We start from the raw sequence: 576,716 nt of genomic DNA, 5'->3' as shown, positions 1-576,716 counted from the left end.
AGTTTTTAGGAGAGCTTTTCTTGAACATCCTGGAAGGCCTGGGAATAGGGGACACAGAGAACAGCGAGAAGAGAGGGAGGGGGAGAAGGATAGGAATAGAGAGGGAGGGCGGAGAGACAGAGAAAGAGAGAGAGAGAAAGAGAGCAAGAGCTCACGCACTCCCACTGCACAGCTGACAGAAGAGGAGGGCGTCAAGAGACACCAGGGAACCCTACAGCAGTGGGAAGGCACCCTATTCCTCCTTCCTCCCACCTAGCCCTGGAGGATGCAGAAGAGGCAGAACGCAGAGGGAGGGGTGCAGGAGCCTGGGCAAGAAATGTTGTACCAGGCCTCTCTTCCAATTGAGCAAAAGGGAGGAGATTTTAAATGGATGAGAGATGGAGCTTTTAATTTTGATTGGACAAGACTTTTTATTACCCAAAACACAGATGATCAAATGCCTGCGAGTGACTGAAAGGCTAAGGGATGTGCTCAGTGTTGTTCAGGGGCAAGCAAGGGACACTAGACATTTCCTTCCTAAAGGCAGTGGTTGAGGGGGAAAAAACATTTTCTGTTTGTATCTTTGAGTCTAGCTCATTGAGTATACCAATTATATATAATTTTTAATGACACCAAAATATTCAATTTGCCATAATTTATTGATTTCCCTATTGTTAGATGTTCAAATTCTAAATTGTTTTAATACTTTTTCTCTTAAGAATAATACTGCAAAACCTGTACATAAATGTTCATGGCAGCCAAAAACTGGAAACAGCTCAAATGGCCTTCAACAGGTGAACAGTTAAACAAAACTGTGGTCCATCCATACAATAGAATCCTACTCAGCAATAAAAAGGAACAAAATATCAACACGTGCACCAACTTGGATGATATCAAAGGAATTATGCTGAATGAAAAAAGCCAATCCCAGAAGGTTACATACTGTCTGATTCCATTGATGTAACCTTCTTGCAGTGACAAAATGATAGAGATGGAAGATAGAGTAATGATGGCCAGCAGTTGGGGGCAGTGAGGGGAGGGAGGCGAGTGTGGCTATAAAAACACAGGGGATTCTTGTGGTGATAGAACTGTTCCTATCTTTGCAGTGGTGGTCCTACTGATCCATATGACACTACATTGCATAGACTCGTACACACATGCAAGGAACAACTGAAGCAGGGGAAATATGCATAGTGATACTGTGTCTGGGTCAATTTCCTGGTTGTGATACTGTACTACAGTCATACAAGATGTTACTACTGGGGGAAACCGGGTGAAGGCTACACTGAGTCTGTCTGCATTATATCTTCCTGTAACTGCATGTGAGTCTCAATTATCTCAAAATAGAAAGTTCAAAAAAATTTTTCTAACTGAAAAATGTGAATCAATGTAAAGAATGTATTAAGTTATTAAAAGTAAAGGTATTTGCAAAAAGGAGAACACTGTATTGATTGTTCCTGTACTTGTATCTTTTGGTGCTTTTCTGATTGTTTTTTCTTAGCATAGATTTGTAGAAATGGAATTATTGAATCAAAAGGTATAATTTTTCTACTTTATTTATATTTATTTATTTATTTTATTGCAGTAACATTGGTTTATAACATTATATAAATTTCAGGTGTACATCATTATATTTCGATTTCTGTGTAGATTACATCATGTTCACCATCCGAAGACTAGTTACAATCCATCCCCATACACATGAGCCTAATCACTGCTTTCGCCCTCCTCCCTCCCCTCTTCCCCTCTGGTAACCACCTATCCAATCTCTGTCTCTATGTGTTTGTTTTTGTTGTTTTTATCTTCTATTTATGAGTGAGATCATATGGTATTTGACTTTCTCCCTCTAACTTATTTAGCTTAGCATAATACCCTCAAGGTCCATCCATGTTGTCACTAATGGCCAGATTTCATCATTTTTTATGGCAGAGTAGTATTCCATTGTGTATATATACTGCATATTCCTTATCCATTCGTCCCTTGATGGGCACCTAGGTTGCTCCCAAGTCTTAGCTATTGTGCACGCTTAGCTGCAATGAACATAAGGGTGCAAGTATCTTTACGCATTCATGTTTTCATGTTCTTTGGGTAAATACCCAGCAGTGGAATAGCTGGATCACATGGTAGTTCTAGTCCTAATTTTTTGAGGAATTTCCATACTGTTTTCCATAGTGGCTGTACCAGTTTGCACTCCCACTAGCAGTGTATGAGAGTTCCCTTCTCTCCACATCCTCTTCAACAGTTGTTTCCTGTCTTGTTAATTATAGCCATTCTGACGGGAGTGAGGTGACATCTCATTGTAGTTTTGATTTGCATTTCCCTGATAGTTAGCGATGCTGAACATCTTTTCATGTGCCTGTTGGTGATCTGTATATCTTCTTTGGAGAAATACCTGTTCAGATCTTTTGCCCATTTTTTAATTGGGTTGTTAGTTTTTTTGTTGTTGAGATGCATGAGTTCTTTATATATTTTGGATATTAACCCCTTATCAGATATATGGTTTGCAAATATCTTCTCCCAATCGGTAGATTGTCTTTTCATTTTGTTGATGGTTTCCTTTGCTGTGCAGAAGCTTTTAAGTTTGATGTAGTCCCGTCTGTTTATTTTTTATATTGTTTACCTTGCCTGGTCAGACATGGTACTTGAAAATATGCTGCTAAGACCGATGTTGAAGAGCGTACTGACTATGTTTTCTTCTAGAAGTTTCAAGGTTTCAGGTCTTACATTCAAATCTTCAATCCATTTTGAGTTAGTTTTTGTGTATAATGTAAGATAATGGTCCACTTTCATCCTTTTGCGTGTGGCTGTCCAGGTTTCCCAACACCATTTATTGAAGAGACTTCCCTTTCTCCATTGTATGTTCTTGGCTCCCTTGTGGAAAATTAGCTGTCCATAGATGTGTGAGTTTATTTCTGGGATCTCAATTCTGTTCCATTGATCTGTGTGTCTGTTTTTGTGCCAATACCGTGCTGTTTTGGTTACTATAGCTTTATAGTACATTTTGAAATCGGGGACTGTGATACCTCCAGCTTTGTTCTTTTTTCTTAGGATTCCTTTGGCTATTTGGGGTCTTTTGTTGTTCCATATACATTTTAGGATTCTTTGTTCTATTTCTGTGAAACATGTTGTTGGAACTTTGATAAGGATTGCATTGAATCTATAGATTGCTTTAGAAAGTATGGTCATTTTAACAATGTTAATTCTTCCAATCCAAGGGCACAGAATATCTTTCCATTTCTTTGTGTCTTCTTCAATTTCTTTCAGAAATGTTTTATAGTTTTTGGTGTACAGATCTTTCACCTCTTTGGTTAAGTTTATTCCTAGGTATTTTATTCTTTTTGTTGCAATAGTAAATGAGATTGTATTCTTAATTTCTCTTTCTGCTACGTTGTTGTTAGTGTATAGAAATGCAACTGATTTTTGTATGTTGATTTTGTATCCTGCAACTTTACCTTATTCATTTATTATTTATAAAAGTTTTTTTGTGAATTCTTTGGGGTTTTATATATGTAAAATCATGTCATACGCAAATAGTGCGAGTTTCACATCTGCTTTTCCAATTTGGATCCCTTTTATTTCTTTTTCTTGCCTGATTGCTCTGGCTAGGATTTCCAATACTATGTTAAGTGAGTGGTGAAAGTGGGCATCCTTGTCTGATTCCTGTTCTTAGAGAGATAGCTTTCAGTTTTTCTCCATTGAGAATGATATTAGCTGTGGGTTAGTCGTATATGGCCTTTATTATGTTGAGGTACTTTCCTTCTATACCCATTTTATTCAGAGTCAGAGTTTTTATCAAATGGATGCTATATCTTGTCAAATGCTTTCTCTGCCTCTATTGAGATGATCATGTGATTTTTATTCATTTTGTTAATGTGGTGTATCACACTGATTGATTTTCAGATGTTGAACCATCTCTGCATCCCAGGAATAAATCCCACCTGATCATGGTTTGTAATCTTTTTAATATATTATTGTATTCAATTGCTAGTATTTTGTTGAGGATTTTGCAGTGATGTTCATCAGTGATGTTGGCCTGTAATTTTCTTTTTTTGTGTTGTCCTTGTCTGGTTTTGGTATCAGGGTAATGTTGGCTTCATACAATGAGTTAGGAAGCTTCTCCTCCTCTTCATTTTTTTGGAAGAGTTTGAGAAGTCTTCTTTGAATCTTTGGTAGAATTCACCAGGGAAGCCGTCTGGTCCTGGACTTTTATTTTTTGGGAGGTTTTTGATTACTATTTCGATCTCCTTACTTGTGATTGGTCTATTCAAATTCTCTATTTCCTCTTGATTCAGTTTGGGAAGGTTGTATGATTCCAAGAATTTATCCATTTCTTCTAGATTATCCAATTTGTTGACATACAGCTTTTTGTAGTATTCTCTTATAATCTTTTGTATCTCTGAGATGTCTGTTGTAATTTCTCCTCTTTCACTTCTAATTTTATTTATTTGAGCCCTCTCTGTTTTTTTCTTGGTGAGTCTAGCTAAAGGTTTGTCAATTTTGTTTATCTTTTCAAAGAACCAGTGCTTAGTTTCATTGATTTTTTCTGTTGTTCTTTTAGTCTCTATTTCATTTATTTCTGCTCTTATTTTTATTATTTCCTTCCTTCTATTGATTTTGGGTTTGGTTTGTTCTTCTTTTTCCAATTCCTTTAGGTGCACTGTTCAATTATTTATTTGAGATTTTTGTTGTTGGTTGAGGTAGGCCTGTATTGCTATAAACTTCCCTCTTAGAACCACTTTTGCTGTATTCCATAAATTTTGGCATGTCATATTTTCTTTTTTTTTTTTTTTTGAGGAAGATCAGCCCTGAGCTAACATCCATGCTAATCCTCCTCTTTTTGCTGAGGAAGATCGGCTCTGAGCTAACATCTGTTGCCAATTCTCCTCCATTTTTTTTCCCCAAAGCCCTGGTAGATAGATGTATGTCATAGTTGCACATCCTTCTAGTTGCTGTATGTGGGATGCGGCCTCAGCATGGCTGGAGAAGTGGTGCGTTGGTGTGCGCCTGGGATCCGAACCCGGGCCGCCAGTAGCAGAGCATGTGCACTTAACCACTAAGCCATAGGGCCAGCGCATGGCATGTCATATTTTCATTTTCATTTGTCTCCAGGTATTTTTTGATTTCTCCTTTGTTTTCTTCATTGACCCAATCGTTGTTCAGCAGCATTTTTTTTAATCGCCACATATTTGTGGCTTTTCTTATTTTCCTCCTGTAGTTGATTTCTAGTTTCATACTGTTGTGGTCAGAAAAGATGCTTGGTATTACTTCAATCTTCTTTAATTTATTGACACTTGTTTTGTGGCCTAATATGTGATCTATCCTGGAGAATGTTCTACGTGCATTTGAAAAGAATGTGTATTCTGTGGTTTTTTGATGGAATGTTCTGTGTATATCTACTAAGTCCGTTTGGTCTAATGTGTCACTTAAAGCCAATGTTTCCTTATTGATCTTCTGTTTGGATGATCTATCCATTGGGGTAAGTGGAGTGTTAAAGTCCCCTACTTTGTTGTGTTACTGTCTATTTCTCCTTTTATATCTGTTAATAATTGCTTTATATATTTAGGTGCTCCTATGTTGGTTGCATAGATATTTACAAGTGTTATATCCTCTTGTTGAATTGTTCCCTTGGTCATTATGTAGAGCCTTTCTTTGTCTCTTGTTATAGTTTTTGTTTTAAAGTCTATTTTATCTGATATAAGTACTGCTATCCCAGCTTTCTTTTCATTGCCATTTGCATGGAGTATCTTTTTCCATCCCTTCACTTTCAGTTTGTGAGTGTCTTTAGGTCTGAAGGGTGTCTCTTGTATGCAGCATATATATGGGTCTTGTTTTTTATCCAATCAGCCACCCTATGCCTTTTGATTGGAGCATTTAGTCCATTGACATTTAAAGTAGCTATTGATAACTATGTACTTATTGTCATCTTGTTACTTTTTTTCTGGGCATTTTAGTAGTTCTTCTCTGTTCCTTTCCTCTTCTTTTGCTCTCTTCCCTTGTGGTTTGATGGCTTTCTTTAGCCTTATGTTGGGGTTCCTTTATCTTAAGTTTTTGTGTATTTCTTATAGGTTTCTGGTTTGTGATTACCATGGTGTTCGTATATAATAACCTACATATATAGCAATCTATATTAGGTTGATGGTCTCTTTAGTTTAACCTCTTGCTAAAAGCTCTACTCTTTTACTCCCCTCATCCAACATTTTATGTTTTTGATATCATATCTAACCTCTTTTTTTGTGTGTGTGTATCTTTTACCCTTTTATCATTAAAATAGATAATTTTAGTACTTTTTGTCTTTTGACCTTCATATTTTCTTCATAGGTGGTTGATCTGCTACCTTACTGCATATTTGCCTTTACCAGTGATTTTATTGCTTTTTTTAAAAAAATAATTTTCTTATTCCTATTTGTGGTCTTCTCTTTCCTGCTTAAATCAGTCCCTTTAGCACTTCTTGTAAGGCTGTTTTTCAGTGATAAACTCCTGTAGTTTTTGCTTGTCTGGGAAACTCTTTATCTCTCCTTGCATTCCGAAGGATAACCTTGCTGGTTAGAGTATTCTCGGCTGTAGGTTTTTTCCTTTCAACACATTAAATATATCATGCCACTCCCTTCTAGCCTGTTAGGTTTCTGCTGAGAAGTCAGCTGATAGCTGTGGGGTTTTCTTTGTATGTAACTTGTTGCCTTTCTCTTGTGGCTTTTAGGATTCTCTCTTTATCTCTAATTTTTGACATTTTAATTATAATGTGTCTTGGTGTGGGCCTCTTTGGGTTTATCTTGTTTGGTGCTCTCTGTGCTTCCTGTACTTGGATATCTGTTTCCTCCTTTGGGTTAGAAAAGTTTTCAGCTATTTTTTTTTGAATAGATTCTCTGCCCCTTTGTCTCTCTCTTATCCTTCTGGAACACCTATAATATGGATATTAGTGCACTTGATGTTGTCCCGGAGGTCCTCTATGCTGTTCTCATTCTTTTTAATTCTTTTTTCTTTTATCTGTTCAGCTTGGGCGATTTCCTCTAGTCTTTTGTCCAGCTCACTGATCTGTTCTTCTGTATCATCTACTCTGCTATTGAGTCCCTCTAGTGAATTTTTCATTTCCAGTATTGTATTCTTCATTTCTGATTGGTTCTTTTTTATATTTTCTAATTTTTTTTTTAATTTTTATTTATTTATTTTTCCCCCAAAGCCCCAGTAGATAGTTGTATGTCAATGCCACACATTCTTCTAGTTGCTGCATGTGGGACGCGACCTCAGTATGGCTGGAGAAACAGTGCTTCGGTGCGCGCCCGGGATCCGAACCCAGGTCGCCAGTAGCGGAGCGTGCACACTTAACCGCTAAGCCATGGGGCCGGCCCTATGTTTTCTAATTCTTTGTTGACATTCTCACTGAGTTCATCCATTCTTCTCTCAAGATCAGTGAGCATCCTTATGACATTTTGTTTGAACGCTTTGTCAGGTAGATTGTTTATTTCAGTTTCATTTAGTTCTTTTCCTAGGGTTTTGTCCTGTTCCCTTATTTGGAACGTATTCCTTTGTCTCCTCAGTTTGCCTCTTTCTCTGTTTATAGCTCTGTATTAGGTAGGCCAGCTACAACTCCAGATCTTGGAGAGGTGGCCTTATGTAAGAGATGCCTTACGAGGTCCAGCAGTGTGCTTCCCTCTTGTCACCAGTTCCAAATGTTCCATGAGTGTCCCCTGTGTGGGCTATGTGTGTCCTTCTGTTGTGGCAGGGTTGCTCTTGCTGCAGGTGCCCAGGGAGGCTAGGCTGCCCTCCTGGCCACTGATTGTAATGCTCAGCTGTGTGTGGCTGCATGGTTCTTTCAGTCATTTTATTGGGTGAGGGGAGCCCCAGCACAGTTGTCTGCAAGGTCTAATAGCACATTCCTGTTGCGGTTTTTCTGTTAAGTGAGTAGGCCTCCAGCATAGCTGGTTGCTAGGCTCAGAGGCTTACAATTGCTGTAGGCCTCCAGCCTGCAAGGCTATTGTCAGCTCTCTCAGGATTGCAGCTGAGTGGGGCTGGCCCCAGGCGTGGGAGTACCCAGTTGTTTCAGGCTTTGGAAGGTGTGGCCGATCCCCTATGTAGCTGTTTGAGAAGCACAAGTCTGCTGCGGCTGACAAGCCCCACCACCCACAGGGCCACATACCCCATCAGCACAGTCCTGCCCCATGAGTGCACCCCAACCCACTGACGCAGACCAAGTTGCCTCACTGCAGAGGCCCCACACACTCCACCAATGCCCCACATACTCCACCCACTCCTCGTGCATGTCCTGCCCCAGAGAGCCACTAGCCTGGCTGCAGAGGTTCCAAGCACCCCACCTATGGGGATCCACAAGATGCCTGAGGGCTTGCTGTTGGGTGGGTCCAGTCCCTAGGGCAGGCTGCCTGCCCTGGCTGAAGTGGATTAAATCCATGCTCTCGTGGGTGGGGCAGACTCTGGGCTAACAGGACAGGGGAGGAACTCCAATGGTGTCTGCCAGAGTCTGTGTCAGCACGCCTGTACTAGGTCACAATAATGGCTGCCACCAATGTCTCAGTCCCTGGAGAGGTCTCACCTCTCACCGAGATGCACCCAGAGCCTATCAGGTGAGTCTCTTTTCACCAAAGGACTGTGCATCTTTCTTTCTGGTGATTTTAGCTTGCTTTCCGAAATGGGTGAATTTGTGTGTGGGCCCTTTAAGAACAGGGTTTTTTTTCCCTTAGGTCTGATAGCTTTTCTGGGGGTATTCCCCACTGTTGTTAGTAGCCAGCAAGGCCAGATATTATGACGTTCGTCTTGATTGTGCTGAGTCCAAAAGCTGCTCATAGCGGTAACGCTGCCCTGCTCAGATCCCCTACTCCTCGAGGGAAGGCTGCGTACCTTAGGATTTCTCATGGCCAGCCGTGAAGTGCCGCAGCTCATGTAGGTGGCTTTTTTCCTCTCCAGAAAAGAATTTCTGCCTCTTCCACCTCAGTCACCACTGTCCCTTGTTGTGGGGGTTCTTTTTATCCAGTTTTCAGTTCTCTCTCAGGGGTAATTTTTTCAAGAGTAGCTATAAATTGATTGTGTCTGTGGCAGGAAGTGAGTTCAGAGTCCGCCTACACCACGGTCTTGACACTGTCTCCAAAAGGTATAATTTTTTAAGCCTCCTAATACATATTATCGAATCATTTCCAGAAAATTTGCGTAGTTTGTGGACCCACCAGAGTTTGTTTTATGGTGCCCACAGTAGGGTTAATCGTTTGTTTCAATGTTAAAAACAACAACAAAAATAACTCCCTTCCTCATTGCCAATTCCATATACGTTAGACAGTATCTCATTGTTTTCATTCCCATCCCATTGATTACTAGCGAGGCTGTACCCTTTTTCATATATTTACGGCTTATCGGCCATTTGCCTTCATACTTAGCTTATATATCTATTGGGATCTTGATAAGTGTTTTCTTTCTGATTTGTAAGAGTTCTTTGAATTATGAGAATATTAACTCCTTTGTCATATTTGTTGAAAATACTCTTTTTTAGTTTGCCTTACCCTTTTATGTTTTAAAGTGGCATTTTTGATATAATCTATATACGATATTCATACATAGATTTTTCTGATTAATCTAACAGTACTTTCCTTTGTGGTATTTATTATGCTGATCTTACAAATGCCTCCACCATCCCAATATTGGTAATTATTGGCATGTATTTACTTCTTTTTTCTAAGGTTTCATTATAAATAAAAATCCCATTTGATGACAAATCTATTCTTTTCCCCTTGGGTGTGATGTTCCCTTTATCATCTTCTCAACTCTATATATTTTTGAGATTTGTTTCTGTGCTTACTTTGTCTGTTCCATCGATCTGTGTGCAAATTCTTCTGCCAATAAAACACTTAATTGTTGGAACTTTAGTATACACTATAAAATTTGGCAGAACAATTCCCCTTGCTTTTTAAAAATGCTCCCAACCTTTCTCACTTGTTTATTTTTCAGATAATGTTTAGAATTTATTTTATAAATATTTGTTTCATTAAGAAATTCCTCTGGCATATTGATAGAAATTGTACTAACTATTTAATTGGAAAGCACTTAACATTTATTTATTTATTTTTTTATTTTTATGCCTGTTTATGGGATCCAGTGGCAACTTTGCAATATAATTGCAATTTTCTCCATTTATTAAAATATTACTTTACATATTTCAGTAAAATTTTATGTTGACTACACATATATTGTAATGGTTATTTGTGGTTACTTTATGCTTTAAAAATCTATTATAAAGAAGTCATTTTCTTATTATTCCTTTTTAGTGATTGTCGCTGGAATTTAGCGATGTTCTTGATTTATGTTTCTTTATCTTGCACCTGACAATCTTATTGATTTAAACAATTTTTTGGTCAATCCCCTTGAGACTTCTTACTTTATAGTCACATGGTCTGTAAATAACGTAACACTGCGCTTTTCTTTCCTGGAGTCCCTCCACCTTTCACTCTTCACGCTTCTTGCACCAGCCAGAACTTCCCGGTCAGAGTTCACTAGTCCTGCCGCTCACTGGCCTCTTCTTACGGGCTTCATCCCAAAGGTAATGAAGCAGCGTATTAATTAGTTAAGTATTATTTTTGCTTAAGGTTGGCTTTTACCATTCAAGAATAAATCATTCAATTTTTAAAATTAAAAGAGTCATCTTTATGTTCAGTTTCATCAAATGTCTTTTCAATATCTAACACCATTATTTTATAGTACATCTCATAGGTATATTAGTAGATTTCCTAATACTTAATCTTCCTTGCATCCTCAGATAAAATCACCTCGATCAAGGTAGAGATTATTTTATCATACTATTGTATTTGATTTGCTAATGTTTCTGCCAGGACTGGCTACATAATTTGCAGGGCTCAGTGTAAAGTGAAAATTTGGGATCCCTTGTTGAACAATTGTTTAGAGTTTCGAGCTGGTGACAGAGAGCATTAAACCAAGCATGGGGCCCAGTGCTGTGCACAGGTTGCATGCCCGTGAAGCTGGCCCTGAATTTTGCTTTTATGTTTATACACGTAGTTGAAATTGGTCCATAGTTGCTTTTTTTGTGCTCTCTTGGTCAGGTTTTGATATCAGGTTTATATTCATTTCAGAAAACGTGTCGGGTAGCTTACCATACTTTTTGTCTCCCAGTGGGGTTTATATAGCATGGGGACTAACTGTTCCTTGAAAATGTGGAGGGGAGCACACAGACATGGTCATTTGGCCACGGGGCATTCTTGAGGAGTCATTTTGAAATATTAAAAAAAATTTCCACATGAATGTTGTTCATGGTTTCCTAATTTTCTAATGCCAATTTTAATTATTTGCTTTTTTCCAGAAAATTCATTAACTTTCTTTGGATGTTTGTACTTTTTGGAGTAAATTTCAATGTAAGATTTCATAATAATTTTTATAATTTCCTTACGTTTGTTACATCTCATTTCACATACTAATTATATTTATTTGTCTCTCTCTCTTTCCTTGAGTAGATTTACCAGAGATTTCTCTATTATACAGCAATTTTCACCCACCCCTCACCCCACACAAAGAGCCGGTGTGAGGAGGATTTATTAATTACTTCCTCTTAGGATGGGAGCCCTTTCTGCTTATTTGTTTTATTTGTTATATTGATTTCTGCTTTTATCTTGATTGTTTCCATCTACTTCTTCTGTTCAGACTTTTTTTTCCCCCTGGTAACTTTTCATGCTCTTGACTAGTCTTCATTTATATATACATATATATATAAAATGAAAGCACTTAAGATTATAAATTTGTTTCCACTTCCACTTTGGGCCACATTCCATATTCTTTGAAATTCAGTGTTTCTGTTTTTACTGTTTTTGCCCCCAAGAATCTGTAACTGCAAATGTTACCTCTATGATTCGAGTTAGCTAAGCGCCCTCTCTTTTTTTGTTAAATTTCCATGGGGCTAAATTTCATTTGTTTGCTTAAACTTTGTTATCAACTTCTAGCTTCCTTGTACTCTGTTTTAGACTGTTGCATGATTAATTTCTGCTTTTTTAGGTTTTTTGTCTTCGTTTATAAATGTCCCAGGATGCTTGAAAAGTAGCAGTGTTCTCTGTGGGACACAAAATCTAAACTCTACCTGTTAATCCAATCTTATTAATTACAATTCTTGTTTCCATGTCCCCAATTTTGTTTGTTTATTTGTTTTTGAGGAAGATTGGCCCTGAGCTAACATCTGTTGCCAATCTTCCTCTTTTTGTTTTTTCTCCCCAAAGCCCCAGTATATAGTTGTGTATCCTGGTTGTAGGTCCTTCTAGTTGTTCTATGTGGGATGCTGTCTCAGCATGGCTTGATGAGCGGTGAGTATGCCCTGCCCAGGATCTGACCCAGTGAATCCCGGGCTGCCGAAGCAGAACGCGTGAACTTAACCACTATGCCACATGGCCAGCCCCTCCATGTCTCTAATTTTTAACTGCTTGGTTTGTCGAAGGTTATAAAATGTATGTTTAAATCTATCTCAATGATTTTTCCTTCCAGTCCTTGTTTCTGTATTCCTTCCAGCGCTTTATCTCTACTGTGCTGTTATTCTGAAGGTGAAGTTTCGTGGGAGTTACATATTTACTCTGAATGCTTTCTCTTGTTGGCTCCAATGTTCCCTTCTGAAGCGGCTTTCTCTAAGGTGTGCACCCTGTTTTCTTGAGAACGCTCCCCACCCATCCGCTTGTCCCTGGTTTAGTTCTTCACTGTCCATCTCCCCCTTTATTCCTCACAGGTCCTGAGAGCAGAGCCTGCCTGCCCGTTCACTGCTTTCTCCCTGTGCCCGCAGAGTCCTCGGCACATTCAACATCCTCGATAAACACGTAGTCAAGGGACGGACAACAAATGACGCTCTTTGACATGTGAAATCATTTTTTTTTGTTTGTTTGTTTTAACCTCTAATTTAATCTTGTCTGGAAATAATCAGATCACTCCTGCTCTTTCTTTCCTCTCCCTCCGCTGGCTCCCGGCGGGAGAGCGGGGTCATCTGGCTGCCCCTTGCTCAGGGTACTGCAGCTGTCCCCTGCAGAGGAGCCCCACTTTCTACTCCCGTTTGCTCCTCCTGGCGTGTCTGCCTGCCATTGCCTCTCTGTTCCCTGCAGGCAGAAGCATGGCAGAAGGAGCACTGGGCTTGCAATAGGTGACCAGGTGATGGACCTGGCTTGGCCAGCTGAGCGACCTTGAGCACACTATTTAACTCCTCTGGACCTCAGGCTCCTCATCTGTTGTGAGGGTAAGCAAGATGCTGTGTGTGAGGCACGATGCTGCTCAAAGCTGACACTCCATCTGCTGCCTTCCACTCCCACACTTTAGGGGAAAACTATAATAAAAACACCACCTGCCGGAAGGTCGCGAGCTGACCTGTGGGTGAGCCTGAGGTCTTGGGACTGTTGGCTGTTAGATGTGTCAGGTGCCACCCCTAGGCCTGGGAAGAGGGACGTAAGTAGCACCAGGGAGTGACCCAATACTGGAGTAACAGGACTGACGAGCCCATTAGCTTGTCGGGGCACCTGCCCTCTACACGGGGGCAAAGTGACAGCGATGGTTATCCACATTTTTATCGTTGGGAATGGGGTTAAGAGGTTCATCCTGTGTCACACAGTGAGTCGGTAGGGAGCTGGAGTTATTAATATTTTCAGTTAACTCAGGGCCCTACTTTGGAGAAGCTCAAGAGTGCTCTCGTCTCTCTAAGATTTCTTACCTGCATCTGCAGCATTGCGAACGGGGAAGGGACCTTCGGTGACGTCTGACGCTCACGCCTCTTGGGAAGACGGTCGGTGGACAGGCCTTTTGATCTCCCTGCTCATAGCGAAGAAACCTGGACCTCTCTGTGGCCTCAGTGGGGAGACAGTGTCAGAACTGACATAAAGAGCCCTGGAGTCTCAATTCCTGGGGCCCCTCTGTCAGGGCCCCTAGATTAGGAGTCTTCTAATGCCCAGCATCTCTGGGCCCAACCACCTCTGTCCTGGACGCCCTGACCTCAGACCCCTGGACCTGAGTCCCATGCAGCAGCTTCTCTGAAGGGTGGGCTTGTGCCTCGACACCCGGAAAGTTAGGCCTCCGCTGTTTCCCCAGGCTCTGCCTTCCCGGCCAAGCTCAGGTTGTGAGCCCTGCCTGAGGAGGGCCCCCTTTCACTGCCCGGTGGACTCAGGACCGTCCCTGAGGAGGGGAGTCCCTGGGCCTACACGGAGGTGGTTGAATTCAGTGTCCTCTCCCTCCAGCACCCTGCACTGTAATCTCCCATCCTTGGCTGCTCCCCCTTCAAGGCCGTGGAAGTGTCCAGCCTACTCAAAGGCCACGTGCCTTGACGACAAGAGGTCACCGTGTGTTTTCCACTTCCAGCTACGTTTATTCCTTTTCTCGTGCCTCTCACTCTTCCAAGCCGTGGCCTTCAGCTCCAGAGCCTGACAGACAAACGCCTGACCAGAGCCCAGGGGGAACAGGCTCGCTCTCAGCCCCGAGCAGCTGGGCCTAGCTGGCCCAACACAGAGGGCCACGCCATCCAAACTTGGCTTTGCGAGGACTCCTGGCTGAGCAGCCCCAGCGAATGTTGGATCTCAGCTCCTCTAAAGTAAGAGGAATACATTCTTTCTTCCCTGGGGTGCCCTGAGGATGAATTATTTACTATTTGTAAAGCACTTTGTAGGGTTCAGTATCATTACACATGGACCACGGAGCTCAGAGGCAGCCCTGGATGCCTGACAGTGTGGTTGTTACTATTAAGCATTTATATAGCACTTTACATTTGCTAGCGCTGCCCAATCATTTATTAGTTAATTCTCCCAGCACTCTGGAGCTGTCAGCAGACATCGGTAGCCATGTTCTTCCGCCTGGAAATGAGGTTGCTGAGGTCAGGAGAGGACAATGGCTTTGCCCAGGGTGACCTGACACGGTAGCTCAGAGCTCAGGCCACGCTCTGTGCGAGCTGGAGGCGCTGGCTTTGCCTTTGACCGTGAGCTAGCTGCAGATTTCATTTCTGACAATCTTGTCATCAACCCCCCCGTATCCATCGGTAAGGCATGCTTCAGGGGATTGCTATAATTTATGACCTTGGTGACACTCCCAGAAATGCTCTCAATTTATGACCTACTGTGTTGTGAAGGAATGAGCACTGGCTTTGGAGTCAAAATCTGGCCGTGCAACTTACAAGAAGTGTGAGGGTAAGAAAATTTCTTAATGCTTCTCAAGCTTGGTGTCCTTGATTATCAGTTAGGGATAGAAAAACCAATGAGACATTTGTGAGGATCAGAAGTATTAAATGGAGAGAACTCAGCATGAGATAAAGGCTTAATACTTGTTAGCTCTCAGCCTCTGATTACTGCCATGGCACACACAGACTTCAGCCTCGAAGATGGCCCAGGGGAGCCCATGGGAAAGGATATAAAGGAAAGCTATGGATCAAAGAGACCCACAGGAACTCTGTGTAGTTCCTGACTTTAGCTTGGGAACCTAGGAGAAGAAAGGTAAGGAAAAGGAAAACGCTGGGACTACTGCTATTTCCATTACACATTATCAATCTCGCTAGTTAGAATCCACACCACTCTTTAATAAGTGTTTTCATTAATTAACAAATATTTACTAAGCACCTACTATGAGCCAGGCACAATTTTAGGAGAGAAGGATTTGGCAAGGAACAAGAGAGACAAAGAATGAAGGAATGCTGATCAGGCAATGAATAGTGGGGAGTGTGTATTACAGGGAGGGAATGGTATGTGCAAATGCCCTGGGGCGGGGGAAGACTTCAGAATGCCCGAGGAACCAAGAGAAGACCACGGTGGCTGGAGAAAGGGAGAAAATGGTGAGGAGATGAGCTGGGTGAGGACAACAAGAGCAGCTCACACGCAGCCCTGAACCCCAGGTGAGGGGTTGGGATTTTATTTCCCACGCAACACCTCTGAGGGGCTGTAAGCAAGGGAGTGACGTGATCATTCAGGTTGCTGTGTGCATCACCACACCTTCAGCAGGCCAGAATCTGAGGACCCAGCTCTGTTAGACTTTTAATCTCTCAGCTCCAAGAAGTCCAAAGTGTGTTTTCTTAGTGATGTAGACCGAATATTTGCATACCCCCAAAATTCATATGCTGAAGCCTCATCCCCAACATGATGGTATTAAGAGGTGGGGCGTCTAGGAGGAGATTAGGTCATGAGGGTGGAGCCCTCACGAATAGGATTATCGCCCTTATAAAAGAGGCCCCAGAGAGCTCCCTTGCCCCTCTGCCATCTGTGGACAAAGCAAGAACATGATCGTCTATGAACCCGGGAGCAGACCTCACTGGATGCAGAATTGGCTGGTGCCTTGACCTTGGACTTCCCAGCCTCCAGAAGTATGAGAAATAAACGTTTGTTGTTTATAAACTACCCAGTCTGTGGTATTTTGTTAAAACAGCCCGAACAGACGAATCTCCTTAGAGTGTGTCTGAAACACTGAGCCCAGGGAGGGAGGCCCTGCGTTGGGCTGCTCCTCACCCAAGCCCTTGGCCACCAGGCAATAATCATCACTTCAGGGATGTCTTCTGCAAAGCCCTCACATCCATGATGGCCTGTGAATTCTCGTGAACGTCCAACAGGCTCAGTGGAGCCGAGCAACTCCCACGGGCTCCCCAGTTCCCAAGCGCTGGTGCCACGGCTGACTCTACATCCCGCGACCGAGGGCTCCTCCCACTGCCCTCGGTAGTCCTTTCCTGTCTCCCTCTGTGGGATTTGCCCACAGACTGGTTGTGGAGGGCTAGTCCATCTTCCTTCTCTTCCTGGTGGTCTGGGGAAACCATGCCACCTACCCAAGTCCTCCCTCATTCAGAGCTCAGACCAACGCCCACGGGTCCCAGATCCCCTTCCTGGGCACTGGCAGAGAGCACTCTGTGTGGGAATCATGGAGCTCTCTAAGAAGGGGGCTTTCTAAAAGCTTGCTGTCCGACTGGAGAAACAAGACTGCAATGCCTTAGAAATTGTATTTATGAAGTTGTAAAATGCTATGGCCGGAAAGAAGCTCAACATCTTCTGGTTGCTCAAGATAACGATTGTAATTACCAGCTCATACTTAATTAATTACTGGATGCATCACCCTGACCATGTGTGGCTGGGAATCGGTGCCCCTCTTAATGGTGAGTTTCCTTGAAACCTCAGTAGTAGGGGAACTCATTGTTGAGATGCTTTTGAGAAAAATAGGGCTGAGGCCTGAGCTCATAAATGAACCTACCAAGCACTTACATACATATATATATATTTTACCTTCAATATAATAAAACAAAGGCAGCATACTAAATAAAGACAAAAGCATTGGCCTCTTACACATCATAAATTTGTAATAGCAGGACGTTTATAATTAATTTCCGTTTACCACCCCTTCCTCTCTAGAAACTTTTGATATCTCTTCCTCACAGCTTCAGCAAGATGCTTGTAAATTCACTTGGCTTGCACTCAGAGAACATGTTTAAAGGGGATAATATTTTTGAGATATTTTCCTATCCAGTAACTCTTTGTGCCCTGGGCTCCCCACCTGTGTTGGACAGGGTTCTTACCAGCAGTCTACAAAATCCCTACTAGTTGGTTTAATCAGACAGGGAATTTAAAAGTATATTCGTTTGCTTACAGGATCTCCCAGGGAACCAGGGAATGAACTCAACTGCCATACAGCCGGGAAATTTGCCCAGGCATACCCAGGACTGTTCTAGCAAAATACCACTGCTGCCACCACCCACTGCTTGACACCTATGACACCAGGCACTCAAAACCCTATTTCAGCTGCTGAGAAGAGCCAATTGCTTCTGCAATCAAGCTTTCTGGAAGATACCAGGTTCTGTTTTGTGGCCAGAGCCTCCTGTTGTTCACTTCATTTTCCAAGTCGTGAGTAGGCGTGTCTGCTTGGTGGATGCTGGATCGTATGTGGAGCTCTGTCTGGAAATGTAGTGTCTAGCCCTTGGTCTCTACAGAATAGGACGTCCAATGGGAAGGGAGTTGGCTGAGGGGCCAACTTACAGGATCTGCCACACCCCCACTGTAGCAATAGATTTCAATACGTCAGGCAGAAGGCAGATATTAGCTAGAACACCATATCATTACTCAGCCCTAACTTTCCAGATTAAATGCTTTTTTGAGTCTGTAACAGGACACTAGCCTTAAGGGCCAGGATTTCTAGAGAGAGAGAGCTTCTCATAAATTCTCGAAGCTGCTGTTAACCAGTTAGCAGCCAACATGAAATCAAGGTGACAAAAACATATAGGGTAGAGAAACTCATAATATAAGATAATCATAGACCCCGCGACACAGGACGAGGAAGTAAAAGCTCACCTCTTCTACTCCGGTGGGCTACAGAAGGAGAAGGGAGAAAAAGGGTAGGACAAATTGGTCGAATGCAGGGTCTTCATCTTCCCTCTCTTGGAGATACAACTTGGCATGGGTAGGGATGCTTAGAAACATTTCTCAACCTCCAAAATGTCATTTTCCTGTGTGTTATCCTGGGAGGCTGTGGGCCTTGGGAGCAGATATGCGTTAATTCGTCACCGTAGTTAACCTGAGGTGGGAACAGTCATGTGCCACTGGTAGAAGAGGCAGCTGAGTGGATGAGCCAGAGACAAGGTGCCTGGCCAAGGGCTGCCACACAGTCTTTCAGGGACCAAGCTCTTTCCTCTAGGGGCTCTGCGGCCCCCTCAGCTCTGAGTTCTCTGCTGTGTCCTCTCTATCTGACCAGCTGAAACAAGCAAGGAAAAAGAGAGAGGAAAGCCCACGGAGGATGGCACAAGAGATTTCAGGGGTCTGGCTGGCAAGTGCTATGCACAACTTCCACCCATATCTGGACCAGAACTTAATCACGTGACTCCCCTAATTGCTGGGGAGGCTGGACAATGTCGTTTGGCTGTGCATCTTGGAGGAAAAGAATGCATAGCAGGGTTTTTGTCCCATGCCAAGGATGCAGAAGTGTTGTGTGCCTTGGTGAGAGGACACAGGTTCTGAGGGGCCAGTGGGCAGCTCAAGGTTGGAGGGGTTCTAAGAGATAGTCGTGTGCAGGGACTTCATGGCCAAGTGAGAAGGGTGGAATCCGGAGCTCAGCACTGAGTGCCACAGGATGCCCCAGGGCTGAACGTGGCGAAAGGCTGCCCTGTGGACAGCAGCCCCAGGTACAGAGCTGACCGGCCGGGCTGCAGTGAGGGCTCAGCCTGGGTCAAAGGTCCCTCTCCGCTGCTGCCATGAGGCCACGTGAGCCCATCACTTGTCTAGATTCCATCTTGGTGTGAGGGCATGGTCTTCCATCTTTCACGTCTCCTCTCCCACCCTCTTTTGGTTCTACTTCCTTTAGGATTGGGGCAAGGAGGGATGGCTCAGGAAAATGGCAGAGAGTGACAGGCAGTGTCCTCTCTGTTGGGCTTTGCTCTTGCTTCTCTAGCTAGTGTTGAATTGCTGTTGATGGATTTGGTATGATTGGTGTCCACACTCTGGTGTGTGTGAGGACTTTGGGGACCTCTCTGCAGGGCCTTTCCTGAGGTGGGACACCCAGCTCCAGCACAACCTCCTTCACCTCTCTCCTCTGGCTCCCGCAACTATGGTTTCCTCCACTGTACCCAACAGACTCCTGCTGATGGCATCCCGTCTCGTGGTAGGCCAAGATCTTGGATGGCGCATCAGCAAGACAGCTCGAGCCTAGCCATCTTTGGGGCATTGCTTGACCCACAGACTACTCATACATTCTTGCTACTCACATGACAGGGTGTGGCCTGCTCGGCTGTCACCCTCTCCATGGCGTCATCCCTCTTTCTATTCCATTGTCTCTAGGTAGAGTAGGTGTGGGGCAGATGAATGATCCTAAGCAGATGTCCAGCCAGGGAGTGAAGGGTGAATACCTTTTCATAGGCACCTAAATCCCTTGGAGTCCCGCCTCGCTTACTTGGCTTGGGGGGAAGAGGAGGGAACCTTCCCCCAGGAAGACTCATGTCTTCCTCCTCTCTAGTCCTGGTCTTCTCCTTATATAGACTTTAATGGGGTTAAGATGGGCTGGAATGAGGGTTAGTGTACTAGTGTTCTCCAGAGAAACAGAACCAATAGGATGTGTGCGTGTATATATACACAATTATACATCAATATATATACACATATTTATTTATTATAAGAAATTGGCTCATATGATTATGGAGGTTGGCAAGTCCAAAATCTGCAGGGGTGGTCCAGCATTCTAGAGACCCAGGGAAGAGCTGATGCTGTGGTTCAAGTCCAAAGGCTGTTAGGCTGGAGACTCAGGAAGAGCTGATACTGCAGTTCAAGTCTGAAGGCTATTTGCTGGCAGAATTCCCTCTTACTCAGTCAAGTCTTTTGTTCTCTTCCGTAAGAATAGGGGAAGTCAGTCTTTTGTTCTATTCTGGCCTTCAACTGATTGGATAAGGCCCACCCACATTATGGAGGGCAACTGCTTTACTCAAAGTCCACTGATTTAAACATAAATCTCATTCAGAAACATCCTCACAGAAACACCCAGAATAATGTTTGACTAAATATCTGGGCACTGTGACCCAGCCAAGTTGACACATAAAATTAATCATCAGAGTTGGGATAATTGAGTAGGTTTGCTCCATTTAATAAACTTTGAAGGCGCAGTCTGTTCCTAGTTGCCGGCCACTCCTTTACAAGTCCTTGGTGATTCTTCAGAATGTAGGACCCTTAACACCTCTCATCCTTAGCCTTTGTCCATAGTCACAAGTTTGGGGGCAATGAAACAAGTTACAGTAAAAATGAAAATCTTCCCTATATAATTTCCAGAGATAACAGTTACAAATGGTTTGTAGACTTTCGAATTTGTAAATGACATATATTCTCTCTCTTTCTCCCCTCCTGATTATATCTATATCAGTGTCAACCTCTATCTACTTTTTGTATAAATAGCTTTATTGGATATAATTCACATACCATACAATTCACCCGTTTAAAGTGTATATTCACAGGGGCCAGCCCCGTGATGTAGTGGTTAAGTTTGCACGCTCCGCTTGGCTGGCCCAGGGTTCACAGGTTTGGATCCCAGGTGCGGACCTATGCACCACTCATCAAGCCATGCTGTGGCGGCGTCCCACATACAAAATAGAGGAAGATGGGCACGGATCCTAGCTCGGGGCCAATCTTCATCACCAAAAAAAACCCAAAGATAAAGTGTATATTCACAGATATGTGCAGCCGACACCACAGTCAGTTTTAGAACACATTCTTCATCAAACAGAAGCCCATACTCTTTGGCTATCACTCTTTTATCCCCCATTGCCATTCTCCACTCTAAGCAACCACTAATCTATTTTCTATCTTGATAAATTTTTCCATTCTGGACTTTCATAGGAATGGAATCATATAATATGTGGTCTTTTGTGACTGGCTTCTTTCACTCAGCATAAAGTTTTCAAGGTTCACCCATGTTGAATCATATGGAAGTATTTCTTTATTTTTAGGGCTGAATAATATTCCACTGTGTGGATACACCATATTTATTTATTTATTCATCAGTTGATGGACATTTAGGTTGTTTCTACTTTTTGTCTATTATGAGTAATGCTGCTATGAACATTCATGTACAGGTTTTTGTGTGGACGGAAGTTTTCAGTTCTCTTGGGTGTAGTCCTAGAGGTGGAATTGCTGAGTCATGGGGTAACTCTATATTTAATCATTTGAGAAACTGCTTGTTTGTTTTCTGAAGTTGCTGCATCATTTTACATTCCCACCAGCAGTGAATAAAGATTCCAATTTCTCCACAGCCTCGACAACAATTGTTATTATCTGACCTTTTGTTTCTAGCCATCCTAGTGGATATAAAGTGGTCTCTTACTGTGGTTTTGATTTGCGTTTCCATGATGACTAATGATGTGAAGCATATTTTTGTGTTTGTTACTGCTGAAATCTGGGTTGGACTATTTGGCTGCAGTCACATTCTGCTTATCTTTGCTAGAACAGTCAAGGGTACAGGTAGTACCTGGGGTTGAAGGCGGGGGTTGACTGTTAGAGACAACATTTCCCTTCATTGTCTTTCCCATAAAGATAATTTGTCTAGAACCTCAACTCACCTGGCTGGGTAGAGCTGGGATCCCCTGAATTTGCAGTAGACCTGTGGTCCAGCTCTCTCCTCTGGTCTTCTCTTCTCCCGCCCCCCAGCTTGGCCTCCTCGGACCTCCTTCCACACCTCAGGGCAGCCGGAGCCTGTTGGCTGACTTCAGAAGGGCTGAGGGGAGTTCAGGGATCCGATTCCACTGTGTTAGGCCACGCAGGTCATTCCAGTAAGGGCTGAGCATGCCTGTGAACAGACCACATGTGATAATGTATGTTGCAGTAAATCAAAGTGTTGTGCTCCTATGTATACCTCCCTGCTGCCTTCTAAGAAGCATGGGTATGCTAACTGGAGGGTCTTTTGTGTGGTGAGTGTAAACAGTTATTGTGCTCTGTATAATGGCTTCCATAGGCTTGAATACAGTATTGATTTGGGTGTGTAGTTAAAAGGCAGAAACCAGAAAATAGTAACTTGCTCTCCTTAATAAGACAAGAGTGACAAATTGAGTGGTCCTGGGGAAAATCTAGGAGTGGGAGGTGGAAATAGAGGAGATTTAGAGCAAAAGTTGGTACACTTTTTCCTAAGGGCCAGAAAGTAAATATTTTAGGCTTTGCAACTCATTTGGTCTGTCCCAGCTACTCATTTCTGCCATTGTAGCACAGGAGCAGTCCTAGATGAGATGAAAATGGGTGAGTTCCAATAAAGCAGGTGGCTGTAGTTCGCTGACCCTTGGGAGGACTGAAGGGACAGGATGGAGAGAGACAGAGACAGAGACAGAGACCCAAAAGCTGCAGCTGGGGCAGCCAACATAAGGATTTCTAGCAAAGTGGTGCCCAGCCCAGCTCTTGGTGCCCAGGAAACTCTTAAAGTATGTTTCTCTGACTCTGACCAGACTAGCACTGTGACCCAAATGGCAGAAGTAGGCCTCTGTCTCTGGAAGGCCCTGTTGCTGGTAGACACGCTTGACTTATGAGGCCTTTCTTATCTGCCAGTTGCAGAATCCCATTGGAGACACCATTTTAGATGAAAGCTCTGCTTCCCCCTCAGCGCTAACTGTGTCACCACTAGTACATGATTGCCTAGTAAGATTGGAGAGATGAGAAATGGGGAAGAAGAGACAAGTCCGAGGCAGATGGGCCCTGGAGTGGGAGATCTAGGTGTCAGGGGAGGGAGGGCTACACACTGGGTGGTGGTGTGGCCTAACCACACATCACCTACTTGACGAACATGGACTGCTTATTGGGACAATGTGGGTGTCAGACCCTGGTGCTCTTTTCTATCATACTTTTAGGTTGATTTATTTAGAAATCCATTCCTGGAGAAATAGATCTACATTTTTTTCCTGTATAAATAGAAGTTATGTCACCTTTTGTCTATAGATAGCTTTATTTGGCTACCATAATGTCCTACTTTTACTAGTCATGAGACTGTTGATTTGGTTGTTAAGAAAACAGTACAAAGACCACATCAGCCATTTTTAAAGATAGTTATTTTGATCATGAAGACATAGCCAGGACTTTTGGTCTGTTTTGTAGTCTTTGGCAAATTATCTCAAGAGAAAGTCCTTTCATAATATTTTATGTTCTAGATAAATATAACTACTTTGTTTTCTAAACAAATGATTGCCTCACCAAGACATGGAGCTCTTCTTGGAGAGAATGTGAGAGGTGGCATGCATAATGACTGTCTAGTTATTAAGACGTAGCTACACATTCTCCTTCCATTTAAAGTGAATTTTTCAGGAAAAACATTTGAGGCAAACATGATATGAAAGGTAAAAGCTTTATTACTCAAAGAGCTCCTGCAGTTTTTGAAGAACATTAAGGTCCCGACAGAGGCGTGGAGACAGAACAACTCACAAAAGAGGAATCAGAAAGATGCAAGAACCACAACCCCAGCACCAGTTAAAAATTAATGCAAACTCCCAATGGTTAGTCTCATATGGTGTAAATTGGTACTATTTTTTGGAAAGAAACTTGGCAAAATGCTTCATGATTCATAAACATGATCATGTCTGTGATGCAGAAATGCCATTTCTGGAAATCTTTGCTAAGAAAAGATTCCAAATAGGGAAAAGCATTATTTATTTTAGTACACTGTATTAGCAAGCTACAAGTTCAGCAATAGAGGAATGACTTCGTTTACTATCTGGCTGATGAACTAACATGCAGCGATCAAAGAACCAGTGATGAAGACTTCGGTAACATGAAAAACAAAATGGGCAGGATTTAAACGATGTGTACAACAAAGTAAATGCGTCACTCCAAGAACTAGAAAGGAATACACAAAAATAGTATTTTTAACAGTTTTAAATTTCAAACATACGTGGAGGAAGAGAAGGTAATAAACTCTCATAAAGACACCACCTGGATTTCACATTTACTAACTTTTTGCAATCATATATATGTAAACATTTCTAAGAGACAATGAGTTTTTGAAGAAAAGCATAACCAAAGCCATCATCACAACCAGCAAAGTTAATAATTTCTTTCATTTGTGTCTTTTAAAAAATTTTGATGTACTTTTACACTTAGCGAAAAGTTGGGAGAATAATACAAGGAATTTCTGTGTACCTTTTATCTGGAGTCTTCAAATGTTACTGTTATACCTCATTTGCTCTCTTCATCCTCCGCCCGTATATACACACACACACACCTTACTTTTTTCTAAACCGTTTTTTTTAGTCTCTTCAGGATGCTGTAACAAAAATACCATAGACTGGGTGGCTTAAACAGCAATTATTTATCACAGTTCTGGAGGCTGGGAAGTCCAAGATCCAGGCACTGGCAAATTCAGTGTCTGGTGAGATCATGAGCCTGCTTCCTGGTTCATAGATGGTCATGATCTTGCTGTGTCCTCACATGGCAGAAAGGGAGTGGGGGCTCTCTGGGGTCTCTTTTATAAGGCACTAATCTCATTTATGAGTGCTCTACCCTCATGATCTAATGACCTCCCAAAGGCCCCACCTCCAAACACCATCACATTGGGGATTAGGTTTCAACATACGAATTTGGGGGCACAAACATTCAGTCCATAACACCATTTGAGAATAAGTTGCAGACATGATGCCCTTTTATCCCTAAATACAACAGTGTGTATTTCTAAAAAGAAAGACATTCTCTTGCATAACTGGAGTCCAAGGATTACTACTAGAAAATTAACACACAATCATGGGTATGTGACCTGTGCAATGATTGCCAAGCGATGACTTTTCTAAGTTCAGAATGTCTTCCACATTTAGTAGTTGGCTTTCCACTGTAAGGAAGAGCTTTTTCTTTCTATTGATTGACATCAGCATAAACTCGTAGATTATTAATTTATTCAGTGGGTTATTTTCCATTATGCCATTATTTTTCTTGATGTTCGAATTGTCCCAGATTTGACCACTGAGAGCACTTTGTGCTAAATTCTGTGTCCTTTTGACACATCTCCATAATATTTTGAGCCCTTCTAACTTTCTAGCACAACAAGAAGTCCCAGTTTTATCTTGTGTTTTCCATAATCCAGCCCTGGAATTAGCTTTTTTTTTTTTTGAGGAAGATTGACCATGCGCTAACATCTGTTGCCAATCTTCCTCTTTTTTTTCTCCCCAAAGCCCCAGTACATAGTTATGTATCATAGTTATAGAGTTGTAGCTCTTCTATATGGGACGCCGCCTCAGCATGCTTGATGAGCTGTGAGTAGGTCCACGCCCAGGATCCGAACCAGCAAATCCCAGGCCGCCGAAGCAGAATGTGCGAACCTAACTACTACGCCACCCGGCCGGGCCTGGAATCAGCCATTTTACCAAGGAAAGTTGGCTTATTTTATTAGAGATTGTATTAAGAAACTAAGATCTGGGTGCTAGGTATGCTCATTGTTTTGGGGGTATCATTGCTTCTAGGCTCTCCTAGTGGGCTGTGCTAGGAAATATACGTATGTACACACACCTACATCCACACATACACCCACACACATGCATGTCTATATATATCTACCTAGCTATTATATACATACACACACACATGAGTTTGCACAAATTTACATAAGTCTATACTGATGGCTCTAATTCCAATCCAACACCACAGATTTCGTTTATCCTCCCTTTCCATATTTGTAACTCCTGTCTCTGACCATAATAGTAGACTTAGCTCCCATTATCCACAATGTATTTGTTTATTTGTTCAATCAAGTAATTTGGAGTTGGGACATTTTCTGTCTTTTAATTATGTGGAGAAGTATGGGTTTTATGTAGTTTTATTTTCCCTCCCTCTCTCCCTGTCTCCTTTTCTTCCTTGCATCCTTTTGGAGGTTGCATCGGGAGATTTGGATTTAGTAATTACCATCAAGTTGGCCATCAACAATAATTTCTTAACATTATCTAATACTCTGTCTGTCTTCAATTTTCCCTGATTTTCTATAAAGCGCCTTTTTACAGTTGACTTGTTCTAATCAAGATCCAAACAAATCTCATAACTTTTGTTTGGTGATATGTCTCTTAAAGCTGTTTAAATAATCCATAATTTATTATGGAAAGCACCCCTTTTTCATGTCATTTATTTGTGGAAGAACTGATCATCTATCTGTGAATCTTCCACATTCTGGATTTGGCTAATTTTATCCTAAAGATGTCATTTGACGTGTTTCTCTAGCCACCAGATTTCCTTTGATGAGCAATTAGACCTAGATACTTGCTCATGTTCAGGTTCAGTTTTATTTTGTTCTGGAAGCAACCCTTGCTGGATGGTGTTGTGTTCTTCCTATCGCATCATATCATGAGGAGCACCGTGTCTGGTGGGACCACTGTGAGTGATGAGTAGTCAGTCCCCACTGACAGGTGACGTCAGCTTCTATGATTATCAAGTTCTCCATCAGCCTTTCACCAAATGGACTTGCAGCCGGTGATGAGTATTGCCTAGATTCATGGTCTTGGAATCCAAGTCTGCATGAATGGCACTTTATCTCCTCCCACACTTTATGTAATGTTATAATATACTTGTAATTAAAAATATATAAGGATGAAAGTTTATACCAATATTAGTAGTAAGCTGAGGCCAAATAGCATTATCCACGTGAAAGATTTTTAATCTAGTTTCCCCAAGAGCCTCTTCACTATTCCTCTTGAGATCCCACTGAAGTCTCCAAAGGCTGAGGGCTCTATTTTGGGAATGTATGTGGCCAGCTAAATCCCTTCATAGAAAAGAAGGGAATTAAAATGCTCATACCCTATCACTCAGCAATTCCACTTGGGTATCAGCCCCAGGGAAATAATGATCTTTCTCAGGGTAACGGCTTCCACAGCCTGGAAGACAGAAGTGAGTTGATGTGTCAGGTTCAAGGTAGAAACCAGAAGAGATGTACACGGATATTTATCGAGCAATGTTTGCAGTAAAAACGAACTGCAGCAACATGAAGGCAGTGTGACTGGGGGAAGGACAAATTAAATGTAACCGTGCAAACTCAAAACATGGTACGGCAGATCTGATCTCCCCAAATCAACGCGGAGAAATCTCAAAAAGCTAATGTTTGAAAAAAACCAAGGTACAGAAAATTCCATTTTCATGCCAAGTATGAAAATAGAAACATGCCAAATGGTATCCTTTATTTTTTCTGGATATATGTACCTGTCTATATAAAACTATAACAACGAGCTGAAGGCAATGGGAAACTCATGATAGAGGTAGCCGCTGGGTTGAGGTGATGTGTTCTAACTTTGGTTTAAAAAAAGAATTAACATAGTACTTGTGCAATTTTTTAAAAAGTATTTAAGTGCAGAAAAAGATGGAGAGGATATATACCAAAACAATTACAACGGTTAATTTTAGGGGTCTGAAACGCCATATTTCACTGTTTTGTTTTTTTCTTTATATTTTTTCCCAAAAATTAGAAAAAAGGGGGGCAGGATATTTTTTTCCAAAAATTAAAAAAAAAAAAAGGGCAGGATCTTGCTTAGTAGCAGTGCAAATTTGTCCCAAAAGACATTTGCCGCAGGGCCCTGGAGGGACGGTGACTCTCACCGCAGCGTGAGGGCTCTGTCTGGACGGCAGCTCTCACTGCAGTGGGCCCAGCCCAGGGGAGGCGGCACTTCTTAGAGCCTGACAGGCCCCTGCAGTCTGAGGCCATCTCGAGGCCACAGCCATCTCCTGATACAAACCTGTCGGCCCTTCTCCCAGTGGCAAAACCCTAGACCCTCTGGACTCTTTCTTCTCTTTTTCCCTCTCCACAGGCAGACAGCTGTGATCCCACCTTTCCTCATTACTGCCCCACCCCCACCGCCGGCTCTCCCTCTCTCCATTCCGTGGTGTGTAGGATTCCAGTCTGGCCTTCCTAAATACCACGGCACATCTGTCACTCCCAGGTATAAAGATTCTCCATAGCCACTTACTGAGGGTGGCATGAAATCTAAATAGCTTAGACTAACATTTGTGGTCCTCTCTTGAATCTGAGCCCACACCTTCCCCTCCCTATCTCTCTCCTTCCCTTTCTCGCACTGCCTCCTGCCCACTCCTTCGCCCCCCATCTCCATTCTCCTAACAAGAACCTCTTGCTAGAGCCAAATAGTTTACACAGTGTTTCTCAAACCTAAGACACACATCTGGTCTCTGGGTCTTTGTTCGTGGCGTCTCTGGCCTGGAATGCCCTCCCCACCCTCCTGGCTCCCATCAGCTCCTCTGTGAACCTCTTCTCTCTCTCAGTAGTCTGTCTCCCTTCTGAGTTCCTGCACCATGTATTATCCATGCCCCACGCCTTTGTTCCATTCCTACCACAAAATAATAATAAAGTGATAGCTACTGCTTATTGAGTACCTCCATGTCAGGTGCACATGGAGTTATTAACCAAAGCCATTAGTTTGATGGAGGGCCCAAGAGATGAGAAGCCAGGAAAGGGCTGGCAGGGTCCCAGCCATCAGGCCATGGCTGGAGATGGGCTTCCTCAGCCTGGAGAATTCCTTGGGTCCAAGAGAGCCAAACAGAAGAGTGTCTACTTGAGATCATTTGGGGAGCCAAGGTGGGGAATAGGAGAAGAGGCCATTTTCAGATGTGGCAAAGGGGGCAGGTTTGAGATATGCCTAGTGGCTGTAAAAATGGCCCTCTTGAGAACCACTCCCATTCTTGCCCACAGAGGGTCCAGGACTCCAGCAAGAAGGAGAAAGGAGCAGATGCCGGCCTCACCCCTGGATCTCTCCCCCTGGCCCCACTCCCCTGCTCGAGGGGGGCAGGCTCTGAAAAGCAACGAGGCCTGGAACCTGGCTGCTCTGCTCTGGCCTCCTACTGCTCCCAGCTCCGGGTCTGCCTGGCCCTGTAGCTTCCCGTCCTTCAGGCACCCTTCTCCTAGCCTATTGTTCCACGCTTGTGTGGGTGACGCCGCCACCAGTCCAGGTTCCAACATTCTCTTTCTGTACAGTCTGCGGAACCATCCTCCGTCTCCAGCATCAGGAGGGGATCTCTAGTCACTTTCTCAAAGTGTTCACCATGTTTCTTGTCTCAGGGCCCCAGATACTCAGCAACTTAGCAGGGCTGGGTGGAAGCACAGGCCCTGGGCTAAAGGCCTGAAGAAGCTCATTTATCTAGGGCTCTGCCTGTTTGTCCAGGCGGCCCAGGTGTCCTTCAAGGCACAGCTCGCAGTCCTCACCCCCAAACACCCTCCCAGAAACAAGCAAGAGCATAAGTCCCAGATAAAGCCAGAGGATGTCTTCCCTGCTAGACCAGAGGCCAAAGCCAGACACCCAAGGAGGCTGCAGGAGCATGTCTTGGAGAGCGGGGCGCCACTTGAAGATCAGGCTCCTGGTTTCAGTGCGGATGTGGCTCTTTCCAGATGCCCAGCCTCCTGCCAGCAGCCAGTGGCATCAGCCACTTACCAGGAAGGCTTGGGAAAGGCAATGCATTTAAGGGAGTGTTCGGAATGCCGTCACCTTCCGGAACGGATGACGCGGAGCTTGTACATGGATGGTTTTATTTTTACTCCACATTTCTGGAGAAAGCCTAATGGCTTCAAGTGCTCCTCTCTGTTCATGAAATTTAAAAGGAGAAAAAAGAGCACACATAATTATAATCCCACAGCAGGGCAATTGCCTTGCCTCTGACTATTAGGTCCCATTAAAGATGTAATATCTATGGTGTCTCAGGAGAAATTCCTACTTATTTATGCTTAGTATTAGGGCAAATATTAGTTAGCATCAGAACAGGATGCAGTGAAGTCTAATCTGATGTCACCAGCAGAGCTTGCCTTACAAACAAAATAAGTGGCAATTACTTTCAAGCTGAACTAATAAGTTTTTCAAGTGATTCCATTTCATGTTCATCAGAAACGTCCACCGAAGGAAGGTGTGTTCTGGGAATGTGCGGGGTGTGCTTTTTAATCACACTTTATTTAAAGGTACAAATGAAGGCCGTGGGGCTGGCTCCCCCTCCTCCTTCTTGCTAGATTTCCTTTGGGACAGTAATTAGGAAATACAACACAATATGGGAAATGAGCATTGCTGCTTTCACGGGGATTTTAAACCAAATGGCTTTGCTCCTGGGACTGAAGGAACTGCTCCCCTAGAAGCCCAGCAGGTCTCTCCATGCTACCTGGTACTTCAGGCCTTTCCTAAAATGGCTCCTTGGCCTCCTGGAGAAGTCTTTCCTGAGAGAAAAGTGAGAAGGCCCGCAGAGGGCCTGGGCACAGGAGTGGGTCCCAGCATGCGGCCCAGCTGCAGACAACCAGGCTGGCTCTCCAGGCGGCAGTCTGGGGGCAAATGCCCTCCCCTCCCTTCCACATTGCAGTCTTCCCTGGCAGCTAATGGCTGCACACAGTCCTTCTTTACCTCAGACTTTAACAGCTGGGCTTCTAGCACATTCTCCTGAGGTGGAGGATCCTTAGCCCAGGCTTGTTTGCCAAGAACTTTCTCAGACTGCTAAAGCTGCCCACACCCAGGAGTCTCTCTGTGCCTTGTTGAGTGTGCCCTTGTAGTCTGAGCACCCGGAGATGACGCACGTGGGGCTCCTGGAGAACTGCACCCAGTCCTGGGGCCAGAGCTCTGGTCATTCTTGATAGACAGGGCCGTAAGTTCCTCCGTCCTTCTGGGAGGGGCAGCTACTCTGACTCTGTGGTCCGTCCATGGGCATTTTCTCTGGAGTGGAGAGATGGCCCCAATCCGTGTGCTGGTAGGCACTCGGGGGCCACGTGTGGAGGCGAGCATCGCGTGTAAGCAGGGCTGAGCACCTGTCTCCCGTGACACCCTGGTTCTAAGTCCTCACCTCTACCCAGCACAGGCCAGGGCTGGTCCAGGCCATGAGAATGTCTACAAGAACTTCAGATTCATTTCCCTTCCCCAGGCTGCGTCCTCTTACCATGTGTCTCCGTTCCATTACACAAACACTGGGCATTTTCCATGGACCAGGTCTGGCTAGGCCCAGTGGCAGATTCAGAGAAGAATGAGGCCTAGATTCTGCCTACACAGAACCTGCAATTATAGTTGAGAAAGCTGGTAAAAGACAATTATCTAAGACAACCAGACTGAGCTGGATAAGTACCACATCGTAGGTAGAAGGCAGTCTGGGGAACGCATCCAACGTGGGAGAAATCATATCGACGGGAAGATCAGGAAAAGCTTCAGGAAGGAGGCAGCATCTGAGACCTTAAAGGTTGGGTACAATTCCACCATGAGGAGTTGGCTTCCAGGGGTGACATTCCAAGCAGAGGGAGCTGCAGGAGGAAAGGTGTGGAGGTGGGAAGTGAGGGGCACTTGGGCAACACCAGGTTTGTGGCTAAATTAGTTAGATTTCTTTCATTTAAGCCTCAGTGGAGGCTAGTGACACAGATTAACATACCAGCTATCATGGGCAAAGAGTTGGGGTACAGCAACACAGGGCTTGGGGTGGGCAGAGGTCAGCCCCCCCCGGGGCACTACTGTGAGCCCCTCTGAGCTGTCAGGGGAAGGAACAGCCGTGAGCACATTAGCATGTCAAGGCTCTCCCTTGCCCAAACCCACAATGGCTCCCCCCTGCACACAGGAAAAGTCCAAACGCCTTTGCTTAGCACGCCCTGCAAGTCTATCCCCGAGCTACCTTCTTACCTTCTACCTGTTACGGTTTAGAGATTATTTCCTCTGACTACAGCAGACGTTCTTGGGGGCTGAGATAGGCAGGGTGACCAAGCTCACTACAAGTCCCCCTTCTCTAGGAACGCAGAGCTGACACCCAGGGCAAACTTACATCCCTGGCCCAAGGGTGGGCACCTGACCAAGTGTGTCTGATCACACTCTTCCTAGGAACTCAGAGAAGGGCAGAGCTGGCGCTAGTCCAAAGGTGGGCTCCGGAGAGAAGGCCAGTGAGGTCCCGCCAAGGTCGCGGATGTTGTTACTGCCCGGTTTCCTGTCTTCAGAGTCTTGGTTGTTCAAGTCTTTCTCAGATTCCCTGAGAGAGAGAGAGATATATATATATTTTTTTCTTTCCCCTCTATATTACTTGAAAATAAATATTTAAATGCTAATCACTTCACTCTAAACACCCTGCAAGGTATCTTCTAAGAATAAGAGTCTAGGACAATCTCATGTAGGAAAAGGACTGGGATTGGCATAAAGGCCTGGACTCGGGAGCTGACCCACTGCTGCCCCAGGCCACTTGCTGAGCCCCTGCTTACTTCCCTGTGAAGTGGGCTCCATGTGTGCCCCCCCACCCATAGAGTGTCACAGAATCTACTGTCAATTTTGCTAATCTGCAGGAGCTGGTCACACTGCAGCTGCTGGCTACCAAGTTCAAGGCCCACCCACTTTCTTCTGCAGCCCAGGGGTGGGAGGCAGAATGTCACTAAGAGGGCAATATGCAGTACTAATAAGGAAAGAGGGTGGCCGTGTGAGGTTAAGGAATATGCCCAGAAAAAACCTTGTAAGACAAGGTCTGTATGTGGTCATGCATGTTTGGAAACATTTTGCATGCCACGTTGGGTTGGGAGAAATAGAGGTAATGAAACAGCAGAAATCAGTGGATTTCCACAAACACATCACAGTCAGCAGGGAGAACGTGTCTTGGTCAGCAAGATAGCAGGAGATGCAGGGCAGATAAAGAGGAAGGGACTCCAAAGATCACACACTCTCCCAACCTGGAGAGGGTGAGGCCTGGGTGGGGTTGCCGAGAAGTTGTGGAGGAGACGGAGATGGGCTCTCCTGGGGAGGGCTTGGGTGTGCAGTGAGGTGCCACTGAGCCCGCCGGCTGGAGATGGCCCTGAGCTGGGTACCGGCTGCGTCTCAGCAAGGTGAGCACACACTGCATTTGTTGCATGGAAGGAGCCCTGGGCTCGAGCTGGGGGCACTCCTTTCCTGTGGCTCCCCTGACCTGGCTTCCTTGCTGGCTTCAGGGACCGCCTGCTGCCTCGACTGCCCTTTGCTGACCCTCACAAGCGCAGATCCTCTCCCAAGAGAGCAGGATATAGAAGGAGCTGCCCAGGGTCCAATCACACCACCCTCTTTACCCTTTGCCTTGACACGTTCGAGAGTTACAGCATCTACTTGACAACTATTTTAAGAGCCATGTGGTGTTATCAGAAAGCAACCATAACAAAGTGGGCTGCCTGGAATTTTTCCCTGGTGTCTGTCTGGGAGCTGACCTAGGAAGCATTCCAGTGGGCTGCCTCCCTGGAAGATTGTTGATCGGAGCCCATAGGCAGGAAAGACGACAACTAAGCAGGCAACAGCTTTTAGGTTTGGTTCTCAAAGCTCTTTGAGTAGAGGAATAGAAGTATTATATTTTCAAAGTAATATTTCATTGGTCACCTAATCTTAAGACTGGAAGGGCCTTCTTTTAGAAACCACCTAATCACAGTGGGGCTCAGAGAGGGACATTGGCCTGCCTAGAGCCTCTCAGCAGACAGTGAGGATTCTGATCCAGTCCTGGGTCCTGTGGCCCCAGTCCATTGCTCATCTATTGGTTCACGTGTCTGGTATTAGTCTATCTCTCCAAGAGGGAAGCGACAGGGCTTTAGAAGTGGACATTATGTCAGATGTGGCTGGAAGGTCTGGAGAGGCAAGTTGGCCATCCACCCCATTTTACAAACCAGAGGGCCTTTTCCTGGGGGCACACAGTATGTCAGGGAGCCATTGCACCAATACTATGAGCAGAGGGCAATCTTCTCATGAGAAACAGTGAGGGTAGGGGCAGGTATCAGGGCTGGGGAGATGATGGAGACCTGCTCGTCTGATCTGAACTGTCCTGAGTTGTCCCCTCTCACCTTCCCCAGCTCTCCAGGTCTGCGATCCCCTGGGGCCTCAGCCTGAGCCCACCTGCCTGACCTTGACCATGATGGTCTGACCCTCAGGCTCCACCCTCACCAGCCGCTCTGAGGCTCACACCAAGCCCCTTGGGCATGGGTGTTGTGCGAGAGAGCAGACAGACATTCCTATGCTGCAGAAAGGGCGTGGAGCACTGGATCCAGGAAGGATGTTGCATCATGATGCGGGTGTCATGAAAGGAAGTCACCTGCGCAAGTGACAGGAGGCCCCGCGCCAGCTCCACCATGGAGGCAGGCAGAAGTGAGAACAGATGATTGTCTACCTTGGGGGAAGGCCGAGACCTGATGACATAATGCTTCACTCCAGACAACAAGATGCTTCAGAAGACTCAGAATCTAGATGCTATGGGATGGGAACCCCTGAACCATTGAGGTTCCAGTCCTGGCTTCCCACCTGGGTCTCCCTGCAGCTGCTCTCATGAGCGTGGGTGATCATCCTCGGGCTAGCTGTACCCACTATAGTATTGGCCGGAGTCTGTCCCGTGCACCAGTCCCTCTGCCTGCCCGACGCCATCTCTTACTCCCAGGGAGGAAAGCTTGCTGCTTTTCAGGTCCCAGAGCTGTATGTGTGGGGGGACAGGATAGTGGCATGACTCTGAGTATGTGTCATAGTGTCACATAGAGCTGGATTCAAATCCTGGCCTGACTGTGTACCGCTGTTTGACTTGGGCAGTCAGTAAAAGCCCTAATCCTCAGTTCCCCTGAGTGCAAATGGTGATAATTACAGTCCACACCACATGGCGCTGTCATGGGGCCTAAACAGGATGATGAATGTGAAGCCCATGGCACTGTGCCAGCTACAGAATACAGAGCTCGGTGGCTGCAGCAATTTCGACCACTGGCTGCAGACACTCATGGACGGTCATGTGGAGAGGAGCAAAGAGGCTTTAGAATCCAGAAGACCTGAAGTTGTGTCCCAGCTCTGCCAGCACACAGTAGCCAAGTGTCCTTGGGCGAGTCACCCTCTCCCTCAGCCTCAACTTTCCAACATATGTTGGCATTTAATAGTTGCCCTGTACATATCTTGCCTACTGCAGGCATTCTGCTACGTAGGAGAAATTTTGAGGGTTGATGTGAATACATAGTTTAAAACACTCCTTTTATCTTTAATTTTGTGAAACTTGATGCTGATGTTAATATTAGATAAGGTTTGGCTGACTAAAATCAAATGCTAAATTAATCACATTTGCCACTTGTATTTTGAGATATTCATTCACTTCATCAATGAAGCTTTTTAAATTCAGATTCATTGTATGTTGAGATTTACCTATTTGTTTGTTTATTTTTGGCTCCTAGAATATGGAATAAAATAGGAGCTTAAGGTTTGACATGGAAAAAGAAATAAAGATGATCTGGCATAGAGTTGTGGGAATTATTTTGCAACATATACAAGTATCAAATCATTACATTGTGCACCTTAAACTTACATAATTTTATGTGTCAATTATATCCCAATAAAGCTGGGAGAGAAATTGAGTTGGAATTTTATACTGAGTGGATACTGTTAAAGGGTTTTACGTGGGAAGTAACATGAGATGTTTTATATTTTTGATGTGTTTATGCATCACTGTGGTTGCTGAGTGGAGAAGAGCAGGAGCCAGGAGACCAGTTGAGGGTATTGAAATAGTCCCAGCAAGAGGTGGTGGGGACCGGTCCAGATTGGCCACAGTGGAGGAGAGTAGTGATGGTTCTGGGATTTGCTTGGACGTGGTATGTCAAAGATAGGAAATCAACATGTGCACCTCCCACGTTAAGGGGTGGAGAAGCTCAGGGGATGGGGGAGACTGAGAGACAGTCTGCAGGGAAGGACGAGCCAAGAGTTTTATTTCCATCCTGCTGAATTTCAGATGCCAGCTGGAAATGCAAGCGGAGAGGTCAGGAAGGCAGTTGGATAGGGGAGTCTGCAGGTTGGGACGAGGACTTGGTTGGAGGGTAATATGAGAATAACAAGCATTAGGAGGAGAGTGTAGACGAGGCCCACAGAAGAAAGACCAGAAAGGTCCTAAGGTGCTAAGGTCCACGGATTGGGTACGACAGAGGGAGCAGCCAACGAACCTGAGAAGGAGAGTTAACTGGTAGATCAGGAAAACAAGGAGAGTGTGGTCTACAGGAGCCAAGAGAGGCACGTGTGCCAAGGGAGAGGTGTGGCCCACTGTGCAGGTGAGAGGTCAGTAAGAACAGGAGGGAGATACCATCTTGGGATTTGACTCTGGGCTGGACTTTGGTAACCTTGACAAGAGTAATTTCAGTAAAGCAATGAAGATGGATGCTCCCTTGGAGTGAGTTGAAGAGTCCAGGGCAGATGAGAAAGAGTAGAGAGCTGGTGTAGACAACCTTCATGAGAGGTTTTGCTAACAAGGGGAGTGGAGAAATAGGGCAGTAGCTGGAGAGTAAGAGGAAAGTCAAAGGGAATTTGGGTTGGTTTTCAGATGAGACACTAGAGCACCTGTGTGCTGTTGGATGCTCCAGTAGGGAGGGAGAGACTGATGCTGTAGGAGAGAAAAAGGAAGGCAGGAGAAATAAAAACCTTTAGAAGGTGAGAGGGGATGAGTCTGAGAACACAAGAGGAGGGACTGACTGTTCACCTGAGCCAAGACACTTCTTCGCTTGTGGGAACCTATCATGAGATACTCACCATCTTTTTCTTCTGCTCCATAACCATGAGATGTGGGGTTTCCCTGAACCCCAGTGGGGCTTGTCAAATTGAAGCCACATATCCTTAGTCTAGCTTGGACTCTGAATGTAAGCTAGAAAATATTTGAAGGGAGATGTAATCCTGTTTCCTGTTCTCCCAGTTCCCTCCCCAAGACTATTCAAAGACCCTCCAAACTGAGATGAGGAAGAGAGTTTGGAGCGGAAGGAAGCAGAACATGTTGAGGATGCTCCACCCTCTGCACCCCCCTGAGAAAATTTGGGATGTGGGAGTAGAGAGAATTTGTACTATACTTGCTGCAGTGTAGCCTGAGAGTGAGCTGGTGAAATCTCTGTTGCTGTCCTGGGGCAACAAAGAAGTGTGGGTATAACATATCTAGGTATGAGAGGGTCAAGGATGGTCCTCTTTTCCCAATATATCCCCTAGTTTCCCAAGGCTCAGTATAGCATCTCAACTTTTCAATGGGTTCCTAGTGGGACATGGGAGTTAAGCAGAGACACAGACAGACTATGGTGGATCTATACATAGTCTAGTAGCTGAGATGAGGGAATGCACATAGAATAACGTAGCTGGGACAATCCCTACCAGGGCCTGGCTGAAGATACAGCTATGTGTAGCAGTCTGCCATCTCCAGGGAGCTGCATGGGCATTGAGTCCATGCCCACAGACCAGACAAGCCATCACTGAAGGGAGCATCATCCACTGACTATGCCATGGACCAAGTGGGATGAGTCCTATTGAAAGTAACAGGCCACTTCGGACCTAATAAAGATTGACACCAAGAAGAGGGAACTTTCCTCCTTTTTCTCTTTTGCCTTGTAAGCCACAAAGTTCAGCATCAACTTGTGAAGCAACAGGAAACCATGAAAAAGGGGGAAATCCTGGAAAGGGAAAAATTATGATTCGACTGAATTTTAAACCTCAAGTGATGAGAAATTATATGTGTTCTGTATTTATAGGAAAATAAAATAGATTAACTGTCTGTAAGATAGAATGGGAGTCAAAAATTAAGTGGAGTTGTAGAAAGTAAAAGTTTCATTTTTGCACATCTGTGCTGGATGTCTTTCTTTTACCCCCAGCCCCTGCTACACTGCTGACCCTTCTCCACTCTGCTTTCTGCCCAGGGAAGCCGATTTGTAGGGACCATATCAATGGCTTTCAGTTGCGCTTGGCCATTGGGGACCCTGGAAGGAGATCAGGGGATCAGAGGGAAGAAAGTGAGGTCGAGTGTTTATTGTCCCAGACCCTTCCTTGCAGTTGCCCTGTGCTTTGTGTCTTGACTGAGGGTCACGGCTCCTCTCTCAAGGTGACCCTCTCCACAGGACTCTCTCCTCCTGCATTCTTGTAACTACTCCCTTCTCTCCGCCCTTCAAGTCTGGGGTTGGTAACAGCCTTGAAATATTGGATGCCATATTCTATATTAGCCAATTGGGTCATATTTTTAAGCTGTTGTTCAATCTTCTTTTCTTTGTTTATTGACTTTATTATCTGCTTGTTTTGTCAGTTAATGAGGGAGATGTTTTAAAATCTCCCACTATGATTGTGGATCTGCATATTTACATTTTAATTCCGTCCATTCTTCTTGTACATATTTTGCGGCTACATTGCTAGCCGCAATGTAGACATAAAATTTTATAGACATAAAATTTTAGGATTATTATATCTTCCTGGTGAAACTTTTCTTATTATAAAATATTCCTCTTTATTTCTAATAATACTTCTTGCCTTAAAATCTGATATTAATATAGCCACTTCAGCTTTCTCTTGGTTAATGTTTGCATGACATAGCGTTTTCCATCCTTTTAACTGTTCTATACCAAAGTGTGTATTTTGTAAGCACTGTAGTCTTTTTCTCCAGTCTGATGATCTATGTCCTTTAATTGAAGTATTTCTTATATTTATACTTATTGCATTTCCCAATATATTTAGGTTTATAGCTCTCTTTTTCCACTCCTTTCTTGTTCTGCCTGTTCCATTTTTGTTTTTCCTCTCCTTGCTTGCCTTCTTTTGGATTAAGTATTTTTTCATTACTCCATTCTTTCTCCTTTATTAGAAAGTTTCTTACATATTATGTTACTAATTTTGATTGTTACCCTAGAGATTGCACCACGCACCACTGACTTATTAACGTCTGACAGGAGTGAATGTCTTTACCACTTCCTGGACAATGTGAGGATGTCCTTCTTTAATTCCATCAACCTCCTCCCTCATCTTATGTGTTTGTTGTCATGCATTTCAATTCTATACCTGTTTAAATCCCACAAGACATTATTATTGCTTTACGCAGTCAAGAGTCATTTATATTTACTTACATATGTTCTCTTTCTGTTGCTGATTCTTTTTTGCATCTCTCTGCTTCTATCTGGAATCATTTTCCTCTGTCGAAAGAAAACCTTTCAGTGTTTACTTTAGCAGTCAGTCTGCTGGTGATAAATTCCCTGTCTTTGCCTGAAAATATCTTTATTTTGCTTTTATTTTTGAAGGATATTTTTGCTGGATACAGAATTCTAGGTCAGCAGCTGATTTTCCTTCAGAACTGTGAAGGTATAATTTCGTTATCTTCTGGCTTCTATCATTTCTATGGAGAAGTCAATATGTGGTCTTGTTGTTGTACCCCTGAAGGTAATGTGTCTTTTTCCTCCCTCTGGTTTCTTTAAATATTTTCTATTTGTCTTTAGTTTATTACCGTTTTACTTTGATTTGTGTAGGTGTGGGTTTCTTGGTATTTATCCTACTTGCATTAACTCCCCTTTTGAGTCCACCCTTATTGTTCCACTTTAGAGATTGGAAGATTGAGCCAGAGCAAGGATGAAGGATGGCTGATGGTAACCTAGCCCTCTGGATCTTTTAGGTCAGTATTTACCAACCTTTACTGACAGCAGCACACCCTTCTCCATGACCCCTGAAGAGCTTCAATCTCACCCACCTCCACTATCTTCTCTCCTACTGCAGGGGTTTTTAGTAGAGAATGTAAAGTTTATCAGACAGGAAATAGTTTGGGCTGAGAAATATTCTTCCAGATCATCACCATGCTCAGGCTGGTGTGATGGTATCAGACATAGTATCCCCAGCCATTTATTGACATCCCATTTTTAGAGATCTAGAACAGTGATGAAGATCCAGCTTCTAGATCTAGGTTTACATCCCAGCTCTGCTACCCTTACCCCACTAGCTGTGTGACCTTAGGAAAGTGACCTTTCTATCCCTCAGTTTCTCATCTGTAAGACAGAGGGCACTGATGTTGCCAGCTCACAATGGCGTGACTTCAGAGTCGGTTTTTTTTTTTCTCCTTGAAGAAGTAAATTAGTTAATACCAAACATGTACCAGAATGGTGTCTGGAACAAACACTCTCACAGCTGTTACTTTTTGTGTTTATTGTGTGCAAGAATTTGTCCCTCCCTTTAGGGTACACACTGCCACTGAGGCTGGTGAACACAGAGTGACAGGCAATGCCACAATACAGGGGGCCTAAAGTGACAAAGATTCAAACTGGAGCCTCCCTAGGGTCTCTGCGACCTGAGTCCGGCAGAGTGGTCTGTACCCTCCAGACCACATCTGTGTGCAGCTTGTGTGAAAAGCTAGGCCCCTAAGCCAGCTTGTCAGGCATGTTGGTGACACATTTCCAACAAAAGAGAGCTCTGTTTTGTCCAAACAAGATCATGGGACCAGAGATGTGAGCTACTCGCAGTCTCAGCACTAATGGAGTCTCAACAGCCATTTGGCTTCATTTCCACATTCACCAGATACTACAACTCTCATTTTCCCCTTCAGCAATTAATAGAGGAGACATCTAGAGCTATTTCAGGGAATGTGAAGAGCCACTCAAAGTGGCCAAATTGTTAGCAGCTGTGTTTGGAAATACAACATAGAAATATTGCTTCATTCTAGGGCAGCCTCCCTTCCTGAAACACTCAGGAAACAGACGTTATCCTCAGGCTAGCCCTTTTGCTGACTTTGTTAATAATGTTTTTCCCTTGGAACATCACAACGTTGTGAAAGGCCCAGGTTTTGGAGACAGACGTGCCCAGACTTGGATTCCAGGGCCCCCTTGGGTTAACTGGGACAAATCCCCCAGCCCTCCCCTGCCCACCCCTGATATCCTCAGTTTGTGTCTGCCAGTACATTAGAAGGCCTTCAGCTGGGCCATGTAGGGGGAGAGGAGCTCATTGCCCCTCAAGCTCTGGGCAGGACAGCTAATGTCCCAATGCCAGCTGCCCAGGGTCCAGCTTCCCAGGGCCTTGCATCTTCTTGACCACTTTGCCTGGAGGCCCTGACCTCCTTGATGCAAGGACCTCTCCACTCATAACCCTGATGCAGGGGTGAGACTCATGCTTGCACTGAGCTCCAAAGACCCCTCTCACACAAACGCTGTCGAGATGGGTGACGGGAGGAGTCACATAGCACACCACGGTGCAAACAACTGAAATCTGATTGATTCTTCTGTGTCAGAATTTCCTTCCAGGTAGTTTCCACTCAGCCCATCTCTAGGCCTGTCTCCCCAAGGCCCCCACTGGCTTCTCACTACGTTTTTGCTTCTATACCTTCCCCCTCCCTTCTGGCACCAGATAATACAGAGACTCTAAATCCTCCTCCCCAGACTCATATCCCAGCCACCTGGGGGTTCAATAGGCAAAATGGCCTTTTATTAAACAGCATTCACTTTCTGAGAAGGCAGCTAAGAATATAAATTGCTAAGTTTTTTACTCCGTTGTTTGAGTTGCTTTGGTTTGTGTTTGCTCCAAGTGAAGCCTGAGACAAATCCTTTGGGTGTAAAGGACCCATTTGAGATGTGAGGCCAGGAAGCAGAGTGAGCGAGTCAAGAGGGAGAGATGGAGAGAAGCCCAGAGAGTGTGTAGTAGCAAGGTCGCTTCCACAGACAGCAGAGATTGAACTCTGCGGGAACCTCTGGGAAGCATCGCCCAGAATTGTCTGTTTAAAACTCAAGAGGTTGGAGAATGTGTGCCCTCATCTCCCATCATTTGAATTGTCCAGAAACCAGTAATTCCCCCACATTTCCAGGCTGCCTATAAACTGAGTGGGATGCGTGTCTTCAAAGAAAGCTCAGAAGCAGAGAAGCAAAGAGCCCCAAGGCTCAGGCTGGAGTTGGCATGCCTGCTCGGAACTGTCCACCTGCCGTGGCTGAATGTGGACGTGGCCAAGTCGATGTGGAGCAAGACACTCACGGCGTCTGCCACATAGTGGAGCATGCGAAGGTGCTAGCACAGTGCCTGGCACTCAGTGAGAGCTCCACAGACCTTCCTCCCGCCTCTCCCTCCCCTCCTCTGACCCTCCTGCCATTGGCTCGCTGTGAGATGGCGACTGGGCCAGGACTCCAGTGGAGCTGTCTGACTTAATTTTAGCTCCCTCTTTCCATGACCTCAGCTTGTATTTGATCTATTTAAGAGCTGAAGCAAAGTTCAGTTTCAGTTTTCAAATTGTTGGTTTGTGTCTCTGGGAATTAGATATTCGCTAACTTTGGTAAAAGGAGACTGGAGATCACAGATCTGGCAAGGTACTGTCTGTCTGTCTGTAAGAGAATACCAAATCAAACTTTTCTCTCTCTTTGAGCTTGCAGTGTTTCAGGAGAGAAAATGAACGGAAGGTGGGGTCAGGACTATGCACAGAAAGGAGGGAAAGAAGAGAGAGAGCCCCTGGCAATAAGGAGGATCCTGAGGGACAGGCAGGATGGTGAAGGGCAAACCTGAGGACCATGTTGTGTTGATCATTTCAGATACGTCAAAGCTTGTGAGTGTGGCCTCTGTGGAATGAAGTTGAGGGGGAACAGGCTGATCATAAGGAGGTGATGGGAAAGACTCATTTAACCTCATGGCCTTTTGCCCGTGACTGCTCATCTAGTATTCTAGACTTGACCCAGGTGATCGTTAGCTCTTTTCCAAATCAAATTCACTTTTGGAATTTGCCTCCTTTGAAGAGAAGCAGAGGAAGTCACCCAGACATGGGCTAAGAGAAGGGAAACCTGAGCCAGGCCACCTGCCAACAGTGTGACGTGGGCAGGTCCTTCCACGTCTCCAGGCCTCACCTGCTCCAAGTGGGTGGACTTGTGTATTCTCTAAGGTTGCTTCCTGCCTGATCGGTCTGTGCATCCTCACCTGGGAAGGTTTTCATGAATATCAGTTGCCTGGGGCCTAAACGGCCCACGGGCAATGTGGCACAAAGAAGGCCACAAGGTGTGGTGACATGGTAGAAATGAAGTCATAGCAGGAAATGCTTTCAAAGGTGAAGGATGGAATGCCATTTGAACAATCAAGAGCTTTTGCGTTACTCCACCCAGTCTTGGGACCTTGTCACCTCCATCCTAAAGGAGTAGAACCCTCGTATTGCCTTTTGTCCTAGATCCACACCCAGAATCCCTTGTTCTAACTAGCACTCATGGAATCAACCCCACAGAAGGCTATTTGCTAACTGCTGACTCCAATAGATGCACTACTTCTGGATTCACTCTTTCTATGTGTTGGCTCTTCAGAAAGTCAGAGCTAAAGAGGTTTTAGACCGTCCAGATAAATCAATATGGTAGATGCCATGATGACTCCTTTTATGAACTGCCTTTGAAATGCTAAATATCTTTCCAGTTGTGCTCCAAAAATCATTTGATCCCTCTAACCCCGAGCCACTCTGAAGATCACAGCTTATGTGCTCTTTAGTCTAAATTGTACCACAGGTTTTGGCTAAAAGCAGTAAAACCTGACCCAAGCTGCAAGCCACTTATATAGAAAAATATACAGATACATTTCTTTTTTTCTTTTGTATAATTTTATACATTCTGAAAAATAATACAATGAAATAAAATCATTCTAAGCAGAGGCTTATATTAAGTCCATCCTGGCACTGTTATCAGTTTCCTTCCTAATGGGGAAACTTGATTCTCAGGAAGGGTATAAGGCTGTGCCCAGCAGCTGCTCGTGCTGTTGAGAACTGATCTTAGGTCTCCAGGTCTCCTGCTCAGACAACCTCCTTCTCAGTCTGGGATGATTGACTCCAAACCTACCAGGCTGTCTCCTGCCTTTGCAACGGAAAGTAGTTTCTGCAGACCTGACTCAAAGTCCGCTGGGTAAACTGAGAGCTGAGACAATTATATGGCTAAATTAAGCTCTTAACTGTTCCCCTCCCCATTAGCAAGTCAGGTTCACAGCCATTGCTCTTGTGCCACACCCTTTCCCAGGAAGAAAGGCAAGGCGAAGTCCATGATGAAACTCCTAACACAAGACTGGGGCTTCAGGCCCTGTAGGGTGCATAGGTGATCAGAGGAAGTGCTATAGGGGTTTATGTCCCCCAGGACTGCCCCCTCCAGGTACTCTCCATAGCTGAGGGCCTGGCCTTTGTGCTCAGGCCAAGTGGATTAGAGGAGACTTTTCTTCCATGAGAACTGTGTGGAGGATGTGTGGATGTGCCCCCAGAATCATTCCTGTCCCCAAAACAGCACCAGTTGGTGACAGTGGCCAGAAAATGTCTTTTCTAGACTCCACAGGTATTTTTAATGTCTCACTGCCCCAGCAGGGGGCATTTACATCAAAGCTGCTCAGGAGGAAAGACCCCCACAATGGACCAGTGGAGACGTTTCCATTCAGAACACTTCGGAAAGGAATATCCTTTCTAGGTTTTCCATTGTGGGAGGAGGGAGGAGTGTGGTTCTAGGGAAATCCAGGGTCTTCTCTGGGCAGAGGAGAGGCCCCATTCATGGGTGTGGTTGCAAAGCTGGGAAGGGAATCACTTTGCTCTTCAATCGTTCAGCTTAGGGATGAGGCTGGCCATCAGCAGCCTGGCAGAGTCTGAGGGCCACTCCCTGTCCCACAACAGCTCCCAGATGCCATGCTTATTCCACGCTGGGCTGAAAGGCTCTTACAGTCCCTGGATCCGACTTCATGAATGAGCTACGAGCTCCCTTATGCATCATGGGGGTTTTTCCAGTGAGAAGAGCATGGGCTTGGGAGTCGGCAGACAAAGTTCCAGTCTTGTTGACTCTGAGCAAGCGGCTCAGCTCTCTGAGAGTCAGTTTCCTTATCTGGAAGAGGGGTAGCAGCACCGGGGTCTTTGCTTAACACGTTTATAGCAGCTGCTATTATAAATGGTGTTTCTGAGGAGCAGCAAAGACAATGGGAGGGAAGGGCTCCTGCTACTCAGGCCCTGAGGGATGGAGAATTCTCTCTGTTTGTTCCTGGGGGGAGAAGACAGAGATCAGAGAGGCAGAACTTTCTAGAGTGTTCACTTCCACCTAGCAGTTCTAACAGGAAGGGTCATTGCTTCATTGTGGCTACTCTTTGAGGGTGGGGTCTGTCTATCATCCTAGGATTCCACTTCCTTACCCGGCTCAAAGCCTGCATGTGCCTGAGTGTGTGCCAGGGTCCCGCTGTGTGCCCTATGCTGACACCAGGAGACCAGACCGAGGCCCTGCCTTCAGCTCTCCTGAGGGAGGCGAGGAAAGGCCAGCGACAAACTCTGCTCCTGTGCAGCCTGGGGGTGGGGGGTGGCCATGGAGAGCTTACTGCGAGCCTCACGTGCTGCCGTGCCTGGGGGCCCCGGGGTGGGGGGAGGGTAGAGGGAGAGGTGAGGGAAGATGTGGAGTAGCTTGGACCCAGGGTGTCTTTGTCACCAGCATTTGGCTGTCTGGTTCTGGAGAGAAGACTATTGGTGTTGAAGCTGAGCCAGCCCTGGTGCAGGGTGTCCGTAAACCTCCTGTTTCTGGCCCATTGAGGGGTGTAGGGGGTGGAGACGAGACCTAGGCTGGGCAGCTGCAGGTGGCCACCGTGGAGCTAGAACGACTCAGCTCAGGAAGGTGGGGGCACAAGAGTGGGCCAGACCAGGCACAGCTGGATTTGGGTCCAGAAAGAACCAGGACAGAAGCACAGCTTTTGCTCTGCTTCTGAGGCAGCAGGGAAGTCAGCGAGGACTGAGATCAGGGAGAATCAGTGCGAGATGTTCCTCCCACGTGCCAGACACTGTCCTGGGTTAAGGAGCAGCCATCAGTGTGTGGCAGGTGTGGTCCTCATTGCCTTAGCGTGTCAGCTCGCTGAACGCCAGGCAGATGCTACTGTGATCACCAGCCTGATCTTACAGACGAAGAAACGAAGGCCCAGAGAGGCTATGTGACTTGCTTTAGGTGACACTGCATGTAAGTGGGGACGCAGAGACTGGGACTCAGGCAGCTTGGCCCCAGGATGGAGCTCCTAACCATGCACAGCGCTGCCTTCCTTATTGGGCTGGCACTGTCTCCCGACGACCTTGTGGGACAACGATGGCTCATCCTGCTTTACTGTGAGCTCTGCTCCTAGGCACAGCTGGGAAGGACTGAGCCAGAACTCAGAGCCAGTGCTTTCTGGCTCCAAAGCCCAGGACCCTACTTTAGGCCTCAAAACCAGCCTGGACCCCCAGGGTCTCAGCCCCAGACAGCCCAGCTTCTTTTATTTTTTCAGAGAGCTGTTTCTCCAGCCTGACACCGCTCACCTCTTCCTGCCTGTCTATTTTTGATCGCGGGCTCTGCCTCCTCCCCTAGTGTCCTCCCAACCCCCAATTTTAATTAGCGCTCACAATCCACTCCTGGTCTCGTTCCTTGCATCAGCTCCCCTAGCACTGACTGCACTTGTCTCTTGGCTCCTCACAGAGAAAATGGCCCGAGGACAGGGCCCACGGCTTGGAGCTCAGGTAACTGGCGAGACAAACCTCCAAGGAGAGCAAGGGATAAGGCTGCCCCCGGAACCACAAAAGCCACACTAGGAGATGTTTGCCACCGGAGAAAACTCTTCCCCACTGCTCAGACGCCGGCAAGGCTCAGAACAGGGTGTGACGAGAAAACTCAATTCCGGTGGAAATGACAGAAGGATGCAGGTCGGCGGTTGACAATTGTCCCAGTTGGGACCTAAGGCAGAAGTTTGACACAAACGGAGCCTTGGTGACTTACATAAAATAAAATGGAATAAAACCTTGAAAGCAAGCAGAAAACACGTAAAGCTTCATTCAACTCCGTGACTTGACTTGCTGTATATTTTCAACAAGGTTGGATGTAGGTTTCCGTAAGCAGAAGTCATCCGGGGGCTGAACACAGGAGACAATCCTTCTGTGAAAATCTCACCAGAAAGTCTCCCGGGAAGGCCTCCCCACGAAGCCCGCTCGCCGGTTGGGTGACTAGGGCTGCAGGGTGGCAGGTGTTTGGTGCCGACTGAGATGGACTGGGTTGAGGACTCTTTTAGAAGTGGGGCCACTGCTGTGGCATTGATAAAAGTTTGGAAAACGCAGAAGAGTGGGGAGGAGGAGATAGTGATTCTCCCCTGGGCTTACAGCCCAAGCCCAGCTATTTTTGTCATTTTGTTGTTTCACCGTAGTCTTTTTTTCATGTATTTTTGTGATCGTGCTGTGTAAACAAATTTTGTACCCTGTTTTCTCCTCAAATGGGCTTCTCTATGTTATTACTTTGTAAAAATTATTGGTTGCACTATACCCCATCAAGGGTGTGTGTCCTGATTTGGTGTGTTCCTCTGAACATTCCGGTTATTTCTAATTTTTCATCATTATAGGTGTATTTGTGCATAGGGCTATTTTCCATCTTTGAGGTTATTGTCTTAGAAAAGATCCCCAGCAATGCAGTTTGCATGTCAAAGAGCATACCCATTTTGAAAGCTTTTGTTACAAATTAGCAACTTACCTTCTAAAGGAGGGCCCCCATTAGGAGTTACTATCCATCTGCGAATGCTGAGCCTTGCTCAGATCCCATCTTGCAGCAGAGGCTTCTCTTTGCTGTCTTCTGATTCTGTTCATTCGTTCGTTTCTTCTTCCTTTCCTTCGTTCATTCATTCATTCAACAGTTATGGAGCCTCTACTGTATACCGGGAATTGCTGTGTGTGTAGTGGGAACAAAAATGAATCTTACACATTCTGCTGCTCAGATAACTCACAGTCTAGAAGGGGAGGCAGAGAGCAGACCAGTATGATTTGTGTGGGGTGAGGTGGAGCCTGGCGCCATGTTTTCCTGTGTCTGCCACTGCCTAGAGTCCGTCCCAGAACTGGGCAGCCCTTGTGGAGATTTCTGTAGCTCTGCTCCCCCCAGGCCTAGGATCCCGTTTCTTAATCCCAGTGTCCCCGAGAGCTCCCCCACACTTCTCCTTTCCCCAGAGTCCCTCTCCTCTCACTTTCTTCCCAGTTCCCCTTAGACTTTGGTATTCATGCCATGGAACTCTCAGCTCTCCTGAGTTCATAACTGTGTCTTCAGCTTCCCACCCAAGGCATCCGACCTTCTTCAGACTGACCGTGTAGTCAGATCGTCTAATCCATTTTATCTCCACGTGCTTCTGACTGTCTCTGCATCCTGGGGACACCTGCACGGGTTCCCAGAGCCTCTGGGCTGTTTTCTCTATACATCTCAATCTGTCCTGAGTTTCTCAGCCCCCAGCCTGGGATGCATACAGGACATTCGGGAAGAAGCAGCAGCAGTGTGGCAGAGATATCTGGAAGCCCCTTAGAGCATTTCCGCCGTTGCTGTGCCTCTTGGATGGCCTTTGGGAAAAGACGTGGACAATGGCCCTTCAGAGAATCAACAAATGCGGATGTTTCAGGGAACAGAAGATTGTTTCCTTGCAGCTTCGTTAGGTGCAAGCTGTTGGCCTGAAGTTTTAATGTTTTAATGTTCTTTTCATTTTTTTCTGTGTCATCACCTGTTTTGAGGTAAGAACTGTTCATTCAGTTTGATTCTTCTTTTTTTTTTTTGGCCAACTCTTGCACAGAGGCAAAGTCGATAAGAAGGAAGTAGTCTCTCCTCAGTCCCAGAGGACTGCAACAGTAACACTTTAGCTTGCCTCTAATTACAGCCACCATGACAATTCATATGTTGTAGCAATAAAAATAACCATAAACCTTACATAATCATTAAAGTTAAGCAAACAGCCCCTCACTGCACCATAATATACAGGTAGTTGCTAATAATCCAGGAACAGCGTTGGGGCATTCAAGGAACATCTTTCCTATCTCCACAGTTTCTTAAACAACTTTAGAGACATATTTTTATTAAGTATATGCAAGGCAGATGATCTTAAACCTCAAGAAGAGTGTGCATAATAATTGTGTACTCTTCTAATGCTCTCCAAAGACCTATTCAGAGTCCATTCTGCAAGACAATAATATATCAAGAAGTTCTGCAAACTTCCTCCTAATGAAGACATGCCAATTTGAGACCAAGAATGTGGCCTCAAAGGACAAAATAACCAGTCCTCTCAGTCTCTTGGTGTTTTGCTACTTTATTTCAGAGTGATTCAAAATCTAATTAAATTTCTAAACTCTAATGAAATTACAGAAGAAAAATCATTTAGGATTATATTATGTACAATTACTCACAGCTGAAAATTACAGTTACCCTCTTTCACTAGGATGGAGTCTCCTGGGAAAACCCTTGTTATTTATCCACCATATAAATCTGACACTTCTCCCACGATTTACAGGTTGGAGGTAAAGCTGTATTAATTAGATATATATATCCTGAGCTGCAACAGACGGGTGGGGAGGAGTCACCAACAGGGAGAAAGCATGTAGGCCGAGACTCCCTCATGCAAGCAGGCTGGGATTGGGTGAGTAAAGACTGACAGTAGATTCCTTCTGACAGGGAAGATGCTCAGAGTCTGAGATCTTTTGGGAGCAGAAGCAGTGCACATGGAGGAGCAGGGCAAAGCCTTAGATGACGAGCTTAGGGTGTGAGATGTTCATTCCAAGTGCTATTTGGCTTTGACAATCTTAGTTTATTTTTCTGTAGGTAAGAGAAGACCTGGCCAACAGAAGTTTGCGTAGGGATTTGGCCTGAATTTCTGTTTTAAAGAGTTCAATAACTTGACCAATCCATGCTAATAAAAATAGTCAGACTCTTGTGAGTCTTCAGCAGCTGGTTAGCAATTTCATGAAATCCATCTGCTTGAAGTCTTTAATTTCTGTGAATAGAGAGCTTTGAAGGTGTCTCCATGCTCACAAGGATTGTCTTGCGCTGCAACATGTTTGGCTTTGGGGGACTTGGGCTTCCAGGAATATGGACTAAGTAATTTGGATCTTTTCTCTCATTAAGAATGAATAGAGGGCCGGCCCCGTGGCTTAGCAGCTAAGTGCGCGCGCTCTGCTGCTGGCGGCCCGGGTTCAGATCCCGGGTGCGCACTGATGCACCGCTTCTCCGGCCATGCTGAGGCCGTGTCCCACATACAGCAACTAGAAGGATGTGCAGCTATGACATACAACTATCTACTGGGGCTTTGGGGGGAAAAATAAATAAATAAAAAAAAAATCTTTAAAAAAAAAAAAAGAATGAATAGAAAAGCTAGACAAATTAAATTTTTTAAACATCTCTTTAAAGTTATCATAGAACTAACAAGGCACTGAAGAAACATGAGTACAAGACGTGAGAATAGAAACTCTAAATGAGCCTGGAATTTGGAAAGCTTTTCACCCAGAGTCATCTTTCAATCCCCAAAGAGGTGGCTGAGAGGCTAAGAAGTGAGGAAAGCTGTCAATAGCTTTGAAAGGATAGAACTCAGAACCTGCTAAGGAAGAGAAACCCTGGTGACCCTCCCAACTTTGTTTCAGGATGCTGAAAGGCTAATCCCTAGGAGAAATGATAAACCAGAAATGAAGTGGCCCTCGAAAGGACTGAAGCCCAGCTTTAATCCATCTTAATCTCTGCATTGTGTTTCAGTGTTGCAGTTTTTGCTAGTGAAACCTAGAAGACTGTCAAAAGCAATATAAATCCACCTGGAGGAAGATAACATCATCCTAGTCTTAAAATTATTTTAATTCTCTAATTTTTCATATATAATATCAAGGACTCAATAAAAAACAGACATATGAAAAGGTAATAAAATACACTGGAAAGAAAAAAGTGAGAGAAACAATAGATAATATAAAGAGACCCATAGTGAATCCAGGAAATTGAACTATCAGAATATAGACTGTGAAAGAACTATATTTACTCTGTTCAAAGAGATAAAAGATAAGATTGTGAATTTTGGCAGAGAAGTGGAAAGTATAAAAAAAATTCAAAAGAAAATTTTAGAACTGAAAATTACAATAACCAAAATTAGTTCAATAGATGGTTAAACATCAGATTACAGGCAGCTAAAGAGAGAATTAGTGAACTGGAAGATAGGTCAGAGGAAAATGTCTATACTGAAGCATGGGATGGCAAAAGGATAAAAAGCAGAAGATATTATAACAGACACAGGGGATACAATGAGACAGTCTAACATATGTGTAATTAGTGTACCAGAAGGAGAGGATAGAGAGAATGAAACAGAAATGTTTGAAGAGAAAATGGCTGAGAATTTTCTAAAACTAATGAAAAACATCAAGCTATGTATTTAAGAAGTTCTAAAAATTGTAAGCAGGATAGATCCAAAGGAAACCACACTTAGGCACATGAAAGTAAAACTGGTGGAAATGAAAGGAAAAGCTTATAAGCAGCAAGAAAAAGAAGAAAAATTATCTTCAAAAGATCAACCGTAAGGGGCTGGCCTGGTGATGCAGCAGTTAAGTGCGCACACTCCGCTTCAGCGGCCCGGAGTTCACAGGTTCGGATCCCAGGCGCACACCGACGCACCGCTTGTCAAGCCATGCTGTGGCGGCGTCTCATATAAAGTAGAGGAAGATGGGCACAGATGTTAGCCCGGGGCCAATCTTCCTCAGCAAAAAGAGGAGGTTTGGCATCAAATGTTAGCTCAGGGCTGATCTTATTCACAAAAAAAAAAAAAAAGAAAAAAAAGAGCAACAGTAAGATAGACTGCCAGAGATGGATTTCTGCAACACCAATGAAGCTTAAACTTCAGGGTTCCTCACTTGTGTGGAGCTCTCTGAGGCATCTGTTTACACAGTCATAGGTTTTTATAAAGCATGCTAGCAAAGTATTTTAACTAATTGAGTAAGACTGCTCTTTTTTTTTTTTTTACTTCAATTTTCCATTATACACTAGTCGTCTTGATGGATGGTGTTAGAATAGTTCCAGGATTTGGGAGGATCAGGCCAAAGGGAAGCTGAGTTAGGAACTCATCTAGTTTGGTTTAACAGGATATAATTACGTGGTTCGTGGTCACTTTCACACATATGGTTATGGTGTAGGAACAGTTTTCAGCAATACTCTTACCGCCTGTTATAATGACTTGCCATGACACAAAGGTGTAGGTTTCAAGGTCGCATCTTAGTATGAGCTTATGGCAACTGCACTGGAAACATGTGGGTGGTAGAGCAAAGCAAGCAAGCAAAAAGATCATTCGAGACATAGAGAATCTAGAAGCTAGTCTACAGAAAATTCTTTCAAATCTTATAGCTCACATATGAAAGAAACTTGATATGGATTTTCCCAATTTTGACAAAAGTCATAAACTTTTTTTTTAACTGAATTGCTAATAAAGAATGATGCTAAAAAACTTTTATAAACAATCAGTAACAAGAAATAAATTCCAAACATGCTAAAGGAAACTTGCTCTTAAAAAAATAGTTGTCAGAGCCAGCCCTGACGGCCTAGTGGTTAAAGTTCAGTGCTCACTGCCTTGGCAGCCTGGGGTTCGCTTCCGGGTCGTGGAACCACACCACCTGTCTGTCAGTTGCCATGCTGTAGCGGCAGCTCCCATAGAACTACAACGACTTACAACCAGGACATACAACCATGCACTGGGGCTTTGGGGAAGAAAAAAGGAGGAAGATTGGCAACAGATGTTAGCTCAGGGCAAGTCTTTCCCTGCAAAAAAAAAGAAAAAAAGTTGTCATATGAAGAAGCATAGCAACGTATACATAGCAAAAAAATGGAGGAAAAAAGTATTATAGAGTTTTGCTAGGTAGTTAATAAAAATATTATTTTGTTTTTCTAGATTTTTGATGTTGGTAGTATTTTTATCTTTTTATAAAGTTATAATTTTGCGTGATTTCTCTCATTCTAAATAATATCCACTATTGAATCTAATTTTGTATTCATAATTTTGTATTCCCTTTTTAAATAAGAACTTCTGAATTTGTAAGCTTCAGACTACATAAAACCTGGATATTCTGTTGCTTGTAGCCGGCTTTTAAACAAAAATAATAAAAGTCAATGAAATAATATTTTTTAAATGGTAAGGAAAATTATTACTCATCTTCAATCCTAGCAATATCCAGCAAAAATATCCTATAAAAATGAAAATGAAGTAAAGGCTTTTTCACAAAGAACTGAGAGCATTTGTCACCAGACCCACATTGAAAAGTATACTGATATTATATATCAGTATATATTGAAAAGAGGGTGTTCTTCAAGAGTAAGGAAAACGATTCCAGATGGAAGCTAAGGGATACAGTAAGGAATGAAGGGCAATGAAAAGGATGTTTGAGTGTATAAAGAAATCACCATCATCATCACCACCATCATCATCACCATCATCATTATCATTTTTTCATTACTATCACTGTCACTTAGTAAGTATATATTAATGTCTGTTAGCGCAAGTTCCCCTCCACCAACAGCCCTCACCCCTGTCCTGCCCTTATGCTCTCCTTTTCCAAAATCCTCTCAGCTGTTCTTGGTCTTCTATTTTACCAGATAAGCTTTAAAATCAGCATGTGATGCTTCTAAAAATTCATCTGGAATTTTTGTCATTGTATTGAATCTATACATTAATTTACAGACAATTGTCATCTTCATAATGTTAACCTGTTCCATATATAAACATGATGTTCTCGGCATTTATTCAGTCTTCTTTAGCGTCCTTTACCAGAGATTTATGTCTGCAAAAATGATTTGTACCTTCTTCATTAAGTAGATTTCTAAATAATCTATAATTTATGCTGCCATTGTGAAGAGTAGCTTAATATTTGAATATACTTTTGAATTTATTTTTGCTATTGTAGAAGAAAGCTGTTGCTTTATACAGTTGCTTTATATTCAAATATTTGGCATAGCTCCTTTATTAATGCACACAATTGTATATTCTGTTGAGGTTTCTATCTAGATAATCATTTCATTTGGAAGTAATAAAAATTTTGTTTCTTCATTTTCAACACTAAGCACTTTTTTTTTAAACCATACCAGGTGTTGGCCTTTAGTAAATACATTTTCTGTATCTATTCAATGACCATGTAATTTTTTTCCTTTCGTACACAAATACAATGAATTATATTGATAGATTCTTCTGATTTTAAATCATTCTTGAATTCCTTGAATAAACCCTATTCGGTCACAGTTTATCCATTTTTTTAAGTAAGCAGTTAAATTTGATCTGTTAATATTTTATGTATAAATTTTATATCTATATTCCTATGTGAATGTCTTTTTTGTACTGCCCTTGTCTGGTTTTGGCTTCCAGGTAATATGAGCTTTTATTAAAATGGGTAGGACAGATTTTAGTGAATTTTTTTCTGTAAAAATTTATATAAGAATTATTTATTCCTATAAAATTTGGTAAAACTCACTTATAAAGCAAGGTAAACATGGACTTTTGAAATGAAGAGTTTCTTTTTTTTTTTTTTTTTTTTCCCTGAGTTAACGTCCATGCTAATCCTCCTCTTTTTGCTGAGGAAGACCAGCTCTGAGCTAACATCTATTGCCAATCCTCCTCCTCCTTTCCCCGCACCCCCCAAAGCCCCAGTAGATAGTTGTATGTCATAGTTGCACATCCTTCTAGTTGCTGTATGTGGGACGCTGCCTCAGCATGGCTGGAGAAGTGGTGCGTCGGTGCGCGCCAGGGATCCGAACCCAGGCCACCAGTAGCGGAGCGCGTGCACTCCACTGCTAAGCCATGGGGCCGGCCCTGAAATGAAGAATGTTTTTGATCACCTCTTCAAATTTTTTGCCGGCTATTGGTATCTTTAACTTGTCTATTTCTTCTTGTGCTAATTTTGGCATTTTATATTTTTACCAATTTTTGTCCACTCTTTGAAATTTTTAATTTTCTTCATGTAGATCTCTATAAAATTATTTTTAAAAACTCTCAATTATGTCATAGTATTATATTTATTTTTGTTATTTCTCTTTTTCCCTTTGATAAATCTTGCTAGAGGTCTATTTTTTTAGTATTTGTAAAGAACCAGTGTTCTGTTAATCATTTGTATTGTGTTTTTTTCCCCTCCCCTTTTACTTTAGTAGTAAATCTTTCCATTTTACGTAAGGCACATAGATGAAAGACTATATTTCCCAGCCTTTTTGCAATTAGGTTTGGTCATATGATTAAGTTCTTGCCAACGAGATGTAAGAGGAAATGATGTGTCATAAAATTTGTATTCTCTCTATGTTGTGTATAAATTTATTAGTGTGAACTTATTTATGATGTTATTCAAACTGTCTACTTGATATCTCAGTTTCCAAAATAGATGTATGACATTCTCCAACTATAATAAACTATTGTTTATTTCTCCTTGTAATTCTTTTAGTTGTTGCTTTGTGTATTTTGAAATTATATTTTTAGGTGCCTACATATGTATGATAATTATATTTTTTCTTTATTTTTTTACCAGTATAATAATATCTATCTTTTCCCCTTGTAGTATTTTGCACCTTAAATTCTGTTTTATTCAATATTAAAATTGCTACCCTGTTTTTTTGTATTTGTCTGCTATAGTTTTTGTTTCTTATTTTAAACTTTGATGAATTTCTTTTTAAAATATGTCTTTAACAACATATGGACAACATATGCAGAATTTTAAAAAGTTCAATACTAGTGTTTCTGTCTTGTAATTAGTGAGTTATCCCTATTTACATATTTAAATTTTTATTGCAGTTCAATATACACATGGAAAATGTGTATATCCAAATGTAGAGCTAAAAGAATTTTCACAAAAAGAAAGCATCTGTGTGCAGCCCCCAGTTCATTACCCGCACTCCTGCAGTCCCCCCTGTTCTCCCTCTCAGTCACTACCCCCCAGGGGAAGCCACTATCCTAACTTTTAAGAACATTGATTAATTCGACCTGTTTTTGTACTTTATGTAAATGTACCTGACATCTTTTGTTATATTATGCTTGTACGATCAATTTATATTGCTGTGTGAAGATGTTGATTGTTCATGTTTATTATGTGTGTTACTGTATAGAATTCTGTTGTGGAAGTATACAGTTATTTATCAACTTAGTTGTTCAGCATTTTGATGATTTCCTGATTTTTGCTATTACCATTTGGACTGCTATGAACATTCTGGTGCGTGTCTTCTGGTGCACACATGTATAGGCACACATACGTTTCTCACGGGTATATACCTAGAATTGGAGTTGCTGGGTCATAATGTATGCATATCTTCAACTTTAGTAGAGATTGCCAAGCGTTTCTTACCTGTTCCAACGTACACTCCCATCAGCAGGACGGGAGGGATCTGGTGGCTCCACACTTTTACTAACACTTAGCATTTTCTGTTTTGATCATTTTACCTATTCTATTCTGGTGGGTAGCTGGTGAAATCATTGAAATTTTAATTTGTATTTCTCTGCTAACAAATGTAATTGAGCACCTTTTCCTATATTTCTTGCCATTTGTGTATCCTTTTTTTGGTGAAGTACCTCCTCAAGTCTTTTGCCCATTCTTCCACTGAGTATTTGTCCTTTTTATTAATTTATAGAAACATGAAGGCCTAGAAATGAGGCCTGGGTCAAATGCATGTATTATCAACATCTTCTCTCATTCCATGAGTTGCATTTCCACTCCGTTAATTATATATTTTGATGCACAGTTCTTAATTTTAAGGAAGTACAGTTTATCAATTTTTTCTACTGTTTTGTGTTTTAAGAAATCTTTGTTTACTCCAAAGTCAGAATAATATTTTTCCACTGACATTTATTTTACTTATTTTGTAATTATTTTATGTTTCAGTTTTTTTTCTGCCATAATCTTTTACCTCTTACCTTACTCTACTTTTTGTTGTTGTTTGTTCTTTCTTTCCTTCCTTACATTCCATTGGACAAACTGATTTTTCTTCTGTTCTTTTCAAATTTAAGCAGTCTATTTTCTTTTCTTCTGATATTTATCCCTAACCTCTCATGATCCATCCCTATGATTTTCTCCCCATCAATTTCTTGAGCTTATCAATACCTATGTTTTCCTTGGAATAAGGTAATTACCTTAGCATACCCTTACTTACATCTGATCTCCTCCCAGTCTTTATCTTCAGCACCACCCCCACCATGTACTGGTATCATTTAGGATTTTAATTCTGAAAATATGTCTCTGTGTGTGTGCGTTTGTATCCAGAATTATTTTAAAAATCAAAAGAGAGGGAAATTGAAGAATGGAGAAAAGAGAGATTTAAAAAAAGTAATATCTTTCTCTCCATCTTTTGACAATTCCATATTTGGGTAATAGACATTTAGAGTTTTAAAGTTTAAAGATCCTAACTTCCAGTATCTTTCATTGGCTTCTTAAATTTTTCTTTTTGCTAGAGTATTACTTGTGAGTGTTTTGAAAGAGATTCTGCAGTTTTGCATGACTGAGAATATCTTTATTTTATCTTTGCATTTAAATGAGAGTTTAGCTGGATATAAAATGCTTGGTTTAAAGCCCTTTTCCTTTCGCACTCCATCTGATGGTTGCGTCCACTGTTTCTGTTGAGATATTAAAGATTATGATTCTTTTTCCTTTGCCAGTGATGTCCATTTTCTTTCTTGAAGCTCTTAGAATTTTTTCTTTTTCTGTGATGTTATTAAATTTCAATAAAATACACTTCAGTCATTTTTTCTCCCTAATATATCCTTTTTAGCATTCCTTGAGCTATTTCAGTCTGATATCTTTAATCTTTATTTCTGAGAAATTTAATTTATTTCTCCAAATATTCCTTCTCTTTCATTTTTTTCCTCTTCTTCCAATACTCCAATTATATCGATGTTGACACTTTCACTTCTACCCTCCGAGCTTCTTAACATTTATCTTATTATTCTTTTTCTTCTTTCTGATGTTTTCAGAGTTTCTAAACTTGATCTTTCAAAACCTACTAATTAATTTTTCTGCTGTTCATCTCCTCTATAGTGTTCCTTATTTACATACTTTCATACCCACTGACTCCGTTTTTATTCTTTTTCATAACTGCTTGTTCCTGCTTAATGTTTCCAATATTGTCTCTTATCTCTTTGGGTATATTTTTTTATGCTTATGTTAAATTATTGTATTTTTTCCTGCTCCATTAACTCTGATTCTTCTGTCGTCGTGTGTCTAGTTTTTCTACTTTTCATACTCAGGGCTCGTGCTCCTCAGCTATCTCGTTTCTTTTCCTTGTGAACTCAGGATCTTAGGACGGTCAGCTGCCTTGGTTGGGGATAAGGACTGGAGGAGCAGCACACTCCTGGTTCCGCATGCGCCTCACTAAGAGGGCTGGAAGCGCAACGGTGGAGGCTCCTCTGGCTCTGTGATCTGGGTTCAAGCACTCCTTATCCGCACTCCTTCCTCTGCTCCCGGGCCATCAAACTTAGCGGCCCTCATGGACTGCTTGGTAACTTGGCCCTACTCTCAGTTCTAAGTATCAAGTGGCCCCTGAGCTCTAGGCATGTGAGTGTTGAGCATGGGGAAGGGGTGGAGGTAGTGTTAGAATGCGCTCAGGGGCAGGCCAGTCAACACCCACCTGTTGTTATTGGTCCCCTCCCCTCCAGAGCTGCCCTGATGATAACACACCGCCTCCAGCGGGCACTGGGCTGGCCCTGGTGTTCTTCGTTTCATCCAGGCCATCTAGGTGAGGCTAGGTCAAGTAGAGAGTTCCCCGTGAGCCTAAACCTAGTCTGTGATGTCTGAGCCTTTCAGCTCCAGGCTGCCATTTCCTACACGCACACATTGAGACCCAACCGCCTTCTGTGTCCACAAGCGTTTCTCATAATTTCAATTTAGACCCTAGGGATTCATCAATCTTCTCACTTCTCTGCCATAAGCCCTGTGATGGTCTACGAGGGACCTTTTGCTAGTTTATGAGTGACCGTGAGATAAGTCTCCATTTATTTAAGTCACCATTATATCTCCCAGTATAGATTTAGTATTCATTTTATAGGTCACTCACAATTGAGTTCACTTTTTGTAAATCAACATCACAAAAAATTACAACAACATCAACCACTTACACTCACATTTACAATGTGCCAATCACTGTTTTAGGAGGCTCATGTGTATTAATTCACTTACTCCTCAGAACAACCCTATCAGTACATTTTTATTTCTCTTTTACAAATGAAGAAACTAAGACACAGAGAGGTTAAGTTTAGGATCTAGACCATCAGGCCCCTGAGCCTATGCTCTTAATCATTACATTATAGGTGACTCTAAATTTCTCTTTAAAAAGCCTGTCTCAATCCCAATACTGTTTCTCTCTCCAAAAGTTTTGCCTTCTTCCGCATCCTGAGTCATGCTGCTTTAGTAAGTGATATCCTGTTGCGACTATTACCCAAGTAGTTAGGTCTTTGGGTTTTGTGTAGGTAAGAATAGATTTTTCATGTAGATCCATCGTCAGAATCTTTATTCATATGATGACAGTTGTTAATACAAATGAATTGGTGTATGTACTAAACTGTGATTCCAGGGCAGAAACCCACTTGCAAATTGAGAATTTCTAGATTACTCCAGTCTCACTTCCCAGGCAGAGGAGCCAGGAAAGATTTTAATTCCTCCGGAGAAAATGAGGCGGAGTGTGAGACCCCCAACATTTGCTAGTGTTTTCTAAGAAGCTTCCTGCATCACCTGAGACGCCCAGATGGCAGACAGTCCTCTCCTCAAGGTTGAAGTCAAGAAACAAGGCATCTGGGTGGTTTGCATTTTTGCAGGTTTTCAAATTTGAAGCATGCTAACATTGGTGACCTTCTAAGAGATAGTGAGGGAAATACTGCCTACACCAGAGTTTCCTAATTCTCACACAGCCTACAGATGGCCAAGTATGGATGAAATTGGACGCCCAGCCTGAGAAAGATGCTCTGTTCCCTGAGCTGCCTTTGAACTGGGCTCCTAGCAAACCATGCCTAGGTTTGTTTGGCCGGGAGCCCCTGAGCCAAAGGGGTTTTGTGCTGTTGGACATAGCTTTGGTCCATGGCTTCCCCAAAGTCATACTAGTGGATGCCCAGTTCCTTAGCTCCCATGGGGCACTGGAAAAAAATTGAAAGTGAAAGTTGCTTTTGAGTTTTGGTGCTTTCATTATTTCCAGATTAATTACTTCAATAATGAAATTTGCATTTAGTACCTTAATGGACTTTATACTTTTTATCATGACCTGGCCATATTTGAGAAAATTTAGAAGCACAATATTATCCTTGGGTCAGCAACAGAACTGTATACAGCCACACAGAGATAGGGAAAGAAATTAAGCCATACATACGCAAAGGCATAAATGTAATTTTTGTAATCAGGAAAAATATTGAAACAACAACATGTATATAAATATTTATGGTAAAGTTGGATCACATTTGTGTATGTGATCCTATGGCACTCCCCCAAATGCACATATATCTTTATTTTACCTTATTACTTCTGCTAACCATAGTCCAAAGTTGTACTGTTCTTTAAACTTTAATTGCAAAAGGTTTTGGACAAGTGGGCTGTACCACTGACCAGTTGACCTACAAACTGTACCTTTCTTTCCCTGGAAACAGGTATCTACAGTAATTTGCTTATTGAAACTCAAGCTACGTGATAAGGGGAAAATACACATTACTGCTGTATGCCCTGCTGCCTGCTTACTATTTCCTCAGAGACATGTGCCATTTGAGGTTGGTTCCTGTCTTTTACTTGCTGTTCTGATTTTTAATTTTCAATCAATGTGTGGTGAGCATCCTTATATATACAGCCTTATACATTTGTTCAATTATTTCCTTAAACTATGTTCCTTAAAATGGGATTAATAGGTCAAAGCTCATGTAAATTTTTAAAGCTATTGATACTTATGAGTAGAATGGTTGAAACAATTTAAATTGCTATCAATACAGCTGTGCTTATATTCATATTTGTTTTAATTACATTTTAATTATGTAATCTTTAATAAATATCAAATTCTCCATAACATATGTGAATTATGAATAAGGAGACCACATAATTATGAGCCAAGTCTTTTGGCCTTTGTCAAACCTTTGGGAGTGAAAGAGGATGCTATTAGAATTGCACTAAGATAATGACACAAACCAGGACTTATCTGGGAAAAACTCAGCATATGATCTTCCTATTAATAAAGCATAATAATAACACAAATACCCATGCACCCACCTTGCAATTAAAGAACTAGAACATCACCCTGCAGCCTACCTGCGTGTTCCTTTTCTTTCCCTTCCCTCCCCTGAATTTTGTGTTTTTCATTGTAATGATTTAAAAAAATATTATTCAATGAAAAATATATATGTATTCCCTAGACTCTTTATTGTTTAGTTTTTCTTGTTTCTGTGCTTCAAGAAAATGGTATCATTCTGTTTGTCTCCTTCTGCAATTTGATTTTTCACACAATGTTACATTTCTAAGATTTATCCAAGTTGTCTATGTTGCTGTAGTTTATTCATTTTTATAGCTATATAATATTCCATCGTAAAAATTTATCATCAGTTGTTTATCCATTCTCCTGTTGATGGGTTTTGTGGTTCTTTTAAGGTCTTTTTTGCTATTACAAACCATGCTCTATAAATATTCTTTTCTGCATCTTTGAATGCACAGGTATCAGAATGTCCCTGCCTCTCTCTCCAGGGTAGAATTGTTGGATCACACCATAAACAAATCTTCAAATTTACCAGAGAATATAAAATTATTTTCAAAGATGTCACATCATATTTTTTCACATTCTCAACTTAACTTTAGCATTACCCTAGATTTTCCTCCCATCTTTCTTGAGGTATGATTGACAAATAAAAATTTTATACATTTAAGGTGTACATCTTGATGTTTTGATATATGTATACATTGTAAGATAATTGCCACAATCAAGCTAATGAACATATCCATCATCTCATACAGTTACCATTTTCTTTTTTTTTTTAATGATGAGAACCTTAAGATTTATGCTCTTAGCAAATTTTAAGTATAGAATGCAGTATTGTTAGCTATAGTCACATTGCTATACCTTAGATCTCCAGAACTTATTCACCCTGCATGACTGAAACTTTGTACCCTTGACCATCATCTCCCCACCTCCCCTGCTCTCCAGCCCAGGGCAACTGCCAATCTACTCTCTGCTTCTATGAGTTCAACTATTTTAGATTCTACATTTAAGTGAGATGATGTGGTATTTGTCTTTCTGATCTGGCTTATTTCACTGAGCAGAGTGTCTTCCAGGTTCATCCATGTTGTCACAAATGTGTTACCCGAGATTTTTATTGTTACCAGTCTCAAAAATGTAAAACAGTATCTTACTGTGGTCCTGAATTTCATTTTTCTGATTACTAATAAGCTTGAGTGTAAGACTGCACTGAGACTATAGATCAATTTGAGAAAAATTGATATCTTTAAGATTTTTTAGTTTTCCTATACATGATGACACACTTTTTGTTAGTTTAGGTCTTCTTTAATGCTGTTAACTAAAGTCTTCTCCATGTGAGTCTTGAGTAATCTTTGTTAGATTTATTAAATATAATATTTTTGATATAATATATCAAATATCATGATATATTTATATATAATATAGAAATAGTTTTATAATTATATTTATTATTGATAATATGTTTATATATTTTAATATATTTATAAATATATTTATTATTTTCCATATATATTTTATTATTTTCCATATATGTGTGCATACACACACACACTCACATGTTGTTGGTAATTTCTATTATTTTAAAATATATTTTCTGTTGTTACTGGTGTATAGAAATCCAATTGATTTAAAAATATTGACATGTATTCAGCCATATTATTATTTTTAACAAATAGTCTTTGAATTTTAGAAGCTTTCTACATAGACAAACATATCTTCTGAGAATATAGTTTTTTTCCTTCCTTCCCAATTCTTATTCTTTGTATTCCCCTTTTTAAAAAAAAGTCTGCAATAATTAAACCTCCAGACAATAATGAATAGAAATAGTGATAGGGGACATCCTGTCTTGTCCCTCATTTTAAAGGGATTGCATGGCTCACCGTGATAATGATGTTTGCAGGTGTCTGTAGTAGATTCCTTTTATCAGGTAAAAGAAGCTCCGGTCCGTTCCTCGTTTATTAGAGGTTTTTGTCATAAATGGGTGATGAATTTTATCCAATACCTTTCTGCATCTATTGAGATAATCGTATGTTTTTTCTATTTAAACTCATTAAAGTAGTACGTATGTTCCCTTTTTATTCGTAATATTATTATTTTTGTCTTCTCTCTTTTTCCCTTATCTATTCTGTTATCTTATCTTATCTATTCTTATCCATTAGTTTTTTGAAAACAAATTTTAAGCTTGTTGACCTGTTGACTATTGAATCTTTGCTTTCTGGCTCATTCATTTCTCCTCTCATATTTATTATCTCCTTTCTTCTGTCTTTTTTAAGGTTTATTCTTTTCCAGACTTCTCAAATAGGTTCTTTAGCTCATTTTTTCCCCCAGTCCTTCCTTTCCAAGTATTTACATGTGTACATTTCCTTCTAATTATTACTTTACTTGTATTCCACAAAATCTGATATGAAACATTTTCAATATCATTCAGTTCTAGTTATTTTTAATTTTCACAGTAATTTTTCTTTGACCTATGAGTTACTTAGAAATGTGTTTTTAAATAGCCAAACATGTGGAAACTTAATCTGTTTTTGTTACTATCGTCTGATTCAGTTGCAATGTGGTAAGAAATGTGGTCTATATGTCACCCATTCTTTGAAATTCTTGAGAGTTACTTCATGGCCCAGATGTGGTCTTTTTTTTTTTTTTTTTTTTTTTTGGTAAATATGCATGTATGCTTGAGAACAATGACTATTTTCCTTATTTTTTGATTAAAATGTAATTGACCTACAATATTATATTGGTTTCAGGTGTACAACATCATGATTGGACATTTGTATACATTTCACAATGATCACCACAGTAAGTCTAGTTTGCCTCTGTCACCTTACAAAGTTATTACAGTATTATTGACTATAGTCCTCATACTGTACATTACGTCTCCATGACTTATTTATTTTAACCCTAGAAGTTTGTGTCTCTGGATCCTCTTTACCTGTTTCACCGGCTCCCAACCCCCTCCCCTCTGGCAACCATCAATCTGCTCTCTGTATCTATGAGTCTGGTCTTGTTTTGTTTTGTTTGTTCATGTTTTGTTTTTTAGGTTCCACTTATAAGAGAAATCATATGGCATTTGTCTGTCTTTTTCTGGCTTGTTTCACTTAGCATAATGCCCTCAAGAATGGCTATTTTTTAATTGTTGGGTGCAGAGTTCCATTAAGTCTGATAAATCAAAGTGTCTTTCAAATCTTCCCTATCTTTAATTTTTAAAAAATCTCCTGTAATGATGATGGATTTGACGGTTTCTCCCGACTTGGACTACAGGCATATAAGACCTGAATCCTTGTGCTCAGTGGCTGGTGCTGAGGTGCTGGGAGAGCAGAGACGCTTCCTAGGCATGACCCACATGACCTACCTGACCTTGACGGCACTGGAGGAGGGACAGCGCCCTGCAGGATCTCAGAGCTGCCAGGCTCATGCTCTTCTGACTGACAGAGCAGGTTAGCTCCCAACCACAGGTAAGGTCCACAACCTTCCGGCTCCCAGGCTGGAGGCTGGGCTGCCTCAGCCTGGGTGTGAGCTAAGTAAGTTGATTCCACAGTCAACAAACGCTACTGAGACCATGTGCTGTGTCGGAAGCTGGACTAGATGGTCCGGCCTCTGCCCTCACAGGCTCCTGGTCCAGTGGGAGTCATCCTGACACCTGTGACAGGAGCAGCCTCAGGTTAGGAACCAGGCATTCACTACAGGAGCATGGGGGGGGCACCCACTCTGGCTGGCGTCATCGTGCCACACCAAGACAACCGTTCACACCTGGGTGCACTCGCTAGATGTCAGGTCGTCTTTCAGATTCTAGCTTCTGGGCCCATTTTAGCCTCTGTATTTCCCCCGTCTCCATTCAAGTAGGCAGCAGACACTGTATCTTCCGGTCTCAGGAGGTTGTAGCAGGGAGAAAAGCAGAAGTTGCTGCAGAAACTTTCGTCCCTGGGTTTATACATGAAAGGTCGGGCCCTGGAAGAGGTCTAGAGAGGTGTTGTAGGCAGAAGTCACACACTGGTGATTGGTTTGACCCATCACGTGTGAAAACATTTTAAAATTAGTTGCCAACGTGTGACAGTTATTGATCTCACATGAACACAAGACCTCTTTGCTCACCCGGAGGCCCCAAGCCTGCTTGCAGCTCCTTTGCGTACATCCCGCGGGCCCCAGCCACTGTCTACGGATCACTGCGTATTCGCGGGCATTTTCTTACGGTTCGCGTAGGTGAAAGTGAAATATTTCTCCTACAAATGTCTCCATTAAGTGGGATAAAAATTTTAAAATTCCATGTGTTTCAGGCGAAGCAAGAGAGTGTATGTTTCCTGGTGCCGGTGAATACAGACCCAAAGTGTTTAATATGAAAGAACATGCATCTGGGTGGATCCTTAAGGTACCAAAATGAAGCAAACTGCTTTTGTCATGGACACCCTGCTCCACTCATGTCCATCATTTACGTGAGACTCAGAAGGAGCAAAAGTGGCCACACTGAAGGGGCCTGGTGAGTGTCAGTGGCCACAAGGGCAACCTGACCACCTCTGGCTTGACCTTGGCAGTGGATGGCACCCAGGCATGGAGGGCACAGCACAGTGCGAAGGGCATGGGCTGCCAGCTGACAACCTGGGTTCAAAGCCCAGCTGAGAGGACTTGGGGTTGCCGCAAGTGACTTAGGTTCCTCCTCTGTCAAAGGAAGGCCAGTGCTGACACCTAACACAGTGTTGTGATGGGGGTCGAATAAACGCCATATTCTAAGCGAGTGCCACGCCCAGCGAGAGGTGCTCAGTGAGTCAGTGTCTTAGAGATTTGGCCCCGGGAGCCCAAGAACGAAGAGTTTCACCTCTGCCAGCTCAGTTGGATGGGGCTCAACAATTGTCATTAAGTTGGTTTACATTTTTAAAAGTGACATGTCTTGCACACTTGAGTTGGTGGCTTGATGGTCAAGCAGGTGTCAAGGAGAAGAACAGAAACGTAGCCCCAAATCTGCTGGTTGAGCCTGTGTTGACAACCAAGGGTCTTCCGGCACGGGGTGCTTGACCCGGGGGTTAAAAGGTGGGAAAAAAATCACATCTCTGTCCTCTGATCTCGAATAGAAACTTAGCATTTCCTTCTCAGGCGAGTGCAGGCAACAAACCACAGTAGTGTTACCACATGGGTGTTACACAGTAGCGTAGCTTTATTACTAGAAGGAACCGCAGATATTTTCATCCACATTCCAGTTGTTAGATATCTCTAAATATCCTTTGCATTTATCACGACATCAAGATTGTGGGAGTTATGTCACTCGCCGCTAGATCTTGCTATTTACTGTGTGGATAAAGAAGCACATATATTTCTATATCACGTCTGTTTTCTAAATATTTTGATAACTGTATTTCAATATAACTGGTTTCTTTTATAATCCCTACATGCTTTATTGTTGGCATTTAAAAATGTTATTCTGAGAAGAGAATCATAGGCCTCCTGGACTCAAAGGGTTCATGGCCAAAAACAGTGACTGGGCTGCACTGTGGGCTGGGGAGGGGGGGCTTCCTGTCCCTGCTTAAAGGCCACAGGGGCTACTGCAGGAGCTGGACATCCAGACCGACTGCCTCCCCCTCTGAGACTTACCGGCCTGGGTCTTTGGGCAAGAATCTTCTGTCCTGTGCTGTGTGGGGTAGACTACAGGAGATATTGCCGGGTAATAGCTAGAATCCCGGCACACCACGCTGAGCCCTCATCGTGGGCCAGCTCCCTTCCACTGCCTAGCAGAGGCTAGGACAACAAGGGCTTCCCTCAGCCCCGCCCTCAGACAGAGCTGAGAGGAACACAGCAGCCTCTGGGCTGTGGCAGTGACTTCCTTCCCTGTCACGTGGGGCTTAGGTCCTGTCCCCTGAACCTTGGATCACACAGCCCTCCGTGCCTGCTCTGCAAGGACCCAGGAGCAGAGAGCCAGCATGGACTTGGGATCCAGCATGCTGAGAGCCCTCCTCCTTCTCCTGGGTAAGTGAGGAAATGGGGCGGACCTTACTGTCCTGTGGCAGGGGCGCCGCAGTGAGCGGGAAACCGGAGGAGTGTTCATCCGTCAGGTCCAATCTCTAAAGCATGGATATGTCCTTTGGACAGATGGCTTTTCCCACTTTGACTTGACAGTGAGCAGAGCTCTTGTCTGTTTCATTCTGGCTGCAGCTTACAAATGCTTCTGGGCCAGGGGAGAACAGGAGGCGTTGTGTGGCGGAAGGAGCTTTGGGCTTGGGACCTAGACAAATCTGGCTTTACATCGTGGCTCCACTGCTGATAAACTGCAGCAAGCTTCTTAGACTCTGAGTATCAGTTTCTGAACCAATAAAAAGGGGGATAATAATGTTTACCTTCTAGGACTGTGTAAGAATTAAGTTAAATTTAATTAAGTCAAATCAAAACCATTACATAAAATGAGAAAATGTAGGTTCATAGATACTTCTCTATAGTTAATGGTGAATCAGTCTTATTAAGGAGTGAAGTAGGCTCTTAGTTACCCAGAGATGTCTTTGTTTTTTAAACCATCTTTAATCCTGTGCATCAAGACAAGGAAGAAGGGAGTGAGACAGAGGCAGAGACTAATAGAGAAGTAGAGCCAGATAGAGAGGGAGAAATGTAAGTCCAGAGAAGCAGACAGACAGAAAGAAACCAGGAGAGAGAGAGATCGAGGCGCAGAGTGAAGGAGAGCACAGATAGAGACAGAGAAGGAAAGAGCCATGCAACTTCACAAAATCCCCTTTGACATCAACTGCTATTTTTTAAGAAGGCAACAGATGTCCCTCATATACGCAAGGATGCTCTTTCCCCAAGCTTGCGCTGGGTCAAGACTCAAAGGCAAGCAGTGTGTCTCTAGATTTAATCTTCTGTCTCCAGAGCAATAGCCTGTATCCAGGACCTGGGAAAAGTGATTCCCACAGGCAGGACTCTGTCTGAAGCCTGCACCAAGTCCAGGAGAGAACAAAGACCTTGACCTCTGGGAGTTAGCATGTCAGACAGATGGACAGCCTCAGCATCTGTCAGTTTGCATGTGGAAATGGGCCCCTGACCGTAGCAATGAGGGGATGGTAGGAATATGGTGTGCAGGGCAGATAATGCAAAGGGTGCCCGGTAAAGTGGCAGAAGTTCTAACCCTTGTTTCTACTTTAGACCTATCTGAAGATATACAAACCAGTCTGTCCTGGGGGAAAAAAGAAAGTTAAATTTAAGAAACCCAATGAAAAATGTCCAAATTATACAAATACACAATTCATTGAGGAATTACAGACAATGAGCCTTTAAAATGCTGAAGCTCACAAATAAAAGAAATAATCACATCTAACATTTTTGAGTCCTTCTGATGTGCCACATGCTCTGCTAAACACTTCGCATTAGCTCCTTCAGACCCCACGATAACTCTATGGAGTAGGTTCCACTATATCTGCATCTTATGGGTGAGATTTTTTAACTACTTGGCCAAGGTATCACAGCTAGTTAGTGCTTTCAGGTACTAGTAGTAGAGATAGTAGTGGTTAGGAGTGTGTGTCTGGCTCTAAACCCTCTGAATGTTCATCCTTGCTCTGCTGTTCACCAGCCCAGAGAGTGTGGGCAGGTTATTTATCCTCGCTGTGCTCAGTTTTCTCATCTGTAACTTGGGGCTAATGATGGCACCTACCTCATAGGGCTGTTGAGAGAATTCAATCTGTTACCACATGGAAAGCGCAGAGCCAGTATCTGACATGAGGGGAGACTCGCCATTGGGCATTTGGGTACTCATTGATCCAATCTTCCCAAAAGGCCATTTGGCAAAATGTGCAAAATGTAAGCTGTTCACAACCTTCTACCCAGAAATTCCACCTTCGGGAACATATCCTAATGAAATAATAAGGTAAAAGCACCTGCACATATTTAATAGGATGTTATTGAGCAATGCTGACCACAGCAAAAACCAGAAACAAGTGATTATCAGTCGGAACCTGGCTAAACCAATTATGCTCTGTTCCAATGATATCTAACATGTTTAAATGAAAGACGTAACTTTCTCAGAACTGACATGGACAGAAGTGACAAAGTGACAGTTATAGAGTTACAGTTAACATAGTTATAGTTATATTTTCGTGTATTTGCTTACTTATCCAAAAAATTGACTGGAAGGAAATACGGCAAATGATTAATAGTATCTTTTACTCTTTTTAGGAGATGGGATTATGAGGCATCTTTTAGTTTCTCTCTATTGAAGTTTTTCATACTGATCGTATATATTCTTAATTTCAATACATAAATTTCTATGAACAAAAAAATAACATATCAGCTTGTTGAAAGCTGTAAGAAAAAATTGGGCTTTTCCTTTATGGGCTTGTAAAAGGGACTGGGGGGATTATCTAGTATAACCTATAATGGATGGCCTGTGACGGCGGGTGACCAGGTCAGTCACCCCAGGGTGTGCGGAGAACTGCACAAGAGGGCTCTTGGGAACATGGCAGGGGTGGATCGCCACCTAGTCCCCCCGGTCACGTCCAGGCTCACATGAGACCCCGGGAAGAGAGGCCAGGTCCGCTATTTTCCACACGCAGAGTAGTTGGAGAGTTTTCGAAAAACAAGTTTTTGAATATTCTAAAAATGCTTTCAAAAACTGAGATTATGTAACAAACATTCATGGACCCAATGCCCTGAGTTAACACTTTAAAAATTCCTGTTTTTAAGTTAAAATTTTAAAAGTAGATGGGTAAATCAACATATCCATCAATGAAACAGAACCTGAGAAATGGAGATAAAGTCCTTTGGGCTCCCCCTCTGTCTTGTGTTCCTCTCTCGCTCTCCAGAGAAAACAGCACCCCTGCTTTGACTGGGTTTCCTTCCTGTGTTGCTTTCTAGGCGTTAGAAACTTGACATGAATGCCACCAGAACATACTTAACATGCTGCATTATCTACTTGTTCTGATCATATGAACCAGACCAATTCATTTCAACTACCTCTACGATTCTGCTGAAACACTGTATCATAATTTAGTTATCCATTCTCATACTGGTGGAATTTAGGTTGTGTCTAACCTTTTGCATGACCGTCGATGCTGCACTGAGCCTTCTCGGCACCTACGTGCTGCTGTTTTTCTAGGAGACACATCTGGAAGAGTTGCTGTGTCATGGGTATGCACGATCCTCCTGTTGTTGGATATTGCCAAACTGCTCTCCACCAGTGAGGCCTGGACATATCTGTCCCCTACAGATTCAGTAAGACTCGAGATTGTCAGATTTCTCATTTTTTGCCGGAATTGTAAAATATTAACTCCAAGTTTTTAGGTTCTGTATTCCTGATTACTAGTGAAAATAATCATTTTCCCTATATTTATCAGACAACTACGTTTCTTTTTCTGCAGATTTCCTGTTGTTTACTTTTTGTCCAAGTTTTATTTGGTTATCAGTCTTTTACGTATTTTTTCTGGATATTAGTTATTTGTCTGTGTAATGTGTTGCAAATGTCTTCTCTCAGTACGTTGCTTATCTTTTATCTTTGTGGCATCCTTTGCTTTGCAGAAGTCTCTAAATGTGATGCAATCACATTTATCAGTCCTTTCCTTTTTGTGTGTTTGGTTTTTCTGTCTTATGTAAGAAACTTAAAAATATATTTTTTTAAGTGGTTACATTTTTCATGATTAGGTCTTTCATTTATTTGGAATTTATTTTTGTGTGTGGCCTAAAGAAAGGATCTAATTGTAGTTTTCTTCTATATGGAACATCAGTGTCCTGATATCATTTATTTAATAATCTTTCCTTTCTCCCTTGCTTTGCAATGCTGCTTCTATTCTATATCTACTTAATATATGTTTGAACTGTTAATGGGTTTCCTATTCTGTGCCTTTTCTCTGCATCTGTCTATATTTGAATCATGTCACACTGTTTTATTTACTATAGCTTATGACTCTTAATAACTTGTACATTAAGATTCCTCCTCCTCCTCCTTCACTTTCTTCTTCTTTTGCCTTAGTCTCATCTTGGCTCTTACTACACCTCTACTCTTTCACGTAGTGTCCATTCCTTGAAAGCATCATAAAATCACACGTCCCAAGAGCTGATTTTGGGCATGGTGCTGCTCCAGCACTTCTGTGTAGACCTCATTCATTTCTCACATACAGCCCACGAAGTAGATGCTCTTATTATCATCATGCCCATTTCACAAATGAGGAAACTGAGGCACAGAGCAATAAAGTAGCTTACCAGAGGTCACGTAGCCAGTAAGTGGGAATGCTGGGATTGAAATGGAAGCATTTAGATGCCCCAAAGCTACATTTTTAGCCCAAACACCAAACTGCTTCTCAGTCGAGAATAGAAAGTGCTATCATCATGGAAAATCTGATATGACTTGTAAAATTGTCCTTTCAATTTTTTATTTCAAAATAATTTCAAACTTAAAGAAAAGTTGCAAGAATAAAAATTCTTTTTTTCTTGGTGAGGAAGATTAGCCCTGAGCTAACATCCGTTGCCAATCTTCCTCTTTTTGCTGAGGAAGATTGGCCCTGAGTTAACACCTGTGCCCATCTTCCTCTATTTTGTGTGAGACAGCTGCCACAGCATGGCTTGATAAGTGGTGCGTAGGTCCATGCCCAGGATCCGAACCTCAGAACCCAGGGCTGCCAAAGCAGAGGGTGAGAATCCAACCACTATGCCTCCTGATTTCCCAAACAAATCATCTCATTTGCTTTATCATATGTTATCTATCTGTCTATTTATCTGTGTATATATCCGGAGAGAGATGTTTTTTTCTGAGCCACTTGGGAGTAAGTTGTATACATCATGTTTTTTTAAACCCCTAAATACGTTAGCATGTATTTCTTTAGAATAGAGGTAATCTCTTATACGACCATAGTATAGTTATCAACTTCAGGAAGTTTGACTTTGACAAAATACTTTCACGTAATCTCATGATCATGGTCCAATCTTTGCACTTGGCCCAACGACGCCCTTTGCAGCCTCAGCAAAGAAGCCGGCGGAGGGTCAGGCGTTGCGTTTGGTAACCGTGTCTCTTTAGCTTTCCTTAATCAGGAGCACCTCCACAACCTTTGCTTGTCTTTTATGCCATCGATATTTTAGAAGCTTCCGTCCCTGTTTGTTCATAGAACACTCCTCATTTGGGGGTTTGCTTGATATCCTGAGATTAGGTTCTGGGTATTCACTCCTCACTGGAGACGTACATGACTCCTCTTGTGTGCTTCCCCGGGCCTCCCATGTGGAGACACAGGACATCCATCTAAGAAAGGCCGATGTACTTTTGACATAATGATAAAAGACTTTCAACTGGGCTTTGGATTAGAGTTGTCACAATTGTAAATATGTTATTTGCCTCTTAACTATCAATGATTAATGTTTTTAAATTTTGCTAAAATATTGCTTTAAGAACAGCTATTGAAAATATCTGGTGAAATTTCTAGGCATTTTATTAGAGGTTTGCGCTTTCTTGTTAAAAAGCTGCCATACAAAATATTCCTGTGGACTCTTAATTCCAACCAAAATGTCAGCGATCTGTCTCCATTTTAATTCTGTTGGAAAGCACTACTGAAATCTATGTATTATAATCATATAATAAAAAAATACGATATCACTTCAATTACATTCCAGTGCCTAAAACATTCCTCACTGAAGGAGACAGAGTTATTGAAGAGAGCAGAGGCTTTCCTCTCCTTTAATTTATAATGAAAAGATGGCAGAGGCAGGGGTAAAGAGAATTAAATTCGTTTTTATCTTACAAGTCAAACTCATCACTTTATTCCTTGGCTCTTAGTCCCTGAGATCTTTGTAAAAATCTTCCCTGACAGCTTTTCCCCTGTTCCAGATTCCTGCACAGACAATGGTTCAGAATCGGTGTGATGTGCATGGATTCCAGTGACAAAGAATTCTCCATGTATTAGTTTTCTTTTGTTGTGTAACAAATTACCACAAATGAAACTAAAGAAAATGAGCACCCCAGGGTCTCTGAGTGAGTCAGCAGAGGGTAAAGGCAGAGGCTAGGACCCCAGGAAGGCGAGGAGAGATTTCCTGAGAGAGCAAGAGTTCTCTTCATGACTTTTGACCATTTTCTAACTGGATAGCTTGCTTTTTTTCATTTACTATTGATTTTTAAGAATTCTTAATATATTCTGTATATGAGTCCTTTCTCAAATATGTGATCTGCAAATATTTTCTCCCAGTCTCCAGCTTGTCTTTTCATCCTCTTCAGGGTCTTTCGCAGAACAAAAGTATTTATTTTTAATTAAGTCTAATTTGCTGATGTTTTTCTTTTCTGGATCATGCTTTTGATGTCATGTCTGAGTTTTCACCAAGACTCAAGTCTCCAAGATGTTCTTTCTTTCTTTCTTTCTTTGAGGAAGATTGGCCCTGAGCTAACATCTGTTGCCAATCTCCCTGCTTTTTTCCTTCTTTCTCCCCAAAGCCCCAGTAGATAGTTGTATGTCATAGTTGTACATCCTTCTAGTTGCTCTATGCAGGACGCTGCATCAGCATGGTTTGATGAGCAGTGAGTAGGTCTGCACTCAGGATCTGAACCCAAGAACCCCAGACTGCTGAAGTGGGGTGCGCGAACTTAACCACTATGCCACCGGGCTTGCCCCTCCAAGATTTTATCTTACATTTTCTCCTAAAATTTATATAGTTTTATATTTTACATTTAAATCTATGATCCATTTTGAGTTCATTTATGAATTTAGATCAAGGTCCTTTTTTTGCCTATGGATATTCAATTGTTCCAGCACCACTGGTTGAAAAAGTTATCCTTCTTCTACTGTATTGATTTCGCTCCCTTGTCAAAAATCAGTTGATCATATAATTTCTGGGTTATCTTTTTATTTTCCATTGATGTAAGTGTCTGTCCCTCTGCCAATACCACAAAGTCTTGATTTCTGTAGGTATATAAGTTTCATGATGGTAGACTGATCCCTCTTACTTTTTTCAGAAAAAAGTTTTTAGCAATTCTAGTTCCTTTACCTTTCCATGTAAATTTTAGAATAATTTTATCTATATCTACAAAAAAGTCTTGCTGGGATTCTGATAGGAATTACATTAAATATATAGATCAATTTGGGAAGATTTGATGTCTTTACTATGTTGAGTTTTCCATGAACTGGGTATGTGTTGCTATTTATTAAGATCCTTTTTGATTTCTCTCATCAGTTTTGTGAAGTTTTTAATATATGAGACCTCTACACGTATAACTAGACTTACACCTAAGTATTTTTTTGAGCGATTGTAAATTGTATTGTATTTAAATTTTCTCTTTCTATGTGTAATTGTTAGTATATAGAAATACAGTTGATTTGTGTGTGTCAATCTTGTATGCTGCCACCTTGCTGAAGTCACTTACTAGTTCTAGGAGTTATTTTTTAGATCCCTTGGGATTTTCTACGTAGTCCATCATATCTGCATATAGGGACAGTTTTGTTTCTTCCTTTCTGAACAGTGTGCTTTTTACTTCCTTGTCTTGCCCTATTGGACTGGCAGGGACTTCCAGTCCTATGTTGAGCACGCATAGTGATGGCAGATATCTTTGCCTTGCTCTCAATCTTAGTGAGAAAGTATCTCATTTCTCACCATTAAGTATGGTGTTAGCTGCAGGTTTTTTGGTAGATAGTCTTTAGCAGGTTGAAGAAGTTTCCTTCTGTTCCTAGATTTCTGAGAGATTTTGTCATGAATCGGTATAGAATTTTGTCAAATGCTTTTTCTGTATCACTTGATATGATCATGTGGTTTTTTCTTCTTTAGCCTGTTAATATGGTGGATTACACTGATTGATTTTTGAATATTGAACCAGCATCCCTGAATAGAGTCCACATGGTCATGATGTATAATTCTTTTGTCTTGCTGAATTCTTCTTGACAACATTTGGTAAGGGTTTTTGAATCTATATTCATGAAGGATACTGGTCTGTAGTTTTCTTTTTTTGCATTATCTTTGTCTGGTTTTAATATCAAGGTAATGCTGGCTTCATAAAATGAATTAAGATGTGTTCCCTCCTCTTCTATTTTCTAGAAGAGGTTGTGTGGAATTGGTGTTAATTTTTCTTTAAACATTTGACAGAATTCTCCCATGAGACTATCTGGGCCAGCAAGATTTCTTTTTTGGAAGTTTATAGATTATGAACTCAATTTCCTTAATAGTTATAGGGCTATTCAAAGTATCTTTTTCATATGGGGTGAGTTGTGATAGTTTGTACTTTTGAGGAATTGGTCCATTTTATCCAAGTCATCAGGCTTTTAGGTGTAGAGTTGTTCACAGTATTCCCTTATTATCCTTCTGATATCTGTAGGGTCTGTAGCGATATCCCTGTTTTGTTTCTGATATTGGTAATTTATGTCTTCTCTCTTTTTTCCTTTGTCAATCTTGCTAGATGTTTGTCAATTTGATTGATCTTTTCAAAGAACCAGCTTTTTGTTTCACTGAATTTCTCTATTATTTTTCTGTTTTCAATCTCATTGATTTCTGCTCTTATTTTTATTATTTATTCCTTTCTACCTGCTCTGGCTTTATTTTGCTGTTCTTTTTCTGGTTTCTTCAAGTGGGATATTTAAGACTTTCCTTTTTTCTAATGTAAGCATCTAATGCTACAAATTTCCCTTTCAGCACTACTTTAGCTATGTCTCACAAATTTTGATATGGGTTTTCATTTTTATTCAGTAAATCGATGTTTGATTTTCCTTGGGACTTCTTCTTTGACCCATGGATTATTTAGAACTGTTGTTAGTTCCTAAGTGTTTCGAAAATTTCCTGTTATCTTTCTATTATTGACTTAATATGTTGATTTCATTGTGATCAGAGAACACATTTTTTATGATTTCAATTCTAAATTTGTTGAGGTTTGCACTGGAGTGTAGCCTATCTTGTTATATGTTATATGAATGCTTGAAGAGATGTGTATTCTGCTGGTGTTGGATGGAGTGTTCTATAAATGTTGATCAGGTCCTGTTGCTTGATAGTGTGGTTGAAATTTTCTGTATCATTCCTGAATTTCTGTCTTCTTGTTCTATCAGTTGTTCAAGGCTTCAACTATAATTGTGCATTTGTCTATTTTTCCTTTCAGTTTTATCAGTTTTTACTTCACTTATTTTGCAGCTATGTTGTTTGATGTATAGACATTTAGGATTACTGGGTCTATTTGGTGGATTGACTCTTTTATCATCATGGAATATAATATAATGTAATATAATGTCTCCAGCACGATAATTTTCTTTGCTTTGAAATTTGTCTGATATTAATATAGCCACTCCTTCTTTCTTTTTGTTAATGTTTGCATGGTACATATTTTTTTCCTTACTTATACTTTCAACCTCTCTATACAGTAGTCCCCCCTTATCTGCAGGGGATACATTCCAAGACCCCCAGTGGATGCCTGAAACTGCAGATAGTAGTGAACCACGTATACACTGTATTTTTCCTATACACACATACCTATGATAAAGTTTAATTTATAAAGTAGACATAGTAAGAGATTAACAACAATAATTAATAATAAAATAGAACAATTATAAGAATACACTGTAATAAAAGTTACGTGAATGCGGTCTCTCTCTCTCTCTCAAAATATCCTATTGTGTTGTACTCATGCTTTTTCTTCATGTGATGGTGTGAGATGATACAATGTGAGGTGAATGACACGACATAGGCAGTGTGATGTAGCATTAGGCTACTATTGGCCTTCTGACAATACGTCAGAAGGAGGGTCTTAGAGCCACGATGATGTCGACATCGATGGTTGGATGTCAGGAGCAGATGGTGTCTATGGTTGACGTGGATAACTGAAATCATGGAAAGTGAAACTGTGGGTAAGGGGCACTACTGTATCATACTTGGAGTGAGCTATAGACAGCACATAGCTCAGTCACTTTTTAAGTTGATTTTGCAAATCTCTTTTTTAATTGGCAAATTTAGGCAATTTACATTTAATGTAGTTATTGATATGTTAGAGCTTTCAGTCTGCCCTTTTGTATTTTGTTTTCTGTTTTTCATTATTTTTTTCTTACCTTCCTGTGGGTTACTAAAACACTTTTTTAGAATTCCATTTTGATTTGCCTGTAATCTTTTTGAGTACATTGCTTTTCAGAGTTTTTTTAGTGGTTGCTCTAGGCATTACATTATATTTACATGACGTGTCACAGTCTACTGGTGTCAACATTGTAACACTTCAAGTGAAATGTAGAAATTGTACCTCTATATGCCTTTACACTCTTAAATATTTCTCCTCATATATTGAGAACTACATCAGATGTGTTATGATTTTTTAGCTTCAACTGTCAAATATAACTTAGAAATCTTAAAAGGAGAATGAAAGTCTATTTTATTGACTCCTATTTTTAGGGCTGTGACAGACACCGACCACTCAGCCACACCCTGACTTCAGGCCACATGCTGCTTCCAGTGGGATTCCCAAGGTCCTCGCCCAGTTTGCCTTCCTCTCCCCACCTTTCAGGATCTTTTCATGTTGGTTTTTTATGTAATAGCTATGGTTTTTAGCTATACTTAGTGAGAGGAATAGGCGAAAGTAAGTCTATTCCATTTTTCGGGACATGGAGGTCTGAAATGAGTTTTTAAGGGTCTGGGGAATGAGTGATTTGGAGGAATGCTCTTTGGGGAGGGGGCCTGGGCTGACTAACATCTCTCAGACACACATCCCTCATCTTAGAGGCTCCTGAAGGAGAGAAAATGCCCCATGCAGTGATGGCAGTAGTGGTGATCTCAGCAGAGTGCCTGCCAGGAGAGCCCCATGGTCCCAGCACCCTGGATGGGAGCCGACCCGGCTGACACACAAATCCACAGACTTCTTCACTCACTCCCAAACTGAAACACTAGTGCTCCTCTTTCAAGTCACCATAAGCATCTCTGTCACACCCAGACCCTCATTTATCCACCAGAATTGCTTGAACTGCTCCTTTTATTAAATATGATTCCATTCAATAACCGGCTAATGGTTCTCAGTAAGGTGAACCGGCTTTCTCTCCTGTTCATCTGAATGAAACAGACGGGGAGCTGGGGAGTTTCTGCCTGGAACCTGCTGCACCCACCTCAGAGACTTGTGCTAACCTGTGCAAGACCTCAGGCCACATTGTCAAGGAGTTGCTGTCCTGGGGAAGGGTAAAGGGCCTGGAACTGGGCCCTTGGGCTATCCCAGGGGTCTGGGGCACATGGACTTCTGGGCTTTCTCTTTCGTCAAGTAGATTCTTATTTTCACCAGGCTCTGCTGGGACACAAAGGTAAGTAAATCAGGCCCAACCTGAAGGAGCCGACAGTCTGTGGGGAGGGCAGTTGCAATATGGTGTATTAAGTGCTGGGATGAAGGAAGCACAGAAGGAAGCAGAGGAGGAGTCCCCGGTCCGCATTAGGGTGTCCAGGAGGGCTTCCTGGAGGAGGAGTCTTGTTGAGTGCAAACTGATTACGCTTCTGCCTGGCTGAAATCCTTCAGCAGCTTCCCACTGGTGCTAGGACAGACCAAAGCATTTACTGTGTCCACAGGGCCTCCCCAGCCCCGTCACATGCAGCACCCTGTGCTCAGGCTCCCCAGCTCCATGAGATATCTGTCAAGTTCCCATCCAGTCTCAAGGCCTCCTCTCACATCCCATCCTCCGTTTGGAATGTGTGCCGCCTCTCCCCAGGGCCCCGGAGACGCTATATCACTGCACTCCTTACAATCCTGACAGCGTTTCCCTCTGGGGTCTTGTCCCCTGCTGCACTGTCACAGCAGGGATCTGGTCTTGCCGGGCCACTGCCCACCTTATGCCCAGTAACTGGAACTTGTTTGTGAGTCGATTAGTGCGTGAAGTGGAACCTCTGCGTCCAGGAGCCAGTCTGTAGGGACCGTGTGCAGGAAGGAACCTGGTTGGGACAGGAGGGATGGGGCGAGGGCAGCAGGACTGGAGGGGGGTGCAGGGTGAGGCTGAGAGGTGAGCACAGGCCTGCCGAGGAGCCACGCGGAGGAAGGTGGCCTTATCCTGCAGGGCATTTTAAGCAGCCTTGGAGGAAGAGCTCCCCAGCTGCGGTGTAGCAGGCCGGCTGTTGGTAGGGAGATTTCCCAGGAGAGAGAGGGCAGGCTAGATTGGTCTAGGGCTGCACCAGAAGGGTCTCTGCTGGCTTCTGAGGCCACACTGCACACCTCACACCTGCTTCCCCACTGGAAGCAGTGTGCAGCCTGGGGTCAGGCGGTGCGGCTGAGGTGCCGTGTCTGTCACAGCTTGTGGTGGGCCCATGCTCAGCCCCACAGAAGACAAGGTTGGACAGAGCAGCCATGCTCACACAGGGAAGGCTCTGGAGACACTCAGAGGGTCCCTGAGCTGACCGTGGGTACTAAGTACAGAGACCTCCTGAGCTGCAGATGAGCCCTGGTATTTGAGCCACGTGACATCTTATGAATCTGTGGTCAACTTGGAGCCACTGTCTACCCTGCGTGCTGGCATGAGGCCTTTCCCTGGAGCCAGGCCGAGCCAGGTTCAAATTCCAGAATTCTTCCATTCAGTGTGTGACACTGAGAGGACGTGTCCCCTCCTGGGGCTTCCCTGTGAAACGAGGACCCTGGTCTCCAGGAGAGGGGCCCCCACCCCACACATCACACACATCCAAACGCAAGGAAGCTTTTCTCTTTGCTCTTGTTGGAAAGTCTTTTAAATGTTCGGGAACTGGGTCAGCCACAGATCTGAGAGAGAGGGACTTGTGTGTGCACCGGGCAGCTAAAAGTGAGGGTGGTGTGTCTGGGTTTGGGAAACCACAGCCTAGTGGGGCCTGGGAACTGGAGAGTGAGGGAGGGACTGCTTTTATTTCAATGACCAACAGGCATTCCTAGGCAGACCTGATTCCCAGATAACACTTTCTCCCTCCACTTGGAGGTCTATTTGGGGAGACATACCCTAGTGTAGCCCAGAAGTCCAGTGGGGAAAGCGAGGTGATGGCTAGGAGGACCTGTGGGAGGTGACTGGGCCAGGCCCCATCCAAATCCTGGAGGGTCCCGGCGCTCCAGGAGGCCCAGGCCAGGCCCGGCTTCCTCCCGCTCTGCCCAGAAGACCTTGCCAACCTTTGGATGTTGACTGGGCTGAGTTTCCCCTTGAGAAGGTGACCCCTGGGAGTGGACTGCAGGGCCCTGAGGGGGAAGTGGGCGGGGCCTGTGTGTGGCTTGATCTCTAACTTTTAAATAGTTAGACATGTGGCATGCCCTGGGCTCTGCAAATGTTAGGATCTGCCTTAAAAAAGATGACTACGGTGGAAATGCCTGGCACAGACCCTGGCACACAGTAGGGCTCAGTGAGCCTCTCTCCTGGTAGGTGGAGGCAGATGGCCCAGAGTTGCCAAGGCCCCAGGCTCCAGGGTTGGCTGGGCGTTGCCGTTTCCTCTGCAGCATCATGGCCCCGTCCCCGTGGGCCTGGCCAGCTGTCATCCCACAGCCCCGCCCCCTGGGCACATGCTTCCTTCAGCCAGGTCCCCGAGGGCTCCAGAGCGAAGCTTCCCAGAGGCTGAAGAGCACTGCATCAATATTGCATGAATAATAATAACCCCACCACTTAGCGGTTATGCAGCGCTTTCCTCTTCCACAATACTTTACCATCATTAATTAGTTATTCTGCACTGCCTCCAGCCTCCCCTGCTCTCTCTGCAAAGCCTCGCTCTTGAAAACAGGCCTTCTCTGGTCTGAAGCCCCAGAGTTGAGTGGGCGGGCTGTCCCCCACCTGGAATCATGCAGCCTTCTGGAGGCCTCTGCTCGGCTCAGTGACTTCATGTAACGGCAGAGATCTGAGCCCGTGATGGGGAGGACAATTTCCTTGCTGATCTGAGTGCTGCCCCAGAGCCACCTCTCGGTGTGCTCTGCTCCCACATCTCCTGCAATCCCCAGGAAAGCTGAGAACCCCGTCTGAAGCAGGTGGCGGAGTGCTCGTGGAGGACAGCTCCCTCCCACACCTCAGTCTGTGCCCACGCCCCAGACGTTCCTTCCAGCCACACTCCACGTGCAGCTGGGCAGGTTTCCCATGGTCAGCCCCATTGCAGAGAGGCCACCGAGCTGGGAGCCATGTCACATCTGGCCCGAGGCCACTGGATGAGCAGTGGCAGAATGTGGACTCAGATATTCTGGTTCCAAGTCTCATTTCTTCCCCCACCGGGTCATTGGAAGGTTTCATGCCCCCACAGAGATGTTAGAAGATGGAGCAACCCCCCTACCACCAGGGAGTGTAGGGTGGTCTGGGTACCGGCTATGAGTCCTCTGGCCAGGTCTTCCCTGGACACACCTCCCATCCTGCCAGGGCAGTCTCAAGCTCTTCGTGGCTCCTGGCACCTCTGGCTCCCTCGAGGTTTCAGCAGCTCCTCTGCCAGGTGTGACAGTGCTTGCATGTCACCACCTCCTGGCCAGCATGGACCTGGGACACCCTGGGGAGCCCGCCCCTTCGGGAGTGCTCCTTGTGCCTGGAGAACCCTCAGTTCTATCTCTGGCAGAAGCCGGTTCCCCGCCTCCAGCTCCTCCATTAGCCTGGAGAGGTATTGATCAGTTTGACTTCTGTAGCTGAGTGTTTTAATCCCAGTGTGTGAATCTTTAAGAATTAATTAGCAAAGATTGCTCAGGAAAAACAAAGTGGGCACATATCTTGATGCCGTCTGGTCACCCACCATTACTGTTTTCCTCTTAATTACAATGCTATTTCTGGAAGCTGGAGGCCTTTTCCCTTGTGTTCCACAGCCACGGGTCAGCCTCTTCATCTTGCTGGTGGCCTTCCGTGGCCTCCTGCTTCCAGGTCCTGCCCAGGGCAGCCGTGTCCTGGCTGGCTGTCCCATCCTCATCCTCTGGAAAGCCCCGAGAGCCTCAGTTTACCCATGCCCCCGCACTGCTCCTACCTGCTGAGCCGCCTTCCTTATTCCCACACCCCAGCGCCCCCTCAGGCCTCCGGCCTCTGCCAGCGCCTCTTCCTCCTCCTGGACGCCTTCCTCGCCTGCTCCCGCTCCCAGCCCTGCCTGCCACCATCTTCTCTAGCTCACACTTGTCCTTTTGGTTTTCCTTTAAAGAATGCTCACCCCAGGGACCTTCTCTGACTCCCCCAGGCTGGGTTAGGGCCCCTTGGTCCCCCCAGATGGCGAACGACCCCGTACTCCATGTGTTAGCAGGGAGCCCGTGATGGAATTCCTTACTGGCTGCCCATCTTCTGGGCGTCAGGGCCACTGCTGGCCAGGAGCCAGGCAGCTCTGGGCTAGGTTTTTGGGGCGAGTTTGTCTGCCTGTGTTCTCTTGCTGTGGAAGGGGGTTCATGGAAACCAAGGAGATGTCCCAAGGCCCCCACGTCCCCCTTGGAGCCATCTCTGCTCTGCTCGTCTTCACCTCTGTTTCCTTTCTGCCTTCCACCTCTCGAGCCTGCACAGCTCTGGCAGGTTTAGGGTCTGCCCCAAATCCCGGTGCTTTCACAGAGAGCAAGGAACTCCAACAGCAGAGGGAGAGGAACAGCGACGTCCTGTTTACTTGAAGTTTGGCAGCTGCCGTCTGTTTAATGAGACCGGAAGAGGGCATGGGGGGGAGAGCAATTTCAGTTGGTTTCTAGGCTTGTAAACAGGGATCCTGAGGTTTCTGCAAGTCACAGCCCCGTCAAAGGAAGGCTCTAGGCCCCATGCACACGCAGCAGCCGCTGGGAGCTGGAGCGCAGCTTAACCTAGGCCGACAGCAGCACTCCTGCGCTCTGCTCGGGAGGGGACTGCAGCCCCGAGTCTGATCTGGGCTCCACGGCTTAATTCCCAGCTTCAAACAGCCCCATGGAGAGGTGACAGAGCCAGGGTGGGTCTTTCTGAGAAGTGGACCCACCCATAAGCTCTGAGAAAGGGAAGGGGCTGCCAGTGCCACGGCAAAAACCAGCCCAATCGGACAAGTGTGCCTTGTGTCCCCTAATTTACAAAGGGGCAGAGAGGAAGGAGCTGTCTCGGTGAGTCCTTTCTAACGCCAGGGTCTTAAGTGTCCGTTTTCAGATGAGGAAAGTGAGGCCCAGGATCAAAGCTGGTGCAGGGCAGACTCGGACCGCCCTTTCCCTCTGTACTTCCCGTTCCCTTTCCTCTCCTCTCCCAGCGGATCCCGGCTGTGCTCTACGTGGCCCCGGGCCTCAGGCAGGAAGACAGAGGCATCACAGCAGTGGCAGCCACGTGTGCTGCATGCATGTTCCACACATGTTGCATGTGTTCCCCGAGTGTCTCTGTCTCCGAGTCACGGGAGCAACGCTGTCACTCAATTCGTTTCTCTGTGGCTGAGCTGTACTTCCCTCCTGAGCCCCCGTTATCACTCAGTACTAGAAACTCGATCGTATCACTGTAGGCCACTTCTGTTTTTTTTTTTTTTTTGTGAAGAAGATTAGCCCTGAGCTAACATCCGTGCTAATCCTCCTCTTTTTGCTGAGGAAGACCGGCTCTGAGCTAAAATCTATTGCCAATCCTCCTCCTTTTCTCCCCAAAGGCCCAGTAGATAGTTGTACGTCACAGCTGCACATCCTTCTAGTTGCTGTATGTGGGATGCAGCCTCAGCATGGCAGGAGAAGTGGTGCGTCGGTGCGTGCCCGGGATCCGAACCCGGGCCGCCAGTAGCGGAGCACGCGAACTTAACCGCTAAGCCACGGGGCCGGCCCAGGCCACTTCTGGTTTAACGCTCAGTAGTTTTGGGGTAACATCCCAGTCAGTTCAGGAGTCCCCCCTTCCACCTTCTCCTTGCATCTCCCACTGACCGAAGTTAAGTTCCAAGGAGTCTCACGTACCCTCCTGGTCCTGGTCCTGGAGAGAAACAGCTCACCCTGGGCTAGCTGAAGTGTGTCCTTCATGCCACGGAACAACCTGCAAGCAGCACAAACAGGACAGGCAGAGGTATGACAAGGTGGCAGCAGTGGTCCTGGACCAGCAGAGAGGAAAGGGACTTCCAGAGGAGGCGGCTTTGTGCTAAGTCTCGAAGGATAAGTAAAGGCTTTCCATGAGGACAAGGAAGGCATTGCATCAAATAGAGCAGCATGTGCAAAGGCCCAGAGGTGCACAGGGTTGCTTAGCTTGCAGAGCCTAGTTGGGTTTCTTTGAGGCTGTGCTGTGAGCTCATTTGCAGCCAGCATTCTCTGCTCCCATCCCCACCTCGCCAATCTGATTTCCAGTGATGCTCTGTGGAGGACCTGCCGCCTGAGTCATAAGGATTCTTCTGATTGCAGATGACAGTTACTTAGCTGAGATAAGATTCAGATAAAGAAGGTCTTTCCTTATCAAAGTGACTGAAAAGTCAAGAAGAGGTGCTTCAGGCACAGCTGGATTCAGGGGCTCAAAAGCTATCTTAGGACTTGGCATCACTTTGACCCTCTTCTGTGGGGGCTTCAGTCTTATAAGGTTCCCTCCGCCTGGCAGGCCTCCCTCAGCCCCAGGCGACACTCCTATTTCTCAATATTTTCCCTGAAGTCTCTGAGTTGAGTTTTACTGGCCTCAAGTGGATCACCTGCCCTGTCCCTCGACCAATCACTACTGACAGGAAGAAGGAATATGCTAATTAAACAGATGTGGTTCACACGTCCATCCTAGAGCCAGCCCGAGGGAATCCCATGGAGGTGGTTCCCCAAAGGAAAAGCAAGGGGTTGCCAGCAGCCAAGTGGTCAGGGGAGGTGGACATGACACACAGCAAGTGTCCACCCCACACCCCCCCCATTCAGACTTCCTCCAGCTCATGGAGACTGAGGTGTGTAGGAAGGTGCTGGACATCACCCATGACACTCTGATCTTTTCTTCAGTGTAAATCTTGTCTCCCCCATCACTCTGTGAGCTCCTTCATGGGGACAGGGGTCTTTGGTTGCTCTTGGATCCCCCTGGGCACCAGGGCCATTGGAGCGCACTGCGGGTACCTCATTCCTATGTGTGGACTCTGTTAGGAGATGATGGAAGCCTGTTCTAGACATATGAAACCCCCTCTTCTAGCTGTGAACGTTGGAATTCACGGGATCTAAAGTTAGGAGGCATTCTGCAATATTTAAGTTCCAAGATGAAAATGGCCAGGCATCAATTGACAAACACTTAGGGCAGCCTCTCCCTATTTTTAGTTCAGATACTTATAGAAAGACATCTGAATGCATGCACGCCCACTGCCCCACAACTGGAACCACACAGCCTGATTCTGCCCAAATAAGGGTGGCAAAGACCGCCAGCCCCCATCGAGGGTGGGCCTGACAGGTGTTGTGGACAGCACGGGAAGTCTGAATGTCAGGGATGGGCTCTCAGCTGGCCAGATTCCAACTGAGATGGGGCAAGGCCACTGCGCCTTCAGCTCCGTGTCTTACAGAGCCGTGCTGGTGCCTTCCTCGGACGGCTTCCTCTCATGGCCTGGGGGAGGGGGACCCAGGGCGCCATGAGACCTCAGAGCCACTTACTCTTGCAGGGCTTCCTTCCTGTTGGGAAGCCACTTGCAGAGAGCAGGCTGTGTTCTGCAGGACTGAGGTGGGAGGGGCTGCAGGGAGGGGGGTTGGAGCACGTTATTTCGGCAGGAGGGGTGAAGTGTCAGGTCCAGATGGGGCATGGGGAGGAAGCAGAAACCCTAGACTCAGAGCCTATAGGTGCTTTTGTGCACTTAGAAAAAGGCACCGTCCTCTGGGCAGGGGTAGCCTCAGGTGTGTGGCGTGGTGAGAGCTCCTGGGGCCAGGGCCCAACCCGGGCACATGCTGCATGGAGATATGCGGGTGGAGGCGACCCTGGAACCTCTGCAGGCCCATCTGGAGGCAGCTCCCCGTGCCCTCTGCTCTAGGTAGCAGCAAGGGCTGTGCTCCGGGCCCTCTGCTCCTGCCCTCCGCACCGTCTCAGTGTGGACGGTCTGAGGAGTAACAGCGGTCAAGTCATATTTGGCCAACCCTGTGCCGACCACTGCCCCATGGACCAGCCTTGGTACAGCCAGCCCTGCTCAGCCCCATTGGACTCTCCTCTGAGTTTGAGAGCCTGTCCTCTGGATGCTAAGCTCCCCTCTCCTGTGTACAAGAGAACCCAGAGAATTCCAGCAGAACAAGCGCAGTGTGGCTTCCTCCTGGGTCTCTCACAGACCTGCATGCAAGAGCACTCTGTGCACACAGATCAGCCCTGCTAGGGCCATCCATCCTCCAGCCACTTTGCAGAGCCAGGGGGTCTACGGCCCAGGAGGGACTCCCCCAGCTCATGACTGGAGCAGGATGTGCGGATGGGGTCAGACCAGCTAGTGTGCTTGTGACAGATCCTCGCCCAGAGGCTTGTTAGAGCTCAGGGCAGAGTGGAAAGCAGGGGGAGGGCTGCGTGGAGGGAATCCCCTCCCTCAGGAGGGGAAAGGCTGCCGCCGAGTGGCCGTGGGGCTGGCTAGCAGGAATTATTGGGACCGGATGTGGCCTCCAGGAGTGCACAGGATGGTCCACCGCCCAGGTTTGTCCATCTATAGCTGTAAGAGCAGTGGTCCCACGGAGGGCATTCATCAGTCCTTGACCTGGGACCCAAAGCAGGACACCCTGCCCAGAGAGCATGTTTGAGGCCAGGGACTAGAGGCAGCCTCAGGACTTAGGGCAGACACAGGATGGAGCACGGAGGGTGGTGTCTGAGGGCCGAACACTGTCCCGGGGTGAGGAGTCAGGGCTGGGGCTCAGCTCCTCCAGGGAGGGACAGAAAGGGGCGAGAATTCAGGATGACACCTCTGATGAAGGATGCTGGGCAACTGGGTAACGGCTGGGGCCTGGTGCTGTAGGGAAGGTAGGGCCAAGCCCTTTTGACACTAGAAGTGCTTTCTCCTCTTTCCTCTTCGACCATCCTGCCAGCAGTCTGATTCTCCAGCATAGCCTCTGTGTGTGTCCCTGAGTGCACGGCTCCTTGTATTCCTGTGTGGGTGTGTCTCTCCGTCTCTCTTTCCATCTCGCTCTTTCTGATCTGTGTCCTTTCTTCTTTCTCTGTTCAAGTTCCACCCCGGGCTGTATGAAGTTTTTATGCTGCATGCTCCATGTGGAGAGCGATGGTCACCAGGGGAGGGCCCCTGAGGTGGGGGCCAGGAAAGACGTCAGTGTGTGAAGGGGCAGGGGGAGACGCCATCCCTTGGTGAGCCTGGACTACTCACTGATGCCCTGCCCCGTCCCCTGCCTCCTGCCCAGTGAAGGCAGGGAGAGGCCAGGCTGGCGTCAGAAGGGACCCAGTGGGAGCAGGCAGCACATGCAGCTCTCACTTTCAGGCCTCAGTCTGTAAGTCAGCTCCCAGCCACGGCCACTCCATTTAGTGGACCTGACAGCCTAGCCCTACCATGCGCAAAATACAAGGCTTTGTCCTGTCCCTTGGAACAGTTTTCAACCCAGCTGGAGCAGCAGGATGAATGTAAAGAAACAATGGACCCAGTGGGGGCTTCAGAAAACTGACAAAGCCAGGGTCATATTGTGTGTGGTGGTGTCTGTGGTGTGTATGTGAGTAGAGGGGCCCCACGTGGGCACATCCATGAGAGAAGTCATTGAATTTCCAAGAGGACCTGTGATTAGAACAAGGCTGTGTACTTTTGCTTAAGAATCTCCCAGCTTTACCCACCTACCAAACAAAGCCTCTAGAAAATCCTAACCTCTACTACGATGATCCCTTACCCACTAAACGCATGCAGAGCGGAGATGTCCTCTGTAGACCATCAACCCGACGCGTCACCCAGGCAGCGCTGAGCATGGTTGGCAGACGTGGCCGTGTGCAGAACGTCTTTGCTGCTCTGACGAGCGAGTACCTCAGCCACTGTTCAGCCTCCAGGAGGTCAGGACTCGGGAGGTGGCCTTTTCTTGGAGATAAACTGGGGAGATCCGGTTCCTCCCAATGAAGTCACCTGGTCCTTTTTAGGGGCTGTGGCACTTCCTGATTCTGCCTTTGCCTGAAGCTTGAACTTGAGAATCAGACTTGGGCCTGACCGTCCACCCACCCCTGCCCACGCCCCTCCGGCCTGTGGCCTTAGTGGTTTTGGCATCATTCTGCTAGTTAGCTCCCTGGGGTTCAAGTTTGCAGGGCGTCGTGGGGCTCTCAGTGTAGATGGCAGGGCTCAGACCCTGCCCTGCCACACTCTCCACTCCTCTTGGCCCTTGGGCATGTTGTCGAGTCCTCAATGCCTCCAGTTCCTCATTCATCAAACAGCAGTGCTAACAGTGCCTATCTTACGGAGCTGTTGCTGTGAGTATTAAGTGTATTAATGCAGACGCTGTACCCAATATCTGCCTCAAAGTAAGTGGCCAATTAATATAAGCCTTCCTCTCCAAGGCCCACAGCTCTGCCTTGGCTCTTGTAGGGCCTGGCTGCAGGGACTATGGCCCCAGCTTGTGAGCCACGTCTCCTGTCTTAGGGTTTCAAGCCCTGGCTAGAAGAGAGAGACACCCCTGCAGCATGCTCTGTCACCATCATTTGCTCACTCATTCACTCAGCAAACATCTATTAATACCTCCTACATGCCAGGCACTGTGTCAAATGCTGGGGGTAGAACACTCCACAGTGCACTGTACAGCCCGGTGGGGAGACCAGCAAGAAGATGTAGCAATGGGTTAATAGCTGAGAAGCTCTTAGGACGGAGCCTGGGCACACAGCAGCACCGTGTAATGTTAAATAAATAGGAGTGGTCAGTTATGATGTGTGAGTCCAGCCACTGTGGAGCACACAGGCGGGCAGCCAAGCCAGGTGCAGGGAGTTGGGAGGGAGTAACACGGAGTCACCACGAGGGGCAGGAGGAGAGGGAGAAGATGGGGCCGGCAGAGGGAATGGCCCAGAGGCAGCAGATCCCCGGCCTGTGTGGGGAGCCGGAAGCTGGGCAGTCTGGCTGAAATGAGCGGGTTCGTGGGAATGACGGAGGAGGCTAGACAAGCAGGCAGAGGTCAGAGTGTGGGTCTTGGAAACCATGTTAAAGAGCTGGCATAACTGAGCTCGACAGAACCTCGCTCCTGGTCTGGGTTCTGAGGAGGGCACGACGTCCCAGCAAGGCTCCAAGACCCTCCGTGGCAACCAGGAGCCCACCTCTGTGCTCCTGAGGGTGGCGGCCAAGCCGGCGTGGAACCTGTGCCAGGCTTTCCCAGACGTGTGGAGTGGTGGCTGAGGACAGGTTTGGCCCTCGACCCTGGGCCAGATCGCGGCCAGCAGTTCTGTTCTAACCCCGCTCTGGGTTTTCTTTCTCCGCAGATGTTGGAGGAGCACGAGTGCTGGCCACGGGCAAGTCTACGGGGGCCGAAACTGGTAGGTCACTGCCCGGCTTAGTCTGTGTGCAGGACTGAGGGGCAGGAAGGGGACGCTCTAGAGCCATGGGTGGGTGGGGGCGAGCTGGCATTGGTTCCTGCCGCTCATCGAAGAACAAGGGCCGCGCTCGCCTCCGGGCCTGCCTGAGCGGCCAGCACAGCTTCCTCCAGGGTTGTGGCCCTACACGAGAGCCTGTCCTCAAAGGGGATCTGGGTCCTCAGGGAGGCCTTCGTCCGCTCTCTGTGAGATGAACAGCTCCAGCAAACACAGTGTCCTGCGCTGCAGCCGTGAGCCCCGGACAGCCGGCTCTGCCATGCTCCGTGCCCTCACTGGCGCCCTCCCTCCACTGCACGGTCCAGCTCCTCTCCACCTCTGGGGCTCACCTCGCCGGGCACTGTGCCGTGTGCTGTCACCTCCCCTGGGAAGGCTGCCGATTCCCACACAAGCCCAGCCCACCCTGTGACCTGGCCTTGGAGTGAGCTCTCCCCTTCCACTGCTGACTGTGGGCTCCCCAGCATGGAGTCAGCTCTTATTCATTTGCCTTCAATGCTCACCAAAGGGCAGGCAATCAACACAGACTCGATAAACGAATTAATGAAGGAGGAAGTGAGGAAGGGCTACAGGAGGCCAGAAATGAGCCATCAGCCACTAGGGAGTGATCTGCACAGCTGAAGGGACCAGGGAAGGAGTTCCAGGAAGAGGGGATGGAATGTGGGTGGAGGGGCGGGAGCAAATGCACTCCCAGGAGAATGGAAAATTAGGTCAGCTTCTGTGAGTCGGAGTGGGGATTTTCAGGTCTACACGCAAGACCTTAGACTTCATCCCAAACGGAAAGAGCTGTAGAAGACCTTTGCAGGGTGGTGATGAATTGACACCTGTTGTTCATTTCCTCCCTGCACTGCAGAAATCAAATATGCCATCATCGGGATGGCGCTGGGCATTGCCATATCTGTGGGTTTCCTGGCCCTGAAGATCTGCATGATCAAGAAGCACATGTTTGATAACGAATCCACAGACCTAAGAAATGTAAACCCGGACCCCAGTGGTAAGAGAACGGTGACACTCAGTCCTGCTCTGCCCCTGCTCGAGACAAGGCCGTGGTCCAGGCTGGCCCCCAGTGCAAGGCACCGAGGGCCGCTCCATAACATTGGCTAGAGAAAGGAAAAATCTGTGGGCGGAAACTCAGGGACCTCTCTGTGTCTCTGTGTGTCTGTCTGTCTCTCTCACTCCCCGCCTTCTCTCTCTCTCTGTACTTTTCCGTCTTGATATTCCTAAGAGTCAGATTTCCTGGAGAAAGGTGGGGAAGGGAGCTGAGCTGGCGTCAGACAGAAGTGTCTATTCTCTTATCCAAATAATGTGATCAGATAAAATCGATCCCAGGGGACCGGTCGGGTGGCGTAGTGGTTGGGTTCGTGCACTCTGCTTCGGTGGCCTGGGATTCTCAGGTTTGGACCCTGGGTGCAGACCTGCACGCCACTCATCAGGCCGTGCTGCGGTGGCGTCCCACATATAAGGTAGGGGAAGATGGGCACAGGTATTAGCTCAGCAACAATCTTCCTCAAGCAAAAAGAGGAAGATTGGCAACAAATGTTAGCTCAGGGCCAATCTTCCTCACCAAAAAAAAAAAAAAATCAGTCCCAGGGGGTGCCGCTGGGTGGGTGGTGGGAGGTGCTGCTGGCACTGGTTCTGAGGGCCAAGCAGCATTTGTTTTGTAAATTGGGCAAGTCCCACTTGCAGCAGCGCTGGGTGTGTCCCCAGGATCCAAGGAGTGCTGGGCTCTTTTACCCCGGGTGGTTCTCCGTGTCCTGCGGCCCCTGCAGGGAAGCGCATCCACACAGACGCTGAGCAGTCAGCTTGTGAGTTTTGACAGCAAAATGCACCATCGACTCACACCCCCTTTCTCTCAAGGTGGGACTCACAAAATTCAATCCCGCTCGTGTCGACTGCTTAATGGGTTGATGCTGTTTTCCATGAGGTTTTCCTGAGCATGAGGAGGAAGGAGCCTCCCTGTATCTCTGGAAAATGCAATTATTCTCTGTGAAGATATGCAGAAGGGGCGTCTGGGCCAAGGAGAGGAGGAGCCGCAACACTCGGGGGCTTCCCGGGATGCCAGCGTGGCCAACTGCGTCAGGGGCTTAACTGGTCATAGGAGTTCACTTACCATTGATTTTGTATCTCTATGAACAAGGGGGGAGAGAAAACAGCCTCTTCATCACACAGCAGGAGACGGGCCGCGTCTCCTGAGGACCAGAGGGCCCAGCATCTGCAAGTGGAAGGGGTGGAGAGGAGAGATGGGGGGTGTCTAGGAAAGGCTCAGTCTCGCCTGCTTGCTGAACTAGGGGGCTCAGTGGTGGGACCTGGATAGAGAAGCTCCCACAGTGCCGAAGGGGAGGGGGCGGAGCACTCAGCCCAAGACCACCCCCCAGTGGCCCCAACCCAGGGAGCCCCTCAGCTCTGCCCAAGACACCAGCTCTGACCCTCTCCTGCTTGCCTGGCACTGATCACAGTGCCTCCTTCCTAACACCGTGCTTTCTCTGTTTAGACACCACCGCGCTAAAGAAGAGAGCCCCAAGGTAAGGTCACCGCCAACATGTGACAGGTATCATCCTCCCTCCTATATTATCCATCCTGCTCCCTTGCCTGTCATCCTAGCCCTTTCCTCCCTTCCAAAATGCTTCCTAGGGGACTAGAATGCATCCCACAGCCCCTTCTTCCCTTCTTTGGGCCAGTGGGCAAGAGTCATAAGAGTAGGGGGTTGGCCCGCAAGGGCTTGGGCTTGCCTCTGCACACTCTGGGTTAGATTCTGCCCCACTCCCTGTTCAGTATCCCCCCATTGAATCCCTACACACTCAGAATAAAGTCCCCAGTCGCTGCCATGACCCACTTGGGAGGCCACACATGGCCTGCTCCAGGTACCTGGTTTCCCTGCTGGCACCCAGCCACACTGCTCTTCTGCATAGAGCTCATGCCCTCCAAGGACCATCCTACCTCAGGGCCTTTGCACTTGCTGTTTTCTCTTATATGGAATGCTCTTTGCCAAGGTAGCTGCAAGTTTTGCCCTCTGTCCTTCACATTTCTGCTTCAATGCCACCATTTCATTTTAGATGGCCTGTTTAAATAGAAACCCCCCTCCCCCAATCATTCTCTTCCCCTTACCTGGCCTTATTTTTTTTTCATAGTACTTTCCACTCACTGACCTTATATACTAGATTGATTTGTCAATTTCTCTTGATGGTTTCCCCCCTAAAATGTAGGGTCCTTGAGGAAGGGATCTTCCTTTTCATCTCTGTAGCCCCAGCACTTAACACAGAGCCTGGAACAGAGTGGATACTCATATACGTGTTGAATGAATGAATGAACAAATGGGCATTAGGCATGGCTAGGTGCTGAGGATTAAGAACAGAGAAGTAGGACAAGCTCCCTCATAGTCCACAGGGAGAAAGGCACATCACAGGTGCTCGTGCATGGCATTGGGGTCGGGGGGTGCTGTGACAGGGCTAAGCCTGTGCCACCTTGTGCCCTGGGGGTACAGAGGGGTGCAGATCCAGCTGGGAGGCAGGGTGTCTAGGAGTGCAGGGGAGCCTGGGTGTGTCCATGGAAGGACCAGGAGGAGGTCACTGGGGGAAGAGAGAGAAGGGCACACGGGCAGAGGGCACCCTCACATGTGTAGGCGTGCACGTGGGGAACCGTGGAAAATGTTCAGGGAGCGATGTCCAGTGTGGCCAGAGCAAGTGCTCCACGTGAGGTGTGGAGAAGAGGCTGGAGAGGGAGGGAGTTTCTACTCACGGAGGATCTAGTGGCGTGTGTGCTGAGTGAGAGAGTCTGAACCCTCGCCTGAGACTTCTGGTCTACCAGTGAAGGATTCTAAGCAGAAGGATGGAACATCTTTTATGTTATAGTAGCATGGAGGCGGGGGCCCAGCTGGAGACAGGAGACCTGCTGGGGATGCTCACAGGGCTCAGACCTGCTGGGAAGGCCTGCTGGAGCAGGGATCTGAGTGCCACTAAGAAGGCAGCCGGCCCAGGATCCGGGGGCTGCAGGGAGGTGCAGCCCCAGGAGAAGAGGGAGGAATCCAGAACGGCGTAGTGTTTGCTGGTGGGGTTGGGGGAGCCTGGCTGGGTGGTGCCCTTTGGGAAGCAGGTGGTGGAGCAGCTTGGGCCGTGGGCTGTGGGGGTGACACGGTGCCTACTTTTTGGACATGGTGAGTCTGAGGCTTCTGGAGACTTCCAAACAGAGAAGATGTTCAGTAAGTGGCTGGCGTTCAGGACTGAGGTCTGGGCTGAGACGGATGGTGGGCTTTTAGAAGGGGCCCGAAGCGTGGTCTCCCCCCACAGTTCTTCCCTGGGACCTGGGACCCAGTAAGTGCTAAGTGATGTCTATGGAAGGAAGGAGTAGATTCACGAATGAAGGAGAGACAGATGCGTGGCACCCTGTCCTCAGGGGCATGCCCTGGGGATGAGCTGGGGATGGATTTTCTCAAGAAGTTCACTTTCTTGAGGATCTGCCTCCTTCAGACGTTCTGGTTTCCGGCAATGATTTCTGATTGATTTAGGCCCTAAAGCAAGTCTCACCAACTCTGTCTCCAGGCACTGCCTCTCTCCGTGTCTGACTCTCGCTGTTGCTCTGTCCTGTCCCCCGTCCACCCCACCACCTCCTTTTTGGCCATCCCACAGGAACCTGGGCTGGGGGAGACCGGTGTGATTATGGGGACTTTTTACCTTTTCATCCAGATCAGGACTTTCGGAGAGCGGAGAAGAGGCACTACTAAGAATTGTGTCAGGAGGACAGGCATAAACCCGGACTGTCCTAGGAAAACTGGAGCATGGGGCCATCCTAGAGTTAGTGGGCCCGTGAGGCAGTGGTCTCCAGGCCCGGGGCAGCCACACAGCTCTCCTCTCACTGGCAATGTCACCTCCTCTGCACCCAGGGTTCTCATGGATGGGGGTCAGGCAACCAGTCCAGGGGGCTTTTGGAAATGTGAGGTGGAATTAGAGGCTTTTCAGGCTGGGGGACCACAGATGTCACATGTCTCATCTCACACACACACACATTCACACACACCCAGACCCACACTAGCTAAAGCTGTCACATTCCTCTTCGTAGAAGAAACATGCTGAACAGCTCTCAAGTGCCACCAAGTCCATGAGACCACTCACGCGGGAAAGAAGAATTCCAAGTCAGGGGCTCCTAATGCCCCTCCTTTTCCCCACCCTCAGGAACCTTCTCCCTGGGGCAGCTCTTTCTTCTTCAACCCTGGGGGATTGGCATGATGCCAGAGTGTGCAGTAGTGACTCCTGGCCGGAAGGGTGTCCCTGTTCCAGCTCACCAGAGGCAGCGCTCTGATGGCTCTGGGCTGGGTGCTGACTCAGGCTCTCCCACTACAGGATCAGGGCAGACCGACCTTCATCAGGGGTTCTAACAAGGCTCTCGGCAGACTGGGGCATGGGAGGCCGTGGGTTGAGTCTGGAACCATGAGAAGGGCTAGCCTTTGATGATGGGGGTGAGGGGACCTGGAAATGAATAGATGACCCCCAGGCCCAGAACCCACATTGCCTTTGGGGGTCCAGCTGGCCTCTGTGGTGGGGAGCGCAGGACGGGAGTCAGTTTTGGATGGATGGGCTGTGTCTGCAATAGCGAAGACTCTGCCCACTGCATGGCCTCAGGGGCCCTCTGCTGGGCGGCTGAGGCACCCCAGGCATGTGGCTGCAGCTACTGTGGCCAGCTCTGGCCTGTGTCAGGATGACTGCGTGGTCGGGTGGAGATTCTAGCACAGTGATCTTCTCACCACCTAGAAGTGAGGGATAGTACCCTGGCTATCCAAACCGCCTGGACGCATGGAGGGGCACTCTGAGTTAAGACACTTTGCTTGGAATTCTCCAGAGCTCGTTGCAGACCCTATTTCAGAGACATCTTAGTTATGGAATTTACAAAGAACGAAATTTTTCACACCGCCCAATTCTTACTCCTGCTGTGTGTGTGTGTGCGCGCGTGTGTGCATGCATGCGTGCCTGCTGGGAGATGAGGGGATGCGGGAGGCTGTATTCATAATGAATGAGTGATACATGTATGTGTATGTGTAAAGATGCTGCTGTGAACGATACAACACAAACCTATTTAAAAGCATTGCTGAACAAATAGTCACAGTGTACGATCATTCCAGAGGAGCTGCTCGTTTTTGTCTGTATTTAGAAGTTTTGGATTATTTTGATACATCAGGGATATAGAAGGCAATTTCCATAATCCAGGCGAGGTGGCTGCAATAGTCATTCAACAATCAATGCTGTGAAAGTGAAGGACAGGAAAAGGAACGTGAAGGGTGCAGGAGGAAGACAGGTGGGTGGAGGAAGGGAGGGAAGAAATGAAGGGCAGGGGAGAGATGGGTGGCTAGAAGTTAATGGCTGGATGGGAGCCTCCCCTCCACCCCAGGGGTGTATTCTCCCACTGTGTGCAAGCAACCGTTCTTGGCACGCATCATACCAGAGCTCCTCTACAAATAGAGAGATTTTCGAAGAGTTACAATTCAAGTTTCCGAAACTAACACTAGATGGAGTCAGGCTGAGTCAGGAAGAAGACCCGAAAGAAAAAGCTAAGAAGAGCAAGCCGTTCTCCTGGAGCAAAAGTTTGCATGTGCTTTTTGCCATCTAGGAATGATTCAGCCAACATCCTATTCTTCTGTTTTGCAGGTTAAATCTCAGTTTCTCCGAAAGGTGAGTTGTAAGAGTCCTCACTCCTACTGAAAGAAGGAAAGGCAGGCAGTCTCCTGCAGGGGCTGGCAGCTCCTCTGCATGCCCCCACGCAGCACCGGAGGGTGACTGCCAGCTGTGGGCCAGAAGTCTTTGTGCCAGGATGGCTGTGAGGCCGGGAATCCACATCTCCTTGGGATATTTGCAGAAAGTCCTCATATGGTAGTACTTTGGAAAGCTTTGAAATGAAGCTGTGAGGCATTTGCCTCATTAGAGCTGAGAAAAGTGGGGTTTTTTTTTTTTTTTTTGGTGAGGAAGATCCGCTCTGAGCTAACATCTGCCAATCCTCCTCTTTTTGCTGAAGAAGACTGGCCCTGGGCTAACATCCACGCCCATCTTCCTCCACTTTATATGGGATGCTGCCACAGCATGGCCTGACAAGCGGTGCGTCGGTGTGCGCCCGGGATTTCAACTGGTGAACCCCAGGCAGCTGCAGCGGAGTGTGTGCACTTAACTGCTTGCGCCACCGGGCCGGCCCCGAGAGAAAAGTGGGTTTTAACAGCAAGATAGTTAATTTATTTTTTCATTTACCAAGACTATCTCTTTGACAAACCGTTAGCCAGTTTAGTTCATTTGATGAAAAAAACCCTTTTCTTTGTGTCATCAAGCTATCGGTTTGGCGGAAGCGTCTGCTTCTCAATGCTGCTTTGGGGTCTCAGAGTGGACAAGGCCTGAGTGTGAGGGCAGGGCCTGCAGGAGGGGGCAAGGTCCTGGGCCACTGGCTGAAGGAGCCCTGCTCCTGGGAAAGGAGGCCCCTCCCTCGGGTTTATCCGAGTCGTTGTTCACAGCTCACGTTCCTCAGGCCTGCTTTCCCGCACCTCATGCACTGCCCATGGGCTCTCACCTTCCTTCTTTTTAAAAAATCTTCAAATACACAGAAAACTTGAAAGAACAGTGCAATAAAAACATATACATCCTTCACCTAGGTTCACAAATTAACATTGTGCCCCATTTGCTTTATCTCTGTATACACATATTTTTTCTGATCCACTTAAAAATTAGTAGAGATATCATATTTCATCTCTAAATACATGACCACGTCTCCCACGTAATCACATTACAATGGCCACACCTAAGAAAATTAGTGATAATTCAATAATATTACACAACCATATTCAAATTTCTCCTATTGTTTCAAAAGCATCTTTTATAGTTCTATTTTTCCAAGCCAGGATCCATTGTGTTTGATTTTGTATCTTTCCAGTCTCTTTCAGTGTTGGACAACCCCTCTGCCTTTTCCACTCATGGCGTTGTCAGTCTTGAAGTACCTAAGCCAGTTATCTTGTATGATGTGTCATTTTCTGGGTTTGTCTGATTGTTTCCTCCTGAGTAGATTCAGATTGAGAATTTCGTCAAGAACACCACAGAGGTGACATTGCGTTATCTTTTATTGTATCATCAGGAGGCACGTGGTGCCAGGCTCTCTCACTGTTGGTGATGCTGCGTTTGATCACTTGGTTAAGAGAGTGACCGCTGGGTCTCTGTGTTGTAGAGATAAAATTTTCCCTTTGCAATTAGTAAATCATCTGATGGGTGGCACTTTGAGACCACGTGAGCATCCTCACTCCCAACAATTCTTCGCCCAATGATTTAACGTCTGTTCACGATCCGTGTTTGAATCAGTGATTGCTTTGGGGGTTACAAAATACTGAGTTTCTAATTTCAGCATTCCCTCTACATTTAATAGCTAGCATTCTTATAGAAAAAAGACTTTTCCTTTCCCCACCTTTTCTCTTTCTCTTACTTGTTGAACATTATTCCTATGGACGTCAATGCATTATAATTCATTACCATCATGAATCTTTTTGATGTTCTGATTGTCCCAAGTTTATCCAGTACAAGTCACTTCTTTGTGGTGTTTGACTGAACTCCATTAGTCATTGAGCATTTCCTAGACTTCTGACACAACACAATATCCCAGCTGTCCCTGCTCAGACCTGGAATCACCCATTTTCCCTAGGATCCTTGCTTGTTTTTTCCTTCTCCTTCTCCTTCTTTGGAATAGTTTTTAGAAACCAAGATCTGGGCACACTGTGTGCTCATGACTATTGAGGCATCGTTGCTTCCAGGCCCTCTCAATGGATAGTCGGCAAATGTATATTTAAATCAAAAACACAATACCATAAGGTTCTTCTTAAGCTTTCTTCATTCCGTATTTCTATTTTGCTTCCTCCAAAGTGAAAACCCTGTTTCTCAACCATCTGGATATTTTTACCCATTTGCTCTATTCTAAAATACATGCAAAATACTTCCAGAATTACAACAGTATGCAACTGCAAACATGCTTAGTGACTTGAAGATTTCTTTGCTGTTCTTTTTGTTCTTAGAATTTAGCCCTCAATGTGTACAGAGTGTTATGTTCAGATTAAACTATTTTCTCTGTGTGGTTATGCTATCAATTTTATATAGAGTTAGGAACATTTGTTTCAGTGTGTATGCTGTTTTAATGTTTCCTTTCTTAATCCTTTTAGTTTAATTTTATTTTTTGAGTATATAAAACACGTACATGGTTCAAAGCTAAAGATATGTAAGCAGGTAAACTCAGAGAAGACTTGCCCCCCACCTGTCTACTCCACCCTGCTACCCCCCACACTGCTTTGAAGTAACCGTTTTCCACATCTCCTGCTTTATCCTTCCTGTGTTCCTCTTTTTTTTTTCTCCTGAGGAAGATTCTCCCTAAGAAGCTAACATCTTTTGCAATCTTCCTCTTTTTGCTTGAGGAAGAGTCTCCTGAGCTAACATCTGTGCCCGTCTTCCTCTATTTTGTATGTGGGATGCCGCCACAGCATGGCTGATGAGTGGTGTAGGTCCGCACCTGGGATCCGAACCTGCAAACCTGGGCTGCCGAAGCAGAGCATGAAAACTTAACCAGTAGGCCACAGGGCCAGTTCCTTTTACAAAAATATATTTAATCAAAAATTTTTTTACATATATACAATTTTTTTTATAAAATTAAAGAAATGTTTATATATGTACATATATGCACATAAATATAAATTTTTTTTTAGTTCTCATATGGGTTTATTTTTTATTTGGATCTCTGATCCATTCGGCTTTTATTGTGGTGTATGGTATGAGATATAGATCCAATTTTATCTTTTTCCCAAATGGCATTCCAGTTATTTCAATATTATTTTTAAAAACCATCCTATTTTCCCCAGTGTTTTATTTGCCATCTTTATTATGTTCTAAATTTCCATATGTACTCAGACTATTTCTAGATTTTCTGTTATTCTCCAGCAGTATCTGTGATTAGTCCTGTGCTAGTACAATACTCTTTCTTGTGGAAGCCTCCTGGTGCGCTCTCCCATCTGGCAGTGCTGGCCCCTCTGCACCCCCCATCGTGCTTCCTTTTCAGGCGCACATTCTTGCTATTCTCTTCTAGCTGTTCTTTCATATGTGTTTTTCCGTCTGAACTTCAGAATCAACTTCAGAAAGTATCTGTGGGAACAAACATCTTCGCATTTTTATTGGGGTTGAATTACGTTCATGTATTAAATTGAAGATGATTGACTTCTTTATGATGTCAAGCAGTCCTTCATGGACATGAGAACTTTTTCTTTTACAAGTCTGTTTTTGTGTGTCTCAGGAGAGTTTTCAGATTTTACTCTTACGGGTTTTTCACATTTAAAGTTAAATTCATTCCTAAATAGTTTATGGGTTTGTTGCTTTTGTAAGTGGAATTTCCTATTACGTCCCCTACTTGATTGCTTGTAGATTTTGCGGGGGGAAGTTAACATTATAGTGGCTGCCTTACTGAATGCTTTTATTGTTTGTGTTTGTTTTCTTTTTGATCTCCTCGATATTTCATCATATTATGTCATCTGCCAAATTGTAGATCTTCTTTCCCAATTCTTAAGCCTCTAACTGTTTTCTCCTCTCTGATCGCATTGACTAAAACCACCAACCTTAAATAATAGTGGAAGCAGTGAGTACACTAGTCTTGTGCCTGATCTTGGTGGGAAAATCAGTAGTGGTTTTCATTAAGTAAGATGCTAGCTTTAGGGCTAAAGTGCACATATTTTATCATGTTAAGGAAGTATCCATTCATTCTTATCTTATTGAGTTTTTTTTTCCTTTTAGTGAGGAAGATTATTGCTGAGCTAACATCTGTGCCAATCTTCTTCTATTTTGTATGCGGGACGCCACCATAACATGGCTTGATGAGCAGTGTGCAGGTCTACTCCTGGGATCTGAACCCATGAATCCTGGGCTGTCAAAGCAAAACATGTGAACTTAACCCCTATGCCACCAGGCTGGCCCTTATTGAGTTTTTAAAATCTGAGATGTGTGTTGGATTTGGTCAAAAGACTTTTCAGCATTAGCAGGCATTAACTCATCCTCCATGGATATACCCTGGGATGATCCTAAGCAAACCAGGATGTATAGGCACACTTGTGATTAGTTTAGTTTTGTTTTTTCCTTCTCTCCTTGTTGGTCTGTATGATTTCTGGAGGATGTGGTGGAAGATTTGGGTTTAGGCAGCCACTGTAATCCTAGGGTCTCCAAAAGTCTCTTTCTCTTTCTATTGATATCCAGCCCAGATCTGCAGCCCAATTCACCTGCTAGTCCAGCCAGCAGATGCTATCCCAGTCTCTGCCCAGCTTATCTTTTCCTGCAGGTTGTGCCTGGCTCTCTAAGGGCTGATAACACACCCACCTGTAGAGGAATCAATGCCCTGTCAGAGAACAACTCCGTCCATGGGGGAGTCACAGGTGCCACTCTGCCAACTCAGGGTTGTCATGGGTAGGAGTAGCTGCTCTCCTGGTCTGCCTGTCTTCTCTGGGCCTCGGCATCTCAAGTACAAATGCTGGCTAGATCCAGCCACGTTAGATCCTCTCCTTAACAACACCTTAAGGGGCCCTTTTAACTCAAGACTTGTTAAAGATAACGGGAGGGATACACTTTCTGTTGAGCCCCTGGACCTCCAGACCAGCCGACTCAGACTCTTTGTTCTTCTAGACCTACCATCCTTTAAAGGAGAAGCACAAAAACAGGACAGCATTTGAGGCCCTCTCCTGGAATCTTTTCCTCCACTTCTCTCTCTCACCATCCTTGCTTGTCTTTCATGTTGGCTCTGCTGCCATCAAGGTCTGTAACCCCGACCTCAACCTGTGCCCTTGGTCCTCTGCACGTGGCGTAGGTAGGTACATGCTGTACCTTTTATGGTTGTTAACCTGGCTTGTCCCATTGATGCTTCACTCTGTCCTGTCTTTCTGCTGCCCCTTCTCCCAAGGGGAGATGTTAGTTAGACATCAAGATATTAGGACTGAATATGTGCAATGGAATGGCATAAACAAGTATGCCATGTAAGCATAAGTATGTCATTCTGTTGTAACCATAGATAATGTTGATGTGAAACTACAATGAAGTGTTGGTGTGAATTCAGTCTCAACACAGAGGTGTTGGTGAGGCCCTTCGCCGAGAACGGCCACAGCAGTGTCTCTGCCCTACTATCAGCCCAAGCTCTACTACCGTATTGGGGTCTGATTTGGTGACCTCATCTTTTCTTCTGCGTTCCTAGTCTTTAATATATGTCTATGCTGCCATTCCCTCCCGTCAAAGCTGATACACTACGGAGAAGTCCCACCCTCTGTAACAGTGTGTAGTTCACACTTGACGGTATCAGTTTCCAGGTCCATTCCCGTAGGTCTGCCTACATTGTTCCTCATAGCATCTGCCCAGATCTGTGCAAACTCTTCAAGTACAGAAGGTAGCACTTCCGCCTAGATCTGCCTATTAAGTCTGGGGAATGACTTTTCTTTTTGTCACCAAAGTGGATGAGGTTCTGTGGCCTTGGTTTGGCAGGCAGAAAACAACCTCTAGGTTGAGCTCTATCTGAAAAACTCTCCGCTTTATCCAGAAGCCACTGCTCTTCAGGTCCCTTTCCTTGTTACATGAGGAAATGTCCCACCTTACTAAGATTTGCTGATGGACTCTTTCATACCTGTTTAATTGTGAGTCTCCCATAAGCGTATGCCATGATTAATTGGAACATAGTCATTCTGTCAATAAGTCTTCCAGATGGTTCTCTTCCTTTTCAGAGATGCACAACTCACTGAGCTCTAAGCAAGTGGCCTCTGCAGGAGGGGTTTGGCAGTCTGGAAAACTGCGCACACTTGCAGCCTTGGGGATGTCTTGAATTTGAGTGTCCAAAGCTGATGATAGACCTTCACATGGAACTCAATATCCAGGGCAAATAAGAGAATGAACAGAATCCACAGTACCTCTGTCCTGAAGGAAAATATCATTTTTCTTCTGCAAGAAGCTGACTGTATAGAGGAAGGCAGAACACTTTATCCAGCAATGAGAAAGGAAGGAAGCCAATAAATCTTCACTGCCTATCCTGGTCCACCATGTCAGAGCCGTTCATGCTTCTTTGATGGCATTGTGTCCATGTCAATGGGACCTACCCACAGCAAATGGCTTATGAAATGAGAACCAACTCAAGACACAACCTCTTTAGCACCACCATCTTATCAACAGGTAAGCAGCATTTTCTAGAACTATTGGCCTCACTTTCTTAGCTGCCAGAAGAATCCCCCTGTGAACATTCAGGAGCCCTGAAACATGGAGAGCATGGGGCAGTCTCCATTCCTGTAAATGAAAGACTGACCTTCCAAAAGAAGAAATGGCAGGCTGGGCTGGAGTGAGAGGTAACGTTCTGACGGCCATGGAATGAGCCTGCAGCTCTGCAGCTCTTCAAATGATGGAGCCAACAAAGGATTAAATGAGACAACAGATGCCATGCCTTATAGAGAGTTGTAGAGATGTAAGCAATTATTGTTATGCTTATAGAATTATTTTGCTGTTATTAGTACAATGTGCATACCTTGTCATGGAGGACACAACTGTGTGGAGATGTGGAGGCTTAGGAAACCCACATCTTTTTATTATTGCCATAAACCTAAGGTTCTGTGGCATAAGGCCCATTAACACTTCTTTCTCCTGTAATATTAACCCTGTATTTCTGGGGCTGCGTTATGGAATACTCTTTGCCTTTCCATTCAACAGAAATCTGGGTGGTTGTATGGACTGGTTCTCCTCAGATTAGGTTACTCTCCTTCTGTGTGATGAAAGATGAGCGATATTTCAAAATAAAGTGCTGTGCTATAATAATTTGCCTGGATACCCAGGACATCTTTTATCTGACTTGATAACAATGCAGTTCATTAGCAGCCTTTGCTAACTGATAACCTAAAGCAGTAACGCAATACTCATAAGCAATTTTCTGTGTGTAAGATAGAATAAACCATCTTGTAAGGTATCTGTTAATTGATTTGCTTCTTTTAGCAGCATTTTAATTAAGACATCTGGTTTGTGAATGGCAGAGACACTTGTGAACCAAAGGTGAATGCTTCTGGATTCTCAGTCATCATTTTATTTTCTATAGACTCAGCAGAACCATGGGTCCTCTGCCCCATCCCATATCACAGCATATTCTCCCAGCACCACTCCTGGGCTCTGGTTTTGCTTGAGCCCAACACAAGGTCTCCTGTGTGAAGAATCCAGAGAAGTATGCTGAAGACCTGTGCTCTCTCCTCGGGTTATAAAGGCTGACTTGCCCTGTGAAGCGGAATGGGCTGGGGGCTGCTATGTAATAGATCCCCTTGGCTTAATTCCCAAATCCAAGCTCAGTGACTTCCTTCTGTGGCAGTCCTATTGGAAGCTCTCTGATGCCCCTTTTGACAGCCCCTCTTCATGGGAGTAGCTCCTGGGGGTGGAGGTTCCAATGGGCAGGTGCTCTTGGATGTGTTTGGAAGCTACCACGAGAAGTCATTGTGTCTGTGGGTGCAATGTCTTGAGTGAGGGCCATTCTGACTGCCTCACCCTGTGGTTTTGGAGTATGCTAGCAGAGGCCAGGCGCTGGGATAGACCCTGCCCTCCCAGCCCAGTAGGCCCCGGGGCCACCAGAACACATGGAGATCCCAAACAGCCCATCTTGGCAGGCAGAACACTCTACTCAAAGCGGAAGGGAGAGTTGACACTCCGATACTGGGAGGAAACCCCATCCCTACACGGTGGGACAAGCTGCAGATGGCAGCAGCCAGCCAGAATCTAAGGACATAGCTGCGGTTTACTGCCTCCAGGACTCAGCACCTGGAGGAGGAGAAGGTGAGATGGGGAGAGGGTTATCTCACAAGACGAACAAATAAAAATATGTATCAATCTCTAGACCTACAAGTTAAAAATACATTTACATTGAATGTATAAATTAAAATCAGTACATAAAATTAAATGTACTGTTCTATGTGTGTTAAAAGTATATATATGATAGAATTCTAATATATAGAATATATCATAGAATATATGAGGGTTTAAATGAGTAAATAAATGACACCACTTTTCATCATCCAAGTTTGGAAATAGCTGAGAGGTAGTCAAGAAAGTTAAGCAGATGGAGATTAAAATATCAGAGTTATTGTGATTTTCAAATGAGTCATGACACGTCAATATCACTCTACAGCCCCTAGAGTCCTGTTCGGCACCCTGGCCCCAGTCCCAGCCAGAGGTGAATGTGGCTCCGGTTGGATTGCTGGCAGCCAAGGTGCAGAGGATGGGTGGGTTTGGGACAGGGTTTAGAGGTGGAGATGCCAGGACTCGCTGACATGGATTTGGAGGTGAGGGACAGGGCGACTCAGCGTCACTCTGAGGGTTTGGTGCCATTGACTAGGGTGTGGAAGACCCAGGGAGCGGTGGCCAGGGGAAGGGTCTTGTGTCTCTTGTATCAACCATTAGGGAGGTCTTGTGTCTCTTGTATCAATTATTAGGGAGGCAGAGGACGGGCTGCATTTGGAGAGAGAGTGAACCCCATGTTTCTGCAGGCATTCAACCATGTGAACTGGGGTTAAAAACACGTGTGTCAGAGTTTGCTCCAGAATGTGCTCGGGGATCCACGAGAGAAAGCAGGGAACATCCGCCTGCAGGAGCTGGAAGCCTCCTTTCCCGCGAGGTGGAGTGTGCAGGGGTGGCTTAGACAGAGGAAAGCTGAGTGGAGCAGAGCCGGGGGTGCGAGCAGAGGGCGTGGTGCTGCAACGTGAAGTCTGAAGGCGGCGGGTCCAGGCTGTGCTCAGGGCCCATCCCGCTGACTGATTCTTTCCCTTCCCAGTCATTTGTCATGATCCCAGAGTTGTCAGATAAATTAATCATCTTCCAAAGAATATGATTCTTCATATCTACATTATCATCAGATGACAAATGAGTGGCACGTCTGCCAGGCTGTGTACGCAGAGTGCAGGGAAGCCACTCAGGCCTCAACCATCCCAGCCTCACTTATCAGTACATTTTGGGTCCAACTGTTCAAGGTCCTGGAATTTCAACTGAGACAATTTTCTCTTCATTTGTGGTCCCCTCTCCGTGCCGTATAGGGTGGCGGTAGAGTATGTAAGCCCTACAGCGAAATGCTGCTTTCCGAGCTGGACAAGTTATTTAACCTTGCTATGCCTCAGTTTCCTCATTTGTAAAATGGGCTGAGAGTTGTACCTACCCTAGGGGATCTCTGTCAGCATTAAAGTGAGGTAGCACATGTGAAGCTCTTAGAACCCTGGTCTGTAGTTGGCACTCAGCAATGTGATCTGGTACTTTTAAGTTAGTTTTAGTCAACTTTTCCCCCATACCCAAATTCAGAGAAGCTAAGATTAAGGAAGTTTTCATTTAGTGATTAATTTCTTTATTACTTTTTAAATAAAATTTTTATTTTAGAAGTTTTAGATTTTCCTAGAAGTTGTGAGGGTGGTTCAGAGAGTTCCCATATGTCCCACACTAATGTAACGTCTGACATTAGTACCGTTCATTTGTCCCAGTTAATGAGCCAATATGATTACATTAGCAGGAACTAAAGTCCATACTTTATTTGGATTTCCTTAGTTTTTCCTAACGTCCCTTTTCTGTACGAGGAGCAGGACACCACGTTACATTTAGTCGTCATGTCCCCTCAGGTTCTCTTGGTGTGGTGGTTTCTCACACTTTCCTTGTTTTTGACAGCTTTGACAGCTTTAAGGAGCACTGGTCAGGCATTTGGTAGACTGATCCTCAACTGGGATTTGTCTGATGTTTTTCTCATGAAGATAAATTTCTTTTAAGCTAAGTCTAACATAAAATTGATTATAATCATCCAATAAACCAAGTGTTCACTAATCTTTATCATTGTTCGTATAAATAAAGTTAGTCAGATAGCTGACAAATCTGGCTTAAGTTTGAACTGTGTAGGCTCAGTCAAAAAGAAACTTTTCTATTTTAAATAAACCAAAGCAAGTGTTTCTAGTTAGTGAGGGCTGCTCAGGTCAGTATCACACAACCACCGTGTGCGTCAGAGACCACGAGAGCTCTCGGGCCCCTCTTCTGGGCAAGTGTAGATTTTGTCGCTTCTATCTTCCCTTGCCCAAGATAAGATGAGCCTGCCGTTGCTCACTCGGGACAGACGGCGGCCTTGGTAGTGTGGCCGGAGCTCTTCAGGAAAGTGGCTCGAGCTGCCCATTATTTTTCTTAGCAAAAAATGACCCATAAGGAAGCCTTACAATGTGGTTCTGATGTTTTGTCCTTTCCTGAGTTTAAATCAGGAGGTGATTCTTATATACTGGTAACAAATTGTGAATCAAGCACAACTGCTGACTGACCAAGAAGGAATGAAAACCCTGTCCAAGAATTGCCCCAGGGGACAGACTGGTGGCATAGTGGTTAAGTTCACATGCTCCCCTTTGGCGGCCCATGGTTCGCAGGTTCGAATCCTGGGTGTGGACTGATTCACTACTCATCAAGCCATGCTGTGGCGGCGTCCCACATAAAATGGAGGAAGATGGTCACAGAGTTAGCTCAGAGCCAATCTTCGTCAGCATAAAAGAGGAAGATTGGCCATAGATGTTAGCTCAGGGCCAGTCTTCCTCACCAAAAAAAAAAAAAAAAAGAAAATTACCCCAAATGTGTTCTGATGGAGCGTTTGCAGCCAGCAGCAGGGGCTCTGCTCCCGAACATTAGTAGACTCACTCCAGGGAGAGATGTTTTGTGGACTCCAAGAAGGTCCACTTGTTGCTGTTGTTGATGACACTCCTCTCACCTCTGTCAGCCTTCTGGGGTCAGGTTGTGTTGATGCCTCCTGCTGCCCGTCAGGCCTTGATCTGGCTTCACGCAGGTTGGGCATAAGTCGGACTGATGTCCATAAGGAAATGGCTGGTCTCAGAAGGAAAACAAGACACAACAAAACAGGAGAAAACTTTCTCAGGCACTTGCCACTTCCATCCAGACCCTGTGGATACTTTATTCATTTGAACTGTGTTTGCACCTCCAAGCCCAGCTTTTTAAGGCATGGTTGCCCTGACCATAACAGCCGGCGAGCTCCTTCAGTGACGGAATTCACTCACAGGGTGACGGGTGTGGGCTCTAACCCGGACGGCTGACCTCAAATTCCTCCTGCCTCCCACCTACTCTCTGTGTGTGACTCTGACAAGTCCCATGACTTCATCTTCGTTTCCTTATCTGTGAACTGGGGATGATGACCACAGAGGGTTGCTACAATTTTCCAATGAGTTATTGCATGTAAAACACTTTGAACGGTGTCCAAAACTTGTAAATTTTCTATAAATGTCACCCATTATGAGGTGGGGTACCAGACGCTGTGGGAAAAACACAGGAGACAGGGATGTGGTCCTTGCGGGGCGCATCACAGTCCCAAATTGCAGGCAAGCTGGGTAAGCAAGTATTATTCCAGAGGCGTGAACAGAGTGCTGTTGGAGCCCAGAAAAAAGAGAAAAGCATGACTGCTAGCAGAGAGTGATGTCTCAGCCTGGACGTGAAGAGTTTGCAAGTCAGGGAAGAAGGCAGAGCACTCTGGAACCTGAGGTGCCAATACCCAGGAGTATAAAAGAATATGGTGAAGCTAAGGAAGGAGCAAGAGAATCACTGTGCCCGGGGCTCAGGTGCATGGAGGAGGGTCGGGTAGTCTGTGAGACAAGCAAGGTGCTAACATGTTCAGCCATTTTGTTGTCTGGATTTTGTGAAATCTGTTTTCTCTTTCACAAAGCTAGTTGCAGAAAGACCATAAGTGAATACAGTCATGCTCTGCCTAACAATGTTTTGGTCAATGATGGACCACATATATGATGGTGGTTCCATAAGGTTAGCACCATTATAGCCCAAGCATGTAGCAGGCTATGCCATTTAGGTTTGTGTAAATACACTTTATGATGTTGGCACAACAATGATAATGCCTAACGACACATTTCTCAGAACAGGTCTCCGTCATTAAGTGACATGTGATTGTATGTGAAATAGAAGTTCAGAGACAGGGAGGAAAGATCCAGAAGTTCAATACTCGTTTAACAAGTGTTCTAGAAGGAGAGAGCAGACAGAACAAATAACAGACATGTCAAAAGAGTGAGAATAAAATTTACCAGAGCTACAGAAAGATACTAGAATTCAGCCTAAAAGGAAGGATCTAGTGAGATAAATGCAAAGCCAACCACACCCAGAAAAATCTAAGTCAAATTTGAGAGTACCAAGAACAAAGAAAAATAAATGATCTACAAAAATATGAGAATGTGACCAAAATTAGACTTCTTAGTGGCAGAACTGAAAGAAAGAAGATAAAAGAGCAATATTTTAAAAATTCTCGGGGGAAATAATTATGCCCTGGTATTCCATACCCAAACAGACTATCATTCAAGTGAGAAGGAAAAAAAAATGCTACCAATTCAAAAACTCTGAAAATTCACTACTAAAAATTCTTTCTGAGAAAAAGGTGACTAGAACATAAACTTCAGCAAAATGAAAAATGAATTTAAGAGGAATATGTGGGGTAAAAGAAGTGGCAGTGAGCAAAGAAACCAGCAAAATTTATATTTAAATTTAAGCAATGATTGTTTAAAAATTTGCACTACTAATACTATACATTAAAACTCTACACAATCTCAGCATGGAGGATGTGTGGGAGAAAAAAGGAGAGAAGTAAAAGTATTATATTGTTCAGGGACATAATATAGAATATTGATTAATTCTCAGTGTTGATAGAAAATTATAGTATTGAATTTGTATAATGTAAATTCAGGAGAAGCTCCTAGGACAAAAAAAGGGGAGGATGGAAAGCTTCTGAGCTATTATAGGCCACAAACACACACAAAAAAAAAAAAAAAGGAGAAAGAGAAGAAGAAGACAAAGGAGGAGGAGAGGAAGGGGAGAAGGGGGAAGACAAGGAACAAACCAGAAAGCATCATAAACAGATAACAAATTAGGGTGGCAAAAATAAGCATAAATACATGAAAATAAATGTGAATTGGTTAAATTCACTAAATTCGCCCATTTAAAACAAATATTTATTCTGATTTAAAAATTCAGCCACGTGCTGTTTATAAGGGACACAACTAAAATAAAAATTACAGTAAGATTGAAAATAAAAGGATGAAAAAATTTTACCAGGCAAATGCTAACAAAAAGTATGACAGATGTAGAAAGAGTAATATCAGGAAAACAATTGAATTCAAGTAAAAAGCTTGACAAAGGACAGAGAAAGATATTTGATATTGATAACAGAAACATCATAAAGCTTTATGTACCTGACAACCTAGCTCTAAAATAAAGTAAAACATGATATATTCACAAGGAGAAATACTAGGAGGTTTTAAACCAGCTCTCTCCAAACATCAACATACTAAGTTTGGAACATCTATTAGGCCACAAAGAAACAAAAATAATCTCAACAAATTACAAAGGACTGAAATTATGTACCCTACATTTACCGACCCAATGAAATAAACATCTAAAAAATTTTAAAATGTTAGTACAAAAATATTTCTTACCTTAGAAATCTTAAAATACTTAAAAAAAAAAAACTTCCCGAGGGATTCTGAAGTTGGAAATGACAGAGTAATGTACCCTTCTAATCCTTCTCCCAATTACAATTATAAACTCAGTACAAAATACAATAAAACAACCATTTAAAGGCACTGAAGAGCCACCTAAAGCAGGCAGGAGCCAGAGGGAAATGAACCCTTGAAAGAAGAGAAGTAAGTGAGCTCGAAACTTATCTGGCTCTACTCCTGGAGACAAATCCAGTTTACACTGCACGCAGGGCAACAGAGTTTAAGCAGAAAGTGGCTGTCTTACTGGGCTGGGAAGACCAACACCGAGACTTGAAGCTGTCATAGTGGCTAGAAATTTAGGGGAACAATTCCAGAAAGGAAGCAGCCCTAGATGGGGAGACACAAAGTCTGCCTAAAAATTTCCCTTAAGTCCTTGGCTGACTTCTAAACTGGGCATGCACAGAGTGACATTGCCAAGAGTCTCAACGGGGAAAACAACAGCTGGAAGGCAAAAAAGAGCTGAGCAGAGATTTCAGTAGCTACCCTGCAATTGAGAAACAGTTTGAAGTTCAAATCCTGCCAAATTAGAGAGATGTGGTGTGATGGTTAATTTTATGTGTCAACTTGGCTGGGCCACAATGTCTTGATATGTGGGCAAACATTATTCTGGGTGTTTTTGTGAGGGTGTTTTTGGATGAGATTAACACTGAAATTGGTGGACCTTGAGTAAAGCAGGTTGCTCTCCATGATGTGGGTGGGCCTCATCCAATCAGTTGAAGGCCTGAATAGAAAAAAGACAGATCTCCCCTGAGCGAGAGGGAATTTTGCCAGTGTACAGTCTTCAGACTTAAATTGTGACATTGGCTCCTACCTGGTCTCTAGCCTGCTCCATAATCACGTGAACCAATTCCGTAAAATCTCTCTCTGTATATACACATCCTATTGATTCTGCTCTCTGGAGAACCTTGACTAATATACTTGGTAAACACACCTAGCTTCCCCTTGAAACCAGAACTAGGGGTTTTACCCTTGGACTGGAGGCAAAACTGAAACAGACCCATTCAACAAACTCTAGGACCAGGATTCTATAGAATGGAGGTGATTTGCCAATAATTTAACTTGAGAGACTAATGATTTGTGCCCAGCTCTTAACTTATAAAGGTGACTAAATGACAGCACAGAGAGGTCAATACCATTTAAAATGAATTTATTGTTTACATTTCCCAAGAGAAGGAGAAATGTAAACCCCATGTCATGCAGAGCCACAGCAGGGAACACCAATTTGGTCCAGAGTCAGGAGCAAGGCAAAGCATGGCCCAGAGCCTTAGAGTGTTTTCCACAGGAGAGGTAGGGCTGGGCAGGAAAAAGAGCTTAGGACTGGCTAGTTTGAATAACATCGGCAGGCACTGGGCGGTAGGGGTGATCTCTGGTTGTCATCCCTGGCTCTGGGTGAGTTAGGGCAGTGGAAACATTGGCCTGGTGTGTGAAAGTTAGATAAAGGAGCTGGTTGGGGCTGTGTAATCAGGATAGGTTGGAGGGTTTATAATATGATTTTCACCTGCCTGCAAAAGCTGGATTATGGGAAGGTATAAACAACTTTGGCTGTTAGTTTGGCCCTGTGAATAATGGATGCTAAATAGACAAATACAGAATCTAAGAAAACACTAGAAATCAACTAAAAGTCCACACTCTTCAGAGGAAGATAACAGCATCCAGAGTCTCTACAATGTGTCACCCACCATGTCCGTTATTCAATGGAACAATATCCAAAGAAGCGGGGATACATCACACCTAAGACAAAACAGACAGTAGAAGTGGACTCCAGATATCCTTTTATCTGTCTATCATTTCACCCCACAGGAATGCCAGCTTCTTGAGGACAAGGATTTTGTCTGTCTTGTTCACTGTTGTATCCCCTAGAGCCTAGAACTATGCCGGGCAGAAAGTAGGTGTATAATAAACATTTATTGTTATTGACCCACAGACATTGAAAATATTAAAAGAGTATAACAAAGAATACTTTTATAGAAGTAAATTTGAACATCTAGATAAAGTAGATAATTTTCCCAGAAAATTTAAATGACCATGCTTGGCTCAAGAAGAAAATGGAAAATTGAATAGGCTAATTATCAGGGGCGGGGGGGCGGGAATTGAAAATGAAAGTTGAGGTAGTTACTGCTTAGATCTTCTTCAGTGAATCTCTACCAATTCCCTCTTCACCGACAGTATGTGAGCAGTATCCTTTCTCCACATTCTCGCCAATGCTTTTTGCCTCTTAAACATTTTGCTATTTTTTTATTGATTGAAATCATTGCCAACGTTCTACTCAACTTTTTAATGTGTGCCATTTCTAATTTTTTGTTACTATAAAGCACACATAATGAAAATTCTTGTGTCTATTCTTTTGGCACAGACATGAGAATTTCTCTAGGGTGGACAGAATTTTTACTCCTAAAACCGCAGCGTGCCTGCGGCATGTCTAGTGTGAGAATGGTCTGAGCAGTATTGTGTGTGCTGGTATCATCCCCTAGTGTTGTGGGGAGACTGGGCCCCAAGGCTGCAGGACCCTGATATTGGAACGGAAGCGCATCCCTCTCTGGCTTCATTGTCCAAGTCTGCAGCTCAGATTTGGCTCCAAAGACAGGCTGCCCTCGGAGAGAGTGAGCAGGATAAGAGCTATTCCGAGGGGATGGCCTCGGGTGGCCTTGGCCAAGAGAGTCCCCAGGTAGAGAAGTGGACAGAATGAATTCTGATGCCACTATTGCTGAAAGGGCAGCAACACGGTAGAAACAAGATTAGGGGACAGGACAGCTGAGTGCCTGGGTGAGGCAGAGGGCAGGGATGCTGTGAGGACGGCTGTAGGTACTGGCTGAGTCAGGCTGAGGGGACATGCGGGTGTCAGGTGAGGGGGAGCGAGCAGGAGGAGGGGCAGGGGTACGCTTCTCTTTTCTGGGAAGAGCTAGCTTAGACACAGCTGTCATTCTGTTAGTTGGATGAACTGATATGCAACAGGCCTTAGATGGGTATAGGAATCTCAGGTGTGAGGGCAGGCATGGAATCCAGACACTCAGCTTGTCACGGCGGCCGTGCACCTACTACCGGCTCAACCCTGAAAGAACGACCAAAGTTGCAGAGGGCCACCTGGAAGATTTTATGCACTTGAATTTGGAGGGTGCCCTCCCTCCCAAGACAGTCCAGATGGAGGGGGCCAACTCCACTCCAGAGAGAGAAGGGGTGGGCAGAAGAGCAGGACGGCAGGGAGGGAATTTGCTGTCAAAGAGATAGTCTTTCCACGTGAGTGAAACATTTTAGAGAGGAAATAATGTCTAAAGAGGATTTTTTGGAAGTTTAGCCACGTAAAACCCTTGATGTCCCTATAAGGAAAGGCAGACGGATGCCAGCCAGGATGGGCATGACTTGGCCTTGGGCAGGCTAACATCATCTCCTTTCGTTGACTTCCTAAATGAGGACGGTAGTGACTCACCCAGATGAGGGCAGAGACGGTGAGAAGGGGGAGGAGAAAACGGGCACAATCCCAGGGTGGTGACAGGAGGTGACTGACACCTGGAACCTGCGGGTGGGGGTGGTCACTCTCTCAGACACCGTCTGGGTTCTGAAGGGAACCCTCCACTGCCTCCGCCATTCTGAATGGGGAGCCTGAGTCTGTCCTCTAAAAGCAAGGATGGAAAACAACACAAGGTCGTACTTAGGCCAAGGCCAGGAGAGAGAAATTAAGTGGTGGGGTAACTTCTGAGCTCCAGCTATTGCTCATGAAATCAGCGAGGCATTTGTCTCCCAAAGGGAAACATCTCTTCAAATTAATGATAATTTACAATACGCGCTTAGCATTTACCTGGCACGATTTTAAATAAACGTTGTAAAGCCGCCTTAGCCTTTACAGGATGGAAATAATGCCAAGCATGGGGCTCCCACTAGCTCTTTAAGGGGCTGGGTTGCTCAGAGGAGTGGTGGATGGCGGTGGGAGGAGGAGCTGGGGGCGGGGGCAGGTGTCCAGAGGGGGCAGGAAGGGACCTGGGAGGGCACTGGGAGGACCCTGGCGGGCACTGACGACAGTCTCACGTGCTGTGAGGGGGAAGCCTGCGCTCTGTAGATGCACGCAGTCCCTGGTGTGGACGCCCCACAGCTCAGCAGCTACTTAACCTCCAGCGAGTCAGACTGGAAAACTGGGGGGAGGGTGGTCTCCTCCAGGACCATCGTAAGGACTAAACGACATAGTGAAACGCCCTGCTCTGCCCGGACATGGTTGGTGCTAGATAAATGCTGATTCTTTTCTGTTCTAGGACCTTGGGGCTGACAAGACAGAATCTGGGTGGGCCTTCCTCCCATCCGAGCCATTGGAACAGCTAATTCAGGTCTCCAAGCGCCCAACTTCCCCAGGCTCTGTTTGTGTCCTGGGCCACGCTCCCTCAGGCAGCGCCCATAGCTGGAGAGGCTGCCCCGCCTGCCCCGGGAGCCTCCCTCCCTCCCTCCCAGCGTCCCTCTTCCCTGCAGCCAGGCCTGCTGGCCCAGCTGGCTTTGATCAGGCTCTCACAGAACCACATTTCTGTCTTCATTTGTCCTTGTTTATGTTTCCTTGCAAACAAATGTCATGTCTTTCCCACGGGGCTTCTCTCTAGCCAGTTTCTTTTAACCCTGTGTGGACAGGGCCTGTGTGGACAGGTCTCAGCCCTGTTTTCTGCACCCAGTGTGCCAAATACCATCCTCTGACCCAGAGGCTGACACTTATGCTGATGCCCCGGCTGAGGGACGTGCCCACCAGGCCTGGTGTGGAGCATCCTGGGGATGGGTGGGCAGGAGGCATGTGGCTTTGCAAAATCTTGCTTGTGGGCCTATATTTTATTTTTATTTCATTATTATTCAAATAAAACTGGAAGTAAATTATTGCTTATTTTCTTCCATGTTTATTGTAAGGATGTTCCGAAGATAAATATTGTTCACTTTTTGGTATATCTTATCCCAGACTGTATGCGTGTGACTGTGTATATATACATATACTAGGTTTACATAAGTGCGATTATACAGTATATGTTTTTACTCACTATGTTGTGAACACATTTTTCTGTGTTCTTCATGAACTCCATTGTATTCCTTTGTTTAGCTATTTCATGATTTGTTTAACCCAAGGGTTCCCACATTCCAGCAGGTATCGGATCAACCATCCAGAGGACTTTCTATTTATTTATTTATGTATTTATTTTTATTTATTTTTTTGTGAGGAAGATCAGCCCTGAGCTAACATCCGATGCCAATCCTCCTCTTTTTTGCTGAGGAAGATTGGCTCTGGGCTAACATCCGTGCCCATCTTCCTCTACTTTATATGGGACACCGCCATAGCATGGCTTGATAAGCGGTGCATTGGTCCGAGCCCAGGATCCGAACCTGCGAACCCCGTGCCGCTGAAGCGGAGTGTGTGCACTTAACTGCTACACCACCAAGCCAGGCCCAGGGGACTTATTTAAACACAGATTGTGGGTTGCACTGGGGTGGAGCCTAAGAATTTGCATTTCTGACAAATTCCCAGATGAGGCTGATGCAACCCAGTCAATTTAGCCCAGCTTCTTGCCTGGGACACAGGTTGCTTCTGAGTTCACGAGAATAAATATCATTGTATTGAAAATGGGCTAGCGAAATCTTGGCATACCCTTAATTTCTTTTTTTGTTTTTCTGGGAAAGAGTTGCCCTGAGCTAACATCTGTTGCCAATCTTCCTCTTTTTTTTCCCCTCCCCAAAGCCCCAAAACATAGTTGTATATTCTAGTTGGAAGTCCTTCTAGTTATTCTATGTGGGACGCTGCCACAACATGGCTACTGACAGGTGAGTGGTGTGGTTCCATGCCCAGGAACTGAACCTGGGCCGCTGAGTTAGTGAGAGCACCAAACTTGAACCACTAGGCCATCAGGGCTGGCTCCCTTAATTTCTTTAAGGATAAAGTTGTGGAAGTGGGATCGCTGAGACAGACAGTATCACAGGTGTAAAGTTGTTGCTACATATTGCCAGAAAATTTGTTTCCATTTAATTTTCCCACCACAGTATACCAGTTGTGGACCTTGTGTTTATTTAATTCTTCTTTATTTTTTAAAAATAAAATGTGCCCACCTGATCTAGCTAATCTAGCCGAAAAAGCTAGGTTCCCACCCTACAGGCTGTGTGAAGCCAGGAAACCGCCCTCCTCACCCTGAGGCTCAGTGTCCTCATCTATTAGAAGGGAAAGAATATCCTTTGCCCACAGTTCTAGGTTGCTGTGAGAATCATAGAATGATGGATGGTGCTGTCCTTTCTAAATTGTGACCCTCATACAGGTGGGAGAGTCCTTGAGCGCTTCTCTGACGCATTAAGAGACAGCCTGTCTTGTGGGAACTTCTGGAAAGTTGGAGTTACTGGGGGAAACTTGCCTAAAGGGCTTGTCTTCACAGCCAGAACGGTGGGCTCTGGTAATTGCCTGTAGGAGGCCCCAGAGGTGCGTGGTAAATATTTAACAACTGGCTCCCTGCCTGGAGATGGTGGTGGTAGGGTGCAGGAAAGGCATTGACTTCATTTAGCCTTTGCCAGTTACATGGTGTAAATACTCCTTCCAAGGCCTCTTAGAAGCTGCCAATGTGTCATAAAACGTAGTAAAACAATTAGGAATTAATGCGTTTTTAAGTATTTATTAATTTGCATTTAATATAATTTTTTTAGTTGTAAGTTTATATGATTTTAATTTTGATAGTGACAGTGTTTAACAACTGCCTTGCAAAAAGTTATTGAAAGATTTAACAATGGGCTCTCACAGCTTGTACTAGCTGGCCCCAGCACACCAATGGATGCCCTTCTTGGCCATGGACTCATTACAAATGCAAGTCACTGCTCCATCCTTAAGGAGGAATAATGCATGGTTACACTGACTTCGTTTTTTCCATGCAACTGAGGGCTACACACTGGCAATCTAATGTATTTTGGTTCCAAATGTCCGGCATTTGTATATTAAAATAGTCCAGTACTAGGCTTTGCAAGCATGGAAATTTGGGGTCCTGCTAAGATGTCTGGCTCTCCTGCACACAGCCAAGCTCCACTGCACACGTCTCGTGCAGAGAGAAACTCAGCAATTTGGGGAAAGCATGCTGGTGCTGTTCTTGCCTTTTAATTATCCTAGTTTGGTTTTACTGTGTTCAATTTAATTTTCTGTGGGTGGGGTGGTGAATTGTACAGTGTGACCACTCCTTATCACATTACTAATATCTGTGGCCTGTAATTTTCCTATAAGCTGACTTAAATTTGTGTATGTATTATGGTTCAAATAAGAGCCATTCATATCTCTTTCACTAGGCAGGTGAATAACATAAAAATTATTTTTTGGCCTGTTCAGTGGTATTTCACTGTAATGTACCATTGCCAATGAATTTGTGCTATATAAATAGCCTATCATGTGTTGTATCCCATAAAGTAATAATAAATTTGCTGGGTCATCTTCAAGTTCTGGCCCCTGATTCTTGGCCTCAGTTCCTTTCTTGGGAACTTTCCTGTGGGAATTTCATGCAACGTGATCCAGCCTTCCCAGAAGTCCGGCACCTCACCCCTCCTTCATTCCTGGAGCGCCTGGGATCAGTACAAGGCTTTGAGAAGTGTGCTGGAGGAGCGACGGTGGCCGGCCTCCCCTGGGCCGCCTCTACCATCCATTAAGCAACTGCATCATCTCACAAAAGAGACACTTTCTCTGAAGGACTGGGTGGGAAGAAGCCAGCCTTAAGACAGGGCTGTGTAATAGCTATTCTAATTGTGGGGATAAAAATAAGTCACCCCAGTGCTGCTCCGGTTATCTGTGAGCATGTGCTGCTTGCCAGTGGTTGTTGCAGATGCCTTGGATGTGAGCTGAAGGCTGCGTGGGAGGCTGCCCGGCACACTTAGAAATCGTGGGAACTCACTGCTGGTCTGTGGGGTTCTGGAATCTCACCCTCCAAGTTGGAGCCACACTTCCAGAAGGTTCACTCAGGATAAGGTAGCAACTGGTGGCCTGAGAGCTGTGTCCAGGGTGGCCTATGGCCAGCACATTTTGGACATAGAAAGAGGGAACACCCAGCCTTTTCCCCAGAACTCTGAGCCTGGTTCTCTAAGAACACGTGTGGGGAGTGACCAGCTGCTGGGATCTTGGAGCTCCTGGGTCACGTGCATGGCCTCCAGCCTGGATGTTCTTCCTCCCAGCTGAGATCACCCTTCCAAGGAAGCATATGATGGAAAAAGACTCTTTTGCATCATGAGATCTCATTGAACATTTGCGGTCCCGTGGAGACAGAGCTGGGCAGGAGGGAGGTAGCCTCCGGGCCAGGTTGGGGCTCCGAGGCCTGGAGCACAGCCACCCACATGCCCGAGGGCCCAGCCTGAGGGGCGTCCTGCTCACTGCTCCCTGATGACAGAGAAGGCCTAGGCTATTTGTGTGGGCGCCCTGAGGTTAAGGTCAAAACCTGAGACAGCTCCAAACAAACCACGGAGAAGCGGCAGCCTGTTATTGGCCTGAAGGAAAACAAAAGCAAAGCTCCCTTCCCCGTTTGCTTGGGGAGCCTGCCGAAGAGCTCTGTGTCTTACATTTCTCTGTGGCTGAGTCTTTCCTCCCACTGTGGTCCACTGACTCACTTCTTTTTAAATAGTTACATGAAGCAACAGAGAATGAACCCAAAAGATAATATTTCCCTACTCTGATCCTCGGCTTGTCTGATATCTTCTGGCACTTTCTCTGCAGAGTTAGCACAAGGCTGAGGTCATCGATAATTCCTAGGGATTGCCCTTCAGTGGGGAAGACGCCCCCCTCTGGAGCCCACCCGACACCAGGCTGGCAGCATCTGGGCAGCTCACCACTTCTCTCCCTCCCTCGGTGTCAAGTCTACTAATAGGAGTTCTTTGGGGGGCAGTGGCAGGGTGGTTGGCAGCCCCTCGCAGGGCCCTGTTTTCTAGTGTGAAGAGAGGAGTGTTGCCCACTTGAAACTCTTTACACAGCGGCTCGGCCACAGAAATGCCATGACCGATGTGCCACCCTGGGTAACGTCAGGCTCCTTGGCCGAGTGGACGGGCTATTTCTGGATGCTCATCAGCTTGGGATGAATCAGCTGATTCTGTCTGTAGCCTAGATTGTGGCACAAGCCAATCTCTGGCATTAGAAGGGAAGGGAAGCGAGAGGTGGCGTCTCTGCTTCCTGCTGGCCTGTGGCTGGTTTGTTTCCTGTTAGCCCCTTCCCAGCTGAGAAAAACAGGGCCTGTGAAGAGGAGGGTTTGGAAGAAAAGTTAAGACTGGAAAGGACTCCAGGCCTTCTTGATGAGGATTAGGGCTCACATGCAACTTGTGAAATGAGTTGGCTAGGAGTCAGAGCTCCAAGAAAGTGCTGCGCTGGTCCTTGTGGGGTTTTGCACACCAACTCTGCTTGCTGCAGCGGTGGAGCGTGGAAGTTCTTGGCGAGGCTGGGGAACCAGCTGGAAAACTGCGGGGGCTGGGATGCAGGGGTCTGGGAGGGCCTGGGCCATAACCATCTTCCCCTCCCTTCCCCCAGGGGGACAGGAACCCTGTATGGGTGGCCTTAGCTAAATATCTGCATGGAGCAAGAGGAGGGGCTGGGACAGAGGGCTTTCCCATGGACAGAAGCAGCCCAGAGGCCATGGGAGGGTGAAGGACAGTCACACACCTTAGATGGGGCTGTGCCCTAAGCCAGCCTCCCGGGGAAGAAGCCCACAGGGGCAGCATGAGGGCAGCCTGGCAAAGCAGCCCTGCCTCCAGGCTTGAGATGTAAGCACCCGCTCTCGTCCCTCCGATCCGCGCCTCACCCAACCCCTCTGAGCCTCAACACCCCTCTATAAAGTAGGGTTAACAGTGCCTACCTGGCGGGGTTGTTGAGAGGATTAGAAAGAAGATACGTAGATTCTGGGAGAATAAAGGGGCTGACCCAAGTAACTCTGGAAAATGACGTTTTGACTAGAAATCGTAAGGCTAAAGACAAAAGCAACTATATGAACCTTGTAATGTAGTTGGTAAAGTAGTTTCCCCTGGGGGTATAGGTTAACAATTCTGAAATGGCTGCACAGGAATACTACGATTGAACAAATAAGTAAATGGATGGCAGGTGGTGGGAGCCATCTTCCCAAGGTGTGCTGGGGGAACCACAGCACTCAACTGGACCAGGGAGAAGCACTGCGGTACAGACGCTGGTCAGTGAGCTGTCTCACTGGAACATTTTTAAACAGTATAGGAAAAGCAAGTCTGTTGAATTACTGTGGCTGTGTAACAAATTGCCCCCAGACCTGGTAAAAGACAAATGTTTTACTTATGCTTACAGTTTCTGAGGGTCAGGAATTCAGGCAGGGCAGATGGCTGAATTCAGAGGGGATGGCTAGTCTCTGTTCTAAGATGTCTGTGGCCCCAGCTGGCAGACTCAAAGGCTGCAAGGCAGATCATCTGAAGTCTTGTTCACTTGTATGTCTGGTGGTTGGCTGGGACCTTTGCTGGGGCTGTTGGCTGGAGCACCTCCACGTGGCCTCTCCATGTGGCTTGGGCTTCCTCACAACATGGGGGTTGAGTCCAAAGGAGAGTGGAGAGAGAGAATGAGCCAGGAAATTATATTGTCTTTTATGACCTAGCATTGAAAGTCTCAAAGCATCACTCCTCTGCATTCTATTGGTGGAGGCAGTTACAAAGTCTGCCCCCATTCAGGGAGAGAGAACTTGTCTCTCAATGGAAGAGTGTCAACTTCATGTTGTAAGAAGAGCTCGTGGGATGGGAGATGGACTAGTGTGACCATCTTTGGAAAACACCACCTCCCACAGCCCCACCTAATCTTTCTCCCCTTCCCTGAGGTCACCAGAATTCCTATTTAGAGGTGATTGTCTTCAGACCTCCTCTGTGCCTTACATACATAGAACATACAACTTGGTCTGGGGCTTTTGTGGGGAGGGGTTAGCATGTTTAATATTTTTATAAGTGGGATTCCCTTGCATCTTGCTTTTATCATTTGGGGAGAAGGGAGCATGTTTAATTTTTATATAAGTAGAATTCGCTTGCATCTTTTTTCACTTAACGTGAATTTATTTATTAGTTCATGTAGATCTCTTTCTTTTGATTGCAGTATAATATTCCACAGTTTTGTTATGTTGTAATTTATTTAATCATTTCATTATTTTGATGGATCTTTGAAATGTTTCCTATTCTTTTTTCTATTATAAACAATATTGCAATAAACATTTCTATATGTGCTATTTTATGCACATGGCACAAAATGCAAATGTTTCCCAGGAAAGAGATGATAAATAAACTGTTGAGTGAAAGAGCATACCAGCTTTTGACTTTGATGAGTGCTGTAAAATTTCCGTTGAGAAGAGCAAGTTGCACTGTTGCCAATAGAGTGTAAAAGCACTCATTTCCTCATGTCCTCAGCAGTGCTTCGTGCTGCAAATCTTTTTAACTCTCACTTATCTTAGGAGTGAAAATGATGTACTGTATACCATGTATTTCTAATTTGTAGTTGCCTTATTATGTTAAGTTGAACATCTTCTTATATGTTTATCAGCCATCTGCATTTCTTCTCCTGGGAATAGCTTGTTCATTTCCTTTACTGAACTGTTCATTTCAGTTTCACTAAAGAGTGGAGAAATGCGAATTGAAACAGTGAGTTTTCTTAAGTAATGAAGTTAAAAAAAGATGACAAATGTTCTCAATGCTTTCAAAGATTATCATTTAAGTTTAGAAAAGCCACTTTGTAATTACAAATGTTAACTTCTATTTTCTTTCTAAACATTTTATTTTTTTTGTGAGGAGATCAGCCCGTGCCAACATCTGCCAATCCTCCTCTTTTTTTTTTGCAGAGGAAGATTGGCCCCGGGCCAACATCCGTGCCTATCCTCCTCCACTTTACATGGGACGCTACCACGGCATGGCCTGACAAGCAGTGGGTCAGCGCACACCTGGGATCCAAACTGGCGAACCCAAGGACGCCGCAGCGGAGCGCGCGCACTCAACCGCTTGCGCCACCGGGCTGGCCCCTCTTTCTAAACATTTTTAATTAAAACATGACCATAGGACCATCTGAAAATATTCTTATTTGTTTTATATGAGATGAGACCAAAGTTGATTTTTTTTAAAGTGAATAAAATTTTTAAGCATCATTTATTGACCTAGTCTTTACCTCCCAGACTTTTGTTATTTACTTTATCCCTTAAAGATTTGAATATATAATGTGATCTTTTTCTGGGCTGCCTTTTATCTTCCATTGATCTACTTACTTTTTGCTGATACCCCCCTGTTTTTATGAGGCAAGTCTCTGGATTTATTTGGTGAGAAAGAACACATTTACAGTATTTCCTCTGCCCATCAGGGAACATGGCCTCTTTGTTGGTGCAAGTGTGACTTTTCGTCAGGCAGTAAAGCTCTGTGGTGGTTTCTTTCCCATAGGGGCCTCTCCTTCTGGATAGGAGTGTATTCCTGTGTGCTGGCTGTGCGGGTGGTATGGGGGTTACTTTTGGAATGTTGGGATTGCTTTCAATCCATCATCTTTCTGAACTCTTTAGAATTTGGGATCCAGAGGAATAGAGTTGGTGAGACTGAGCAAAGGTTGCAGGAAAAAGGTGAGAAGTGTGTTGGAGGAAGTATATGCAAACGCTAGGGTATCCCGGGGCAGAGAGAGATGGTGAGCAGGAGGGTGTGTCGGATGGACTGTGTCTGGAGGGAGATTTACGCAGGTGGAGAATCAGGAGGGGACTCAGAGTTGTGGGTGAGAAGCAGCCTGCCTCGGGGCGACGGAGACTGAGGTGCAGAGAGAAGCTATCTCTCCCAGGAAGATGAGCCCTAGTCAGCAGCTCCAAAGTGTTCATTGTTTGTTTATTCATTAATCTGACAATTATTTCTAGAGTGCTTGTTAATGAGTAAAACATTATTCCAGATGCCAGGGACGTAACGGGGGAAAATGAATGAAGTCTCTCTCCTCATGGAGCTTACATTTAAGAAGGAGATGAATACAGATAAACCCATTATGCACACACACATACATTATAGTATCTGAAGGTGATAAATTCTACAACGAAAAATAAAGTAGGGGGTGGGGCTGGCCCAGCGGTGTAGTGGTTAAGATCACACGCTCCACTTCAGTGGCTCGGGGTTCACAGGTTTGGATCCTGGGTGTGGACCTACGCACCACCTATCAAACCATGCTGTGGCAGTGCCCCACATATAGAGTAGAGGAAATGGGCACGGATGTTAGCCCAGGGCCAATCTTCCTCGGCAAAAAGGGGAGGGTTGGCAACTGGTGTTAGCTCAGGGCTAATCTTCCTCACAAAAAATAAATACATGAATAAAGCAGAGTAAGGTGACAGAGAGATGGAGGGCTGAAGAGTGCTGTTTTTGTTAGGGTTTCAGGGCAACTGCTCTGATAAGCTGCTGTTTCAGCAGAGACCAAAGTGAGAGAGCGAGCACACGGGACGTGGGGAGGGCGCTTGCAACAGAGGGAAGGGCGAGTGCAGAAGCCCCAAGGTAGAGCATCCTGGTGTGTGTGAGTCCCAGGAGCTGAGTAAGGGTGAGCCAGTGGGAGGAGAGGTGAGAGAGGGCCTGGGGCCCCAGGCCGTGGAGGGCTGAGAGGCCTGAGTGAGGTAGGAGAAGAGCCTTGGAACAGCGGGGAGGAGGCAAGATTTTTGGTCACCCACTGTTTCCCCAGTGGGAAGTAGTCTCGTTTTGGTGTCTAGTGATGAAAGTATGAATGTGAGCATATCTATGGTTAAGTGAATGTGGTGTGAATTTGTGTGTTGTGTGTGTGAGTGTATATTGTGTAACTGTGTATGTGTGTATGTATATGTATGTTTGAGTGTATGTGTGTCTGAGTGATCATGTATGTGTATGTCTGTGTGAGTATAGGTGTGTTTACATGTTTATAAGTGTCTACGTGGGTGTGTTTAGGTGGTTGTGTCTTCATGGGTGTGTGTCTGTGTTTTGTGTTTCTGTGTGTCCCTGACAATACACAAGGCAGAAAAACTCTCAGAGGGAAATGAGATCCTGGTGGGAAGCCTCTCCTGGCATCCTGCCTGGGTCTCCGTCCTTGCCATGGGTCACAGAACAGATCATTGTCACTGATGAGGTCATAGAATAAAGCCAAGGTCCTAGTGACCACAGGGAACCCAGGGGCTGCTCGGGCTGGGGCCGGGAGGGCTTCAGCACAGCCCAAGCCAACTCTCACCAAACAGCTGAGCACTGAGCCCCCTGGTGCTGGTGTCAAAACATGAAACGCCACTTCACAGACTGTAGGGGAGAACAGTCACCAACGGATGGGACCACCCTCAGCTTGACCAGCCCGGGGTCCACCGAGGAGAGCGTGGAAGTGTGCTGGCCAGGTAGGTCAAAAGAAAGAGTGCGGCCAGTTGTGTTCCCTGGGAGGGAGGCTCGGGAGGGGGAGGGGTGGCCGCTGGGTCGCCCCTCGGTGGTACCAAAGTGTTGTGTTGGCCATAAAAATGGATGGTGGGTGTGACCGAGGCCCTTGTGAGTATATGAGGTGGTCTCGGGAGGTATGAGGATTAAGTAAAATGTTCATGATTATATATTTTAATGTACATTTGAAAAAACAGAATTGACATGTCAACCTTGTGATTTCTGAATGATATAAAAAATTCCTCAATAATAAATTGATTAAAGTTAATCCAGGGCCGCCCCCGTGGCTTAGCGTTAAGTGCACGCGCTCCGCTTCTGGTGGCCTGGGTTCGGATCCCGGGCGCGCACCCATGCACCGCTTCTCTGACCATGCTGAGGCCATGTCCCACATACAGCAACTAGAAGGATGTGCAACTATGACATACAACTATCTACTGGGGCTTTGGGGAAAAATAAATAAATAAATAAAATCTTTAAAGTTAATCCAGCACATCAATTTGAAGACCACTGTAAAGTGACCGTGGGCAGCTCCCATGGGTAACACTGGCTCTCGGGGCCGAGTGCCTGGCATCATCTCTGGCTCTATCAGTCATTTAAACTTTCTGTGCTTCAGTTTCCTAATCGGTCAAATGGGAACCATAGCAGTGCAATTTCTTAGGGTTTTAAAAAAATTTTTGGATATTAAAGGAGTTAAAACATGACAAGCACTTATAGAGTGATGGGGATACAACGAGTGTAAGATGGAGACACAGCACAAATGCTGAAGAGGAAAGTGGGGCTGAATGGCCTGGCCAACGCACTTCTCTTGCATTGCATTTTAAATTGTCTTCATTGAGCTGTGATTTATATACACAAACATCACCAATTTTAAGTGTACAATTTGAAGCATTTTGACACGTACATTTGTGTAACCACCACCACGATCATGATGTAGAGCATTTTCAATTCCCCCAAAAGTTCCCTTGTGACCCTTTGAAGTTCCCACCACTGCCCCCAGCTCTTGGTAACCCCTGATCTGTTCTCTCTCCCTATAGTTTTGCCTTTTCTGGAATGCCATCTAAATGGAATCATATACGATATGGCCTTTTTAGCCTGGATTTCAGTTAGCATAATGCATTAGAGATTTGTCAATGTTTTGCGTGGATCAGTAGTTCATTCCTTTCTATCGATGAATAGGGTTGCATTGTATGGATGTACCACAATCTGTTTATTCACCAGCCGATGGCCTTTTTGAGTTTAGTCAAGTTTTCCGAGAGTACATTCATACCTTATTTGATCCTTATCATCATACCCATAACTTACAGATACACCTGTCTATCTATACATTATTTGATCCTTGTCATCGCCCCATGAGGTAGGCATTATTGTTATCCCCATTTTATGGGGAAACAGGTATACGGAGGCGATGGTACCTGCCCAAGGGCCCCAAGAACCTGCACCCTTTAAGAGTCCTGAAGGTGGGTTGTGGCACTGACCCCTTGGGGGCACTGACGAAAATGTCCTCCCACTTCTCAGGAACCATAAAGAGGGAAGAGTCATCTCCGAGGCCGGGGCTACCCTTTCTCCACGAGGAGGACATCTGCTTCGTCTCCAGGGCACGGAGGATGCTGAGCTGGAGCAGCTCTCCATCATCCCAGTCCTCCTCTGAGTACCAGTCCTACTCCCAGTACCAGTCCTGTTGTTCCTACATGCACGACGAGGACGCCGCCCAGCAAAGTGTGTGTGCCTTCTACACCCACGTGCAGACTGTGCAGGGCGTGGCCGTGGCCTGGGAGACCGAGACTGGCTTCGAGCCGGTCAGCAGGAAGCCCCGCATTCATGAAGCTGAGTTCATCAAGAGGCAGAGGAGGAAAGGCTCCTCCTTTGAGATGGCTTCCAACACCGACCTGCGCTGGGACTTGGAAGCCAGCAAGAACAACTGCTCCCCAGAGCCGGATGACATGGAGCTGCTGGCGCCCCTGGAGTGCTGCCTGCAGGAGCTGCGGGACCCTCCGGACTGGCTGGTCACCACCAACTACGGGCTGCGCTGTGTGGCCTGCTGCCGGGTGTTCCCCACGCTGGAGGCGCTGCTGGAGCACGCCCAATATGGCATCCAAGAGGGCTTCAGCTGCCAGATCTTTTTTGAGGAGATGCTGGAGAGAAGGCGGGCTCGGGACCAAGCGCAGGAGCAACAGCTGGAGGAGGAACAGAGCCCTTCGGACAACAGTGAATGTCCGCGGCCCCACGTCGAGGCGCTTCAGTCACAGCAGCAGAAGCAGTGAGCTGGAGTGACGCGCCCAGCTCTGCCCTCACTTCCGGCACCTCCGGTGCTCCTTCCCCAGCCGGCACGACCAGAGCCACCAGGGCAGGGAGAGAGGACGGGGGCCAGGGCAAGGAAGCAGGGGAACATAGAGCTGGGTGGGCCGTGAGAGGGGAAGGGGAAGGAACCCTTCCAAAGGGCACAGCATTTCAACCAGACTCCATTTCAAACCTGAATCCAAAGAGGAGGGCTTCAAGCGTTTCTGGCAGCCACCACAAGATCTGAAGCCCCTAAGCGTGTGGCCACTGGGATTTCTATTTTTGCTGGTGGATCAAGCAGGTCATGACTTGCGGGAGAGCCCACTGCAAATGAAGCTTCAGCCCTATTTTTTTCATTGTTAGGAACACATCATATGCCCTAGTTCTATGTCTTATTTTAGTGGGATTAAACTTGAATAACTCAAATTTAAGGCAATGACTAATTGAGTGAACCATGCTGTGAGTCCACGGTCAGACCCATAGGAAGGTGCCACCTCTGCAGGTTACACACTAGCACAGACACCTGGCGACAGGCAGAGGTAGGGAAGCGGGCTGGGTGATTCCTGCTGACCCATGAGTTCATATATCAACTAAAATTTTTAAAATGTTGCTACAAAATTCATCTTCACCCTCCTATCCATTCCCAGCCCAGGGGGCTGTATTCATTCAAGAAAATGCACAGCTGGTTCACTGTGTGTTAGGTACGCTGATGAAACATATACCTCAACCTTCCAGTGGGAGGCAGTTAGAACAGGCAATTGCAAAGCATAGGGATGAATCACACAAAGGAGGTTTGGGGAGCCCAGGGGAGGGCCCTAGCTCACGCTGGTTGATGAGCAAGAAAAACCTTCCAAAAGTGGTGATGCTCACAGAGGCTTGGACGACAGGTAGACTTAGCTGGGCCAGGGTTGACTTTAGCACTGTTCACATTTTAGGTTGAATAATTGTTTGTCTTGAGGGCTGTCTGTCCGCTGTAGGATGTTTAGCAGCATCTCTGGCATCTACCCACCAATGCCAGGAGCATCCCCTCCACCACAACTGTGACCATCAAAAACGTCTCTGGACATTAACAAATGTCCCCTGGGGGCAAAATTGCCCTTCAGTTGAGAATCACTGAGCGAGACAAAAATGAGGATCTTAGGAAGGGGACTAGCACAGTACCTTAGGGCAATTGCCAGCCACTTGGCCTGGCTGTAATGCTGGAGACGTTTATCCCCTCACACAATACAGAAAGGTTTAGCACCTATGTGCCAGGCTCTGTACTGGGATGGGGAATAAACAGTGAACAAAACAGGCATGGATGCTGCTCTGTGGAGCTTACAGGCAGTGGGGGAAAATAGCCTGTATGTATGTAAAATTAAAAATAATTATGAAAGTACTCATTTCACGACCTACAGGGCCCTGCGTGGCCCAGCCCTGCTAAATTGTCCATCACGATTTCTTAACATTCACTGCTTCAGTCACTATAGTCCAGTCTAGTCCCATTGGCCTTCCTTCTTTCCTTAAATGCTCCAAGCTTTCAAACCTCAGGGCCTTTGCACTTGCTCTCCCCTCTAAGTGAAATGCAACCCTTCTCTGTCACTCTTCTGACTGACCCTTTGCTCATCTTTGAGGGTTCAGCTTCATCACTTTTTTGAAGGGGGCTTCTCCAATCATACTGCCTTGGTGTATGCCTCATTCCAAGTGCAGATGGTTTTAAGAAGAGAAGTGACATGATCAGATTCATGTTTTAAAAAGCTCACTCTGGTTGTGTGTGGAATATAGATTTGTAAGTAACAAAAGAAGAAAGGAATAAGTAGGGAGATCACTTAAGAAGCTGTTGGAGAAGACCAGGCAAGGGGCGATGTGGTTGGATAAGGCTGGTCACAAGCCAAGAGAGAGAGGAGGGGGTGCATTCAAGACATGCTTGCGGAATAGAGCCAAAGGATTTGGGGATGAGTGGATGTGCGGGTGAGGGAACGGGGCCCAGGTTCCTAGCAGGAGCAAATGGTGGGGGGTTGTACAGTAACTGATATGGGGAGCTTTAGAGGAAGATTAGGTGTGTGTGTGTGCACATGTTTGTGTGTGTGAACATGCACGTGTGAGTGTGTGCGCGCACATGTATATGTGTGCATGGGTCTGCATGTGGATGTACAGGCCTAAGTACTGGGAGTGGGGGTGACAGAGGTCAGTTAGGACATATTTGACTCTAAAGGCCAATGGTGGACTCCCAGGTAGAGATGTTGAGTGGGAAGTGGTTTATGATTTAGAACTCAGAAGACAAGTCTGTATGGGAGATGTAAATTAGGAAGCTAACTCACGTGGATGGTACCCGATTTAATACCACAATAGTGGGTGGATGAGGTTCACTAGGGAGCTGGAGTAGAGTTAGACAGACAGAGTGTGTCAATGAAGGAAGGAGAAACCAGGTGGGGGTGCATCTCTGAGGAGTTTTCTTCCAAGTCAATAAAGCTAAGAGTGTTTTGAGGAGGGGTGAGCAGTGTTAAAGATAGGAGGGAGTGGGAGTGAGCTGAGGACGAAACGTTTTTCATTTCATTTGGCACATGGAGGTTGCTGATGGCCCTGGTAAGAGCAGTCTCGGGCTGAGGCCAGAAGGGCACGGGTCAGTAGTGGGCACAAGATGAACCACCAAAGACAAGCGTGAGACAACTGTGCTGGCCAGTTTGTTTTAAAGAGGAAAGCAACAATGGCTGTAGCTAGATGAAAGGAAACTAAAAAAAAGACAAAGATGGGGGGAGAGCAAGTTTATATGCCAATGGGAATGATCCAGTACACAGGGGGAGACTGAGAATGCAAGAGAAAGTGGGGAAGTCTGGGGAGAGGGGTCGAGCAAGTGAGAGAGGGCTGCATCCTGAACAGTCATGGTTAGCATGTTCTGTGTGTGTCTGTCAGGGGAGGTCTGTGTGCGGTTCTAGAAAAGGGGAGCAGCAGCTAGCAGGTGGGCCCTGCTTGGGAGTGGGTCCCTGAAGGAGGAGGAGAATAGGGTCCCCACTGCCTTCTTTCTAGGGCAGTGTATATATGTGTTCAACTCTGATAGTCTAAGGGCCAAGCATTGTTCTAAACACTTGATGAATATTAAGTCATGTAATGCTCTGCACAATCCAGTGAGGTGGCTCCCGTGATTAGCCCTGTTTTACAGGCGAGGAAGCTAAGATCTTACTTACTTAATTGAGTAAGTAAGCTGAGGTCGTACAGCTGGTGTACAGCGGAGTCAGGCTTCACGCACAGGCAGCCTGGCTCCAGAGCCCGTGCTCTCACCAGCACACTGAGAAGCAAAACTTGAACGTAAAGACAGATGCGAGATATTCAGAAAAGCAAACATGTCAACTACTCAGGCTGTATTTTCTTTAGATTAAGTAGAAGCAGCTGGAGATCAGGGGAAATATGATGGGCGTTCAGGACAAATGAAAGATGACAACAACCTTGTGTAAGCAAACTTTTAATGTAGAGGATAACTTGAGCTGATGTGGAGGGGGGAGGAGTGGATAAAATTGTTCTTAAGATAGTGACGTGTTCTCAAAACATACCTTAAACTCAGCTGAGTTAAGTATTCATTTGTGGTTTAATCACACCACTTTGCAGAGACCTGGGACCTCCACCAAATAAGATGAGTATCAGAGTAAGGAGAGCTCTTCCAGAGGGTTCAAGAGACCTCAAACATTTGAAATCTTGAACCACTGTAGACCTTTTATTTCTCCAAATCATAGAAAAAGATGGAACTTATTTTATAAAACTTACAGAAACCTAATAACACAGCTTAACAAAGATGGTACTAAAAAAGTAAACAATATATCAATCTCACTTAAAAACACAAAATAATAGTGAATCAAATTTATAGAATATGAAAAGAGCAACACACCATGACTGAGTTTGGGTCATCTCAAGACTGTAAAGACAGTTAAAAATTATTAAATCTAGCAGTACTTCATCTTGAAAGATCTTATGATTGTCTCAGTAGATATTAAAAAGACATAATATTCAGAAATAAACCCATACATTTATGGTCAATTGTTTTTTCAACAAGATGCCAAGATAATTCAATGGAGGAAAGAATAATCTTTTTAGCAAATGGTGCTATGACAACTGGATATTTGTATGCAAGAGTGAAATTGGATCCCTACCTCACATCATATATAAAAATTAACTCAAAATGAAAAAGACCTAAATGTAAGAGTTAAAACTACAAAATTCTTAGAGGAAAACATAGGTGTAAATCTTCATGACTTTGGATTAGGCAATGGTTTCTTAGATATGACACCAAAAGCACAAGCAAACAGAAAACATATATAAATTTGACTTCATCAAAATTAATAACCTTGTGTTCAGAGGACACTGTTCAGAGGACATTATCAAGAAAGCGAAAAACAATCCACAAAATGGGAGAAAATACTTGCTCATCACATATCTGATAAGAGTCTAGTATCTGGAATATATATAGAACTCTTGTAACTCAACAATAAAAAGATAAATATAACCCAATTAAAAAATGGGCAAAAGATTTGAATAAACATTTCTCCAAAGAAGACACACAAATAACCAATAAGCACATGAAAAGATGCTTAACATCATTAGTCCTTAGAGAGATGCAATGAGATACCACTTCACATCCATGAGGATGGCTATAATAAAAAAAAATATGCAATATAAAAAATATAATAAAAGAGACAGACAATAACAAGAGTTGAAGACGTGGAGAAGGAGAAATCAGAAACTTCATACATTGCTGGTAGGAATGTAAAATTGTGCAGCCACTTGAGAAAACATTCTGGCAGTTCCTCAAAAAGTTAGACATAGACTTACAATATGACTCCGCAATTCTGATGATTAAAAACATATGTCCACACAAAAACTTGTACATGAATATTCATATAAACATTATTCATGATACAAAAAAGTGAAAACAACCTATATACCCATCAAATGATGAGTCGATAAATAAAATGTGATATATCCATGCAATGGAATATTATTCAGCCGTAAAAAGGAATGAAGCACTGATCCACGGTACAACACGGATGAACCTTGGAAACATTATGCTAAGTGAAAGAAGCCAGACACAAAAGGCTGCATAATGTATGATTCTATGTATATGAAATATCCAAATAGTCAAATTTGTAGAGACAGAAAGCAGATTAGTGGTTGCTAGGGATTCAGAGGAAGGGGAGGAATGGGAAGTGACTTCTAATGGATATGTGGTTTCTTCTTGGGGTGATGAAAACTTTCCATAATTAGATATCAGTGATGGTTACACAACAATAAACTATTGAATTGTATGCTTTGAAAACTGAACTTTATGGTATGCAAATTATATCTCGATTAAAAAAGACATATAATAAATACAACAATCATTCCTATTATAAATTTTTTAGAAACTAAGAATAGAAATTTTCTTCAGATGATATGGAGTATTTATTGCAAACAAAATAGCAAAAAATCTACACGTGTTCCCATTGAAATCAGGTAAAATATGTCATCTATTTCAATTTTTATTTAACATTGTTCTGGAAGTTACAACCAATTCAATAAAACATGAAACAGAAATGTTACATATATTGGACAGAAAATTATGATTTTCAGAAAAAGAAAATATACTTACCGTGAAAGCTCAAATGAATTAACTAAAAGCCATTGAAAAAAGAGGTCATGGAAGGATTGAGATGTAAGATGGATATCAAAAGCTTACTTGTGTATTAGATGTGACTAATTAGGAAATCACATGGAAAATGTTCCATTCACTAGATAAACAGACATTCATGGAAATATTACAAGTGCAATGAAATGTAAAGTGATTATCGCTAGTTGAGAATTGTTGATAAATTTTGGATTTTCTGTAATGTGCGTTATTTTTAGTTTTCTACATTGGGGAAGTATGATTTTATAATAAAAAGGCAATAAAACACTTCATCAAACAGTACTTCAGGTTAGAAGTGACTTTGGGGGCCTTCCCTGTCCACATTTGTGGTCTACAGACCACACTTTGAAAACTCCAGCTTTAATATCTTATTCCTTGGTCCTTTGGAATTTAATTGGCTTTAGTTTTAAGAGCACTTTACAATGGATGAGGACCCAACCAACTCAAGATAGTTAAATTACAGAGCTCTTTATGTGGTGTGTCTTCATTTAAGAAATGAGGGTCGAAAGCTGTGAGTGAGAGGGAGATCTCGAGAGAGGACCATGGTGGGCGCTCAGTTGAGAGAAAGGGTAAAAGTGAAACTGGAAAGAAAACAAGATTGTGCAGACAGGGCTCCTCAGGGGGAAGACAGGGAAGGCATTGCAGGAGGAGGAAGGAAAGATGAGGAGGTTGGACAAGGGAGATAGAAGGGGAATGACAGAAATGGCAGATGTTAAGGATAATGCATTGACTGGGGATGTGACATCACAAAAGGGTCCAGGTAGGAGGCCAGTGGAGGAAGATGAGGGTCCTGTCGAAGGTGGCGGGATCCTGACTGACCTTTCTGTGGGAGTCACCTGTCTCTGAGGTGCTCAGTAACGGATGCTACTATGGGCTGAATTGTGTCCCCCGAAATTCATATGTTGAAGTCCTATGCCCTAGTACCTCAGGATGTGACTATATTTGGAGATAGGGCCTTTAAAGAGGTAATAAGGTAAATTAGGGCTCACCAGGGTGGCCCCCAATCCGATTATCACTTGTATCCTTATAAAAAGAGGAGATTAGGACACAGAGATATACAGAGGGATGACCCTGAGAGGACACAGAAGAGGGCCATCTACAAGCCAAGGAGAGAGGCCTCAGAAGAAACCAGCCCTGCCGACACCTTGGTCTCGCACTTCCAGCCTCCACAACCGTGAGACAATAAATGTTTGTGGTTTAAGCCCCTCATTCTGCAGTATCTTGTTACGGCAGCCCTAGCAAACGAATACAGATGCTGAAAAGCAGGAACCAGAGGCAGGAAGGCAGCAGCCAGCAAGGCGTGAGTAGGTCCATGTTTCGGGTGGGGAGCTTTCCTGGTCCCAGGTCCTTAGGAGAGCAAGCACACAGTGAGTGTTCAATCAACGTTTGTTGAGTTAATTGCCCGGAATGGCATAAACACATTTGGGAACAAGCTGCTGACTTTTGGCAAGCACAGAGTGGCCTACTGTCCCCGAGCACTCTGAGTGCTTTGGGCACCTGGCAGAGGGTTTTGCAGAAGGAGTCTGGTGTGTGAGTGCTTAGTGGTGTGGGGATTGGTTACGAGACCACAGTACATTCTCTTCAATTCTCTTCTCAGCCTCTAATGCTTCCCCTTCCAGTGAGACAGACCTGAAGGCTCACTGGGAAATGAGCTGGGCACAGGGGCAGTGAGGACCTGGATGTACTGAGCTGTAGGGAAGACAGAACAAGCAGTTCACGAAAATGCCACGTCTAGCTCTCAAAGCCTGGCACCAAGAGCCAGACACCATGTGTATATGCCTGTGTGTGAGTATGTGAGTGTGTGTGTGTGTGCGCACGCGCATGTGGTACATGCTGCACCTGGCTTGGGGCAGAGAGCAGGGACCTGGAGAGAGGGTCCATGAATGATGCTTGAACCCCTGAGGGTTTGTTGACGCTCTGCCATCAGACTTCCTGTGGCCCTCCCAGTGCATACCCAAGGACTGCGGAGCCCAGCCGAGCTACCATCAGTCTTAGGAGAAGAGGGTAAGAATTCCCCACAGCAGTGTTTTGCAAACTTGAATATTGTCCTTTCAAAGGCCAAGAACATTCTTGCAGGGTCCGTGTTGACTCTAGTTATTGCTGCTTAAACAACGACTTAACACAAACACAAACATTCAAGTTTATAGTTGCTTTATAACTATAAAACAAAAGCAAATGTGTAAATTAAATACAAACACAATTACAACAGCAATAAAACTCAGATTAACAACATTAATTCTATGTGACTGTCGAGCTTGGTGCTTGCAAAACGAAGTTGCCTCTTAGGTGAATACGGGACTGAATTCGAGGAAGAATCTTCTGGGAGTGACGGGTCCTCACTACCTTGTACCGACATGACACAAATTCCCAGCATGGACAGTATGGATATGTATTGAAGCCATCACGTCACCCTGATTGCCAACCTAAATGCAAACAGGGCACAGGAGTCAGGTGCCACCAGTTGTTTACAAGGTGCTTATCCGGATAATTTATGTGCTTTAAAATTTTTTCTAGATCTTCCTAAAAGTTTAAGAATTCTATTAGGGAGCATAAAGAGCCCAAGTGTTGCTTGTGGGACCCCTGTTTGAGAAATACAGCCTGGGAGTACTCATGTGGAACATCCCTCATTCATTCCACAGACGCTCACCCGCAGCTTCCCCCACACCCAAGGCCTGGGCTCAAGCAGGAGGGACACACAGAGATGACTGATAGCCAGTGTCTGGTCTCGGGGATCAGACTGTCCCGCAGGGGCATTTACTTAAGTATCAATGATGCGCGTGTAGAGGTTTGTATAGGAAACTGTGCGGCTCTGACGAGGGGACCTAATGCAGCCTTTTGAGGCTTGGAAGGCTTCCTGAAAGAGGAGACGCCTCTTCAAGCTGAGTCTAGAAAGGCTAGAAACCTAGCAGCCCCCTGGAGGGGCAGTTAGCACAGACAGCTGAGCTAGGACTGGAGCTCTGCATTTCTATGATGAAGGCTACCCTCATGAACAGGGAAAAGAGGGTTTATTTTGCCCTGTAGAGAGCTCACATCTTGTGAGTGAAAAGCCAGAGAAAGACAATTCAACATTTCTCTTCGACCTTCTGTCAATAGTATTGGACGTGTTAGACTCAATGTAGCCAAACCTGCTCTTCCCCTAGTGGTCACCTCTCTGTGATAACTGGGGGACCCTTGTGACATCTCCTCTCCTTCAATGATGGCACCCACCATAGTTGGGATGAAGTATAAACTCCAGGGCCTGGCATTTGGGGGCCTCTAGGGCTTTGCTCCTGCCTGTCCCTCTACCCACATCTCACTCCCCAGAGAGATCTGGTTTTCTAGACCCCCAGAAGCCACCTAAGAGAAAGTCCTGTGTCCTTTAGCCTCTGTGCTTTAACACACGTTGTTCCCTCACCTGGAACAAGCCCCTCACCCTCTGTTTGTGGACTCTCCCAGCATCCTTTAAGCTTCAGTTCAAGGGCTAACTTCACTGGAAATGTTTCTAGCACATGGACCAGGAAGACGCAGCAGGCATGGCCTCCGTTGTGGTCAGTGATATAGATAACTTGTGCAGTTTCTAATCTCACCCTCATTCCAATCCCTTTCATCTGGAGCCTTCTAGAATCTGGGGGTCGTTTCTTTCTGCATGCAGCCAGCCTTCAGAGTCCCTGACACCAAGCTCACAATCCCTGCTAAGGTCGTGGAATGACCCCAATTTATCAGGGTCACGGGTGAGGTTGGTTTGGAGAAGCTATTTGTATCTTAATACACTGTCAGTCTTACAACTTCACATTTCTTTACCTTTAGGAGAAGAACCAGTGCACCCCACACCCCTTCCCCCATTGTGCAGGGAAAGGTGCTGCAGGTTCATGAAAGTTCCACCATTGGTAGCTCATGGCTTTTCCTTCTGATTGGATGGACACATCCCCTGTAACCACGATCTCTTCTTTCTTATCCTCCCCCCATCAGTCAGAGCTGAAACCTCTTTAATCCAGAGCCTACTCCTTGACACTCCCTTTTAGTGATAATTCAAGTGTGCAACTAACTGCTTCTAGAAGTAAAATGCTTGTGAGCAGTGTGGAGGAGGAAATCTTAAAAATTACTTGTCTAAATCCAGACTGAACAAGGAACACGGAAATCTGCTGAACACCTTAGAAGGGCGGGGGTGGGGGGAGGGTTACTTTATCTTAGTGTCTTTAGTTAGGAAAATATTTGCTGTACACAATATCAAGCTAAATTACAAAACCATGTCATACTTTTTCATCTTAGACTCAGGTTTTAGCAAACAACTGAATAATGAAAGAGGAAAGACACCTCCCCCCCCAAGTCTGCCACGGGATAGCTGAGTGCATTCATTTTGAGGGAATTTGGATTTCTAAGATGCTTCTGGTGACGACTGGAGGAATCAGGATTAGTTGAGTAGGGGCTCCGTGTCACTTAGTGTCCACAGGGACCTGGATCAACTTCAGAACCATCAGAACGCTTGTCCAGAAACCCCAGATGGGGGGATCTTTAGAAGAGGTAATTTTTAAAAAATGATTGGATTGTATTATTCTTCTAATTCCAAACACAGTCAGTCCTGATAGAGCCAGGGGCTGGACAAATAAGTAGGTGGAGGATTTTCAAATCGTCCTAAGCTTGTGAGTGAGTGGGCAGGAGCAAGGTGAAGAGAAATATCTGGAAGACTTTGCCACTGTAGTACAGAACAACTGAAATCCTGAGGCTCGGCTGGGTCGTCGGCTGGGTCTCTCCCGCGGACTGGGCCTGTTTACCTGTTCCTGCATCATGCAGCAAAAGTCTTACCAAGATGGTCTGGGAGATGATTTGGGAAGCTGAAAAGTACTGAGAGAGCACACAGCTGGAAAGAGAGAAATGTTGTGTGTCACAGGACTGCAAGAAAAGCACTTTCCAGCCCCAAATCTCCGGCACAGCACCAGTTTTGGCAAAGAGAAAGCAAGGCAAAGGGTGGTCATCTAGGTCTAATGCGGGGTTGAATGTCTGCTCAGTTCTGCAAGCAGAGACCAGTATTTAGAAATGATACAATACCAAAGCAGGAAACAGGTCTCCGAAGTGTGGTCAACATGTATAAGGGGCTCCTTCTACTTTCCACCAACTGGCAGAGTAAATTGCAAGCACAAAGGTTGAGATGGGAGGTCACTGAGGACACCAAACAGTCCTATTGTTTCCTCAGCTCCCAGCACTCATGCAGTCATGCTGACATGCCATTTTACATATGTCACTTTCACCTGGAAAATGAGGTTCAGAGAGGTTACATTGTTCAAGGACCCACAACTGGTACCCGAGGCGGGATGCTGTCAGAACCAGTGCTCCCCTTCCAGCATCCTCTTCCCAGTCCCGGCAAGCACTATTTTCCACAGTCAGAACTCCAGTTCCCAGTTCAGACGCTGGTGGCCCACAGAATCCCGGACAGGTTTCTGGTCCTCTGTGAGCCTGAGTTTACTAACCTGTAAAATGGAGCCTGGACCTCACAGGGATGGGCTGTGAGGCTCAGTTGCTCACATGTGCACAGTGGTTTCCAAGCTCTGGTCTGGAAGTCTCCCAGGAATGTCTCCATTCCTAGGTTGTAGGGTCCAGTTTGACACCAGTTCTTGTCCTGACTTCTTGTCCTTGGCATCAGACCCAGGGACCTTGCAGCCAGCTCACCATCAGCTCCTCAGGTCCTTTCACCAGCATGGTGGAGGGGTGGGGTTCCTCCCTGCAGTCCGGCTGCCTTGATGGTCAGCCCAGTTCCTGCAGGGCCCTGCTCCGTGTGAAAGTCTCCCAGCTAGAAGAGAGCCCTGTGGGGACCCTGGATCCTAGGACTCCAGGAAGTGCCTGGAATTGGAGAGATCACAAAGGCTTGCACCCCCTGGCGCGGGCTGCAGGAGTGGACGGTCCCTCTGGGACATGCCCTGGGGTTCAGCACCAGTACGCCCCACCTCTCTCTCCACGCCTTCCCCACCCCTCCTCACCGCTCTTAGAAGGAAGGAGATGGGGATCCTGTTCTCCTGCTCCTCCTCCAGGGACCCACTCCCAAGCAGGGCCCACCTCTTCTGGAACCTCACAAAGACCTCCCCTGACAGACACACATGAAACAACACTCCCCACACACACACTGTTCTTGCTCTAGAGATCCTGCACTAACACGTCAGTCGGGCTCAGACGCCAAGTTGAGAACCATGACGAAGAGATCAGGCATTGGCTCAGAGTGAGCTGGGCTGAGTGGCCTTGTCACACCACTCCTTGGCTGTGTGACCTGGGTCAGCTCTTTCCTCTCCCTGCCTCTGCTTCCTTATCTCTAATAATGATGGTAATAATGGCTGATATTCATGGGCCAGGGGAAGGCGCAGCGTTTTAACCGGAACTGTCTCACTTGATCTTCTTAAATACCCTATGAGGGACATGCCCATTTCCCCATGGAACAGATAGAGGAAAGTGAGGCACATGGAGACTAAGGAGCTGTCCCAGGGTCTCACAGTGGCAGGATTCAGTGACATGGTACAAAGTACCTAGCCCAGGCCTGTGGCTGAGGGCACCCTAAGCAATCACCATTGCTTGTAGTGTCCACACACTCTGAACATATCTGTGTGGACCCTGTCAATTTTCCCAGTGTCCTCACCCCAGACAATCCCACCCCGGTCCCGCCCCCCAAGTTCAGCTGTTCCTTGGCTCCCAAAGGTCCCTGTGGAGCGGCTGCAGGAGGTCTCCTATGCAGCAGGTTAGCCTTCGGTCAGGGCAGCTGCTGCCTTTGGTAGTTGCCCCCTACCCCCATCCCACTCCACCACACCCCCACCGGAGGCTCCGAGATGCCTGCCCCAGGAGGCCTGCCCCTTAGCAACAACTGTCTGTGATGCAGAGACCGCCAATCCCATTGGCGCTCTGTATGACTTGTGTCTGAGCGACCAGCTCTCAGAACCTCAGTTTTCTCATCTGTGAAATGGGAGTGGTGAACATGAGACTCCCAGGTCGCTGAGCGAACCGTGCTCGGGGGCGGCGCCCTTGCCCAGGGCGGCCGAGGCACCCAGAAGCCGCGGCCCAGTGGGGCGGGCCGCCCGAGGGGCGGGCCGGGGCCGGGGGCGGGCGCGGGGCGGGCTGGCCGGCGGCGAGGCCGGGCGGGCGGCGGCGCTGCTCCGAGTCCCAGCGCCGGGCGGCGGCGGGGAGATGCGGCTCGTGGCGCTGGCGGCGGCCGTGCTGCTGGCGCGGGCCCCGGCCCCGGGTAAGCGCGGCGGGCCGGGCGGGCGGGCCGGGCGGCCCCGGGACCCCGCGGGTGGGGCGGGGGCAGCCGCGCCTGGTGGCCGGGGTCCGGGCTCGGGCCTGGCCGGGAGGCCCCGCCGCCTCGGGCTGCCCCCTCCGCGTGCAGCCCGCGGGCGCGGGGCTGCGCTGTCCCCGGGGCTCCCCGCGGACGCCGGGCCGGGGGCGCGGGCGGCGGCGCCCCGTCCCCTCCGCCGGGCTCCGGCAGCGCAGAGACGCGCGATCAGCCCCTGCTCCCCTCCGGGCCAGGCCGCGGAGTGGAGCTTTCCGCAGGGACGCGCCAGCCCCGGGTGCTGGTTTTTCTTTTTTCTCCCCAACTGTCAGGACCCACAACTGTTGGCAGGTTAGTCAGGGCAGCAACTTCCCTTGAAGTGTCTTCGGAGAGCTTCTCGGTAGACCGTCAGAAGGGGCCTGACCTGCCCCGGGCGGCCGCTGGGGACTGGGGACTTGTTCGGGGCGTTTTGCGATGCCCAGGCCTGGTGAGATAGGGGGGTATCCACGGCTGGATGGAGCGGGGTCCTTGACGAAGCGCCCTGCCTGAGCGGCGGCCTCTGCCCACACTGCTGGCTTTCATTAGGGGTTTCTGCTCTCACTTCTTAGTTACTGAAGAATTTTCTCTCTTTATTCCCCAGGGCCCTACCTGCTTGCCTCAGGGCTGGAAGGGGCCATGCTGGCTAGAATAATAGTGATAAGGAAAATATCAATGGTTGTCGTTTCTTGGCTGCCTACTGGGTGCCAGGTGTAGTGCCACACATTATCTCATTTAATCACAACACTTCAAAGTAATGATCACAAGAGCAGATGTTTGTATATCCAGGTTCTTTGCAAACATTAACTCAGTTAAACTTGCCAATAACCTCTGAGGGAGGTGCTATTATTATCCCCATTTTGTAGATGAGGAAACTGAGGCACAGGCCCATGAATTGACTTGCTTTAAGTCACAAGGCTTGTGAGTGGTGGAGCTGGGATTCGAACCCAGGAAGCCTGGCTCTAGACTCTGTGCTCCAGCTGGCTAAGCTGTGTTGCCGTTGTTTTGTAAATAAGGGAGCTGATGCTCAGAGTTAAGTAATTTTCCCAGGGTGACCCAGCTACTAAGTGGCGGAGCTGGCACTTGAGCCAGCATAGAGCAGAGTCTGAGGAGGAGTGACTTGGATCACCGCAGGAAGAAGTTCACCCGTTGTTCCCCGCTTCCAGTGCAGTGGGGCTTCCAGTGAACCTGGAATCGGTACTGTGGGAAACGTTCCTTTCTCAGTTGTCACTGTCTTGACTGACAGTGACTGGAGGTTTGACCGGGCTGGTTGGGCCAGGCTAGCTCTGGTGGCCTGCGTGGAGTAGCCAGCAGCCGTCCGGATGCCTGGGCCATAGGGGTCTTCCTCCCCCAGGCTCCAGGACCACCTTCCTGATCGCAGGAGCTGTCAGAGAGGGCTCCCCCAAGAGTGGTTTTTGGAGGTCAAGGACATTCTGATATTTCCAGGAGACCTTAGGAGCCTTGAGAGCTGGAATTCGGGGTCCTTTAGAGTCTGCCCTGGCTGTGCCCAAGGTTACTCTTTGGATAGTGATGATGGCTCCTGCTTGTGCAGCACTCGCCGTGTGCCACCCGCTCTTCCGACTCCTCGTCACGATTCCCCAGGGGAGGGCCTGGGAGAGCCGCTTTAGACATAAGTCTGGACTCTTAACCCCTGCCCTTTCCTACCTCTTCATCTTGGAGCTGAGCAGAATCTTAGTGTCACCTGGCCACACCTCTCATTTTAGAGAAAAGGAAACTGAGCAGCAAAAATATTTAATAAAAGACAAGCTGTGGTCCCGAGTGGTGGTTGAGAGTTGATTTTGAAGCCAGATCACCTAGGTTCTGATTCCAGCCTTGCCAGCTAAGCCACCTAAGCAGGTGGCTTAGCCTCTCTGTCTCAGCCCTCTTGTCTAGAAAATGGGGATAAACATAGTTATGAATGTAAATTGAGAAAATACATCTAAAGTGCTTAGAACAGTGCTTGGCATAGAGTTCACACCCGGCAAATGCTTGCCTTTATCATTGGCCAAGCCCACGTGTTTGTCCTGGATGAGAGCTGTTTTCAGGTGATGGGCTTAATATGAGTGCAGTCCCCTGTGGGCTAGGTCTGGGAGCGCCTCTGCTTGGTGCTTGGAAAACACTGGCTCCTGGTGCCATGGGTTTTTAAGTAATACAATTGTATTTCTTTCAGAGATTTACTTGTCATGAATTCAGACTCTTCCTTTAATGAGAATGGGATTTTCGCTGCAAAATGGTACAACTTACATTTCTTATAAACGTAGAGGCTCCTGGCTCCCTGAGGTGAGTGGAGTCAGTTTCTTCAGGACAGAGAAGGAGTGTCGGGCACAGAGCCACTAGCACATCACTGGCCAGGGCGGAAGAGGGGGACCCCAGCCCTGCCCACCTCCGTGTCCCAGGTGAGGCAGGTGTCTTGTTTCTTTAGAAGTCCTACACTCTCCTGCACCTGGAAGTTGTCATCCTTCACCTGAGGATGAGTACCAGAGGGAAGGGGAGAGGTTGTATACTAGTTGACTGGGTCGTGTACTGTTTGGCTCCATGGATGTCCTTTTAGGCTGTTTTCAGAGCTGTGTTATTTTCATGACACTATCCAAGTGGAGCAAGAGGGTTAGACCCCATAAATCTTATCTGCAGGAATATAATGTTCACCTACAGGCAGAACCAGCTATATAATTTGTGGAATCCAGTGCAAAATGAAGTGTGAGGCCCCTTATTTAAAAATTATTAAAATTTCAAGAGAGTGACAGTAGAGATGAAACCAAGTGGGGGGCCTCTCCACGTGTAGGGCCATGTGACTGCAGATCCTACACCCAAGAAGCACCCCCTGCTCACAGGTCAGTGTTTGTCGCTTTCTGTTGCCCCACCTGCCCAGCTCTCAGCTGGGCACACTATTATGAGTGTTTTAAGGGTGTTTTCTCATTGGAGGCCTACAATGACCACACAAGGCATCATCCCGTTTTTCAGATGAGGAAACTAAGACTCTGAGCACCTTATACCTAACAGAACCAGGTTTCCAACCCAGTTTTGTCCAATGCCAACCCCTGGTTCTCTGCCCAGCCCTCCCCAAGCCACAGGGAAACCCTGGCATCCTGGTGCCCTGCCCACATCGGGCAACTGGGGCTACCACCTAACCGAGCATGTGCTTGCTGAAGGAATATGGTTCCCTGCAGCAGGAGTCCCGCCCCTCTGGGTCAGTCTCTTCCCTGCCCATGTTGTCATAGTCCTCCGTTAAGATCTGGCCTTGGAGGTCCTCATTGGGGTGGAAAGTCCCCTCCTGTGGTCCATCTGCAGGCCATGGTGCAGTGCGCTTCACCAGAGGACACTGATCTTTCAATTTCCAGCCTGCACCAGGTGCCTCCTGGCTCAGGGTCTTTGCTCAAGTGGGACCCTCTCCCAGGAACATCATTCCTCTCCACTGCTCTGAATTTTATTTCATTAACTCCAGCTCAGCCTTCAGCTCACAGTCGCCTCCCCAGGGTCTGTTTCTTCCCTGACCCCGCAGACTAGATCAGGATCTTGCCCTGATTTTTGTAAGCCCTGCACCTTTTCTCTGTAGCATGTGGCACTGTTCGTAGTCACTTACTCCTGTGTCTTCTTCCTGATGACCAGCCGCCTTGCGCACTGGACTCAGAGATCCGCGAGGTTAGGAGTGCCGTCATCTACACATAGTGCCCAGCATGGGGCTATTGCTCAGCAAGTATTTTTGTTGAGTGATTAAGTGAACAAAGCTAAGCTGGGGCACAGGCTGGAGGAAGCGGGAACTCTGCATGCGGAGGTGCCCAGAGGGTAGACCCTCCCACCTCAATCCCTGCAAGGCAGGCTCGCAAAGCAAGAATTGAAGTTCTTCTCTGGGCCAGGGTGACTTTGACAAATCTCCCTCCTAGGCCAGGAAAGGGGAGACTCTGCCTGCCTGGGGCTGATCCCTTCTTCCCGGGTGTAGGAGGGTCTCCTGACACCCACCCTCCCCTGTCTTGTGGCTCGCTCGGCCCACGTTTGCTCAGCTTGCTTCGCTGCCCTGCAGGGTGTGTGCTGTGTCATTCAGACTGACTGAGATGAGGAAGAGAAGACCTGGACTCCCACGGGCACCGCCCCCTAGGCACCTGCCTCCAAATGTTGGTGTTGCCCTGGCTGCCACCGTCCTGATCCCACTGCTGTTTTCTCTGCTGAGCAGAAGGGGCCTGATGACTGCAGGGGGCAGAAGCTGTGTGATGCTGTCTCCTAGGATTTAACTAAACATCCCGCTGAGCTAACGTTGGCCAGGCTCCGGGTCCTCTCTGCGCATTTTCTCCCCTCCCTCTGGTGGTGTCACCTCTCGCAGCTGCATGCATACGAGCCGCGTTTTCTGGGTTTAAGGTAGCCATCTCCAGTGTTGAGGGGAGGCCCTTACCTGGGGCACCTGGCTTCCTGAGAAAACTGATTGCAGACATGAGGACCCCCACAACCTGCGTCCACTAGCAAAGCTTTAAGACTCTGAGGGGCCCTTGAGCATCACCATTTCAATCACACCCCCATACCTTCGTGTTGAAAGTGGGTGTAAATATCTAGGTTGGTGGCAGATGTAGGGCTGAAATGAGCCTTCCTGTGAACAAGGTTGTATTGGTTTGCTCGAGTTATCATAACCAAGTCCCACAGACTGGGCGGCTTAAACAACAGAAATTTATTTCTCGTAGTCCTGGAGGCGGAGGTCTGAGATCAAGGTGTCGACAGAGTTGGTTTCTTCTGAGTCCTCTCCTTGGCTTGTAGATGGCTGTCTTCTCCCTGTGTCCTCATGTGGTCTTTCCTCTGTGCCTGTCTGTGTCCTGATCTCCTCTTCTTATAAGGACACCAGTCATATTGGATTAGGATCCATCCTTATGGCATCATTTTAACTTAATCACCTCTTTAAAGGCCCTATCTCTAAATACAGTCACATTCTGTGTACTGGGGGTTAGGACTTCAGCATATGAATTTGGAGGGGATACAATTCAGCCCATAACAAGGATCTTTGCACTTCAGTTGGAGAAACCTGCTTGAGCCATTTGTAAGAGACTATGGGGCTGAATGAAGGCAGAGAGGCGCACTGGTAAAGAGAAAAGGAGAGCTCATCTTGGGAAGATGGTTCAGTCCATCCCCTTTCATGGGAGCTGCTGACTCCTGGCCTGAGCTGCAGAAGTGGAAGGGTTACTTGTTTGCCTCTAGGATGGAATCCAGCCTACCCTGGGGACCAGAGCACTTGGCAGGGTCTCCTGGTTTCAGTCACTATAAATAATCCCTCCTTCAAGCGGCGTTAATAGGAGGAGAGTGGGGTGTGGGGTCTCGGCTGCTGCGCTCTCATCCCACCCATCTTGTTTCAATTTCCTGCCTTCCCCAGCTCTCCTTGACTCTAGTGGGGAGCCCTTGAGGGTGGGTGGATCTGGACTTCAATTCTGGGAGCCAGCTGCTGCATCTCTGCTGCTCTCTGCCTGCCGAACCCCTGGGCCGCTACTGGAGTGGGGTCAGCCTGGGGTTCTCGGCTTTGTTGCCGCTCACCAGGGAGCTTCCACCGTGGGGGCCCATGTGGACTTTAGACAGGGCCTTAGCAGTCAGGGGAAATGCTCTCGACTAATTCAATATGGCGTGTGGGCCAGGTATGGGCCAGGTGGGTGAGATGCAGGGGATGGTGGGGGCAGTTCCTCTTCTTTTGTCCTGCCTGAGTGACTTGTGTGGACAGAGAGCATGTGCCTTCCGTGGTTACCTGTTGATCTGCATTCTCTGAGTATTTCCCTGGGCTGGCTTTGTCCCTTGTCACCGTGGACATAGAAGACCTCATTCTTGTTCACAAGCTGCTTAGAGTCCAGCCAAGCATCAACCTTGTTCTTCTGAATTTACTTCCACCTATTTTTTTAAGGTAACAAAAGATTGTCGTGTTGTAAGCTGAATGATAGCCCCCAAAGATGGTTGTGTTGTAATCCTTGGAAGCTGAGAGTGTTACCTTATATGGCAAAAGGCACTTTATGGATGTGATTAAGTTAAGGGCCTTGGAGTATCCTGGTGGGCCTGGCTTCTAAGAGATGAGAAAGAAAATTGGCCTTCAAGTCATATCTCTCCAGGTGTTCAGTTTATTAAATCGATAATGGAAACCATACAAGAGGATGACCTTATTGCTTGGATTTTTACAAAGAAGAATACTTTTTATGTGGTACCCCCTCACCTCCCCCCTACCCCACACACATAGGTCCTTATCTTGTTGACTCACAGCCTCTTCACAGTGGAAGTTTCAAATCTTTGACCTCTTTTTTCATCCTTCCTCATTGCTTACCTGCAGCATTGACCAGGGTTCAAAGCTTTTGGTGACTCTGACCTCAGGGCCCAAGTCCCTTCATGTGACCAGAAGGTGACATTTGGGGACATTTGTGGTTTGGGATGACCTTGGGGACACCTGCTTGTGAAGTGGGGTGGGCAGGGAATGGTGCTTTCTGGAGTTGTGTGCTGGGAAGCACCGGGGTGGGGATGTGGGACCTTGTGAGAAGACAGCCCTGCTTGGGCAGAAGGAGGCTCTGAGCATCCTTCCTACGAAGTGTCCTTTCTGGGCTCTGCTGGCCTGCCAGGGGATGGCTCCACCCACGAACTCCAGGGCAGCACAGCCCCTCTGCACAGTCCCTGTAGACATCATGCAGCATGTCTCCTGGAGACAACAAAGTGCTCAGCCTCTGTGAGGTCTACTGGTCTAGCTGGTCTGGGTGGGCGTTGGGGTGTCTCCTTCAAAGGTCACCTTGGGGCAGAACGGCGGCTGGGGATGGGCAGCCCTTGGGGTGGATCTAACTAGGAAACCAAAGGACAGGGAGTAGTGGACCGGGCCTGGGGTCCTGGAGCATCTTTTATGGTGTCGGTGGGTTCTCTCATCCCTCTGTTCCTGGGCTCGTTTATTCTTTATTCCTGCTCTTTAATTCTGATACCGTGGCTCACGAGTCCAAAGAGACTTCGAGCAAGAAACTGAGAAACCCCTGTGGTTTCAGCTCCCTGGTACTAGCTTAACACCTGCCTGACCAGTCCTGATCATCTGCTTTGGTTGCAGTTGAAATAGCTGAGACAGGGCAGGGGCTTAGAAAGGCAGCTCCCAGACCCACAGCATCACTCACTCAGGCAGGTGATGAACGTGAAGCAGACCTCAGGGAGGCAGGCGAGAGGGATGGATGTGCCTGGAAATTTTTAAGAGATGCCAAAAATCCAAATCTTTATGTGAAATCTCCTGAATTTTAAACATCAGAAACTAATTAAAATTTTTAAAAAAATATATCTGGGCCCGGAGGTCAGTGGCAACCGACGTGGACAGGATCGTCTCATAGGGGAGGATGTGGGAGCCCACAGGGGCTGCCCCCAGGAAGAGCCCTTCTTCTGGCTGTCACGAAGGCGGAGAGTGAGCACGGAGGGGATGGCATGGCCTGCCTCTCTGGCCGTGCTGATCACCCTGGCTCCTGGAAGAAGGTGTGTCCACCTGAGGAAATGCCTTCCTCATTTTCCTCCTTCCTCTTTTCTCTGCAGAAGTCTGTGGGGCCCTCAATGTCACTGTGTCCCCAGGGCCTGTGGTTGACTACCTGGAGGGGGAAAATGCCACTCTTCTCTGCCACGTCTCGCAGAAGAGGCGGAAGGACAGCTTGCTGGCCGTGCGCTGGTTCTTCGCGCGCCCGGACTCCCAGGAGGCCTTGATGGTGAAGATGACCAAGCTCCGGGTGGTACAGTACTACGGGAATTACAGCCGCAGCGCCTACAGGCAGAGGCTGCGCCTCCTTGAGGAGAGGCGTGGGGCGCTCTACACACTCTCTGTTTTGACCCTCCGGCCAGCGGATCAAGGGCATTACGTCTGCAAAGTCCAGGAAATTAGCAAGCACAGGAATAAGTGGACAGCCTGGTCCAATGGCTCCTCAGCAACAGAAATGAGAGGTAAGTGTGCTTCTGCTCTCTGGGAGAGGTGTGGGGGTACAGGTCAGTAGTCCTCCCTCCAGTCTGCCAGGCGGGGGCCCCCAAGATGGCTCTCCTGGGCTTGAACACATCTTCTTGGCCCCTGTGGGCCACCACCATATGAACCAGGCTGTAGGGATGGGGATAGATCTTGACGTGGATGCTGGAGCTGACTGTAGAAGTGGAAGCAGAGAGAAAGGAGCGAGGGCCTGGCCCTGCACCGCCCAGCCCACCCTCTGTGCAAAAGCTCTTTTGCTTCTGAAAGATCACGCTGGCTGTATGCTTCACCTCCAGCTCAGGTCTGCCCAGCCTTGATTGCTTGGGCCGTGGGGTGCCGGGCACCCAGTGGAGGAGGCACACATTGGGAGGTCCTGATGTCAGTTGCCACACTTCGGGGCAGGGCAGGCTGGTGGCTCTGATCCATTGCCCAGAGGAACTGATCCCAGCCTCAGGCAACGGCTCACTGAGAAATTCATCCAGGGGGCCAGTGGTTAAGTGCGTGCGCTCCACTGCTGGCGGCCGGAGTTCAGATCCCAGGCGTGCACTGACTCACCACTTGTCAGGCCATGCTGTGGCGGTGTCCCACATAAAGTGGAGGAAGATGGCCACGGATGTTAGCTCAGGGTCAGTCTTCCTCAGCAAAAAGAGGAGGATTGGCAGATGTTAGCTCATGGCTGATCTTCCTCACAAAAAAATTAATTAATTAATTAATTAGAAAAAAAAAAGAAATTCATCCAAAAGTGGGCCAAGGACCAGAGGTCTCCCTTCCTGGAGACAGATAGGAGGCGTGGGCTGCGTTCCGGAACGTCTTGGCTACCAAGTGTCATATTTGAGGGTTATCATTTTTTATCACAAACGTTCTATTCAAGAAGACACCTCTCACAATTTTAATAAGACTTTCTATTGTGTGCTAAAATTACATGTTTGACTGCTTTGAACTTGAATTTGGGCTGGCACAAGATCAAGAGGATCACAAAGTAAAGCTGATGGTCCCAAGTATGAAAAAGAATCTAATTTTATTATATACATGTAATACAATATTAAAGGCATTAGTGATGTTGTTTTGACAAGCTTTTCTGAGGGGATAAAACTCAGTTGTGAAAAGGTATTTTGAATATCCTATATGAATAGGGACATGTTAAAGTGAATAATTTACGTGGGTAATTTAAGCAGCCCAACCTTGTCTTTGGAGTTTGTGTATGGTAATGTTCTTAAGCACAGAATGAAGTATGATCTGAAATGCTGTGCACTTTTTCTCCTTAAGCAAATTAATTCAAGAAAACAAATGACTGTTAGTATAAATATGTATTTTGGCACAGAAAACAGAAAAATACGTCAGATGACCAAAGACTGAGGAGGGAATGCACTCTGGATATCACTTGGCTCTGAAACCTAAGATCTTATACATGTCTTTTTATTTCCATGCCACAGTATATGCTGGAGTGGTACACTAAATCTCTTGGTAGTAATGACTCTCTGCCAGTTAGATAAAAATGTTCCCCACATTCAAGTGAGTGCAGTCATCTAGTTCATTATTTACTGTGAATCTGCTTTCATTGAGTGAAGCTGGGTTCCTTCTAGAACGTTTATATGGGTACTTGCTCCAAAAGCCTGAGGCAGTTTGTTCGACTTCACTGGAAATAAAAATCTCTCCTCTTCCCCTCCTCTCCACCTCCCCTCTCCTCTTTCTCCTGCTCTCTTCCTTCCCTTCCCTGGCTCTTCTCAGAAATCCCTTTCTCTTCTCCCTCTTCCCCTTCCTCTCCTGTTCCTCCCCTTTCTCTCTTCCCCTCCTTCCCCCCTTCCTTGCACTCACTGTCTCTTCCTTCTTCCTCTTTCCTCTCTATCTCTGTGTCTCCATCTGTCTCATGCTTACTCCCACGCATACCCTCTGATCTCTCACCTGGAAGTAGTTCTAACCTCACAGCAGAGCTGAGCCTCCCTTGCTGTGCTGCTCTGCCTCAGAGCTTCCTGTTCTCACACTTCCTCAGCCTCTGAGCAGGGCCATGGTATTCTGAAAGGAAGATTCAAAACCTTAGAAAGCAGTGACCATACCTTCTAGAATGTTCTAGGGGACTATGCCGAGGGGGTTAAGGTGAGGTAACCCCACGTACATGGCTTGAAAGCAGACTGGCTTGTTTAGGTTGGAGCATGTCCGCCCCAGGCTGGGGAGAGCATGTGGAGCCTTGGCTCGCTGTCCTTCCTGGGCAAGGCTGGGGACAGGCCTGCAGCTCCAGCCTCCTGGGGCGCCTTTCCCCAGGCCCTCTACCTCGCACTAGCAGTTGTTATGTGGAAAACAAGAACAAAAACAAGCAACGCAATGCACAGTTCTGTGGCCAAATGTGTTTGAGTTGGAATATTAAGTAGAAACTCTCAGAGGTGTTTTTGGAGTGAGTGCCTTTTCCCTTCGCTGGGCCTCACAGCCCCTCATTTCTAACGTGCTTACTTTTCTCTCCTCTGTCCTACATGCTTCTCAAGCCATCCACAGGAGAGGGGAGCTTTTCTTGGGAAGTCTTTCTAACACTGCTCCCACCCCCTGCCCTTGACCATGGACTATTGTGTTCTCCTTCTTGCGATGTTCTTAACGGGAGATCAGATTGCTTGTCCTTCACTGTAAACTCCCAGAAAGAAAGGCTGGTGCATGGGCTCTTCTCATCTTGCTCTTGCAAATGGAGGTTAACTTGTGCCGATACATTTTAAGGGATGCTTCCTGGCACAGAGCAAGTGTAATAGGACTCTTGGCTCTTATTATTTACCCTGATTTCCATATGTGGGTTGTTTTCTATTGCAAGAATAATATAGTTCAATTATAGAAAACGTGGAAAAATACTGAAAGAGTTGAAAGAAGAGAACAAAAATGACTTGCAATATCTCTACCCAGGTGTAATTTAACATTTCATTGTAAATCCTTCCAGTCATTTTTATGCAAATAAAAATTAGAAACCTGATTCCACTCATACTATAAATATGGTTTTGTGACTGGCTTTTCTCATGTTACTAAATAGTGGGCACATTTTCTCATGTTGTTAAATATGCTTCCATAACATAATTTTAATGGCAGAATAGTATTCCATGATGTGAACATACCGCAATTTAGCTTCCTAGTTACTGTTATTGGACATTCAAGTTGTTCTAAATCCTTGTCAATAAAACTCCAAGAATGTCCCTGTACTTAGAGTAAAGTCTTGGAGATAAAATTGCCTGGTGCAGAAAGAACAAAGCTGGAGACATCATGCTGCCGGATTTCAAACTGTATTACAACGCTTTAGTAATTAAAACAATACGGTATTGGCATGAAAACAAACAGGTAGATCAATAGAGGAGAACAGAGCGCCCAGAAATAAACCCGCACATATATGATCAATTAATTTACAACAAAGGAGCCAAGAACATACAATGGGGAAAGGACAGTCTCTTCAATAAATGGTGTTGGGAAAACTGGACAGCCACATGCAGAGGAATGAAACTCAACCACTGTCTTACACCGTACATAAAAATTGATTCAAAACAGATTAAAGACTTGAATGTAAGACCTGAAACCATAAAACTTCTAGAAGAAAACATAGGCAGTAAGCTCCTTGATGTAGGTCTTGGCGATGGTTTTTTGAATCTGACACCAAAAGCAAAAGCAAAAATAAACAAGAGGGACTACATCAAACTAAAAAGCTTCTGCACAGCAAAGGAAACCATCAACAAAATGAAAAGACAACCTATGGAATGGGAGAAAATATTTGAAGTCATATATCTGGTAAGGGGCTAATATCCAAAATATGTAAAGAACTCATACAACCCAACGGCAAAAAAACCAAACAATCTAATTAAAAAATGGGCAGAATATCTGAATAGACATTTTTCCAAAGGAGGCATACAGATGGCCAACAGGTACATGAAAAGATGCCCTACATCATTAATCACCAGGGAAATGCAAATCAAAACCACAGTGAGATATCACCTCACACATGTTAGAATGGCTATTGTCAAAAAGATGAGAAATAACAGGTGTTGGCGAGAACGTGATGAAAAGAGAACTTTTGTACACTGTTGGTGGGAATGTAAATTGGTGCAGTTGCTATGAAAACAGCATGGACGTTCCTCAAAAAATTAAAAATAGAATTACCCTATGATCCAGTAATTCCACTTCTGGGTATTTATTCAAAGAAAACTGAAACACTAACTCGAAAAGATATATGCACCTACATGTTCATGGCAGCATTATTTACAATAGCCAAAATATGTAAACAACCTAAGTGTCCATCGATGGATGAATGGGATAAAGAAATTGTGGTATATACAATGGAATATTATTCAGCCATAAAAAAGAATGAAATCTTGCCATTTGCGACAACACGGATGGACCTCAAGGGCATTATGCTAAGTGAAATAAGTCAGACAGAGAAAGACAAAGACGGTATGATGTCTCTTATATGTGGAATCTAGAAAAAAAAGAAACCAAGCTCATAGATACAGAGAACAGATTGGTGGTTGCCAGAGCAATTGGGGGGTGGGAGAAATGGGTGTACTGTTTTTTTTTTTTTTCAGTTTAAATAAGGAAAGAAAAAAACATTACCGGGTTCAAACGTATACTCAATTTAAAGATCAATACAATTTAGATTGATACAATTGAAAGAGGTGAGTTGACCTCTAGAGTAGTTAATGAATTTATATTCCCACCAGCATTGACAATGCCTTTTCCCCATGGATTCGTCAACGTAATATATACTTTTTGAGGATGATGATGATGGTGGTGGTGGTGATGGTGACTGTGAATGCCTGGAGCAATACCCAGTACACAATTAACTCTCAACAAGTACTTGATGAATGAATGGAATGCTCTTTGGTAGCACCCTTGCTGTGGGTGACTCTGGGGTAGGCATGACTTTGTGGATAATGTCACCCTCTGGGACACCTCACCTCCCTTTCCCTTGATCTGTTCCAATTGTACATCTTGTTTGAGCTCCCTTGTCCATCCTTCCTTTTCCATCAGTCCTTCTCTGTGCGTGCCAGCCTGTTGAGAGCTCTCCCACCTGTGGCATCGTGTTTTCAGTACTGTTTACACAACATTGTGTACTCAGTCCACTGTTTCCATAAGTTTCTGTGGCACAGGGATGGAGTCAAAAAATCTTATACATGGAAGAGTCAAACATTGTGAAAATTGCAGTGTGAAAGTCTGTCCTTCCCCTGCTCACACACTAATATCCCCATTTCACTGCCATCCCCAGAGGTAATCTTTATTGATGATTTGGTTTTATCTTTCAAGTCCCTCTCCTATTGATGTTCACGCACACACACACACATGGATTTTAACTACACTACACTTAATGCTTTATAAGTATTGCTGATGAAATTGTATGTATTTTTTTGTCATTGATATTACATAGTGGTATGATACCAAACTGTATCCCTCCATTCCCTGTGATGAATCCTTAGAAAACTTCCAGCTTTTCGTTAACACAACCAGTGCTTCAGTGAACATCCTTGTACACATCTCCAAGTGTTTCTGTTGGTTAGATTGCTGGAAAGAGAATTGCTGGGCCTAAGGGTATGCATATTTAAATTGTTAATAGACAATGCCATAATGCTCTCCAAAATGACTTTACGAATTTATACTCTGACCATCATTGCATGCTAGTGTCTATTTCCCTGAAGCCTCATTAACAATGGATATTATTAATCTTTTCCATTATTTATCATAATGATGGGAAAAATAATATTTCATTGTTGTTTTAATTTCAATTATTCAATACAATACGATTTAATTTCAATGATTGTATTCAATTATTAGTGAAGTTGAACATCTCTTCATATGTTTATTGACTGTTTAAAAAATTTCTTCTGTCAATTGCCTGTCCATAATCTTTACCTATTTTTCAATTGGTTGCTGTCTTTTCATATATATATATATTTCTTTCTTTTCTGAGTGTTAGTTCTTTAACTGTTGTATATGGTGCAGAAATTTCTTCCTATTTTTTACTTGTCTTTACGCTTCATTTATGTTTTATTTTACCATATAGATATTTTACCTTTTCATGGTATTTATGTAGTCAAATTTGCCATTTTTTCCTTTATGGTATTCCTTTTTCCAGTAGTATTTTTTAATTGAGATGTAATTTATATTCAACAAATTGTCCATGGTACCTTGGTTTTGTATCTTATCTATAAGGTATTTCCCACCCCAAGCTTATAAAAGTAGTGTTTTCCATATTTTTCTTTAATATTTTTAAAAGATTAAAAGAAAGTTTTACTCCTTTATCTCTTCGGAATCCATTTTTATATAAGGCGTGAAGTAGCTAATTTACTGTTTGTTTCCAAGTGGCTCTCTTGTTGTCCCTACATTATCTACTGAATAGATAAAATTTCCGTCTTGAAATGCCACATTTTTCATGAGCTAAATTCCTACATCTAAATGTAAACTCTGTGTACCTCACCAATATAGCGCTATTTTAATTATTATAGTATAGGGCAAGTCTCCTTATTATTCTTTAACTAAATGTCTTCCTATTCTTATACATTTAGTTTTTCCTTCAGGTGATCTTACCTAGTTTTATAAAAATTATGTTGGGGTTTGATTTTATTGATATTTAATTGACTTTATAAATTACTTTGGAGCATGTGTATACATCTTGTATGTCTTTACGGGTTTAAATGTTCCTATCCAGGGACCTGTTGTGTTCCTTCATGCATTTAAAGTGGTGTGTTTTGTTTTGTTTAATATATTTCAATAAATGAGTCTTGAACATTTTTTTATTATGTTTATTTCTAGGTATTTTATACTTGCAATTAGGATCGCTCCCCTCTTCCCACATACATATGCACACACCCACTTTTTTTAAATTGGTTATTAGTGGTATATAGAAAAGTTGTTGATTTGTATTTGGCAATGTAATGAGTTATCGTGTTATTTCGGATGTAGTCTTTTTCAGTTGCTTCTCAATGATGTCTGCAAATTTATATCTTATTACTTTTTCTAACCTTATTGCATTGGCCAGTGCTTTAGAAGTGGTAAGTCATCTACCTGTACTCTTTTTGTTGACAGTACTGGGAATGTTAACTTTACCATTTGGGCTTTCATGTTGACCATAGTTTTCCATCTAGCCTACATGGCTACTGTTAGAGACTGTCAGTTGCTCTACTAAAAAGCCAGCTTTGAGGTCTCCATGACTTTTTCATGATCCCCACTAGTAAACCTATCGGAAAAGCAATTGGGATTGATCTGACAATGTCTCTTAGTAATTTTAATTTCTTAAAACTCTGATTTAAAAATCCATTCCAAAGAAATGAGCTATCAAGCCATGAAAAGACAAGGAGGAACCTTAAATGCATAGTACTCAGTGAAAGAAGCCAAGCTGAAAAGGCTACAAACTGTGTGATTCCAACTATATGACATTCCGGAAAAGGCAAAACTATGGAGACAGTAAAAAGATCAGTGGTTGCCAGGGGCTGGGGAGAGGGAGAGATGAATCAGTGGAATACAGAGGCTTTTTTACAGCAGTGAAAATACTCTATATGATACTATAATGGTGGATCTATGTCATGTATTTGCCCAAACTTGTAGAATGTACAACACCATGAGTGAACTCTAATGTAAACTCTGGGCTCTGGGGATTATGATGTGTCAATGCAGATTCATCAATTGCAACAAACGTACCACTCTGGTGGGGCATCTTGATAGTGGGGAAGGATATACATGTGTAGGAGTGAGGAGTATAAGGGAAATCTCTGTACCTTCCCCTCAATTTTGCTCTGAACCTAAAACTGCTCTAAAAAAAAGAAAGTCTTAATAATAATGAAAAAAAATCCACTCTAGAAACCTGTCAAAGATAGAGGAAAAGTCCATCAGCCTAGTTTTAAAACCTACTTTCCTACTTTTTTTTCCTTTTAAATCAAGACACTTTTATGCCTCTAGCCCTTTGGCACCTTTCGTATTTTCCAAAACATCTCGCTTTTCCTTAGCTGGAGTTCCTTCTGACCTGTGAATGATCACCACTTAAGAAAGGTCAGAAGTTCTTCTCTGAGGAGGGAAGGGATGGAAATGTGGTCAGTGAGACCACCAGTTGCAAAGGTCATTAGTGGGAAAGCTCACGTTCTAGGTTGTTGAATAAATTAAACTCATGGATATTATTGGGGTGCCACAATTAAATTGTCATGAACACTGACTAAAGTCCAGCATCTTTAAATTGTTTATATACATAACAGTAGAGTCAAGTCCATTATCACAACACCAGTCCATATCACTTGTACTTTGATTTGCTTTATTGAGTGGGAGGGAAAGAGACGGAGCTACAAGGGGTGTCCATACCCGCAGCCTGTCGCATCCATGCTGCGTGCCTAAGATGGTGGCTTCTGACAAAGTCCAGCTCATTAGTCACGTGCTTGTAAAATTCTTTACCAATGTCATGCAAAAGAAAAAACACAGAGGAAAAAACTTAAGACCAAACCAAATAACCAACCCACCTCAATAATTGCAGTGTTATTTGCTTTACTTTGCTCTACATATTTTTGAGTTTCCCAAAAATCAGGGTAAGTCCTTGAGTGTGTGTGGTGACCAAAAAAAAAAAAAAGTAGTAAATTACTGGGGAAAAATCTATACTAATAAATGAATTTGTCATGGCTTTTTTCCTGGAGATAACCCTGAAAGTGTTTGGCTAAGAAATATAGGCTGTATTAATTTAGGGCAAAATATAAGTTGCCATTTTATGCTTTAACTGTGCAAATTATTAAAATGTGATGGAGAATTGGGGATTTTGAAGAATGGGGAAGTATTAAATTGGGGTTTATCTGCAAACATGTATGTGTGAGATTGTGGAGGGGAAGGGTCCTGGCTACAGAGTTGTTGGTGCCATGTGGTACAAAACAATATGATAAATCATGAAGAATGAAACGTGTGACCCTCTAGATGACAGTGGAGTCATGCTCGGCTTATTTTAAAGACTCTGTCCTGCCAGATGAACTTGTCAATGTCGTTCTTATTATGCAGAGGTAGAAAGAAAGGCAAAAAATGTTAGTTTCTTCAATTGCTTATGCCATGTGACCCTTTCACTGAGCGAGAAGCCCTGCCTACAGAGAAAATGGATCACAAAGTCCTAAGTGAGGTGTGGCCTTGGAACCCTCTGGAGAGGTTTCCAGTGGAAACCAGGAGGGTCAATGCTAGGTTTGATTTCATTTAATTGTTTTATCAATGACATTGAAAAAGCAGCACACGTCACCCTAATGAACTTTACAGAAAATACAAAATTGGGAAATGTTCTTAATGCCGGCGAGGAGTAAAACATAATAAAAATGAATCCAGAGAGGTAAGAAATACAGGCAGGAAATAACTGAATGAGATTCAATTTGGAAAATGGCAGAGTAATACCTTTGGGGAAAACGAATCTCAGGCACTGTTGGGTCATCAGCGGGAGGCTAAGAGGCTGTCTCTGTGAAGGGCCTTTGGTGACGACGGCGGTGAATTAGATGTGCGTCTGCAATGTGATATGGCAGCACACACAGCCGGTGGTGTTTCCGTCCATGTACAAATTGGCCCAATGTCCCTGAGAAGGAAGGTGATTGTGTCGTGTGTTCTGTGCTGGTGAGACTCTAATGCGGGTACACAGTCCTTTTGGGGAACCTCATTTCCAGAAAGCTAGAGAACTAGAGAAGAGTGGCAAAAACAAGAAGGAAATGAGTGGCAGCCTTTGGAGATATGATCAGTTGAGCTGAGGAAGTTCTACTGGGCTCAGTGAAAAAATTGCATTGGAAAAAATATTGACTACAGTGTCCGGCAGTGCTGGGTAGTTTCATTTATCCCTTCATTCAGGGCATTTTGTTGAGCACCTGCTCTGCGTCAGGCCCTCACGATGCTGGAAACTTGGGGACACGTGGGTGGGTCTGTCTATAGGGATGGCAGATACACAAATAGATATGATATTACAGTGTAAGTGGAATGATAAAGGTGCATACACAACATGAGCGTTGTGGAAACACTTAGGAGGGCCTCTGAGGATGAGGGAGAAGGCAGGGCTTGAGCAGACACTGGTTGTTTATGCAGAGCAGGGAATGGGAGGGAGCGACATCTCAGTGTATGGGGGACCTTACAACAGTGGGTAGGACTGCTGGAGCCTGAGCTAGGAGGCGGTGGGGGGGGAGACAGGCAGGGCTAATGGTGGGGGCACTTGTACCGAATATTAAGGAATTTACATTTGATTTTGTAGGCCAGCATTCTCAACCTTGCCTATTGATAAGAATCACCAGAGCCATTGTTAACATGCAGATTCCCAGGCATCTGCCCAGGAGGTTCTGGTCTAAAGTCTGGGATGGCATCTGAATATGTAGTATGCAGTGTAGGTGATTTTATCATCAGGCGTTTTGCAGAATCTCTGCTTTAGGCCTTGGAAAGCCTGTGAAGCATTTAAAGTCATTTGATAGATCCCTCTGTTGGCTGCTTAGGACATGGATTTGGGAGGACTAGATCAGAGAGTGAGGCAGAGCCTTTTGTATTTGCTCAGATTTGAGATGATGGAGGATTAAAGTTGATGGTAGGAATGGAGAGACATTAAGAGGTCAAATGAAAAGTCTTTAATAATTGACTGGATGTGGGCAAGGGAGAGAGATTTGGGACATATACTCAGTAGGTATGTGCAGGGTGGTGGCCACAGCTGGCAGCGGGACCAGAAGAGATGTAGCTGGTCCACGGGGGACGTTTAGGATTGCGGCAGAGATGGCTGGAGGCCACCCTGCACTGATGTCCAGGAGGCACAGTGACACGTGGAGCTGAAGCTCCTGTCTGAGCCGGCAAGTGAGAACGGAATCCTGAGTCAGGCAGCTGAGGCCGTGGGGGCAGGTGAGATCCTCAGACAGCAGGGGCTGAGGGTGGAGCCCTGGGAAACGCCAGCGTTTGGAGCAGTGGATGGGACTAGCTTGGCTTGGTGTCTGGTTCGGGCTCCTCCAGGCCAGCGCACTGGCTGTCTGGAAAAGGCAAGGTGTTCTCAGTGGAAGGGCAGTGCTGGAGGGTGAAGGTGCAGCAGCTCTTTCCCAGGACCCCGGAAGGTCAATCTGTGGGAAGTCCAGAGGAACACAGTGTTCCGGGGGGATGAGGTGCACTGACCTTGATCCTGGCAGCCCGGTGAGCCCCGTGTCCTCCACTCCGGTGTCAACCATCTGCAGGTAACAGCTGCTCACTCATCATCATAAGCAGGTGAGATGCAGGTGTGGGCCTCCCTGCAGGTGAGGCACGAGGAGGTGAACCACATGGTAATACCCCTCCTGACGCCAGGGACAGCCGGACATCTCGTCCTGAGTGACAGTACCCAGCACTGTGGAGGCACAGCGAAGAGTTGGTGGAACAAGGAAATCGGGATAGAAATACAGGCAGTGTGGGCAAAGCTTTGGGGAACTTTCCAAAGGGAGACAATGCTGCTCAGCAGGGTCTCCCTCTCTCTAAAGGGCTGACTTATTTATGTTGGGGTGTTCTTCAGGGTTTTCTGAATCGGAGGCATCGTAGATAGACTAGTGCAGAGATTTCCAAATGTTCTTGGTTCTCGGTGGCCTTAGGCCAAAAGAAGTAGCTAAGAGTTTTGTTTTTTAAGTAGTTGGGTCCAACAACTTAATATGAGTATTTCTTTCCTAAAAACTGAGAATATAATACGTCCCTAGAGACTGAGACAAGTTGTTCTCTTTAGGGTAAATTCTAAGACCCCTTTTGAAATGAGGTGAAGATTTGAGATTTTAGGGGGCCAAAGTTTCTCCATAACTGCAAAATAATGTATAGCTGGTTGTGGTAAATTTTTTTGCAATAATGATACTTTCTGAAGAAGTTCGCTTCATTCTGTCCCTGTAGATAGAAAGGGGTGTCTGACCCTCCGTCTGTTCTCCACGCTCAGCGTTGTAGGTCACTCGCTGTGCCATGGGCATGGACTTTATAAATTAAGCCCCTGTCTTCCCATTCCTGGGACGTCAGCGTCCCCGTTGCCCCTCCACATGCACTTCCCCGCCTCTACCCTGCCTCCCCGTGTCCAGGCACCTGCTGGTTGTGTTTTGTCCCTGTTCCCTTTAGTAATCCTTTGACCTCCCTTTGCTGCCTCTGTCCTTCCCAAGCCTTGAGAGTCTCCCAGCCTTTGTGCCTTTTCCATCCTGCTTGGTCCCTGTGACCCCCATACTTGTCCGGCCTGATGCCTCCCTGGACATGCAGACCCTGTAGAGTCCTAAGCATGAGGGCGGTCCTGGGTGGGAATGGGAGGCTGGACTAGCCCTGAAGCTTGTTTTTTCTTCAGGTGCCATAAGTGAGTTTCCAAGATGAAGCCTGAGGGTCCATGGGTTCCTGGTCAAGGGCAGGCTCCAGTGCAGTCCTGGGGGCCACGTGGTCTTGAGGGTCGCTGAGCTTTGAGACGGACCAATTTTCGGGCTCAGCCTGAGGGCACCGCATGTGCCCTTTACACCAGGGAGGGCCCAGGGTTCTCAAGAGTGATATTGTCATTCATTTTAGGCTCTGCTCTTAGGGGTACAACAGTTTTGATTCCTCAGATCTCATAAAAATTGACTTCAATGGCTTTTCAGCCCAGTTCTGCCACCCACAGACTCAGAAGCAATCTGATATTCCGAGCTGAAATGAATCTCCATAGGCTCAAACAGAGATGTCTTCATCAACAGTGAAAATGCTAATAATAGAGGCAATTTGTAAAGGCTGTCTCCTGCAATTTAATCAGTATCTCAATCTAACTCCAAATAACATAGTTTACTAAACCAAATTGCCATTTGATTTAAGATAGAAGTAAGCTTTAAATGTTGGGAGTGGTCAAAACAAACGGCAGACTCTGTTACCCTAAAAGCATTTGGAGGCAAAGATGGAATTATAATTTCTTATCTGACTATTTAACCCCAAAACGTTAGAGGGAATTTAATAATTGGATCTGAAAGTACTACCACAGGGAACTAATATTTCAAGTTTCAGTAGAAGGAATTAAATAATTCCTTTTTCTCCGGGGACATGGATCAGATAATTAGGAATGAGATTTACTAAACATTTAGTGCTACTGCTTAATTAAGCAGGCACACATCATGGTGTTTAAAGTGTCAACAGGTCCAGACCCTCCAAGGGAACAAATTGGCAACCAGAGTGTAATTTAAACACCGTTTAAAACAATTCCTCATTGTACCGACCCTCATTCCGACTGCCATGGACTTGGAAGAATTTAAGAGGTTGAAAATTTAAACTGAGCAAACATATATTAAGCCCCATGGATGAGCTGTCATCACTGTGCCTTGCCCAAAGAGAGGCAAGCCTGGAGAGATTTGATGCTCACCCTCCTGGGTCCCCAGCCTCACAATCTGGAGGAGGGGACATATATAGATCTGGGTATAGATCTGACAGATGTTATTGAGATAGCTAATAAAAAGAGAGTGTGAAAGGGCCCTACAAGAGGGTGATACTGGCATGAGAGTAAGGGAGAGACAAGGATACATTTTCAGGGGAATATGAGAAGGTCACCTAGAGGATGTGATTCTGCTGGGGCCGCAGGGTGAGGAGGGCTGTGACATGGACAAGACATGGTCAAGAAGGGCTCACTAGGGGCCGGCCCCGTGGTGCAGCGGTTAAGTGCGCGTGCTCTGCTGCTGGCGGCGCGCACCGATGCACCGTTTGTCAGGCCATGCTGTGGCGGCATCCCATATAAAGTGGAGCAAGATGGGCACGGATGTTAGCCCAGGGCCAGTCTTCCTCAGCAAAAAGAGGAGGATTGGCATGGATGTTAGCTCAGGGCTGATCTTCCTCACCAAAAAAAAAAATTAAAGAAGGGCTCGCTAACGGTTTTTTTGGATAAAAGATTGAATGAGGGATCCAAACTCTTTGATAAAATGCCATTTTAATAATGGCAACAAGGAGTAAAAGGTGGTAGCAAGTGAATATATAGCCCGTCCTGGAGTTGTACCTGGAGAGGGCCGGTTAGCAAGCCTTAAGTGTCAATATTTCCCGACCTCTATTTGGGGACATACACATGGCCTTTGTATCTGTAGCTGGTTCCATCTCAGAATGTGACTTCTTTTCCAACTGCCTGGTCACAATGGGAAGTCTATTTAATGTGTTTTTTTGTTTGCTCTTTTGCTTTGTGTTCTAGAATTTGCCTTAGATTGAATGCAAAAGAAAAGAGTGGCTTGAAATAGACAAAGCAGGAGCTTTTCTGTTTCTCATCAGCTGTTCCCTCAGTGCAGGTCACTCAGAGGTCCTACTCACATATATGGCTTTGTCTGAGCTCCAAGAGAGACTGCCTTTGGCCTGAGTCTTGGAGGGGCAAGGGGGAAGGAAGGCAATAGGCAAACTTCTGAGAGCAGAAACAGAGAAGGTCTCTGTGTCTCTGGGGTTGAGTTGCCTTTTCTGAGAATGCTGATCCAGTTATAAATAGTGGGGACACAGCTACATTTAGTTTTTTCCTTGAGAAACCATCCCATTGTTGAATAAGGAGGGCCAGTGAACTGACTGTATTGGTTTTTGAATTTGGAGCAAAAGTGTTGACATCTTTATTTTATGTAAGGATCTTTTCTTATTCATCCTTCATATCACCAACCTCTTCCAGTCCCCTTCGATTTTTCTCTCCCATTGATCTGTGCAAGATGCTGCCTGAGGAAACTGAGGCAGGGTGGTGTCTGCTCTCCAGATTATACACCCCCTGGGTGCATATCAGCAAGGTCTACATGCCAGGGACCAGGGCCTTAAACTTCTGCCGCTCTCCTTTCAACTTGAAAGAGCTTAAGAATCATCTTCTGCTTCAGGTCTTGGGATGTCAGTCCTGCCTCCATTCTGTAAGAAACTAAGAACTTAGAGGGCAGAAGGTAAATCACAACAGACCCAAAGCATGGGACTCCAAGGCCAGACCATTGCAGAGAAGTCAGCCCCGGCCTGCTGTGCTAGTGCATTCCCATTGCTTCTGAGGCAGGGCTTCCACGGGAAGGAAGGTGGCTGGGTAGGACAGGGCCCTCTATCCAGCCTCCCAGAATGTAACAATATTGTGGTCCCAGCACCAAGTCCCTTTCGGGAGACTTTGACCCACTAATATGGCATCGTGTTCATTCCATTCGTTCGTTCATTCAAAGTAACTACGACTTGTTACGGGCCAAGAAGGATTCTAGGAAGTGAAGAAAACATGCAGTTCCAGCCCTTACGGAGCTGCCCTGCAGCTGGGGGAAGCGGGTAATGAACAAGATACGCGGGTAAAGCACAGTGAGGCATTCTAAGGCAGCCCATTCAGCAGGAAGGAGGGCAATGAAATATTAGATAAGCATTGGAGGAGGGCCTCTCTGACTCAGGTTCTCTCCAATTTCCAAGTTTGAATCAGCCACTTGGGGAGACACATCACTCCTTACACGATCTGCTCTTTTGAAAATAACTTTCTGAAAGCTGTGTTTTTCACTGGTATTTCTCTGCGCTGAGACATGCTATTTAAAGGGGCCTGTTTGGAGTCCTTTGTAAACAATACCCATGTGATCGGCTTACTCCTTGGTCTTGCTGTTACTCTTGTTTTCCTGGATTGTATTGAAGAGGAACTGTTTAGTTTCGAGTCCTGGACCCTGCCCTGGACTGGACGGGAGATCGATGCCCAGGCTCTGGCTGCTCGTGACTTGAATCCCCTCTTGCCTTCTCCTTGGAACGGAGCTACATCTCTGCTAGGAGTGTGTGAGGCAGGGCTTCTCCAAGTGAGGTCCTGGGACCTCGAGCCTCAGAATTTCCTGAAAGATGTATTCCCTAATCATGCAATTCCTGAGCCCTTCCCAGATTTCTGGAACCAGAAGCTCAGGGGTGATGCCTGGGAATCTCCATTTTAGCAAGAATCCCAATAAATTCTCCTGTACATTGAAGTTTTAGAACTGTGGTCTTTAGACACTAAAGGAAGGCAACGCCTTCTACGATCAGGATCTGTAGAATCTGAGAGAATGCTTCAGCCCAGCCTGACCAGAAGTAGAAATAGAAAGGCGAAGGCTTGTCTTCAAACTCGGGCCAGTCTCTCTTGTGTCCTTGCTGCTGCTCCCTGCGGCCTCCTCACTCCTCTGTCCATGCCAGGGCCCCTTCTACGCTCCTCTCCACCAACACCTGCATTCCAGAAGGCTTTCTGTGTCCGAAAAGGGCACCTTACTTTGGATGTAACCTATTGCTGCAATTTAAGCTCCTTTGATTGTAGGATTCTTTGTTAAAGGAATTGGGGGCACAGGTGAGCAGGTGGGAAAGAATTTTGGGAGAAAGGGAGCCTTCCCAGGACCTCATCAGCTGTCTGCTCCATGGATGACGAGGTCAGTCCTTCAGCGCAAGTCCAGATAAAGGCTCAGTGTCATCAGTGAACAGGAGTCTGGGAAGGGATTGGGAGGCCCCTCGGCTCAGAGGGCATTGTCACAGAGTCTTGGCGTGAACTCAGGGGACACAGTCTGCCAAAGCCTGTGAAACATGCCCTCCCCAGGGGAGTCAGCACGATGTTCTGTCCGAGTTAGAAATCTCGGTTTTCACACCTCTCTGAGTGGTGGTTTCCCCACAGGTCCCATCAAAGGGGACTTGACTGAGATTCTTTCTTTCCAATCTGCATCCTCCAGACTCGAGGCTGATATGATCAGTTTGTCTCGGTACCTCTGGGTGCATTCTTCCAGACTGTTTGATCCTGTGGCCACTTTCAGCCAGTTCTTCCTGGAGGGGCTGTGACATGGTAGATCTCACAAGTCGTCCCTGATTCTGCTTTCTTGGGGAGGGGCCCCAGGATAGTGCACTGGGTGCCGGGGTCCCAAGGAAATTAATAGGTCAGTTGATAACTTAGCTTTTGTGTGCTCTTTACTCTTCTTCTTCACTGTGAACCTGAACCTATTGATAAATGGGCATAGGAGTCAGACAGAAATCGCAATGCCCACTTTATTTCTGATAAAGCTGCATTGAGAAAGATGGTGTCGTGCTGAGGCCAAATTGGGCTTCCTTCTGCTTCCCTGATCAGCTGCACACCCTCCTCCCCACTCAAGCCCAGCACTGGGAGTAGAGGCTCCATACCCTGTGGGAGAAGATGGTGCTTGCTCTGCCCTCCCCCATGGGCCCCCAGACACAGCAAGGATGGAAGAGGAGAGTGCACATGAGTGGTTGCAGGCGGGGCTCTCTGGGAAGAAGAGCTGGCATCCCTCCCAGCAGCTGGAGTAACGAGACCTTCCCAAGGGGGTGCACACTGCCCACCCTCAATGTTAGCTATTTGCTGAGAGGCCAGTCTTAGAGCACGTGGCAAGACAGAGGCCACCTTGAGCAGGGCGTTGACCACGGTCCTCTCACTCAGAGAGGAGGCAGCGTGTCAGAAGCTCGCCTGGATCAGGGGCTCCTCTTCCCCTCCCAGTGGGGGGTAGGGAGGATGACTGGAGATGGGGTAGGGGGAGAGTCAAGCAGCGTTATTCCAGTCAGACTCCCTCCGGGGAAGGGATGGAGGTCCCATTCCTCCTCCTCACCTTGGAAACCCAAGCACAGAGGAGTGGGGCTCCCACACACTATCATGACCCTTCAAGATAACCCGGGCCGGCTGAGTGCATGTGAATCCCTAATCTTTGGGGCTGAGAACTGCCCGCATCATAAGTAGCTGTCAGAGGTAAGGACTTGCAGCTCCCCTGAGTTGACACTTAGGAAGAACCAGCACTTTGGGTATGAAAAGCTGCTTGTTACCTTCTTCCCAATTGTCCGAGAGTCAGCTGGACTACAAGGTGAGGCCAACACAGCTGAAAGTGATATGTTTATTGAATCTTGTTTAAATGGCTGCAGCCTTCTGATGGCTAAACTCATTGGAGACCATTACAAATGCTCTTCTGTCAAGAGATTTGTGTTTTATTTCTGAAAGTCTTTGACCAACATTAGTAATGTGTAGTTAGAAAATTTGCCACTCTTTCCTTGGTCAAGCACAACGTTTCTTTGAGGCGTTTCACTCTCTTCCATCCATCCTGCCTACCCTGCAGTGGCCTCTTCCACTCGGCATCTCCAGGCTGACCACGGGAAAGCTCTGTCCGTGTGCAGCTGTGCTGTGAGGCGCGAGGTGTGCTAATCAAGTCGGGAGACCACTGCTTGTTGCTACAAAGCCCTGCTCTCCTGGCCATGTCCCACTGCTGTGTGTCCTTATGGTCTGTGGAAGATGCGTAATTTGACAGTGTATCACATTCTCTTTGAGATAGCACGGGATTAGCAGATGAAACAAGATAGTTATGGTGGAATCTTAGGGAAATTTTTGAAGCTCTGGCAGAGTCCATGTAAAGATTTTCCTTTCTTATAGGAACAAATGAGATTATGACCAGTGTTGCTGATCATCATATGCCAAAGTTGCTGCACTTTCCCATAAAATACTGCACCAGGGAGAAATGAGGAACATCCATTAATTCCTTGCTTGCAGCCCCGTTAGTTTAGAATCCCAGTCTGTTGGTTCTTGCAACACACGTCTCCATAAGTTGATTAGGGAGACCTTGTTACCTTTTATCCCAAATAAGACAAAGGGAATTGTAATTGGATTAAATCAGGGACCCAAGATTTCTGAAAAGAAAAAATAAAAGATGAATAAAAAGTGATCTGAAGGCACATGCCTTTGCTGGTGGTTAGCAGCCCATTTAAGCTGCAGACTTTTAGCCGCAGGACAGAGAGCCCTTTCTTGTGGACAATTTGAATGATTGAAGATTCACACCCTGAGGCAAAGGGCTGACAGCAAAGGACCATGCTGAAATTAGATGCGGGAATTAGAACAGCGAGTAAAATAGACAAAAATCCGCGCTCTTAGGGAGCTAACGTCCTTGTGTGTAAAAATGGCTCACTAGGTCTCAGGCACTGTTCTGAGGACTTCACATGTGTTAATCCATCTGACCCTCACACTTATCCTGAGAATGGGCATTTATCATCATCCCTGTTTTACAAATGGGGAAATTAAGGCACCAGGAAGTTGTGACTTGCCCAAGGTCACACAACTAAAGGGGCATTTTAGGGCCTGCCCCGTGGCTTAGCGGTTAAGTGCGCGTGCTCCGCTACTGGCGGCCCGGGTTCGGATCCCGGGCGCGCACTGACGCACTGCTTCTCCGGCCATGCTGAGGCTGCGTCCCACATACAGCAACTAGAAGGATGTGCAACTATGACATACAACTATCTACTGGGGCTTTGGGGGAAATAAAGGAGGAGGATTGGCAATAGATGTTAGCACAGAGCTGGTCTTCCTCAGCAAAAAGAGGAAGATTAGCATGAATGTTAGCTCAGGGCTGATCTTCCTCACAAAAAAAATAAATAAATAAAATAAAGGGGCAATTTAGTATTTCAACCCAGCATACATCAGTGCATCACAACCTTTAAAGTGTGTACAATTGGGTGTTGTCGGTGACACTTAACTCTTTAAGAAATTCAACCATACTTAAGCAGTGCTGGTTGAGAGAAGCTGTGCAGAATGCCAATCGGGATGCTTCGGAGGTAAGCAGAGCTTTTGGCAGTTCTAACAGTGAGATGAAAATTGGAAGGGCTGTGGTAAATACCCCAGGCTTTCCAGGGGAGATCCCTGAAGGACTGTACCCTAAGAGTAAGGGCAAACCAGAAATAGACTAGACCATATAAAAGCTGAAACCCAGCCTCCAACGGTTCAAACCCTGATTGGACTAGGTGAGCATCCCCTTATTCTAACTTCCTGCTAGGAAACTAAAATTTTATCTAAAGCCTCCTTCATTTTCCATAAACAATGTCTGGCATTCAGTTAAAAAAAAATCAGGCATATCAAGGGATAGAGTCAAAAGCAAAAACAGGTAACAGAAGCCTGTGGGTGAGGCAGATATGACAGTTATTAGGCATGTACATTAAAATAATATAATTAATATGGTTGAAAAATTAGATGAAAAGCTGGAGAAGTTCATTAGAGAGCTGGGATATATATAAAAAATAATTCAATGGATAATCTAGAACTGAAAAATACCATAAGTGAAATTAAAACTGAATAGATGGGTTTAACAGCACGTTAGACAGAGATGAAGAGATTAGTGATCTGAAAGATAGGCCGTCAGGATATAACTAATGCAAGGCTCAGAGAAATAAAAAGATGGAAAATTCAGAATTGAAATCCATCACAATATTAATATAAAAGTTTGTGGGAGGGGCAGTAAATAGAATTAAAGTTCCAGACCATCTTTGCTGTAGTTCTTGCCTCTCATATTGATTCAATCTCCATTCTAACCACCTGTATCATTTTATTGAGGTCCTAGATTCCCTTCTCTAGAGCTCCTCAGTATGTAGCCACTGACCACATGTGGCTGTTTAAATATAAATTAATTAAAATGAAATGAACTGCATAATCAGTTCCTCAGTCCCATGTAGATTAGCCACATTTCACATGCTTAGTAGCCACATGTGGCCGTGGCTGCTATATATATAGTGCAAACACAAAATTTCCATCACCTCAGAAAGTTCTATTGCACAGTAATCTCAGTCCTTGACATTTTGCATTTTTTGTCAGGTTAATTTTTATATTTTTCTAAAATCTAAACTTTCCATGGGTTCCAGACTCTTTAGTGGGTATTCAAGGTTTTATACGGGGTAGCTCAATTCTGTTTCCCTGACTGTTGAAAGCAGGCACAGTGAATTCCGTGATGAATCACTGACTGAAAAAAGACAAAATAATCTCAAAATCAGAGGCCTGCTGCTCTGGGTGACTGTCTCGCGTGGAGAATGGTGCTCAGGGCGCTGAGCCTGAGTCGTCAGATGACCTCAGGCTCCTCTATCTAGGGATACCCAGGCAAGTACACTACATTTTAGACAGATGTCCACTACAATGGTGAAACAAATAATGTTTTGGTTCTTGGAATTCCCATTGGGGAACTCTTTATTTTGCAAATCTATGGGGCAAGTGGGCCTTCTATTGAACTGAGTCCCAGCTTTGCCGTTTACTGACTTTTAAATGTAGACAACTTCATTCCCCTCTCCGGTGCCTCAGGTGTCCCAGTTGTTATGTGTAAGTCATTGCATCTCTCCGTGATGTGTGAGTTCTGATAATTAAATGTGATTTTACAAATGTGAAAATTACTTTATAAATCTAAGTGCCGTGATAATACCATTTTGGAATACGGCGTGGGCCAAGTCCATAAGCTACTCGACTATATGCTAAGCTGTTTCTTTTTTGTCTTACAGTGATTTCCCTCAAAGCTTCTGAAGATTCATCCCTTGAGAAAAAGAAAGAGACCTGGGCAGTTTTTGAAGGTAAAGCTTGCATATTTCTTTATTACAAGAAGCCACCTCCCTTTTAGATAACAGGAAAGGGATCGACTAGGAATAAAGGACCCTAACTTCTTAGTTTTGCCATAACATCAAGTTGTTTTTGTGCCTTAAACTTACTCAAGAGCAGGATGGAATCCCTGGTGGGATCAGCCCACAGATTTTGCAAGAATAGAGGTGAAAGCTCCAATCTGCGTTGTTGGGGGTTGTTTGTTTTGTTTTGCTCCAGAATTCCAACTCCTAGGTGATATTAGGGAGAGATCTTCAAGAAATATAAAAATGAACAGTACATCTACTGTAACGAATTTTATCTCAGGTTTCTTAGGGAGTTTGGGGTTTTAGAAACAGTTTGAATACCTTAAGCAAGTGATTTTCAACCCATGTTAGAATCACCTGGGGAGCTTTAAAAACACTGATGCCTGGACCACATCTCTAGGGATTCTGATTGAGTTGGCTCTTGTTAAATCTTTCCAGGTGATTCCAGTGTGCAGCCATACCTTTGAGTGGTGGTTCCCAAAGCTGGTCCCAGACCAGCAGCGTCAGCGTCACTGGGAGCCTGTGACAAATGCACTTTGTTGGGCTCTACCCTTGCATATGGAATCAGAAACTCTGGGGTTGGCGCCCAGCAGTCTGGGTTTTAACAAGACCTTGGGGTGATTCTGATGCACACTCAGACTGGACCCTTAGGGCAGTGGTTCTCAACAGGAGGTGATTTTGCCCCTCCAGGGGACATTTGCCAATGTCTGGATATATTTTTGGTTGGCGCAACTAGCATTTTGGTGCTACTGGCATCTACTGCGTAGAGGCCAGGGATGCTGCTAAACATTCTGCAATGCACAGGTCCGCCCCCCACAACAAAGAATTCTCCAGCCCCCGATGTCAAGAGTGCCGAGGTTGAGAAACCTTGCCTTGAAGTAAGGAAAGTTCACAGAAATTATTATCACAAAGTGGTTGAGGATTGTGACCATAAGCAATGAAAAAATATAGTTTGTGGGTTCTCAGGCGAGACTTTGGTCAGTGAAAAACTGATTAATGATCAGAGGTGATCCAGAAATTGTGAAAGATGACGTCTTATGAAGGTGTGGCATTTATTGATGACAAACGACCTTGCCAAAGGGATCTAAGGAGATGTGTGTGCCTTGGGGCTTCACCATCACCTTTTGTTAATTCACCAGGTGAGATGGAAGGAGAGCTTCCCCTAGGGTCAGAGCACCTGGAATCAAACCTACCTTTTCCAATAGCAAGTTGAAAGCAGTGGATTGAGGCACTTTCTGTCTTAGAAAAATGTAACTGTAATTGTGAACATGGTCTGCAAACTATAAGGTGTCACTCATGTAGGCCATTAGAATTTATTGTTTCATTTTGTAGTCATAAAGCGATAACATGAATGGATCTTGAGGTATTATGCTAAGCAACATAAGTCAAACGGAGAAAGATAATTACCATATGACGTCACTCATGTGGAAGATAAACAAACAAGCACACAGATACAGAGCACAGAGTGGTGGTTACCAGAGGGGAAGGGAGTAGGGAAGAGTGAAGGGTTGGAGGGGCACATATGTACGGTGACAGACAGAAACTAGACTTTTGTGGTGAACACCATGCAGTTTATACGGAAGCTGAAATATAATACTGTACACTGGAGATTTACACGTTATAAACCAATGTGACCTCAATTAAAAAAAATTTTCTTTTCTCAGATTGCACTTGACTCCCACAATGATTCTTTGTATTCCCTGCCTTTTCTTCTGCCTGTTTTGTAGCTGCCTTTTTCTTTATTTGATGACCCCTTCCTAACAAAATAATCCCCGGTTCCCTTCCTCAGCCTTTCATTCAGGGAATGCCTATTCATTAGCAAAAAGATGAAAGTGATTTCACTCCTCCTGGAGTGAAGCAGTAGAAAAAGCAATTGATTCACTCCATGTTTCTGGAGCTGCCCTATGACCCAGGCCCTGTGATGGGTGGGAGTATGGCGAGTCCGGGGGATCTTCGAGGTAGGTGACTGGCAGCTGTGACAGCCAGAGCCCTGTTTATCATCAGATGCATAAGGATCTTCTGGGGGGGGCTGTGTTAGTAACCCAGACTCTGGGCTCCCCCCCACACCCCCAAAATCTGATTACTGCATTTAGGAAGGGATCAAAGAATTTGCACTTTATCGGCCTGGGGTGTTTCTGATGCAAGTGGTCTGAGGACCATATTTTGAAAATACTGCAGTACAAAAAACAAGAGTTTATATGTCTGGAAGGATTGTAGCATTTCGTCCTGACATGCCTTGCAGCATAATCAGCATCTCTAAAACACTTTGTATAATTAATAATGTTTTATAATTCACGTGTAGCTACAGGATATCAGAGTTACTCTCCACCTAACTCGACACAAAATCCGTAGCCCAACATGCGCTCTCTTCTCAACACAGAGGATTAGGTCCCTTCAGAAAAGCAGAATTGGGATTCTCACTATGTATGATGCCTCAGAACAGTTGTTTCCAAAGGGCTTTCCCTATGATTTCGGCAGTGGCAGCAGCGTCCCTGTGTTTTGCTTTTTCAACCCAGCCACAGCGTTGGTGAGGTCAGGGGTGCAGTTGAAATTCCCTGGCGTCTGATCCCAGGCCTTTGCCCTTTTGTTCCTGGATGGGGGAGCTGCAGGAGGGCTTGCGGACGGATATCCATCTTCCTGGGGCTTAGCTGGCCTGGCTGTGCGCCCGCAGCACAAAAAAAGCATTGTCAGGCCTCTTGGTGAGATGCTGGAGTGAGTTAAATCCCTCCAGGCTATTGCTCAGGTATTTCGCCCCAAGTAAGATGGTATTACAGGCTGGATAAAAAAACAGTAGAAGTACACGGTTTTCTTGACAGAACCCCGATCTCGGATGCGTTTGCATTTGCCCTGGAAATGTACAGGACTGAATTGACTTTCCAGATTCAGTGGTCTGGGGAGAGTTGGTTTCCTTCCCTGTGCTGAGGAATGCTGGGGTCACCGGGTTTCAAAGCAGCGCTGAATACCCCAGTCGGCCTCAGGGTTGCCTGGCAACAGGTGCTGTCTGCTATTCAGTGGGCCAGCTCTGCCTGGCCTAGCGTGTGGGGCTTGGCTTTCTGGGAGGGCGGGAGCTGGCACAGGACATCGTGCACCCCCATCTCGGCCTCCCTGCCGTGTGCGCATCACTCCAGCCTGCCGGCCCACCATCTGCTTCAGGGAGGCCTGGGCTGGGGCGGTGGGAAGACATTTTCTGCATGGAGGCATACAATTGAGTCTAAAAACGACATTGGTGCCTTTGGCAGCCCAATGGCAAAAGACAAAACTGCAAATGAATTCGGGGAATATAAGAGGACTTTTAGAATTTTTTTGAGTGTGCAGGTATATATGATATTTTAAAAGTTAATCCCAGATTTGATTAAATGCAGATATTTTGTTAAATTTGGACCTGAAGGCTTAGATTCAGCCTTTGGACAAGCATTGTTTGGCCTGGTCTGAGTTTTAAAACCTTTGAGCAATGTTTATAATTAGAGGTTTTTAAGTAAAAGTTAAAGGAAAAGTCGGAAGATATGGCAACACTGGGTGGGCATTCTGGCTTGAGAACAGCTGCCTGGAGCCGAGCTACCTCTGTGGGGCAGGGCACCGCTTTGCTCTGGCTCACCAGGGGAAAAGCTGGCCCTGACGTCTTCAGAGTTTGTGACCTTGGCTTAAATGGCTCAGGGTTTAACCTTTGTTTGCAGAGAAAAACAGGGAAGGTGGTTTCAGTGTTTTGAGTAGATGCAGCAGGGCAATTGTCTTTATGCAGCAGAAGAAATGCTTGGAACGGAGTTGAAAACCAGAACTTGGGGGTACTAGTTGCTGCCCAACCCAGAAAGACTCAGGTCTTCTTTTTGAGCTTTTCTGCTTCTGCAGGGTGACACCTTTTATGGTTCCTGTAGCTTCAAGAACACAACAGAGCAGGCACAATTGATCCTGCGCCTGTGGGGACCCACGTGCCAGCGGCTGGTGCTTTGGCCAGTGTCCACTGCCCGGAGGGCCTGTGTGCTTGGCCATATAGCTGAGCCTTTCCGACTGGCCAGATGTTTTATGATTCTATAGCCCTGGCTGCCTGTGGAGAGCCCCCTTTGTGCCACGTCGAGGAGGTTGTGATCTGAAACCATAATGTGGGCCTCTTGGAGCCCCTCGCCTCCTGCCAGGGCAGAGTGGGCCACAGATGTCTGCGGTATGCTTCTGGGGACACGGGAGATTCTTGCTGAGACCTTATCCCTCCTCGGTTCCTGCAGTCCCAAAACCAAGGGAAGAATTCTGATGAAGAGGTGAGCTCGTGGGTCACGTCGCTCTGCTCCAGTGGCACAGAAACTTCAGTAAGACAATTTTTTCTCTCCATTCCAAAAAGGAGACTGAAGCCAAATTGCCCATGCCCTTTTGGTCCAGGGGCCGGCATCTCCAGAATCCCTTTGAGGCGGATGTTGCATCCACTTGCCCCACGTTCTGTCTGCCTGGCAACATGACCGCGTTGTTTACCATCTCTCTTGTGCCGGAATTGGCTCTGCACTCCTGTTCCCGGAGTGGTTTGCTCAATGGTGTGTAAATCCGGGACTGGCCATGTGTTCTCCATGTTCTGGCCCATCCTGTATCCTCTCATGAATCCCGGTCTGTGACCTCTGCTCTGTCCCTCCGAGTTTCGTGTTGTTTAAATGCGGGCCCATGCCTCTCTCCTAACTCTTACCACTCGCAGAGTTCCCCACCATACTAATCCACAAAGCCCACACGTCTGAGACACAGGCGTCTGTATAGAGAGGCAGCTTTGATTTTATTTATAGGACAGAGTTTTCTCTATTTCTGTCTCAACTTTCTCACACCCTGTGAGAGGTTGGTGTCTTCATATGGTGGAGAACAGAGAGAAAGCAAGCTCGACTCCTCTAATCTGGCTCTGCTCCCACCATCCCACTGAATTGGCTTTGCCCCAGGACTTTTCCAGTAGCTTCCTAGTGGGAAAACCCAATGGGTGTTTTCCAGCAGTACTTGATGCTATTAAGAAATCTTTCTTACAACATTCTACTCTCTTGGCTTCTAGAACTTTCACTCCAGTCCTCCTGCGCTTCTAGGACTGGCTCCTGGCTCCCTTTTTTAGGAGACTCTTCCTCTTGCCCTACCCCCTGCTCACTCCCTTAAATATCAGTGCAGGTGCTCCCTTCACCTGCGACCTTGTGCTGCTTCGCTTTCTACCTATTTTAGTCCAGGCTTCTAAGTTGCCAGGAACAGAAACCCACTCAAACTAGCTTTGCCAAAAATGCTGACCAAGCCTAAAAACAGAAAGAATCATGGACTCCAGGGAAGAGACTAACACTGGGCCTCTCTGGAGCACAGGCCAGAGAGGGACAGTCGGAAGGACCCGAGATGACTGATTCTACCCCATTCTCCTCCCTTCTTTCATTGCCCATGCCTTACCTGCTTCTCCAGGCTCGCTGTGGAAGCCAGCCACCCTGCCACCCCTAACATGCTGGCTTTTTCAATTTCAGCACTTAACTAACTGCTTCTCCAGGTCCCAAGGGCTTTACAGAGGTGCATTCCTATTGACTCAGCCATCCCACTTCCAGGAGCTTAATCTTAAGAGCATAATGTGAGAGATGCATTAAGGTCTAAGCTTATGAATGCTCGTCATAGAATCATTTCTTACAGGGAACAGTTGGAAACACTTTGAGCAGCCAATAATAATATTGTTAAGTCACTTAGAACATGATAAACTTTTATCATATTTTTGAAAACAATTCAGAATCACTTTTTGAAGAGAGATTAATGAGAAAATGAGATTAAATAAAAAGATATGAAATTGTGTGATCTTAATTTAAAAATATATACATACGCATTATAAAGAACACCAAATGTTAGCTGTAGTTATCTCAGGGTGATGGAGGCCTGATGACTTCTTTTCTCTCTATTTTTTTTCTCTCTATTTTTTCTCTCTCTCTCTGTTTTTATTCTCTCACTGTACTTTTGCATTTTCTGTGTTATTTTAAATATGACTCAGCACTTTGGGAGGCCCCCCTCAGCCTTTCCAGGCTGGGCTGGGCCCCTTCTCTGTGTGTTTCCAGTACTGGGCACACATTCCTTTTGTTGCAGGTACTGGGCAGCCCTCTGATTTCTTGATGAGCAGACCTTTGGGTGTTCTTGCATCTAGGAGCATGATGAACATAGCTGATAAATGGCTGTTGGCTGAAGAAATTTAAGTCAGAGAAAGTTCTTTTAAGTGAGAGAAACATTTTTGCTAAGTTCAAACGTCTGCAGCCTTTTGTTGCATAGAAGTTTAAAATAATGCTTTTGGCTTCTCTTTAACTTTCTGAGGAGTTTTGGCATTTTGTCAATCAGATTGATGATAAAGTTTATCATTGGAGTTTAACAAATGTATGTATATTGTTCTGGGTTGAATGTTTGTGTCCCTCAAAATTCGTATGTTCAAATCCTAACCCCTAATGTCATGGTACGAGGAGGTGGGGCCTTTGGGAGGTGATTAGGTCATGAGAGTGGAGCCCACATGAATGGGACTAGTGTCCCTATAAGAGACCCCGTGAGAGCTTGCTTGCTCTCTCTCTGTTCTCCACCGTATGAAGACACCAAGAGATGTCTCCAAACCAGAAGAGAGACCTCACCAGACACCAGATCTGCCCGCACCTTGGCCTTGGACTTCCCAGTCTCTACAGCTGTGAAAAATAAATGTTTGTTGTTTAAGCCACCCACTCTATGGTGTTTCGCTGTAGTAGCCTAAACTAAGACACATATGAACACGATTTAACTATTGGACCTTTTAAAAAAAATTTATGAGATAATTATAGATTAACATGTATTTCTAAGAAATAATACAGAGAGATCCTTTGTACCAGCTTGTACCCTTCACCCAATTTCTCCCAATGGTAACATCTTACAAAACTATAGTACAATATCACAACCAGGATATTGACATTGATACAGCCAAGAGACAGAACATTCCCATCATCACAAGGGTACCTTATAGCCAAACCCGTTTTCCTGCCATCCCCCACTTCCTCCTTAACCTCTGGCAACCACTGATCTCTTCTTAATTTCTATAATTTTGTCATGTCAAGAATGTTATATAAATAAAATCATACAGTATGTAACCTTTTGGGATTTTTTTCACGTAGCGTAACTCTCTGGAGAGTCACCCAGGTTGTTGTGTGTGTCAGTAGTTTAGTCCTTTTTATTGCTGAGTAGTGTTCCACAGTGTGGATGGACCGCAGTTTGTTTAACAGTTCACCCACTGAAGGACATCTGGGCTGTTTTCAGTTTTTGGCTACTCTGAATAAAGCTGCTATAAATATGCATGTACAGGTTTGTGTGTGAACTTAAGTTTTCATTTCTCCAGGATAAATGCCCTGGAGCGCAATTGCTGAGTTGAATGGTAGCTGTAGATATATCTTTTAAGAAACTGCCAAACTGTTTTCCAGAGTGGCTGTATTATTTTACGTTCTCACCAGCAATGTCTGAGTGACCCAGTTTATCCATACCCTTGCCAGCATTTGGTATTGTCACTATTTTTTATTTTAGCTGTTCTGATAGGGGTGTGGGATATCTCATTGTGGTTTGAATTTGCATTTCTTTAACGGCTAAGGAAGAACTTGGGGACATTTTCTCATGTGCTTATTTTCTATCTATATATTCTCTTTGGTGAAATCTCTCTGTATGTTTCTGCCTATTTTCTAATAGGATTGTTTATTTTTTACTATTGAGTTTTGAGAGTTCTTTATATTCTGGATACTAGTCTTGTTGGATATGTAATTTGCAAATATTTTCTTCCAGTCTGTAGCTTGACTTTTCATCTTCTTCATATGGGTGTTTACAGTACAAAAGTTTTTAATTTTGATGAAATCTGATTTATCAAGTTTTCCTTATATGGATGGTGCTTTCCGTGTCATCTAAAAACTCTCTCCTTTGTCCTAGATCCCAAAGATTTTCTCTTATGTTTTTTATAAAAGTTTCCTAGTTTGTATTTTACACTTAAGTTTATGGTTCATTTTGCGTTGGTTTTTGTATAATGTATGAAGTTTATTTGGTGTGGCCCATCCCGATGGTCACTCGCGTGTCCTTGCCTTTCAGATCTCTACGTGTATGCAGTGCTCGTGTGCTGTGTGGGCATTCTCAGTGTTCTGCTGTTCACCCTCACCATCATCTGGCAGTCTGTGTTTAACAAGAGGAAATCCAGAGGTAAGAGAACGGCTAAGGTCATGTCTGGAATGGGAGCACAACCAAACCACAGACAGGCGGAAGACGCTGGGCAAAGTATCACCTTGGCTGAAAAATGCATTGTGAGTCAGAGATTATTTACCTGTGACTGGTGGGCACAGGGGGTGAGGAGATGTGTTTCCTTGGACTCTGCTAAAATCAACTGTGAGCACTGTTGACATCATTTAAATGCCCCTTTTTCTCAAATCCCTTCCTTCATAGGTTTCTGAGCTCCCTTCCCCCTCTCATTCTCCCAGAAAGAGGAGGTGGAGTCAGGTGAACCTGAGTTTGATTCTGGCTCTGCCACTTCAGGCTGAGTTTTGTTTTTTTTTTTTTTTTGTGAGGGGGACTAGTCCTGAGCTAACATCCGATGCCAATCTTCCCCTTCAATCTTCCCCTTTTTTCTTGAGGAAGACTGGCCCTGGGCTAACATCCGTGCCCATCTTCCTCTATTTTATATGGGACGCCGCCACAGCATGGCTTACCAAGCGGTGCGTTGGTGCACGCCTGGGATCCGAACCTGTCAACCCCGGGCCGCCGAAGTGGAGCACCTGCACTTAACCACTTGCGCCACCTGGCCGGCCCCCAGACTGAGTTTTTACACACGTTCCTAACCACTCTGAACTTCGGTTTCTTCGTTTATGAAATGAAATGGGATCGACACCACATTTCCTTAGGTTGAATGTTGTTGTGAGTGTTCATGATTTAAATACAGTCCCCGGCGGTGGGCCTGGTGGGAGTAGAAGCTCTCTCCCTCCTTCTTTTCCTTCCCAGTCTGCGTGTCAACTTCCTGCCATCTCTGTTCTTGTCGGTGTCCTGTTCCTCTGGACCCATCCTCAGCCCCTGCTCGCTTTCCTTTCTCCTTCTTCGTGATCATAGTCCTAGTGACTCTCATCTCTCTGGGAAGGCTGCCTACCTTCTCTCTCTAGTCCCGCCTCTCACCAAGCCTTGTTTCACATTTCTGCCAGCTCCTGTATGTTTTATCTGAGCTATTCTGCCTGCCATCCCTTCAGAATTTCCGAAACAGACAAGGATGCTGTAGCTCCCAGAGCTGACCAGTGTAAGAGCTGGGCCCTGGAAGTGGACTGACTCTGGTTCAAATGGCAACTCCTTGCTTACCAGATGGTGACTTACCTGCCATGCTTTGCCTTCCCCATCTAAATAATGGGAAAAACAGTAGTATACCAGTCTGATAGGACTGTTGTTAAGGATTAAGTTTAAAAAAATGCAAAAAAACCCCTTAGCACGTTCTGGCTTCTTGTAAGTATCCAGTATTTATGATGACATGGCTATAGTTAGACATAATAATTATTACTGTTAGCCCAAGGTCATAAAGCTGGAAAGTGTTAGATTTGGTGGTCACCGTTTAGGGGGACGCTCAAACGGGGAAACGGAGCAGTGTTTCCAGAGGGGACTCTCCTCAGAGGTGTGGTGGGCAGGGCTAAGGGAACCGGGGGCGGGGGGGGGGGGGCGGGGATGCACGCAGGAACCAGCGCCCACTGGGATGCTGTTTCCACCCTAAACCATAGGGCACAAGGGGAGGAGAGGCTCCTGGAACTGGGGAGAGCTGCAGCTGTGGGAGCATCACCGACAGAAGCCTTAGAAGAGGAACTCAGGCAGTGTCAAACCAGCAGACAGCAGGGAGGGAGCCAGGAGCATATATTCCTCAGCCCCCCTCCGCCCTCCTCCCCAAGATGTCCTATGGCTGCCTCCCTTTGGTCCTGCCAACCAGAAGCCAGAGGGCAGTGCATAGAGGTCAGCCTCCAGGGCCCTGAGCGGGGTGGAGAAGGGTGGACAGGGATTGTGTGGGGTGCGTGGAGACACCCAGCACACTCAGCACCCGGAGACGGAGTGAGGGCTGTAGCCAGACCTCTCTCCTCCACAGCCTGTACCCTTCCCCATGCTCTGGGTGTGTCTCTGTGCTGTGCTTCTGGGGCCTTCCTCCACGACATCTGCCCACCTCACCAACAGTGCCTGAGCTTTTCTCCTGTTCCAAACCCCTGGCCGCTTTTCTGAGCTCGTGGCACACGTTGCACATGTGTGCATGCATTGGCCTGCCTTCAAGAGGACAGCATGTAAGGCAGGGACCATGCATCTGATTCATCCTCCTCGGAATTTGGCTCATGACAGCTGCTCAACAAATGGTGGACAAATGGGCTTGTTTCCCGGCTGCTTTGCTCCCAGCTGTTGGAGTTTGGAAGCCACAGAGGCAGTTTCCAAGCCCGTTTTGCTCTCAAGTCACCTCCGCCTGGGCTCAGGGGCAGCGAAGTCTGACTTGAGCTCCAGGCCTGTTAGGCCTTAGGCGGGATCCGAGAAACAAAGCAAGGCAGTGAGGTAGTGGGGTCAGGAGATATCCTTCTTCTCCAAAGCCAAGAAGAGCCGAGTGGGACACGGATTCCAGGCCTTACACAGAGCTGCTGAGAATGCGGGTCCCAGCTGCCCTTGTCCCCTGTGCAGTGGGCTCCAGACGGCCTCAGGTGCACCTGTGCACAGCATCTGAAAGCCCTACTGAGCTGTTGAGAGCTTTGAGCACCTGTTGTGGGCCAGACCCCTCGCTGGCTCCTCCACGTCCTCATGTAATCCTCACCACCAGCGTGGGATGACATTTGACAGAGAACACACTGAGGAGCTTCATAAAGTCCTGAAACAAGGAAGTGGCCGAGCTGAAGCCCAGCCCCATCCCAAGCCTCCCACGTTTCTGTTCAAGAAAACCTCAGCCATCTGGGGGCTGATCTTGCCAAGGAATTTTCCTCCAGCTTTCCCTGGTGGTTGTTGCTGAAGTCCTTCCCAAAGAGCGAGTCACAGCTCCCGCACCTCCTTGGGGACTCAGCTTTGGTCTGGGGCAACTTGCCCCTTGGCAGGCTGGCATCCCGTAGCCCTGGCTGGGTGGGTCCTGCCCAGTGTGGCCCTTCCTAGGCACCTCCTAGCCACACCATGGGGCCAAGGACAGAGCACTGTGCGTGGCAGGCCCAGTGATGCCCCTCACCTGGGCCCAGGAGCTGCAGCGCCACACTGCCCAAACCTTCAGGAGCAGGCTGTTTACCTGGGACCCTGCTCAGAGGCAGATTCTAGTTTAGTCCACCAGGGGCAGGCCTGAGATTCTGCTTTTCTAATGAGATCTTGGGGAATGCCACCACTGCTGCTGCGAGGCCACCCTTTGAGTAGCAAGGCCTTAGAGCCAGTTCTTCTCAAATTTCTCCCACTCAGCACCCCTCTTTTGCAACAAATATTTTGAAATGATCCCATTACTATCTTGAAGTGAAACTCATAGATAAGATATCCTACCTGTACCCACAAAAATAAATTTAATGGTCTAACTATGATAGAAAGGAGAAGGGAATGGAAAGTAATTCATAACACAACAAAACAAAATTTAGTATTGCACCTCTTCTCTTGAATAAGTTCGAATTTCAGAGAAGACAATGTTCCTTTATGTTTGACATGATTTGGAGCATATATATGTATGTTTACATTTGAAATAAAGGCTAAACAAGTACCTGCATGTTTATATGAAGACTCAATATGCAAGTGACAGGGACAAGGATAGACTGACACAGGTATGCTGTAAAATCCAGGAGTGGCACTGCTCGTAGTGATGGGATTTCTAAAATCCCAACTGTTGGTAAAGTTTCAAACAAAAATGTATACTCTTTGCCTGATTTTCACACTCTTTAAACATTCTTCATGTATTAAAATCGAGCAAAAATATTCTTGTGTTTATATGTAAAATGGACTTAGGTCCCAGGCTCTGATGAGCAGGTTTCTTCTCTACATGAATGTCAGGAGGGTCTATCAAAGTCATGTGGGACAAAATCTTCATTTGTGGACTGTCTTATATATTGCTGGATGTCCAGCATGCCAGCCCTCTGCCTACCAATTGTCAGGTATTGTCCTCCATCAGTGTGACAGTCAGAAACATCCCCAGAGGCTTCTAAATTGGCTCTAGAGAGTGGGACCATCCCCACTGATGACCATGAACTTTGAGCAGGCTCTTCCCAGGTCTCATGTTGAGTTGGAGGAAACAGGGCCTCCAGGAACCCGTGGGGATAGGCCCGGTGGAAGGAGACATGGAGTGAGTGGGACACTGTCTGTATGTGGGTCTGTTTCCATCCTAATACTCTCTCTGGGATGTAAGTTGTTTTATTTGGTCCCTGTTTCACAGCTGAGGAGGTAGGGGCATGTGGAGAGCAGGTGAATTGCTCAGATATTTCATAGGACCCCAAACCACCCTCTCAGTTCCAGACTCGGTGCCTTCCTCTGTAGAACCTCGACAGAAGGTGTCCTTGGAGAGCCGGGTCACTGCTGCAGGCAGGTTTGGGGGGGTTTAGTCACCTTCATGGTGCCCAGGAAGGCAGCCCCTGGCTCGGAACCCGTGGCATTCCAGGAGCAAGTTGGCAGGTGGGTTTGCAGGGAGGGGCCCCCAGCTTCCACTAAGACCTGGATTACAAGCTCCTTCCCAACTTGTTTCTCAATGAAATTTAATAACAACAATGGCCTAAGGGGATCTGATAAATATGGCCTTGTTTTTGGCTGGTCAAAGACCTTTCTGGCTCTGAAAATGTAACTAAGAGCAGTTGCCTTTCCTGTCATTGAGTGAGCTCTTACCCAGAGAGCGCACCCAGTAATCCTGAAGTGTTTCGCGTATCGATTGCTGTGTAACCCATCTCAGTCGTAGTAGCTTCAAACAACATTTATGTGCTCAAGATTCTTCTCTCTGGGTAGGGCTCAGCTGGGCAGTTCTGCTGGCAGTGTCACCTGGAGTCTCCATATGGCCTCAGTCGTCTGGAGTTCACTGGGACAGGAGATCCAAGATGGTGCCACTCTCAGCCCTGGGGCTCACCTCTGAGACAGATGGGACAGCAGGGCTGGTGACAGCGCTCTCTCTCCTTCTGGTCTCACCAACAAGGTAGCCAGACCTTCCTACTTGGTGACTCAGGGCTCCGAGTGTGTGCCTAGACTGGACACTGGCATGGTTGTCACTCTGCCACATTCCGCTGGTTAAAGCAAGTTGTGAGGGCAGCCAGACTCAGGGAAGGGAGGATAGTGCACTTATTGATGGGAAGAATAGCAGGGGATTTGTGGTCATCTTTAAGTCACCACACAAGGAAAACTTGATTACTGTCTTTCCCCACCACCAGACCCAATGGGAAGCAAGAGGGGCCCCAGCTCAGGGATGAGTAAGGGATACACCCCAATCACTCCAGGTGGCTGGGGCATAATTGTGACAGCTTTGGGCCCTTAGCACTGGTGGTGCCAGGGCGTTACCCAGGCAACCAGCCAGTTCTCGAGGAGCACTGTACCATTTGTGCCCAAGCTGGGATGGATGGTAGCGGTGTGTGGCAGCAATTCCAAAGTAGCAGGTTCCAGCAGGTGCCAGAGTCCGAGCAGGAGCAGGGCACATCCCCTTATGTCAGTGTGCCCCAGGAGGCTGCTCCTGCTGTTATGGGTTAGCTGCAGTTGGTCATGGCTCTCATTGGGAGCAGTTAAGCATTTGTGGGCCAAGCCACATGTGTCCAAATAAAAACCAGTGACACTCTTATAATTCAAATATAGCATATTCTTACATTCAGTGCATCACACTATAGCAAACTTGCATCATCTTGATTAAAACTATTACTGCATATGAAGTGCTTACAACGGTGCTTGGTGTGAGGAGGGCCCAGGCCTTACTAGGGACTAACAACAATACAGACTCCCTCCTTGTATTACTGTTTCCAGGTTTTCTGTGCAAGCAGGTGTGTGCAGCTCTGAGTCACCCTGGAAAACACCAGTCCTCGTGTCCCAGGGCTGAGCCCGAGTTCTTCTAGTGGTTCCCTGAGCACACTTGTTTCCAAAAGTCTTTGCTTCTTCAGGAAATAGTCCAGACTCGCTGCTTTGGGGTGGCCGCAACAATCCCCCAACCTTCCATGTCTGAGCTTTTAAAAGGACAGTTTTGAAGGCACACCAAAACCAGACAGGGAGGGGAGAGGCCTCACCTCTTTACCTCTGCTCCTCTGTGTTCTCTTGTGACGACTCAGCGTAGCTTCTACTAGATATGCTAGCACCCGAGCCAGGCCTTCCTAGGGCTTGCTCGACACCTACATCCCTGCCACAGGTGATCTCCACTGCTTCCCTGTGGCGATGGCATCAAAGGTTCTGTGATCTTTTCTCCTAGAGGGACAAGAAAGAGGGAGCTAGGGGGCTGCTTCCCACTCAGTCACACTTGGTGGGGAGAGGCACCAAAGCTCAGAATAGGGCGACTGTGGATGAGGAGGGGCAGAGCAGCGACCTGGGGCCTTGGGGAGGATGAAGGGCTCACCCGCCTGGCATCCGGGACACTCGGACAACCCTGACAGCATGAGCTGTCCCCTTGAAACACTTCTAAGACACAGGCTTGGTCTTGAGAGTGCGTAGGAAGATTTGGCTGGCTCTAGTGGGCCCCCTGCCGCCATCAGAAGAAATCCTGTCTTCCTTTGGTGGAGGCACGTAAGCCTCTCCTGTAGCTTATTAACAAAAAGAGCACTGGACCTCCAGCCTGCACTCAAGCTCCTTCACTTGCAGAGCTGGTCTTCTTAGGCCTCAAAAGTCTCCTTACTGTAAAATGGGGATAAGAGCTCCTCTTACCTCGCAGGGCTGTTGGGGACACTTTTCCCGGTGCCGTGTGGCAGCCAGTCCTGGGTGTGGGCAGCTCTAGGGGCACCTTCTCCTGTGTGCAGTTCACCTTTCCAGGTCGCACCCCTCCATCGTATCACCATGACTATAGGATCAGCCACCCCAGCCACTAGGGCAGAGGAAACCTCTCTGCGCACTGTCCCGAGCAGAGATACGATGCGTGCCATGCGTGTAACTGGACATTTTTTAGTAGTCACATTAAAAAGGTAAAAAGAAATAGGTGAAATTCATTTGAATCTTTTATTTAACCTACTGTATCTGAGATATCATTTCAAGTGTCAATACAAAGATTCTGAATGAGATATTTTACATTCCTTCTTTCACACTAAGTCTTTGAAATCTGGCACGATTTCACACTCCCAGCACACTCATTTTGGACTAGTCACATTTCAAGTGTTTGCTAGCCACCTAGGGCTGGTGACTGCCTTATCGGATTATCGGACAGCGTGACTCTGGAGAGACAACTTTATGTGCTGGTGCTTTTCATTGAATGGATGTGGCCATAAAATGGCTCTTTGTACCAAGAGAACAGGAGGTGGAAAATTGAGTTCTCCTTTTCAGCTTTCCAGTTGGTGACTGAGAGAGACGCTTGACCTGTCCTTGTAACAGTGCCAGCCTGGAAACATAGTCAGGCAGGGCTGCTTCCTGGAGGGGGCTGGGCTCTTGGACATGGCACGGTGGGAGCATGCTCCTGTGCAAAGGAAAGGGCTGGCAGGAAGGGAGCACACCCCTGGTCCTGTCTCTCCCCCCAGGGAAATGCAGGCGGTGCTGTTCCAGGCTGCAAGGCTCCCTGCCCATGCTGGTGCCAGAGGAGGCTGGGAGAGCACTGTGCTCATTCATTCTGCAAATGCACTGGACCTTGGCTCAGGGGCTGCCACGGTGCTCACCATGGTGCTCACCACGAGTGTGGAATGCTTGGAGAACAGAGCAGAAATATCCACGGGTCCTATCTCAGGGTCTCTACAAGGCCTGGAGGTTTGAAGATGTGCAGGCGAGTTGGAGGGGAATGGGGGAAAGGTCATCCATACCTCGGAGGCCCCAACACTGCTATAGGGTCTGATAAGATTGGGGGGCACGGCTGCCTCTACCCCAAATCACCCGTCTCTGGGAGGTAGTGGTGTCAGGCACAGGCCCAGGTGGGGATGACAAAGCCTTCAGCCTGGACGTGTCATCTTGGAGGTTTAGCCATGAGGTGGGGCCTGGGAGCAGTATGGCCTCAGCTGAGGACGCAGAGAAAGGGTGGCCCAGGACCTGGCACTCATAGGCGTCTTCCTATCAGGAAAGGTGAGAAAAACAGTCCTTCCTTTTGGAGTCTTCAAAGTCCTAAAGACCATAAGATCACCAATTAAAAAGAGCTGTGTCCTGAGATTTCATTTCTGTGCAGGATGTTTGCCTTGCGTGGACCTGGGAGCCTCTGGTCAAGTGCGCTGGGTGCCAGGCCGGGGCTCATGGTGGAGACTGGTTCCAGGATCACCCTTTATTGGCTTCTTTCTCTTCCTGGTCTCAGTTCCCCACTCTCCAGTAGGTGTCCCAGGATCATCTCACACGTAGATTCTACGCTTGAATCCTTGTCTTACAGGCTCTGCTTCTGGGGGAGCCAAAGCTCAGACAGGTTGACAGTCTTGTGTAATCGGCGCTGATTATGCTTTGCATGTTTAAGGGTGATCCTGGGCAAAATCTGTTTCTCAGGTGCCCATAAGTCTCACCTTTGGTGTCCAGGATCACTTTTGGTCCCCTCTTCATTAAAGGGACATCGGTGCTGCATTCATGGGGCTGAGACCTCATAAGCAGTCGTCGGCAAGTGCTGGCAGACGTGCATCTTCTGTGTCTGGCGCTGACCGTCCTCACTGGGCTCCTGGTCCTTCTGAGTCAGCCCCCTGCCCCCATGGCCAACTGTTATGAGAGCTCCCCCCCGCCCCCCCCCCCAGCTTCTCTCATACTCCCTGCCCCTGATCTCCAGGCTGCTCACCTCGCTGCCCCTGGACTGGACTTCAGTGCATGGGATTCTCTAGGGCCCAGCCCCAGCTCTACCCTGCTCCAGCTGTGGCAAATGGGCCAGCCATTTATCCCGTGAGACTCAGTTTCTTCGTCTGTAGGAGCCCTAACAGCAACTGCCCAGGTTCTCTGAGAGTGGTGTGGAGCAGGACAAGAGGGCTCTGGAGTCAGGCTGCCCTCTTCTGCCTCTTCTTAGATGTGTTTGCTCCAGCTGCCGTGGCAAAGCTCATAGGTGGCCGTCTACTCCTTGTGTCTTCACGTGACCTTTCCTCTGTGCGTGTCTGTTTCCTAATTTCTTCTTCTTATAAGGACGTCAGTCATACTGGATTAGAGCTCACCCTAATGACCTCATTTAACTTAATCACCTCTTTAAAGGCAATGTCCAAATGCAGTCATATTCTGAGGTATTGGGTTTTAGGGCTTCAATATATGAATTTTGGAGGGTCACAGCTCAGTCCATAACACTATGTGTGTGACCTTGGGCAAAGGCATTAACCTCTCTATGCCTAAGTGTCCTTGACTGTAAAATAGGTGTAATGGCAAGGTTATTGTGAAGATTGGATTAGAGTACAAAGTTGTGGTCTTTAAAAGTTTTTGCTTGCGTAGCCCGTAAAATTATTTAAAAAACTACGTACCCTTTTTTTTGTTGACATCTAAATTTTTTTATCATAAATGTAAATTGTTGCAAAAGATGTAACTACCAGAGCATCACACATATTGACATCTTAAAATGAAATGGTCAAATCTCTCTTTTACATCTAAATGTCATGAATTTAATAACTACCTCTGTTGATTTAAAAAGACTCTGTGGACAAGCTTTAGCTGGTAGAAATTTTATATTGTTCCTTTTTCTCCTTGAACTTTTATCTTCAGTCCACTTCCTCCACAAAATTTTATCCTACTTTAATACAATTTTTGTTTTGAAAGTCCTGTATTGATCACCCTGTTATACTTCTCTGTAAAATAATATGTATATAAAAATTTAAATTAAGAATTTTTTTTTCCTTATTCCATAAATTGCTAGGTGTTAAATTGTTTTTCTGGATTGAGTTATTAATATTGCACAATTAGTAAGATTTGGACTATGAGTATAAAATTCATCAAAACCACATAAATATGTTATAAATTTAGATAAATAATTAATAATCATAAGAAGTAACATTTTATTGGAAATGTATTTTTATTGAAATGGATTTTTATTTTTACTTCATATACCCTTGTAAGAATTTGTTTAGTGATAGAATTCAGCATCAATTCTATTCCTATTTTTTTAACAGGTGTTAGCTCTGAAATACCTCATTCAATATAAAAAGAGGCAGGAATGGATGAAGTTTTCTTATACTGCTCAATACTTTATACTGCTTCCAAGTTATATGTCAAAAGTCATATAATGATCTATCATCCAAAATGATTTTTAATACCAGACCAGCTGACAACTGGTTTAGGTCATTATTCAATCCTTGTTGAAAGCAAAATATTGGAAACCTCCCCTCTGGGCAAACTTAGTGGCCCAGTTGTTAGTCACTTGAGTTCTCAACACTGGCACCAAATATTTCAAATCATTTCTTGTTTGGTGCCCACTAGGTTTTACCCCCAGGACAGGTCCCATAGTACAAGTCAGGAAGGTGAGAGGCGTGCCTTAACTTTACGAAGTAGAAAGGGTGATGTGACAGGGCAGGGAGGGAAAAGAATACGGCTAGAACTCAGGCATGTTCCAGAAGAACGAGTTCTTAGAAAAGAATACCATGGAAGGCAACAATCTAGAAATTGATTTCCTCAAAACCGTCCTTTCTAAGAGTGCCTCGGGGTGTGCAAAGACTAAAGCTGATTTATACAATAAGCTTAGACTAGGGCGAGGACCATATGAAGTATTCAGTAAATGCTCACTATGGTTTTATTATTGTTGCATCTGTAAGTTATCCAGCACAGAGTCAAGTGCTCAGTAAATGGAGCGCAGGTGAGTTTAGGTGCTAATGGGGAGTTGGACCAGATAAGCCTAAAAGCCCCCTCTGCCGTGATGGTCTGGAAACTGCACTGGCCACCTGCATGCCAGGTCACTCCAAATGTAGATGCTTAAAACAACAGCTATTTTATTTGCCCGCAGTTCCGCGGGTCAGCAGTTTGGGCTGGGCTGTGCTGGGCTGAGCAGCTCTTCTGGTCTCAGCTGGAGTCCTTCATGCAGCTGCCATCCCCTGGTGGGTCAGCTGGGGCCTGGCTGCTTTGGGGCCTCAGCTGGGATGACTTGTGTCTGCTCCCTGTGGCCTCATCTTCCAGTGGCTAGCCAGGCTTCTTCACGTGGTAGCAGAAGACTTCCTGCGACAAGAGACAGCAAATCTCAGAGCATAAGGGCCTTTTATCCTGCTTGTGACACACTGGCTAATGTTTCATTGGCTAAAGCAAGTTGTGTGGCCAAGCCCAGAGTCAGCATGGGAGGGGGTTTCGCAAGGTGTGGAGAGATACAGGGAGGTGTAACAACCTACCGCATGACCCCAGGGCCCTTGGGTGTTTCACGTTTCCTTCTATTTGAGGTGAGCTCAACTGAGAGCCTTAGACTGGACACTTGTCAGGATGAGTGCCTAGGTATTCTTATTTTCCTCTGTAGCTAGAATTGTTTGGTTTTTCACAAGGGGAACTACTGTGGAGGCTGTCTTGCTCTAAGACTGTTTACCCAAGGGCCTCCTCTTAGTCCTGGAGGAGCATTAATCAGAGAATGAAAGCCCATTTTATGGAGAGGAACTTCGGAGTGTAGACAGGTTGGCGCAGCTTGCCCCAAGAAGGCTTTCTCATGACTAAGGCAGAGCTGAGAAGCTGGGTGACTCTATTACTCCAGGACTCTTCAGCTTGGAGCCCAGCTCAACCTGGCTTGGCCAGATATGAATGTTTTGGGTTATGTAACCAGGAAGTCTGGGGGGGTGTGGCTTCATGCCTGGCTAGATCCAGGGATGGAGCGATATCAAGTCACTGGGGCGTCCATGCTATGGCTCTGCTGTTCTCACCCAAAGAGAAGTTTGAAAGGCCTGAGAGCTGTCTTGTGCCAAGATCTGGGCAACACCTTGGCACCTACATTTCCTGGTAATTCCTGGAGCATATAAATCTAAAGTAGCATTTATTTACCATGTTCTTTTTCTTTTTCCTTTCACAGTGAGACATTATTTGGTGAAATGCCCTCAGAACAGGTAGGGATATTTTCTTCCTTTTTTCAAATGAAACTCTTTGCTGTTTTATTTTCTTTTGATATTAACCAAGAAATTGGTTAAATTTGTATCTATATCTAAAGGTCTGCATATTAGTCCACAAATTGGCCTGAATGTGTGTGCTCTGCATGCATTTGTGTGTTTCCAGATTCCATACCCTGGCTCTCACCCCTAGAGGGTCAAGAGAACATGCTGCTTATGCTGGCCCATGCTGGGGGAGACGGGGCACCTGCTCCTGGAGGGCTGCTTGCGCCTGTTTAGGAAGGGGCTGGCAGCTGTACTGAATCACTTTGATGCCTTTTGACTCCCCTTCCACCAATGCTTGCTTGTCCTGTGTCCCATTCTTGCAAAATGCAGCCAGTAGTAATATATGTGCTAAGATGCTAGCCTTTTAGCTGGTGAGACACTCCTCACAGGTGACATAAAAGTTATAGGAGATGCTGCAAACTCATGGTGTTTAAAAATTTGAGACTTCTGGTCCAGACAAAATGGCATAGGTTGATTTCTCCCTGCTCTTTCCTGCTAAGCACATCTATAAACCCTGGAAATAATATAAGAGACAACCAAAGGAGGACTCTGAAAGTGGTAAAAAGAAAATTATTAAAGGTAAAGACAAAGAAAGAAATCTTAAAAGCAGCCGGAGAGAAACAATGTGGTACGTACAGGGGAACACAAACTTGAATGACAGTGCATTTTTATCTGCATCTATGGAGGGCAGAAAGCAGTGGCACATTTTTCAAACACTGAAAGAAAAGAATTGTCAACCACAAATTCTATATCCAGCAAAAACTATCCTTTAGGAATGAAGGGGAAATGAAGACATTCTCAGACGGAGGGAAACTGAAAGAATTTGTCACTATCAGTCTTACCTTAAAAGAACAGCTAAAAGAAATTCTTGAAATAAAAGAAAAAATCTTGGAGGCCGGCCCGGTGGCATAGTGGTTAAGTTTGCACGCTCGGCTTCGGCAGACTGGGGTTCACAGGTTCAAATCCCAGGCGTGGACTGATGCACCACTCATCAAGCCATGCTGTGGTGGCATCCCATATACAAAATAGAGGAAGATGGGCACAGATGTTAGCTCAGGGCCAATCTTCCTCAGCAAAAAGAGGAAGATTGGCAATGGATGTTAGCTCAGAACTGGTCTTCCTCACCAAAAAAAAAAAAGAAAAGAAAAAATATTGGCACATAGGCAGGAAGAAGGAGTGATAGAGCAGAAATATGGGTGCATAAGTAGACTATTTTTTTCTCACGAATTTTAAAAATAATATTTGATGATTGAAATAAAAATTATAAAACCTTCTGATAAGAAGAGCATTGTGATATTTAAAAGTGGGGAAGATAAAGTGACCTAAATAGAAGTGAGGTTTCCACACTTTGCTCAAAGTGACAGAATGTTGGTACTGGTAGACTGTGGTAAGTCACATATGGATATTGTAATGCCCAAACCAACCATTAAAATAACTATGAAAAAAATACACTCAAAAACACTATAGAAAAATGAAGAAGGAATCCTAAAATATGTTCAAGTAACATAAAGAAACACAGGAATGAGAAACACAGAAAACAAATAATAAAGTGGCATACTTTCTATGTATCTTGAATGTAAATGGTTTAAATACATCAGTCAAATGACAAAGATTGACAGATTGGTTAAAAAAAAAAAAACATGACCCAACTATATGATCTTCATGAGAAACTCCAAACACAGTGATCTAGGTAGGTAGAAATAAAAGGGTGGAAATAGATTTACCACACAAACAGTAAAAAGAAATCAGGAGTGGGTATACTGATATATGATAAAATAGACTTCAGAGAAAAGAAGCTTACTAGAGACGAAGAGGGACATTAGAGAGTGATAAAAGGATCAATCCACCAGGAAGACAACGGTCCTAAATGTGTACACACCAAACAACAGAACCACAAAATACGCAAAGCAAAAACTGAAAGAGCTGAGGGAAGAAATGGATAAATCCACAATTATAGTTGGCAACTTCAGTACCCGCTGTCAGCAGCTGATAGACCTGCGAGACACAAAATTAGCAAGGATATTGACCATCTAAACAACACAATCAACCAACAGGACCAAACTGATACAGAACAAGCACTCCAACCATCACCAGTGGAACACACGTTTTTCTAGCCTCCACGGGACATTCACTACAAGATGTGGTCTATCTTAGACTGTATCCTGGGCTTTAAAACAAACCTCAACAAATTTAAAAACAATTGAAATCATACAAAATGTGTTCTCTGACCACAATGGAATCAAACTAGAAATAAAAAACAAAACAACAGCAAGAAAACCTCTAAACGTGGAAATTAAACAACATACTTTTAAATAAACCATGGGTCAAAGAGAAAGTCTCAAAGGAAATAAAAAATACATAGAATTGACCAAAAAGGAGAATAAACATAAGAAAATATATGGGATACAGCTAAAGCAGTGCTGACGGGGAAATTTATAGCATTAAATGCTTACATTAGAAATAAGGAAAGGCCTCAGATCAACAATCTGAAGTCTCAGCTCAAGAAATTAGGAAAAGAGCCAAATAAACCCAAAGCAAGCACAAAAAAGGAAATAATAAATATCAAAGCAGAAACTGATGAAACTGAAAATAGCAAAACCATAGAGAAAATCAATGCAACAGAAATCTGATTCTTAAGAAACCATTGGGAGAAAATAGGTAAAGAGTACACAGGATCTCTCTGCTATATTTCTTATGACTGTGTGTGAATCTACAATTATCTTGGTAAAAGTTTCAATTAAGATGAATTTGGATGTCTCTGGGAGATCCTGTTTACAGTCCCAAAAATACCTATACTTGACTGTTACTGCTGTTGAGTTTGGGATCCTTAGACACCCTCTTAGTGACACCAAAATGCAAATTTGTTTTATTGAGTGTTTACTCTCTACTGAGTGTTGTCCTGGGCCCTTAGAAAACAGCAGTGAAGAAAAGAGACAGAAATCCCTACCTTGTGGAGTTTACCAGGCAAATGCACATGTTTTCAGGAGACTCATCTGACTACAGCTGAGTAAGGAGATCAGCAAGTCCTCTCCCCCAGAAAACAACTATAAGACTGAACAAAATTGACAAAAATAACTGTTTTAGCACTCCGGAAAGATCAAAGGTATATATAAACTGAGAGTCTTTTATACTTGAAAAATTGCTGACTGCTGATCAGAACAGTGGGACTCTGTGGAGTTTGGCCTCAGGCTGCTCTGATGTGCTCCCCTCCCAGCTTGGTTGATGCAGAGGTTCTTTCAGGACCACCAGCCTCTCTATGGTGGTGGAAGGGGGCTCACTTGACTTGGAGCAGTGTGCGATGCCCATGTTCACAGTACTTTCAGTGGAACTGACAGTCTTAGAAGTGTTGAGCAGGGAAGCCCAATGGCTCTCCTAGCCTGGGATTTTGGTCACAGTTGGGCAACAATATTTCTGGCTGAGGCAACGTACATGGGCAGTGGGGAATGGAGAGTGCCCAAAGGAAGGAAAAAGATATACCAGGCAAACAGTAACAATAAGAGAGGTGGTAGCTAAATTAATATCAGATAAGATAGAACCTAAAACAAGAAGTATTGCTAGAAACAAAGAAGGAAATTTCACAATTATAAAAGATCAACATATCAGGAAGACATAACAATTATAAATGTATATGGGCCTAACAACAGAGCCTCAACATACATGAAGCAAAAACAGAAAACTGAAAGGTGAAATAGACAATTCTGGCATAATAGCTGAAGATTTCAATGCTCTACTCTAATAATTGATAGAATACCTAGACAGAAAATCGACAAGGGCACAGAAATCAAGCAGTTTGATCTGACAGATAAGAATACTTTACCCAAGGACTGCATAATACATTCTTTTCAAGTGTACTTAGGACATTCTTCAGGATAGACCATATGCCAGGCCACAGAACAATCTATATAAACTTAAGAATTTTATGTAAGAAATCAGACAAAGTCTGTTCTCTGATCACAGCAGAATTAAATAGAAATTAATAACAGAAAGAAATCTGGGAAATTCCCAAATGTTTTGAAATTTAAAACAACATACTTCTAAATAATACATGCATCAAAGAAGAAGTCACAAGAGAAATTAGAAAATATTTTGAATTAAATAATAATTAAAACACAGCTTATCAAAACTTATAGGATGCAGCTAAAACATTGCTTAGAGAAAAATTTATGTCTTTAAATGCCTATATTAGAGAAGAAGAAAGGTCTCAAATCAATAACCTAAGCTTTCACCATAAGAAACTAGTAGAAGTGGTGCAAATGAAATCCAAAGTAAACAGAAGAAAGGATGTAATAAAGATGAGAACAGAAATCAATGGCATGGAACACATACATGTGCGCGCGCGTGCGCGCACACACACACACACAGAAATATCAAGGAAACCAAAAGTTGGTTCTTTGAAAAGATAACAGAATTGACAAACCTTAAGTTAAACTGTCCATGAAAATAAAAAAGAGAGGAAAAAAGCCCAATTACTAAAATTAAGAAGGAAAAAGGGAATCACTACAGACCCTACAGAAATTAAAAAGGTTATAAGGAAATATTATGAACAAGTTTGTTCTAACAAATTAGACAACATAGATGAAATGGAAAAGTTTCTAGAAAGACACAAATTACCAAAACTTATTTTAAAAGAAAGCTATAATTTGAACAAACCTGTAATAAGTCAAGAAATTGAATTGTTAGCTAAAAACTTTCCAACTAGGTAAAGCGCAGGCCCACATTCCTTTATTGGTGAAGTATATCAAATATTAAAGGAAAAAATAATACCAATCCTTCACAAACTCTTTCAAAAAAATTGAGAAAATGTAGTCTTTTCAACAAATGGTGCTGGGACAAAATATATAAAGAACTCTTACAACTCAATAATAAGATGACAAATAGCACAATTAAAAATGGACAAAAAAGATTTGAATAGATATTTCCCCAAAGAAGATAAACAAATGGCTAACAAGTTCACACAAATATGTTCAATATCACTAGTCATTAGAGAAGTGCAAATCAAGCCACACTGTGATGCCACTACACACCCACTACATGGCTCTGATAAGACAGACAATGTCAAGTGTTGGTGAGGATGTGGAGAGACTGGAACCCTGTATATTGCTGGTGGGAATGTAAAATGGTGTAGCCACTTTGGAAAACAGTTTGGTGGTGTCTTAAAACATTAAAAATAAACTTACCGTATGACCCAGCAATTCCACTTGTAGGAGTCTACCCAAGAGAAATGAAAATATGTGTCCACAAAAAGACATACATGAGTTGTTCATAGTTGCTTTATTTATAATAAACATAAGCTGGAAACAATCTAAATATATCCATCAACAGGTAAATGGATAAACAAAATATAGTAATTCATTCAATGAATACAGTTTGATAATAAAAGGAACAAACTGGTGATACATGCTACAACATGGATGAATCTCAAAAACTTTATGCTAAGTGAAAGAAGCTGGATGCAAAAAATTACGTTTGTAATAAATACATAATTGTATGATTCCATTTATTTGAAATGTCCAGAAAAGGTAGTGACAGAAAGTAGATTAGTGGTTGCTTAGGGCTGAGGGTGGGAGTGGGATTAACTGTAAATGGGCCAGAGGGAAATTTTTAGGGTGATAGAAATGTTCGAAAACTATATTCTAGTGCTGGTTGCACAACTTTATAAATCTTCTAGAAATTATTCAGTTGTACACTTATGATCAGTGAATTTTATGGTGAGTAAATTATGCTTCAATAAAGCTATTTGTTTCTGTTCTAAAGCATATGCCCCATAAGGCCCCAAGGACTGGCATTCAGACGTGGGGGCAGGTTATGGCTGGGGCGGTCAGAGGCTATGGAGGGGCCGGCCTGCCAGTGCTTCACAGGGTTGCTGTGATCTAGGGTCCGGCCATTCGTCAATCGCCAGCAGCTCTGGCTGTCTGGGCTCCACTTCCTTCCCCTCCCAGGCCTTCCCCTTCAGTTGCCCGAGTTCTGAGCTGGTGCTGACTGAGGCTGGAAGTACAGCGAGGACATCACCCTGCATGGTGGGCATTAGAGTTTGGTCTCCCCCAGCCCTGGGATACTCACCAGAGGTCAAGGATGACCACAGAGTCCTGCTCAGATGCTGTCCCCTCTACCGGCTGGTGCTGTCGGTGAGACTAGCTGGGTGCCTGAGTGGAGCTCTCCCCGTGGGCATGTGTCCTGCTGGGCAGCCCATAGATCTGCCCCAGGAAAGCCTGCCTTTACTCCACTGCACCCCAGGACCCTGCAGGGGGCCAGGCCTGCCCCCACAAACCTAGTAGTGGGCACCCTGCTAATTTGCATTCATCTTTCTCATTAGATCCTCATGCTGATTTGACTTAGTGCAGCCCAGATTCCCTGCCACGGTGCCTGACCAGTGCACTGGTCGACTCTTGCCTTTAAACTCTGGCTTTGGCCTGAACTGTGCTGTGCCTCTGCAGCCCAGGCAGTTCCTTCTGTGATGCCAGAGGACTTCCAGATCCTGGCTCTACCGTCTGTGCTGCAGCAGTGGGCGGCTGGGCCCCTGGAGTCTCAAGCTGTGATTGAGTCAAATGTCCTTCTCTATCCTCTGCCCACTTCCTCCTAAGGGAGAATGGGCAGAGAGCATGAGACCAAGGCAAGATGCCAGGAACGGAAACCCTCAGGCTGGGGAGAGACTGTCAGGAAGAGACTGCGTGCTGGCGCTGAGGCTGCAGTCACTGAGAGAGGGGCTGTGCCAAGGGACTGGGGCAGAACCTGGAGACTCTTAGAAGTTCTGTGACTTGCCGAGAGAAGTTCAAACAGAAGGAAAACAAGTCTCATCTTGAATGTGTGTTGTCCCTGAAGTCGAAAGTTGCCATCTCCTGGGAGGGGTGGCCCTGACCTTCGGCGTTGGGAGACTGTTCTTTTCCGGTGACAGTGCTCTCCCAGAGCAGGGAGCCGGGCCGAGCCAGCCTCTCGGTGCTCTGTGAGATTGTAAATGTGCCCTCCCGGGGGAAAACCGCCCTGACGGCAGCTCAGCTGGTAAGTATGAAACTGTTCCAAAAGGTCCCGGGAAATCAGGTTTAAAATGAAATGCCACCAATTGCATAGAGTTATGCTGCATTTGCACACCGTGACACCTCTTCAGTGGATTCAGATGCCTTCCTTCCTGTAGGTCAAGTTCAGGAAAGTTGTCAAGAGGACGTATGGGGGCATTGAAAAGGCAATTCCCAGCCAAGGCATTTCCTGATTTTTCGCTTGACTTCTGGGTTTAAGATGATAAAGAACTTGCGAATGGGAGAAATTAAAGTGGACACCGTGTTACCTGTGCTGGTAGCAGTTACAACTGAAGTTATCCAAGCTTTCCTCGTGTTTGCTGGTGCATGCACTTTCTCGAGGATAAATAGTCAGGGGCACAGACTATTTGTATGTTGGATAAATTACAGGCACAGTCTTACTGTGGTTTCTGGGCTTAGTTTAAAGTATGTTTCAGTCTTGTAGAACCATCAGGGATTTTTAAACATACCCCGACAATCGAAGTGTGGGGTCGAATTAATCAGTGGTTTGTTCAGGATCTTAGAGTGAAGGCAGACATAGAATTTCAAAGAGAATCTGAAGATATGTGCTCCCAACTTAGATGTGTAACTACTTGCTTCATTTTTATAATATTGAATAGTGGAAGTGTTACAAAACATTTATTCCTTCTGTGAAAAGCAGTCTGCTGTGATGGTTGAGGCTCTGGTGCCAGGCTGCCTCTATTTGAATCCAGGCTCTGCCACACATTGCTGTGTGCCCTTTGCTAGTTTCTCAACCTCTCTGATAAAATGGGGACAATACTAGACCTAGCACAGTTGTTGGGAGGTTGAAATGAGTTAGTTTGTATAAAGTGCTTCCCATAGTACCTCGTAAATGGTGAGCTCTATGCAAATGGATCTCTTATTGTTCAGTCAATACTTACTGAGTGATTCTTCTATATTGGACAGACCGTAGGGCTGGTACAGCAAGGATGAAATAACACGTAGCCCGTACCCTTGAGGTCTGCATCTAGTGGGAGACCCAGAGAAGTAAAGCTGTGGCAGTGGCCGTGGGCTGCCCACAGAGCTGTCCCAGGCACCCAGGGGAGATGGTCTAACCCCGTCCCAGGGGCCTGGGGTAGGGAAGGCTTCCTGGAGGTGAAATTTGGGCCAAGTCTTGAAGGATGAGTAAGAGTGTTCCAGGAGGAGGGCTGGAGAGGGAGAAGCACAGAGGATGAAAGGCCTGGGGGCTGGAGGAACGTGGTCCATGAAGTGAGAAGCCCTGGAGATTCAGGGCAGAGCAGCAGGGAGGAGAGGCTAGAGAGGGTGACAGGCCCATATGCCAAGGGACGGCAGTTGTCATGGTAGTAACAATGAGCAAGCCCACTTTTATTAAATGCCATGCTCTGAGCCTTGTGCTAAGCATGGGACACACACCATTTTTACTCTTTACAACCCCCCGCCATGAGTGGGTACTGTGATTATCCCCATTCTACAGATGAGAAACTGATACAAAAAGGGTGTGGATGATGGTGAGGTCTCCTTGCCAGTGAGAGGTGGAGCAGCGAGCGCTGCCAGCCCAGGCCACCTGCTTCCAGGGTAGTGCACCGTCTCGGGTAAGCTTGGTGAGTTTGACTGTGTATGCTTCAGTGTTGGCATTCACACAAATGAACAGAAGATAGAGGCTACAGAAAAGTCAGGGCACTGGAAGAAGTGGAAAGGGTGTAGCTATGGATGCTGGGGATGGCTACAGCTGCCTTGCATCCCCTTGACTTGAAAAGTCCACTGGGCTCTGATCACAGGCATCGATCTGCCATGTTTGTTGGTGTTTGGTTGTTTTCTAGCCCACATGTGTGCTGAATGGCTTCCCCTCTGTCCACATTCACCAGAGCAGGCAGGGTGGCAAGGGCAGGGACAGCAGATGCGGGGGTGTGTCTCCCGGCCTCCCTCCTGCATCCCCAACATCATTGCTGTGCCATTTTGTCCCCGCCTCACCGCAGTGCTCAGGATCAGCATCCTTCTTCCTCAACCCCAGGCAGGTGCAGGCTTGGGGAGGACCGGCCTGTGAGACTGGCCTGGTTGTTATTCCTGGTGTAGTGTAAAGAACATTCCATCTGGATTCGGACGGCGTTGGTGTCAGTTTGAGCCGTGCCACTTGGCAGCTTGGGGACCTTGGGCCAGTCACTCAGCTTCTCTGGGAATGTTTCACCCTCCACAAAATGGGCACAGACTTGCCTTTGTCCCTGTCGCTCAGAGTGGTTGCGACAACTCAGTGAGACAACAGCGGCTGTGGACTGATTCCTCATAATTACCCACCGTGTGCCCATGCACTGCCGCGGCTCAGCACTTGATGGGATTTATTTCTAATTCACATAAAAACCCTGCAAGGTACAAGTTAGCCTCCCTAGACTAGAACATGAATAAAACTGCCAACTCGTAGTTAGCTAGCCCTCAGTACTATTTACGGACCTTTTGATTCCACACGACAGAAAAGCCAGCTCAGATGGGCTTACCCAGGACTTGGCTGGCTCACCTAACTGGGGATGCTGCAGTGGGTGGGCCTCAGGGCGATCTGATCAAGGGGACACAGGGTCATGAGGGCAGTGGCTTTCCTTCCTAGCCCTTCTCTGGGCAGTGCTGCCTCCAGGAGTTGATGCGTCCTCGGACCAGGCTGGCTCCCCTCTGGGAGGGAAAGATGACAGCAGGTGCATTCTCCCCTCAGCCTCTTGACAGGGTCATCTCTCTTCTGAACCAGCAAACAGAACTGCATCTCACTGTTAGTGGCCTAGCCTGGCCCAACCATTGTGGCCAGAGAATAAGATTATGCTGAGCAGGGGGTGGGGCCAGTCCCACCAAAACTCTTGCCCGCAACCCTGGGGGTGAGGGTGGATGCCGGGCAGGCAACCCCAGTGACCTCTCCCTGCCAGTATTCTTATGACCCTCTACCAGGACTCCACATGGAGCCGCTAAATATTAATGAAGCGCCTCCCCATCTTACAGTTAGCGTTCAGAGATTTTAAACTCACAGACAAAGCCACCATCCTGGCAAAGCCTCTGTGCAGACTTCATGAAGCTGGCAGGGATGCAAAGGAAGCGCTCTATCAACGAGACCCAGCAGAACATCTCGGGTGATGTAAACCATTTATGATAAAAGGCCGTGGGAGGCTGGGGATGGGGAGATGGACGCCTTGGCAGCTCCTCACAAAGGACAGATTTATTCTGATGCGGTTCAGAACATGTATGCAAAACATCATAGAATGGAAGCAGCAGAAAATAATGCATCATGACCCCCGAGGGTCTGCTGGTCCTTTCTAGGCGCACTGGCTCTGGCTCAGGTTGCAGAGAACTCTGCCTATGTCCAGCTCCCTATTCAAGGACTCTGAGAGCGGGTTCTGTGATAATGATAATACTGGTAAGGTAATAATTAAGTGTTCACCAGGTACCAGACACAGTTCCATGTGCTTGACAGTATTGCTCATTTGTGAAAAAGAGTCATTTCAAGGGAGTCAGCATGAGTGGGAGGCACCATTCACCCATCTTGAAAGTGAGGTTCTGCAACTTGTAAGCAGCTCCTGGCACGTGGTACCCGTTGACCTTGTGTATTCCGGTGGCAGGGGAAGCCCATGAGGCACGTTCTAACGCCTAGAGTGAGATGTCGGGAGACTTGCCCTATTGGCACGAGTCCTTGGCCTTTATCAGTGGCAGCTGACCTGGTGGGTGGGTACCTGTAATTGTTTTTTTCCCAGCTTTATTGAGATATAATTGACTGTCATTGTTAATGACAGGGAGTTGCCACCATAGTTTTTGACACCAACGTTCCTCCTTCAAGATTCCACACTTGACCTTACAGGTTTCAGAGTTATGGGGTGATGAGTGTGCTGCATGACATCCTGGAAAAGGGACCCTAGAGCTGCTTGAAAAGGAACCGATGAGTCCCTCTGTGATCCATGTCAGGCATGCTCGTTGTCAGAACTGAGACGTGCAGCAGGAGGAAAGGAAGCACATGGATGTTGCTGAAGGTGAAACGGATCAACTGAAGCAACGACTTTGAAAGACAGTGGGGAGCAAAAAAGGCTCGGGAGGAGATGGCTCCAGGAAGCAGGCCCAGAAGGATGCTGGCAAGACCAGAACTGACATACCTTCCTCAGCTCCACTCACGAATGGCTTTCTGGGTCGAGATCTTTTGTCTGACAAACCACACTTGGCATTCGTAGCCGACCCAGTTCAGACCACAACAAATCCCTTTGCAGCATGTGACAGACAGCTTTGTGCCCAGGGATGAGGAGCATCTACTCATTCAGCACCTACTCATTCAACAGGAAGTGAGATTAAACAGACCTCAAGGATATTTTAATCCGTAGTTCGTATGTTGAGGCACAAAGATTGTCCAGGACCAGAGGAGACACTTGGTGTCTGGGGGATGAAGGTTAGATGTATGAAAGCCCCTTGGCTTGAATGGTCGGCTGTGTCTCTAGTGCATCCCATCCCAGAGGGAGGCAGGTATTAGGATGGCTTATGTTGGAGGGGTGAGACCTCATTGTGCCCCAGGCGCTATGGGTCAATATGAGGGTGCTTCCATCTCACATTTAGTTATGAAAGCACGGTGTGGCTGGGTCTGTGGTTCTTAGTTACAATTATGTTTTTTGCTGGGATCAGCTCAGTTTATGCTGTTTTATGATTATTTTTTCTACTCTCAAACACTCTCAGCTCTAGAGTCGAGGCACATAATTTCCACGTGGCCAGCTCACCCACGCCCACCTCCATTTTGGCAGCTGACATCACTTGTTCCGGACAATTTCCAGGAACAGAAATGTGCTCCCCTCCTCGTCTGCCCACTCTCAGGCCAAGATGGCTCTTGGTCTTGGGCCCCAGCCACAGCTCCTGCTCCTAAGACCCCAGCCCTCGGGTGGGCCCCTCCTCCTCCCACCAGGGCAGAGGTTTGAGCAGTTGTAACAGTGGAAGCTCCCCACCCAGAATTAAATACAAATTTAAAATGCAGTGGAATGCTGATCTTGCCTTCCTGTTCCTTCTCCTTAGGGAGCTAGTTTAGGCCTGGAGCAACCATTGTGGATCTGGCTTCCTGTCCTAGTTTCGTTGTTCTCTGTTATCTGGGCTGGGCCCAGAGTCCTCGCTTCAGGGCCAAGGAGGCAGGCCGACCTGGGTCAGATCCCACGTCTCCTGCCCAGCTGGTGAACTTTGGGAAGGGCCTGGACCTCTCTGAGGCGTTGTTTTCCCGTCTGGGAAGGTCAGAGATTATGGATATCAAGCACATTTCATGGTGCCTTGCACGGGATAGAGACAAACATAGCTGTCATTAACTTTAGTTTCTGCAAAATATTGTTGATCACAATTTGTTCAATGCCTGGCAAAATCCAGGTTGCCTGCTTCGCCTGGTATCCTGGGGCAGCCATCCATCGCTCAGGGTGTAGCCTCTCCCTCCTCATTACATGCCTGGTCTGTCCTGCATTGGTACTTGTACAGCACAGCTGTATCTGTGGCGACGGAAGGGCATGCTGTATTATATTGGGCAGAAAGATTCTCTGATCAAGGTTTAAGTTGAAACTTGCAGTCCACTCAGGGCCAAGGCATGACACCATGAAACACCTAAGTGGCAACGTTGTTCCCTGGGGTAGCACCATGAAACATCCCGCACTGGAGCAGAGGTGCCCAGCCTTTGTGGGACTGAGACTCCTATGAGTGGCGGCCAGGCCGGAACCTTGTTCATGTCACAACAAGGGCCCCACACGTGCACCGCCTGCTCCGCCCTTGCTGGAGCCAGAAAGGCAGCCCTGTTCCCCACAAATAACACTTCTCTGCAGTCGCACAGCTCTCTAATTTAGACAGAGCTTCCGGCCTGTGTGCTCTCTCTCTTGGTTTGACTGGCTCCAGCAATGCTTGCTCCCTGGTGTCAGAGATAAAACACAGTCCGGTTCCAGCCCAAGACGTAGAGTAACTTTCCTGTACGTGAATCATAAAGTGGACTTAGTCAGAAATTCCTACCAGCCCTTCTGGCTCAATGGGAGTCATATGATTCTGAGAGAAAAATTGTCTATCGTATTTCATTGTGGTGACTCATATATGAGTTCTCATTGTTGAAGTATGAATTAGAACTAAATTTAGTTTAGTGTAGTTTTACTGTTTTGAAGGAAAATGGTGATGACAAAGCAGATCTTTTTCAGCTTACTAAAAGCCCTGGGCATGATGGCATAAGTTCATATAAATAATGTCCCAAAACTTCCATTTTATGTTAAAGAGCTAAACAGTTAAATGCAAGAGAAGAGAAGGGGAAGAGGAAATATTATTTGATTTTGTGGGGTGTGAGGTATAGCTGGGGAGGCTGGGGAGGATGATCCAAGCTCAGAGGCAACAGACAAAAAGAAAATATTGAATGATTTTCACAAAAAGAAACAAATTACTGTGCATTTAGCAAAAAGCCAAACTTCAAAGGGAATTGAGGGAAATGTTTGCAATAAATATTTCAGACTGATGTGAAAGGTGCATGCAAATCTATAAGAAAAACTCAAGATCCTAATAAATAACAGCAGAAGATGTTCATATATCATTTATAAATAAGGAAACAATTAGACAAACACAGGAAATGTTCATCCTCGCTAGCAATCAGAGAAATGCAAGGAAAAGGGGATCACGTTTTTCTTCGTTAAATGAATAATTTTTTAAACTGACAAACTTGGTGTTAAAGACAGTGAAAACATAAATGCCCTCATCCTTTGACGAGTGGCTATAAAGTAGTACTAACCTGTCGGAAATCATTTTGACAATGGGTGTTAAATAGCCTTTAAAATGGTCCTTGTCTGTGAACGTAGTTCCAGCTCTAAGAATCCTACCTAGAAACAAAAGTCTAAGAACGGAAAACCATTATGCACAAATATATTTATAGCAATGTTATTTATATGTCAAACTGGGAAACAAATTAGATGTTTAGGTGTCAGGGAATGACTGAGTAAACTATGCCATATCTTCTCACTGGAATAGTCTGAGGATATAACCATATGGAAAATGCAGATTAAGTAAAAAGAAGGGTGCAAAATTGTAATATGATATTATCAAAAAAATGTATAAAAACCAGGCAAGAATTGAAAACTTAGCTCCACACAAAAACTTACATATGGAGGTTTATTCATGAGGCAGCTTTATTCCTAATTGCCAAAACTTGGAAGCAACCAAGATGTTCTTCAGTAGGTCAGTGGATAAATAAACTCTGGTATATCCAGACAATGGAATATTATTCAGTGCTACAAAGAAATGAGCTATCAAGCCATGAGAAGACATGCAGGAAACAAATGCATTTTACTAAGTCAAAGAAGCCAATCTGAAAAGGCTGCAAATACTGTATGATTCCAATCTGACATTCCGGAAAAGGCAAAACTATGGAGACAGTGACAAGATCAGTAGTTGCCAGGGGTTGGGGGGGTGGGAAAGATGAATGGTGGAGCACAGAGGATTTTTAGGGCAGTGAAACTATTGTGTATGATGCCATAATGATGGTTACGTTATACATTTGTCCAAACGCATAGAATATACAACACCTAGAATGAACCCTAGTGTACATTGTGGACTTTGGGTCATAATGATGTGTCAGTGCAGTTTCCTAAATTATAACAAATGCTCCACAGTGGTGGGGGATGTTGATAATTGGGGGGGGTAGGGGATATATGGGAAATCTCTGTACCTTTTGTTCGGTTTTGCTGTGAACCTAAAAGTGCTCTAAAAAATAAAGTCTATCAAAAAAATAAAACAAGGAGGGGGGAAAAGACTGGAAATATTTACGAAGGTTGTGTTCTGGTCATGATAGACTTGTTTTCGTTCATCTCCATGCCTGTAATTACCATTTTAAAACATGAACATGCATTCATTTATAATGGAAAGAAAAAAATAAACATTTCAGGAGTTTAAAAAGCTATGAAATGAAGCTATGTGGTTGTGTGTTTAAGTAATTCTGAGAGTTTCTGATCCCTTGTTTTCTCTTAGCGCATTTACAATGCACATTCCTTTTGGCTATTTGTGAATTTACACAATTGACCCTGTACTCTAAAGCCGTCTTTGGGGAATCTCAGTGCAAACTGTATTCTTGGAATTTTTCCCACAGTGTTTGATTCAGTCTTTGTTTATTTTTAAAACTCTAGGACTATATTAGAATAGCCTATTTTCTTTTATTAAATATATGTAGATATTTATTCGTGTTTAAATTACTGTTTTTCAAAGATTATACAATCAGCCGGTTTAATAATTAAAATAAAAAGTTAAATAATTAATTTATATATATATATACACACACAATTATAATTCTCCTTATCCAGTCTCCCTTCTATTTAGTTCCTCAGCGTCCCCGTTCTAAGGAACCACTGTTTTAAAATTCTTGTGACTGTTTCAAGAGTTTCTTTATGCATTGTGTATGGAAATACTAATATATATTCTTATTTTCTCCTATTTTTATACAAAAAAAGGCACATTTTACACATTGTCCAATATCTAGCTTTTTCACTTAACGATGCATCTCTCCTATCACTACAGAAATAGCTTCTTCATTTTCCTTTTCAGTTGCAGAGGACCCTGTGCGTGGATTTGTGGATTCACCATAATTTACTCTCCAGTCCCCTGCTGATGGACAGCACTGGAATAACTCATCTTGTACATGCATTTCATTCACGTGCAGCGATAGCCACAGAATAAGTTCCTGGAAGTGGACATAGAAGCCTCTGTAGTTTTGATCTCCCGAATTATTCTGATTGCCAAGTTATTCTCCACCAGGAAGGGTTTGCACTCGTACCAGCAATGCTTCTGAGTGCCCACTTCCTCACACACTTGCCAGAAGAGTGGTCTGCCTCAAATCTGATTGATGCCACTGATATGTGGAGAAAGGAAGTGCAGGATGTTTTAATTTCGATTCCTCTTTCGTGAGGGAGTTTTAGCAAGTTTTCACAGCTAAGAGCCTTTCCTCTTGTGTGAAAACTGTCTGTTTACCACCTTCATTCATTTTCATTATTAGGCAGTTGGTCATATTCTTATGGATTTCTAGAAATCCTTTATCTATCAGGGTGCTAGCCTCCTTTGGTGACTGTGCCTGCCTGGCTGGAACATGTGCCTGAGGACAAGAGATTCTACGAGGGGCTTCAGTCTGGGTTGCTGGAACCAATAGGATGCATTTGAAATAAACCAATGGCCATTCAAGAAAGCATGTGGACTCCATCACACACACAGCATCATGAACAGATTTCACATCAGGCCAGTCTGTGTTTGCAGCTTTCGTGTTGGCTGCTTACAACAGTGTCACTTAGGGCAAGTCATTTAGCATCTTTAAGTCTTGATTTTCTTACCTGTAATATAAGGCTTATCAGCCCCGTCACTTTGGGTTATCGTGGGGAACACGTAGAAAGAATCTGATACTACGGTGACTACACAGGGCCACATAATTCCCACAGTGCTCCTCAGGGTGAACTCAGCCTTTACTGAAGGTGAAGGTACCGTAGGAGCACAAAGTGTGAACAATCATGGGGCTCCCTAGAGACTCCCAGGTGAGCACCCCAGGGTCTTTTCTCACTTGCGCAGAAGGTACTGTGCTTTTGGATTGTGAACCACAAAGATATGTGCAAGGAATATTGGTTTTAGAAGAGCTCAAGCAGAAGTTTCTTGTGGTATCTTAATACCCTACTGGTGATGTAGCCAAGCCAGACTGTGTAACCAGTGAGGCCAGGTGTAAACCATCAGTCTGTACATCCATAAACAATGTAGACAACCTGGCCCTGGGTCTCTCCAGGGATTTTTGAACGTTGAACAGCACATTATAAATCACCTATTAGCTCATCTCTTTGTCCTTATCTTAGCCAAGGGTCAGTACCAGACCTCCAGACATCCCTATTGACATAGAGCAATCAATTCCTGTCCAGCTACAAGGTAACCCTACCTTACACAGGTGCACAGGGAGCACTCGGAAACTATTTCTTCCTTTCCTTTTCCGTAGAACAAACTTGCCTTTGCCTTCACAAGGACCTTTTTCTTCTACAGTTCAGGAGAGACCGTCACCAGCGTGACCAGCTTGGCCCCATTGCAGCCCAAGAAGGGCAAGAGGCGGAAGGAGAAGGCTGACATTCCTCCTGCAGTCCCTGCCAAAGGTAGGACTAGCCTACAGTTACCCACATGGAAACCACCGTGATTGATCCAGAAGTGGGTCTGAAGTTTGATGTGGGATCAGGACAGGGGTAGTAGGCACATGGAGGACATGACAGCCAGTGATTATATGGTCTAGAGAACCTCACCTAGATTCTGGTCATAACTGAGACCTGTCCCTGGGCTGGGGCGTTGGGTGGTACCATTGGCCCAGCATGGCTTTAGTGGGGAGGTGGGGAGTCAACATCCACAGACCAATTCCAGTGTATTTGACTTTGAACTGTTAACATGCTCTGCACATAGCGGGGTGGGGCAAGGAGGTGTCAGCATTTTCTTGGTTCATTCAAGGAAACGAAGGCTCTCTGATTTTTCTAAAGATGTAAACTAGGTATGTCGTTTATTTTGGATTTGTTCTGGGGACAAAATGAGGATTATTCTTTGATTCCAGCTATGACTTAGCAACGTAAGTGCAGAAGGTGAGCGTTTCTAAAGGAGAGAACTGAACACAGCTTAGGAGAAATAAAACTGTCTATAGATAGTTCCTAAAACAACTGTGGCCAATTTAGGAGAAGTTCATACCTCAAAGAATTTGAAATGTAGTTGGGAATACAATGTTTGTCCAAGAAAACAATTTAATAACAAGACAAGACACATTTTAACCCTCAGGGCTTTGCAGGATGTCCCCTAGGGACCCTTAGGGCCCTATGGTAAAAGCCACACAACATACATCAAGTGGACAGAAGGGGTGGGAAGGCATGGGCATTCTGGGGGCCATGACAAGTGTAGATCTGGGGAGAGAAGGGAGCAGAGAAGCCCTGCCCTGGGCCAGGCAGCGTACTGCTATACTGTCTTATTTCAATCAGGGTAGATAGTACCCTACCTTACTAAAGATGACAATGAGATTCAGAGAGCTAAGTGGTAGATCCTGGCTTTGAAATGAGGTCTGCCTGACTTTCAAGGCCAAGTTCAAATCCCACATCATCTACATACTAGTTACATGACATCGGGGGAAGAGCCTGGGTTTCCTCCTCTGTTCAATGGGGACAATAAGACTCTCCCTGATGACCTCTTAAGGCTGCTGTGAGTGTCAGAGGTCACTGCTATCAGTGTTAGTGTGCCATTAAGATGAAGCCCCGGGGAAAGTCCAGCCTCAGCCTTTACCAAGCGTACCTGGTTCTCACCTGCACACCTGACCTCTTTGTAGCAGGCAGTGTTTTATGCCATTGTTTTGTTGACCTTGTCGAAGAGAGAGGATGACCTGACCAAAGACTAGGGGAGGATCACCCTCCACTGAGGGGCACCAGCTGTTACCTAGATCAGAAACGGAGTTCTTCCATGGGGGCAGGAAGGGGTCCATGAGTCTCTACAGAGTATGTCTGTGATGCTGATGATATGTGGGCTTTAAAAGTCCTGAGAGGAATTGCAAACTAAACCCTTGACATCCTTCCACAGCTCCCATAGCCGCCACATTCCATAAACCGAAGCTGCTGAAGCCGCAAAGGAAAGTCACCCTGGTGAGTAACCATAGTCTGTGTTCTTGTCCCTTCAAGCCCTAAACACCCTTCAGAGTCCAATTACTACCTTTATTGGCTCAAAACATGCTCAGAGTTCTTGGTGCTTTTGTCCCCAAGCAAAAGCATTCTCTCTTCTTGGGTCAGCTTTTGAGCCAGTTTTTCTCCAAACCTAGTTCCCAGAGTGTTTTTTAAAAATCCAAATGGAATTATTTTTCATTATAAATGCTACTTTTCAAAAAGAAGAAAAAAGCCACACTCAGGAATGTATAAAATAGAAATGGACCTGCTTCTATAAATTTGCCTGATAATCACTCTGAAGAACCTTCCAGAAAATATGTTATAGATTTTATTTTGAAATAATTTTGGACTTACAGAGCTTTGTAAAGATAATGCAGAGAGTTCCCATCTATCCTTCACCCAGCTTCTCCTGATATTAACATTTTACGTAGCCATGGCGTATCGGTCAAAACTAAGAAATTACCGTCAGCACATTACCGTTAACTACACTCCAGACTTTGACCAGATTTCAGAAGTTTTTCCACTAATGTTCTCCTTCTGTTCCAGGATCCAATCCAGGATCTCACATCACGTTTAGTTGCCGTGTCTCCTTAGTCTCCTCCAATCTGTGACAGTCCCTCAGTCTTGCTTGGTCTTGACACTTGTGAAGAGAGGTAGCCAGTTATTTTTCAGAATGTCCCTGGATTTGGGTTTCTCTGGGTTTTCTGATGAGTAGTAGTGAGGTTATGGATTTGGAGGAAGAACAGCACAGAGGTGATACTTATTCTCATTGCATCACATTGGGGCACATGATGTCAATATGTCTCATCAATGGTGATGTTAATCTGATCACTTGGTTAAGGTGGTGTCTGCCAGGCTTCTTCAGTATGAAGTTACTATTTTTCCCTTTCCATTTTTATTTCTACTTGTTAGAAGCCAGTCATTAAGTCCAGTTCACATTCAGAGGGAGGAGAGTTAAGCTCCACCCCTGAAGGGAGGAGTACCAAAGAATTTGTGGACATATGTTAAAACCACCACAGTATTAATAAATATTTTAGAGGAGATACGTCAAGGCTGTCCAAGTATCTTGTTTTTCCTTGAACTTTTTCTCCACTGATTCTAGCATTCCTCAGTGGATTTTGCTTGCAGCAGTAATTGCTATGGTGTACTAATGATGGTTTTCTATTTTCCTCAATCCGTCTATACATTTACTGTGTGAAATTCTTCTGTAAAGAAGAGTGGGACCCCTTCCCTCATTTATTTATTCTCTAATTTCTTCATATCAGTGTAGATGCGTGGGTATTTAATTTTTTTAGTTTCTAATCATATTGTTATTTATTTTGTTGCTAATACTGCTCACCAGTTGTGTATTTGTGTGCGCAAGAGAGACAGACAGAGAGAGAGAAGGAGAGAAACTGGCAAACCTGTTCTAAAATGTGTATGTACTGCAAAGGCCCAGGATAATCTTGAAGGAAAAGAACAACGTGGAGAATTTATAGACCAGTTCTCAAGATTTACATTAAAGCCACAGTAATTAATACAATATGGTATTAGCACAAGGTTAGACAAACCAAAGGAACAGAATAAAGAGCCCCAAACAGATCTACATATGTATTGTCACTTGATTTATGACAAAAGTGACATTGTAGTGCAGTGAAGAAGGGATTATCTTTCCAATATATGGTAATGAGTCTATTGGATATCCATATGAAAAACAATGATTGTAACCCCTACTTCACAGCACACACAAAAATTAATTAGAGAAGGATCATAGAGTGAAGTTTGAAAGGTCCTAGAGATAGCGTGTCTCCAGGATAGGGGAAGATTTCTTAAACAAGACACATAAAGTACCAACCATAAAGGAAAAGATTAAATACTTTGGATTATGTTAAAATTTAGAGTGTCTATTCTGATTAAAGATACCAATACAACACTGAAAAGGCAAGCCACAGGTCGGGACAATGTATCTGTCATGCGTGTACCTGACAGAAGATTCTTACCCAGAATGTATGAACACCTACAAATCAATGAGAAATGACAACACTCCAAGAAAATGGGCAGAAGTCTTAAACATGTACTTCACAAAAGAAAAATATACAAATAGCCAATAGCTTGTGAAAGGTATTTAACCTCATAGGCATTATGGAAATGGAAGTTAAAAGCATAAAACCAGTTCACATCTATACTATTACTAGTATAGTTTCTTTTTTTGCCTGTTTCTCTGATCTATTTGGAATTTAGGAATGGATTCAATTTTATCTGTTTATCAGAATCTTTTTTGTTTTAATTATGTTTCATATTTCAACAATCATTACTCACCAGTTTCATTAAACTTCATCACTACAGTCTAAACAATTATTTAAACTTAACTTTTACTAGTTTTGTTATTACTCTTTCTTGAGTCCAATGTTTTCCCCCCAAATATCTTTGTTTGCCTTTATATCTGAGCAATTTGTCTGTGAATGGAATTCTAGTTTCATAAACTTTTCACACTATATTCTGGGAAATATGCTAAGCAGTTAACGTGCATTTCTTTTTACTTCCCCTGTTGTTCAACATAAATGTCAAACTCCATACTGTGACCTATAATGCCCTATATCGTGCAAGCCACATATGTAATTAAAATTTTCTAGTAGCCACGTTAAAGAAGTAAAAAGAAACAGGTGAAACCAATTTTAATAATATGTTTTATTTAACCTAATATATCAAAAATATTATCATTTAAATGTATAATCAATATAAAATTATTAATGAAATATTTTACATGCTTTTTGTTCTACTGTCTTAAAAATCCAGTGTATATGTTATACTTGCTACATATCTCATTTCAGAACCACATTTCAAGTGCTCAATAGCAACATTTGGTTTGTGGTTACCACAGTAGACCGCACAGCCCTATGTGATCTAGTCCCCATTAACTCTTAGACATCATTTTTACCACCATCCCCCTTCCCAGTTCCCCTCTGGCCACACTGGCTTCCCTGCTGGTCCTTAAACATATCAAGCGTGTTCTGGCAGATCTTTGCACCACCTGTCCACTCTGCCTGGACTCTTCTCCCCAGGATGTGCCTGTGGCTTATCACTCACCCCCTAGGGTCTCTATTCAAATATCACCTCAATGGAGAAGCCTTCCTGAAATCTTGTATAGAACACCACCCTCTGATGTCATTCCCCATCAGAAGCACCCTGACATACTTTATATTTATCTATTACGTGCCTCTCTCTTCTACCAGAATGCAAGGTCTCTGAAGGCAAGGAGCTTGTCTGCTCTGGTCACTGCTGTATTCTCCATGCCCAGAGCAGGGTCTGACAGGATGGAGATTTGTTGGAGATTCTGCACACCAGCTTTGTAGAGTAGGTTCTTTCATTCTGTTTTTACAGATGGCAAAGGGAGACTCAGAGTCAGTAAGGTGACAGATGGGTTACTTACCCAAGGTCATGTAGCTTGTGGGTTGCAGTCAGGACTTGAACCTGACTCCAAAACGTAAGGTTTTAACCAGTTCATTCTAATCCTTGCCTTGGAGAGAAGCCAGGGCGTCTGCATAGTTCTGATCCTATTGTGGCTCAGCCTCGTCCCCGCTCCTGCTGCTCTGTGCCCAGGTTTTCTGTTGTTCTACTGGAGCGGATGGTTCGCCTGTTTTCCAAAGAGAGCCTTCTTTTGCCTGCATTGAATTGTGGTTCCAGTGGGTTTTTCGTACAGTGTGATTCCATCTGGTTCATATCATCAAAACTTCCTCATTGGTTCTGCTCTATTGACAACACTCATCTTGTCCTCAAATGCAGCAGCAGAGTTTTTGCTGATTTTAATAGATCTCTGGTCATTCAGTGAGCTTTTGAAAACTCAACTGAACACAAAGACTAACTTTCCTTGGCCTGGGAGCATCCTGCATCCCACCTGTGAGATTTAGTTTTCCCCAAGATAGACAGGCTGAGCTCACCTTCCTCTCAACTGTGTGTATCACTGCTCATCTGTGTGTGTATGTGTGTGTCTTTTCAGAACTTTTCTTCTTAATTCTGATATTTATCAGCAACTTCAAGGAGTCTTTACAAAGACTATGCTTTGTAAATTTCCCCACCTTATGTTCTAAGTTGCTCAGGACCTGTTGTGTCTAATCCAATCTCTTACTTCTAGCAATAGCAGAAATAACTATTTATTGAAGTTCCATTGATATATCCCAGGAATATATCAAAAAAAGTGCTTTTTGCATGTCGTCATATTTAATTCTCACAATAAGTGCTTCCCCCACCCCCAGATTTGCATGTGAGAACTCACTCTGTTGAAGAAAAGTGAGTTCCTACAACCCACCGGGGGTAGTATTCCATCTCCCATGAAGACAGAGCTGCTGCCTCCATGGATGGCCCCTTTGCAGTGTCATCAGTCTCAAACGGACAACTTTCTCTAGTCCACAGCCGGGTGTGCCCACCTTTCATTTATCCGTTAAATAAAAATCAGTATACCCGTTGAGTACAAAATGCTGCCGTAAGCAGTTTGGGGCCACTTATAAACAGATTGGATTCAACAGCGTTTTCAGAGATAACTCTGGTCCTAATCACAGGTCTGTGTTGTTGACTTTGTTGTTTGTGTGTTTGTTTGAGCTGGCATGCTCCTCTGGGTGGAGATGCAACATAGAAAATTCTAAATTTTCACAGAAAGCAAGTCGGGGCAGTTATATGCATTTCCAAAGGATTCTTGGTTTTATGGAAGTATCCCCAATAACAGTTCTTAAATACCAAATTGTTTCTTGATCATTTAAGATATGAAAAGACTTAAAATTTTTTATACCAAATTTTCCAGAAACAAGTCAATTTGGAAACCAATTTACACCTAAAACAATTTACACTGCACGATAAAGAAAAGAGCTGACTTTGAATGGGCCTCTGTCTGACCATCAATTTAGAGTAAGAAATATCAGGCCTAGCTCTGCAGGTTTTGTTTGATATTAAGATTTGTTTTCCCAGGAGGCCAGCACTGACCTCAGTCTCGATTTGGTCGATATTTATCTGTCAGATCAATAAGTCTGGATGGTAGCTGAAGCTGAAGTCAATAGCTACTTGTTGACTCACACAGGCCTTGATGGGTAATTTAGGAAATAATTTGGAGACATTTTTTCTTTGGGGCCTGGTGCCAGTTTAGGTGTTTAATTCTGTAATTGTTCCATTTTGCCGTGATCTCCATAAAGCAGTGCTTCCTGGAGGGTCATAGGCCACAGAGCCCCACCCTCTTTCCAGAGTAATGTTGACGCATGCTCAGCTCAGGAAGCCAACTGCCTACTGCCTCCAGTGACTCATTACAAGAAAGGCGAACCTCCATTTATTGAGCACCTACTGTGTGCCAGCTCCTCTGCTAGGGGCTTTATAGGCTCCATCTCACTCTTCTCAACTGCACATGCCAGCTCCTGGTGGACACTCTGGACTCCTCCAGGCCACGATAAAAAATGAGTGTCCCTGTGTTTTCACCCTCAAAGCGTTAAAAGTGGGAATCTTTTCTTATGTTTCTAAGACAACATGGCATTTTGCAAGAAGTATATATACGGAGACTAACACTGGTTGGAAGGTTTAAAAAAGTGATAAGAAAAAAGAGATGAGAAAGGCATTTTATACATTTTTGTAATCAAGATATCAAAACTGACACCCCCTTTTGTTAACATAACAAGCAAACATGACCTGCTTTCAAAATTGGCTCTCTGATGACGAGGCCCCGCATCGTCACGAGGGTCTTGATGACTAACGACGTGATCAGTTTGTCTGACCACCTTAGACACGGACAGTGAGTCAGTATTCCAGCGTATCAGTGGTTTGTCATCCTTTTGGGGGCGAGGGAGCACTTCACAAAACTCAAAATGTGTAGTTTTCCTTTAAGATGGGGGGGCATTAGCTCAAAGACCCCCTAAAGCCTTCTGGGGACCCCCATTTCCTCTCCCTGGTTAAGCAGCCCTGCAGCAGAGCTCTCAGAACCCGTTGAGCTAATCTACACACTTCCAGGAAAAGCTGGCATTGCTTCCTTGTCTCAGAAGAGACCGAGAAAGCCGGAAGCACGTTTGATTTCTTTTTATCGCATTAGGTCTGTTATTGGTTTAGAGGCTGAGGGGAGGAAGAGAAAACAAACAGTTTCTGTGATGTGGAGGCAAGACCTCAGTGTTTAAAGGCGAATGGCAGCAGCAAAGTGAGTGTGAGAGGAGGGCAGTCAACATCCCAAAACCCACCGAAAGAGAAGAGAAGGCTGTTCTTTGGGCTCGAGGAATTTTTATACGCTCCTCTTACTTCATAGTCAGGACCCTCTCACCGAGCATCACTCCGTGCCTCAGCCCCGAGTCCTCACTCTCTATAATTAAGTTACTCCTTTATAGCACTTGGTGGCTGGAAGGGTCAGGCCACCCCTGTTCTCTAAGGAGAAAATGCTGTCTTGTGAGCAAAAGACTGAAGACACAGAAAAATCAGGACCATCCTGGGCTTCATTACCACAAGTTTTCCAGTGGGTCTCTTGTATCCTGTCTCTCCTTCTCTGATCCATCCTGTGCATCGCTGCCTAGGGATTTTTCTAAACACAACTTCAACCATGTCATTTCCCTGCTTAAAATACTCTTATGGCTCCCCCTTGCCTCCAGGATGAAGCACGGCTTCCTGTGAGTTGTATGTGTGGGCAGGCTGTCATCATCTATCTCCCGCTTCACCCCAATACCCCCTGAGGTCTAGGTCCTCTTGCTGGTGACCCCATGGGCTCTGTCCTGCGCCTCCTGCCCTGCCTTATTCTCCCGCAGAGCTGCTTCCAAGAGGTGGCTCACTCACCACCTTCTTGAGGCCTCCTGCCCCTTCAGCCCCACTTCTCTACAATCTAGATTCCCCCAGGCATCAAAGTTATGCCTCTGCATGTCCGTGAGGTCGCCAACTCTCATGGCGCTTTTCAATGAATCTGTTATTTCTGACCCCTCGAGGCACTGATGCCTTCGTTCCTGGAGGTAAATATGGGTCACCTGCCATCACCCCAGCTGACTGCTTTTGCTCCTAGCTGTTGCCCCTCCCAAGATGGTTAGGCTACCTCCCCCTCCTCCACCTCTCCAGAGTGTTGGCTGTCTCTGGGCTTCTCTTCTCCTTGAACACATTGCCTGGGAGAGTCAACACTCTTGCAGGTGCAGCAGCCACCTGTGCAGCCCGTCGGTTCCGTAACCTGGATCTTCATGTCAATTCCAGACTGGTGCTTCTGTGTATGGGACACTCTCCTGGAGGCCAACGTGCACCTCAAATTTACCACAGCACACACAGAACTCATTACCTTCCCTTAGCCCTGCCCCTCCGGAGATATCCCTGCCTCGGGGAATGGCCAGCCCATCCAGAATCTAGGTGCCGCCTTCTCCCTCACCCTCGTGTCCACTGTTGATGGAAGCCTGTCTGTTACTTGTCAGTATGCCTGGGCTTGTCCCTCTCCTAGTCGCTGCCACAGCTGGCTCACACACCAGCCACTCCCCATGCATATGACTTCAGAGCCTTTCCTTGGGGCTCCCACAGCGCCTGGCCTTACCTATATTTTAGCACGCCCCATTCCACAGGGAAGTCATGTTTACCTGCCTGCCTTGACTTTCTCTTCCACTAGAACCACGTGGTTCCTTTGTACAAAGTGACCTCTACGTTGCTTATACTACAAGGGCTTCACAGTGTAGATGCCTTAGATAGTGCAGACAGTGGGAAGTGGTGTTTTTTAATTGTGCTAAAATACACATAACATAAAATTTACTATCTTAACCATTTTTGTGTACAATTCAGTAGTGTTAAGTACATCCACAGTGTTGTGCAGACAATCTCCAGAACTCTTTTCATCTTACAAAACTCTGTGCTCATTAAACAACAACTCTCCACTCTCCCTCCCCCAGCCCCAGAAAACCATCCTCCTACTTTCTGTCTTTATGAATAGGTACCTCGCGTAAGTGGAATCGTATGGTATTTATCTTTTTGTGACTGGCTTATTTCACTTAGCATAACATTGTCAAGGATCATCCGTGTTGCAACATAAGTCAGAATTTCCTTCCTTTTTAAGGCTGAATAATATTTCATTGTATGTGTATCCCACATTTTGCTTATCCATTCATCTGTCCATAGACACTTGGGTTGCTTCCACATGTTGGTTATTGTGAATAGTGCCACTGTGACCATGGATGTACAAGTATCTCTTTGAGTCCCTGCTCTCAGTTCTTCTGGATATATATCTAGAAGTGGAATTCCTGGATCATATGGTAATTCTATTTTTAATCTTTTGAGGAACTGCCATACTGCTTTACATAGCAACTATACCATTTTATATTCCCACCAACAGTGCACAAGGGGTCTAGTTTCTCTACATCCTTGCTAACATTTGTTATTTTCTGTTTTTTGATAGTAGTCATCTTAATGAGTGAGTTAGTATCTCATTGTGGTTTTGATTTGCATTTCCCTAATGATTAGTGATGTTGAGCATCTTTTCATGTTCTTTTTGGCCATTTGTATATCTTCTTTAGAGGAACGTCTATTCTTTTCTCCATTTTTTAATTGAGTCGTTTGTTTTTTGTTGTTGAGTTGTAGAAGTTTTTTAGGTATTCTGGATATTAACCTCTTATCTGATATACAGTTTGCAAATATTTTCACCTATTCTGTAGGTTGCCTTTTCACTCTGTTGATTGTGTCCTTTGATGCACAGAAGTTTTAAATTTTCATTAGCACTAGTTTTCAAGTCATCAGGGACCAGTCCTCATCATTGTGTCTCCAGTAGGGGACCTGGAACTTACAGAGTGTGTTGGGAATGAGTGAATGATTGAGGGCAGGGATCTGTGGTTGGAGCTCTAAGTCCTCACCACTCAAAGTGTGGTCCATGGCCTGGCAGCTTGTTGGAAAAGTAGGAGCTCAGGCCCCACCCTAGCCTACTGAATTAGAATCTGCAGCTCAACAGGATCCCAGATGAATCTGATGAGCATTAAAGTGTGAGAAGTGTGGCTCTGAATAACTTATCAAACTCAGTAGCAAGCTCTAGTTGGGTCCCTGTGGACAAGACAGAGTCACTGCTGCCTCTATTTACATTTTGGTAAGAGAGTTCAGCCTGCTAGGGAGAATGATGGGTTTTCTTATTTATCAACAAAGAGAAAATTTTACAGGGGTATCTGCTCCTAAGGTTTTTGTGACTCTCCTGCATTCCTGAAGACCTCTCCTGACACCAGGAAAGCTCATCCCGGCCTCAGCTGGGGGTAGCCCTGTCCTGTGATCTCCTAGGGGCCCCCACAGGAAGACAATTCTGAGATGTAGAGAATGTGTGACCAAGGCCTGCTTGCCTGGGATTCTCTTAAGTTTAAAGTCTGCAGTAAACCTGTCTCGTCTCATGGAATCTGAAAGATTAGAGCACTCAAAACGGACATAAGGGATGCAGTTCATTCCATCACAGCTGAGAGGGAACCTGTCTTAGGCCCCGGCCTTCCACTGAGTGGTCAGCCCAAGACTGAGATGCCATGCCCTGTTCTGTGTTTGCCTGGTGTCGGGAAAGAGGCCCCTTCTCCCAGTCCAGTTTCATTCTCAAGAACATACTGCCAAGACCAAGAAGAGTTTTTCTCTGATCAGTAGCAGAAGAGGGCTTTGTGGCACATTAGACACCAGCGATAGAATTCTGAGAGGATTTTAATAATAACGCAAATCCCAGCAAAATTATTTCCAGAGGACATGCGTTTCAGGTTTCTTGAAGGATGTTTATAATAAGCCGGAGAATTTCTCTTGTTGTCGTTAATGTGCTAGAACTGGTTTCAGTTAAATTTTACATGAAAAGGATATATTAACCTGCATAAAATATGTTCATAATCTCGATTTAAAATTAAAAAGAAGAAAAAAACCCACAACCACTTGTACAATATATTGCCCCAAGTAAAAGCCTTGGGAAAAAAACACAAACTTTGCTTGTACCACGCTAGTACCATTTTTACAGAGATAAAATTCTATGCTCCCCTCGGTACACATGCACATCCCATTATTGTCACAGAGAGTTATGCACGTCGACTGGAGGGAAGAATAGTTGCCGAGGCTTCGGAAGGGATGAGAGTGGGGGAAACAGAAGTCATTTGATTTCACGGGCTTCCTCCAGTCCGCAGAGAGCAGGTGGCTGGGCCTTTGGTAAGTCGGAGGCGAGATCAGACCTCACCGGAAGTAGAAGTGGGAATGTCTTGTGTTAGGGACTGTTAGCCCTGACCCAGGGCTGTCATCTCCCTGCAGGCCACGAGGTTAGTGCCGAGGCCCCTCTGCTGCCTTGTGCTGTCCACAAACAGCTACTGGATGCTTCTCAGCTGCTTCAGAGGCCGGGAGAGGTTGGTTGAGGCTCTGATTTTTATGAAGGATGGGCCAAGTGAAGCCGTTACTTTCAAGGAGTCTTTTAAGACTGGTAGCACCTTAAGCACTCCTTAGGAACCCCCTTTTGGGAGATAACGGGAATCCTGCTGCAGAGGGAGTCTGCCTCACCCTGTTCTAGAAGGATGATGTGGCTTTGTGCTTTGAGGAGGAAGGCGACTTTGGAATTGAGCACCTCAGGACTGTGGCTCTCCTATTTGCTGCATCATCCATTCATTCAGATCATTTTCCAACCTTCTACTTGCTCATTCCCCAAGCATTAATGGAGCACCGACAGGCAGTGTGTGAGTTGCTGTGGGGACAGGAGTATGAGCCTTGGAGGCTCCTGACAAAGGGGGACAGGTGGCAGGGAGCTGCTGGGCCTGAGGATGGCCTAGGCTGGAGGCAGGCCCAGAGATCCAGCAGGTCCAGCCCATGAGTGGCCTCACCTGGTTGCACAGGCCCACCCTGCCCCCACAGGTCCTCAGGGCCCCACTCTGGGGCAGGCCTGGCCCTGTGTGTCTGCAGAAAATGTCCCCGCTGAGCGTAGCTTGTTTTCCATCTCAGCTCCGCTGATTTGCTGTCTTTATTGGGCAGTTCATTGCTGGCATCATTGCACTGCTGGGAAATTTTTCTTTTAACTTTTTCACTCTATTTTATTTTTGTAATCTCATGGAACAATATCATTTGTGCTCACATTTGATTTTTTTTAAAAGCCTATTTCATTTAAAACCTCAGTTTTGAATGCAGAACACTTCGGAGTTGTTATTAAAAGACTTTTTCAATCTTGAGTAGAGAATACTGGAAATGAAGTACCATTTTGGAAAAAAAAAAGAAAAGGAAAAAAATCATCGATGTATCTGTAACATCAAGCTAGGCATACAAAGTATCAGGAAGAAAATCTGCATGTGAAATTCTGAGTTCCTGATAAACTAATGGTACATTTAAGGGGATTTTGTTTCCTTAGCCAGATTCAATTCCAATTTATTATAAGTTCCTAAAGCCGAATTTGTCTATTGTAGCAAGCACATGTGATGTCCAAAAGGCAATAAGACACAGGGCTTGTGAATTTATGATTAGAGTGTGCATGGAAAGATGAAGAATACGAACTATGAGTTCAATCATAGGTGCCCGTTGCCCACATTACATATGAATTCAAGTGAGCTGGCATACCTACTGCTATTTTATATTTGGTCTTCATGCTTGGTCTGTGCCCTGTGCATTGTGTCCATGACAGAATGCTAGTGGTGATGATGATGATGAAGGTGTTGAAGGTGATGATCATGATGATAATGATTGTGATGGTGGTGATGATGGTGGTGATGATGATGGTGATGACAGTGATGATACACTCACTTCACTTCGATGATCCTTCATGCAGGCACCAGCCCAGTGCTTATCAATATGAACATTGGGACAACCCTGACCTAAGCATTGTTATTGTCTCCATCTCATAGATGAGGCAGGGGAGGCACAGGGAGGTAAGTACCAGCACAAGCTCCCCCACCGCCAAGTGGCAGAGCTGGGTCTGACCAGGCACTTGGCCCCGGGTCCCTGTTCTTCCCCACTGGGCTCTGGGCTCTGCTGCCTCTCATCAAAAGTGCTCAGTAAGTCCTAGTCCAGGGTATTTTCTGTCCTGACCTCACTGGGTGGGTTTTTACATGATGAAAGCTGCAATGGGGATTCTAAGTGGGGTGCACGAGTGGGGCTGGCAATTCAGAATAACAGAAAGTGAGCTTCCTTCCATAGGCTCTTATTCTCTGAGGTGGCCTCTGTTAGGATTTGGCTTATATTATCCTAAATATTTTTCTATGTATATACAAACTTATATCCATATCTATGTATATGTTCCCAAAACGTATACACAATTGAGTCACAATCAGTGTAGGTCATGGCTATGGATTATGACAACTGCATTTCTGTGTGTTGAGTTCCTTAAAAATGAGAATGATCCTAAACAAAATGGTCGTACATTGAATTGTATTCTCATTAGTAATATATCAGGCTCATATTTCTACATCAGTACATACAGACCCACCCCATTCTTTTAATGACTGCAAAATGTTACAATATCATCGTTTCTTATATCTCTCTATCTATCTATCCATCTGTCTGTGTATCATCATCGTATGTCTGTGTTTTAACCTATTAAGTTGAAAGCCACGTGCAGATTTTCTATGATTCCAAACAGTTGAACCCAGGTGTCCTACTTCTCGGTGGAGTGTCCTCATGGAAACTCTAGATAGGCTGAAAGAGAAAAGAATCCCGTGGTTCTGCTCGTGATTTCCAAGAGCATCCCCTTCCTATGTTCCTGAGGCCAAGGATATCCACAGGACAGTTTTTAATGATAGTGTCAGACTGGTTTTTGTTCCTTTCGTCTTAAACTCATTCAATCATTTATTTAAAAATGTGCATTGAGTATCTATCTCCCATGTGCCAGGTAGTCCCTGAGTCAGGTATCTTCCTCAGAGCTGAGCTCCAGCCCACTCCTGTCCACTAGAGAGAGCAAATCTCTTTGACATCTTGAAATCAGCCACGTGGGAGGATTTACACATGTAAATCGTCAAATGCTACAATTCAGAGCTTTTTTCATGGAGAGCCAGTTGCTCAACCACTCATCAATTTCCCAGCACGCCACTATGTGGCAGTGAATAAGTTTGACTGAGTCACTGCTTTCATGGAGCTGTGCGGTGTGGTTAGAGGCCAGCTCTGGAACCAGCTCTGCCGCTTACTAGCTGTTGACCTTAAGCTTGCCGTTTCTGTGCCTTCGTTTCTGCATGTGTAAAGTGAGGATGGTAAGAAGAGTACTTTCTGCATAGAGTAGTTGGTACACTAAGTAAACATTAGGTGCTATTAGTACATTCTAGTAGGAGAAGACAGAAAATAACCAAATGGACGGTACTTTATAACGCCAAGGGTTGATGCGTGCTCTGCAGAGGAGTAGAGCAGGGCTAGGCAGCCAGGGAGGGAGTGTGGTTTGATCGAGAGGGAGCCTCCTTGGAGCAAGGGCCTGATAAAGTGAGAGAGCAAGCCACGCTGCTATGTAGGGGAAGAATATTCCAGGCAGAAAGCACAGCCCAGGCAAAAGCCCGGAGGTGGGCTGTGAACAAGGAGTACTGTCCAGGTGTCTCCAAGGAGCACAAGGAGACCAGCATGGCTGGAGTGCTGGTCACCAAGAGGGACGTGTGGTGCGAGCAAGGGTCAGAGGAGTGCCAGGGTGAGATCGTGAAGGACCAGGATACTGAGAGGGACTCTGGATTTTATTCTAAGTGTGATGAGAAACCACTGGAGAATTTTTTGCAGAGCAGTGAGTGGCATGGTTTGACTTACCTTTTTAGAATGATTATCTTTCCTACTATTAAAAAAATATGACTGGATTTATTTGGCACAGACCTGAGGCCCAGTGGCACCCATCAGAATCTGTCACATGATGATTTCCAAATGATCTCTGAGTGTCTTCTTCTCTCTGCCTCTAAATATTTCAAAGGGACCAATTCTTAAAACAACACTTGTTTGTACTCTATAATAAAAGTTATAGTAATAATAAAAATAATTGAACACTTGTGTAGCATTTACTTTTTACCTACCAGGCAATTTTCTAAGTACATTACATGTATTCATGCATTTAATCCTCAAAACAACCCTGTGGGATAGGTACTTTTATGAGTCACTTTACAGATGAGGAAATGGAGGCACAGAGAGGCTAAGTAACTTGCCCTGAATCACACAACTAGTAAATGGCAGTCTTTCTGTCTCCGAGAGTCCATGCTGTTAAGTACCACTAGGCAGACCCTTGCACAATCTGATGAATCTAGAAGAGTGTTCAAGATTGCAATTGATTAGAAGATTGAGAATGTTCAAGATTGAAGATTCTCAGAGTGGACTTCTACATAGAAGTAGATAACCAAACACTCTCTTTTTCTGAGCATAAACACTCTCTTGAATAATACTGCCAGTAAAAGTACTTTGGGAAGGCAGCTGGGAAAACATACATCTATGGCCCATGGGGAGGAGAAAATGAGTGACTGTATTAGATCACGAAGCTATCACTGTGCCACTGTGAAAAGTTTCATGTATCAGGACCCTCCCCAAGAGCATTATCTGTAATCGCATTTTAGCTTCCAAAACGTACGTTGGTGAAATCTAGAGACATCCATCTGTCTGATGGCTTGTAAAGCCTCGGGCCTTTCTGTGTGTGGCATTAGCAGGTTCTGTAGCTGGTCACTTCTGTCTGTCTTCAGAGCATTTAGCCAGGGGCATGTGACTTTCTGTCACGTTGAATTCATTCTGGGAATGCACTTTGCTAAATATCCTTTGAATTCTCCAGACTTGAGAGTGTGATGTGAGTTTGCTCTGCCAAAGTGACTTCATCCAACTCAGAGTGCCAACAATCCTAGACAGGACTTTGAAATCTTCATCTCCATCCAAGACTTCTCTCCTGAGTTCCAGATCCTCTCTAATCCTTCCAAAGTCCGAGAGAATACTGGGTTATTGGCCATTAGTCATTGGGTAACCATGTGGAAGCCAGGTGCTGGTAGGAATCTGGGCAGATATAGTCCCTAGGCAACAGAGGAAGTGGGCATTCTGTGCCTCAGAGAGCACCTACGTCCCCATGTGCGATGACCAAGGGTCCTGGTGTCTAGACCTGGGCTCAGATTGTTGAGACACGCCTAAGTCAGCAGTCACAGCTGCATGCTGAATTTGGGGAGTGCAGCTGAATTCCAGCCCTCACCTCTGAGTGAGGATTCTGGTATTAGTTATGCTGCTATAGCCGGAGGTCCCAGTGGACCAATGACAGCTCCAAGGAGGTGGCGAGAGTAGACCTGGCATGTGGCTCCAGCGGTTACCTCAGAAAATTCCCTGCACGTCTCCAGTTCTACCCCATCAATACTCAACTTCATAGTTCCACCTGTCCAAGTGGCACCTCTAATCTAGAGTCTGTTGCCACCTCACGTACAGCCTGGCCAAAGCGGAGCCTGCAGCCTTGTCACCTCCATCCCATGCTGGTCAGAGGTGACCTGCTCCTTTCTCGGAGGCTAGGCATCTTGGGGGGATGAGACTGTGGAGAGAGGCAAGGGGTCACCTATAGGCATTCCAACGTGATTCTCTCCTTCTCCTTCGTTGTCCACTCTACTCAGTGTCAGCTCCATGTGTCTCCCCTTGGGGGGTCTGGGGTTCTGAACCCTCAAGTGCTCTGTCCCTCCACACCAAGCCAGGCCCCTGGCCTCTGATGAGGGTGGGGTCAGCTCCCTTCTCCCCACTTCCCATTTAGCTGGAGCTCATACTGCCCATTGAGCAGTGAGGGCCTGTTCTGAAAACGCACTCTCTCCAGGTCATGCCAATGAGGCTTTTCCATTGTGTTCAGAAGACAATGGGAAGGTGTTTTCCCCCTTGGGATTTCAGGGACTGCTGTTTGCCTGCTGGCTCACCTGTGTACAAGGCATTCACATCAGAGCCTTAGTCACTGCTTCCGACCTTGCGCTTGTGAGTGCTGGGCACTGCTGCTGAGCAGAGTGTGGATCTGGGGTGCGACTGCCTGGCTCTGAGTCCGGACTCTACCCAGCAATGGCTGCATGACCTTGAGCAAATATCCTGCCTTTTAAAAGCTAGTTTGCTCGTCTGTGAAGTGGGCATGACCATTGGACCCACCTCTCAGGGATGGTGTGAGGATTGAATGAGATGGGGAAGATGAGCTAACATTTGCTGAGTTCTGATCTCAGAAGGACCGATTCTCAACCACCACACACTGCCATCTCCCAAAGTCACTTCTGGATTGCATTTTTTGTTCCATCATGTGACATCTCTGTCTTGGAAAGGTGTCTCTCCTGTCGGTTTTGATTCTTTATTGTCATTTAACATGCACCTCAGGGAATTCCACTTCTTCTTTTCATAATATGTCTAAACATAAATAAGTATGCCAGTCGGCAGACCTATGGAACTCAAAATTAAGTCAAGTTCACATTCAAGGCACGTTGATTCTGACAGGACCGAAAGGGACCGTGCCATAGTTTTATTTCCTGAGTTTGGACCTCTGGATATCCTTTGAGGGCCCTCCATCAAGTAGAGCTTCTGGGAGTGCACAGCCTCCACCTCCTCGGTGGCCATGGTTATGTGTGTGGACATTGTGAGGGGAGGGTTGGTTTTACCAGGTGCTCCTCTGTTGAATAAAAAATGAGCACTTATCTTGAAGGGAGAAGAGGAAGTCTGCCCTCGATAATATGTAATTCTCTCTTGGGTAAATAGATTCCTGATAGTGCAACTCGGTAGAACTGCAATCGCATTTTTTAACTCTAAGGTGACGTTAGCATAAACAGCCGTGTCCTGGTTATTGATCTGTTGCTGTGATAATGGTATTACCCAATTGAACTTCTGACATTGGAGAACTTGCAGTGGCTACAACTGCATTTCTCCTTTATTCCTGCAACTTAATTCAACTTGCACATCCAACTGTGATCTCTATGAAAAAATGTTGTTTTGCAGGAGTCTACATAGAATGTTAAATCTCTCTGTCTCTCTCTCTCTCCTGGTAGGAATGTTAACTTTTGGCTTGAGTCTTGGAAACACACCTACAAAATGAAATACTCAGAAACTACCAATTAGGAACTTGAAGTGTCGTGTGTTCCCAAGAGGTGCAACAACTTCTGAATTCTTTGGGGTTGACTTTTCTAGTGTTAGTCAGATCAATTAAATCCTTCCCCAAAGACATACTTTCCATAATCATCACTCTGAGACTGGGGGAAAGAAGGGCTTAAATTAGAAGTGGGAGGTCCAGCCTGGAGGCTATCATCTGCTGTTGCAGCATCTCACCACTGGCAGAACAGAAGGACGGGGATGGAAGACATGGCATTTCAAACTCTGAAACTTGCATACTCACTTTGTTACATGTAGAGTCCAGAAGATTCCGTCACTGCAGTAGAAAACCCATCCGGGTGGTAATCCTTTCCTAATTCTTCTGAGGGAACACTGTGCTATATGGGAATTTAATCTGGCTCAGCGGCCATCGGTGAGCACTTGAGTTCAAGTCTAGGATTGGTGAGGTCCTTAAGGGCAGTGAAAAGGCAATTACTGGACCACTAGCACCTACTAGAAGGGCCGAAATAAAAAATACTGACAGTACCAGTGCCAACAAGTATGTGGAGCAACTAAAACTCTCAGACATTGCTGGTGGGAGGGAAGAATGGTGCAGACATTCTGGACAAGTAGTTTGGCAGCTTCTTATAAAGTTAAACATACACTTTCCATCTGCCCCACTCCTGGGTGTTTATCCTAGAGTAACACAAATGTCATACAAAAGCCTACACATGACTATTTATAGCAGCTCTCTTCATAACTGCCAAAAACTTGAAACAACCCACATGTCCTCAGCAGATGAGGGGATAAGCAAACTGTGGTACGTGGCACACCATGGAATATTCCTTAGCAATCAAAAGGAACAAACTATTGATACATGAAACAACTTGGATGGATCTTGAAGAAGTTATGCTGAGGGAAAAAAGCAAATCCAGAAAGGTTACCTACTGTATTATTCCTTCCATATGACATTCTCTAAGAGACAAAACTGTACTGACAGAAAACAGATCAGGGGGTGCCAGGGGATAGGGCTGGAGGGAAGACGTGACTACAGAGGGTAGCATGAGGAAGTGTGATGGAATTGTTCTGTGTCCTGTCATGGCGGGGGTCACAGAAATCTGGACGTGTGTTAAAATGCATACAACTGTCCACCTAAGAAATTACTCTTGCTGCAAGTCATTTAAGAAAATTAATTTTTTTTTTTTTTGTGAGGAAGATTGTCCCTGAGCTAACATCTGTGCCAGTCTTCCTCTATTTAGTATGTGAGTCACCACCACAGCATGGCTTAACGAGTGGAGTAGGTCCACGCCCGGGATCTGAACCCATGAACCCTGGGCCGCTGAAGTGGAGTGTGCAAACTTAACCACTACACCACCAGGCCGGCCTGTAAAAAGTTTTAAAAATCTTTGTGTCATGGGAGACATAGCAGGAGGCTTGAGAGACCTGTAATCCTAGGCTGGGGGTGCACACGTGTGTGTACACATGTGCGTCAACATAGGGACACACTTGCAGGGGGGGCATTGCCCACATGCGAGCACATAGGTCAGGAGCATACCTAGAAAGTTCTTAAATTTCATTTATATAAGTACATTAATAATAATTTATTTATTATAAAATCCCTTCATTCTTTGGCCAGTGGGCAGTTCTGTGACCGTATTATTAGAGAGAGAGAGAGAATCCCAGTAGGTCTGAGTGCAGTCCCAGAAGACTTCAAGAGGGTGGCCAGTGGTGTGGGGGAGGATGTGGTGCTGGTGGAGTTGGGGGCCCTCACAGAGGCCTGGTTGGGTTTTGAAGGAATAGGGGTCCATTTGGGTAAGAGGGGAGAGGGAACTCCATCCCGAGGAAACAGCGTAAATACAAACCTGAAGTCCCCTCACCTGTGCCTGTGTGGGACGTTTCGGGAGGGTCCTGGGAGGGAGGCTGAGAGCAGACCACGTAGGAGAGTTGGCGTCTATAGCATAACCCTTGGCACTCTCAGCAGCGGCAGGGTCTCCAGAGTAAAGAAATGACTTCCCTTGGGCTTTTGCAACCTGCAACATTTATTGCTAGAGGACTTCTCTGATATTCTAAACAGAGATCAGGAAGAGCCTCAAGGCAGGTATCAGTGGGTTTTTCTGTTGTGAAGGAATAAATCCTCTAACCTTGCTTCTGGCTCGTGTTGACACCTGTATCGTGAGCCCCATCCCATCCTGTGCTACTCGCCAGTGGGCTGGGCCCTTTTTCACAGCATCCAGGTCAGCAGGCTGCAGCTGCCATGATTGCCGAGAGCCACCAAAGATTACATGCCACCAGCCGCTTCCGCTTAGCCCTGGGAGTGGGGATTCCCACAGCCTTGATTTATTTTATGTATTTCACTTTATCTTGAAACATATTGGCATTTATTTGTCTTTTACAACAAGATATCTGGGCATAGGCCAGGGCCACTGCCAGTACATGTGGCACGTTCATGTAGACTGTAATAAAGTGTCTCTTCTGAATAGACAAATTACAAAGAGCTCCCCACCCTACTGGAACAGCCCTGCAGCCTAGAGGATGCCTTGGGAGAGCTGAGTGTGGAGTAAATTTCAACCCTTGGTCACCCAAAACTGGAGACCTTGGGTTACCGAGGCCACAGAGACGAGGCCCCTCTGTCTTTTCTCTCTGCTCTCTTGAGCATGTTGGCCTTGGTTCCCATTCTTGTAGCCTCGAGATCTCAAGATCTACTTCATTTATTTTTCACTGGGAGGAGACAAGACGCCTTGCTCCAGAAGGTCTGAGCACACAGATGTGTTATCACTGCCCTGGACCAAGGAGCCCTTTTCTGTGGGATTTTTCTGTCTTCTGCTCAACACTTGCTAAACCTCATCCCAGACTCTTCCTGAGTTTTGCTTCTCCTTATGTCATCAGCGTGAGAAGTGGCAACAGAAGAGGTGGCTTCAGAGACCTGCAGAGTGGCAGGTGGGAGCACAGGGATTCGGGCAAAAACAACCTGCTCAATAAAACTGACTCCTCCTCACTCAGAGCTCCGTTTGCTCGGTCATAAGGATGTGGATGACCATGGGTTCTGTCCCCGCCCCAGGTTCAGTTCAGAGGGCAGGACTGTCCTGTCGTGGGTGGCCCATTATGCGGATGGAGGCAGCCATGCCTGGGCCTCGGTTGCTGCCTGTGGTAGCTTCCTTCTCATGCTGGAGCCAGTTGCCCTTCTTATTAGTGAGAATATAAACGCCAGTCCCCGTCCCTTCTTCCCTAAAAGCTGTGGGTATACAGTCGGGGTTCTCCTGGGCGTGGGCTGCCATGATGCAGCTAGATTGTTACAGCCCAGGGTGAAGCCAAGCCGTGCGGGCAGGGCCGCTAAGGGTGGGAGGGGTGTGTGTGTGTGTGTGTGTGTGTGTGTGTGTGTGTGTGTGTGTGATGTGGGGTACTATCTGAGGGAGTCCTAGAGCCTCTCTGCTCCAGCCTTGTTCCTCACTGGATACGGGGGTAAATGCATCAGACTTTATTGCCCTTCCACTCCTTGAGAGAGGATGGCTCTCCACGTGTTGACGTAAAATGCATTGATCTGTTGTGTTCACCCACCCTGATCAGGTAGTTCGTCTCCTCTCCCGCAAAGGCAGGCTATTTCCTCTTCTCCCCTTCTCTTCTAATATATTCGTTTGCTCAGGCTGCCGTAACAAAGTACCACTGGGTGGCTTAAACAACAGAAATTTATTTTCTCACAGTCTGGAGACTAGCATTTCAAGATCAAGGTGTTGGCAGGGTTGGTTTCTTCTAAGGCCTCTCTCCCTGGCTTGTAGATGGCCTTTTCCTCTCTGTGTCTTCACATGGTTGTCCCTCTGTATATGTCTGTGTCCAAATCTCCTCTTATAAGGACACCAGTCATATTGGATTAGGGCCCACCCTAATGACCTCATTTTACCTTAACTACCTGTTTAAAACTCTGTCTCCAGATACAGTCATATTCTGAGGAACTAGGGGTTAGGGCTTCCACATATGAATTTTGCAGGGACAAAGTTCAGTCCATAACAGCTGGTTTACTAGAATCTGTTCCTTATCTGTCAAAAGATATCCAGGGCTATTTAGTTCACACAGTTCTTGGCAACTCATGAAGAATTCAGAACGTATACAAATGGATAATATTTTAGCTGACTCTCTAGAGAGAAAGTAATGACACCAAAACATTGATTTATTCAGCACGTGTGTTTAGCATTTCTGAGTAGGCACTTGTGGTGTCAAAATCTTTACATACATCGTCTCATTTAAGTCCTCATTTACATCAACAAGGTAGATCCCTGAGTGCCAGTGATGGAACTAGCCCACAGTCACACAGCTGACATTTGAACTGAGTCCACATTCCTCCTGCATCCGTGCTCTGCAGTCAGCCACAGGATGATGGCCTCGGGGCCCCTCTCCTCTCCATGAACACTTCCTTTGCACTGAGAGTTAGATTTTTCTTTTATTTCAGCCTTCCTCGGGTGTGTCGACACGTGTCTATGTCTGAACCTCCATCCCCACTTGCTCATAGAATCTTCCTCCAGAGTAAGGAGTGGATTCTCCCAGGCTGGGAGGAAATGTATGAAAAGTAGTATTAAAGGTACATAAAACAAACGGGTTTAGAACAGACAAGATACCAAGTTGAACACAAATGGCAGGCCTTGATGGGAGGAATAGGGAGAGAAACTGACCAGGAGTCTCTGCAGAGTCAAGCCCGACAGTCCTGGGAAAGAGGAAATGACGCAGTTGCTTCTCACACGTGGAACAAGTTCTAGGGCTTTTTCTAAAGGATACTAGCAGGACTTCCCAGAAGCCAGTCCACTTGTGCTGTCTGTTCCTCCCCTCTCCTGCTTTCCAGTGAAGACAGCAACAGCAGAGATAAGTGTAAAGCTAATGTCTGAGGCCTGGAAATCCTACTTTCAGCAATTTCCTTTGTGTTTCAGTGGAATCTATAGCTGTTGCAAGAGTGTGTGAAGAGCCAGCTCACGACTGTTTAAGTCTGTACTCTTGAGTGCGAATGCCCCATATCTCCTGCACCCCCCAAGAGGAGGATGGGGGCTTGGCTTGCAGAGTGTCATTTGAGGGCCAGCAACTGGCAGGGAACTAACAGAAGTGCTTCCTGATTCATCTTCAGAGCCCCACCTACTGTACTCCATCCTTGAATTGCCAGAGATGCCGAGAGTGGTTCCTTAGCTTAAGCCCAGGGCATGTTTGTACTGTCAAGGTCGCAGACACCACCTGAGATACAGGTGGGGCCCTGCAGCAGGCCCCTCACCCTGCCTCTACCCCATTGCAATCACCTGCTTTACCCCTTACATCTGCTCCTGGCCCCTGGTTTTACTCCAGTTGTGTAGTCTTTCCTGGTCTTACTGAGAAGCCAATAATTTTCTCTAAGCTACTTCTCAGGGCACCTAAACCTGCCACGAAAGCACCAGTGCAGCAAAAGGTAGCTTGGTGAAACTGGTGAGGAGTCCACATTTGCCCCCTCTCACTGGCCGTTAGGAATTTATTTCCAGTTAAACAAGCTGGGCAATGTAATTAAGCGCATGGTTGATGGTGACAGCCAAGTGTGCCTGCCAGAAAAACAATAGATTCTCTAAAGGTGCCAAGGACTGATGTTACGTGTCGTCTGTTGGAAACTGTATACACTTCACAATTCAGAGCCTCCTGTGTGCTGCCTCATATCTTCAATCAAATTATTATATTCCAGAAATATGCATAAGGGAAATGATTGCACACTTTTTATGGTGGGCTGTTGCTTGTAGCAGTAATTGAAGTACCTTTCCACTTATGAAAGTACTAATTTTATTTGTTTTTATTGCTTTTCTAGATGCAATTATTTATTTAGTGTGCTTTGGCTTTATTAAATTATGTTTACTATAGGAACATCATAAAAATGTATGAAAACAACACATCAGCCAAGCCAGCCTGGTGACCTGTATTGAGAGAGCTAGTGTTATTTTTCATATCCAAACGTAATAGAATAACTTAAGAATAAACAGATAATCTACACTAGAAAACAATGCGATTTCAAGGTAATATAATAAAACACCTGGGCAATATGATTTCATAAATCTTGGTTCTAAAATTTACATGAGTTGGGTTTTGCAGGCTTATTTGAGGACACATGGCGTTTCTAAATGGAATCATTATAATGTGAAATGTAATTAAACCGAAAGGCAAGATGTAAAGAGGATTTTTGTTGGCTGGTGAGATATGGACAGCTAAGAATAATGTAACGACTTTTGGTGGCAAAAGACAAGCAGGAGGCTCTCATCCCTATAGATGTCCTTAAGTTTGAAATTTAAAAATGGCCAATTTGTAAAGGTTGTGGGACAACTGCCCCTGACCAGTAGGGTCTGGCTGGAAGGAGATCCTCACATACGCTCCGTGTCTCTGGCTCTATGTCCTATTAAGACCATCTCGAAAGAAAAGAGGCTTTTTGCTTTTGGCATTCTTTTTAAGAAACTGTAATTGAATGTAAGTGGTTTACTTGTCCTAAATTTTGGCAAGATAACCAAGGTATAAGCACAAAAAAGCAAAAATCAAAATAAAACAAGAACACAACCACACACAGAAAACAAAAAAGGCAAAAGCAGGGCTGCTTCAGTGAAAGTCACATGTCTTTGATGACTATAAATTAGTGACTGACTTTTATTTTTCTAATTATGAATTAAAATTAATTAATGTGTCGTTTAAATACGTGTGCCTACTACAAAATTCAAAAGGTAACAACAAATGTGTACAAGAAAGGGTGACTCTCCCTCCGGCCAACCAGTTTACTTCGCCGGAAGGAACTATGGATACCAGGTTCTTGATTTTCTAAGCAGGTTCCAGGGGTTTTCTGAGCATATAAAATATATACACACATATTTACTCCTGTACACATATTTACACGAATGTGTGTACAACATGCAGCACACATGTAGCTCCGTCATTCCTCCCAAGGACTGCACCGTATACTCCGTTGTATGAATGCACCAGGCTCCTCTGATGTCCATTTAAGTATTTCTAGTTTTTTACTTGTGCCAAGAAACACTTCCACCAAGACTATACAAGAAGTCCTGTTTCTTTCTGTTTCTTTTGGAACGTTTTTTTGATGTTTGTCAACTTGAAAGACAAAAACTGATGTCCAAGTGTGATTTTAAATCATGATTCCTTTATTATGAGAGAGCTTGAGTCTCATGTCAGGTGTGTGAGAGCCTTTGTGTCTCCTTTCCTGTGAACTATCTGGTCCTGTCTGTTGGTCTTTGCTTCATTTTCTAATGGATTGTTGGCCAATATCTTTGCTGAATTGTAAGGCCCTTTGATATGAGTTGCAAATATTTTCACCACATTTTCAATTGTCCTTTGACTTTATTTAGAGAATATTTTGCCATGTCTAGCATGAAAATGTACATATCTTTTTTGTTGCTCCTAGATTTTGTATCATACTTTAAAATACCTTCCATATGCTGATATTATTTTTTAAAAATTTCCCCACATGTTCTTCTAGAACTTTCGTGTGTTTATTTTCCACATTAGAATTTTTAATTCATCCGGAATTTGTCTCGTGTAAAGAATGATAATAGGGATATGATTTTTTTTTCAAAAAGCTACCCAAGTATCCCAACATTTATTGAAAAATAATATTTGGGTTAATTTCTGGACTGTCTCATCAGTCCCATTGACATATATGTCTATTAATTTGCCAGTACCATAGTATTTTAATTATTGCAGCTTTATATTTTTAATATCTCTAGAATTGAATCACCAGTTATGCTTTATTTCAATAATGTTCCTTAATCATGGTAAGAAAATATATACCTATGACTACATTATTCAAAATGTTTTTAACAAAATTTTTTTTTAATTTTATTAAATGCTTTTTCAGCATCTATAGAGATAACCTTAGTGGTTTTTCTTATCTGTTGTGAATTATATTAATAGATTTTTCTAATATTGAACCATCTTTGCATTCTTGGAATAAAATCAGCTTGAACATGATTATCTGTCTTTTAATGTGCTTCTTCATTCTCTCAGAGTAAATTTGATTTAAAATTTATGTTAATAAATGAGATTGTTCTGAAATATATGAAAATTTTCTTCTCTTTTAAGGCTCTGGATCAGTTTAATTACATTGAAATTATCTGTTCCTTAAAGGAATTTCTTTTAGAAATTCTCCTATAAAACTGCCTGGGCCTGGTGTTTTTGAGAGAGAGCTCTTTGACAATATTTTCTTTCTTTTTCTTCCTCTCTCCCTCCCTTCCTTCCTTCCTTCCTTCCTTCTCTTTTTCTTTCTTTTTTTTTTTTTTTTGGATGATAATTAGTACATTCACATTTTCTGGAGTTAAACTTTATAATTTGTATTTTTCTGGAACATTACTCGGTTTATCCTGTATTTCAAAATTTTTTTCAATAAGTTGAGCAAGGTATTTTTTTTAATTTTAAAAATTACATTAATTTACATTATATCCCCTTTCTCATTTCCTATTGTATTCATTTATGCTTTTTTCTTTTTATTTTGATTAATTTATTTTCAGTTTCTTTTATTGGTGTTTTCCAAGCGTAAGCTTTTAGATATTTTTATTAATTCTACTGTTTTTCTCTTTTCTGATTCATACAGTCTGGTTTTAATTGTATTGGTTCTTCCTTCTGCTTTTCTTTCATTTATTTTGTTCTTTTTCTAACTCGTTTAGCTGGATGCTTGATCCATTTAATTCATATTGTTTAATATAAACATTTAAAGCTATAATTTTTCTCTGAGTACTGCATTCTTTATGTTTTCACAAGTAGTATTTTTTTATCATTATTTTCAAGATATTTTGAAATTTTAGTTTTATATAGGTTAAGTCATTTAAGAAAATTTCTAGATGGTGGCATTCTAGTTTTGTTATTAATTTCTAGGATTTTTTCTTTCTGTCTCTACTTTTATTTTTTACTTTTATCAGAGAGTGTTAGTTACATTATTTTTACTTTTCAGAATTAAAGTTTACTTTGTGGCCTAACATTTAATCATATTTTGTTAGTGTTCTCTGTCAACTTGAAAATAAATCGTAGTGCTTCTTTGCAGGGTGTAGTGTTCTGTATAAGACAATGAGATCTATCTTATTTGTGTGATTTAGGTTTTATATATCCTTTTAAACATTTTGCCCATTTGTTCCCCTTTGAATCTCCAAATGTTATGAAAATGCATGCCTGATGAATGAATGTGTGATGTAGAACTCTCTGTGGTCACCTAGAATTGTGTTGTGTTTTGTCTTATAGCCGAAGATTGCTGAGGAAAACTTGACCTATGCCGAGCTGGAGCTGATCAAACCCCACCAGGCTGCCAAAGGCGTCCCCACCAGCACTGTCTATGCCCAGATCCTCTTTGAGGAGAACAAACTGTAATGCTGCGCCCTCTTCCGCGGTCCTATTTAATACCTGTCACCCCAGTTATTTATGAAACCTTGGAAACAAAGTCCTTATTTTTGTATTTTCACTTGTACCTTCTATGTGGTGGGGAGCCCCTTTGCTACGGCATTCCAGGTGCCTTCAGAGAGGTACGAGGCTCCTCTCCACAAAGAGTAGGGGCCACACCCTTGGACAAATCTCCCAGGACAAGATTTTTCTGGGTCTGCGCCCTGAGGGGTGAGGACTCTGATTCTGAGAGCACCTAAGGAGATTTTCTGCTGAGCCAAACCCCTTCACATTCTTCTTTCTCTGGGTTTTTATATTTTTCGAATCTTTTTTAAATCTTGATTTTAATCTTCTATTCCTCCTGTATCCGTGATATCAAGCTCATAGTATATAGCTAGAGGAAATGCCATTATAGGCCAAAGTGTGAGCTGGTAGATATGTAATAATTGGTTTTCAAAGAATCAGGCAACATTGCTGGGGCACCCAGAGCACAGCAAACTGCTTATTGCAAGCAGTCATTTAAGATAGTGTCTCTTATTTTAAATAGTGCACCAACTCTGGTGATTTAAGGGCAGAGTCCAAGTTGTGGGGAAGTCTGAGGTCTAAGCTGACAGTGAGCTGTCTCTGAATCCCCTGGTACCTGTTTCCCTACCCATGGCCACCCAGGGGTGCAGAACAAGTAAAACATCATTCTAAACGGCCTCCACCCCTTGAACGTGAGTATCTATACTGGTATAGAACTTATATTCTCCAAGAAGTTCTCACGCACCTTTTTCCAAAGGAGCAGGAGAGTTTGCCATCATTTGACACACTGGAGAAAGCAGACCTCTTGGAAGTGTGCCAAGGTTACCAACTCTAATTGAATGTGCATTCATGTGAGAGCAAAGTCTTCTGCCTGGTTCCCCCAGGGTAGGAGAGTAGGAAGTACAAGCCGAGCTGGAAAAGGCTATCCTGAACACCCCACTGTTACAGAGTGTCTCGCTCGCTCAACTCAACTTTGCATGTGAATTCTGCTAGCTTTGGGTGGGGGTCAGGCCGGGATGTGTGGCGTGTAAATCCATGAGGAAGTTGCCCTGTGGACCGGTTGTGACATGCAGCATCTCACTGAAGACGGGTCCATTCTGGAAGAGAGCCATCCTGTCAACTGTGTTGTTAAGGACACATGATGTGTGCGTGTGCTCTGGGCGGTTATTTGCTGCACGCTTACAGAGGTAGTTTGGCTTTGTAATGGACCATGTATATATGGTAAATGATATATTGTAAACCCAACCTTGAGTGTGAGTTGTGCCCCTCTGTATAGCCATGTGAACTTGATCAAGTTTCTTATCCCCTAATTGTCTCAGCTCCATGTTTGTGTAAAGATGACATAACCTCTCATAGAATTCTCGTAATGGGATAATGACATTGCAAGTTTCTAGACACTATAAATTGCTACGCCCATACACAGTGTTAATATTCATGCTAAAGCCAGTCCACATTTTCAAAATAAAAATGTCTTTACTGTTTAAGGCTCTCATTGCAATAACTTTAAAAAGTACATATTTGTCTGTGAACTTAGCTCTGCAGTAACACTCGCAAAGAGCCACGATAGCTTCTGAATGCTTCTCGTGGTTTACTGGAAATGGCCCAAATTGGGAGCAGGTAGTAATTTTCCAGAAGCAGAAATAGCCTGACTTTACAAAGAGGAAGTCATTCTCTCCGGCCTTCACCTGCATCTCATTCCCTCCCTCTCTGCCACGTTTCAAAGATAGTGAATAAACCACACAGCTTTTGAGGAAGAAGAACTTCTGGAAGAACCCCCTGGAACTTCCCAGAGTATCTCTTTAGGAGAAGAAAATATATGGTTAGCACACCATCCATATCTTAATTATCACAGGCATCGTATCATATTGCATCATGGTGATGTTCCAACAGAACATGGCTGGATGGTGTGAGGAAGGAGGGTGATTTCCTGATTTGCACGAAGAGCCTATGGGCTAGTGAGGCCCTGGGGGTGGGAGCGGAGAGTGGGGCAGGTGAAGAGGAGATGGTGGGAGAGGGCAATAGGGTAGGAGGCCCCCGGGCCTCTGGAGAACGAAATTGAACTTTAATCCCTCCCAAGCCCACCCCCTTAAATTCAGTGGGAGCTTAGGGCCATCACATATGGAAATGAGTGTATTCCACAAAAAAGAGCCAAGCTTCTAAGAGCTGGTGGCTGTAAGTTAGTCTAACAAGTCAAGTCATTGTTATAGATTCAATTCAGACTCTTTCTCCAAAACTCTGGTCATAGCGCCATAAATCTATGCTAAGGTGTGTGAGTAGGGGACCCACTGACACAGAGTATAACAGGAGGCTGCAAGACCATCATTCCTGCTGAAAATGCCTCCCAAGGGGATCGTGAAGCTACTGGCAGGGAATCATTGCAGGAAGCAAGGAGGTGAAAAGGGATATCCACCTGAATGAAACTGTCTTGCCAAGTCAAAGCCCCAGGCCCTGAGCTAAAGCAGCTGTAGTGGGAGGAAGGGTTGGGCTCTTCATATTTTTAGTGTGCAGTCATCTGGTCATCCCACATATCAATAAGCCCAAAGACTCACTTGGGATAGGAACGCTAAACCAGTTGATGGTTTTAGGGACTATTCATGGCCCTGTTCATCACTCAGCCCCTGACGTGCATGACTACAGCCTTCGCTGGGCCAACAATGGGGCACATGCTCCAGGCACAAAACATGGGCCAAAGCAGGTGTGAGGCCCGGTCTGGGATAATCCAAATTCTTGGGAGAAAGAAACCATCTTTCCCTTGAGCAGCCAGGCTGGTATGCCACATACGAGATCTGCCTCCAGCGACGTCTCCTGCCAAGCGGAGAAACATTGGAGAATGAAGGAGTCGCTGAGAGAGGAGCAGGGAGGAGAATGTCCTGGAAGCACAGAATCCCCTCTCCCGGCCCCTAGATTCCCCAGACTCTTCTCTTGCCTTCAGATCTTCTTTTGATTCAATAAACTACCCATTTTCTCACTATCTGAATCCTGGTTTTGCTCAAGCTAGTTAGATTGCAACAGAGAGAATTCTGACTAATATAATATGCTTCAAAGTTGCTTCCCAGCACAGGAAGCACAAGAATTACACTGAGCGTCACTCCCCAAGGAGCCCACTTACATCACGTCCAACAACATTCTTGCAGCCACAAGCCCCTGCTGTGATCTGCACCTTCTTACTGAGTGGCCCTCTCAGGGCTCTGAAAATGCGCTTCTCCATGGAGAGTGACCGCAGGCTTCACGACTGATGCTTTGCTAAAGAGGGACCCTCAGGTTTGGAGTAGGGCCACCAGCAGGCCTGGGGCAGTACTGAGTGGTGCTGGTAGCAGCAGGGGAAGGTCACGAGGTGGAGATTCACATGAGCCATATCACATGAATGTTGGAGGGAGCCTTTCTATGCTGGCTGTAAAGCTGAGCCTGGGCTTCCTCGTAGGACCCGATATCTTTCCAGTGTCCTTGTCACAGGAGACCGGGGTCAAGGGGGTACCCAGCTCTGTGTCTTCTGTAGCCCACTATAAGGTGAGGCAGCCACACGGTAGGGATGTTGACCCCCTCAGCCCACCCCCATCCCGTACACTGGATGTTCACTGGGATGGAAAACAAGAAGTTCGTGATTTGGAGGAGGGGTCTGCCTTCAGGGTGGACATGCTGTGCTCGAGCTACAGTGGCGTGTCCAGAAGGATAGGGTACATTAGTGCTCCCTAAATTAAAAGTGTGCACAGATACCTGGATCTCGTGAAACTGTGGGTCCTGCTGCAGGAAGTCTGGGTGGGGCCTGGGAGTCTGTGGTGAAGAAGCTCCGGGGGAATGCCTGTGCTTCTGATCCCTGGACCACGCTTTGAGTGGCAAAGATGTAAACTGTTTTGAAATGTGGATGTGGAACCCCTAGGCTTGGGGGTGTCCTCAGAATACAGGTCACAGCTGAACCCTGGCGGTGGGCAGAATCCCCAGGGAGAGGCGGCCCAAGGAGGAGGACGATGCCCAGGCCTGAGAGTTCCCCCGCTGGCAGGTCCAGAAGCAGCTGAGGAGCCTGAAGGAACCAGAGAAGCCATCGGAGAAGAAGGAGGGGAGCTGGGAAAGCTGCGTCTGGGAGTTTCTGGAGGGATGACAGGCTCAGCAGCGTGAGCTCCGCAGAGGTCAAGTAGAATCGAGGTGGAGCCTTTGCTCATTCTGAACTGATTGTACATTTCACATTTTTAAAAACAGTTGGTTTTGCTGGGGAAAACAATTCCCCAAGTGCACAAGGCCAACAGACTTTGGCGCTGAGCTGCATCTGCTCTCCTCGGCGTATTTTCCCCAAAGCAAGCAGTGTCTTTCCATAGGGTGGCAATCTGGAGAAGACTCTTAATTAACGCACAGGGTGGGGTGTGAGGGTGGCCACGGTGGTCCTCTGCTCTTTCTGTTGTCATTGATAAAAGATGCCTGCTTTCTAATAAACACAGCTCGATTAGCTGCACACCAATTTAGTGTCTGATTGTTAAATGTTAATATACTGCACCCTATAGTTTTAAATAGAATTAGGGATGTTTACAGCTTTGGTTAAATGCACCTTGTTCTTCCACATTAAACTTTATTACAAGTGTCCTCCATCAGCAAACAGGAGAAAAACTCATTAGTCGCTAGCCTGTGTGGGGGCTGTGGCTGCCGCTGGAGGAACTGCATCCTATTTTCCTTTATTACAGCTCTCTAGCTGGTGGGGCCGTGGGATGGGATTGCTCCCTATTTATGACTATGATTAGAACCTCAGACTCCCGGGTCTACAGGTGGATCTTGGGGAATCCACGGATACTCAGGGATTGTTATGCAGAAGTTTGTGTTGTGTGTGTGAGGGTCTGATACTCTCTTCAGTTTTCTAAACGGGTCCATGAGCCACAAAAGATGGAACCATTGGAGACTCCCTGCCAGAGTCCCGACCGCAGGGTCCCCGAGAAGCGTCATGAGGAAGCCTGTCACTTTCCAGCTCTGGAAACCAAGGAGATGGGAAGGGACCTTCTAGTGGTGGCAGAACCCAGCTGGAACCGGGTTCTTGACTGCCAGCCTGGTGACCCCCTATGCGTCCCAGCCCTAACCCCCAGCCCCACCACCAAGCTCTGGCTCGTGGAAGCCTACCTGCTCCCACGCTTCTTCTCCTGGCTGGGTGAACCTGGCCTCTTGGGGGGCTGGGCTTTGGCCTGGGTGAGGGTTAGGACTGCCCAGTCTTCCGCCTTGCAGGAACTCCTCCGTCCCTGTCCCTCCGCAGCCTCCTGCGAGGCCTCGCTTCTCAGGGGCCCCTAGTTCTGAGTGCCCTGAGACTGCTCCCAGCCTGTCTCATGGTCAATTTGACATGCTTGAAAATGTCTCGTTCTGCTCCCACTCCTCATTCTTCTACCTCTTCTGGACGTGTCCTGGTTTCTGGGCATCTCCTTCAATAGGTATCCCCTCTCTTTTTTGTATCTTCAGCAGAAACCTGGGTCTCTGAAGTGACAAGCATTTCTCCACCTGGGCAGACTACCTCTCAAGCTGTCTTCTCCTGTCCTTCCTCCACACCCAGGAGTCTATGCTCCCTACACTGTCCCTCTCACTTCTCACCCTCTGCTGGCTGCCTTCATCCCCATCCTCGAACTCAGCTCTGCTCAAGGCCGTCGGGGATCGTTGCTGAGCGTGTGTCCTACAGCCGAAAATGTCTTCTTATTCTCTGCTCCATTCAACACAGGTGTCCTTTCCCTTTCTGAAACCGACCCCCTGATTTTTGTGACACCACTCACCTAGGTATGCTTCTGGGGCCACTACATTGTCACCTTTCCTCCACTCAGCCCTTCAGTGACAGTTTTCTATAAGTTTCCATCCTTAGCTCTTTCTCTTAGCATCCACACCTGTGTCTCTGACCACTCTCTAGTGGTCAGAGGACCACAGGCTTGAGGGCTCCCCATCCACAGCTCCAACTGGACCCCTCTCCTGAGCTCCATGTCTGCCCACTGGCCATTTCCCTGAGCATCCCCCACAGCTCTCAGAAGCCAACATCCAATACTGACCACATTGTGAACACCCCACCCCCTCAATACCCAGCCATCCTGGTTAAGGCCACCACCACTCATCTGATAACTAAGACTGGGAATCTGGTGTCATTGGAGATGTAGGTCATTAGCAGCAGCAACAGAATTGTTGCTGATTTTCACTGAAAAATACCAGGCGCCAGGCATCGTGCTGAGCACATTTTCTGTAATATTTCATTAAGCCAGTGCTGTTCTATCTGATTTGCGGGTGAAGAAGCAGAGGTTCAGAGGGCTTAGCTGGCTTGCCCAAGATGACAGAGCTGGAGTCCTCTTATCTCCCTTGTACCTCCCTCATGTGGCCAGCACCTACGCCTCCTCTCCATTCACACAGCTCCTGCTTGCCGTCAGCTCTGAACATCTCTCTTATGGACCGCCACATTCACCCCTGACCTGTCTTCCTGCCATCTAATCTGTCCTTCAAAATGCTGCCAGAGGGATCTTCCTCGAGTGCAGACTGGCCGAGTCACTCTTCGGCCTAAAATCCGGCTCCCAACTGCCCTCAGGATGAAGCCCAGCGTCCTAGAGAAGTCAAAGCCCCTCATGACCCGGCCCCACCTCCCTTTCTGGTTTCGTCTCCTGCCACTCTCCCCTTTACACCATTTGCTCAGCCTCGGTGGCTGTGGGGTATCAGGGCTGCAGGAGGCATCTCCGAGCTGGGCGTGGGCTTGCACGAACAGTTCTCTGAGCTGTGGGGAGCTGAGACCATGCCTCTGGGTGTTGACCAAAGCCCCATGGGTAGCCTCATACTTCCAGCTCCAGCAGCATCTAGAGCAAGAGCCCCAGGACCAGGAAGCCCAGGCAGGGTCACCGTGCTCCCTGAGTGTCATAGACACAGCTGCTGGCTTTGGTAGCAGCTGCCTGGCAGCACGATGGTGGCAAATTCTGGTGCAACCTGCATCTAAGGCAGTAGAAGAGAGAGTCCTCTAGTCCTCAAGAGGTGAGCAGGGTTTTGTCTACACCAGCAGGGTGAGCATAGCCAGGAGTGAGCATGGAGATGACCACAGGTAAGCCCCCCTGGGCATTCTGTGACGTGTCAATGGAGGGGCAACCAAAGGAAAGACACGGCACGCCCTAGGCTGGGGATGCCACTCAAGTCACACATAACTGTGGAGTGACAGATCTTATCTCTGCCCCAGGCTGGCAGTGCAAGACTACCCAGTCACCAGAAGACTATGCCTTGGCATCTAGGAACATGACCTCTTTATAGAATGTTGTGACTAACAGAGATCTTAGAGGTTGTCTACTTAAACCCTCCTTTCACCCCCACCATTTTACAAATAAGACCAGGATTTAAAGGTCACAAAATCTCTTTAGTGGTCATCAGGGTCAAAACACAGGTCTCCTCTTCTCCCTTCCATCCTTCCTCCTGCCCTTCCCCTTGTCTGTTGCCTCCCCTCCCCTCCCACCCCCAGACGGCAGCAATGTCTCAGCCTTTGGAAGGAAAGGCTGGGTGGGGAGCATCCATTGGAAGATGGCGGTTGGCCTCCAGCTGAAATAAGCAGGGCCAGCCTTGCAGCAGGGCGGGATCATTCCCTGCGATAAGCGTGGCTCCTCCACGGGAATTTCTGAGGATAGCATTCAGTTCCACACATCTTCACTGAGCACCTCCTCTGTGCCAGGCATTGAACGTAGATGGATTTACAAAGAAGCACAGTTGGGGGCCGCCTGGTGGCGTAGCGGTTAAGTTCACGCGCTCTGCTTCGGTGGCCCAGGGTTCACTGGTTCGGATCCTAGGCGCTGACCTACTCACTGCTCATCAAGCCATGCTGAGGCTGCGTCCCACATACAGCAACTAGAAGGACGTGCAACTATGACATACAACTATCTACTGCGGCTTTGGAGAGAAAAAAGGAAAAAAGGAGGGAGATTGGCAACAGTTGTTAGCGCAGGGCCAATCTTCCTCAAAAAAAAACCAAACAAACAAAAACAAAACACAACAAAAAACAAACAAACACAAAAAAAACAAAGAAGCACACCAGTGGGCAATTATACTCCTGGTGGTTACTTACCATGTGCCGGGCATGGTGTACGGACTTCACAGCAGCCCTGAAGGGAGGTGGCATTATTGCCATGCTATGGCTGTGAGAAATGACGTTCAGAGCATCTAAGTGGCATTCCCAAGGCTACACCACAAGTTGCAGAGCTGGATTAAAACCAAGCGTTGCCCAGTGGCCATCCTGTGTCCTTCCTATTGTGGTCTGTCTGGTACAAGAACCAAAAACGAAGTAATCCCAAAGTGCCCAGGCCACCAGAAGGAGGAAAGGGTCAGGACAGACTTTGGACGAAGTGTAGTTGTGAGCAGAGCCCTGGTGGAGGGGCAAGAATGTGCCAGGAGGCAGAAGGCAGGGGCCTTACCGGGCTATAAATATCCCCCTGCGTGCAGACCTCGTGGTGGGAAGGTGTCCTCCAGAGGGCAGGGGTGTCAGGCCCCTCGTCTGCCTCACCTGGGGCCTCCAGTGTAAAGGAACCGGGGGCTGCCTGGGAAGTGAGATGGGCCACGGGCCTTTCACATGGGATTTCAAACAGTGAACCAGCAGAGAGGGACGCTGGCACTCCATGCTTCCCCTCACAATCAGCACTTGGGACGGCGTATTTTATCACGGGGAAACCGAGGCCATTCAGAAGTCAAGAGAAAATCTGCAGTAGTAAGGGTAATTTGGCACGCCGAAGGGATGGCAGAAAGAGCAAGGAGATACATTGCAGAGAGAGAAGTTCTTTACCTTAAAGCCCCTAAATTCTGGAATTCTTCCCAGTCTCATGCCCGGTGAAGGGAGCTTGGTGGCCTGGTTATTTTCGGCTTTGATTTGTTCTCTCGATTTTGACAGAATGGGAATTTATGTGAATAACTGTCCACATGCTTTATGGATGTGTGAGTAAAGAGGAGACCTTTGCTAATTTACAAACTCCTTCTGTTTATGGCTGGCTTGACCGTTGACAGAGTACAACTGGCAAGAAGTGTTGTGAGTGAGGGATTCATCCAGGGTTTGGGAATTCTTGAGTTGACAGAGGCGGGTGTGGTGGTGACACACTCTTTCCTTGCCACTCCTCCAACCCCTCCCCGAGGCTTCCTCTCCCACCTCTGTCCCCCTCTGGCCAACTCTGGACAGCAGCCCCGCTACTCAGGGTTGACACCAGGGCTTAGCTGGTGGCTATTGCTGAGAACGTGAGGACCTCCCTTGCTTCCACCCACCCATCCTTCACAGGGACCTCTCCTCCCCTCTCCTTCACAGCCCCACTCCTCCTGCCTCTCCTCCACATTCCCACACATTCTCCTCCTAATCCAACTTTAGCCCCAATCTCTCTCTTTCTCTTCTTACCATATTCCCTCCCTTTCTCTCTCTCCCTGTCCCTTCATTCCCTTTGCAAGTAAAGCGATTATTTACTTCACGTGGCGTGAGCAGGCTGTGAACCAGGCATATGCGTCCAGCCATTCTCTCTGGCTCCGGCGCCAGTCAGGATCAGAGTCTCCAAATGGAGTTCCATGTCTGGAGTCATTTCTCCTCACGCACAGTTTGTTTTCTTTAGCTGGCGTCCTGGCTTTTCTCACTCAGTAGCATGAGCAAAGCTCTGGTCCAAATCCTGGTCTGCCTTTGAATTGCTGTGTCTTTGAGAACACATTTGAGCTCTCTGCTCTGCAGTGTCCTCATGAGAAAAATGGCCAAGGCCAACAGGATTTAAGGAGCTACTCTCCAGTGTGGAACAAGTCTGCCTCTGGGAGAGGGGATACGGCTGGGCCTATAATCACCAACCCTCGCGGTGGGCCTTAGAGACAGCAGGGGAGGGACAGGCATGGTGAGGGCTCCCACTGGGGGCTGCCCAGGGAGGAGCTGCCCCACAGGCCCAGCATTGGGAGGGCCCCTGCTGGGGGGTCTCGCCCCCAGGGCTGGCTTTCCCATCAGCTTGTTCTCGGCTTAGCTGGGACACAAGCATCTGCTTTTGGTATTTATATGGCCCCCGTGACACACGGAGCACCAGGCCTGGTGCAGAGAAAGCTTCCAGGACCTTTCCTGAGGCCCAGCATCCGTCTCCAGCTCCTGGTTATGCTTCCTGGCACATGCCGATCTCCTCAGTCTGCTCTCCCTTGGGGACCAGGGCAATTAAATGATGGCTTTCTTCTCCCCATGGGACAGTGAGCCCCACCGAGGCCAGGCCCCCATCTGCTTTGTCACCACACTGTCCCTGCAGCCTGTCACAGAACCTAGTACCCATCTACTTCTCAATACTTAGAAAGAGAAGGAATGGTGGAGAAAGACTGTGGAGGTGCTTTGAAAACTAAAAAAACACAACCCACATGGAAGGGATATTTTTTCCCTACAGATTTTGTTCCTCTCTAAAGGCATCCAAATCCTGTGCCCCAAACCACATTATCCAAAGCCTCCACAACTCAGCAAAAAGTCACTGCTATATTTATCCTGTTGGCAGCCCCCTCTGCCAGTTTCCGTCAAAGACCAGCCTGAAATAACACCCTTGTCTAGGGGGAAAAGGCCGCAGTGGCTGGCAGTACCCTCTGGCTGTGGTCAGGCCCGGCGAGGGGCTTGATGGGAATCCTGGGGTGTCTACCACCTCAGGAGCCTGCAGAGGTTCCTCTTTTGTGGGACAAGATGGAGCTGGTTTATTTTCCAAAGAATCATGGGACCACGATGGACCAGGAGGACTGCTTGGGGCTGGACCCAGTCTCAGAACTCTCCAGCAGCATCTGGAACCAACTGGAACCATCTGGAACCAGCAATTCAGAAGTCTCAGATCTGAGGGAAAAGTCTTCGACTTCCTAGGACGACACCTGGCTCAGCATCCAGACAGTTTCAGGCTTATATGTAGAGGCTCAGACACTCTTTTATTTCCCCAGGTGGAATCCCAACTCTGGAGCAAGGTCGTGAGAGTAGCTTATGTTTGTAAGTTTCTTGCACTTTACAAAGGGTGTTCCTGGTATATTGTGTTTCTCCCCCATATTCAACACACATTTTCTAGTACTCTCTCTGAGGAAGGGCGAGGAGTTGGTCTAATTTCTGACTGTTCTAGCCCTTCCCAGCTATATAACCAGAGCAGAGGTATCTCCCACTGCCTCCCTACACCCCGAGCCCAGCTCCTGCCTCTCATGGTCCTCATCCCTGTCAAGTTGTCTTTCATACCCCAGTGATGACATGCCACTGTCTGCCCTGCTGCGTGTACATACCTGCGCTTGCCTCTGCTTTCCTCTGAGTACCTCAGTGTGACTCTGCAGCTCACGCTAACGTCTTGCAACAGAGATAGAGCTTTTAGCCCAGATGAGTCCAAGTAAGACAAGCGTCAAGTGGATCACTTTGCATCCTAGCATTGGAGCTGCATGTGTCATCTGCAGTGTTGATTATCCCCATTAGGATGTGTGTATCTTTGTTTTTACTGTTTTTATTTTGGTAAAGTATACATAACATTAAATGGACAATTTTAACCATTTTTAAGTGTACAATTCAGTGGCATTAGTGCATTCCCATAGCTGTGCAACCATCACCCCCATCCATCTCTAGAACTTTTTCATCTTCCCAGACTTAAACTCTTACCCATTAAACAATAACTCTCCATCCCCCTGTCCTCCAGCCCCTGGCAAACACCCTTCTACCTTCTGTCTCTATTTAGCTACTCTAGGGACCTCACATAGGTGGAATCATTCATTACAGCCAAGCATCGCCTAATGACAGGATACATCCTGAGAAATGCGTTGTTGGGGGATTTCGTCGTTGTGTGAACATTATAGAGTGTATGTACTTACACAAACCTAGATGGTATAGCCTACTACACACCTAGGCTCTATGGTACTAATCTTATGGAACCAGCATCGTATATGAGATTCGTCATTGACTGAAACATGGTTATGCAGCACATAACTGTGTTTGTCTTTTCATGACTGTCTTATTTCACTCAGCATAATGTACTCAAGTTTCACTCATATTGTGGCATGTGTCACAATTTCCTTCCTTTGTAAGGCTGAATAATATTCCATTGTGTGTATACATCACATTTTGCTTATTCATTCATCCATTGATGGACACTTGGGTTGTTTCCTCCTTTTGGCTACTGTGAATAGTGCTACTTTGAATGTGGGTGCACAAATATCTCTTTGAGACCATGAATTCAATGGATTTATGTTTTTTAAGAGGCTTTTCATCATTGCCCAGCACGAGCCTCACACAGATGGAGGGCCCAGTGGATGTGCCTTGCTGACTTGCTGCCACCTATCCCCTCCCTAGAGCAGTGGGTCCCTCCCACTGTTGAGATGAAGATGCTTTTGAAAGTCAAGATTCACTTTGAAAGACATTTAGTAATTGTGATATATTAAATCAACAATAACCAAGGATATAATTTAGCACAAAGTTAGGTATCTAATTTGTAGTTAAGAGCATTCTATTTATTTAACTTAACAGCGGGGCCGGGGGGTGAAGCGTCATGAACGAGAATCAGAGAAAAGCTGCAATGTTTGGTGTGTACGGTGGAACATTCTAGTAGTCGTGTTTGCAGAGTGAAGTTTGAGATCTGCCCCTGATTTGGGTCCCCGCAGGAGCACCATGTGGGTGATGAGGATGCACAGGCTCAGGGCCCCATTGGGCATCTGGCATGCGGGCGTCGGCTCTCCTGTAAGCCTCCACCCTCCTCCAGGAGTCTCCATCCCAGGAACCTTTGGTCTAAATCTGTTCATCCTAGCAGCCCAGCTGAGGCCACTCTTCTTCTGTTCTTTCAGAGCAGAAGGCAGGAGAACCTGCAGGCTGGGGGAAGGTCAGGACCCAGGAGAAAGAGACCAGAACTGTCTGAGCCACGAGGGGCAGAGTGTGGGGGGCTTAAGCACTGGGAGACAATCTTAAAATTCTTGAGTCTTAAAGCATTTTCCGGTCACCTTCTTGTTGTTTCCAGTTTCTTAACCTCTCTGATTATCAGTTTTATCATCTGTGAAATGGACATATTTCCTTTGAGAATGGTTAAGAAAGCCAGTACAGGAAGGGGCTGGCTGACTCCCAGCGCATGCTAAGTGAGGGGTGGTCATTGCTGGCCTCCCTCCCTGGCCCACCAGCTGCACCCCTGCTCCTTCTCTTCAGCTGGCCTCTACTCTTCATCTGCAATGTTCTGACGACAGTGGCATCCTGGAAGACTCCTTGTGAAGCTGAGACAACATCACACAGAAGGCACCTGGGCAGGGACTGTGTACAGTAGGTGCTGAGTCCACGGTGACGGCTCCCCCAAGGCCGGCAGCGATTCTGGGTGACGCAGGCTGTCCTCGTGCACCGTGTGTCTTACCAGCTACCTTGGGCCTTTGGCGGGGGCTGCGGGTGGGAGGCCCCCAGCAGGCCTCTGCTCAAGCGACACTAATTGTGCCGGGGAGAATGGCTCACTAGAGTGGAAAATAGTCCTCATATATCTAGCCGAAGATGATAATGACCTTTTAAATAACAGAAGCAATTTTATTTCAATACCTCAATTACTCTGAACTCTCAAATGTCAAAGTGCTCGGCACTTTCAAAATAGCTTAATATAGACATTTATAGCACTTAGACACAGCTAGTTTCTTATCTAACCTAATTACGTGTTGTACAGGAAATGGCGGAGCTCGCCATCTGTGTTATTTTTCACAATGATCCCCACGCACGGCCCTCGCTGAGGCCTGGAGTCTGGCAGCTGGGATTTCTCCCCGGCCGAATCTGTGCTGTTCTGGGACAAGGCACGAGGGGGTCCCTGCCGGAGGCCTGGCCTCAGCCAAATGGAGAGAGGAGGTCTGCCATGGGCCTCCCAGTTAGGTAACGTCCACGGCACTGTGTCTGGACTCAAGGGACAGCTCCCACCTGTGTGAGATGACAGGGCCACTGGGACCAGAAGGAAGTGGGCCAGTGTGGGGTGGGGTGAGCACTCTGTCTCACAGGGCAAAGCCAGGAGGTACTTTCCTGGGGTGTGGGTGGTGTGAGGCCAGGACCACCCGGCCAGCCACAGCCAGACTGGTACCTTCTGTTGCCATTCTTTAGAGGCTGCCCTCCCGTCTCCCTGTCTGCAGCCCCAGGGCCCCTGGCCGCCCTGGTGACCTGCTCCCTAAGATCCTCCCTCACGTCTACTCCGACCCTGTCCCTGCTGCTCTCCATCACTCTGCCCTGAATCACAGTCACCTCCCTGCTGTTTCTCGGGGCAGCAGGCTCCTGCTTCAGGGCCTTGCACTTGTGCATCCCTGTGCTGGAATGTTTGCCCCCTGACACCCGCGTGGCTCCCTCCCTCGCTGCTTTAGCTCCAGCTCCTCAGTCGCCTCACTGGTAGGCCGTCCTGGACACCTCTTCCCATGCTGCCTTGCCTCTTCCCCACTGACTGTTTCCTTTCTCCTTAGAGCAGGACCTCACTTACTAGATGTTGTCCTTATGTTTCTATTGTTTGTGTGCAAAGTCGAGCGCAAGCTCCTTGCAGGCTGGGGTTTTGTGTATTAGTCACGGCTCCATCTCCTGTGACTTGACCAGGGCTGGACGCACAGTAATCGCTTACGGAATAGTGTTCCGTATGTGATGAGTGAGTGAGTGGACAGAAGCCCAGGAGGACAGAACCAGCTCCTGGTTGGAATGTCCATGGAGGGGACGGGCAGCCCATGGCTCTAAGCTGGTTGACAAGCATGCTCTGAAAGGCCAGCTTCGCCACTTCCCAGCTGTGCCAGGAACCTGGCTAAGGGAAAGCACGCATTGCATATTACGCATTTTAACCCTCTGACAGGATTGGGCATGATCATTGACACTTTACAGATTTGGAAACTGAGGCTCAGAGAGGTTACGAAAGGTTCCTCGAGTTCCTCAGCTGGGCATGGGCAGAGCTGGGACGTGAGCCACGGTCTGTCCTACTCCATGCTGCATCTTTTCCAGGGTTCGGTGTTCTCGGCTGCTGCATTGAGGCTGCCAATCTTGAGAGGGTCTGACTGTGTTTAGCCTCCTGCCCCCTCCCCAGGCCCTGTCCCAAGAGGGCACCCCATCCAGATGGCCAGTCAGCAGTCCCTGCTCCTACTACATCGCACCCCTGTCTCCGTGTCTCTCTTATTCCCCCTTTTGTCTCTGTTTTTCAGTCTCCAGCCCTGACTCTTTTGGTCCTAAACCCAGCATCAGCCAGCCCCAGGCGAGGGAACCACGGCACAACAGGGCAGGCGGTACTGCTGCCCGAGCTCAGCCCCTGCCCTCCCAGCCACAGTGCTGCTCTCCGCACTGACTGTTTTTTATGCCTTTGGCAAAACACTGAGAAAACACCTTTGTAGAACTTTGGAGGGCTCCTTTCAGTTCATCATTCACTCATTCATCCATTCACTCATTCACTCATTCATTCATTCATCACACCTTTATGGAGTACGCACATTGGACCAGCAAATAAACAAGACATTATCTCTGATCTTGAGGCCCTCACAGATGCTTAGAGGGTGGGCCAGGAATGGGAAATTTCAGTCCAGAGTGTTGGGCTAGGATAGAGGTAGTGTGGGGTGAGGGGGTCAGGGAAGAGTCTGGCCGTGAGCTGGTTGAGGCTTTGGTGCAGACTCTCCTTTCCCCAGAATCCAGTTCTGCAACCTGGAGGGATGAAGAGCCTTCCTTGGGGTCCTTATGGGAAGAGGAGGGACAAATTCATATGCTTCCCCCACCCCCCAGATGATAGTGCCTCACCCGGACCCGGGACCTTCCTGAGTGAGCCTGACCCACGAGGTGCCCATCTGGGTCCCTTTCACAGCACTGTATCAGCGCATCCCCTGCCACAGGCCTTGGGCTTCACTGGTGCTCAGAGAAGAAGCAGTAAGGGTCCCCTGTCTTGGTGATTGGACAGTCCAGACAGAGGCAAGCAGCAAATAGAAAAGTACCACCCCCCCAGGCCACTTGCTACCCAAGTGGCCTGTGCGAGGGCAGTAGGAGCACAGATCAGAGAGAGCCACGGTTTGTCCTGAAAGGAAGGGCGAAGGAGGGACAGGGAGGCCCACGTCTTAGAGAGGAGGAAAGGAGACTGGAGGAGACCCCACAGGGCTCAGCGCTGTCCCGCCAGGGATGTCCTGCAGCTCTTCACTGTAACGCAGTGTCAGCTGAGACAGACTCAGCTGCATCCAGGCCGCTTCAGCTGGGCCTGGGCACTCGGCATCTCTGAGCCTCAGTTTCCTTAGCTGTGAGACACGAGGATTACAGGAGAAACATATAGCTGGATCCTTTTGCCCTTCAGTGCCTGGTTCTCTGACGGGTGTCCCTCACTGCTCTATCTCGAATGTCCCCTTATTGTCTCATCTCATAGGACACACTCCTCCCAAGCTGTGATCTCGTTTTTTCCTTGTCTGCCTCCATAACTAGACTGTAAACTCCCCGGGGACAGGGACCTTGTCTGTCTCATTCACTGTTGTATCCTGGCACAGAGAAGAGTGTGTGCTGGAGAAGTTATTATGAATAAATGTGGAGTGAATCGAAGGTGCCTGGCAGAAGCCATCACCCCAGCAAATTGTTTAGAAATTCTTGCAAGCCACTTCCTGACTCTAAGAGGCCTGGGCTCAGTGGGATGCTGTGGTGTGCTCTTTTGCCCCTGCGTGTGCTGAGACGGGGGCTTTTGCACATTCTCCGAGCCCTCAATCTACCCCAAAGTGCTGGCCCAGTGGTTGTAAATTAAAATGGGTTCTGGGGCCAGTCTAATGTGAACGCCTGAAGCAGTATGCAAAGACAAAGCAATAGGAAATGGCAGAGTCTGTTGCAAATTGGAAATGCTACTCAAACCTCTCCAAGGTCTTCGAAACCAAAATAATGATAGCAAGGCCCAAACAGAAGACACCTGCAGGCTCCACCTGGTCCCCAAACCACTAGTTTGTGACCCTGCTCTGGTCCCAAAGCCCCACAGTTCACCAGTATGGAGACTGGGAGGCTGGGCGTCTCCTCCCCCTGGGCTGCTGGGAGCCGTCGCTGTTCACTGCTCTGAGCACTGAGGGGCCAGGTGCACAGCTGGCGGATCCCTTGGTCGTTGCAAGCTTCGGAAGAGCTGAGGCCCCTAACACTGATGAGAGAACCATGCTCACTCTGCACCGTGGGACCCCAAAGTCCCCAGGCTTCTCCAGCCTGAGGTTCAAGTGAGGAATGGGAATGCCCTGCCTTCATGGGCTGTGTTCCCCACTGCACAATGGCGGGTCATCCAGATGGGACCCCTCAGTTATTTACAGAAGTCGTCTGGGGGTGTCACGTGCCCTCAGGATCTGACTCCAGGGCCTCCCTGCTCCAGCTTCCCTACAAGTGTCACCTCCAGCCCCTTGAAGGCCCTCCTACCCCACTGGCCCTGTGCCTAAGCCCCCTGTGCTTGTGTCCCTCAGGCTCACGGAACCCCACTCACACTGTTTCCTGCAGAGATAGGGAGAAGACACCTCTCCCTCCCTGGAGCTGTCTCAGTCCTCCAGCAGGGCCTTCCGCCCGAAGTCTCTCCATGCTCCTCACGGAAACGGCCCCGGGTCCTTACCCAAGAGAGGTTGGCAAACTGCAGCCTTGTTTTAATATAGCCTGCAAGCTAAGAATGGTTTTTACATTTTTAAATGTTTGAAAAAATCAAAAAAAGAATAATATTCATATGAAATTCAAATTTCAGTGTCCATAAGTAAAGTTGTATTGGAACACAGCCACACTCATTCATTTACATATTGTCTATGGCTGCTTTCATCCGCTAAGCGAAGAGTTTATCTTTCTAGAAACTGCCAAACTGTTTTCCAAAGTGGTTGCACCATTTTACATTCCCACCTGATGTACACGCATTCCAGTTCCTCCGTATCCTTTCCTGTACTTGGTACTCTCAGTCTTTTTAGTTTTAGCCATTTTTATTTATTTATTTTTTTTGGTGAGGATGATTGACTCTGAGCTAACATCCATCACCAGTCATCTTCCTCTATTTTGTCCGTGGAACGCTGCCACAGCATGGCTTGATGAATGGTGTGTATGTCCACGCCCGAGATCTAAACCTGTGAACCCTGGGCTGGCAAAGCAGAGTGCACGAACTTAACCACTATGCCACGGCATCAGCTCCTTATTTTAGCCATTTTTATAGTGTTGTGGCCTATCACTGGGTTTTAATTTGCATTTGCCTAATGATAATGATATTGAGCATCTCATCGTGTGCATATTTGCCATCCACGTACCTTCTTTGGTAAAGTATCTGTTTAAACCTTTTGCATTTTTATTAATGGGTTGTTTTGTTTTCTTATTATCGAATTTTAGGAGTTTTAAAATATAATCTGGATACAAGTCCTTGGTCAGATATGTGATTTGCAAATATTTTATCTCAACCTGTGGCTTGTCCTTTATTTTGTTAATGGTATCTTTCAAAGAACAGATCTTAAATTTGGCTAACTCCAATTTATCCAATTTTTCCTTAATGCATCAGACTTTTTTTGTTGTATCTAAGAGATCTTTGAATAGCCCAAGGTCACTAAGAATTTTTCCTAGGTTTTTTCTAAAAGTTCTGTAATTTAGTTTTCGTATTTAGCTCTATGATTCATTTTATATTAATTTTTCTTTATGGTGTGAAGTATAGATCGCAGTCTTTTTTTTTTCTTTGCATGTAGATATCCAGGTTCCAGCACCATTTTATGAAAAGACTGTCCTTTCTCCACAGAACTGCTTTGACACCTTTGTTGAAAATCAATTGACCACATGTGAGTCTGTCTCTGGGTTCTATTCTGTCGCCTGGATCTCTATCTGTCTCAACGTCCATAGCACACTGTCTTCATTACTGTAGCTCTTTGATAAAGTTTGAAATCAAGTAAGTCCTCCAACTTTGTTCTTTGTTCAATATTTTTAGGTTATTCCCTGTCCTTTGCATTTCTGTATAAATTTTAGAGTCATTTTATCAATTTCTACAAAAAAATCTTGCTATAACTTTGACTGAGATTGTGTTGAATGTGTAGATGGGTTTTGGGAGAATTGATGTTTAATAATATTGAGTCTTTGCTCCATGGCTGTAGTATATCTCTCTACTTATTTAGGTCTTTAATTTCCCTCGGCAATGTTTTTGTAGTTTTCAGATATTGCACATCTTTTGTCATCTCTATTCCTAAGTATTTCACATTTTTGATGAGATTCCAAATGGGATTGATGCTTAAGTTTCAATTTCTGATTGTTTGTTAGGGCTGAGAAGATTCCCTGAGAGTTTGGATGTGAGGTGTGAGAGAGAAGCACACTCAAAGATGTTCCAAAGGCTTTTGGCCCAAGCAACTAGTAGGATGATGTCCCAACCTTGATGGTGGCCCAGCAGAGACTGGACGGAGGTGATTATATTCCTGAGAATGTCCCATATTCCCAGTACTGAATTTCCCAACTCCCATGCATACTCTTAAGTCCTTACAACAACCCCATGCGGTAGGTTCTATGATTCCCATTTTACAGAGGACACCAGGGGACGTGGAGATTAGCCAACTTCCCTAAAGTTAACCAACTTGTGAGAAGTCAGGCCTTGAACGCAGAGATCTGCTCCAGATGCGAACCACAGCCCCGTGCCTCTTCCTCTTGGGGTGCAGTGGAAGGTACTCCTTGGGGGGTGAGGATGGAAGTCGGTCCCTCCCCCTCTGCTCACCTGACGTGGGTAGAAGCACCTGGGACCTCTTCTGGGCCATCTGCTCACTGGACAAAATACAACATCTGCCCCAGGACCTTGGATAAGGACAGTTTCTCTTAGATTGTGACCTGGGGACCGCAGGACCATGAGGTTGTTGTAGGGGGTGCATGGACAAGAGCCGATTTTGTCCCGTTTATTTCTATCTAATTAGAAAAAATAAAGACTGTACATCAGACCTGTGATTTCACAAACATTAATGTTTAGACGAGATTAAAGTTCAAAAATTGAGTGTAAAGACAATATTAAGATGATTGTAATTGATACAGGTAGTGTAGAAGAATCATAACGGTGGTACAAGAACGAGAAAAACTGAGGAAACATTTGAATGAGGGGCCAATGCCTCAGAGAGGAGAGAGGAGAAAAGAGAAGGAACGTCATTATCCTCTTATCAGGCCCTCTGTGAGAAACCGCATGAGTAATAATCCTAATAATTAGCATTTCCTGAGCCTCGGCTCTGTGCTAGGAACTTTACACACATTATCTCATTTAATCTTCATGACAACTGTGAGGTCAGGAATTATTACTCAGATGTTACAAAACAACAGCAAGAAGAAAGGACGACTGAGGCTGAGGGGCACACAGCCGAGAGGAGAGAGCTGAGCGGTCATGAAGTGAGGACTCACAGCCTCTGCTCCCAGGGGCTCTGGGGCCGGGCCGCCGAGCGCAGGGGCCTCCTGTGACCTGTGCTCGAAGAAGGGAGGGTGACCTTGCAGTCCCGGGGCAGTCGCCCCCGCGGCAGTGAGCGCCTTGTTGCAGGAGGCATCTAAGCTGGTCTCTTCGGACACAAAGATTCTAGCCCATTTTTTTTGATTCTTCCAAAACACCTGCATCCATTCTTCTTCCCTTGTGTCTTGTTGTGAGGTGGGGAGGGGTATCTGTCCTTGGAAACCCAGGCGTTGGAGAGTGAGGTAGGGCACAGGCTCCAGGGCCTGGAAGCAGACTGCGTGGACTTCCATCTGCCTGTGGGCCCCTCAAGGAGCCTGAGGCCGTGTGGTACTGCAGACGGTGTGCTCTGGCCAGGAACCCTGACCACGTTCTGCCACTGACTTGCTGTGTGACCTTAGACAAGTCCCTTCCCTTCTCTGGGCCCCAGTTTCCCCACCTGTAAAATAGCAGAGTTAGAGGGTCTATGTGGCCACTGACGGTCCTTAGGAGTTAAGTTTCACGCATCCGGGTCCAGACTCAGCCTCCCTCCATTGGGCCCAGCCTGGCTTGAGACAGACCCTCGGTGGATCCTTGAGCAATGCTAGTGAATGAATGAATGAATGAACCAACCAACAATTGCACAGATGGATAGTTAACATAAGCCATCCCTCTGACGTCAGTGAGAACCCAGTGGTGTCTAAGGCCTGGGTGAAGATGGCAGGGCTGCGAAGTGTACACTGCACAGCACTGGGGGCACAGGCCACTCCTGAGTCCCAGCAGAGTGGTATATTTATAACTATGCATTTGTAGCAGATGGCAGTAGACGGTCTAGGACAAGGGGTGTCTCTGTATCAACCAGTTTTGGGGCAGACAGGGATCTCAGCCCAGGGCAACACAGTGTTCTCTGAGCCTTCAGGGATTCGGGGGTGGGAGACAATTTGGAGAATCCTCCTGTTTACTAAGAAGACTATGAAGGCGCTGCAGGCAGCAGCCATAAGGGTGAAATGGAAACAACACATTCACATGTGAGCATGCACACACACACACACACACCCCAGATCTGGCCATGTGATATGTACCCAGAACTTATGAAAGAAAAACTGATTTTGGCTTAGAGAGATTTGATTTTATGCTAAACACATTTCATCAGGATTTTCATATGCAGGGTCTGTTTCTCCCCGAATGTGCTCTGCCAGGCTGCATGTTAATGTGGTCAAATCCAATCTGGAGTTCTCTGCAGGCCCTGTGACTGGGTTCTCAGGACTTGGCTCCCAGCTGCTGGCTGAGCTGGGGGAGGCACTTGCTGTTATAAGTGGATTCACAGGCCTGGGCTTCTCTCCCTGGAGCCCAGAGCACAGAGATATGAAAGCAGAGGGCCAGCGTAGGGCAGGAGGCTGTGTCCCCCAGAAGCAAGGGCCAGAGGGACCCAGAGGGACCTGGAAACTTGGACAGTGGCACAAAGAGCTCCATGTGGGTCTCCACGAGCTTCCACTGTTGAATTTCAGTCCATTCAGTGGAAGCGATTCGCCCACCACACACTGAGTACCTACGGGGTGTGTCGGGCTCGCGGGCAGGCCGCTATGGGGTCCAGGGAGCAGGGCACCCGGACTTAGCAGATACGAATACAGGATGCCCAGTTAAATTTGAACTTCCAATAAACAACAAAGACTTTTTTAGTATAAGTATGTCCTAGGTGAGCCCAGGCTTGTGCAGGTAGAGAGGTGGGCATGGCTTGAGCCTTACTGGGATCCGTGGTGGATTAAGTTGTCTCCTGGAGGGTTGACTCGCATGCATGCCCTGATCCTGTGCTTTCGCCATCTTCACGGGCAAGCCCTGGTCTCCTCTCTGCCATTAGAGGGACGTCTATTGCACTGGGTTCTCTTCCCTGGTCTCTCAGAGGACGTGGAGAACCGAGAGGGCCGGGGTATGAAGCAGGGGAAAGCAGCACTTATCTGGAATGGTGAACAGAGCTGAGACTTCCCCCGGGTGGGAAAGGTGGCTATGGCGTTGCTGGTGGATGTGGGTGTGGGCCCTTGGTCATCACACTGCGGGGCTGGGGGTGGGTGGGCTGGTCTCTCAGTTATGAAGAAGTTGTCATGGGGAGGAGCTCAGCTGGGAGCAAGTGGAGTGTGGCTGTGGTCTCAGGCTGAGACGGTGAAAGTGAGTGGAATATGAGGGTCTCTGACCTCAGAGGCCAGGGAAGCCCCTCACAAGCCACCTGTCCTGAGACTGCAGGGTGGGCAGTTGAGGGCAAGTGCATCCATCCTCACTCTGGCCTGTCGCTGTCTACTCCACAGTATCTCCGAGTGGGGACTCTGAGGCCCGCATTAGCATCACCCAGGGGATGGTTAAACATGCAGACTGTGGCTTCTGCTCTAGCTGGAACCAGGAGCCTGAGAGCTGGACCTGCATTCCAGAATGTTCCTGAAGCAACGACCTCCCTGTGTGCACCCTCCTCCAGCCTGAGTAACCTTCGGGTGTGAGTGTGCTTCCTGTCCTGTTTTGTCTGTGCCTTTCCCCAGCCCAGGCAGGGAGTTTTGCCCAGCGGGGGCTGAATGGTTCTCTGTCCCCGGGGCCCTGGCACAGGGCTGGGCTCAGCAAGAAAAGACCCTGGTGAGTGGGTGAATGGCGGATATGTTGAAAGATTGCATCATGTCTGGGGCAGGCAGTCTGTCGTTTGCTTCACCCCTCCCTAAAATAAACAGATATGATTTTAATCTCATGACAAGCCCTCAGGTAGACGCTGGAATCCGATTTTATAGACACAGAAACTGAGGCTGACGTTGGCGGTAATGAGGATGCTGGGAATGGGGCTCGCGCTGCCTGGCCCCCAGCACTGCTCTTATCCATGACCCCCACTGCACGTGCCTGCATGTCCTCAGAATCCAGTCTCCAGGTACCGAGCTGTGGCTGGACAGTCTGCCACGGCTCCTGGGGTCCCCTTGTCCCCGCTGGATTTGGGATGCTGGCAGCCCTGTATCCGTGTGGCCCTCACCCTCGGCCTAGTCTGCCAGCGCTCCTGCCCTCTGCCCTGACTGCCCTTCTGTTGGGGGCCTTGGTGCCAAGCCTGCTGTCTCCCTCCCTGCCCATCAGGCCTCTGTCCTGGACTTCCCACCGTCACTGACCAACCGTCAGGGACCCCAGCCCTGGCTGGCCGACTTTCTGAAATACTGAGGCCAGCAGGAGCCCCTGTCACCGGAGTTGCCGAGAATCTTCGGACTCTGGACCCGCACTGCGCCTGGGGCTTTTCTGCCCCCATGCCCAGCCTGCTCTGTTTGTTCCCCCAGCAGACTCTGCTTCTGGTGCCGCTGGAGCCTGGACCAGGTCTGCAGCGAGGGCCCAGGTTGTCCCTGCTCCCCTCTGGATTTGTGTGTGGAGCAGCTTCCCTCCTCCAGATAATGGAGAGCTGGCCCTGGAGGCGCGCTGGAGGCCCTGGGGAAACGCGGGGCTCTCGCTTTGGTGCCACTAGGAAAGAGGCTGCTACTGGGGGTCACCTGAATCTTCCCTGCCACAGATGCTGGAGCGCCCCACCAGTGCGCCTCTCCCCTCCCCTCCTCCTCCGCCTCTTCCTTGGGGCCCGCTCTGCCCAAGCCCTCTCCTGCTCCTACAGTTGCCTCCACCTCTCCCAGCAACGTGAATGGGGTGGACTATTTCACCCTGGCTGCTGGCATTGTTTCCAGCCACATTCTGGCCTGGGGCACAACACCCCACCCTTCTCCTTGAATCTCTTCCCACCTTCTTCACTCCATGTTCCTTCATTCAACCCAGGGAGGGGCTGCTGCCTGGACCTTCCATCAGTCAGAGCTGTTTTTCACTCCCAGAAACACCAACTTTGAAATGTTGCTACCGTGGCTCATTCATTCATCCACATACACTTGACATTTGTGGAACATCTTCTGTGAGCTGGGCACTGGGAATACAGGTCCGTGGGGTGGATGGTCCATCTCTGCCCCTCACTCCCTCTCGCCCTGCGTGTCACCAGCCTCCAGCCCCGACAGCACCAGAGCAACTGCCTCTCCTCCTCCCAGCCTCTACCTTGACTTCAATCTTTGCCCATTTGTTCTCCCTACCTCCAGCCCCACAGCCTTCACCAATGCTGTCCCCTTTTCCTCTGATGCCCCACTCTCCATCTCCATAGGGCCAAGACATTTCTACCCTTCCAGGTCTTGTTCCAGGGCCACCTCCTTCAGCCAGTGTTATGGGCTGACTGTCCCCCCTTCCCCTCAACAAATTCACATGTTGAAGTCCTAATCCCCAATACCTCAGAATGGGACCACATTTAGAGATAACATCTTTATTTATTTTATTTTTTTTAATTTTTTTATTTTTTGTTTATTGCAGTAACATTGGTTTATAACATTGTATAAATTTCAGGTGTACATTGTTATACTTCTATTTCTGCCTGGATTACATCATGTTCTCATGTTCACCACCCAAATGCTAATTACAATCCATCACCACACACATGTGCCTAATTTTCCCTTTCGCCCTCCTCCCTCCCCTCTTCCTCTCTGGTAACCACCAATCCAATCTCTGTCTCTATGTGTTTGTTTGTTGTTGTTATTATCTACTACTTAATGAGTGAGATCATACGGTATTTGACCTTCTCCCTCTGACTTATTTCACTTTGCATAATATGTCCAATGTCCATCCATGTTGTCACAAATGGCTGGATTTCATCGTTTCTTATGGCTGAGTAGTATTCCATTGTGTATATATACCACATCTTATTTATCCATTCATCCCTTGATGGGCACTTAGGTTGCTTCCAAGTCTTGACTATCGTGAATAACACTGCAATGAACACAGGGGTGCATGTATCTTTACACATTGGTGTTTTCATGTTCTTTGCACAAATACTCAGCAGTGGAATAGCTGGATCGTATGGTAGTTCTATCCTTAATTTTTTGAGGAGTCTCCATACTGTTTTCCATAGTGGCTGCACCAGTTTGCACTGCCACCAGCAGTGTATGAGAGTTCCCTTCTCTCCACATCCTCTCCAACACTTGTTGTTTCCTGTCTCAGGGATAACATCTTCAAAGAGGTAATTAAGGTAAAATGAGGTCACTAGGGTGGGCCCTAATCCAATATGACTGGTGTCCTTATAAGAAGAGGAGATTAGGACACGGACACACACAGAGGGAAGATGATGTGAAGACATAGGGAGAAGACAGCCATCAACAAGCCAAGGAGAGAGGCCTCAGAAGAAACCAACCCTGCTGACACCTTGATCTCGGACTTCTACCCTCCAGGATCGTGAGGAAACGTTAAGTCCCCAGCCTGTGGTCCTTCGTTATGGCGGCCCTAGCAAATGGATATGGCCAGAACGTCACCTATGCCTTCTCTTGGGAGTGAGATGTCTCTCCTTTAGCCCTTCTACCTCACTTCACATTTGTTTGCACAGACATCTTAGCCCCAAACCCCAGAAACCAGCCCCGCCTCCATCCCGCCATTTTCCCTATGATATGAGGGAGCAATTGGCAGTGGTCAGGAAATGCTTGTGAATGAATGAGCCTCAGACAGTCTTTGGGCCAGCAGACTTTTCAGCCCTGGGTAAATGCTTGAATCATCTTTTGAAACCTGACAGCAAGCCCAGCCTTGATATTTATGACCCTACTTCTCGGCCTTCCTGGGCAGTGATGCTCTCTGCTCTTCAATTTATGGTCCTCCGGTGCAGCCCCAGACTGACTAGGGGATTGCAAATGTGCTGTCTGCTAATCGCGCACGCAGACAGTGCAGGAGGTGGCGTGATCCTTCGCCCCGGGGTCAGATGTGTGCCCTCTCACCCAGGGAGGGCTGCTCTGGACCTCGGAAGCGTCTCCTCCTCCATCTTCTCCTCTGCAAAGACCTCGAAGTTTACAATTAGATCCTAACTGCCCTCACTCACTATTGTTGACGTAGCTCACACATACACCTTTACTTTCTTCATATTTATCTCTAAATTGATTCACTGCCCCCTGGAGGCCAGTGACCCAGGCCATAAGACACTGAGTCCATTTTCTTGCCATCCCCAGGCCTGAGCTCAATTGGAGAGGACACCCCTCAGGGCCTCTGCAGGGCTTGGCAAAGTATGGGAAGGATTAGTGTTTCCAAAGGAGAAATCTCGGGGAGGGGAGTTGAAGCTAAGGAGCTTCACCACCCCAAACCCTCATGCGCCCACCTCAGCTTGATCTCATTGCAGAGGCAGTTGAACTTCCCTTCAGAGAATCCTGAAAGACTGGGGTGGGGGAAGACGTTAGAGTGAGGGTGATGCCTTCAACGCCCAAGGACTGAACCGAGAGTGACCCAGGCACCAGAAGGTACTAGAATTCCTCAGAGGAGCTCACCACCCACCTGCCATGTATTTTCAGAAGAAGAACAATAGTCACATAGCAGTCCAGATTCTCCCAGGATGAGCTCCAGCTCAACATCAGCACATGGACTGGGGCCCTTGACCTCCTTGTAAAGATGGGCGCCCCGGGAAGAGCTTGCCACACCCAAGCCTGACCGGGACCCAGCGTCTGCTGTGGGGTGCAGAGACAGGGGCAGGCACACCCAGGAGAGTGTGTGCCCCCAGACTGACTTCCCTACACCTGCAACGGGCAGCCATCACGCCCACATCCTGTGCCTCAGTCACAGAGGCTGGCATCCTGAGCGTGGCCTCCCACTCCCCATCAGCCCCTACACAGCAGGCAGGCAAGACCAGGAGAGGAGCCAGACTCCTCAGAGGGAGACAGGAGGGGCTGGAAACACTCTGAGGGTGGGCTGTGCTTCCTGGGGCTTCCTGCCTTTCTAAGTATGGAGATGCAAATACCTGAGTGGAAAGGGTGGCAATTTTAAACTCAAGAGCCTTGCATTTGGAAAACAGTTGTTTTAATAAAATAAAGACAATACAATATTTCCCATTAGTTTCCACTAAGTGACCCAATTTTTTTCAGTGCAATAAGCCCTTTGAAAAGGTGAGTCGTGTGATTTCGTGTGCAGGTTGGCATCAACGAGTCACAGTTCCCAGTATGCTGCTCACAGGCCCCGATATAGGCTCGTATCCGTTTTACAGAAGCGCATCCTTGTGCAATCCAAGGCCAGAGTTCCATGGGCCATGGAGAGGGCTCAGGAGGTGGCTCTGATGGCCAGCAGCCCCGTCCTCAGGAACCTTTCCTTCACGCCCAGGCACTGCCTCAGCCCACATTCTGCCCCGCGCTCCTGGCCCTCAGGGCACACACTGCTATGCCAGAGCCTCCACTGTCTCTTTCTTCCTATCCTTCTGCAGACCAGCAGAATATCCTCCCCTTCTCATCGCCGACCAGGAGTTTGGTCTGGTTTCTTGAGAAGAGAAAGAATAGACAGGAGTTAGTGGCAAGCCTGTGAGTGCACGTATCCCAGCAGGCACTCAGAAAATTGATACATGCCACCCTCCCCGAGCAGCAGCACCTGGCCTCCACCTGAAACAGGAGGAGGGAGTGAGAGAACTGGGGAATGTTTGGACCTTGTGGGGAACTTTTGAACTATGAGGGTTGTGGCTCCCACAGCACTGAGGGGAAGCTCCAAGCCTGGGCTCCAGGGAGCTGGGTGAGGCCCTGACTTTTTCTCTCCAGCATCTCCAGGCGCCTCCTGGCCTGTGAGAGATGCAGCCAGGCCCCCAGGCAGACGAATGGCAGGTTCTCCAGCAAAGACTTAGGGCTCTGGCCTTTCTGTCCCTATCCCCACGCCCCACCCTACCTCAGCCTGGCATCTAGAACACCATGTGCTTCCCACCACCACGGACCCTGAGTGGCCCACTCCAGAGCAAGGAAGGAGGAAGGAAAGCGGCTCTCGACGGTCCGCAGCCTCTGAGACTACACTGCCTAGTGTGTGGAACGGGTTAATGGTCGTCAGTACCACCACTGGTAATCGTGAAGAATAAAATAATGCCCGTCAAGTGCCATATCTGACACTGGGCTCTTCTACATGGGCTTAGAGCCCTCAGGAGGCGTTTTCTGTAACGTAGGATAATTATCACACCAAATGTCACCATCAGCAGTGGACCTCAGGAAAAACGTCCCTCTTTAGGATAAAATTACAAGGCAATATACTTTTTTTTTACCTTTTGGATTTCTTTATGAATTCATGGATATTCGAGAGAGAGAGCAAGGATATATGCATGTTAAAAAACAATTCCTAGGGCCCTACACTGCCACCTTGCCTGCACCCTGTGTGTGGTGGGCCCTCCCGGGGCCTGTGGTGGTGAGGCCACCTCCCAGGGCAAGAGCCGCTGGAACATTCCTAGAGGTGGCCACAGCGCCCTCTGCTGGAGGCCTGGAGAAGCCAGCCGTGGTTACCTGGACACGGCCAGAGCTGTCACCGCAGGGCTGGTCTTGCTGGGCTTCCCTGTCAAAGCCACGCTGACATCCAGCTCTCTGCACAGGGCAAGGTTCTTCTCCCACCTGTGCCCTGTGGGGATCGTGTGCAAGAACAGTTAGAAAACCCGAGTGGCTTCACACACGTGCACGTGGACGTCCACACACAGGACCACGAACACATAGACACATATTTATATTTGTGGTCAGCAACTTGTTAAATTGAGGGGGAAATATATTTAATCTTGGCCTGTGCTGTTGCAAAAAGGGCCGTCCCAATTTAATTTGTAGGCTGTGATAGTTACATGTGCTGACGTGCTGCGGTATCCATTGTGTACCAAATTGGATTTGTGTATTATTGCTTTCTAAATTGCATGCCTAGTTCAGCAAAATTGTTCATCAGTGTTTACTGGCTGTATGCTTAATAAGATGCCCCACAATACCTTGCTGCCAGGATGTAATGCAGCCCGTAATTGCCTAGTAAAAATAAATTACATAAAGTTGGCATTATCAACTTATCTAAATCCTCTCACGCTGCAGCCAATAATTAAATGCTGAGAATGTTTTTTCAAAAAATATAACTCAATAATTGTTACTTCACTCATTTTAATGACTGCATTTGGGGACAGACAGTAATTCCTTCAACGTGGAGGGTGAGATGGAGAGACATCAGCTGGGTACGTCTCTGCAAAGTCACGTTGTTGGAGTCAGGGCAGGAATGACAGAGCTGCCCCAGCTGTCCCAGGGCGGCCAACTCTGTCTGCAGACAGGCCTGTGCACAAGGAAAAGCACGTGCATTGTGTGTTTGTGGAACAGTCCAGACAACAAGTGCTTCTCTTTATATACCAGATTGAGTCCAAGTCTATGAGGTGATTCCTCAAATAAATTGTACTCAACTGGGTTGCTTCTGCTGCAAATGACAAATAAATGAATTCCAGGCAGAATTTAGATTACATGTGCAGACAAATGCAGTGTCCTTTATATCTTCAAAAATCTCCTCTTCTGCTCCTTAAGATATTTGAGGGATAGAGCAATACATACACCAAGAGGACACACTCAAATATCCATGTGTCATGGCCAGTACTGGTCCCTTTCCAACAAACCAGTTTGGGGCAATATTAGGAGAACAACAAGACCTCCAGTGGTTAGGTTTCTAAATCTACACATGGATTTGCTACCTCTGAACTGTGGCCCAGCCTGATTTTTATGTATATATCTCTGCCTTCATGTCCTTTCATCCTAATCCTCCCAAGAACTGTAACCACAACCCTGGCAGTTAATACTACAGGGCAGTGGTGACCTCAGGTCAGGACAAACAGCAGGGGAAGGGTGTGGACCTGGGGCTCCTGTCGGCCTGAAACCATCTTGAAATTTCCCTAATGTCATCAGCCAGTGTACTGGGGAGAAGTCTCCCAGAAGTCTGAGAAAATGACAGTAATGACCTGCATTTTGTTGAGTACTTTCTTGTCTATATCTATTATTTTTTCGTCACTAGCTCTCTACAAGTTAGGGTGTACAAGAATTTGACAGATGGGGAAACTGAGGGCCAGAGAAGTTGCTGGGGACAGAGCTGGGTCAAGTTTCCTGCTTTTTATCTCAGTTCTCATCTCAGTAGCCCCCATTACCAGTGAACACAACCTCACCACAACCATTGATCCTAAGTAGACACCCGTGAATCCACTGGCACTTCCAGAATGAATGGGATGGCTCTGAGGTGTCCTTTGTTCGTCTGTCCCTCCATCCACCCACCCACCCATCTAGCCAGCGTTCTTGCTCGACATCCATTTGTTAAGCATGGGCTGAGCTAACGCCTTTAGCTTTTTGGACCTCAATAGCTTCAGAAGTGGGCAGTTGGGCCCAAGACTGACACGGCGTGCCTTCATGCAGGTGTACCAGAGAATCAGCTCATAAGCAGGCTGGAGAATCAGAGCCCTGTGCTAGCTCTCCTCCAGGGGGTTGGGGGTGGGGAAGGAGTTTGGCCCCTGCTCTCTGAAGAAGTGCCGTGAGTTCCTCAGAATGCACAGGCCTCATCTGTCTTCCTTTTTACACTGAAATGGGCTGCTCGATCCCAAAGGACTCCAGAGATACGATGACCTGTGAACTGAGCATGGCTATAGATCCTTGTGAGGCCACCATGCTGGGTCAGCCCAAATTGTTGATGAGGACTCCTGCATGGTGTTATCTTGAAGACAGAGATTCCTATGCAGAGCCTAGGACCTAGCAGGGGCTGAGCCAATGTCTGTGTACGCTGTGTGAATGAAGAATCACGAATTGGTGACTAAATAAATCAAGGAGGTGGGGAGTACACTTTAGAAACGAACTAAGTGAAAATGGCTCCTCTTTTCAGAGGGCAGCCCTCAGCAATCTAGAAACTTCTCTCCTGTGGATAATCATGGGTCTTGGCATAAAGAGAAAACCAGAAGGGCCAAGATGACAGGAGAATTCTCACTTCATAGTAACATGTTTCCTTTAATCATGGGCACCAAGAAAGATGTCTCAGTTCTGGGCCAGAATCTTGCATGAAGACAGAGCTGAGACAGGTTGGCTGCATTGGAGGAGGTGATGGTGTGGCTATTGGGAGGTGAGAAGAGAAGGAGGCATAGCTTTGATGGTGACGTTTGTGCCTGTGCTCATCACGGATGGGGTGGTCTGGTGGTGGTGGTGACAGTGATTACATGGCAGTATCTGTGGTTGAGGTCGCGTCTACTCTGGTGGCAGAAGTGAGAATGATCGTAGTAATATGCTTCTGGCTAACTTTGGGTGAGTTACTGAACTTCTCTCTGCACCAGTTTCCTCACCTCTCACGTGGGTGTCATAGTACTATCCACCTCACGAGGTTGCCATGAGAAATAAGAGAACGCATGGAAAGTGTGCACAACAGAAACTGCTTATGGTCAGCTCTCTCCCTTGCAGCTCTGTGATGGTGGCCATGGTGATGGTGCCACTGGTCGTGATGGCAGAAAGCAGAACAGATTTTCTTACTTAAGTCCCATCTGCCACAACCCAGAGAGGGCTTTGCTCCAGAAGAGTGGTTCTCTGACTTGGTGCACACTGAGACTCACCTGGGGACTTGTTAGACATGGAAATTCTAACAACCTCCAATCTTTCCCAGGGATTGGGGTGAGAACAGAACTCAGATCTACATTTTTGATAAGCCTCCTGGGCAATGCTGATGCTGATGACCCTCAGACCCACTCTGAGGAACTCGCCATAGGGTGCCTGGAGGGTTGAGCCAGAATCAACAGGGCAGGCTGAGGGCCTGTGGAACCACTTCCCCTCCCCAGGGATACAGCAAGGCCCTTCCCCGTTCCTGTCTGCAGCCTGGCTGTCCAGGCAAGTGGCCAGCTGAACCAGGCCCTGGGCTGGGGAGTTTGGCATCCAAGATTCATCCAGTCAGATGAAGAGCATCAAACCAAGCTCTGCGAGGCGTGTCCCCCTCCTGCAGCTCAGGAGCCCCTGACAACCACCCCCACCACTGTTCACACAGCCAGGGAGCACCCCAGAGCCAGCTGGTTCCTGCAGGACGAGGCCGGAATTCAACAGGGCTTCTCTATACTGCTTCAAATTCCACTAGCAGCTCGCGTAAACTGCGCTCCAGTCCCCCCAAAACCTGGCAACATCCTGAGATCCTCGATGGCTTCCTTGGGCTCTGCAGGCCTGGGTGGAGCTGCAGCCCTTGGGCCGAGGAGGGGAGGGGAGAGGAGATGGAGAGCTGAGCAAGGCAAGGGCGCCCCACATGCAACCCTAGCCGGGCAGTTACCTCTCAGGCCTGGAGGCTGAGCTGAGGGCTCCTCTGGCACTGCCTGCCCAGGGACAGACATCTTCACTTCCTCAGTCTTCCAAATCTGTCCAGAAAAGAAAAAAATGCCATGGGCTGGGGAAGTGATGTCATCTGCAGGCTTGGTGCCCGTCCCATTCCTTCACACCTGGGGACTCTGAAGGAAGAGGTGGGGCACGGCCCCCTTTCACGTCTGCTGTTAATGTATTCTCATAAAAAGGTTGCTTAGGCTTCAGCTTCCCTTCGCAGAGGTTCAGCGGAGCACGGGTGCAGCCTGGGAGAGCTCACTCCCCAACCCCGTGTCTGGAGTGCATCTCCCCTCAACCCCTTCCCTGCAGGAACGAGACTCAGCAGCCAGTTTATTACCATTTTACTTAGCTCATGTCCTCCCGTCCCTCTGCCACCATCCCCAGGGGCCTCCCTCACCACTCAGCAGCTGGGCCTCCCCGTCCTCTGTGTCTGGCCTCTGGTCCCAAGGCCTGTGGTGAATGCCCTCAAGCTGACCACATTCGGCTCCTCACTTGCTGAGTGTGGATTTTCTGTGGCTGAAGGACGAGGACCAGCCTATGCTGCTGTGGGCTCCACAGCACGCCCAGCACAGCACTGGGCCACCGCAGGAGCTCAGTTTCCGTACCGAACGGATGAGTGCTGAGTGCAGGGAAGACTCCGCTTTGTGCTCTGGGCAGGCCCACGAAGGAAATGCCCCTGCTGCTCAGCCAGCCCAGGCTCCTCTGACTGACCCACTGCATGAACCACGACCCACCAAGCGCAGACCGTCGTGACCTCCTCATGTTCTGGCCCGCCCCGGACACCCTGCCCTCTACAGAGACCATGTGCCCCCTCACAGCCCACAGACGCGGCCTCGTAAGGGGACTTCTCGGGGGGCTTCCTTAGCCTCGTCTCTCCTGTCCACGCACGCTGGCCCCTCAGCCTGCATGGTCTTCCCCATATGCTCTGACTTCTCCTCGTCCTCAGGACTCAGTGGAAATGACACCTCCTCTGATGTCTCTCTGTTGGAAATGAATCCATTCTCCTCGTGGACCCCCACCGTGTTACTCATTCTGCTTCTTAGAGCATCAACTCCATGGTTATTCCGAGACTGTGAGCATGGAGGCCCCTGGAGGGCAAGGCTAAGCTTTAGCCATGCTGGCGCACAGCAAGCTGTCATAAACGCTTGTGGAATTCAGTGGGCATTGTCTTGAATACCTTGTGGCATTCTGTGGACATTTCCTGTCATAAACTGTGGAATTCAAGTGACAGTTTCTGGAGTAAGCCTCTTAATCGTGCCTTATCTTTACTCATTCCTTCATCTTTCCCGTCATCCTCAAAAAATCACCCATATTTTGTTCTTCCCACGCTACTCCACCTCAGTGTTTCCCTCTCCTCCTCTTCTTGGTTTCTTGATGCTCGCCCTCTCCACAGCCCTCCTCAGAGGATCCATGGCACTCTGATTATCCGAATAGTAAGAACCACATACATGTATTTTCTGTTTGTCTTTTCTTCTAGAATACTGAGCATACTGAGGACCAGAGTTTGTTTATCATTAATCTCTGTGTCCCCCATGGCTTGTATGAAGTGCTTGGCACAGAGCCAGAATTCAAGGTGGATGGATGAATGGATGGATAGTTGAAGGAACAAATAGTCAGGTGGATGGATGGATGGGTAGATGGAAGGAGAGATAAATAGAAGGATGGAAGGATGAATAGGTAGAGAGATAAATAGTTGGGTGAGTGAACGGATGAGTGGGTGGATGGATAAATGGATGGACAAGTGGGTGAATAAATGAATGAACGGCCTAAATATCTCTTATTGGCACTGGGCTGTATTACTATGCATTTGGCCATTCAGCTTTCATATCTTGTGACGATAAGTGTTTATTTCATTATATGAGTGTACGTGTCTAAAATTATATATAATTTTATTTATTTATTTACATTTTGTCTGGAAAGAGCCTTGCTTTTGCACTTACTTGCTGTGGGGACCTGGTCTGGAATGGTCTCAAATGCAGCCTACAGATTTGGACCATTGGAGGAAGTGAACAGAATGGAGATGAACACATTTCTTGTACCATGCCCTCATTCTGCCCAAGACACACCTACCCGGACCATGCCGTCTTGACTCCCAGTGATGATAACATGACTTGTGTCCCACGCTGGCCCCTCCGTCACGCAGCAGCAGGTTATGGCTCCTTCTGGGCCCCAGGCTGTGGTGATGCTGGCCAGGGATTGCCCGTTGATGTTCCATAGGGACAAGTGGGCTCCCGCACAGGAGACAATGGTGCCCTGCAGCAGTGAGAGCTGGCTTCACTCCAAGCTGGGCTCACCACCTGCCCATCTGCCACTCGCTCAGCCACTCAGTTTGTACACCCAAGCACCCTTAACCTGCCATCTTCGGAAGACTAACCAAGGTACTCGAAGACCTCCAGACACCCTCTTCTTCCCAGCCGGCTCATAGGTCTGCTGTGTTCTCACACAACTGTAAACTTCTTGCTCTTTTCATACTGCAATCATACCTTTGGATTCTGCTTTTCCTGGCACAAGCTGACTGGTTCACTCTTCGGACTCCTCCCACAATCCTTTCCCTGGCAGTATACTGACTGGCATAGAAGACTCCACCTGGAGACCACCCCTGGCTCTGGACACGGGGCCTACACCTAGCTGGCCAGCCCTGTCCCCATGAAGAAGCTTTGGACGTCACCTAGTGGAGGGCAGAGTACACAAGTTCGAATGACTGCATGTGGCTCATAAAATTGAACACTGTCCCTCCAGAGGGAATTTCTGAGGAGAAATTTCCTCATTGCATCTCCTGAAATGTTTCTATCCAGAGTGTTTGCTTCTCAAGTCCCTGTTTATTTTGTGCCCATGCTCCACTGTCACCAAGGACACGCAGAGCCATCTGCTGCCATGCCTTTGAACCTTGCTCTAACCACAGAAGGGATATAGGGAGCTCCATGCCCCTCCACAGCCCCCTGGGCTGGGCTCCATCATGTCCCTTCCTGAATTGTCTGGTATAGTCTGCCTGAGGCCAGGGACCATGTCTGATACATCTCTGCCCAGCACTCAGCACTTGACCCAGCAGACACTTAGTGAACTCTAATGGCTTCAGGACAAGATGAGTTCAACAAGTTGCTGTCCTATATCAGTTTTTTCTGAGGTCTGGGGACATAATTCCTTATGAGTTTTATGTTGTCCCAGACAGGGCTTAGTGCTTTCCCTTGTATATCCATGCATTCATCCATTCACCCACCATCCATTCATCTATCCTCCATCTACCCATCTACTTATCTACCCACTAATTAACCCAAATATCCATCCACTCACACACCTAACTATTTATCCATCCATCCACCCATCTGCCATCTATCTACTCATTCATCCCTCCATCTGACCATCTATCCATCTACCCATCCATCCATCCACCCATCCGTCCATCCATCCATCCATTCCCCTATCCATCCATCTATTCCCCCACCCATCCCTCCACCTATCTATCCACTCATCCATCCCTCTTCCATTTGCCCATCTAACATTCATCCTGGATTCAGACCTACCTGGAGCACAACTTTCAGCCAAAGTTGGCACCAGGAGGCTCCTCTATCATCTCCTCCTCCTCCTATGAAACCCCATGCCCTATGATGGTGAAGCTGGGAGAAGATCCACACTAATATCTCTCTAACTCTATCTCACACACACACATACACACATTCCTAACAGGCTTATCTTTAACAGCCAGCATGGAAGGACAAGCAGAGGCCGCTCCTTTCCTGCCTTGGAGACCAGAGGCACCTGCTGAGTCAACACCGATTTGCAGTCAACTGGCTGAATTAGTCAGTCACGCCTAGCAGATCCCTCATCAGAGCCAACTTCCTCCCCCAACTCCCTGATGCCCGTGCCAGAACACACACCTTCCACCACCCCACTACCCGGAGGGAGAAAAACAAAGAAGCAAAAAATAAAATCTAGACCCAGATGCTGCACATGTTGATGGCTCCACTCTGTCTGTGTAGAGAATGCTCCACACATTTGGGGCCCTCTCAACATTCTGGGGTGGCCAGCATCTCTCTGCTCCTGGGTTTTCTCTTGGGCCCCTGACCACCATGTTACCACACATGCTGCCATGCAGGCTCACAGACATGTCGAGGACACAGACATTGAGAAAGAGGGACCTCACCGAGACATCACTGATGGCAATGGCGGATATGCTCTCCCGGTGGGCAGGCAGGCGGGCCACATGGTTGAGGTTGTCCAGGTCCCACAGGATGCACGTGCAGTCTTGGGAGCCACTCACCAGGAGGCTGAAGGTGACTGATGCTGCCAGGCATGTGACAGCCTGTGTGTGTCCATACAAGGCCTAGAGACAGGAGACAGACCCACAGTTATGAGAAGGACCCTTAATCCAGCTACTTGGGGAGATACTCTGCCCTCCCTTTTACTGTTGGACCGCAGATGAGGAAACATAGATTCAGAGTGACTCAGTGATCTGAAAGTCTGTGAGGGGCCGGGTGTGTGTGTGTATGTGTATGTGTACACACATGCGTCCACGGCTGGCCTCTCAGTTCCAGTTGTTTCCAGGGTTAAGGCCCAGCTGGGGCGAATCAGTAGTCCTTTTATCACAACTCAAGCGGACCCCAGGAGTACCTTACCCTCTGTAATCCTCCACATTAGTCTTGCATCCTGAAGCAGCACAGACCACCATTAATATGCAAGGGTGCTGATGTGCAACCTGTGGTGTCCCAACCAGCAGCATCAGCATCATCTGGGAACTTGTTAGAAATGCAAATTTGTAGGTCCCATCCCAGACCTACTGCATCAGAAACTCTGGGGGTGAGGCCCCGCAGCCTGGTTTTTCACAAGCCCTCATGCACGCTCAAGTTTGAGCACCACACTAAGGGAACCTCAGAAACACACATGCCCCTGGAAACTAAACTGCGAAAAAGGCCGGGAGGTCAGGTCATAGTTAAGATGTGACTTTTCATGTCCGATGGATCCCGGTTCATATCCCGTCTGGGCACGTGGCAGCGACTGACTCAGGGCCTTGGTCTTGGCTCTTAGGTTGGCCTGTGCAGGGTCTGGCCTGGCTCATGGATGGTTATGTGTCCACATCTGGCCAGAGGCCTTGCTCCCTGGGGACACGTTCCCAAGGGAATGGGGCAGTCTGCCAAGCACACTAGTACCCCAGGCCCACTGCTGCTGGTCACAGTATGCTTTCCATTACAACCATCCCAAAGGCTGCTGGGTAAGCCTGATCTGAGAGCTGCTGTGCACACACGTGCCTGCTGCCCTCTGGAATTGGCTGGAGAAGAGCGGAAGTGGTGTTCTGAAACGCGATTACCCTGACTTACCTAGTGATAAACCTGCACCCTAAGGAGCGTCGACTGCTCACGCATTTGTGTTAATGAGGCTGAGCATCATTTTTCAAAGCTGTCACTTGGCCTGGTCACAGCAATTAAAAGTTTTGCCACGGACTCTAGTTTGTCGTCAATGGATCCTAACATGCACCAACCAGATGTGCTGGCAAGGCTCTGGGCATGATACATGGGAGAAGATTTGGGTCATCTTAGGAAAAGGGAAACTGTCTTCACGAATAGAGAAAAGCGGAGAATTTGACAGGAGCATTCTGGCCGTCTTCCCAGAATGAACAAAGTCTGATGACTAAGTCCTGACCGCTGGGAACACGGCGACTCCAAAGAGTGCAGGCCGGGGGACCTGGGCAAGGGCTGGCATTCAGAGAGAAGCTCGGAGCAGAGCACCTATAATGGAGCCACGTCTGCCGCTCTGCAGAGGAGGCGCTGGAGAGCGAGGGGACCAGCCTGTGTGTGGGCACTGCCCACCTACGTAAGGCTTGTTGCCCCCCACCAGCCCGGAAACTAAAGCACCACAGGCAACCAGCACCCCCAGTCCTTCTGGAAAGACCAGGGAAATCAGGGAAGGAGGACAGTGGTTTTAAACGTGTTCTCCACCAGCTCTTTTGTTTTCTCAAAATAATACCTCTCTACACTGCCAATCAAAATAACTTCACTATGTCATCTTATACCTAACGAAAGTAGGAAAAATAAATAAAGTCAAACAATTCCCCACGCTGGATACGTTGTGGTGAGATGGGTACTCAATTCATTGTTGGTGGCATTGTAAAGCTATGGAACCATTATAGAAAGCATGACGTCACTGCTTCGTAATTCTGCTTCTTGAAATTTATTTTAAGGAGACAATCAGAAGCAAACAGCAATCCATATAAGATGTCTTCCACAGCACTATTTAAAATAGTTAAAACTTGGAAGCAATGTAATTGTCTAGTTTTAGAAGAAATCGTTTATTAAACTGTGGTGCATTGACAACAAACAATTGAAATGTAATTTTATGGCAATGGAATAATATGGAACAATTGAAATGTGAAATATAGAGGCTGTATAAAAGTGGAAACAATTTGATAGGCTGGGTGAAAATAGAATAAACATATCTACACAAGGATCAGAACAGTATAAATATGTATATCTAGGGATGGTATTATGTGACAATGAGAGCTTCTGTACGAATTATAGAGCATTGTTCCACTTGGAAGTAAATTTGAAATTTGTCTTTAATGTTGTAATATCTCTTAAAATAAAACACTTCTAAAGACTATTTATGAAGCTATTTAATGACGACTTCTCTGTCTACAAGTCAGGGATGGATTCCCCTTACTGAGCAGCTGGTGGTCTGGGGATCCCCAAGGCCATGTCAGCCTCTCTAGGCAAATGATAAAGCGCTTTATTTCGCCTAGGAAATAAGAGCATGCGGGATCCCCGTACCTTTTTCTCTTTTAGATTTAGAACTAGGAGAGGATGATAAATTACACTTTTATGCTGTCAATACCAGGGCCTTCACAGTGCATCTTCGCTGCTAAACTGGACCTGGAGCAGAGGCAGGAGGGTCGCTTCCCTGGTTCCCCAAGGCCGGCTCTGGGGCTGGGCTGGATCTCCCACCATCCCTCCAGTGATGCCTGGGGGAGGGGACGCTCCACACTGGCAATGCACAGTCTCTTCACTTAGGGCACAGTCTCTTCACCCAGCCCCCTGACACAGCAGCGGATGGAAGGAGCAAGGAAACCTCCAGAGCAAGAAAGTAAGAACGTGAAAAGGCAGGGAGTTCCAGGGCTGGCTTCGGAGGGTTTCCTTAGAGAGGCCTGGTGAAGGCAGCCTGTACTGGAACCATGTGGCTGCCTCTCAGCAGGTGCCACCACCTCTGCAGGATTAATGGGCTCCCTCAGCACGGACCATTCACTCCCTTAGCTCACGTTCCTGGAGTGCCCACCATGCACTGTGTGCGCCGGTGGGGGGGCTTGAAAAACAGGCAGAGGGACCCATTCTCCGTGCCAGCAAAACCGTCAGTCTAGGAAATCTGGTCAGCGGCGAGTTTCGTTTTTTGTAACTTTGGGGCTATATGGCTAACTACAAAACAGACGCAGAAATGATCTGCATTTCAGAGTTGGACAAGTCCCCTAGTGATATTCTCGGGCAAGTTCCAGCGTACACAGGGGGAAAGCATGAGGTTTAGAGTTAGAGAAACCCAGAATAAAATGCAAACTCGACCTTTCTGAGCCTCAGATTCCTTGTTTGAAAATGGGACTAACAGCACCTGCTTTACAGATTAAAGTTAACGTGCAGAGTCGTAAGCGAGCAGGTAGTGCCGCTCTGCTCACCAGCACGAGCAGCAGTGGCTCGTGAGGAGCCAGAGCGAGTCCTCGGCCTCCCGGGCTGTGTTTGCTCAACTCCCCCGTGACCGCCCCTGTCCTGACAGTCTTTCATCTTCTGGCTCCAGGATGTCAGACAAGTCACTTAACTTCCTTGCACCTGCTTTTTCACTGTAAAGGAGGGATGATAACGGTACCTATTGTATAGGGCTGTGGAGAAGGTAAAATGAGGCTGTCCACAAAAAGTGCCCATGGCAAATGTTCAAAAATGTTCTCCCATGCGAGGACACCAATTTTACTGGCCCTGAAGGGTGAGCGGCATCTCCCACTGAGGTGTGCATCCGTGAAGGCACCTGTCCCGTGTGCTTGCACCCATGGGCATGAAACGGTGCCCCCGAATGACACATAGCCGTGTGCCACCCTAGCACCTCACTGCGTTCTCCACTCCCAAGGGAAGCAGGGCTGTCAGTGCTCAGGGAGTTGGAGCACGCTAGGGCACTGTACCTGCCCGAGGCACCATACCTGTCTCAGGCACCATCCCTGCTGTAGGTACCGTACCTGCTTGAGGTGCAGGCCTCTTGGGCGGCCTTTGGCCATGCTGAGCTCCCACACACACACCACGGCGCTGGCCCCGGAGGTGACGATCATCGTGGGGGATGGGCACACAGCGCACAGACAGTGGCCCCAGGGGGCCAGGTTCTCAAACGTTATCAGGATCTGTGGGACACAAGTGAGATGAGCTCTGGTGCCAGGGCCGGTATGAGGCTGGGAGCCTAGGACGGGGTGACAGAAAGACGGGGGCAGGTCTGGATGCCACTGGCCTGTCCATGTGCCTTGGGAACCAAGGGATGTGTCACTTGTCCAGGACCCTGACCCTGGTGACAAAATACTGGCTATCCAGGCCTGTCCCCAGGGGCTCATACTCTAGCGGGCGGGGAGAGACAAGCAGGCAGGCAGTTATGGGGATGCAGTGAGAACCCCCCGTGAGCACAGTGAGCATCAAGAGGCTGGCAACTCAGCCTGGGGAGGTCAGAGACCTCTGTCAGGAGAGGTGACATCTGGGACCAGTTTCACTGGCTGCCTTATGAGGACGCTGGGGTGAGGTTAGGGAGGGCGAGAGAGAGCTTAGTGGGCAGGGAGTTCATGCCATGTGATGGGGGGAGTGGGAGGGGAGCGAGGGTAGGAAAGGAGGCTGGGAGGTGGCCAGGGCCACATCAAGAAGGCGAGATGACTGGATGGCCTGAAGCAGGGATGGAGGACACGTGACCAGACAGCTTGCTTCTGTCACCAGTTGGATGCTCAGTGTGTGTCCTCTGAGTCTAAGCTGTGACTGGGGCCGGAGGAACCCCAGGACTTCCCACCCAGACTGATTGAGAGGCTAGGAGGGCTTGATGTAGCCAAGTGACCAGCCAGCGGCAGAGACCACTGTGGAGATGACAGCGCACATCCCTAACTTGCAAGATCCACTCCTTGGAATGTGGGCTGGAGGCTTGGTCCATGGGGGCCCTTGGCACAGTCGCTCGAACACTCTCACTCTTAGGCTGGGGGCACAGCCACGTGGAGGAAGTGGGGCGTGGGTGGCTATGCCACCTTTGGGCTCGCCCATCACCTCTGCCCCAACCAGAAGGAGGCCAAGGCCTCACGGCCTCCCTGCTGGCCTGTGCCCACTCACCTTGTCAGAGCCATAGTTCCCGAGGCAGCAGCTGAGGTCGTCGAAGCCCCAGCTGAAGGTCCTGTTCCAGAGAGGGGGCAGCAGCACCTTGTTCTTCTCCACGGCCAGGATGCTCTTCTCGGTAGGGACGATGTGGCCGATGGCTCCTTTGGGAGATTCTGAGCCTAGAGAGAAAAGGTACATATCTGCTCCCCAGTCAGTATGGTGGGGCTCACACGTCAAAGGACAACACCCATTTTAGCTGGGCCCAGAGAGGAGCCATGGGCGGGCAACCCGGACTCCACAAAGCATACGGCTGGGCAGGAGCCGCTTACCAAGGCACCTTCCTCCCAGGCCTCATTCCAGGAACCAAGGCAGACTCTGGCCCTGAGCCGGGTCCCCGGGCCCTCGGTTCCTCCCCTGACTTAGCACGTACATTAAGTGTCTCTTAAGAGCTGATGCTGGGGGAGGAGCCAAGGTTATCCAGGCAGACGGCACAAAGCCATGGGAACCTAGGGGTTCTGCCCTTCCTGCCCTCCCGGGGACCATATCTAGCAGGGCTGGGTGGGACAAGGACGCTGCTCTCGGACCTCAAAGGAAAAAACCCCAGCAAACCCAACTTGATACTCCTCCTACAACTCCAGAATGCTGTTCCAGGTAGTGCGATATCCCAAAAGCAGTGCATGCCCCAGGGCAGCACAGACGTCAGACCTCACACACACACACACACACACACACACACGCGCGCACACGGCTTCTCTAATGAGCCGCAGGGCAGGGACACACGTCCAAGCCATCTGCCCCAGGGCACATGCTCGTGGCTAGTGGCTGTCTGGGAGCTTAGGAGCAACAGTGTCTGCAGGTACCGAGGAGAGGAGGCTGCAACCCTCCCTCGGGAAACCTGGGACTTCCCCACTCGACTCTGGAGGCGGGGAGAGTCGTGTGTGTGCATGAAAGAGAGCGAGAGGTATGCGAGTGTGTGTGTGTGTGTGTACATGGAAGAGAGACAGAGGAGTGTGTGTCTCTGACAGACAGACAGAAGGACAGGCGGGCCTTCAGAAGTCAGGGTCTAACGGAGGAGGTCCTGGACACTTCCAGAGCAGAGGCCTCCCCAGATTCCTGCTGTGACTGGAGACACAGCCATCCCAAGTCAGACCCCCAGACCCTGCCCAGGTCTGTGCCCCTGAACCTCCCGAGGAACGCCAGTGACTGAAGGGACGACTCTGGGACAGGGCACCAAACAAAGCAGGGCCAGGTAGTCACCTTTGACTGTGACCTGGGAGGGCTTCAGTGACTGCAGGCTGTAGAAAAAGGGCTGCGAGTGGCCAGGCAGGCTCACAGGTGTGGAGACATCCTTCCCAGGTGAAGGCTTCCCTCCGGCAGTCCTGGCCGGGTGCGGTTTCGTAAAGAGCTGGAGAGGCAAGGGGACAGATGCACACCGCACAGGTCAGTAGGGAAGATGGTCAGAGAAGCTGTGCCCTGCAAGTCACAGCTGCACCTCCGCTCTGGGTGCTGCCTGGGCCAGGCTAGCTCCTGACCAAAGTAAGCATAAACAGAACCATCTAATTCAACACTAGGGTGTTGCAGATGAGGGGCCTGGGGCTCGGAGAGGGGCAGCTACCTTCTCAAGGTCACAGTGTGGGGCTGGCAGAGGTAGCCCTCCTGGCTGCCAAATCTGTCTTCTTCTTCAAGCTGCTTGGGAAGAGGATGACCTCACCAAGGAGCCCCTGGTCCCCAGCTGAGCTGCCTATCATATCATGGGGTCAGAATGGCCCTCTTCCCTCTCTAGATCACATCTCTCTCTTCATGTGCTTGAGCTAGTTCTCATATTTTTTTCCTTTCCCTTCCAAACTCTCTGCAGGCACATCCATCTGGCCATCCACACAGAATTCTTTAATAGCATCCATTCGAATATTGCAAAGAGCACAGGCAAACTCCATTAGTGGTTTTTCTTATTTTCATTTTTCTTAGATCTCTACTGCCAAACTGTCCCTAATGCCAAACTTTTTGCATAACCATTCAAAGCATGAAGAGCAAGGCCGTGCTGCCTGGCAGGATCCTTGCTGCTGGGCCAGAGAGTGCAGCCGAGGCCAGCTCCAGCTCTCCACCCTCCCCTCCCTGACAGGCTTATGCTGGCTGGGCTGTTTTCTCCAGCCATGAGGCACATTCCTCTGCTCCTAAAAGGAATCATCCCCTGGGTGCCACGATGGAGGGGAGCTGGGCTCCGCTGGGCACATGGGCAGAGGCGGGGCTCGGCGGGCAGCCGGGGGAGTCTCAGAGCAGCCTTGGCTCAGTTACAGCCTTCCATCAGATGCTGGACAATCTAGTACAGCCTGGTGGGTGGTCAATACAAACAGAAATCAGAACGATGATTTTTAAGTGACCATTAAATAACTTTCTTCCTTGCATAGTGGAATGACTGAAGCCTCCACAGGCTGAGTCCCTGTAACAGCCTGAGCAGGCACAGCCCCTTCATGGAACAGTGCACAGTCCTGAAGCATTTTCATCTTACCTTTAGGCTGGGACCACTTGAAGATTTCTAATTCTGAAGATCATTTAGAAATATTTTTTAAAAGCTCATGTGATACATCATTAACTAAAATCAGAATCTAAAACTGTGTGCACTCCATTATCACACTCATGTGACAATATTTTTGCTTGTGGACAAGGACTGTGAGTCTATAACACAGGACACAGTTGGATGGTGGGGGCTACTACCTTGAGTTACTTAATTGCTTTATCTGTATTACTGTATTTCTTATATTAAAGAAATGAAACCATAAGGCTACGCAAGCTTCTTTCCTGAAATCCTCTCCTTTCTAGCAAGCCCTCCCTGGCCAAACCCACATTTGGATGCGCCACCCATTCTCCAAGTCCCCCTCAGGCCCTTCCACATTCCCCTCACCCGGGAGCTGAGCGAACCCCAGCATGTCATGTAAGGCCAGGCAGAAAAGATGTTATTAGATTTGCACTGACTGTGAGATGAGCCCCTCCCAGCCTCATGGTTACATGTGGAGAAGGCTGTTGCCCAGGACGGTCCTGGAATTGGCTGGGTTTATGCGCTCGTTTCTCAGCTTGACTCCTGACTGCCCAGGCTGGGACCCCAGCCAGCAGAGCCATGCTTCTGAACCCTGCTGGCTGTGTTTGGGAAGAAAATCTCTCTACACTGAACTGAAGTTTGGGGATTAGCAGGGCTGGGATCAGTTATATAAGTGCCTGGCTCTCTTGCACACCATTCATCAGGATGTCAACATGATCGCACAGTGTCGCATTGCTACATGACTGTCCTGAAGGGGGATGGAGCCAGCAGAGCAAAAGGCCCACGTGAGCCCCCTGCAATTTCACCAGGGGCCCAGAAGGCAGAACTTCAAAGCTCTCATGCTGGTAGAAATACGGAGGAGGCCTGGGAGCAGCCAGGTGGGGCTGGAGCTCTACCCTGTCACCTGCTAATGGTGCAATGGTAGGCAAGTTATTTTTCTAGCCTCTCTGAGCCTCAGGCTCCTGATCTGTAAAAGAATAATTCCTATACACAGAGCTTATGCGAGGATTCAATGAGGTCATCACACTAATAACTAACATTTGTTGAATGCTAATCATATTTCAGGCACTTTCAAGCACTTGATGTCTTAACTCATTGGATCTTCACAACGACCATGTAGGGTAGATACAGACATAAAGCAGTAAATCCTGTGGATTTCACATAGTGTCTATCACATACGTCACAGATGAATGTAGCCTTCACCATGATCATTAACAGTGTCGTCACCTTCATCAACGTCAGTGGTAACTGAGGGTTAAGTCCTGATATGGAAGCCGTAGGAAGAGGACTGGAGACCCTTTTGCCTCTCCAGTCCTCTCTCTTGCTCCTGTTGCAGGAGAAAATGTCCTCCCTCTCTCTCACTCCCAAGCTTACGCTGCACACACTCTTTTGAGAAAGCAAGACAAAGGACATGGCGTGCCGTACCTGTTTGGGCACCTGTCCAAAGTTGCTGACGAACCCCAGGATGGTGTTCCTGATCAGGGGGTCACTGATGCTGCTGAGGTCCATTTTGTCACCGTAGAAGTAGGGGTGGAAGGTATTAACAGCATCGACTGCGGCTGACCCCTGCTGCTTGTACCCAAAAATGAGGTCTATCCAGTGGTGAAGGTTGGCACTGACAAAATCACTTTCCAAAGCCTGGAACCAAAAGCCAAAGAGCATGAAAAATGCAGCCCTTTCATGGACTCCTGTGCTCTCTGCACAGATCAGGAGCGGGCACGTGCATCAGGATGCTGGCTGCACGGGAAAGAGGAGTAATGCCTCCCCGCGCTCAACGAGCACTAAGTGGGCAGACGTGCAGGCCACCCAAGGACCACCCAATTCCTGCCTCCAGCTAGTGGCAAAGCAGATCCGACTGTTCCCACCACCCCAGCTCAGGCACTCCATAAAATAACCATGAGGTTCAGAATATCTATGCCATGCATGTCTGGGAGTGATATCTAAATGGAAGAGAACAAACTGAAAATAAAGTCTTGGGGTCCTGCTGAGATCTGACATACGAGGCGGGAGAGCTGATTCTGACGACAGAAGTCAGGAGGCTGAGACTAGGGTAGCAGTTAGGAGAACATGCTCGGGAGCAGACTGGACCCCAGAGCTGCCACTTATATTCCTTACCATCGCTGTTCCTCAGTTTCTTCATCTGTAAAATGGGGACAATAATTGCACCTTCTTTGCAGGTTTATGTGAGGGTTAGTTTGTGCCCATGCCTGGTGCAAGGCGAGCTCCATGTAGTGCTACATTGAGCACCTACTGGGTGCCAAGCACCATGGTTGGGGTTTTATATGTGTCGTCTCTGCCCATTAACACCACCTTTTGCTGGCAGGTATAATTACCCCACTTCGGGCGCAGGATCCTGTGTGGTTTGTTTGTTTGTTTGTTTGCTTGTTTTGCTGAGGAAGATCTGCCCTGAGCTAACATCTGTGCCAATCTTCCTCTGTTTTGTATGTGGGTCGCCACCACAGCATGGCCACCGATGAGTGGCATAGGTCTCCCCCACCCCACCCAGGAACCAAACCTGGGCCGCTGAAGCAGAGCATGCTGATCTTAACCACTAGGCCACGGGGCTGGCCCCCTGTGTGTTTTTTTAAACCTACCCTCCCAACTCCCAACTTTCAGGTCTCAGAACCACACAGGGGACATCCATCCTCACTGAGCAGATCTCATTTCACTCAAGTACCCGGAAATTATTGATAGCTGGTTGTGGAGCCCTTTCTGAATCATCCCTGGAAGGGAAAGGATAGAATTTGCCTTTGAGGTGCACTCAGTCCCCAGGATGTGAGCGTCCCAGATTGGGACACCTCTGTCCAGCCCGGGGCATGCAGCAGGCAAGAGCACTTCCCACGCACCTAAGGGGCAAGCGTATGACGACCTTGAGGAACGTTCTGTCCATGTGCAAGCTTGCCATCCCTGGGTGGGAGCACAGAAGACGTTCCAGACTCAGCCACGGAGACTTGCTCTCAGTTTACAGCCTCTAAACAGGACCTAAACCTCACCCTACTCAGGAATACAGCTCCCACTGGGAGCCAGCAACATCTGCCTCTAACTGAAGGTGACATCTAAGAGGAAACAAAAAAAAATTTAGCATAGGAGCCCAAGCATGCTTGACCTTTTGTGGATACAGCCCAGATGGATGGCGCTGGCAGAGATTAGGGCACCCAGATTGGCAATATTTCTTAAGAGTTGCCACACATGAGCAAGAGGAAATGTGGGCCAGTGTTTCAACACCCCGGTTCACTTGAGAGATGGCACCCATTTCTGCTGAGCAGAGCCCAACTCCAAAGCTGGGTCCCCAGGACCCAAAGACATTCGTTTGGAATTGTCTGGGCTGCCGTTATTGCTCCTCTGGGAGGACATGCAGCCCTAGACCTGGGCCTGGGGAGGTCAGGTCACCTATGCCAGGTCAGTTTTCTGAGGCATATGGCCACAGTGACTTTTAGGAAGCCACACTGGGGTAATGCCATAGGAGGCGTGATGAAAGGCATAGCTCTCCCAAGCCTACCATTTAGCCTGGAGCACACCGAAGAGCTTTCTGTAGATGTTTGCATGAAAGCACTCATTGGTGACCACATAGCAGAATGGTCACACACTCAAGGAAAGATCACAGGTCAGGATAGCTGACCCTTCCTCTGGGCCTTTTTTCCTACCACTTCATAACCAGCACATTTCCCATATCCTCAAGCTCTTTCTGAGCATCTCTTCCACCTCCTTTCCTTAGATGAAGCCTGGCTCTCCCCTGAGCCTCCAGTGGTGGCTACCTGCTGAATTACACCCCATGTGTCTTGGGGCCAGCAGATGGGATTGGTGCCCTCTTCAATCCTTATTGTCACCTCGAGACCACTGTTCCTCTACCGTCTTGTTAAAAGAACAAAAATCTGTTCCTCTGTGGTTCATGAGATGTAACTTTACCACCCCCATCCTCACTGCTGTCATCTACCAACTTCTCTTCTATTCTCCTCATCTATCAAAGACGGTGACTCCTGGTCATGTGTTCCTTTCTTCTCCAAGATCAGCCATCATCCTCACTGATTTCAATCTCTCATCTCTCAGTTCCTTAAGCTCCACTTCTCCAATGACTTCTGCCTCCACTCCACCTAAAGTCACTCACTCTCAGAGACACACCTTAACCCATGTCAGTATTCATAAGTCCTCTATCTTCAAAATCACGCATCAAACATCCCAGTTGATGAAAGCCACATCTTCACTTTGCTCGTTGTTTAACTACTTCCTGAGACTATTCTTCCACCTTACGAGAACTTCCAGTCCCCTTGCCCCTTTACTTCTTTGCAATCTATCGACACTTTTTTGTCTTCGGTCACATTTTTTTTTCAGTGAGGAAGATTGGCCCTGAGCTAACATCTGTTGCCAATCCTCCTCCTTTGTTTCTTTTTTCTCCCCAGAGCCCCAGTAGATAGCTGTATGTCATAGTTATATATCCTTCTAGTTGCTCTACGTGGGATGCCGCCTCAGCACAGCTTGATGAGCAGTGCGTAGGTCCACGCCCAGGATCCGAACCTGCGACCCCTGGGCCGCCAAAGTAGAACATGCAAACTTAACCACTAAGCCACCAGGCCAGCCCCAGATATAGTTTTATTTAGTTCTTTGAACATATTTACAATTGCTGATTTAAATAAAGTCTTGGTCTAGTAAGCAAAGTTTGGGCTTCCTCAGGCATAGTTTCTATTGACTGCTTTTGTTCCGTTGTTATGTGCCATACTTATTTTTCTTTGCATGCCTCATGATTTTTGTGGAAAACTGGACATTTTAAATAATATGATGTGGCAATTCGGAAATCAGATTCTTCCCTCTCCCCAGGTTTGTTTTTGTTGTTTCTGTTTGTTTAGTGACTTTCCTGAACTAGTTCTGTAAAGTCTGTGTTTTTTGTCATATGTGGCCACTGAAGTCCTTGCTCTGTTAGCTTAATGGTCAGCTAACGATTGGATGAAGATTTCTTTAAATGCCTGGAACCAGTAAGTCTCCCAGTCTTTGCAAAAGGAGTCTATGTGCATGTTGGGGCATGGTTTCAATGTTCAGCAAGGCAGTTCAAAACTCTGCTTCTACCTTCACATTCTGCTTGCACAGAGCTTCAGTGTAAGCCAGAAGTAGGGCAGGGCTAAGGGCCTGTGTAGGTATATCTTGAGCATGAGCACAGCCTTGTGCATGAAAACAGCCCTACAGATGTGTGTCCTTCTAGCTCCCCAGGGATATTTTGAAGTTTTTCAAGATGTCTCATACATATCTCATTCCCCAGTTTTTCTTTTTAATCTTTTTTGTTAGCCTATTGTTTGCCCAATTATTATCCACTGCCTCTGCAGCCACAGTATTAAACAATTGTCTCTGATTGTTTTTGACAAATGCCACTGAAGAAAAGGCTGTTTGCACTGGGCAGACTCTGAGTAATGTTAAATAAAGACAGGCTTGCTGGTGGGGTCTTTCAGAGAACCACTAGGCAGGTCAAATAATGACAGTTCTCTGGGTATGGAGCTTTGAAGGAACTCCAACCCCACTTGGCTGCCTCATTGACTGCCAGGCTGTTGTTTTTCACTGTGATTGTGAGCTGTTGGTTTTCAAGTCTACTGTGGAGCTAGAGAGGAGAAATAGGAATAGTGCAAGTTCAAACTCTACAAATCTTGCTATTCTTACCAGGATTCAGTCATTTTTCTTGAAGGAACATTCTCCTGATTGTTCTAAGCCTTTGGTTAATTTCCAGAGTTCTTACATTTTGTTACAACAATTTTTGCCATTATTCTTATTGCTTTTATGAAGTAGAGGATTTTCAGAGGTTCCTACTCTGACATTTTCACTGATGTCAATAATTAACATCCTAATCCACTCCAATCTAATCTGCACTCCATCAAAAGAGCTCTCCTGGGGCCGGCCCAGTGGCGCAGTGGTTAAGTGTATGCGCTCCGCTTTGGTGGCCCGAGGGTTCACAGGTTCAGATCCTGGGCGTGCACCGATGCACCGCTTGTCAAGCCATGCTGTGGTGGCATCCCATATAAAGTAGAGGAGGATGGGCACACATGTTAGCCCAGGGCCAATCTTCCTCAGCAAAAAAAGAGGAGGATTGGCATCAGATGTTATCTCAGGGCTGATCTTCCTCACACACACACAAAAAAGTGTTCTCCCACTGTTATCAGCACCACCCAGTTTCCCTGGGTCACATCTCTAACCTCCATCTCATGGCACTGCACTTCTCTCTTTTGTAGCACTTTTCCCAGTTACCAGTTTTCCTGTTATTTGTGTGGTTATTTGATCAATCTTCCTCCCCTCTAGACCATCAGCAACTGCCGTCAGCTCAACTGTAGAAGGAGCCTGCTCATTTACCCCAGGCCAAGAACTTTTCTGAGAACACCTAGAGAAAGGGCTGCTGCCACGTGAAAGTCAAGTCCATCTCTGGCTCAAGTACTCAAGACCAGTGGACTATGGGAGGCATGACTGCTGTTATTGAATTTCCAGAGGTGAGGATAAGCCAGGGAAGAATTTTCTCCTTGCCCAGGGAGAAGGACAGAGGAAAAGGCACAGCTTTGTTGTTACTCATCAGGCCTGTCCTAGATGTTTTTTTTTCTTTTTAGGTATAATTTACATCTAATTAAATTCATCCTTTTTAAATATATAGTTCAATATGTTCTGACAAATGCATGCAGTCATGGAACCACCACCATAACCAAGATATAGGACATTTATATCAACTTGAAAATTTCTCCTGTATTCCTTTTCCATCTTCCCCTACTCCAGACCTTACTAATCACTGATTTGTCTTCTGTACCTATAGTTTTACTTTTTCTAGAATGTCACATAAATAGAATCTCATAATATGTAGCTTTGGGTTTGGGCTTCTTTTGCTTAGGATAATGCTTTTCAGATTCATCCATGTTGCTCCATGTATCAATAATCTGTTCCTTTTTATTGCTAAGCAATATTCCACTGTGTGGATGTATCATTTGTTTATCCATTACCAGTTGATGGACATTTGGGTTGTTTTCAGTTTTTGACTCATAGGAATAAAACTGATGAATATTTATGTATACACTTTTCTGTGGACATTTTTCATTTCTTTTGAGTAAATACCTATAAGTGGAATTGCTGTATGGTACGGCAAATGTATCTTCAACTTTATGAGAAACTACCAAGTTTTTTCCAAAGTGGCTGTACCATTTTGCTTTTTCCATTAGCAATGTATGATGAATTCTGGTTGTTCCACATCTTTGCTTACTCTTGGTTTTATCAGAATTTTAAATTTTATCCATTCTTGTAAGTGTGTGGTAGCTTCTCATTGTGGTTTTAATTTATGTTTTCCTGAAGACTAATGATGTTGAACATATTTTCATGTGTTTATGCTAACCCAGGTATTTGATCCAGGATATGTATCCCCAAATGGCCTCTGGCCTCTACCCACATCAGCCTTTCTGGGTAATAAGCCAAGTCCTCCCCAGTCCTGGTATATCCTTTGGCCAGTGAGAGCCCTTCTCTGAGCTATACTGGGCAGTATGGCCCAGGGAGTGGCCCCGCCTGCAGCGTTGGCTAAGGACATTGACTTGCCCCCAATCAACAAGAACCTGAATTTGCTTCCCCCAGTGATTCCAACAACAAACTGGCATAAGAGCAAAGCCTAATGGGGCTCTTGAAAGAGCCCAGAACACGAGCCTTTTCCTGCCAACCTGGGGCACAGAGCCCAGCCCCTTCTCTGGAGTCTCCAGACATGAGAGCCTCAGAAGTGCTTGTCACTAGCCCCCTACTTGGACAGAAAGCCCCCACAGAGACTAAGGGGATGCTGAGGTCCTCCTTCAGGATACCAGGGACCCTGGGGTGACCCTGCTCGACTCACCTGTCTGTGTAGGCTGATGAATTTCCGAGGGTCCCCATCAGCCCAGGGAGGGAGTTGCACGTCCCCCAGCACTGTCCCATCCTGCATGCAGCCTGAATGGGATGAGAAACAGCAGGGCTTTGGGTAAATAGGAGCCCAAATTGGGCTAGGAACCGGGGGGTGTAAACACCGTGCTATCCAGGACTGCCGATCCCGTGCAGATCAGGCTGTGAGCTGCGTCCTGCCTCCTCTGGCTGGAGTGACCCCCACCCTCATCTGCCTGGAAAATTCCTACTTGGGATCTAAGCCTTCGACCTCTCCACGGGGCCCTGCTTGCTTCCCAGGCAGCGTCTGTGCTTGGCTCACAAGTCGTATAAAATGATTGTAGTGTCGGCACTGTTGGTACATCTTCCTCCCCACTACTCTATCCCTTTTCACCGGGGTGCTTTATATCCAGTGCTAAAACAAGAAGGAGATCATAACAAGAACAATAAAAGCTATCATATTTTGAGCACCTAACTCTCTGCCAGGGCACTATGCTGGGTGCCTGGCAAACACTGTCTTACTGACTCTTCATTCAACTCTATAAGTTATGCATTTTCTCCCCAGTTTTAAAGCGAGGATAGCAAGGTTTTAAGAGGGAGCTTCTGCAGACATGAAGAAGAGGAGCCTGGATTCAACCCCGAGTCTCTTTCCTCCCCACTAGCTGCACAGCCTTGACCACGCTGCTTACCCTCTTTCAGGCTCACTTCCCTCACTCTTACCTTTCCGGGCTGGTAGAAGGATTAAAAGAGAAAATACACGTAATGTGCTTAGAATAATTCCAGGCATCTGGGGTTGCTCAATACACATTAGCTATGGTCTTGCTCACAGCGCCCAGAGCCCTGATGGTACAGCTGGCATAAACACTTCCCCTCCTCTCTCTGGCCCACTGGGCTGGGCTGGCATGGCCTTTCTCATTGTTCAGTCTCAGCACCCCTGTCACTTTCTCAGGCAAGTCCTTCCTGGGGACCAGAACAGCACAGGTCCTCTGGGTCACTCTCGAACCATTTTCCCACCTACTTTCCCCACAGGGCTTCTCAGCGGCCAACACTGTTTCACTTCTTTATTTTTCTATATTTTCTGTCTCCTCCCCCATCCCCGCACCGAATATGAACACCTTCAGGGAAATCTGTCCCAGGAGACCCAACTAAATCTTCAGCGCCTACAAAAGCACCTGCATACAGTAGGTGCTTAATAACTCTTGCTGTCCTGACTTCCTTGAGGGCTCCTGGTCCTTGGCACGTGCGCCATTTCTGCAGCTGAGCCTCTCCCCTTCTGCTGAGCCCCACTTTCATGTCTGAGGCAGAGATGGGACTCCCTGTCCAGCCCTCCCCTCACCCCTCCCTCAAGCTGGCCACCCGTCTTCTTGGCTTCTGGTCCCTGCCTCCCTCCCTTCACGGGCCACACCACGCCTTGTGGGAACTGCCCTTTGTGCTCGTCGAGTTCTCATCCCTGGTGCACGTGAGGCATCTGAGAACCTGAACACAGCCGAGGCCACCCGGTTCCACGGGATCAGACTCGCTGGGCCTGGGCCTGGGCTTGTTTTAAATGCTCCGCAGGCATCCTGGCTGTGAACCACTGCACAAGAGGGGAGTGCCTGGGGCAGAGGCTGGACCTCCTCATCATCTCCCCTGGGCCCTTACCTGGCCTGGCTCAAGGTGCATGCCCCTTAGTGCTGTTTGGAGGAAGAAGGGGCCTGAGGAAGGGGAGCTCTGGGGCACCAGGTGTACACTGGTGATGCCTCATGAGTGTCCTCCACAGAGCAGACGATTCCCTGCCCTGCCTCTGGGTGGAGAGATGCCCATGCGCTGCCCCAGGCTCTGACCACACGAGTTGCCCTGACATTTGCAGTGGAGGCTCCCGAGGTACACACACAGTCACCAGGGGACCTGCCCACTGGGGCCTCCTGAAATTTTTGTTCTTCCTGTAAAGCAGTAGATAAGACAACACGGCTCATCCTGGGGTGGAGCCTGAAGCACAGGAAAGAGGAGGAGCCAACAAGGGTGCCCACGAAATTGCCCACGGACACCACCCAGCAGTCTGTCCTGGGAGACACAGCATCTCTAGGTCCCACTCATGGAGTCCGGGTTAACCCATTCATGGGACATGAAGGAAAATGGGGCCAGAGAAGGGCAAGTGTTTGCCCAAGGTATGCAGCAGGGCAGTGCCAGACCTGGCTATTAGCAAGGGCTCCTGCTCCCTGGCCGCTGCCTCACTGCAGACTGCAGCCTGGGGACCCTCAGAAGAAGGGTTATGGGTGGGACCCTGGCTCTGAGCTGTCCTGGCAGCCTGGGGCCCAGCATCCTTCCTCAGCTCCCACCTTTTCATTGGCTGTTGCCACCCAGTGGAGGCCTCACACCAACCACACTGGTCCGGTGAGGGGCCTGTTTGTTCAGTTGCTCAGCAAAGATACTGCTACAGTCCACACTGAGTTGCTGCAGGAAACAGCCCTGCACTGCCCGGCCCAGCCAGCCTCGCCCAGGCCTCCACTCACCGAACTCCACCGCGTTGCAGTTGGTTAGGAACTCAGGCAGGTAGAAGAACTCCGGGGTTAGCTCCCTGACGTCACTCATGTTCTCTCTGGAGGCTGACTCCCATGCATTCTTCATGCTGTGGAACATTCTATCTGCCACATCGAAGCTCCCACCCTGTGAGGAAAAGGGGCCGACATGCTCAGAGGCATGTGGTGAGAACTCAGGCTGTGCAGGCACTGCTTGTGTGGCCCCCGTTCGTCTGCTGTAACTGAGGCATGGTTCTGACATTAGAACTTCTCACTCACTCCCACACACATGTCCATTCGTCAGGCCATGCATGTGTGAGAAGGTTTCTTTGTGCATCTGTTCCCTCAACCATTCTCTGGAAACTTGCACTGGGAGGTTGCACAGATCCACTATAATAAAGAGATCCATGTTTCCTTGTTTTGGAAATCTGGGGTCAGATAAGAGACAGGAAAACCATTCATTTGTCTGGCCATTCCCCACATTTGCCGAGGGCCAGCTCTGAATCAGGTACAAAGACAGGATACAAAGAACCAACCAGAGGACAAAGAGTGGATCAGATGCTATACACGGAGGTCAGGGGACATTTCCTGGAGAAGTTGACCTCTGGTGTGTCAGCAAGCTTGGTGGCAGAGAAGATGCAGAGTGTTCTGAGCAGAGGGCAAGGCCTCAGCCAGGAACAGAGGTGGAGGAAAGCAGATTAGGTCAGGGCCCTGGTGACATCTAACACAGCAGCCTTGACAAGAGAGAATGGGCCTGAAGATGGAGAGCTGGAGGCACACCAGCCTTCAAGGGATGGGAGGCTGGTACATGAAGACAAGATGTCTACAGCGCCCACCAGGGCCAGCCTTGGTTGCAAGGCCCATGTCCACAGGTGGCTTGATGAAGTCTCAAGCTTGGTAGCTGGGATTGGACCAGGTTAGACTTAAGGCAAACTCTTTCCTTGGATTGTCTGTTCCTCTCTGAATTGTCAGTCTCTTCAGTTGATGCTATCCTTATTTATCAGGTAGTCTTGGGGGTCAGGAGGAGGCAGAGAGGTCCCAGTTGGAGGAATGAAGATGCTGAGGGCAGAGGGGCTTCCAGAAAGAGTTTCTGAAACTGGGATTTGGGTTGACTTAAGTTTAGGGACACCCAAGGGGTGCTCTCCTTCCTGGGATCTGATAGTTCACTTGTCCCTATCAAGGCTGGGCCTTTGTTTGACCAGAACTTGCCTTCCTTCTGCCAACTTCTAGAGAGTACAAATGTGGCCTCAAGAACGAAGGGGTAGGACCCAGAGTGTCAGTGCCCTCCTCTGCCCCATCAACACCCTTCACTTTTCAGAGGGCTGAGGTCTCCCATCTGCGTTTACTGAGGAAGCTTAGGGCAGCTGCACAGTGGAGGAAGGGTTAAGAAGGACAAGAAACTTCTCTTGGCAGGTCTACTCTAGGTAAGCACTTCATACATACATAGATGCTCTCTCTTAGTCCTCGCAGCAGGTGCATTAGGAAGCAATGGGTACTTCCATTTTGCAGACCAGAAAACTGAGGCTCCACGAAGTTTACTGATTTTCCCAAGGCAACGAATGGCGGAACTGGGGTCCCACTCGTGGATGCATCTCCAAAGGGTATGCTTTGCTCTCGTGACGGTTGACTGGGGGATCTCTGGGTCTGGGCAAAAGATCTACTGTGTGGGGGCCAAGGGGACTCGGCTCTTTCTGAGAAGGGAGAACCTGCCACATGCCTGAGGCTGGCCACACTTGGGCACCCCGGCGGGCTGGTCAATTTTCCAAGTCAGACTTGAGGATCCAGGGAGATCCATGGGTCATTCTCTACACAGGGAGAGGGGCACCAAGAGACCCAGTTATCCCTGAGGGTGCCGCCAAACACAGTACAGGGGTGGCTTAAAGATGTGGCTTTTCTCCAAGGTCACTTTGCTCTTGGTTGAAATTAGGGGATGACGTCCACCATCAAATCCAAATGGAAATGGAAATAAAATGGAGGGAGAGTGTTTCTAAATAAATCTGCACCTAACGAGTCGCTCATTGAAACGTATTAAGAGCTTTGCGTATTTAATCTGCAGCCGAGCCTTCCATCCGTGGGAGATGGATGTCTCCCCCTTGGCCTGTTTTCCTTTTGCAGCTTTTATGAATGCTGATGGTAATCTCCTGAGAAACAATATGATTTGGTAATAAAAAGATTACCTGTATTAAATAAAAATAATATATACATAGGAAATATTGTTAGTGCTACAAATCTGGTTAAAGATATTACCACAAAGAAAAATGTTATTTTTTTCACAGCTGTCTAATGCATTTTAGCAAAAGTAATATCTTTAAAACTTAAGCCTGTATTATTTATAAAGGAAGCAATAACTGATTTTCCTATTTCCTACATTAATAAATGTATTTGCATATATTCGCTTCAGAATTAATGGGTTTTCTCACTGCTGCAATACGAAAGGAACGCTGAATCCCCTAGAAGAAAAAGGGAAGCTGCTCTGTTACTTGGATTGTAAGTCTGTGGGTCAATGCAACTCTGGTGGCTGCCAGCAATGAGTCAGGACTTGATTCTTAGGAAAGGAAGAAAGGAGAAAAGGAAGAGAAGACAGAAGGGAGAAAGGGAGAGGAGGAGCGAGGCTGAGAGGCACAATTGAGGTTGACCGAGCACCTCCATAAGCAAAGTCCAAAACAAAATAAAATAAAACAACAACAAAATTAATTCTAGAGATTGGATGGAAACAAAATGATCAGAGAGACTTACTAAACCAAGATCTGCTCCTAAATCTATCCTGCAGATATTTTCAAATATCAACAATAATGAATCTTACGTGTATTCAGACAGACCAAAAAAGAAAAATAATAGCAAGGTTAGTATCATCAAAAAAGGAACCATGTCTTATTAGCAGAAGACTTTTCCCGTGTGACATTAAAGCCAGAGACAAGGGAGCCAAGGCTGGAGGTTTCTGAGACAAAAGGTCACAGTCTGTGGATTCTATGCCCAGCTAAGACATTGCTCTGTGTGGCTGTGATGCTGAAAGCTATGCCACCAAGATTTCAAACACCAACAGGGTCACCCATGGTGGGCAGGTTTCAGTGGAGCTTCCAGACTGACAGACTAGGAAGAAGGGCCTGGCCACTCACTTTCAAAAAAACTGGCCATGAAAACCCTATGAATAGCAGTAGAACACTGTCTGACACAGCGCTGGAGGGTGAGAGGATGGTGCAAAAAAGACAGGCAGGGCTCTGCTCTGTTGTACACAGTGTTGCTGGGAGGCAGAACTGACTCAGAGGCACTAACAGCAAAGACAGTGCTCGTATACAAAGATGCCAGAAAGATATTTTGAATATTTAAGGCCTCAGAAGCAATGTAACACTAGGTATTCTTCTTCAATTAAAATACTTTGAGGTGCTCAATTTTGCTAAAAGATGAATGAAAATTAAAAGCAAAATACCAGGGGAAAAATTGGCCCACAAGGACTGCTGTTGGACATTGGCGTGAGTTGAATCAGAGAAAAGTTCATAATTATGGTACGTTGATTAAAACCGGAAACATCCTTGAAAGGAGTGTTCTGTATTAAAGGCACTGTCCCTTTTGTTGAGGACACTGAGTCTACGTGCACCTGTGTCCCTGGAGAAACATTCCAACTGCACATGCTTAAACCCCTCCCCAAAACGGGTAAGGAAACTATGTTGTAAAGAAAACCCATTCAATCTTGACCCGTACCCACAGGAAGTTCAGAAACTGCATGAGCTCAAGGACATTTGAACACACATATTTTTACAGTAAGTGCTACAAAGTCTATTCTTCCTTCCCGGTGGACTGACCCAAATCAACCCACCACCACATCCGGACAATGGACTTGTTTTACGAGTTCTCATGGCAGATGTTCTTTCCAGTAATGTAAAGGTATACACGTAAACAACTCACTCACAGGGCCCTGTCAGTGCAGCAGCTGACCCCAGCTGTGCCTCGAGACAGGGAAGCCCCTTAGCTTTGAAACCAAGCCCACCTGGGCGGGAATTTCACTACCCACTTGCTGTATGAACTCAAGTGAGTTTCTTAATCTCTTTAACCTCCCACGCCCTCCTCTGCAAACCTTGGACGACTGTTGTGGGTGTGAAAGCAGTAATGTGTGTGAGAGTGTGTGGGTGAGAGTGTGGGTGAGTGTGAGTGTCAGTGTGTGTGTGAGAATGTGGGTGAGTGAGTATGGGTGAGTGTGAGTCTCAGAGTGTGTGTGAGAATGTGGGTGAGTGTGAGAGTATGGGTGAGTGTGAGTGTGAGAGAGTGTGTGTGTGAATGTGGGTGAGAGTGAGAGTGTGGGTGAGTGTGAGAGTATGGGTGAGCATGAGTCTCAGAGTGTGTGTGAGAATGTGGGTGAGTGTGAGAGTATGGGTGAGTGTGAGTGTGAGAGAGTGTGTGTGTGAATGTGGGTGAGAGTGAGAGTGTGGGTGAGTGTGAGAGTATGGGTGAGCGTGCAGGTGTGGGAGTGAACGTGAGAGTGTGTGTGAGGTACCAGGCGCACAGGAAGAGGTACGGAACAAGCCCTGCCTCTTTCCCTTCACAGACTATTAACCCAGCAGCAATGCCGGGCTTGAGCCCCAATCTCAGTGTGCATGGGGAAGGTAACCAGGGGATCAAAACAAGAACAAGAAAAAGGATTTAGAAGTTATGGGAGGTGAAAGGTGGCCTATGGGGGAATGAGGAGGGGAGGTCCTGGGACAGGGCGGGAGGGGAATCTCAAGTGCACCGTCAGGGCAGTTTTGAGGCAACATCACCCCCAAAGAAGAGCAGGGGCAGATGTGTGCAGGTGACAGCACGTTGGCTCGGCGCCTACAGTCTTCCTCAGAAAAACGCCAGGCTCCTTACCCTGCTCCGGAAGCTGAGAGCTGTGGTCCAACACTGGGTTTGGGAAGCCCACATACAGTTCAGCCGCCTCATCAGTCTTGCTCTTGCTTGAGGATGGGGTGACCCAGAGTAGCCATTAACTTTCCCTCCTGCAGGACGTGGCCTTTTACTCGACAAATAAAATCCACAAAGGCATTTTGAAAAGCATGCTGCCTACTCTTAAGTGGAGGAGAATGGACATGTGTGGAGCTCTTAGAAACAGCCAAACAGTTCTCATGCTGTATGTATCTGACTTAATCCTCCCACCCACTGAGTCAGGGGTTATTTTAAAGGAGGAGGAACTGAGGCTCAGTTATTCCACACTACCAGTTAGAAAGTTCTAGAACCAGGACTTTGTCCCAGGTCTGCCTGACTCTATTACATGTGCCTTTTCTAATACTCCTTATTGGGTCAGTATAATAACAATTACACCTTTATTTTGGACATGACTCCACCGGGACCCAGGGGCTGGCATCCACGGAGCTGCCAGGTGAACAGCCTGGGCAGGCCAATTACTGCCCACGGTTCTCTCTGCAGTTAGCATATGTCTTCCACAAACACCAGCCATCTCACCTCAGGTGGTTCAGAAAACCCTTCCCTGCTGTTGCTAACAGCTGACTTCACATGGGCTGTGACTTCATTAACACAGCACTTGATTTCAGTTCCTTATTAAATGCAGCAGCAGCAGCACCACCACCGTGCCCTCGCTGGGGCGCTGGCTGCCTTGCTCTGTCCTGCACAGACAGGGTCTGACATCAACTGAGAGCAACTCGTGTTCTTACTGGGGCAGAAACAGGGGCCTGGGCTGTGGCCCCAGCAGCGGCGTGACCTCCTGGTTAGTCAACTGTATGAAGGCTCATGTATCTCAGCTCCTCCAGGCAGGTGAGATTCCTGAGAATTACAGCATCCTGGGGGACAAGCCCCTGCTCCAGCAGACAGTAGTCTCACACCTCCAAGGGAATGGGGACAACAGAGCACACAGCCCACTCATGTGTCACCTGCTCAGGTCACACTGTACATATACCATATCTTCTGGATTGTAAGAGTCTGTCATTGTAATAACAGATTTGGGGCAAACAAATGCACACAGCAACAATAGAGGTATGGATCAATTCTAAGACAAGCTCAAACTTAATAAGATTTAAACGTGAAGGGAATAAAGCACACCTTACACCCAGGAATCAGAATATGTTGCACTGCAATTCTTAGGCTGTGGTGAGATCCCCTCACACTGTCCACATCTCTCTGCATGGTGCCCAGCTGGCAGGCCATAATGTCCAAAGGATGCTGTACCTGCCTCTCAACAGTGCATCAGACCACGCTGGGTGCACCGCACAGGCACACAGCTCTCCACACCAAAGGTGATTCCATGGCCAAGCCATCGAGCAAGCACGTCACTCTGGCTTATTCACGCTAATAGGCAAGAGGCAGTCTGCTTAATGCAGGCGGAAAGCGTGCCCTTTCTGATGCTGACTGTTGTATGCACACTTGGCTCTGGAAATACTCCATATTCTCACTTTGCTGCTCTCCAGATAAATGAAGAAGGCCTCACTGCCCAGATTCTACCCCCTCTCCACTCTTGTTATTCTTCCCCACTCCATGATCCACGCTGGGGATGGAAGTCTCAGGCTGTTGAGAATATGGTAAGGGTCCTTTCCTTGTCACCATGGGGGTGTGAAGCAAAGGTCTCTGGAGGAGAAATAAGCCTGCCTCCTAGGAGGCAGGGCAGGACGGAGGGAAGAGCCTGACTTCAGGAAGATGCCAGAACATTCTTAAGGAGGACTGCAAGGCCCCAGGACTCCCAAAGGGAGCCAAGCACATTCCCTCCAGATGTAGTCTTTGTATCTATTCCCTTGAGAGCTAAAATTCACCTTTTACTCTAAGGAAAAAGCAGAAGACAGTGGGTTCTTCTGCTGGTTCCAAAGCTTGGACTAGTTATGACCCACTAGAAGAGTCAGTTAAAAGGAGGACGGTGAAACCAATTCAGAAGCACACACATGGGGAGCCCAAATGATTTCATCTCAGATGGGCCAATATGGCACAGATAGATTAGAACCTGCAAAAAACTGGAAATCACAGCAGACTTGAACACAGGAGTCAAAAGGTTGAGGCTAATGTGACTGTGTTTGTGTCTCTAAAAGCAAATAAATTGGCTCTGACCATCTCACCCTAGTTTAGACCATCTCACACCAGTTTGGTCTGGTCACCAATGGATCAAACTGGCTAAAATAAGCTCAAACTAGTAGTGACTAGCTTCAAAGTAGCCTTAACCCAATGTCCTCGTGGGTTCGCAAGGACTGATCACCTGCGTAGTGTCAAGCCCCGAGCTAGGGTCTTTACCCCCATTTTCTCATTTAATCACAACAGCCGGTGAGATATGCATAATTAACCCTCATTTCCAGAGGTAAAGTAACTTGCAGAAGATTTTGTATCTATTACGTGGCAGAGCTGGGATGTAAACCCCGTAGCCGGCACTGTTTCTATTTCACTCCGCCCCCTCTCGGTGTGAGAGGACCCTTGGTGACCGGTAGAGAAGGGGCTGTAATGCATTAGACTGGAGGGCAAGGGGAACTGTGAAAGCATCCAGAAGTCCCTGGGAGGGAAGCTGTAAGGGAAAGCATCACCCTCCGCGTCAACAGTGGTCATCATGTCTGTGGATTAATGAGCAACAGCTGGATGGGGTTCCTGGCATGGGCAACAGCTCTGGGGCTGTTCGTTCTCCAAACCAAACTTACTTAAAATACTTGTTGCCTGAGAAAAGCTCCGGGGAAGCATGCTTATTATTTTTGAGTGAATTTCCAGGGAGAGGGGGTTATACAATGTCTAGACGATCCACGCTGTCAAGGAGAGCGAAGACTGTGCCCAGAAACAGAAGATGGGCAGGTTTTTGCTTCTTACTATAGAAAGCGCCTTGATCTTGGCTCCCCGTTCCTGCCCAGGGCCCAGGAGTTGGCTTTAGTGCTAACCCAGGGTGGCCTTTGGTCTCTCAGGGTCAAGGTCATCTGAGGGACCACAAAGAGTGCCCTTGCAGGTGAGGTCAGACAAAACACAATTTCTGGGACACTCGTGCTTTCCCATTGGTGAGGCTTCGCTGTCAGAGCAAGCCCGTGCATGTCCAGTGGCCTGTGACCCAGCACGGTCATGCCTCCCTCTCCACAGGACCCTTACAAAGCCTGGGTCGGGTCAGGCCCTAAACTCGGGCCCTGTGGAGTATTTGCTTTGGAGCTGGCTGAGCCAACTGGCTGCAAGTGGGCTACCCAAGGGCTCTCCCACAGCTCTGTCCCAGGCTGTGCCCCTGGGATAACCTGGGAAGCAGGATCCCAGTGATGGGGTCAGAGGGGAGAGAGAAAAAGAACTTAGCTGCCCAGGAGGGACTCTGTCTCAGCAATCCCAAGTGCCCTGGACACCACCACCCACTCAGAGTCAGACTTGCTCACATCCAGCTCAGATAGGGCTGCCAGGTAAAATACAGGAGGCCCAAGTAAATTTGAATTTCAGGTAAACAACAAATAATTTTTTAGTACAAATCATTGTTTATCAGAAATTCAAATTTACCTGGGCCTTCTGTATTTTTATTTGTGAAATCTGGCAACCCCAAGCAGGCATGATGGTCTGTTAGCTTATGGGTAGGTAAGTTGGTTAGTTTCTTTCTCTGGTTTAGCTGTTCATTTCAGCATTCAAGTATTGTGTTTGTCCTTTTAAGCTTTTTGGCTTGTATTTAGCATAGCTTTATGTGTTCCCATGTCACAAGTGATTTTCATTCTTCCTTCTTTGTGTTTATTTTTCTAATCTTTGACCACCCACCTTCAAGGAAGTCTTCAAGCTTCCTGCTTGTCCTTTCCCACTAAAACCTATTTATGATAAGTATTTTTTTTCCGTATCTCTCATTCATTCCTGATTTTTTAGAGTCTTTTTGCAAGCCTGTTGGGCAGACGTGCAGGTGTAACTGATGAGGAGCCTCGGCTGGACAACCCAGAATCCTGGAGCCAGCATCAGGTGGGAATCACCAGCAAAAGATTCAGTTTCTAGCAGGGAGGTCCCCACCTATCCAAGCCCAGCTCTTAGTCTGTGAGAATAGCTGTGTGTGTGTCTGTGTGTGTGTGTGTGTGTGTGTGTGCACTTGCACGTAGGGGAGTGGGGGAGCTCACCTGCAGAGAGTAGAAAGCCTGGGTGAAGGGTGGCATCCGGACCAGGTAGGAGGCGACAATGATGGCCGAGGAGTAGTGAGTGCAATAGTGGCACTGGACAGTCAGGTCTCCTGCAACGAAAGGACACCCTGGGGTGGCTTTCCCACCTGTGCTGAGGACACGCAGGTTGTACCACGCTCAAGAACAGCCAAGTGAGCCCCACTTCCGAGAGCACCTGCAGGCTGAGGGATCCCCGGTGTTCTGCTCACAGACGGCACTATAATTTGGCCAAAAGCCACCACTGGTGAAAGCACGTTCAGGACCCTCAGCTGCTGGGCCAGAGGCATAAACTGCTCTATTTTGCTCCACCAGGGTTTGGTGGAGCCAGAACGCTGATGCAGGAGCAATGGCATGGCCAGACCACTCCAGCAGAGAACAGCGATGCTGTCACTTGTGGAGCGTCGTGCACGCTGTGCGCCCTCTGTCACTCTCTGAGTCCACACAGTGACCCCGTGAGTCTGTGCTGTTCAATATCCCCATTTTGTAAACGAAGAAGCCGGAGTGAATCAGAGACTAGCTTACATCAGCAGTGAGTGGCGGAACCGGCGGGCGGCACAGTCAGCAGTGGGCCGAGCCAGCTACCCTGTGTGTCTGCTCGGCCACCTCACCGCCAGCCCCACCGCCAGCCCCACAGCGGGCCCAAAGTCTCCCTCATGCCCTGCAGGAGTTCTCTAAATCAGAGTTGTTCGGGAGGTTGGATGTACTTGGGCAAGGGCCCAAATTCAATGTATGACTCTAATGCACACCCAGGTTAAGATGGGAGAGAATGGTGCCAAATGCCCTGCCTGGGACACAGCTGGTGAGATCTGACGCTCCTCTGGCCTGCGTCTGTGAAAAGGACCCAGCGATGCCTGGTGGCAGCCAGAGAAGAGTACCTGGGGTGGGGACACTTTAGGCTCAGGAGGAGATAAGCTGGTCAAGGAGGGCCTTCCCACCCCTCCCACCTCCTCCTACCTCCTCCCACCTCCTCCCTCCTCCTCCTACCCCTCCCACCTCCTCCCACCTCCTCCCACATCCTCCGAGCAAGTCTGAGTGCCAGCCCCATGCAGAGCGCAGAGCAGGGTCCTAGGCAGAGGCCAGGAGGCCTCCGGGGGCTGTGTGGGGTGTGTGGGATGCAGCAGGAGCCTCCGTATCCTGCCAAGAACCTGCTCCCCAAAGGCAGGGCCTCGGTGCCCAAGTGAGCCTGCCCCAAGTGTGCTGCCTCTGGTTCTCGAGGGAACGTTTCATGGTTCATGGACAGATGTCCCTTATTTTAGTAGTTATATGTTTATTTCAAAGTGTTTGAGAAAAACAATATATCTAGCATCAAATGCATGATAGAAAAATTTCTTTCTTTTTTATTTTGTGAGGAAGATTAGCCCTGAGCTAACACCTGTTGCCAATCCTCCTCTTTTTTGCTGAAGAAGATTAGCCCTGAGCTAACATCCATGCCTATCTTCCTCTATTTTATGTGGGACACTGCCACAGCATGGCTTGACAAGCAGTGTGTGGGTCGGTGCTGGGGATCCAAACCTGTGAACCCCAGGCTGCTGTAGTGGAGTGTGTGAACTTAACCACTACACCACCAGGCTGGCCCCTAGAAAAATTTCTTTTTAAAATACATTCACTGAAGTTTAAGTGACTAGACCTAAAGAAAAGCATTAAGGCAATAAATAGCACAGGTGGCATGGGGACGTGGAAAACCTGTCAAGGGGATGTGCAGATGAACAGAGTCTGGGAACCAGGCTCTAGAGCCAGAAAACGCAGGCTCTGCCATTTAGAGGCTATGGTCTTGAACGAGTTGCTTAAATTCTCTGACTTCTTCCTCCTCTCTGAAATGGACCATTGTATATATGAACACAGGGTGGCCGGTTCCTGGCAACCTGCTGGAAAGTGCTGAACGAATGCTATTTCCCCGCCTTTCCCTGCCCCTAGGAATGGAGGTATTAGCTCTTAGCATGACAGCTCTCAGTCCTGGCTGCACCTCACCACAGAGTTATTTAAATCAGAATTTCTAGAGGTGGGGCCTGGACATCAGTATTTTTTCCGAGCTCCCCAGGTGATTCTCACACGCAGCCAGGGTGCAGATCACTGAATTAGAGAGTCCTCTACCAAATGTAATTGTCTGTAGATGCTCTCCTATCAACTATCATGTCAAGGCATCCAGGTGAACAGCATTGCAGAAAAAAAAAATCAAGCTGGGATCTACTCACCTTCAGTCTTCTCAACTTCTTTAAACCTCTGGATAAATTTCAGCTTCCTTTCCTTGGTCTGGGCACCCATGGGCTTCGAAAGATCTCGGAAAGTCTTGGGATTCACCAAGTTCAACGTCTAGAAGGCAGATGTGCAGCTGGAGTTAACTCCCGCAGACCCTCGTGTGCCCCAGCGAGACTTCGGGAGCCACGCTCTTTAGTTTTATGGTTCTCTTTATTGGTTTATTGTCGTTTGGTCTGACCCCCCTCTGGTGATTAGCAGGCAAGCTGGGGTTTTATGGCCCCGGAGCCAGTGATCCACAAAGACTTAATAGGGGAGAGATGGAAAATACGAGGAGGGAAAGATTGAGTTCACAATGAACCTGCTCCACATTGACCCAAATCAGAACCTCGCCACCAGCTACCGAAAAGAGACTTTCAAAAGAATTCCTGTTGTCCATGAGGCACTTGGCTCCTGCCCTCACTGAGCACTTTGCTTCTTAGTTCAGGGTCTTTGCTTAGAATCAAAGTGATTTTCTAGGAAGTTAGAAGTCATCTGTTTGGGGAGGAACAGCCTCATTTTTCTGGAGGCCCACTCCCTTCTGGGCAGCAGAAGCATGTCATGTCGCCCGTGCCTGCCCGGGGGAATGCACAACAGTGGAGACCTGAAGACTTTTCAGGGCCAGGTGTCCTCGGAGAGGTTTTCGTTTAGCAGAGCTGTTCCTGGGGTTTACGTGTCTTTATAGAGGAGGTGTCTTTATACCCCCCTTCCCTTTCACGAGCAGGGAGCCACCACAGTCCCCTGGGGAGGCGGGGCCTGTCACGACCTCACACCTGCAGAAGCCAGGTGGGGGCAAGAGTGAGGCAGACACTCCTGAGACCCCACTGGTGACAGCACACATGGAAACTCACACTCAGCTACAGCTCGTTCTGCCAGGGCAGAATGGAGCTTCAGAGTTGCCTATCTCCTGATTCCCCAAAAGGTATTGGAAATTCGGACTTTTAGGAGAAATCTCCCAATTTTTAAACACTGAGAAGTAATCAAAATTTTCAATACAGGGTATGGGCTAAACAAAAGGAGCTGGTAAACCACTGCTTTGCAACATGTGAGTTTAAGCCGGGATTTGCAAGTTTCGTTTTTGAAATACCTCAGCCTCAGATGATCACTAGTGCAGTAAGAAGCGACATGTGGCTGGTGAGAGAAGGTTTGCTGTGTAAGTGTTTTCAGTGAGGAGGGGAGGTCACAAAAGACAGAGGCCCCCCTCCTGAATCCTGGCGGCCAGCCATGCAAACAGCCCAAGGCAGGACCGGCCAGGGCTGGTCTGAACAAGGACTCAGCCACCTTCTGCCCTTTACACACAGCCCAACACACCTCCTGCTGGCCAGAGCCCAGGGGGTCAGGACATTGCTCCACAGCCTGGTTCTCTCCCCATGACGTCACCTGGGTCCAGCTGTGTCAGCTTTCCTCCTCCTCCCTCTCCTGCCTGCTGAGGTCCAGGGACAGAAGCCAAAAAAATGAATACTCTGCTCTTGCCATCAGCTTCCCTTATGGCTACATGTTTCAGTCCAGATCCTGGGTGAAATCCGCATACCATCACCTCAGTTACTGAAGCCAGGTTACAGGGGAGTGGTTCATTTTCTCTAGGTCTCCGTGTCTCTCTCCGTCTCTACTTTCCTCTCTCTCTCTCTACATGTTGATTCTAGGAAGAAATTCCATGGCCCATCTCACTTGATAGACGAGTGTGGGTCCATGGCAGTATCCCAGCAGATGGGTATCACTTGCCTTCATTGTAGCGAGTAAGCCGGAAGCCCTCTGGGGCTCATGTTAGCTACTGTCCTGGTCACGTAGGTTATCTCACAGGTGTGCTGCCTTCCCACAGGTGAGGCTGAGACAGGAACCCAGCCAGACTCCAAAGGCCTCCTCCAGGGTGAAGGGCCGAGCACGGGGCAGCCCTGGGGCCCAGGTGGACTGAACCTTGTAGCAGAGGCCCTGCATGCTGATTTAGGGTGCTCTGGTGGTCAGGGTCAGAAAGCCTCAGGACACCTGTGTATCGTCCATGGGAACACCGTACCTGTGAGGTGTAGTCGGCCAGGACCCAGGGAAACACTGGATACTGCATGTAGTCGTTGTAGGTCCTCCCGGCCAGGGTGTTGAGGTGCATGAGGTACTCAAAATTGCTGATGTCCCTTTTCTACCGGAAGAGACAAAGAGAGGATAAACCAAATGCGGACGGCATCTTCCTAAGGGCCACAGGGGTCTAACTCTCCTCGCTCCGCAGGAGACCCTCGCTGTGTAGGTGAGAGCAGACAGCATACACCTCTGCTGTTCCCCACGCACCTTGTGCCTGAGACAGGCCAACTCAGGGAGGCCACACTAATGCCAATACGAACTGAAGCAAATATAGTCAGGAAGCAAGCCAGCCAGCAAAAAAATACAGCTCAGCTGCCCTAAGCCCAGGAGGAGGCATTCTTTTGTGTTAACTGTTGGGTGTGATACCACAGCTGATCAAAAGAGCAAAAATGCTGTGAGTGAATTCACTGCTGACCCTTTTATGAGTAGGACAATAAGCTGAGGGGACTTTGCAGTCACAGAGGAAGAGGCCCTTACCAACGGGCTGAATGATCTGTCTCCTCTGGGACTTGAGGAACTTTCTTTTCCCTGTCCCTGCCTGTTGGGATAACAGGCTCTCTTAGGGCCCTCTGCCTTAAGATGTACAGTCACAGATGGAGACAGGGACTGTACTGGAAAAATTCACTTCTGGTGAATGAGCAGCCCAGTAGAGCCGTTATCTCTGATATGGGACCTGCATGCTGCGGTCTCTGCTTTCCGTGGCCTGCTCCTTGTGGAAGGATTTTGGACATGAGTGACAAGAGTTACTTTCTTGTTGCCACGTGATCTCTAGGACTGGCCCTCTCGGGGTCCCTTCCTTTCACTGAGAACCCTAGGCCAAATGTCCACTCTTTCAGACTGGGAGCCACATGTGTCTTCCCAGCACAGGAAGGAATGCTTGTGCCCCTCCTGAGTTGTGTTCATTTATACATATGTGTATACCTTCACGGATAGAGCGCATGAGTGCACATGGGGCATGTGTACATGCATATACACATGTGCACACACACATATTCATACTCACTGCCCAGCTCTGACTCCAATGCTCAAGAATAGCCTTCAATCACTGAGATCTTTTCAGGGAAATATTTGGGACATTTTGGTAAATTAAAAAGACAAGACCCCTCCTGATCCATTCACAGGCTTTCTCTCTCCATCACTGAGGCCTGAGCTATTTTCCAATTTGTGTTTCCAGAGGGTTTCCTCAGACCCAGAGTCCTCTGAGAGGGTCACTGTACCTGCCACCTCTGCAGCATGGTCCTGTCGGATCCAGGGTATCTCCTGTGGGACAGAAAGTGATGGTGGTGACCAAATATCTCAAGGCATGAACAAGGGGAGAGGGGGAACTTTCTGTGGCTTTGTGGGGCCAGGGCATCCAGGAGAGCCACAGACTTCCCTGGGCAGACAGCAGCTCTCCCAGCCAGGGCGACAAGATTACGATCCAAGCTCATCTTGTCCCACTCTGCCCTACTGGAGGTTAGGTCCTTGGAGCCACCCTTGCTTTTATGTGATGCTAGAATATGCTGCTGCCTTAAGTGTGGCCGTGGAAAAGTCCCAAGGCCGTGCAGAAGCAGGCTCGGGGGCCTCACAACCCCACACTGGAGTCCCACAGCCACATCTCGGCCTTCTTTGCCCATGTGAATATAATATATGTGAATATAATATATTATATGTGACTATAATATATTGACATGTGAATATAATATATGTATGTGGTTAAAAAAATGCAAATAATATGGAAGTCCATGAAATATAAAATAAGAGTCTCCAAATTACCGCTCCCACTCAAGAAGTATCCACAGTTAACAGTTTCCAGACAGGTTTTACCCATAGGCCTGCCTATATGCTCACATAGTATTTTTAAAAAATTGACCATTCGTGGGATCATCTTATCCACACAGATCTCCACCCTGCTTCACTGGGAACAGCACAGTGGGGACCGCTCGCGTTGCTCTCTGGCGTTCGTGTCTACAGCAGCAGGACCCCATCCATCATATGCATGGATCAGAATTGGTTGAGCCTGCCCCTGTGGTGGTCTTTGTCCTCACAAATGATGTTTCCAGGATCACCTTTGGACATCAAATATCTGGAAACTTTGCGAGTGTATCCACGAGATACTATCCACTACTACTAGGCTACAAAGTATGAGCATTTTCAAGTTTGCTACATATTGCCAAATTGTCCTCTTAAAAGGCTTACCAGTTTATGTTTCTACAAATAAAATAAAGAAATACAAATCAAACCAAAGAAATGCCATTTTTGACCAATGTAGTTAGGAAGAGTTTAGAAGTGTAACAGGCTGCAGTATTGGGGAGGGTGTGAGCAAGGGACTTTCTCCGTGTGAAACGCCCCTTCTGCTCTGCAGGGATTTGTAGCACCCAGGTCCTTGGCCTCCGTGGTGTCCCTTGGTTTCTTTTCCAGCTCTGTTTTCTTTCCTCTCTGTCTCCTTGAGACTCTCGTTCTATTCCCGAGACCAGGTCTTTGCTCAAGATGTTCCACCAAACCAAACCAAATCATGTCTCCTCTTTCCAGCTCTGCCGTCTGCCTCAGTCCTGTGCAGGCGCCCACCGACCCCACCCCCACGTGCATTCTCTGTGCACCAGGCTCCTCCAGGCCTCCGTCTGCACAAGGCCCGGATGCCCAAGTGTCCCAGCAGAGACGGTGCCTCTTCATCTCCCCATCACAGCACAGATGCCACATCATCTGTCCTAGGCTCCCAGCCCGCCTCATTCAATTCTTTCCTTGGCAGATTTTCTATAAACAGAAAGCAACTCCTAAGTTGGGATTCACCTCTTCCCCCCAATAGAGAAATCACCTATTTGGTCCATTTTATCCTGGCAGACAACAACAACGAACAGAGGCAAACCATGGACAAATTTACTGCTTTAGCTTGCAAAGGCTCAAGTGAAGATTTGGTTCTGCTCTGTCTGCGAGCCTGCCACCTATCCCAGTTCCAGAAGGCAGGCTGCTTCAAAGGCTATCACAGGGCAGAGCCCAGGCTGGAGACAATGAGGGTGACCACCTTGAAAAGGACGTGTGCTGAGCCTTCCCGAGGATGTAGACCTGAGCTACACATGCAGAGCTGGTATGGCAAAGCCTGCTGATCTTGCTACTTTATTTTAGAAGTTTGACAGTGGAGTGGGAATAGGGGAGCAAAATGTTCCTGTTAGGGTCCAGGAAATGAGAGACAGCCTCTGTCATTTTCCCTTTCAGAAAGGGTTCTAGAATTTTACCTGTGGTCTTTTGTGACATTGCCACCAGGTGGAATGGTGTGTAGAAGATAAAGGCATTTCACCATCCTATTCCTCATTTCATCGGCTCTGAGCTCCAAGGAAGATCCATCATTTCGTTACCAACAGAAAAGGGCGCCATTACCAGAAGTGCCAAGACAACTAACCAAAGGTGAGTTCTATTCACAAAACAATTGTTTTACATCATATTAATCTGAGAGCAATTACAGGACTCTTGGAATGGTCTATGTGAATTTTGTAAATATCTCGTAATTAAAGCATTTCTTTAAGAGTTGATAAATTGCATTGTTCCATCGTTATAGCGTAAATTTTAGATTAAACAAGGTGCCAGAGATGGCTCTTAGCTTTCCAAAGCCCTCCTGAGGTCTGGGGGAGGCAGCGTGGGAAAGAGCACTGGCTTTGGAGTCAACAGAACCTGGGTCCAAATCCTGCCCCCACCATTTGACTGGTCTGAACTGCTGTTACCTCCTCCTTCAAACATGGCTGACCACATCTGTCACACAGGAGTACTGTGGGGGCAAGTGTGATCATAGACCTAGAAAAGGCTAGCACAGGTGTGGGCACAGGGCTTCCTTGATGGGCATAGTTCTGGTGAATGTTGACGCTGTTCCAGATCAGGGTCAATTCTCTTCTACTCTGAGAGGAAGAAGAATGTGGTGCGAGAGTGAAGATTTGCTTCTGGTCAAGACCTGCCTGGTCTGCCAACACCTTTCTGTATGATCTTAAAATAACTGTGCCACCCCTGAATCAGATCACCTGCTCTGTCAACCCATCAGTCAACAACTGTGAGGAGCTCCTCAGGGTTTGCTGTGGAGTCTATAGGGCCAGAGTCAAGATCCTCAGGCAGCCTGGGATGGAGTTGAGAGAACGGAAGAACTCAAAGTCAGTGAGGACTAGGGAGGTCACTCTGCCTAACCTGAGGGTGGCCTAGCACGGTGGGCTCACAGAGGACATCTCATCAACCCCACACCCACCCCAAGACAAGACTCCTCTGGATGACTTCCAAAGATGGGAACACTATCTTCAGTCAGAACTTTGTGGGTGGTCAACAGCTAGACTGGCTTCAAATTCTTTCCTATTTTGAGGCGTGACTTTTATCCATGCCCCTTCATTTTTAGTCAAATCTATGTCCTTCAACCCCTAGAAGTGCTTTAGAAGCTCGAGTGCTGCTGTCTGGTGGCCTTGGGCCTTCCCTACTCCAGAACATCAGTGCCCATGGTTTGCCTCATCATCCTGCCTGACCCCTCCTGATTAACACTTCCACTCTACCCTGAGCCTGGCTCTCAGAGTCAGCCAGAGACACAGCCCAGGAACTCACATCTTCCCTAGAGAGGCTGGCAGAGCAGCCTGAGGGGGCCTTCAGAAGGTGGGTTAGCCCAGGCCAAAGGGTCTCTGCCAAGGATTCCTCGTCTGGCTGGAGGCTGGACCCTCTCAGCCCAGGGAGGGATGGTCTCTGCCCATCCTCACCTCTGGGACTAGGGGGCCAAGGGTAGTCCTTAGGCACCCAGAAAATAGCCTGGCAGACATCCAAGGAGGGCCCACAGGAAAACCAGGGCTCCTGAGCTAAAGTGAACACATTTCAAAATCCTGCTGCCTCTCCAAATTCTCCTGTGTGTTTCCTATTTACAAAACAGTTATGAGGACATGGTGAAATGCGTTAATGAGTGACTGAGAGGCGTCAGGAAAACACAAACCACAATGAGAAGAAAGTTCACTCATCCTGGCCAACTGGAAGTGCGTGTCTGCCAGTGGGTTTGGGCCGCGTCCCAGCACAGGGCAAGCGTTTGCTGGAGTCTTGCCCAGCCTTTCACTGGGTGAAGCTCCAGGATAGGGAGCACATGTGCTGAATGGTACCGGGGCAGGGGGCGGGGGTTTGGCAGTGTGGGGCATGAGCAGAGTTTTCCATGAGAAGCCAAGAAACTCGTAACAGAAACACACTCCCCTCTCTTTTTTTCCTCCTCAGAAGCAAATTTGGGTTAGCCTAGTTTTCAGATCTAGGTTACAGGTCAATAGAAATACATGAAGAGACAGATGTTCTTGCAAACCAGAGATTCCCCCTGTATTAACAGGATATCGACACTTTCTATTATAACTTCTTGACTTTCTTCATTTCTCTAACATGTAGAAATCTTGCATACAGTTCTAGACCTAATAACAACAATGTTGAATGCATTACAGATTGCAAAGACTTTCTGCCTGTTGTCTACTTTTCACAAAGACTCAATGAAATAGCCATTATCTTCATTTACAGAGGAGGAAATGGAAGCGTGGGTTGAGGGAGTGGCATGCAGAGTGGGGAAGTTCGTGCTGGCTTGCTGGAGCCACCCCAAGGCTGGGCGCAGAGCAGGTACCCACGAACGCCCCCCACTCCAGGCTGTGCAAAGCAGCTACAGGACCAAACCTTGACCCAGGGCCCTGACTCTGAACACAAGCTCTTGCCTCTGAAGGGGAAAAGAAAACAAAAGCACACAAAAAGAAACTACACAAATCTCTGTTCTGGCTGGATTAGAAGGCAGTTACCTGACAAACTAGTAATTTGTATATATTTGGAGTTAAGAAATGAGTGCTAGCAAAGATACCAAATTCTTAACTGCATCCCTATGCCATAAACAGGAAGCTGTAGATGAATTAAAAGTCTGGTTGGTTATACAGCATGAAGTTACCTCCAGATGCTGAAACTCAGTGGCTTTAATTTTTATAATGTTTCATTTATCTGCATTTTAAAATGTATTTATCTTGTATATTTTCTTCTTTACAAATATTGATTTTATGTCTGCTTATCCATGTTTTATGATTTTCATGTTATTTTCTAATTTAAATTATGTATTTTTATGAATATTCTAATTAGAAATACACTAGTAGTAGGATTTCAGGTAATTTTTAATTTTCTACTTATCTTCATTTGCTAATTATTTTAAATCCATTTATTGTCTAAATTAAATGATCTATTTATTTTAGTTTTGGATTAAACATAACAGTGGTTGTGTTCATGTATTTAAAATTTTTATAGTTAACTATATTTCTAATTTAATGATTTATTATTATTATTATTATTTTGTGTGTCTGCGTGTGAGGAAGATCAGCCCTGAGCTAACATCCATGCCAATCCTCCTGCTTTTGCTGAGGAAGACCGGCTCTGAGCTAACATCTGTGCCCGTCTTCCTTCACTTTATATGGGATGCCGCCACAGCACGGTCTGATAAGTGGTGCATTGGTGCACGCCGGGGATCTGAACCCGGGCTGCCAGCAGTAGAGTGAGCGCACTTAACCACTACACCATGGGGCTGGCCCTATAGTTTATTTTTTAATTTAAACTATTTCATTTTGCTTTTTTATACTTTCCAACATTTTTATTGCTTGGACTAATTCTGCATTTCAAATTATTTATTTGTTAATTATTTTATTTATTTCCTAATTCTATCTGGGTAGCGTGGTTTAGAATATTTATATATTTTTATTTCTATATATGCATTTTCTAATTTTTCTATGTTATTTTATTGTTTGCATAATTTTAACATTTAACTTTTTTGCCAATTTTCACAATTTCTAGGAATTTAATTTAAAGAAAAAAAAAACTGAACAGAAAGACTATAAATGCACAAATCTATTCATCACAGCCTTATTCACAACAGCACCAAATTGGAAACAACAGGAAAAGCAAAGTCCACCAGATTCAGTATTACACACTCATTCAAAATGCAGATTTTAGAAACTACAGCATTTAATGACATAATGTTAATTAAGAAAAACATGACTATATAATTGTCTGATTTTTATGACCATTATAATCACTCTGATTTAATAGTGTAAAATGAATACAAAGAGAAAACTGCAAGAAGTAATTAAATCCAAATAAATAAACAGATAAAAGATAGCCCTCTCAAGATCCAAAAGCAGAAGGAAATATTTGGACAAATTACAAAAAAGTTGAATGATGTTTCATGAGACTCAATTCTGTAGAATTAAGACATTTGTCCCTTAAGAGGCAAACCTAGCTTTTTTCCCTTCCATTATCAATGTCTGCTTCTGGCGGTCGCCATGGAAAGTGGCTCTGTCCTGGTACATAATCCTCCCAGGCACACTGCTGGGGGAAGCCAGGAGTAAAGCCCGCTGGAGAATCCCAGAGGCCAGGCCGGGGCTCCCCTCCTCCCCATGGGGAGCAAGCCAGGCCTGCGGGAAGTGTGGATGTCCTGGAGACTCTTTCAGCCACTGAGTTGTTTCACCTTGCAGGCTGGCGTCAAGATTATGCTAATTAACTCCAGGTCCCAGTCTCTTGTTGCCTGGTGACAAAGTTTCACAGCTGAGGAGAAGGAGCTGAGGCAAACAGGGTAAGTTTTTCTCTGGTGGTGGCCCTGAGTTTATCAATTTACTTTAACTTTCCCCAACAACCGCTTGAAACTCTGCTTTTTTCTCTCCTCCCTTGAGTAAGCAACTTGGGAAATGCCAGTTCTCCTGGTGCACTTTACTTACAAACCCCAGACTCGGAGCTAATTCATTATTTAGGAGAGGAAGCAGCTGGCCCTGAGCCCCAGGCAGGAAAGGCACCTAGCTGGGGACCCAGCCAGGCGTTCTTGGGTGCCTGGGCCGTGGGTGAGCTTGGGAAGGTTGGTGTGCGAGTCTGCGGGGCTTTGGAGCATGCATTATTCTCTTTCCAAAGTCTGAGTCTCCTTGAGCACTATGCTGCTCCACAAGTGGGTGGAGACTGGTGTTTAAACTGCTTCTTCACCCAACCAGTTACCCCACTAAAGAAACTGCAAAGTGGATCCCATTCACTCAGGAGGCTGGAGCCTTCCCTGTTCGGGTAACTTCAGCAGACCTCACTAGATTACTGCTAACTGTGGGGGGGTTTGGAGCACAATCTGTCTTTTGAGGAGTCTGGTGGCAAACCCTTTCCACAGGTTATCCTGAACACGGAACCCACTAATAAGTGCATAAGTCTAGGCTGGGTTGGACCTTGCAAGGACAGACTCTTCATGGAACATGTGAGAAGGCACACTTCATGTCCCTATATCCATGACAGGTATAATGGGAAAAGGTAGGCATCCCTACTTTGAGTCTTGGTGACCCTGGACAAGCTACTTGGCTTCTCTGAGCCTCAGTTGCCATATCTGTCCAGTGGAGATGAAAATCAGGTGGCTGTAAGAATTACATATAATGTCTGTAAAATGCCTGGCTAGAGTAGGTGGTCAGTATGATCCATACACACAGTCTGAAGGCAGGAACCTAATTTAAATGGGTTAAAAACTATGTAGTGGCATTGCTTTGCAAAGGGTCTAACACGCAGTAGGTTCTCAGTGCGTTTACAAACCGTATGGCTGTTATATGAACCAAGTACTGAGTACCAGCTCCCATGTGATGAAAGATTAGGAAGTGTGTACAAAGTCACACACCTAGGAAGGGACAGAGCCATGACTGGTCTTCAAGCTGGGGTGACTCACATGCCTTCTGGGCTTGAGCCTCAGTCTGGAGGGGAGAAGGGTGGTGCAGAGACAGCCACCATCCACTCTGCAGAGCACCTGAGCCCCCATCTCTAGCGACCGATTTTTAGGGCCTAGTGTATGGTGGCTCCAGCTTCCTCTTGGGCTCCAAGGCTCTCCCACTGCTGCCCCACGCTCCTTGGTTGGCAATATTAACAAGAGGTGAGGATGACTTCATGCTCCTTCCCTCCACCCATCATCTGGGTGATGGGAGAGTCAAAGCTAGGTGATATTTTCTGGTCCCCAGTACCCCTAGAACACATGCAACTGAGCCACATCTCCCTCGAAATAGGCGTGATGGGCTACCCTGCTGCAAACCCATTGCCACTTCTTAGTTGTCAAGCTCTCTGCCAGTCTCACATAATAGAACTCAAGTCAACCCCCAGAGCTGGGTCTGAGAACACGTGTGCTTTCTTTTCAGTGAGGGATGAGCCTCAAGGATAGGGCTTGACTGGACTGGGATGTAAGTTTCCACAGAATCTAGCTCAGTTTACACTGTGTCTGGAAAACACGATGAGCTTGTCAGCCCAGAGATCCAAATTTATCACAGGCCTTTGTAAAGTCAAACTTACACAGAAAAGCCAAACAGCAGTGAAGCCCACAGACAAGGGAGCCAAGCAGATGCTGGCTCTGCTTGACTAGCCTGTGACTCTGACAAGGGACGTGCTCTGGAGGCTCGTCCCTCCAGTGCTCTGGAGGCACTTTATCTGTAAAGTGGGCTGGATGGATTAAATGAGATAATGCACATGGCGAACTCAGACATAAAGGTAGCGCTCAATACAAAGAGGGAAAGTATGTAGAAAACGCCCGGAAATCTCAGCCTGCTTCTGCATTTTCTCTTGGACTTACACCTGCAATCCAGAAGAGCGTCCACAGACTCTGCTCCGCCACGTATCCTGAGTATGTACACACCCAGTACACAATACCTTCCTGTCCTGCCTGCAGCCGGCCTGTCTTCATCTACTCGCCTCCCGAGCTCTGCTGACTCCCCGTCTCTACCCAGCAGCCTGGGGAACGCTGCTAAACCTCCCCATGGCCACCTCGGGCAGGTGGGCACTGCACCTGCCGACTCCCGTCCTCCTCGTCTGCTCTCTCCTTGCTGTCCCTGTACCAGCCGCCCTTTCTCTTTCACCCCAAGCTCCCCCCGCTGTTAGGATTGTGCACTTGGTATGCCCTCGTCCTGGGGTGTTCTTCCTCAAATCCACCTGTGTGGCCTCTGCTTAGTGTTCAGATCTCTGCTCAAAGGTCACCTCAGAGAGGACTTTCCCAACCATCTCAGTCTAAATTAGCCCCCCGCTGCCGCAGTATTCTCCTCCTGACCCTGGGCATTCCCCTTCACATCAGCAGGTTTTATTTTTTGCGAAGCATTTACACCAACTGAAATGATCTTGGGTCTTTTTGCTTGTTTCGTTTTTATTGTTTGATTTGCTTTTTCCTAAAATAGGAGTTTCACAAGAAACACAACAATGTCTCTCTTGTTCACTGCGTATCTCCTGACCCGACTCTGACCTACAGAATGACTCAAATACAAATTGTTGAATAAATGAATGAATGAATGATTGAGCAAGTGAGTAGCTTGGGCTGTAGCAAGCTCTAGAAGTTAAAAGTGGACAAAAGTATAATCATATCTACAGGTTGATATTATCTTTCTTTTTCTTCTATTATTATTAACAATTTGTATTTAAAAGCTTGCAAAGACGTCATGCTTGGGAATCAGCAAAGATGGTTCCACAGGTCCTACATCTGGGATTAATGACCAGTGGGGAGTGTCCTGGGCTGCTACTCGGAGGGAAGTGATCGCTATGGCGCTGTCTGTGCGTCTGTCAGCCTTAGCTACCAACGCGAAGGCACTGACTGCAGGCGCTGGATTACCAGTCACTGAGTGCCCACTGCACACTAGTCACCACCTTATCTACTCTTCAGAAACACCTGCAATTTTCTAGCCCATTTTGCAGACCAGTAAACTGAGCTCATGATTAAAATCAGGTTGGCAGTGAAGGTGGATGGAGCCCAGTTCTGTTGCCCTCAAAGGCCCCGCAGCCCTGCTGCCCACGTGCCTGCCTTCTGTCGATGCTTGTCTACACAACAGGAAAGGAACAGACCAAACAGCTGATAGATGGGCACGACCCCTATTTGGAAAATGCGAAGAGCTGCCTTGTCCTAAAGGAAGTGCTGCTGCCTTTATTGCCCTCGTCCCCACCATTCATAGCAACTATTTGCCCAAAGTTATCAGAAAAGGGGTCTCTCTTATTGGTGATAGTGTTGAATGCTTCAGTAACAACTTCAGGTAACCCTGATAAAGCCTTGAGGAGGAAAGGGAAATCTGAATTTAGGATATATTTCTACTGAAAATATTTTAGATTAGAAGGCACAGCATTTTTGAAAGACAGGTGCCTTACACACAAGCAATGAGCCCAAAACCGTCATTTTGCACGCTTTAACCTGAAGCATCCCTTTAAAAATTAGACCATGGTCCTTCCAGTGCTTTTCACCTCTGGATGGAGAAAGTTTAGCCACTATTTAAATGAATATCCTCCCCCACATTGCACCATATTGCGGTGACCCACACATAAAAGGCTATGTGGTTTTTATATCACAGTGATCTGTGCTTGACTGAGGGTTTTCAGTGCGGTGGAGGGTTGTTGGCTCTGAGAGAATGTCTCTGGAGGGAAACAAGAACGGCTGCCCGAGGCTGCCTACCCTTCTCCCCCTCCACCACGCCTCTCAGTACAGCCAGGCTCACAGATGACGCAGGACAGCAGGGGGCTGCCTCAGACGGCTGGACTCTCCACCTCCTGCCTAACCCGTGTGGCTGCAGCTGGTGGGGATGCCTCTCAGGTGCTCCTCAACCCCCATCTGCAACTGCTTTCAGGCAAATCAGGGTTCTCAATGAACAACCGTCACCACTGCCGCCATCCCATCATCACAGCTCCCACTTACTAAGACCTCACACCCTGAGCTCTTTCTCCTCACATTGCCCCGTTTACCTGAGCAAACTGAGACTCAGAGAGGGACTATAGCCGGTCCAAGGTTACACGTTAGGAGGAAGATGGAAGCCAGGGTGTGAGCCAGGCTTGTCCACCACACCCCTCTGGCCCTCGACATACGTGGACATATGTGGTCCCTTCTTCTCTTTGTCCAGGGAATGTTTTCTCAGAGTTCCCTCTTTGACCCAAATATGCCCAATATTTAAAAATCTCTCTCTTACATACACACACACACACACACACACACTTATTTTAAACAGGGTGGCATGAGTGACTTCACAGAATTCATGAAATCAAAAAGGAAATGGAACTGTGTGTATATGTGTGAACATGTGTGTGGACGTGTGTTTGTAACTTCCTTTCCTGATTAGAAGTAGATTTCACATTATTGCAGAGAATTTGGAAACTACATAGACATGTAAGAAAGAAAGTAAAAATAACCCAATACCATAATATCAGAGAGCATTCCTGCTAATATCTGGACATTCTTTCCTTTCATCCGTTTTCTGTAGGTGTGAGTGTGTGCATGCTCATGAGAGCACTGGGGTCATATGTACGTAGAATTTTTGGATAACATTACATCTTAAAATGTTTCATTACAGCATTTTTGGAAAACACGGTTTTTGTTTTGTTTTACTTACTGTTTAATATTTATTTAATTCTATGACTACGTAGTAATTATTTAATCAATTGTCCATTGTTAGATATTTGGGTTGTGTCCATTTGTTTTTAATATTTTAAATGGCACTGCCATAAACATATTTATACAGAAAGTTTTGTTCTCATTCCCCAAAGAGAGATTCCTAGAAGTGACATGCATGCTTCCCTGCTGGCTGGGGTCCCCGTCTCTCCCCAGGTCATTAGCCCCATCTCCTCAGGCCTCTTGCTTGAGCCCACCCCTCTACCTTTGCTCTAGTCCATTTCTACTCCTGAAAGCTTTTTATTTCCCCTTGGCCTAATCTAATTAAAACGACCTCCTTGCGATATTACTAACCATCTTCCCAACCTCCTAGCACACTTATTCTCACACCCAACGATTCCTCACACCATTATATGCATCTACCTGGGAAGCCTTCCTGTTGCCCAGGGTGCCCCATCCAGGGCTGGGTACACACTCCGTGACCTATAAATATTTGGTGTGAAAGCGACAACAAGTTTCCCCCAGAGACCTCTCCCTTAAAAAATCTTCTGCATGTTCTAGAAACCCTTTCAAAGTAGATGGAAAAACAATGGGTCAAGTTGATTACAGAGCAGCTGATCACAAGCTGTGAAATCTGGGACAAAGCTTTCGTCCTAGACCTTTTCTAGGGCACAGGAACCGGGACTGACCTTGTTAAGCACCTAGAATTCATTCATTCAACCAGTATTGACTGAAGGCCTACTGTGTGCCAGGCACCGGGACACCTCAGTGGACAAGACAGATGAAGAGCACTGAGCTTAGAATCTGGTCGGGGAGGAGAGTGAGGGATGATAAAAATAAGCATAACAAGCAAGTCCATTATAAAATATATTTAGCTGATAGGTGTGATGGAAGAAAATACAGCTGAGGAAGGAGGAGCAGTGGGTGTTGGGGGGTTGGTTTGCATCATTAGTTGGTGGCTCAGGGTAGGCTGAATTGAGAAGGTCAAAATTCACCCAAAACTTTGAAGAAGGTGAACAGATCAGTCGAATAGATATCTGAGAGAAGAATCTTCTGGAAGAATGAAACAGTTGGAGCAAAGGCCATAAGGAGGAGCTTGCTGGGCATGTTAGAGGAACAGCCAGCCAGGCCTGGTGGCTGATGTGGAGTGAGCGTCAGGGGAGCAGTGGGGAGCCCCTCAGAGAGGCCGGGGGCAGGCTATGGGGGCCACCGGAAGGACTCCAGCCTTTACTTGGCTGACACAGGAGTCGCTGGAGGGCTGTAAGCCATGATGGGACTTGTTGTGATAGAAATTCTCTGGCTGCCGTGTTGAGAACAGACTGCAGAGGGACAAAGACAGACACAGGAAAACAAGGTGGGAGGCTATTGGGACGTTCCCACGACAAAAGGTAGCGACTCAGCCCAGGGTGGTATCTTGGCAGGTGGTGGGAAAGGGTGGGATTCTGGATATGTTTTGAGTGCAGAGTCAGCAGGATCTCCTGATGGATTGAACACAGAGTGTAAGAGGAACAAGGGTGTCGAGTGTGATGCCACAGTTCAGGGTCTGAACACTCACAAGATGCCACTGCTGTCAGCCCAGCTGGAGAAGGCCGTGGGTGGAGCGGGTTGACAGTGAGCTCAGTTTTGGACATGCTGAGCGAGGTGTCTTCATAGTACAAGCAGAAATATTAAGTAGGCAGCAAGATACATAAGTCTGGGATCGGGGCACAAGTGAGGGGAAGAAACAAAAGTTGGGGAGTCATTAGCGTATAAATGTATTTAAAGCAATGAGACTAGGGGAGATGACCAAGTTATCAAGTGTAGACCAGCAAGAAGGGTGTAGACAGAGAAGAGGAGCAGGTGGCTTGGCCTCCGCCCCCTGGGAGCACGTAGCAGAGGCAGCCTCTAACCCAGCCTGGTCAACTCCTTGCCATGTCTGGGCTATTTCCACCGGCCCCTGGTGCCCCACTCAGTGGGCTGGATGTATGGGGTCTGGCACATGGTGACTTCCTGGTGGACCCCAGACCCTGCCTGAGAGCACCCACTTCCCGGCAAGGTACCAGCCCAGTACAATCCTATGGCTGGTGCCAGCCTCGGGGCTAGGCTTCCTCCTCTCTCAGGTAGACATGAGAGAGGCGAGGACACCCTGTCTGTGACCACCTTGGGGGAAGTGTAGGGACTGGCCTTCTCTCCTCGGTTTGACATGTCCTGGGGATTTTCCTCACAACAGCTAGAGTATTATTTGAAAAGTAAGCCAGATCATGTCTGTCCTCTTTTTTTATTTTTAACTGTGCCTCTGGCCTTCCTTCTTTCCTTCCTCCCTCCTTCCCTCCTCTCCCCTTGCTTCCTTCTTTCCTTCTTTCCTCCCTTTCTTCTCTCCCTCCCTCCCTCTCTCCTCTCTCCTTCCTTCCACCTTCTTCCCTCCTTCTCCCCCTCCTCTTGCTGTCCCTCCCCTCCCCTGGGCTGCAGGGCCTTTCTGTCTGATGTTTCCTCTATCTGAAATACCCTCTCTATCTCCCTGAGCCCTCACTTCCTTCAGTCTCTGCTCAGATGTCTTCTCAAAGAGGCCCTGCCTGGACACCCTCTCCAAAACAGCACATCTCCCTAACACCGCTCTCTACCTCTTTTGTCCCAATTCTTTCCCTTCCCAGCACTCATGGCCACCCTGCATTATATGTTTGTTTGCTCTTATTCATCTCCTCTTCTAGAATGTGAGCAAGGCCTTCATTTTATTTGCTACATAAAACAGTGCCATGTTCATAGTAGTTATCCAATACGTACTATTGATGAATGAATGAATTCAAAAGGGCCATGGAAAGTTCCGCTGTTCCCTTAGAGTTGATCCTCAGGGCTTGCCTTCAAGGCATCTCCTATCTCACAACCTCACAGGTGGGCAGATGTACAGCAAAGCCTTCCTCGGAGCTGGGGGCTGTCCTACAGCAGATGGAGGTACCACACAGGGGTAAGCACCAGTGTACACCACCAGGGTACACTGGGTTCTGCACACCATGTCCACCCCTCAGCAAGTTCTCACTGGGCCAGATGGGGTTGTGGTGCAGAAAGAATGCACACACCACAGGGCACTTGAGGAGACCTGCCCCCCTCTCTGCGATCCTGGGGGCCTGTGACTCAAAGGATCTATGTCACCTTGTCCTCCAGGATAAAGTAATCTAAAGTCTGCTCCTGGGGAGGCAGGGATGCCACAGTAGGTAAGGACGCTGGGCTGTGGAGTATGAATTGGCTTTCTATCCACTCAGAATCCTGGAGTCTTGGCTCCACTAGTGATCAGTTACACTGTCCTGTCCCTGCCATACTCCTCCCCCTGCCTCCCCCAACACACAGAGTCACAATAAAGGCCTCCAAGGCCCTCACTCACCCTCGCCCCGCCCTTCAGAAGCAGCCACTTTTATTATCGTGTTTATAGAAGTGGGAGCTGAAGCTGAGTGAGGCTCGGGAGACTGTCCGGGGCCACCCGGATGGTAAATGGGGAGCTGGGCAGCAACCCACTCGTGGGTGGGTCTAACAGCCCTGTAAATTTCCCCTGCCGAGCCGCTCCTCCGAGCTCCCTTATCTGCAAGGGAGGCCGTGGCTGTGGGAGATGATGCGATAGTGTCTGTCTGGCCATAGCAGTACTTAACCACATTGGTTGAAACTGAATTAACGCTCGCCTCTTGTGAGGTAGAGGGGCCACCTCCCATGTGTTGAGGTTGGTTTGTGTGTTTTGAATGGGTTGGTGTGTTGGTTGATGAACAAGGCGTTTCCAGTCTGTTAAACTAATAATCTTAATATTTTATTTTAATTGTAAGGCACCTATTCCCTTTTGTTCCTTTAACAAATCCAATTAAAACAGAGTACATTCAGAATTACAAAATAGATGCTATTAAACCAATAAGAAATCATAATCTTTTGTTATTGGGCCATGTGACCCCCTGGGAACTTTTGCTCCAAATAAAAGTTGAATTCTTATTATCCTCCAGGGGAAAGGGGCCAGTTTGACAGATAATGGCTTCCCAGGCAGCACAAGTGCAGAGCCACACTGGTGCTAAGGATGGAGAAGTAAATAATATTAGGGGTAGAGGAAGCTATACATGCATAATATCCCAGTAAGATACTTAGAGCTGCCTTGATCAGATTAACCAGATAATTGCCAAACGGAGTGAGCCTGGTCATTTCCATATAGACACTCTGTGTGCTGCAGCTCTGGTGTCATGGGAAGAATGTTCCACCTAGAAGCCCTGGAATAAGGTGAGCTGTGTGAGCTTGGATAAACCACTTTACACCTACCCCACCCCTCAGCATCCTTATCTTTGGGTGGGAGGAATATTCCTACCTCAAAGGAGACTTGTGAGGACTGAATGAAATGGCAAATGGGAGGTCGCTTTGTGAAGGAGAAGGCATGATGTGCCTCTAAGTGCTGATGTAAAGAATGTGTGTTTTTGCGGGGGTGGACAGCATCATACAACCGACACATGGAGATGCCCATTGGTTGGGAATAGCGGAAGTGCATCTCACAGGCGTTAGATTTTAAAGTGAGCCCATGTGGTGAAAATCAAACTTCTGGTGGCCTGCACACAGCCTCTCAGGGCCACTACACAGCCAGCAGCCCCCAGGGCAGAAGAGGGCCCCGTCTCTGGTGAGCACCTGGGAATGCCTTGGGCTAATGTCCTGGGGCCATGCTGGATGAAAAGCCTGTGTCTTCACACTCCTGTCACATTCAATGTGGCAAGAAACCCACACCATGGGCGGCGCATGGGGACTGGAGGGGCTAAGGAACAACAGATTCCTGTCTCCATCACCACCCTCTTGGGGGCACACACCTATTAAGTGAACTGGCTGGTGGCATTATGTGTACTCTTGAAACTGTTTCTCTCTCTCTCTCATTATCTATCTCCAAGCAGTTAAATGACTCCATTAATGCTATTAACATATCTTTAAAATGCATATTATTCAGATATATTTAGATATATACATACATATATGTGTCTATGACATATAGACAATGTGACACCCTACACATTGGCCCTTGGGCAGTGGAGTGGACAGGCAATGGGCCAAGCTGAAATAGTTTCTTCAGGAATCCCCATGTGCCTGGGGTCCCTCCAAAAGGTCAGTGGGACATCTGTATTACTGATCCCTACAGGGACTTTGAGCAAAGATTGCATCACCTTCCCCTCACTCTCCGAGCGGGCCAGCTGCTTCATCTGGAGTGCACGCCATTCCCCTTTGCACCGCCTGCAGGGGGGCCATTGCTGTTCCCTGGCTAACCCATGCCACATTAGAATGGACCTGAGCGAGTGTCTGGTCACCTGGAGTCTGAGGACTCTGTGACACTCCACGGTTCCAATGTCAGAGAACCCCCGGGGTGACCAAAAATGGCAACACACCTTTTTGGGGACGTCGGGGACAGCAGCCTTAATTTTCTGTTACAGAGGTGGCTTGCGCCCTGGGAGTGCTCAGATTCCAGAATGTCTTCCTTTCCTTGGAGCCAGTGGAGGCAGCAATGTGCCCCCAGGAGGAGGCATCTCCTACTGCGAGAGTGAAGGCTACAGAGGGAGGAGAGAGAGATGCAGCATAGCATAGTGGAAGGGACATAAGCTTTGCTATCAGACACATCCAGTTTTTTTTTTTTTTAATTTTTTGTTTATTGCAGTAACATTGGTTTATAACATTGTAAAAATTTCAGGTGTACATCATTGTACTTCTATTTCTGCATAGATTACATCATGTTCACCACCCAAATACTAATTACAACCCATCACCACACACATGTACCGAATTATCCCTTTCACCCTCCTCGCTCCCCCCTTCCCCTCTGGTAACCACCAATCCAATCTCTGTCTCTATGTGTTTGTTTATTGTTGTTATTATCTACTACTTAATGAAGGAAATCATACGGTATTTGACCTTCTCCCTCTGACTTATTTCACTTTGCATTATACCCTCAATGTCCATCCATGTTTTCACAAATGGCTGGATTTCATCGTTTCTTATGGCTGAGTAGTATTCCATTGTGTATATATACCACACCTTCTCTACCCATTCGTCCCTTGATGGGCACTTAGGTTGCTTCCAAGTCTTGGCTATTGTGAATAACGCTGCAATGAACACAGGGGTGCATGTACCTTTGCAAATTGGTGTTTTCAATCCAGTTTTGATTTTGGCTGTGCTGTGTTGTCTGTGTGGCCTTGGAGAACTCACTTGACTTCTCTGCGCCTCAATTCTCTTATTTTAGAAATAGGATTGACCCTCTGCCTAGTTGCTGTGGAGGTGAGAGATACAGGAAGGGCCCGGGAGCACGCTTGCAACAGTTACTTTGGTACACATCACCTGAGTGAATGACGGAGAGCGGCTCTTGACATGATGCAGCGTTTCTGAAACTGATGTCTGAAAACCCCCATAACCGTGGGGTTCCTGTAAGACGCCACCCCTGCTGTCTGCATCTCTCTCCTGCCCGTCATCATCATCTCTCCAACAGCTCTGCCAAGCGTCTGGTGGAGCTATTGCTGTGAGCTCCACAGAAATCTTTCTGCCTCTAGTTTGTCCCCTTCCTAGCAATCTGTCCTTCTGCACATAGGAAAGAGGAGTCGACATACCACAGCATGGGGCAGTTGTGGAAAAAATAAAAGCACTTCATGTTTATACCCCCAGTGAGTCTCTACTCCAAAAACCGGATAACACTGTAAAGCATGTAGCAGAGCACACAGTTCCTGACCCAGAGTGGGCGCTGACGAATGGTCATTCTTCCCCTCAGTGCAGACTATGCCCGAGTCAAACATTAGTGCCTATTTCAGAGGCCTGGCCAGAGGTTCCAGACACACCCACTCCACAGACGGCCCCACAGTGACCACCCACGTCTCCACCTGCCATGTGGCTTCCAGTGAAGGTCCAGCTCATTCTGGGAAGGGGTGGAGGGCACATGGAATGATTTGTGGTGTGGGAAGTCACAGCAGAGGCAAGGCTGCCCTGTTACATGTCTAGTGAGTGGGTCTCATGAGAGTCAGGAGAGAGAATAAATGCAATGACTTTTGAATGAGTGACTTTATTGAGGGAAGTTTGCATTATATCCCCTTAAGAGATGGCCCACAAGCAAAAGATATTTCTCATCTCATCTCATCTTGGCATGAAGTTTGCTATGAATTCAGTCCCAAATACTGGCTGTGAAATAGCACTGACTTTTGGGATTTCAGTGTCTACCCTGTGTCTCAATGCATGAGCCAAAAGAGTGAAGTAATTATTGTGAGGTCATGTTAGCAAAATGTTTAAAGATATCAGATATATACGAAGTCAGCCTTACTTAAAGATATAAAGATATATGAGTGTGAAGCACCAGATAAATTCTATTATCAGTGATCATGATGATCTTACAACTGAAGATGCTTGCAGATATTCTGACGGTATTAAAATATAGGTTGCCATTACATTTTTAATTTAGATATCCATGGGGTGTCCCACCATGCTGTTTGATTCACAATGACTAGATAGAAAAATTAATTAGAAATTAAAGTCAAACCAACTGGTCTAGTTTTTCCAAAGGCTAAAAACCAATTGTACAAGACAAAAGACAGCGTATATTTCAAAACTTCTCATTTTGGGCTTCTAAGCTGTTCATATGAAATGAAATCTATTAATTGTCTATCCTTCCATCTGTCCATCCATCTGTCTGTCCATTTATCTATCCATCTATTTGTTCATCTCTTTAAATCTTTTCCTCTCTATAATTGCCAGCTTCCTTGTGTGGGTTGGTCCCACTCTGACATTTGAGGATTCTATGAATGGATAATAACAAGCCATCTAACCAGTTTTAGTTGTATCAAAAGATCATCTCTTTCATGCTTCTTTTGCCGATACTTACTCTCCTACTCAATGGGCAGACCTGGGCAGGATACTGACCTTTCAGAGTCAAATGAGAGAAGGGATGTCCCTGGTCTTTGGGGGCTCCTGGCACTGGTCTGCTTCTAGTAGCACTCAGTAGCTTAGGGGATCAGGATCAGGATGGACCCTGAGCAACACAACACACCCTGCCCTCCATAACCAAGAGCAAGGGTCCCAGCCAGGTAAGGTGGCCCTGACAAGAAGCATGAGGGGGTGGGACCCGATCATGCTTCATCTGGCCTGGGGCTGTCTGGGGACCCAGACAAGCTGGAGAGGAGGTGAAGTGCATTATCCCAGCCAGCCCCTACTTTGCCTTGTGAGTGATTAGTGAGTAGGCTCAGAGCCAAGGGGTCTGTTGGAGAGAAGCTCCCTAATGGAGAAACTTAATGTAGACAGCTCCATGCTGCTTCCTCCCCCTCACTCATCAGAGCTAGGAGGGCTTCTTATCCCAGCGTGGGTGGTTTGTGGGGAGCAGGCTCAGCTGAGCCCAACTGGCTGGATCTCCAGTCTACTGAAAGCACCATCCCCATCCAGGGCTCCTCTAACCCGTGCTTGGTGTGTTTGGCCTCCCTGAGCTGAACTTTATCTTAAATATAAGAAATACGAAAGATAGCCAGGCTTTTGGGTGCTCAGGGGAATCTGATGGTCAGCATCAGTAACAATCTAGATTTTAGGGGCTTTGAGCCTGGGGAGTGGCCTGGTTACTGCTCACCTGTGTGACACAGAGGCTTGGTACATAGGAGGCTCTCAATATACTTGCTGAGTGAGTGAACAAATGAATGCAAGCAGGAATAAGCACATGGACTTGGCTTAAATTAGTCCCAAAGGACTAATAAGGATCATGGAAAAAGGACACTTTACTATTTGTTTAGGCCCATGGAATAGAGTTGCCAAATAAAATACAGAACTAGGCAATGTTTGGGACATATGTATACCAAAAACTATCTGTTGTTTATCTGAAGCTCAAATTTAACTGGGAATCTTGTAATTTTATTTGCTAAATCTGGCAACCCTACCATGAGGAGAAGTCATTGATAAACACACGATCAGAACACAGGCTCCCCTGATCTCAGTCCATCATTTTTTAATTAAGATTTTAACTCAAGTGCAGTAGGACACTCTCTGGCACACCACCCTGTGTATAGCTGTCCCCTGCAGAGTGCACGTGTGCACATACACGGTAGGCATATGCATCTGTACCACAGCAGTGCCCACATGGTACACACGTGGATACCCTTTATGGAGCAGAACGGCTCAGTGGGGGCATCAAAAATCACAGACTTCTAAGCGAGGCTGAGCAAGCAGCCATGGTAAGAGCAACAGAAATAGAACATGGAGCCCCAAATATTTTTAAGATTTTAAAATATTTTTAAATTTACCTACAGTAAAATTGCCTTTTCTTGTATACGGTTCTCTGAGCTCTAACATACGTACAGCTTCACATGACCACCACCACAGTCAGGATACAAGCAGGTCCAGCACCCCAGAAAACTCTCTGGTAGTCCCCAAGCTCAGACTGCTCCCTTCAAGTCAAACCTTCCCCACCCCTAATCCCTGGTAACCACCCATCTGTTTTCTGTACCTACTGTTGTGCCTTTTCCAGAATGTCCTAGAAACGGAATCATTCATTATGTAGACTTTTGAGATTGGCTTGTTTTACTCAGTAAAATGCTTTTGAGATTCATGCAAGTTGTTGCATACATCAGTAGATTCATCCTCTTTATGCTTAATAGTACTCCATTAAAAGGATATGCCACTATTTATTTATCATCCACCCACTGAAAGACCTTTGGGGGGTTTTTTGCTGTTTTTGGCAATTATGAATAGAGAAACTATAAACACATGTGAACAAGTTTTTGTGTGAACGTAAGTTTTTGTTTTTCTAGGGTAAATACCTAGTTGGGGAAATGCTGGGTCATATAATAAGTCTATGGTTAATTTTATAAGGAATTGCCAAACTGTTTTTCAGGTGACTGCACCACTTTGAGTTCCCATAAGTAATATAGGAGCACTCTAGTTGCTCCACATACTTGCCAAATCTTTGTACTGTTGGTTTTTATGTTTTATTTCTTATTTTAGACATTCTAATAACTGTGTAGTGGCATCTGATTGTGATTTTAATTTGCATTTCCCTAGTGACTAATAGTGTTGAGTAATTTTTTATGGGCTTATTTGCCAACCATATCACTTCTGTGGTGAAATGTCTTGTTAAATCTCTTGGGCATTATTTTATTGCATTTTTTTCTGTTACTGTTGACCTTGAGTTCTTTATAGATTCTGGATACTAGTCCTTTGTTGGATATATGATTTGAAAATATTTTCTTCCAGTCTGTAGCTTGTCTTTTCATTCTTAACAGTTTTTTCTTTTTATAGAGCAAACTTTTAAATTTTGTTAAAGTCTAATTTGCCAATATTTTCTTTTATGGATTGTACTTCTGCCTAACTCAAGGTCATGAAGATTTTCCTTCTATGTTTTCTTTTAAAAGTTTTATGGTTTTACATTTTACATTCACATCTATGATCCATTTTGAGTTAATTAACTCAAAGTTCACTAGGTTGAGATTCAAATTTTGCATATGGTAAGCAATTGTTCCAACACCAATTGTTGAAAAGTTTATTATTTCTCCATGAATTTCCTTTGAGCTTTTGTCAAAAATCAACTGATCATATTGGCCATATTTATGTCTATCTATTTCTGGGCTCTATTTTCTATTTCACTGATCTACATATCTGTCCCTCTACCAATACCACATGTTGTAATTACATGGTAAGTTTTAAAATAGGGAAGCATGAATCTTCCAACTTTATTTTTCTTTTTCAGAATTGTTTTGGATTTCTAGTTTCTTTTCCTTTCAATACAAATATTAGAATCTGTTCGTTCATATATACAAATAATCCTGCTGTAGTGTTTATTGGAATTGCATTGACCTTTAGATCAATTTGGGAAGAATTGACATCTTAACTATATTGAGTCTTCCAACTCATGATCATGGTATGTTTCTGTGTTTATTTAGATCTTCTTTGCTTTCTTTCATCGGTGTTTTGTAATTTTTATCAGAGAAATCCTGCACATTTTTGTTACTTATGTGAAATACACAAGTATTTTATTTTTTGGAGCATTATTATTTTTCAAATTTCAGTTTCCAATTGTTCATTGCTAGGATATAGAAATTCAGCGGGGGTTTTGTATTTTAACCTTGTATCCTGCAACCTTGCTAAAGTCACTAATTAGCTCCAAGAGTGTTGTTTAAATTCTGTGGGATTCTTTATGAGGACAATCAGGTCATCTGTGAATAGGGACAGTTTTATTTTGTTCTTTCCTATGTGTATGCATTTTAGTTTTCTTGCATTATTGCACTGGCTAGACTCTCCAATATGATATTGAATAGGAATAGTGAGAGTTTACCTTCTGGCCTTGTTCCCAAACCTAGCAGGGAAAGCATGCACTCTGTCCCCAAGTATGATATTAGCTGTGGGTTTTTTGTGGAAGCCCTTTATCAGGTTAAGGAAGAGCTTTTCTATTACTGATTTACTGAGAGTTTTTGTCATGAATGGATACTAAATTTTGTCACATGTTTTTTCAGCATCAGTTGATATAATCATGTATGTTTTTCTTTATAGTCTGTTAATATGCTGTGTTACATTGATTTCTGAATATTGAATGAAACTTGCATTCCCACTTGGCTGTCATATATTATTCTTGTTATATATTGCTGGATTCAATTTTCTAATATTTTGTTGAGGATTTTTGTGTCTATGTTCTTGAGGGACATTGGTCTGTAGTTTTCTTTCTTTATATTGTCTGTGTGATTTTAATATCAGGGTAATGCGGGCCTACGAAAATAAGTTAGCATTGGCTCTCTCCTCTATTTTCTGGAAAAGATCATGTAAAATTGGTGTTGTCATCTTTAAATGTTTGGTAGAATTTGCCAATAAAACCATTTGGGTCTGGAGATTTTTGGGGAAACTTTTCAACTATGAATTCAGTCTCTTTAATAAATACAGGTCTTTATGGGTTGTCTATTTCTTCATGGGTGAGATTTTTAGTTTGTGATTGATTTTATCTAAGTTTTTTCTAGAGTTGTTTGCACTATTCTCTTATTATCCCTTTAATGTCTGTGGGGTTTTAGTCATATCCTCTCTTTAATTACTGATATTCGTAATTTATGTCTTCTCTCTTTTTTTTCATTGTTAGTCTGGCTACAGATTTGTCAATTTTATTAATCTTTTCAAAGAACCAGCTTTTAGTTTCATTGATTTTCTCTATTGTCTTTCTCTTTTCAATTTTATTGATTTCTGCTGTTGTCTTTATTATTTCCTCCTTGTGCCTGCTGTAGGTTTATTTTGCTCTTCTTTACCAGTTTCTTAAGGTGGAAGTTTATATTGATTTGAGACCTTTCTTACTTTTTAAAATGTTCCTAGCATGAACATTTAAAGCTATAAATTTCCCTCTAATCACTGCTTTTGTTGCATACTATAAGTTTTGATATGTTCTACTTTTATTTTTGTTTAGCTCAAAATTTTTTTTTATTTCCCTTGAGACTTCTTGGAATGACTCATGGATTATTTATAAATATGTTGTTTAATTATTAGCTATTTGGAAATTTTCCAATTACCATTCTGATACCGATTTCTGATTTAATTCCATTATTTTCTGAGAACATTCTTTGTATAATTTCAATTCATTTATATTCATTAAGGTTTATTTCATGACCAAAAATATAGTCTATATTTGTGAATGTTCCAGGTGCATTTGAAAAGAACATGTATTCTGTTACTGGGTAGAGTGTTTTATACATATCAACAGATCCAGTTGGATGATGGTACTGTTTAGTTCTTCTATATCAGTAGATCTCATCTGGGGGCAATTTTGCCCCCCAGTGGACAGTCAGCAACGTTTAGAGACATTATTGATTGCTACAACTGATGGAGAGCTACTGGCATTTAGGGGGTAGAATCTTCTGGCCTTCTGCTGCTAAACATCCTACAATGCACAGGACAGGCCTTCCCCCATCACTGCCCCACCCCTGCCAACAACAAAGAATTGTCTAGCCCAAAATGTCAAGAGCGCCAAGGTTGAGAAACCCTGTTCCTTGTTGATTTTCTCTCTAGTTGTTCTATTGATTATTGAGAGATGAGTATTGACGTCTCCAACTCTAATGATAGATTTGTCAATTTCACTTTTCAATTTTAACAGTTTTTGCTTCATTTATATCAAAGCTCTGTTGTTAAGTACATACCCATTTAGGATTTTTGTATCTTCTTGGTAAAGTGTCCCTTTTATCATTATGTAGTATTCTTTTTAATCTCAGGTAAATTTTTATTGAAATATACTTTGATATTAATAAAGTCACTCCTGTTTCCCTTCAGTGTTTGCATAGTATGTCTTTTTCCATTCTTTTAGTCTAACTTACATTTGTTAATTTAAAGCAGATTTCTTATAGATACCATATAATTGGGTCTTTTTCTTTTATTAACTATTCTGATAATTATGCTTTTAATTGGTGTATTTAGGTCATTTTCATTTAATGTGAGTATTGATATGATTGGATTTAGGTCTACGATTTTAATAATTTTCTGTTTGTTCCATTTCTCTTTTCTTGCTTTCTTTTAGATCATTTGAATTTTTTTACTGCTTCATTTTAATTTATATATTTAGTTTTTTACTGTGTCTTTCTGTATATTATTTTAGTGATTGCACTGGAGATTAAAATATACATACTTAACTTTCTACAACCACTTAAAACTAATATTTTACCACTTCAAAAGCAATGCAAAACCTTACCTACCATATAGGTCCCGTTAACTTCCCCCATTATGTTGTAGTGGTCCTATGTATTCCATCTACGTACACTGAAAACCCCATCAGACAGTGTTATAATTTTTGCTTTCAACCACCACACATATTTTAAAGATCTTAAAAGGAGAAAACTATTATATTTACCACATATTTACCATTTTCACTGCTCTCTCTTTATTCTCAAAGTCCAAGTTTCTCTCTAGTACAGCAGTCCCCCCTTTCTGAGGTTTCAGTTATCCATGGTCAACTGTGGTCCAAAAATATTAAAAGGATAATTCCAGAAATAAACAATTCATAAGTTTTAAATTGCACGCCATTCTGGGTACCATGATGAAATCTCACACTGTCCTGCTCGGTCCTGCCTGGGACATGAATCTTCCCTTTGTCCAGAGTATCTGCATTGTATACGCTACCTGCCCAGAGTCACTTTGTAGCCGTCTCGGTTATCAAATCAACTGTCGTGGTAGCACGGTGCTTGTGTTTAAGTCACCCTTATTTTACTTAACAGTGGCCCCAAAGTGCGAGAGTAACAATACTGGCAATTCAGATATGCCAAAGAGAATCTAGAAAATGCTTCCTTTAAGTGAAAATGTGAAAGTTCTTGGCAAGGGAAGAAAAAAATCATATGCTGAGATTGCTAAGATCTATGGCAACTTTTACTACAGTATATTGCTATAATTGTTGTATTTTATTATTAGTTATTGTTGTTAATCTCTTACTGTGCCTAATTTATTAATTAAACTTTATCATAGGTATGTATGTATAGGAAAAAACATAGTATATATAGGATTCGCTACTACCCATCGTTCCAGGCATCCACTGGGGATCTTAGAACATCTCCCCCGTGAACAAGACTACTGTATTGTTTCCCTTTCATCTGAAGAACTTCCTTTAGCGTTTCTTTTCAGCAGCTCAACTAGTGGCAAATCCCTTCATTTTTCATTCATCTGAGAATATCTTTATTTTGCCTTTATTCTCTGTTTGGTTGACAATTCTTTTGTTTCAGCACTTTAAAAAACATTTTTTCAGTACCTCTGGCCTCCATGGTTTCTAATGAGAAACAAGTAGTCATTCGTATTGCTGTTCCCCTGTAGGTAACGTGTTGTTTTTCTCTGCAGGTCTTAAGTTTTTTCTTTAATTTTGAGCAGTTTGATTACGTGTCTGAGTGTGGATTTCTTTCAGTTTATTTATCCTGTTTGGAGTTCACTGAGCTTCTTGCATCTGTAATTTTTATGTCTTTAACCAACTTTTGGAACTTTTTATCCATTTTTCCTTCAAATTTTCTGCACCACAATTCTATTTCCTCTCCTTCTTCTAGGATACATCCACATATCGATATCAATATCTACCTATATATTTTTTAGCAGGCAATCACGGGCTACAAGTTCTAGCAAACCCTCTGTAGATTCTATAGCCTATTGTTATAATGTCCTTTCAGTTTTCACAGAATTGACAGTGCTGTCTGAATCAGTCCCTCACGTTACCACTCAGGCACCAGCCTGGAACCTGCACAGAGGTCTATCTCCTGGCTCCATTCTCAAAGCCTGGGTTCAGGGATTAGGATTAGGCACTGAAGACCCTGTTCAGGGTTTCATCCACGTATAGGCAGCTCAGGTGCATCCGGGAGCTCCTATGCAACTTTATTAAACTCCTACCTCTTTGCAATCTCCCCAGTAATTTGTGGCTCCCCAGGAGCTGCCCCCACCCTCCCCCCACCTTGTTCTTCTGCCTAGAAATCCAGGATTTTGTTTTCTAAATCTGCTGTATACTTTCTGCCACTGTTTCTGCCTTTAGGGCCAAGTAGCACTAGGATAAAGCTGGAGAAAGCTAGCACTAGAGAAAAAAGCAACCTCCATGCTCTTGCTACCACAGTTTGGTCAGTGACAACGGTTTTCCTTCCTCAGAGTTTTTGGTGCCTCCCTGGCTGACTCCAGTGATACAGGATTGCCTGGGGCAGGAAAGAATGGAGAAAACAAAGGGAAAAACAGGAGATCTCCCTTACTCTCTCTGACCCTAAAAGGCCCTCTTTCCTGTTCCTTGGCTGGAGAGAAAAGCCTTTTTTGGAAATCCTTCTGTCATCACCAGTGCAAAGTCGGTCTTACGTTTCAGCTCCTTCTCCAATCTGTCTGATACTATTTCTCTCCAGAGACCTCAGAGAGCTGCTCTGCGCAATCTCTCTAGAGCCTGGAGCTGCCCTCATTGAGTGAGATGGGGCAGAGCGCACTTCCTTCCTCTTAACTGAGTGAGAGCCCAGCTGTCATTTTTAAGCTGCTTTATCCCATCTGGTTTCTCAGAGCTGCATGACATAGAAACCTCAACACTGGTGAACACACTACTGTCTTTGGTAACCAGCCAATTAATTATGCATGAATGTGGTTGGTCCATTGTTTTTAAAGAATAGGTTTAGCTTACAAGGCCTGCTGAAAGGAACGTCAATGCTGCTGTGAGCTGAGAATACTCTCAATGGTTTACTATAGGGACCTCCATCCATTCTAGGAGGCTCTGATCCAATAGGACTTGCACAGAGTGGGACCCTCTGCCCTTCAGCTAGGAGTGGCAATACAGTCATGCATCGCTTAAGGATGGGGACACATTCTGAGAAATGCATTGTTAGGAGATTTTGTCGTGGTGTGACCATCCTAGAGTGTACTTATACAAACCTAGGGTATAGCCTACTGCACACCTAGGCTGTATGGCACTAATCTTACGGGACCACCGTTGTACATGTGGTCCATCATTGACCGAAATGTCATTATAGAGCACATGACTGTAGTGGGATTGATAGTACGAATGTGGAAGGCAATTTTTACCCACTTCCCTTTGACACTGAGGATTACTATATGAGGAAAATGCGATGATAAGCTCACACAGCTGATTGCTGGCGCTTCATGTGTTATATAAACTTGGTTCCTGATAAAGGGCCTGTATGATGAAGCACAGAAACTATCTGGCACCCCTCCTGCCCATCCTGGGGAAATGGAAGCAATGTAAGCATTTGTCTCCTGACAGCATGCTTCTGTTTGCTATAGGAGTTTGGTCTAAAATAGAAAATCAGCAAGCAAGAGACAGCAAGTTTTAGAAAAGAAAAGAGCCTCCAGAACAGGACAGGACAATTCCTAGGACAGGAAGTTCCTCTTCCTAGCTGTAGACCTTCCTCACTCCTGAGCCTCAGTCTTCCTCCCTTTACAACGGGGATAATCCTATGGATCTTGCCAGATTGTGAGGACTAAAATCAATATATCCAAAGTTCCTGATAATAATACTTAATAGTTAACATTAATCAAGCTGTCACTATGTGCTAGGCGCTATCGTTAGCACTGTATAGTTTAGATAATTCACACTCCCTAAGAGCCCTATAGGGGGACTATTTTGAAAAATGAGGAAACTGAGGCACTAAAATTTAAGAGACTCATTCATGGCAGAGCTGGACTTCTAAGCCAAGCATCCTGAGGCCAGAATCTCCCATCACTCTGTACATCTGCTTCTCTGTATAGTGGCAGTCATGACTATCACCACACCCATCCGTGCGGAGGTGTGTACAGGTGAATTTCAGTGTGAAGGATGTGAGGGGAGGAAGTCAAGGGGTAGGAGGTGGAAAAAGGCAGCAGTCCCTTTTATGTTTTGCCAGGCTCAACCCCGGCCTGCTCCATGCTCATGGGCAGGGTGTAGGCACATCCTCTTACTTGTGGGCTGAGAGACAGACTTTTCTGTGCCGTTCCTATTGCCATGCAGGCATAGCAGCAAGGCCTAACTAGTTCCTCTGGACTCAGAAGGTGAAGAGACATGTAATACATAAGTCATTCTTAACTCCCACCTTATTCCCTCATATCCAGGCTATGTTGCTTCTGAGAACTCAGCAGGCCTACCCTGAGGAAATCGTGGGATAACTCGAAGTAAACCCTCGATTTATGTGAGGGTCTGGGAAGTGGCAATATCCAAGAACACACACATACACCTAGCCCTGGACATGGGGAGGAGGGGAGTATGTGAATGTCCAGGACAATGGTGAGATTCATAAGTTAGGGAATGGCATAGCCAGAGGGGCATCGAGCATCCTTCAGGCCACCCCTGCACCTTCCATCTTACATCTGGGAACACTGAGGTCTGAAGAGGGCGTTCAATTTGCTGAAGGTCTTTGGCTAGGTTACTTCTGTTCATGCCCTAATTTCTCTCCTCTTTCACTCCTTTTAAACCAATAGAGAGCAAAGCATTACAATTTGGGGGGAGTCCAGCACCCTCACGGCATCTCCTAACTAGATATTTTTTTCTTCCTATCAGAGTATATCTTCTAGCTGTTTCATGCGACTTACTCCTCAAACTGATCACCTACCAATCAGACAACATACTTCAAACATTCTCCCTCACTAAAAGAGAACATGGCCAAGGGTGGGAAAGGCCCCAAGGGCAAGAAGATCACCCTCAATGTGGCCAAGAATTGTATCAAAATCACATTTGATGGGAGAAAACGCCTTGACTTGAGCAAGATGGGAATTACCAACTTTCCCAAGTGTATTCTGCGACTGAATGATATAGATGAGCTCGATCTTAGCCGGAATATGATCAGGAAGATCCCTGACTCAATCTCCAAGTTCCAGAATCTACGGTGGCTGGACCTGCACAGCAACTACATCGACAAGCTCCCCGAGTCCATCGGCCAGATGACTACTCTGCTCTACCTCAATGTCAGCAACAACAGGCTGACCACCAACGGACTGCCTGTGGAGCTCAATCAGCTCAAGAATATCCGCACTGTGAATTTAGGCTTGAACCACCTGGACAGCGTGCCCACCACGCTGGGTGCTCTGAAGGAGCTCCATGAGGTGGGGCTCCATGACAACCTGCTGAACAGCATCCCCAGTAGCATCTCCAAGCTCCCCAAGCTGAAAAAGCTGAACACAAAGCGAAACCCCTTTCCCAAGGCGGAAGAGTCGAATATGTTCATAGAATCCATCAAAAGGCTGGACAACTTGTATCTAGTGGAGGAGAAGGATCTGTGTGGGCCTTGCCTGAGAAAATGCCAGCAGGCCCGGGACAGGCTGAACAGAATGAAGAACATGGCCACGACGACACCAAGAAAGGCCATCTTTTCCAGTTTGGTCTCACCCAACTCCATGGCCAAGGAGTCCCAGGATGAGTGGAGGTGACCTGGGACCCTGACCCTGAGGCAGGAAGGGAAAAGGGAGGCAAGGAAGATGGCAGTGGGCAGCATCCATAGGAAACTGAGGGATTCCCTCATCACTGCAATAGCTCCTCCAGCGAAGCCTATAAAATACCTCTCCCTACTTCCTTGGCTTGTGATTTTGTTGACTGAAGGGCTTTTAGTTCTTCGCCGTTCCACATGTTTCTCTCTTCTCTGCGTGCACACACCCACATATACAGGCACAATGAGTCAGAAAAAGGTCATCCATCTCACTTCTGCCCCAGACATCTCCTGCCTACAGCCTGGGCAGCTAATAGTGCCAGCACACTCCTGGTCTCGTGAGCACACATTTCAGGACCAACTGCCAGCTCTCAAATGTGGGTTTGTTCTGTGGGAATGCTTTGGGTCACGGCTTCAAAGGTCAGGAATTGCAGAGCATGGGTTTGTAGGAGGGCAGACGGACATTTAGTCTTGGGAAGGGGACAAAACTGGGTCACAGAGATGGGCAGATATTATCATTAAGTATCAGCAGGTAACATCTTGGGCTCAAAGCAGTACTATCTTTTTCTTATCTGCACTTGCATAATTTACTCTAGAAGTTTTCTAAACTAAACCTGGAGCCCCTGAGTGGCTGTAAATGAATCAGGTTGCATTCCCATGTTATTATGTCCAAAGCTTTTCCAGACCCTTGTGGGAATGAGGGAAGAATGGGTGCAGATACGGGCTGGTGCAGTCAATAAATAAATACCTTACTAGGCACTGTGCTAGGTGCAGGGAATGTGGCCAGTGGAGGAAAGCTTGGCTTGCCCTGTGCAACCTGTGGGGAAGACCAGTTGAAAGAGGACAGGGCAGAACAGCATTGTCTGAGGAAGTTAGGAGATCATGGCCACACGGTGTGCAGGGCTGGCCTGGCATAGAGAAGAGCCAAAGATTCTGGAGTTGGACAGATATAGGTCCAGGGCAGCTGTGCTTCTTACTTGCCATCTCCTTGGGCGTCTTATTTAGCTTTGGTTCCCTCATCTGTAAAGTGGGAATGATAATGGAGGGTGGTTGTGCATCAAAAGCAGGTGGCCCACAGAGTCCGTACTCCATAGACGTCAGTTCTGTAAGAACCAGAGCTTGGTGCATCTCAAAGCTGACAGTGTCCCTGCTCACACTCGATCTTTTGGCAGAAATAACAGTGGTAGGGTCAATCCTCACAGTAGCTGAGAATCTTCTCTATACCACTCACTCACACCTTCAAATGGCTGAAAAGGAAGACATCATTAGGAAACTGTTTTTTTTTTAAATCAAGACATGCCCACGTTGGTGGCAAGTTCTGCAGCGGTCAATGGAAAGCACTGAGAGACGTCATTAGTTCAGTGGGACCAACTTATTTCTTGTTCACATTATAAACCATAGCAGACAGCATAGTTCGTTACTTCATTCCTCACTGCTTATCTTCCTTTGCAATGCTTAGCTGTGACAACTCCATCATATTACTAAAACCTCTGAAGACAGAGATTCAAAATTCCCTTTTCAGTTTTTCCCTTTACTAAACGTTTTCCCATTATAAAACCACAACATAGTTTTAAATATAACAGCTTAGGGCCGGCCCCATGTCTTAGCAGTTAAGTGCGCGCGCTCCGCTGTTGGCGGCCCGGGTTCGGATCCCGGGCGTGCACCAACGCACCGCTTCTCCGGCCATGCTGAGGCCGCGTCCCACATACAGCAACTAGAAGGATGTGCAGCTATGACATACAACTACCTACTGGGGCTTTGGGGGAAAAAATAAATAAAATTATAAAAAATAAATAAATAAATATAGCAGCTTAAAGTAGCCACAATTCTACAGTGTAAGCCAGCTACAGTACTGACAGCTTTCCTTACTGGTTTTCTGTGTATATTTTTGTATGTAGTTAAAATTACAGCATTCATGTCATATTTATCCTGCTTTGAAACCCATGTTGTTGCATGCTCTTAACAGCCATAATTTAAAACATCTGCAGGATGGGTACGCATGACTATAAGTTACTGTTGGGCATTTAAGTTGTTTCCAGTTTTTCACTAATAGCAATAGTTTTGTGATGAATGCCTGTATGATTAAGATTTTAAAAATATTTTGCAATATTTCCTTGGTATAGCTTCATCGTTGTAAATATTGTGTTAAAGGGTGTGGTTGTTTTAAAATAATTTTTGATATATGCTATCAAGTAGCTTATAAAAAGTTTACACACATTTATATACCTACCATAATATATTAGAGAAGCCATTTCACTGCATCCTTGCCAGCACTGAGTATTGTCCTCTACATTTTTCTCTTCATGTAACGTCTGAAATGACTTCTTAGAAGCCCTTCAGAAGAAGAATCACGCATGTGAAGTGCATGATGAGATGCCGTGCCTCAGGCTCAGGAGCCACCGCTAGCGCGCTGGGTGGTGAACATGTCCCCGAGGCAGCCATCCTGCTATTTTAGCTACTTCATCTCTGACCCAAGAAGGACAGAATCCATGTAGGGATGCATGATCCCAGCTGCGAGGGGTGGCTACTTATTTTGGATACTGCCCATTTCCATTCCTCCCCTTGAGACACTTTTTCTTTAGAACTAGTGTTCCCTTCTTAGACATAAAAAAGGATCAGCAAAGAACAGGAGTTAAGAAAAAAGATCTCCTTGTGCCCCTCAGAAGGACCTTGGTCTGGGCCATGGGGCTGACCCTCTACTCCCTCTCCTGCTCTATTGCAGCCCACTTCCCCCGCTGCACTTGGTCCTCAAAATCCTTCTCCAGCCACCTCTTCTGGATTCACTGCCAACTGAGTGGTTGGCATGTAATGCGACATTTATGTGCCATTCTCGATCTAGGTGCTTTGCTATGCCTTCATTCTTCTGGCCATGTCTTAGGAAGGGGTTATAAGTGCATTTAACTTCGCCAGGATTGAGAAATAAATGGGCAGGGGGCTTTGACTTGCCACAGGAAACATTTACGTTAGACACCTTGCTAGCCAGGAAACCCTGGCAGTAGGATGAAGCAAAGACCGGAGATAGAGATCACTTAGGAGTCATCTTCTACATTTTAATTCTTTTCTGTCAAGAAAAAGGTTTGAGGTTGACATTCCTTCATGCTCTAAAATACCAGTCACCTTTACTTCCTGGAAATTGTATTAGGCCTAAAAACACTTGATAGGAAGACCGTGAGCTTTCTCTTTCCTCAAACAGAATGAAAACTCTCTTCACACCAACTCAGTCACCACCTTCTCTGACAGCTGGGCATGAGCTAGGTGACCCCTGTATGACCTCTGCCCTTGCTATGTTTTACCCCCATGACCTGGAGTAATTGCCTCAGCTCCTTATGTCTCCATCCCCAGGATACGCTCAACATCTCCCTAGAGCAGCTTATGGAAAAAACTTGAAGACTAATCAGCCAACAAGAATAAACAGCTCTGCAGAAGAAGATCCCTCAGGAGAAGAAATAGAGTGGCAAGGGGAACGTTCTGGAAACCAGGCTCTCTGGTGCTGGCCAAGTCACTGACTTGCTTCTTCAATTCACTTTGTCTCTCTTTGCTTTAGACCATGTGTGTGTGAAAATGATTTTGGGAAATATTTGGTGTGGTTTTCCTTAATGCATTGAGAGGAAATATTTAAGAAAATGATAGATATCAATTATAGATCAAGATTTAGAAGAAGACTTTAAGACTTAAAAGACTTATGGTTTCTACACTTCACTGGAACTGGTAAAATCTCGACAGCAGTCGCCTGTGATAAGTTATATATGATGCAATACCTCCAGCAACTAAAATTTATGCAAAAAGTTCTTATAAAGAAATATACTCAAAAATACTATAGATAAATCTAACTGGAATTTTAACAAATCTTTCAGTAATGCCCAGGTAGGCAGGAAAAAGAAAACAAAGAAATGAAAAACAGGTAAAAAAGTAGTAAAAAAAAAATAAAATGGCAGACTCATGTCCTAACATTTTAATGATTACATTAAATGTAAATAGTCTTCTTTATTTGTAAAAGCCCCAAAATAGAAACAACCAAATTTCCCTCAATAGGCAAATGGTTAAGCAAACTCTGGCATATTCATATCATGATCATTACTCGGCAATAAAAAGGAACACACCATTGATACATCCAACGACTTGGATGGATCCAAATGGCATTATTCTGAGTAAAAAAGGCTAATCTCCAAAGGTCACATACTCTCTGATTCCATTTATAGAACATTCTCTAAATGACAAAATGACAGAGATGAAAAACAGATCAAGTGGCTGCCAGGTTTTAAGGTTGATGAGGGGTGGTAGAGGGTGGGCATGACCATAAAGTGGTAGCACAAGAGATATCTTCGTGATGATAAAGATAATTGTGTATGTTGATAGTGGTGATGGTTACACAAATTTACGCATATGATAAAATGACACAGAACTATGCACACATATTGTACCAATGTCAATTTCCTGGTTTTAAAATTTTGTTATAGTTACATAAGACGTAACTATTGGGGGAAATGATGTGAAGGCTGCAAGGGGCCTCTATGTATTATTTTTGCAACTTCCTGTGAATCTGTAGTTATTTTAAAATAAAATAAAATTTTTAAACAATCACAGCTCAGATGCAGCGATAAACAGATTCTCGTACATCCGCCAAGTGCTAATTTATGAGTAACTATGGCAACCTATAAGTTCCTCAACCATCCCAGAGTTAAGGCATTTCGGGAGAAAGAGCACCTTAACCTCAGCTCATTGGACTAATCTAAACTTATCCATGTTGATCCTGTCTTTGAAGATTCCTGAGAAAGATGCTAAAGTAATAAAAAGACAATGCATGGCTTCTCTATCCACGTCCCAGGTTTTCTGGTGATGGCTGGGCACAAACAGCAAGTGGGGTGGGGACCTGGAACCAGCCAGTTGCTCCCTTCACAGTTCTGGGTTTTCACACCCCTGCCCCTACCCTCATGGAAGCAAGATGACTGGATGGAGCTGGAAGGACAAAGGGGACGGGCTTGGTGCAGAGTGGGGCTTAAATTAGGCTTCTGCCTAGAAATGGGTCTGAGGTCATGGCTAAGGGTAGAGCAAAGAGGAGACATGAGCAAAAAGGACAAAGAGTAACATGGAAGGTCTGAGCACCACCCAGGTGGCGCGCACTGCAGGTCACCGAGATCTGCTGCTCGTGCCCATTGAGCCAACCATGTGAAAAGCTTCTAAATGCTGGGGCATTGGTTACTCCACCAGGTGACTTAGTTCACCTCTGGTTCCAGCAATTCTGCTCTAGACCCGGGGGTCTGAGTCACACAGTCTCCACAATTGCCCTCTCAGGGCTGTGCTTTACCAAGAAGCCCAAGGAGCATATTTCTCTGCCCCAGTGGTGGAGTTGAAGCCATCGTTACGAAAGTGATCATGCACATGACAGATTCTTAGCCTCCCAGTCGATCAACAGTGTTGATCTCTGGTGAGCAGGGCTGAAGGAGCAGAAGTGGTGGGGAGGAGAGGTACTTGAATTTCAGCCTCCATGCTGCTAGCCGAGGTGCCTCTGGGGGTGTGACTGATTATCATGGAAGATCATCTTTGGGAAATTAATAGCTTCTTAAGTTTGGTTTTCTAAGTTCTTTGTCCTTCAATATTTTTCAAAGATAATCTATAAAGGAAACTTGGATAACGCTCAACTTTGTGCCAAAAAATGAATTTCACTCTAAACATTATACTTAAGTAAGCTATACAATTGAAAGAACATTTCAGAAATTACAAACACTCAGATACAAGCAGGCCCCAAATATAAGCACTGCCTCACCCCCACCAGCTTCCTCTGGCCCAGGGACGCTTTTGCCTCCATGACACGGCAAGTGAGCATTTCAGACTGTGTGAGAGACCATGGCTCTGGAAGGACACCTTTGCCCGTTCAAAGATGTGTGCTGTGTACAACAGAGATGGGACAGAGGCAGAGCCAGACAGGCATCCTAGAATTATATATCTCTGAGTTCTCTAAATTCTGGGCTCAACGAGAACTGAGATCACTGGGAAGCGTGATAGCTGAGCCAGATTAGGCTAGCGTCCCAGACAAACGCCTGTGCAGAAATAAGTCCAAATGTTAGGGCCCTACTTTTCCAGAGAATCAATATAAAAAATCACATTCTGCAGTGCTCTCTTTTCATGTTTTATAAAAAGAGAATTGCCTTCCTCAGTACAAGGACAAATCTGATATTCAGTGCCAAGAGAAAGTATGTTCCAGAAAAAAAAAAACGTTCACAAAAGCCCTCTGTTTCTTGTTATCTGTCCCTGGAAAATGCTGTGACCCAGCACAACTGTTTTGTTTTTCGCAGTTTCAAGACAATTCGAGTAACTCGATCACTCTAGGTACCTGATCACATCTGTTGTTTTCCTCCTTTAAAGGCATTTTGGAGTAATTTTTAAAGGATCGTTGTACTGTGTATCTAATTTTGAAGCTGTTTCCAGCCCTTTGTGGAAGGTTACAGATAACTTGAGGTGTAAGGACGTGTCTTTATTCACCTGGACATTCTCAGCTAGCTGCCCTCTCCCTGTGACTTCAGCTATCCTTTCTATTTGTGCAACTGGTCCCCCTCACATCTCAGCAGAGCCTGCCTGTGTCTAACACTGTGGAGCTGTCAGACACTCACCCAAGGAGTCTAGCTGGCTTTACATTAGAAGCCCCTGTAGGCTCACAAAGCCTTGCACCCCACGGATGTCTGAGTATGATGCCATGCTGCCTTCAGAATGGTCTAGTTTTGTGCCCTGAGGAGACACAGATGTATTATGGATCCCAAGTTCATCCAGGCTTTGCAAATATTTTCCACTTGGGATCCAGGCCCAGAGATCCTCCTCAGAATTCAGTTACGGAGGAAGCCACCATCACTGGAATTGCAGGCAAAACTCTGGTACCCAAGAGCTCTGGTTTCCTATATGTGGGGGATGGCTTCCAGAGGGGCCAAGTCAGTCACCAAGAGCTGGAGGTTGAAGATATGAAAACCTATAGCACTAGCCAAGCATCTAGGGCCAGTTGAAAACCCTCAGAATTGACCTTGCGCCTCCTTCAGAATGAGAAGCTCGTGTTCACCAGAGTGTCCAGAAAGCAGCTAGGCATTTTCCAAGACTCACTGCTGAACTGAGCGTTGCCCTTGGTAATCCAAATGGAAAACGGTCAATTTCGTTCCAGGCATGTGGCAATGGCCAGCCAAGCCCTCCTCAGGCTGGGGGCCACTGTTGCCTTCCCCCTCTGAAGCTCCTGAAGGCACAGTGGGGCTGGTGGGAGAAGGGCTGGAAAGGAGAGATGCAAAAGAGCTGAGAGCACAGATAGCTGCTGGTTTTTAATCAATTGTTCCATAGACATGCCTAAAATACACAGCAGGTGATTCTAAAACTAAGCAAAGGCATCACAATATTTATGGAGCACCTACTATGAGCCCAAATCAGTTTGATCTCAGACCTCATGCTGTCTATTGCAGCACAGTCTCACCTCATGCTCTGGCTGCCTGCATGGTCTCAGAGCCTAGGACCACTGCTCCCACTGGGGCTTCTTCATTTTGTCAAAGCTCGCCTTCCATGAGCTTAGACAAGAATTTCTCTGGAGCACTGTGCATCATTCCCAATTGACCCCAGCAGCTGTCCCATTTTATATTTCCCAAGGTCTCCATGCTTGGAGCTGTGCTGGGGCTGTGCCAGGTGGGCATCGAATGGCCCTGGAAGATCCTGTTCCCCTGGGCTCAGATGACCACGATGGAAAATATAAACACAATGGAAATAAAATCAGCATAGTGATCAGCTGTCCCACAGGTACAAGGTAGGATATAGGTTGGTGTCTAGAGTCATCCCTGTGGATGAGTGAGGAGTAATTTCCACACATTTGACTCATCCCCAGGCTGAGAATTATCTTTCTGCCACCTGGCAGTCATTTCTGTACAGACCCCCAACCCAGTGGCCATAGCCACGATTTCGCTCCTCTTATGCATTCTTCCTTTGCTCCTCCTCTGTCTGCTCCCTCTCTATCTGGAGCAGAAATTTAGAAGCTTACCTGTGTGGATAAGGGTATGCATTGTTGGGGTAAAGCACCCCTAAGAACAATGGAATAGGAATGAACAGAGTGCCACTCACAGCTATAGGGACAGCTACATGACCACTGGGTGATATTACATATATACTACATTTATAAGACAGTAACCTGCAGAGACGAATGGAGTTCAGTGAAGCGACTTGTGTCAAAGTTGATGCAAGGAGAGAGAAGTTCCAGGGAGAGAGAGAATGGAGCTCATGAGTGCTGTGGTCCCTGGGGGAGCTCTCTGGATGGAGCAGTGGATGACTATCTGCTTTTGTTGACCCCTCAGTATTCTCCCCGCTTGTGATGACAGAACCTAGATCCTCTTTGGGAAGCACCCTCCTCTCAGTTTGGTCTATGTTGTTGGGTGGGACTGACCCCACACCCAGAAGGTGGGTGGGCACATGACCCTGATCTGGCCGGTGAAAGCACTTGACTGGTTCTGGGATGGCACCAACCTAACTTGGGCAAATGAAAATCACTTTTGGGATTTTTGCTAGAATTACTGAGACAGAGTATTCCTGATGTGATGGAATTCCTAAGTAACTGACTGTCAGCCTGGAGCAGCGGGGACCTTCATGCTGTTATGCTGGGAAAGCCTGCCAAGAACAGAGCCAACCCAGGGGAAATCCTCACTGTGAGATGGAGAGCCACAGTGTCCTGCGGACTTACTGAGTCCAGAGATCCAGCCATGCCTGGAGGCAGACCTTTGTTGGTTCACAGGTATGTGAGGTGATGAATCCTCTTTTTTGCTCCAGTTCATTTGAAATGGCTTTATATCACTTGCACTGAAACATTGCAGAGAAATCCAAGTGTGGACGTTATGGTTTATTTGAAACATAAACAATATGAGATCACCAGGGCTGATACTCACCTGATACACACAATTCGGGCTGTACTGTTGTTGAACTATTGAAATACGTCCATACCAGTTGGTAAACAGCTACCCCAAGCTACCCCACCTCCAGTGGCCCACTGTTGCCTGGGCCTCCTAGCCCACCCCCTAGCATGCCCTGGACTTCCCCACAATCTACCAACTGAAGGGTTATGACCTGGCACAACAGAGAGCTTCTGCTGGCAGCCACTCTAACTGGTCATTTGTAGGTCATCAATGAGCCCCATGTTGCAAAATTCAGTGGTCATTTCTCAGTTCTTATCTTACTTGGCCTAGCAACAACATTTGATCAGCAAGACAGTTGACCAATCCCTCCGTGAAACACTTGACCTGGCTTCCAGGTTATCGTCCACACCTGCAGTTCCTCCTGCCTTTCTGGTGACAACTTCTCAATCTCTTTTGCTGGTTCCTCCCATGTCCTTAACTTCTGCAGGCTGGCGTGCCCCAAGGCACAATCTTTAAACCTCTGTTCCACGTGTACTCATTCTCTTGGTGATCTTGTCCTGGCTCATGCTTTAAATACTATTCCAAGTTTACATCTCACCTGGACCTCTCCCTTCAACTCCAAATTCATACGTCCCATGGCCTCCATGACACCTCCGCCTGGATGCCCCAGAGTCATCTCAGAATCAGCATGTCCAAAGCTGAGCTCCTGCTGTCCACCACACCCCAAGTGGTTCTTCTGTGGTCTTCCCCATTCCATTCTCCTATTGCTCAAGCCTAAGTCCCTGGTCTTGTCCTCAGGTCCTCTCATTCACACACACATACCCCACACTTGATTTGTCAACAAAAAAATCCCATCAGACATACATTTCAAAATGTGTCCATACTCTGAGCGCTTCACACTGTCTATGCTGCCACTCTGCTGATCCAGGCCACCACCATCTCTCGCCTGGATTACTGCAAAGCCTCCTAACCATTAGGTCGTCCAGCATCTGCTAATAAAACTACTATGGTTTATTCTCAACACAGCAGCCAAAGTGAGTCTTTCAAAATCTAAGTTAGGTCACATCATTCCTCCAATACTTGCCATTTATTCAGAGTAAAAGCCAACGCCATTTCCATGAGCCCCCAAGACTTACCTGAACTAGCCCATTGCCTCTCCCCTCTCCTCCCGCTGGCTCCCTGCATCCCAACCACTCTGGCCCCAGCTGAGCCCACACACTCCCCTGTTCTGCTCTTCCCTCGGCTTGAAATGCTCTTTCTGCAGTTGTCTGCGTAACTTATTGCCCTGCTTTGTTCAATTCTTAATTCAAATATTGCTTTCTTCTTGAGGGCTTCCCTTACACCCCGTCTGAGATTTCAATCCCTACCTCCATCTGCTTTGTTTTTTATATTTATACTTATTGTTATCTAATATGCTTTACATTTCAGCCATCTAAATTGTTTTCTATCTTCTTCATGAGAATGCGAACTCAATGAGGATGGGAAATTTTGAGTATTTTGCTTGTTGCTCTGTCCAGCAGCAAACATCACCCATAAGCTATCGATAAATAATTTTGAATGACTTGGTTGTACCCTTTTCATAGTCATTATAAATATTTTGAATACCACTCCTGGAGACACCCCTCCCTACCCTATCCCCACAGTCACCTAGAGAAAACCAGCAACCATCTTCTTCTTCTATTCTCATTCCTAACCAAAATAAAAGCAGCCACTGACTGGGATTTAGACTTCTGGAGAACTGGGTACTTGTAAAGCGGGTCCTTGGGAAGGAGCTGCAGGCAGTTCATTGATTGGGAAAGATGTTCTACATCATAGCTTCATCACTTCACATCTGATTTGCACAGCACCATACATTAATTTATCTTCTGAGCTTTCAGAGAGCCTCACAGAGGAAGGACAGACCTGGGATTGCTCACACTCCCTACCTGAGGGCCCGATGCCAAGGTTGGGCCTGGGTTGACACCTCTATGGGCAACCTGCCCCCAGCCACCACAGGCAGAAGGCCATTTCCTGCCATTTTGGTCTGAAAAAGCCGTAGGCCAGGTGGGACTTCAAGTCTGTTTGCAGAGTTTTAATTGGCAGAACTTCAGGAGTAGCAGGAGGGTTGTGTGGGGATGGGAGAGAGGAAAATAAAGAAAAAGGCAGATTGAGGTGCTCTTTGCGTGACTTCTTTACAGTAGGATCAGGCAAATGAAGAAAATCAAAGCAAGGCCAGCACCACACCCAGAGAGCACGGCTGGACTCCAGCCCGCACTGTTACCTTAGAGTGAGGGGTTCCTCCGCGGCGCCCTTCCCCTTCAAACTGGGCTGGAAACAGCAGAAGCTACACAAAGAGGGAAAGGAGTCTTCTGTCAGCAGAGTCAAGACTCTTCCCCCACCAGGGAGATATTTCAGAGCCAGACAAGAGGCTAGGCCCACTCCTGCCCCTCCAGGCCTCATCCTGCCCCCAGAGGGTGAACCCCAGACCTGGGTGTACCTCTGAGGCACCCCTCCTCAGCACCCTCCGGCATCACACACCCTAGCCTTAATAATAATAATGACAACAAGAAAACAATAGTTACGATAAAAACTGCATGTTTTAGATGCCTCCTCTGGGCCAGGCACTGGGCATTTCTGTTGCCAATGTTAGCACCCACTGCTGTACTCTGGGGACAAATGTCATCTTAATTTAAGGCTCCTTGAGCTGGGGGGGGTGAAGTTGGGCAACGTTCACTGTCTGAGCTGGATGTATACGACCTCTAGATTAACTGTGGAAAACTGTCTAACACACAGAAATCACAGGAGGAAAGGAACGTGAGGTTCAGCATTGCACACCTCCTTCTTCAGTTTGGTCTAAAACAGAACTGGAAGGCAACTTTAGGAGGCCATAGAACAGCAGGCCTTGGAAGAACCTCAAAGGCAGGCACGCAGTCGATGGAGATGCGCCCAGACCTGGTGCAAACAGCCTCTCTGCCGGAGTTGTTTTTCCCGTTTTCCCCACTCCAGCCCTGCCCTTCGGACCTAGCAGCTGGTCCTGGTGCCAGTGACTGGCCAGAGCCAACGGCAAGGCAAGGCTAGACCCTCTGAGCACAAAATGGCCTGGGACATTCAGGCCAGACATGTCAAATCTCACCTCAGAACTTCCAGCCCAAAGTGGAGCCAAACGTAACCACCCCCCTCTGTTAATCCAACATCTATGTGGTCTGTTTATGGCTAGGAACCCGCCTTCCCTTCTATCCCTTCTAGATTCTCTACAAATCCCTCTATCTATAACTTTAATAATAATAAATAACCATTAGTATTAAAAATTTAGACACTAGCTTAAATTTCTTAGATTGATTAATCTATTTGGAGAAGAGAATTAAACAGCAGGCTTCTCTCTTTAAGAAAAAGGATGTTGCATGCAGAAATGGGGAATCAGTTGTTTGGAATTCTTTCCAATGAAATATGAAGTAAGAACAACTGAAATTGGCAACTGGGATCAAAAAGAAAGATTAAGCCAAAAAAAATTACTTGGAAAATTAGAAAATAAAGCCAGAAAATTCTGGAAGGCTCATTAAACAGCCACTTTCTCAAATATGTTGTGTCTGCACAGTTTTTTCTCCCTTCAGACATGACTGTCCTAATCACTTCAGTCCAGGGAATGGATCTGTTTCCCAGGATTTAGGGAAGGCACTACTATAGCTTTCTCTATACTTTGTTACATAATTCAACAGCTCTCCGGGGCGCTAAGTTCTTCCTTGTGTCTAACCTAAATCCTGCTGACTGTGGGTTGAGAACAATTCTCCTGAGAACAGAGCTGAACAGTCTCTGTTCCTCTGCTCTTGGTTCATGATCAGTTTCCTCAGAGCATGGTTTTCAAACCCTTACCTTTTGAAGGCCTTAGTCCGATCACTGTTGTGGAAGACAAGAAACTTGGAATATCCATTATGGAAAAAGATCTCCAGGGCGATGTCCTATAAAGAGAAACCCCTTTTACTGCTCCTGAAGTTTCCTTGAGTGGAGATGCCCCCAAGCAACAGAGCCACTGGCAACGGGTCATAGGTCATTAGGGTCTCTGTGTCAGGTGTAAAAGGGTTTCAATATAAAATGGAACTGGAGGATATGAAATGGAGAATCTCACACATATGCCCTCAGAGGAATGGAACTTAATTAAGACACTGATTTCCCGTCAATGCCTGATTTACAGAAGATTAAGACACATCTCCTGACCAATGAACATCGCCAAGAATCCCTCCCCACCCTCAAGCAATGAGCTTACTGTGTGGGCTCTGGCTAGCCTTCCCCGATTTGCCCTCCTTTCCCTTAAATATAGCCCCACCGAACCCTCAGAAGACTGGCCTGTCGCTTGCTACAGCCTGCATTTCCCGAGTTGCGATTCCTCTGCTATTCCCAAATAAACTCAATTTCTGGTAATTCGAGCTTGCCTCAGTTTACCTCTTCATTTAGGTTGACGCAGGCAACCCTTCCTGGTTCGTCCTTCCAACCTCCCACAAGGGCGGGGAGTATGAAGACCCAGGTGAAATGATGTGTGGGGCGCCCGGCAGAAAGGGTAGGAGGGCAGGGGACCTCAGCGTCCCTTTGGCTGAAGCAGGAAGCAAGAGCTCCACCCCCAGGACAAGCAAGGGGCCGACAAAGGGACGAAAGTGCCTGCTAACACCTTCATGCACTTTCACTTATGGATCAAGGGTTTGGTTTCTTGAACCAAAGGGTCATCTTAGCAGAAACACCAGAGGAGCTGGTTGCGTGGGTGCAGCTCCCAATCTGAGCAGATTCCTATGCCGACCTGCAGACCGGAAGGCACAGGGCACTTCGCCAAGCCCGTTTGCTGAGCCACTTTGATGTGGCCGCACTGACATAGCAATGTCGTTTCAAGGGTGTTTTGTTGATGCCTAAACGAAATCAGCATGCTTTCCTTTCTTTTTCCTTTCCCTCCTCCCTCCCTCTCTGCCTCCCTTCCAATCCACGCTATGTAAATAACAGACTTGGAATAGTGATAGAGTGAGTCCACATACAGCACGAGGCTCAGGGATGAGATGGGGTCAGGGAGAGAATTGCCAGCACTGGAGGGAGGGTCTGGGAGGGGTGAGGCTTGGCATGGAGGCACAGATGGGGTGGGTGAGGGTCAGACTCAGCGATGGAGTGCTGCGTCCAACAGCAGAGTCAGGTCCTGCCTCCACCTGCTGGAAGGGACTTCTCCAAGTCCAGTTCATTAGGCTCCGGAGCAGAGGGAGCGTGTTTGTGATGATCATGCAAATCCCCTCTCCTCTGCGGGAGCACATGAGAACCTTGGATCTTTTTCTACAAATTGAAATACAAATAACGTGCAAATAGACGATGGATGTAGAATCTGTTGAGGCTACGGCTTGCCCTGGCAACCTTGAGTGCCAGGATCTGACTTTTTATTCCGGGAGAATCCAGGGCTGGAGAAATGGTGGCTTTGCTCACAAAGCCCCCCACCTCCCATCCCCTCGCCCCACTTGGCCACGTTTGCACGCCCTCCCATTTCTGGCTTCCACCACTGTCAGGCTAACCAACCATCTGGAAACAATCACCGTTTACTGCGGGGAAAGAAACTCACTTACTGATACCTATTTCTACTATATATAACCTCTAAGGTAGACAAATAATCATAAAAAAATATTTTTGATGCTATGCACCAAAAAAATGTGCTAAGTGCTGTATACGTAATGGTAGAAAAGAGAAGACGTGGTTGCTTGTTCACCGGAGGGAAATGGAAGCCCAGAGAGGTGCCCAATTGCGTTAAAGTGGCAGAGCCAAGGTCAGCACTAGCTCATGCTGGCCACACTGCCCAGAACCATGGTCAGGGGTGGGGGGAGGGGCGGTGCTTCTTCCACTCACCCCTTTCTAGATCACCCTCCTTGACAAAAAGCACACTAAGGTGAGGCGAAACGAGAACCAACACTCTATGTGTAAAATCGGTGGAGACGGAGGAAGAGGGCTGTCGGATTCCAGAGGCTTGCTGGACCCTTGTCAGCAGGGCAGCTGATCCTTTCTGGAATAGCCCCCCTGAAAGGCCTCCCTGAGCTGCACTTTCAGAGAATAATAATGTGGCCTCCTGCATGAGGATCACATGATGAATTACAGACCCAAAGAGATTTACAAATGAAAGCCACTCTTATTCCCTTCATTAGGGCCAGGCACTGTCCCTAGTCGGCCTTGCAGAACAGAGGCCCCGCAGAGAGGGTGGGGGAGGAATCTGGCCCTTCCTCTCCTAGAAGGGGTCCCGCATCTCTTCCTCTGCCAGCTGCCTGGGAGGCCCTGGGCCCAGGAGATGCAGCTTTGCTATGGGCGAGGTTGGGCTGGCGAAGGCAGATGTGCTTGGGGCCAGTGGCGACCCCGGAATTCTTCCTCCTCCCTCTGCCACTGAGGCAATGCCTCTGCGATTTATACAGTGAGAAGCCCTAGGGTGTGAGCAGCTGAAGGCAGAGCTCTGCCTCTGAAAGGAACCGGCTCTGTTTAGCACCTGGGTGAGCCCTGGAAGGCACTGGGCGAGGCCTGGGACCCTGGTTGGAGGGGACAGTCAGGAGATCTGTAATCCACTTGGCCCAGGAAATGACAGGAGCTTGGAGACAGTTGAGGCTGGGGGTGTGGGCAGGGGGGCAGCCACATCCACACATCCTCCAGTGTAGGACAGTGTCCGGCAGAGGGGGTCAACGAGGCCAGAACAGGGCAGACTGGCACTGAACTCTCAGTCATCAGCTCTGCCACGAGGCAATGGAGCTGCCCTGTCCTGTGTTCCTGAATCTGCAGGGCAGCTCTGGGGCACGTCAAGGAGAAAAGAAAGCAAAGAGGCTGGAGCCTCAATGACACAGCAAGAGAGAGAAGGGCCCAGTGGCCACAGGGCAGGGCCTGGGAGAGAGTGGAGCAGAAGTCAGAACCCCGCGCCAGGGGCCCAGGCCCAACATAAACCAGGGGAATTCACTGGGTGTCCCAAAGGGACCCGGGCTGGGCTGTGAAGGGGGTCACAGGGGTGTGTCCCTCCCATTCGATGGGGCCTGGATGGCACCGGGATCGCCTGTCCCGTGAAGAGATGGTCCCCCTCTTGCTCCCTCCCTGGGGCATACCTGCAGGAGGAAGCGTGCCTGCCGGAGCTCCCTGAGGTCGCCGTAGCTGTGGCGCTGGCATGAGTAGTGGTCGGAGGACCTGTCTTTGCTGCACATGTTGAAAATGAACGGATCGCTGATGCTGAAAAGCAAGGAAGACACGCAGTGAGAGGGCAGCTGGTGGGCTTGTTCCCCTTCCTGCCCCGCGGCCCCACCTGAGCTTCTGGGCACACATCAGAGGAGTGCTGTGGTCACTGCCGACCAGGGTGCCAGCACCCACTGACCCAACAAACCCTTTCTGAGCACCTGTCCGGGGCAGCCATGCCCTGAGGAGTAGGGTGGAGCATCGGCCTCACCAGGAGGGGGGCCAGTCTCCAGGATAGACATAGCACAGGGTGCGGAGCATGGGTGTGAGAAGGCTCTCAGGGTACAAGGGTCAAAAATGGGTTGGGGGTGGGGGAAGAGTAAAAGAGGTACCTCAGTTATGTTTGGAGAAATTTCAGGCTTCTGGAACACAGGGCCAAAAGATGGCAAGCCCCACAAAGAAAAGCCCCTGTTCAGCATGGCCTCGGCAACATGAGCCTGGGGTGGACCAGCTATGTTGGGGTGGCATCTGGTGCAGCATGGGAGAAAGCAGCAAGAACCCTGGAACTCCCCAACGAGGTGGGCAGCAGGGCTGAGAGCGCTGATGGGCTGGAAGACAATGACCACAGCATCCGTCAGACCCTGGAGCACTGTGCCCAGAGCCAGGGATAGGCGACATTATAGCAGAGGCCAACAGGAGTGGAGAATGGTCCCGCCAGGCCAGGCATCCTCTCCCAGAAGTCAGAATGACTCTCATTGGGAAGAAAGGGAGAAGGCGGAAAGGGAGAATCATGAATTTGACTAAATATTTATCCCAAAGAGAACCATTTCTGCACTGGAAGTAAGTGAAATACCTTTAAATAACCAGATGAAGCCATTCACCACCCATACAAATGGGGACTTGAGAAATCAATGTGATTTCAGTTATAGACAGTTACATTTGTGATCTCCTGAGTTATGTAGCAAATTTAAATTGTGCACATGATCACAAAAACTCTGATAAAATGCCCTTTCAGGACTTGAAAAATGAAGGGCCTTCCAAGCACCTCAGCCCTCCAGAAGACTTTGTGTCAACCATGGGCCCAAAGAGCCAAGAGGTGAAAGAGCCCCTGCGCCAGTGCCAGCGCCAGGCTGGGGGAACGGGTGAGAAGATTGTGTTTCACATTCTCCCCATCCCAGGTCCAAGTGCAGCCCTCACCACCCAGCCTCCAGGGCAGGCCACTCACAGAGTCTCCACGCCACTCTTCTGGGGGAGACCGAGAGAGAGATCAGGCCATCACACAGGCCAGCAGGACCTCTCCAGTCAATGGTCAATGGTGGTGGTGCGGCATGCGTGGTGCTAAGAGCTTGGACCTGTGCACTATGCACAACGGTCACTGCTGGGAGAGGGGGAGGCTGCCCGTGTAGGACACAGCCTGAGCCCGTTGCTTAGACCTCTGCACAGCCACTCAAGGATGTGGACTCAGGCCCTTTGCTGCTTCTCCTCCTCCTGCCCCTTCTTAGAACAATCCTATCTGGCTTCCTGCTCTGAGCCACGTTGCTATAGAATTGATCAAATACATATATGGCTTTGGTTCTGAACGCTCCTGCCTGGATGCTTGCATTCAAACCTGCTGCTGACAGAGGCCCTTTGTCCATTATTAAGGCCTCCATCTGGAGCTAAGCTGAGCTTCCCCTAAACTTCTCTGACCCCCAGTGGGGCTGTGGTGGTAATCCTAGTTCCTACCCTGGGCTTAGGTCAAACAGCATCCCAGGTCAAGGCACTGGTGAGAATGACAACGACAACTCCTCTGTGCTCCTGTAGCCCCATGCCTGTGGGAGCCACCACAGCAAACATCCTCTGTTCCTTAGCTGCACGCTTGGTTGGTTCCTGTCCCCAGCAGATATGAGTAAGTTTGCTGGGGCACAGACCTGTGCCCATAATTCTCCATCCTCTGCATCTTCTCTGGGGCTCTGGGCATGTCTGCCGAGTAGACTGACAACTGTCACGATCTAGAGCCTGCTAAGCACTTCCCTGTTTCGGTTTAATTTGACCCTCATAACAAGCCCTTACTGAGCATATGTTGTTATTACTCCCATATTAGAAATGAAGAAACTGCATTCCGAAGAGGAGAACTGACTTTTCCAAGGTCACGTGGAACTAGATTCAAACTGGATTCAAAGCCAGGTCCTCTGACTTGAAGACCCAAGCTCGCTCAACAACACCTCTCCTCCCCTGAGAAAGCAGACAGGCTCCCTGGCATTCTCAGAGCTCTTCCCACCGGCTCCCTCCTTTCAGTTTATTCTGTGTGGACTGATTCTCTACCTAGGACTCTAGACACTAAGGATGTGAAGAAGAATGCTCTGGAAAATTCTTTTAGGAAGCAGCTTTTAGGAGGAAAGATGATCATTTTTCTCCTGCTTATAGTGATTGAATAACCATATAGGGCAGGAATGCTCAGACCCGATTCCCTAGAAATGACTAACTCGTCCACATCATTGAGTTCACTGATGCGAGTCCAAATTGGAGTTCTGCCCTATGTAGCATTAGTCACACAGCTGTGACTGGCTCTCTTTGCCAACACCATATTCTACATGTTCTGTGCTTTAAATGGAGTTCAGATCCCCAAAGTCAATGAGCAGAAAGGAGTAGCCAATCCATGTTCCTCTTTAGGTGAGCTGTGGCCCTCGTACACAGCTCCTTTGCATGACAGCTATCATGATATTTGCAAATTGCCCAGGGTGGTCAGAGTATAACATTTAATATTCTTGACTAGGACACTTACAGTAAGCTAAATAATAATCATGATACTGGTTGACCTAGTCTTTGATAACAGAAGTGGATTTCAGACTAAAATATACTTTGATCCCACATTCGAAGTTATCCAATTACTGTCAGAACTTACATCTGGAATTTATACCCAGAACCATTTACTAGATCACAAACTCTTTACCAGACTTAGCCCACATTTAACTCATCTCTTTGTATCTGTGAAGTCTACCACAATGCCTGGGACAAGACAGATTTTCAATAAGTATTTGTTGAATTGAATTAAACAGAGATATGATGCCTTAAAACTGCTGACTGATGTGGAGGAAATATCTGAGTAAAAACACCCTATCACAAATAGCCAGCTGGATGGTCTGGATTCCCACCAAATGAAGCAAGCGCTATACCTTGTGAGCATGGCTGCCACTGTTACGGGTTGAATTGTGTCCCTCAAAGGAGATATGTTTAAGTCCTAACACCCAGGATCTCAGAATGTAACTTTAATTAGAAATAGGTAAATAACAGAGGTAATAAAGTTAAAGTGAGGTCATTAAGATAGGCCCTACTCCAATACGACTAGTCTCCTTACATAAAGGGGGAATTTGGACACAGAGACAGACACACACACGCAGAAGATAATGTGAAGACACATAGAGAGAAGATGCCCATGTGACTGGAGTGATGTGTCTACAAGCAGAGGAACACTAAGGATTGCCAGGTAACACCGGAGGCTGGAAGAGGCAAGGAAGGATCCTCCCTAGAGCTGTAGAGGGAGCATGGCCTTCCAGCCTCCAGAACCGTGAGACAACAAATTTCTGTTTTTTTAAGCCACCCAGTTTTTGGTACTTTATTACAGCAGCCCCAGGAAACTAACATAGTCACTCTATTCAACCAAAAAGAGATCCCACTGAAAGCAAAATATAAACTTCTAGAAAGGTTCTTAGTTTCTGAGGAAAGTTCCAAAGTACACAGGTCTAATCACTGCTGGAGGGTTTGCAGTGTTCTTGAGTTTTATTTGGGATATTTTTATGGTACATCAGAGAGTCTTCTTCAAGGTCTAATGCTCAACTTTACTCAATTTGAAAGCAGTCTTTTAGAGAAACATTTCAGGGTTGACTTAGCTTTATTTTTAACTGGCTTATTTATGTATCTTCCTTAGTCTCCATGGTCAAAATAAGATTTAATACCCATTGATCTGACGTGACCTAATAGCCCGTCTCTGAGAACTGCATCTCCATGAGGGCCAGCAGTTTCTCAGGGCAGTAGACAAGACCTCAGAGAGAAAGCACTGTCTGGTTAACAAATACTGCTTTGAGATATGGTGACTAAAATTACCTATGCAATTCCCAAATGGTATTCCAGGATAGTAATTTGTTCTCACTACACTCCTACTTGCATTCTAGAAAAGTACATTCCAGACATTGGAAGTCTCCTTCATCATGGCAAATCAAGTGAGTACGTACAACCTGATGACTGGACTTCTATTAAAAGTGCAGATATAGTCAATTTGGTCATGATTAGATGCACCTCATAAACACAATTTACCTAATCGATAAGATCTTATCTAACACTAACTCGATTTAAACCAGAGGTGGAGAGGGAAGCAATGGATTATGCAAGTCATTACGCAGCACGCCACGCATACAGGTGGAGTAGAAAGCTGTCACCAGCTCTCAGAAAGGCTAGTCTGCAGACCCGTTGTCCATATTGATCAGTATCAATAAAACATGAGCAATAAGATGGGATGAGGGTGCCAAGTATTAATTATGCTCCTCCTGCCTTGGAAAAGCACAGAAGACACAGCAATCGGTAAACGTTTGGTATGAATAAAAGATGGAAATTAGCAGAAATAAAAATGCCAAGCATGTTAAAGCAAATCTAAATCAAAGGAGAGTGGGCTGACGTCTATTCTTCCACACTCCTTAAATTCTTGCTCCTGACATAAGCTGGAAATGATATGACAGCTGAGAGTTAAAATTCTTAGTTATGGCAGGTAAGATTCTGGTTCCTCTGTCAATAGTCTAAAACAGTGGTTCTCAAAGTGTAGTTGCAGACTAGTTGTATCAGCATCAGTTGAAAACTTGTTAAAATCTCAGGCCTTACCCCAGAACTATCAGATTAGAAACTGGGGTGAAGGTGGGTCCCAGAAGTCTGTTTTAATAAGCCCTCCAGTTTACATTAGTTTGAGAGCCACTGGGCTGAGAGGTTATCTTGTCATTATTTGAAGCTTGGCTAACCAAAATTTCAAGGCCTGTATCTGGATAAAGAAATCTTCATCCAAATGTCTTCAAAAGCAACGAGCAAGTGAAAACATAACTTGATAACTGAACTTCTAGCAAAAGTGCAAAGATAGTCTATTTGATTTTGAGTGGTTGTACTTTACAAACACAAGAGAATTAATCAGTAAGAGCTGATTGAACCCAAATAGTCCAAATACACTTGATCCTAAAGAAGAATCTTGGAATTTCCTGCCAAAGACCTCCGATATTAGTTGCTATAAAAATGATTCTACAAATTTCTAGCCAAATCGCACACATCCTCCAAGACCCAGATCTTAGCCTACTTCCTCAAGTAGTCGTCCTGCACCACACCATCCCGACATCATCCCCAAGTGTGAACCCAGAAAACTCCTCCCATAACGTGTATTTTGTCCCATGATGACAGTGTGTTACAAACTCTCGCCGAAAGAGCCTGTCTATGCTGCTGACTGCACCTGTGCGCCTTGCTCGGCCTGAAGGGGAGTGCCTGGTATCTCACATAGAATGAGCAATCAACACATTGTTGAATGAGTGAGCTGACAGGACTGGATTCAATTACACAAATAACCTAAGGAGAGATCCCCTGTGTCCTGCAGTGCGTTCTGTATCAGGGGAGGCATGAGGAGCTGCTGCATTGTCACCCATTCCAGATTTTAGCTTTGGAGAACCACAGTCACGGATGCCTGTGCCTTAGGATTCTTCTGTTTTATTGCATGGATCAGTTGCAGGCCCAAATCTAAGCCCACAGTAAGAATAAGGTGGGAGGGGTAGGGAGTGAGGTGGCTGAGAAGGAAGACTGAGGCTCAGGGAAGCATCTGCTGGGAGAAGTGGGGACTCACTTGGATAAGCAGTGACGGGTGCAGTAGACATCGCCCACGGGAGAGAGTGTGAAGTTCTCGCAGATGTAGAAGTGCTGGAGGCCAAAGAGTAGGACCCCTTCAGAGACCAGGTGGCCCTGCACGATCACCAGGGAGTACTTCTGTGTCACCTGGAGGGAGAGAGTGCCAGAGTCAGGCCATGTGCATGTGAAGCATGCCTATCATCCTTATGGAGGGCAGGAGGGCAGTGACCAATCACACACTGGGCACTTGGAGGTGCAAGTAGCCCCCTGTAAGAAGGACAGCACCGCTGCCCCAGAGCTGCACTGCTCTTCACAGTTTGAGTGGTACTTCTACACCCAACCCCCTGTTTAGTTATTTAATCTACCCAAGGCCACCCCCACCCCAACCAAGACGTGTGGATGAGTGTTTACTGCCGTATTGAGCATGTTGATGTCCTTTCTTTAAGCCCTTCCACAACCATGCAAAACATTCCACAGTTAACAGTGAGGAAAGTTTTCAAGGTACAAGGTATCCCTCAGCCACAGAGGTGAAAGAGCTTGTCCAAGGACCAGCTGGCAAGTGGCTGAGCCAAGACTGGAACTGGGTCTACCTGGAATCGCAAGTACAAGACTGATACTGCTGTCCTGCAAGGCCACGGCTAGTCCCAGGTGTGCAGAGGAGGCATGTGCTCCACCCGGATCCCTCCTGGCAGACCTAAGCTGCATTCCTCCAGTAGCTGGAAATGTTGGCAGACTTCCAGAATCGCCTCACCTGAAGAGAACACCTAGCCTAAGGTCACATCACCTGCCTAGTGGCAGTCTGTGCCCAACAGCTAGTCAGTGCAGAGTAGAAAGGGCCAGATGCTTTGCCTCTATTCAGGCCAACTCTGAAGAACCATCCCAGACCTTGAGCTCCTATGGTATCAGCTGTGGCCTTTACTGAGACTGCATCAGAGTTCCACTTCTCCCTCTGCCCAGTTCTGAGACCCTCACTCCCAAGAAACTTCCTGCATGCACATCTCTGGCTCATAGTTGGCTTTCCAGGGAACCTGACCTGGGACAATGTCTTGGTATGACCCAGTGTCCTGCACAAAGTAAGGACTGAGTGGGTCCTTACACGGAATACATCCCTGAGGGAACAAGAGAGGGAATAAATAAATTTTAGATGATAGGAGCCCAAATGGACCAAGAATAAGGCCAAGGCCAAAGCCAACATTTTTTCAGGGTGATTCTATGGTAATTCCAGTTATACAAAAGAGGAACTGATATTTTTTTGACTACCTACTCTATGACCATGGTCACCATTTTTCACATATTACCCAATATAATCCTTATAACTGGACAAGGGAAATTTTACTACTCTAATTTACAGATGAAAGAAAAGAGGTCCCAGAGATAAGAATCTCACCAAAGATCAGTCACGTAGTAAGTGGCAGAGCCTAGGATTGAAGCTAAACTCGCTGCTCACTTTTGGGAGCAATGATGAGGCCACAGTGGTGAAACCTGGAAGAGGAGCCTGAATACCAGTCCAACTCCTGCATCCAATGAGATTAGTCAATGTGAGGGCTAAAGCCAGAAGGTAAAGATTCACCAAGGATTTTGTTCCAAGATAAGGGTTAACCTCTACAATCTAGGACAAGTCATCACCGAACTATTTTTCCTGAGTGAGGGTCAGCCAAGAGTCCTGGTTCCTGTAAGCCAAGCCTGCTGCAAGCCGCTGGCTCTCCCAGCCTCTCCTGCATCCACTTTGTCAGAGGAGCTGGTCCTCAACCACCTTCAGAGCCACACTTCAACACGGACTCATTTCCAACTTCATTCATTCATCCAGATGGTCATGTTTTCAACAGTTAGGGATTCAGCACCTACTACATGTCAGGCCCTGAGCCAGGCTTTGGGGATAGAGGGACAGACAAGACAAACAAGAACCCTACCCTTATCAGGCTGAAAATCCAGTGGGTGAAGGTGGGTGGTAGACATACATGTCGACTAATAAGCTATTACAGGTTGTGATACACGCTGAGAGAGAAAAACAAAGTGATAATGACAAGGCAGAGAGAAACTTGGAGGGCACACTATTTTAGACAAACCCTGAGACGTGAAGGATGGAAATGGGGCAGCCATGGAAAAGCCCGGAGAATAACATATCAGGGAAAGAAAACATCCAGCTCAGAGCCTTGAGGCAGGAAGGGCAGATTTGGGGAGCAGAAAAGAGGTCAACGTGACTGAGATGAAGTTGGCAAGTAGGAGAGCTCAGATCTTGAAGGCCTTAGACGCCTGGGTAAGGCCACTGGCTTTTATTCTGGCTGCAGTTGAAAGCCACGGGATGGGGGGATCATTTCTAAAAGAGGACACTGGCTGCTGGGCAGAGAAGAGATTGGAAAGAGCCAAGAGTGGAGGGAGGGTGAGCAGTCGTGCGGCTATGTCAGTGGCCCTGTGGAGGGATGGTGGCTTGGGATGAGGTGGCAGAGAGAAGTGGGAGGAAGGGGAGAAGTGAGGGAATCTAAACAAGAAGAGGTAGACCTGACAGGAACTGCTACTAGACAAACTGTGGAAAACCACAAAACAGGAAGGATTGAGCATAAAGGATAGATGTCTACTGTGGGACTTGGGCAATTGAGTGGAGTCCCCCAGCTTCCCTGGAAGCCTTCCCCAGAGGCAACCACCCTCACCACTTTATCATATTGAAGGGCAGCAGATATACCACCCTAAAATATGTCACTTTGGCATGAAGATTATTTTGAGTTACAGATGCTCAAAAAACAGCAGGTACAAGAAGGGCACTCTGGTCTCCCCTTTTCTTCCTGACAGCGGGAGTTAGAACTCTCAGGTGAAAGATGCCCTCCCTACACCAGGAAAGAAGAGCATTCTTATCACCAGAGACGGGGAGTCCAGACCGAGAGAAATCTGTGCAAACAAACCATGGTAAACTAACCCTCAACTTCTTTAGCCCCCCTGTGTATTTGAGTTACCTTTCTTAACCACTCCTCTTAGTTCAACCTAAGCACTGAGGCCTAACTGCTTTTTAGGTCTTCATTTTCCTGTGAAGGCTCTCATGTACATATGAAAATAAAATCTATATGCTTTCCTCCTGTTAATCTATCTTCTGTCAACTTAATTCTCAGGCCTAGTTGGAGACCCGACGAGGGTAGGGGAAAGTTTTACATCTCCTATAGTATATTCTTCTGAAGAGATTCTATTAGTACATAAGCATGGTTTATACATATTATTATTATTTTTTAATGCAAGAGCATATTCATATACTTACTGTTCTGCATCTAGTTTTTTTTCCTTAACAGCCTATCTTGGAGATTCTTCCAAATCACTTCTCATAGAGTTGTCTCACTCTCATTAACAGGTGTAGACTCTTCCCTTGCATGCAGGTACTGTAACTTTCATGACCGATCCCCTAATGATTCCAGGATTGTTTTCAAATGGTTTTGGGTTTTTTTGGTTTTGTTTTTGTTTTGTGAGGAAGATTAGCCCTGAGATAACATCTGTTGCCAATCCTTCTCTTTTTGCTGAGGAAGACTGGCCCTGGGCTAACATCCATGCCCATCTTCCTCCACTTTATATGGATCGCTGCCACAGTGTGGCTTGATAAGCGGTGCCTCAGTCCACACCAGGGATCCGAACCCGCGAACCCCAGGTCGCTGAGGCGGAGCGTGGGAACTTAACTGCTATGCCACTGGGGCCAGCCCCTGTTTTCAAAGGTTTTGACATTACAAGCGATGCTGCAGTGACCATCCTTGCATATATGTCACTTTGAACAGACAAGTAAATCTGAAGGATAGATTCCTAGCAGTAGAATTGCAGCTCAAGGGCGAGAGCATCTGAAATTCTGATAGCTATTGCCAGACTGCCCTCCTGCAAGGTGGCATCAATCTACACTCCCACCAGCACTGTTAGGAGGGTTACGCCAGGCTATTTAAACATTTTCTCTTATGCCTTTGTAGAGAGGAGACTCCATCCTCGAATTCACATGGTGAGATGTGGAGCAGTGCCACCAGCCCTGACCCGTGTACCTCCCAAACCTCTCCCCTTCCCACGATTCCCCACCCTTGCCCAACCTCTGTGGTGCCAACAGCAGGGGCCGGAGAGCATTCTCATGATCTCCCGGTGCTTTCCTTTGGGGAGAATTAAGTAGCAATCAGAATAAGCCAAACCACAGGGAAAATGTCTGGTAAGAGCTGGAGTAATAGCTTAAAAATTGATTCTGCTAGAAAAGAATGGCATTTTAAAAACTGGAAAATGAGCTCAAGTGAACTATTACCTGCTTTTCCATTTAAATTAGCACTGGGAGGGCTCCATCCCCAAGTTTACTCATGATTAAGAAATCCCTCCTGCTGCGATTCTATCGAACACTTTAAAAAGAGTAGAACTTCTGCTTCATAAGTAAAATTCTTTTAAGATCGGCTGGATGATATATTACCACTCCTAATAGGTAGATAACTAAGCATGTGGCCACACCTGGCCTTGCGTATGAGGAGGAATAGGTTATCTGGAAATCCAAAAATGCCAGAGCTGAAGTTAGAGGAGCAACAATCTGCTGGAACATTCCATGGAAGCCCAGGCCAGCATGTTCTCCTAGAGTCGGGCCTTGGTGTGCACTGCTGCGGGAGGGCAGGGTCAACCGAAGGCTCTCCCGAGTTCTTTCCAGCGTCATGGGCCTGCAATTTGGCGCAATGCCCTAATTCTATAGGAGGAAGAACTGAGGGGCAGAGCTGTCAGATGAGGCACCTAGGAACAGAGCTAACGTGTACGTTCTCTTATATTTGTGTGCCAAATCTACCGCAAGGAAAGCTTTAGCCCTGCTTAAATGAATCACGCCTCCCTTTTCGTACCTCTCCTGCTTGCCTAGACCTTTACAATACATTCCTTTATCTGGCGTGTGAAACGAGTATGCTCAGTTTTCAAAGAAGCACAGATTGCTGAGGAAAAGTTACGTATTGAAAAGGAGTGAGGCTATATAAATTACATTTATGTTGGCTACCATGCACTCTGGCTTCTGCTTTTTCTAGGTTGATCATTTTGAGATGGAGCACTGATTCACACCAGCAATCAAAGAAATGTATATTAAAATAATAAGGATATACTATCTTTTATGTATCAATTTGGCAAATCTGGGAAGAAATATACTGCGTGGCTCTCCTTCTGGCAGCTCATCTTTTCAGGTGGAGACAAGGAGCAGGGGTGCCCCCTGCCTGCCTGCGTGAGCCATTTCCACAAGCAAGCCTACAAACAGCCAGGCCACCCAGCCTTTCTCTGCCAGCTCCAGGAGACCAGTTGGAAAAGGACGGAAATTGTACCAGTGTAATGTGAAACGTATTACAAGTCTTGAAGACTGTTCAAAGCACAGTGCCTAGTGTAAGCTGTGTTTACTAAGGATCTGCTTATTGGCGAGTGATTGCAATTGGAGCACGATCCTAGCTGGGGCAGCTCTGAAAGTCGTAAAACCTGGACTCATGGATCTCAGGCATTCATTCCAAGTGTTAGTATGTATGAGAATCACCTGGATGCTTGTTAAAGTTCATATTCCCAGGCTCCATTCCCAGATGTTCTGATTCAGCAGGCACAGTGGGCCCTGGAATCTGCATTTAATGAGCAGCCCAGATGATTCTGACGCAAGATCTGAAGACCATACTCAGAGAAACTGACCCATGGACACCAGCGAGGCTGTGAAAGATGAGGTTTCGTCTCATGTACGCATCTTTCTCATAACGCACTCATTCATTTGTTCATGCATTCATTCACAGGTATGTACTGAATGTCCAGTGAGTGCCCCACTCAGGCACAGAGGGAGATAGAGCTTGCTTCCTGGTGCTCATGGTCTAACAGGAGAGGGAGAAGAACGTCAACTGTCCGGGCACACCACAGGGTTGGCAGGGGGGAAGTACAGGCACTCTGGGGGAACAGAGGGTGGTGCCTGGCCCAGGCGGGGCAGTGGGCGGGGCAGGGGTGACACCAGAGAAGTGGTTCCCAAGGAGGTGACCCCAAGGTTGGGCTTAGGAATTAAGAAGATGAAAACAGAGGAGGAGCAGTCCAAGCACCAAGTCTTGAACCAACAGGACATGTGTGGAGATTATAAGTAGTTCTGTTTAATTAGAGTAAGGAGTCGGGGGGACGGGTGTGCGCAAGTGCAAGGGTGAGTCCAGGGGAGCCGCAGGGCCAGCTCAGGAGTGGCCTTGTGCACAAAGTATGCCAAAGAGAGTCTCAGAAGGTGTAAGTAGGGACGATACGTGCAGCTCTGCATTTTAGAAAGTCAGTAGTGGCGTTTCACCCTGACGGGAGGTTACTACATGGAAAGTTAACACACTTCTTCACTCTTTACAAATGACCTCAGCTGAAAATACCTGGGATGAGCTGGCTGCTGCCCCTGCTTCCAGAATAAAAATATTTCCCTTCGAGCTGATTCCTTTCTACCGAGGTCAAACTAATATTTTGCATCGAGTTTGTGTGAAAAAGAAAAATAAATGTTTAGTTTCTTGTGTAATTAAAGAGAACAGCAACAAAACAAGTCTCACTTGAGTTCCAACTCTGGACTGGGTCTGGAAGCCCATTTTGCCAAGTGGAGCCTCACTTCTGAGAGCAGCCACATGGAGGGAGTGCAAGGGACCATCCCCAACCCCTCCCTGGCTGCCGGGAGCCCACAATGAACATGCATTAAATAAACTACTCCTCACGTCAGATGAAGCTGTTTGCAGACAAATGTGTTCGTGGTTCTGAGAATCATTAATCAATGACGCAGAAGTAGCACAGAATGATTACTCAGGTATCGCTGGAGGCGATAGGAGCACCAGTGTGCACACAAAGAAGTGAGTTAAACTGCTGCTGCCCTGGAGCTCCAGGGCTGCCTGCTTCCCCTACCAGCCTCTGGCGGGGACGGGCCACCCAGAAGCCTGGAAGGAGGTTATGATCTGGAGTCTCCTGGGCTGTGTCCAGCAAAGGCCATAAAAGCAAGTGCTTCTGAGACGGCCAGGGAGGAGGAGCCAGGCGCTTCTTGTGGGGCTGTCCGCCCAGCTTATGTGATGGCCACCTGAAGACAGGCGCTCCCGGGTTTTCTGAGCATAGGTGCACACCTGCCACGCACACTCTGTGTGTGCTTTCACTTAGAAATTTAGGGAAAGCACAAGGCTCAAAAGGTGTTATGGAGACATCTGAATGAGGGGAATTTCCAGCTTATAATCAATGCTTGCTACAAACTGTCTATACAAGCAGCAAGTACCAGCTCGGGAAATGCAGAAAATACCCCGCAACACACACACGCACCTGCCATGAGCAAACTTTCTGTATCTTTGCTTGAATGCATTCCTGGTTCAAGGATCAGTGCAATACTCCTTCCTTCCTTGACTTCTAGTTTCTATCCTTGACAATAAGTATAGTGGACAAGGATTAAGGCCACAGTGGACAGGGCTAAGGCATGTGAGGCAGGCAGGTTGGCACATACTTGGTGTGCTGTGTCCCAGGCAGAGATGCCATGTGTAGGAAGGGACTTGGAGGCCTGCCTGCCTGGACCAGCATCAATCAGAATTTTTGCAAAGTGGAAGCCAACCCCAATAGGGAAAGGTTGCTGAAGGGTAGGGTGGGTGAGAGTTTATGTCACTTGCCCAACACAGCGGGTTGGGAGATAGCGGAGAGTGAAACCCACATGAACTCGGAGTAAGACAGACCCGAGTTGAAATCCCAGTTAGCAGCCCCTCTGGCCCTGCTTTCGCCATCTTTAAAATGGAAATGAGAAAGCCTCCCTCACAGGGGCTCGGTGAGACCAGATGAGATTTCGGGTGAAACATGCACAAAGCGAGGGCTCCACATCCAGCTGTTGACATCTTTGGCCATAACAGCAGTAAACAAAGAGCAGAATGGGGCTCTGAGTCCAGTCTGAGCACTTGCCCTGTGCCAGGCAGTCAAGTGCAACCCAGTGAAACGAATCCAACACCTCGTGCAAAGAACAAATACCTTGATAATGTCAAGAATCACTTTGCCCTTGCAGCTGCTCATCTCCCAGCCCGGGGAGCCGACACTCATTTGGGCCTCCCACCCCTGCTAGCTCCTCCCAGCAGGCAAGGGGACCCCAAGTGCTAAGTGGAAACAGGACAGCTCCTGTTCCTGGCCCCTGCTGGGCTTCATATGCTCATGTCTGCACAGCCCAGAGATCCCTACTACAACAAGCCTCGTGTGGCACTTCTGACAGCTTCCTGCTGTGTGACGTGGAGACCAAGGAAGACTGAAGTTTAAGTACAAGACAGGGGAGGATGGGAGAACAGCCTCTTCCTGGTCCTGTCTTGCCTCTTGGGGGAGGGGAAAGTCAGCCATCTGTGGGCTTCAGCCTCTTGCTCCCCAAACAAGACCCCTGAGTGAAATGTTGTTGGGTGAAACAATCAGCAAAAATAAGACTCTCAGAGACCAGGACAAGTACCAAGGGCATCCGCCTGCTGCATAGGCCAGGGCTGGGACCAGCTTTGGGCTGTGATTATAAACTGCAGACCTGGGCTCCAGCCCAGCCCTGTCGGGCTGGAAACACCTGCCTGACCTTGGGGAGCACATGGGAGTCAGGCTGTCTGCAGAGCCTCTCTTTGGAAGGTGAGGACAGGGATTAGGTGGGATATGGACCCTGAGTGACACCAAATGTGGCAGGCAAAGATGTCCAAAGATGTCTCCCAAGAGCCTCATCCCTGGTCATCCCATCAAACCCTAATCTAGTGCTGCTCGAAGGAAATGCCCAGATGAAATTAAGATTACAAATCAGCAGACCTCAAAATATGGAAATTTTCTTGGATGATCTGGTGGGTCCAATGCAATCTCATGAGCCCTTAGCAACAGAAGAGGAAGGCAGTAGAGATGGTGGGAGGGATGCGATGGAAGAGGGAGAAAGAGGGGAGACGAGGCAGAAGGGGGTCAGAGAGATCTGAAGCGTGAGAAGGACTTGACCTGCTGTAGCTGGCTTTGAAGATGCAGGGAGGGGGCCACAAAGTGGGAGATGTGGGCAGCCTCCAGAAGCTGGGAAGGACCCCTGGCTGACAGCCAGCAAAGAAACAGGGACCGCAGTCCCACAGAAACAGGGGACTGAATTCTGCCAGCACCTGAACGAGCTTGCAAAGAGATTCAAAATAGTAATAATATTTAATAATATTTATATTTAATCATACTTTAATAATAAATTAATAATATAATTAATATATTAAATAAATAATATCTAATTTAATACTATATTAAATAAATAATATTTAATAATAAATATTAATATGTTATATTAATATTAAAAATAAATAAATAAGATAAATGTATGTTAAGTCACTAGGTTTGTGGTAATTTATTATGGCAGTAATAGAAAATTAACATACTAAATAAAACCAACGCATTGCCATTGCTCTCTTCTTATCAAACGATGAGAAGAACCAATATGGAGACAACAGGTAATCCAATATTTCCTTACCCCATCAGGAAAGTAGGAAGCACGGCTGGGACTTGATATCTGTCTAGTATGCCTCCTTCATAGCAGGGTTTCTCACCCTGCCACTATAGACATTTGGGGCTGAATAATTATTTTCTGCTGTCCTGAGAATTGTGGGGTATTTAGAAGCATCCCTGGCCTCTGCTCACTAGATGCCAGTAGCATCCCCTCCCCACCAAGCCATGACAACTAAAAATGTCTCCAGACATTGGCAAATGTCCCCTGGGGGTAAAGTTGCCCCTGCTGAGAATCACTGCTTTATATAATCCTTTAAGGGTGTAAGGCAAAGAAAAGATTTTATAGTAAGAAAGCATTGATTTCTTAGCTGTTTTTTCAATTGACTAGGCATTTACTAAATATCCACTTACCTATATCAACATATTAATATATGATATGTCCAAATGGTTACCAGCTGTACGTCCTCAGCAGCTGGATATTATGAATACACACACATATATAAATACACATATGTGTATATGTATATGTTATATATATATGTTTTAATATCCATTTTTTTAATTTCACACAGTAGACACACATTACTTCCATAATCAAAATAAAATGAACATGAATTTGAAATTTTCATTCATCAGCGTTTACTGAATGGCCCCCAGGCACACCTGAGGTTAGGTGCCTGGGGTCTCTGTTAAGGAGCATCAGGCAGCGAGAGAGGCAGACAGGTGAGGTGGTGAAGGTCAGCCAATGTGCCAGGAGCAAGGGTAGGAGGTCACCTAGGAGGAACTGGAGACAGTGAGGAGGGAGACCAGTTCTCCAGCTCTCAGAGTGGGGAGCAGTCAAGACCGGCCTCAGAGAGTCAGCTGCTGGAGTCTAGCGGGCAGGGGAGTGCAGGGAGACGACCCGGCATGAGCGAAGGCATGGTGGTGCGCTGTGATGGGGACTTGCGAATGGGCTCTGTGTCTGGAGGCTTTGGGTTAAGCAGGAATATGAAGGACAGTGTTGTTTCAGGACAGTGTTTCTTGAACTGTTACCCAAATCCGAAAGCAGCTAAGCAACGTGGCGGAAGTTCTGCAGCAGCCCATTTGGCCAACACACTTCAAATCAGCCCTTCTGTCCAACCCCTGGAAGGAGCAGATCCCAAATTAACACCCTCCGGGAGTCTCTGCAAGAAATCTGCCCCTGGAAAGGACACGCTTCAGTTTCTGCACCTTGCTCATGCCCATCACAGGCTCTCTGAGCTTGCCGCCTGCTGCTGGAAGTCTAGGCTGCTTGCTCAGTGGCCCTTAGTTCAGATTCACTCTCATCCAGCTGCAGTTGGACTAGCCGTCAGCTCTCACACATTCGTCCCCGTGTAGTCCCTGCACGGCTTGCTGGCCATGCCCTGCCTGCTCCTCTGTTTTCTGGGGCATCTCCTTCACCAACATCTCATACAGAAAGAGTTGATGAGTGAGACTCTGAGGTCCACCCAGCCCTTAAACCACACAACCTTTGGAAAGAGAAGAGAATTAGTCTTTAACGAGCATCTCACATGTGCCCAGCTCTGAGCTAGTCTCTTTGCTCCCATTTAAGCCTTACAAGAGTTTTGTGAAATGATTGCTATACCGCCCATATTAAAGATAAGAAAAACTGAGGCTCACAAAGGTTAGCTAACATGCCATTCAGCACACAGGCAAGTTGGGATTTGAACTCGGGCCTGTTTTACTCTAAGACATGTGCATCATCTTCCATACCTTTCTTAGACTTGGATAAGAGGGGCCCTCCACTGGGCCCATACTTTAGGGAGCTGCCTCCGACCCTCCTCCAGTCATACCAAGGGGACATACACACCAAGAACCTTGGATCCCCCAACCCAGCTCTGGGCGTTCCAGACTGTGGACTTCCCTGCTAACCGCCCCAGCCTGCCTCCTGGCCTGTGCACACTTTATCTCCAGGTCCACCCTTTTGAGGGCTGACAGAGCCACAAGCGTGCTCACCCCAGGTCTGAGACGTCAGGGGTGTGGGGCCCGCTTAGACATATGGGTCAGGTGTCCAGACACATCCACCAGGGCCCTCGGGGTGTGAGATGATCCCTCGGGTGGTCAGGCTACCCGCAGGGGGCCAAGGTGCTGACGTACAGGAAGGTCAAGAATTCTAAATTTGAAACTGGCTTCCCAGGTTATTGCAGAGGTCAATGCAGGAAGTTAAAGCATATTTCACTTGTATTAGCCTGATTTATACCTTTTAAATATTTTGATGCATGGTGTGCGGGCTTCCACCAGCACCCTTGCTGTGGGCTCACAAATTTAGGAGCACGCCTGCTCTTTTTGATCATTGATTTTCTATAGCAAAGGAAGATGTCACTTCTTTTCTCATGTCTGATCATCTTTAAAGAATAGTTGTGTGGGCTGTATTACCTTTTCATGATCAAGAAGCTCTTGTAAAATAACTTGTCTTTCCCGACACAGCTCCAAGAAATCCTCGGAGTGCAGACTTTCGTGTAAGGCAGGGAAGAATGTCAGCTGGGTGCAGTCCACCGCCACCTCGTCGGCCTTGCTCTCAGCTTCCTTTGGTGTCAGTTCATCTGCAGAGGCATAAAGGGACACAAGGTTTTGGCACGAGCCCCCTGACACCACCAAGGATGGTGCACAGCCTGGGCCTGAGTCGCTGCGAGGAACTGCAAGGTTTCAGGACAGACGTGAACAGTGTGGATCTCAGCGCGTCCCACACCACCCCTCTGACCCTGTGGTGTGGTGAACATACCTTCAGGCTGATTCACTCTAGAAGGCGTGCCCAGGCCTGGCTGCTCTGCAGCTCTCAAGCGACCACAGGACAACATTTCAAAATTCACCCTCATTACCCAGGAAAGCAATTCCCTGGAGGGTCATCCAGGATTTGCTTTTCCTGAACTCCACTTTGTTTACTCTTTTAAGAGTGGTTTTTAAACAAATTATGGAAGCACTATCTTCTTATTGTTAAGAACTTGGAAAACCCATGAAATTGTGAGAAATAAAAAAATTGTGAGAAATAAAACAAACCTTACTTTTGCACCGAGAGATGGTGCTAATATTAACAGCTCCCATTTAGTAAGCACTTGCTCTGTGCTGGACACTTTTGTTGACATCTTTTCATCTGGTCCTACCTAAGTTGCAAATTCTATTTCATCCTCACTTTACAAACAGGAAAACTGAAAGAGGCTGATTACTTTGCTCAAGGTCATACGGCTACTAAGAACTAGAGGCAGAATCTGAACCAAGTTTCTCTGAGTCCAGACTCTGGTCCTTTAATCTCTAGGCTGTTTGTCCTCACTGTTCACAATTTGGTTTATTTATTTCTGATATCTTTTCTGTACATATGTGTATATGCATGCACACACATGTTATTTTTAACATGATAGGAATTATACTGCATTTACAGTTTTTCTTTTCCAATATTTTTTTCACTCAAGATTATACCATAAGCACTTTCCCATTCCATCAAAAGTTCTTAGCAAACAGCTTAAATGGCTGTGTAATAATCTATTATGTGGCTAGTTCATAATCACCTAACCCATCTCCTGTTTTTTAAAATTACAGATAGTTTCTATCTGTGTACTACCGTGAATGTTCTGTGCTGCAATCTGTTGTGCGCACAGCTAGACTTATTCTCTACGGACGTATTCCTGGGCACGGACATTTGGGAGCCAGCTAAGCACATTCCTAGGTGGTTTTCTGGATCCTGCTCCTCCGCCCTGTCCTGGGTGGCCACCCGCCTGGAGCAGGCGCATTGCACATGACTGTGATGTTGAGGGGCTACCGGTCATTTCCTTTGTGCTAAGAGCCCCAGGAGCTCTGTGTTTTGGGGACGAGGAGACTCAGTGGCTCACAGCCATAGTCCACATAAAATCAGCACACACTTAGCACCACTGCACTCTCTGCCGCCACCCTCTCTGAGAGGGACAGCAGACAGACCGTCCTTCTGATCTTAGAGTTGTGGGGCTTGGGGTGGAGACAAGAGAAGCAAACAGGTATTACAACATCATCCGAAATCCTGTGCCACAGCGGGACCCCAAATCAACCTGGTATCAAAGCCCAAGATCCTCATTTCTGGGCTTGTGTTACTGCAGACCAGCAAGACAGCAGGCTCAACACCACACCCAGTACTAAGGCACTAAATGAGCCAAGTTTGATCAGAGCTAAGAAGCTGTCACTTGGTTAAGGAGATGACACAGCTGCAGCCTAGGATGCAATGAAACTCACACACAGGGAGTGTTTGAAGCAAAAGGAAGAGTCTGGTAGAAACACATAAAATCTGAAATATAATGTGTATGTCTGTGTGTGTCTGTGTGCGTATTTGTGTGTGTGTTTGTATGTGTTCATGCCAAAATAACCTCTGAAAATAAACCTTGGATTTTCAGCAAATCAACTCAACCAAATTCCTCCATGAGAATTACACAAATAAAGAGTAAGCATAAACATAAAAAAAAATGATTCAAAGTATTTTTTTTAATTTGGGAAATAATAATGACTATTGTATTTGTAATTTTCATAGAGAGTTCAGTGTAAAAAGTATTAAATATCTATTCCATCCATTTTTACTCTAAAACATTTTCTTATTTTCCTCCTATGTGTTTTGGGTCACTTACTGAACATGTATTTGTATTGTTTGGGGACACTTTTAAGCTTTCCCTGATATAGCAAATTTATAAGATAGTTCCCCTGAAAAAATCCTTCTGCTTGCAAACTTCATACAGAATTCTCCCCCTAATGGAGTGTCTGGGTCTGGAATAGATTCCTCCGCATTCTAGAGAGCACAGTAATGAAAAGAGTCTTAGCTCTGCCTACTCTATACCTGCAGAATTTTCTTCCTAAAACACATTAATTTGATATCTTTAAGAAGATGTCCAATAAAACCAAGAATTGGTATAATTATTAAATAAAAGGTAGATAAACTGATAAATTGAATACCTTGGTTTTCAGCATTTGTTTGAGAACTGTCACCACTTCTGTCTTGGCTCTCCTGAAATAAAACCAGAGAAAAGAAAAATTAAATTCTGGACACAACCTATGTTCCACCTGCCATTCCACAGATTCACACACACACACACACGTGCATGCGACCCCTTCAAATTACTCATACACTCAGGACTCAGATGAAAGGGGAGAGAAATGCTAAACCCTAAAGGACCAATTATCAATGTTCCTGAGTCAAAGGGGAAGAAACCCACAATCTTCCATTAAGGAAGATTTACAGTAATTACCAAAGATGATGCCAACGTGGGATTAGATAATATCCTGGATGTCTGTGGTATGGGCCACCCTGGAAAGGGGACCAGGGACAGGATCTGGGGCTGGACAGCCTGAAAGACCAGAGACCAGGTTTCATAGCCAATCTTCGGCTTTGTCCCCAGCAGAGTGGGCAAGCTATTTTTTCTGCCTCCATTTCCTAAGAAATGTATTGAGGGAAAAACACTATATACCACCAGATGTTTATTGACAATACATTAAAAATTCAATTGTCTACAGAATAAATGCAATACAATTTTTTCATTAGGTTTTATAAAGGATTTAACATGGGTAAAGTTTCTGAGGTTACAGACTAGAGAATAAACCCAATGTTGTAACTCGGGATGAATGCAGAAGCAAATGTCTAGTGTTCCAGTGCTTGGAAGGCTGACTATTAGAATATCTTGAATCAAGATTGTTCAGTGGGGACATAAACTATTAGCAGATTTTTCTATATCTCCTACCAAATGAATCCAACTGGTCCCCCATCCTTAAAAAGGCAAAAATGTGAGTTTGACAACACAGAGTTCAAGCTTCATTAGAACAAACTCCCAGGGACCGCCTAGATTCCATTGCCTGGGAATCCAACACAGCTCCAGTGTTGTTTGAACTAAGTGGGTCACCGGCTCGAGCTTGCAGAAATAGCTGAGTTCAGGATATCTTCATTGTAAAGCTTGTTACAGGATTTGCTTATGCAATAATGCCCATGGCAGTGCTGGTTGTCACCGCTCCACAACGAATAACTCATGCCAGCAAAGAATGGCCATGACGTGGCTCTTTCCAAACACTGGTGTCCAGATTATTCCACTGGACTTTTGTGGATGTCAGTGCAGTACTGGGTTGGTGGTGTAGACGTGAACCATGCACCTAGTCATTCCTTCACTCATTTATTCATTCATCCAGGCTGTGGTTACAGCACCCCTTCTATGCACCTAGTGATTCTTTTCTTCTGTTAATCGGCATCAAGAGTAAATTACAATCCTCCTACATGTAACTGCGTCCATCCTCTCTCCTCCCTGCCCGTGCCACAGCTCTCCCGAAGCACACCAAGCAGAGTCCTGATGAAAAGAACACGGGGTGGAAAAGCTAGGGAGACGCTGCCCTACGCATTTTCTGCCTGGCAGCATCATTGTCTTGCTGCATCTAACCCTTACCTTGAGCTCTTCTGCACTCAGTGCCTTCAGCGGAGACAAGCGTCTGATGCGTTTCCTCATGCGAGCGGGTCCTTCTCTCCAGTCCAGTTCCCACTGGAAGCAGGGCGTGGCTTCTGCTGTCTGGCCCCACAAGCCCAGCTCCCCAAAAAGCTGCTCCTGGATCCTGGCCCAGGCGCTGGCTGCCTTGATGTCGCCACATTTCCGCCTCTGGGAAGCAGAAGTGCAGCGTCACTCCGGGACACATTTCCCCATGGGCCTGGCCCCAGACCTCTCGGGGTGAACAGACCAAGCCCCCCACAACTGTTTGAGAAAAGTAACCCCCTACAGGCAGCTCCGAGCACCCTTGGGGTGTGTAGCGTATTCTCTGGAGCCAGGACCAAGCCAGGAGAAGAAATCGGCTTCTCAGCTTTGAGATCATTTAATCCAGTGTGGGGGAGGAGAAAACCCCCAACCCTTGGCCTTCAGAGCCACATGACTGCTGGGTGCTGCGCAGATCAACAGGTCCCGGAAGTCCTAACACTACTCATCACAGTGGAGTGGAGCTATTTTATAAAATGGACACAGACTCTCACCACAGCCCCTACCCTTTAAAATGGACAGGGAATTTTACCACAGCCCCCACCCTTCAAAAATGATGCTGAAAATGCTTCTTTCAATGTCTGGACTGGAGCTGTGGTGGGAATTAGCAGGCCTGCCGGCAACTGGTTGATCTAAGTCACTCCTGTCTCTGGATCTCAGATTCCCCAACTGTTAAATGAGAGGTTTGGCCTAGATGATGTCTCAAGGCCTTTCAAATCCTAATATCATATGATTCTAGAATGTTCAAGGATTCTAGAATGTTCACAGAAGCTAAAACCTTTGATATTAATGAAAATAATTCCCCCTAATCGCTATGAAATCCTCAGAGTTTGCATATATGGTCCTGACTGTTACACCTTCTGCTAGAGTATAATGCACACCTTTTGTAAAATACATCGACGCCTCTAAATGTCGTTTGTACGCCACGTTGAAGTTTCCTACATCGCCTGTCAAGGAAACATTTCAATTCAGCTTGGACAGTAGAATCAACTTTGTTTGCAGGGTGAACTTTTGCAATTATTTGAATATTTGATGCTGTTTGCTCTAAATTTTAATTTTAATTTTTCAGAAAACCGACATATGAAAGTGTTAAGAAGCATAGGTCTCACACACTTAACACACAGAGAAAAGAAACTCATTCTCATGAGCCCCTCATCTGCTGTATCTCATTTCCTCTACCCAGTGGCACCGTGAGTAAGTAATTTCTATTATCTTCATGAAGAAACTGAGTTTGGGAGGGGAGAAGTGGCTTCACCAAGGACCACCAGGTGACCGAGCTGAGATTGAAACCCAGTCTGTCTGATGCCAAAGCCTTTGCGTAAGCCTGCCTGCTAGATTCCTTTCCTAGGGGCCTGGCATCATTTTATTAACTCATGATTTCCGCAGGTATTACTTCAAAGACTGGCAGGCTGAGAACTAGGTGCTGCAGATCTGGGCCATTTTGAATGGGTATATCGTTCTTAGAATTCAACAATTCCCACGAAAGGTGGCGGATGGTGTAGTGCTCAGCACACGGTCTTCAGCGTCAGAGGAAGCTGGGTTATCATCACGCTTCTGCTGTTCCCTAGCAGCTTCCTCTGAAGGAGCTTCAGCTTTCTGATCAGTCACATTTGGCTAATAATGTTACCATAATAATAAAACTACGGGTTTATGTAAGGATTAGATGAGACAATATTTTCAAGAGTTTTATATGGCGCCTTACCCAGCTTAAGCAATTAGTAGTAATATTGTGAATAAAGCAAACCCCATTTCAAAACAAGATTATCTTGTTTCTCCACAGTTCTTAAATTCCTATCCAAAACAGCTGCAGCACTTTACACAGTACTTGATTGGTTAATAAGGAACTCCAGGAAAAGAACTGTCCAAAGCCTTCTATAGGGACTCGGCTATATGAAATGACTACTTGTTTGGAGAAAACATTTTAGCTCCCTGGAGATTGTCTCTGTGTTTCTAGTAACATATTGAGCTTTATAGAGGATGAACAACCCCAAGCTGTTGGGTTGTCCACCTTGAGTTTCAAATTAGTCTTTTAAGAGCATCCCCTCCCCCTGGAGGCTCCACCTATGCAGCCTGGAGGTTCATGGCTGCCTGTCTGCACCACAGGGCAAATGCGCCGTCTTAAATATCTACACCAGACAGACGTGTGTCAGTGGTGAGATTCTTCAGAGATGAATGATGGTTTAGCCCGTGATAGAAAGCTCCATGTGGTCCCAGGACAGAGGACGTGAGATGACTAAATATCAAAAGCCCTGTCTTCCCGCACCCACAAGCTGCTCTGTAACAGCTGTGTTTCTGCACAAGGTAAGGGAGTGAGCCAAATGCCAGACCACAGGTTCAGAGCCAGGGATTCTGGTGTGTTAGAGGAAGCTATGATTTTTGGCTGAATGGAAACTCTTGGGTAGCCTCACTGAGATTTTCCTCTGGGCAACCAGCCCTTCCCTACTTTCAGTCCTTGGTACTTCAGTGGGGCCCGCCCCAGCCCTGTCTTCAGGGTCGAACGTCACCCAAGTCTGGCTAATCTGAGTGGCGGTGGGTGGTTATAGGATGGGCTAGTGAGCATCATTGCCCGGGATTGGGAATGGCGCTCTCTGGAGCCCGTACAGAGGCGACAGTGCAGAATGGCAGATGTGTACACACTCAGGCCACCCACCGCAGCCCCAGGGCACCTTTATGTGCATCAGGACAAGCGCCCTGGAGCAGACACAGCCCACAGGCACGCAGATCAGCAACGAGAGGATACCTCCGTGCAAGTCAGAAAATGGTTCCCCACCCTTTACACGCTGCCTGCCTGGTTCCAGGATGTACAGCTTGGGGACAGAGCAGAGAGCACTCACATGCTCTCTCACCCATGTGCCCTGGGCCTCAAATGTATTAGTAATCTTACACATTTGTGTGTGCATGTTTATGTGAATGTGTGTGTGGTATGTGTGTATGTGAAAGAGAGAGAAGAGAGAGGGAGAGAGAGGAGGCAGATTCCTTAGAGCAGAGTTTGAATACCTGGATCCAGCTCTTCTTGAAGCCTGCTCTTCCCCTGGATTTTTCAATAACATAAAACATTTCATTTGTTGCCTAAGCCAGTTTGAGTTAAGTTTCTGATACGTGCATCTGAAAGAGCTGTGACAAAAACTTAATAGATATGTAGAGACTGAGCAAGAAACGGAAACAGCCTGTTGGCCCCTAGAGAGCCCAGAAGAGAGTGCGACAGAACAATGCCACTCACATACTAAAAAAGGGCCATTTCTGGGGTGGCAGCATCTTGCAAAGAGCTTTAACCAGTAAAGACTAATTTTTTAAAAAATAACAGGCAGAATGAGGCATTTCTGTAAATTATGATGAAGACTCGATATGAGAACAGGATGGTCTGGGTATCTAACAGCAGAACCAGAGCAGCTGGACCACAGAGAAAAGAAAGAATAGAACTTGGAAAAGGTAAAGGGGGAACCTGGGCAGGGCCAGAGCAGAGGCGACTTTTCGCCAGTACTTCTGGAGTGACAAGGAACTTGGGAGATTGAATATCAGAACTGTCCAATTTGCTGGTGATAGAATGATGGGACATAATGATGCTTAGGTTAATTTCCAGGGCACCGAGTAATGTTATCTTGTCATGCTGTCGGCTCTCAGTTGTGGGTAAAATGCCGAGTTAGGGAAGTCTTACACAGCTGGTTATTGAGAGCCCTGTGGGCTGGGGCCCCTGAACCTGGTTATCACCACCCTCTTCGGAGGAGCTCCCTAAGTGCACCTGGGAGAAGCTGTCCGTGAAGAACCTGGCAGATCTCACAAGTCTGATTTCTGTCCAGAATTTGGACTTGCCTTTTCTGCAAGAGGAGTGGGGCCTGCACTGGGAAAGTGTACTCCCCATTAAAAAAAAAGCAGGGTGAATGCTCCAGACCCCATTATCTCCACAGACGGTGATTACGTCTGCATTCCTTTAAACATCAAAACAATCTTTCTTAAATATTTAAATACTTGGAAAGTATCCTTATGGATTAGCCTCAAAATGCTGATTTTCTCAAAAATACTTAAATCTACAGTAAAACTCTATACAACTTTCTCAAGTACTCTCTGCAACCCAGTCAGGCCTGCTGCTGAAAATAAGCCAGGCCAATGTTCTAGAAGGCTGGATCCTTTCCTTCCAGCTCAGAGCCTCTGCCCAGGCTCCGTCCTTCCCGCGTGAACTTTCAATCTCACAATCAGCAGAAACTCATGAAGTACCGCAGAGCACATCTCTCCCGGCCATAACCAAATCTTCCAGGCTCTTCCAAGCATAAGAAGAGAAATGGTCACACTGTTGGCCAGGTGCGGATTTGGAAGTTTAGATAAACATCCTCTGTCTTAAAATGGAGCAAGTGTGATGAGGATGTCCATAAATAAAGGACACAATCCTAAACAGTGCATCTTATTTTCCCCCAGCGGCAGTTGAATTTAGTAGCCATATTGCTAGTCCTGAAAGAAGTCAGTGAATACAAGTGGTGGGGCACAGATGTGCCGGGGCCTGTCCAAGGGGCACAGATAGCATCCGAATAAGCCAGCAAGGCACCTACCCAGCTGTGCAGTGCAGTCAGCAAAGCTGGGGTGGGGTAGGTGCCCACGGTGAAGCCCTTCTCCAAACTGAGAGTCTGTGAAAGACCAGCTGGTGCAGTTGGGAAACCAGACGTGCCTGCTGGTTGCTTTGACAGCGGCATGTCCTGTATGCCCCCAAACCTCCTGTCGCACCCCTGCCATGTCTGATCAACTGCTTTCTCCTTACTCATGGGATAGCTGGGAGGCTGTGTTGCCAGACTGCGTGTTTCTGGAGTGCAGGCTGCACATCTCACGAATCCCTATTCCCAGGGGCATGTTGCGGGCTCCCAAATGAGCTGATACGGAGGGAATCAGACCAGCTTACTTGACTTAAGTTGATCAGAGCCTATTTTGTTTCCTCCACACTTGGGCACAGCTGTTTCAGCATTCCTTGACCCCTGCCCCACCCCAGGCACACCTAATGGTTCCTTATACCCCACTGCTCCTCTCCTCCTAGTAGAGCATCCTAGCTTTGGCCTCATCAACCTGCTGGGGTTATTTCTTTACTCGTGGTCCCTCTGCTGAATTTTAAGAACCTTCAAGGCAGAGCAGTGCCATTATAATCTCTGCCTTTCCTATACCTAGCACAGGCTTTGGAACAGAGAAGTTGTAATGTAAATAATATAATTAGTAAGGTTTTTAATACTATATGTTGTATTCTATTATTAGCAACCATTTTCAAAAACTTTTGTTAACAACAATAACACCAACTAAAAATTAACTTTGTAGCCATTCCATAATCACAGGTGGGACATCTGTTCTCTGCCAGCCAATGTCTAGGTGCTTTATACTTGCTCTTAATCTTCACAGTTAGAAATTATTATCCCATCTTAAAGACAGGGACCCTGAGGCTCAGATCACAGGCGTGGGAAGGGGCAGACCTGAGATTCACATAGAGATCTCACTGGCATGACAGCCAGTGCTGTTTACTTAGATCATAAAGAAATCAGGCCTAGAGAAGTGTTTTAAATATCCAAACCTGCCCTCATTAGTTACAACCCATTGCCTTCAGGATAAAATGCAAAAGCCCTACTGTGGCAGCAAGCCCTGTCTTCTCCAGCCCTGCCTCATCTTCACCCTTGTCCCTTCCCAGCTGAGGTCACCCAGTTACTTCCTCTCCTTCCAGTTAATTGATGACATCCAGCTCTTTCCTGACTCAGGAGCTTCACATATGCCCTCCCTTTAGCCAAAAACACTTCCTCAAAATACTTTAGCCCATTCCTCCTTCTTCACATCTCAACTTAAAGGTCACTTCCTTAGAGAGGGCCTCTGATCTGCCCAAATTAAATTCTCTCCCCATTATAATCTCTCATTGTACCTGTATTTTCCATGTCTATTGCTCAGCACAAGGTATAATGATCTATTTTTTGTGCAGTTATTTAATGTATATCTCTCCTTCATAGTGAATCTATCTGAGAGTGAGGCCCATGTCTACTGTGTTTACAATTGTGCCCCTAGCTCCTAACAAAGGGTCTGGGGCACTCTGGGCTCTCGATACCTATTTACTAGTGGATGAATGAGTAGATGAGCAGATGGACACACTGCTGGTCACCTCAGCTGCTGGAAGTGTAAGTCCAGTGCACAGGCCGTGCAAGTAGGACTCAATTGTTGATCACCAATTATTGACTTAGGCAATCTAGAACTTAAACCAAAGGCCCTTCTGACTCTGTATTTTAGGTTCCAGATGGATTCCAGTCTGCTATGTAGAGAAGGAAACTGTTTTGTTTCTTACCTGTACATGATCTTTGTATAAAGATGCATATAGCTCCTGTCCTTTTCTTCTGTAGTTCTCAATACATGACACAAAATCCTGGAGAAGAAAGAAAACAAGTCACAGCTTAATGATAGTTGTGATTTTAGATAAGCACTTCTCTACTCTGGCCAATTACCAGGGGAAATAACACTTACAGGATTTTTGCCCAAATCAATCACAACCTCATGAATGAAGACTTCACCTAAGCTGATACGATCACACACACAGTCACATACTTCCACTTCCAGCTATGATGAGCTAGCTAGTAGCAGATAAACTTTCCCCCCAAGAACAACTAGAAAAGCTAGATTTGAACAATCTGCTTTAAGACAGCAGAGAGCTACCAAGAGAGCCAAGACTTAACGAGCCAAGATCTTGGAGAGAAAGAAAACTCACTGAGATGTGCCTAATGCCCAATATCTGTGCATTTTTATTTTCCCTTGAGATATTTGCAAGTTTGCAAATAGCACAAGAGGCTGAGAAGCTGAGCAGAAAGTGGTGGCTAAGAAGTAGAGAAGCTTAACAGAGCTTTTGGAAGTCTGAGGTGGCCAGGGAGACAAAAACCGGAAGTCAGGCCCACCAAGGCATCCAGAACATAAGGAACCAAGAGGCCAAAATGCTACAGTCAAGAGAAATAAGCCCAGCCTTCTGCATTGAAGTTCCCCTTTAAGTACCTTCCAATTCATAAGCAATGTGGGGCTGAGAGGCTGAGAAGATAAATAAAGTGTCCAGCAGTCTCAGTTTGCAGAAGCCAACAGCAGTTGGGCTTTGAGGTGGGATCTCTGAAGGGCTGCACCACAGGGATAAAGGAAAGCTAGAAACAGACCAGGCCTTACAAAGCTGAACCCAACTTCCAATGAACTCAACCTCTGAGTACCTTAGGTGATCTTCCCCTACTTCAAATACATGCCAGAAGACAAAGAAAGACCTCTCTGGAAAAGGATCACGTCATCTGAAGCCTCGAATCAAGAATTTTCATACAAAATGTTCAGCAGTCAAGCAGAAATTACTAGATGTGCCCATAAAAAAGACCAATAGAAAAATAGACAATAGAAACATACCCACATGCAGAGATATTAGAGTTACCAGACATGGACCCTAAAATGATGCAAGTAATATGGACCAAAAAATGCAATATGGAGAATTTTGTAAGACATGTGGAATATATGAAAAATAACTAAATCTGAAAATTCAAATCTGCAAATGAAAATTCTAAATCTGTAAAATGAATTAATTGAAATTACAAACTCCATAGGTAAGTTTAACAGCAGAGTGGACATAACTGAACAGAGGATGAGTGAACTTGAAGAAATATCCTTGCTAAAATATGATGAGATAAAAGTATGGAAATATAAAAACGATAGAGAGTTAGATACATATGTAATATGCAGCAGACATCTAGAATATGTGGAATTGAGGAGGAGAGAAAGAATGGATCAGAAGCAATATATTAAAAGTTAATGAGAACTTTCCCAAATGGATGAAAGGCATCAAGCCACAGATTTGAGAAACTCTACAAACCTGAAACAAGAAAAATACAAAGAAAACTATATATAAGCCAATCATAGTAAAACTGCAAAAACAGAAGACAAAGAAAAAATATTCAAAAAGACAGAGAAAAAGTCACATTATCTTTAAAGGAGAAACAATAAGAATGTAGAGGCCAGAAAACAATGAAACAACACCTATAAGTCCTGAAAGAAAATAACCACCAAACTCAAATTCTCTACCAGTGAAACTATCATTCAAAAATAAAGACAGGGGCCGGCGCAGTGGCTCAAGCAGTTAAGTGCGCGCGCTCCGTTGTGGCGGCCTGGGGTTCGCCGGTTCGGATCCCGGGCGTGCACTGACGCACCGCTTATCAGGCCATGCTGTGGCGGCGTCCCATATAAAGTAGAGGAAGATGGGCACAGATGTTAGCCCAGGGCCGGTCTTCCTCAGCAAAAAAGGAGAAGATTGGCATTGGATGTTAGCTCAGGGCTGGTCCTCCTCACAAAATAAAAAAAAATAAAATAAAAATAAAGACAAATTAAAACATTTTCAGATGGATAACACTGAAAGGATGCATCAAAAGCAGAACTGCACTAAAGGAGCTTTTTAGGTAGAATGAAAATGATTCCATACTGAAGCATGAAACCCGGGAATGAACGAAAAACTATGGAAATGGTAAATATATTAGCTTGTCTAAATGAATATTTGCTGTTGGAAAATAATAATAAATTATGATATTTGAAAAAAATGCAGAATTAAAATACATTAAAAAATTTTTAAAAGATGGATAGGGTAAATGAAATAAAATATTCTAAGTTTCTTTAATTACAAATTTGGAAAAAAGCGCTAATATACATTAGTCTCTAACAAAGCAAATCTGCATGTCGTAATCTCTAGAGTAATCACTAAAAGCATAATAAAAGAATATGCAACTTTCAGTTAATAGAAGGGAAATAGAATAATTTAAAATAGTTGATAATACGTTGTGAGAGAAAAAAAGGAAAAAATAGATATTACAAACAGAAAATAAACATTAAGATGGATTTAAACTAAAAACATCCCTAATTACCTTAAACATAAATGGACTCAATGCTCCAAACAAAAGATAAACAGAGTAACACTGGATCAAAAAACAAAACCTAAGTAAATACCACTTACGAGAGACACTCCTTGAAATAAAGACACAGAAAGTTGACAGTAAAAGCATGGAAAAAAGATAAACTGGACAAACACTAACCAAAAGAAATCTGGTAAAGCTATACAAATGTCACATGAAGCAGACTTTAGGGCAAGAATTGTTACTAGACATAAAGATATTTCATAATGATGAAAGGATAAATACACGAGGAAAGTATAAATTCTACATGTGAAACATCCAATAACATAGCTTCAAAATATATAATATACAAAACAACAGAAGTAAAAGGAGAAACAAACAAATCTACAACCATAGAGGAAGACGTTAACTCATCTCTCAGTAACTAATATAATAAGCTGACAAGAAAGATAGAGACAAAGAATGTTTGAAGAATATAATGAGCAAATTTGACCTAATCAAATGTAAAAAAAAAAAATGCAGAAAATCAAAAGATCAGAATACATAAATGGAACCATTACTAAAATTGACCACATCATGGAACATGAAGCAATTGTAAAATAATTTCAAATTACTGAAATTATGCAGAATATATTTTCTGAACATAGTGGAATTAAGCTATAAGCAAACATCAAAAAGAAAAGCTCCAAATATTTAGAAATTAAGCCATAATATTCTAAGTAACCCATGGGTCAAAGAAGAAATCAAAATGGAAATTATAAAATATTTTAGATTAAATGAAAATATTACATAATGAAGCATATATGATAGAGATGAAACTTTTTTGTGGGAATATATGTAATCGTGAATAGTATTTATTAGAAAAATTAAGCCTGTAAATTAATCATATATATCAAGAAATTTGAAAAACAATTTAAACCCAAGGAAAACACATTTCAAATCCCCCAGAGAGTCTGATAAGAAAAAATGAAACCGGCAAAAATTACCAGGAGCAGGAATGAGAAAAGGAGACATCATTCCAGATCCCATGAAGATTTAAAAAGTCATTATGAATAATTTGTGTCAATACAGTTAAAAATTTGGATGAACTAGACACATTCCAGGAAAACACAACTTACCAAAATTGATACAAGAAGAAATAGAATATCTGAATTGTGTAATGTCTATTACAGAAACTAAATCCATGAATAAAACTCTTCCCACAAAGAAAATTTCAGGCCTGAGCATAAATGAGAGTTAGAGGATGAGAGAGAAATGTTGAGGAATAAAAGCAAATTGAATTCAGTAATATATAAAAGCATAATGTATCACCACAAAATTGGGTTCACTCCAAGAATACAAACTGGCATTAACATTAAAAACCAGTCAACATGATTCACCACATTTATGAATTAAGGGAGAAACATCACATGATCTCAAAAGATGTAGAAAGAGAATTTCATAAACTGCAATAACCATTATGAATAAAAACTCTTAGTGAATTAGGAGTCAAAGAAAACTTCCTTAATCTGACAAAAGACAACTACAATAAATCTGAAGCAAACATTACACTAGTTTTGCCCTGAAATCAGTAATGAGACAAGGATGTCTACTATCGCCATTTCTAGTCAACATTTTAATGAGGTACTAACCAGTGCAATAGAGCAAGAAAAAGAAATAAAGGTATAAGATTTGACAAGGAAGAAATAAAACTAAAATTACTCACAGTAAACACCACTCTGTACATTAAAAAATGTAAAAATATCCATAGATAAACTATTTATAATTAAAAAGAAACTTTAGCGAGGTCTATGAATACAAAACTTAATTGTATTTTTATATGCTAACAACAAACAGTTGTAAAATAACAAAATTTTAAAATTATAGATTAATTGCTTTAGTATTAAAGAATAACAAATACTTAGAAATAATTTAATAAAAGATGTTCGAAGATCCTTTAAAGAAAACTATAAAACATAGTTGAGAAAATTTAAAGACCTAGTAAATAGAGGGATATACCACGTCCAAGGATTGGAAGACTCATTATGAAACTGAATTCTTCCAAAATTAACTTATAGATTCAATGCAATGTCAATCAAAATCCCTTCAGGTTTCTTTTTTTTTTTTTTTTTTGGAAATAGATTAAATAATTCTAAAATGTACATAAAAATATAATGAGCTAAGAATACTCAAGGCAATTTTGAAGAACAGAACTGAGAGTCTGCACTACCAGATATCAACAGTTATCACTAAGCTACAATTATCAAGTAAGACAGCGATGTAATAAAAAGAAAAAATAACAATGGAATAGAATAAAACTCCCAAAATAGACCCCAATGAATATGGTCACTTGATTAATGACAAAGGTGACACTGCAGTAGAAAAATGATATTTTTAATAAATGGTGCTGGGTCAATTTGATATTCACATTGGAATACAATAAAAATTGACCATTACTTCAAGCCATGCACAAAAAGCAATTCATGGGTGGGAGCAAAGCTGTATTAGGCTCAGGAAATAACTCCAGATGGTAACGCAAATCCATAAGAACAAATGAAGAGAACCAAAAATGATAAATAATGTTAACATAAAAAATCTATGAATATATATTTACTCTCCTTTCTTCTCTCGCCTTATTTAAAATGCATAAAGTTACATAAAGGAATAATTATAAGAATGTATTGTTGGGTTTGTAACATTTATAGATGTAATATGTATAACAATAATACCATTAAAGAGGGGGGAAGGGATTAAAGCTATATAGGAATAACATTTCTCTATCTCACTAGAATTAAGTTAGTATAAATCTGAAGCTAACCATGATGAGTTAAGATGTATATGGTAAGTTTAGAGCAACCACTAAGGAATAACTCAAAAAATAGTGAAAAAAGCATATAAGAAATTTAAATGTTACATTATAACATATTCAAATAATGCAAAAGAAAGCAGTAAAGGAGGAATAGAGAAATAAAAAAGACATGAAACATAGAAAACAAAAAGTAAAATGACAGACATAAACCCAACTATATCAATAATAACATAAAATGTGACTGGACTAAACAATCCAATCAAAAGGCAGATATTGTCAGATTGGATAAAAAATAAACAAGATCCAATTACATGCTGTCTACAGGAGACACACTTTAGATTCAAACATACAAACAAATTGAAAATCAAAGAATGTTAAGAGATATACAAACAGTAACTACAAGAAAGCTGAACTGGCTATACTAATAATAGACAAAAGACTTTAAAACAAAAATAATATTAGGTTAGAGCATTAAAATATATGAAGCAAAAACTGACAGAAAAAATGGAGAAATAATTCAATAGTAATAGTTGGAGACTTCAATATCTCACTTTCAACAATGAAGAGAACAACTACACAGAAGATCATGAAGGGAATAGAAGACTTGAGCAACACTATAAACCATCTAGACCTAGCAGACATCTATAGAGCACTTCATCCGAAAACAGCAAAATATAACTTCTTCACAAGTATACATGGAACATTCTCCAAGACAGACCATATGCTTGGCCATAAAACAAACCTAAGTAAATTTAAAAGGGTAGACATAGGGGCTAGCCCGGTGGTGTACTGGTTAAAAGTTCGTGCACTCTGCTTTGGCAGCCCAGGGTTCTCAGGTTCAGGTCACGGGTGTGGACCTATGCCCCACTTATCAAGCCATGCTGTGGCAGATGTCCCACATATAAAGCAGAGGAAGATAGGCACAGATGTTATCTCAGGGCCAATCTTCCTCAGGAAAAGGAGGAGGATTGGCAATGCAAGTTAGCTCAGGGCTAATCTTCCTCACAAAAAAATAAAAATAAATAAATAAAATAAAAGGGTAGACATAATATGAAGTATGTTCTCTGACCACGATGAAATGAAATTAGAAATTAAGTAACAGACAGAAATTTGGTAAACTCAAAAATAAATGTAAACTAAACAACACACTCCTAAATAACCAATGGATAAATACACAGGTTTATAGGAAATGAATAAATATAAAGGCATAACATACCAAAATATATAGGATGTATGCCTATAGTGAGAAAAAAAGAAATATCTGAAATCAATCTCCTAACCTTCCACCTTAAGACACTGGAAAAGGAAGGTAAACTAAGCTTAAATTGAGCAGAAGGAAGGAAATAAAAATTATAGCAGAAAGTAATGATTTACAGAATAGAAAAACAATAAATAAAATTAACGAAACCAAAATCTGGTGTTTTGGAAAGATGAACAAAACTGACAAATCTTTAGCTAGATTGACTAAGAAAAAAAGAGAGAATACTCAAATTACTGTGATTATAAAAGAAAAGGGTGACATTACTACTACCCCTACAGAAATAAAAAGGTTTATAAAGGACTGCTATGAACAACTGTATGCCAATAAATTAGATTACTTAAATAAAATAAACAAATACCTAGAAAGACACAAACTACCAAAACTTACTCAAGAAGAAATAGACAATCAGAACAGACCTATAACAAGTCAAGAGATTAAATTAGTGATAATAATAATTAAAAAAAAAAATACCCACAACGAGAAGCCTAGGCCCAGGTGGCTTCACTGCTGAATCCTATAAAACATTTAATGAAGAATTAATACCAAATTTTCACAAACTCTTCCAAAAATTAGAAGAGGAAGGAACATTCCCCAACACAATCTATGAGACCAGTATTATCCTGATACCAAAACCAGATGAAGACATCACAAGAAAAGAAAACCACACAACAATATTTCTTATGAACGTGAATGCATAAATCCTTAACAAAATACTAGCAAACTGAATCCAGCAACATATAAAAAGAATTTTACACCCTGCCCAAGTGGGATTTATCCCAGTAATGCAAGGGTGATTTAACATCTGAAAATATTTAATGTAATATATCACATCGATAGAATAAAAAACAAAAACCACATGATCATTTCTGTAAACATAGAAAAATATTTGACAAAATCTAACACCTTTTCATGCAAAAAAAAAAAAAAAACTCAACAAACTAGGGAAAAAGAGAACTTCTTCAACCTGATAAAGGACATCCACAAAAAACAAACAGCTAAGACCATACTTAACAGTGAAAAACTGGATGGTTCCTCCCAATAACAGGAACAAGACAAGGATGTCTACTCTCATCACATCTAGTCAGCCTTATACTGGAGCTTCTAGACAAGGCAACTAGGCAAGGAAAAGAAATAAAAGGCATCTAAATTGGACAGGAATAAGTAAAATTATTTATGTTCAAAGATGACACTATCCTAGATATAGAAAATCCCACATACTCCATAAAAGACCTACTAGAACTAATAAATGAATTCAGCAAAATTGCAAGGTACAAGATCAACACACATAAATCAGTTATGCTCCTAAACCAGCAATGAACAATCCGAAAAGGAAATTAAGAAAGCAATTCCATTTACAACATCCAAAAGAATAAAATATGTAGGAATAAATTTAACCAAGAAGATGAAAGACTTGTACACTGAAAACTACAAAACATTGCTGAAAGAAATTTTTTTCCATATAATATCACATTTATTTTTAAATGACACAGAACATATTTATTGATTAAAGAAATAAAAAAGAAAACATTGATGAAAGAAATTTAAAAAAGAAAAAAAGTAGTAGGAAGACAAGCTCAGGTTTGTCTTAATTTTAAAAGACCTAAATTAATGGAAAGACATCCTGTGTTCATGGGTAAGAAGACATAACATCGTTGAGATGTCAAAGTAATCTACAGATTTAACTCAAAGCAAACCAGATATTTAACTCAATTTCCACCAAATTCCAATGGCTGTTTTACAGGAATGGAAAAGCATCCTCAAGTTCATACAGAATTACAAAGGATCCCAAATAGCCAAAATAATCTTGAAAAAGAAGAAAAAAGTAGGAAGACTTACACTTCCTAAGTTCAAAACTTACTACATAGCAATAGTAAACTAGGCAGTGTGGCACTGGCATAAGGACAGACATAGAATGACATAGAATTGAGAGTCTAAAAACAAAATCATGTGTCTTTGGTCAATTGATTTTTGACAAGGTTGCCAAAAACCATTCAATGTGGAAGGAATAATCTCTTTAACAAGTGGCGCCGGGAAACTAGATAGCCACATGCAAAAGAACGAAGTTGGACCCTTACCTCTCACCATATACAAAAATTACCTCAAAATGAAACAAAGACCAAATGTAAGAGCTAAAACTATCAAACTCTTAAAAGAAAACACAGGAGTAAATCTTTTTGATTTCAGATTTGGCATTTGTCAGATTTAGATTTGACATCAAAAGCACAAGCAACAAAAACAAAAAAATAGATAAATTGGACTTTACCAAAAATAAAAACTTGCGCTTCAAAGGGCACTATCAAGAAATAGAAGTACAATGATGTACACCTGAAATTTTTACAATGTTATAAACCAATGTTACTGCAATAAACAAAAAATTTAAGAAAAAAAATAAATAAATAAAATAAAAGAAAATGTAAGAGAAATATTTTTCTGAACTAAAAAAAAAAAAAAAGAAAGTAAAAAGAAAATTCACAGAATAGAAGAAAATATTTATAACTCATATATCTGATAAGGGACTTGTATCTAGAATACATAAAGAACACTTACAAATCAATAGTAAAAAGAAAACTCACCTAATTTAAAAACGGACAAAAGATATGAATAGATATTTCTCCAAAGAAGACATACAAATGGCCAAGAAGCATGTAAAAAATGCTTGACATCATTTGTCACCACAGAAATGCAAATAAAAATCACAATGAGATAGCCAACCAAGTTGGATGGCTAGAATAAAAAATTCATATAATAACAAGTGTTGATGAGGATGTGGATAAGTTGGAAATCTCATACACTCTTGGTAGGAATGTAAAATGCTGTAGGCACTTAGCAAAACAGTCTGGCATTTCCTTAAACGATTGCCATATAACCCAGCAATTCCACTGCTAGGTATATACCCAGGATAGGTGAAAACTTATATCCAAAGAAAAACCTGTACACAACTATGTATAGCAGCATTATTCAGAACAGACAAATTCCTTCATAATTGAAGGGGAAATCAAAACAATTTGCCTGTATCCAACAAAAATATCCTTCAGAATTGAAGGGGAAATCAAGACATTCTCAGATAAAAGAAAATTAAGAGAATTTGTCACCACCAGAGCTACGCTATAAGAATGGCTAAATGAAGCTCTCTAAACAGAAAAGGAAAGATAGAAGGAATTTTGAAATATCAGGAAGTAATAAAGAATACAGTAAGCAAAAATATGGGTAGATACAATAGACTTTCGTTTTCCTCTTGAGACTTCTATATTATTGGTGATGGTTGAAGCAAAAATTTTAACACTGTCTGAGGTGATTCTAAATGACTGTAGAAAAAATATTTGAAACAATTGTACTATAAATGAGAGAAGGTAAAAGGAGGTAATGTTTTTATACACTTCATTCAAACAGGGAAAACTACACTACCAGCAGACTCTAATGTCTAAGTTACATATACATATATATTATTACATATATATATATATAATATAATTCCTAGAGCAACCACTAAAAAAGCTATACAAGAGATATACTCAAAAATACAAGAGATAAATTGAAATGGATCACTCATATATTGCTGGTGGGAATGTATGGTATAGCTACTCTGGAACACATGTCAGCTGTTTTTTAAAAATCTGTGCAACTATCACAGGATCCAGCAGCTGTACCCCTGGGGATTTATCCTAGTGAAATGAAAACTTATACTCACACAAAAACATGTACATGAATGCTTATAGAATCTTTATTTATAATAGACAAAAACTGGAAAAAAACCCAGATGTCCCTCAACAGGTGAGTGGTTAAGCAAACCGTGGTACATCCATACCATGAAATACTTCTCAATAATAAAAGGAATGAACTGGTGATACATGCAGCAAGTGGGATGGATCTGCACAGAATTATGGTGCGTGAGAACAGACAATCCCCAAAGGTCACATACTGTATGATTCCATTTAAATAACATTTTTCAAATGATTAAATTATAGAAATGAAAAACAGATGAGTGGTTACGAGAGGTTCAGTTGGGGTGGGAGGGAACTGGGAATGGCTATAAAAGGGCAACCTGGGGGCTTCTTGTAGTGATGGAAATGTTCCTGGTTGTGATATTGTACTATAGGTTTGCAAGATAATGCCACTGGGAGAAACTGGGTAAAGGGTACGTGAGATCTCTCTGTATTGTTCCTTACAACTGCACGTGAATTTACAATTCTCAAAATAAAAAGGTTAATTTAAAAAAAGTCATTGAGGATTCTTTATCTTTACCTTTCAAAAAAAGGTACTCATAGCCAGAATATACAAATCACTACTGTAAATCAATAAGGAAAAAAAAATTCAATAGAAATTAAAAATAAATAAACAGTTACTTCATAAAAAAGGATGACCCAGTGGCCACTAGACATATGAGAAGGTGGTCAACCTCATTTGTCATCTGAGGAATATAAGTTAAAACCACAATAAGAATACCTAAAATTCAAATAGGCTAATAAAATCATGTTTTGATTATGATATGGAGCAACTGGAATGCTCTTACACCGCTAAATTGGAACAACGATTTTGGGACATTGTTCGGTAGCATCTTAAAAAGTGAATACTCGGTGACTCAGCAATTTCATTCCTAGATATATACTCAACAGAAATTCATATATATGTGTTCCAAAGGACATGTGAGAGAACATTCACACAGCAGTGTTTGAAATAGTCCCAAACTGGAAACAAAGCAAATGTCCATCAGTAATAGACTGGATAAATAAATTATGATAGATTTATATATCAAATACTCTATAGTAAATGGCTCTTGAAGTGTGGTCCATGAAGCCCTAGGGGGTCCTGAGACCCTTTCAGGGGATCTGCGAAATCAAAACTATTTTCAAAATACGAGCGCATCTTTGCCTTTTTTCACTTATTGACATTTGCATTGATGGTCCAAAAGCAATGGTGAGTAAAACTAGTGTTCTAGCCCAAATCAAGACATGGGCATGAACTGTACAATAATTGTATTCCTTGCCACCAGGAACTCATAGAAAAAAATCCTCACTTTAGAATGTCATTGATGAAACAGTACAAATGAGTAATTTTATTAAATCTCAATCTTTGAACACTTGTTTAATAGTCCGTGTGATAAAATGGGAAGTATGTGTAAAGAACTTCTTCTGAATACCAAAAAACATGATGGTTGTTTCAAGAAAAAAGAACTTGTGTAATTGTTAGAGTTGTGAGCTGAGCTAGCTGCTTCTGTCATAGAACCTCATTTTTATTTGAAAGAATGACTGACAGACAAAATTATAATTCTTAAGGCTTGAGTATTTGGCAGATATTTTCTTGAAAATGAACTAAGTAAATCTGCCATCTCAAATAAGAAAACTGACAGTGTTTGCTGCCAAAGCTTTCAAACTTCAAATAGTAGAATGTTGAAAATTTTGTCTGCCTCTGTGAGCTTGACAGTTTCCCAATTGCTAAAGATTTTTCTGATAAAATGTGGTGACATGAACATGATTTTTCCATATCACATAATGAAACGTGTCAACATTTGGAAGACTTATGTGACCCAGGGAACAAATATTCTCAATGCACGTTCTGATGCATGTTACAAAATCATGTATGGGTTAAAATATCCATTCACAGTGCAAGATAGATCAATATATTTTAATATAACAGAGTACAAAAATTTCATTGATACAGGTTTCAAGTTAGTTACCTTTAAGAAACTACTACTTGTTGAGTTTTGGTGTAGTATCAAAGAAGAATATCTATAATTTTCTGAAAAGGCTATTAAAATACTCCTTTCTTTTCTAACTACATATAGGTGGGAGGCCAGATTTTCTTCATATATTTCAACCAAAAAACACTATTACAACTGATCGAATAAAGAAGCAGATATGAGAATCCAGCTGTCTTCAACTAAGCCAGATAGATATTAAAGAGATTTGCAAAAATATAAACAATACTACTCTCGTCACAATTTTTTGTTTTGAAAAATATAGTTACTCATTGAAAATGCTATTTACGTTTACACAATGGGTTTATTACTATTATTTTAAAATAAATTAATAAATGCATTGTGTTTAAATTTTTGTTTTAATTTCTAATAAGGTAAATATCAATAGATACAATCTACATAAACAAAAGCTCTTTTGGGGTCCTCAATAATTTTTAAGAGGGTAAAGGGGTTCTGGGACCAAAAAGTTTGAGAGCTGTTGCTCTACCACTGTGAAAATGAATGAACTACTACCATGCAATGACATGGATAAATTTCACAAACATAGTTTGGAGTGAAATAAGCCAGACAGAAGAGTATATACTATGTTATTTCATTTATATAAAGGTAAAAATACAGAAAACTAATGTATGATATTAGATGCCAGGAGAGTGGCTACTCTTGGGGAAGAGGGTGCTGGTGACTAGAACGGGCACGGAGTGGGGGGTGCTTCTGGGGTGCTATTAATGTATTTTTTTAATCTGCGTAGTGGTCACATGTTCACTCTGGTAAAATTCTTAAATCTGCGTATTTATGATTTGAACACTTTTTTCTATGTATACTTTACTTCAATAAAATAAAAAAGTGATTATCAGCAAAGACTGAAAAATATGAAAACAATATAGCTTTTAAAACCCCAGTTACTGTTTTGGAGTAGTAGGAATAGAGTGATTTCTTTCTTTTCTTTTCTTTCCTTTTTTTTCTTTTTGGATTGCAAAATTTTCCTTAATATTGGTAATACATGTTTATATACATCTATAAGTATAGCAATCATTACGAGCATCGCAAGTGGCATAAAATCCTGACAAATTTGACTAATTCTACATCTAAGGCAAAAGCCCAGACTTCTTTCTAATATGATGCTCTGGAGACACGCAGCAGGAGAAGAGAACCGTTGGGGGGCCCTTGGACACAAAGCAGCTCCCATCAAACAGCAAATGTGCTATCTTGCCAAAGAGGGTTGGGCCTTGTCTGGATGGCCCCAGGGGGTTAAGTGGGACCAGGGTAAGGAGTTTCAGGCAGGCGGACTTCAGCAAGATATATGAAAATATATTCAGACTTCCCTGTTGTTCTGAGTGTCGCTAAATGAGAGTGTGGGCGGTAAAAAGAGTAGAAGTCCAGACACCTTAGTTCTTGGCCCTTACTAGCCACATTCCATGGGCAAATTACTTAATATTTGTGAAATTTGATTTATCAATTATGAAATGAGGTTAATAGCACCTCCTCTGTCTATTCTGAAGAGATGTTATGGAGCTGGGATGAGAGAGTAGAATGGAAGTACTTCCTAAACTGAAAAAGGTCACTCAAAGAGACTATTTGGGTGTAAGTCATAGCTAAGATCAGTTGAAAAAAATTGACATAAATGGATCTCTTCAAAATTAACGGTTATAGAAAATGCTATATGAGTTCAGTAAGAAATCATCTTTACTCTTCAAATCAATACCCTGTCTATAATAGCTGCAGCCCAGGGTTGTTTACACCCCGGCTCAGACACTCCATTTCCAGCTTCAGATTTACTCTCTGTTGTTAAGCTCAGCCAGCGTTCATTGTCCACCTCCCATTTTCCAGGCACTGGAGTACAAAGATGAACCCCACCTATGGTTTAGTGGAGCATAATGGAAGAGACAGATAGTTATAGGCCGACATGCCCAATGTTGAGACAGAGCTATGCACAGGACATGATGACACAGAACACGGTGACACAGGACACAGGAAGCACACAGAAGAGGGGACTTGAGCATGATTGTGTTCAGAGCAGTCTCCCGGCTTGAGACGTTGCCTCAGCTGAATCTTGAATGAGACATTTTAAATAGAAGCCTGACGTGATCCCATTAGCATTTTTGATAACTCACTCTGGCAGCAAGTTGAAGGATGGGTTTAATGAAGGCAAGACTGGAAGTAGGGAGCGCCTGAGGACACAATCATGATAGTACAAGTGCGAGTCCACACGGGGCAACGAGTGAAGTGGAGGAGCCAAATTCAAGAACTATATGAAAAGTAAAATTAGTAGGAATTGGTGACTGTATAAGACAGTAAGAATTACTCCAAAATTTCTGGTTTGCCTGAGTGAATTAAATTAGATAAACTAAGAAAAATTAAAAGCACTCACAAAAACAAGAGAAAGAGCGGGTGATATGAGGACACGTGGAATGAGAAGTGTCAAAGGCAAAGCCGGACTCCCCCAGAATAAAGCTCAGGCTCAAGGTCCAAGGTTGATGGAGATTGTGAGTCATGAGCGATCAGACGATAGATCAACCCTGAGAGAGGTTGAGATCCCTCATGGAGAGTAAGCACAGACAGGAGATTGATGAGACAAGGTCAGAAACCTGGAGAACACTAGGGAAGTTTAGGCCAGGAAAAGAAGGGTTAGAGAGGTTTAAGAAAAATAAGTAAGAGAAATGTCATGGAAACCAAGGGCCATTTAACCATAGTGAATGCATCAGGGAAGTCCTGTAAGATGAGGCCTAAAAACACCCATTGGATTTGTTTGTAGAAATTGGTCATTGGTAACTTCTGCAAGGGTTATTTCAGAGGAATAACTAGACAGCAATGAGTCAACTAGAGATTTGGAGATAAGGAAATGGAGACAATGAGTATGGACAACTCATTCAAGAAACTTGACTCTGAAGATAGGAAAAAAAGGAGTGCGAGCAGGGCCATGAGCTAAAATAGGAAGGATACAACTCAAGTATATTACCAGGCTGAGGAGAGCTTGGCAGTAGATGGGAGAAGGTTAAAGCAAAGGAAAGAGAAAGGTCAGTGCTGGTGCAGTTTCTATGGGAGAAGAGAAGAAAGGATGGGATCAGCAGCCCATGTAGAGGTTGACTGAGCAGTGGATAAGAGAGAGACTTCTCACGCTCAGAGGCTGGAGGGAAGTACTTAAGGTTGGGTGCTGATGTGCGTGAGTTCGTAAATGGAACACTGGAAAGTGAGGTGGTTCATACATGATGGCTTCCAGTTCCAGAGTGGAGTAGAAGGCAAGATGGTTCTGCCTCCCCTAGGAGCTACGTAATGGTCATGAACAGAGTGGTGAAGATTTAGAATAGTGGATTAAGAGGATGGAAGGGGGGAACTCACCAAGGGCATTGATGGATTATCTAAGGGTAGTGATAATCCAAATATTTGTGTTATCCCTTGGTCTGGTCTCTCAACATTACTTCCAATTAACTAACGTGCACATAGCACTTGACAACTGACAAAGGAGTTTCCATATGCATTATCACATTTAATACTTAGCCTCTTGACAAATCTATATCATGATTATTCCCATTTTACAGAAGAGGAAAGCGAGGATAAGTGAGGATAAGTGACTCCATCAGTACACAAAGTGGCAGCTGGAGAAGATGAGTCCTTGACTCTGCCACCGTGTGCATCTCCCCCATCTGCGTTTCCATCCTGGGCATCTCCACAGTGCTAAGCAAACATTACTTTCCTATTGGCCTGTGAGACCTTTCAAGCCCCAGAAAGTTGTCACACTTAGGATGTGGAGACAGGAAGAAGGTGATCTGGGTGGCTTCAAGGGCAGAGGCCCATCTGCCTGAGCAGCAGGGAGTGTGGCACATGGATCAGGGACAAATGCAGAGCAGAGCTTCGCATCACTTATTGGAGCTAAATAGCCTTTGCTTAGCAACTGCCTGTGCATTCAAGAGTTTGAGAACCTTTGAAGTAGAACAAAGGGTCTCCGCAGGACATTTAGAGATTTGAGAGAAAGCAGATCTGGATTAAAGAGCCTGTGCTCTGCTCTCCCAGTGCCTCCTTGGGGAAGGGTTTGGCTACAGGATACAGATCAGATCTTGGAATGGGGAACAGTGCACATCCCACCTGGAGGTGAAGCGAGCTGACCTCAGCTTGGCGGTGCCCTCCTGTGCCAGGGGCAACCCTTGGGATGGCCAGCTGCTGGTGACTCTCTTGCCCAAGCTGTCCCACAGGAAGTGCCTGCTGTCCACTGATGATAGTCATTACACTTGTTTGTTTAAAGCATCATTAGTCCTGTAATCACAGTTGTGTGGCCTCGCGAAAATGAGAAAGGCCAACATCTGAAGGCAGCCCCTCAGATCCTGCTCAGAAACTTGGTGCCAAGATTACAGTTATAGGTTCTGGCCTCTCCAGCCGAGTACCGTACCTCCCGGGTCTGGACTAGACTCAGCAGTGAGGAAGCGCAAGTCTTCATCTGCACCGCATCCACCATGTGCTGACATGTTATGCATCTCCTTTTAACCCTCTGACTCACCATTTCCACTGCTAGTAATTTATCTCAAAGAAATCATAAGATATATGCACAGATATTCACCAGACAACATTTGCCACCATCCTATTTTTAGTAGCACAAAATGAAACAATTTAAATATGAACGCATGGAAGGATGGTTCGTCCCTGTGACAGAGTATTATGCAGTCACCACAAATCACGCTCTCGCAAAGGGCCACCGCTGGCCCATACAGCACCTCTGTGTCCCCTTTGGGCGGACACCATCCTGGACCTGGATGGATGACTTGAATGGTGGAACAAAGGCTGGATTTCAGCCTCCTTTTGCCACTCTGGCCAGATGCCCTTGTACACATCTACACAACCGTTCACTGTAGCCCTGGTGTCAAAAAAGATTTAATGATCAGGGACCAGGTTGTTGATGTATTGAGATTTTTAAAAGGAGGTTAGAGAACAGTATACTAGCAATAACAACAATTAAATCTGTATAGATTTGTAGAGAAAAGAAAATACAGTGTGCTAGTCATTAGTGCTGTTTGCCAAACATTTCCAGTTCTCTCCTTCTGTAGGACTGTGGCATGACTTCCCTTCCTGCTACCTTTGAGCCAAGAGAGGCCAGGGAGAATGGGCAGAAGCTTTAAGGGCTCATGAGCAATTTGCTAAGCTCTCTTTTAACTGCCATGGCAACACTCAATGTTCTAGATGATGGCTGCTCCATGAGCGAGTGTCACTGAGCAAGGATATGACACAGCAGACTCCTGGCTGACTCACAATGCACTTGTAGCACAGGTGAGAAATAAGCCTTTGCTATTTTAGGCCAATTAGATTTGGAGGTGTTTGTCACTGCAACATAGCCTAACTTTTCCTGATTAATACACACACCAAAAATGTTAGGAAGGGTTATAGTGGATTTGCATTAAAACACATAAAATTCATATGGATTCATATTTGTGATCAGGGGAAACAAGATCAAGAGAGCTACAGTGAAAACAAGTGTGAGATGAATTAAGTACTATGAGCTAAAAGTTGGCACAATTTGAGTAACAAAATAAATAACTGGCTTAAGGGATTATAGTCCAAATTACAAAATAAATATGAATGAGTCCCTACTGATATAAATAAAAGAGTGAATAAATAAATAAATAGGAGAGAAGAGACAAACCTTCCTCACAGAAGAATTTCAAATGATAAATGTAGCTATGTCCCCCACCAGGAGGCAGAGTTTAATCACTCACTCTTGTAAGAGTGAGCTGGACTTAATGACTTGCTTCCAAGGAATCCAGTGTGGAAAGGGAAATATGGTAGTTTTACAGTGGAGAAATCTAGTAGACACCACCAGGACCCCGTGATGAAGGCTGACAACACCAGTGATGATGTCACATGGGAGTCACGCACCCCTGACCTGATATGACGCAACGAGAAGGGCACTTCTCTGTGGTCTTCCTTCCCCTAAATCCATAACTCCAGGCTAATTATAAGAACCAGACTAAACAAACTCAAATTGAGTCACATTCTGCAAAATACCTGACCAGTACACCTCAAAACTGTGAAGGTCGAAAAACAAGCAAAGTCTGAGAAATTGTCACAGACTAGAGGAGACTGAGGAGACTAAGGAGACGTGATAACCAAACATAATGTGGTGCCCTGGACTGGATCCTGGATCAGTGGGAAAACCAGGAAAGCAAAATGAAGTCTGGAGTTTAGTTCCTAGGAATGAGCACTGTCAGTGTCTTAGCTTTAACAAATGTACTGTGGTATTGTGAGATGTTAACAACAGGGGAAACTGGGTGAAGGGCATATGGCAGGATTAAATATGAATGTGAAAAATATTCAAAATAGTTTATTACAAAATACTGTACAATGTAATTCTCACAACACTTCCACCAAAGCCCCATCATGAAATTGAAATGGAAGATATGAGTCCCTGCTCTCTCAGTGGAACACAGTCCCACACTTCTCTTGACTGTAAACAACCCATTGCATTGAGTGTAATTCTCAGGTTCAAAGACAATTTTTGGTAAATCTCGTCCCCTCCAAATTGTAGAAGCCAACCACTTCATCAGACACTTAACAAGGAAATAGAAATCTCTCCCCCAAATGGTGGAAAAGCTGCCTGGTGGATGTACAGAAGGACAGTACAGAATTCACAAAACCACAAATGTGTCATTCCCGATGAATAATTTAAGGGAATTTTAAGAGTATTGTTGACAACTTGATTTCTATTTTATGAATAGATTTTAAAACTTAACTCCATATAACACAACTCCACTGTAGGCAGGCTTCTTCATAATTTTTAAAATTTGTAAATATTCACTGAAGATTCCATAAAGGAAAAGCAATAACCACACTGTTTGATTTTAGTGCCAAATCTAGATTTCTTTAGCGTTTGACTTTCTCTGGCCAAAGAAACAAGTGACATGTTCAAGTTAAGCTCAGGCGATCTCCCTTCATGGAGGCAGGAGTGAAAATGTGGGTGCGGAGGAAATTGCCACCCCCACGGATCGCACGCTCCCCTTGGTCACTCGGTCACCTCTCCTCCTGGTGCGGGCTGAGAGGATGAAGGAGTTGATTAACAGTGCCATGTAGTTGGGTGTCAGCAAACAACAGAGGAAACCATGTCTGTGAGCCCTTTGTAGTTATCATGTAGCCAGTAATTACTATCAATCCTCTTCCCTTTCCCGGCAAGCCAGCTCAGGGCTGCAGAGGCACCACCCACATTACAGTGGCTGGGTTCCCCCCAGCACCCCTAGAATAAGTTCCTCAAGGACATTGCCAATCTCTGCCCCCAGGGTCTGGCAAATGGAGGCAATGATAAAAGTTTGAGAGACTGAAATGAAGCTCATAGATCCTCATCACTCCTCTGGGCCAAATTCTCTGCAGCTGGTCATTCCCTGCCCGGAATAAAACACTCCACGTGGGCAGGGTTAATGAGACACCACAGGGCCAGCTGACAACACTTCTGGGTCTGCGAAGGGCGAGGGTCAGGGGCTGGGCAGTTCTGGCCCTCACTCCACTGCCACGTTTAAACCCATCTGAAATTCAGCATCTGCCTGGTTGGGAAACATTCAATAAACAGATTACCTACAGTTTTTCTATTGTGCCTTCTCCACAGAAGGCTGACATATCTGCCTTTAAATATAAGTCCTGAGTAGAAACCTTGTTTTAGTTAGATGATAGAAGCAGTTGATGAGAAAACAAATGCTTTCCCTGTTTGTGAGTAAATCATGTATAATATCTACAGGTGCATCCATAAAATGTTAGCAGCCCATTATGAAGAAGACAACGTGTGCCAAGTGACAGATCCCGGGGTCTGCATCAAGTGGTGGTCATGGTCGAGGGGTCTTTGGGGATATCCATTTGGACAACTCAGGCCAGGAGATGCTCTTTTCTCCAAGTGCCCAGATAATTGTACTTTTCTCTGCTATGGAGGTACAGCCCCTGGATTCTTAATAAATGTCAAGCAATACCAGAGTAATAATCATATTTCCAGCAATAATGACAAACAACTGGTGCTCGGAGTGGGTGAAGAGGGACCAGACCACCACAGAGCAATTCATCTCTTGTTAAATTCACTCACATATTAATTCCTAAGATGAACAGTGGTTTCTAATTTGTCTTTTTTGAACTGTGATGTTTTTATTAAATTCAATCATCATGAGTACATGGAGAATGACTACTTAAAAAAAAAAAAAAACCAACAGTCTGGTGTAGCAAAGAACAAGAGCTTTGGAACTGCAGGTACCAGGCCTTCTCAAGGAAGCCACCCTCCCTCATCTCTGCCTCCTCCTTGGGCGTTAGGGCCTCCATGAGGCTCAGACAAATGGGACGTGTTGCTTCATTGATCTTACCTGAATTCAGCCTGGTCTCCCCGTGTTTCTGTCAGACTCACCCTCAGAGGTAAGGCTCATGGAGACACACAACTCCTCAGGCAGGGGCAGGTTAGGAATTACAGGAAGGGGTCTGGATGAGAGGTGAATGTGAGGATCTACCTCAAGGGTTTGCAACCCATGAAAACATCTTCCCCTGAACATGTATTCAGACTTGAGGTTGCTGTTATGGAGTGAATTGTGTACCCCCAAAATTCAGATGTTGAAGCCCTAACTCCTAGTATCTTAGAATGTGACTGCATTTGGAGATGGGGCCTTTAGAGAGGTAATTAAATTAAATGAGGCTGTTAAAGTGGGCCCTGATCAAATCTGGTCAGGGGCATAAGAAGAGGGAGAGATACCAGGGATGTTCTCAGCGAGAAGACAGCCGTTTACAAGCCAAAGGGAGAGGCCTCAGGAGAACCCAAACCTGCCACATCTTGACCTCGGATTTCCAGCCTCCAGAACTTTGAGACAATAAATATCTGTTTGTGAAGCCCCTTTCTGTGGTACCTCATTACGGCAGCCCTGGCAACCTAACACAGCTTCTTTCACTCCAAATAATGCCTCTCGCTGAGGCAGCCTGGACACTGCAACTGACATTTCAAAGCGAGATAACAAATGGGCACTGGAGTTTATGGGGATGATTCCTTCTTTAGGCTTTAAGGACAGAGACAAAGCCACCTTGGTCACGACTGCCCCGTCACTGCCCGCCTCCAGAGCAGACCCTTGGCCCAAGCTCTCAGGACAGCGCTGGCTACAATCAGGGCCCGCACCAGGAGCTTCCTGAGGGCCACCTTGACCACATCCCTGTCCTCCAGGGTGCTGCCCACACCTGCTCCCCTTGGCTCTCTTGGGGGCCACACTGGGACTTGCCAGTAGGTGCCCACTGTGGGGCTGCATGTGGTTCACAGGTAACCTAATCAACACCAACCCCTCCCCTCTCCCTTAGGCTGGGCCCTCATAGATACGGCCATCGTGAGTGCAAAATAGATAGCTGTGGCTGCATGGGGTCATGGCTAGGCTGGAGAGGACTTGGCAGGCTTTCAGAAGGGCCAGAGTTCTTAGAGTACAGGAGAAGCTATTGGTCCAATGGAAGGGGGGGTGGGGCTCTTCCAAGCAGACCGGACCACATTTGCCCAAGGGTAGAGATGGGAGAAGACAGGGTACATTATGAAAAAATACGGAAATGTGCCTGACTGTAGCAAAGACTCTGTGCAAGACTGTGGCAGGAGATGAACTTGGAAAAGCAATGAGGGTCAGGCTTATTGCACTGTGGTCATGGATCTGAGTCCTATCCTGGATAGTGTGGGAACAAATGATGGTTTTGATCAAGGACATGACATGATCAGATCTGATCTTTAAAAACTCATAATGCGAGTGGCATGAGGTCTGCTTGGCGGGGACCATCGGCTTTGTTCTCCCTATGTCGCTGTTCGCAAGCGCTTCTGCCTCTTGGCAGAAGTATAATTGATGGGTGAAGAATAAATGGACCAACTATCTTGCCTCCCACTCCACAATGGAGCCAGAAAGCTCGGGCACAGTGTAGATGCTCGACTGTAAGTCTTTATAGACTGCTTATTTATGATCTTAATTCCCCAGGAATTGGCTGTCTTCTTTTATCATTATTTTTCCCAGTCTCATTTCTTTATTTTATCACATGCGTCCTCATCTAAAGGTACCATAAATCCTCTGAGGAGTGAGTCAGAATATACATAAATACATGAAATGAAGTTAAGATAAGCTGGATACGATACTCCAGTAATACCAAACCAGCCACTGACCCACAAGGCAGATGGTCACAACCGTCCCTTTGCACCTGGAGGGACTCCCCTCACCACCAATCTTCCCTCACATCCCTCCTCCTCCTGAGACTCCTAGGTCTCAGCTCAAACTCCTCCAGGAAACCTAACTTAGTGCACCTCTTGAGCTTTACACCTCTTGTTACATTGTAATTATTCTACCACCTAGAAGGTGGGACTCGCAGGTCAGGAACTGTGACTTTTCTTGTCAGTATCCCCTGGCCTTAACCCAAGGGCTTGGGATATGGTAGGAAATCAATGAACGTGCATGGAATGTTGAAGGAGGAAACGTTCATAGCAGAAATGGGTGTTTAGTAGACAAGAAGGAGATGGAGATATAGATAATGATGCAGATAGAGTCATAGACATAGGCCTATTTTCTGATCCCCTAGAGAGCTTGGAATGGCACTGACAGATGGCTCCTGCCACCCTCCCCTGGGACCATTCCCTCATTTGATCTCTGCACTCCATTTATATGGACCTCTCTCTGGTCTCAAATATACAGACTCATTCCCATCCTCCAGCCTTGGCCCTAGCTGGGTCCTTTTCATGAGTTCTCCTTCCCCAGATGTTGGATGGCTACTCTTTCCTCTCAGCTTCGTTATCACTTCCAACCTACGGCAACCACCAGTCAGTCCCCAGCATACCATCTATTTCCTTCAGAATACGTCACCCTATCTACTATTTTCTCCTCTATTCCTTTTTGCTGCAGTCTGTTTCCCCAAACTGAGAGCAGACGCCTCATCTGTGGTCCCAGCCTGTAGGGCAGATCCTAGACAGAGGAGTCCATGAATTAGGAACCATTTGCAAGAATCGATCCAATGCATGCTCATTCAATCGCACTTTTGTTTTACTCAAGGACCTCAGCTCCTCCCTTTATCACTCCCAATTATCCTAGTAGATAAACTAGCTTCCAGGGACCCCTGAGCCTTACTCCCGGGTCACCCAGGACTGGACTGCCACTTGCTTCTGCTGTCTCCTCTCTCTCCTTCACAGTCAGTCTCTCCTACCCCCTTTGCAGGCCAAAGAGCCAAGTTTTCACCAACCCCCATTGACAACAGTGAAGAGAAGAGAATTTCAGAACTTCCTGTTCTGAGACTTTGAAAGACTTTTTTTAATTAACCAAAATGGTTTCTCATAATAGATGGGTCCCAGAGCGAGAGCGCGGCTGTAACTCACGCGGCAGGCGCCTGGCGGCAGAGCTGGGAGCAGGGCCTAGCGGGTTGTGAATGGCAGCAGCGCCTCAGGAGGGCCCCAGACTGATTTTCCACTCCACCACCATCTGCCGTCTTATCATTTGTATAGTTTGCGACACTTCTGTCTTGTGAACTCTAAAGCGTTTCTGCATTGATGAATATGTTTAAGTTTAAAATATTCAAATTTAGAGAATTAAACAAACAAAAAAGTGTTTCCCCCATCCATAAGTTCTATTATTTAAAAATTGAAAGCAATCCTGGGATGACGATACCTTCCCCCAAGCACAACATTCATTTTTGGAATGCAGGTATGCCTCACATTAAGACATTTTCTATATAAAATATAGAAAAATCTGAACCTCAAAATAGATTCCTGAGTATAAATAGCCTTTAAAGTAAAGGACAGTATTCAGTTTTCAAAAGGATTAAACCTGAGATTTCTTTAAATTGCCAGGTTCCTAAATTAATTTCAAATCTGTTTTAATTTACAAAATCTTGATATATATACACATTTTTTTTCAAAAACCCATCTACCGTGATTCTTCTTATATCCCAAACTAGGGAGATAAATAACCAGACTACAAGGATTCCTTAATATAGGGACCATGTGTTATTCATCTCTATACTTTTAGCAAGTATGCTAAAAGTATAGAGATGCTCTGTCCCTTCAATGAATTTACATGTTGTTGAATTGCATGTGATGAAGTATTTATACACATTAAAATATTGTGGGTTGAACTGCAGACTTGGACCTTAAGTTACTTTGAAATATTCCTCAATGACAGCCATCATCTTTGGCATATAAACACAGCCTGATTTTGTAATAAAATAAAATACTACAGATGAGAAAAGAAAGAAAATCAGTAAATCACTGGCAGAAGGAGGTGAGAAGATCTAGTCAAAGTTTTCGGACTAGATGTTTCTGTTTGGGTAGAAGTCCTTGGAGAAGGAGCTAAGCATCCATCCGTAAGGACTTTTCAAAACCACATGATTTAGATTCGATGTGCTTATGGGCAGTGGTTGTGACCTCACGTTGAGAATCTTCCATTGATTTGTGGAACTTGTATAACCTTCACACCTGCTCTCTTGGAGAGGTTTCAAGCTATCATCTTGCTGCCAAAAACAAAACAATTTTAACCCCATTTCTTGGGAGGCCGAATGACCAAAAGAGTGCTCAGAGAGGTGGCTTTGGGCTGCTCAGGGGGCAGATCCCGTGGCAGCACTGCACCTTTGTGGAGCACAGTGACAGAGCCATCCCCTGGTGCCAGTCACAGACAAGGAAGTGTGTGACCTGCAGGAGGCAGGACCACAAGCCAGCAACGGGACCAAGTGAGTTACTATCGGTATTGATTAATCATTTATGTGTAGACTTTGCCTTCTTAGAAAGTCTTGATACAATAAACTATGTTTTAAGATAAGTTTTAAGAGCCAGCCCTGATGGCCTCACGGTTAAAGTTTCACATTCTCTGCTTCAGCGGCCCAGGGTTCACTTCCCGGTTGCAGAACCACACCACCTATCTGTCAGTTGCCATGTTGTGGTGGCGGCTCACATAGAAGAAATAGAAGGACTTACAACTAGGATATACAACCATGTACTGTGCCTTTGCAGAGGAGGAAAAATAAAAAAGAGAGAGGAAGATTGGCAACAGATATTAGCTCAGGACAAATCCTTCCCGGCAAAAAAAAAATAAAAAGGTAAGTTTTAAGAATAAACAGTCAAAAGGAAAGTTCTGGTAGAGAAAATTCTATCTTCTAGGTGAGGTAGGTGCTTGCTGTACTTTAGGAGAAGGACACCATCATTCAATTTTAGCAGTGGGATTTCTTGGTCAGGCCAGGGTCTCTGCTAGCCTAGCCACTGTCTATTGCATGAATTAGAAAAAGGAGCCCCCTCTGGACAAACAAATGAGAAAGACACCTTCCTTCTGGGTAGATGCAGACCACACCACAGCTCATGGCTTGCTAGCAGAGCTCAGACAGAAGTCAGAGCCCATACCCAAAACTGCCCATCTCTCTGTGGAGCCCTGGTCCCGCACAGGTCAGCTTCCTCGCTGTGATGCCACTGCACACTGCAGTCCAGCCAGCCTCACATCTGCCAATGGTCACTTTGCAATGATGCCTGTCCCTTGCCTGCCCCAAGAGACCAGCCTCGCTCTGCTTGGACTGTGGGGATTCCTGCACCCACAGTGATGAGCAGTTAGTGGTTCAGCGGGCTCTACTCATGGCCAAGCCCTGACGTTGATCTTTTGAAGAGGACAAGGGACAGTCTTTCTTAGGCCACTGTATTCTCTCTGCCTTTATTTGAAATCTTGTTCACACAAAACTGAGGGAACTGAATCCAACACCACCTAAACCCCTCCCTGGAAAAATCATCCAAGAAGTGATTGAGGAGGTTCAACACCATGAGTGGAGCCTTTTCCTCCTCACTGAACAGGTGACATCAGCTCAATGCTTAAACTGCCCAGTGTCTTTATGCAAGAAGATGGCAGAGGTGGGCATCATGTCCACTGAGCTCTCACAATAAACTGTAAGCATTAGTCAAAAACAGGCATTCTGGGATTCGAATAGGGTTGTTTAAAGAATGAAAACTTCAGGGCTTTGAGCCTGGTGTCTTCTGTCTTAGGAGCCTCTCTTCCAGGAGATGTCTGGGGACTCTGCGGGGTTTCAGGAAGGGTCCTAATCTGACGAGGTTACTGTACTGTACTTAGCACTACAACGTGCTTGTTCCAGTTATAATATTTCATCAGAAACTAAGGGGCTGCCCTAAAAAAGCAGAAGAATGTGAACTTGCAAGCAAGGACAGATGGACCACCAGCTTGATCTGTGTATCTTCTCTCATTCCTGTGTATGGAGGGACATGTGTGTCACCTGCTCTCAGCAAGTCATTGGTTATAGTCCCCAAACCTCACCTAACAGAAAGGATACATTAAAAGATTAGACCTAAGATGCCTTTAAAGGGCAAACTCAACTGGAGAATTTAAGTTACAGAAAATTTTCAGAAAAAAAATCGGTTGTGATATTTTTAAATACAAATAACAGACATAAACAAACATATTAAATAAAATGATCAAATAATAACAAAAGCACAAAGCACAGGATCAAATATATCAACTAAACCCTGTGTCGTATAGTACTATAACCTCACAATGATCCAAACACTGAACCACAGAATGGCAACTTTGATATATACTATTAATAGCAAAATGTCTGCTTTTCTTGAAGAAAAAAACAAAAGCTATATTGCTCTAAGCAGTTTTGAAATAAATATCTGATTCAAAACTTCCCCTGTGCATATAATCGCATGCTAATTTACATTTTAATTACTTCCTAAGAAATCAAAAGCGTTTGTTGACAGTGGAACATAATGTCAACTTCACAGTGCACTGTTGGTGGATGCTTAATGAACTTAATTAGATAATTAGTGATGTTAATTATCCTTCTATAATGAAGACAAAGATGTCTTGCACAGGAAGCACTTGGTAAAGAAACATCATTAAAGGTATCAGTGCTTGCTTTCCTCATTTACTTCTATTTTTCAAACTCCTATAACAAGGATTTGCGATAGACTAGTAACATTTAAGACTTTCTTAAAGTGGAAAAGGAAAAGCCACTGTCTCCATCAACCCATTTTTGTCCCTCCCCCTCATTCTGGATACTAACGCTGTGTTGGCGATGCTCTGCTGTTTCAAATCCTCTGCTGTCAGGACCTATTGACTGTGATGTGATGGGTGGGTTCTAACATCAATTGTTCGCAGAATGGGATATATGAGTGTGTGTGTGTGGGTGCACGGGTGTGCGTGAGTTGAGGAAAGAGAAGAAATGAGAGAGAGGGCCCTGGCTGAGTGCCCAGACCACTGGAAGAAAATCTACAGGGCTAATTTAACCCCTCCCCATTGCCCAGGCCTGGCTGCATTTCCATGACCCTACAGTGCTGTGTCCCCACCTCCATCACCAGGATGCCTTGTGCTGTGGGAAGGTCCCTGCTGGATGTGGTGTTGGAATGCAGCCGCCTGCAAGACCAGGGTCTACGACAGAAGCTACACAGACTTTACTTTCAGTTGAAATGAAAAAGGAAACTTCAGAGGTTTAAGAGATAAGATATTGGACTGTATCATTTTTCTCTTTCTTGCCCCTGAATACCACCCACCACAACCAGAAGGTAAGGAAGTCCTTTCGGGAAACAATCCTAGTCCAGACACACCATGAAGGGCTCGAAGTCCAGGCTGGGGAAAGTAGCATGATTTTTAGGGTCAGCTGTCTTGGGAAAAACATCGAGAGAAAATCAGTCATTGGCAGCCTTGCCCACTGCAATTAAGAAAGCCAAGACTCCATTTAGCAGAAGGTCTTAGTAACAGTGCTCACATCAGTGGGGCGATTTACACTTTTCAAGTCTTTTTTTAAAAATCATACTTTCATTTGTTCCTGAGTGGTTTTATTCCTCTAACAATAGTCTCATTTAATTCCTTGCTCACAAGACTTTTCCAACCACCGAACGCAACTGGGTTTTCCAACAACACAACACTGTGATTTTTCATAAAGTCCGTGATGTGAGGTTTTCTGAATCGCTCTTCTCTTTTCTATGTTTTCAGTGTTGTTGTCCCTCCAGCCCGCTCCTCTCCTGATGCGCTGACACAGGCTGCCTGTCTGCCCTTCCGCCACACCAGTGAGAACGTATCATCAAGACCTCGGCTCTCTCTGGGCTCTCTCGCCCCTCCAATTTTAGAAGTCCTCATGTGTCTTAATTTTCCCCCAAATTTAGGCCACCTGCTTCCAAACATCTCTCTTACAGGCATATTCATCTCCTGGGAAAGTCACTTGCCCACAAACATCATGTTGAATTTACAGCAAGTTTAGGTAAAACTAGTTCATGTGACAACCTTCTGAATTTCAGATTTTTAAAATTTCTCACAACCTCTTAAAGATCTTTGACTTGAACTCTTTTACATAGGAAGTCTCTAGGAAATCTAACTTCTATTTTCACAGTTGGATTTTTACTTCCTCAGCTGTTACCCTCGACAGGGCCACTTACTTCCCCTTCATTTCAAAGCCCATTCCTTCCTGTTTTCAAAAATCTTTTCTCAGCCCTGGGGCTCTCCTAACTCATGAGCCGTTTTCCCAAGTGAATGAAAGCTAAGGCTTCCATCACAAGTGCTGTTCGCCCCTTGAACACGGAAGCACCAAAGTCCTAACCTCGATAGCATTGTGTCCTCGTCAGTCTGCGCCCTCCTTCCTGAAACGGGCAGGAGGCTCTCTGACGCTCACCGTGCCTTCAGCCTCAGCAAGACCAAAATCATTCAACAAACATGCCAGAAAGTAGGGCCAAGAGCTGCTTGACCGCTCACACAGTGACTGCTGACGCCTTCCAACTCTGCACATTTGCTTCCTTTGCTGCAGTTTTTATTTTGGTTTCATGATTTCTTTAAAGAGAAAATAAGTCTACAGGAACATTTATGTATGAAATGATACGATGTCTGGGATGTTGCTTCAGAAGTATTCCGTGCAGGGAGGAAAGTGGGTAGTGATGGAGATGAGACCAGAGTCGCCATGAGTTGAAAACTGTGGAAGTTAAGTGATGGATAGATACATGGTAATTCGTTTCATTATTTTCTCTACTTCTATAGATGTTTGAAATTTTCCACAACAATTTTTAAAAAGAGATAATGGGTAAAGTGCTCAGAATGGACAGTCAAAAATGCCATTTCCTTTGCCAGGGACCTGAGCCAGGGGTGCCCTTAATCCAGCTGCCACGCCACTGCTGGTCTCAGCCAGCATCTCATCCTCTGCCAGGGGCAGGGCTGCTCTGTGTCTGGGGGTGGGAGGCAGTGGGCCTGGGCACACACTCAGGGGAGCAGCCAATGGCAGGTCCGTAGTCACCCTGCCCACGCAAGTGTCCAGTCTCAGATCTTCAAGGCCCCCAGGTGTGGACACTGCTGGTCTTAGAGGAGGCCCTGGTGCGTCCGGGTGGGCAGGGGGCTCGCCCACAGGACAGCCTGTAGAGGACCCCAGGGGCCTTGGAGCAAGTGTCCAGTGCTTCATGTCCTTGCCAGAACAGACAGAATTCCTGCAAAAAGCTTGTCTTTGGAGTTTTGCTAACTGCAGAGTGCCACTCTCTGGCTTCTGGTGACTTCTCATCCCTTTCTGCTAAATCTCATATGGTCCTGGCTTCTCTACGTGGGCCATTTCAACTTTCTAATATATGGCTTTGAAAACAGCAACTGAAAGCTTGCTCAGCTCTCTCCAAAATCTACAGAAACGTGGTGAACACAGAGCCTGGCCCTGCTCCACAGGGTCTTGCTCCTCTCGAAGCCCCCTAAGCTGTGCTCGGGCGAGGCCCACCTGGCCCCAGCACGGGACAGCTGTCCACCCATGTACAGTTGATCTCAGGAGGAAAGTGAGCTGAAATCCAGCTCATGCTTTGCCCAGCAAGACACAGCTCAGGTGGCTGTACCCGTCCAGAGAAGCTCCCAGCCCTTTACAGGCTAGGAATGGCCCTGCTTTGCTTATCTCAGCCTCAGTTAAACAGAACTCTCTGGTGTGCTCTCTGCTTTCCACTGCTCCCACCACTGCCACTGCAGCCCCCATCATCTCCCACCTGAGTGACACCACCGCCCCCAGCCGGCCCCTCCCTCAGGGCCCTAACCTCCAGTCCAACCCCTACAAACAGTGAAGCAGTATGAGCTCCCTGCTTAACCCCCACTATGGCCTCCGTGGCCCCCTGAGCTGGCCTCCACGCCCATCCTGCCACCTGCGGTGCCCCCCATTGTCCCTCTGCTCACAGCCTCGCACACTTTCATCCTCACAGCCCCTTCCCACCCCCAGCTCCTGTGTCCTGTGCGTCCATTTTCTGTTTGCTAATGCTTTAAAAAAAAAAAAAAAGGTGGCATACTATGTATTTTGGAATAATTTTGGATTCACAGAAAAGTTACAAAGCTAGCACAGAGAGTTCCTGTCACCCTGTCACCTGGTTTCCTGTGATGTTAACATAGTACATTGCCATAGTATGCCCGTCAAAACTAAGAAACCAACGTAGGTTGTCGATATTTTTTCGACTTGTTTTTAGACAGGAAAGCCTGAAACTGAGCAGATGAGCAAAGCCGTGCCCACTGACATGAGGAGGAGCGGCTGGCCAGAGGGTGCGCTCTGGCTTTCTCCAGGCTGAGGGTGGACGTGACCCAGCAGCTTCCCGGACACCCTCGTTGGTGGCCTCCAGGGAGCCTAAGGTACCAACCTCTGACGACAGGCTGACACCCGCAGCCTTCCCCCCAGTAGAGACTGTGACTTCACAATCTCATTCCAGAAGGGACTTTGAAGAGGGTCGGGGGAAGAAAAAGAAGAAATAACTTCCATCACATCAGCCTTGCCTCAAAGTTCAGCTCACCTGCCAAGAAGAAAACGCTTCCACTGACGATGGAGACAGGTAAGAGGAATTAGGAATCGTACATCGTCTGTCTCACTCCAAGGAACAATTTTTCAGTGCTGTAGAGCTGTCAGCGCTGACATGATAAGGAATAACACCACATGAATAATGTTTCCTCCAAAACCAACTCCTTTAATTACAAGCCTCTTCTTTCCAGAAGAGAGACAGAAGATGCAGAAACACCAATTTCATGCACTTGTGCCTGAATAATGTCTCCACGCTGCTTTTTCCAGATGGCGACCTTCTCACTGGAGGGACTAATGATGTGGGCATATTTAGGGAAAAACCAATAACGGAGTCTTTAACCTTCAACAACAAAAAGTGTGTTGTACAAAATGTTCCTTGGGATACATTAGAAAATATCAATTACATTGCTCACTGAGGTGTAATCAGCTGTAATAATCAAAATTAATTTTTAAAAATAATTAAACAGACCCCAGGGCAAATAGTTGATGCTCTTATCCTATGACATCACAGTGTACATATGTACCCGAGAAGTTGTGCCTTCTGTTAGCAACAAAGCCATCTCTCATCTCTCGAGGATGAGTGATGGATGCGGGGTCTGAAGGCTGGTGGGTTTCACCCCAGTGAAAGGAGGGGCAGCTCCGTGCAGTTCCCTACACATTCTTTAAGAACCTTCTATGCACCGGGCACTGTGCCCAGCCCAGACTGAGTCATTGGTATAGGATGCTCCAAAGCAAGAATGCAGTTAATTTTTAAAATTAAAACATAGTGCACTTTGTTTCAAAAATTATTTGTCTTTAAAAATTCCACAAGATATTATAAGCTGTAGAAAGGATAAATAAATCAGGTTGAAGGTAAAATGGGGCTCAAACAGGAGGGCAGAAGCCAGGGAGAGGGGTGTATGCACATACGCACGCTCGCGCGCTCGCGTGTGTGTGTGTACACGTGTTTTGCAGAAATTTATCCCACTAGGTGTGTGCAGTTACAAGAATTAGGCCACGCTTATCTCTCTGAGCTTCTGAGTGCCAGATCAAAGAGGAAAACATAACAGGGACAGAAGTCCTGCTGTCCGGGAGTTGCTGTGGAAAAGCATTATTCTTCCTGGGGCTACCAGCTGAGGGAGACGGCCCCCACGGCCTCCCTCTCTCCACTTCAGTCCAGCCGCACTGGCCTTTGCTGCCCTAGAACACTCCAGTACACGCCTGCTTGTGTGCCTCTGCCTGACGGTCCTCTCTGCCTGACCACTCTTTCCTGGAGGGGCACAGGCTCACGTCCTTCCTTATTCTCTGCTCCCACAGCCCCTGCCAGAGAGGGCTTCTGACCACATCCATCAACAGCCTAGCACCTCTCTTGCCACCCTCTCCCACTTACCCTGAGCAATTTTTCCTCATTGCAATTAGTACCCCTAATATTTACGAATTTATCTGTTTATTGTCCATCTTCACCCCCTACAATTCAGTTTCCATGAAAGCGGAGAGTATATTGGTTTTTCTCTCTTCTGTAACCTCAGTGCTTAGAGCAGGGTACAGAGTGAGCACTTAGTAAATATTTGTGGAGTAAATGAATGAATGAATGAGACCTCAATTGATATAAAAGACAGCATCTTCAGCAGCCTTGCTTCATCAAAGACAGAGCCAATTTCAAATATTCTTTCTTCCAGATCTCTCAATGTGAGCCAAGAGCAAACTGTTACAGACCATTTGTAAACCTACACAGCCCCACACATTGCAAGCTTCTTTCAGATGAGCTGTTTCCCAACCAATCTCCCCAGGACTCGGAGGCAGCCGAGCTGTGCCAATAACAGTGACCCAGCAGGGAGTGGGCACTAGCAAGAGGCAGCAACAATAGCCTGCAAAAGTTCCCATAAAATGCATGTCCCTGCCCATCATCCCAGCTGTCCCTTCCCTAGCTCCCCAGCCAGACTGACCTGGCCTCCTGGGGACAATGCTAACACGGTCAAGGAGGAGAAGCTTGGGTGAAGCCAAGGGCAGAGGGGCTGGCCCCCTCCTTCCACAAATGGCATCATCAGGAGCAAGCGCCTGGGGACAAGTGGGGGTGCTCCAGCTTTCCAGGGCTCAGTGCAGTTACACACGTGCAAGACGGTCCTCCTCTTGGCAGACAGAGCTAGAGGGTAAAATGCAGTTTTGCAAACTGTCTTCTGTTTCTAAAGCACTCTCAGTTTCCAAGTGCTTGCACATGTTCTAGCGTAAACACAGCCCATTCCCGGTTGTAAGTGCAGAACTCGAAGCTCTGAAATGTTACAGAACGACCTAAGGTCGTGCCCAGCAGTACAGAGATGGGAGATCTTGGCTTCCCTCTGCCACTTCCCGGCTGCAAAGCCCTTGGCTTTTTCTTAGATTCAGTTTCCATATCTATAAAGTGAGGCTAATCATAGCCGTGTGATGCGACTGTTAGGAAATCGAAGGGAGTTACTCTCTCAGTCAGTCAGCTAGTGAGTCTGTCAACAAGCTTACTGAGCACCGTCTTCCACAGCCAATGTGCTGAGGACAGCCTGCCCTCAGTTCGGAACACCAGGCGGCCAGCCAGCCCAGTCAAGCTCATTTCCTGTCTTCTCTTCTATGTTTGGGCTCTTTCTCCACATATCCTGAAGCCTATTGTTCCTGAAGCTGGGAAAGAAGAAAGCCTCCGTCCCCCTGCTCTCTGGCAGTTGCAGGCAGCCCTTCACTCCTCTCTTCTCCCCAACAGCTGGTGACTGTGGCCTTCCCTAGAGGACAATAGACCCATGGGGACAGCAAGGCCTAGATTCTGAGCTGGTGGAATTTGGGCTCAACCTCACTTTCCAAATTTACATGGGCAGAGAACTCAAATTGTATGATGTGTCTATCAACCGTCTACTCCACCTCACTGGGGAGCCCCTTCCCACAGTTTCCCACAATTATTTGCCCCATTGTGGAGGGAAGGAGATAAAGACTCAGGGAAGTTAAGTAGATTGCCCAAGGTCTCCTGACCCTAAGACCACGTCCATTCAATGACCACAGTCTGCCTCTGAAGATGTCAGAGACCCCAGCATTAGAATATATGACAGATTGTGTTTTCCATAAAGAGCCTCTGCAATATTTCCAGTCCCACATGCTCTTACAAAACCTTGCGACTTCCCCACCAGGTGGTAGAGTCTATTTCCCTCTCCTTGAACCTGGGCAGAACAATGTAGCTGTCTCACCCAAAGGGAGGCAGCAGAGGTGATTCTGCATGGCTTCCAAAGCTAGGTTGTGGAAGGTCTTATTGCTTCCCCCTGGCTCGCTCTCTCTTTCTTTCTCCCTCCCCTTCCTCCTTGCTATGGAAATTAGCCCTTGAAACCCAGCCATCAGGTTGTAAGGAAGCCCAGGACACATGGAAAAACCATGTGTAGGTGTTCCAGCCAACAGTCTCAGCTAAGGTCTCAGCCCAAAGCCAGCAGCAACCACCAGATGTGTGAGTAAACGAGCCTTCTGATGATCCCAGCCAAGGCCTCAAGCATGGTGGAGTAGAGAGCCCCCCACCCACCCCCACCATGCTCCAAATTCCTTACCACTGCATCCACGACCACAAAAAGTCATCGTTGGTGCCACTGAGTTTTAGGATGGTTTGTTATGCAGCTAAGAGAAATGAATTAGAAACCCCAAGGCTCAGCCCCACATAGTTAGAGGATCCACTACTACATGTCCCGGCAATGACACTGATGTTTCTGTCCCCACTCCTGCTGAGCTGTGGGCTAGTGCCCTCTGAGCACAGCTGACTCAAAAGGAGAAGGGGAACGAGGACAGGCTTGGAACACCTGTCATAAGGAACGCCTGCTCTTGGTGCTCAAGGGAAGCCCATATGCACTTTGAGTTAAAGCTAGCCTGAGACCTTGCCCTACTAGGTGTGTCAGAATGTGGAAGTAGTTCACGTCCAGTGACAACAGAGAGGACACAACTCATGGTGTTTGAAGCAAATGCTTGATGCTTCTTTGAGAAAAAGGGGTCTGGGCTTACCTCTGCCTTACACTCAGGGTCCTTGGCCTGCCGTCCAGGCATCAGCTTCATGGCTGAGGACAAGCTTTCACTCCATGAAGTGACTTTGCTGTGGTGTCCGACATTCGAGCGACTGGCCAGCAACTTCTTCTCAGATGCTGGAGACAGAGAGACAAAGACTGTCAGAGGCGAGGTTGAGAGGAGAACACACACTATTTCTACAGCGGGCTTGGCTTTCAAAGGGCGAGCCAGGGGCACGAGCCCAGTGTGCCTGCCTCCAATAGGGGAAACAACCCAGGCTATAAACTTATACTGCCATCTTCTGACTAAGAAATATAGTGTGGGTTTGGGGGTCATCAGAGCTGGCTTAGACCCCTAGCCCCACAGCTCATTGACTTGAAGTCAGATTTGGACAAGTTAGCTAATGTTCCTGAGCCTCAGTGTTCTCATCCTGTAAAATGGGGATAATGGTAACTAACCTCATTGCAGTGTCATGAAGAGTAAACAAGACTATGTGTTTAAAACACAGGCCCTGGAATACACAGTTTTCAATATATGGTTGTTGGAAAAAAGAGAGCCATTTGTAAGTTCTAAGGTTCATCTCACCATTTTATTCCACCATATGTGCATGAGTATATATGTCCCATTTTATTGAACTTTTCCCTGAAACGGAATCTGACATTTTGACTTCAAATTATACATTTATGTACATAGATACATACATATTTGCCGGGGCTAATATTGAAAGCCAATGAAATAAAGGTTCTATACCACTGGGCAGTCTGGAATGATATGCATGGAAATAACTAACTCTTGAATCATTACGAATTTTGTGATGTTGAAAGATAAGTATATGAGCCATAATTTGAGAGCAATGTCCTCTTTAAAAATGAAATTAAAACCTCATTCCTACAACTGCATTGACTAATATAAGGGTAAAACTGTTGAGTCACTGGTAGACTTCAAGGGACATTAATATCTTTGGGATGAAGATTTTCACTTGGAACATGAAGAGCCTGAGGTTCCAGGTCACTACATGACTTGGTGTAATATTTCAAAGCTGGCAGGTAAATACCAGGGCAAAATCTAGAACCCTAAGTTCCAGAGCCCAAGCTAGAGCTCTGATATGTGGCCCTTCTCTCTAAAAGATTCCTAGAATCTGCTTGCTTGGTTGGCACTTCTGGCCTTCCTTTCACCCAAGATGCAAAGCACCATTCATTCTTTGTGAGCAAAGATTCATGAGATTTCAGTGATGTACATCCCACCCACCAAAGAGATAAGAGAGAAGGTCTGGGTAGAAAAGGCTCTGGGCCCTGAGTGGAACCTTGGGGGAGTCTGGCTCTATGAGACTCAGAAATTCCATTCCCTGGAGCCAAGTGGACAGAGACCTAAGTAATGCTGCCAGGCCTTGAGCATCGTCTCCTCCCAGAGTGGGGTGACCTCTTCAATCTTCACTTTGCTCTCTGCGGGTTTCACAGAGAGATCAATCTTGAAGGTGTCCTCCAGTTCCTGCCGCCTCTGTGCCACAAGCTGCTGCCAGAGAGTCCGCACCGTCTTTTGGATGTTGTACTGGACTAACAGAGAGAGCACATCACACAATCAGGATGGCCTTAGTGCTTCTCCCAGAGAGGGCCAGGAGATGGCATATCATGGTTGCTTTTATTCGCATCCTTCTTGAACATCACCCCAGCTTGGTAAGCTCCATATAGCAGTCTGTATGTAGAGCCACAGAGCTGATGATAATGCTAACAACATCCTTGTGAGCTGGCCTTTCCTCTGTCTCCACCACCAAGATCTGCCTGCCTCACATGTCTAGAGAGAACACGATTGATGGGCTCAGAGAACCTCTTTCTCCCACCCCCACAATTCTGTTAGATACCAAACAGAGAGATACCTGTGTGAGCTCTAGGTAACCAAAGAGCTCCCCTAAAACAGCTCCTTCCAACCTTACATTTGACGTTATCCCCTCAGGGCAATGGACACCAAACCCAAGACTGTCCCCAGGGGCCTAGGACCCACGCTGGTCCTCTTTCCTGGTCTTGGATCATGCTTCTCACCACCCACCCATCTCAGTGCCCTGGATTTGCCCAGCCATAGACAAATCTACCAAGCTAATTCTTCCTGCTACGCCACACAACTATAATCCCCTGAACAGTGCCCAAATTCCCTCTGATCTTGGACTACTGGGTGCCTCCTCTGGTACCAGCCTCTTCAGTCTGTTTTTCTCATCGTAGGGGGATGGATATTGCTCAGTCCACTCTACTAGCCAAGTTCCGAAATGCAAATGTTCGTGTCGTAAATAACACTGTGTCAGAGTAAACTTACTCACAAGATTTTTGATCACTGGCTCTGGGCACCTATCTGACTAGAAAACAGAGGCCCTTATGTCTACCATCTGGTATCACAAGATATCACAGGGTGAGTGGCAGGGTCAGCAAACCGAACTGGTGGAAGAAGGTCTGCTGAAGCTTCCTGGATCAAAAGGGAGCAATCTCTCAAACACATGGATCTGGCTGCCATTTTTTTCATGAATTGCTAATCCCTTTAACTTGATTTGATATTAGCAAATCCAAGAATTAAACTTCATTAAGCCAAAAATCTCATAGAAGTAATGAGTTTATTTACTCCATTCCTATTTTCTAGGAAAGAAAACTGAGAGACGGCTAGGTAATGGCTTGAACTAGGTGAGATGGCATGCCAGTTTCCACATCTAGTGGCCTGAAAGAAAATTCGAGAGACCACCTGAGAATTGAAATCAACTTACGGTGAGGTCTTCTAGGATTTTAGTAAGTACACTAAGTTCTTAGTCTAACCAGGTCAAGTCCCACAGAGCTTTCTCTTCATCCATCCATCCATCCATCTATCCATCCATCCATCCATCCATCCCATTCCATTTCTAATATACAAAGCTCATTCCAGTTTTATTCTCTATCAGGTTACCTTGCTGTACTACTACATTGTCTGAGATTTCTTAGGGCCTCTTCTGGCCTTTGAGAATCTCCTTAGTAGTATCTTGGGAAGGATAACCTGAAGAACACAACCCTAGCAGTTACCACTATCCGTCTACTCCCCCACAAAATAAACAACAAATAAAATGTACCATCACTTAGACTTGGGAAGTCTTCCCCTCCTTTTTCTCCCGCTTCTTCATTTGGAGAAAGAAAGACTTGATGATAAGGAGTCATTCTAGGCTTCGGTTCCAATCCAAATCCTTCTGGATAACTAGTAGACAAGAGATTTTTCACTATAAACTCAGTTTCTTTGGAATTATTCCGTCATTCTTTATTACAAATAATCATCCTCCAAACTCAGTACATATCGATATGGAAAAACTCGTCTAATCAAGTTAAAGCAAACATCTTATGACAACTTCCATGACAGATATTGTACAATAGCATTCTGGGAAATAGGAAAAACACCCTCTATTTATTCATATCTTATTAAATCCAATTCATACTCCCAGCAGGCCCCCTGAACCCTCTCCCGGTTTCCCCACCATCGAAACTGGTCATTTCTTCTTGCAGACTCCCAAAACATTGAACACTGCCTTTGTTTGGCCCTGATCTCATCCTGCCTGGAATGGGGCCAGGGCCAGCTTCACGGGCCGTGACCTGTGCAGTTGTACAGGGTCCATACTCAGAAGGGCGCCATGCTTGGACTCTTTGGCTACCGTCTTGAAATTCTTGGTAATTTTTGAATGAGACCCTCATTTGCATTTTGCAAGGGCACATCACATAGCTGGTTCTAAGTTGGGTGCAGTGGTTTACATATTAAGTTCCTCGTGAGCCGTGTGCTCCAAGGCCCCTGGTCATGTTAATGTCCATGTGCCCTCTTCTCTGGACCCCCTCAGCCAACCAAGCAGAATGCACACTCAGTCCGTGTTTGTGGATTGAACCAAAAATGACAAACAAGGAAATGAAAAAACACCAGTATATGAGAATGTCCATTCTTGAAATTGCTAAAATGAAGTCCCTTTGGATTTTCGAGGCCATTTTGCCAAATAGAGGGGTTGAAAAGGGTGGAACTTCGAGCACACAAAACAGCTGGCATTTCACTCTTCTTCCCTGTGCTTCTGGTACGGATAGGGCCTAATTCTTGAAATACAGAAAAGAAAGAAGAACTTCCCTAATTTAACCCATACACTGAAAATGGATTCTTCTATTTCAAACAAATAAAAAGGCAAGTACCTCCTCTGGGCTGGGAGCATTTTCCAGGGCTTCCCAGAGAGTTTTAAGACAAGACAACTCCAGTGTTTTGTAATGTTCAATAGGCAACTTGACAGAATTTGGGGATTTTTTTCCAAGTACTTAAACGTAATTTGTACTGGGATAAATACAATCAAGGAAAAGGACAAGAGCAAGGTGTGCTGCCCCGTAGTCCTCTCCTCCTCTGCCCTCCACATGGCTGTAGTGATGAGAGAGAACATCTGTAGGCAGTATGACACCAAGACACTGGTGATGCGCCATACACACACAGCCACACAGAGAGAGAGAACGTGCACGTACACAGAGAAATCTAACGTATTTTAAACTGTGGACTTTGAGAAAAGGATCTAAATAAGCTTAATTTAATTTCTTTTTATTACTATCTCTTACACAAATGTGTTTATGGATGTCATTTTTATATCACAAATTGTATGTGCATATTTTTTTCTGCAAGCAAAATCAATCCTGGTTTGCGTGATACAACTTATTACATATTTTTCCATTCTAAGATTGCATTTATCAAATGTTAATATTTCTGAAATCTGGCTGTATCATAAAATCAATGTGTATATTAATGTTAGAGTTTTCTATCCCCAAAATTAAATCAATGAAGGATCTTAGAACCTGAGAAGAGTGGAAATAGGGAAAATTATTATTTCATGATGCTTCTAGCTGCTCAGTCACATGAACAGGTTTGAGAACAACCTACCATATTATCAAACGTTGCATGTCAGTTGGGCAACCAGATAAACGAAACGACTATATCATTTATATCGACCTCAATCAAGTGTCTCTCTACAGTTTTGTTTCTGCCTTGACCCCTGGTGGGCATGGAAGCAAATGAGCAGCTCTTACCTTCTCACACTGAGCAGCAAAAGACAATGCATGAGACACAAGAGGAAGCTGACATTGGAGTTATAGGTGGCAAAGATGATGTCCCAGTGCTCCTGTAGAAAGCCGAGGATGCTGAGAAGGCTGAGGCATTCGGAGAGGGACTGCTGGGGCTTGGAGAGGCAGTAAAGAATGACTTTATTTAAACTGCTGTATAAAGCACTGATGACGGTGTCCCTCTGAGAAGACGCATTCTCGACGACCTGCGTCATAAAATAAACACACACACACATACTTGTGAAAACTTTGCACTTTTAGATAATGAGCGAGCTAACTGTGGAAATGATACAATCAAAAAGTGACATGATCTAAAATTCAGGTAGGACTAATTTCTCCTACCTTTGGACTTTTATTTAAGTGAATGATCAATAAAGGCAACTCACACATTTGGATTTACCAAAAACTTTTGTAAAAAAAAAAAAAATTAAAAGTTTATCATGGTCATATTACGGAAAATAGGTATGGGGACCAGAGATTTCTGAAATACTGGTAACATGGTTGACATACAGTGTAGAAGAACAAGCTATCAATAGTTTTAAATTTTTAAAATGTGTTTAATAATATTTTTTATATTATTGATAATAATTATCATGTATAGACTGTTTACAATACTCCAGGTATCACGCTAAGCATTTTTGCATTGATTTGCATAGATTTACATTTAAACATCATAATAATGTTGTGAAATAGACACTAAGATTATCTCACTTTAGGAAGAAGGAGGCTGAGGGTCAGAGAAGTTAGATGGTCGGCAAGGGTCAAGACATTTGAGCCATGCTCTTGACCACCATATCATCTAAAGGAGACGGGAGTCCAAAGGATTTTAGTACACAATAAATTTAGAGGGGGAAGGCAGAAGGTCCCGATTTGTAGCTTTAACACTGACTGGTCCATCCCTCTGTTTGGCTTCATTACTCCAATCCAACCAATAGATAAATAAGTCTTGGAGATCTAATGCACAGCATAATAATTATAGACAACAGTACTGTATTATAAAATTCAATGTTGCTAAAAGGCTAGATCTTAATTGTTCCCACCACAAAAAAAAAAATGATAATTATGTCACTTGATAGCAGTGTTAGTTAACACTATGGTGGTAATCACATCACAATATATAATGTATCAAATCAACACATTGTACATCTTAAACTTACACAATGCTATATGTCAATTATATCTCAACAAAAATACATAAAATTTTTTAAAAGAATCTACAGAACGAAAAATACATGCAAAATTTTTCAGTCTATTAGAAAGGTTGTTAGTTATAGATTGTGTTCTTAGAATTTCACAGATAATGCAAGTATTTATACTAATGAAGTTAAGTTTTATTTAAATCTGCTGGAATTTGGGATTCACATTTTTATCATCATCCTGTCCTGCTCCTCAGATGGGTCACATCTTTCAGACTGACGTTGAGAGTTGTGGGAGTCAGAGGCAGCGAGCACGAGAGAAGGCTGGTGGATGTGGGCAGCACTGAGAGTCTGTGGGCCTGGCACCCCCTGAAGATATGTCAGCCCCCTCAAACACCCAGTCTTTGGTATTAGCTCTGAGTATTTGCTTTGACCACTGGGGAGCTGCTATGGAATGCGTGTTTGTGCATCCCCAAAATTCATGTGTAGAAACCTTAATCTCCTATATGATGGCATTTGGAGAAGGGGTCTTTGGGAGATAATTGGGTCATGAGGATGGAGCCTTCATGGTGGGATTAGTGCCCTAATAGAAAGATGTGAGAACGCTTGCTTCCTCTCTCTCTTTGCCATAGGAGGATACAAAGAGAAGATGGCCATCTGCAAACCAGCAAGAGAGCCCTCACCAGGTACCAGATCTACTGGCACCTTGATCTTGATCTTCCCAGCCTCTAGAACTGCGAGAAATAAATGTCTGTTGTTAAGTGGCCCAGTCCATGGTATTCTGTTCTAGCAGCCCGAACTGACTAAGACAAGAGCTCAAGAGCTACTTTCATTCTCAACACAACTTCCCAAGAACCTGATTTTAATCCCCTCAGAGCTGACAAGGGATATTTCTCCCCTCTTGGAGTTATTCTTGAAGAAGCCTCTCAATACATTCTTTTCAGGCTTGCCTTGAACTGCGCATGGCCATACTGACTGTCAGCCCAGGCCGAGGCCTAGTCCTGGGGTCTGCGGGTGACTCCACAGACAGAAGGGTGCTGGGGCCCCTGATGTCACCCTCTCTATGAGGTATGAAGAGGAAGGAGAGGGGCTTTCCTGGATTCCGCTGCAGAGGACACACTGAGAGCTGCTGCAGGAGCGGCTGGAGGGAGATCTCAGCTTGGTAAGAGAAAGTGCTTCCAACAGTCACGGTGTCCCACTGGCTGGGACCACCTCGTGCCATTGTGAGCTTCTCATACGGGGAGGGGTCAAGGAAAGAGCGAACAGCCACTTGTCAGAAAGGTTTCCAGAATGAAATGGGAGGCGAGGACTGAAAAAGTGTTCAACTCTAGACTTTTCAGGTTGTATGATTCTGTGTGTGTGTGTATGTGTGTGTGTGTACACAAGTACAATAAAGAATGTGTGCACACACACAAACTTACATCTAAGGGTGTGTCTATAGCCTTGTATGGCAGGACTATACAAGGGTATAGGGTGTGTGTGTGTGTATGCAGATCCATCTGAAGAGAGAGAGAGCACACGCAAGAATACCAGGACTAGGTAAAAACAGACTCTTGCCTCGATTCCAGGAAGCCCAAATATGACCAATGGAGGTGGGTACTGAAGAAGAAATGAAATAGGCCTTTTGGAAATAAAGAACTTTTTGGCCCTCTGTTGATGAGGAATAACAATAATTACGATTAAACCAATAATCACAATAAAAACCCAAAGAGGGGTGTAGAGTCTAGGAGGGGACAGAGCTCAGGGGCCGGCCCAGGCGCTGCGGCTCCCGGTCACTGAGATGAATCTCAAGTGGCCTGAGATGAGGGCCCTGCAGGGCACTCAACAGCCACCAGGCATTACCTGGGCCGTAAATATCCTCCTCCTTTCTCCCACCCACCTCGGATTCTATTTCGGAAGGACAGCAGGTCAATCTCGACCAAGCGGACAGTAGCCAGCAGCGTGTCATACAGACACGTGGTGAGTCAGCAGGAGCTCCCTTACCACCACGGCCAGCCCGGGGTTCTTACCATCATGATGTGCTCCGTGATGAAGAGAAGGATGTGTCTGGGGTCTGCTGAGAACATCCCGCTATACAGCTTCTCCACCAGCTTCTGGGTGAAGTGGGAGATGTTTGTGAGTGAAGGAGCAGCAGCAGCTTCTGTGTTTGGCTGAGGCTCTTTACTGCCTGGGGGCGGAGGTGGTGAGGAAATAGACTGAGTTTGAGAAATCATCAGAGTCTGAATGCCTTCTCTTCACAACAGTCTCCAAGCTCGTTTTGGTAACCAATCACATATTCCTCCCCTCTGTGCACCCCATTGTAACCTTCTGTATACCACATCGCTCCAAAGATGGGGTCTTAGACACAGCAGGTGCCCAAAGAGCACACACATTTATTCAAAGTAAACTGATCTTAAACGATCTGGTCAGTGATGTAGACCAAGTGGAGAGAAGGCAAGTAAGGGGCAGCATTTCTTCCAGTGGCCATTTGGAAGCAGGGTGGAGGAGAATTTAAGGCATAAAGTAAATGGGAAGGTGTCACGGTGACCCGAGGACGGCTGCTACGTGGGGCAGAGGATACAGCTGTGATATCCGTCGTCTGCTGTGCTCACCAGCATGGCGGGCACTGTGCTCAGAAGGGGATGCGATGATCTCAGCTAATCCTTACAACAGCCCTCTGAGTGAGCCATGGCTGCTGTCCTCACTCACAGCTCAGGCACCCGCCAGAGTCACCCCGCTGTCCAGTGACAGAGCCAAGATGGGACCAGGGACCCCTGAGCTCGCACTTTTCACCGCTGTACTGTCTCCCACACTTCAGATACTCCACGAGAAAGACCGCAGTCAGGGTTTCCGCATCGTGGGGCAAGGAAGAATCTGAAGATGAGACATGTCACTAAGGATTCCGTGGCTCAGAAACCACAGAGAAAATTTTGTCTAAGCTTGTTGGGAAGGTATAGCTACCCTGGAACTAAGTATTCTGAATAAGCTTCACCTGAACTTCTTAGGGGCAACGGCAGCATCTTCCTCCAAGGCTGTTTATTTAAGAATAACCATTTATTTACTGTGCTATGCCAGGCACAGGAGCGAAGAATGAGATGCTGAGCAGAAGGATGTGAAACTAAAGCTGACGTCTTGACTTCCCTCACGGAAAGAGGACAAAATCCTACTAGGGATTTTGTTCTCCTCCTACTAGGAGGAGAACTGATTTGAGCTCAGGGGGCAGAAGGCGTTTCTGTCCCCAAGTGGCCCGAGGATGACAGAGGCGTCATGGAAAGCAGTCACTGAGCTCACTCGTGGAGGGACTGGAGTGCCGACCGAGGGCGGCTTCCCACGGCTCCTAATGCGCCCTGCAGCGCTGCAGCCCAGTCCTCCTCTAGGGCACTGGGGTCAGCGGCTGGTGGGTGCGCTGGCTTTCCTGCTCAGCTGTCAACAGCTTTGTGCCATAAACAATGAGGAGCAAGTCCCCCCACTCACCTCTGAGCATCGGTGCATTGACTCCACTCATCACGCGAAATATTTCCATGGTGGAGAGCAGGACCTCAGACTGGAAGTCTCGCTTCTGCTGGCTGGTGGTGTTGTCTGGAGAAGCCTGGAAGCACACCCGTGACTAAGACAGCAGCCACATGGTCATCATGTCCACTCAGTGCCCACTGGGTCCCCTTCCTGGCCGTGTGCTAATACTACAGCTGCTGGGGGTGTGGACTGCCGACAGCTCACAACTGCCCCTTCTCTAGGACACTGCCTTCTGTTGACCAAGTTGCCTAACTCAGGAAGTGATGCCCACTTCTCAGGGCGAGGAGGCAAGTGGGGGGCTCCAGCCAATGACCACCTAGCAGGAGCCTCAAGGTGGGGCCAACTCTGGGGTGCAGATAGCACAGCGGTGCTCCTGTTGGGACTAGGCAATGGCTGAGGCCATGTCCTGGCTAGCTTCTCCCTTGTCTTCCTCTGCGTCCCTTGTCTGCTTCCTCTAAGAATACCGCCCCCAATGAATCACATCCCCAAAATCCCCGCCTCAGGCTCTGCTTCTAGGGACCTGGCTAAGACCTGCCCTCATTCACCTATTCACTGCTGCTTGATGAGCTCCCTGATCTGCCGGGGCCGGTGGTTCCCAAGGCCTCCCTCCCACCACATCACTGCAGTCCCAGGAAACGTTCTCAACCACCAGCCCCCTGGCATCTACAGATGCCAGTGAGCTCTCACAAGAGATCAGCCCTCAGGTCTCCCTGGGCACACCCAGCCCTCGCGGTGCCCACGCCCTCCCAGGCTGCTCCCACAGCACACGGCCCAACAACACCCCTTCCAACCCACCTCCAGGAGCACCTCCAGTGGCAGCCACTGCTTGGGGCTGGGAGCCGCAAGCAAGAGCTCCCTCAAGAGTCGCTGCATGAACTCCCTCAGCTGCTTCCGGGTGGGATGTGACATAGCAGGATCCTGCGGATCTTCGGCAGTGCTGTCGCCTTCAGCCGCAGCCCTGGGACTGCTGTCATTCTGGGAAGACTCAGTCACGGCCTCCTCAAAGACAAGAGAACTTCAGCATGAGCACCTGCCCTGCCTCAGGGCTCTTTCCCGCCCACCATGGGTGTGCATGTGCAGGTCCCATTAACATGTAAGGAAACTGAGGCTCCTGGGAGCTGGGCGACTTGCAGAGTCCTGTGGCTCATCAGGTGGCCCGCTGTGGTCTCTGAACCTGAGACAGGTGAGAGTCATGGAAGAAAGCTGAGCACGGAGCACGAGAGGCCTGCAGCGCTCAGGTGATAATAGGAGGCTCTCACAACGCTATGTGAGAACACACCGGGAGAAGAGTGCTCGTACAATGCCTGGTCCCCAGCACAAGGTCAAGAGAGCCATCCCCACCTTCCAGGGGAGCCCTCCCTTTTCTGCCCGCCAGGCTCTGCTGATGTTGACACTAGGACCCTCAGGTGAAAGAGGAGAGGTAAGACTTCAGAGAGTACTCGCATCCGAGTCCCTGAGAGCCTTGGCCGTCACTTCCCGTTTTTATATTGATAAAAATACTGGAAATAAATGAGACGGGGTCATTAGCCCAGATACGTCCAGGAGGACAGGGAGATGCAGGGAGGCCGGACAACACACCCAAGAACGCGCGGCCAGGGACTGCAGTCTTCTGGCCCATGAACTGTTGACGTGCGTTCACCTGTCGGCACCTCCCTTTGCTCACTCATAAAATTAATGCAGCCATTCTTAATTAAGCCATAAAATGAATTTAATGGCACCTAGGGAGGTGGTGACCACCTTAATTAGTTCCATGCGGCCTTGGCTGGAAAGATGCCATATAAATTCACAGCAAATAGAAGCCTTTTGGCCACCAGCCTTCTGCGTGAAGAGAGTCTATCACATTTTCTGGGAACAAAGGCCTTTTGGAGCCGACTTGGAAGCAGGACAAGGCGGGAAGTGTGGAGATAGGCGCTTTGGAACTGGACCCAGGAGCTGCAAGACAGGGCCTGGCTCATCCGCAGTCAGCTAGGAGGTGACTTTGGGCCAGCCCTCCCCCAGGCAGGAACTGTTGAGTGTGGGGAGGAAGAGCCCTGGGTCAGAGCGTGCTCTGCGGGCAGCCGGCTGGAACCCCGACTCAGCAGATGGCGAGCCTGGCCCAGGGGTGCAGGGGCTGAGGTGGGGATCTCGGCTAAGAATGCCAGGCCACGGACTTCAGGGCCCTGGCCCCCTCCAAAGGGCTCCCTCGGGGGATGGTGAGGGGCAGCCTATAGGATTGTCCTTCCTCCCTGCCTGTCCTGGCCTCAGTGTGGGCCCCCCCACTTCCTCCAGTGCTGTCTGCACTGCCTGCCTCTGCTCTTCATTGCATCTTTTTTTTTAATCTTATGTTTCTAGTATGTTACTTTAGTTGATATTAACCTATCAAATCGTTTTATCTTTTTGCAAATCTTCTAGTTTTTATTATTTAGTCTTTTTATTAAAACTAATTGCTCTTAAACTCCATTTGGCCATTTAATTTTATTTTAAACTGACTGCGATGGAAAGGACACGGGCTTTGGGGTGAGAGAGTGACGCTCAAATCTTGGCTCTGTCACTCAGTAATCACGTACACTGTGGCGCATTGCATTCTCTCAACCATTTTGTGAGATAGGCCTTATCACCCCCCTAAACCGGGGAACTGGGTCCACACCACTTCCCCTCTCTGAATCGCACTTTCTGCCCCCCTCCCTACCGAGGTCTGCGCAGGGCGCCTGTGGTGTTATGCAGAGCACCAGGCGCAGGACTGCTGTAGGTGTCAGTGGATGGGGGCTGCCACCGTGAACACACTTCCAGAAAAGATTAGCTGAAAGAGCACGTTCGGTGATTCATTTGGTTGTTTAGCAAATAACCATGGAGCAAGCTCTGCCTGCCCACACTGTGCTTGGCACGGCCTCTAACCCTCCCTGACTGTCGTGTGCCTTTCTGACATGCTCCTTTAGCTATAGTTAGCGATTTGCAACAGGTGTCACCAGCTCACTCTCCATGTCTCGGTCACAGCTTCCTACTGCACCAGGGTGGGGCGACAAGTGGATTTCTGCCCTTCCTCCTTCTACGCCTGCCCTTCACATGGTCCTCACAGCCTCCTCTCAGCACCCAGATGCTCTTAGCCCACTGAGTCCCCTTGACCTGCTGGGACAGGCTCTCGGTCTCAAACTCACTCACATCTCTTCCCATAGTCCCCTCTCTGACCCCCCACACTCACACCTTGTCCTCAAGACCCAGCCGTCCCTCTGCCCTCCCAGCCTCGGCTCATCGGACTCTAAGCCAGGCCTGGGCAAAACCTCTGACTGACAGGAGTCCCAAGTCGTGGCCTGCGAACAGACAAGGCCCTGAGAACAAAACACAGGACACTCTGCCAGTCCCACACTCTGCTGCACGGTGTGCCGGCCGCAGGCTTCCTGGGGTGGAATTTGTTGTTTCACATGATCCGTGTGTGGCTATTCCACGTGGAATCGGACTTGATCCACCATCAAATTTCTCACCAGTGAGATTCCTAACAACTGAAAAGATGATTGAATCTCAGAGCTGAAAATGACCTCAAACTGCATTTAAGCCAAGAAAAGGAAAATTACTCGTTGTTTACTTAATGTTTCAGCCAAGTTGCCTTAAAATGTATTTTATATTTCGGTGAGGAAGGTTGGCCCTGAGCTAACATCTGTTGCCAATCTTCCTCTTTTTGCTTGAGGAGGATTGTCCCCGAGCTAACATCTGTGCCAGTCCTCCTCTATTTTATATGTGGGACACTGCCACAGCATGGCTTGATGAGCTGTGTAGGTCCATGTCCAGGATCCGAACCTGTGAACTCCAGGCCACCAAAGCAGAGCACACGAACCTAACCACTATGCCACCGAGCCGGCCCCTTAAAATGTATTTTAATTTTAGGGGGTAGGGAGGAATTTCGCCCTTCACCCTTGAAGGGTGATGATGCTCACCCTTGCTTTCACAGGGGCAGGGGAGTGGCATGACTTACCTTGTGGGTTCCCAGTGGGAAGGTGACTGCAGCCAAAGTCTGGAGGAACTCAGGGGCCCGCCAGGCCGGGTCCTGGGGGTAGGTGCTGTGCACGAGGCCAAGGAACTGCAGCACGCTGGCCGGGAAAGTCCGTTCCCAGGCATCGTCTCCAGAACCTGTCAAAGGCTGAGGGCACATTTCATGAGAGGTGGTGCAGGAGAGCATGACTGGGGCTGCAAAGGAGCCATAGGATTTGAAATCTAGGGAGAAGACCTCCTTTCTGAGACTCTCAACAAGGCACCTTGTTGCAAGACACCTAAGACTACAGATTAGCACTGGTCACTGGTCATCAGCTGGGGAAGGGTTTAATACGTGCTGGATTTGCTCTAAGGGCATCACACGTATTCTTCTTCTCACCTCACAACAACCCTTAGAGGCAGGTTCTATGTTTAGCCCTATTTTACAGATGGGAAGACAGAGGCACAGAGAGGTTAAGTTGCTTGCCAAAGGTCATCCAGCAGGTAAGGGGCAGAGCCTGGAATTGAACTCAGGCAATCTGGCTGTAAAGTCTGACTGCCTTCCCCACACTGTCTCTCAGTGATTAGACACAGCCTCTGTGCTCAAGGAACTCACCAATCAGCGTCAACCCCAGCCTTCCCCAGCCCGGTGCTAATGCTCCCAGCTATGGCCGCTGCCCTGGCTGATACCTGGACAGACCCTGTCGGAGGCTGGCAGGGCTTGTGGAGCCCCTTCCCACCAGCCAGCGGTCTGGAATGGATCATGTTGCACTGAGCTGATACCCAGTACCTTGAGGGGACCTAGGTATCTCTTTGCCCCCATAACCTGGCTTCAGCCTCGTGGCTGAGCCTCCATCATGGCTGCACACTGGTGCTCTGCTGAAGCCCAGCTCCCTGGGCCAGCCGTGCCCAGTTACCCTAACTGGAGACTGGCTCTATCCCTGATGTGTCCAGTTGCTGCCTAAGGTTCTACTCTGCCCTGAATGGACAGCCTGGAACTTGAAAGTTGACAAGCCTTAATATCAGGGGTCCTTCCCTACACAGCCACACCAACAACTAGACTGGGTGATGCTCAGCCTGCTCCTATGGACCTACGGATGTTATAGGTGCACGTCAAGTCTTCCTTCAGCTAGTTACTCAGCCCCAGCCCCTCCCATCCATGGCGTCCTCATTTCCCCACCAGCCTGCCTCGAGTCCTGGCCCTATGTGCATGAGTTAGGACATCCTGTTTACCAAGTGGATAAGTAGTGCCTGGAACTGAGACTCGTACTAGAAAAGTCAAACTTAACTGTAGGAAGAAAGGCAGTATGCATGGGACAATCAGAGAGCAGTTTAAAATCTCACTCATAGGATCCCATGCAGGCTTGTTATGGGCTGAGCAAGCAGCCCAAGAGAAACCGCTTCTGCAGTCATCTGCATCTGGCTTCTCTACCAGGTTCTTACAGCACTGTATTAGATGTACAGGGGAGGACCAGAGGGCGAGTTCTGGGAGCTTTCTCGGGAGTTAGGCTGCCCGGTTGGAACTCTGCCTCTGCCCCTTACTGATGGTGTCGCTTTGATCCCCCTACACCTCCAGTCCCAACTCTGTAACACAAGGATCGTAACATGACCTGTTTCATAAGCTTGCTGTGAGGATTCAACGAGACATCTTAGTGCTTCAGGCTTATTTTCACAGTGACTAGTACGAGGTGAATATAGAAGAAGCTAGGAGAAAAGGTCAGATAGAGAGGACTTGGACCTTTTGGAAGAGGAATTTGGATTTGATGCACTGAGCAACAGGGTCCCCCTGAAGGCTCTTAGGCATAGCAGTGACCTGCAATGTAACGCTAATGCTGAACACACAGGCCTGCACTACGCCCTCGCTCTGTGACCTCGCCTGAGGGAGTTAACCTCCAGTTTCCACATTTGCACCAGGAAGATAATGCTGTCTATTCCAATGGATAGTTGCACACAGCAGAATGGCTAACATCTAAAAGATTGACAATGCAAAACATTGGCAAGGACATGGAGCAACTAGAACCCTTCCAAAATAAGAGTTGGTGAGTAAAAATTGGCATTTCCACTTTGGCGAACTATTTGGCGATGTCTACTAAAGCAAGTCACGTGTGTAGCTTATGACCCACAAATTCACTCCTGGGTATATTTCCAACAGAAAGGAGTCTGTGTGTCCACAAAAGGTATGTACATAGCAGCTTTATTCATAATATTTCCAAACAGAAACAACCCGGAATGGATAAACAAATAGTGATCAATTATCACAATAAAATACTACTCAACAATTAAAAAGAATGAACTACTGACATATACAACAAGGTGAATAAATCCCACAAACATAATGATAAGTGTAAGAAGCCAGACGCAAAAGAGTACAGACTCTGTGATTCCATTTAAACCAAGATCGAGAACAGGCAAACTAATCTATGGTGACCGCTGGGCAAGGGAATAGTATCAGACAAAGTACAGTTCCAAGCAAAAAATAAAATAAATAAAATAAAAACTGAGAAAGACGTTTTAGAATTATTCACCACAACTAAGTTTCCGGTCTTTTTCTCTTATAATTCTAGTTTTTGTCTTTTATATGTTGATGCTGGTCTATTGTATTTGGTAAATGATGCTTTCATGACAGATATTTTCATTGAACCAAAACAATGTCTTTTCTTGTGTTAGATCCCAGAAGATTGGGGCTTGTTTTTGACCCAGTCTAAGAGTCACATCTGTAACATACCAGTTAACCATTTTATGTTTAATATTATAATGTAAATGTTCGGTCTTATTTTTTTACTTCTCTCAGCAAACTATACATTTTCTTTATTTTAAATGCTTTCCTGTTATTCCTTCTGCTTGCTTTTTTAAACTAACATTAATTGATTAGAAAGGTAACAAAATCCTTATACGGCAACAGAAAATAGGCATTTTTTTCAGGCACCACAAAATTAATTGCACAAGAGGCCTACCGCAAGATCATGAATAAGTTTCCCAAAGATGGAAAGTTTATAGATCACATGTTCTGACTGGACAAAACAAAACTGGAAATGGATAACAACAACGAAAAAACAAAAGATTCAACCACATGGACATTGAAAAATACAAGCCAAAAAGGTCTTTAAAACTGCAATCACAGAAACTCTAGAAACAACAAAAAATGAAGATGCCAAATATCAAAATCTTAGAAATAGCCAGAAAAAAAATATCAGGAGAATGATCAATATACCCCAAGTTGGTTCTTTAGATACATCCACAAGTCTTCAGCTCCTTAAGTAGTGGGAGGGATGGGGTAAAGAGAGAGATGAGCCTACAAATTAAGAACAAGAGGAGGGAAATAATCACACCGAAAATTAAGTGAATTAAAAGAGACCATTTGTGCAAACTAAATGGGAAGATTTTTTAAAATATTAATTACCTAAACTAGGTCAGAGAGACATTTGAAAGCCTAAATAGGCAATAATGGAAAAAATTCAGGCCTAACAAGATTCATAGGAACAATTTAAACAACATAAGAACTACAGATGTAACATCTTCTTGAATATAAAGAAAGGAGAGCGGTCTTTTTTTAATAAAGCTAGCATAATACTGATATCAAAACCTGACAAATATATAACAAAAAGAAAACTACAGCCTAATATCATTCATAAATATGCAGGCAAAATCATAAATAAAATATTACAAACAGAATAAGGAAGTATGAGAAAAGAATAAGAACAGAGTGACTGAGATCTTCGCAAGCACGCAAGGAAACTTATTGATGTGATTCAATTGGTAACTAGTTAGAAGAAAAAAGTATAAAGGCATACGATCATCTCATTATATACTAAAAGAGTATTTAATGAAAATTAAATACATTCCTGCTTTAAAAATGAGCAACAAGTGTAATCTGTACTTTCTTAGCATAATCACACACACACACAAAGTTGGCAAAAGATATAAACAGGCCATTCACAGTAAAATAAATAGAAATGGTTAATAAGCATACAAAAATGGTATCCGCCTCAGCAGTAATAAATGCAGAAGGACTCACTATGGAACCATCATCAGTTTGGCCATGTTGTTGAGGCTGTGGGGACTGCCCTGAGCACAAGATGGCGGGATGTGCGTTAGATGGAGGAATGCATAATGTCTAATGCAACCTGCCTGAGAAATGCATCCTAAGAAAATGCATGAAGTACACTTTGACCCACTCTCCCTCATCCCAGACTTTACACCAAGGAGGACATAGAACTAGAGAGAAGAGAGGTCTATGTACTCATGAAAGTGCATTACAGACTGTTTAAAACAACGAACACTCCAAGAAACAACGTAAATTTCCATTTACAAATATCGATGTTTCCCATGTATATTTATTGATATAGAAATATGTCCACAGCGTGTTGAAGAAAAAAGGCAACAGGAATTTACGTAGTCTAATCCTCTGTAAGGGTGTGGTACAACCTTAGAGAAGTGTCAGAAGGATATTCCACTAAAGTTCACTGTGGTTATCTCTGGGTGGGTGTATTTCAGGTGACTTTTATTTTCTACCTTTTTCTTTGGTTTAAATTTTACAGGCAATCGTGTATCATTTTACAAAAGCAATAAAGTTCCCCCACACACAGTCAAGCCTCCAGTTGCCCCGGGGGTCTACAGAATGAAGTCAGAATTTTTCAGCCTCTCATGCAAGTTCTTGTTGATCTGGCTCACAACTATTCCTGTTCACAGGCCACTTGGCCTTCGCCCCCAACACTTGCCTCCATGTCTGAAATAACCTTTCCCGCACCTCTGGTGGACCTTAAAGGCCTGAATCAAAGGCTCTCATGTCATGTCTGCAGTTGGTGAACAACTGTCTTCTCTAAGACAGCTCTCTACCTCACAGGTTTCTCATGTGCGAGGCCCACTTATCCTGGCAAAGGTGAGGCCCTTGAGAGGAGAGGCCTCTTCTTCCCCCTCCTTTGGTTCCTGAAGCTCCTGACCTAAAGCAGTTGCTCAGAAGTGTTTCCTTTGACTGAAGGCATTAAATCTCCCAGTGAAGAAAGCCAAATGTTTAAACAAATGGAAAATAGATGTCTTCTGGCAAGAGTGCATGAAACTCGTTGGGGACATTTAGGCTGGGTTTCCCACTGTGCACCTAAGCTGTCGCTAGGAACCCACTTCACCTCTTCTAGCAAGCATTCTGAGTAACACTTACTAATTACTGGTATTCCTGGGAAGGCGCTGGGAAGAGTCAAGGTGACCCTTCCAAACTCATCTTCCCATCAGAACCTCCTCACAGCATGTGGGGGCTGTGTCTCACCTGGCTCATGGTGGCTTTCAGCATTTCCAGGAGCAGTAGGGCACCTTCAGTGCACAGCCCAGCCCGGAGGACTTCTTCCCTGCGGTGCCTCTGCAGGAGCCACTGAAGCATGGTATCCAGGCTGTCCTGAAAGGGGATCAGGGGCTGTAAAGAGACCGCAGCGACACACCAAGGGGACCGGCCTTCCAGCCAGGACACTGCGTTTCCCAGGGGCCCCGGTGGTCAAGGCAAACAGCACAGCGGCAGCCTAGGTGGCCAGCCCACGTGGAGAATTTCAGGCCACTGGACGGTGCATAAGGGAAATTCACACGTCCAGGAAGGTGCTGGAGACCCACTGGCGTCTTGCCACGGGTTTACTTCTCTTGGTCTGACATCACAAGTACTCAACGTCTCACTCAACTGTAATGGATTTTTATAAATGAGACTGTAGATGACAAATGATGAATTCAAAGGCTTTGGGGAAAGTGCAGAGTGTAGTGGAGAGAGCATGGGGTTGACAAGCAGGATGATCTGACTTTGCCTCTTTAAAAGCTGGGCTTACGCAGGCTATTTAGCCTCTTGGTAGTTCAGTTTCCTTCTCTGCAAAATGAAAAGTACCTTATCTAACCTATGGGACTGTCAGAAATATCAGGTGAAATAAAATATGTAAAACATCTATCACGGGTCCTGACACTCAGCAGATATTTGTTTCCTGCAATACATTCTTGGAGAAATAAAAATACAGGGTGTTGATGAACATAGCACAGCATATTAAGAACTTTATTTCAAAGTGTGATCTATAATACCATTAGCAGATATCAAGATTTAGATAGGTCAAATATAAAGATGTGCAAAAGAGGTGAGTTTTTTAGCCTTCTGTTTGCAAAGCTATGCTTCCCCCCAATCTCAATTCAGTTTAACTCAACTCAAGACCAAGAAACAATTTGAGTCTGCTATTTGTCAGGTGCCCGGGAAGGTGAGGAAGAGGCGGGGTCTGCTCTTGAGGTGCTCAGTGTCTTAGGAGAGACGCAAACACGTGAAGGTGTCAGCGCCATAGAAGGCGAAGGTGAGCTGAGGCACAAGGGAGGGAACGGGTCCCTCTGTCTAGGGGATCTAAGCAGGAGGTGATATCTGAGCTGAGTGCTGGGGAGGACACCTCACCAGGCAGGTGACAGTGGGAGAAAGAGCTCATTAAAGGCACAAGCACAAAGCAGCTGGTCTTCCTGAGGAATGGACTCAGGGGGGTCGCAGCACGAAGAGCAGATGAGTGAGGAAGCTGCATGGGAGAAACAAGTCAGGAGCCAGATCATGAAGGGTCTTGATGCCAGTGGTGGAGTCTGAACCTGATCCCGCAACAACGGGAGCCAACAGAGACTTAGATTTGATGCGAGTGAGTGAGTGAGTGAGTGGGTGGTGAGAAGGTATATACAGTGTGTGTAGACTCTTCTTTGGAGAAATTTGGCCAAGGAAGGACAGAAGAGTGATAACCAGGAGAGCAGCTGGTCAAGAGTGTGAGTCAAGGGTGTAGCTTCTGGTTTTAGGCAGGACATAATTGAACATACAGTGGTCTATGTGGAAAGAGTCAATAGAAAAGAAGATGCTGAAAATACAAAAGAAAGGAGGGGTACGAGGGGGTGAGGTCACTCAGGAAAGGAGTGGAAGGAATCCAGATCAGCCTTGAGAATCTCCCCTTTGCCAGTGACAACGAGAGAAGGAGATGAAGGGGGTCATGGCACAAACAGGTGGTGGAAGGCAAGGTACAGCACCAATGTCCCCTCATGGGCAGCCTCCAGTCCCAGTGTGAGGTGAGTCATCTGAGCACAGGGCAGCTGTGGGCCAGAAGACTCAAGAGCAAGTAAGGTTTATATCAGAAGGTAGGGAACAGCAGGGCATTACTAAGGTAAAGGGACATGCTTTTGCTGAAGGCATAAACCGAGGCTCTAAGTCTGTGGTGGCCGCAATTTGCCTCTTCACACCACCCCCACCATCATGTGGTTTCTCTAGCTGTGCCCAGAAAGAGAAAGGTTTAAAAGTGGGACTGATGAAAACAGAGACCTGCTCGGAGGGACGATGGGATGCAGAGGCCGAGGAAGTCAAGGGTATTTGCAGAGCTAGCCAAGGGCTGTGGGACTGCTAGGGGAGGAATTGGGCCAGGACACAATACAAGTTGGAAGAAGTGGAGGGAGGGGAGGGTGGAGGGTCTTAGGGAACCGCCTGAGTCATATGGAATCAGAAAACCAAGTGTGTCACTCCATCCTGGGGGCGCCCCCTGTGCCTACCTTGGGCCCATCCACCAGCTCCGTAAGTGGCGTCTGTAGGAAGAAGGTGGACACGATGAGGTAGACTTCTGGGATATGCACATGGTGGGCCAGGAAGTCATTCAAGACACGGAACCCAGGAAGCAGGCAGCGGCTCTGCTCAGGCAGGGCAGGGTGGCTCTTCAGGTTATCTATTGATCAGGTGGAGGAGGCACAAAATTCGATTGAGGACAACTGCTATTACTGCTGGTCAAGGTGGGGATTGAGCACACAAGGGAATTCCCTGCCATCCACCCATCCCATAGAAATGCCAGATCGAAATATATGTCATACACACGTGAGCATAAGAAAGTGCTCAAGGAGAATTCCTATCCCTGACATGCTCATTCATTCAAAAACAGATACTGATTTGCTGTCTATCACCTTAGGGGAAACAAGGCAACAAGGACATAGTGTTTCAAGAAAATATTCAGAACCCTAGGCCCTCAGGAAGTACTCGCAATGCCGTGGGAGTCACACTAAGCAAGTGAATATCAAATATATGCTTGCGAATTGTGATAAGCACTATAAAGGAAAATAACAGAGACAAAGAGTGTACATCAGAGGTGCCCCAATTCAGGTAGGACCCTCCTCTCCTGGAGGAGGTGGCATTTGACCTGAGACCTGAAGGGTGAATCCACATCAGCCAGGAGAGGTGTGCTGGTGTTGTGGGTTAGGGGCAACATCCAGGAAAAGGACTAGAGCTGAGGAAAATATTCTTGAGGAATGGAAAGAAGCCCTCAGTGTCTGCAGAGCAGTGAGGCCATAGGGGATCCTGAGAAGGAAGTCGGGGTGGATGGGGCTGATCCAGGGTCAGGGGTCAAGGTGATCCTACTGCAAGGTGCTGTGAAGGTCCCAGGTGGGGAGGAGCCTGGTGGGCCCTCACTCATCGCCCGTGATGCAGGGGGGCACTTCCTTCTGGAGATGGCTGCACACTCACCCATCATAATGTCCACGCCCTCGGAGCTGCGCTCCACCCAGGATCCCACAGACAGGCCATCTCTAAATTGCCCACGGAGGGAGGAACTTGACAAGAAGTGCAGCAGCAGCTTCAGTGCCAGCACGGTGGTGCTGGGGTGCAGGTGGCCCTGCACCAGGAGCAGGAACCAGTCCGGGCCCAAGCTTAGAAACATGTCTTCCTTTGTCCTGAGGGTCAACACATGCAACACATTATCTCTCAGTCCATGAGCAAATGGCATGTCCAGAAAATATGAATAATGTCAGCCTCACTCGTTACCTAGGAAAGATGAGTTAAGGTCAACATCTGGATATCTCTCAGTGAAGTACATATTACGTTTTAAAAGAATGACAAAATCAAATGCCGGCAAAATTGCTGCAAAAATCTATGAATTTGTCTAGAACAGCTGGGGATCAAGCTGGCCAAAGCTTTTCAAAGCAATTGGAAACTATGTGTCAATAGACGTGAAGTGTGCAGGCCCCTGGATCGTCATGCTCCCCTAATAATCATACTGACACAGTGTCTGTCTAGCCGCCCATCTAACTACATCAATCTAGTCATATAAACACATAACAGTTATTTACCTCCCTTCTTAAATACATTTGTCAAAACTATTCTAAATGGAATAGTCCAGTATTTATGCATCTTTATCAGTTTAGGCAAAAAAAAATATATGGTTAATTGTCACTTTCAAAAATGAATTTTAAAATGATGAGTCTGGAGAATACAGACTCACTAGAGGGAACTGGAGGGCAGGGAGGTGGGCAGCCAATCCTCAGAGGCAATGGCTCAGCAAAGGACCCAGCCTCCTGGGATCCAGGGAAGGATCCATCTGTGCCGGGCAGTGTTCTCAGCACCAGAGGCCAGACTAACTCGGGTGAGGGTGTGGCTGGTGTTCAGTGAAATGAGCACTGGCCTAGGAGTCAAGAGATTGTCCTCTCTTCCAGCCCTGCCTTGATGTTTACTAACTGGATGACTTTGGCAGAGCTCTTGATGTAATCTTGGCATTTTCCTTGATGATGATGTTGATGGTGATGATGATGGTAATGAGGTTGATCACGATGATGATGCTGGTGTTAGTGGTGATGCTGATGGTGATGGGATGGTGATGATGATGACGATGATAGCATTTAGCTTATGGAGTATTTACAGTGTCCCAGGCACCATGCTCAGGGCTATCCATTAATTAATTTCCATCTATGGCAGGTGCTATTTTTATCCTCGTATAGATGAGTAGAAGAGAGCTATAGAGAGCTTAAGTAACATCCCCAAGGTCCCTGGAAGCAGAGCTGGAATTTGAATCCAGGAGGTCTAGACATCAGAGCCCAGGTGCTTAAGCACCACACTGCATCCCATTCCAAAAAGACGGAAAAGGAAGGGTTACACTAGCTCATCTCCAAGGCATCTTCCAGTTCTATCATGCTTTGATTCTAGGAATGTAAAGACTTGTAGGTTGGTAAATTTTTAAACACTATTTGCAAGGCTGTTTTACTGAAGGGTAACTCCCCACCCCGATTCCTCCCTCCCCCAAACACACATACACACTAAATGTCAACTCAGCAAGAGCAAGGATCTGGACCGCCTGCTCAGCACCACATCCCCAGAGTGAGAAACAGTGTCTGGCACACAGTAGGTGCTCAACAAAAAGTTGAATGAATGAATGACTCCAGGGTTGGAGGTGAAGCAAGCAGGCAGTGGGAGAGAGCTAATGAAATTTTATGATTCCACATTGTTTTGAAAGTTAATTGAAGGCAGATACTTCTTTTTCCAACTTGGAAAAATAACTAAATAACTAACAGTAAATAGCAGAAGAATTTGGCAAGCCTGTTCCTTGATAGACGTTATTTAGGCTAACCATTTCTCCATTCTATTGTCTGCCAAGCATAGGACATCAAAATCAGTAATTGTCGCGACTGCCAGAACAATAACAATTACACTATAGCAATGGTGACAAAAGGAGTTTATTGTAATTATACCAAATCTGTTTTGAGTTACTCATGGCCATTAAACATTTGCATCAGAATATCTTAGGGCAAGGTCTGTTTTATTGCGTGGAGAGAATATAATTTTCTTTCTGACTAGTGCAGGAAACACACTGCAGAACATTGACTCAGAGATGCTAAACTTTTCATTAAGAAAAGGTTGTAATACCGCACCCTGGATGAGGCAACCTCTGCCAAATCGCTCTTCCTGGATCTACTCACTCAGAGGACAGATGAAGTTGGGAGGAAGATATTACACTGAGCAGCATCTCCAGCAACTGGTTTCTGAGCCAGATTGTCTTTCCAGATGTTTGGCTTCCAGCTACAAAGAAAATTCAGATTTGAGAGAAAACGGATGTAAAGAGACATAATATTTTCTGCAGTAAGCAATCGCATTCACCAAATGCTTAGTTCACCCAGGAACTGGGGTAGGGATGGGATTCAAAATTTTGGCATTCAATTCTAGACTTCAATGCAGTGCTTGAAAAGAATTTCAGGAAATGTTCCTAAAGTTTTCTTTAACTAGAGATGTTTTCAATGTTCCCCTTCCCCCCAAAAAATCCTAAAGACGATAAAGTCAAATTTACTTTCCAATAGAAGAATTTTTTTTAATTATCATAAGCTGCAACATTTCTTGAGCACCTACCACGTGGGTATTATGCATTGGGAGGCACTAGGAGCACAATAGTGAAGGCGGTGGTCCTCAATCTCGATTCTGCTCTCAGTTTGCTCCCAGGCTAGGCCTTTGGAGTGTCTATGTTGCACTAAAAACAGATCTTGAATTGTAGCAAGAGGTACATAGGTCCAGTGGAAGAAGAAACTACTTCTAAAGGGTTATGACAGCGCTGAAGGACATGTTAACACTGTCTTAACAGAAGATGTTCAGTTAGATAAAAGTTTCAGAATGGAGTCCATATAAGAAGGAGGGTTGACTAAATAACTCACATTGGCTCATCATCCATTCATTCATTCCCTTGGTTGGCCAGTTATTTTACAACCAATTCAGGGCACACACACCATGCTGCAGAAATAGGACTGACCGACGAGGCAGCTTGGAGAAGTAGCGTCAGATTGCCCGTCTCTTATTAAGGTCCTAATCTCTTCGAGCCTCGGTTTCCTCATTTGCAAAATGGGAATAGTAATTCCCACTTCTCAGTCTTGGTGTAATTTATCTGCATTGAGTAATGCTGTCCAAGAGAACCGTCTGTGATGATAAGAATGTTGTATCTGCCCTGTCCAATGCAGTAACCACTAGCCTCATGTGGTTATTGAGCACTTGGAATGTGACTGAGGAATTGAATTTTAAATTGCATTTAAAATTTTACTTAACTAGAATTTAAATGTAAATGGCCATATGTAACTAGAGGAGCCCATCTTGCGTAGTGCAGATTTGGAGGGCCCAGGACAAAGCGGTCAGTAACTGTTCTGCTCACACCTGCCCCAGCAGAGGGAATGCGAAACAGAATGCAGCTGCTGTTCTGCACCTGGCTGGGGAGACAGACTCAAAGAAACAAATGACGAACCCATGCATCAGAGTAAGCCCAAGGGGGTGAGACGCACAGAGGAGGGGACTCAGCGTGGCTTGGTGGGACTGGGAATGGCTAGTCTAGTGGGGTGAGGTAGGGAGTGGGGTGGGGCAGGAGAGGCATTCCTGCAGAGGGAACAGCATGTGCAAAGCATGGACGGAGGGCAGACCACAACACATTAGGACCTGCAACTGCTTCCGAGTGTTGAAGTTGGGGCTGCTGGGGGGAGCAAGGGTTGGGGAGAATCAACCAGGGAGGTAGGCAGGGGCTGGAGCATGAAGGATCCTACCTGCTGGGCTATAGGAAACTGAGTTTTCTCCTGGAGGCCCTCCTTTGAATTCATTCTAGTTTGTGTAGGAAGAATATACAATTTGACTTGATTTGTAACCCTAATCATAAAACTATGACGTCACAAACTACTACTTGGGAACAACTACTCACTGGTGGGTGCCTTCTCCTTCCTGTGCCTCAGCCCTTCCCTCTGCAAAATGGCCCCACAAAGTGTGCCTCTCAGGGGCGCCCTGAGGGCCATCCTGCTGCCTTCAGACTAGAGTCTGGGAAAGGTCTCTCACCAGGCATAGAGGGGTCCAGGGCTCCATCCGCGCAGATCTGCCTCTCATTCACCGATGAAGGCTTGAGGGTGTACACAACAAACAGCCCAATTCTTAATGCAGAGAAAGAAGGATACACTCAGCCGTGGGCTCAACCTGTGTCTGACGAACACACAGGAAGGCTTTCTACACAGACCCACCCAAATGCAGCTTCAAGGGGGGATTTGAGGGGAAGCACATTATTCTGTGATTAATGCAATATTTCCAGAGACTTCTAAAATCTGTCAGGATTCATTAGAGCTCTGCCAGATCAATAGAACAGATAGTGATGAGGACGGAAAAGGCTAACTGTCATTCCAGCTGGAACTGTCCGTCAGATTGTCTACAGAAGGCAGTCATGTTGGGTCATCAGCTGGTGAGGTTGGCTGTGCTCGTGAAAATTCTTGAATTCTTGGCATAGTAAGTATGTCCGAGCACCAGGGAGCAGTGAACACACAGCCCTGCTGGGGGTCTAGCAGACCCACTCCTTTCCTGAACTCTCAGCCCTGAACAGAAACCCCTAGAAGGTTCCAAGGAAATAGAACCTGCCACAGCATTGAAGGGTAGTGATGCTGGGTTGAGTGTGGTCAGGAGAGAGCTAGGGCCTATACTTCCTCATAAAATGGTCCCAAGGCTCTGCCCTTCCCACTGGGAAGCTTGTCACAGTACCTGAGCAAGTCTTGGATGCTGAAGTGGCCCCTCAGCTGACAGCCCAGGATGGCAATGATGGTGGGGATCTTGGAGGGGGTGAGGCCCGGCTCATTGAAGAGGAAGACGAGCTTGGGTATAAGCCTTGCCTGGTGAGCAACTTCAGCATTCCGGGCTCCTTCCCTGTGAGCCCAGGAGAAGGGCAGTAAAAGCTTTTACTGGAATGAACCAAATTTGCTATGTTTCTGCTAAAAAGATTTCCCAGGCTGGGCTTACTCTGTGGCCCTCTGACTCCAATGCTCTCTTGGCAACTTGTCAAAAGGCTGTCAGACACCCATTGAATATGTGTCTGCCAAGTGCCAGAGTCCTTCGGGGACAAGCCTCCTGTACCCTTCCACCATCCTCCCACCCCACCCCCAACCCCCGGAAGCTGCCTTCAAAGACAACCCCCAATTATTGACTTTTAAATTCCAAGCCTTAGGGAAAACTAATGCTGGTCTCAGAAAACTCAGAACAAAGACAGCAGACTCTTGCGTGACCGCGGAGCACTTCCCAACAGCCAGAGACGCGGGCCCTTCGTGAGCCTGTCTGGGTGTGCGCTCTTCCTGCCAGCCCCAAACCACAAAGTGGATGCACACGCCGCTGAGAGTCAAAGGGGAGCGAGACAGAATTCAAGCATCCACATCCCCCTCCTTAGGAAAATCACAAATCCAATTTCCAGTAAATTCTACTCCCCCAAAGAAAACAGCTCCCAGGGTAAATGTCCATCTCACAGAAAACAACAGGTACAGAAAGAAAGTAGAAAGTGGGAAAGAAAAAAAAACTGGTGAAGGAGGGTGAATTTGGGTGGATTGCTCCTTCCTGAACTGTCTTTTCGGGACTAATGTTAAATTCTGCCGCCCCTCCATCCCTGATACACAAAAGGCAGAACCAGCCCAGTTCTGTGCGTGATTTGCATCCGTCGGCTCAGCAGGGAGGATGCAGCTCATCCACCTATAATCTCCCTCGTCTTTTGTGCTCTTTCTTATCACAGCACTGAGCGGCCCGTTTCTCTGTATTCCTTCTCCACAGGACTGTCTTGTTCTCTGAACTTCCAGCACTAAGAACTGGGTGTGAAATGGAATGGGTTTGTAATAGATACTCAGTAATGAGTGGCTGAATGAAAAGATGTTTGCAAATACAGTCAAAACACTGAAGGTGCTAATGATGGCTAGAAAAGCCGACCCAAGAGGAGGCAGGTGGGCATGGGTGTGAATATCCCAAGAGATGAGGAGGCAGGTGGGTTGATATATTGGCTTCCTTGCCTACCTTCTCGCTTATTCTGATCACAGCCCCTGGTTTCCTTTGGGATCTACCTCTTTCTAACTCTCTTCCACCCACTCCAGAGGTGAAGTAATGCTCCAGGCCTGGCCATGTGACCCAAGATGGCCCTGTGAGACTCCATCCTATTGCTAGGCCTATCGAGTGAGAAGAAGCCCTCTCTCTCTGCTGACCATGCTGAGTGGAGGAGATGCTCTCAGCAGCTATCAAAGAAGGCCTGCCAAGATGAAGCAGCACAAAGAAAACCTAGACAGGCTGTGTGACAGATCGCAGATAAGGTAGCGTGAGTGCCACCAGCCACGTGTGAAGATCTGCCCCGTTCAGTTGTACGAGCCAATAGATTCCCTCCTTCTCCGCCTTCCTTTCTCCCTTTCTCCTCTCCTCCTTGTTTCCTCCCTTTCTTCCTTCCTTAAGTTGATTCGAGTTGTATTTCTGCCACTTGCAACCAAAAGAGCCGTGATTAATTAAAAAAAGTGACTTGGAGAAGGCACTTAGAGGGAGAGTGGGTCAGGAGGCAAATGGGACAGAGAGCGTTTTCCCTTGCTGGCCATCTTACTGAGCCCCTGAGAAGGTGCTAGTTGCCAGGGCTAGAGAGGCTCCTCTCAAGACCCAAAACCAGCAGAGGACAGACCTGCCCCACATATGTGAGCCACTGGGAAGGACGTTGCTACGGACTGTGTCCGCCCATAATTCATATGTTGAAACATAACCCTGAATGCGCTGGTATTTGGAGGTGGGGCCTTTGGGAGACGCTTAGGTCATGAGGGTGGAGCCCTCAAGAAGGAGATTAGTGTCCTTACAAAAGAGACCCCAGGGAGCCCCCTCACCCATTCCACCATGTGAGGTTATAGTGAGAAGACAGCAGTCTGCAAAGCAGGAAGAGGGCTCTCACCAGATACCGCATCTGTCAGAGCCTTGATCTTAGACTTCCAGCCTCCAGAACTGCGAGAAATAAATTTCTGTTGTTTGTAAGCAACCCAGTCTATGATATTTTGTTATAGCTACCCAAATGAACAGAGACAGACTTGCCAGCACCTGGGGACCCAGTGATCTGGGAGTAGGAAAAGGCCGTGATTGCTAAGCCACTGGCTGTCCTGCCTTCTCAGTCCCTGTTCTTGGCATGAAGCCTTTGTTTCTAACCCCCAGGCTGCCAGGGCCCAGCCTACCTTGGTGATCGAAGGATTTCCATAAGATGGGAAAAGAGGGAAAGCTCCAGGTTGTCTGCAGTGTTCATCCAGAGCTGGAAGACAACAGACGCACAGTGAAACCAAGACGTGTGCGAAGAAGCGTTTCCAGGCAGTGTGAGCAGATAGGATGCTGGACGTGGTCTCCTTTGGCTTAGAATCACCGACACAATTTACTAGCTCTGGAATCGACCAGCTCTCCCGCCACCTAGAACATACAGGATCCCTCCCGGGTAAAAGCTCAAACACTGTTCCTCTCTTTCCCATCTCTTCTGCAGCCTGGTGCTTCACTGGGGCTCTAGATTCCAAGCAAGGACTGGTTGGAGTATGAACCATCTCCTACGTCTGCGTGGCCCTGGGCCCCACAGCCCATGTGTTCACACGTCAAACGCATCTCATCCTCACTGGATCCTATAAGGCAAATACCAGTGTTCCCACTTTAGAGATGAGAAAATAGAGGCTGAGACAGACTAGTTGAGTGACAGGTTGCACTTACCACCAGCAAGTGGTAGGACTGGGATTAGAAGCTGGGGCTCGCCTCTCATGTTTTATGCTATATGGACTACGCACCAACTTGTGCATGCAACACTTTCTTCAGTTCTCTCTTCCTTAAAAACCTGCGGCAAAATCCGCATTCCCCTATCCTGCGCAACAGGACTGTGAGTGACACACAGAGGTGAAATGCACTGAGATTCCCAGAGGGAAGTTTATCACTCAGGTTGTTGTCATTCCTAGGAAACAAAAGGCCGCTGCTAAGCATCCTTCTGGGGCAAAGTTGATGGCATTCCTTTATGCCTTGTTTCTACTTCCCTTCAGAGAGCTCCAATATTTCTCATCTCTGAATACTGACATTTCCTAAGGCCCAGAATCTAGAATGTTCAGATGTGGGATTACAGGAGGGCTTTCATTTAGCAGCAAAAAGAGTTCACACTGACAAACGATACTATTTGATGGAGGCAAGAAGGGTCATCGAAGTCCTAAAATAATATTATCTGCATTCTGTAGATAAGAAGTGCGAGGCTCAGAGAGACTGAGTAACTTGCCTCGTGCCCCACGGTTTTTAATTGGCAGCCTGGCTTCAAAGCCTGGTCTGTCTGACCAAGGAGCCCACTCTCTTGCCTCCACACTGTGTTCCTCCACAGACATCTTGCAGACAGTCACCCACAGGGTCAAGAATCAACCTCACTTGAACCAAGCAGGTAGCCATGGCTCCAGCCTCTTACTTAAGAGGGAAAGCCAAAGAGCCCCAGTGGACACAAGTTTATCAGGAGGCCTGTGAAGGCAGAGATCACCCCTCTCCAATCCCCAGGGCCTACCACCATGCATGCCACATAGTGGGCACTTAATAAGGACCTGTTAAATTTTTCAGTGAATGCCAAGTAAACCTAGGTAAAATACGTGGATTGCTCTCAAGCCATAAATAGACTGACAGATTTCCAGTGCCTGCAAACACAACCACTGCCCGGTACACACAGAGGTAGGGCAGAGGTAGCTGCCATTTGGGAGAGCTGGTAGGGGCTGATGTGGCTCCAGTGAGGGTAGGGGCAGCCAGGCCTGGCACCCAACATATGTGTCTGTAGGACCCCAAGAGCCCTGCACATTTGGAATATTCCCTCATGAAGGGAGTCATTGAACAAAAGATATGCCAGGCTCCGTGCTGGGAACTTGGAGAACTGAGAAAGTAAGACACAAGCCTCCCAATCCAGTATGCTACTATGCCCCTTACCCTCCCATAAAAGCATACCCCCATCTCCTTTCCAGAGCATTAGAATAATGAGAAGTCGCCACAGCACATTTGAGGCGGCCTAGCTCTTTTAGAAATTACTTTCCGGAATACCAAATATCTGAATTTGGGGAAACATGGATAATTGCATGTTTTGGTTGTTATCCTGTGTCACATAACCCCTGTACTAAGCACTGTTTTAAGACATCTGGATTAGATTAGTTTGAACATCAAATCGATAACGTGTCAAATTCTGCCCTCTCCCCAACCCTGGGACCACCTCACTTTCAGAATGAGCTAGCCTGTCCCTTCTTCAAGAAACCAAAAGCCTAAGACTTGAATGCCCTCAATGTCCTGTCTCCACCCCTCCTTCCCAACTTCCTGCCCCTCCCCTGCTTCTCATCCTCCGGCCCCTCCCCTGCTTCACACCAGCCGTCATGAATCCCACCCCTTCTCCTGTAACTCTTGTCTCCAAACCCTCCCTCTCCTTCAAGGACTTGTCCCGTCAAGAGTTGATTCTCCCACCTGTATTTTAACCACCATTTTTCACTGCTTTCTCCCCATCAACCTGCAATCAGACTCATCTCCCATCTTAAGTCCTGACGCTCCCACCCCTCTGTTTTCTTCTCTCTTGTTTTCTTCTTCAAAAGCCCACTGTCTACTTCCAGCTGTGGGAGATCGGGATTTGGCCACCCTGAAATCTATCTCTTTACCTTGGTTGTTTTTTCTAGGGACATTTGACCTCCCCCACTAACTGCCTAAAGAATTTGACATAGTGGCTCCTTCCTGGAACAGATCTATCATGATGGCTGTAAAGATAACGTAGGGTAAATGTTACAATAGGAAAGGCACCAACAAGCCCCTCTTATCAGAAGTTCTGTCTCTCTGGCCACATTCTCTGGATGACCCTGCGAAGAGTTGCCAGATAATCATTTACATTTATAAGGGAAATCTACATTTGTAAAGGTATCTCCCTCTCTGTTTGGAGAAGAGAGGGGGATGAGCTCATTTCTAGTGACTTATCAATGTGGAAGCTGAGGCCTTGAGCTACATAATAAACCTTACTCTTGTTTACTGTGCTTTAGTGGTAATCTCCTGTAACTGAGTCCCCCCACCCCCAAAATCCTCCTTTGTCATTGACTGAAAATGATATTTAAGACGAGAATTTCTGCTATTGTGTTGAGAAACGCAGTGTCCCTGCTTTCTCCCATGTATACATGTTATTAAACTTGGTATTATTTTCTCCTGCTAACCTGTCTTGTTGATTATTTGGCCAGCCAGAAGAACCTTAAGGGAAAGGGCAGAGGGAGATTTTCTCTCTTCCCCCGACACAGCCTCCTCTTCCCTCTTCACCTCACTTCTGACCCCGCCATTTACTTTTCACTAGGCCTGTCAGTGACCTCCAAGTGACCTCCAAATACAAGGCCTACATCCCTGCCGATACTTTACTTGATGTAGGCAGACATTTGGGAAACTCTTCTTTTTGGAATTCTCTCCTCCTAATCTTTATGTTTTATTTTATTTCATTTTGTTTTACTTTGTTTTCTTGGCTTCTGGATTATATTGGTTGCTTGTTTTCTTAACCCTAGCTTTAAAAGCTCCAGCTTGCCTGAGGGGGTAGTCTAGGCAGGGCAGGGGTCGGGTGGTGCCCATGGTCATTCCAGGAGCAGGCAGCAGGGGCACGGTGGGTTCCTGCACAGGCAATTCTCCGGCCAGGCTGGTGGCAAGAATGCCTGAGAGCCAAGCTGCCTGATACGGCCATAGCACTTCAGAAGGGGCGGCTGTGCAGCCAAGGCGTGCTGCCTTGTTTAGCAGGCTAGTCCAGCCATTTATACACGTCTCCTTTCCCATGGTGCCCAGGGAGCCCGTGCTCCAGGCTTCGCTGGCTCCCTCCACAATCCTTCCACTCAGCTTCAAATCCAGGTCCAGGGTGTTCGTCCTGGCCTGACTCGATTAACTGCTATTTTATTTAGGATTTTTGTAGCTATATTTATGAATAAGATTGGCCTGCACTTTTTCATTTCCCTTTGTCCTTTTTTGGTTCTGTATCAAGATTAGCTCATAAAATAAGCCGCGGGTGCCCCCTTTCAGTGTCGTGGAGGAGTTTATAGGCTGGAATGGCCCGTTTCCTGACTGGTAGAACCTCCCCACAGACGCCCTGGGCCTGGACTTTCCTTGTGGGTGTTGTTTGTTTGTTTGTAACATTTTAAATCCGTGATTCCATCTATATGATAGTCATGGGACCATTTGATTTTTTTATTTTTGGGAAGTGTGAGTTTTGGAGACGTAAATTTTCTTGGAGATTTTATTCAAATGAGCTAAGTGTTCACATTTCTTGGCGCGAAGTTGCTGCCCTGTTTTCTTGTTGCCTTTCCAATTGCTCCTTCCTCCCTGCTCATTCCCTCTCTGCCTTCCTAATTTAACCGAGTCGTGCCTCCTGTCTTTTTTCTTGACCAGTCTCCACAGGTTTGTCTGTTTTATGAGAACCAGTCATCGGCCTTGTTGATCCTTTCTGTTTTTTCTTTCCTATTTAATTAATTTATCTTCTTGCCTTTGTTTTTCCTTCCTTCTTTCTCTGAATTTTGCTTTTGTTTGTTTGTTTGGGGGAGTTTTGTGGGGTTTTTTGGTTGATTTTTTCTTTTTTTTGGTCCTTCTAACTTCTTGATTTGGAGGCTCCATGCATTAATTTAAAATGTTCTCTTTTTCTAATATATACATTGATAACTATAAATTTTCCTCTAAGTCCAGCTTGCAGCGGCACCCTTCTCCCTGTTTTGATCTACAGTCACGCGCCACATGACGTTTCAGTCAACAACGGATCGCATATACAACCATAGTCCTATAAGATTAGTATCATACAGCCTAGGTGTGTAGTAGGCTATATACCATACAGGTTTGTGTAAGTACACTCTGTGATGTTTGCACAACGACGAAATCACCTAACGATGCATTTCTCAGCACATATCCTCTTCGTTAAGCGACACATGACTGCACAGTGTTTTCCTTGTTGTTCAGTTCTAAGTCACTTCTAACTTAAACTATGATCCTCACTGGTCCTCCTCTTTATCCCACTGCCTTTGCTGCAATTCAGGTTTCGAAATCTTCCACCTGGATTTCTGCAACAATTACATGACTTATCTCCCTGCCTGGGGCTCTCACCACCAGAGTAATAGGCCTAAAATAAAATTCTAACATATCATTCTTTACTTAACTCTCTCATGTATCAGCAGTTTAGCAAAATTTATCAGCAAACGAAAAATTGTTTATAAAGCCTGTATCCTAATAATTCAACTTTAATCACTATAAAGAAATATTTTCAAAAGTGGGGGAAATGTATACACATAAATGCTGTCTATAACAGCATTCGTTCATAACAACAACACATAGGAATAATCTAAGAATGTGACACTAGGAGAATGATGAAGAAACCAGGAACTCTCTACAAGACAGATTATTATTCTGACCTCAGAACAATGCTTGTAAACTTCCGTAATAAAGATTTTAAACTGTTTATGCTATGTGAGAAAAGGCAAAACTCAAAATAATACCTACATTGTGATTGTGACTATGATAAAAAAATATATACTATGCACAGAAAGTACCCAAAATGGATGCATTTAAGGTTGACAACAGATGTCTGGGTCTCAGAAATAGGAATTTTTCCCTCTACTCTTCTGTAATTTAAAATATTCTATAACAAGAATATATTATTTTTTAATTTAAAAGAACAGTTTTAAAATACTTCCGCGGACCCCCAACATGTGTTGGCTAACGGGCATGTCCTGCAGCTTAGCATCATCAGCCGTCTTCTTGCCCTCCCCTTCCAGCCTCCCCTCTACCTGCAACAAACATCCCTGCAGTGGCCCTCTAAGCCATTCGCTCTCAAATCCCATGATTGCTCTCATCCCTACATGTGTGCAAATAGCATACACTCCACCTGGAATGTTCTCCCACTGAATGCGTTCTGCCAGACTCAGCCCCAGAGTCCCTGATCCATAAATCTGACCCGACTGTTCTCTCACTCCCACTCCCCAGATGCCCTGCACCTGCCTCGCTGGTACCCAGCACATTGCAGTGTCACCTTTGTCATGTCCTGGGCCCAAATGATGGTGGAGGGCTGGGTCCTTGTTATCACCGTGTCTCCAGGACACTGCCAGTGCCCCTCCCCAAGGGGAAATCTGTAAACAATGCTTTGTGAATGGATTGATCCACCGAAAGATACTGTGCAACAGTCCTCACTTAGCCTCAGGCTTGCCCTCAGCTTCTCAGTCATCCCTTTATAGGAGCCTTTGTAAAGAGCAAAGGAATGTATATATATATGGTACTCCCCAGCTTGGAAATCGTTTCTGGTCTGACCCCCACACCAGCTTGTGAGGGAGACACGATGGTCTCCATTTCACACATGAGAAGACTGAAACTCAGAGAAGTCAAGAGACTTGCCCGAGGCCACACAGCGCATAGGTGGTAGGATTTAGTTATAACCCAAGGCCTCTAGGCTCCAAAGCCTTTGTCGTTTTCCCTCTCACTACCGTCATGACCATGGAGGAAGCTGGCCTGCTGGGTTAGAGGAAGTTCCGGCCTTTCTTTATCATCACACACACACACACACACACGCCTGTAGGGCTAATGACCAGTCTCCAGTTCACCTCAAAGTTGCAGAGGATGTGCTGGAAGATGCCAACGTTGGTGATGGCAGATGACCCGAAGCCCAGTTCTGCAGTGCCAGCAATGGAGAGGATCAGCTGAAAAATGCGATGGTTCAGGAGACAAGTCTTTTTCCTCAGCAGAAACGCCATTATCTGGAAAGGTTAAAACACAAGGCAATTTACTCATGAATACAGCGTGAGGACTCTTTCTCCTTCACCTGATTGTTCCTACCACACCTTGGTCAGCCCAGCCTGAAACCCTCTGCTCTCTGGTGCCACCTCCTTCGTTCCCGTTCTCAGAAGAAAAACATACACCAACTTCTGTGGCTGCTCCCCCAGTAGCGTTCACCTTTCTGTACTCGTGTGATTTGACTTCTCACTGGAGACCCCCTGCTCCTTCCTGAATCTTCTGTGTTTCCGGAAAGCCACTCTTTCCTGGTTGCCTCCTACATTTCTGAACGCTCTTTCTCATTTTCCTTTACCAGATTCTACATTCATAACCATCCCATAAAGGTTGCTGTATCACCAGGAAGCCAGCACCTACTCATGAACTCAGTTACATCGAGCATCACTTCAGGCTGCAGCCACTGACGGCCATCCTACTGTGGAAGGCCATGGGAAACTAGCAAACATGCAGGCATCCATACCAGGATGGAGGCACTGGGATCCCAGTGGCCCACACCTATCTCAGAGGCTAAGAAGATGGATCTCACCTAGGCGTATGTCTCTGTTGACCTCAGTCACACAAGAGTCAGGCTGCCCAGCCATCCATGAACATCTGGGTTCTTATCCACTCATCTGAATTCTCACCTCAGCTCATCCACAGCTTGATTCCCTGTGCCTGGATCTGACACAGTCCACCCCTTCTCCCTGTCCCCCTAGACACCCTCTGTCAATGTGCCATTGGGAAGTCTTGCTTGTTGTTTTGGACTGAACGTTTGTGTCCTCCCAAAATTGGTTGAAACTCTATCCCCCAGTATCATGGTATTTGGAGGTTGGTCCTTTGGGATATAATTAGGGTTAGATGAGGTCATGAGGGTGGAGCTCTCATAAATGGGATTAGTGCCCGTATAAGAGTCACAAGAGAGCTTGCTTTCTCTCTCTGCTCTTTGCCATGTGAGGATACAATGAGAAGTTGGCCATCTACATACAATCCAGAAGAGGGCCCTCACCCAACCAGGCACCCTGATCTTGGACTTACCAGCCTCCAGAACTGTGAGAAAATAAATTTCTGTTGTTTATAAGCCACCCAGTCTATGGTATTCTGTTATAGCAGCCCAAACTGGCTAAGACAATTGTGGTCAGTAAATACACAATATCTTTTCAGACTGTTCCAGTCACTTCTTTGACATATCTGAAATCTGACCACTCCCCCCATGTCCACCAGGATAGAATTAGGATGGCTGAACGTTGCTTGAGAAAAATCGCACACTCAGGCTGACTGGCTTCATTTTACATTAATAGTGTCAAATGTCAAATTAGTACTCATTTGACCTGGTAGTCCAATTCTGTTTTTCTAGTAAACTGCTTTTCTTCATCCTAAGGATGAGAATTGCATCTCTTCTCCCCTCTCCCCCAACCTTCCTTCCCCTCCACCACCGACCTCGTACTCTGTTGAGAAGATAGACTCCATTAGACGTGAGCACTCTCGTCTTCCCACCTCCAAATCCACAAATACAAAGGTATTGCATTCCTTCCTGTCACAAGCAGGGTCTCCATCCACCTGGAACCCACGTCTCGCCTTCTCAAGGACACTGCTCCTCAGGATAGCTCTTCTCTTCTAGCTCCATCCATCGCTCTCTCTTCTGTCATCTCCTTCCACTGACAAATATGCTGTACTATTTCTCATCTTAAAAATAACCCTCCCTTGAGCCCTGATACCTCTAGTTTGGACCCCATTTCTCTACTCATCTTCAGAGGCAAACTCCTAGAAAGCACCTTAGGCATACTCTGGCTCCATCCTCTCCTCACGTTCTCTCTTCAGCCCCCTTCAGCTGGCTGCTGCCTCCACCTGTCCGCCTGCCTTGGGAAGGGCACCAATGACTTCCAGGTGCCAAATCCAACAGGGACATCTCTGTCATTAGTTGGCTTCACTATTTATCAGCATTTAGCATTGTTAGACCACATCCACTTTCTTGAAACCCTGTCTTCTTTCAGTTTCTTTGACAAAATTTTCTTCAGTTTCTCTCTTCTTTCTTCTCAATCTCCTTTGTTGGGTTTTAATCATATTTCCTACCTCTGTGTGGTTAGCTCCTCATTGCTTCCTCCTCAGTCCTCTTCTCTTCTCTCCCTAATCCTTCTCTTTGCCTATTTCAACAGTTTCCTTGGATCAAATGTCATCATGGTGAAACTGACAACTCTCACATTTATACTTCCAGCCCCTTTAAGCCACAGAACCATCTATCCCACTTGACAGTTACCTTTGATGTCTCACAGACATTTCAGACTTGCATGTCCCAAATGTCTTCCCACCTTCCTGTCTGAAGCACTCGGCACACAGCACTGGCTGCTTTCCGGTGCTATCTGCCCAGGCTGCTCACAGAGATCTCGAGGATCCCCAGGTCAGAAATGTAGCCTCACAGCATATTGAAGTCTATCTCAGTCCCCGGCTCAAATTGCACCCCTCCGACCCATCTTCCACACTGGTGTCAAAGGTCATTCTAAAACATCAATCATTCCATTTCCCTGTTCCAAGTCTTCTTGTGATTGCTCATCTCCTCTGAGATAAAGTCCAGAGCTAGTCTTTCTCTCCTTCTCCATCCAGGCTTGCTGTGCCTCTGACCCACAATTGCCCTTTCCTCCCAGCCATGTGGAGAAACCCATGCTGGATCCCTCAAGTTAGTCTGTAACATTATCCTCCTTCTTTACTATGCTATGAAAATCCATCTTATAAAACTTGGCTGGATGTTGCCTAGTTTGAGAAGAGGATGATAAATACTTTTTTGCCAGCAAACTGGCAAAGTAGAAGTCTAAAAAATGGTAAAAAATGATTAGATCCACTCCTGAGCAAGCCATTTCATTGAAGACCTTGTTTTCTCTCACTGATTCATTCCACAAATCCTTACCAAGCACCTCCTGTCTGCCACGTGCTCTTAGGGTGCAGCCGTGAACGAGCAGCCCTGGTCCTGCCCTCACGGAGCATGTGCCCAGACGGTGAAGCAGATCACAAACATGGAAACAAGTAAACACACGTCACGCCGATTGGGCCTTCAGGTTGTGAAGAAACAGAAAGCAAGAAAAAGTGTCTAGAAAGGGATAAGGTAGGACAAGGGTTCTATTTTATAGAGTTGCCAGGGAAGGAAAAAATAATAATAATAATCTTGTTTCTTGACTCAGATCTGCCATTTCTCACCTCCCCTACCACTGCTCAGTCTTTCCATCTGATTTTCCTTAAAGACATAAATATTTGAAATGTTTCTTTTTGTAAGCTATAAGAAGAATTTAAAAATCTCCTTCTTCTGCCTTCATGTGTACAGATACAATAAATCTCTGAATCTGATGGGTTTTTTACTCAAACAAAGTATTTGGAAGTCTTTGCCTCATGACAATAATATTTTTCCATCCACCCCACTAGACAGTGCTGAAAACTGAATGTTTGCGTCCTCTAAATTCATCTCTTGAAACCTAATCCCCAGTGTGACGATATTAGGAGGTGGGCCTTTGGGAGGTGATTAGGTTATGAGGACGGAGCCCTTGTGAGTGGGATCAGTGCCCTTATAAAAGAGACCTCAGAGAGCTCCCTTGCCTCTTCTACCTTGTGAGGACACAGTGAAAAGATGGCCATCTACGAACCAGGAAGCAGGCTCTCACCAGACATCGAATGTGCCAGCCTCTTGATCTTGGACTTCCCCGCCTCCCAGTCTATGGTTTATAAGCCACATATATTTTTAGTATAACAGCCCAAACAGTCTGAAGCAGACAGTAAGTTCCATGGAGGGAGACATTAAACCCATTTTGTTCATCCATTTCCCTCGTGCCTAACACAGTGCCTGGCTATTAGGAGGTGCTCAGTCAATATGAGTCGAGTAAATAGATTCATGGCCCACTCCTTGCTTCTACCATCGCTTCCTGAAAAACGCAGCCAACCCAGTCTTCTGGGCCTCCTCCGATCACCTTTCTTCTCAATGAAGCTCTCTTTGACGCCCCTACCAACATGTAATACTGGCCGCCTTTGCAGCTCTGTGGCACGTTTATCGCTCTCAAGGCACAGCGTCCATGAAATGAGCACTCATTGAGAACTCACGATGTACCAGGCCCCACACATGGCAGTGAGGAGACAGTGGTGACCCCAGAGGGTCCCAGCCTTCTAAGGAGCTCAGAGTTTCTGGGAAGATGGCTGGGCAACCACCAAGTCACACACAGAGTGTGGTGGTTCTGGAAGAGATGCTCAGACACTTACTGCGTTTGATTTATACTAAAATTATTTTGGTATTTGTCTTATTTTATCCTTCTGGATACACCCATGAGAGCAGGAACCGCTTTGTACCTTTTTGGAAATGCTCAAAATAACTATGAAAATCTCTCACCGTAGCAGATATCTATGTGCTGAATGAGAACAAATCCCACTACTACTGCCTTTAATAATATAATCAAAGAAAACATTTATATACCAAGAGCCCCCATTCTTGAGTTTTAATATAAACCCAGATACATCCATTCACTTATTACCAAAATATTTACTGAATGACTGTTTGGTCTCAGTAATACACTGGCAAAGAACAAGAAAAGCCCAGGCCTTAGACAACTGCAGTCTGGTGGAGATGAGCAGAGTAGTCATGACAGCACCGTGTGAGAGCGCTTAGCACCGGGCATGTGCACAGTGCTATGGCAGCCAGGAGATGGTCGCACACCCAGCTCAGGGGTCGGGGAGATATCCCTCTTGCTATCTGAGCTGGACCTGGGAAGAGAAGAAGGAGTGTACCCAGGAGGAGAGGGAGATAGTACTCCGAGCCGAGGGCACAGGAACACAAAGTCACACGATGTGTTTAGCAACCTGGCCACGCAGGATTTGGGGAGGTGGGAGCGTAGGGTGTGAACCATTGGCTGGGCGGGAGGTGGGACTGGAAGAACAGGTTGGGGGCCAGTCTGAAAGGCCTTTGGAAACCAGTCTAAGGACTTAGGGATATTGTATCAGTGAGTGACTAGACGCCTTTGAAGAGCTTATGTAGGGGAGAGGTATCATGGGGTCTGTAACGCAGAACTGCGGCTGCCATCAATGGGCTGGGAGACAGAGGCAGGAGGAAGGGGCTACTGTCCAGCTGTGGCACCAGTCCAGGTGGGAGGGAGGGGCCTGAAGTGACACCATACAGTTTTCTTCTTCTCAGACCCGACTCGGGCCAAAGAGACAGAGAGGCTCTCTCCCTGCACCAGGAGGAGACAACCACATGTCCTAGTCTACCCTTCAACCCTAGCCCTCCCCCTCGTGGTTCCTTCATTGGCTGCCTCCCAGCCAGGCGGGACATTACCCCAGGGCAGTGACTTTATGAATACTAAGCAGCAATGACAATCACGGTGAGCACGCACACTGCAGCTACTCTGAGCGGGCACACTTCTGAGCACTCAGCATGTGTTAACTCACTCAACCTTCACAACCCCACATGATAGGTGCTGTTATTATTCCCATTTCACACACAGTAGAGCTGAGGCACAGAAAGATTAAGAGCTAAAGATAGCTAACATCTATAGAGCACATATTCTGGACCAGACATAATTCTGAGCCCTTCACTTGTATTAAATCGTCTAGTCCTCACTGGAACCTCATGATTCGGGAGACATGATGGTCCATATCATACAGGTGGGGAAACTGAGACAGAGAGGGTGAGTAACTCATCCAAGGTTAAACAGCAAGTTCAAGGAAGAGGTAGGATTCAAACCCAGCAGTCTGTGGCCTGGGCTCTTAGCCATCACGCTAGATGCAAAGTGGAGGGTCACAAATGATTCTTGAATTCTTCACTGAAAGGTGCTGGTAGCCACAGGCAGGTGAGCACACCATCCTGATGAGAGCCCCTCTCTGGCTGGCTGGCTGTCACCTGGCCCTCTGCTGTGGTGATGCTGGGCTTGGGGCCTGGGGGCTTTCAGCTTCCTTTCTCTAGAAGTCATGCTGAAGGGAATGTCCACTGGGGCTAACAGAGCTCTTCCCTGCTCCTCGGGGAAAATAGCCCCTTGGGGAGTCCCAGGCTCACGCGAGAGGTGGGATTACCTGGTACCCACAGATGTGCTGCATCAGGCGGTCACACATGACATTGCTGGTCAGGACCAAGTGCAGGACTTTCACAGCCGCGTACATGGTGTGGTCATCCGTTGCTAAGGAAATGAGACCCAGGAGGATGGCGGGCCCACCAATGAAGTCCAGGCTGCTGGCAGCAGGGCTGGAGTGGAACACCCTTACCCCTGTGTGGGACGAAAGGACAGGCCGTCAGCACGTCACAGCTTCACTGCAGTGGAAAGTCGCCAGCAGCATGCAAGGGCTAATGAGCTGCCAGTGCCACTGTCCACTCACAGCAGAGGGGCCTGTGCACGTGGGACAGGCTGCGAGCAAGGGCAGGGGGCTTTGAAGGTCTTAGGTCACGGAGAGTCCTGTGCTGAATGCTGTCTGGGTCACCAGACAGCTGAAACACTCTGTCTCAGCCCAGAGTGCCAGATGAGCCGGTTGCCCTCTGAGCCTCAGTGTGCTGGCAGCTCTGACAACCTCCGGCTCATGTCTGCTCTCTAGATCCTGAACCAAAGTGCTGCTCAGCTCTTGCCCGATTGCGAGGCCACCCACCGTTGCTGGCTGTTGTTTTCACCCAAACAACCACAGCCATTGCCCCCGCTCAAAGGCCCCACTGTGCTCACTAGACAGCCTCCGTTGTGCACAGATGCCAGCCTGGTGGCAGCTGAGTTCACTCCGAATCGTCAGAGGCAGCAAGGTGAACCGACCCGTATGCAGCGTGGGAGGCCAACTCTCTGGCAGGATTAACTCCCAGCTCTTGACCTCCCCTTCCTGGCTCCCCAACACGCTCTGTCCTGCCTGCCGCTCCAGAATCCCAGGCTGCACAAGCGATGACAGCCACCAGCCCTTCCTCCCAAAGAGCAGTAAAAGTTCACGGTCTGACATACCTAACGGGCCCACAGCCACAGCTCCAATGGTTCGAAGAGAACCCGAGAGGTGGCCGGCACAATTTCTCAGCAAGAACACGGGCGTGGTATTGTCACGGGATGAAACGTTCATCTAGAGAAATTGGCAGCAATTAGTCCTGAGAAACTTTCCTGGAAAAGAAGAGGTCTTGTCCACGAGCTTCTGGAGGCCAGGCACCCCGAGGCCTGGCCCCGTGCTGGCTCTCAGTGAATGAATAATAACTGAACCAACGTCAAGGGGACCGAAGCTAAAATTCAGGTTCCCATGTCCTGCCTCCCAGGCTGTGGCTTAATCACAAGGCAGCAGCTTCAGTTATGCAGTTGTGCCCCACGTGCTCACAGTAACAGCTAATGAGGGGGAGAAAGACCAGATGACTTGGAGGTGAAACAGTGCTGTGAAGGCAGGGCTGCCTCCCTCCCAGTCTAGAGGTGCCCAGCCTCTGCAAGCCCAGCCTCGCTGGTTTCAAGGGGCCAGGAAGTTGGGGATCCTGGCCTCCTCTGCTGGTAAGGCACAGCTTCGATTCTCAGCAGGACCTAATCCCTGATCCCTCCTCCTCAGTAAAGGGAAGTGGCCCTCCATCTGTGAGGGTGGAGAGAATGTCAACAAATCAGCCCAATTTCGGCTCTTTAAGAAGGAATTAGGAAATGGCAAATCTAATGGCATCTTCATCTACAAGTGTGTCTGCTTGCTGTTTTGCAAATTTGCTGTTTAAAATAAACACAGCAGGGGCCGGCCCGGTGGCGCAGCAGCTGAGTGCGTGCACTATGCTGCGGCGGCCCGGGGTTCGCGGGTTCAGATCCTGGGCGCGCACCGACGCACCGCTTGTCAAGCCATGCTGTGGTGGCATCCCATATAAAGTAGAGGAAGATGGGCACAGATGTTAGCCCAGGGCCAATCTTCCTCAGCAAAAAGAGGAGGATTGGCATTGGATGTTAGCTCAGGGCTGATCTTCCTCACCAAAATAAATAAATAAATAAACAAACAAACAAACAAACACAGCAAGTCAAAGAGCATTTTGCAATGTTCGGGGGTCAGTAGCTCGCAGAAAATGGAAGCTCATTGGGGTTCTCAGTGTCACAAAGGTTTTCTAAATATTCCTTTTGTTCTTGCTCTATGGTGAAGAATGAAGAGCACCCACTTTCTTCTCTGAGCAATTACAAATAAAAGGTTTGGTCTTGGGGGAATCTAATGGGTGGGGAGGCACAGAGTATTTTAACCAGGGAAGTGGGAAGCACTCTCGTGCATATCCATCTACACCGTGCGAACATAATTAGTGTCCATTTACTCATTGAAAGCTGAAGGGAGCCGTGAGATCGTGATTCCAAAGGGGCAGCAGGTGAAGCCGGAAGGCACACGCACCTCTTTGGCAATCAGGCGGCTGTCGACCTCGTTGTAGTCGTTCCTGATGTCTGCAACGGTGGTGGTGGAGGAGCTGGCCATGTGGAGGCCGCAGGAAAGACTCTCCTCGGCAACCAGGGGCGTGGCTTCCACACCAGGGTCCTCTCCTAAAACAGCACATCTTCAATCATTTTTACTGTTACTTTACAGAGAAGGAAATTAATCCTCAGAGAAGTAAATATCTACTGCTGCGTGCAAAGTGATCAGTGAGAGAATGTTCCTATGTTGTTACAGGTTGTTACCTTGTGTGTTTATATGTTGTACGTTTCAATGTCACATGTTTTGCCCCTACCTGTGCTTCTCTGACACTTACAGAAAACCGTGGAGGAATGTCACAAGATTAACTCTACTATAAAATAGAGGCTCTCCAGCTGTGAATTACTAAAGCTTGAGACATCTGTTAAGGATGAAACCTTGCTCTCCAAAACCAAAATGCTAAGTGATAAGAAAGCTGACTTATAAAAAAAGAAATAGGCTGAGCTGAAAGCCCTAAGATTTTCAACAAGCTGTTTGTCCATGGTGAACATCCCACTTGGAATTAGCACTCTGCTCCCTGAGTCAGGGAGAGCCACATGTGCCACTGGAGAAGCATGGATGAATCGAGTCAGCAAAACATCAGCTGACTTCATTACATTGCTCTGGCCAGTGCCATTTGCCAGAGGAAATGAAATTCAAAGAAGATGTGAGGCCTGGAGAGAGAAACACTCAATAGCGCTCAATCGCCCTTCACCATGCACAAGGCTTCCATACATAGATTCATTTATCATCCTTCGCAGATGGGAGCAGACCCCTTGACGTGACAGAGCACAGAGAGCAATGCTCCCTGCTTGAACAGCCGACAATCAATAACGAAAATGTGGATGTTTTGTCTGCCTGTTTAATAATTGAAGACAACAGTATACTTTAGTTAAAAAGCTTCTTCATTAAAAGGAATGTAACTTATTTATCTCATTCTCTTCTCTCTTTCTTTGATGATGGTACTACCCACCCCCTTGCCTCCATTATGTGCTTTAGAGTTGAAATCTACGGGATATTGTCATTTCCTTTTCTGCGACATTTTCTGTTAGGTTGTAAATATATAATGATCCAATTACAGAAGTCTTCCCTAATGACTGACCTGTGTTGAGTTTATTCTTTATAAATACACTATAAATAACTGAATGTCTATTTAAAAAATAATATCAGCAAGATCATTATAAATCAAAACACTCCATACCTTGGGCATGCACCGCTTGGAAGTTACCACAGTATCTTGGGCCAAGTTTGTCAATAACTTCCAGAGTTTCCATTGAAATGGTTTCTTCGAAGAGATATGCAGGGCCAAGACGCCATATTAATGATGACTTTTGTTTCCAAATTCGAGGGGTAGCAATATATCCATAAACATCCACAAATGAAGATGGATCCATTGAAAGGAAAGGTCCCGGTAAGGCCTGAATGTACAACATCTGTTAAAATGAAAAGAATGGGGAGGAGAAAGGGAGCTGTTTAACCTCAGAATTAATCAAATAAGTACATATGGATATAAACTGATGTACCTTATTCTTCTCTCAAAGTAAAAACTTATTTTATCTAAAAACATTAAAAAGATAACTCTCAAAGCTGAGAAGTATGCTGCAAAACAGTTTATGAAATGCTGATGGGAGTAAAAAACTGACACTGTGCCTTTGGAAACATTTTTAATAAGAAATATTAAAAGCCACTAAAATGATCATCTTTTTTGTCCCAGTCATTCCACTAAGAATCTAAATGTCCAGTATTGGCACATTAATTAATTTTTATGTGCTAAAAATGAAGTACAGATTGGAAAGGAAGAAATAAAATTGTCTCTATTTGCAGATGACACGTCCATATAGAAAATTCTAATGAATCTAAAAAAAAACAAGCAAACAAACTCCTAGAACTAACAAGCAAGTTTAGCAAGGTCACAAGAGATGTGATCAACACACAAAAATCAATTTCATTCTGTAGACTAAAAATGAACATGCAGAAACTAAAATGAAAAACAATACCATTTACAATTGCTCAAAAGAAAATGAAATACCTAGTAAACATGTATAGAATCTGTATACTGAAGATTCCAAAAGGATGATGAAAGAAATTAAAGAAAACCTATATAAATGGAGAGACATACAATGTTCCTGGACAGGAAGATTCAACATAGTAAAGATGTCATTTCTCCCCAAAATGATCTATAGGTTTAACGCAATTCCTGTCAAAATCTCAGACGGCTGTTTGTAGACACAGATAAGCTAATTCTAAAATTCATACGGGAAGACACAGGCCCTAGAATGGTTTAAACAAATAGTTTAACAAATAGCTTAATTCTTCTTTTTCAAAAAATAGAGGCACAACTCTATCCAATATTAAGGCTTATTACATGGCTACAATAATTAACATAGTGTGATATTGGTAGAGGTATAGTCATATGGAGCAATGAAACAGAATATAGAATCTGGAAATAAACCTATACAAATATGCCCAACTGATTTTTGACAAAGATTCAAAAGCGATTCAATCGAGGAAGGACAGCCTCTTCAACAAATGGCGCTGGAGCAAATGGACATCCACAGACAAAGAAACGGATGTCAACCTAAACCTCAGGCCTTATACAAAAATTAACTCCTAATTGATCACAAACTCAATTGTAAAGTGTAAAACTAGAAAACTTTTAGAAAAAAAACATAGGAAAAAATATTCTCGATCTAGAGGTAGGCAAAGAGTTCTTAGACTTGATGCCAAACACATGAGCCATAAGAGGATAATTTGATGAATTATATATCATCAAAATAAAAACTTGTGCTTTGCAAAATCCCATGTGAAAGAGGATGAAAAACAAGCTACAGATTAGGAGAAATTATTTGAAAATCACATATCAGAGAAAGAACTAGTATCTAGAATATATAGAAATAAACTCTTAAAACTCAACAGTAAAAAACAAACAATCCAATTAGAAAATGGGCAAAAGACATGAACAGACATCACTGAAGAAGATATTCAGGTGGCAAATAAGCATATGAGAAGATGTTCAATCTCATTAGCCACTGAGGAAACGCAAATTAAAAACACAATGAGACATCACCACACACCTGTCAGAAAGGCTAACATGACAAACAGGGACAACACTAAACGCAGAGAAACTTGATCACTCATCCATTGCTGGTGGGAATGTAAAGTGGTACAGTCATGCTGGAAAATAGTTTGGCAGTTTCTTATAAAACTAAACACGCAATTACCATACGACCCAGCAACTGGACTCTTAGGCATTTATCCCAGAGAAATGAAAACCTGAGTTCACACGAAAACCTGTACACAAATGTTCCTAGCAGCTTTATTTGTAACAGCCAAAAACTGGAAACAACCCCGATGTCCTTCAGTGGATGAATGTTGTACATCTGTATCATGGAATACCACTCAGCAACAAAAAGGAATGAACTACTGACACACGCAACAACTTGGATGAATTTCCAGAGAATTATGCTGAATGAAAAACCCAATCTAAAAGATTATATACTGTGTGATTCCATATATATAACATCCTTGAAATGACAAAATTTTAGATTACTGGTTGCTAAGCTTAGGGACAGGGATGGGGGAGGGCGTATGGGTGGGAGGTGGCTGTAGTTATAACTTTTATAAAAGGGCAACATGAGGGACCCCTGCTGCAACAGAAATGTTCTGTATCTCGGCCATAGTGGTAGATGCAGGAACCTACACAGGTGATAAAACTGTATGGAACTAAATATACACAAACAAGGACAAGTAAAACTGGGAAAATCTGAATAAATTAGCAGAGTGTATCGATGTCAACCTTTTTTTTTTCTTTCTTGCTGAGGAAGATTAGCCCTGAGCTAACATCTGTGCCAATCTTCCTCTACTTTATATGCGGGTCGCTACCACAGCATGGCTGATGAGTGGTGTAGGTCTGTGCTCGGGATCCAAAACCCACGAACCCGGGCCACTGAAGTGAAATGTGAGGAACTTCACCACCACGCTACGGGGATGGCTGGCCCTTCAGTGTCAACAGTTTTTTTTTTTTTTTTTTTGGTGAGGAGATCAGCCCTATGCTAACATCTGCCAATCCTCCTCTTTTTTTGCTGAGGAAGACTGGCCCTGGGCTAACATCTGTGCCCATCTTCCTCCATTTTATATGGGATGCCGCCACAGCACGGCTTGCCAAGCAGTGCGTCAGTGCGCGCCTGGGATCTGAACCGGCAAACCCCAGGCCACCACAGCAGAGCGCGCACACTTAACCACTTGCACCACTGGGCTGGCCCCTCAATGTCAACATTTTTTTTTTTTTTTGTGAGGAAGATCAGCCCTGAGCTAATATCCGTGCTAATCCTCCTCTTTTTGCTGAGGAAGACCGGCTCTGAGCTAACATCTATTGACAATCCCCCTCCTTTTTTTTTTTCCCCAAAGCCCCAGTAGATAGTTGTATGTCATAGTTGCACATCCTTCTAGGTGCTGTACGTGGGACGCGGCCTCAGCATGGCCGGAGAAGCGGTGCGTCGGTGCGCGCCCGGGATCCAGACCCTGGCTGCCAGTAGCGGAGAGCACGCACTTAACCCCTAAGCCACGGGGCCAGCCCACCATGTCAGCATTTTGATTGTGATATTGTTTTACAGTTTTGCAAGATTTACCGTTGGGGGAACACAGTAAAAGGTACACAAGATTTCTCTCTATTATTTCTTACAATTGCCTTTTAGCTTATAATTATCTCAATAAAAGTTTCAATACTAAAATAAAAGTTAATAGATTAATCACAAATTTAAAAATAACAATTTCAAAGCCATGTGGATAAAAATTTTTTAAATAATAGTATGTTAAGTTAACTAAGTAGTATACAAAATTTTCTCTACAATGAAGTCACAAATACTTTTTTTAAAGGGAAAAAACTGAAAGAAACTACAAACTATGGTAAAGTAGAAGGAATATAGGCAATCTTCTTTTTTCTATTTTTCAGTTATTTCAAACTGTGTTTGTATTATTTTTATGACTATAAAATCACTAATATACGAATATGTAAATAAATATATATTTTTTAAAGGAGAGCTTATATATTCAGAAATATTCTTTTTCTCACTACCAATTAAATGAGACTTTCAAATAAAAGCAAACCAAGTTTTCAGCACCAGGCCTGCCTGGCACGAGGTCCTCTGTGCTCTCTCTTCCCTCTCCATCCTGCGGGCAGACACTTCCGCTCTCTCACGCACAGTGAAGCTCTGCCCCACCCCCCTGATCCAGCTTTCCCTTTCTTCCCAAATTCCTACTTCGTGGACTCACGGCACCATTCAGAAGGATTGATAAACATAAGATGTCTCAGATTGCTCCCTATCAACCTTGCTCAATTCAGGCTGTTATAATACTCCCCACCTTTCTAAATTTAATTTATCTTCCCTTGGAAATAAAAGCAAAGGCTCTAACATTTGAGAACAGCTATTTAGTGGGGTCATCTCCAACCGAAGCTCTCCCATCTTGTTCTTGCCCAGCAGTCATTTGCATCTGAACACAGGCTTTGTTTGTTACAGTCAAATTTCACTTGCTGACGCTGACCTGACTTGTTGAGATCCTCTTGGAAAGTCAACTCATCAGATGCCATTCTCCATGGCATCACACTTCTCCCAACCTCTCTGCTCACTGACTCTGGTTTAGCTGGTCTCATAGGGTCAGAGTTCATCCATGTACCAATTCACTAACCAACACTATCAGCCAGTCCATGTTACTTCTTGTGGCTGTGAATTCAATGCAATTTGTCAAGTGTTTACTGCATGACACCATGTGCCAGCCCCCGTACAAGGTGTGAGCAAGGTTAAAATATGAACTGGACATGCAGCGTAGCCCCAAGGCGCAGGAGCTGTTTCACAGAATACCAGCCTATTCTGTGAAGGAAGACAGAAGCAAGCCCGCTCTGCAATCACGCCTGAACAGACAAAATAAAGACACTGCGACCACGAAAGTGACCACGCTTCCCATCCCGGCTAACGTGAGTGACTGCTTCCTCTCCAGTGATGGGTCTAGTCTTGCTCCATTCCTCTACTGCCTGGAGGAAAGTTCTGAACATACACAGACACCAAACTGCCTCTTTCTAACAGCACCCAGTTCAAAACAGACTGACCTCCACTTCTTGGAACTCTCCCCAAAATCACCCAAAATAAGCCCAAATCCTATATAAGCCTCTCCTAACTCCTTCTTATCCCATGGGGTAAGGAGTCTCTTGCTGCAACAGGCTGAGTAAATCTAACTTTTAATTTATATTATATGCACACTCCTGGAGGTATTTGGCTGGTGGGCATGGACAATTCCTAGCACCCAAAACAGTACCTAACATCTTAGGTGCTCAATAAATATTCAATGAGGGAAGGAAGAAAGGAAGGGAGAGAGGGAGAGGGGAAGGGAAGGAAGGAGGGAAGCAGGAAGGAAGAGAGGGAGGAAGGGGGCAAAGGAAGGAAGAAAGGAAGGGAGGGAGGGAGGGAGGAAGAGAGGAAGGAAGAGAGGAAGGAAAGAGGGAAGAAGGGGAAAAAGAAAGACCAGCATTGTTAATGATTGAAGAAAAAGTTAACTTTCTGTTTTGGAGGATCTGTTTTTCTTATGCTCCTGCTGAACCTTTCTGGTTACCACTGCTTTTTTTTGGTAAGATTACTTTACCAGAAGATAGCACCAAATTCATCTACAGAATTTCAGTTGTTGTAACCTAATGACTCTCAATCTGAGGCCATTTTGCTCCCAAGGAGACATTTGGAAATGTCTGGAGACATTTTTGGTGGCCACAGCTGGAGAGGGGGATGCTACGGCATCTAGGGCAGACACAAGACACAGATGCTGCTAAATGTCCTAACATGCATAGAACAGGCCCCCAGAACAAAGAATTACCCAGCCCCAAACATCAAACTATGGAAATACGGGGTTCTCAAAACCCTAGTAATCTAAGGTTCTTCATTCTGGCTTCAGAAAACTGAAAACATTACCAAATTACCTCTACCACAGAGATTCTGCCGTAATCGATCTGGGGTGCAGCCTGTGCGAGAGAACTTTAAAAAGACTTTCCAGGTGATTCTAGAATGCAGCCTAGGCTGAGATGCTGTCTCTGGAAATGGGGTGGAAATCCAGCCGCACCTGCTGTCTGTGTCTTCTGAGTCCTTCCCTCTCTGGCTTCTTCAGGGACCTCTGACAGAGGTCGCTGGAGCACGCCTGCCAGGTCCCACCTCCCAGCCTCCTCTCCCTCATACCTCAGGACCTCTGGTGTCTCTAAATGGCAGTGGTGAGATGCTTCCTCCAGCTATGTGTTCATATTCCATTACCTTCTCTAAGCAGGGGACCATCCGTCCCTCATCATTCTTGCTCTAAATCTGGCAAGATGTGTTGGTGTCTTTGCAAGCCCTAGTGCCTTGCTCCTAAGTGTAGTGTGCACATCAGCTGCATTAGACTCACCAGGAGCGTGTTGGAAAAGTAGGACCTTAGGCCTCGCTCAGACCTGGGGAATCCGTGTCTTAAAATGTGAGAACACTTGCTTTGGTCACTCTGGAGATTTGTATTTTCTTATGACTGTTCTTACAGCCAAAACTGTCATGACTAGCCTTATTTCCATGTTTTACCTTCTGCCTTGGTTGTGTAACTGTCATTCCATTTTCTAAAGATGCCCTTTTTGCCTCAACTCAGCTAAGTGTTCTGGACAGTAAGAAAGGTTTCACTGGATACCAACCCCTCCACCAAAGGAAAACAAAGAACTGAATGGAGGCCACTCCAGGGTGGTGCGACCGGGAGGCATGGCCGTGGGGCGAGCTCAGTTCAGGGGAGCCAGCTCACCTTGGCTGAGCCAATGACCTGTCCGTCCAGATAGGTGGAAACGGTGCAATTCCTTTTCATTTCCTTGGTGACAACCACAGCCAGGTGATGCCACTGACCGCAAGCCAGCAGCTGGCCACATCTGACCCGAAGCTGGCGTCCTGCAGAAGGCTCAGAGTCGTCCTCAGGTTCCATGACATCTGGAAGAGAACATGAACACCAGACCTCGCACACGATGTCATGCTGCAGCAGCCCAGGAGACCTGGGCCTCGCGCCCAAGGAGCCGTGGCCTGGCCCCTCCTTGCAGAATAATGACAACAGCGGCGATCATTCCTTCAGCTCTTGCTTTGTGCTAGATACTGTTTTAAGGACTGTTACAAATATTAACTCATTTCATTTTCATGATAACCTGTGAGGCAGGTGCCATCATGATTCCCACTTACCATCTTGAGGCACAGGGAGGTTAGGTAACTTGCCCAAAGTCATGCAGCCAGGATTCGAACCCAGGAGTCAGGCCCCAGGGTCCACCCCACACTAGACCACCTCCACAAGGATGTGCATTTGCCAACGAAGTCCTGAGAGGGCGGGGGAATAGGTGGCTGTTCTGTGATGCCAAGCCATCCTCTGGGCCTTCCCAGTGTTTCGCTGTGAACGTGACAGTCTCAGTGCACACAAGAAGGACAGGCATGGCTGGGATACACTGGGCTTTGCCATCTCGGGCCAATTCAGGCCATCTCAGGCTGGAGAGCTTAGAGAGCCAGGACTGGCGACCGGCACTACTGTAGGAGGGTTGGGCTCCCAGGCTCTTGTGCCAAGAGCTGCTGACTTAGCCCCATTTCCCCCAAGTGTGGGCAAAACCAGCTTTGGCTCCCAACACCTTACCCAGGGGTTGAAACTCTTTCTCTTCTGTAGACACAACCAAGGAGAGGTCGTCCGGGCAGAGGCTGATGGAGAAGCAGACAAAGGGCTGCTCGGTCCTGGCCAGATGGCGCACCAGGGTTAGGAAGCGCAGTGGGTGGCCCTCGATGACCGTGCCGTGCCTGCCGATCAGGAACCAGCAGGAGAAGGTCAGGCCTCCGGGTGGAGGGAAGGACCTGGCAGCACCTGGGTCAGAACATAAGGATGCCCTTAGGCTGTGTCCGGCTATGGAAGCTTGTCTACACTCACCAAGGCTCTGATTCAGCCCAGGGGTGGCCCTACTGTGTGCCAGCACTGTGCCTCGCCTGACTCATGCCCATTTGACGTGGACCCCGCGGGGCAGGGCTCTTGTCTCCTTATTCATACTCTCAGGAATAAGTCGTATTCCCGCCAGGCCTTGAGCCTAGACCCTCACAGCCTCTCTCCAATTCTGTCTCACCTATTATTCAACCCCTCCTTGCAAGGGAGCGGAGAGGGACACACAGACCTGAGATCTGTCACCATTTGGCCCATTGGTCAGCTGACCTAAAGTTGTACAGTGTGCCATGCAGGGCAGAGGACATCAGCCTGGCTCGGTGGGATTTTGCAAGACGAATGTTCCCCTCTAGGGAAACCCAGGCCCTCCCACCCAGTAACAAAGTTGGTGATACAGGCGGAGCCTGCTGCCCTCACTGAACCAGCAGAATCAGACGTGGTGACCCGTGCTGATGGGCTGTGAATGCGGTAGCTCCTCAGGACCCACCGTCCCATAGAAACCCAGACCCTGGTCCTCCTAACAGACGATGCCTGGTTCTCAGTGGAATGCAGCTCTGTACAAAGCAGGCCAAGGCCCAGGTCAATCCTCCATGAGCCAAGAACAGGCTTATTCCTGGATGGCTGTCAAAATAGAACTCATATTCCTCTCGAGAGAGCTGTAAGGTGTGGTGAGGTGTCCAAAGGCACCAAAACCATAAAAATGAATCACACCCAGGTTCAGCCAGCAAGTCATTTATGCAGCCCATCAGTGCTCACTGAGCCCCACTACATGCAGAGCTGTGGGCTGGGCTCCTGGGAGCACAATGAAGAGGACGCCACTGCACTAATTGAGGCATGACAACCCAGAAGGATGACTCCTGCACAGAACACAGGACCCGCAGGAAGACTCACACATTCTTGGAATGCCAAGCGGAAATCTGATATCAAAGCTTCCTAAGGACTTATTCTTGGGGCCAGGTGAAGAGAGCTCGGTGAGCTAACCCCTGGGGAACACCTACCTGTCCCAATCCCTCCGGAGACCGAGTACTCGGTGCTGGTTCCCATCACCGTAGACAGGGTCGGAATAAACAAACAGCTGGAAACAGGAAAGTGTCTCAGATCATTGAACCACAAGCCAATCTGTGGCCATGACATCTCCCGTCTGTCCCTCTGCAGAGGCCTCACTCCTTCTTAGAAATGAGACCCTGAGGACAGAAGGCTGCTGATGCCTGTACCACGGCCCTAAGAGAAGGAGTCCATGCTGGATGCTGGAGGGGAGGGCATTCCAGAATGCAGACACACCAGGGGAAGGAGAGGGTCCTGGCCCTGCACGGCTGGGGACACTGCCCCTGCGAAGCCACTGAGTAGACGGGGTGTCCATGACCAAGAAGTAGTCCACTGCTGAGTGGTGAGAGCTGATGGGAACTACAACTTCGTGATCAATATAATTCATCCAAGACACTGGGAAATTAACCAAGTATTTCAAATATACAAAAGCTTGCCATACCCATAACCTTCCGCGGACATGTCAAATTCCACAAACGATGGAGCCAGGACCGCCCTCTGTGGCTGCAGGCTGCGTGGGGAGGTCATGGAGATGAGGCTCAATGTTGTCTGAAGGGCGGTGGTGGAGCCCTGGGGTGGCCCTGAGGGCCTGGGAGCCTGTGTGCCTGCTGGGCATGGGCCGGCATCCGGGATGGCCCCCACAGGACCCTCAGCAGTCGCTGGTGCCGCTGCCTGTGACCCTAAGGTAGCAAGCAAGAGAAGGGATGTGACTTTACTCAAAGCATCTCCACTGCTCTGACAACAGCACTGACGTTTCTGCCACCACCCCACAGGGCGGGTCTGCAGAGTCACCAGGCAGTTCCTAACAGCCTAGAGGGTGGCAATCCTGGGCCCTCCCACCTGGTTTCTCCTACCTGGGCCCTCTGCTGACTTTGATAACACCGAACTGCAGCAACAATCTGCTCCTCCTAGAAACTTCTCCCTTAACTCCATCATGCCCCCTCCTTTCCAATACACCATTTTCTGTCGCTGTCATTGGCTTGCCGCATTGCCAGTCACTCACTGGGGCTCGTTGACCTCCACTCTTTCTTCCACAACAGCCTGACTCCTTGAAAGCTCTCATCCGTCTCCCGCCTCTGGCTGCCAGCCCAGCTCGACTCTCACTCCTTTCTTTCCAGTTGGCCCTTCTTACCTGAATGTCCTGCGTGAGCATACGTTCATCATGTCCACAGCTTTCTTTTCTCCTATCTGGTTCCCTGGACCAGCATCCTTCCAGGTACCAGACCTGATACGAGGGCATCCACCCAATGCTTTGGCCTCCTGACCCCCTAACCCACCCCTGAGCTGTGAGCTGTGCACAAAGCCGTCACTGGGCACCTCTGTCTAGGAGCAGCACTGGGTACTCCAGCTCTGTCATGACCCTATCACTGTTTCCATGATATGAGCACAAAGGGGTCAAGTACACGCTCACCATCATGTATTTTATATGGGGGTACGGGTCTTCCTTCTCCTTCCAGATCTGATCTTTCTCCAGGGACCACCTCTGCTTTTCCTCATTTGCTCCATTGAGCAGCAGGCAAAATCAGGTTTTAAATCTGTCCTGTCATAAACATCACCTTACAAGGAATGCATATTCTCTTTTAACTCCCCTTAACCTGCCCCTTTTCTTTCCCCTTCCTCACCTGAGCATCCGGAGTCCCCTCCTTGCCCACGAGATGAATCGAGGATTTTCTTTGCAGCTGTTGGAGGTGGGGGGATTCCAAGACCCAGAAACTGTCTGAATATCATAACACACAAGAGAACCAAATGAAGACAGTTTCCAGGCAGAAGCTTTCTCCAGCTTCATCCAAGCACTTTCCTAGAGCCCAGTGCTCCCTGATCCCATCCCCTCCCCCTGCCCCCCAGGCTTTCCTCTCTCTGCCTAGAAACACGGCCCTCAAGCAGTGCAGAAACAGGGCATCCCTGTCCTGGTAACCAGACCAGAGAGCTGGTGAGTTGAGGTGCTTTTGACTTAACCAGTGACCAGTTGCAAGCCTCAAACTGGACCTTGCAAGGAAAAGGAATTTGTTGGAAAATAACTTTGTCATACTTTGTTTGTAAGTTTCTAATGGAATTTGCTAAACAGCTAGATTAAGCACGGTGGCCTTGTCTGGCAGTCCACATAAAAGGAGCTGAAAGGGGCTGGCCTGGCCCCTGGGTCCCCTATCTGCTGGCTGGAGGGGTTGTCTCCTGTCTCCTCTGCACTTGGTCCTATGGTCAGCAGGGGCCCGGCAGGCGTGTGACCTTCCCTGCACTGTGCCAGGGCACGGTGGCCAGGCCACAGGCACTTAGGAGACATGACCTCTCCCTGCAGCCTGTCTTTTCATGCCATTTTGTCTTCTGTGTCCACTCCGGGCATCTCCTCTCCCCGCTGCAATTCTCCAGGAAACGTGTGGATTCATGGAGGGGCTGCCATCTGGAAGGGCCCACAGGACACCTTGTCCAGAGTCCCGGCTGCTGCCCCTCACACAGCCTAGGTCCCTGCAGTCTAGCCTCTTGAGCACAGTCAGGCCCTTGCAGCACCTGCCCCTTATCAGCAGGGCATCTTCACATGCCACTTTCCTCCTCTCCTGGTGCACAGGTCTGCACCGGCCGCAGGGCTCAGCAGGTTCCACTTCCTTGAAGCCCTGCCTCTATCTGCCCCATCTCCCCGCTGTGGTCTGCCCAGATCCACGTAGCCGGAGCACTCTCCACTGAGCATCCCCACAGCGCTCTTCTGTACTGTCAGCAGGACCCTTTGACTATTGTCCCCTCTCCCCGAGACCGTCAGCTCCACGGGAGGGGCTGTGTCTGCTTTGTGGGCTCACACACTGCCCACACAGACCCCAGGCTCCTCCCTGGACTTGCAGTGTCCAATGCTGGGAAGGGGACGCCCTGCAGAGGGCAGAGGGGGGACAGGGACACCTGTGCCTGTGCACCCCTACTGTCCACTGTGCATGAGCACAGCTCCCAGGGGCTCAGCAGCGTTTAATGCACTGCACACGGTACCTTAACACGTCTGGTTCGATGGCTTGGGAGGCCAGCTTTTCAAAAATCCTGATGAGGCCTGAGTGCAAGGGGCTGCTGCCCGTGGTCAGGGCCTTGTGGCAGGAGGTCATGAGGGTCCTGAGCATCCCCGCCTCGCACATGACCTGACGGTTCTTCTCCGATTTCACCAGGGACTGGATGTGACTGGCCAGGGAGCACTGGATCTCCTCGGAAAGCTAAGAGGTGACCACAGCAAGCAGTGAGAACTTGAGGTCAGATATTTTATGAGCAACTTTGATAGGCTCCCAATTAGGCCTTGAATAGGTTGTGGGCAAGGAGACGGCGCCCACCACAGCCTGTTCTCACTGCGCCATCTGTCTCAGGTGTTCTCAGACGCGCAGCCGCAGCCCCCGGAGGCCAACGTGCGGGAGGACGCAAGCCCTGGGATCGGCTGCCGAAGGGGTAGACGTCTTAAAACAGAGACTGCAAACTGGCAGGCGAGAGGCTGCATCTGCCCCAGAGACGCGTGATGTTTGATCCACACAATGTTGAAGCAGTTTCTGAATTAATTGCTAACCTTTAAAAGTCTGGAGATTTTACATGAAAGTCCAGACATGTAGTCTCTCTCAAAAGATAGAGAGATCTGGTCAGACAGGTTTGCAGTGTTGGAGCTGGGCAGGGCTGTGCCCTCTAGTGCGTCCCACACCTGCCCCAGCTGGCTTCCCTCATTTAACGTCCTGCATTTGAATTAGCACCCCTTGACGTAGAAGGTGATGCTCGCCCCGGGAGTATAAGCCTCCAGGAGGCACCACACACACACTGCTGGCTGTGGCAGATGCAGCCCTCTCCGTCTGCACGCGTCAAACCAGAGTGCACAGCCAGCTGAGGCCAGGTCCTGCCGGAAGCCTCCGCTGATGCCTCCCCTTCCTCCCCAGGTGCTGTCTCCCTCCCGCCCACCCTCCAGTCGTCCTTTGTCCCTCTCTCCGTCCTCAGCACATTCTGCTACACGGACGGTCACGCTCTTATCGTGCCCCTACTAGATCTCAAGCCGGCCCTGGTGCTTTAGTGTTTAAGAGTCAGCGCTCTCACTGCTACAGTCCGGGGGTCATTTCCTGGTCAGGGAACTGTATCACCTGTCTGTGGGTTGTCACACTGCAGCGGCTGCGTGTGGCTGTGATGCCGAAAGCTGTGCTGCTGGTATTTCAAATACCAGCAGGGTCACCCGTGGTGGACAGGTTTCAGCGGAGCTTCCAGACTAGGAAGACGGACATGGCCACCAACTTCCAAAAAAATTGGCCATGAAAACTCTATGAATAGCAGCAGAGTAATGTCTGATATAGCGCCAGAAGGGGAGAGGATGGCGCAAAAAGACAGGGCAGGGTTCCACTCTGCTGTACACGGGGTCGCTAGGGGTCAGAATCGACTTTATGGCGCTAACAACGAAAACTAGGTTTCAAGTCATTTCACTATTTTTATGTTCCTGAAGCCCATAGAATAGAGCACATAGAGTCAGCTCAATAAATATTTGATCCAAATACACTGTTTTTACAATCTTCTTTTCTTCATAAAAATATAAACCCCTGGAATCCCCAGCCCTCTGTGGACATATAAATGGTTTGGAGCAGGGGGTGGTGGGGGGCAGAAATTCCTTTACAAAAACTCTTAGGACTGTCCACATTCTCTTTTACTGTTGTATAAGATATTGTTTGATGTGAGAGGGATATCAGTTAGAACTTAATGGAATTTTTCTGCAGTAGATGTTATGGGGGCCCCATCCAGACCTCCTTCTCTGGGTGAGTGTACCCATCACAGCTGCCCCTTCTCTGGAGGACTGCCCTCCCCTAAGTGGGAGCTGCCCTGCCCAGGGACTATTTGGCCCCTCACATATATTTTCATGCGTGCATGCATACATATATGCACACGTATGTACATATAAGCATGCACATATACAATCATGCCCACACATGCCCACACACAGATGTGTGTGCACCCATATGCATGTACATGTGCATACGCATACATATACAGTTACACACTGTATAACAACGTTTCGATCAACGATGGACCACGTATATGTCAGTGGTCCCATAAGATTAGTACCATAAAGCCTAGGTGTGTAGTAGGCTATACCATCCAGGTTTGTGTAAGCACACGCTATGATGTTCGCACAATGAAGAAATTGCCTAACAATGCATTTCTCAGAACACATCTCCATCTTTAAGCAACACATGACTCTACACATACATGCATGCAAATATACACACATACATACACCACACACATGCACACACACACCAGACTGTAGCCAGTGAGGTCACCCCCTTCAGCCTCTATGGTGCAATTCATGCTTGAGAGCCCCACCCTGTGGCTTAGGCTGGAGCAGGACCTCAGCTGACAGCACATCCTCACTCACTCCTTCCCCTGCACCATCCCGCTTCCCTCACTCCCCTCCGCCTGAGTCCCCCTCCATGGATCCAATGCCCCTGTACCCCATCTTGTCCACTTCCAGGGAACCCGACTTGAGGCCCTAGCACACTTTTCATATTGCCCGCCTTTGCCCTGGTTTTTGGTTTCAAGAAAAGATCTACAACAACGTAGATCTCGTCTAGGTTAGTCCATGAAAGTAAAGCCAAGAGTAACCATAAAGGCACCTATTTGAGGAATCTCTTTCTGGCTTCCGGTCCCATCCAGTCACAGACCCTCCGTTGCCCACACCCCCAGGAAAGCTTTCCAGGAGTCCTTCCCTGCTTCCCTGTCTTCCTCTTCTCCCTCAAATAAGTACCAACTGCCTCTTCAATGTCAGGTTCTGGGTAAGTTTTAGGCACTTCAAGCTGAGTAAGACACTGTCCCTGCTCAAAGGAATCACAGGCTAAGGTGAGATAAGTGAGGAGACAGTCTCGGCACAATGGGAGATGGGCTCCAGCAAAGAATTTACAGCATCTGGGAGGAGAGGGGTTCCCTGCAGCCCCTCATACATTTCAGGGAGCTCTTGGGTTTAGAAAGGAATCCAGGCCTAGCATCTACTTTGAGGACTAAGTTGTACCCTGTGATGAGACTATTTCCTGGGTGTCCGGGATGTGCTGGGCCCGACTCGAAGCATTTTGACATGTGTAGATCATAGCATCCCTGTAAGGAACCCTGTGAGGAAGGTACTGTTACTATCTTAATTTTACAGGTGAGGAAACTGAGTCCAGAGAAGTGAATTGTCCAGGCCGCAGAGTAAGGGCAGAGCCTGGCTTTGACTCCAGACCCCACACCCAGAATCACCTCTCTCCACCATCTCCCCCTGACATGAGCAGTGATGTGGGGGCATCCTGCCCCGAGACGGTCAAGAATACGTTTGTATCCCTAAGGGACAGAAATTACTAAGACAACAGTCTTCCACAGGCCACAGACAATGTTTTGTAGCATATATCTTTCAAGGATTAAAATGTATGGGGAAACATATTTATGCTGTTTATCATCAGGTTTTAGATTTTTTAAAAAACGCATAGGTCACATAGCTCACCCACCTGTGCTTCCTCCTGCCTTCCAGGAGCACAGCACCTATAGCTCTTCAAATGCCTCGAACTGATGGCATTCAGTGAAATTCCCATCTTTACGATAGCTTCAGTAACATTTCTGACTTAAAATTCTAGACTATTTTAATTTTAGTTTAAAATTTAAACTCTATTAGAATGGTTTTTCAGGCAGATTGCTCGCAAGCAGGATTTTGTCATTCTGAAATGTCATGGTTTTACCAGCATCACTCACGTCAAGGAGAGAGCTCGTCACTTGGAGAAGATGGTCCTGGCAATGGACTGAAGGTTTGCATCCCCCAAATTTGTATGTTGAAACCTCATTTCCAATGCAATGGTATTTGGAGGTGGGGCCTTTGGGAGGCATATATGGATGGAACCCTCATGAATGGGATTAGTGCCTTTATAAAAGAGACCCCAGAGAGCTCCCTCTCCCCTTGTGCCATATAAGGACACAGAAAGAAGAGGGCCATCACTGAGGAAGTGGGCCCTCGCCAGACAGCAAATCTGCCAGCATCCTGATCTTGGACTTCCCAGCCTCCAGAACTGTGACAAATAAATTTCTGTTGTTTATAAGTTACCTAGCCTATGATATTCTGTTATAGCAGCCCGAATGGACTGAGACAGTCCTCTTCCCTGTCACTGTGGAATTAGCACAGCCAGCATGAACTGGTAGAGGGACATGTGTAGCCCAAAAGGAACCAGAAACAGAAGATAGAAATGCCAAAACTAATTTGAACACATCAACTCCGTCACTTACTTTGGGGAGCTCTTCCATGTGGAGATCTACCCAGCCTCCCTGACTCCCTTCCCCAGATCTTTCTCCTGATGCTCTGAGTCCCTTCCTGCACCCAACAGAGCCTGCACCTCTGCCTTCTTTCTTCTTCCCTCTTCTCCAAACAGAAAGGGAGCTGCCGCCCTCTTGCCTTGAAGTTTCCCTCTCCCAGAACTTGGATTATTTAGTATCTGCAGCCTTTTAATTTGGGGTGAGAGTTGGGGAGACAGTCTGCATGAAGCAAGATGCAAAAATAACATCACAATGTATTATTAATAAGAATTAGAAAGAAATGTCTAGCATCTCCAGTTTTTATTACCAGAACTTCACTTATTTCTTTGGGAACTTTTGGCTTTCTTTTTTGTTCTTGTTTTTGCTTTTTTTTTTTTCACCAGAGCAGGAATACTTAAAATCTAAATATGCAAAAAGGATAAAAAGAAAAAGTTTTCAAAAGGGAGAAATGCTGATCTTGTCTAACGATGCCACAAATTTACTCCAAAATTGCTCAATACTCTATAATGGAGGAGGGAGAATTGATCGTCCTCATTACCACTGCAGCTCTGTCAATACCAATATTGCCTTGTTTTGAATAAAATGTGCTGTTTTTTTCAATGTTGGTTCCAGTAAAATGGGGTTTTAGTGAAAATATGAGCAGTAGCAGGAAACCAGTCTGGTTTCTCCCCATACAAACGGATTGATTTTCCTAACACATATCACTCCCAACGCAGGAAAGGGGGTGGTGGTTCAATTAGGCCTTAGTAGTAAGCGCGCAGGGTCAACAGGCTGGCCCTCAGGCTGGACCCGCAAGGCAAATTATCACAGAGCAATTTGCGGGGCGGCTTAAGGAGTTGTCTGCTTTCTCCACTTAATAGTCAAGATTTCAAGTCCATCCTCATCCAGCTGTGGATGTTTATTCTTCTTTATCTCTCCCTTCCCCACTTTCTCTCTTGGTACAGATTAACATGGTCCCAGACCATGGGACCTTGGTCCCAGACCAAGGCCCATATGGCCTTGTAGGCATGGGGGCCTGTGATCTTGATTTAAGTGTCAGAGGGTCCAAATCCCATCTAATCAGTAGAACCCATGTGTAAAGGCATGGCCTCCTTGATGCACTTGTACAGATTTGCAACTAAGACCAAGATGCACATAGATGCCTGCTCCAAACCTTCTGCTTCTTTTGTGAATTATATACGTATGATGGCCAATGCTTCCTGGTAACAGAAGCCTATGATCTTATATTTATAAAGTATTTGTCTCTTTCCAACTTTGCTTCCCATCCTCCCCTGTACTCCAGCCCTAGTAACATTCTCACCTTTGCCGAATATGTCACCCCCTTTTTGACTGATGCCAAAAGTGTGGGATGTCCTTTCCAATCCCATCTCTTTGCTGAGCTCCTAATTATTATTCAAGAGAAAATTTGCATGTCCTCTCATCTAAGAAACCTTCTGATTTTCCCAACCAGCGCTGTGTCCACACTTCAATAATGATAAATACCACACTATGACAGGCTTGCTTTCTCTCTCTCTCTATCTCGATCTTTCTATCTCTTCCTGCCTGCCCCCACCCCACCACACTGTGAGCTGCTGCCTGAGACAATGACTCCTCACTCTTGTTCCCTAGCACCTAACTCTGTCCCTCAAACTCAATAGCTGCTAGTAAGTGCAAGGACAAGGGCACAAAGGTGTTCTAGAACATAGGAAGTGCACCTAACCCAGAGCGCTGAGAGGGTGGTCAAAAAAGGTGATGTGCCAACTAAGTGTTTAAGGATAATGAAGACAGAGCCAGGCCAGCAGGGGAAATAGTCATTCTGGGAGAGGGAGCAGTATGTGCAAAGGCCAGGGGGTGAGAGTGAGCACGGCCTTTCAGGGAAAGGCTAGGGATCATGGGCAGCTGTCAATCGGGTTCAGTCACCGCCAGCACCCACACCTCTCCCCTCAGTGAACCTGTGATCAGCCCTGAGATGGAGCCTGAGAACATCACCAGGGAAATCAGCTTGTAAGCATCCATCCAGGAAAATGCCTGCACAGCCTGGAACCTGAAACATCTGTGGAGTCTCCATCAGCTGGGACACACCCCCTTGCTCCATGATAGCTGGATTGGGTGAACAGTGGAGCCCAACACTGATTGGGTGAACAGTGGAGCCCAACACTGATCGGGTGAACAGTAGAGCCCAACAGAAGGCCCCCTGAGACCCAATACCACCCTCTGGCCAGACGCTTCCCATCTGTGACTGGGGCATCGTTAGGTAGCTCAGGAAAGGAGGCATTAACTCACCCTGAGTGTCTCTATTGCTTTGGCCAAAGTAAACAGCTGACACAACTCTTTTGTTAAGAGATATTTTTAAAACAGACTTGTTGTTGTTGTTGTTAACAGATTTCCATTCGTGATTGTCTAGAGGATGTTCCTCGAACAGACTGTAGAGTACACAGTCTCTTATAGAGATGAGGGATCTATTCACAAGCAAATTGTGGCTCAAGCCCTGGTGTGTTGCTTCCGAGCTTCCAAATCAACATTCACTCTTCCTTCCTTTTCTAGGCACAGGGCACACAAATATCCACCCAGAAATAAGTTCTCATGCTCATTTGACACTAATAATAGGCAAGAGTGGGCTAGTTACTTTCTCTAAGCCTCGGGTTCCTTAGCTTTAGAATGAGAATAATGAAAACACCTACCTCACTGGTATGTTTTCTGTGGGAGGCAATAGAAATAGCATCTATCAAAGCACTTTTTCTTGCAAGATGCAAGTGTTTGCCGGATATTAACTCCTCTTAGTTGCAGTCTTCTTTTCTCACCTAATACCAATAAGATTCCTTCCAACCAAGCAGCAGTTTGCATGGCCGCTGTGCATTGTGCCAACTCAGTACAAGAGCAGGAGCACACCTGCCTTGTTCTCAGGCCCCGTAACCAGTGATGGGAGCTCACGTCACTGCGCACTTACTCTTTGTAGGCACCTTTCTAAGTGCTCTCATGTGCTAGCTCATTTAAACCTCAGATAAACACCCTGAGCTGGATACTATCATTACCTCATTTTTACAGATGAGGGAACTGAGGCCCAGAGAGGTTACAGCTAACTGAGGTTACACGGTGAGTGGAGGGGCGGGAGTTCAACCAGGAGGTCCACTCCAGAGGCTACTTCGTGGCTGCAATCGCTGCCTCTCAGGCCCCTGGGTGCTGAAGCTCACAGAGCACCAGCTGGTGCTAGGGCTCCCCTTTGCCTTGAGGGTTCTGTGAGCAGCAGCACCTCCACCGCCTGTAGGTCAGGGATGTGGTGGGAGCTGAATCAGCCTGGAGCTGAGTCCAGGCAAAGCCAACTGCACTGTTGACACTGTGGATTGGGCACTGTGGACCCACCCCATCCTGTCTTCGGCTAACCCCCTCAAAACTCATAGGAAAACTAAGTGCTCATGGCTCTGCCTCACACAGGAGTCACCTGAATTTAGTAATCAGCACACAGCATTTGCCGTGAACCACACCTAAATGGGTTTGGCCATTTCCGCCATCTTGAGAGCCCAGGTAGATGTCTCAGGTATACACAACCTCACAGATGGCCACATTCCCAAGCCATGGACTCTCAGATCTGGTCAGGATCACAGGGTTCACCAACTCCAACTCTGGTGCAGGTGCTGGATTCTCTCCATTGCAAACCTAACACCTCGTTTGGAACACTCACTCTCTCCACAGCTACCCATCCAGTTTCAGCAAGTGTGTCCTTATATTAAGCCCAAATCTTTCGCTGTTTAACTAACTGGTCCTTGTCTGTCTTCCATTGTTCTACCACCAGGTAACCAGCAAGTATTTGCCCAGCTCTCATTCTTCCAGCATCTTTTTCTCTCTAGGGTACATCCTCTGAGATCTTGACTAATCTTCCCATGACCAAGGAGGCTTTTTAGGCTCCTCATCACCCTGGTTTCTCACCTCTGGACAAATACAGGTGTGATGTGCTAAGGGATCGGTCAGATCATCACCTTCCTTTAGCTAGGCACTATACTTCTATAAATATAGCCCAAAGTAGAATTCACCATAGAGTTGCCGTCACCTCACTCGGGTCTATTATTGACCTTGCACTAAACCTCCTGGGACTCTTTTACACATGCTCTTCTGTTTTTCCCCACCCAGAGTGTGTGTGTGTGTGTGTGTGTGTGTGTGTGTGTGCTCACATGTATGCATTAAGGTATGAGCACAGGCCTGATTATCTCTGCTGAATTTTGATTCAATAGATTCTGATCCATTGCACAGGCTAGTAGAGACCTTCCCCATTTTGTCATCCAACTGGTAACTCCTCATCCCAGCTTTATGCTGTCTACCACTTGAGCTTCACCCAGGTGACTAATCAAATGCAACAAAGGCAGGAGAGAGGACTCAGTCTTTTGATTCATAAGTGGATATTAACATACAGTTCAACATCAATTCTCTGTTATTAATTTATCAGTAGTATAATGCCAGTTGGAAATATACCTAAAATGTATTACCTTCCTTTTAATATTTCCAAGATTTTATATACCATGACCCAGAATCCTAGGAACACAGAGTGCCAAAACTAGATGAGAAAGGCAGGGGTATGGTGGAGCCAGCACCTGAGGAGCAACACTGCACGCCAGGTACAGTGCTCAGTACTCCACAAGCATCCTCTCCACTACTCTTCTCAATGGGAAAATATTATCAGGAGGATCCTGACACTTGAAGAGCTTACACCAGTTTCCTAAGGCCACATAGGTAACGAGTGGAAGAACTGGCACCCCAACCCAGGTCTTACTCCAAAGCCCATGATTTTAACACTGAGTCAAGTACTCATTATAAGGAAGGGAACCTAGTATCTCATAGGGTTGTCAACCGCTAATCCATAGAAGTGATGTATCTGGTAGGCATAGTTTGGCTTTGCTTCTGTTTCATTCCCCCTAGTTAAATGTGAGTACCTTTAGACAGGGCAAGCACCCTTCCCTGTAGCCACGGGCCCCACCACTCCCTATTGTTTACACCTGGCTTGATTTATGCATTTCCAAAGACATTGAGTCTGCAACCCCTGTGATCTAGGCCAAATCTAAGTAGCTGCAATCGAGGTGCAGAGACAGCAGTGGCCTACGTAAGTCAGAAATAATGATGGTAAACGGAGCTAGAAGCAAGGTCACCTGATAATCGGGACAGAACTTATCCTATCAACTTTAACTTCCCCTTCATCATTCTACGCCCATTGTAGCTTACTTTTGATCTTCTTCATCTCCATGTGAGACTATGTCTATTTGCTCTGTTTAAGAAGCTACCCTAAAAAGTCACCTGGATTTTGACTGGGATCTGAGGTTTTTTGGGTTTTTTTTTAGGGGGTGAGGAAGATTGGCTCTGAGCCAACATCTGTTGTCACTCCTCCTCTTTTTGCTGAGGAAGATTAGCCCTGAGCTAACATCTGTGCCCATCTTCCTCTATTTTGTATGTGGGACACTATCACACATGGTTTGATGAGTGGTGCGTAGGTCCACGCCCAGGATTCAAACCTGCTTTCACTCAAGAAAAAGAAATATTTCGAGGATGGGATTCAGTATGAAAGAGTGTAACATACATAAAAATTTAACATATTTGGAATTTCTAATGTGTCATAATTTAACAAAACAAGACTCACCAATTTCCTTGTTGGAGGAAATGGCCCTCTTTTCAAATAGCCTGCCCTTACTCAGTGCTATCCAGGGCTATTAATGCTGTCAATATTTTAGTTATTTGAAACCCATACGATTAGTTCAATGTGTTTGAAATACAGGCTAATTCCAGAAAATGGCACCCTTTTCCAAATTAAGACACAAATGAGTTGATAGACAAATGCAGCCCCATGTCTGATCTTTCTGTCACATTAGACTACACAGGAGGTTTCCATGGCAGCAGAGTCTGGAACACACCCAACAATGACTCTAGGTGCAGACCCACTATCGACAACAGTCTCTCTAATCCCTGAGTCTGACCATGTCATTTCTTTCCAATAGCTTCCCATGGCTACCACGTCCTCACAGGAAGGGCAACTTGGCATAGAGGCAGGAGGTCTAGGAGCCTCAAGTCAGGGACATCTGCCACCTAGCAACGGTGTTAACTCTGTCACTTAATTGCTGCAAATTTCAAGTCCTCATCTGCAAAGTGGGAATGCTGATATCCACCTTGCAGGGTTATTATAAGATTAAATGATAAAATGCTTGTAGAGTTTTTGGCAACTAATAGCAGTAGCTACACCATATAGCAAGTGCTCCTTCTGCTGCAGTGTAAGTTCTGCTCGCCATGCTAAACACTCATGCATTGCTCCATTTACTCCTCACATTAATGCTGGGAGGGAGATGATATTATTATCCCCATACTACCGCAAAGAAAGCTAAGGCTCAAAGAGGTTAAACAATTTCCCATGGCTCTGTGAGTGTTAAGTGGCAGAGCTGACATTTGACCAAAATCTGCTGTCTTCAGAGCCTGGACTTTGCCTTCATATAGTGGATGCTCATTAAACATAGTGATGGTGATGATGATGTTAATGGTGATGATGATGGTGACGATGATGATGACAATGGGCAGTAACTCAATAAAGTTCAATCCTCTTAACATGGTATTCAAGGCCTTTCATCATGTGGCTTCAGCTGACCTTTCCAGGCCCTCTTACTGCCTTTCTACCCATGTGGTCTAACCTAGCCCAGGTGAACTATTCAAAGTCTCCAAATGGGCATCTTCATTTGTGCCTCTCTCTGTGTCTGAGCTTCTCTTCCCTTCCTCTACCTGATTGGCATGGACATGTCTTTTCTCTAAAGCCCTGCTCCCGTGTCCCCCTTTCTGTGGCTTTCCCTTGTTACAGCCATCAAAATGTTGTCTTACTATCTTCTATACTCCTCGCCTACTCACCCTCAAACTCAGTCTGTGAGCTCCTGTGACATTTGTCTCTGAACCCCCAGTGGCACCACGTAGGGGTTTAGCAATTATTCATAGAAGCAAACGCATCACATTGGTTGCTTCAACACAGGCTGAGTTCCACCTCTGCTAAACTGGATCAGGCTTCCCACCCTCTGAGTTACGGTTGTCATGTGCACAAGCAAATAACCGTCTGCTAAGAACTGAATAAAGGCCACAGCCATGGTGGATGTGGAGTGATGCTGGTGCTGGAAAGCCCTCCCACCACTGGTCAGGGTTCTGGCCCACAACCACGTCCCTGTGGCAGGACCCTCGTGGCTGCTGAGCATGCTGGAAAGGGAAAATGTCTTTCTTCCCAATTAGCTATTCCTTTCTGGGGCCAACTCAGCTCCCAGAGAACTGAGCTGGACTCCATCTTGCCTTGTGCTTAGGACAGCAACAGCCACAGTAAAATTCCCGCAGTCCAATTTTAATACTGGTGATGACACAAGAGACAAAAAAAAAAAAAACCCAGCTGGATGATCTGTTTCCAAGAGCATCTCACAGTGTTAGCATTTTGGAGAGGAAAAAAATACCTCTTGGTTGTGAACAGAACAAACTTAATGTGGCCACAATTAGAAATAAATCCGATAACCCACATGTGTAGTTATCTAAGCTGTCACTTCTAAAATGATATCTGTACCTTGGAAAGCCATCAATCTTTCATCCATAAGGTAAGAAGAGCGTATGAGGAATGTAATGTGGCTAAGAGTGTAGGAACGCTGGGAACCATCAGGCAGAGCTAGAGGGAGACGAGCGGAAACGCACATTCCATCCTTTTAGTAACACTGCCATCTACTGAAACTGCCTGCTCCTTTTTCTGCACCCAAATCTGCAGTCCCACAGTCAGTTTCATTTCAGCATTTTCTTGTGTGGTCTCATTTCTCATTTGACTTACTAATCTATTTGTTGTTGTGAGGTTTCCCACCTCCTTCTTTCAGAAATTAATTATAATTTCCAACTATAATTTCCAATTATAATTTCTAAGTTGTAATTATCCAACTTTTTTTTTCTTTTTTGTGAGGAAGATCAGGCCTGAGCTAACATCCGTGCTAATCCTCCTCTTTTTTGCTGAGGAAGACTGGCTCTGAGCTAACATCTATTGCCAATCCTCCTCCTTTTTTTCCCCAAAGCCCCAGTAGATAGCCATATGTCATAGTTGCACATCCCTCCAGTTGCTGTATGTGGGACGCGGCCTCTGCATGGCCAGAGAAGCGGTGCGTCAGTGCGCGCCCTGGATCTGAACCCAGGCCGCCAGTAGCAGAGCGCCCGCACTTAACCGCTAAGCCACAGGGCCGGCCCCTATCCAACTTTTAATAGCTGCTGATTGGACATCTGCAGAAAATATTTGAGAAAACGCACCACTACATTTCACTTGTATATTTGAGAGACAGTGAGGGACAATTAGACTTTTCCTAATTATTACTGTGACCCGAATAGAGAAAAAGTATCCTACCAAATGGAATTCTTATTTGCATACTCAATCCAATTACCATCCCAGGATGAGTGAAAGTTCTTCCCCATGCACTAAGGTGACAACTCAAGGAGTTTATCTAGAAGTCAGGCTCATCACAGAGTTTCCACTACGAGATGGAAGGACAGGCCACTGTTTGCTCTGCATCACTTCACCAGTCATCACTGAGGTAGAGTTTTGCACAAGGCATCCATCAGCAACCGTTTGACTGTTAAGACCACCTGAACCACTGGCTTGGTTGTTCTCATTTCAACTACATTGCGTGGTACAAAATACAGCTAAGGAAGCCAGACATCCTCACAATGAGGCAACTACACCTAGACAAATGTACAATGCTTAGACTACATGACCTTCCATTCTGCGAGAGCTGCAAAGATGAGAGACCCGTTCATCAAACACGTCTTGACCTTGGGCCTGGAAATGAGTTTCAGATCTCCTCTCATCAGCCACAGGACCTTAAGAAGTTGCACAACTTTCCTGAGACTCAGGCACCTGCAAAATGGGAAGAGTCTCATGGACTTTAATGAGTTATTGTGAATATTGATGAAATGATATTCCTGGCATAGTGGTAACCCTCAATGTGTATTAGTTTCTAACACGCTCCAGACAGGCCCTGTCTTGAATACCAAGGTACAGAAAGTAAGGTTCTAGACTTAAGATAACGAAATGACTAAAAGACATTTGATTTAGGGGTCAAATATTTTTATCCATCAGTTGGATGCTTAAGGCAGTATGGTGGCTGGTCTTTAACGATGGCCCCCAACAATTCCTCTCTCCTGTACACACATGCCACCCTTCACATCAGTAGGGGAGGCATATGTCCCTTCCCACAGAGTCTAAGCGGAACCTGTGACTTGTTTTGGCCAACAGAATGCTGTGGAAGCAATGCTGACTCATTCCAGGTCTAAGCGTTTAGAAGGCCCGGCATCTTCTGCTTTTGTGCCTTTGGGAGCCCTGAGCTGCTATGTGGTCTGCTGGAGAATCCACTTGGAGGAACACAGTTACAGGCCAGAGGGAGACAGCCACACGGAGGAGAATGCAGGATCCTACTGAATCGGACCCAGCTGAGCCCCTCGCCACTTGAGCCAGCCTTGTGAGGCGCCAGCCCTGTGAGTAAAGAAGCCACCTGGGATGGTCCAGCCCAGCCAACACCATGTGGAGCAGAGACGAGCCATCCCTCCTGTGCGTGTCTAAATCCCTGACGCCTAGATCCATGAGAAAGAATGACATGGTTATTGTTAACTAGGCAGCAGTCTGTTACACAGCAATAGATGACTAAGGGAGTACTCAAACCCATTTTATCCCGGTCCACTGCTTCCCCATAAATGTTGAACAATACAAAGTGCATTTCATTTCACTGTTAAATGTGTCCCTATTCATTGACTTGAGAATCACTTTATCATCACTTCCCAGCAGAGGACCAGGAATCAGAACAAGGATTCCAGTTACAAAGGGACATGTAGACACGGAACCAGCTTAGTCCTTTTTGACTCCTGTACTGAAGACTACAGAACATCCTTAGTGAAAACACTTCCCTTCCCTACACATCAAGGCTTTTGCTCCTCCTCTCCGCTTCTCTCACTGATTTCAGAGGGCTTGCAGTTTTTACTAGGTCATTGTCATTTTCAGGCTGTCATTAATAATGCCAACTAGTTGTCATTTCTTCCTAAAACATATTGCCTCTTTTTTGCTCCTGAACAAAGCAAAGCTAGACTTGTGTGCGCCCTGCCCTCTATTCTTCCTATAGAAGCCACCACTGTGCAGGGAAAGACAAGGAGAGTTGCTGTCAGGTAGGACCAGATTTAATACCAGGCCCACCAACTGGGACTCCTTAAAAGTCATTTAAATTATCTGAGCCCCCGTTTCCCGACTGGATGAAATGGAGACAATAATACTCCCCATAACCCTCCCCTGAGGATTAAATTAAGCAGTGGAAGGCACAGCACCATGCCTGGTACACAGTAGCTGCTCAAGTCAATTAATTCTCTTTCGTCTGCTGCTAATTCATCTAAAGTGTATATTTTCCAGGTCTTCCTCAACTCTTCCAGTTTCTTCCTCAGAACTTCTAAAGAACTTATTCTTTGATTGAGAGTACGGACTCAGAATGTGCCTCATTCAGTTACTTGATGCTCTCACCCACACCAGCTTGCCTCCCTGCACTGGAGCCGTTAGTTCTGCTAGGACAGGAACTTGAGGGTCCCCTGTGACTCCTCCCTCTTCCACTGCCTGTACCCTGTTCATCTCGGGGTCTTGTGATTTTGTCTTTGAATAGATCTCCTTTCTTTTCACACTTTCCCACAGACACCACCCTAATCAAGCTACCACCATGTGTCACCCGGACTGTGGACATGGCTTCCTAAACCACTGTCTCCTTTCCTCTTCCACACAGCCTCATTCCCAGGCCAGCCTCCACACAACAGCCAAAGAGATATTTGTAACACAAAAACCTGATAGTGTCACCCTCCGTTCACATGAGAGCCTCACTCGCTCCAGCCTTCCTCTGCCTGCCCCATCTGCACATGTCCCACTCTTCCCCCTGACTCCCACCCCAGCCCCTGCAGCAGGCTCCTTCTTGCCTGGTTAATTGCCACTTATCTTTCAGGGCTCTGCTTACATGTTACCATCTATGAGATGGCTTCCCTGACCTCCACCCCTTCATCTAAATTAGATTTAATTAGGTCTTCCCCTCACCTCTATCCCCATTGTTCTCTCTCAGCATCCTGTTTTTTTTTCCCTTAATATTGCTTGTCACAATTTGTAATTGTATATTCATTTGTGAGCTTATTTATTTAGTCTGTCTGCACCATCACTAGCTCCCGGTCCCCACTGTAGATGAAGGCTCCATGGACAGCATCCATCTTGTTAGCCCTGCATGTCCTGCACAGAGCACCGAGCCAGGATCACAGCCAGCGCCCACGGGATGGATGAATAAATAGGGGGCAGAGGACTTCTGGTCCCACCAATGCCCAGCACTGTGCTTAGCACCTGGGACTTGCCTCACGAAGGTTAAATCATTTCACTTGGTTTCTGTTTGGCTGTTGTTTTTGGCAAGTCACTTCACCAACAGAAGTGATGTGTTTTGAATGGCTTTGGAAGGGTAGGCAGAACTCCATCAAGGGTCTCAGACACACTGGCACTTCCCTGCAGGAGGCACTTCGCAAAGGTGGCTCTACTAACACAGGGTACAGAGGGGAAAGGCAAAAAGGAATCTCCAGCCAGAGAAGCTTAAAAGATCATTCATGTGAAAAAGACAAATACATGCATTCATCATCAGGTACCTGGGGGTGATCTTCATGGTACAACCGAGGCAGCAGCCTCACCATGATGCACAGGACCCCGGGGTGCATGATCACAGCATCACCTTCATCTATCCTGCAGAGAGAGCAGAAGGACATCAGACTTGAGGCTTCTAGTCTGTTCTGTTTTTCACAGAACTTTCTGGATCTTTCTAAGACAGGCCATGATATACATCCTCAGTCTGCTACTTATTATCTACATGACCTTGAACTAATTAACCTGAGTTTAATTTTCCCCAACTGTACAATGGAGCTAACAGTACCATACTTTCCACATAGAGACACAGACTACTGCTTTTGTGCCTGGCACATAATTGGTGCCTAATGGAAGTTAGTTCAATGGTCCTCTCCCCTTACCTCCAGATACGTAGGAGATGGAAAATCTCTCATTTTATATTAAACATACACACACAAGGGCTTCTAGATACTGTCAAAATAGTGTAAGCACACTCTACTCTGTCCCACCCACTGAATGCAACTGAAGACTGAGATAGAATGCACGAGCGGCTCCCTGAGGACTCTGAAAAGTAAACAATAGCAGAGAAGGAAACCAAACCCAAAGCACCATGCAATCGGCAATGAGATACCTGGGGCTTCCCGCTCCGGGCTCCCCTGACATGGGCTCACAGGGAGCCCAAAACCCAGAACTGTGCACCAGGTGTGCATAGGACAGACAGACCTCCAAGAGAAGCCCTCTCCTGTGGTCTGAGGAGCAGGAAAGGAGGCCCCTACAGGTCACAGACGATAAAGGAGATCTCCTGGGATTTACTTTGTTGGATTTCTCCTTTCTTTCTCACCCCAGGCTCCAGGCAACCCCACAGCAGCCTCAGCAGCCAAGCAGGTGTCTGAAACTCTCAGGGAGAAGAACCCTTCTCTCTGACCAGAGGAACTGTGGTCTCAAGAGTGTAGGTGAAATCCCCATTAATTTTGCTTCTTTTTCCTCTACCTGGTTGGCCCCAGAGACAGGTGCCATTGTGGGAAGTGCAGAGCAGAGCAGGGAAGTGAAAACCATGACTTTCTAGACAGGGGAGAAGGAAAGGGCCTCTGGGAACCAGAAAGTGTTGGGGAGATGATGAAGAGGAGGAGGTTTAAGAAAGTGAGACCATTAAGTTGTGTATCAACCTCTGGGCTCAATTCTGAGCTGCACATGTGTGGATCTGACCCTAAACCACATTCCAAAAGCTTTGAGAACTGAACTCAGGGTTAGACCACCATTGAGACTGGATACTGCATAGGGCAAGTGGAGGATAGATCAAAACAACATGCAAAGTTTTTGAAAACTGAACTGATGTAGAAGGTAAGAACGGTAAGAACTTGTGGCCTGAACCTAACCGGGTCGATTGCCTACTAAAACAAAATCATCAACACTCTTCAGAAGATGTCAACAAGAGCCAGAGTTCATAACATTCAAAATGCCCAGGATACAATTTGAAATTCCTCAAAATAGAAGAAACCAGGGAAATCTCAATACCTCGCATGGAAGAAGATAATCCACAGAAGCCATGGCTGAGATGACACAGATGTTGGAATCATCAGGCAAAAACTTTAAATCAGCTAATAGTGATCAAACGCCAAGAAATAGGGTGAATAGTTTTGAAAGGAATGAAAACTAGACAGTCTTGGTAAAGAAATGGCAGCAATAAAAAAGAATCAAATAGAAATTTAAGAACTGAAAAATACAATAACTGAAATTTTACAATCCCAGTGAATGAGAACAATAGAAGAATAAGATGAGAGAAAAACGAGTTCATGAGTTTGAAGATAAATTAATAGAAATTGCCCAATCTGGACAACAAAAAAGAAAAAGATTTTTAAAAATGAAAAAAATCTCAAGGTCATATGTCACAATACCAAAGGATCTAACTAACGTTCTTGCCACTGGAGTTCTACAAAGAGAGGAGAAAGAGTGTGGTGTAAAAAGAAAAAATGTTCAGGAAGTTTTTAGTCATTATTTCTTCAAATTTGGTGAAATAAATAACCTTAAAGATTCAAGAAGCTTGGCAAAACCCTAACAAAATCAACAAAGAAATCCATGCCCAGGCACATCATAATCAATTGCTGAACCCTAAAGACAACAAAAAAATTTTGAAAGCAGCCAGAAAAAAACAACATATTGCACACAGGGAAGCAACAATTTGAATGACTGTGGATTTTCTCCTGAGAAATCAGAAGGCAGGGGAACAACATTTTTAAAGTGCTGAAAAGAAATGCACAGAATTCCATATCCAGCAAAAATATCCTTCAGGAACGAAGGCAAAATAAATATATTCCCAGAGGAAGGAAACAAAGAGAATTTTCTGCCGTTGCACATGCCTTGAAAATAATACTAAAAGAAGTTCTTTGGAAGGGAGGAAAATAATAACAGAAGAAAACTTGATATTTCAGGAATTAATAAACAGCAAAAGAAAATGGTAAATATTTGGATAAATATAATAGCTATTTTTTTTCTTCTTAAGTTCTTAAAATTTGCACTATGGTTGCCAGGAAAATTGTGTTAGATGTAATACATATGATAGCTACAACAAAAATAGGGGAGGATAAGGGACCTGCATGGAGCTAAGTTTTCCATATTCCGTTTGAAGTAGCAAAATAGTAATTCTAAGTAGATCGTTAAAAGTTAATTATGTACGTATATTGTAATCTTAGAAGAAGCACTAAAGAAACTAGACAAAGATAGTCAAAAATTCAATAGATAAATTCTAAAATACTAAATACTAAGATATATTCAAATAATCCACAAAAAGGTAGGAAAAGAGAAACAGAGGAACGAAAAAGAAGGAACAAGGAGAAAACGAATAATAAAATAATAAAAATAAAAATAATAAAATAAAATGGTAGACCTAAGCCCAAACAAATCAATCATTACCTTAAATAAAAATGGTCTATACACCAATTAAAACGTATATTGTCAGAATGGAAAAAAATAAAAGAGCAAACTATATGCCATCTACAAAAAACCCACTTTTTTTTTAAATGAAGAATTGGGCTTCAATTTCTTTTCTTTTTTGAGGAAGATTGGCCTTGAACTAACAACTGTTGGCAATCTTCCTCCTTTTTTCCTTTTTTCTCCCCAAAGCCCCAGTAGATAGTTGTATGTCATAGTTGTACATCCTTCTAGTAGCTTCTATGTGGGATGCTGCCTCAGCATGGCTTGATGAGCAGTGTGTTGGTCCGCACCCAGGATCTGAACTGGTGAATCCCAGGGCCACCAAAGCGGAGCGCACAAACTTAACCATTATGCCACTGGGCCCGCCCAAAAAACCCACTTTAAGTATAATATATAGAGAGATTAAAAGTAAAAGGATAGAAAAAATGTATACCAGGCTAACACTAATCAAAAGCAAGCTGGTGTGGCTGTATTAATCTTAGAGAAAGTGGACTTTAGAGCAAGGAAAATTACTAAGAATAAATAGGTTACATTGCATAATGATTAAAGGAGGCATAATATCCAAATTGTGTAGGCACTTCGCAACAGAGCATCAAAATTCATAAAGAAAAACCGATAGAAGTGAAAGGACAAATGGACAAATTCACAATTATAGCTGGAGACTTCAACACTCTTCTCCCAGTACTTGATAGAAAAAGTAGACAGAAAACCATCAAAGATATAGAACTGAGCAACACCATCAACCAAATGATGTAACCGACATTTATAGAACACTTCACCCCACAACTGCCAGTACCCATGCTTTTCACGTTCCCATGGAACGTGTGACACAATAGGCTGTATTCTGTGTCAAGAAACAAACCTGGAAACATTCCAAATAAGTAAAATAATACAAAATATGTTTTTCAGTAACAGAATTAAATTAAAAATGAATAACAGAAAGATAACTGAAAAATCTCCAAGTACTTAACAATTAAACAAATATTTCTTTTTTATTGTGGTAAAATACACATAACATAAAACTTATTATCTTAATCATTTTTAAATGTACAATTCAGTGGTACTAAGTACATTCATATTGAAAACAACATATTTCTAAATAGCCTATGGGTCAAAGAGAAAGTTTCAAGAAAAAATTTAAACTATTTGAAACTTAAATAAAAAGGACATATATCATAGAAAAAATTATGAAATGCTGTTAAAGCAGTGTTTAGTGGAAATTTTATAGGATTAAATGTTTATATTACAAAAGAAGAAAGATCTCCAATTAAAAATCTAAGCTTCCACCCTAAGATACTATTTTTAAAAGGAGAAAAATAAACCCAAACCCAAGCAGAAGGAAAAAAACAATAAAGATAGTAAAAATCAATGAAATTAAAAACTGAAAAACAATAGAGAAAAGAGATGAAGTAGAAATCTAGTTCTTTGAAAACATTTTAAAAATTGAAAAACCACTGGCTAAACTGACCAAAGAGAGAAAGATATAAATTATCAATATCAGGAATGAAAGAGAGAATATCACTCCACACGTCACAGACATTAAAAGGATAAAAAGAAAATTCTACAAACAACTCTGTGCACATAAATTCAACAACTTAAAATGAAATGGACCAATTCCTTCAAAGCCACAAAAGTCAAGCAATAAGAAATAAATAACCAGAATAGTTTATAGCTATTTCAAGAACTGAATATGTACTTAAAAACCTTCCCACAAAGAAAACTCCAGGTTCAGATGTTTCCACTGGTGAATTCTACCACACATTTAGAAGGTAACACCCATTCTATACAACCTTTTTCAAAAAATACAAGAGAATATTTCCCAATGCATTTTATGAGGCCAGAATTATCCTGATTCGAAAAACAGACAAAGCTAGTACAAGAAAAGAAAACTACCTGCCAACATCTCTATGAATATAGGTACAAAAATCCTCAACAAAGTAGCAGGAAATCAAATGTAACTACATATAAAATAAGTAAGGCACTATGGCCAATTGGGCTTATCCCACAAATGCAAGGCTGGTTCACTATTCAAAAATCAGTCAACGTAATCCATCACATGAATAAACTAAAGAAGAAAAAAAACATGATCATATGCAGAAAAGGCATTTGAAAAATTCAACTTCTGCTCATGATAAAAATTCAGTAAACCAGAACTAGAAGAAATCATCCATAACCTAATAATGGGTCCCTACCAAAAAAAACATAGTTGGTATAATATTCAATGTGTAAAGACTGAAAACCTTCTCCTCAAGATTAAGAATAAGGCAAGGATGTCCACTCTCACCATTCCTCCTCCACACCATGCTGGAACAACAGATTGGAAAGGAAGATATACAACTGTCACTATTCACAGAAAACACTATTATCTACATAGACAATCCCAATCTATGAAAAAAAAAAAGCTCCTAGAACTAGTAAGTAAATTTAGCAAGGTCTCAGGATGCACAGTAACATACGAAAATTAACCATATGCTTATATACTAGAAGTAAACAATTGGAAAACAAAACTTTAAAAATGACCACTTAAAATAGTGCTCCAAAAAAGATCAAATGCTTAGGCATAAACCTAAGAAAAACATCTGCTGGTTCTGTATGTTGAATACCACAGATCTTAAAAAAAAAACACAAATGTATATAAATGGAAAAACATACTATGCTTGTGGGTTGGAAGATTCAACATAGTTAAGGTTTCAATTCTCCCCATATTCATCTATAGATTTAATGCAATTTCAATCAAAATATCAGCAGGATTTTTTTGTAGATATAGGCAAGCTGATTACTAAATTTACATATACTTGAACAGCCAAAGGGAAAGAAACTAAAATAACCAACACAATTTTGAAAAGGAAGAATAAATTTGGAAGACTCACATTAGCTGGTTTTATGACATTATAAAGCTACAGTGATCAAGACAGTATTAGCAAAGGGCTAGGCACACAAATCAATGGAACAGGATAGACAGTCCAGAAAAAGACCTACATAAATATGGCCAATTGATTTTTTACAAAGGTACAAAGACAATTCAATTGAAAAAAAAAAACTATTTTCAACCAATAGCACTGGAAGAATTGGACATCCTAACACACAAAAACAGAATCTCAACTTAAACTTCTCACCTTGTATAAAAAGTAACTCAAAATAGGTCATAGATTAAGAGTTTTTTAACTCTTAAAAGAAAACATAGGAGAAAATCTTCATGACCTTGGGTTAGGCAAAGAGTTCTTAGATATGACACAAAAAGCTCAATAAAAGAAAAAATTGATAAATTGCACTTCGTCAAATTTAAAGACATTTGATCTGTGAAAGATACTTTAAAGATGAAAAGACAAGCTACAGACTGGGAGAAATCATTTGTATCCCTATCATGGAATATTACAAAGCAATGAAAAGGTATGAGCTACTGATACAACAAATTGGATTGATCTCAAAGGCCTTATGCTGAGTTTAAAGCCATCCTCAAAAGATTACACACTAAGTACTTGCATTTATGTGGTATTCTAGAAAAGACAAAACTATAGGGATAGATGAGTGGTTGCCAGGGTTAGGGGTGGAGAAAGGGTTTCACTACGAAGGGGCAACATTCGGGAACTGTTTGAGGTGATGGGACTGTTCTGTATCCTGGTTGGTGTGGTGGTCACACGACTCTACACATGAATTAAAACCCAGAGAACTATACACCAAAAAAGGGACTTTTATTGTATGCAAATTGAAAAAATAATAAAAAAAATAAATACAAACAAAGAAAAAAACCCACAAGCCTAATCCCAAATTACAAGTACCTGATTTTCAAACACGCTGCCCATAGCGCTGCTCCCACAACCCGTGGTGAGCTTGTTGTCAGCACCACCAGCCCTAAAGAATGGCCAAGGTGCCAGAAGCTTCTAGCAGGTGGTGTTAATTTATTCAATTCAACTGAGCAAATATTTATTGACCTAAATATTTTCCAGACACTTTGGATACATCTATAAACTAAAGAAACTAAAATCCATACCCAGTATGCGAGAGAAGGGATGTAGATAAAAAAGATAAATATTATAAATAAGTCAATTGTAAATAATAAAAATGATTACTATGTATATAGTATAATATATTGATATAATATGATAATACATAAATTACATACTATGAAGACAGATGATAAGTGCTATTGCAAGAAAACATTAGAGCAGAGACAGACTCAATAGTGCTAGGGTGGAGGTGGGAAGCAATTTGCAATTTTAATTTGAGCACCAGGGTTGGCCTCTTTGAGAAGGTAACATCTGGCAGCCTTGAAAGAGGGGATGCAGATATCCAGGGGAAAGCATATTAAGCAAAGGGAACAGCCAGTGCAAAAGGCTCCAAGGTGGAAGTGTGTGTGGCATGGTCAGGAAACAGCAATGAAGCCTGTACGTACTATCGCCCTGAAACCAAAGCCACATAAAGAAAAGAAAACTACAGGCCAATATCCCTTATAAATATCCATGCAAAAATTCTCAACAAAATACTAGCAAACCAAACCCAGCAGCATATTTAAAGGATAATACACCATGATCACATGGGATTTATCCCAGGAATGAAAGAGTGGTTCAACTAGGAAAATCAATCAATATAATACACACATTAACAGACAAAGGAAAAAAAACACAAATGATCATCTCAACTGATACAGAAAAAGCGTTTGAGAATATCCAACACCCGTTCATGATAAAAACATTCAGAAAACTAGGAATAGACAGGAACCTCTTCAACATGATAAAGGGCATTTATGAAAAGCCCACAGCTAACATACTCAATAGTAAAAGCTGATCCTCAAATTCATATGGAATTGCAAGTGACTCTAAATAGCCAAAACAATATTTAAAAAGAAAAGCAAAGTTGGACAACTCACACTTCCCGAGATCAAAACTTACTACAAAGCTACAGTAATCAAAACAGTGAGGAACTGGCATGAGGATAGACATGTAGACAAACGGAATAGAGCTGAGAATCCAGAAATAAACCCATACATCTATGGTCAATTGATTTTTAACAAGGGTGCTAAGACCATTCGAGAGGGAGAGAATGGACTCTTCGACACACAGTGCTGAGAAAAGTGAATAGGCACATGCAAAAGAATGAAATTGAACCCAGGCCTCACACCATATAGTAGATCAATGACCTAAACATAAGAGCTAAAACCATAAAACTTTTAGGAGAAAACACAGCGATAAATTTTTATGACATTGGATTTGGCAATGAATTCTCACATATAACACGAAAAGTATGAGCAACAAAAGAAAATATAGATAAAATGGACTTCATCAAAATTTAAAACTTCTGTGCATCAAAGGACATTATTAAGAATGTGAAAGAACAATCTACAGAATGGGAGAAAATATTTGCAAATCATATATCTGATACAGGTCTAGTATCCACAATTATAGAGAGAACTCGTACCACTCAACAACCAAAAGAGAAACAATCCAATTGAAAAATGGGCAAAGGACTTGCATAGATATTTCTCCAAAGAAGATATACAAACGGCCAGCAATCACATGAAGATACTCAACGCTACTAGCCATTAGAGAAATGCAAATCAAAATCACAATGAGATACCACTTCACGCCCACTAGGACGGCTATAATTTTTTTTTTAATGGAGAACAACAGGTGTTGGTAAGCATCTGGAGAAATACGAACCCTCATACATTGCTGGTGGGAGTGTAAAATGGGTTCAGCTGCTGTGGAAAACAGATAGTTTAGTGGTTCCTCAGAAAATTAAACATAGAATTACCATTTGACCCAGCAATTCCAAGGTATTTACCCAAAAGAATTGAAAGATACTCAAATAAATGCACTTTCAAATACGTTCATAACAGTATTGTTCACAATAGCCAAAAGGTGGAAACAATCCAAATGTCCATCAACAGATGAATGGATAAACAAATTGTAGCATATGCATACAATAAGATGATATTCACCCACCAAAAGGAATGAAGTACTGATACATGTTACAATGTGGATGAACCTCGATAACATTATGCTAAGTGAAAGAAGCCAGACACAAAAAAACTACATGTTGTGTGATACCATTTATACAAAATAGCCAGAATAGGTAAATCCATAGAGACAGAAAATTGGTGGTTGCATAGCGGTTGGCTAAGGGAATGGGAATGTGCATGAGTTTTCCTTTTAGAGTGATGAAAACAGTTTGGAACTAGGTAGAGGTGGTGGTTTCACAACACTGTAAACGTACTAAATACCACTGAGTCGTTCACTTTAAAATTGTTAATTTTAGGGGCCAGCCTGGTGGCGTAGTCACTCTGCTTCAGTGACCCAGGTTTGCAGGCTGGGATCCTGGGTGCAGACCTATACCACACAAGCCATGCTGTGGCAGCGACCCACATACAAACTGGAGGAAGACTGGCACAGATGTTAGCTCAGGGCCAATCTACCTCACCAAAAAAAAAAAAAAAAAAAAAAGATTTAAAAAATAAATAAACAAAAAGAAAAAATAAATAAGTAAAATTGTTAATTTTATTTTATGTGAATTTCATCTCAATAAAAAGAAAAGATGCTTAAAACAATTTTAAGGAAAAGATGCCTAGTACCTGGGTCAGAAGTTCTCAAACTTTACTGTGCTTAAAAATAACAAAAGGAGTTTTTTAAAAAACAGATGGCTAAACTCCCCAGAGATTGTGATTCAGGAAATCTGGGTTATGAGACTGTATTTTAGTGCCTCTGCAACTGATTCTGATGCAAGTAAGTGGTCTACAGGGCACACTTAATTGCTCTAGAGAATGGATCCCAAGAGTAGGAAGAGGGCAGGGGTTCTGGATCCCAAGGAGACACTGGTACCCCACCTGACCCAGTGTTCCTGGATGGCTTGTGTCTTGAGAAAGACCTATGGATGTAACCAAAAGTTATAATTCACAAGTATGTAATTATTTGTATCTTCGGGAGCCCAGAAGTGGGAATGGGGGAAGGCAGATGATTGGCCAAATTTTGCAAAGTGAAAGTGACACCATTTCATTTGAGGAACCCTAGAGGCCTGGGGGAATCTGAAGCGGTGAGGCCTCATCACCTCACACAGCGCCTGAGCGTGGCCGTCAGAGCCTGTCCCCGCTTCCCCGTCCCCACAGCAGCAGCACATCGTAGAGGACGGCGGCTCAGATCCTGGTATTTTTCCTGCTTAGATATGTGAGACAATCCCTTATCTGGACTACGTCTAAATTCGGGGGTCAGGATTAAGATACTCTATCTCCTCTTACTAAGGCCTGTGGATTCTTGAGTGATTAATTAGGAAAAAAAATAACACGGTCTCATTTTGGCTGTTCACATTGTTTACTCCAGACAGCCACCGTCTTCTTCCAAACCAGATCTTCCTCCAGTGCTTGTGTCTCAGGACCCAGGGCCAGCCCCTCCCTCTCATGCTCTCATCCTATACGTTACCAAGGCCTGGAAACGTTCTGTCCTAAATACGTCTCAAAATGTTCTCCTACTAGCAGTGCCGCTGTCTTAGCCCAAGCCATCGCCATCCCTGGAAGGAGAGACTGACAGCTCCCACATTCCTCTCCCTCCCCGTTCTCATTTCTGCCCAACCATCCCCCCACACACACCCCAGGTAACCTCTGTAACATGCCTGCCTGCTCTCCTGAGCCTGCTCCCCAAGGAACAGCACCTACTCTCCTGGCCAGCCCGCGAGGCCACTCTTGCCTGAAGACCCACTTCCAGGCTCAGGTCCCAGTGCTCAGAGTCAGTCTGTGGCTGTAAGTCTCAGTAATCCCTACCAAAGGCCTGAGCTCCCCTCCCTCAACATGGTTGACATTTTGGTCTCTCCTCTGGGCCTCAGAATGCCCTCCCCAACCATCTCAAGCCAGCTGACTCTCTTTTATTGTAGCTCAGCTCAGGAATCCCTTCATCCAAGAAGGCCGTGCTGAGCCCCCTCCCACTACGTTAGGTGCACTGCCCTGTCTATTCCCCATTAATTTCTGGGGCTGCCCGAATCCTGGCATCCACCACTCGGATTAATGATCGGTTCACACATCTGATTCTCCCACGTAAGGTTGTAGGGCTCAGGCAGTGGTCGTTTGTCCCCTTCTCCCAAGTACTAACCAATGGCTGGCCCCGACCTGGCATTCCCTGAGTATTTACTGAAAATACTCGACTCAAGTTCTGAGGATTCAGATGGCTCTACCACGAAGGAAGCCAAAGAGAGGGGCAGGCAGGAGCAGCATGTCTGAAGGACGACTGCACGTCGGACATCTGGGGACGCCAGCTGGAGCAGCTGCACTGCAGCAGTGAGGAGACTGGCTCCGCCTCAGACCGCATGGCAATTAAAGCAGTCTGAGCTCCACGAGTCACAAAAGCCACGACAAGACCCTTGCCGTCTAAGAGAAAGGGCCCAGCGAGGCCAGGGCTCCACAGAAGGGAGGACAGGCTTTGGGCAGATGCTTCCTGCTCAGCTGGGTTCTCACACCTGAGATGCACACCCAACACCCAATGTGCTCACACGTGCACACACACACACACGTATCCACACGCGCACACTCACACACACACACCCTTGTACTCAATCCATGGCTGTCCGGAAGAACACGGAGAACCAAGCACAGCCTGAAGGGCAGATGTGACAGCGCAAGACCCCCTTGCAACCACTCAGGGGAGTGTGGCCTACTCACCAGGGAGGGAGCTAGCCCACCGTCCAAGGGCACATAGGTCAAGGTCCAGGACTGTCCCCGGGGGTAGATTCTTGGAGAACAGGGTGCTGATGTTGGGGAGGATGGAATGGGGATGCAGCAGCAGAGGGACACCCTCCAATCTGCCTCCATCCCAGGGCCTGCAGTCTTCAGAGGGAGCTGCAAAAAATTCAGGCACTAATGCAGCCTTGCCTGCGGAGCTTCTGATTCCAGCAAACGCCTAGACTACCCTGGAGGTGTGGGCGTGCGGCAGTGTTTGAGCCTCATCTACCACGAAAAGGGAAAAGGTCCAAGTGCTTCACTTTACAGTTTACCATGTACCCTCACTGGGTCTTTCGAATTGACGGCATACTACATATGCAGCCAGAAAGTCAAATCTCTCTGGGTTTTGGACCTGTGATGTTTACTGAGTGATTACTAGGTTCTATTCCAGATGAAGAGCAGCAGAGGAAGACAAGGGACTGTTTAGGGCTCTGGTCTGCAGAGTATCCATTAAAACCTCGTCTTTGCCTGGTACACAGCACATTCCTGTTTAACGATGCCCCCTTATGGACATGAGTTATAGCCACAACTGAAGTTCAAATTATAGGTCATTGGGATTGTTCCTTTTGCTGACATAAAGAGTAAAAGTCAGCGCATAAGGCCCAGCAGGGGCGGGGAGAGGTCAAATGCTAAGGCAGGCATCAGAGTTGGGGTACGCCCTGCTTTTGAAGGGGCGTCTCTCTGGGCCCAGTTGTGACATGACAAACACCGTTATGCCACAGCCCTACCTAGAGACCTCCATGGCTCCACCTCACCTGTAGGATAAAAACAAAATGGCCTAGTGTGGTGAGCGTGCAAGGCCTGACCCACTCACCTCTCTACCTTCACTTGCAGACCCCCACTGGCAAAGGGCTAGCTGAGGACATCGTCCATCCTGGGTAACGGGGTCTAGTAAATACCGGAGAAGGTCAGCATGTGACTAATCTCCACTGCAGCTGCCAGGTATTGACCTCTACTGAATGATATCCTGGGCAAGTGGGTGTGAGTGCATGTGTGTGTGAGGGGGAGGTGCGTGTAGGGGGTGGGGGTGTGGAGTGTGGATGTTCTAGGGGGTTGGACTGTATGTGTGGAGTATGTATGTATGTGTGTGTGTGTGTAGGGGTGTGGGTGTGGGGTGTGGATGTTCTGTGGGTGGGTGGACTGTATGTGTGGAGTGTGTGTGTGTAGGGGGCAGGGTGTGGGGTATGGGTGTTCTGGGGGGGAGTGTGGAGTGTATATGTGGTGTGTGGAGTGTGTGTGTGGGTGTGCTGTGGGTGTGTGGAGGGGTGTATGTTTCATAGAGATTATATATTCTGTATTTTGGACATCACATATATATTTTGGGAATTCTATAACATATAACATCTGTTTTGTGAACAAAGTTACTTAAAACATAGTTGTTACAGATTAAACCAGCTAATTCTGTGGAGAGCGGAACACGCATCGGCACACAGGGGCTCAGTGAAGGGCAGCCATGGTCACCATGACTGGCACCATTGTCCTCCCCAGTCCTCACCTCACAACGGCCCTCTAAGTGGATACTATTATTACCCTGGCACTCAAATCAAGAAATCGAAGCTCAGAGAGGTAAGTAACAGGCCCAAGAACACGGTCACTAAGGCACGGAGCACGCCAGCCTGAGTGCAGGCCCACAACATCTGCCCCTCCTCCCTGGAGACCAGGGCCCACTTTGCGTAGACACGGCTGAGCCAAGTGGCTTGCCCAAGGGGATGCCAAGTGTTGGTGGTGGGCGGGGATGAGCACTCTGTCCCCACTCCCAGCCCACTGCCCTGCCCTTTACCCCACAGACTCTCTCAGGAGAGGCTGGGGTTTCACTTCCTCTTCCCTAACCATTAGGGAAAATCAGGGGTGATGTATTTCTTTTAATGAGGAAAAAATTTCTCTATTTATGAAATCTGACTCTTATACATTTAAAAATTACTCACTGTAAAATCAGGATGACATTTGACACCAGAGTTATCCATCAAGAATCAGGGCTTATGCCATCTATAGATTAGAACCCAAACTTTAAACTGCAGGCTATTGTGTCAGAACATTTAGCAAATCATCACCATTATTGTGGAAGTATCCAGAAAAAGCAGGAAGAACTCACACACACACACACATACACACACACACACACGGGCTGTGGAAGAAGACCTGAGTTCCAAGTCTGGCTCTGTCACTTACTAAACGCGTGATCTTTGGCCACGATACTTACCCTTTCTCAGCCTCTGTTTCTTTATTGGTAAAATTCTAGGTTTTGGGAGGGAATTAAGTGAAAATAGGTTCTCAGCCCCCAGAGACATTTGACAAATGACCGTTGCTTTTCATCGCCCAGTGCCACTTACTACATGTCCCCCGAAGCTGACAGATGCCTCCCTGCCCTCTGACAGCTGGGGGAAGCTGTGCAAGTTTCAACACTAAGGTTCCAGGTTAACCTGCATGCTGTCCAGGGCAGAGGCCCCTCATGGCGTCCACCTGGATAGAGAGATCGAGGAACCTCAGAAGAGGAATTCTCCCAAGACAAAGCAAGAATAGAAAGGCCTGGAACCTGGCCAAGCCTGGCTCACAAAGGGCAGCTGCAGCCTCACTCAGGCATTCCTGTGTCTGCAGAAAGAGGGGATGGCCAGAGTGAGGACGGGCTGCACGGAGCCTGCGAAAAGGAAAGTCTTGGAGCAAGACTCACACTCAAAAATTATAAACCACAAAAGAAACAACGGACCTTTGGTAACAGCCACCAAAACAACAGATTCTAGAATCAGACTCTCAAAAGACATAGAAAAAAATAATTATGATTCATATGTTTGGAGAAATAAAGGAGACAGAGAAATACAAGCAAGGAAAAAGCTATAAAATCATCAAGTTTATTTATGATGGTATATCTAGAAATGTAAAATATGATCATTGAAATTAAAACTTCAAAACTTAAATGGCTGGATTAAATGTCTTATTAGATACAGCTAATAGGAGATTCGATGAGTTGGAAGAGAGATCAAAAGAAATTGAACACAGCACAGAGAGACAAAGAGACAGAAAATGTGAAGGAGAGGTTAAGAGACATAGAAGACATAAGGATAAAGTGAAGCACATGTCTCACTGGAGTTCCAGGAAAACATCATAGAGAAAAAGGAGATGTCGTAATTGAAGGAAACATCCAGAATTGATGAATGACATCAGTTATCAGATTCAGGAATCCCAAAGAATGTCAAGCAGAATAAATTTTAAAAATAATCCAAATCAAGATATATTATAGCAAAATCATCGAACAGGAATGATGAGAAATCTTAAAAGCAGTCAGAAAGAAATGACAGATTACCTTCAAAGGAAGGGCAGTAAAAATGCAGCTAATTTCTCCACGGCAACAATGGAAGCCACAGCTGGAGGAGTACTAACTTCCACATGCTGTGAGAAAATAACTGTCAACCAAGAATGTAGACCCAGAAAAATGATCTTTCAGTAATTAGGGAGAAAATAAAGACTTTTTCAGAAAAAACCAAGAGTTTACCATAAACAGACTGTCAGTGAAGAAAGGTCTAACACATGTACCACTGGCAGAGGGAAAATAACCCCAGATGGAATGGTATAGGTGCAAGAATGGTGAGCACAGATATTGAAAAATATGTAGGTAAATCTGAACAACCATTGTACAAAACAATAATAATAAATTCTTTATTTATCCCAAATAGCTGAAGCAATCTTGAGACAGAAGAATAAAGATAGAGGCATCACACTCCCTGATTTCAAACTATATTACAAAGCTATAGTAATCAAAACAGTATGGTATTGGCATAAAAACAGACACATAGATCAACGGAACATGATAGAGAGCCCAGAAATAAACCCATGCATATACGGTCACTTAATTTATGAGAAAGGAGCCAAGAATTTACAGTGGGGAAAGAACAGTCTCTTCAATAAATGGTGTTGGGAAAATTGGACAGCCACATACAAAAGAATGACACTGGACCACTATCTTACAACATATACAAAAATTAACTCAAAATGGATTGAAGACTTGAACGTAAGATCTGAAACTACAAAACTCCCAGAAGAAAACATAAGCAATAAGATCCTTGACATTGGTCTTGGCGGTGATTTTTTGGATATGACACCAAAAGCAAAGGCAACAAAAGCAAAAATCAACAAGTGGGACTACATCAAACCAAAAATCTTCTGCACAGCAAAGGAAACCATCAACAAAATGAAAAGACAACATACTTAATGGGAGAAAATATTTGCAAATCATGTATCTGATAAGTGGGTAATATCCAAAATACATAAAGAACTCATACAACTCAATAGCAAAAAACAAACAATTCAATTTAAAAATGGGGAGAGGATCTGAACAGACATTTTTCCAAAGAAGATACACAGATGGCCAACAGGTACATCAAAAGGTGCTCAACATCATTAATCATCAGGGAAATGCATATCAAAACCACTGTGAGATATCACCTCACACCATCAGAACGGCTATCATCAAAAAGACAAGAAATAACGAGTGTTAGCAAGGATGGGGAGAAAAGGGAACGCTTGTGCACTGTTGGTGGAAGTGTAAATTTGTGCAGCCTCTATGGAAAACTGTATGGAGGGTCTTCAAAAAATTAAAAATAGAACTACCATATGATCCAGCAATTCCACTTCTGGGTATATTCACAAAAGAATTGAAAGCAGAGTCTCAAAGAGATATTTATACACCCATGTCATAGCAGCATTATTCACAATAGCCAAAACATGGAAGCAATCCAGTGTCCATCAACAGAGGAATGCATAAGCAAAATGTGGTATATACACACAATGGAATATTATTCAGCATTAAAAAGGAAAGAAATTCTGACAGATGCCACGACATGGATGAACTTTGAGAACATTATGCTATTCGAAATAAGCCAGTGGCAAAAAGACAAATACTGCATGATTCTACTTGACTTTACCCAGAGTAGTCAAACAATAGAGACAGAAAGCAGAATGGCTGTTGCCAGGGGCTGGAGAGAGGGAAAAATGGGGAGTTATTGTTTAATGGGCTTAGAGTTTCAGTTTTACAAGACAAAAAGAGGTCTGGAGGTGGATGGTGGTGATGATAGCACATTATGAATGTATTTAACACCACTGAACTGTACACTTAAAAAGGGTTAAGAGAATAAATTTTATGTCTGTGTATTTTACCACCGTAAAAAAAAATTGGAGAAAAATACCGTGAAGAACTGAAAAAAAAAGAATAAAAAGCTAAAAGGATATTGTGAACAGCTTTATGCCAATAAACTGAAACTTAGATGAAATAGGAAAATAAACTTGAAAAATTACCTACTAAGAATGATTCAAGAATAAATTGAAATTTATTCTCACATGAATAAATCTTCTCACAAGAAAATATCAGGCTCATGAGGTTTTACTGGAAAGTTCTATCATATAGCTAAGGAATAGAAATAGTAACCTTTATGTAAACTCTTCCAGAGAAGAGAAGAGGGAACACTGCCCAACTCGTCTTATGAGGCTAGCATAAACTTGATAGTAAAAATAGCAAAGAAAGAAGTATAAAAGGCCAAACTTTCTCATGAACAAAAATCCTTTTAGAAAATTAGCAAATGAAAGCCAGCAATAAATACATCAGGAGCAAGATGGTGTATTCATTAATGCAAGATTAGAAAACCAATGAATTTAGCAGATTAACCAAGGAAACAAGAACAATCATACGATTATCTCAGTAGTTGGAGATTTGATGTCCATCCCACCCCCAACATCGATGTCTGGCCAATGGGGGCTCTTTGGATAAAAATGTGCGACGTCTTTCGGAAGCATGCCCTGTAGTGGTAAAGGTAAGATGACACGGAGAGGTGGTAGGCAGGATAGTTTATTGCAATATTAATTTGTGTTCTGTCATTGCTGCTTCAGAGGAATAAAAATAGATAAGCAACTTCTGCTGTTTTGTTCTTTCATTTTTCCCCTCCCACCTCAAGGGAAGGAGGGCTGTTCTTTGTGCTCCCTTGCTACACAGGAACTTCCTGTTACAGGAACGAAAGTAAAAAGTTGTTTATAGGAGTCTGAGCTCATTGAGGAGACTGGCCTGCAGAAGTAAAAGGAGCAATTGCCTTAATTCGGGGAGTGGAAGTAGCAAGAAAGAACAAGAGTCAGCACGATTGGGAAGGATACTGTGGTTTGTGACCTATAAGTCAAAGGACCTCATCATCCCACAGCCTGGCGGCGCAGGGTGCGGGGAGAGGATAACGCCTAGGAAGGCAAAGGCTGCCCTCACACCAGGGAGGCTGGGCACAGGCACCAAGGTTCCCAGGAGCAGCAAAGATGCCAAAAGAGAAAGTGAGCCTACGGGCAGAGTCCTGCCCTTGGTTTCCCAGATCGGGTGGGCCTCCCTGTTCTTGTATGACCCAATAGCATCCCCCTACCCTGTATTACTCAGATTGGTTTTCTGCCAGCTCCCAGGGTAGGGGAGCTTGGAGTCAGAGTTAACTTGATTTAAAGAAAAGAAAATCATGTGACATTTTTGTGCCCCCAGCTTGTGTTCTGGGCTTCCCACCCACTACACATGCACAGGATACGTGGGTGGAGACGGGAGACAGAGGTGCACTGATGACCCGATTGCGGAAGCAGACAGCAAAGCTCTACCTCTCCTCCAGCTCTGGCCACTGCTTGAAGTTGCCTTGGGGGTCACTGCCGGCTTCTCCCTTCCGGGCATCCACAACTGGGTCCTTCCGGGCCCTCGGGGACTCCTTCAGGTCCCTGCGTAGGTGGAGGGTGCCGCTGGCCATGCTGTCCAGAAAGCTGAGGATCTGGAGGCAGCTCTGTATCTCGGGTGGGAACGGGCTGGTGGAGGAGAAGGCCGCACTCAGCAAATCAGTAAATGGCCTGGCCTTTGTGTCCGCCCAGGAGTGCAGAGGGGCTTCCTCCTCCTCCGGGGCCCCAAAACAGCCCAGCAAGCAGAGGTCCTCAGCCAGCTTCTCAAAGAGCCCGTTCCTCTTGAAGAAGTCACCATTGACAGGGTCCAGGTGCAGAGCCGCAGACAAGGCACAGAGGGTGTGCAGGACCAGGTCCAGGGTTTGGCTGGGGGACACTGCCCCCCATGTCTGCAGCGGAGGCTCCTGGAGAGACCCCTCCAGGTCGGAGAGCAGGGACAGCAGCCCATTGAACCCACTGGACACTCTGAAGGCAGCACGGCCTTTGGGGGTCTCCAGGATCCGGAGGAGAGACTGAAACACCAATGAGATAAAAATGAGCCAAGTCCAGGAGCAGATCTTTAACGCTGAGCTCCCGCACAGCCCTGCCAAAGCATTCCATGCTCTCCCCTGCTCATAGAAACAGCGAGCTACCCGAAGGCCGGTTCTGAAACAGTGGGAGGTCAATATTGCTCCTCTTCATTTTAGTTTTAGGTCGCCCCTTGGTGCCTTGTTTCAAATGCCTGATCTTAAAGCCTATGCTAATTTACAGGGTTGATTTACTGTCCTGGGTCTTGACTTAAATGCATGTCCCTCCAGAAAGCTTTCTCTGACCCCCAGCTTTTATTCACCCCCGGGCGAGTGCTCACACAGCCCCCTCTAATTCCCTGAACAAAACTCTCCTCACACTGTATTGAAGTTACTTGAAAATTGAAAATTCAGCCCTCCACTAGACTGAAGCTCCACGAAATTGGGCTTACTCACTGCTGTAGAACATAGCACGCACTTAATAAATATTCACTAAATGAATGAAATGAACCATCTCTTATTGCAAAGGAGACTCACAGTGAAATCTATATAGAGCGGCTTATTATTATTAATCTCCCTGTCTGTGCAAACATGGGTACTTGGATTAAATGAGGAAAGATAGTAAAAGGAATCTACTTAAAATCTGGTGTGAAAATATGAGGGAATCAAGGTAGAGAAGAGAAACCTTTAATGGAAGGAAACATAAGTATAGCATATAGAATAGATCATGTGTGGAGTTTAGGCTGCTTATAACATACATACTAGAAGCTCCCCTCTCCAGATAGCTGAGTGTTTACTGGACAGACACACTTTTATTTCCTTCTAAAACCAAACATTTATTGAGCACTTACAACGTGCCATTCATTGACTGCAGTGCATGGTAACATTAGATATGTAGAAAATGTTTTGGAAGGAAGGAAAGAAGCATTTAAGTAGTTCTCATTCTGTGCTAAAGCTTCACACCTAAAAGTGAAGAATGTATGGACTATTTTAGATAAATATTAAAAGCCTCTTGGTTTTGGTATTTGCTTATTTATTATTCACAAAAATTGCACAGGACTCCGTCTAAGACTCAGGCGTCTTGTGCATGCTTCTGAGAGAGTGGCCAGTCTTCGTGGTTTCATTAGTAGGCTGTGGTGTGAGGTTTGAATTGTTTCATCTTTTCAGATATTTAATGCCCTAGTGACGTACAGAAGGGAATTGTCCGGGAAGGCCCAACTTGGAGTCAATTCCAGGATGCTTGAAACAAGGTTCAAAGAGAAAAAATAGAAAGAAACTCCCAATGTTGGTGGGAGGGGTGATGCTGCGTCTTAAATGCATGGTTTAGGATAACCGTCTATAGTATGATGTGTGAAAGTTAATGGACAAAGAGAAAACTGGAAGGTCAGGAAAAAAAGGAGGGAAGGGACTAAATTTAAAACCTCTCATATAGAGAAAGTCAAATTGAAACTTAGTAAAGTTACAGCTAACTATTAAATATGAAGTCATGCACTTTTTGGGGGGAAAGGTAATTTTCCAGCTCCATCTCTACAATGCTGGTAATTCTAACCTAACACTAGTGTTTTTCTGAAACAATACCATGTGTGTCCCTCACACCCTAATTTTGTTCTCTGATATTATATTCTACCACAAGAAACCTGAGCTGCTTGGTGGGCAGTAGATCTCATGTTTGGGGTAGAAGAAGACAAAATGAGCAAAACTGAGTGAACGCACACGGGCAGGACTCTTTCAGAGAGGAAGAGAAATAACGACCAAGGGGCAGCTTAAAGGGCTCCCACTGCCCCATCTATGACATTTTGAGAAATTGAAAAGTAAAACAAAGATTGTAGTAACTAGAAGAATCTATGAAAGGCCAAAGTCCACAATTATGTTCAAAATGGACAAATAAAAATATAGAGTGAGGTAGAAAAAGTCTTCCCTACCCCTATGGGTCAATTGATCCTTTCCCGGTTACAGAAAAAGAAGATGCATGACTTATGGTGGTTAGATCAATGGTTACTCACCACAGCTTGGGGACAACTGTGGGGAAATTAAATTGTCATTTCATGCTTTGAAAGAAACCCAGCATCAGGCCATCCACTAACAGAGATCAAATCAGAGTCGTGGGATAGACTTAAGGGAAATGGGCTTTCCATACTGCCAGAAAGATGGAGACAAATATGACATATTAAGGACTGGGGAGGACAACTGCTTTCTCTTCCTGGGTGAGGATATGGCCTACTCCTGAATTTGGCTCAAAACCCAGGAAAGTTTGACATTTGCAGACAGGTTCTTAAAGGGAAGCATGTAGACGGTCACAGCAGGTTGTCTAGAATGGTGATGCTCAGTGAATGAGAAAGCTCACGACGTAGCAACCCTGAGCCTTCTTGACTGTGCAAGGCCTTTCCGTGTGTAGACAGCGTCACCGCACCTGCCTGTCCCTACCCCTCCCCCCGCCGGGACTCCGGGGCCACCAGAGGCTACGGGTGCACAGACTATGTCTGTGCCTGCCTTGTGTGTGTGAGCAACTCCTTCCTGACAGAATATTCTCTCTTTGACCAAGTTGGAAACGCACTCCAGCCTTGCAGTATGTGTGGTGGTGGTAGTCTCTTCCTGCCGACTGATCATCCACAGGAAAGGCTGAACACTTGTGCATGGTACAGCATGCCTTGCATTGTCTCAACCTGACTTATGCCTTGTCACGTGACTCGTGCCATGAAAAATAGATAAATCACCCAGACATCAGGAAATCTTAAGCTCTAGGACGTTAAACCGTCTAAATTTATGTGAGTTCTTTCCATGGCTTCTAAAACCACTAGGAGGTTGTTTAAGGCAGACTGAATAAATGAAGCTCTTCTGTTTATCACATGACACGTGACAAAACAAATACCAAAAAGGGAGAATGATTAAAAAATAAAACTAATCAGATTATAGGCAATCATCCAGTTGAGCGCTGGATGACCACTAAAATCTCTCTTCTCTCAAGAAACCACCTTCCAACTGTCCAGTTTGACAGCTGATATTGCTCAAAAGGACTCCATCATTCCAAGAGTGTTGAGAGGAGATATTTTAAAGAGAGAAGCAACCCAATAATAGTCCTCGTTAAGATCTGTGCCTCTCAGAGTGTCTGTCCCCTGTAATTCCTAGATGGCTCTTTTCTCCTCCTGTGGGGAGGGGGGAGGAGGAAAGAAAGGCTGTGCTTAATTGTTGCTTTGTTTGATTTATTAAATTCAAAGTCATTATCTAAAATGGGGGTAATCTCATTAGAACTTAGACTGCTCTATTATTTCTTGGGATGGGGTTAATTTCATATTTGCAGAGTCATAAAGTAAAGAGTCCAAAATCCAATTACAAAGGCTTAATTTCATAGCAACTAAAGAGAAACATTTCTATCATAAAGGAAAATAAATACTGCGCTACTTTGGGAAACGATTTGTCAGGAACTGGGGGCCTAGGAGGAGGGTCTCCATTACTGTCATTCAAGTTTGCCTGATAATGCATCACCGGGGCTGGCGAGTCTTCGGATGGGAGTAAATTTAATCAGCTGAAGTCAAAGTAATCAGACTAGGGGTGACACATTTCAAGAAAGGTCAGCGTTAAGCACATTTTCTCCTCCTTAACTCAGTTACCATGTCATCGTCTCTGAGTTAGTATTCCTCCAGCTTGAATCTATAAAATGGATGTCTGCTGCAAAGCGCTAACTATGTTAGGACTAACAGGATTTATTTCACATTCTATTATTTGTTATTCCTCATAATTTTCCATGTGTCATGCTGGAAGACCGGTGAGGTAATGAGATTAAGCTCAGAGTTGAACAGCTAAATGTATATTAGCAAATCAATCTGAATTTGTGCATAACCCAATCACAGTCCCCCTGGCCGTGGAGGGGAAATTCATTTGCTTACATTATTCTTTGACTTGGTTACCATTTGCTAGAATTAGGTGGTGAAGGCGCATGTGCTTCTCTATTGGTACGGAAGCACCACTGAATTCTGGAAACAACTGCCCTAAATTGGGTGTGTCTGGAGGAATTTCCTCCTCTAGAGCAGCTGGATGATTCTGCCTCAGGGCCGCCGGGATGTAAACCCAAGTCAGAGATGGCAAACTTTCGTTGCGGGGAGCAGGAGGCCCTGCCTTCGAGGTCCCCCCACTCCAGCTCTTCCCCCTCATCTTACATCGTCCTCCTCACCCTACATCTTTGCAGACACGGTGCTTTGGGCAGAGTCTGCTCTCAAACTCTAAGAAGTGAAATCCAGTCAGAAAGAGCTCATTTTACATCTTTGCTTCTAAAGTTCTAAGAGGTTCCCAAGCTGTTTTAGAACAAATGCAGATCGCACATCAGATTCCAGGAAATGTTCACTAGCTGCCGACATGACTCAGAGGTGAGTGAGTCTGGAACGGGCTCTTGGGCCCATCCCTCCCCACTGCCCACTGGAGCAGCAACATGCTAACAGCCCTGGTCCTGAGAGACCAATGGCGGCTTGGGCGCCCTCCTGACTGCCCAACAGTGACTTGGCACCCAGGGAGAAGACAGCACATTGAATGCCGGGTGTGACTTTGTTAAATAAGCTCACACAGTGTTAATCCCTGACGTGCTCTCTTGATAGTGTGATTCTGAAATGATATTGAATCTGTAAAACATCATAATGGCTTTACATCGCTAATTCTAGAAATCCAGTCCTATTACCCAAGGGCTGACACTCCAATAAGGTGTCTCTGGGCTATAGAGAAAACGAGATGAACTTTCCATGAGCAAAGCAGAGCACGCTTTTCTATATTGGACACAGAAACACTTGTGCTCTCCAAGCAAAGCAAAACCAAAGCTTTCCTTTCTGTGGATCTGTTTGACTTTCAATATGAAAATGTCAGGGCCGGCCCGGTGGCTTAGCGGTTAAGTGCGCGCGCTCTGCTACTGGCAACCCGGGTTCGGATCCCGGGCGCGCACTGAGGCACGGCTTCTCCGGCCATGCTGAGGCCGCGTCCCACATACAGCAACTAGAAGGATGTGCAACTATGACATACAACTATCTACTGGGGCTTTGGGGGAAAAAAAAAGGAGGAGGATTGGCAATGGACGTTATAGAGAGGAAGAGCCGGTCTTCCTCAGCAAAAAGAGGAGGATTAGCATGAATGTTAGCTCAGGCCTGATCTTCCTCACCAAAAAAAAAAAAAAAAATGACGTGTAAAAAAAAAGAGATAGAAAAGAAAATGTCAGAAACAGATGGGGATTCTGATTATTCACCCAACAGAAAACCGAAGTCCTGACTTCTAGGTCATGCCTTCTCTGTTCCTATCAGAATAAGGCTCATGTGACTCAAGCCGAACACAGACATATGAGAAAAAATGCAACAAACAGTACGGTGAAGAGCAAAGATCTCTAGATTTTAAGTCACAAGTCTCAGATTCAAACTCAACTCCATCATTTCACATTAGACGCTCTCTGGACAGGGCCCTACTGGAACATTAAGACCTGACCACATGAAGCTAAGGCCCTTCCCAGCTATAAATTGTCACTAATTCTTGATCTCTCTCCCCCTTACTTTCTCCTTCACATGCCCCCTCAATCCCTTTACCTCACATAATCATGGGACTCTAGCGTCTTTCAAAGACATGGAACTTGCCTTTTTTGTTTCATGTAAATCACCTTCACTGGTCTTTTTGGCCCTGTAATTAAGTCACAGTTTCGTTTCTTGTCATCTGTCACACACGTGATAACCATGGCCATGACATCACTTTTGTGTGGGCTTCTCACGATGCTGTGGCCGTGTGATGATAGGAGCACAGTGACATCAGTGTCTGACACTGGCTCCATAGAGAGACGAGGTAGGTAAGACAAACAAAACCCCATTCTCTAAATGTTTTAAAATGGTTTTGTACAGAGATAGTCATGGCTGAGTAAAGTGAATGGTTTAATTTCAGAAATCAGAGCAACTTTGTATTTTTTAAAAATTCACCAATGACCAAGTATGGAATGGTAATGAAGGATGAGTGTGTTTTATATGTGGTTTGCTGCACATGTACCTGAGAAGTCCCCAAGTCACCTCCCTGGGGGGTATTTGCATTTCCCTCTGCTCTTCTCTTAAACAGCAAATAACAAAAGAAAGGGGATTTTTTAAAAGGCATAAGACCACAAAGACCAACGGAATGGAAAACAGGAACAGCAACAAAATTGTGAAAGCTGTAAGGCAGAAGGGATAGTGGTAATGATATTGATCATCATCTTTAACTGTTTTAAGATAATTTGATGATTATTAACAATATTACAAAAACAAAAATATATACTCCTCTTTGTTGCCCAAAGGTGACACCCCAGTTTTACTTCTTCCTTTGTACCCACTGTTCTCGTGCCTTTGACTGCCTTTGCTTCCTTTTCCCAGCTCGAACATTCTCTCCTCTGCCCGCCTTCCTCAGCACATAAGGCGGTGTTGGGCTCGCCTACGTCTCTGTTCCTGAGGCAGCCTGCACTCGGCGTGCACCAGGGCATCCCCAAAAAGCGGCACTGCACTTATCACTTACGTATCATGAGCCCTGGTCTAGAGCTCCCAGATGGCAAGGGCTGTGTCTCACTCAACTGTGTGTCCCAGGCACCCTGCATCAGGCCTGGTAACGGCTAGACGCTCACTAAATGCTGGTCAAGTAAAGGAGGCAGCTGCTTGGCCACCAGGGATTCAGGCTCCACTTCCACAGTTTATAGTGCTGCTGGGAAGTAGCTGCCCAGCCAGGGAGCACATTTCCTGGTACTCCTTGCATCCAAATGAATCCTGCCCAAAGTTCTGCCCAAAGAAAATAGGACAGATGTTAACGTGTGCCAGCTCTGGGCCTGGACGAGAATGCCTTGTGCAACTCTCCATGCCCTCCCTTCCTTTGCCTGCTGGCTGGATTAGATGCCCAGGTGACAGCTGTCCCTGAATGACACCTGCCTGCAATCAGTGATTGGACTGTACATAAGAAAGAAACTTCCAATGTGTCAGGCTACTGAGGCTGTGGGATTTATCTGTTGTAGCAGCTAGTCCTACCCGAGCTGTATAATACGGTGACCAACTGAGAGAATGAATGCGTGCATGGGCAAACGTCGACCACCTGCCTCATGTCCCTGGGAAAGCCTGGCACAAAGGAGGACTTGACATCACCTTCAGGAGATCCAGCTTCAGCTGCAGTTCTCCTTGAGTGGATGAGCACAGGGCGCCCACGATGATGCTCATGTACTCCTCAGCGTTGATGACTGACAGCTGCTCCAAGATGCTGAGGGAGGCTCCCCGGTACCACTCGTCGTCCAGGAAGATCTTGATGAAGGGCACCATGCCGTGGTCTTTCAGGACAACTGGGGGCCAGACAGACAGTGTGGGGCTAGAACAGTGGGAGCCTTAGCACCTTAGTTTCAATTTCAAGGAAAGCTTTTCTTTACAATTTCTAAGTTTGTTTTGCTGCATTTGTATGTGTCTCATCTGCCCATTAGAAACTTTTTTCAAAATCCACACTGTTAAAATGAGAAGAAGAAAAGAGAAACTGCGGCGCTGAGAATTAAGAAGAAAAACTACTTTCTTCTCCAGGGAGAATTCTGTTTTATAAAAAAAAATTTCCTATTTTTTAGAAACCTAAGTAATACAAACTTTAGCTAGATAAACCTCTGCCCTGGATTTCCACATAATTCCCTAATCCAGGGCCAATAGCAATTCTCTCTGCCAAAATTCTTACTGAAAGCAAACCAGAATTTAAGTTAAGAACATATTTAATTCCTAGGTAGTTTCTTGGAGCAGGGAGGGGAGGATTAAAGAAATTTGGCTGGTGGTATATTTTTGTTGAAAAGTAATCCTAAGAATTTCTTTCCCAGGATTGCTGTTTGGAATAATCAGGTGTGGAATAAGAGCTAGGAGGTAACTGTGTCGTTTAAATGGCGTGATGTGGATTTGAGCTGGTCAGCTCCACAAGGCGGGATTTCTCCAATCATGGACCAGGTACCCTCTACATGGAAATCACCTTGGAGGCCTGTTTAAAAGTAGATTCCTGAGCTGTACCTTGACTTGATACTAATTAACCTCTGGAAGTGATCCTGGGAATATGCACCTCCATAAACCAGCACCTCCAGGGAACTTTTATGGTCGAACATCAGAGACCCTCTGCCATAACGAAATAATCATGCACATTTGCTATAGTTGATCTGTGAGGGCCTCAGATAAAGATGTCCCAAATCACCAAACCCACTGATGTCACTCTGTTGATGCATCTGCTTCATAGTATAATATACATGCATATATATTTTATACACATATTTTTTTAAATGTGGAAGCCACATGATCTTAGGAACCTAAAAATTTTTTGAATGGATGGAGGTACTAAATCCATCACAGGCTGGAAGCACATCGAATTATGTCTCTTAAAAATGGCTACATTTTTTTGCCTGTATTTTAGAAATTAGATCTTTAAAGAAAGCATCTAGAGTTTGTACAGCAGGATATAAATAGATTTTACTCGTAGGAGGGCTCTGTGGTCTCACCAATTTAGGATATCTCTTTGATTCTCATTTTTATTTAGCAACCTTAAAAGTAAAACATGTCAACTGAGGTGTCTACTAATTTACTGATGGTCACTGGACATCAACCAGCAAATGGACATTAGCTGCAGTGTTGGTGCTGGTTATTCCTTGGACACAATCTTTGAACACTGATACAAATCATCAGGAAACAGTTAACGTTTTACCAAGCAGTGACAAGGTGAATTTGATACCGTCCTTACCTGCATTCCTCACTGAGCCTTTCAGAAGCGTGACCACGGTTCTCAGCATCACACAGGTCAGTTCTCTTTCCGGATCCTGAACTCCAGGATTGGACTCCTTATTTCCTGCCATATTTAAAGAGCAATGAAAAAAATTTTTAAGTACACTTGGTATAACCCAAAATCTCTGATTCTCTTAGTTTTCTATCCTCTTAAGTAAATGTGAATATAATGCTTCCATTATAAGGGAGTATGCATCCCAATTCATAAGAGGCAACCCTACCAGCCCTTATAGCAGTGGTTCTCCAAATCGAGGGCATGAAAATCCCCTGGAAGGCTTGTTGTAAACATCCAGAAGCCGGGCCCCATCCCTAGGGACTTAGGGGGTCTTGGGTGGGGTGCTATCATTTGCACTTCTAACAAGTTCCCAGGTGGTGCTGGGGGGGCTGATCTGAAGACCACTCTTTAGAACTGCTACTCTACACGCAAAGTCCAAAGCCCCGCCTTCTTGACTTTCCTTTGGACACTATAGTTTTCCATTCATGTCTGGGAGGGAGAACTGCCAGCTCATGCCCGAGGCATGGAGATGCTTGAGAGATTCTAGTGTAGATAGACGTCTCCATCAGATCCACAAGGGCAAACCAGGCCTGTGTGTTCACCAATGAATCCCAGTGCCGGAAAAGTGTCTGACACAGACGGGAAGCTCAATATATATTTGGAGAATGAATGACTGACTAAAAGTAGAGTTTATTCACCAGGAGACATTTAACAATAGAAAGCACAAAGTAAGACTGGATACGTCAGCTCACAAAACAGGTCAAATTCTCCTAGGAATAATCATAGGTCTAGGATTGGGTTTAAAAGCAAATTCAATGTCAGGCTGCTGAAAAGCTATACACAGCTAAGATAATACAGAAACATTAAACGAAGGACTGTTCAAAGGGTGATAGGAGGAAGCACAAAACAAGATCCTCCCCAAAGCCTGGGCCAGAGGCCCAGACACGCAAAGATGGGAGCTCCTCATCCTCAGTCCTCAGCCTGTTTGCAAACACTCCCAGGGAGGCATGGGTCCTTCCTGGCCTCCTGAAGGCACATGAGCTCCTCCATGAGTGTCATCTCTGTCTTCCATGCAGTAGTACAGAGCCCATAGGGATAAGATGACTAACATTTCCTGAGTACCTACTATGTACCAGGTGTAGCCATGGGTCCTGTTCAGATATGCCCACATTTAATCCTCACAGCATCCCTATGATGTAGATATTATTACACCCATTTAACAGAGGAGGAAAGAGGCTCATAAAGGTTAAGTAACTTGCTCAGGACCACTCAGCTCATAAGTATCAGAGCCGGGATTCCTGCTCCCTGGAGCCCCAGGCCTCTCTGAGCACCCTTTCCCTTCTGCATGACTGAGGACCTGTGCTTCCCCCTGCTGTCTCCCCATCTACATACTCAGACAATATCTAGTGCAGGAGATATCTGACAGCTGAGGATTCATTGGGCCTGAGTTAGCCCCATGAGGCTGTTTAAAGTTACACCCACCCCTCTCACCTCTTCATGGGGAAGATCAGGCCAGTGACAGAAAATGGGGAGGCTGCCTGCTCTGTGATGCCATGTGCCCCTGGGGGCACCCTCTCTGACTTTCATGGCACCGGCAACATGGGCACGCTCACTTTCTCTGATATGTTGATGGGTGATGGGCAGGCATGCAGACTAGGCCCAGTTAACACTGACCCCCAGCCTGCTCCCTTCCCCACTCCCGGCACTCCTGGACAGCACCTGACTTCCTCAGGATCTTGGCCCTCTTCCGCAGCTGGGCCAGCAGCAGGCCCAGGAGCCCCGAGTCCCGGAAGATGTCGGTGAAGAGTGGGTCCACGCCGGCAATTCTGAGGACACTCTGCAGAGCCACAAGGGTACACGGTGGCTCGGGGCTCTCCTTGATCAGGCACTGCACCTTTCGTAGGATCTCATGGGGCACGTAATGCAGCTCGAACACCAGGGCCTCCAGCAGCTGGAAGAAGTGCCTCTGCACCGGGGCTGGCTTGAGTGGCACAATCTCCACAAACTGCGAGATGGGCTGCAGCGTCCACTCCAGCAGGAAGAAGTTGCGAGCATTCCAGGTCCACATGGTTCTGATGGCCGACAGGACTTTCATGCAAAGGACGGCATCACTGGCTTTGTGGAAAACATTCTGCAGGACTTGGAAGGCCTGAAGATTCTTCACAGTCACCCCTGAAGATGTAAAAAGGAATAATCCTGCAAGTCATTTCTCCTGTTTATGCCTAGAAATACATGCTGGCATTATCGTTAGGAAATATCATTGGAAGTTTCTATTTTCTTTTTTTGTGTGTGTGAGGAAGATCGGCCCTGAACTAACATCTGCCAATCCTCCTCTTTTTGCTGAGGAAGACTGGCCCTGGGCTAACATCCATGTCCATCTTCCTCCACTCTATATGGGACGCCGCCACAGCACGGCTTGCCAAGCGGTGCCTCCGTGCGTGCCCGGGATCCGAACCGGCGAACCCTGGGCCGCCACAGCAGAGCTTATGCACTTAACCACTTGCGCCACCAGGCTGGCCACAAAAGTTTCTATTTTCTACCTCTGGTGGGTAAATGTCTATCAGAAGTCCAGAAGGGCCAGCTGCCCACGGTGTGAGTAAGCTAGAGCTGCATTGTCCAAGACATGGTGGCTAATGGAGCATTCGAAATGTGACTACTCTGACATGAGATGTTCCATGAATGTAAAAATACACACCAGATTTCCAAGATGTAACACAAAGAAAAGAATGTAAAAAAATGTCATTAACAGTTTTTTGTAGGACCACATGTTGAGATGGTAATATTTTGGATATATTGGGTTAACTAAAATATATTACTAAAAATAATTTAATCTGCCTCTTCTTAATTTTTTAAATACGCTTACTAGAGCATTTAAAATTATGTAGTGTGGCTCGGATTATATTTCCAGTGGGCAGCGCTAGGCTGGAGGATTTGTTTCAATCAATTAAAATCAAATGATGTTCAAGATTACTAAGCAAAGTCAGTTGCATTTCTAGACAAGCTGTTAAATACAGACACCTTCCGAAGCCACCCCATCCTATCTCTCCGGCTGGAAGGTTAAGCCTTACTCACTTCATCAGAGAACTCCCTGTCTCTAGCCCTCTCTACCTTGGACAGCAGAGACAGTCATGAAGCTCCTCTCTCATCCAGACGCTCCCCTGTGTCTGCTGGAGTCACATCCAATGGCTCTTCCTAAACTGGCCCCACAGCTCTGCAGCCTCTGCCCTCTGGTCTGCACAGGTCTCAGTGCCCTTTTTCCCAGACGCACCCAGATGTGCCTGGTCACCATTTCTTTCCCCAGGTTGCACTTTCTGGCTTTAAATTTTTTCCTCTTCCTTTCTACCTGGACAACCCACACTTAGCCTTGAAACCTCACCTGAATGGGGCCCTCTGTGTAGGGTTTCCTGACAGAGCTCATCCTCTCGCCTGGTGTCACCGCTGTGCCTGTTTATCAGCCAGTTATTGAGCAGTTTATGGTTCAGTGTATGTGTGATGGTCTCTACAGAGAATTTTTAGGGAGCAGACACCTGGCCTTTTCAAGTTGGTGCCCAGCACAGGGCAGAGTGGCTGCTGCACAGAAAGCATCAGTGCGTGTTGATTGAGTGGATCAATCAATCAATCAATTAATATCTCAAAGAACTAAGGAGGCATTGACTCTGAATCTGGGTGGCTGTTTCAGGGCCATCAGTCCCTGTTATATAAGCAAATGTTACAAAGTCAGTCACACCAGACGTGGGGGGTGGAGATAAGAGGCTCCATCTTTAGCAAGAAAATATTTCCTCTAAGTCCCACCCAAGACATCTGGAAAAATCTGTAAAGGAGAGATTTTAGATCCCATAGGTAATCTCCCCAAAGGCATGACAGAATCAGACCCTACTGTTTCACTGACAGGTGCCAAGTGTTTGTTTCTGCACAAAGAATCAGGGAAGGGCCTGCACAGTGCCGACAGCTGCCTGGCACCAGGAGACACAGATGACCCACCAGAAGACTCGTGATGGAACTTGAAGCCTTCCAGCTGAGGGTAAGTGACGCTATCAAACACCTTCAGCTCTGACCTCCCACAGCTTGTCAGCCACACCACCAGCCCGATGAGCTCCTCCAGGTGGGGGTCCACTTCGTTCTGGGTCAGCCCGTCATACCTGTGGGGACAGATGAGGCCAGCTCCCTGGACTTCTTGGACGGAACAGCCACATTTGCTCATGGTGCTCCTTACAGGGATGCAGAGGTAATGCAGATCACAGTGCTGAGGAAGACCCGGGAGGCCTCCACCAACCCAGCACCAAAAGGCAAGGGGAGTGTCCTGGATAAAAGTCACTCTGTTTGCCACTGTCAGCCTTAGATGTAAGGATGTGCAATCAGAATACAGGGCAACCTGTGCAGAGCTACAGCATCCGCTCACAGGAAGGCCAGCTTCCACAGCTGGACCCCCCAAAAGACATGTGCTTTGGGCACCAGCAGACCAGAGGCACCTCCAAAATGAGAGATTTAATATTTCAAAAGAGCAACAAGATAAACATTGTGGGAAATAATCGGTCTTTATTAGACTTCCTTATGCTTATCTCAAGGTTGAGTATTGCTTTTCGTTTTAGCTCCTTATATGTAGGTGTGTTCCTTGCTCTTCTCATGGAGGAGGGTCTCTCAGGTCTTACCCCAGCTCTGCCATGTCAAGAGTAAAAGTGCCAGCATAAAGACTTCAGTTCAGGCAAAAAGGAAAACCAACAAGCTGAGATGGGTCCTTCCTGACACTTCCTGGAACAGTCTCATCTCCTCCTCCTGCCTTCCACAGGAATTCTGGGGAAAACCAACCAGTCGTTTAACCAAAGGAATGTTCAGGAACTACTATGACACAGACCTCTGGGGTAGCAGTAGCCAGTTGGTCATGGTCCAGACTAATGTAAAAGGTGGCATCCCCATAGGGACATATATTCTTAGTGTCCCATTGGAGGAAGGCCCTCAGAGTGTTGTCATTTAATCACATCCTTTTGGAGACTCTGGACTGAGAGACTTCAGCCCCCTCATCCAAGTCACCCCCTCTAGACTGGAAGCCTTATCCGTAGTGAAGTCCACGAAGCACAGTGGTAAGCTACACCCCATAGAGGAGAAGTGCTTCTCATATTCACAGAGCAAAGCCCGAAGAAATAGATGGCCTTGCCCTTAAGCAGCTTCCCTAAGATCAGTGGAAGAGTTTTGACCATCAGGGAATTTCTTTGATTTCCGTCACTTGGCTTATCCAATCTGTAGGCCCAACTTGAAGATGACATGGCATCAGAGTGGAGAAAATTAGTCCAGAGCCAGCTGCACGGTATCTTTGTTTGGGTTTCCCATGGGACAGGGATTTGAGAGAGAGTAGTTTATTCGGGAGTTGATCCCAAAAATACCAGTGGGGGAGAGGCCCCCTGAGAGGGAAGGGAAGGAAGCCAGTACGAGAGCATTGTCGAGCAAGTGTCTCATGGGGTGACTGGAGTTCAATCCTTCCGGGGACTCTGGGAGGTAGGGGAGAGCTATCCCGCCCAAGGGGCAACTTTGCTGGGTATTTATCCATCAGCTCCTGCCAGTCATTGGCCAAGGGCTGCTCCTGGGGGTTGTTGATTCTTCAGCACTATCAGCTCCCAAGCAACAGGCAGGGCCGCTTACAGCAGTCACAGAGAGCCCTCCAACACAGAGGTGCGGGTTCTGACAGGTAGCTGTCAGGCCGGTAGGCGTGCATGGGGTACGTACCACCCAATGGACTTGGGAAAACTATTATCGCCCAGTGGTTCTCAAAGGAAGTGGTTCCCAAACCCAGCTGCACGTTGAATTACTTTTGCAGTAAAGGTCTCTCTGGTCATGCTCTATGGAGATTTGTGTTTCAGAAGACATTCTGAGAAGACTCAATATCCATCCCAAAGCACCCCAAGTGATTCTGAGGACCTAGGCTTTGACATTTTCTCCCCGACCATGCACAGCCACTTACCGAAGTAACACTTTGAGTAGCAGAGGGTAGCCCTCCCCATTCTCAAACTCCAGGAGCAGAGCCGAGGAGAGCGGGTAGGAGTCCTTCACAAAGCCCAAGACGAGGCTCACAGCCTCGCTCACCTCGGGGGCGGGGAGGGTGTCTGCAAGCCTGGAGAGGTTCTGGAGGGAGATCTTGACACAGTCCATGGCTGCAGGAGGAAAACACGCCCCTGTTGAGTTCAGAGGTGATAGCTTTTCTGCCACGATCATTACCTCCCCACCCACTTTTAAACTGTGTATCAAGACATGAATGAGAACTGGTCTAGCACATTTTTCTGCTGCCTCTTGGATCAAGAAGAAGGCTCCCCCATGGGAAGTGCCACCCTAGTTGCCATGCCCTGCAGGCCCAGATGGAGAGCAAGCAAAATGGGAAGAAGCCAGTTAGCCCTTCACTCCTGATTCCCAGCAGGCGGGAGGGTCCAGGTCCATAGGTAACAAGACGCAAGACACAAGACCCGAGGCCTCCATGAGGAAGCAGTGCTGGAGCCGAACAGAAATTAGCCTGATGAAAAAATGCAGGGAAGGGAATACGAGTGTGTGAGAAGGTGAGGGGCAAAAACGTGGTGAGTTTCAGCTACTAAAGAATCGGGGGTTTGGAGCACAGAAGCGTGGGCCACGAGGAAGGGGGAGGGAGGCAGTGCCGGCTCGTGCAGGGCCCGGCTGTGGAGCTTGCTGGTGACCCCAGAGCCGTGAGATGCCAGGGAAGATGGGAGTCAGGAAAGAGATGTTATTGGATTTGCATTTTGAGGGATCTCTGTTTTTAGGGCTCTTTCATTGGGAGAAGCCTCTTCTGAGTGCCAGGAAAGCCAGATCAGTGGACCAGGAAAAGTGCCTACCAGAACTTGAAATAACGCATGCTCAGTACTCCGCTGCGAGGCTTTGAAAGCGCCCCAAAGTCTGCATGTTGGGCAGGGCGGCCCCAAGAGCTGTGGCTTGGCAGGTAACCACCAGGCCAGCCCTAACTTCCTGACCTTCTCCTCCCCTTACACACCATGGAAACTACCCATTCCTCTAAGGGGGTCCTGGGCACAGTGCCCCAGGCAGCAGCCTCCACAGTGAGGTAGAATTTTTCTTTCCCAGTTGTCCTCTTGGGCAGCTGAGAATAACGACCACAGTGAGAGACCCCCACCACTAAGGCATGCAGCCTTCTCTCAGGGGTCTCTGACTCTAGCCTGTTGGGCTGGGGGGGTGCCCGGGTTGCTGAGCACTTCAGGCCCAGCTCAGCCGTGGACCATTACTGCCCACCAGGACCTGGCCTCACCGGGAGTTTGAATCCCTAAACTGGAGCTGTTTCCTCCCAGGGCTCAGTTACAGTAAGAGGGTGGGTTGGCGGACCTTCCCCGGCTCTCACCAGCTGATGTCCTATTATAGGAGGCCCCAGAAAGAAGACAGGTCACAGGACAGGTGTTTGTAGACAAGCAGGTCACACTGGCAGCTCAGACCCCCACCTCTCCCCAAAACATCTCACACTGTGGAGTTAACCCAAGGGATGGACAGTTGTGCTCCCAAGAGGCACTTCAGCTGGTGGAGCTTCGAAAATGTCGCACGGGTCGGGGGGAGGTCAGCTCAGGCCAACCTTCATCACAATGTTCCCCTTGGAGTTAGCTTTGGAGAGCTGCCCTCCCTACCTGTGATGGGCCAGCAGCTGAGAGAAAGCCAAGACATTTCCTTGACATTCTGTGAGCCACAGAAATGTCCATGCTTCCCAGCTTTATCTGGGTCCTGGGGAGGCAGACAATGCTCAGCGAGGCCCCCGGTACTGCTAACGGAATTGGTTCCCTCAGTGTCTCGCCTTTGACCACACCCAAGTAATGATGCTGTGACGCTGACACCTATGGGGCATCCCCTGTGTGCCAGGTGCTATCTGAGCACTTCAAATACATCAACTCATTGAAGCATCACAGCAATCCAATGAGATCAGTGGGATTATAATCCCCATTTTACAGACAAAAGAACCAAGGCACCCAGGCTGTTAATTGTCTGGGCTCACTCAGCTACGAGGGCAGAGCTGGAGTCCACAGCCTGGCTATCTGGTTCCAGAGTCTGTGGCCTTAACCCCCACACATGATGCCCAGAGCAGAACCTAAGGCACTAGAATCGGGCATCTCCAGGTTTGAAACTTGATTCTCTTCTTCGCTACTTGGGGGCCTTGGCAAATTCTTCCACCACTCAGGTTCTCTTTTCTTTGTTGCAAACTGGCATTAATATCCATCTCAAAGAAACACAGAGATAACACACAAATGGACCCAGCACAGTGTCTGTTTGACAGTGTGTGTGCAGTAAATGAGTTCCCCTTTCCCTCCCTCCTCCAAAGAAGCATCAAAATGAACAATAAAAGCATTTTCATGAATGGACCCAAGCAATGTAGGGCCATCTGGGCGTAGCTGGGCATCAGTGAAAATCCCATTTGTTGATCTCTTTTTTGGTCCCAGAAATTTATGCTGATGCTACAAGAGCCTCCCAGGGTCCCGTTGTAGAAAGGGGGCCCACAGCCCACTCCTGGTCCTGGGGTCATACCCTGCAGGTACTGGATGGTGCTGAGGTTCTGGGCCCTGGAGATTGCCCTCAGCACGCAGAAGGTGGGCTCCTTCCAAATGCGGCAGGTGTGCTCCCGAAGACAGGTCGTGGCGATCACGAGAGACTGGAGCTCATTTCCCAAGAGAAGTCCCTCCAGCCCCTGAGACTCGCTGCAAATGTTGAGCAACATCTGGGGAAAAAAAACCCAGAAGACTCTGGTTGGAAGTGTCCTTCCTGTGATGGATTTGTTTTCCAGAGCGCTGATGGGCACGTCTCAGTGCAAAGGATGGGGTTGTGTGTGGCTGCCCTCTGCCCCAGACCAGCACAGTCACCGGTGCCACCTGGAAAAGGGTGACAGGGCTTGGGACTAAAGTGTGAGCTCATAATCCTATGTAAGCAGTTGTTATCCTTTCCACAGTAACAAAGAAGTGATTAAGACAAGTGTCTTTTTACTTAGAAATACAAAAAAATGCCATCAACAATTAAAGTACAGAATTAACAGAACCCAGTACCACCCAAAAAGAGAGATGTGTTCCTGAGTCCCTGGTTGGCACTCAAACTCTACTTCCCCGTAACACCATGAGTGCCATCCTGCTCACTGGGGCCATTGTCCCTGACAATCCCGTCTCCCTGTGTCTACCAGAGGAACTTCCAATACCTTCTTACCCACTTGGGATGAAAACCGGATGCCCTAGTGTGGCTCACAGAGTTCTGCATGGACTAGCCCTGGCTCGTCTCTCACGTGATCGCATGCGCTCTCTGTTTGGTTCTCGGTAGTCTAACTGGACCATCTTCCAGGTCGGCAAATATGGAAAGCTCCTTCCATCTGGATCCGTTAGCCCCTTCTAGCACAGTGATCGAGTCTACGCCGGGCAGCCATGGAGCTGGGCCACAGATCCCATTTCCTGGCCTCCCCTGCAAGGGGGTGTGGCCATGTGACCCTCAGTTTGGACCACCATTTCTGCTCCTCGCCCATCTTTCTCCCTTTGCACCTCCACCCCCAACTTCAGCTCCTGGTGCAATGCCATTTCCTCAGAACAGCCTCCCTTTATTCTCTACTGTAAATCAGGTCCCCTTGTCCTCACTTCCCAGCACACTTTTGACTTTTCGTTCATAGCACTTAAAGAATTGGGCACTGCTCATTTATTCATGTGATTGTTTCCCCCGTTTGGCTTCCCCACGTCTGTCACCTTCACAAGTGAGGGTACTATGTGGGAACCTTCAGTCTGGCATAGAGCCGCACACAGAAGGAGCTCCATACATTTTTGTAGAATGAAATAAGGAAAACCCTTGAGGGACGTAGACATGGTCTATCACCATGGCTCACATTCTGTCCATACGTGGAAAGGACTGTGAAGACGCAGCTGCACTAGTTCCCTGCAGGGCATGTAAAAGTCACACGGTAAAGATTTGCTAAGGTGCCCAGTCCTGTGTCCTGGCCACCACTTAGAATATGATTTATATATGGGCAAATGATGCGTAAGTTTGCAACAAATGTAGCTTAGGGGATAACCCACCATAAGCGGAATCCACCAGAACTCGTGAGATACCCTCTGGTAATAATGCTTCTGGCTTGAGAATTACTCTAAAATGGATGTGAATGTGAATGCCCACATTCATGGACAGCCGCGTTTGGAAACTCCCAAGTGGTCCTAAGTACCTGCTCTGTGTGAGATGCTGCTCGAGGCACTGGACACGCAAAGATGAGTAAGACACTCAGTCCTCCTCACCCTCCCTCCGCCCGCCAAGGTCAGAGAGAGGCAGGAGAAGTTTTCTGGAGAATGCAGCATCCCAGAAGCTGAGAAAGCAGAAACTGTCAAGAAGGGGACAGGGGAGGAGGTGAGATGTTACGTGAAAAGCCTCTGCTGGGAGTTAGAGAGGACGAGAAAGATGGGGAATGACAAAAGGAAATGGCATTTGATGGCTTCTGAGCAGAGGGAAGGAGGTGACATCACAGAGTGGTTAAAAGCCTGACTGTGAGTGGACTTGGGAACCAGATTCCCAGGGTTCCAACCCCAGCCCCTCACGCACTGCCTCTGTGACCCTGGCCTCATGGTTACTCACCGTACCTTAGTCTGTATAGAATCAGGATGACAATACTCTACGCACATCTGGGAATGGAGGGAAGGGCTCATGGAGTTGACAGATGGGAGGCCATGGCATGAGGGTGGGTACACAGCAAGAACTCAGACACCGCTGGCTACAGTTATGCAAGTGAGTTAGCATGCTTGTTCTCAGAGAGGAAGGGGCCAGAGACAGGAGGTTCTAGATGCTGGGGAGGGCCAGCAGGACCCAGGAACGCAGACTGGAGGAGAAGGAGCTGGCGGGGCCCAGCGGAGGAGGGGGAGCACACCTTTCTGGGAGAGAACAAGGGAATACTGATACAGGATACACTGAGTAGAGAGAGAAGAAGAAACTCCATTTTCCAAATGCACAGGATTCCCAGCATTTGCGGAGCGTGGGGCAGAGCGGTGAGCTGGGCCCTCTAGCAGAATAGATGAGCTTTGGAACTAGGCTGAGAAAAACGAAAGCCTCTCCCAGAAGCCAAGGGTGGTCTCGCCCAAGGAGGTCCAGCCCCTCCTCTCACTCACCTGCACAAACATCCTCTGAACTTGAAGATCACTGTCAAAAAGCTCCTCCTCTTCCAGAGGAAAGACAAAGAAGAGGTAGAGGCACTGTAGGAGCAGGGCTGGGAGCCCAGATTCAGCAACTCTGCCCAGCGTCTCCTGCAAGGAAGAGCAGACGTGACCAGCGCAGCTCCAGACCCAGAGGGCGCGGTCGGCCCGTGTGGCCATTTTAGCCCCAAACGTAGGTTAGTCACTTCCCGTCTCTGGGCAACACTTTCTCAGGTAAGAACAGAGACGATCATAGGAACCACCTAGAGTGGCTGGGAAGGTGAAGTTTATATAAAGTGTAGACTATGTGCTTGATAAATGTATCTTTTATAAGATAGATGATACGAAGGAGAGGAAGAAAGAAGAGAGGGTCTGGTGCAGAGCAGAAAACAAGGTCTTTCCTAGGCAATCACCCGCTGGTTTGGTAGGTTTAGGAAGCTGGAAACTCAGTCAGGAGAGGATGGTTGACAACAAATGCAAACAACTGAATTAAGGACCTGATCAGGCCTTTCCTTCCCCCTCGTCCTGATCTGAGACCTTACCAAGACCAAAATGGCCCTCTAGGCGAAGACCAACAACCAGGGCTGCCAGACAGAAGGGAGAAGACAGAAAGTCAGCAGAGAGGGGACCAGCCTGAGCGTGGGGCTTCCAGGGGCCTTTCTTCCAGGGGCTCTGCCTGCAGCTCCCCCGGCTACTGTGGCTGCAGCCTCTGCACGTGTGTGTGCACACTTGAGCGCATGTGGGGTTAATCTACAGTACGTTGTCCATGCAATTTCCCACCCAACTGACTAATCTGCCAGGCACGGTGGATAAATTAGAGAAAGAGAAAAGAAGAATGTAGAGCCTGGGCCAGAATCAGGAGTGTAACGCAGGCCATCGGTCCTACTCTTCCCCCAAAAGCTTCCGCTGCCAGTAACGCCCACCCCTTTCCCTGACATTTGGTCTGCCGTGAGCCGCTCCGGGCTGCGCTCCCTGTCCTCCGTGCTGCACTGGCTCTGCTGAAGGTCAACCGCTTGTTTCTCTCCCTGCTTTGGGGGCTGGCTGCTCGCAGCAGAAAACAAGGCTTTAGGTTAATTTTTTTACCACCCAGACTGAAAACAGCCCTGCTCTAGGGGCAGAATTTTCGCTGCTGTGCTTCAGGTCACTGTGATGACGGGGTCCAGGCAGTTCTCGCAGAGGAAAAGTCAGGTGGTCCTCCCCCCAGTTAACAAGTGCACACTGGTGCTCCTCTCACACCTCCACACTCGTTCTCCAAATGCCCGGGTGATGTCTCTGTTCACGGTGCGACTGAGGGTGGCTGACGCCTGCTCTGGTCCCCTGCTGTTCCCAGTGCTGAGCGCCAGGCCCGGCATACAGTGGGCCCTCTCGCTAGACAAGTGAGTCTCTGGGCCTGCCCTGCACAGGGCCTCTGGCCATTTCTGCTAACGGCCACAGCTGCTGGGGACTGTTTCTGCCTGAGGGGACACCAGCCATCAGCAAACCACTTGAGGAGGAAGCACCAGGCCCCCAGCTTCACGCTGGGAGGACATGACCACAGCCAGGATGGGGCACAGCTGGGAAGGGCAGAAAGAGCAGCCAGCTTCATTCGAGCATCGTCTCTGGATAGACACGGGACAGGTGCCTGCAGACGTGGCTCCTTCACACTGAGTTTAACAGGAGGCAATAGAGAGCAATGGCTCAGACCTCGGGCTCTGGGGTCAGACAGACTGCAGTTACACAACGTGGCTGAACTTGATTTCTCATCACTAACACCGCATCACCATAATCTGACTCATAGGGTTTGGGGAGGATTCATTATGAATTGACCCAATGCATGGGACACAGCTAGCCTTGCCCTGACACTCAGGAAGTAGTTCATACACATCAGCAGGTGTTAATCCCCACACTAACGCTAGAACTAAAGCATTATATCCCCAATTCTAAAATTAGCAACACAACAGAGTCACAGAGAGGTGAAACAATTTGCCCAAGGTTACGTACGGCCTATCAACTGAATAGGTAGGATTTGAACCTGAATTTCAGACTCTAAAGTCCATGTTCTATTTCACAAGGGGACTAGGGGAGGAAAAATGAGAAATCAGTTTCATGGAAAGAAAGACACTCTTGAGATGTGCCACCACCCTGTGCTGGGACATCCCTGTGCGCACAGATGAGGAGCACCCAGCTGAGGCGATTGGGCCTGGAACTTACCGAATCTGTCCCCGTAAGCACATACACCGACTTCAGGAGCAGGTAGCCATCCTGGTCCGCATCTCCCTTCCACCGTAGCAGCTGCCCGGCTGCTGCCCGTGCTTGCTCTAGCAACAGCGCAGTAATGGGAGAAAGTGTCACCAGAGGGCGGTGCAGTGGCCTGCTCACTCACCTCCCCCTCCACTAGGCTCCTCTCTCTGCGAGATGCACCTTAGCATCTTTAGGGGACTTCTGCCTCCTGCCTCCATCCCCCAGTGCCACCTGAATCTATATCAAACATTTCACACTCTGCCCAGTTAATCTCCTTGAAGGATAGCCTTTATTATGCCACTATCTCTGTTCAACAACCATCAGTGGCTCCCTATTACCAACAATAAGAACAAGCTCCTTAGCTATTGGACTTCCCACAATCCAGTCTTCACCCCACTTCCTGTACAGCCCCTCATATTGCAGGGATTCCTGCAACCTACACCAAGAGCTCAAGCTCTTCCTTCCCCCAGGAATTCCCTCCTGCCCTTCAGCCCCATAGCCACCATGAAATTCTGCCCGGCCTCCAGCGTCCAGCTCCAGGAGTGGAAGAAAGCAGTCGGGAAACCCCGCAGCAGAAAACACGCTTCGCCTTGGCCTCTCCCTTCCTCTGTCTTTTCTGGATCAAGCTCTCCATTGAACACTCAAGCGCACCTTTTATGTTACCACTCCTCCTAGAGACGTGTGTGTGTGTGTGTGTGTGTGTGTGGTGTGTCTGTGTGCATGTGTGTGTGTGCATGTGTGTTTGGGTGTGGGGTATGTGTGTCTGTGTCTAAGTAGATATACATGTGTGGGTCTGTGTGTGTGTGTGTGTCCCTCCCAGAAGCAGCAGAGTTCCCCAGCTCCCCCTTCCCTCCTCTGCCAGCCTGTCCCTTTGTTCCCAAGGGAAGAGTGGCAGAACTGGGCCTGCCAGGCTCTTTGGAAGCATTACTCTAAGTCCACCAGAAAGCAGAGAGGGGCTTAGTTGAGTCCTGGGAGGGGTCTGCAGAGCTGCTTTGCTCTCCATAAACTGTGCTCCATGACGCCTCTTCTCTTACCTGCAGGCTTTCCCAGAAGCGCCTTCTGTATTTCTTCAGCAAACTGATTGGAAACATCTTCTGCCAGCCTTTGGAGACTGGGAAAGCAGATGATCCCCACGGAGTGCTCCCATGCCTGACATGCAACAAACAGGATTCCATCAAGAGATGTCAAAGCTACAGAGAAAGGCGTGAGAGTCTCCTTCCGCTGTGCTTGCCAGCCCGAACCAATGGCTCCACTCGCTTTCCCAGGTGCATCCCACCTACCCTCACAGCCTCCATCACATCCCCACCGCAATGCCTCTGAATTCTTCAACTTCCTGCTGAGGTCCAGACCCACATGTCTAACTGGCGCCCAACATCTCCCCTGAGTCCGTGCTCCTGAAATGGCAAACGGGCAGACCCGAATCCATTGCCTTCTCTACACCTGCTGCACCTGTCTCTGTGAATGGCCCCTCTAAGTGCCAGTTGCCCTTGTGGGAAATCCCAAGAGTGATTATCTAGACCTCCATCTCTCTCACCTTCCTAGCCATCAATTGCTGTGTCTCATTGATTCTCCTCTTACACACCTCTCAATTCTTCTGCAGAGATCTTAGTTTTGTCATGCGATTATTTCATTCAGATTAATTCTAAAAAATGGGATTGCAAGTTAAAAGGGTGTGCTTTTTTTTTTTTAGTACTTTGGTACAGATTACTAATGCACTCTCCAGAAAAGTTTACCTCATTAGCCTCCAGGGGGTCTGTGGGGAGGGCCGGTTTCTCTACACCCACGCCAACACTGAGCATTGCCATGCTTTTTCATCTTAAATGAAAAACTTTATAGAAGAAAAAATATCTCATCTTGATTGCAGTCTCTAGACTATGAGAGTGGATGATTACTTTTCATGCTTCTCGAATTGCCTGTTTTTATTCTTAGCCTATTATTCTATTAGGGTTTTCACTATTTTCTTATTTATTTAAAAAAAACTCTTTATTTATTAAAAAAATTGTTAACCCTTGGTCTGTAATACTATTGCAATTTTTTTGAATTTGTTATTTATCTTTTAATTTGATATTGTTTGGTTTTGCTATACAGAAATCTGAAATTCATATGAAATGAAACTTCTCAATCTATTCCTTTGTTTTCTGGTTTTAGTTCCAGGCTTAGGAAATTCTTCCGCAGTCCACTTGTTGTTGTTTTTAATCTCCTATTTCTTTTTTCTTTTTTCTTTTTGAGGAAGATCAGCCCTGAGCTAACATCTGTTGCCAATCCTCCTCTTTTTGCTGAGGAAGATTGGCCCTGGGCTAACATCCCTGCCCATTTTCCTCTACTGTATATGGGATGCCGCCACAGCATGGCTTGACAAGCAGTGTGTCGGTCCCCCCCGAGATCCAAACCTGCGAACCCCAGGCCGCTGAAGCAGAGCGTGCAAACTTACCTGGTACGCCACCGGGCCGGCTCTCTTTTTTAGTTTCCTTAAAATTTTTTGTTTCCTGTCCCTTCTCTATTTTATCCTATCTGGTCATCTTTTACTTCAGATTTTTTTTCCTTATTGTTTAGGATACTATTTCATAGAAGTCACGACTAAAAATTCTGCTTGGGATGCCAGATCCTTTCCAGAATCTCCTCCTGTTTCTGTAGTAACTCTGTTCATAGGTCTGCTTTTCGCTGGAGTCTTTCGCTTTGTTCTACTGTGCTGTCACAGGCAGAGTTTACTAGTCCTAGGAGGAGGAGAGCTCTTTCCAGACCAACAGCCAGAGTGGAGTGATTACCCTTCGCCCAGGACTTGAGTTCTCGGCAATTCTGCACCCCAGGTTCCCATCAGGGAGGTAGGCTGCTGTGCACATTCCTGGCAAGTAGTGGCCTCTATGAAATGCAGTTTTCCTGGACAGCCATCCGCTGGCCCCCACTTACCATTCATATGCAATTATATTTCTGACCAAAGGCCTGACAGAGTGTTTTTTAAGCTGACATCCTCCTTCTAAAAAAGGTGAGAAAGGCATCTAAATTCCAAGGGGAAATCATTCCTATTTGTTTCCTGGCTACACATACTATATTTTTTAAAAAGCAAAACTCTTTTCTATATTAAAAGATGCTATAACAAAATGAGGAGACAAGGCACAGATTGGGAGAAAATATTGACAATGCATATAATGACAAAAGAAGAGTACCCAGACTCCTACAAATTAATAAGAAAAATACAACCTGATTTTAGAAACAGACACAAATGAAATAGCAAGTAATTTACAAAAGATAAAATAATAACAAATTACGAATAATCAGGAAAATGCAAATTAAAACCACAATGAGATATTTTATACTTTTCGGGTTGGTAAAATGGAAAAGCCTGACAACAGGCTTTGTGGGTGAATGTGGGGGAGTGTGAAACTCTCATGCCTTCCTGATGGAGGATAACTTGGAAGAACCTCTTTGAAGAAGTATTTAACCCAAACCGGTAAGTTAAAGGGGCACAGATCCTACAACCCCGCTATTCCACTCCTAGGTACGTTCCCTGGAGAAATGCTGGACACATGCACAGGGAGATGTGAACAGGAAATACCATTCATGCAGCATTATTTGTAGTTGTGAGAAGTGGGAAAAACTTCCTGTTCATCAATAGGACAATGAACGAATAGTTTGTGGCATATTTATAGGATACTGTATAGAACTGAAAAAGAAATAGAGTGACATGTATCAACGCGGATAAACCCCGGAAATAGAATGTTGAACAGAAAAAGTAAGTTGCAAAAGTATATTACAGTATGATTCTACAAAAACTCGTGAGACCATATACAAATTATACAGTAATATTGCTGATGGGTATACTCTCTATATATGTAAAAAATATATCCATGGGTACTATATACATCTATACAAGTATACAGATATTCCCACACTGGGAAAGATAATTCAGGACAGGGGTTACCATTGGAGAAGGGCAGAAGGAGAATGAGTTCTTGAATGTGTACACAGGTGGCTTTAGTTTATCTGACATGTTTTATTTCTTTTATATGGGTCGTGAGTACTCAGGTGTTTATTTTATTTTGAGAAAAACTTTGTATGTATCTGAAATATTTTTTTTATTTTCCACCCTATAGAGGGACAGAGTTGCCCTTTTCCTTTGTGAATAAAAAAGCAGTACATCAGAACTTTATTAAACTACAAAAATGCTAGATGAATGTTAAACACGATTGCTCATAGTAAACCTTCGACAAATATTTGATAAGTGAACACATGATTAGGAAACCCACAATATGCAGAATGATGGCCAAATGTATTGTGTGCTGGTCTCCTGCCAAATGCTGGTCCACACGCTTACACGCGTTTTTTCCCCTAACCCTCACAACACCTTCTGAGATAGGTATTGCTATTATTATTACCACTTTACAGAAACTGGGGCTGAGGCAGAGGGTAAGCCCAGAGAGCCAGTTAAGCAACTGTTGAAGAGCTGAATTATTTCATGCATACGTAAACATACCCAAGTAGCATCTGTACGTCTAAGAAATTTATGGCTACCACCTGGAAACCAGCTATCACCTGGAAACTTTAATCCCTGGAAAGAAAAAGTCAGTCCTCTTGGCTGGGAATTTCTGCAGTAAGATTATTTCCCTTCCCAGGACTGAGAACTCTGCTGTGATGTCTTCCTAACAAATTCCTGTGCCTCCTCCCTGCACTGGCAAACCCCTAAAAGACCAATTTGCAGGCAGTTGACTCAGAAGCATCTAGAACGTCTTCCAGCAGTGGGACTCCAGGAGGCACTCTACAATAAAGCAAATTGGGCCACTGTGATTTGAACAGTAATTGTACACTCAGCTAGATTCTCCCAAGGCTCAGACTCCTTCCTGGGACCACAGTGGGCAGTTCTGGAGCTGCATTAACTCTTTCAGGCCACTGGGGTGCTGTTTGATGCAGAGGCAATCATTTACTTAATGGTACCATGGAGACACCAAAGAGTTAAGGCAGCTTCCAAAAGGACCTAATTTTTTTCCCCAAACTGGGACTTGCATGCTGGGAGAATATTGCTCAATATTTTTAAAAACTTTTATTTACTCACATTATCTAAGTTGTACCCTCATGCCTTGTGGTTGCCCCTCACACGAAAGAAAGAGAAAGAAAATGATGCTCTGGTCTCCAAAGGAAAATAAGAAATGACGAAAGCTCTTGAAAAGATGAGAGAAAACCCCAGCTTTTGAATGACAAAGAGAACCTGGCTGGTTTTTAAGTATGACTGCAATATTCCTATTTCTCCATTACTGCAGAGTTTGGTGGTTTGGTCTTTCAGTAAGCTCAAAACATTTCAGAGACTTTATATGAGTTTCCTCGGCTGGTGTGACACTGTTGACTCTTCTTGGTAAATTAAAAAAAAAAAAAACAGTGATGCATCAAAACTTTGCTAACACAACAAAAATCTTATTTCTCCAAGATGGGAAGAAACCGTGTTGCAGGTCCCATTCTGAAGTGGGATAGAGTCACGGACAGGCAAGTAGGGGTGTTTATGCTCACCATTCCCTCTGGACACCACAGTTGGAAATAATTGTTGGTCATCCTTGTTATTATATTTAAAGTTACATCTCTCTCTTCTATTGTCAGTTGAGTCCATGCTTTGTTTTCATGAGAAAGATTGACCACACTCAATAGCATAAACTCTGAGCCACTGGCAGGGCAGTTAGCCTACGAGTATCTGTACACACCTACGTACATGCACATGTGCATGCACATGCACATGCACACACACACACGAAAATACACTCACCTCCAAGTACAACCAATAAGCGTTCGTTACAATCCCTCCACACTAGGGAATGAATGGATTCCTCACCATGTTACCCACTGTTCTGGTTATCTATTGCTGTATAACGAACCACCCCAAAATTAAGTGGCTTAAAATAACAGCAATCATTTATTTTACTCACAGAGCTGCAGTTTGGGCAGGGCTCAGCAGTGACAGCTTTTCTCTGCTTCTCCCAGCTGGGGTAGCTAACAGGGGCTACAAGATTCGCTTGCAAGATGGTGCACTCACATGCTGGCAGGTTGGTGCAGCTGCAAAGCCAGGGGCTTTGTTTCCGTTCCACTTAGGCTTTTACTCAGGGCTGCTTGGCCTTCCTCACAACACGGCAGAAAGGTTCTAAGAGTGAGTACACCAAGTGACAGGAAGCAGAAGCTGCAAGTTTCTTGAGGCCTGGACCTAGAAATGTCACTTCTGCCCTATTCCATTAGCCAAGCCATCACAAACCCATCCAGATTTGGGCCGGGGGAGGGGGGGCATAGATGACACCTCTCAAAGAGAGCAGTGTGAACCCATTCACAGCATCTCTAATCTATCACATCCACAGATCTTCCTTTTTTTTCCATGTTGCCTGCCCCACCAGGGTTGTCTGTTCCAGACAGTGAGGAATTTTACACTAATCTCTGGGGATTCCCTATCTCATTGCCTGTTTCCTCTCAAAGTACATATTCTAAGAACAATCTTCAACAACTACATCAATAGCTCTAGCTTTCCCATGTCTGTTATTACCAAATATCTCTATGCAATGTGAGGACCTGAAGTGGTTCCCTTTCTCCCAAAGCAAACTCAACCAGAGGCCAGCAGGATCTACACATGCCTGCTAGGGGAATGCCTCCTGCTCTTGGTGTGAGATCCTACAATAGGAGGGGTCCTAGAAAGACCAAAGCCCAAGGCTCTTGACAGGAAAAGAAGAACAGTCAATTGAATCCTTCCTGAAAACACTGCTCTGCGCACTGAGAAGTCATTGGCTCTGTGCTGCTTCCTGTTGATGCAATAAAACCTCAACCTTGTCTGCGACATCCTGGAGTCAGCTACCTAAACGTCACATGTGTGGGGGGTGGCATGCTTTTTGTACCCAAGGGCAACGTAGGTGCCAGCCAGGCAAAGCCACTGTCCAGTGAGTCATGGGATAGGGAAAGAAATCCCAGCACTCCCTGAGGGAGCCCAGTGGTTAACAACACACGCCTGGGGTCAACTGCCAGGGTTAAGTTCCACGTGGCACTAACAACTGGGTGACCTTCACCAAGTTATGCAACATCTCTAAACCTCTTTCCTCATTTATAAAGCTGGAATAAAAATAGCACCCACTTCACAAGGTTATTATGAGGACTGGTAAACACTAAACAAAATGCCTGGTTTAGTTAGTTAGAGCTTGGTGAATATTACTAGCTATCAGTAGTGAAAGTGGCCACTCGCTCTGGCTAAGAACTGCTCTTTGACTTATGAAGAGGACTGATGGCCTCTGGTGGAAGAGGAGAGCCTGCAGTTCTGGGTGAGAACTTCGCTCCTGCCCCCTCCCCGCAGGGCAGCTCCTTGTTGGGATTCCAATGCCCTGAGACTCCATTACGCTCTTCCTTGTTACCAAGACGGAAGCCAAAATGTTGAGTGGGTTCACTCCTTTTTTTAAATTGTTTTATTAAGATCATATTGGCTTATTACACTGCATAAATTTCAGGTGTATATTATTATATATCAGTTTCTGTATAGATGGCATCGTGTTCACCAGCAATAGTCTACTTTTTATCTGTCACCATACACATGTGCCCCTTTACCCCTTTTGCCATCGTCCCACCACTCTCCCCTCTGGTAACCACTAATCTGTTCTCCTTATCCATGTGTTTGTTTCAGTTGTTCTTCAACTCCGGAGGCAATGGGGCTGGAATTTACTACAGAACCAACTAAGCCCATCTTTGCACCTGCCTAAGTTAACACAGATTTACGTATAAGCAATGACAGGGATCAGCGGAAAGTCCGTCCTCTGCTGTGGGTGTGGAGGACCAGATGTGAGAAAAAGCCGAAGAGGCTGGAGTGAAGTTCTCCGGGAAGAGGACGCCAAAGAAGCGGCTCTGAGGGAGTCTGCTCCTCAGGACCCCACTGTTGTCAAATCCGAAGTCTCACTAGGCGGAAGCACATGAAGGGCACTGAGGCAGCGCACGCACCGCTGCCAGCCTTCACCCAAGCCCTAAGTGTGCGTGGACCGCCCCTGCCACGCTGGCTCTGACTGATAAGGAGTCTGGGCCGGGTGCCGGCCCGGTGGTGCAGCAGTTAAGTTCACGAGTTCCGCTCTGGCAGCCCAGGGTGCGCAGGTTGGGATCCTGGGCGTAGACCTGCTCACGGCTCATCAAGACACGCTGAGGTGGCGCCCAACACACAAGAACTAGAAGGACCTACAACTAGGATATACAACTATGTACTGGCGTCTTTGGGGAGAAAAAAGAAGAAAAGAGGAAGATTGGCAACAGATGTTAGCTCAGGGCCAATCTTTGCCTCCCCCCCCAAAAAAAAAAAGTCTGGGCCAGTTAGGCAAGATCCCACAACTCAGGGACATAGCCCTTTCCAAGGAAGGGTGACAATTCAAAATCTCTTATGTGCATTGTCTTAAAACAAAGAATATTCCAAATCATCTTAATTTTCCTTGGGTCCAAAGTGAAAAGAGCCAGGTATAGAGAGTTGAGCTCCACCAAACAAAGTCGTCCAGGACTCAGATGCATGGGGGTGTCTCAGAGCCCAGTGGGGGAGTGGTTTCCATGACAACCAGTGCATGCACACAGCTTTGATAACAGCCGTATTCCACAGGAGATGGCACAACTTTCTAAGTCCTGATATTTCCAAGGGGATTCTTTATAAATGACCTTGAAGAATACTGTTTTATGGTTATAAAATTCAGAACAGAGTGGTTACAAGCTTGATTTCTTTCACAAGGACCTGTATGCCAATGGATGCCCCCAGTCTTCATTTACAGCTCAGATTTTATCTGCACTACATTCGAAAAAAAAAATCCTCCCACCTTCCCATGTTCCTTTCCATACCAACTCTTAATTAAGAGGCCTGGGGGCTCTGACTCCAGCAGGGTTTTATTAGTCAAAACCTAATAGGAACAACAGGTTTGTGGACATGTCGGACTTAGTAAAAGAATATAGATTTTAAGAAAATGATAAAAAGCCTATAATATTCTGCCTCTACAAGCTGCACCAGAGGCTGGCTCCAGGGACCCAAAACATAGCAGATTGTGTCAGCAGTTTGGGGAGTCGTGGCAACAGGACCTCAAACTGTGCATGCGCAGTGAGTATCGTGAAGGCTGGCGGAAGGGAATGGGAACCATGTCTGCTTCCCATGTGCTGTGGACTTAACAATCATCACCTCATCTCACCCTAACTCCCAGCAAAGTGTTACTGATTCCACTTCATAGATGAGGAAACTGAGGTTCAGCAAGGTTTAGCAACTTGCTCAAAGACGCACAGCTAATAAGCAAGGGAGCCAGGACTTGAGCTCTGCTCTGTATGACTCGAAAGCCCATGTGCTCAACTACAGGCCATTATGCCTCCAATCACCAGGACAGGGTTTGGGACACATGGACCAACACGGAGGTGCAGTTATAATAGGACCTGCTTGCTCTCCATGTGATCACAAGTTCCAATGCATATAGGGTCAGATAAAATAAATGAGTTAGATGGGGTGGGTGAAAGGTATCAGGGAGTAGGGACTGGGGTAAACTGAGGGACCAGGACCAGCTTCTGTCTAAAAGGAGTTCCCCTAACCATCTCCATCCAGTTGTCAGTATTACATCTACCAAAATTTTCAAGAGAAACTGGAAATCTGATTTTCACATGAAAACTTTCCACTTTGGAAAAACAGCCACTAATTCATTTTTAACCCCTGCAAGCCAAACAAGTCACATGCTGAGTGCTATTCAGTATCCTCTGCTCGGGACTGAACTCTCCATGAGGGTAAAGCCTTTATCTGTCTTCTTGGCTCTCACAGCCCAAGGCCCTAGAACAGAATGTAGGAGCTTAATAAACACCTGTACAACAAATGCATGACCCCTCAAATCTGGAGAGAGGCGAAGAAGTATCTAGCCCTCCTTTCATCAGAGCCGGGGCTGCCCAGGCGGGTAGGAAAGAAACAGTCCAGGAGCAGAAGCTCAGCAATGCCTGAACTCGGACACATTCCAAGTGAATTTCAGTGGGGGTCAGGGGGCTGCTCATATGTTTCCTTCCATAACGCAAAGCTGATCTGGGAACTGGGAGAAACTAAGCTTCCTCTCAGAAGCTGGGATCATCAGGGCAAGGAGACTGGGAGGAGAAACCTGAGCCATCTCTCCAAAACTAGTTCCTCTTTTCCACTATGTTCCCTATGCCCCAGCCATCCAAGCTGTGAAATGGGATGGATGGGTATACAAGTCCAAACAATGTAAGAAAATAATGAATTAATGGACAGTAAGTTACTTGGCAATTTTTTACAGAAAGACATGCCTGAGTATTCAGTGCATCCTATAAATCTGATCCCAAGAAGATTCTGAGTCATCTTTGGAAATCTTTAAATATTTCTGGTTAATAAGTTAGATGAAATGAATTAACAAAGGGGTTTCCCTATAAAAACCTGCCAAAGCCCCCATCTGTCCTAGCCTAGTTTCAAATGTGAAAAGTATCTCATATTCTCTGTGCTTTTTTTTTTTAATAATAACCCAAAATCAATAGTCAAGCATAAACTAAGTCCTTATAAAAAGATGCATTTCCGGGGACTGGCCTGGTGGCACAGCGGTTAAGTGCACCTGCTCCGTTTTGGCGGCCCTGGGTTCTCAGGTTCGGATCCCGGGCGCACACCAATGCACTGCTTGTCAAGCCATGCTGTGGTGGCGTTCCATATAAAGTAGATGAAGATGGGCGTGGATGTTAGCCCAAGGCCAATCTTCCTCAGCAAAAAGAGAGGAGGATTGGCATCGGACCTCACCAAAAAAAAAAAAAAGGTGCATTTCCAACTGTACAACTAGACTTCAATACATCCAACTATAAGGCAGACCTCACTGGCAGGAGCTTTGTTCCAAGACAACAAAGGAAATCCCTTGTACCCAACTGTCACCAGCTGCCACTAGCCAGAGTGTCAGCCCACTGGACAGGCTGGGCTTCTCTCATGCGCCTGTGACGGGGGAAAGAGCACTGCTCTGGTGCTACTTAGTGACTGTACCTCGATTTACATCACTGGCACAGTTTGATGCTCTGGCTCCCCCAGGCCCCAGTGCTGACTTTACTGGTGTTTGCAGTTACCAGCCATCCCTGCACTCATGTCTCAGGACACATTCCTTTCCTAGCTCCCGAAGGAGCTGGTCTCTTCTCTGGCTTACAAGTTGGGATTGTGGTTCAACAATATAATTTTTTTAACTAAAGAGACAATATTACTCCAGAGTCAACTGTCCATCCTTTCCAAGCCCTTCCTCAAGTTGGGAATGAGCCTTGCTTGCCATCTCTATTAAACAGTACAACACTCCTCTAAGCAATGAATAGAGACCACTCGTGATGATATTAAAACCACCAACTCCAGCTACCAATCATCCCAGAAGTGTCCCAAGAACACTGAGTCATTGTCTTACAGTTTCAAAAATAAAAATACTGACCTTTAGGAAGAGTGGGAGAAGACTCAACAGGCTCTTCTGACGTTCAGCCGGGCTCCTGTGAGCCAACTGCTGGTATTCCAGAAACTTCCTTTCTAGCATCTCCCAGAGAGCAGTGGGGCCAGGGGGCTGCCCTCCATGTGGGAAGTCACGCTGAGCAACATCGGGCTGGCCTTCATTTTTGGAACCTTGATCCTCAGCTCTGTCTTCAGCCTTTGAAACATACTCCGCCTCCATGCCTTAGCAAAGCAGATCTGAATTCAGAACAAAAAGCAAAAACGAAAAGCCCTGTCACAGCACTTCCTGATGAAGCTGGTTGTGGGATAAGGTATGGCACTCATTCAGTCCAGTTCCTATTGTAGATGGTTCCTCTAAGAATCTGAAACCTACTAAAAGAAGGAAAACTTTTTTGAAAAGAGATTCTGATTTAGATGTGACTCATGTTGACAATCTAACTTGTGCCAGTCACTGTGCTGGGCTCTTTACGCAGATTCTCTTACGAAAGAGATGGGTATTCCTATTTTCTCTACATAAGTGAGGAAACTGTCTGGGCCAAAGGCACACAGGCAGCTGGACGTTCAGTTGAAATGCAAACCTATAACGCCAAAACTTATTTTTTTTATTACCTGATGCTGCTTCTCTTTTACAAAGCTGAGTAAATAGAAGTGAGGTGTAAATGTCTCGCCAATATTTGCAGAGGCATGTAATTCTATATCTTCAACTGTGACTTCCTTCTACCACATGAGTCTAAAAGGATATAGATTCTTCATTCTCAGCGTTATTTGGTTCACACTCACTATTTTTAGAGGATGTTGCTTGGCTTAAAATGACTCTTTAAACCCCCATGCTAACTTAAAAGAGCTCCTCTATCAGTGCACACAGGAGCAATTTGTGCAACCCAGGGTTCTCGGGTCAGTAGGCATAAGGACAAGAACTTAATGTGATGAAAATAGCCAAAGACCTATTTGCCAGATAGGTAACCTCAAGAAGGTCCTTTTGTTTATATCCTTGACTTTTCAATTGTCATACTCTTTAAGCAACTCATGACTAGCACAGAGCACAACAAAGGTTTGTTTATTGTTGGTTTGTCGGGAGTGCAGGAAACTCCAAGTAGGGACCAGAATGTCCAGGCTGCCTGCAAGAAGCCCTCCGCAACCGCAACGTCACCACGTAGAAGTCCACTCGGAATCTGGCCAGCGACCAACAATCACCAATCAGGAAGTGACAACCAGACAGATGGACACACAGACATAGATCCATCAGAGTTTTGCTCTGTGCTACAGCTGCCAAGGGATATGTCATGCTTTATTTTTAGCCAAAACACATAGCCCTTGCAGGCTAGAATGGATAAAGATCAGCATGGCAGACTCACCCTCCCTCTTTGAAACCTTCTCATTCTTTGTATACTTAACTCCAGGAGTCCCTGCCTCTTCTTCTAACACACATGTTATTAGTCTCAAATTTCATTTTCAGAAATCATTTTCTGATTACAAAAGTTATATAAAGTTCAGCGTTGAAAACTGGGAAGGAACAAAATATCAGAAAGAATATCAAGCTTGCCCATACCCAGAAAAATGATTCAGTACTCCAGCTTTTATCTATGAATATATTGTGTAATAAAAATACACTCAAATATTGTTGAGGCAAGCTTTTTATTTATACTTTTGTTTTTGTTGGTTGGTTGGCCGGGGCATGGTGGGGTTTGGCTTCCTTTTTTGGGTTGGGGGGTGGGTGCCTCACGTCACTCAGTCCCTGCACTGTCTCTTCCCTGACCTGGACCAGGCTCCTCTCCAGCTTTGATGGTCTATTCGTTTATTCCTTGGTCCTCCATTCCCCACTCCCACTCCCTTCTCCACCACCCTGCCCACCCCTCCGCTGGTGCTTTTAAAACCCAGTGCAGGTGCCTAGCTCCTGAATGCACACACTTTAAGTTTTCTGAATGACCTTTTGCATCTTTTCTGCAGCTTACTTTCTCGCTCAGGATCATGCCTTCAGACCTAACCACGTGGCTCTGTGTTTGTCAACTTCATTTCCTCTAACTGCTGCCCCGGGTTACAAAGTGGGCATCACGTGCCTATTTGACTTGTTTGCTCTGCAGTGACGGACGGCTAGATTGCCCACGACTTCCTGTACGGCACTCAGTCCTGTCCTGGACATTCCCATGCAGTCCACTCATGCGCTGCATGTGGCTGGCTCTGGGTATGAATGCAGGAGCAGAGTGCTGAGTCAAGGGTATATGCTTGCCCAATTCAACTAAGTACCACCAGCTAAGATGCCTCCAGAAAGCTGGCGCCAGACCACACTCCTCCCGCAGGCTCCCCTACATCTCATTGCCACCCCCACTGGGCATCCCCTAGCTTTCTAACGTTTGCCAGTGTGATTGAAGAAAAGTGAGGCCTCACTGTGACTTCAGTTTGCCTTTCTCTAGCTGACTGACAAGTCTGAGCATCTCTGTACACTTGCCAGCCTTTTTGGATTTCCTCTTCTGCCTATTCATAACCTTTGCTTATTTTTCCTTGCCTGTCTTTTTCCTGTTGCTTTGCAAGAGTTTATTCTAGAAACTGGTCCCTTGTTGGTTTTAATTTTTTTTTCCCCCCAAAGCCCCAGTAGATAGTTGTATGTCATAGTTGCACATCCTTCTAGTTGCTGTATGTGGGACATGGCCTCAGCATGGCCAGAGAAGCGGTGCCTCATTGCGCGCCCGGGATCCGAACCCCGGGCCGCCAGCAGCGGAGCGCGCGCACTTAACCGCTAAGCCACGGGGCTGGCCCGTTGTTGGTTTTAAAAATAGCAACTATCTTCTCTCAATCCATTTTTCTTATAAATTAGTTCATAACTTTCTTTTTTGTCACAAAAACGTATCATGAATATTTTCCATGTTGTTAAAGATCCCTATGTCTTCCTTGTTAATGGCCTGTGGCGGCTGTAGAGATACGGAGGTCGTTCATTTAACTGATCCTCTACACTTAGTCATTTCAGTGGTTTCCAATGATTCACCATGATAAACAATGCTGTAACGACAGACCTGTGTCTAAGCCTTTCCACATATTCAGGATTAAATAACATGCTGTAATACATTCCTAAATTCACAAAAGAAAATAGCTGGATCTAGGGTCGGCCCGTGGCTTAGTGGTTAAGCGCACACTCCGCTGCTGGCGGCCCGGGTTCGGATCCCGGGCGCGCACCGACGCATCACTTCTCCAGCCATGCTGAGGCCGCGTCCCACATACAGCAACTAGAAGGATATGCAACTATGATGTACAACTACCTACTGGGGCTTTCAGGAAAAAAAAGGAGGAGGATTGGCAACAGATGTTAGCTCAGAGCCGGTCTTCCTCAGCAGAAAAAAAAAAAAATAGCTGGACCTAAAGGCAGGCAAATTTTTCTGGCTCTTGACACATATTTCTAAATAGCCTCTCCCAAAACACCTTATCAATGTACGGTCCTCCTACCAAAAGTGTAGAAGAGTTTACACTTGCTTAGTGTTTTTTTTTAATTCTTGCTGATTCGATAGGTAAAAGACAAACACATCTCGTTGGGAAAACTGGACAGCCACATGCAAAAGAATGGAAGTGGACCATCTGCTATCGCCATTCACAAAAATTAACTCAAAATGGATCAAAGACCTGAAGGTGAGACCTGAAACTATAAAACTCACAGAAGAAAATATAGACAACACACTATTTGACATTGGTCATAAGGGAATCTTTTTGGATAACATGCCTACTCAGACTAGGGAAACTAAAGAAAAAAAGCAAGTGAGACTTTATCAGATTAAAGAGCTTCTATAAGACAAACGAAACCAGAATCAAGATGAACAGACAACCCACCAGCTGGGAGAGAATATTTGCAAAACATACATCTGACAAGAGGTTGATCTCCATAATATATAAAGAACTCACACAACTGAACAACAAAAAAACAAACAACCCGATCAAAAAATGGGCAGAGGAAATGAACAGACACTTCTCCAAAGAAGATATACAGATGACCAACAGGCACATGAAAAGATGTTCAACATCATTAATCATCAGGGAAATGCAAATCAAAACAACACTAAGATACCACCTCACACCTGTTAGAATGGCTATAATCACCAAGACAAAAAACAACAAATGTTGGAGAGGATGTGGAGAAACAGGAACCCTCATACACAGCTGGTGGGAATGCAAACTGGTGCAGCCTCTATGGAAAACGGTATGGAGATTCCACAAAAAATTAAAAATAGAAATACCCTATGATCCAGCTATCCCACTTCCGGGAATCTATCCAACGAACCTGAAATCAACAATCCAAAGAGGCTTATGCACCCCTATGTTCATTGCAGCATTATTCACTATAGCCAAGAAATGGAAGCAACCCAAGTGTCCCTTGACTGATGACTGGATCAAGAAGATGTGGCATATATATACAATGGAATACTACTTAGCCATAAAAAAAGACAAAATGGTCCCATTTGCAACAACATGGATGGACCTGGAGGGTATTATGTTAAGTGAAATAAGCCAGAAAGAGAAAGACAAACACCATATGATCTCACTCATATGTGGAATATAAACCAACACATGGACAGAGAAAACTCTATTGTGGTTACCAGGGGCAACGGGGGTAGAAGGTGGGCACAAAGGGTGAAGGGAGACATATATTTGGTGACGGACAAACAAAAACGTACAACCCCAAATTTCACAATGTTATTAACTATTAAAACATCAATAAAATATATATATATATACCTCCAAATATAAAAAATTAATTTTTTTGGATGTAATAATGGTATTGTGGTTATGTTTTTTTAAAAAGAAGTTCTTGTCTTTTAGAGCTACATTTTGAAATATTTACCATGGAATATGATATCTGAGATCTGCTTCAAAATAATCAAGCACGAGGAGTGGAGGAGAGGTTTAAACGAAACAAAGTTGGTATGAGAAGCTGCGTGACAGGCACATGGGGGTTCATTTTACTACTCTATTTTCTCTTGTATACATTTGAAAATAAACAAAACGTTAAACAATTTTTTAATTTAAAATAAATGTTAAAAAAGTTTCTATTAAAAAAAAAAACACATCTCTGCTGTTTGTCACCGAGTATCTCCTTGTGACGTGGTGAGCGGAGCATGCCTCCGTGTGTCTGTTGCTCAGTCTCCTTCAGGGCTCCCTGCAGTGGCTTTCTGGAGCAGACGTGCCTGACTCCTGGGGTTCCCTGTAGGAGATCTCAGCTCCTCCCCATGGCTTTAATGACCCCTGAGAGCCACATATCCACTGCACGTTAGCTCAGTGAAGGAAGGCCACTGCACCTGGATCAGGGATTGGTGCAGAGTAGGTGCTCAATAAAATGTTACTGAATAAATGACTGAATTAACCTATTTGCTGATGGCAACCAAATCTCTCTCTCTAGCCCAGACTCTCTTCTAAACGAGTTCTTTTTCCTCCCTCCAAGATTTCTACTTGGATTTCCCCCAGAATCTGAAAGTCGCTACATCCAATCAACAGCCATCCCTATCACCAACAGAGCCAGCTCCAAGGCCAGCATGGACATCCCAACCCATGGGGCCACTGTCAGAGCCAAGCTAAGTGTTGTCTCTATCATATACAAGTCATCTTGTGGCCACATCTGCATGCGCTACTAACCAATGCATGCAATAAAACGTGTCTGAGGCCTTGCTGATACACCACGTTGTCAAGATAAGCAGGTGAGGAGACGATGTGAGAATGCGGAAGCGTGGTGCCCGGAAAAGCTGTTGGCCATCCAGGGGAGGTGTCAGAAACCATCTCAGAGCACCTCTGAAGCTAGGAAGCCTTGTTTCCTGAAGTGAAACGCTCAACTCGCCTTCGCTTGAATAGACCAAGATTTTTGAGAAATGAGAACTTTTAACGAATGAGGATACGTGAAATTCGGTGGAGAAGTCGTCTGACTCAAATGTCACGCTGTGGCCATCCCCGCCCCTGTCCTTCTGCCCCTCACCTAGGCCTGCTTTGGTTCTATTTGTAAAAGGAAGGGAACAGGAAGTAGCCTCTCAGGGCTGCGAGAAGAAATCATTCTAATCCACTTCACGGTCAAAAGTGCCCTCCGTAGGTGCCAGCACCTTGGGATCCAGAGTGAAAAGGGACAAGCTGAGAGTGAGGGTCACTGGGGATCCAGGGCAGGGTCAGGATTAGGGTGAGGCGAGTGAGGCACTCACCTTGGACACAAGATTTAAGGGGGCACCACAAATCTCAGTAGCCAAGACAAATAACGTTTTAATGCAATATTTTTAAAAATCAAAATTAATGCCCCAAAAATCCATGGTAAACAAAATATCAAAATTTTAAATAAAGACAGGATCTGACTCTGCATTGCCCAGCCCCCCTCACTGGTTTCCCACTATGAGAACTTGAGCTGAGAGCACTTTTCACAAGAAGAATCAACAAGTTAAACAAATACCACCTCCAGGCCCAAACTTCTGTGGATTCAACTCTAATACACGTGGTGCTGTGGCCCGATCACAGGGTCTGGAGGCAGTCTGCTGCGGTTTGAATCTAACAACGAAACCCGCCCCTGCCTCAGTGTCCTCATTCGTAAAATGGGACAGTAACAGGACCCTCACCAGTGCCATTGGGATGAAGTCAGTGCTCGATGCCCGTCATCGTTAGCACTGGGGGGCAGGCACTACCGTGCCCCACTTCACTTCCTCTTTCTGTCACCCAGCAATGTCAAAGCTGTCGGCCTGCACCCACAGGTGGCACTGAGGCTCGGGACAGAGACGTGACCTGCCCAGGGTCCCACTGTCAGCCAGTGGCCAGAGCAGAGCCCACCCTGGGTCTGCCAATAGCAATGCCCCCCGGAGGCTGAGCTCGGACAAGGGCTCGCTTGGGGCCCAGGGTGGAGAGAGGGGCTTGGTGACTTGCTTTGCCAGGTGACACTGGGAAGGCTTGCCACCCTAGAAAGATTTCTTGGAGAGTTGGAAGTTTTTTTGCAGGGGAGGGTGGAGGGAAATGTGGCCTTGGACGGACCGAAGATTAGAGGCTGCAGGAGGTCCCGGGGTCTCCAAGACATGACAGGGCTCCTCTCTGCCGGCGATCTGTTTCCCAGTTTGGGTCAGGCTCAGGGCACGTGACACACAACCCAGTTTCGTCATAGCTCCTCCACATGCCCAGGCAGACGAGAAGCCCTGCTTTCCTGCAGCCTGTATGAGGCCAGTGAGAGGCAGCTATGCAGGGACCTGCCCACTCCTTCAGCCCTGAGGCAGAGGGGAGCAGTGGACAGGGATGGGAGTCACAGGGCAGGGGTCAAGTCCCAACTTGGCCTCTGTGGTGCCTTAACCAAGTTAATTCCCCTCTCTGAGACTAGGTTTCTCCTCGTTGAAATGGCCTGGTGATCTCAGTTCCACCCTCTGGCCTTTGTGTATTGACCATAGAAGAGACACAGGACAGTGAGTCAGTGCAGAACAGCTGGGGAGGCTCCTGGGTGGGCTGAGAGCCTCTGGGTTGTGTGGTGAGGGTGTGCAGGGGAGGTGCTCCCCATCTGTGCATTGTGTGCAGGGAACCAGGTAGCAAGTCTGCAGTGACCCGAGAGGGAGGGATTCCCTGCGACCTCAGTGGCACCAGGGTTGAGAGTGGCCACGCAGGCCTCCAGCCCACTGGTGTCACTGCCCATCCTCGCTCCCTCCGCACCACCCCACACAGGTCTATAGCATCGTGGGAGCTCTGCCTTGTAACATTTCAGAAGCAGAGCCCCCGGGGCCCCCAGCTTACAGCTGCTGCAATGGAGGGTGACGTCTGGAGCCTGAAGACTCGGCTGGGCTGCTGATGTTTGGGCTGCTAACCAACATTCGATTGACTGTTTCATCCCCGACTCTCTGTGGACTGATTCGCCGACAGGTAAAAGTCTCAGACATCAGAGGTAATTTTGCAGCCCTTGGAGCTAGGAGGCCAGGGCGCCGTTCTGGGGAAAACGTGGCAAGAAGGTGAGTGGGGCCACCCTCCAACGGGGTAGGTGTGAGGGAAGCCTGGGATTCAGGGTGTTCTTCAGAGAAGCTCAGACCCGGTGAGAAAGAGTTGCTAGGATAAAATTCAAGATTAAAGTTCCCACCCCCTTTCTTGTCAGCCTATGTGACTGTTCCCCTTCCCGGACTGTATGTCCTGGGGTGCAGAGGCACACCTGTTTGCAGTCTACGTCACGGGCAATCACCCCCAGGCCCCGGAGCTGGAGGAGCCTGTAAAACAGAAGACACAGAACAGCACAGCAGCTTCCCATGTGTGGCTGTAAATGATCTGTTTTCCTTTCCATTCAAATGTCAGCTCCTCACTGTATGTCAGCAGATCCAAACACTCTTGCTCCTGTGTCAACAAGGATCCGGCCTCTCAGAAAAAATAAACCCATTCTTGTTCCAAAAACATGTGTAGGCGGGGCTAGGCCCTCCTTCCTTCTTCCCCAACATTTCTCATTAACAGGAGAGCTTACAAGTTAAAAGCAAATTGAAAAGGAGGAGTTGGGGGGAAAAGACAGAAGCTGTAGTAATATGGACGCTCTGTTCACATCTCACGCCACCGCCCACTGTAGCTGATCAGAAGTACTGAGGCAGACAATAGCATTCTCGTTAGAGAAATGAAGATAAAAACCACACCCCGATACCAGGACACACCTATTAGAATGTCTGTAAAAACAAATGAACAAAAACCACTCAGTGCTGCTGGATGCACAGCAAGCACAACTGTCACCCTTGCTGATGGGAGTGCAAATGGTACAGCCACTTTGGAAGACAGGGTGACAGCGTCTGAGAAGTTAAGCATACACCCAGCAATTACACTCCTGGGTGTTTACCCTAGAGAAATGAAAACTGACGTTCATAAGAAAACCTGTACACGAGTGTTTACAGTAGGTCTATGTATAGCTGCCAAAACGTGGAAACAACCCAAATGCCCCTCAAGGGTGAATGAATAGACAAACTCGGCCACATGATGGGATGCTTCTCCGCAGTGAAAGGGACACACTGCTGACCACACAGCAGCCTGGACGGATCTCAAAAGCCTTATGCTGAGGGACAGGAGCCAGTCTCAAAAGGCCACACATACTGTCTTATTCCGTTTATACGCTATTCTGGAAAAGGCAAAATTATAGGGACAGAAAATAGATCGGTGGTTGCCAAGGGTTGGGGGGAGGAGGGTAGCTCCAACGGGCAGAAGGGAACTTTTGGGGAGATGGAAATGTTCTATATCTTGTCTGTGGTGGGGGTCACACAACTGTCTACGTTTGTCCAAAGGGCACATTAGAAAAGGTAACATGTTTTGTATGTACATTACACCTTAATAAACCTGACTTGTAGAAACCAAACTTTCTGAGGTGGAGAGAGTGCTTACAGCAAAGCTAGAGGCAGAGGTTTTAGCCCTGTCACTGCCTTTCTCCAGGACAACAGGGACACAGTACACGTGTAATTCCAGTAATCACTCCACTGGCTGAGAGCTTCCTTTATCCTGGCTCTGCATTCTTCTCTCTGTGTCATCTCTCTTTATCTTCACAACACCCCACAAGGGAGCAGACAGTAGCAGGATTTCACAGGGGCTGAAAGCAACGCTCAAAGAGGCTCAGTAGCTTCCCCAGGAGGCCTCAATGCAAGTTCTGTGTGTCTGACGCTGAATCCCACCCGCTCCTCCTTAGCCACACCCCTCCTTCCTCGGAGTGTCACAAGACGGGGACAAGATGAAAGTTTCTGTGAACATGACACACACTCAGAAAGGGGCTCACTTGGGAGCCCTTGGTCTCCACGTTGGCCAAGCGTGGAGACTGCACCCAAAGTTCTCATCCAATTACAAAAAACTTTTTCCAGCCAATTAAAAAAAACTATATTTGGGGCAGGCCTGGTGGCGTAGTGGTTAAGTTCGCATGCTCTGCTTTGGTGGCCTGGGGTTCACAGGTTCAGATCCCGGGCACAGACCTACGCACCACTCATCAAGCCATGCTGTGGTGGCATCCCATATATAAAATAGAGGAAGATGGGCACAGATGTTAGCTCAGGGCCAATCTTCCTCAGCAAAAAAAAAAAGGGAATTCTGACACATGCTACAACATGGATAAACCTTGAGGACACTAGGCCAAGTGAAGTAAGCCAGACACATAAGCACAAATACTGTGTGATTCCACTCATATGAGGCAGCTAAGTTGTCAAATTCATCCAGACAGAAAGTAGAACTGTGGTTTCCAGGGGCTGAGGGGAGGGAGAATGGGAGTTAATGTTTAATAGGTACAGAGATTCAGTTTTGCAAGATAAAAAGAGTTCTGGAGATGGATGGCAGTGATGGTTGCACAACAATGTGAGTGTACTTAATGCCACTGAACAGTGCACTTAAAAATAGTTAAAATGGTAAATTTTTTATATTTATTTTACCTAAATAAATAAATTTTAAAGGAAGAGAGTATAATTCGTCCCGTTTGATGACTATAATAACAATAACAGCATCTACTGAGTGCTTACTCCACACTGGGCCCTGTGCCAAGGGCTTTGCATGCATGAACTGATTTAATTCTCCCCAAGCCTCATGGCACAAGGACCGCATGGACTATTCTGACCCTCCCTTAGAGATGAGGAATGGAGCCCCCACGAGTGTCAGCAGCACCCCCAGGGTAACACAGCTGATGTTTTCAAGGGTGGAAATAAATTACACTCTAACCCCAGACTTCAGTATGCATTTGCTACACACACAGCATTGTGTTGGAAGGACCGAGGGGAAATCAATTGTGGAGGCTCCATGTCCACCCCAGGGTTAGCTCTGGGTGAAGAGGACAGACAAGGTATAGAAGAGGAGATACAAATGAGACTCAGCCACAAGACCAGAAGAAACAGGAGATAGAAGTGGCTTGGACAACATAAGGCCCCAAGAATTTGCAGAAAATGGGCAAGAGCATTGGAATTCCTATAGGATGTGCTATAGGGCCTGAGGCGCAATCTATGTAATGCACAAAGGAAAGGAGTAAAGGGTAGAGGCGGAGACTGACGTGAAGGGAATGACAATCTCAAGGTTTCCGTGAGAGTCCTTGCGGAAAGAGCTGGCAGGAGGTAAAAATACTATGAGACTTCCCTTAGACGTGCCCTGCTTAGCTCAGCAGCCAGCCTTCGGGTGGTGCTGAGAGGCCGGTAGTCAAGACCTTCAGCCTAAAATCCGCCCTCTAGGAGAAGGCGTTCCTGAAGGCAGTGGCCCTAAAACTTTGACATGCATCAGCGTTGCATGAAGAAATGATTAAAACCCAAATTTCGGGACCCCACCCCCAGAATTTCTGATTCAGTAGGTTTGGAGTGAGGCCTAAGAATTTGTATCTCTACCAAGTTTCCATGTTGTGCCAAGGCCGCTGGTGCAGGGCCCATACCTTGAGCACCACCAGGGGCCACACCTTGAGGACCACCAAGGACCACACCTTGAGGACCACCAAGGACCACACCTTGAGCACCACCAGGGACCACACCTTGAGGACCACCAGGGGCCATACTTTAAACACCACCAGGGGCCACACCTTGAGCACCACCAGGGGCCACACTTTGAGGACCACCAGGGGCCACACCTCGAGGACCACCAGGGGCCACACCTTGAGGACCACCAAGGACCACACCTTGAGGACCACCAGGGGCCACACCTTGAGGACCACCAAGGACCACACCTTGAGCACCACCAGGGACCACACCTTGAGCACCACCAGGGGCCACACCTTGAGGACCACCAGGCGCCACATCTTGAGGACCACCAAGGACCACACCTTGAGCACCACCAGGGACCACACCTTGAGCACCACCAGGGGCCACACCTTGAGGACCACCAGGGGCCACACCTTGAGCACCACCAGGGGCCACACCTTGAGGACCACCAGGCGCCACATCTTGAGGACCACCAAGGACCACACCTTGAGCACCACCAGGGACCACACCTTGAGCACCACCAGGGGCCACACCTTGAGGACCACCAGGGGCCACACCTTGAGCACCACCAGGGGCCACACCTTGAGCACCACCAGGGGCCACACCTTGAGGACCACCTCCCAAAGAGATGCCTTGGAGAGGGCCTTGGGAAGCAGAAATGTCTTGTCATATAGATTTTATGTAGCACTGCTGCAAGCTCTGACCAGCCCTCCTCCTCCCCACCCCTAGACAACAGACGGAGAGATGGAACCTGATAAGTGCTGAGTGAGAGAGCGAAGCCACTGAGGGGCAGCCTGGCCAGGTTGCCGCGGGTCGAGAGGAGAGGACAGAGGAAGAGGGTGGAGCTCAGCATTCCTGAGGACCTACTGTGTTCCAGGCACTATGCATACATTCTTTGGTCCAAATCATGATCCCTTAAGGTAGACATAAGGGATGTCTTTTTCAGATGAGGAAACTGAGGCTTGGAAGCAGGAGCGTGCCGCACACTGAGGCCCAAGTCTGTCTGCCTCCAAAACCTCTCCACCACTCTCCCGACCCTGGGAGGTCCAGCCCCTCAAAGACTGTCCTCTCTCCACCCCATCCTGTAAGGAAAGTCCCGGCCTATATAAGCAACGTATTTACCTGAGGCCCTGAGCTACCACGTGTGCACGTGTGTGATGTGAAGGGGGCGGGAGGGACACCGAGATGTTGGAATAGGTCCCTTTGCTTCTGCTTCTGCTGGCTTTGAGGGTCCCCACACTGCAGGCCCCCAAACCAGAGATCTCTGAAAATGGAACAGGTGACCTCCTTCCTTGTCTGCCCTGCCCAGAGGCCGCACAGCCTGTTCTAAGGATGGCGTGACCACACCCCACCCTGCCTTCCGCTTGGTCGCTAGCGAGCCCTGTCCATGGACGCTCGCCCACCACCACTGCCTTGTGCTCATGCCGCCCCCTCACAGTGCGCATGGCCACCCGGGTGAGTACTAGCTGTCCGCGGAAGGGCAAGTGGAGAAACAACAGAGCTTTGTCCAAACTTCAGCAGGAGCTCTCCGGGGCCCGAGCATGGCCACTGGGTCTGCACCGAGCTCCTGAAGAGCTGACGTTCATGAGGGACCTCTGGTCTCACTCGGAGCTCAGCAATGCTGGACAAAGCCCAGCAGAACCCTCCACCAGCCAGAACTTTCCCCGTACTTTGAATCTCATCAGCATTTGTTGAGCAGGATCCGTGTAGCTGGCACAGCGTTAGATTGTGCCTTCCTAAGAGCACGCGGCCAAGGAGGAGCCCTACTTGGGTTGTGGGTAGAAGATGCGCCTCCTACCTGTCTCTGCAGCTGAGAACAAGTTGATAAAAGACTGGACATGACACTGTGGACAATGGGCCACCGGGAGAAAGAGGTCACCAGGAACGTGCCGAAAATGAAATGTCCTCCTGCCTGGAGCTCCTTGCTCCTCCTACTGAGGCAGCTGCTCCAAGGGATTCACTAACCAGGCACTGGCACAGGACCATGTTCCCTCCACAGCCAAGAGCCTCCCCTGGCAGCACTCCTGGGCGCCCAAGAATGAAATCAGAGCATCTCAAAATTGCAGGAGGTTTGTGCTGTCCCAGGGCTAGAAGACAGACAAGATGTGGGATTTGGCATCAGACAGACCTGGGTTCTGGTTCCTGCTGCTGGTGCTGTGAACGATGGACTCTCAGAAGTCACTCTCCAAAATGCCAGTCATCATCTGGAAATGTGTGACTGGAAACACCGTGAGATGGCGTGAGATGGCAGAGTCGGGGCTCAGGGAAGGGCACGCGTCCCCTCCTTGGAGGTCCTCTCAGACCGGGACACAGGACTGAAGGAGAAGGAACCTGAGCAGAGCAGTGGAGGACGCGGAGTGCCCCATGGGAGGTGAGAGGGTTTCTCAGAGGCCAGGGCAGGAAACAAGCTCAGTGAGAGCAGACAGATTCCAGGTGGCCGTAGGGTGGCCGCAGGCATTACAGAGAATATTGCCACAGCCGAGTCATGAAGGACCTGGAAAGTCAGGCTGACACAGTTAGACGTGGTGCTCTAGACAACAGAGAGATCTTGAAGGTTCTGAACAGGAAAACAGCACAACAAACACGGTTCTAGAAAGGTTATTCCTGGCTGGCAATAAGGCAGGCCTGGAACAGGGAGAGACAAGAAGAGCCAGGAGGCTGAGGCAACCCATGGTGTAGGTGATGAACACACCAGTTAGAAGGACGGCCTTCGAAACAGAGGCAAAGGGACCTCTGAGATCATCCAGAGGGATGAAGAACCCACTGGCTAAGCTTAGAAATAGAGCAATCATCACCAGCACAGGCTGCAACCAGAACCACAGGCGGCCTGTGGGGATTACCACCTAATTGATCGGGAGGCCCCCAGGCACAAGTGTTTTCTACAAGGTCTCAGGTGACTCTGGTGTGTCCCCAGGAGAGGCGAGGGCCTGGGAAGACGTCAGAAGCCACCAGAGGTGTGCCCTGCCAAAGTATCCCAGAGCTGTGCCATGTCTAGGGAACTGAGGCCCACAGAGGCAAGCGGCTCGGCCACCACCCAAGAGCTGCCCAGGGAGAGAGCTAGGAGCTACCTCTAGGTCTCTCCTGCTTCCCAGCAGGCCCTGCTGTCCAGAGGCCAGACAGCAGCTCCTGGGTTAAGTGCCAGGCCCACCAGCACGCCAGCTCCATGCATCTGGAAATGGGCTCTGTGAGTCTGGGCTATGCCACGGCCTCTGGCCTTGATTCCCTGGTAAAACAACACCACCACCCTGAGCCTAGACTTTTTGGCTGGACCTGTCTCACCCACTCCCCACCCAGCTCCAAGGGCAGGCTGACCCAGAGCAGCATCAGACAGATCTGATTCAAATGCTGGCTCTAATTCTTTCTAACTTGTGGCCTTAGTGACTTAGGCTCTCTGAGCCTCAGTGTCTACAGCTATAAAATGGGAACAATATCTTCCTCGCAACGTTATGGAAAGAATTAATCAAGTGAATGTATGTGAGAGCATGTCCAGCACAGGCTAGGTGTCCATAAAGTGCCTGTTCCTCTTGCTGCCCGGCCCACAGGCCCCACAGCGGTACCTTCAGCCACCATGCATGCCCCACGCCACTCTCATTGTGCACCTCGCTGACTCAAGGCTCCTGAAATCTGCCTGCACTTCCCAAGGGAGCCTAAGCCCACATGGTCCTCTGTGGGTGTGCTCTGGGGCCTCAGTCACTCTTTGGGGTCCAGCCTGGAGGCCGGGGTAAGCTGACCTGGTCCCACCCTAGACCTAGCCTCTCTTGTATGTCACTTCCCCACTGACGTGGCCACTGAGTCTGTCCAATCTCAGGTTTTCTCACAACAAGGAGTTGGTTTGAATGGACATCAGGACACTGAGTGGACCAAATCGAGACCTTAGAGGTGTGGGCCTGGGAGTGCATGGAGACAGGGCTGGAGGTGAGGATTTGGCCATCTCGAAGATAAAGGGTGGAAACAGGATCTGGAGGGCTGTCCCTAAAAGCGAGGCCACAGGGCGAGAACAAGAGCACATGCAGGGGGACACGGTGGGAGGGGCAGGTGGGGAAATGGCAGCCCCGCAGACAAGGGCTGTGTGGACAGTGCCAGAGGTATCTAGAGGCCCAACGCCCAGCTCCAGGGCAAGGACCAGGGCACAGCCGGCAATCACCTTGGTGTGCCCCAAAGCCCCTCCTGCTGTGCAGCGTCCCTCCTTCATCAGCCGAGGATGAGGAGTGCCCGCAGGCAGAGAACAGCAGAGCCCAGGACCCTACATCCTGCCTCAAATGACTCAAGAGGAGAGGGACACAGCCCAGGTTTTTTCCAGAAGTTCAGGAATTCCCCTGAAGACTAAGATGGGGACTCCACCTGGCAGGAACCGGGCAGGTTGGGCGACACTTCCCATGGCCCCCCACACTTCCTTTTTCTGCTTCCAGTCCGTGCACTCCCGGCCAGCACACACCTCTGCGGTTTCTGCCACAGCAACAAAATATAGGAACTCCTGCGCCCTGCAGAAGGGGCCTAGTTTTGTATTCGGTATATGTACCAACTTCCACATTGTCAAAAATGGCCAGGGAGAAGTTCCCCTGGCCAGACCCCCAGAGCTTAGCTGCAACTGAGCTATCAGTGTCGGCACAAGACCTAGGCTGGCGACAGCACAGGGAACAAGAAGCCCAACCCCCATAATCGGGGGCCTCCCCAGTGCCGGAGTTCATCCGTGGCTCGGTCTCCACTGGAACATAAGGAAACGCTGTTTAAGTGAGAATGGCCCTCATGAGCATCTACTAACAGAGCCACCAGTGTTCTGGACTCTTAGAAAACTTGTAAGTTAGGTATTATCATTCCCATTATACAGATGGGGAAAGCAAGACTCAGAGAAATTGAGATTCGGAGAAAACAGGTAACTTATTTGAAATCAAACTGCTAATAAGCATCAGAATTTAAGGTCAAACCCAGACTTTTCTGATTTCAAAGCCCCATCCCCTTCCACCACTCCAGGCTGGCTTGACACAGTGGTCAGCAGTGTAAGGATATACCTCAGGGGTACCGCAGGGGTTCCCCAGCTGGACTTGCAAAGTTGCTGCTGCCCCGTGGCCAGGGGCAGTCCAGCTCACACTGCAAGCAAGCAGGCCCAGAGCCAGACCCCGTGGTCTCGCCATCCTCTGGGAAAAGCTCATCTCGGGGTGCCACGAGGCCAAAGCATTAGCCCAACATGAGGTGGGCACCAGCTGGCCAGTCGCTCCCAGGCTGACACCAGCAGCACACCCAGCATTAGTCACTCACCTTCCAGGCTAAGCCCCCAGAACTGCCACTCTACTCAGCCTTCTCCTTGTGGAAGGTCTTGTGATTATTAAACGTGTAAGGAGCAGAATCGCCCCTGGTCCACACCCTGGACCTGAAAGCTCACAGTCGGGGAGCAGGGGGAGCAGCGAGGAAGCAGACACAGTGGGGTAGGTGCTGGGAGGGAGGTGCCTGTCTGTGGGGCACAGAGGAGGCTCATGGCCCAGCCTAGGAGGGGCATGGGTCTGGGAAGACACCTCAGACAAGATGGTGCCCATGATGGGCACTGAGGGCTGAGGAGGACGTGCTCTCAAATCTGCATGGACAGACACTCTAGGCGGTATGCATGTTCAGGGACGTGGATGGGGTTCAAAGAGGCCAGAGCACAGGGAGCAGGGATGGGGTGCAGGGGTGTACAGTGAAAGGACCATGAACGCCAGTAATGGACATGGCCCTCATCCCACGCAGTGGTCCTGGGAGTCACTGTGGGGCTCTTAGCAGGGAGTGACATGGATGGTGTCCAGTGACCCCCTGCTAGGTGCTGGGCCTGCCCCGAGAGCCCAACCCCAGCCCCAAGGTGCTCACAGCCTGCCAAGGAGAGGAGGCAGGAAAAGGGATGCTACAATACGTTGCCTGAGATGCACCCTGTGGAGCAGGATCCAGCACAGATGGAGCAGTGGGAAAGAGCAGGCTGATGGGGAGGAGAGGGGTGGGGTGAGGGTGGGAGATGGTAGGAGGGGTTTCACTGAAACAGCGGCTTTGGAGAGGGAGCCTGAGGGAAGGAGAAATAAGCCTGTGGACAGGTTCCAGAATTGCTTCTGGCAGAAGAACATGCAAAGAGACGGCAAAGGTGAGGCTGAACTGCAGGTGATTTTGTGCTGCTGGGAGGCACGCAGGGTGGGAGTAGGGTGCAGAGCACGGGAGGGACTAGGGCAAGAAGGTCTCCAGAGGCTGAGCTGCCCCCATCCCATTCCTCACCCTCCAAACCCCCAGGAGGAGTGAAATGACTGGGCAGCATCCTTTATGCTTCTCAGGCCACTTATTAGGGTGCAAGAGATGGAAAGATTTCCAGGATCGGTTAGCACACACCGTCGTCCTGTTTAGCTTATTAAATTTCAAGTATAATTTGGTCAGAAAATAAGCACAAAAACCACTAGCTAAACTTTCAAACGTCTCTGGAAGTATCCATTCCTGACTTGTAAGGATTTAAGCATCTCTTAATTGTCACAGAATTAATTACTAAATTAAAGAATTAAAGAATTCTTAATTCTCGTGGATCATAAAAATCTCAATAAAGCGAGCGCGCAAACCGCCTACATCACACAAAAAGAGAGTCAGCAGTATTCGTGGACTCCCTGTCCTCCACTATGCCAGGCAAATCTGGATCTAGAAAACTCTGCTTTTCGGTTAACGAGAAAAAGAGATGCTTTCGGATGCAACTTTGCCCTACGATGCTTTTTCACCGAAATGCAGAGGAAGGAAACACAGTGCTGGCAGCTGGGAGGCAGGGACGTGAGCCCTGGGCTGAGTCTCTTTGCCCCTCCCTGACTCAGTTCCCCACCTGAAACATGAGGCATCTGGATTAGACGCTCAAAGGTCTATCCACCAGTGAAGGCCTACTTTTTAAATTAGCTTCATGTTCAGAGCCTTCCAATTTTTCCTTTGAAACCTGGATATGTGCTTAACCAGAATGAGTCTCCTGCAAGCTGGCAAACTTATTGGTGTGTCAGGAATATTTTCTTACCCAGTCCTAATTCTTCTACATGCCCAGGAAATGGGAGAATGGCACCCAAAGAGAATCGAAGGAGCCAAGGAACCTCAGAATGCTACATGAGCGGCTGAGGTGGGTTCTCCGGGTGCCTGCCGTCTGTGGGTTTTCTCCCAGCAGCCCAGGTGGGCCCGCTGCTTCTCCATCTCTCTCCCAGCCTTGCCACAGCAGGCCTCTCTGCCTCCAGTCTCTCCACTGCCCCCCACCCCACCCCACAGTGCCAGACTTGAGAGCACAGCTCCATCATATCACTCTTTTGCTCAAACATCTTCAATGGTTCCCCATGTTCTCTAGGAACATTTCCAGGCTTTTGGCCCTGAATGACATGGCCCAACCCCCTTCCTTGCCTAATTTCCCACTGCATGCCCAGTGGGGTCTGGCCTAGTGAACCATCCACTCATACTCTGACTGTCCGCCTTTACTCAGGAGTCTCCTCTCCCTGGGGTGCCCCTCCTTCGGCTCCACGCATCCCAGTCCTGCCGCCTTCCAAACATAGTTCCTGGCTGCCTCTGGGCCACAGGCTTCCCTGATGCCCCAACCAAGAAATCACCATCCTCTCTCCAACTTCCCGACTCCTGCCACCATGGGGCCTTCCTGTGGGTAGAAAGCAGCCACTACCAGCACGTGACGGCCCTTGGCAGATTTCAACACTGCCGCCACACTTGATCCCACTCGGTAATGACACCAGGGTGTGCAGGGTTACGATCACCCCACTGCACGTGAGGGGAAGCCTGCGGGTGGCAGTCACTCGTGTGCAGACATGGTGTGTGGAGTCAAGCGGAATAAAAGTGCGCATTTTGTAATTCCCGAATGCATCGATTTTGCTCAGTACCGACCACCTGTAATAACTGTGGCACACATCTCTTTCGTCCCTGTGTTATCGCTACTCACGAATACACTTTATCATTCTCATTCCTGTATTTCCTCAATTCTAAGTTTCTATCAATTATAAAATGACTCGATTATCTAATTACTGTTGTGGGGGATATCATCACATAAAATACACACATCAAAAATAAGACGGTTCAAGGGCTGGCCCGGTGGCGCAAGCCGTTGGGTGCGCACACTCCGCTGCGGTGGCCCGGGGTTCGCTGGTTTGGATCCCGGGTGCGCACCGACGCACCGCTTGTCAAGCCATGCTGTGGCGGCGTCCCATATAAAGTAGAGGAAGATGGGCACAGATGCTAGCCCATGGCCAACCTTCCTCAGCAAAAAAAGAAGAGGATTGGCATCGGATGTTAGCTCAGGGCTGATCCTCCTCACAAAAAAAAAAAAAAAAAAAAAAAGATACCATTCAGACACTGTAAATTGTGTGAGGAAAGAAGCGTTTCCTGGAAGGAAGGTAATATTTTAGCAGGTGACTGTGAGGGGATCCCTTCCCCAAGAGGAAAAGAGTAGGATCACTCTGAAGGGTAGCTGCCCCGCCCTCCCCCTTCCCAAGAGGGAGCCAATACTGTGAATGTGTCACGTACAGAATGAAATGTTTCCTGGAGACGGGCGAGTGAAAGGAAAAATTAAAATAAAATAAGACTCTGTGTTCTGACCGCAGGGTAGTGCCTCTGATTTGTTTGGGTTTCTTCCTTTGACTATCTGGACGTCTGTCCATCCTGATTCTCCCTCCTTTTCTCACCCTTCGCTGTCCTCGAAGAAGGTGCCAACCTCCCCGGCAACTGCCGCACATGCGCCATAGGAGCCGCACAGGCACCCTAGTGTGAGCCTCAGAAGCTTGCGGAGGCGCGGCGCGCCCTGTTGCTCAGTCCCCCTACCCTGGACTGCAGCCCCCCTTCGTCGCTTCCCCGCTCCCGCTCCTAAAGGACACGCATTCTCAGGGCAGAGACACGGGGGAAAGAGCTGCAGGGTCGTTGGGCCCCGTCTGTTATGGCATCTCCCAGCCCGCCGCCTTCTGCACATGGGACCCCTCTTCTTGAACTGGTAGGCTCTCAGGAGACGAGGGGAAAACACTCTGGGCTCACTGTAGCATGTTTCAACACTGTTAACTCATGATATGCTCCCACCAACCTCCATGATACAATTTCTTCATGTGTACATCTCTCTATTCGTCTTTGACTGTATATCTCTTTATATTTTGTGCATATCCTTTAAAAAGCTGATATTGGAGTGCTACTTGGGGAATTTTATTATATTGAAAACATAAAAATCAACAAGCATTTCCCTTCTTTTGCATACCGCTTTTCACATCAAAGCATATTTTACCTGTAATTGATGTATAAATAGTTTTATTGCCTTAATCATCCATCATCATATCATAAACATATTTTATGCTGCCCTTTTCCTTAAATTATCAGATTTAATGACCACAAAGCATCCCCTTGGTCTATCGCTCATAGCTGACTCTCTCATTCCCTGATAACAGGATGTTCAGGGTATCTCCATTGCTGTTATGGGCAATTCTGGGAGAAAGGATCCCTATGCAATCTTTTTGTTTGCTGTGAATCATCTGTGAAGACGAATTCTCAAAAGAAGGATTTGCCAAAAGGGAAGAACAGTTTTCACACTTCTCTCAGGAAGTGTTGCTTCCTCAACACTTCAGTGATAGTGTTGCCTAATGCAAAGTGCTCAGGCTTTAACATCAAGTGGAACTAGGTTCAGATCCCAGCTGAGTCACTCACTGTCTGAGGGTGAAGGACCTTACATCTCTGAGCCTCCATTTTCTCATCTGTAAAATGGGAGTAATGATACTGATCTCATTGTGGCAATTAAATGAGACTGCAAATACCAGTGCCCTACCCAGTGTTTGGTTTATTGTACGTACTAAATCCATTCTTCTTACAATCCATATTTTCTTTTTCCTTGGAATTATTTGGGACAAGGAGCTTTTCACTTCTCGAACTTCCCATCCTTCTTGAACTGTGTTCCCCACAAAAGCCTCTGGCCATAGAACAAGAAGTATTGTCCCTCTGAAGGGTGGCTGCCCAACAGAAATACAAAGCCAGCCACAAATTCAAGCCACCTGTGTAATTTTAAATTTTGGGGAAGCCACATTTAAAAGGTAAAAATAAATAGGCTAAATTAATTAAAACTATTTCTTTAAATATATTTTTAAAATATATTTTATTTAACCCAATATATCCAAAGTATTATCATTTCAATATTTAATCAATATTTTTAGGTACTAATGAGATATTTTGCATTTCTTTTTTGGTGTTTGTAATATCTTTGAAATCTAATGTGCATTTGACGCTTACAGCACATCTCAATTTAGACTGGCCATGTTTCAGAAATGGCTACGGGCTGCTCTGTTGGATAGCACAGGTCTAGACTTTGAGACTTAAGCTTTTACCAGGTGTGCAGATGCTTCAAATGGGACCATCAGCCAAGGACTTGGGATTGTTGCCTGGAGACATCATTTCACATGCAAAATGCAAGTGCATTTTGACGATTAGCAGCACTTGGAGGGAGATAACATTGTAAATGAATGGTGTGACTCAAGGAGCTCTGAGGAGCTCGCCGTCCCCCTCTCTCCACTGCACAAGCCATCCCCCCTCTCTCCCCCCAGTGGCCAAGCTGTCCTGCTTTTCTACCACGAAAGTCACATGGGGGGAAGGGATGTCAAGACCTCGTTTCTCCACCTTTATATGTGAAAACCCATATTCTGGAATAAGCACCACCTTGCAAACTGCTCCTTCTACCCTTGACCCAGCTCAGAAAATGTCAACTGCATTCTCCCTGTTGCTCTGGAGTCATCTCTGACTTCTCTCTCCCACACCCTACACTTAAAACATCATCAAATGCCGCATTCAAAAAAGTGTCTAGCCTCTCACCACTCTGACCCCCTCTCGTTATCTCTACGACTATCACATTGGGGCAACCACCACATGGTTGACCTCCAGCCCAGATTGTGAGAACAGCCTCTTAACTGATAGTCCTGCTTCTCCCTTTGCTACCCATAAAAGAGCTAGAATGATTCTTCTTTAAAATGCAAGCATACATCAGCAAGAGTAAAAAAAAAAATCATATTTTAATGACAACTGAAATGATATAAAAATATAAACCACCTAGGAACAAATCTCAGCAAAATATGCATTACTTTTATGAAGAAAAGTACAAAATTTTATTTAAATACTTTAAAGAAGACCTAATAAATGAGGAGACAAACCATGGTCATGATTTGGAGGAGTCATTTTCATAAAGATATCACTTTTCTCCAAATTATATTTGGAATCAGATCTGAACATAGCTTTTTTGTTGAACCTGAGAAGCTGATTCCAACATTCATATGAAGGAAGAAAGTACCAAGAATGTCAGGACAGAGCGGAAGAAGAAGAAAAAAATGAGAAGACTCTTTCCAGATATCAACATTTACTACAAGCCTGTGGTTGATAACATTATATAGTATTGACAAAGGGATAAACAAGTTGGCAGAACAGAGAGCCCAGAAACAGACCACTCATACATGACAACTTGATTTACAGCAGAGCTGTTGTACATCAGTGGCTAACAAATGGCCTTTTTAATTAGTGGAGCTAAGACTCCTGGTTATCCATATGGGAAAAACAAAATAAAATAAAATATTAGCACTTATCTCACATCATACAGAAAAACCATTTCTAGGTGGGACTAAAGACTTAAATGTAAAGGCAAAATTATTTTTTAAATTTTTAATAATGTAAGAGAATCATTTTATGACTTTATAGTGGAGGAGAATTTCTTAGATAACACATGACGAGTGTATGTCATAAAGGAACTTATGGATAAATCAAGCTCGTTTGAAATTTAGAAATTCAGTCATTAGTAGAAATCACAAAAGATGTAAGGAGACAAGGCACAAACAAGAGAAAAACATTATAACATATGCAAATGACAAAGGATTAATATCCAAATATGTATTATATTACAGAAAACCAATAGGACAAAAAACAGATGACCTCAAAGAAAAATGGACAAAAGATCTGAATAGGAAAAGGAATCCAGAATGGCCAATAAGCATATAAAAAGATGCCCAACCTTAATAATTCAGGAAATGCAAATTAAAAACATAGATAGCTTTTCATTTTCACTGGATTGGCAAAAATTAAAACTCCAACAGTATCAAATGTTGGTGAAGATGTGGAGCAACGGAAACTGTTACGTATTGCTGATGGGTGGGTAAAATGGTACAACTGGTTTGGAAAACAATTTGGTGTCATCAAGGCTGAAGATATGTACACCCTGTGACCCACCAATTCTACTTCTCGAATGTACCCTATGGAATTCTTGCACACACGTGCGCGCACACGCACACACACACACCAGGATATATGTCCAGGGAGAGTCCTGGCAGCATAAGCAAGTGCTAGAGCACCTAGCAGCTTGTAACAGAAAAACACACAAAACCTAGAAATATCACCAGTGCCCATCAGCAGTAAGTTGGAGAAGTATATTGAAATATGTTCATATATAACAGAATACTATACAGCGGTCACCATGAATGACTTAGAGCCACATGCAACAAGATGAAGGAATTTCAGAAACATAATTTAGAGCAAATTAAGCAAGTCTTAAAAGAATATTCAATTCCTGTGTACAAAGTTCAAAAGCATGCAAAACTAAATAGCACATATTTAGCAATTTAACTCTAAGAGGTAAAACTATAAAGAAAAGCAAGAGAACAATAAGCCTCAAATTCCGGATGAGAGTTTTCTCTGATGAGAGGGAGATGGGTAAGCACAGGGAGGAATTCGAAGATGCTGACGATCTTTAAAAAAACACTAAGGTGGCAGCACACAGAGTTTATTTCATTTTTTCTCCTTATACCCTATACACTTTTTCTAAAGTTTCTTTTCTATCTACTCAACATTTAAAAGCTTCCCAAGTCTGGGGGTGTACAGCCCAGGTCCTCACACTGGACAGGAAGGCCCTCCTGACCTGGCCCCAGCCCATTCCTCTCTGGCCTGGTCACCTGGCATGCCCCTCACCCCTCACGCTGGCCTCCATCAGGACACCTCCTCTGTACCTTGGCTTTCTCCATTCCCCTGCCAAGAACACTTCTCAGAAACCCACATGGCTCAGGCCCTCCCTTCCTTTAGGTCTCCACCCAGAAGGCACATACATTCTCCAGCCTCCTGACCGCAGTCCCTACCCCCTGCTCTCCATTCTACTTCAGCCCACAGCACCAAGCCCCACCGACCCCTGTTCACTGACCCTGTCACCTTTAACCAGGCCTGCAGCAAGTGGCACTCGATAAATATTTGTGGAATAATTAAATGGATGACAATGCAGAAAATCATGTTAAAATTGAAGCATTCCATGGAAACGGTAATACATAAAATCCTTAATTACTGAATTAACTTCTCATGCTTCAGAGAGGTTGGGACAAAGGATTGGTTCCATGTTCTATAATCTGCGATTTCAAGGGGGAAAAGAGCAAATTCTCCACGAGCCAGGTGGTTCCTGCTTATGCAGAAAATGTTGGGGTTTCTAAGGTTTGATGTGGTAATTCACCTGAAAGAGAGGCCCGAAGAGGCATCTACTTACCAGAACCCCAGGAGTGACCACAGGGCCAGGATAGACCAGCTCTCTTGGTGGCGAGTCTAAAGTGGCCCCCACTGCCTAGCACCCTTCAGAGGCCTATGCGAGGGCTGGGCGGGGGAGCTCACAGTCCCTGGAGCTCTCCATCCTGGAAATCGGCACAGACAGGCTCATGTCCAGCCTCTCCCAGGTGTGGCAGGTCACCTTCCTTGGCAGAATCGTGAGACAGGGCTTGACCTGAGGTAGGAGGAAGAGAAACGGTGGCTCGGCAAACTCCAACAGTGACGGACATCCAGCAGACCCTGGCCCTGACCACACACGCCGCTCGCCCTGCACACACTTCCTGCTCCTCAGCTCACCTCCTCTCCCACATCCACAAACCCAGATCAGGCGCTGGTGGTCACGTGTGCTCCCACACTCAGCTTTCCAGGAGGCGGCCCATAGGCCCCGCCCGGACAGACAGGACTCCCGTGTCCACCTCTGGCCTGGCCTGGCATGGCCAAGAGAAGGATGACCTACCCAGAGGTGTGGCAGTCAGGGCCTGCAGCCGTCAGATGGCGTGGGCACCCCCATAGCCAGCCGCGCCCCCTCAGGCTTGGGGGAGGAGAACTCAGCCCAGCATCGTTGGTCTTCAACGGCGTTTCACTATGAATCACTGGAGCTGGGTCTCTGCTCGTTTCCTGGAGAAAGCAGAAGTAGAGAGCTGGCAGATGCCTGATTCTGCCCACTCCACAGACATCAGCAGAACTGCCTGAGCTCTGGTGGGTGACTCGGGCCCACAGAATGGCCCCTTGGGGCAGCAGGCTCAGTGGTCAAGCAGTGCTGGGGGGGCCAAGAACAAAGAGGAAAAGCTAGTGAATAGTGGACCCAGAGTTTAGGCCTGTGCTATCAGGCTGAACTTTTCTTTTTTTCCATGGCCCCACCTATCCTCTCTGAGCCTCTGCAAAATGAGGATAATAATGGTGTTTACGTGAATTTAATTAGACATGTGTCTAAAGTGCCATTGTGGACATTGCATGGGCTCATCAGCCCCAGAGACAGCCTCTCATGTGGATTCCTTCCTCTTCCATCCTCAGACCACAGATCAGGGGAGTCCTCTAAGGTCAGATGGTCAAGTCTGGGGAACAGTGAAGTAATGATGAAAGGAAAGTTCCAATAATAGAATGAAGTTCTCCAAAATTCAGTATCAAAGTTTTCTTTCCTTTGATATATTAGGTTGAATTATTTCATATCGTCTCTCTATAACATCATCCATATAGGACCAGCCAGGATATCCATTCAGACACAATACCTCCCTGTGCCACATGGGCAAGGGCAGTGGTTAGCACGAGTGCCTGATCCTTAAAACTAGCTCACCTGTTCCTAGCTCACAGCCAACTGACCATTTATGAGTAACTGTAAGTGAGAGGCAACATTGTCTGTTATGGGAGGCAAAAAGGCTCTGAGACTGGTTCAAAGATGAAAACAACATTTGTAATGAAACCTCAACTCTCGCCAATGCAAACCTGCCAGTAGACAGCAGCCAAAAAAGGAGACCCGCGCAGCTTAAGACCTGGGCGACATGCCCGTGCTGAGCCCACGCCCATTCCCCAACAGCAGGCAGAGGGACCAACATTGTGGCTTGAGTTTTCATTTCTTACCCACTGTCCATGGGCTGAAAGGAAGGGTGCATCACAGGGGGGCACTTCGGGTCACCCCAAGACATGCAACGGTATATGCAGCAGCACAAGAATCACCTTGTCAAGCCAGAATGGGCTCCAATTTCTTTAAAAGCAACAATTTAAAATCCATAGTTGTACTATTTACAAGATCCATTGTGCTATATCATATGACCATTATGGGAAAAAAATGTTAATTTTCTTGGCAGCTGGTACAAGACTCTTCTTCCCTAGGGAGAGACCTGCTTTTGTTGACTAAAGATGATAGGTTAGTTGCAGCTGGGATCCTGGGTTGAAAATCTGGGTTGAAATTCTCACTACTATACTAAGACAATTAACATCTTTAAACTTAAGAAAACTTGTTTCTTCTTTGTAGAATAGAACTAATGTGACATTGCAAGGAACAAATCAAGTAATATTTGCAAGAGGGCTGTTAAACTCTAAAAGGAGGTGTACAATGTGGGTTGTTATTACTGAGAGAGTTGCCCATGCTAAGACATTGAAGCAGCCAGGGCAACCATGAACTGCTCACATAAATTTTTGTTGAGGGGAAATGTAAGATTCTGTGATTTGTTTTTTTAGATGTCCAAAAATAGCAATTATACCTCTGCTTCCAGTTATGACAGTGTAACTAGCACAGGACATACCTTTCCATTGAAGGTAACTCTAAAATAGGAGGAAAAATATAAGACAACTGTTTCCAGGCATTGAATAGCAGGCAGCACGAGACTGCGATCCTTCGGACAAGAAAAGCACACAAGGTGAGCCCCACAAGTGCCCTGGCTTTCTTCCTGCAGGTACTTGCCTGCCATGGTGCAGGGAAGTGGAGCCCCAAAGGCAGTACTCTTCCTGAACTGAAAAGGTGTAGGTCAGAGAGTTCCAGGCTTCTGAAGGGGCTGGAATTTCCAGAGTAGGGTCCTGAAATGAGTGTGTGTTGTGGGAACTTGTTGTGTGTGTCCTTGGCCAAGGGTGGCCAGTGCATCACAGGGTGAGGCTCCAAGAGACCTCGCAGAAATCACCTGTTCCACGGCTGAGAACGGAGTGGAGGGAACAGAGATTGCGCAGTGCTGGGAATGTTGGAGTTCCATCCCGTCCAGAATGGAGAGACCTTACTGAGCATCCCGGGATTTCATCTTACACCTCAGAAAGGCTCCCCCTGAGAAATAAGAACCACACCCTAGCGTAGGAGCCGTGAACTAGGAACAGTCAAAATGGAAATCGAAGAGTCCTCACAAAGAATAAAAGCAAGCCTGGCAGAACCAAAAGGCTGTTCCAGTAATTTAACTGTGAACCAGAACAAAACATCATCCTTTAAAGGAAGAAAACATAATGCAGCATCCTTTCAGTGTAACATCCACCCTGTCCAGCATACAACTAAAATGAGTAGAAATCTGAAGAAACAGAAAAATGAGATCCATAAAGAGAAAAATAACTGTCAATAGAAACAGACACTGATATGAACCAAATATTGAAATTATCACAGAAGGACTTTGAAGCAGCTATTAGAACATATTCAAGGACTTCAAAGAAAAGATAGCCATAATAGTTGAAAGGTAGAAAATTTCAACAAATAAATGGAAAACATAAGATTTAAATGTAAATTCTAGAACAGAAAAGCATATATGAAATAAAAATTCTACTGATGGGCCAACAGCAGCTTCGTGACTCCAAAAACAAAAATGGTTAATGAATTTGAAGACTGATCAATAGAAATGATCCAATATGAAGGAAAAGAGAAAAAATATTGAAGAAAAATAAACACTCATTCAGTTGCCTTTGGGATAATATAAAATGGTATAATATAGGTGTAACTGGAGTCCCAGGGAGAAAGAAGAGAGCAGAAAAAAATACTTGAAGAAATAATCTTTGAAATTTCCAAAGATTGTTGGGAAAACAGCAAATTGCAGATACAATAAGCTTAGTAAGCCCCAAGCAGAAAAATATGGAAAGAAAACCACATTTAGGTATGTCATAGTCAAACCCTCGAAAATAAAAAATAAAAAGATTGTCTTAAAAGTAATCAGAGAAAAGAAATATTACATGTAGGGGGACAAAAACACAACCTCAGGCAGATGTTTCATCAGATACAATGGAAGTCCTAAGACAATGGAAAGAAATCTCTAACATGCTAAAAGAAAAAAACAAAAATTGTTAACCTATAACTCTTTCACCAGTGAAAAACTGAGGATGAAATACAGTTACTTTCGGATAATGACAGCTGAAATTCTTCATCTCCAGGATTCACACTGCAAGAAATTCTAAAGGAAGTTTTTGAAGCTGAAGGGAAAAGACATCGGATGAAAACTCGGATCTACAAAAAGGAAAGAAGAGTAGGATTAATGGCAAATATATGAGTAAATGGAACAAATTATGTACTTTTTCTAGTCTTAATCTCTTTAAAATTATGACTGTTTAAAGCAAAAATTGTAACACTGCACTTTGGAGTTTATACCACACGTCGGTGAATTATATATGACAACAGTTGCACAAAAGATGAGGGGGTAAATGGACACATCCTGTTGCAAGCTTCTTACATTGTACATGAAATAGTATCTTACTAAGTCTAAGTAATAAAAAACTATGATAAATTCAGGATACATATTTTATTTTTAGCTTTGTGACAAAGATGTCAGGAAAGTCCAAGTTCATTTCTAATCAACAAACCCACACTAAGCATCTATCCCATGCCAGATGCCCGGTAGACCCTGGAGAAACAGAGATGAATAAGGCAAAGCTTCCATTAAGGTTATTTCCTATGACAGCTGTTCAAGTAGGCAGGTGGTTCTCTATCACATAGTGATTCAGCAACACAAGCTTGTTTGTCCCTCAGAGTCTTGTTGCCATCTGCATCCCGTCAACAAAAGGAGAAAGAGAGTGGACGAGGCACAGGTCCGCTCATAAAGTCCAGTCTATAAGTGGCATGCATCACTTTGGCTCACATTCCATTGTAACTGCATGGCCATATCTAATGGCAAGGAAGGCTGGGAAGTGCAGTTCAGCTGTGTGCCAGCCTTAATCCTATTATTAGGAGAGAATACATTTTGGTAGGCTACCAATCTCTCCCATACTCCATTCAAAGAGCTTACAATCTATACTCAAGACGATATACAAAAAAGTTAATATCTTTCTGACTTTTTAAAATAAATCATGTTAATTTTATACATGAATCAAAAAAGTATAAAGAATAGAGAATAAAATAAAAATAATTAATACTCTAAACACCTTAAACAGGTAAGCAAGAGCCATGTGAGAATAGCATTTTATTTTTTTCCATGTTTACCAAAGTATATTTCTTTGGTCTTAATTTTCTTCTTAACAAATTTTAAATCATGCCATAAATTCTGCTTCATAATCTGTTAGGGTTTTTTTTTTTTTCACTCAATTCATCATAAACACTTTCCCATTTCATTATTGCAATGTATTTTTTATACCAAGTTGGAATCAAGAAGAAAGAAGATTGTCCACATAGCAATGGGACATTTTTTTAAAACCTGGAGAGAAAGCGACTTCCTTGAAGCTAGTTGTATTTCCATATTCCCTGTGAGGATCATGGTGAACTACAGAAAAAAAGAGGGAGTCCAACCAGCATATTGTACTTCCTCAGAGGTGGTGGACACGAGTACATACTGATACAACTGTAAAATAACTCCACAGGATACCTGGAGCCTGTAGGAAAAATGATAAATACTGCTGGTGACATAAGAACACTTAGGGAAGGGAGTAGGGATTGGAAAACTATAAATGGGAAAATACTTTCCTAATTTTCAATAATAGCTGGAAGGTAGAATCTACAGCTCCACATTAGTAGTATTGACATGAAACTCAAAAGGTGCCCACTGAGAAGATATAGAAGAACCATAAGCTACCATTCAGTTAAATGCAGGCCATTCAACACACTTGAATCAGCATAATGATTTGCCAGGACCAAGTCCTAAGCTGAGTTTTGCAGGCACAAATAATAGATAAGAATTCCTTCCTCAAGGAGCTTTCAAGTAAGAACAAGTCCTGTAAGCTAAGCTCATTTATCTTTGGTGGATGAGACCACACTGGCAACACTATAGGTGTGAGCTTCAGTAAGCCGTTGGATGACCCCTCTCAGGACTTACACTTCTATTTATTCTGCTGCCGTCTCCTCAGCACCATCATGTGACTGGCACCACACAAGATGCCTAGAGTGGTAAGATCCAGTCTGTCTCTGAGGAGTTCACAGACATCATACACACCATATAGATCTCAGCCACCACACACAGCCACACATCTGTCATGCCAAACGGTTTTATTTTGGGGAAGTAGGAATAGACAGCTGAGACTTCAGTTTAACTCTGAGTGCCTTTATGCCCTCACACCAACGATATGGCATTGACAGAAATTAGGTCCTCTCTAAAGAGTCTCAACTTTAGGGGAGATCTCATGGGACCAGACTGAGGATATCAGTGAGGAGCAGGTTTGGAAGGTGAGTGGGGGGCAGCTTAGGGCACTATGGAAGGTGAGGGAATGTTTTGAAAAAAGATTCATAGGAAACAAAAGCCTTTTCAAGAAATGGTGCTGGAACAAAATGTATATCCATGATGAAAATAAAGCAATATTGACCCCTACCTCACACCATAGGCCAAAAAAAAAAAAAAAGTCAAGATATTTCTTAGACCAAAATGAAGAAGCTAAAGCTATAATGCTCCTGGGAGAAAACATAGGAGAATATCTGTGCAACCTAAGAAGGTTTCTTGGACACAGAAAGTAATAACCATAAAAGAAAAGATTGAAAAATTAAATTTCATCAAAATTAAAAACTTTCTTCTCATCAAAAGACACTGTTAAGAAGTGAAAAGGCAAGCCACAGTCTGGGATAAAATATTCACAAAGCGTATATCTGACCAAGGAAGTATCCAGAACGGATAAACAACTCCAACAAATCAATAATCAAGAGATAAACAACCCAATAAAAAATGGACAAGAGACTTAGACACCAAAAAAATATTTATATATATATACCTATATATATATACAAATGGCCAAAATGTTCATGAAAAGATGTGCAATGTTGTTAATTATGAGGTAAGTGCAAGTTAAAACCACATTGAGACACCTCAGCAAACCGACTAGAATGGCTAAAATTAAAGATTATCAACACCAAATACTGGTAAGGATGTGAAGCAACTAGAACACTCCTGCATTGCCGGTAAGAATGTATAATGATACAACTACTTTTGTAAACAGTTTAGCAGTCTCTTATAAAGTTAAATATACACTTATCATGTGACCCAGCAATCCCACTCTCTTGTACTTATCCAGATGAATGAAAACACGTGTTCTCACAAAGACTATGCATGAATATTCAGAACAGCTTTATTTGTGATAGCTAAAAATCAGAAACAAGCCAGATCCATCACCTGGATAATGAATGAATAAATCATGGTATATTCATACAATGGAATTCTACTCAGCAATAAAAAGATCCAACTATAGATAGACCCTTCAACACGGACAAATCTCACAGACATTACTAACTGAGAGAAGCTGCACACGGAGTGCATTCTGTGATTCCATTTAGTATATGAAATTCTCGAACAGACCAAATTAATCTATAGTGAAAAAAATCAGAACTTTGGCTGCCTCTGAGAAGGAGGTAATGAGTGGAAAGAGGCCCAAAGGAACTTTCTGAGGTGACGAAGATATTTTATGTCTTGATAGAGGTATGGGTTACACAGGTGGAGCGGTTTCTTAAAATCATGCAGTTAAGATTTGTACATTTAAAGATACACACAATTTTACATAAAAAACTATAAAAATAATTAAGTGGGAAATGGGTGGAGGTAAAAATGAAACAAAAATGGCAAACTGTTGATCAAGCTTGAAGTTGACCCATGGGTACGTGGGTTCATTATATTATTATGTTTTCTTTATATATGTTCAAATTCTTTCCATAACAAAACATTTTTAAAAGAGAAAGAGAGAGAGCAAGAAGAGAAGGCTAAGTTTACCAGAAATTAAAATAGACTCTAAATCTTCTATCATGGAAACAGTGTTCACGTGGACAAACAGAGAGAACAATGGAACAGAATAGGAGATCCAGAAATAGCCTCAGTTGCATATGCAAATTTAGTAGACTCAAAGGTGACATCTCACATCACTGGGGAAAGATGGGCTATCAATGAGTGATGTCAGGATAACCCAGAGACATATATGAAAAATAAAATTATCATTTCTCACAACTCAGTAAAAGCCAAATGAATTCATTGTATACATGTAAAAACAAAATTAAACAGATGCTAAAGAAAAAAATAAAGAGGATTCACATAGCATCCAGCAGGTATTAATGGGGACAGAGTTCTGGGGAGGTGGCCACCAAATAGATCAGTCCCAAGGAGATGCCAGGCTCAAGACTGGGAGCCCAAGGACAGGCCAGTGCCAAGAGCTGGGACTGGGTGGTTCCAGCAGGAGCAGAAGCGGCTGAGCACTGGGGCTTGCGGCCCCAGAGGCTGCTTACCGGCCTGGGGAAACCAAGTAAAACACAAGTTCATTTCACAAGTGCACAGGGCTGTGCGTGGAAAGAGTGGGCTGCCTTCCGCTCTGCCCACTGGGTGGTGAGGGGTGAGGAGGAAGGAAGGGGAGTGGGGACAGAAGGAGGAGAGGAGCAGACTGCATTTGTGTAAGGCCCAGACAACCACGGCAAGCCCAAAGGAGTCTTGGACAAAGATGGCAGCAAGGACAGCGTGGCAAGGCCACAGAGCAGATGGGTCAAGACCTTTGGAGGGTGACGCTTCTAAAATTCTTCCTAATCCAGGAGGAGCTGCTTTTTCACTTCCAAAGGCCATATTCAACACTTCCTAGGTACAGAGAACTCCCCCCCAGGGAGGGCCTGAGAAGAATTTGCCTTCGAGTTGAAGAAAGGAAACACCAGCAGCATCCAGCACCTTGAAGATAGTTGGCAACACCTTCCCCACCACAGAGAGGATGGAGAGTGCTGGGAGATGATGCTGGAGGAGCCACGGGACGCAGATGGGCAGGAAGGCAGAGACATCCTGAGGGAGGTGTGTTGGAGGCCAGCTAGGAATGCGCAGGAGGCCTGTGTTCCAAGCCCAGGCAGGGCGTGGGAAGTGCTGGGTGGAGCTGTGTTCAGCTCTCCCAGGTTGTAACCAGGTAAATGAAGCAGGGAGAGTGGCACCCGGGATCTGACACACACCCTCAGAGCCTGGCTGAGACCCAGACCTGATTCCTGGGCAAGGACCTAATGAGGACAGCCACATGCTGGCAGTGGTGTCTGGGCAAGGCGGCTTCAACATCTTGGAGGGAGCTTGGGCAGAGAACAGAGACACAGTTTCTGGAGACACGACTTTCCTCCACTGTCCTTAGTGAAGCCTAAGAAAGAATCTGGATGGGAGTTGTGTTCTCAGCCCTGGCTAGCTAGAGCCTGGGTGCTTCTTCCACATGCCTCGCTGGGTTGGCTTTTGGTCAGAGGTGCAGAGAAGGAGTGACGCTTCGCCAAAGCAAGCAGGAGGTGCTGTTCCCCTTGTCCCTGCTTCCCACTCTGCGCCATTCCACGAGGTGGACTCTTCCTGACTCCTCCCTGACCCACAGCACTCACGGCAGAACACTGCCCGGCACCGCTCTTGAGTGTCCTCTCTCACATGAGGCCCAGCCTTCTAGAGAGATGCTCTCTACTCTCACACCTCCATTAGAATCACCTGGACCAACCAAATGTGGCCTGGATGGGACCTGGGAAGTGGCTGTGATTAGGTCACTGTGAGTCACTATGGGTCAGCCCCTCCAACCATAACAATTGCTGGTGGCAGGGCCTTGGCCCAACTCACATTGAGCAAACATGGCTGTTCTGGCTGCAACCCCATAGGGGGCTGGGGGAGGAGGGGGTGCAGAGAAGGCTGTCTCATCAATGCTCCTTACAGCCTCAGACCCAGCCAGATGCTCATGCTCCAAAGAGGTCGCCCTGCAGCCAGTCTCTGCCAGACAGCTGAGCACATCCTCTCCCTGAGCTGAAGGAGACAGAAACCAACGAGGGTATGGTGAGTGCGATGCCGCCATGTTTGACTCTGGAGGAGGGAGAAGGAACCAAAGACCAGGGAAGCTGGGCTGGGTGGGTTCAGAAGAGTGAAGTGAGGTTAGTAGCGCTCCCCTGGGACCAGCAGAGAGGCAGAGCAGCAGAGCAGAAAGAGCGGAGCGGCCTGGCTTCCGTTCTTGGACGTGTGAGCTTGGTCAAGGTTGGACGCCTCTCTGTGGAGGAGGCTCCCTCCCCCCTCCTACCAAGATGGCCTGAGATGCTGCAAAAGAAGAGAAGCACCTTTCTCCGTGTCGCGGGGCCACTCTTCATGTCCCGCACCCTTCGTCACAGGGCGCAGGGCCCACTCCTCTGCAGCCGTCCAGCCTCTTTGCTTTTGTGCAACCCCTCTGGCCAGCAGCTTCCATCACGGGGGAAGCAGCGGGGCACTGCAGATGGGGCTGGCTCCACGCTCCAGTAGCCACCCTGCCAGCTGGCCTGTGGGCCTGCGGGCCTCCACTCAGGCGTGGCTCCCGGACACGCCCTGCTGAAGAAGACAGTGCCCGAGGAGATCAGAGTCAGCTCCAAGCTTCAACGGGAGCAGAGCACCGTTACCAGCAGCCGGAGGCTTGACAGAGGGAGGGACAGCCCGCGGACTGGCCACCCCTTACTGGGGGCAGGCTGGGGGAAGCAGGAGGGACAGGATGATCTCAGGCACACTACTTAACTGCACTGAGACTCTCTCCTCATCTGAAAATGAAGAAAACTATAGCAATTTCATACAGATCTTGTTTTAATGAGAATTAAATAGAGTTAAGTGCATAAAGCTGGCAAGTCAGGGCGCCCTCCCCTTCTCACCACAGCCCTGCTTGGGGACACATCAGTGACTTTCTGCAGAGCAGTTCGAGGGGCCTCAAGGGACAGACAAGAGGGAAATGCCTTCCGGCTCCCGCCCTGCCCTTGAATTACGAGAAAGAAGCCCCCCCCTCCAGGCTGCAGACTCCCCCCCGTGGAAGGGGACTCTGAGACGTGGGGATCTCTGGGGTGGGAGCCCTAGGCAGTGGCTTCTTACTCGGGGGAGCACCACGTCTCCTGAGGGCATGATGCCCCGGCCGACATTGGTTTAACTATCTTAATCCTTCACCGCAGAGAACAGGCACCTGCCCGGGTGAGCTGCTAAACTGCGAGACTCAGAGTAGGGCAGCTAACCCCCTGAGCCTTCCTTTTCATGTACACAAATTTAGGGTAATGAGGATTAAACAATAAGAATGTACCACATGGCAAAGTGCAGTGTTTACCACATTGTGAATATCTGTGGTGTAGACAAGCACAAAATGTGACCCCTCTCCCAGTGTAATTAGAGAATTCCCCTGGCTGGCAGGGGGCAGGTGGAGGGCCACAGGGACTGGAAATAGGGATCAAGTGTGACCTCAGGCTTTTCAGGATGTTTGCACATGTGGTGGAATCAAAATATACTGTAAAAGAGATTACTGCAAAGTGTACAGGGTCCAGGCTGGAGGAAGCACAAGTTGCCGTTTTAATAATAGTTATGTTCTGGGGCCGGCCTGGTGGTGTAGTGGTTAAGTTCGCGCACTCTGCTTCAGCGGCCCGGGGTTCACAGGTTCGGATTCTGGGCATGGACCTACGCACCACTTGTCAAGCCATGCTGTGGCCGCGTCCTGTATAAAGTAGAGGAAGATGGGCACAGACGTCAGCCCGGGCCCAGTCTTCCTCTACAAAAAAAGAGGAGGATTGGCAACAGATGTTAGCTCAGGGCTAATCTTCCATGCACACACATGCAAAATAAATAATAGTTATGTTCTTTTTTTCACTTATAAAATTATACCTGCACATGGAAACAAAATTCAGTTTATAAGAATATAAAAAGTAGCTTCCGTTTTGCCCATGATCATTTTCCACTTTGCCCAAATAATCACTGGATCTTCTGATGGTTACCATTACAACTTTAGCTAAAACTTCTATTTTAAGGTTAATTTCAGACAGTACCTGTAGACCTTCAGTGACGAGAAATAAGAAAATTTGTGTGCTTACACTATTTTCTTCTTCCTCTCCCATACTCTTTCCTGATTTGTAATTATACTTTTATTCTTTTAAATGTTGCCTTTCCAATTTTGCTCATTATATTTTTATATTTCCTCCTAGTAATTGCCTTCATGACTTTAAATAGCATATTCACTCTTCTATGTACTAAATTAAGACAGTATTTGCTGCCATGAAAGATAAGGACACTATCGTGGTTATTCTTCCTTCCTCTCTCCTCCCTCTATTTTTGTTTCCTATATCATTGTTTTCATATCATCGTGGCTTAAAATATTGTGTGAGCTAACTAAAAGTCTCTTACTTGCTTTGTCGATAAGTTGACTCCAAAAACTAGAAAACTAGTAAACAGTATTGACAATATTGTGGTTCAAACATAATATTCACTGTGGAACCAAGAAACATGATGAAGAAGAGAAGAAAAATACTAGAGACAAGAAAAATACTCCTGTGTCATTAAAACTTTAAGTTAAATTGTATAAATTATAAAAACTGGTCATTAACTAAATTATATTAAAAACAAAGGTAATAAATACTCAAAATCTCCTCATTTTGTTACATTTTACTCTTCTGCTGTTGAGGTCACTAACACCTCTTGTATCTGCGTGGTGAAAATGCTGTAAAACGATGCTCCACCACACGCCTCTCAACTCTGTGTTCAGTGTCTTGATCTTGGTATTTTAAAATTGCCCATGTTGAGAGAATTTAAACCATGGAAACTGGAAAATGCTACAAACAAGGACTTGTTTGTTGCTTAAACTTAAGAAAGTGGTGGAGAAAATATTAATAATGTAGATTAAATTTAAATCCTGCTGTGCCCATAGTGATTACATCTTGAACAGCACAAAATATTGAGAAAATATTTTTCCAGTGTTTGAAAACGGTTATCTAATTCGACAAAGTCACTCTCACCATTGACAACTGAGTCAAGTCCTGACACATAGAGTGCTAAAGCTGAAAATGGTTTCAATTTGCTGAATATAATCAGTATAAGGATGAGAAATAGTTTAACAGTAGATTACATAGCAGATTTAATGACTGTAAATTATTGGGTAAAGCATTGTAAACCAGGGTGCAATTCCATTTGTCAAATCATGGTTAAATTGAGACTATTGGTTGGCTACTGATTCAAAAGTGTGGCAAAAAGCAATGAAAGAGTTCTATAAGAATCAATAGGCTATGTGGAATTTGCAATAGAGAATTGTATGTTTTGTTATTATTTGTAAATTATGTGCTATACATACTTGATATCAGTAAAATTTATAATAAACTTGGTAGATAGACACATAGAAAGACAGACGCATTTTTGAGAGCCGGTTGCTAAGCGTTTACCAGCACACCACTGTCTCAGAGGCTTACTGATCTTACCATCACATCAGGTAAGAAATTAGGAGGAAATGGAGAGAAACGCCTTCTCCTCCCATGCTCCAGGGCCAGCATGGTCCCAGGGGCTACAGGACACCTCAGAAGGATAACTAGCACTTGTCATCAAGAACAAGGAAGCAAAGGCTGGAAACAGCAGGCTGACAGGGCAGGTCACTCCTCTGAGCCTTCAGCCACCCCTCTCCAAAAAGGGGCTGCTGACCCCTCCCCCGGCCTCTTGGGGTAGTTGTGAGCCTGGAGACCATCTCCTGGCTGTGAGCAGGTGCAGGCCCAGTGGCAATACTTGCTCCTTAAAAGATGTGCCCCCATCCCCCACCGATCACCAACAGAACGTGTGGCACAAACAACTCAGGATCACCCACCGCAGGGGCTTCCCCAGAGCCCCTGGAAAGCTGCCAGCACGGGAGCCGTTGTGGGGCTGGCCTGATTCTGAGTGTGGGGAAGGGGCAGGGGGCCAGGCCACTTCTGCTTTCTGCTCACACCTGCTGAGGTGCTAGCCCAGGGAGCACATCTGAATTCTCAAACCTCAGCCACAGGTTCACTTCAAGTTTTGAGGGAAAATTTAAGGGCAGTTTCGTTATAACTCATTACGGCCGGGTCCTCTGCAGAAGTACCTCTCCGTGCTTCCGGAGAGCTTGAAACATGGGAATAATTGCTCTGCACATGGTGGAGGTGACTGCCACCCACAGAGACTGATTGCCTTTTTCTTCCAGACATTTCTTGCAGAAAACCCCAAACTTCAAGTATTTTGTTTACCCTCCTGTGAATCTGTTCTAAAGAAATGACCCAATATTCAGAAAAGGCTTGTTGTATATCTGCCTCCAATCCTTCTTTGAATGATGTGGGGACATGCATAAATGCAGAAGCAAACCTTTATGCAGAAAGATGCTCTCGGTATGTTGGAAATAATCTAAAGTGTTTAATTTTAGCAGACTTTAAAGTGACATATTATGCAGTTTGTGTATACACCCAAATAAACACAACATACAGCTATTAAAGAATACATCAGCGCCCCCATCCCTTGAGATTTTCATTCAGTGCTGGCCCAGTGAGAGCCATGGCCCTGACCCTAAGCCTCTGCTCACTGATGTGGATGAGCTCCACACAGACACGGATGCCGCACGGTCCAGCAGCCACGTCTCCTGCCCTGCATCCTCAAAAGAAAAAGCAACTGAATCCAAACGTCATGGATTCAGTTTGTAGGCTCAGGTTTGGGTTTATAGGTTGTGCCACTGCCAACATGGACACTGCTTCAGTGTATAGGGAGGAACTGAGTATGAGAACAATAGAAAAAAATCTAATTGACTTTTCAAATATTTCCTCTCAGATCACTTGAAAGTAGTAGATTCTCCATAACAAAATCGCATTTCCCAATGGTGCCAAGCATCCATGTTCTTGCTTCTCTTAGAGTTCAAATTCCTAGTCCCATAGGTACTTATACACCAGTGCAAGATTCACAATGGTTCTACACAGCAGCCTGGAAACATTTTACAATATTAAAAGTTCACTTACTCCTAAACTCATATATGTAGTTCTAGACATAACATGCATAAAATCTGACACTGATCCTTCACACTGGCCACTAGATGGAAAATGAACACCAGAATTGCCAATAGTTTAATTTTTATATTTACTTTATATTTTTAAAATCACAATAATTTCATTTTGTTCAAATAGTTTTATTTAAATTTTTTGTATTCATTAATTATGATATATATTTTGCATTTTGATCTTTTAGAGAAATTTTTTAAAGTGTAATAATAAAATACAATAACAAAGTTTTAACACCCTAAGAAGATCTTTCTATGTGTATACACAATAGGTTAGGAATGTGTATAGTTGCTATGAGTGAGTATTCCCTATTTTGTATTCTACATTTTAAATTTTTTATTTTGAAATGATTATAGATTCCCAGAAAGTTGCAAAAATGGTACAAAGAGATCCTATGTACCCTTTACCCAGTCTCCCCCAATGGCTACATCTTAAGTAACTATAGTGCAACATCAAAGCCAGGAAACTGACACTGGTACGGTGTGTATCATTCTATGACACTTGATCACAGGTCTGGGTTTCTGTAACCACCTGGATACAGACTTGTTCCAT

At 45.9% G+C, this 576,716-nt stretch overlaps 5 protein-coding genes across 6 annotated transcripts; 4 read left to right on the top strand and 1 right to left on the bottom strand.

Annotated features, from left to right (window-relative positions):
- The first annotated feature begins 66,785 nt into the window (after positions 1-66,785).
- TMEM273 (transmembrane protein 273) lies at positions 66,786-103,120 on the top strand. 2 transcript variants are annotated; one of them, XM_087431831.1, is made up of 6 exons: positions 66,786-66,930; positions 89,043-89,096; positions 90,001-90,141; positions 91,639-91,669; positions 95,780-95,803; positions 99,923-103,120. In XM_087431831.1, the coding sequence occupies exons 1-6, from the start codon at positions 66,885-66,887 to the stop codon at positions 99,939-99,941; spliced, it is 315 nt and encodes a 104-aa protein (XP_087287957.1). In that variant the 5' UTR covers positions 66,786-66,884; the 3' UTR covers positions 99,942-103,120. The 2 variants fall into 2 exon arrangements, with proteins under 2 accessions (XP_087287957.1, XP_014644520.2); XM_014789034.2 differs by having other exon boundaries at positions 101,884-103,117.
- Positions 103,121-123,865: 20,745 nt separating this feature from the next.
- Positions 123,866-126,272, top strand: FAM170B (family with sequence similarity 170 member B). Its single transcript, XM_004432448.3, has 2 exons — positions 123,866-123,977; positions 125,527-126,272. The coding sequence occupies exons 1-2, from the start codon at positions 123,866-123,868 to the stop codon at positions 126,270-126,272; spliced, it is 858 nt and encodes a 285-aa protein (XP_004432505.2).
- A 12,733-nt stretch (positions 126,273-139,005) lies between these two features.
- On the top strand, positions 139,006-234,707 carry VSTM4 (V-set and transmembrane domain containing 4). Its single transcript, XM_087431829.1, has 8 exons — positions 139,006-139,115; positions 146,676-147,074; positions 168,193-168,261; positions 176,359-176,466; positions 188,273-188,306; positions 205,343-205,449; positions 206,897-206,958; positions 233,068-234,707. Exons 1-8 carry the CDS (start codon positions 139,061-139,063, stop codon positions 233,191-233,193), a joined length of 960 nt encoding a protein of 319 aa, XP_087287955.1. The 5' UTR covers positions 139,006-139,060; the 3' UTR covers positions 233,194-234,707.
- A 25,651-nt stretch (positions 234,708-260,358) lies between these two features.
- WDFY4 (WDFY family member 4) lies at positions 260,359-536,898 on the bottom strand. The gene is made up of 61 exons (XM_004432449.3): positions 536,659-536,898; positions 526,303-526,417; positions 525,239-525,345; positions 523,025-523,159; positions 520,434-520,623; positions 517,876-518,065; positions 515,904-516,061; positions 513,642-514,094; positions 511,887-511,991; positions 510,284-510,474; positions 502,600-503,180; positions 484,394-484,487; positions 468,467-468,681; positions 467,122-467,216; positions 465,942-466,179; positions 465,454-465,530; positions 464,165-464,386; positions 463,304-463,482; positions 456,714-456,945; positions 455,459-455,604; positions 454,081-454,192; positions 453,182-453,372; positions 446,983-447,135; positions 440,596-440,669; positions 438,131-438,292; positions 437,444-437,535; positions 435,568-435,667; positions 433,346-433,551; positions 432,388-432,557; positions 430,130-430,255; positions 424,874-425,038; positions 421,723-421,926; positions 420,889-421,003; positions 419,445-419,602; positions 416,267-416,505; positions 414,307-414,428; positions 412,595-412,780; positions 411,228-411,364; positions 376,235-376,312; positions 369,865-370,071; positions 368,393-368,444; positions 365,864-366,030; positions 354,084-354,232; positions 348,175-348,295; positions 344,957-345,042; positions 343,368-343,430; positions 302,339-302,381; positions 301,063-301,182; positions 299,012-299,129; positions 296,781-296,890; positions 287,767-287,920; positions 285,252-285,343; positions 278,852-279,064; positions 276,151-276,298; positions 274,909-275,093; positions 273,795-273,953; positions 269,739-269,918; positions 267,668-267,850; positions 265,551-265,635; positions 261,773-261,884; positions 260,359-260,777 (listed from the first exon to the last, which is right to left on the bottom strand). The coding sequence occupies exons 1-61, from the start codon at positions 536,890-536,892 to the stop codon at positions 260,711-260,713; spliced, it is 9,561 nt and encodes a 3,186-aa protein (XP_004432506.2). The 5' UTR covers positions 536,893-536,898; the 3' UTR covers positions 260,359-260,710.
- Positions 331,483-335,610, top strand: LRRC18 (leucine rich repeat containing 18). The gene is made up of 2 exons (XM_004432450.3): positions 331,483-332,246; positions 335,589-335,610. Exons 1-2 carry the CDS (start codon positions 331,483-331,485, stop codon positions 335,608-335,610), a joined length of 786 nt encoding a protein of 261 aa, XP_004432507.2.
- Positions 536,899-576,716: the final 39,818 nt, after the last annotated feature.

Source organism: Ceratotherium simum, chromosome 6, assembly GCF_057802395.1.
Source record: "Ceratotherium simum simum isolate JZ-2026a chromosome 6, ASM5780239v1, whole genome shotgun sequence".
Lineage (NCBI taxonomy): Eukaryota > Metazoa > Chordata > Mammalia > Perissodactyla > Rhinocerotidae > Ceratotherium > Ceratotherium simum.
Note: the sequence above shows the minus strand (reverse complement) of the source record. Positions and strands in the feature narration are given on the sequence as shown.

What these genes read in the sequence shown, in the direction of transcription:
- TMEM273 (XM_014789034.2), top strand. Translation starts at nt 66,885, where the DNA reads ATGGACTTGGGATCCAGCATGCTGAGAGCCCTCCTCCTTCTCCTGG. An exon ending in AGCCCTCCTCCTTCTCCTGG is followed by an intron (nt 66,931 to 89,042) that starts GTAAGTGAGGAA and finishes CTTTCTCCGCAG; the next exon opens with ATGTTGGAGGAGCACGAGTG. An exon ending in CTAAAGAAGAGAGCCCCAAG is followed by an intron (nt 91,670 to 95,779) that starts GTAAGGTCACCG and finishes TCTGTTTTGCAG; the next exon opens with GTTAAATCTCAGTTTCTCCG.
- FAM170B (XM_004432448.3), top strand. Translation starts at nt 123,866, where the DNA reads ATGAAACGCCACTTCACAGACTGTAGGGGAGAACAGTCACCAACGGAT. An exon ending in CGTGGAAGTGTGCTGGCCAG is followed by an intron (nt 123,978 to 125,526) that starts GTAGGTCAAAAG and finishes CCCACTTCTCAG; the next exon opens with GAACCATAAAGAGGGAAGAG.
- VSTM4 (XM_087431829.1), top strand. Translation starts at nt 139,061, where the DNA reads ATGCGGCTCGTGGCGCTGGCGGCGGCCGTGCTGCTGGCGCGGGCCCCG. An exon ending in GTGAAATGCCCTCAGAACAG is followed by an intron (nt 188,307 to 205,342) that starts GTAGGGATATTT and finishes TTTCTTCTACAG; the next exon opens with TTCAGGAGAGACCGTCACCA. An exon ending in TCCTGCAGTCCCTGCCAAAG is followed by an intron (nt 205,450 to 206,896) that starts GTAGGACTAGCC and finishes ATCCTTCCACAG; the next exon opens with CTCCCATAGCCGCCACATTC.
- WDFY4 (XM_004432449.3), bottom strand. Translation starts at nt 536,892, where the DNA reads ATGGAGGCGGAGTATGTTTCAAAGGCTGAAGACAGAGCTGAGGATCAA. An exon ending in AGCACATCTGTGGGTACCAG is followed by an intron (nt 447,136 to 453,181) that starts GTAATCCCACCT and finishes TAACCTTTCCAG; the next exon opens with ATAATGGCGTTTCTGCTGAG. An exon ending in TGAGTGCAGAAGAGCTCAAG is followed by an intron (nt 368,445 to 369,864) that starts GTAAGGGTTAGA and finishes GTTTTATTTCAG; the next exon opens with GAGAGCCAAGACAGAAGTGG.
- LRRC18 (XM_004432450.3), top strand. Translation starts at nt 331,483, where the DNA reads ATGGCCAAGGGTGGGAAAGGCCCCAAGGGCAAGAAGATCACCCTCAAT. An exon ending in GAGTCCCAGGATGAGTGGAG is followed by an intron (nt 332,247 to 335,588) that starts GTGACCTGGGAC and finishes CTCCATCCCCAG; the next exon opens with GATACGCTCAACATCTCCCT.